The sequence below is a fragment of the Geotrypetes seraphini genome, chromosome 12 (genome assembly GCF_902459505.1).
Source record: "Geotrypetes seraphini chromosome 12, aGeoSer1.1, whole genome shotgun sequence".
Classification (NCBI taxonomy): Eukaryota; Metazoa; Chordata; class Amphibia; order Gymnophiona; family Dermophiidae; genus Geotrypetes; species Geotrypetes seraphini.
Window position 1 is genome coordinate 16,183,396 of NC_047095.1, and position 504,268 is coordinate 16,687,663.

The 504,268-nt window shown below is 41.9% G+C and overlaps 3 protein-coding genes across 8 annotated transcripts; 1 reads left to right on the top strand and 2 right to left on the bottom strand.

Moving 5' to 3' along the window:
* The first annotated feature begins 61,541 nt into the window (after positions 1–61,541).
* On the top strand, positions 61,542–259,606 carry PLPPR5 (phospholipid phosphatase related 5). The gene is made up of 6 exons (XM_033915361.1): positions 61,542–61,776; positions 132,907–133,039; positions 143,008–143,258; positions 196,328–196,504; positions 205,635–205,754; positions 258,962–259,606. Exons 1-6 carry the CDS (start codon positions 61,546–61,548, stop codon positions 258,992–258,994), a joined length of 945 nt encoding a protein of 314 aa, XP_033771252.1. The 5' UTR covers positions 61,542–61,545; the 3' UTR covers positions 258,995–259,606.
* Positions 154,344–345,784, bottom strand: LOC117346065. Of its 3 annotated transcripts, none has more exons than XM_033915358.1 (7): positions 345,454–345,784; positions 311,751–311,809; positions 284,980–285,983; positions 275,363–275,452; positions 271,042–271,202; positions 220,927–221,041; positions 154,344–154,634 (listed from the first exon to the last, which is right to left on the bottom strand). In XM_033915358.1, exons 1-7 carry the CDS (start codon positions 345,495–345,497, stop codon positions 154,608–154,610), a joined length of 1,500 nt encoding a protein of 499 aa, XP_033771249.1. In that variant the 5' UTR covers positions 345,498–345,784; the 3' UTR covers positions 154,344–154,607. The 3 variants fall into 3 exon arrangements, with proteins under 3 accessions (XP_033771249.1, XP_033771251.1, XP_033771250.1); XM_033915360.1 differs by lacking the exons at positions 154,344–154,634; positions 220,927–221,041 and adding exons at positions 248,286–248,382; positions 250,131–250,184; XM_033915359.1 differs by lacking the exons at positions 154,344–154,634; positions 220,927–221,041 and adding an exon at positions 259,523–259,662.
* Positions 345,785–357,624: 11,840 nt separating this feature from the next.
* Positions 357,625–486,495, bottom strand: SNX7 (sorting nexin 7). 4 transcript variants are annotated; one of them, XM_033916882.1, is made up of 10 exons: positions 486,264–486,482; positions 454,034–454,198; positions 445,848–446,030; positions 443,792–443,902; positions 423,113–423,277; positions 417,151–417,349; positions 412,605–412,819; positions 402,013–402,099; positions 378,297–378,449; positions 357,625–357,976 (listed from the first exon to the last, which is right to left on the bottom strand). In XM_033916882.1, the coding sequence occupies exons 2-10, from the start codon at positions 454,064–454,066 to the stop codon at positions 357,896–357,898; spliced, it is 1,227 nt and encodes a 408-aa protein (XP_033772773.1). In that variant the 5' UTR covers positions 454,067–454,198; positions 486,264–486,482; the 3' UTR covers positions 357,625–357,895. The 4 variants fall into 4 exon arrangements, with proteins under 4 accessions (XP_033772773.1, XP_033772771.1, XP_033772772.1 ...); XM_033916880.1 differs by lacking the exon at positions 454,034–454,198 and having other exon boundaries at positions 486,264–486,495; XM_033916881.1 differs by lacking the exon at positions 454,034–454,198 and having other exon boundaries at positions 412,605–412,804; positions 486,264–486,493.
* Positions 486,496–504,268: the final 17,773 nt, after the last annotated feature.

The following is a 504,268-nucleotide window of genomic DNA, read 5'->3' on the forward strand; positions in this document are numbered from 1 at the left end:
TGTTTCTGTATTAATTATCTGGATTTCGCACTGGGCTAGATTATTTATGAACTTGTGGGTGACAAGAAAACTGCATTAGCAAGCTGATTCCCTACCAAAGCACATTATCCTCATAAAATTTGCACTACTATGATTAATTGCAAAATTCAGCTAGTATCTTCCTAGTTATTCTTGTTTATGAGCAGTTCAGCAAAAAAGCAAGCTCTTTGCCTGATATATCAATAAGAGAAAGAGCAGTGCACTCTTTTTTGGACACTGAACTGAACAATTAATTTCCTTAAGGATAATACCATACAATATGGTAATGGATATTTAAGGAGAATGAAGGGAACAGTAATCATTCATCATGAGCTGTAGCATTGAGCAAGAAAAAGTGCCTTTGTTGATTTGAAGCAATAACTTGGTGCCTTCCTTTTGTCATGACTAGGGATAACCCTAGTTTAAAGTTTCAAGTTTATTTAAAATATTTGATTTAACCGCATAATCCAAATCCAATGAGATTTACATAAGTTTGCTTTTGCTTTGGTGTAGCAGGTTTAACTGCCTAATATTGGGAAGGAGCTCTACCTTTGTTCTACTCCTTCTTCATTACAGTTCATCCCAAACCAACCCTTCTAGTGCAAAACCCCTTATGATCACAATAGAAGAGCTTCCAGGGCTTAAAGGAACATTTTATTAAAAATCAGCTTTTCTCATGTTCAGAATTGTCAGCCTTTATTTAACTTACAAAATAATTGGAGAGTATGGCATAGTGGCTAGAGCTACAAACCTCATTCTGCTTCTTGTGACGCTGGGCAAGTCACTTAATCCTCCACTGTCCTGGGTACATTAGATAGATTATGAACCTACCAGGACAGATAGGGAAAATGTTTGAAGTACCTGTATTTAAACCACTTTGAGTGTGGTTGTAAAACTACAAAAAAGGCGCATACAAGTCCCTATCCCTGAAGATTTTCCAACTAACAGAAGTGTCTAACAAGCAGTTTTCAGGAAAAACAATTCTACTCCTACAAAGCATCCCAAGCAAAGTACTTTCATGATAGGTTTTCTATCTTACAATTCTTCTAAACCAAGAACTACCATGCACTCCCCATGCTCTGGTTCCTACTTATATACTTGCCTTAGGGTATTCTTAGGTGGTCCCCTTTCCAAGTACTAGCCATGTCCAATCTTGCTTGGTGTTTGAGATTTGCTCCTGAGCTAGGGCTTCTGCTGCATAGAACTTGCTACCTTTTCTGGGTCTGCTTGCTCTAGCAGCTTCTTCTAGCACAGTAGGAATGCCACTTTTTCCTTGAGTCCACACTTTTAAAAATGTTATATATTACTTTTCCTTTCTGGATGCAAACCATCTTTTCTCAGAGTCTGGACCTTCTCTCCAGTCTCCCCATAATTAGGGAAACCTACTTTGCATCCCCCCCCAAGAAATTAACCAAATGTTACTTACGTAGAAAGGGGTCTTCCTTGTCTTGAGGTAGTCAGCTCTTCCTTCTCTAGGGCCAGACTTTCCTTTAACAGTCTTTCCCTAATCAGATATCTTGCTCACCTTTCAAAAGAAGTACCCAAAATACCTTTACTTTCTGAGGTCTGGATTCTATAAATGGTGCCTCACGTTAGGTTCCCGTAGGTGCCCTACTGGCGCTTAAGTGAAGTTGAAAACACCTTTTAGAAAAGAAAAAAAGCATTTAAAAGAAAAATGTATATGCCTACCAGTGCCTAAAAAACCATCACTGGAATTACATCTACAGATAGAGAATGACACGGTGACAAAATTCATCACCGTTCCCATCCCCGCGGATAACTGCGGGAAACCATCTTCATGTCATTCTTTAAGGAGAGAGGGAAGAATCAGAGTATAATTGGGTAAAACCACTGACCTGCAAGCTTTGCTTTGAAGAATGCTGGTGTAGTAGGACTGAGGTTGAAATAGACACTAGAAAATGACATGGGATTATTTCCCGCGGTTATCCGCGGGGACGGGAACGGTGATGAATTTTGTCACCGTGTCATTCTCTACCTACAGAAGCTCTTTATGGCCCCTAATGCTACTGTAGGTGTGGCTAACACCAAAAGTGGCATTAGGCATCATAAATCGCCTCCGTAGGCATGATTCACATCTAAGGTAGGCACCAGAAATATAGGCCTTGAAAATCCTGGCCTACATTTCCGGCGCCTATCTTTCCCAAAGGCGCCATTCTATAAAAGGCGCCATCATGTGATTGCCACATGATCGGCAGCTGTTTTTAAGGCAGCCACTGCTAACAGCACCATTTATCTGGGCCCAAGTGCTTTCTTTTCTTTATGGCTCTTACCTCACTGTCCCCTGAAGGGACTGACTGGTTTCAGAATCTTTCCCTTTCCCTGGGATGAGAAACCTACAACTGCAACGGAACAGCTTGCTTCTAGCATTCGTACACTGTGCTCTTTTTTCTTTGTTTGCGGGCTTCTACTATACAGCCTGCTCCTTTGCAAAAGATCTAACTAACCAATAACTCTAGTTTTTCCACTCTCTGTTAGTGTAGAAACCAATGCAATTTCATTTGGGGGGCTCAAAGGCTCCGCCCTAGCCCCAGCATGATCCTGTGGCACGACCTTTCTCTCCAGCTCCTGACTCCCCCAACCTACTTTCCCCGTAACCTATAATTTTAAATCTTACAGCAGCTGCCGCACAGCGTCAATGAACAGGCCTGCCCTGGGAGTCTTCATTCTGCAGTGATGCTGTGCGGTGGCTGCCGGAAGATTTAAAATTACAGTGGCTGGGAGGAGGAGGTCTGACTGCCAAATTCTGGGGAGGCCATGACCCCTGTGGCTTCCCCTGTTCCGACGCTTATGGTGGAAACAGAAGATGTGACCTAATATTGAATATAAATATAAGTGAATAAGGAAGGCACTCAGTTTTTTTACAACCAAAGGAAAATCACTGATTATATAGGAGTAATTAATGAATAAAAGCCCATTATTTCAAACTGTGATTTTTGCCTTCTCAAATGCATACAGAATAGCTCGATTAAGTTTTTGGGTTTTTTTTGTTTATAAGATACACAGAAATTTGGCCAACTGTGGTGTGGTTTCATATAACAGAGTGAGTTTCACTGATACACATTATTATTTGCACGGCAGTACAAGGATGTATTTGAGGAGTCATAAAATGACAGCCTTAAGTAGTGATTTTATATTCATGGGTGATTTCTCAGTGGTTGTAAAAAAACTAAGAGTCTTCACTTATATTTATGTTTGATATTAGGAGGCAGATTAGAAATTCCTAAGATTAAACTAAAACTGAGATATATGCATTTTAGGATCCTCAAATCATATTTCATCAACAATACAGTCCTAAGCTTAGTTCTAAAGGAATTACATTGGATGCTTGTGTTACTGTAATTTTGGCATCTACAGTTAATTCCAATTTCAGTAATCAATCTGAGATAGTTCATGATAGACAGGGAAGTGCTGATTCAGGGCTACAGTGTGAGGCCAGATTTGATAAAGTATAAAAGAGAGCTTTCAAACCTTCTTATACATTTGAAAAATGCTAAAAGCAATGATTCACAGATGCAGCAGGCAAGGTTCTTCCAGGATATTAGGCACAGTACCTTAGATGAACTTTCAACCTTGAGTTCCCTCAGTTGGTTCTTAGAATCTTTTTCTCTTCTCCCTAAGATTTAGATAATTCATAACCACCCCAACATTAACCCTTTCAGAAAGATCATGTAAAACTGCATAATTGAATAGCATACTTTAAATGTTTGAATTTGATTCATGTAATTATATAGCCAAATGGGCTATTTAAAATTTGTTTGCTCTTCCTGTGAGTAAAAGTATGTGCTAACAGTTCTTTGTGTGACCTCCAAAAGCTGCCTCCCGTAATGACTGTCTTGTCTACCTAATGGTTAAGCCAGGCTTGGCAGCAGAGCTCAAGGGGTAATGCAAGAGCTCACCTTTTCTCATGCCTCAAAATATATAATACTAATCTTTAACTGTGGTTTGCCTGGTTATTTTACAAATCAAACCTCAAGGCTTTAACCTTGTACAGTACAATATAGCAGCTAAGAATGAATTCTTGAAGCTGATATTCCCAAAGTTCAAAGTTTGTTATGTCAGCCATTTGCTGAGTGTACTATCATGTATGAAAAGAGGTACGTCTTTGATTTCAAAAGGAGTGCTGCTGCATATAGTCTGCATTTGAAAAGAATACTTGAAAATGATTTGCAATTGGGGAAGTGAACAGATGGCTGCAAATGTTAGAAACATATATACGTGTATTGAACTATGAGGGTTGCTGTTTGTGGGGGTGTGTTGAAGTATTTTAAAGTGAATACATTTACGACAGGATATTATTAGGAAGATCAGTAAGAAATGTATTACAGCTGTTGAAGAGCAGGATTAAAGAATGAACATTAGTGTTTTAAAGAAAGATATTCCTTATATGCTCGAATATAAACCCATCCAAATTTAAACCGAGGTAACCTTTCCCCCCAAAAAAAAGGTGGGAAAAAGGTTGATTGAATATAAACCGAGTTTGAAAGTTCTACTGAGCAGGGACTGTCTCTTGAATGTTTGTTTTATTTATTTATTTCTAGACCACCTATACCTAAGCGGTTAACAGTAAAACATTCACAATTGTTCAAGACAGCATATATGGATAGCACTAGCAGTTACAATACAATCACATACTAATGTTATCTCCCTAAAGGTAACCTCAAAAACCAGAAGAAATTATATGTTCTCAATCTTCACTGAATTATATTCGGACAATCACAGTTCAAGATACCTTTACTAACTCTACAACGAGAATTTAGAAAAAGGCCTCAACATATAATTCAGTCTTTAATATTTTCCTGAACTTTAACCGGTCAGAAAGGGTCCTCAGGATGCCAGGGAGGAAATTCCACAGTTTCACTCCCGATACGGACATCATTGCTGTTCTAGATTTAACGTACCGAACAGTATTCTCCTTCATAGCACTGTATACATCTATCAGTGCTATAGAAATGATAAGTAGTAGTAGTAGTAGTAGTAGTAACTTGCATCAGCCATTATGAGTAATGAGACTGCTTGGGGCAGGATTGTTCTTGCCCTGGCTCACCAATGGACCAGAAGGGCCTGGGGAAATTCCTGCGATGGGTCTGAGAGGGGAAGGACTCAAATATATACCGAGACTCTCATTTTTGCCCCAAAATCTAGGTTTATATTTGAGTATATACAGTATGGGGAGAATTCTGAGTAGGACGCTTGTTTCTGTAGCTGCCTAAGAAGCGGCTGCGAATCGTACATTGGCGTCCTATAAAGAATCACGTCTGCCCTAAAGGACAGATGCCCAACCCCACCTAGCAGGCACTGGTTAGAGAACTGCATATGATAATAATAATAATAATAACTTTATTCTTGTATACCGCAATACCATGGAAGTTCAATGCGGTTAACAATAGAAGAGACTGTACATTTACAGCGATAATACATATTACAGTGTTGTTACATTTACAGAGATGTTACATAAATGGCAGTAATAAAAAGGCATATACTAAAGAAGGGACTGTACGTATACAGCGATGTTACATGTTATAGCGGTGATACATTTACAGAGATGTTAAATATGAGGCTATGAAAAGGCAGGGCAATTAGATAAGACAGAGATTGAGTAAGAGAGGCCATAGTGGCTTGGGAGGGGGGCAAAATCAGTGGGAATGGAGGCATATCGAGGTCAGGAGGGTGCAGGGAAGGAGGGAAGGCAGCGTTAGCGGAATTTGTCGAAGAGGTAGGTTTTTAGTGACTTCCTAAACAGGTGGTAGGGCGGGGAGTTGGAGATGAGGGCGGTAAGGCAATTGTTCCATTTGCCCGCTTGGAATGCTAGGGTTCTATCAGTGAATCTCTTGTAGAGGCAGCCTTTTAGAGAGGGAAAGATGAATAAGTGGTCGTTTCGTGTGCGAGAGGGGCCTGTTATTTCAAGGTGCTCAGACAAGTAGATTGGGGAAGATCCTGTTAGAGTTTTGAAACAGAGGCAGGCAAACTTAAAGATGATCCTTGCCTCTACTGGGAGCCAATGGAGTTTGGTGTAGTAGGGGCTAACATGGTCGTATTTTTTGAGATCATAGATGAGGCGAACGGCCGCATTTTGGACTGTTCTAAGACGTTTGATGGTATTTTTATAGGATCCCAGGTAAATAATGTTGCAGTAGTCTAATATGCTTAATACCAGAGATTGAACGAGTAAGTGGAAGGCTTGGTGGTTGAAGTAACGTTTGATGGTGCGCAGTTTCCAGAGGGTACAGAAACATTTTTTCACCTGGGCATTGGTATGGTCATCGAAGGTCAGGGTGCGGTCCAGGATGACTCCAAAGATTTTTATGGTGGGTAGGATAGGGTAATCTAGCCCATTCAATCTGAGGGAAGTGTTTGTTAATTTATGGTTGGGACTCGTTAGGAAGATTTTGGTTTTTTCAGAGTTCAATTTTAATTTGAGTTTTGAGGTCCACAGTTCTAACTTGGTGAGGATAGATGAGATGAGTTTTTCCGTTTCTAGAGTGAGTGAGGTAGTGGGAACAATGATGGTGATGTCATCTGCATATATGAACGATTTTAGGTTTGAGTTTGCTAGGCTTCGTGCCAGAGGGGTCAAGTAAATATTGAATAGGGAGGGGGATAGGGGAGAGCCTTGTGGGACTCCACAAGGGTTACGCCAGTGGTGGGAGAAGGCTCCATTACTGTGGACCTGGTAGGTACGGTTGGTTAGGAAGCCTGTGAACCAATCTATTACCTGTCCGGAGATGCTGATGGAGTCAAGGCAATAGAGCATAATGTCGTGGTCGACCAGGTCGAAGGCACTGCTCAGATTGAATTGAAGTATCAGGGCGCTTTTGCCCAGTGAGAACAGGTGGAGGAGGTAATTTGTCAGGGCAGCTAGGATGGTTTCGGTGCTATGATTTGGGCGGAAACCGGACTGGGAGTCATGAAGAATATTGAACTTGTCAAGGTAACTCGTAAGGTTGTTGTTGACAAGACCTTCCATGAGTTTTGGAAGAGTGGTATGTTGGCGATGGGTCTGTAGTTGGTGATGGAAGAGATTGGATCCTTAGGTTGTTTAGGGATAGGGGAAATGAGGATGTGGCCAAGTTTGGACGGGAAGTGTCCAGTGGACAGGCATAGAGATACCCAATTGAAGAGTTCTGCTTTGAATGATGGGGGGGGGGGGCGCATTTCATGATGGTGGGAGGACAAGTGTCTAATAGGCAGTTGGAGTTGGCGTATTTAGAATAAAGTTCGAGGAATAGATTCCAGTCAGGATTTTCAAAGGAGGTCCAGGACATGTCGGCTATTGAACCTTCTGTATCTGCTGCGTGTAGGTTGAGTGGGGGTTCGGGGCTGTGAGCTGCAAGAGACAGTTTTAGAGTGTGGATTTTGTTCGCGAAGTGGTCAGCTAGAGTGATTGCGGAGGGAGGGAGGTCGGAGGTAGGGCGTTTGTGAGAGTCTATGTCGAACAGGGAGTTAACTAGTCTAAAAAGTGCTTTGCTGTTTAGAGAAGGGGAGTTTATTAGTTGGGAGTAGTGTTTACTGCACTTATCGAAGATCTGTTTTTTATATTCTTTGACTTTCAGTCGCCAGGTAAGTCTGTCTAAATCTGTCCCTGATTTACACCAGATTCTTTCAAGTTTCCGGACTTCTCGTTTTATGGTCAGGAGGTCCGTGTCAAACCAGCTGTTTGAGGGGCGAAGAGTTTTCGGGCAAAGTTTAAGAGTGACAGTGGTGTTAAGAACCTGGTCGCTAAATTTTTTCCAATTTAGGTGGAAGTTGGGGTCTACGTCGGAGTCGGAGATGAGAGTGTAGTGTGACCAGAAGTCTGCTGGATTTAGATGTTCTCTTGTCCAGATGAATTGCTTTGTATGGATGGGGTTAGGCTTTTTGTCAGGTTGTTTTTTGTGCCAGGCTAGTTCGAAATTGCACAGGAGGTGGTCAGACCAGGGGGTATTTGACCAGGTTTGGTCTGAGAGACTTATATTGGGAGTGGTGTTGGTATTGGAGAGAAAGGTGATGAGGTCGAGGTGGTGACCTTTGTTATGGGTTGTGGTTTGAGGGGGATTGGAGAAGCCTAGTGACGTGAGGAAGGAGAGAAGGTCTGCGACATTTGAGTTCTCTTTCTGTTCTAGGTGTAGGTTGATGTCTCCTGCTAAGAGATTGTAGGTGCCTGCTGACGAGTTCGTAAGAAGGTGCTGGTAGAAATAATCTTTTGCTTGATTTCATTTATTAGGGGGTATATAGAATAGCGTGACGATTAGGTTATCTATACAGTCTGTTTTGGAAATTTTGCAGGTGAGGATTTCCAGGTCCTTGGTTGATTTAGAGTCTAGGACATGGAAGTGAAGGTGATTATGGAGAATGATAGCGAGGCCACCTCCTCTTTTTGAGTTTCTTGAGAGAGTGATAATTTTGTAGTGTGGAGGGAGAATGTCCCCTTTGATGGGGTCCTGGTCGGAAATGAGCCATGTTTCGGTTAGGAGGACAATGTCTAAGCGAGTTTCTCCCAGCCAGTCTTTGATGAGCTAGGCCTTATTTCTAGCTGAGCGGATGTTCAAGTAGGCACAAGGAAGAATGGATTGTTGTGGGGGGCAGGAGGGTATCGTACGTTGCAAATATTTTAGAGATCGCTTTCTTTTAGGAGTTGGTCTAGGAGGGTGGCGAGTGGTGTTGATCACAGGAATTGGGAAAGGACCTGCTTCTGTGCAATTGTGTAAAAGTCGAAGAGGGCGGAGGAATTTGTCAGGACCGGGGATTCTATTCCAAGTGGTGTAGGTTGAAATCCAGCCTCTTGTGCTAAGCAAATAGAGGAGGAGAAAGGCGGGGAGATTATGAGTGATGCTGGTCATGTTGGAAATGTTGGCCTGGTCGGGAGGGGGGAGGAAGAATCAGAGGGGGGGGGGGCAATCTGGGAGGCTAGTGTGAAGGGGAGGCCAAAGCTGGGTTCGCAAGGGGGAGATTGAGGGGTGTTGGGGGATCCCTTCCCATCAGCTGATCACAGCAAGGGAATCCCCCGCCACTATCAGCTGAGCTGCTGTGCCAGGGAACCCCTTAACCCCTCCTCCCTACATGAACATGACCGGCAGGCGGTGATGCCCAATCCATCCTGCCGCCACCCCAACCTCCCTTTGAATTCACCCAGGAGGAGGGATGCCCATTCCCTCCTGCCGCCAGCCCTATCAATCCCCCAAACTTCCGACACTCCCCAACACACCCCGACACTCGCCCAACATTCCCCAACACCTCCCCAACACTCACCAGATATTCCACGACACTCCCTAACACACACTGACACTCTCTCACACCCCAACATCACCCATGATACCTGCTGAACCCCTCCAATATAGGAGATGGCTGGCAAGAGGGATGCCCACACCCTCGGCAGGCCTGCCTCTTCCAAAATGGGAGGCCTTCCCCTTCCTGGGGCACTCTAGAATGCACCAGGGAGGGGCCTTAGGCATCTGGGCCAACCATAGTCTTACGCTTTCTTCCCAGTGTAAGTGGCCTTTGGTATCTGGCCAATTGAAGTCTTAGTCTTCCCCAAGGGAGGTTTGTCCGACCGGGCCTGTTCTGTTGTCGGTCGGGTGGGGAAGCGCCACAAAGGTAAGGGGCAGGGAGGGAGAAAGGGAGGAAAGGTGGAGTGGAGAAGAAAAGACGCTTAAGGGAAATGGGTAAAACTGAGGGGGGAGAAGGCCGCTGAAAGCACTGGGGAAGACAAAGGGATGGAGAAGGACGCTGAAAGGACATGGGGAAGACGGGAGGGGGGTGGAGAAGGACGCTGAAAGCACATGGGGTAGACGGGAGGGGGGAGAAGGACGCTGAAAGGACATGGGGAAGACGGGAAGGGGGAGAAGGACGCTGAAAGGACATGGGGAAGACAAAGGGGTGGAGAAGGACGCTGAAAGGACATGGGGAAGACGGGAGGGGGAAGAAGGACGCTGAAAGGACATAGGGAAGACGGGAAGGGGGAAGAAGGATGCTGAAAGCACATGGGAAAGACAGAGGGGGGAGAAGGACCCTGAAAGGACATGGGGAAATCAAAGGGGTGGAGAAGGACACTGAAAGCACATGGGGAAGACAGAGGGGGGAGAAGGACGCTGAAAGGACATGGGGAAGACAGAGGGGGAGAAGGACGCTGAAAGGACATGGGAAAGACATGGGGAGAAGGACACTTAAAGCAAATGGGGAAGATGGGGGGGAGAAGGATGCTGAAAGGAAATGGGGAAGAGAGAGTGGGGAGAAGACACTGGCAGGGAAGAAGACAGAGATGCCAGACTATGGGGGGAGCGGAGGGAAGAAGATGGGTGCCAGACCAATTTGGGAGGGGGGAGAAAGGTAGAGGCAAAGTAACAGAGCAAATGGAAGATGCAGAAAGAAGAGAGACAGTGGATAGAAGGAATTAAATGAGAACATGAGGAAAGCAGAAACCAGGCAACAAAGGTAGGAAAAATTTCTTTTTTTTTTTTTTTTGCTTCAGGATAAAGTAGTATATTAGTTGTGTTGATAAAAAATAAACATTAGAGGCTCTGGTAGAAACCTGTTTACAAAGTATGTATTCTTCCCAATTAATATTTCCAAATTAATAAAGTCTTTTTGCTTATTTTTAAATGGGTTTCTACCAGAGCCTTTAATTCAGTAGCATAATTAAAGGAAATAACTATTTCTGTAGTTTATAGGGACGGGCGGGGACAGAGGGTATTCCTCGTGGGGATGGGTGGGGACGGAGGGGAGTCCTCACGGGGACGGGTGGGATTTCTGTCCCCGCCCAATTTAAACATGCACCTTTCTTCCTCCATCCCATGCACCTTTCTTCCTCCATCCCATAACACACACAGCCTGGTGGTGATGATTATCAGATTGATTCATGAATATATAATGATGTTATGAGTGTGCACCTCTTCCTTCCCATCCTCCTTAGCATGTCACATACAGCATATTACATTACACAAAGTCTGTGTAATGTAACATGCTGTATGTGACATGCTGAGGAGGATGGGAAGGAAGAGGTGCACACTCATAACATCATTATATATTCATCCATAGTTGCATGTTAATGATGTGCTCATATGCACTTATTTATCATCATAACATATACATCATCATTAACATGCAGCTGTGGATGTGTAAGGACAGGCTGAGTAGGATGGATGGGAAGAAAGGAAGGTGCACATATCAACATATCGTACATTTTTAACATGCATGATGCAGCTATAGGCAAGCTGAGGAGGATGGGATTATACAGATGTGTATGTTCAGATATGCGCTCAGATGTGTATGTTTAGATATGCGCTCAGATGTGTAGTTTTTTCTGATATATTTATTAAGCTTACAGTATTTATAAAAACACATTTAATACTTCTTACAAAAAATATTGTGCAATTGTGATCTACTTCTGGCCTACAAAGGTCAAAAGAAATCCTTAACTGAGATTTTACATTCAAAAGTGAATTATAGCTACTAGCACTATTATTTATTAGTTATTTATTATGCAGATGTTTGTTAGTTTGTTATTAGTTCAGTATTAGACATATGTTAGTTTAGAATAGATAGGTATAGATTAGTTTAGTTTATGTTAGGTTAGGGCCCTGCTGAAAGAGTCTACCTTGACGTGGTTGCAGGCTTACAAATCTTTTGGTCAAAGAGTGCGGCGACAGAGAAAAGTATGTGTGTATTCGGCCCATAGAAGAAGGGGGGGGGGAGTCAGGGGGGGAAGGGGTGCGTGGGGGGCCCAATAGGATTGCTCAGTAAGGGGCCCAGAAATTTCTGATGGCGGCCCTGATTCTATTAGAAGCCATGGAAAGGGTGCTGAATGTGTGAAACATCCTCCTAGTGGAGGTGGTGGATATGAAAACTATATGAATTCAAGAAAGCTTGAGGACAAATACATTGGATCTCTACGGGAAAGGAAGCAATATATATAGGTAAATGAAAAAGTAAAGGCAAAATACATTTAACAGCTTTAATAGAAGTGACTGTGAGCAATTGAACATATCAAGACAACGCATTTGTTGTATTGTTCAACTAGCTTCTGCATTTGGCTGCTCCTGAAGTCAGGTAAGCACTGCTTCCTTTATCTTCATCATGCTTTGCATTTTGCTCTCTGGGCCACAGTGATGTACCCATGTCTTGTCATCGGTGACAATTGTCTTCTTAATACTCGGATCTTCTTCATACTGTCTAAGGAACTGGGTTGCAACCTCCACACACTGTTGCTTGTATAGATCAGTAAGCTGGAGCCCATCATGCTCAGATTTTCCTGTATCCTAAGTCATCATGCATTATGGCAAATGCATATCCATAGTTGATATCAAAATTTGCAGCCGATTGAGACACCGTTATCCGTCAGTCTTCTCTATTCAAGGCATCCACCTTGTCAATGTGCTTCTGTGTGTGCGATATTGATGGATAACTAGAATGACCTTCATCAATTACACCTGTTCTTCCTGCTTTAAACCTTTTTACCCGCTCAGTAGGAAGCCCAGAGACTAAATGCTATGGCTGAATAATTATGCAGCAGCTTATGTGAACCCTTGAGAAAGCCAGCAATTGTGGCAAAACGAGTCCTATTGGTCTGTGCCTACCTGCAACATTTAAGATAAGTACCTTGAAGATGCTGGGCAGGAGGGACTGGGCATCCCTCATGCCAGTGATCTTCGGGGGGCCAGGCTAAACCTATTGTGGCAGGGAGATCCCTTAGCGCGATCCTGCAGAAGTCAGACTTACTGGCTTGTAATTCCCTACTTCTTCCTTAATTCCACTAGGAAGTTCTTTTTTACCCAACGTATGGTGGACACCTGGAATGCGCTTCCAGAGGACGTAATAGGGCAGAGTACAGTACTGGGGTTCAGGAAAAGGATTGGACAATTTCCTGCTGGAAAAGGGGATAAAGGGGTATAGATAGAGGATTACTGCACAGGTCCTGGACCTGTTGGGCCACCGCGTGAGCGGGCTGCTTGGCGCGATGGACCTCAGGTCTGACCCAATGGAGGCATTGTTTATGTTCTTATCCGCCCTTTTCTAGTCCTCCAGTACCACTTCTGACTCTAGAGAAGCATTGAAAAGGTCAGTCAGCGGAGCCACCAGAACTTCCCTAAGTTCCTTCAGTACCTTCAGATGTACACCATCTGGCTCCATCGCTTTGTCTACCTTTAATTTAGCTATCTCCTCACGAACACGGCCCTCTGAAAATCGATCAGGGTATACCACTCCTCCATCCCTATTCACGTTTATTTTTCCTGTGGTCCCACTCCCACTTCTTCAGCCATGAACACAGAACAGAAATATTTGATAAGCAATTAAGCCTTTTTTTAATCTACATATTTCTCCCCTTCGCCTTTGAGTCTCACAATGTCACTTTTGCTTTTCTTCCTATCACTGAAATATCTAAGAAATGTCTTGTCTTCCCATTTTACCGTGTCAGCTATTTTTTTCTTACATTTGCATGCCCCTCCCATGATCATGATCCCTTTTGAATTACATGCTATTAAAATTAGGTGCCGTGCCTCATAGGATAGCACATAGATAGATACATGCACAAATTTTAACATGTGCCAATTAACTTCAGTAGTTGGTTGTTAGCATCCAATTATTTATGCTAATTGGCTTGCTAGCCAAGTAATTTTCATATGCATTTCAGGGGTGTGCCCAAATTTTGGCACACAAATCTAAGCTCAATATGTAGAACCTGCAGTATAATGCTTTAAAGGCTGTATGGTGGAATTCAATTATTTCGATATCTGTTACAAATAGAGTAGTTTGGTCAGGCATACAGAAAATAATCCATTGCCCAAGTAATTTGTTTGTTTCCCACAATCAATCATATTTCTTTTAAAATACAAACATCTACTATTCCAAAGGTAGCTCTTGGCTATTAATGCTGATTCCTATTGCGAGGTGACTGTGATTTGAATTCAAGTATTTCTGGCTCCCCGTGGATGCTTGAAGTAATGCTCCTGATTACTCATGTGAGACATCTCAGTAGGGATACTGTTATTTATGGTGATTCGCCCAGCTGTCTAGATCAGATGTGTTAGAGCAGCTCTACAGTCAGCCTGTTTGGCACAGCATTGCACACAGTGGAATTCTCTCATAGTGAATGTCTATATTTTATTAAAATAATTCCCTGTACCAAAATGACTACTCTGTGAGGATAGCTCTAGTTCAGTCCTAATCTGTGCCTGAAACACTGGGAGATGCATGCTGCATGAAGTAAGCAAACGTTACTAAGCCATGAGTGGGTGCACAGTTAGACAAAGCGCCTTTAACCCACACAGGATGCGTGGTAAGATTTTTCTTACCACATACCAAAGAGTGGTTTAGGAATGGTCTATTTGAAAGCGGTAGAAAGTCATAGCACTCTTTTTTTGCCATATAATAAAGTAATGCATATATTTATCTTATATTGTTGCTGCTTAGTTATAAAGCAACTGCAGTTTTTTGGGCCTTATAAGATTTTTTAGCTAGGGAAAACGAACACAGGGAGAAAACCATGAAAATATCCATTGCTTGTTAGTTCTTCTCACTGCAATGGATGCATTCATTTCATTTCATCTGTTGAAATTGATATTCTAGTTATAGCAATGCCCTGAAGCGGATTATAAACTAAAATTATATTGTACAGCAAACATATGGATACATAGCAAACAAATCAAAATAATAATGTTACCAAATTTTTATAGCTCTCCCCAAATAACAAATATAGTATGCCTGTCAGAATTAGTTATGATTACTCTAATCAAGTAAAGTAATATGTATGCTGCTGTGCTTCTAGTTTTTGAAAAATATTCCAAGCAATATCAGGACATTTCCTCCTCTAATACGTTTTGACTGCAGTGTCTTCTTGTGTACATACAGTCATTAACATTGAAAGTCCAGACGAGTATACCTATATACTATACTAGGATGATACAAGTTGATTTACATTAGTGTTTCATGGCTTAAAATAAATGTGTGACTTTTCATACATTCTGCATATATTCAGCCATTCAGCATAGTAAGATTGTACTGATGACCATGAATAGCTGAGTCTAAACAATCCGTCTTCTTTTAATTAAGGTTCAGTAATTATTGTGTTATATCCAAATATGACTCTTTAAATATAAAGACATCAGCTAATTGTTAGTTATAAAGACTCTTTAGTTATGAAGACATCAGCTAATTGAACGGAAACCCAAGACACAAAAAAGCTATTCAAACTAGTAAAAAAACCTCACTGATACTAAACCCTTCCTAGCTACTCAAGGAAACCATCCACCAACAGCCATCCAACTTGCAGACCACTTCAAAAACAAGATCACCAAGATCAGGACCACCTTCAACAGCATACACACCCACTTCGATGAGATAACTACAAACCTTACAATAGGAGAAGCCATTGCTGCGGACAGAAGCTGGACCAACTTCCCATTAGTACACTGGTCTGACATGAATCGACTCTACAAAAAATATAGCCAAGCATCATGCGACCTAAACAATTGTCCCACATACTTGATAACAAACGCCTTCACCAAATTCAGAGCTAGCCTCATGCAATGGATACAAACCACCTTAATGGAAGGACAATTCCCACAGAACCTAGGAGAGATCATAATCACCCCAATTGTGAAAGATCACAAAGCCCCAATTGATACCCCCTCCAACTACAGACCCATCACTTCAATACCAATATACGTTAAAATAATAGAAGGTCTAGTTGCACAATTTCTCACTAACTACCTGGAAGTCCACAACCTACTTCATCCCTCACAATCAGGTTTCTGAACCAACCATAGCACAGAGACACTACTAGTAACCCTACTAGACACAGCTCGACAGCACCTTAGCAAAGGCAAAAAGATGCTGATAATTTAACTTGATCTCTCTGCGGCATTTGACCTGGTCGACCCCACTATACTACTACAGATACTTGAAGCCATAGGGATCTCAGGTAGGGTATACAACTGGTTCCAAGGATTCCTCAAATCAAGAACTTACAGAGTAAAGTACAACGATCTCAAATCTGATCCATGGTCCAACCCCTGCGGAGTTCCACAAGGATCACCACTATCACCTACGCTCTTCAACCTCTTTATTTCCTCCAACGGAACCACTCTAGACAATTTAAATGTTACATCTTTTAGCTACGCAGACGACATCACCATACTCCTCCCCTTTGACTCACCTGACCCTACCTCAATAGTAAAATTGGAAAAAACTCTAGATGCAGTGAAAAAATGGATGACAGACTACAAATTGAAACTAAACTCAGATAAAACAAAATTCCTTCTGCTCGAAAAGTCCAAAACCCCCACCATCACAGAATTAGAAATCAAGGCCACCAAATACCCATTACAGCCTGATCTTAAACTCCTAAGAGTAACGATAGACAGAAGCTGCACAATACAGGCTGAAATTAACAAGACAACCCAGAAAGCTTTTTTAATCATGAGAAATCTACGTAAAATAAGAAAATTCTTCGACATAGAGCAATACAGGCTCATTGTCCAATCCCTAGTCTTAGGTCTACTGGACTACTGCAACTCCCTCTATCTGCCATGCCCTGCCAACATGCTAAAACAACTACAGACTATACAAAACACTGCTCTCAGATTGATCTACTCACTGTGAAAATATGACCACATCACCTCTGCCTACCTAGACTCACACTGGTTACCAATACAAGCACAAATTCAATTCAAACTTTACTGTCTATTATTCAAAGCATTAAATGGCTCTGCCCCCTCCTACCTAAACAACCGCCTAAATCAGATCCGCACCACTAGACAAAGAAGATCCCTGACCCTATTTACCTAACCTCCACTCAAAGGAACTCAACGCAAGAAGATGTTTGACAACCTACTTGCGACGCAAGCAACAAAACTCGACCACTCCATCTCCAACCTGCTGACAACAACGTACAACCTCAATACATTCCGAAAAGAAATCAAAACCCTGCTATTCAAAAAATATATCCAGTCACCTTAACTCCACCCATCTTCCCTCCCCTCCCTGATAAAACCCCTCTCAATTCCACCGTTCCTCTGGTATTCTTTTCCACCCCAAAATATCAACCAAGAATACAGTACCCTAAAATGTAATGCTCCTGTAAATGTCCAGCTATCTTATTTGTTATCTTATCTGTTATTTTATTTGTAATATCCCTAATGAATATGCATGAGAGAGATTTGCATATAATGGAAGTGACAGGTATGCAAATCTCTCTATAGCATATTCATTAGGGATATCTTGAAAACCCAACTGGCTGGGGAGTTCCTGGGACAGGGTTGAGAACCACTGCGCCATTGATGGCCCAAATGTTCTTTCAACACTGTGATATAACACTTGCCCATGACTTCTTTCCTAGGCTGCTAGCCAAATGAAGGGACAATTTTTCAATATTGACATTTGAATGCTGCATGGTAATTGCTATGGGTTTGAATGAATCCCTGTCTATTTAGCCTTATCAGGATTGCTTTTGTATTTTAAACTCACCTTAGCTGCAATGTTCTTCAATAACTATAAGCAGCTGAATAATTTTTGGGTAAAGCAAAATACAGATAATAATAATCAATTTGGGAAAGAACTACAGCAAAGTAATGACCTTATGCATATTTTAACAAAATATTAATGCATTGCACACTTTGGCGATGGGCCTAGACTAGAGAATGACATGGGGACAAATTTGTCCCCATCCCTGCAGGAACTCAATTTTCTCATTTCCTTGTGAGTTTTATCACTGTTCCTGTCCCATTCCAGTAATCTCTGCCTTAACTGCACAAGCCTCAAACACTTATGTCTAAAGGTTATAATGCATGCTCCTTAAGTACCTCGTGATTAGTCTTAAACTCAGGGTCTGCTTTTGCACTTAGGCAAAGTCTGATTGTTGCCCAAATAAGGAATAAGGAATAAATGGATAAGGGATAAGGGTAAATGTGTGTCAGGTTAATATGTGACAAGAAGGGAGGGGGGAATGCCTCAGCATTCTGTCACAAGGTGCAAACATTTTCCTTGCTTTTAGAATGTCGACGTGGCAGGAGGGGAGAGGGCATGAGAAAAGTTTCATACTTCCACAGGGCCTCAGATCCTCACACAAGGCCTTATATCAGTGTTCTTACCTGGCCCATGTGCTGACCTTGCCCTGGTTCAGAACTGCATCCCTTCAGGTGGTACATAGTTAGTCTGACATCTTTGCTGAAATCTATCTGCCTTGGGAGACTCTGCTGATAGTGAAATTACCGATGGTATAGCTTTCAGCTGAGGTATATGTAAGGTATTCTAATAAAAAGTTATGCTAGTATTCTATAACAGAATATAAAGTTGTTCTATATAAAAATGGTCATGAAGAGAGGCCATTGGAATTTGAACAAGAATTCTTGACTTTTTAAAAAATTGTTTTTGTAATATTCTTTTTAGACATTTGCACCAATTATTTCTAGCCTTTCTTTTCCCTCTGCCTCTTCAATATTTGCATGGCAAACAGTAAATAGAGTAGAGAAAAAGGAAATAGAAACTTTGCATGATTAGATTTTTAAAAATCTTGGCTTTCACTTGATCGATACAGAAAAAGTGAAAAAAGATTAATGTAGTTCCATTTGAGTTATAGTGACAGCATTTAGAACAAGTAAATCACAAGTTTTGGGCTCTAATTCAGCTGTTCTGCAACTGTACTCATCTCTTTTACATCATATGAAAAGCATATCTAAGTACAAAATGTTCCTAGCAAGGATTATTAGATACTCAACTTGTGGCATACAGTAAGGCCCGTATTCTCTAAACAGTGCTGTTGCTGGCGGCCGCCTTAAAAGCAGCTGTTGATTGTATGTCAATCATGCAACGGTGCTGTTTAGAGAATCGTGCCTATGGCAAAGGTAGGTACCAGAAATGTAGGCCAGGGTTTGACCTAAATCACATCTATAGTGGAGTTAGGCGCCATAAAGTGCCTACACAGGCACAATTCCAGTGCCATGGTTTTAGGTGCCAGTAGGCGCCTTGAAAATCATTTAAAAAAAATATATTTTAAACAGTGCTTTTCACATAACTTAGGCACCAGTAGGGCACCTACCAATGTCTATGTTAAAACGCCGCCTAAATGTTTGCATGTTTGTTTAACCAATAAGTCTTGTAGCCATGTTAAGAAATTAATCCATGAATGTATAATGCTAATACTGCACTGCAGTGAAGACATAAGGAATCCATAGTGATTTCACATTTAGGGCCCTATGCTCTAAGGCTCAAATTCTATAAATGGTGCCATTGTCGGCAGCCATCTTAAATGTCAATCATGTGATGGCACTGTTGATAGAATAGCGTGTTCAGGAAAGGTAGGGTTTTCAAGGCCTATATTTCCAGTGCCTACCTTTAATGTGAATCATGTCTATAGAGGCTCTGTATGATGCCTAATGTTACTTACATTGTTAATTTAAAAATAGACAATATAGCAAGTACTTAATATCCTCAAATTAGTTTCCTCTTGCTATATAAAATCAAGTTTGTAAGAAAGCAGTATGTAGATGTTAAACACGGGAATTCTCAGAAATCTCTCTGATATGGAGATAATCAGTGTAGCAGCAGTCGTCACTGATCTCACCTGATATATCTCATAACTACTTTGATTACTTGTTTTTATATGAATAAATATATGAATAAATAAGTCTTCAATCTTTAATTCTCATAATGCTATTAATCTCTTTTCCTCAATGATAAAGTGCAATTCTTATTTCCAATTCAATTCAATTCATTTGATTTCATTTCATTCATTCATTCATTCTTACATTGTTAGCCACATCTAGAGAAGTGTTAGGCACATAAGAATAGCCTTACGGGATCAAACCAGCACGGTCTAGACTCAAAGGAGCTATTCAGACTAGTCAACAACCTGACCGATGTCACATTTCTAACAAGCTCCACCAATGACCTCTCTCCCTCTACTAACGCCCTTGCTCACTATTTTCGATCAAAAATACAAACCACAAGAACCTCCCTCAAAACAAACCACTCCACCGACCTCAGAAACACACTGAACTCAAAAAAAATCGTACACTCTGAGTCAACATGTTCTGGAGCTCCTTCACCAACCCACCTTGGTCTCAGTTTCATTTCCTATTTAAAAAATACACTCAAACATATTCTCCCATCAACTCCTGCCCACCTGCTCTAATGTCTAAAGCCTCAGATGAGTTCCTGGCAGATCTTTACTCCAGGCTAACAGACACACTAAACAGAGGAAAATTCCCAGCAGATAGAGGACACATCATTATCTGAGCCATCATAAAAGATAAGAAAAACACCACTTCTCAGCCTCACAACTACAGACCAATCACTCTAACCCCACTCTTCATAAAACTGATGGAGGGGATAGTACAAATTCAACTGATGAACCACTTGGAACACTTTCAACTATTCCATGACTCCCAATCAGGCTTCAGACAGTCATTCAGCACTGAGACGGTAACTGCATCACTTATCACCGACCTATATAATCTACTATGCAAGGGTCTAAACACGCTCATAATCCAACTGGACCTTAGCAGTGCCTTTGACCTTCTGGATCATGACCTGCTACTATCTTACCTAGAAGTGGTTCCTGAAATCCCACAGCTACCAAGTAAAGTATGGACTAGAAAATGTGGCATACCACAAGGACCCCCCAATGTCACCCTTGCTTTTCAACGTCTACCTTGCCTCCCTAGGGGAACTATTCAGGAATCTAAATGTCTCCCATTACAGCTACGCTGACAATATTACAATTGTCCTCCATGTCACATGCCTGATGCCCACAGAAATAAACAGAATAGACACCATCCTGTCTACCATAGAAAATTGGATAGCCCACTTCAAATTAAAACTGAACACAGAAAAAAAAACAATTTCTTCATAGCCACAACCACCAACTTCTCAATAAACTCCCTAGCCCTAAGGGGAAACCAACTTCCCCATCTCACCCACAATCAGAATCCTGGGAGTGCATCTTGACAGACAACTCTCCATATCTTCTCAAGTCAACCATGTCACATGCAAAGGCTTCAATGCACTCTGGAAATTCAGATCCATTAGAAAATATTTTGGCCAGGTGCCTTTCAAACTCCTAGTCTAAACACTAGTCCTAAGCATCCTAGACTACTTCAACATCATCTATCTAGCAGGTTTACGCAAACAATTCCAGAGACTTAAGTATCATCCAAAATACCGCAGTGAGGCTCGTATTCAACCTGAAAAAATTTAAGCACATCACACCTTTTTATCAAAAACTGCACTGACTGAAAATTGAGAGCCAAGTGTTTTTTAAATTTGGGTGTCTCTTCTTCAAAGCTCTGCACGGTCTACTGCCTAACTACCTCACCAATAAGGTCATATTCGCTAGACCCAAATGATCCGCTCAACCTCAATCATTCTTCACCTTCCCCTCAATCAATGGATTGACCTACAAGAGATTCATCAGCAGACTTTCTACCCTACCAAGCTGCCTCCAAAGATCCTAAATGCAGCCAAATGGTCAGAAAATCCACATCCTATATGCACTTCAGAAAGCTCCTAAAAACGACTCACCTTAAATCCCTAGGAAAAGTCTTCCAACCCCATTGATCTGACTCCATGTTGCTGCTCTCAGACTATGAACAGAGACAGTGGCGTACCAAGGGAGGGGGTGGGTGGACCACCCCTGGTGCAAGCCATGAAGGGTATGTTCCCGGGTTTGAAGTCATGGTCCGATAACTACCCCTTCTCACAACCCAGCCTCAAGGCTCTGGGTGGTCCCCATGGCCCAGCATGTACTCACTCTTCTCTCCTGTCCGATCTGATATCACCCTTACCTTTCAACAAGCTGAAAAAACTGCCGGCCTTGGTAGTGATTCAGTGACATTGCCCATGCCTCACCCTCCTGCTTACTGCATCTACCTGTCTTTCTCCAATGATGCAACTTCCTGTTTCCACCCAGGTGGACTGCGGCAGATGGAAAGCAGAAAGGTGAGCCGCGGCAATGTCACTGAATCACTGCCGAGGCCAGCAGTTTTTTCAGCTTGATGGAAGGTAAAGGTGACATCAGACCGGCCAGGAGAGAAGGGTGAGAATGTGCTGGCCTGAACTGTTTTTTGTTTTTTTTAAAGTACCAAGTAGGGGGGAGGGTATTAAGGGCTAGATTGGGAACGGGGGATGGGGAGAGCTTATGGGTGGGGGCATTAGAGAAATGCTGGACCGAGCTGCTGGAGAGTGAAAAAAGAAAGATGCCTGACCTCTAGGGCAGGGAAGGACAGAAATGCCAGTCCATGGTAGGCATAGGAGGAGGAGGAAAGAGAGAAGAGGAGATACCAAACCATAAAAAGGGAGAAAAGGAAGGAGAGAGCTGGACAACAAAGGTAGGAAAAATGATTTTACTTTCAACTTAATGATTGAAATATGCTGGTTTTGAGAATTTACAATCTGCCGTCTATACATTTGTTTCTGTTTCTCTGGTGTACTACATGCATGCAGAGTCTGGCAATAGGGTTTTGTTTTTGTATACTAGGACTTTTAATCTGTGTTCCTGTATTTGCATAGGGTTGATCTGTGTTCTGCATGTGTGATCAAGGCCAGATGTTCTGGTAGGAATGGATGACGAGAAACATTGATGTCATGGCTCAAAATTGGAAAATATTTGTCGACTCTCCTTTACCCCTTTTGGACTCAAAACGGCCCTTGTTTTATGAGAGAGGGGGCAGAGGCAGGCTTTTTTATTGCCAGCCGTGGCGATATTAGCTTCGACGCTCACAGGAATTCTATGAGCTTCAAAGCTGTGGCCAGTGGCCAGTGGCCAGTGATAAAAACCGTGCTACGATTTGGTAAAAAGGGGGGGGGGAAGGGAGGGTAGTTTGTGATTACATATTTCATACTGGGCGAAGGCATTTTCTGTGTTATGTGTGTACGAAAGACATGGTTTTCTGTTAGCATTGACTGTGCGGTATCAATCTGTACTAGTCTGGCTTGTTTAGTTTTACAATGGGTGTATTAATGTTCTACTGCTCACTGCAGTATGTAAGATGTTGCCTTTTCCTAGGTACACTCTTGTGCAATATGTGAATTGTTACTAAAAACCATGTTTTTCATATAGATGAGGGAGTGTAAAAAAAAATGATGGGCCCTGGGTGTCACATATACTAGGTATGCCACTGGGCAGAGGCATATTGCACCTGGATACTTTTCATTCCCCTACAGCACTGTGTATGCCCAATAGTGTTATTAAAATGATAAGCATCTTTAACATTAGTTGTAATGCTTTAGCACAATCTCCCTCATGATTGTCAAAGAAACGAAGCATACAGTACGTTTTCCATAACATGTCCCATTAATATGGCATCTCATTATTATTTATAACATTCAGATCACATGACACCAGCCCTGCTACTGCTATTATTAGTACTGGGAAAACCCTGACAAAACTGAAGCCCATAATACAAGGTGAACCTTGGGAGGGATTAGGACCATCTTAATCATATGGGAAGAATGATTCCCCTTTCACTGACCAAGAAAGGAAAATATGCCAGTGCAATATTATATGGTATGTAGGTTGTTATGGAAAAACTGCCCATAAGCATTTTTAGTAAAGTGCACTGTGACTCTTCAAAGGCACAAGAAAAAAAAAGAAACATTCAAGAGACATAGGGTGGCCCTAGGGCTGATTCTGAGTTCAAGTGGTGGAAGTGTGAAGCTTGAGACTTTGTGCTTTACAGTTTGACTTGAAAGAAAAGACTTGCACAGTGTAGGCGCTTGGATTTGTGCTGCATTTTAGCAGGCCTTATGTGGATTATTTTTGGTGTTTTTTTTTTTTTGTTTAAACAACTGTAAGAACTGCAATTCTGAGTTATGTCAAGAGGTTAACCGTAATATTTTGCTAAGGGAGTTTCAGTGAACTGTTAACTGGCAGAATAAATGATTTTAACTTACTCAGCTGGTGAACTGAGTCCTTTTAGCAGCACCAGTAGCCATTTCTTGTGGCCACTGCAGGGAGCACTGATCCTTATGCCTGTGGCGGAAGTTGGGACCTCCGGCCAGTTGACGAACCCCAGCAATGACACAATATTTATGTGTGTATGTGTGTGTGCCTGTGCATGTACATATATGTAAGTGAGGGGTGTCTCTGGTAAAATAGCAAGGGGTGCTGAATGGCAGGAGTGAGATGCAGCAAGGCAGGAGGGAGGTATAGTGGCAGAGCTGTGGGGGTATACAAGGACAAAAGAATTGGAACAGTAGGTGGTGCAGCATTCTAACTTTATCCGTCTTGCTAATGTGGCACTAGTTTGAGTATTTACAGGTACCTGACTAAGTTCTGGGTGACCACATTGACCCAGATTTTCAATGCTGGTATTTTTGCTTAATTCAGACCATTGCTTAAAAACTGCTGACTGCCATGGGCTAAATATTGGACCTTTTATCTCTCATTTCCTCAAGGATTTTATTCATAATTAAGAGTTTCAGCTCCTTCATAGATGGCTACTTGGGAAGTTATGAAATCAAGTCTTAGGCATAGTTTCCCTACTTAGTTTAGGGACAGGGAAGTCATATTAGCAGAAGGGGAAGAAGAATCAATACATTACTGGTGTCTGAAGTATTTGGGGGGGCACCGCCCTCCATGCCCCATCAAATGCAATATTCCAGTTCTAAACTAAACTAAACTAAACCTTAGGTTTGTATACCACGCCATCTCCACAAGCACGCCATCTCCATCTGCACGGTTTACAGGGTTAGGTTGAAAAGGAGCTACAATGAAGGGTTATAGGAAAGGAGCTAGGAAGATAAAGAGGGACAGGGAACCAAAAAGCGGTTCTGATCACAAAGGACGCTCGTGCACATTTCCCGTTTTCCATCACATCAGACATGATCGCCTCTTTAAAAGTCACTGACCCCTGACAGTGGAAGCGGGAATAATTAGTGAATTGTGATGGATGCAAATACTCCAAGGGGTGATGGGAGTAGCCTTGCTACTGAACTAATCTGTTTATTCTATTAGTACATGTTTTCTTTCTTGCCTACTGGGTGGTGGTGGAGGGGGGGGGGGAGGAGTGATGGAGGGGGAATGGTAAGCTCCACCCCTTTATAGAGACCATTTTTGTGCAAATTCTTCTTCTTTAAAAGTCATCAATCTTGTGATATGCCACAGCAGATACACCAGTGAAGATACATGACTAAGGAGCATACTTCTTTGTGTGTCTCTGTAGCCTTTGGGGCTTCAGGATTGTTCTTCTGAGGTATTTATTTACACAATACAATTTAAATTTTGTGTCTCACTCAATGTGGGTAACATAAGGCAAGAGTATAGTAATAACCAGGAAAAATACATACATAAAAAGTTGTTTTTAATGTATGCATTTTTCCTGGTTATTACTACACTCTTGCCTTATGTTATCCACATTGAGCGGGACACAAAATTTAAATTGTATTGTGTAAATAAATAAACCTTCTTATAAAATCATAACATTCATAACAAAAAATATCTAAAAAAGAATTGCTTTAACTATCTTTCTAAAAATAAGGTAATCAGATATTTGTCTCAAAGAGAGGGGAAGATAATTCCAAGCTACAACTGCTTGGTAAGAAAAAGATGAGAATATTTTAGTAGATTTGACATATTTAACAGATGAATAATTTAATTTTAAGTAATTTCCCAGATCATAATTGGAAACTCTAATGGATAGCTGATGTAAATCTATCAAGTAATAGGGAGCCAGCCCATGATAAATTTTGAATACAAATATATATATATCTTAAACCTAATCCTGGCTTCCATAAAGAAATCAAAAAGGGCTTTGCATGATCATATTTTCATGCAAAATACAGTAAATGAGTCTAACTGCAGCATTCTGAGCAACCTGCAGCCTCTTCAACAACTTATATAAACACAATTACAGCAATCTAATTTGGATAATATTGAGCTTCAACAACTAAAATAAATGTTTTGAGTGTCAAAGAATTTTCTCATTTGCTTTAATTTTTTGAGAATTAAGAAAACACTCCTAACTGTAGAAAGTTGGCTGACTACCAAAACTCCTAGAATCTTTGTTGAAGATTCAGCTTGATGTACTTGTAAATTGTTGACCAGGTAAAAGTTACAATCAATCCAGGGATGGTTTGGAGAAGCCAATAACAGAAATGTATTTTTCCCTATTAATTTTCAATTTAAATTATGCTATCCACTGATCAATAGTATCAAAACAGTTTGATATACTGTATGTTTCAAAGTATGATCCCAATCCCTTAATATTGGAATTAAAACTATGATATCATCAGTATAGATGAGGGATTTTAAGCCCTTAGAGGGGCATTTTTGATAGAATGTTTAAGTCTGACTTTAAAACATTTATGCATGGATGTCCAAAAGTCAGGTTGGGAAATGACCATTTTAAAAACTGCAAGAAGTCTAGATATTCTGGCCCTTAGTACATCTATCTTTTTTGGTCATTTTCAGAAATCAAAACATCCAAATCCAAATGCAAATGTACAAAAGAAGCCCCTTTGGATGTGGGAGGAGCCAGTATTTTAATGGATTGGCCACACAGACATGCCAACAGAGCAATGGGGCACCTTAGGGGACACTTCGGTGAATGTTACATAAAGGGGGTGCCAGGTACACATTTCATCATAACCTCTTTCATATTGTACGGTGAGCCCTACAAAATAATAATAATAATAACTTTATTCTTATATACCGCCAACAATCTTGCGACTTCTAGGCGGTTTACAATAAAGAGAAACTGTACAGACAGCTACTTACAGAGTATGGCAGTGTTCATCTGGTAGTAACAGCATTAACAATAATAACAACAGGTTGTATACTGCAGGACCATGAAGTACCATGCGGTTTACAATGAATTAGAAAAATTCCAAAAATTGAATGGAGCATTCATTGCTAGTGATTAGGGGTTAGCAGTTTACAAGATCAGATTTGGGTGGGATTGCGAAGGGGGCTATTGTTCTTGTTCGTTACCTAGGTATTTCGAGAACAGGAATGTTTTTAGGTGTTTCCTAAATTCTCCATAATTGTTTGTGAGTGTGATTAGTTTTTCTAAGTCTTTGCCCCAACTCCTCCAAAACCTACTACCATCCAATAGCTCTTATGGCTGTAGGTTTCACCTATTTGGCAGTACAGTAGGATTTGGGTGAGTTTTGGTGGTCTCACACTTTCCATTATAAATGTAGTGGTTGGGATGGGATATGAGTCTGGATCCCCCCTCTCTGTGGTTAACTACATCACCCAGCAAGCTACTCTAGACACCTGCTTGCTGCTCTACTAGGATTCCCCATATCTGCAGCTGTCATAGAGGCTGGTATGTACTGTTTCTTACACATCTTTGAGAGATGGGAGGGGGGTCAGTGACCACTGGAGGAGTGTGAGGGAGGCTGGGGGGGCAGGGGGTCATTCCGTCATTTATCCAGTGGTCATCTGGTCAGATTGGGTACCTTTTTGGCCCTTATTTGCTTTTAAAACAGGTCTAACTCTGAACTTCTAAATGATTCCCTGCACATCTTCAGAAAGGTTTTATTATCCTTGCAAGACTTCCAAGTCCTAAGGCTGCCCTAATCCCGCCCAAAATGCCCCTTAAAATTCAGATGTACTGTAGGGAAAATGACCTACATAACATCTAAAAAAGTCTTTATGACATTTTTAGGATGTCTATATATTGTGAAAATGAGTCCCATTAAGTCTAAATTAGCCCACAGTAATTATAACACCCATTAAATAATATAGGGAACAAAGGAGAATCCTGTGGTATTCTGCAGTGAACTGAACATCTATTAGGTTTCCTTTACCTTGAGTGTGATATTCTGGGATCATGTAGTTTGAAGAGAAATTGGAATGGGAGATTTTATGACTACCCTGGAAGGGCATATAATTTATGGGACTGGGTGAGGTGGGGGTAGTTTTGGGAGATGTAAATGTGTGTGTGTTTGGAAGGGGGGGGGGACAGACTCACTTAACCCTCAGGGAGATATGGTGTGGTGAGCGTATACCAATTTTAGTTAGGGAGTCAGGTTTGTGAGTTTTAATTGGAGAAAAGGGGAAGGTTTTTTGTGTGGAAAAATTTAATACAGATTTATAATACAGGAGGCACATTTATTGAGCCGTAAATGATGAATGTAAAGTTTATTAGGAATTAAATGGATGTGGTACTAAAGATGACAATAGGTGAGGGGTTGGATGTTTTGGGAATAATAGTCATGGGACCCAAACAAACTGAAATGCAGACTTATGAATGCACTCCTAATGTATTCTCTAAGGGAGAATTATAAGTAAATTTATTTTGCTCAGTGATTTATATAGAAGATCTGGGTTTCATTAATGATTTGTAATGTTGCATTTTTTTGCAATAGAAACAAACAGAAAAGGTTTTCATCATTTATTTGTTCTTGCCATTTGTCTTCTATTTGTTTCAGCACCCAATTTGCCTTTTATCTTTGTTTTATCAGCTTTTTGTGTTTATGCCTTTGATTTTTTTTTTTTTTGTAGGTGGTGTTTCCAACACATGCTTCCTGAGTGGCTTATGTACTTTGTAATTTTTTTATCAGAATATTTATTTTTCCATTCCAAGGAGTATTTTACATTGGTATTTCCTCTAAGGTAAACTTTTTGAATGTTTATAGATTTGCTTTCCCACGATCACATTTTTTCCACTTACGCTGGTTTTTACAAAGCGTTTCTATCGCAGGCCGGCCAAGTAAATGCTCCGACGCTCATAGAATTCCTATGAGCGTTGGAGCATTTACCTCACCGGTCTATGGTAAAAACCTCAACCATGGTTTTGTAAAAGGAGCCCTTAGTCTTTTTTTATCACCATTTAGAGTTTAAATTGATTTCGCCCTTATCTTTTGCACTATGGCTTTTTAGTCTTCAGCTATCTCTTTTTCATGTTTATTTCTCACCATGTTCATGTTAGTTTTCTTGGCTTTTCATGTTTAAGTCACTAATTTGTTGCACTTCCCTCCTAATTCATTTAGGGCCCCTTTAACAAAGCCAGTTGAAAAGGGCAACCTGCAATCAGATAGCTCGACACGTTGAAAACAACCATGGGGATGATGCTGGTGGACCTTACCAAACTAGCACAAAACTGATTTCTTTTTAGATCTGTAATTCATCAAGTCGCTAGGACTCAAACACGAGTCGATGGCATCTAACTAACTTACAAAGCAGCATCGCTACCATGGCTTTGTAAAAGGAGCTCATTCATTTTTCTCTGTTTCCACTGCTTTTTTTTATATACATTTTGCTTCCACATGATTTTATTTGCTTTTTCCCCCTAAGGACCCCTGAAGAAGGCTTTACATGCTGATACACGACCATGTTGAGTTCCTATTTGCTAATACTATACTCTGTTTGGGTTTGTCAGCATCATTTACTGTATTTAATAGACTTTGCCATCCAGATCTGGTGTTACATTGTGTTTGTGTTGTTGTCTTTTTTTCTGTTTATTTTGTTGCTGTGAGAGAATTTGGGCTCTCCTTTGCATTTTGCAAATTTTTCTCTTCTTTTGAGGAGGTGAATATCCTCCTTTTGCAATACTCTGTTGGTCTCCCACATTTATAACAAGACACAGAATCCATCGAGGTTCATGTGAATCTACTTTGTATCTGTATAGTAATATATTTGTGTGGATCCTGTCCCCCTCTTTTTTGACTCCCTAGCTATGTGCCAAAATCAAACCAATATTTCCTATAAGGAATCATTTCAAAATGCCACTGAGAAATCAAGCTGGCCTAGGTAAGATTTTTGAGGTGGAACAAAGAAATTTTACCTTTCTACAAAAAATTCTAGTTAAAACATTTGAGTTTAGTTAAATCAGAATCATAAAGACCAAGTGTAGACGTCAAAACTTAATGGGGAGATTGCAGGACTTTTTATCTGCTGAAAATTTTAGATTGGACATCTAGAGCACTATAATCTCACTTTTTGATTACTGTAACATTTTAGAATTACTGGCTTATGTTTGCGAACATTATAAGTTGCTCAGAATGCAGCTGCAAGATTGATGACAGGTTGCTCGAGGTATGAGCACATTTCTCCTCCATTATTTGCTCTTCACTGCTTTCCTATAATTCAATTAAAAATTCTGTTATTAAACCATAATGCTTTGAATAAGTACTTGAGGGAGTACAAAGAAGAGCAACCAAACTGATAAAGGGAATGGAAAATCTCCCATATACCGACAGATTGAAGCAGTTGGGACTTTTCTCCCTGGAAAAGCGAAGACTTAGAGGAGACATGATAGAAACCTTCAAGATCCTGAAGGGCATAGAAAAAGTAGACAGGGACAGATTTTTCAAATTAAGGGGCGCCACAAGTACAAGGGGGCACTCGGAGAAATTGAAGGGGGACAGGTTTAGAACAAACGCTAGGAAGTTCTTTTTCACTCAGAGGGTAGTGGATACGTGGAACGCGCTTCCAGAGGCTGTTGTAGACAAGAAAACATTAAATGGTTTCAAAGAAGGTTTGGATAGATTCCTAGAAGAAAAAGGGATTGGGGGGTATAGAAAGGTATAGACCATTGCTCAGGCAATGGGCCTGATGGGCCGCCGCGGGAGCGGACCGCTGAGCAGGATGGACCTATGGTCTGCCTCAGCGGAGGCAACTTCTTATGTTCTTATGTAATGAAGCACCTATTATCATAGTAGCAACACCGAGGATTTTTCAACCCTCATGAATGTTGCATTCAGCAGATAAAAGGTTGCTTGATGTGCCTTCTTTTCAGGTAGTGTATCTGAAAGAATCTTCTCTAGTATTTTTCAGGTGGCTGACCCACAGTTATGGAGTGCATTGCCCATTAAGCCAAAGCTTGTAAAACAGTTAGGCTCACTTTTACAAAGCTGCATTAGGTTTTTTTTTTTGTCGCTGGCCATAGCGGTATTAGCTCCGACGCTCATAGAATTCATATGAGCGTCGGAACTAATATCGCCATAGCCGGCGATAAACAAGCCTGATGTGACTTCATAAAAGGGTTTCTTAATTTGTTTTGTAAATAAAAGCATCATTATTTAAAAAGGCTTTCTCTTACATTATGGCCAGTAAAAGTGTCTTTTCTCAAATGTGGATTTTGGATTCAGGGTTGATTTTTGAAATATGATAAGAATGTTTAATGCCCTAGTTTTGAGCTCTCATTGTCCTGTCAATAATTTTTAATTCACCAAGAATTGTAGATTGAACAGAATGTAATGGCAGAATAGAAATCACTAATGTAATGTACATTTTACATAAAATAAAATAAGCCTGCAGTATTCACATTTTTAAAATGCCGCCCTTGTCATTTAAAAAAAATTAATATATTTAGTGTCATTACATTGATGGGCGGCTTTGCTGAATATAGGTATAAGGCGCTCACCGTCATCACCCATTTGTATAGTTAAGCAGTTTAATTGAGAACTACTATTTTGAAAGCCTAAATTTAAAGTGTTTATCTATACAAATGGCTCCACCGTAATTCTGCCCAAGGCTATCGACTTGTACTACTCAGATTTTCACAAGAACTCAGGATAGTACCACTGAAAATCATAGGATAGGATCATGGATTTGATATACCACCTCTCTGTGGTACAGTTAAGACAGTTTACATTTATTATATGCAGGCATTTTATCTGGCCTTGGTGAGCTCACAAGTTAAGTTTTTGTACCTCAGGCAATGGATAGATAAGTGACTTGCCTAAGGTCATAAGGAATTGCAGTGGGAATTGAACCCAACTTCCTAGGTTCTCAGTAGATTACTAACCATTAAGCTACTCTTCCAGTCTAGTAGATAATAATAATTTTTATTTCTAATCATTAGCCCCCCTCCCTTTTACAAAGCCATTTTAGGCTTTTCTTTTATCATTGTCTGTGGTGGTATTAGCTGAGCAGTTCATAGAATTCATATGAGCTTCGGAGCTAATACTGCTGTGGCTGGCGATAAAAAAGCCTAATGCGTCTTCATAAAAGGGGGGGAGGGGTGTTGATTATTTTTATTTCTTACGCTTGCAAAATGAAAAGCTTATATAGAAAATTAGTAATAAACCAATCATATTTGTGCAGAAGGCAGATGCTGAACAATGGGAAGCACAGGGCATCAAGATCAGGTAACCAAATCAGTTCATTCAAGTGTTAATTTACAAAGAATAGTGTTAGAAACATCTGGAATGCTTTACTAAAAAGAAACTATTTCTTTTTAAATTATTATTAGAAAGACATTATCTTAGGGCCAGTGGTAGGTCTGTGAACTGCTATGAGGGCTACTTGTGAATGACAGACAATTCATCGTACCAAGATCCTCTGCCATGGATACAGCTGAATTGAAGGCATGAAGGAGCAGGAAGAAACTGCTGAGTTATGATGACGATAGACATTATGACAGGGGTAGGCAACCTTAGTCCTGAAGGGCTGCAACCCAGTAGGGTTTTCAGGAATTCTCCATGAATATACATGAGATCTATTTGCATATGCTGCCTCCATTGTATGCAAGTAGAAGCTCATGTCATGTTCATTAGGGAAATTATGAAAACCCATCTGTGTTGTGGCTCTCAAGGACTGAGGTTGCCCACTCCTGAAATATGAGGTCCAGATTCAAAAACCTGATGAACAGGAAATTTAACAACAGAACTTTGTCCGGTTAACTTTATCCAGATATTTATCCTATAACCAGGCATGCTGGGTATCCAGTCTAAAGTTATCCCAAGATGAAATCCAAGATGATATCTCAATAGGCAGCTTCGGTAGGAGCCCTCTGTAAACCCAAATCTTTAATATTATTTCCTTAGATGAGGGGTTCTCCATCCAGTCCTCAGGACACATCCAGCCAGTCAGGTTTTCAGGATACCTAAAATAAATATGCTTGTGATAAATTTGCATGCTCTACGTCCACTGTGTGCAAATGTATCTTATGCATAGTCATTGTAGGTGCTCTGAAAATCTGACTGGCTGGGTGTGTCTTAAGGACTGGATGGAGAACCCTTTCTTTAGATTATTAGTTAGGGCCAGATTCTCAAAACTTAAGGTTGCCTGTAATGCAGTCGCTAAACTGGTTCCAGTTAGCGTGCATGTATTTTAGCGGTGGATTATTAAAATGGCTTACTGTGGTCTTTTCTGAGTTTTCTAGCAGTCTCCAAAACTGCCATGCAAATGTAGTACAATGTCATTAATATTAAAATGAGCACTCTGAGCTTTCTTTGTCATCGCTGAGTGATTCCCTAACCTCATTTGCGGCCAAAATTTGCAAACAGGTTTGAGCTGTCGTAGCCTTACTTTCTGATCAGTGCCTGAGCGCTGATTGGCTGGCACTAACAGGAAAGTAAGGTTTGACAGCTCAGACCCCCCCCCCCAATGCAAATTAAAAATAAAACAAAAAAACCCCTCCAAATCGGGTATCTCAAAGTCCCTCCTTGAGGGCCGCAATCCAGTCAGGTTTTCAGGATTTCCCCAATGAATATGCATTGAAAACAGTGCATGCACATAGATCTCATGCATATTCATTGGGGAAATCCTGAAAACCCGACTGGATTGCGGCCCTCAAGGAGGGAATTTGAGACCCCTGCTCCAAATCAAAGATTGGGAAAAGAGATGCCCACTTTCTCCCGCCGAGTTCGCTCAACCTCCAGTCACCCACCCCTGGCAGCGGGAGAGATGCCCACTCTCTCCCACCATGCTCGCACAATACCCAACTCTAAACCCTCTCACCATCACCCAACCCCCCCTGCTTTTCCCTACTTTATTCAGGAAATCTGGCCAGAGGTACACCTCTGCCAGCTGGCAGGCCCGCCTCTTACAAAATTGCAAGCCATCCCCTTCCCAGTGCATCATGGAATACGCTGGAAGGGGCCTAAGGCTCTGATTGGCCCAGTTTGCTTAAGGCCCCTCCTATAGGACATTTGGTATTACAATTCATCTGGTATTATAAGTTATATGCATATCATAGAACACTTTATACTTGCTTTAAATGGGTGTAAAAAAATATAATTAAAAGTTTTACCTCTTCGGGACTGCTCCGGTACCTATGAGCAGTCCATAATGTTTTTTTTTTCAGTTTATGGCAGGTTTATGCACTTTTCAGGGCTGCTCCAATATATTAGAGAAGCCCCCCTATGTTTTTCCCATGTGGCCCAAGTGGCCAAGTTGTGCTGAGACCCATTTTTAGGGTCCGTTTTTCTGCAGGGATTTGCCGCGATTTTGGGGACTGCTCCAGTGCTTTGAGCAGCCCCGACGTTTTTTCATTTGTCTTCAGTGCTCATAATACATAGGAAACTGTCTCGAGGTCCATTTTGGCCATAGTGGTTTGGGGTGGCAGAGTCGTGTTGGGTGCAACTTGCTGCATTGGTGTACAGCCATGGAATGAGGTCTGGTCAGCTCAGGGAGTACAGGAAAGGCTGAGGCTGCGGCTTGGTCTAGGTCGCGTCTGAGCATGTTCGAAGTTTGCACCTGGAGGTCCGATAGGTCCAAATTGAAGCCTGGGCCTCGATTTTGGGCTTGCCCAGCTAGAATTCCACGGCAATCGCAGATTTTTTTATTTTGCCACAACAAGATCCCAGGACCCCAAAGAATGTTGTGAATGGCCTGGAAGTCATCTAGGAGGTCTGGTAAGAAGGTCTATGGGTCTGGGTTTTTATTATTTTAAATGGCGTTTTTATTCTGTTTAGTCTCTAACTTGGTGGGCTGTTTAAAAAGCTTTTTATTTTATTGCCAGGGTCTTTGAAGATCCCTCAGACCTGATCTAAAGTGGTCTGAGTCTATAAAAAAATATTAGTTGGGGAGTTATAGGTCTCTGCGTTTTGGGGTAAAACAGACCTATCGGATTATTTTTCTGAGCTGACATCAACGTATGTGTTACTGAGAATTTCATTTTATTTTTTAAGCATGTCATGTTGGACTTTTGAATAATTTCAATTGATATTTTTGAAGAAAATACACTATGTCCTTTAATTTTGTGCTTTTTTTTTTTTTTTTTTTAAACCTGGATGGGACAATCTGGAATAGGTTGTGGCTTGTGAATCATATTTAAATCAAAATGTGGTTTGTGTGTTTTATTTCTCTGTTTTGAAATTCTCCATTGATTTATATGGAGAGAGGTGGATTTCAAAATGGAGAATGGAACATTCAAGTTGTTTTGAAAAGTGAGGAGAACCTTGATAAAAAAGCCTCTGATTGGTTATATTAGGTCAGATGTTAGAAGCTGAACTGGTGTTACCCAGGTTTTCAGTTTTAGAGTGCTGCTGGATCTTTAGAGGGTGTGGATATGTGTGTGTGAGCTCCTACTTGGAAAAGAAAAATTATTTATTTAAAGTTTAATGGTTTACTTGGCAATGTTGCATGGCTGGGAGTGCATGCAAGGGTGATATAGAATTAATTGAAACTCAAATTCTCTGATGTTTTTAATAAATAAGGAAAATTAGAGAAGTACCATAGAAGCACATATTTAAATCCAAAGAAGCATTTTAAAAGAGGTTTCTATATAATTTAATATGGCTGATTGTGAAGTGGTTTAAAGTGAGAACTAGTTAATGCCTGTGAGTTTTTGGTGCAGCTCAGAACAGCCTGAAGACACAGCATAAAAAGGGAAATAAAGTGAAGTTTAGATTTGAATTCATAGAAGAGAAAACTAATTTTTATTTAATTTTCTGAAGTTAGAAACTGTACACACTAAGCTTCCTTATATGCTTGTGAGGAACACACAGAATTACCGTAAACAGATAGTTTTATTTAATTAAAATTAGCAACAGGTGCTCAAAAGAAGAAAATCCTGAAAGCCAGAAGCAGTGAGAGACAGAATAAAGGGCCCCAATTTAATAGAAGCAAGCTTCTGGAACAGATAAGTTGAATGCAACAAGTAAAATGCACTTGAGACAAAATAAAACACCTAAAGTACAGATATAATACAAAGAACTTTAATATGTTTACCTGGAAGAAAAAAAAGAACAGCAGATTTATCTGAAAAAAATTGAAATTGGAGAATCAAAAATTCTTACAACACTCATTGCAAAGAGTTAATTAAAGAACATTAAATAGAAAATCATTGACAAGTTTACTTATCTGATGTGGTGGATAGATTTATGTTGTTCCCAAGGGAATATTGTCTGTCTGTGCAGGGTTTAAAACAACAGTCTTGTTGTAGTGAAATTCATTTGAATTTGAAAATTTAACAGAAATTGTTTTACTTTGTAAATCATTTTGGGGAATGTGCAAGTTTGAGAGTAACATTGAATTTTAACACTGTTTTAAGCTTGTGAGCTCACAATTTTAAACAAATCTTTTTAAACCATTAAACAAAAATTTTTATAGAAAACAGTTAACTTTATTAACTTAAATCTTGGTTGATCTTATTTAATACAATCAAAACACTATTCCCCTCCCCCCCTCCGCATTCAGTATGGCTCCCTGCGCTAATAACTGCTATTGCAGTTTAGTAAAAAAAAAAAAGAGGGGGTGGTGATATACCTTTGAAAAAATCAACATTAGGAGTGTTAGTTGATTGGAACAGTTGCTTTTATATAAGTTGCTGTTTAAATCAACTTTCCCCTTTTCTTTAGTGTGGTCTCCTTTACCAGATAGTCTATAAGGGAAACCTCTGATTACACATTGACTGGTATAGGGGCATCCACATTACCATTGACCTGACATAATCGTTCACACCAAACTTTAGGTGCATCAATGCTGACTTATGTTAGTATTCTTAAAATGGCATCACCTGGCATTGGTGTACCTACCTCAAGGCTCCCAGTTAAAGAATTAGCCTCCACATTTTTCCCGATGTTTGCAAGAAAAAAAAAATCTTGGTTTTATATCAGAAAGTTCTTTCTTTTGGAGTAAATCTTGTTCTACAATTTCATTGTAAATATGTTATTAAGTTTGAAAATGTCTAAAGATTCCCAATTACTTTTGTTCTTGGATAGAGGAGGTGGGCGGTCCCATGAGGTATGTAATGATTGAGTTCTGTTTGCCTGGCTAAGGAAATAAAGCCTCATTAAATGTAATGCATAAAGGCATTTACATTCCACCATTCTCTACAAGATTCTTTTATGACACCATCTCCCTCTAGTTTAAGTATCTTGAATCATTTTACTATGGGCTAGTTTTGTTGCATTTCTATTGTTCCCTTTGTGTGATATGATAAGACATCTCTCCCTCCCCTTCTATTCTGCTAGGAGGCAGGGAAAAATCCATTGTGTACAGTCGTACTAGAAGTTAGCACAAGAACATAAGCCGTGCTTCTGCTGGGTCAGACCTGAGGTCCATCATGCCCAGCAGTCCGCTCACGCGGTGGCCCATCAGGTCCAGGACCTGTATACTATCCCTCTATCTATACCCTTCTATCCCCTTTTCCTTCAGGAAATTGTCCAATCCCTTCTTGACATCCAGTACCATACCCTGTCCTATCACTCCCTCTGGAAGCGCGTTCCAGGTGTCCACCATCCGTTGGGTAAAGAAGAACTTCCTAGCATTGGTTCTGAATCTGTCCCCTTTCAATTTTTTGGAACGCCCTCTCGTTCTTGTAGTTGTCGAAAGTTTGAAGAATCTTTCCCTCTCCACTTTCTCTATGCCCTTCGTGATCTTATAAGTCTCTATCATATCCCCTCTAAGTCTCCGCTTCTCCAGCGAAAAAAGTTAGAGAAGAATTTTGCTCTGTGCTAATAGTCTATGTCCAACATATGCCAAGAGGGGAAAAATGATTTTTATCTTTTCATTTGACTCATTAAAGGTTTTTTAAAAATTTCATTTGGAGGCAAATGTTCCTTTTTTAAATAGACAAGACAGTGAGGACAGTGTAAGTGCTGAATGTTCAAAAGAAAAAGGAGCTATTGATGTTTGTCTTCTACCATCTGTGGAAACTGATTCAATGATATCTGGAGGAATACAATCGCCCAAATTCTGTGTAATGCACCAACTGTTAGATGCCAATTAGGAGCCTAACTTTAGGCACAATGGGACAATGCTCAAAACTCCTGTGTTGAATGAAATTGCGCCGGAAAATACCATAACAGCAATGCAGCAAAATAACTTTCCAATGCCCAACACTAATTGTATTCAAATTATATGCATGCTATTAGTATAGAAGCATTGGGAAGTTAAAAGGGGGGGGGGGGGGGAATAACATGCCTGGTGCATGCACACAAGGTCTATGCAATAAGCACAGCTTTTGTGCCCATACCCAATCAAATGGGAAGCAAGAAGCCCATGCTTAGGAGTGAGGGCCGACAGGGAGGAGAGCAAACAGAACATACAGATATGTATTATGTCTTCATTATGAATGTGTGCTCTCATGCAGGGCAGGATTAATTCATCGAGGGCCCCTAAGCTCACAGGTACACTGGGCCCCCTGCCCTACCCCACCCCACCATACGCCCAGGCGGAAACAGAAAGCTGTGTCAGAGGGAAGCTTTGGGCAAGCAGCACAGCTTGCACAATTACAGTTCCTGTTGCCTTTCTTACCCGCGTTGCTTGCTTGTCTTACTTTCCGTCGATTGGGGGGGGCGCATTGCTGATCGATGCTGGAGGGGCCCATTGCCGTTTGGAAAAAACAGTGTTGATGCCCTCCTTCATCGGGACCCCCTGACCATTTTCGGGCCCTAGGCACGTGCCTACTTGATCTATTGGTTAATCCTGCCCTGCTTTCATGATTCTGAGGCCCCGCCCCCAAGAGCTGGGTTCCCTGCAGGTTGATGCTCAGACTCTCAGGAGAAATCTCTCTTTAGACACTCTAATGCTGGCTCTAAGCTGGCATCAGTTTTTCAGCAGTAAGAGCAAAGTTTAGTTTGTGCACTGTTTCCGAACATTGGGAGGGAATAGGTAAGGACCTCATTTGCACAGGATTGATTACTTTTAAATGCTACTTTCAGTCATCTTTAGCTTGCATGCTGTCCCCAGTGCTAGTGCCCTAACGCTAGTGCTATTCTGGCGCTAGGTTCTGAGCATCAGCCTGTGATACAAAAGTTAGGCGCCCAAATGGGGGTAAACATCAGTTAAACACCCAATTGCCCTTAAGCACTTTTCTATAAGTGAGCAAGTAGTGCTTTAGGGTCTGACTGTAAAGAAGTGAGCACATGGTCAGGGCAAGGACAGGGTGTGGGTGAGTTACATACTTAGGTGACAAACCTTTAGGCACTAACATTTACCCCTGCCTTTTACATGGTGTAAGTCATGGTTACTCTAGTCCAGTGGTTCCCAACCTTGTCCTGGAGGACCACCAGGCCAATCGGGTTTTCAGGATAGCCCTAATGAATATGCATGGCGCAGATTTGCATGCCTGCCACTTCCATTATATGCAAATTTCTCTCATACAAATTCTATAAGGCTAGCCTGAAAACCCAATTGGCCTGGTGGTCCTCCAGGACAGGGTTGGGAACCACTGCTCTAGTCTGAACTTTGAGGTCCGTAGGCAGGCCTGTTTTCAGGATATCCACAATGATTATGCATGAGAAAGATTTGCATACACCGCCTCCTTGGTATGCAGATCTCTCTCATGTGTATTCATTGTGGATATCCTGAAAACCTGGCTTGCCTGTGGGCCTTGAGGATAAGAATTAAGTAGCCCTGGTGTAAATGCTCGTGCCCAATGCAAACTTAGACTTTATTCTATAACAGAATTTGGACACCCAGGTGCTGTTATAGAATACAGATTTTTGGCATTTAGGGGTCCCATTTTCTATTTTGTCTATTAATGGCCATGCATTAATTTCCTTAATTTTGCATGACTATTAATGTGTGAGCCCTTATGATACTTATTTGTAGGAGGTAAAGACTTCCATACTAGCCATGTAGTTGCACTAACCAATTATCGCTGGGCACGCCTACTCAATGCCCTTAATGTTAAAAAAATATTTTATATTTTTTAGTGTGTGGGTAGCATTGCAAACACAAAACTACTGTGGGATGCCTGAGTGTGCCCTAAGGCAGTGCCTTTTGCCCTGTGTTAAGCATGTGTTAGTGCTTACTGCAGCTTGGTAAAATAGTCCTCTAATTTTTAGTATCCTTTATAGAATTGCCCTATTAATGTTTAAGCTGAATCCAGTGATTTCTGCAATAAACTAGTGCAGGAATCCAGAAGTATATTCTTAGCTGGATGTTTTGACAGCTGAAATGGTGCAGCAAAATCTAGAGTTGCATCCATGGTGACCATGTGGAATGGGCAGGCTCAGTTGTTCAGTGTACTCTACCATCAAGCAGTTTGGGCCATAGAAGGGACCTTGCTTTTGAGAGAAGGCAGTGGAAATTCTATTAGTTACAGCAGAAATTCACATGCATCAAAACTGAAATTGCTTTGTAAAAAAATAATTAGCACATTCTAGATCGATAGCCTAGGTAAACTGCATGGGGACACCAGGAAATTCTTTTTCACTGAAAGGGTGGTTGATCGCTGGAATAGTCTTCCACTTCAGGTTATTGAGGCCAGTAGCATGCCTGATTTTAAGGCCAAATGGGATAGACACGTGGGATCTATTCACAGAGAAAGGTAGGGGAGAGTCATTGGGGTGGGCAGACTGGATGGGCCGTGGCCCTTATCTGCCGTCTATTTCTATGTTTCTATGCCCAGAATATAGTACATCAGAGCACTGTTGATTATTGCAAAGCATCTGACAGACAATGTTGTGTTTTTTGGGCTCACCTATTAAATAGCAAAAAATGAAGCCCTACTCTGTTCACTTTGACCTACTGGAGCTGCAAGGGGTAAATGGTATAGATCTTAGATTTTGCAATCCAAATGTGGAGGGCTAGTTAAAAAAGTATATGTCTAAGTCCGATTTGGACTTTTCCTTCAAAACGTCCAAAATCAGGGGTGGAGATATGCCTTTTTTTGAACAGAGCATCACTGGACATCAAAAACATTTTTTTTCAAAAATCATCTATTTGGATGTCTAGATTGGCAAAGACATCTAGGCTGCCAGAACATCCAACTTTATACCCCATTTTTGAGCACAGAAACATCCAAATTAGAAATTCCAAATGCAGACCATTTAGACGTAGGATGGACCAACATTCTGATGCCCTGGCCATAGGGTTACCATATGGCTCCAGAAAAAGGAGGATGGATTGAGACATCTCGGTTTTACTTCTATGGACTTTGTAGTATATATCATTACATGTCCTTGCCACCAGTTCTACGTGGGTCAGACCAAAAGAAAAGTGAGAACTCAATTTGTGGAACATAGGAGTAGAGTTAATACCAGGTACGAGACGGCTCTGCTGGTGCAATATTTCAGAGCATTAATGACATGTTAAGTGCTTAACACCCTTGGCCTTTAGTACAAGTGTTCTGAGTATCCAAAGGAACATGTATGCAAGACTGACCGTGTTTTGAATATCAGTCGGATTGTGAACTCATATGGGACTGTTGCAGCTGTTTGGAAGAGCTATTCTCTGTTTCCATTTCAGATGGCTAGTGAGGATAGAAATTAATCTAAAGCAGAAGATTTGGCCTACAGGGGTCTGTGTAAACATTTGTTATCTGCTAGATCTAGTTGCTATTTAGTATGTTGTCCAAAAGAGCTGACAATGAACTGCAAATTTCTGCTGAAAAAAACTAAGGATGTGTAGTTGTTGCTATGCATTTTGGTTCCTTTGACATTTTAACAATTTTGGTGCTTATAAAATCAGTTGCATGCATCAAAATGTATAAGCTAACATATATACTCTCTCTTTTCACCATTTGAAAAGTTCTGTATTCTGAAATTCGCTGGCTATCCAGCCCCCTTCACTGTAACTTGTTAATATTACATTGTAACATATCAATAATTCTTACTATTCTGTACTCTAAAATCACTGACTGCTCAGTGACATCTTCCCTATTTGTACGCTGTAATTCGCTGATTGTACAGCTCTCTTAACTGTGAACCGCCTAGAAGTTGCAAGATTATGGCGGTATAGAAAAATAAAGTTATTATATATATATATATATATATATATATATAAATAAGAACATGAGAGTTGCCGCAGTGCTCTAAATGAGTCCAGCCTCACCTGTGTATGTCCCAGTTTAGCAGGAACTTGTCCAGCTTAGTCTTGAAACCATGAAAGGTGTTTTCACCTACAACAGTCTCCGAAAGAGCGTTCCAGCTCTCCACCACCTCCTGGGTGAAGAAGATCTTCCTTATGTTTGTACAGAATCTATCCCCTTTCAACTTTAGTGAGTGCCCTCTCGTTTCCATATATATATGTACAGTATGGGGCTCATAATTGAAAGAGAAAAACGTCCAAAAACCGGCCTAAGTCGGCACTTGGACGATCAAAAACGAAAGATGTCCAAGTGCCGATAATTAAACTGGGTTTTGGATATATTTCTAAACGACCTGGGCCTTCATAGTGCCGCTGAATGACCATAGCTAAATGAGTCGTTTCATAAGGGAGTGTCAAGGGCAGGATTTGGGTGGGACGTGGGCAGGTTTAGACTTAGTCGTACAGCGTGTATAACTGAAAGTTTTACAACAGAGCCTAGACGGAACTTGGACGTTGTGATTTAGACTATTTAAAACATGGTCTAAGTCACAAAAACCCACCTAAGGTCACCAGATAAGCACTGCAAACACATAATACAGACCCACACACACTAACCCAGTGATCACCGACCCCCCCCCCCCCCAACCCCATAAAAATCGTAATCACACCTTTAAAATTCAGCCTCCAGACCATCATCACCTGGCAGCCTGGCATAGGAAAGCCTAGTTGTCCAGCACAGAGGCGGCTTAAGCCATCTTGGGGGTGGGTTAGGGACTCATGGAGAGGAGGACCCATGCCCCTGTAATCACTGCATTGATATTTAAACATGTGCACTCCTCTTTACACCCCCAAAACCCTTTTTTACTGGCATATAAGTGGCTCCTGCAACCATAAGGGCTATTAGGGTGGTAGATAAGTGGGTCTAGGGGATTCTGGAAGTGGTTTGTGGGGCTCACCATGACCTACAAGGGAGCTGTAGTGAGGAGAAGACATGGCACCCTTTTTGTGAAGTTCACAGCAGTGCCCTGTAAGGTACCCCACTATTTAGGTGCCATGTCTGGGTATTCAGTCCATAACTTTGCAGACCCCTCCCACGTTCAACAGGTCTTGTTCTAGGTGTTTTTGAGAAAAGTTGGACGAAAATGTGGTATAAAGATAGATGATTTAGCAAGATGTATAGTTAGACGATTTTAGAAAAAAAAAAAATTTGGACGCATTTATGTTTTTACTTTGGACGACTTGCGGTTTAGACAAAAACGGACTTAGACATTCCTTTCAATTATGCCCCTCCACATAAACAGTTATTAAAACAAATTGATGAAATGAACCAAAAATACCCCAGAACTGGGAAAATTCAGAAAAGTGTAAAAATGAACGGAAATTGTTTTGGCCATGCACATCTCTAAAAAGAACCACTATTGTTATCACAGCAGATAGCCACATTTGATGGTATATAATAATTCTGGGTATTTTGAAGGTAACAGAAAGGCCATTCTGGAAGTAGAATATGTAGTCTCAAAAAAATAAATGTGGTAGCCTATCTGACAGATAATCAGAAAATGGTACCTATTATTCAGTATCAGTTCATAAAAAGCATGGGGCTTCTGTTACTAAGGTGCGTTAATGTCTTAGCGTGTGCTCATGATTAGTGTGCGCTGAATGCTAAGATGCCCAGTGGCATAGCTAAGGGTAGGAGGCACAGTGGCGCCCCCTCCTCTCTGCCCTACCCCCGCTCCTTGCATGCCCCCCATGCCACACTCATGCCTTTCCTTTCCATGTACCTCTTTAAATTTTTGCCAGTGTGAGTAACTTCTTAGACCTGTTGCTCGCGCCAGCGTTAGTTTTCCTTCTGACGTCACTTCTGTCCCCATGACCTGGAAGTGATTTCAGAGGGGAGACAGGCCTGCACGAACCAGAGAAGTTGTTCACGCTGGTGAAGATTTTAAGAGGTACCATAGGGTAGGAGGGTCCAGGTGTGTGTGTGTGGGGGGGTGGCAAAGAGGTGCTGCTGCCCCCCCAAGATGATGATCTGCCGCCCCCATGCCCCTTTATTACATCATTGCTTCTTAGCATTTAAGGCATGCTAAATCCGTTAGTGCAACTTGGGGCCTCTTCTATCAAACTGCGCTAGCAGTTTTTAGTGCTGAGAGCCGCGCTGAATGGCTTGCGCTGTTCCCAACGCTCATAGGAAGCAGAGCGGGCCATTCAGGCGGCTCACCAAGCTACAAATTGCTAGCGCAATTTGATAGAAGAGGCCCTTAGTAAAATGTGTCCTAATTCAACAACATGGAACAAGGGAAATCTAAAGTCCGTAGGTATCAAGCCATCCCTGACATTATAAATGAACTGCAAATCTCTGAGCAAAAAGAATCACCAAAATCACCAATAGAATTCCTTCCAAATGGTCAAGCTCCATCTCTAGCAGTATTCAAATCTAAGCTAAAAGCCCATTTTTTTTTTTTTTGGATGCTTTCAACTCCTAACTCCCACTCACTCTACAACCCTATAAGTCCTGTCTGTCCAAATTAGACTGTAAGCTCTTCTGAGGTGGGACCATCTATTGCATGTGAAATGTACAGCACTACAGAAACGATAACTAGTAGTAATAGTACTTGTAGTAAAAGAATCACTGAGCAAACATTTCAGTATTTCAGTTAATCTTATTTCTTCTTACAGAGACTAGTTGGATACTTGGAGCTAGCAGATGCCATCCAGCTTAAATCATAGGAGTAATGTTATGAAATTCTGTTTCACAGAGAGGGTGGTTGATGCCTGGAATGCCCCCCTGAAAGAGATGGTGTAGATGAACATGTTGATAGAATTCAAATAAGCTTAGGATGAACACAGTGGATCTGTAATTAGAAAATGAATGGTATAAACTGAAGCACTAGGACAGATACTGGGCAGACATGCATGGCCTACTACTATTTATCACTTCTATAGCGCCGAAAGGCATACAAAGCACTGTACATTTGACATTTAATAGGCAATCCCTGCTCAGAAGAGCTTACAATCTATCTTGGACAGACAGACATGAAATATAGAGTTGGGGATGTAGAACCCAAGGTGAAAGGAGTTAGGAGTTGAAAGCAGTCTTGAAGTGGTGGGCTTTTAAGAACATAAGAATAGCCTTACAGGGTCAGACCAATGGTCCATCAAGCCCAGTAGCCCGTTCTCACGGTGGCCAATCCAGGTCACTAGTACCTGACCAAAACCCAAGGTGTAGCAATATTCCATGCTACCAATACAGGACAAGCAATGGCTTCCCCCATGTCTTTCTCAATAACAGACTATGGACTTTTCCTCCAGGAACTTTTCCAAACCTTTCTTAAAACCAACTCCTTGAAGACTGCCAGAGATGGAGCCCACCATAGGGATTCGGACAGTTTGTTTCAAGCATATTGTGCAGCAACATAGAAGGGACGGAGTCTAGACTTAGCAGTGAGGAGAGATAGTAGGGGGCCAGCTGAGTGAATGCATTTGTAGGTCAGTAAGAGGAATTTGCCACCAGAGCAGCAAAATGCAAAAAACATTTCCAAATGTGCAAGTGAAAAAAAAAAAATTGGAAGAGGTTTTTGCATTCTGCTGCTCTGGTGAATTGCACAGATGCAGCAGAAAGACCTGCAACCTGGTTTTGTTTGCCTATCATTAAGAACTTACGGTTGCAGAAACAACTGTTAAGATCAAAGACTCTGACGAGAAATCTTTGTTCAACTCCATCTTCTAAACCAGGAGCAGAACTGGAGCACTGGATAAGGGTGGATATGGTCCCTTTCTACAAAAGCAGAAATAAGGAGGAGTTTAGGAATTACAGGCTGCTTAGTTTGCTCTCTGTGAGCCCCTCATGTAGGCAGTTTACCAAAACATGAGCTTATCGGGTCCTTTGAATAAAGAAATTTGAGTTCCAGTTTTTCAAGCCATTGTGCTTTGGTTTTTCTTTGTATATTGGACTAACTTAAAACATTTTTTAATTAGCTGAGGCCAAAATCTTCTTCCTCAGGTAAAGACAATAAGCTGCTGTTAGTATTCTGTCCTGACCTGAGAAAGGAGGTTCTGGTCTGGTATTAAAATTATTCCAATGAAAAGATATCTTAATTCCATTTTCCATTATTTTATAATCCCCCCTTTTACAAAAGCGTAGAACGGTTTTTAGCGCCAGCCGCGGTAATAACAACTCCGATGCTCATAGAATTCCTATGAGCATAGGAGCTGTTACCACCGCAGCTAGTGCTAAAAACCATACTACGCTTTTGTAAAAGGGAGGGTTAATGTTTATAAACATGGATACCACACTACTTTATCCTAAATTAATAAAGGCCCCCTTTTTATCAAGCTGTGTTAGGGTTTTTTTTACCGTCGGCCACTACAGTAAAAGCTCCAATGCTATGAGTGTTGGAGGTTGTATTACAGTGATTCACAATTTTTTTTAAAAAAAACCCTTATGCAGCTTGATTAAAGGGAACCAAAAATTTTTTTTTCTACCTTTGTTTTCTGGCCATTTACTTCTCTGGTTTCTGGCTTACATCTCAAGTTTCATGCCAAGATTTGCTGTCCATTTTAACAGTTTTTTCTTTCCTTCTTTTCCTTTTAGCTTTAATTTATTTTGCTGTCTTAATGTCCAGTTTTAATTTATTCTTACTACCTAGTTTAAGTTATCTCCTTTTTACTGTGTCTACCTGGAACTTTTCATTTTTCCCTCACCCTGGTTCTCCTATTTTACATCTCCTTATTCCCAGGTTATCACTAACTCAGCCCTCTTTCTCTCCCACTTCTATACAGTATTTGCCCCCTATATCTCCCCTTCCCTTTCTTTCCCTTTTCTTCATCTTCCTCCTTTCTGTCTCTTCCCCCAAACATCTGCTCCTTTCTATCCCCTCTTCTATCCAGCATCTGCCTCCTTCTATCCAGCATTTGCTTCCTCTCTCCCTTTTTCATCTAGTACCTACACTCTCTTTACCCTTCCCTTTCATTCTTCTGTCTCACTTCTCACTGCCATACAGAGTCTGCCCCCTCTCCTCTTTCTATCTGTCTCCCCTTCCACTTCCCTCTTCTATCATTTCCCTCCTGTCTCTCCCCTCTTTCAACCAGGCCACCTTCTCCTTCTATACAGCCTCTTCTCCTCTATCTCCTCTCTCATCAATATTTCCCTCCTCTGTATCTTTCCCCTTCTATACAATGTCTGTCCACTCATCCAGCATCTCTATTTTCACTTCCCTCTTCCATCATCTCCCTCCCAAGATTACCTCTGTCCCCCTCCCCAACATCTGTCTTCCCCACTTCTATATAGCATCTGCCCCTCTCTCTTTCCTTCCATTGGTACCTTCCTCCAATGTCTGTCTCCCCTTCCATCCAGCATGGGCCACATCTGTCTCTCTCCCCACTTCCATACAGCATCTGCCCTCCTTTCCATCCAGTGTCTCCCTTTTCACTTCCCTTCTTCCATCATCTCCCTCCTATGTCTCATCCCCACACCATTTGCCCTCTTTCTCTGACCTCTTCTGTCCAGTATCTGCCCTATTCCCCCCTTTTATAAGATGTCTGCACCTCTCTCCCTTTCTGTCAGTATCTCCTTATGCCTCGCCACTCCTTCCATACAGCATCATTCCACTTTTTCCTTCCAGCATCTTCCTTTATCTCTCCTCTTCCCCCTTTCATCACATCTCCCTCATGTCTCTACTCCTCACCTGACACCCTGGCTGCTGCTGCCACAACTTCTTCTGCCACACACCAAGAGCAGTACTTCCCACCATCCTCCCAACCAGTGCTGCTGCTTCTCTTCCAAATGAGCCTGGGGTGGCACTTTAACCTCAGTATGCACAGCTGCTGGCCACAACCCTCTGATGTTCTCATCATACAGAAGCTGCTGGTATGGCCCCGTGAGAGAATGAGGGAGGCGATTATGCCACTGCTGCTGCTTGTTTGGGAAAACAGCAGCAAGGATGGTGACAGGAGAGATGTAGGACAGTGCTGCTCTTGAGTGCGTGGCATTCAGAATTGCTGCTCGGTGTTGTGTGTGGCTGCGCACCTTAGAGAGAACATTGCTTGGAACTAAAGGAAATACTGGGCGGACTTCTATGGTCAATGACCCAGTAATATCGAAGAAAAAAGATGATTCAATTTAATCATGAATTTATAATGAATGTAACTATTGGGCAGACTGGATGGACCGTCGTCATTTACTATACAATACAATATACAAAGGTCATTTCATCCTGCATTTCAGAATGTGAAAGTGAGTTCAGTAGCATGAATTTGATTTTTCCCTCAGAAACTCTATCAAGACGAGCTTCATCATTGTTATTTATAAAAATTAATGATTGTCTGTTTGGTGTGTGGCAGTTAGAGAGGTATGTTTCTAGAGCTGCCAGCAAGGCCCATTCTCCATTCAGCATACTGGAGCAATTATGATCTTTGCCAACTGGTCACTCTCATAATTGCTGCTTTTTCTGGAGACATTAATGCAATGGTGGTTTGACCTGGCCTGGTTGATTGCACCTGAGCAAGACACAGGCTTACTGTTTAACTTTGTGTGTTATCCACTCTCATGCCTTTTGTCACTTATACAATTGCTGCTCTCTGTCTGCTTGCTGTTTTAGAGCTACGATGGACTGACTTAGTGTAAAGACCTTTGCAGGGTTTTTTTTCACTGCCACTGCTTTATGCCATCTGCTGCCAATTCAATGCTTCAGTGCTTGCTTTTTTACATTTGCTATTTTTTTCACTTTCATCTCTAAACTATGGAACTCTGCTGTTAGCTTCAGTAACTGGTTCATCTATGATTTTCTTTTGAATGACTGTTATCTGCCAGTTGTCCTGAAGGTCTTCGTCAATAAGAACATAAGAAGTTGCCTCCACTGGGTCAGACCAGAGGTCCATCGCGCCCAGCGGTCCACACCTGCGGTGGCCCATCAGGTTCATGACCTGTTAAGTGGTCCCTGACTTTCCTATAACCTATCTCTACTTTCTATCTGTACCCCTCAATCACCTTATCCTTCAGGAATTTATCTAAACCTTCCTTGAACCCCAGTAGCATGCTCTGCCCTATCACAACCTCCTGGAGCGAGTTCCATGTGTCCACTACCCTCTGAGTAAAGAAGAACTTCCTAGCATTTGTTCTAAACCTGTCCCCTTTCAATTTCTCCGAGTGCCCCCTTGTACTTGTGGTTCCCCATAGTTTGAAGAATCTGTCTCTGTCTACCTTCTCTATGCCTTTCAGGATTTTGAAGGTTTCTATCATGTCTCCTCTAAGTCTACGCTTTTCCAGGGAGAATAGCCCCAGCTTATCCAACCTGTCAGCGTAAGAAAAGTTTTCCATGCCTCTTATCAATTTAGTTGCTCTTCTCTGGACTCCCTCAAGCATTGCCATGTCCTTCTTGAGGTACGGTGACCAGTACTGGACACAGTACTCCAGATGCGGGCGCACCATTGCACGATACAATGGCATGATGACTTCCTTCATCCTGGTCGTGATGCCCTTTTTGATAATACCCAGCATTCTGTTTGCTTTCTTTGAGGCTGTCGCACATTGTGCTGATGCTTTCATTGTTGTATCCACCAACACCCCTAGGTCTCTTTCAAGGTTACTTACCCCTAGCAATGATCCCCCCATCTTGTAACTGAACATCGGGTTCTTTTTCCCTACATGTATAACCTTGCATTTCTTTATATTAAAGCTCATTTGCCACTTTTTTATCCACTGTTCAAGTTTTGTTAGGTCCCTTTGCAGGTCTTCGCAGTCTTCCGTGGTTCTTACCCTGCTGCAAAGTTTGGTGTCATCTGCAAATTTAATAACCTCACATTTCGTCCCCGTCTCCAGGTCGTTTATAAATATATTGAACAGGAGCGGTCGCAGCACCGACCCCTGCAGGACTCCGCTCGTGACCCATTGCCAGTCTGAGTAATGGCCCTTTACTCCAACCCTCTGTTTCCTGCCTGCCAACCAGTGTTTGATCCATCGGTAGACATCCCCTTCCACCCCGTGGTTCCATAGCTTTTTAAGCAGTCGCTCGTGGGGTACCATGTCGAAGGCTTTTTGGAAGTCAAGGTAAATGATGTCTATGGGTTCCCTCTTGTTCATCTGGCTGTTTTTCCCTTCAAAGAAGTGCAGTAAGTTCGTGAGGCACGACCTTCCCTTGCAGAAGCCGTGCTGGCTCGTCTTCAGCTGTCCATTGTTTTCTATGTGCTCGCAGATGCTGTCCTTAACCAGTGCTTCCATCATCTTTCCTGGAACCGAGGCCAAGCTCACCGGCTTGTAGTTTCCCGGGTCACCCCCTCGATCCCTTCTTAAAGATAGACGTGACATTTGCTATTTTCCCTTACCACAGCTGTTGTCATCATTTGCTAAACTTTTGCAGTTGCTATTGGGGCAAATTCAGCTCCAAAACGCAGAGATTTTTTTTAAAGTTTCACCCCTCTAATTGTAGTCAGTTAGTATATACTCTGGAGAAAAGAGATGTTATGAGAGCAGTTTTAAATTTATTCTATAACTGAAAAGAATCTTGTGTTTAACCCTGGGATTTGCAGTTTCATACTGCTTGTCCCTGACACAGCCCTAAGAAGGGCAACACGTGACATGGAGGGGCATTAGTAAGAAAAAAAAGGTCTAAGACCAACTTGGACGTTTACAGCAGAACATCCAAAGTTGGAGGTACAAAAATGGCAAAGTCTACTTAGATGTCTTGGCCACTGGGCTGTCTAGGCTGCCAGAATGTCTAACCTTATTCCTCCCTTTTCGATCAGAAAAACATCCAGGTTGAAAACATCCTAATCCTGACCATTTGGACGTGGGTGGAACTAGCATAGACATCCCAACAGAGCAATGGGACACCTTAGAGGGCACTGCTATGAACTTTACATAAAGGGTGCCAAATGTGTACCGCAAACAAAAACTCGGCACTAGCGATTATCACAATTTTATATCATATACTTGTGCTGAACATTCTTATTTTCCACTCTGGGGGATTCTCAGAACACCATCCTGATATACCGTATTTTCACGCATATAACGCGCGCGTTATACACGATTTTACAAACCGTGCATAACCTTGCGCGTTGTACAAAATTTTTTTTACATAGTTCCCCCCCCTGACGTCTGACTCATCCCCCCCCCCGCAGGACCGCTCGCACCCCCACCCCGAAGGACCGCTCGCACGCACCCGCACCCCCACCCCGAAAGACCGATGGGGCAAGAGGGAGCTCAAGCCCTCTTGCCTCTCCAACTCCCCGACACGATCGGGGCAAAAGGGAGCTCAAGCCCTCTTCCCCCCCCGACTCCCCGACACGATTGGGGCAAAAGGGAGCCCAAGCCCTCTTGCCCGCCGACTCCCCAACTCCCCGACAATATCGGGCCAGGAGGGAGCCCAAGCCCTCCTGGCTCTTGCGACCCCCCTCCCCCGCTAGTTGTTCAGGCCAGGAGGGAGCCCAAGTCCTCCTGGCCCTGGCGACCCCCCCCCGCTAGTTGTTCGGGCCAGGAGGGAGCCCAAACTCTCCTGGCCATGGCGACCCCCTACCCCCACCCCGCACTACATTACGGGCAGGATGGATCCCAGGCCCTCCTGCCCTCGACGCAAACCCCCCTCCCCCCAACGACCGCCCCCCCCAAGAACCTCCGACCACCCCCCCAGCCGAACCACGACCCCCCTGGCCGACCCCCAAGACACCCCACCCCCCTTCCCCGTACCTTTGTGTAGTTGGCCGGACAGACGGGAGCCAAACCGCCTGTCCGGCAGGCAGCCAACGACGGAATGAGGTCGGATTGGCCCATCCGTCCCAAAGCTCCGCCTACTGGTGGGGCCTAAGGCGCCTGGCCCAATTAGAATAGGCCCAGGGGCCTTAGGTCCCTCCTGGGGGCGGGGCCTTGGGCACATGGTTGGGTTGGGCCCATGTGCCTCAGGCCCCGCCCTCAGGAGGGACCTAAGGCTCCCTGGCCTATTCTGATTGGCCCAGGCGCCTTAGGCCCCACCAGTAGGCAGAGCTTTGGGACGGATAGGCCAATCCGGCCTCATTCCGTCATTGGCTGCCTGCCGGACAGGCGGGTTTGGCTCCTGTCTGTCCGGCCAACTACACAAAGGTACGGGGAAGGGGGTGGGGGTGTCGTGGGGGTCGGCCAGGGGAGTCGCGGGTCAGCTGGGGGGGCGGTCTGAGGTTCTTGGGGGGGGGCGGTCATTGGGGGGAGGGGGGTTTGCTTCGAGGGCAGGAGCGCCTGGGATCCCTCCTGCCCATAATGTAGTGCGGAGTGGGGATAGGGGGTTGCCGTGGCCAGGAGGGTTTGGGCAACCTCCTGGCCCGAACAACTAGCGGGGGGTGGGGGTCGCCAGGGCCAGGGCCAGGAGGACTTGGGCCTTGACCTCTTTGAAAAAAAACCCAGAATAGGAATGATAATTAACATTTTCTCAGCGTATAGTGTGCTTTGTGTTTTTTAATTTTATTGTTGATAGATCATTTTGACTTGGTCATTTTAAAGTAACTCACAAGCTCAAAAAGTTTGGGCACCTCTGAGCTAGAGCGTTGAAACTGTGTATTTCTATTTTATCCACCCTTTTACAAAACTGTGGAGCGTTTTTTAGCGCCAGCCGTGGTGGTAGCAGCTCTGATGCTCAGAATTCTATGAGCGTCAGGGCTGTTACCACTGTGGCTAAAATCCACACTACAGTTTTGTAAAAGAGTGAGGGGTTAGTTTGTGATGACATATTCCATACTAGGCGAAGGTGTTTTCTGTGATCTGTGTGTTCGAAAGACATGGTTTTCTGTTAGGATTGACGGTGTAGGATTGATCTGTACTGGTCTGGCTTGTTTAGTTTTACAATGGGTGTATTGATGTACTGCTCACTGCAATATGTAAGATGCTGCCTTTTCCTAGGTACTCATGTGTGACGTGTGGTTTGTTACTAAAAATCATGTTTTTCTTACAGGTGCCAAAAAATGATGGGCCCTGGGTGTACATATGCTACGTACGCCACTGTATGTAAAGATACCAGAAAGCTGGCGTAGCAAAAACTTTAAGTAAATTGTTATTCTTCTAAGTTTTGAGTATTTAATCCTCCCACAATCTCACGGTCACTCGTTTCAAGTTTCAAGTTTATTGAGATTTTGATTTAAACGCAATATCAAATATTTTCAATGCGTATAACAAAAATAAATTTGGAGAAATAAATAAAACTATTTGAACAATAAACATACAAACATATCCATAGATGATTAAAATTACATAAGGAGTACAAGGATAAACTACATTTGTTTAAAAATGCGTTCTCCGCGCCTGCTCATAAATTTGTTGACTGGAAGGATCCAGCAATGTGGCCAGATGCCATTCAGAACAAAGACAGAGAAAGAATTGTGCAATTTGGATTAATGATGGAAGATGATTTAAAGCAAATGGCACAGTCTATGAGTAAAGATCTTGACGGACGTTCTTTTTATGAATATCTCCTCTATGCCAAATCACCCAATGGACGTGAGAAGATTTTATGGGACTGGCTTAGGTGGAGCATTAGCAGAAAAGTATGTGTGTATTCGGCCCATGGAAGAAGGGGGGGTGTCGGGGGGGGGGGGAGGAAGGGGTGCATGGGGGCCCAATAGGATTGCTCAGTAAGGGGCCCAGAAATTTCTGATGGCGGCCCTGTCCAAAGCACTCGTATATCAATGCAAATTGCCCCATAGGAAATAATTGAAACTCAGATGATTCGTTCCACAACCCCAAAACTTTAATACAAAATACTATACATCCTTGTTTTGCAAGACCTTGCTCATTTAGAACAGTCACTACACTCCTGCAGCATCAGAGAGAGAAGAACCATTGGCTCAGTTGTGATGTGTGTATACTGTATGCACTTGTATTGCAAGAGATTGCTTGTATATCAAGTTAAAATTTAATCAAATGTTTTGCTTGTCTTGCAAAACACTTGCAAACCAAGTTACTTGCAATCCAAGGTTTTACTATACTTTTCAAAAATTTCTTCAATACTTCTTATTCAATAGTTCATTTTGACTTTATGAAATTTATAAAGACAACTTAGTTTTTAAAGTTGCTGCACCAGCCCCCACCGATGCGTTTCATTCTTCATCAGGGTCGAGGTTACTGTAAGTCAGTGGTCTCAAACTCGCGGCCCGGGGGCCACATGCGGCCCGCCAGGTACTATTTTGAGGCCCTCGGTATGTTTATCATAATCACAAAAGTAAAATAAAACAGTTTCTTAATCATATGTCTCTTTAGCTATAAATTACAATATTATTATTAAGACTTAGCCAAAGGGAAGATTTATAAATATAAAGAGTTTATCCTCATGCAAAATTGTCATTTCTTTAATAAGACATTAACTATTTTTTCTGAGGCCCTCCAAGTACCGACAAATCCAAAATTTGGCCCTGCAAAGGGTTTGAGTTGGAGACCACTGCTGTAAGTGCTGCAACAAACAACTATGATTAGAATAAATACTACACGCTAAGAAGCCTTAAACTTAAAACCTTTACACTGAATTCTTACCAGATCGATAAGCGTACTCGCAATCCCCCCCCTTGCTATTTTAATAAATTTTCATTTTGAACTATAGTGGATCACTTTGGTCTGCTTTCCTTTTTGCCATTCTGGCATTTCAGACTGTGCCTATTTGTTTTCTGAGACAAAATGTTATTGGAAGTCAAAAAAGCCACAGTGCTATGTCCTTAAACCTTGTGGTTGTTAATCGGGATTGCTTTTTTGATATGTGAACTTCATGAGAATTGTGACTTCTTTTGACAGAACCCTAAAAGATATTGCTTAGAGGTGTAGGTAGGGTATGTGTTTGAAGATGCAAGAGTGGCTACAGGTATGGACACACTGAACAGGATGCATTTCATGTTAAAGAGAACACCTGTACTGAATTTGTGACTACACCACTACATATCAGCAGCTACATTGGTTGCCTTTTGAAGCACGTATTCTCTTTAAGTTTAGTTGTCTTTGTTTTAAAGCTCTTTTCGGTTTGGCTCCCAATTTACCTGTTATAGATCATGAAAAAATACCCATAATGATTTTGGCCCTGATTCTCCAAAGTGCATCCCGATTTTAGGCGTCCTACAGCTGTCTAATCAGCCAATCGGGATGCACGTTTTAAAAAAAGAAAAATGCTCCCCAGGCAAGCCTGAAGGCACCTCCGGGAGCCTAGAGAGACCCTCAAGATGCCTAAGCTCGTCTAAGGGCCTTAAGCGGGCCTTAGGCTGAACCTAGGCGGCCCTACGCGTCTCCCTAGTAGAGGAGAAGCTTAAAATGTAGGCCAGCAAAATGCTGGCCTACATTGTAAGTAGACGCGGCCACTATACTTATCGCGGCAAGGGATCTCTCTGCCGCTATAAGTATAGCGGGCCGCGGCCCCCTGACCAGGAGGGTGCCCAAACCCTCTGCCCGAAGACGCACCCCCCCCGACACTAACGACCGCCCCCCCCCCGACACTACTGACCCCCCCCCGACATTACCGATCCCCCCCGACAATATCGATAGCTGGCAGGAGGGTGCCCAATCCCTCCTGCCCGAAGACGCATCCCCCCCGGCGCTAACCCCCCCCAAACCTCCACTCCACCAAACCTGTTCTTAGATGGGTCTTGCACGTCTTGAGCCAGCAGGCACGCCTCGTCGTAATGAAGCAGGCCCGCCCCTTCCCGGCCCATCCCGCCGAAGCCAAAGGCCTGATTGGCCCAGGCTCTAGAAGCCTGGACCAATCAGGCCTTAGGCATAGCGGGTCCGCCCATCCCCACTTAATCTAAGGCCTGATTGGTGTGTCGGTAGTGTCGGGGGGGGAGTGCGTCTTCGGGCAGAGGGTTTGGGCACCCTCCTGGTCAGGGGGCCGTGGCCCGCTATACTTATAGCGGCAGAGAGATCCCTTGCCGCGATAAGTGTAGCGGGCCGTGTCTAATCTAACCCGTTTCTCTAACCCGCGTCTGTAACATGGACGCCGGTTACAGAATCGGGGTTTAATTTAGGCCGATTCTGAATAGGACGCCTCTCCCGGGCGTCCTATTCAGAATCAGGCCCTAGGTGTCTTGCGGGCCTCGCCTTCAATATAGGCGGCCTGCCTGGGGAGCATTTTTTTTAAAAAACGTGCATCCCGATTGGCTGATTAGACAGCTGTAGGACGCCTACAGCTGCCTAAAATCGGGATGCACTTTTAGAGAATCAGGCCCTTTATGTTTATGTACCACTCTTTAAGTCCTGTCGATTCAAGAGATTTTTAAATAAGACATTTGCTTTCCAATTAGGAAAATTGAATTATTGGTTGACTCCTTTGATCTTTCAAATGTTTTTGCATACTGCTTTTAGAAGGATTTTAAAAACAGATTTGTTTGATAAATTTATTACATAATTGTTCTTAACTTCAATTTTACTATGTTTAATATGTATATTTCACTGATTGTGCAGTTCTTCTTCTTTGTGGATGGGTGGTATACAAGAATAAAGTTATTAATTTATTTATTTACTAATGTTTAAGCCCGTTAGATTAACGGGTGGTAGATGACCGCCTCTCCTGCTTTTGAACCTGGGCAGGGACAGAGGCAGAGCCGGGGCGGGAGGGAGTGACGGTGGGAGAGCAATTTCAAAGCCTCGGAAGCGGCAGCTCCTTGACCAATCCGTGCTTACAACGTCCCCACACTCGCAGTCTGGCTGGCTCCCCCACCAAAGCCCTTTGCAGTGGCAGCCCCTCCCGCATCCGTCCCCGCTTCCCAAGCCTCTCCGAAGGCCGGCTCCCATGAAAATGGTACCCCTCTGTCCAAAGCCGCGGCGGCAGCCTCCCTCAAAACACATTTCAAATCTGACATATTGTAATCACAAAACAGATAATAAAAATATTTTTCTTACCTTTTGTTGTCTGGTCATTATTCATATCATGTAGGGGTCCCAGGCTATGGTTGGATTTTGATAACTCGCTTGCCAGGGCCCCTTCTTTCTTCTTCCCTCCCTCCATCCCTGCAGCTAAAGACAGGCACCTCCCCCCAGTGCTCTGAGACAGGAGGGAGCAGTTAGGAGAGGGTCTGAGGGCAAAGAGGGGCTCAACAGCGCCCAACCACCTTTCCTTCCCTCCCTCCATCAGGTGCAGTGAATCCACCAATGTTAAAAGGAGCCGCGTCGAAATCGGAGGCCTGCCACTGCCGTAGCACATTCCCCTCTGCCTTGGTCCCGCCCCTTCTCTGACATATGGGACCGCGGCAGAGGGAACGTGTTACGGTGGCGGCAGGGCTCCAATTTCAAAGCAGCTCCTTTTAACATAGGCGGAGCTGAACTGAAGGGAAGGAACGGTGGGGCAAATTTCGGCAACGGCAGGAATTGTTTGGCGGGCCAAGCACCGGTTTCTTTAGGCAGCCCCGGTTGTTTACTTGGATTCAATGTGAGCCGGGTGAGGAAAGCCACCGCAGCCTCGCGGCTAGGTAGGGGGTCAACAATGGCGCTTATGCTCAAGCCCCCGCCGCAGCTCCTCTCTCGATCCTGGTGCGGTTCGAGAGAGGAGTGGTGGCGGCGGCTTGAGCATAAGCGCGATTGTTGTCCCCCTACCTAGCGGCGAGGCTGCGGTGGCCTTCCTCACCTGGCTCTCACGGCTGGCGGCCGGCGAACCCTAATGCTGACATTGAATCCAAGTAAACAACCGGGGCTGCCTAAAGAAACATGGTGATCATATTCTGTTCTGAAAGCCCCCGCCGCAGCTCCTAGGCGGTTGAGGGGGGAAGGTTGTGGTCGGAGTTGCTAGGCTGCAGCGGATTTGTGAGCTGCGAGTGTGGGGCCTGTAGCGGCGCGAGGTGGAGAGCAGGCTGTGGTGACGCAGTAGGCGCGCATGCGCACTCGTGTTTCCGCGACGGGATCAGGGAACACGATTTTTTTAGTGCGTATGCGCGTCCTACCATTTTATTATATTAGATAAAGCTGGACTTAATCTTGTGGTGTGCCTTCGTTTTATGAGGACTGATTGAAAAGTAATGAGATTGCCTTGGTTTTTCTCTCCAGTAAGAAAACTTGGCAACGTTGTGCTGGTTCTTGTGAAGCTCACACATCGTTTCTGAACCTGCAGTTGGACTGCCGTGGTTTCCATTGCTGGGTCACAGCGAGAGGAAGAACTTTGTACGTTTCGTCATGGCAGATGAGGAAGACATGTCTGTGAGAGTATGCAGCGTGGCTAATTGTCTCACCACCGTATGCTTGCCGTAACATTTCAAGAGTTTCATTACCATTCTTTCCAAGTTTAACACAAAATTCAATCACGCACCTCTGGTGTACTCTCACAGACACGTCATCTTCATCTGCCGTGATGAAACATACAAAGTTCTTCCAACAATGAAGACTTCGACAGTCCAACTGCAGGTTCAGAAATGTCACAAGAACAAGCCTGTGTAACCTTCTATGGCCAAAATCGTTTTGAATGTCCAGAAGAGTGCTTACTAATGTTATTTTGTATGCACAAGTATCCTTTATATAGATGTGCTCCAACCTGGACTCTACTTTCAAAAGGAAGCCTCAGCCCCACCACTCCACCGCAAAAGTACTATCTCATTGCGAGAAGCTTTATGTGGTGCCTCATCATTGGCCGTCCTTTTATACTAAATTATGCTGTATTGTCATTCGAATAAATACTCTTATATTTTGGAGTCGGATGACGACAGCACACTCGGGGGACCCTTGATAAAGCATTATATGCGAAACATGTCGGGTCAGACTCCTGGGTTTTGGCTGTGATCTAAGCTGAATAATACAAGCTAAGTAAAACATAAACAACGCATAAGCACTTTACATTTATTGAATCACTTATATTTATTGAAGTATTTATTCGAATGACAATACAGCATAATTTAGTATAAAAGGACGGCCAATGATGAGGCACCACATAAAGCTTCTCGCAATGAGATAGTACTTTTGCGGTGGAGTGGTGGGGCTGAGGCTTCCTTTTGAAAGTAGAGTCCAGGTTGAAGCACATCTATATAAAGGATACTTGTGCATATAAAATAACAAGAACAAGCCTGGCATTGCCATATTTACCTCTTGGAAAGAAAAAACAAAGACAGTCTTATTACTCTTCAATCAGCCCTCGTATTTCATATACTCTCATAAATAAGAGCCTGTTTCTATATGCAAAACAAGCTTTACTTGTGGATAAAGCTTTATAAAATTGTCCCCAACGTGTTCACTTCCCACAAATTGATTCGGCTATTTTATTCTGTACCAGCATCAGGCTTACTGGTTTGTAATTTCCTGGATCACCCCTAAGTCCATTTTCGCTGTTCTTTATCCCTGAAGCAAAAGTGGCTGTCAGGGAAGGCATGTCCATCTGTTCATCTGCCTGTCCATCCAAATGCATCAGTAGCTGTGTGCATGTGACCATGCTCACCACACAGAATGGAGAAGAGGCACCGAGACTAGAGTCAGAAAAGCATCAGGAATTCATGCTGTTGCTCCCACTGCTCTTTCCAGGCGGGAGGAGGAAAAGTACATATTGATATCCCTGATTCTCTTGCTTTATCTGAAATGTGGGAGGCACAGCAGAAGCTACTGCTGCCACCACTTCATTTGAATGTTGATGCCAGTGATGTCAGGGGGAAGGCAGGAGAGATTAGCGTCAGGAAATGCAGCTGTGTGCATTTTCTATGGCAATGCACTTTTTTCAGCATGTTAAAAATTGGTGTGACATTGATTAACCCCCAGATCCCAGGAACAGTGGAAAAACTTGACATGATAGGTTATAGATAATCCACAGCAGATCTCCAATTTCATGTTTTAGTTCCTTTAGAACTTTGGGTTAAAAGAAGTGGTGCCATAAATAGGGATACATGTGTGTGTACTGTATATACAGTATATGTATATCTATCTATAGATATAAATACAAAGGGTGGTAGATAAATAGAGTAATAGTAGTAGTCGTAGACATATTGTAGTAATAGAGGTCTGTAGTTCATGAATGGATTGTTGCTTTAATTGAACTAGCCCTTTTAAATAAGAACATGCATGCAGACACTCAGAATTATTTTTACGGTCAAAATATTCACCAAAGGATCAGTTCCATGGGGAGGGGGGGCTTGTGGTCCTAGCTTCACTTCTGACTCAGGCCCCCTTCAGAATTCCAGCCCCCACTTTTTACTTTGCTGGTGGGAAAGCTGAGCTCTACCAGCCAATAGCTACAATGCTGCTCTCCACTGCTCTGAGCGTGCACATGCAAGAGGTCCCAGCATGGCTTAGTACAGCAAGCAGCAGCACTGCAGTTATTTGGCTGGTGGGGCTCAGCATCCATGCCAGCAAGGGTGATATTGATATGCTGGGGAGAGGGGCGGGAGGAGAGAGAGAGAGGAAAACTTATTTATTTGTTCATTCATTTTTCTATGCTGTTCTCACAATCTGTCTAATGTACCTGGGGCAATGGGAAGATTGAATGACTTGCCCAGGGTCACAAGAAGCGGTGTGGGTTTGAACCCACGGTCTCGAGGTGCTGAAACTGTGGCTTTAACCACTATGCCACATTCTCCCTCCTACACCCCCCATCCCCCCCCCCCGTGCCCCCATAAATTGCAGGGCTTGATAGCTACTGATTCAGTTCCATTATTAATAATAATAATAATCACTGTCATCATCATTATCTATCTATCTATTTATTTAAAAGATCCTGGCTAAACTCTCAGGGGAGTAGTGTAATAGGAGAATGTATGGTAAATTCCAACCACACAGCTAAATGAAGCAGAATAGGAGAGAGAACCCGTAGAGACTAATGGAGTGAGCCTGCCCTCCTCCATTTCTCCTCCCCAGCTCTGGGAGCACAGGGAAGTGTGATCCCATCCTACAGTCTACTTCCACCTTACTGAATGCTTGGGAATGACGTGAATACCCCGATTTCTGCACACATTTTGTTAGGCATTTGCCGTTCACATACGGAAGCAGTCTGAAGACCACAGTTTTGCTGCAGGGCTCATTGTATTTTCATTTTCAGGGAGGATTTTTTTTTTTTTGGATCTGTGTTGTTGCTGTTCTTACAGATCTCATTTTTATCGAGTTCAAGGTACTTTGTAGAGCTGCTTTAATAGCTGGCAGCAGCAATGGCCACGAGGACCTGCGGAAGAAACCATGCATCCACTATCATCATTTGCAGGGATTTCTTTCTTTGAGTAACCAGCGCTGGTGCTGTCAGAGAGACGGAAAAACAAAAGGCAGGGGAAAAGCCACATTAAACGTTTCTGGGGATGGAGTGGCATTGCCTATTTCATTTCTCTTTGCAAAAGAGATCTGTGGCAAGGAAAAACCACGTTCGCTTTCTGAGCCGATCAAATCATTTTCTAAATCTTCTCACAGACTTGTTGGATGTGTGATTTATTAAAAAAAAAAAAAAAATTGTGAGAGGCTGGAGCTCTTGAAAGAGACGTCAGTTATTTTCATTGAAAGCAATTGAATCTGTGTGGGCATCTGATCTAACTCTGTCAGCGGATCAACAGACAATCATTTTAATATAAGTTTTTTTTTGTTGTTGTTGTTGTCATTTTAGTTTTTATTTAGTGACTGTGTGTTACTCAGCGATGAGAGAAATTAATTAATTAGCAAAGGTTTCAATGTTTTTTTTTTGCACGGAGGAGTGTTTGCCATGAATCAACCCTGAAGGCAGGGGCAGGAGCAGCAGCAGCCGACACCAGCTTCTAGACTCTCGTGCCTTTCATGCGTGGATCCTTATTAAATGACTTTTCTGTTTCCTCTCACGATCATGCTTTATTTCCAGATGGTGATAATGGCGGGGACTGTAATGCTGGCTTATTACTTCGAGTACACGGACACGTTCACTGTGAATGTCCAAGGCTTTTTCTGCTACGATAGCTCGTATAGCAAACCTTATCCTGGACCTGACGAGAGCAGTGACATCCCGCCCATGCTTCTCTACTCCTTGGTTGCAGGGGTCCCTGTGCTTGTGGTAAGGTGTTTTAAGCTTCTGAATTCTACAGCAACGCACTTTGATCTTGTAGGGAATATCTCTGGCTTGGGTAATACATTTGCTAGATTTTTTTTTTTTTGGTCTGGAGTGAATAAACTTTTTCAAGAAGAAATCCTCAAACATGCATAGTAGGGAGCCACAAATCATGCTGGCAGGTTATGCTTAAGAAAATAGACATCAAATGGAAATAATGTGCCCCCCCCCTTCCCCACATTTAACCTTAGGATGTGTACATAGTCTTTTTGAGATACATGGGGCCCTGTGAGGATGTTTCACAGCAGATGTTGCATTTGTCTTTTATTTGATTTGATTGTGGAACAGTGGAATAACAGATTGAATACACAGATTTGTTCTTACATGCAACTGTTGCATTTTCAATGAGTCCTAGAATACCAGTTTTATGATTAATCATCCCTATGTACAAAATACTGCAGTAGTTCCTAGAATAAGATCATAAAGTGAAAACACCACCCTCAGTCTCCCTCCTATTTTTAAACTGGCTCTGATGTCTTAAATTAGAAAAAAAAACCAAACTGTAACATTCTATAATAGTCATACTCAATGTTTTTTGGTATAATTTTTGTTCAGACAAGGTCTGATTTTTGGTGTAGATATTTTTTGTTCATTCAGTAAAGGATTACATGCTCTGTTTCGTTAATCTCCCCTCCCTCATTGAAATAATCTTCTATTAGCCCTCACCCCCATATTTCCCCAATTCCCCAAATCTAACACATTCTGCTAGCTGTCTAGCTCCCTCCCTCAGTGCATATTTTGTATGCACAATCAACTATTAATACTATTGATGGGACTAGAGGGGGAGAATGGAAATTCACCAGATTACAAGCCACAGTTCCACTGAAAAATACATGTGCTTATATTTGACAAGGTAACAAGCACAGAAAGTTATTGCATTAGCATAGAATAGGGAAGGGTAGTTGCTTACAATGTCAGAGTAACTGTTGGTCAAAAAGACACAAGTGTTGGTGACATTTCTTCTGGCATTTCCTGTCACTGGGAAATAAAATGACCAGAGTTTTGTTTGCCAATGACAAGTTTGGAAATGACACACCCTCCCTAGGCCTGCCTCACTCCCTGGTGGTCCAGTGGGGCAGGAGCAGTACTCACTTGCTCCTGCCCATAGCCATGACTGCATCCAATATGGCAGACCTGACCTTTCACCCTATGGATTGCAGTAGGTCCAGGGGCCTAAGGTGAGCAAAGGGGCCTGAAGATTTTCTTTGTGTGTCATCTCCTGTCATGACAAAAGAGGGGGAAGCCTAAACAATACAGAAATTTTCCTAGATGACACGAGAAGGAATACACACAAAATTTTTTTTCTATCTGCCCATCCCTACTACAGATTTGAAATCTTTGAACAGTAATCATTAGTCTTCTACCCTAGTAGCTCTTTTTGTGCATCTGTTGTATTCATTCCTCATCAGCTGCTCTCACTTTACAGTAACGAAGCTGACAGGGCCTCAAGGGATATTCAAACACATTGAAATTTTATTTTAAAAATCTGTCTAATATGAAGGATGTATCTCTCATTTACTTAATTCATATTTGGATCAGAAAAGACTGGACATTCAGCCTGTTGTAAACTCTTACTCGGTTTCCTTGGAAAATTTAAATATCAAATGGAGGTCAATAGGTTGCAGAGCTAATGTAACTATTAGGCAGACTAGGCAGCTTCCTAGGGTAAGAGCTTTTGGTATGGATGGGGGGAGAAAGCATCTGTAGTCAAAGCAAGTCCATATGTCCAGGCAGCCACATGAACTCTGTGTACTTTTAGCACTTTTGTACAGGATCATTTTTGAAATGTTGCTTTTAAGGTGATCATAACAGTTGCTTGACAAAATTTCAGGGGAAGAGGGAAACAGAAGCCTACAGACCTAAAAATTAATTGATAGGGTGAAAGTTAGCCTAAGGCAGTGGTTCCCAAATCCTGTCCTGGGAGACCCCCAGCCAGTCGGGTTTTCAAGATATCCCTAATGAATATGCATTAGAGAGATTTGCATATAATGGAAGCAACAGGTATGCAAATCTCTCTCATGCATATTCATTAAGGATATCTTGAAAACCCGACTGGCTGGGGGTCCCCCAGGACAGGGTTTGGGAACCACTGGCCTAAGGCATCTAATACGCATGCACCAGCTGGATAGGTGGATGTGATTATCCAATATGGGAAAGGAGATGGGAGAGGACTGGAAGATCACTCCCAGTTTATTAAAAAAAAATTGAAGTTAACATAACAAAACTATAGGAAGAATTATACATTGACACTGATCTTCATTCCCTCGCCATATAAATTTTAGGATGTTAGGGATGCCGGGGAAACATTTCTTGTTTTGTTTCATTTTATTTTGAAAAGGAAAGAAAAATGAATGGCATTTCTTTCTTACAAAAAAACCTCTACCCCTACCTTTAGAAAAACTCTAATCTGATTTCCTAGGCTCTCCCCCATCAAATCTTTACACCCCCTCAATCTTTTGATGAGGCAAGAGTCTTCCTCAGTTATCCTGCCCCACCAGTGAAATAGCATTGGTATGAGCTACCCAAAGGATGGTGCCTTTATGAAATTATCCCATTGAACAAATTGGCCCAATCCACCTGAAGCTGCCATTTTGTTGTATGGCAGAATTTCAAAATGGGGCCATTCTTTGGTCAGCCAGTGCCCTTGTCTTCTACTAACCTTTTTTTCTCCTTGTATTAAACTCTTCAAAAGGATATCTTCAGCAAAAATTGTTATATTGGTTCTTTTAATGCTTGTTCTGTATGGGTTTAAGAAATATTAATAAAATGTCCTTGACTTAAAACTCTTTAAAAGGAAATACACAATCAGTGAGTTAATAAAAAATCATGAGATTTTATTTTGCCTAATGTCTTTTATTACCACAGAGACATGGAAGTGTTTTCAGACATAATTAAGATTTGTATGTATTTTCTTTTCATCAAAGGATTTTGTTCAATAAAAGTCCTTATTTGGATTCAAGAACATGAATGTTTGTTTCCCTTCCCTTTACTTCTTATTGCAGTCTGTGTGAATATAGCATTGGAATGTAATCACAGTTGTTATGGAAACTATGATTTTGCTATAATTTATAATTTAGTATGATTTATTGTATATTCAATGAAATCATAGGACTCCTTTTACTAAGGTGCGCTTACGTTTTTAGCATGCGCTACATTGCCATGCGCGCTAACCCCACGCTATGCGCCAAAAACTAACGCCAGCTCAATGGTGGCGTTAGTGTCTAGTGCGCGCAGCAATTTAGTGCGCATGCACTAAAACCGCTAGCACAGCTTAGTAAAAGAAGCCCATAGTTTTTCTTATTTTAAAATCTTTTTATACTTTGGTCCCTCAATTGCAAGAAGACTAGAATAGTCAACTAACCATTATTAAAAGGGACAATTTGTCATTTTGGGAACCATCTCTTAGTATATTTCTTCATTTCAGGGGTTCTCAAAATTTGTGATAGTACTTCTTCACAAGAATAAGACTTCCAGTCTCTGAACCTCCCTCTCCTGCAGCCAGCCTGATCCTTACCTGTCTAGACCTGTCTCAGAGGCAGATGTAATAATGATCACTAAGTGATTCATACAGGCTGGGCACACATTTCTGTTTGTAAAGTTTAGTGGCTGATGCAAGAAGGCCTTTCTTGCAAAATGGAAATAATTCCATAAGGAGCTTCCAAGTTTTAGGCATGAGAAATATGCAAAAATTGAAGTATTTTAGTTATTTATGTGCATAAATGCTAACCTGAGGAAAGGCATGTATCATTTTTTGATGGTGTATGAACTTGGGCAGAATAAATAAGCCCAAGAGCTAGTCTCGACGGGCGACCTTAACGCGGGGCTGGGTGGCCCGCTGAGTCGCCCGTGGGCTAGTTAGTCTTGAGGTAAGGTTGGGGTAGGTTGAGAGATAGGAGAGAGTGCGGCCGGGGGCGGTCCGGGGTCGAGGGATCTCCCCCAATTGATTATTCGCGGCCGAGGGGGATTGTGGTGGGAGGGGTTAAAGATGTGCTCTCGGAGGACTCTAACGGTTTTAGGTCCTCCGAGGCAGCTTTAGCTCCACGTGTCGGTTTGCACCGGAGAGCGCTGCCTACCTGGCTTGGGCGTGCTGAATCAGCAGCGTGATCGTTGGTGGCTGTCTGTGGGTCGGTCCTGTCTTCCTGATGGCGCGCGCACCTCCTACCACTGCCGCGGATCCAGCCGAGCTGCCCCTTTTAGCCGGCGACTCCTTCGACGAAGGGGACACGGCTTCGGTGAGTGCGGCTGTGGGCGGGGGTCGGACGTTGCCTCCTCGGCGCTCCCGTTCGGCCGCCCAAACGGCGATAGCGCTGGAGGTAGTGGGGGAGGTGCCGGTTGTTGGAGGGAGCGCGGGTTCGACCCGCAGGGGTAGGGGCCATCTTCCTAGGTTGCGATCGCGTGGTGGGGCCTTGGCAGGGAGGGCAGCGGTTGGAGCCTTGCCTGCTGCAGATCCTCGGGTGGTGTCTCAGGGGGCGGGGGAGGTGGCTGCGGTGCTGGTGGAGGACCGGCGTGGTTTGGGGGCTTCTCCTTCCGGTGGGTGTGGGGACATTGGGAGCGGGTTCCAGGAGGCTTCCATTTGCCCTTCCACTTCCAGTGCAGCCAGTGGCCCGTAAGGGGGTACGGCGGGTGGATGGTCCCCGTGGGGCATGTGGGGTTCTCCGTGGGTGATGGGCCCATGGGCTTCGGTCCCCCCTTCTTTTCCGGGTGTGGTCCCTCCGTCGCCTTGGGGCCCGGGTTTTGCGGAAGGGTCTGGTGGCTTTAGGGGGGTTGAGATCCATGGTGGGGCAGCTGGTTCTGCGGGGCTAACTTACCCTCCTGCTGTTCAGGTTGCTGGCCCCTGTCCGGATTTCTTCCCACAGGCTGTCGCCGCTGGAAGTGTTGCTGTGGCCGGGACATCTACTGCTGGACCTGCTCGTGAAGGACATGCTGGAGCCGTGCGGATGAGCGTCGAGGAGCCTGACCGGACCACACAGCGTCCTGCTATGGTGGTTGCTGCGGATGGCGCCGCTTCGGAAGCAGTTGGTGGCGGATGCGGACCCGGAGATGACAGGACTGAGGGTAACATGGCCCTAGGGGCTGGGGTTGATATCCGGGGTAAGCGGGGGAGGAAGAAGGGTAAGGGTAGGAAGAGCCGTAGGGGCAGGGATTCTTCTTCGACTTCGACCTCTTCCTCTTCTTTAACATCCTCTTCCTCTTCACTGTCGTCTTCCTCTTCTGGGTCCCAGCGGAGGGTGGCGAATGGGAGTCCGGTGCATGAGGGTGACGATCGGGGGGCTCCTGCATTAGTGGTGTTGTCGGAATTATGGGAGAAGGTCCCGCGGTCCCTGCAGCGTAAAATTAGGAGGCGTGCCTGTGTAGACATCTTTAAGCTTATGGAGGGTCGGGTTCGCAGTAGGAAGAAGAAGGGTAAGAAGGAGGGTGGAAAACCCAAGGTGGGTGCGGTTTCGCGTAATGTTCTCAATTGGACGCGTTCGTTCTTGCGGTTGGCCAGTGTATGGGGAAGGGAGAGACCCCAGGATTATGGCCTTTTACTGGAGTATGCGGACTCCATTTTGGATGCATGTCAGCGCGTCGGGGGTTGGGCGTGGCTGAATTATGATGAAGCGTTCCGTGACAAGATGGAGGAGAATCGGCACATGTCCTGGGGCACGCAGGACATTAATCTCTGGCTCACCCATATGGCAAAGCTGGGAGGTTCGGGTTCTGGAACTTTGGGTAAGCAGGTTCTGCAGGCGGCAGGGGGGTGCGTTCCTTTCGTCCACCCGGAAGTTCGGGTGTCGGGGGAGGTCCGGGCCTCTGCTGGCAGTTTAATAAATCGGTCTGCTCCTTTAACGACTGCCGTTTTCGACACGCCTGTTCTCTGTGTGGACAGGGTCACTCGGCCCTCAAGTGCCCCAAGAAGGGAGCCGGATTGCCTCCTGCCCCAGCTAAGTGTGTCTTGTTCTGGGTTGTACTACAGGGATCGGGTCCATCTGTCAGATATTGGTTGGGATTTGTTGTTAGATGACTTCGCTTCCTGTTTCGAGCGAGTGTTGGTCTCCTAGTCGCAGCACTGTTTCTTGTGGGGGGGGCCTGTAACTGGTTACAGGCCTGTGGCAGTATCCCGAGCTACTGGCTACTGGGCTCATCAAGGGATGAGCGGTGGGCTGGCTGGGAGCTGTGCCTGGTGGGTCGGATGACCCTGGATAATGGGGCATGTGTGGGACATGCCACCCCTCGGACCCTTGCTTAGATGGCGAGTTCGGGGGCCAATTACATCTGATGGTAGCTCGGGATCAGGTCACAATGGTGATACCATTGTTCTGGGGTTATTGTTAATGTATTATTTATGGCTGATAATTTATATATATTTAATTATGTTAAAATGTTATATGAATATGTTTACTGTTCAATAAACAGGGCTGCGGCCAGGTGTTTTACCAACTAAGGTGTATTTGTCTCCTTGAGATAGGGAAAGGGGATGTTGGGAGGGGGGGTAAAGCGTTATAAGGAAGCGGGTCACTCCAGGTACCGCTGTTATAAATAAGCCCAAGAGCTAGTCTCGACGAGCGACCTTAACGCGGGGCTGGGTGGCCCGCTGAGTCGCCCGTGGGCTAGTTAGTCTTGAGGTAAGGTTGGGGTAGGTTGAGAGATAGGAGAGAGTGCGGCCGGGGGTGGTCCGGGGTCGAGGGATCTCCCCCAATTGGTTAGTCGCGGCCGAAGGGGATTGTGGGTGGGAGGGGTTAAGATGTGCTCTCGGAGGACTCTAACGGTTTTAGGTTCTCCGAGGCAGCTTTCCCACCCACTCGCCCTTTGGGTTTAGGGGTGTGTGGGGTTGGTTGGGTTGCGGTATCCCGAGCTACTGGCTACTGGGCTCATCAAGGGATGAGCGGTGGGCCGGCTAGGAGCTGTGCCTGGTGGGTCGGATGACCCTGGATAATGGGGCATGTGTGGGACATGCCACCCCTCGGACCATTGCTTAGATGGCGGGGTCGGGGGCCAATTACATCTGATGGTAGCTCGGGATCAGGTCACAATGGTGATACCATTGTTCTGGGGTTATTGTTAATGTATTATTTATGGCTGTTAACTTATATATATTTAATTATGTTAAAATGTTATATGAATATGTTTACTGTTCAATAAACAGGGCTGCGGCCAGGTGTTTTACCAACTAAGGTGTATTTGTCTCCTTGAGATAGGGAAAGGGGATGTTGGGAGGGGGGGTAAAGCGTTATAAGGAAGCGGGTCACTCCAGGTACCGCTGTTATTTGGATGGAGCATATGGGAATTGCCCAAATACATGAGTAAGCTATGGCATTCCATAAATTGTGCATGTTCTCACTAACATCTAGGTGCGAGTATTTTCATTAGATAGAGGCAGGTGTACGTGAATGAGCCTTTTATTTAAGCATGTTTTTTGCCACTTGAGTGTAGGTACCTACTTTTCTTTATAGAACAGGCTCAAACTAGGTGCCTGTTTACCCTTTTATCCTAGGCACCCTGTGTACATAACAGGCAGGGCCAGACAAAAGGTATCTAAGGCCCTCCAACACAATGTTCAGCATTGTTATAAAAAAAAAAAAATGGAGGTGTCTTAAGGTCACCGCCAAAAAGGCCGCCATTATCCCTCCCACAGAGGTGCCTTATGATGCCTAACGCCACTGTAGGCGTGGTTGACGCTGGAAGTGGAATTAGGCATCGTAAGGCGCCTCCGTAGGTGCGATTCTCATGAAAGGTAGATGAAGCAAATTTAGGCCTTTAAAACTCTGGCCTATATTGCATCTCTGCCTACTTTGCAAGCCGTTTTCCCTCATTTGCATGCATGGATCGGAAGCGGATTGCAGGAGAGGTTAGTGAATCGGGTCAGAGGGAAATTGGGTCACAAAGGAGTCGCAAACTGATCGGTACACGATCCTGACGCCAATAAAGTAGAAGGTTGTGCTATTTCTTTACCAGAGACCTCTAAAATATCTGATATATTCAATTTTAGTACATCCTGGCATTGCTCTACTGGTTGTTCAACTTGTACTTTTGTTGGTAAATAGTAAACTTGTATAAAAGTTGGAAATTACTCTTCTGGTACCCCCCAAATTTCCAGGAAATATTTCTTTAGCATTTCCCTAGGCGATACCGCATATACCTTAGGGAAATTTATAAAGCGCAAATTATTACTGCGAGAATTATTCTCTAATGTTTCAGTTTTTCTTCTTAAATATAAATGATCTTTAATCAATGCCTCTTCAACATGACGTATCTCTATCAAATCTTTATCAGTCTTATCAGATTAAGATTTAAAGGACCTCACTTTTTGCCTTAATTCTCTTATTTCCTCCTTTATTTTAATCTCCAAAACCTGAATTTGAAGAGTTATAGATTTTCCCAGTTTTACCATTAGATCCCAAAGGGAATCTAGAGTTACTTCAGATGGTTTCTGTATAATAAAGGGTATTGAACAGTAGATACTCGTTCACTGCTTAGTTCCCCACCTTGCTGATCTCCACACACTAGAAACTGCTATTGCGGTTTCTTAAAAGAGGGGGATAGTGTTTTTTTCCAGTTCTGTGAAGATAACAAATGAGAGCTGGACATGCCAGGAATATACAATTAAAACATAAAACGAATAACCTCAATACAGGTCAAGTAACATTCTGCAAGATAAATTTTCCAAAGAGATATGTTTTTTTCACACGATGCCTCCCCCCCCCCCCCCCCAAGGAACAGAATGCTTAAAAATCACAGAAAGCTCATCTCCCATACCAGGGTTGGTGTTAGAGGTGGACAAACAAACAATTGTCCTGAGTCCACATATCACAGAGGGCCCTAAACCTGCCTGAAGTTGAAAGAGTAACAGCCTACATGCAAGCTCCCCAGTGTCTGCCCTGGGCCCCATCATGTCTAACACAGGTCCTGTCCTACTCTCTTACTGTCTGAAAGGAGAACAATCTATCTACATGTAGCCCTGACTCTGCTACGCAGCCACCCCTCAGACTCCAGCCAGCTTATTAGGTTGAGGACCCGAAACCAGAGCTCATAAGAAAGTGAAAACAGTCACATCCTTACACTCACATTCTCACAATTCTTACTGAGCTTTGGCATAGGCCAGTACCAGATAACTTCAGTAGGTTGGAGAAGGTAAAAAATCCCAGGTCTCCATTGTAGGGATGGAGATCTGATAAGTTCTGATCCAGGGCATCAGAACACTGACGGGGTCCGCACACAGGCGGTTCTGAGCGCAGGCCAGGTCGGCACACCGACCTAGGCCCTGTGTGCGGATCTGTGCCTGTGTGTGGATCCAGGCCTGGGTTTGGTTTTGAGGCCCTGTTTCTCATTTCCTCTCCCTCTCCCTCCTGCCAGGTATACTTTCTAAGCAAGGACAAGGGTTGCACCTTGAGCAGAAGGCTGAGGCATCCCTGACTCTGGCCACAAATTAACCTGACCATACATTTACTCTTTTTCTCTTATCTTGTTTAAGCATCCCTTATATGGGCAACAGTCAGACTTTGCCTGAGCAAGGCTTATCAAGAGAGCTTAAGAAGCATGCATTATAACCTTTGGACTGTCACATGCCATAGTAAGATTTGAGACATATCAGAAAGGTACACATTGGGATTCACTTTATTATAACTGTTATTATGTATTCATATGTCACGTGAGATAGTAGCCTTGAGACACACATGATATAGATAAACAATGGTTTAATCCTCACTGTAAATGCATTATGAAATTATAACCTTGTAGAGCATTAACTAAGTAATTAATGGAGATATGATTCTCAATAAAAAGAGGGAGAGACCATTCATTTGGAGCGTCTCCTCCTGACTCTAAGATTGCGTGTGTGTTTATTGTGGGGCATTCCTACACTCCATCACCTTACTCGGACCAGGAACTTCTTTCACGCTGAAGGAAACAGCCAAGTCCAAGGTACAATTGAGTAATTGGGACTTTTTGGGGATCCAAGATGGCTGCTGCTACCTGACTGCTGAGTAGACATCTCTGATCGTCTCTCTTACCTTTTTGCGATTATGCCGAAGAGAAGGGGCAGAAGCATTGGTGATGCCTTCTGGCACTCGGAAGCCCTGTTGGTTACAGTGGATGACCTTTTTAGATGCCTTCAAAGAGAGCAAACATTGTCGGGGAGTCACCTGCTGGAAACGCCGGCAGAGAGTAATGCCATGGCTAATACTCTTGGGCTACCCTTGTTACCTTGAGCCCCGATGTAAGTACGCCACCCCTTCAGCCGTTGCTGCTGGGAGCCAGCTCACCATGAGAAGAGAGTACACCTGAAGAGGAAGTATTCTCTTCTCGAAAGGCCAGTGCATCGGAGAGCTAGCTACTTGAAACAGCTCAGAGTGATTTACTCCTCTTGAAAGAACCAGCGACGGGGACAACTCAAACTAAGGAGGAACAAGGCTTCAGGGAGGTAAACCAGCTGAATGAACAATCTCTAATTGCACTGCAATTCCTTTTTTGCCTGTTAAACCCCCAGAAGTCACTTTAGATGCTCTTTGGGATCTGGTATCGAATTTAGGAAATTCCCTTAACCCTCAGATAAAATATTTGGACAAAGAAATGAAAAATCAGAAAGAAGAAATTAAGGGCTCCTTTTACAAAGATGCGTTAGGGCCTTAACACGTGGAATAGCATGTGCTAAAATGCTGAGCACGCTAGCCGCTACCGCCTCCTTTTAAGCTATAGCGCGTGCTAAAAACTCTAGCGCACCTTCGTAAAAGGAGCCCATGGTTTTGTTGGAATCTGAAATTCAGGAAGAAAATAAAGGCCTAAAAACAGTTAAAAGTAATCAAGATTTACTGGTTAAAGACAATTTAATCATGAGGAGAAAATTGGAAGCTCTTGAGAACAATAGTTGGGCTAACAATTTGCACTTAATTAATTTTCCTAAGAGATATGATAAAGCGCTATTTTGTGGAAATTCTTAAAATACCTGAAAACTCTCTACCACCTCTCACAAGGGTGTATTATCTATCTACTAAACCTCAAGATCCTCAAAAAAAAAAAAGAAGAGGATGGAAAACCACAGGAAGATCTTTTGGATGTTTCCGCTTTATTGGAACAATCAGATAGAGAAGTGGCTATTTCAGCCACTCTCTTATTGACTGTGGCTTTGGCTCTAGACAGGGATTTGATCCTTAAACTTTTCTTTAAAACAGATCTAAGGACTTCCTGGCTTTTCATATTCAGATATTTCTTGATGTCTCGAGAGAGACTCAGAGGAGAAGGGAATTTCTAATGTTGAAACCTGGTGTGACTCAGATAGGGGGTCTTTTCTTTCTTAGATACCCTTGCAAATGTGTTATTAAATACCATTCCTTAAAATATGTGTTTGTAGAACCGACTCATTTGACTAGTTTCCTTTCTCTGAAGCACCTTGAGAATGAAGAAACACCTGCACCTAAGTAATAATTAGCTCTCTTTCAGCAGTAGATTGAGTGATTTTGTTTGCTGGTTATGTTTAATTTAATTTAATTACTCTTATCTTCAAGTCTTACATCCAAAGTTTGAGGACTATTGTGTGATTAAGCTAAGTTGAGTTTCCTTTTATAAGTTTGATTTATTTTCAGGATTGAAAGTAAATTTAAATATTATGTTTTCTTGATTACACTTTCTGTACAAGATGATATGCTTGGAATATAAATGTGAAACCTTATAAATAAATACATTTTTTTAAAAAGGAACTTTTCATGCAACATGAACTCAAGTTAAGTTCAAAACTATTACACTCCTTCAGATGTATTGGCAGTCAGCAGGTTCAAAAGACATTTCATAACAGTTCAATCAGCAAATTTGTGTATCCTTTCCTTAAGAACATAAGAACATAAGAACATAAGAAGCGCCATCTCCGGATCAGACCTTCGGTCCATCAAGTCCGGCGATCCGCACACGCGGAGGCCCCGCCAGGTATACACCTGGTTTATTTATAGCCACCATATCTTTATATGCCTTTCTCAAGGAGATATGCATCTAGTTTGCTTTTGAAGCCTGGGACTGTCGATTCCGCAATAATCTCCCCTGGGAGAGTATTCCAGATGTCCACCACTCTCTGTGTGAAGCAGAACTTCCTGACATTAGTCCTGAACTTGTCCCCCCTTAGCTTCATTTCATGTCCTCTTGTCCGTGTCAAATTGGACAATGTAAATAATCTTCTCTGCTCTATTTTGTCGATTCCTTTCAGTATTTTGAAGGTCTCGATCATATCCCCCCGCAGTCTCCTTTTCTCAAGGGAGAACAATCCCAGTGTTTTAAGTCGATCCTCATATTCCAGTTTCTCCATACCCTTCACTAGTTTAGTTGCTCGTCTCTGCACCCTCTCCAGCAGTTTTATATCCTTCTTTAGGTAGGGAGACCAATGTTGGACACAGTATTCCAAGTGAGGTCTGACCATTGCCCTATAAAGCGGCATTATAACTTTCTCCGATCTACTCGAGATTCCTTTCTTTATCATGCCCAACATTCTATTTGCCTTCTTTGCCGCTGCCGCGCATTGTGCCGACGGCTTCAGGGTCCTATCTATCAGTACACCCAGGTCTCTTTCTTGTTCACTTTTTCCCAGAGTTGCACCTGTCATTTTGTACTCGTATTCCTTATTCTTACTGCCTAAATGCATTACCTTGCATTTCTCCACGTTGAACCTCATTTGCCATTTCTCCGCCCATTTTTCTAACCGACACCTTCTTATACACAGGTTGGAGTAACTGCTTTATTCTCTGTCTTCCCCCTGGAAACAAAAAGGGGTCTCCCTCAGTCCATGGTGGGAGAAATAGGATAGCCAAGCCCTTGAATTTCTATCTCACTTATCCATTAGTCAATATCAACTTTCTCTCTCTCTCTTTCCCTCCCACCTCTCAGAAACCATGGGCATCTACCTCTGTACAGAGGCCTTCATGCTAGGAAAGGGATCACCAAAAGCCTTGAGTTTCTCCTACTCCACATATTTAATCTCCCTCTCACTGTGAGAAAAGAGACCTCCTACATCTCCCATTATTTCTCTTCTAATCACTTTAAGCTTAGTCTTAGCGACCCCTTGAAAAATACCACACCTCTGCCTTTATGACAGAGGCATTTTTCAGGGGAGTCACTTGGGCCTACCTCTGATTGAGGAAAAAACAAAAAAGCTTGTTCTTGTTTTCAAGTTTATTAATATATTTTCATCCTGCTCCAAGGGTTATAACTGTCTGGGCAGCTTACAATCTAAAATGGGTTCCATTACTTACAAGTTACATTACAACAATGTATAAGGTAGGTTGTCGAAATACAATTATGATAGAAAAGAAGTGGATTGGGGGGAACACAGTTAGGGTTAAACTTTCCCTGTTTTGCAGAATACTCCCAGGAACTAGCCAACTATCTATCACAATAGGTATCAGTAAAAAGGAGTGTTTTTAATTATACTTTAAATTTATCCAATGTATTTATCATTCGAAGGTTCTCAGGAAAAGAGTTCCAGACTTGGGGGACTTTGACTGAGAAAATTGTTATCCTAGTGTGTTCATGGACAATTTCTCGATGCGATGGAATTATAATTATTATAATAATTATTAGATCTAGAAGGAATGTACGAAATCAATGACTGAGCAAGATATGGTGGTTCACCTGTCATTAATACTTTAAAGGTTAGAAGTATTTTATAAGTAACTAGTTTTTTAGCCCGTTACATTAAAGGGTGCTAGAATAGATGTGTAAACTTAGGCATTTATTTTCTTTCTCTCTCTCTGTCTGCCTGTCTTTTTTTTCTTTCTTTCTCTCTGTCCCCTGTCTATTTTCCCTTCTCCCTTACTTTTACCTCCCCCATGTCCATCAGCAACCCTTCCCTGCTTCTCCTGTCCAGCAGTAGCCCTTCTCCGTTTGTTTTACCTCCCCCCGTCCAGTAGTACCCCTTCTCCTTTACCTGCTCACTGTCCAGCATCCGCTAGACCGGGCAGCCTCAGGGCTTTTGCTAGGCCGACCCACTTCGCATTATCGAAGTAAGCTGGCCTAGCAAATGCCCTGCAGTTGCTGCCGCTGCTGGTCCGGGAGTGAGAAGGAGAGACGTCGTCAGAAGTCAGCTGGTGTTGGAGATCAGGGCAGGAACATTGCTGGGGAAATCACCGCATGTGTCGCAAACCGCCGAAGGCTCCTACTGCGCATGCAGTGACATGGAGCCACGGATCAGGGATCACGGCCGCACAAAGTTTCAACTGCACATGCGCGCTAAGGGTTTTATTATTGCGGATTCTGTGAGAGATTGGAAGCCAATGGGCATTTTTCAAAGAAGAAGTAATATGATCAAATTTATGAATGTTGAAAATTAATTGGATCACTTTATTTTGTATGTTTTGGAGTCTTTTAATGTATTTTTTTTTTAACATAATCCAGCATAAAGAGAGTTGCAATAATCCAGCTGCTGGATTACTAGCAAATAAACTAATATATTCAGAGCCTCAGGGAACAATAATGATTGAACAGTTCGAATTAACCTTAATTTGAAAAAACATTGTTTTACCACATTTGAGATCTGTGATTGATATGCTAAGTTTGAGTCAAGTATTACCCCAAAGATTTTAATCATGGTAACTGAAGGGATTGAGAGATTATTTAATTGAATATTCAGAGATAGAGTATTTTGATTGTGTGGTGTAAAAACTATAGCTGTTGATTTATCTGGATTGAGTTTGAGTTTGTTGTTTGTTAACCAGTTTGCGATATGAATGGGATTTGTATTTATACATGCAATTTCAGTACTTGAAGCGATATCCAAAGTATATAAGATTTGTATGTCATCTGCATAGAAATACATTGTGAATCCGATTGATTGGGCTAGCGTTAAAAGTGGTGCAAGATATATATTGAACAATAATGGTGATGACTGTTACACACCCAATGGGGGCAAAATTAAAACTCACTAAGACAGAGCCAGTCCATGCAACAATTTATAAAGTAAACGGGTAAACTCTGGCCTGCACTGGAAGCCAGTGAAGTTTAACATGCACAGAAATATGATCACATTTTTTCAAAGAAAAAATAAGATGAAGTGCTGTATTCTGGACTATCTGCAGTCATCAAAAAAGATGCTATGGACAACCCAGATAGTTGATATTACAATAGTCTAGCATGCTCAGAATTAAAACTTGAATTAACAGCAAAATAGCCCTGCAATCAACAAAGCTTCCGCATCAAGAAAAATGCTTCCTGGACCACAGAGTTCACCTGCAGTGGGCACTTGTCCAAAAATACCACCAACAATTTTTTCATAGGGGCATAATTTGAGCAGAGAAGGTGTGGAGTTGCTGTGTATGTGCATACTTTATAAAATATGGGGCTTCTTGGTATGCAGATCTGTCTCATGCATGTTCATTGTGGATATCCTGAAAACCTGGCCTGCCAGTAGATCTCGAAGACCAGACTTGGGCAGCCTTGTCCTAAGTGGTTTACATTTTGGTACTTTATCATGTTTCCCTATCTGTCTCGGTGGGCTCAAACTCTATCTAGTGTATGGAGCGTTGGAGCATTTAGCACCCAGGGCCACAGTAGAAACCTCTACCATGACAGTAAAAAAAGGGAGATAGTTACTAATAACTGAGGTTAACAGTAAAATAACACATCTTAATGGTAGTCCACATTGATAACTTCTCCCCCTAAGCATCCTGACTAGATGCCAATGATGAAAAGACACCCAAGAATATTTTTGCATTGTTGGATCTAACATTATAACTTGGTTCCAAATAATTCCCCAAATAATTCTAAACTTCAATTTACAGAACAACAGAGTTCCGTTCATATAGAAACATGATGACAGATAAAGGCCAAATGGCCCATCTAGTCTGCCCATCCGCAGTAACCATTATCTCTTTCTCTCTCCAAGAGATCCCATGTGCCTATCCCAGGCCCTCTTGAATTCAGACACAGTCTCTGTCTCCACTACCTCTTCCGGGGGACTGTTCCACACATCTTTCTGTAAAAAAACATTTCCTCAGATTACTCCGGAACCTATCGCCTCATAACTTCATCCTATGCCCTATCATTGGAGAGTTTGCTTTCAAATGAGACTAGATTCATGCACATTTACATTATATAGGTATTTAAATGTCTCTCAATAATCCAAGTTGCAATAACAAAATAAAAATACAATCAGCAAAAAATTGTTATTAGCCTAGTGGTGGAGATACCCCATGAAAGTGCATTTATAATAGGTGGAGAAAAAGCCTCAACTTATCAACAATATATGGACGGCAACCCAATGAGTTCTTAAGCCAGTCCTGCTCTGTATCATAGGCAAAAAAACTCCACACATTTCAAAATGTAACTTTTCAAAACGGGACCACTGTGCACGGGGAGCCAGAAAAAGAACAAAACAGTTACTTATCTTCTGCCGATGGCAACAACAGCAGCGAGTAGATCTTCCTGCTATAGCACTTCTCACGCTGACAAAAGACAAGGAACTGGATGTCACCAACAAGGCTCTTGTTTCGCCGAACAACGGCTGCATCAGGGCAATCACCTTCTCTCCTGCTCCATCCACACACGGCTCAGAATGGCACTAGGATTTATACTTCCGAGTTCATAGGGGTCAATGTCAAAAAACTTTATTTACTGGAACAAACGATCTCACCATCAGTAGAAGGCACACCATTCTACTTTCTGATTAAGTCCTTAAGGCCAGATAGTTTTCAAAAAGAAAATAGACCGCTGTTCACTTTAGTATAACAATCTTTTCACATCCCCATGACGAGCTCCACCTATTATAAATGCACTTTCATGGGGTATCTCCACCACTAGGCTAATAACAATTTTTTGCTGATTGTATTTAAATGTCTCTATCATATCTCTTTTTTTCCTACCTTTCCTCCAAAGTATACAGATTAAGATCTTTAAGTCCCCATATGCCTTAGCTTGAAGACCACACACCATTTTAGTAGCCTTCCTCTGGACCGACTCCATACTTTTTAGATCTTTTTGAAGGTGTGGACTCCAGAATTGTGCACAATATTCTAAATGAGGTGGTATCAAAGTCTTATAAAGGGGCATCCATACCTCCTTTTTCCTACTTTTTCCCTATGCAACCCAGCTTTTGCCGTCACCTTTTCAACCTGTTTGGCCAACTTAAGATCATCACACCCAAGTCCCGCTCTTCTGTTGTGCACATAAGTTCTTCACCCCCTAAACTGTACCATTCCCTCGGGTTTTTGCAGCCCAAATGCATGACCTTGCATTTCTTAGCATTAAATGTTAGCTGCCAAATGTCAGACCATTCTTCAAGCTTCGCCAGGTCTTTCTTCATGTTATTCACCATAAACAAAGGTTTACTGAGATATGGATTTATCAGATAGTAAGATCTCTGACTTTTCAAGATTTAAACCTCTTATTTCTGGTACAACCCCAGACCACCGAAAGAGAATATTAATACTGGCAATTGTGTGGTCTCTGTCTGTTCATAAGCGTAAAATACAATTGTATGCATGAGTCTTATAAATAAAAACCGAAGTCAAATTATCTGTGCCAGGAGCCTGAACAAATATTAAACAAGTATCTCCCAGAGGGGACAATGAAGACTCCTGAGGTACTTAGCATTGCAGCACAGTCTCCTAAATCTACCTATTATGTATGACCTTTTGAGAAGGAAAGCTAACAGACAGTATGGTGCCATGTAACCCAGTTTCTGTTAATTTCACCAACAATAGTTGGTGTCTGATCGGATCAATGACTACTGAGAAACATTAAAGGACAAGTATAGAAGCATTTCATTTACTGCCATCTTAACAACAGTCTGTGCAGTGAGGTAGCCAACATTTCTGGAGGAGAGCGTGGCATAGTGGTTAGAGCTACAACCTCAGCACCTTGTGCTGCTCCCTATGACCCTGGGCAAGTCACTTAATCCTCTACTGCTCCAGGTACATTAGATAGATTGTGAGCCCACCGGGATAGATAGAGAAAATGCATGAGGTACCTGTATGTATAACACTTTGAATGTGGTTGTAAAATAGCATTTTTCTTTTTACTATGCTTGGGCGCCTAAAAAAACAGGCACCGTTTAGAGAATTTGGGCCATTATTTATTTGGGTCTATCTGGCCCCTCAGCTTATCCAGTCAGCCAATGAATATTGACGTTAACTTGCTTTGTCATGCAACATAGCCAGTGACTGATCTAGCCAATATACACTAATATTCAGCGGCCACTCACACTAAATATTTAGGGCCAGATTTTGTAAAAGACGTCTAACTTTAGATGTCCATTGACTTAGTCGTCCAAATAAAGCTGATATTAATCCCAATTAACGGTTTTAACAAGTAATAATTGGAAGTTAGATGTCCAAACACTGGACGCGATTCTACAAATAGACGTCCACAATTTTGTGGACACCCATTGGGAAAAGCTGCACCCAAACAATAGGCGTGGGCGTAGCATGGGATTGGCTTTGATTTGGACATCCATTTAGAGAATTGCATACTGCTCAGCACCCAAACACGTCTAACGCCTAAAATGTAGCATTGCAAAATCAGGTCTACTTTAGAGCATGAACTGGGCGCTAGGTAAATGCGACAGGTAGATGCGACTTAAGTGTCACTTAGGCGTGCCATAGGTATCCGCTTATAGGTGAATGGGGCTTTTATTTGGGGGATATAGAGGACTCCAGGTTGATATTAAGGTAAAAAGATGTTTAATAGTGCTTCACTTAGAGCTCCTTTTACAAAGCCGCGTTAGCGGTTTAACATGCATAATAGCATGTGCTAAACCACCAGCCGCCCTAGCCACTACTGCCTCCTCTTGAGCAGGTGGTAGTTTTTCGGCTAGCATGGGGGTTAGCTGTGATAAAACATCGTGGTGCGATAAAGCCGCTAACGCAGCTTTGTAAAAGGAGCCCTTAAACAAGGCACCTGAAAAAAATATATATTGCTTACTAAACCTTCTATTTTGAGGGCTAAAGAGGACTCCTCTTTGATAATAATAGAAAAAGATATTTAATAATGCATTATTCAAGCAAAGCACATAAAAAATGTATATATATTGCATACTAAATCTCATTTCCAAAAGGGTAAGAACATAAGAAATACACTACTCACAAAATGATTGTAGTTCAGAGCAAGTGGATGTGCCTGATGCACAATCTTGACATCATTGTGATTTTATCAATATGCACCTAGATGGCAGAATGTCACTACAAAATAATAGGAACCCCTTCCTAAACAAAAGATCCTGTAGCTCAGTGGTTAAAGGCACTGCGTCTATCTTCCAAAGGTCATGAGTTCAAATCCATATTTCCCCCTTGCCACAACCTTCAGAGTTTCTTATGTGCTCTTCTTATAAGAGAGTATGGAGTGTGGACTTTGCCATTTACATTAGTTTATTTTTACCCTGAAATGCCTATGATCTCCTAAGGTATCATCCCACATGGCAGGAGTTCCTGCACAAAAGGAAGCACCTATGGCTCAGTGGTTAAAGACACTGTTTTCATGTTCCACAGGTCATGGGTTTAAACCCACAGGAAGCTGAAATAGGGGCAGGTGCCACAGTACAAATTCCTATATATATTTTTTTTTTGTGACATTCTGCCATCTAGGTGTATACTGATGATGTCACAGTGATGTCAAGATTGTGCATCAAACATGTCCACTTGCTCTGAAGCATAGCCACTGTGAGTAGTATATCTCTTTTTCTTTTCTTAACTTTTTGGAAATGAGGTATAGCATGAAATGCATATATATATATTTCATGTGCTTTGCTTGAGTAATGCATTATTACATATCTTTTTCTATTATTATCAAATAGGAGTCCTCTTTACCCCCCAAATAGCATGCAATATATATATTTCATTTGCTTTTCTTAAGTAACTAAATCGGAAGCCAAGGACAGGCCTCAACGATGGGACAAAAGTACACAACAAGGGAGTCATGAGAACAGAATGTCAAGAGATCAGCCAAGGATGTGTAGTTAAAAAAAATAACTTTATTGATGGGTATGCCACAATGGCTCAAAAGACTCGACACTGGCAGTGTTTTGGTATCTGTGCCTTTATCAAGAGTCTAGCTCGAATGAAGCACAGTGCATATGTGCACTTGAGTAGACATGCTCTAAAGGTGTTCATGAAAGAAAAAAAAAATCACTAGTGTCTGAAGTGAAACTAAAGAACACCAGACACCTTTACAGCACGTCTACTCAAGTGCACTGTGCCTCATTTGAGTCAGACTCTTGATAAAGGCACAGATGCTGAAACACTGCCAATGTTGAGTCTTTTGAGCCATTGTGGCATACCCATCAATAAAGTGATTTTTTGAACTATACATTCTTGGCTGATCTCTTGACATCCTGTTCTCACGACTCCCTTGTTGTGTACTTTGCTTAAGTTATGCATTATTAAACATCTTTTGACCTTAATATCAAATTGGAGTCCTCTATAACCCCCCCCCCCAATAGAAGCCCCGTTTACTTGTATGTGCATGCCACCAGCACACCTAGGTGATGCCTAAGTTGCGTCCACCTAACTCAAGCCTATCTAGTACCCAACTCACACTCAAAAGTAGACCTGCTTTTTCCAAGGAGTCCTCTTCACATCAAAAAAATAGAGGATTTAGTATGCAATAAATATATATATATATATATATTTTTTTTTTTCATGTGCTTTGATTGGCTTTGATTGAGGAACATATAGACCAAAAGAGGAATTGGACAAGTGTTGAAGGTACATATTTTATATTTATTCTAGAGAAATGACTACTTGTAAATCAAGCGGATATAAGTTTGGCTTTGGAATTGACATGCAGTTTACTATCTGAGTATGTTTGGTGCAGTGGTTAGAGCTTCAGCCCTAGCACCCTGGTGTTGTTGGTTCAAATTCCCCACTGCTCCTTGTGACCCTGCACAACCAGCAGAGAAATATGATATAGGAGCCAAATTTAAATACCACATAGGATATAAGTGGGAGATACATAAATATAATACTGGTGTTGGCATCTTACCGCATAAAATTGCCATTCTAATGCCATCATGACGCTAACATAATAACATTATAGACGTTACTAGGATGTCTATGCATCGCCTAAAAGGTGATTCTACAAAAGACATCTAACAATATAGACGTGCTTAGATTTGCTCAGTGCTGCTGAGCGCGATTCTCTGTAGTGTCTCTATGCATTATAGAATTGAGCTCAGCATTCTGCTGCTGGATGTCTAAACGCCTAGTTTTTAGATGTCCTTTACAGAATCTGGCCCTTAGTGCTTAGTTGGCTAAGAGCTATTTAACTGGCCAGGAGCCATTCTGGGCCAGTTAAATAGCGCCTTTATAACTGGAGGGCTGCATTTTCACAATGTTTTGAGTAAATGGCACGGAGTAGAATTCAGAAACAAAGGGCCCCTTTTATCAAGTTGCATATTTATTTATTTAATTTTAGATACCGTTCTCCCAAGGGAGCTCAGAACGGTTTACATGAATTTATTCAGGTGCTCAAGCATTTTTCTCTTTCTGTCCCAGTGGGCTCAAAATCTATCTACTGTACCTGGGGCAATGAGTGGATTAAGTGACTTGCCTAGAGGTTTTCAGCATGAGCTGGCGTGGCACTTACTTTGCCTGCCTGCGCTAAAATCCTCTAGGTTGATAAAAGAGGGAAAACCTCTAGCTTGATAAAAGGGGGGGAAAGACAAGCGTTCAGCAACATACATGAAAAATTTCAATTTACAGACTAACTTATTATAAATGGACTGAAAACAGCTTCTTCTTGGGATATCACATAATCAGGCACAGGACTGCTACTGTTAAGCATATGCTCTGTAACTACCTTCAATGAAGTGGCACCTTAAGGGACAGATTAAAAGGTTTATTTAGCCTCCTGTACTGAGCAAGGGCTGTCTGATCTTTAAGCTTTAGTTTTAATTATTTGTGGGAATATTCTCCTGATGTGAAATAAATAGCCGACTTTAGCCACCAGAACATTGTTGCTGTCTGTTGCCTAGTTACTCAGACATACCTAAGGCACCATAATGCTGAGTGGCCTGGGCGCCTCTGCAGTGAGGTGGAAGAGATGCAGTATTAGAGTGGATTAATTGCTGTGGTCTAGCTAGAACCCAGCTGTACTTCTGAACTCTGTAACAAGTACAGTGTTATTAGAGCTTGCTGCTTTAATTTATGCCTTGAAAAGATCAAGTTCCTTTATGGTTCCCTGTTGCATTGCATTAACAAACAATGACTGCAGATTTTTGTTGTAAGGAATAACACTGCCACTTGTGATATGAGGTTGTGATTTTAGAGAAAGCAGAGATCAAGCATTGATTAGCACTGGAGCGTGTAGCCATGGTGAGCATGGACCAAATATGGAAGTCATCATCAAACAAAAACTGATCACTGTCATTACGTTCCCAATTGCGACATATGGCTGCAAGACATGAACACTCGCGAAAGCAGATAGAGGAAAAATTGACGCCTTCAAGCTGTGATACTGGAGAAGACTTCTACGAATCCCATGGACAGCTAGGATCACCAACAAAGATGTTCTTGATCATATAGACTCAGAGTTGGCCCTGGAAGGCAAGATTACCAGACAGAAACTGACCTATTTTGGACATGTGATGAGGATGAATTCACTAGAAAAGGAAGTGCTACACGGAATGGTCACTGGTAATAGGAAGCAGGGGAGACCAAAGGCCCGTTGACTGGATACCATCAAGAATGACACGAGATGAACATCAAGCAGTTGAAAGAAGTCATGGTAAACAGGGTAGCATGGTGAGGACTGGCCTAGAATATCCAAAGGTCAGACATGACTGAATGGATAGAAGTAGTAGTAGTTAGTCTTAATATGTATCTTTTATATTTATATTTATAACAAGCAGATATACCAACTGGAAAAGCAGAACAGAGTCTTTTATATTTTTAAATATAATCACAACACAGCTTCCCATCTTTCTGAATGTACAGAGTCTCTATAATAGCATCTTGGACCTTGATAACAAATGGCTCCTTTTACTAAACTGCAGAAGAGCTTCTTACCATGGGCCAGCAAGGTAAATGCTCCAACACTCATTCAATTCCTATGAACATTGGAGTATTTACCTTGCTGGCCCACGATAAGAAGCTTTTTCACACTTTAGTATAACCCAGTGTTTCAGTGTATTAGATTTTTTTTCATTTTAAAGAACAAAAATGTTAATGCTTTTTGCTGTTATTTTTTAAATCTGTCTTACTTGATAGCATGGGTTGTATTTATGTCTATTTCCCGGTCTATTTGAATAAGCTGCTAGTTGGAAAAAAAATAACTTTATTTACAAAATCAGTATTTTTAATGGGGCTCACACTTTAAGCTAGCACTTTTTCTGCCATGAAGAAGAAGAGAAAGTATTGTTGTACCCAAATGGAGTCTATCTTGACACCAAATATTCTTCTTCCCTTTCCAAAAGCAGTTAGACCAATAGCAATTGCATAGAACAGATGTGCTATTTGCAAAATAAATCAAGAAACAGGGTTTTTTAAAAATGGTTTAAAAGAGATTTGGAAAGAGAGTTTCCTAAAAGTCCATAAGCCATTACTAAGATGGGTCTGGGAAAATATACTGCTTATTTCTAGGATAAGCAGCATAAAATCTGGTTTACCCTTAGGATCTTTCCAGGTACTTGTGATGTGTATTGGCCATTGTAGTAAACAGAGCCCTTGGTCTTTCCTAGTATAGCAACACTTATGTTCTTATGCTATGGTCTTAGAGAGCTGAAGAAGTAGCTGTGGAGATTAAGAGCATGTGATGAGCATGTATCCATGCCGTTGGTCTCCTGCCAGTGCTCTCATTGTGAGAGCTGAGGGGACAGAGGAGAAAAGAGATGAATCTGTGGGGTTAGGGGAGGGGGAGTGTAAAGGCAACCTGAGAATAAAAGTATAAGAAGAGGAATATGAAGGAGGGAAGAAAAAAAGGAAGGAGAGGAACCTGAAGAAAGAGAAAGGAGAGCTTAGAAGTGAGGAGAGCAAGAACCGGAGGGAGATAGGCTTGGCTGGAGAAGAGGTAAATCACGAAGAATTAAAAACACAGAAGGAGAACTAAGAATGATAACTGATTCACATTCAACACAAAGGAGTAGTTCTGTTCTTGGGACCTCCATTTTAAAAGGATCCACACATACAACCTCAAAACATTGTTCTCAGGATTCTCTGCTGCCAAATTTGACCCCTGAAATAACGAGTCCATATAATCGAATCATTCCTTTCTACCTTTGACTTCAAAACAGTAAATTTCTTACTCCTCTGATCCTTCCCACCAACCCCCAACATTCCAAAATAAGATCTCCACCTTCATAATCATCCTGAAATTAAAAAAGGAGGGTCTATGATGATCTAACATCCATATTATGGTTTCTGGAAGCTCCTGTCTCTCCTGTTATCCCTCTTGAATTCTATAGTTCTCCACCAGTAAAAGGGAAGGCAGACATCTCCTACAGACCCTGTAGTCATCCTGCAAATGGCAAGTAGTGGTGAGAAGAGCAATGGTAGAGAGACAATTTTTATATATTGGACAAAAGGGAGGATCAGGAATTAGGGGAAAGAAGAATCATCATCATCAAAATCATTCATTTTTATATCATTGATCCACCCCCTCCCCCCCAGTTTTTTTTACAAAAATGTAGCACGGTTTTTAGTGCTGGCCTTGGCAGTAACAGCTTTGACACTCATAGAATTCCTATGAACGCTGGAGCTGTTACCACTGTGGCTGGCACTAAAGACAGCACTACGGTTCTGTAAAGGGGGGAGGGGTTAGTGAACTAGATTCATTCAAAAAGGTTTATAACAGCAACAAAATAAAATAAATCAAGAAAATAAGAAAAAGAGCAAGCAAGAGTACAGCAAATAGGCAGTACAATGAGCACTAAACATACCAGTCTAATAAATGTTTAATAATGAGGGAAAAACATTCAATCCCTTCCTAAAGAACAACAAAATATCCATTTCTTACAATTTTCTAGGTACCGTAAGTTATTCCAACTCTCCAGACCAGTAATTTAAAAGCCATTTTTCTCCATCTAATTCATGGGCAATAGACTACGAGTAAGGAGAGAATCTGTAATGAATTACCAGAAGAAAAAGTGAAGGCATACACAGGTATATAATGTTGTTTTGTATGAATATTTAAATATCAAAATCATTAACTTGACCAGACATTGTTCTCTAATTGGTAATCAATGAAGTTTCTTAAAGAAAGAACACACACTTTCCCATTTACTTCCTTCCAACAATATTCCAGCTAAGATTTTTTTTAAAAAGAAAGTTCATGGTTGACAAGAAACCAAGATGGCGACAGAGTAGGACGCACTGAAAGAGGCTCCTGCAATATCGGCATTTTTACTTTTTCCAGCTAAAACTTGACATACCTGCTATCAGCAGTGGATTTCTTTGTGAAATGCCCAAATGCAGGGGAAAACAGAGGTGTGATCTTCCTGCCTCCTCTGTATCTTTAGTGACGTACCAGACAGCAATTACAACGTTTGTTATCCGAGCGGGTAGGTTGACCCCAGACTTAGACAGTGATCTATCACTGAGCCCGATCGGGCCTGGCACCCTCCCCGTCCCGGGATGATGTCGGGGACACCAACAGCCCAACAGGAAGCGTCGGAACTCTTTTCTCTGTTGGAGCTGCTGGCTTCCCCCCTGACCCCGGAGGTGATTCGATCTCTGCCAAACTACCAGCAGGAGGCAACAGGAGGAGGTGGCTTTCAGGGAGTGATGAGTGAGGAAATCGAAATTCAAGGATCTTCAGTGCAAATTCAGATGGGTTTAGTGCCTCCTATTTCCCCTCTGAGACCTTTGATTAAACCGGCGGGTAGTGGACATTGGGGTGTTATGGGGAGCTATGGAAAGCCTTCACCAGGTATGCACCCACTTCATTGTCTCAACACAAAATACAGCATTAAAGCTTAAGACTTGTAAAGAAAAGATTCAACACGAGGCTGGTAGAATAGACCAAGTAGAAAAATTGGTCTCAGATATAAAAGTTTCCTCTAATCTTCAATTAAAGAACAAAACTTACTAATAAGGAAAATTGAAAATTTGGAAAATATTAATAGAAATTTGAATTTGTGATTACTTAATTTTCCAGTTTCCAGATTTCAATCTCCTAAAGAACTATTTCACTCTTTTATGACATCAGTCCTAAAATATCCTGAGCCTAATACACCTCCATTACAGAAATTATATTACCTAAATCGACTAAAAGAAGAAAAGAATAAAGCAACATTACAAGCTGAAGACTTAGATCTCACCAGAGTGTTAGAATCTTCACAAATTGAAATCTCAGCAAGGGCTACTTTATTAGTGACTTTTGTCTTTATGCAAAACAAAGATGCAGTTCTTCGTCTATTCTACAGAACTGAGAATGTCGAATTTTATGGTCACAAGATACCATCTTTTTCCTGATGTCTCAAAGTGGTTGCAGTCCACACGAAAAAAAATTCTTGGCTTATCATCAGTCAGTTTTAAGTTTGGGAGCTACCTTCCAACTTTGTTTTCCTTGTAAATGTTGCATTATTTATCAGGCAAATAGATCAATTGCAATATTTCTTGGAAGGCAAGGCTGCCTTAAGAGCCCCAGACCCAACCGTGACATCCGCTATCCAGGCTTAATTAATTAATCCAATAGAACTTTGTAATTTCCTATTGTATATTTCTTAATTCAACTTGCCTTGATTGGGTATGGTTTCTTTCCCCCTTATTTGTGGACTATGCTTGCGCCATTTGATTTTCGTATTGTTGTTCAGGCTATGGTCTTGTCGAGTCTTGATTATTGAAATGTCTTGTATCTTGGAATAACAAAAACAAGGAGCAGGGCATTGCAAGTTGTACAAAATGCAGCAGCAAGATTGATTATGGGACTGTCCAAATTTGACCATATTTTGCCATATCTACAGAAACTGCATTGGCTTCCAGTCACCTTCAGAATACAATATAAAACAGTAATGATCTTCTATCAATAATTGTATGGAAACATCCCAAAATTGTTTAAAACTAATATGTCCAGCTACACTCCAAACAGATCATTACATTCTGAAAATTTAGCCTTACTGAAGACGAATGTAAACCCAAGGCTTGTTGAGACTGGCAAAATGACTTTTTGCTGTGCAGGAATTAAAAAACGGAACTCCCTTGTGGGCCAAATACGAAACTGCCCTGTAAAGGGCATGTTCAGGAAATTACTCAAGACACAGCTATTTGTAGATGCTTTCTTCTAGTTAATAATTGCCTTTTTTGCCAAAACTGATGAACTGTTCACGATCATTCATACTATGGTTTTAGTTTTTAATAATGTTTTAACATGATTTTTTTAGGATTATTTGTATGTCATGATGATTTTGTTTTTAAATTATGTGTGTAATTCTGTGAACCATTTAGTTATAAACGGTATAGAAATTTTTTAAATAAATAAATAATACTTTATCATTATGTATATTGTATTTCCTTTGTCAAAGTTTTTTGTTCGATGTGAAAATAAATAAACAATTAAAAAGAAAAAAGAAAGTTCACATATAATTCCAAATATAAAGTGTTAGAATAGTTTAGCACACTCATTAGAAAGGCAATTATAACCATCTTCAGTGCTTGCAAATCTAAAAATGACTTCATTTGTCTTTTAAATGTATTGTGAAACCTTTTACATTTTTTTAGATGCTTGTATGTATTTTTATTGTGTATGTTTTGTGCTCCTTGTTAAAGGCGGAATATGAATAAGCAAACAAGTCTCAATTTTAGACATGCTGCTCTCCTCACATGGGAAGAAAAGGGGCACTGAGGGAAGACAAGGCCATAGCTGAGAGACTGAATGAATTCTTTGCTTTGGTTTACAAGGATTATTTTACGGAGGAACTGAAATAAATCTTGAACCTTTTCTGAAACCAGCCTGGACTTCAGGTAGTTCTTGCTCAACTTATGATTGGAGCCTTCATTGTATTATTTCAGCAATGTTTTGCTGGCATGTGGAATTAATGCAAATGTTCTGTAGTTGTTACAGTCCTTGGCATCACCTTTCTTTGGTATAGGTATGAACAGTGCTCCTCTCCAATCGGTTGTCCATGTTTGTTCCTTCCAAATCTGTTGGCACAGTCAAGTGAGGGCCATGATAGCACTTTTTGAACCTTTTATTAATTCATTTGGAATACCGCCAATACCAGGTGATTTGTTTTTCGATAAAGCTTTAATTGCTGCTATGACTTCTTTTAAAATATCTGGTTCTTCTTCGGCTTCAGTTTCTAGTTCAATTTCCCCAATGTTATTCTCATTGTCTTGTTTGGATAAATTTTCCGTATATACTTGCCATATTTTTTAATGCTTTCTGGATCACTCAGTATCATTCCATTGGCTTCTTTAAGCATCTCTCATTAGGGGCTACTTTTTTGTGAAGTTCCCCTGTAAATGTGTTGATTAATTTTCCTGATTAAAAAATATATTTTCTTGGATCCAATCCAACTGGAACAACTTTTGCTGGAGAGAGAGGTGAGGTGACACTTGATAGTCTATTCCCCTCCAATAATTTTTTGAATGGGGAGTTAATTAGGACAAGATATTAGGTACAAGATTTGGGAATATAGTAATATATTATTTACTGAATTGCTTGATTAGTTTTATTTTCTTGGAATTTTTCTTTTCTCTGTCCCTTGATGTGGACTTGAATTTGCTTATATTTTTCCATTTACATAGAATTCCTATGAGCGTCAGAGCTTTTGCTGCCACGGCCTGTGACAAAAAAAGACCCTAATATGACTTCATAAAAGGGGGGTGGGGGTAATGTTATAACTCGCATAGGCACCTATGCAGATTTTTATTTAAGATTCATACAGCACATGCACTTTAATAGAAATTGATCATTGATCCTAGACCCAAACAAAGCAATCTGTTCAAAATGCATTTTAATGATACTATATAACTATTTAGTTATGAGTTCTTTTATTGTACTGTATATGTTCTACACTGCACCTACTTATTGATTTTATGTTTCTGACCCAACCCCCACCCTCTTTTACAAAACCATAGCACGATTTATAGTGGCAGCTTCGACGCTCATAGAATTCCTATGAGTGTCAGAGCTGTTACTGCAGCGGCCGGCACTAAAAACCGCGCTATGGGTTTGTAAAGGGAGGGGGGAGGGTAAATGTGCTTTATCTCTATGGTTTGAATGCACGTATCTATCTGTAAGTTACATGCTAAGGGATTCATATATCTTTGTATACTATGGGGCTCATAATCGAAAGAGAAAAATGTCCAAAACACGGCCTAAGTCAGCACTTGGACGATCATAAACAAAAGACGTCCAAGTGCCGATAATCGAAACGGGTTTTGGACATGTTTACAAACGACCTAGGCATTCTCAGTGCCACTGAACGACCAGAGCTAAACGGGGCATTTCAGGAGGAGTATCGAGGGCAGGATTTCAGTGGGCCATGCTAGACTTAAGTCATACTGAATGTATAATTGAAAGTTTTACAACACAGCCTAGACGGAACTTGGACATTGTGACTTAGGCCATTTAAAACATGTTCTAAGTCACAAAAACCTATATAAATTGACCAGATAAGCACTGCAAACACATAGTACAGACCCCATACACTACCCTAGTTATCACCGACCCCTCCCCCCTAAAAATCGTAATCACAACTGTAAATATCTGCCTCCAGAACATCATCACCTGGCAGCCTGCCATAGGAAAGCCTAGTAGAGCTGCACAAAGGCGGCTTAAGTCGTCTTGGGGGTGGGTTAGGGACCCATGGGGAGGCGGACCCAGGCCCATAAGTCACTGTAATCATTGCATTCTTGGTGAAACATGTGCACTCTCCAAAAAAAACCCAAACCCTTTTATACTGCCATATAAGTGGCTCCTGCAGCCATAAGGGATATTGGGGTTGTAGACAGGTGGGTATAGTAGGTTTTGGGGGGCTCACCATGACCTATAAGGGAGCTGTAGTGAGTTGTTTATGGGGCACCCTTTTTGTGAAGTTCACAGCAGTGCCCTGTAATGTACCCCACTATTCAGGTGCCATGTCTGGGTGTCCAGTCCATCACTTTGCTGATCCCTCTCACATCCAACAGGGCTTATTCTAGGCGTTTTTGACTTGGACGAATATTTGGTCAAAAATGTGGTATAAAGATGGATGATTTAGCAGCTTGAATGATCAGATGGCTGGACGTATAGTTAGACGATTTTTGGAAAAAAAAAAAAAATTGAGGGCGTATTTTTTGAAAATGTGTCCTAAGCTGTGTCTGACTTTGGATGACTTGCAACTTAGGCGAAAACGGATTTAGACGTTTCTTTAAATTATGCCCCTCCACGTATAAAAATTATTATGCAAATCCTAAATATTTTATATAATGTTTGTTTTATTTTATTTTTTAATAATTCTTTTGGTGTGGTCAATTTTAGTACCAATATCCCTGATGCAGTAAATGAAATGGTGAAATGTGGTCCATGTCGGTTTAATTAATATTTTGGAAATAAAGGACTTATTTTATTATATATTAGATTTGAATCTGCTTGTTCGGTGTGGCTGCTTTGCTGCCGATCTGTTTGGCCTCTGTGGATTCCTTGAGTATAGGTAATTTCTAGGACTGTAGTTTGATTAAAATTTATAATCATGATTTTTTGCAATTAATTCTTTTAATCGTGCAGTTAATCTCATGATCCAAATGTAAAAGAATGCAGCCCATTTCTCCTCTTCCTCCTCCCCGACAATGCAGCATCTTCCTTTTCTCCCCTTCCCAAACAGTGCAACATCACCCTTCCTTCCCTAACAATGCAGCTCACAAATCTCTTCTCTCCACAATATTGGGATGAAATTAGCAAATTTTAGTATCCCAAAGAATTACTAATTCACATTATTCTGTTACCCTACCATCCTCTTTGGCACATAATAAAATTGTGCAGCTTTACCATGGCACACAATTAGCTTGCTCAACCCACCCCCCACCCCATCCCCATGATGGCATACAATCAGCTTGTGTAGCTCCTCCATCCTCATAACACACATTCACCTTACAGTTCCTTTGTGCAGTGCAGTCCCCATTATCCACAACTACAGTTGTGCTGTTCACTCTCTCTCCCTTTCCCCAGCTGAAACCATACTGCAAGAGAGGGAGAGAGAGATCCCCACAGTTCACATAAGCAGTCAACTGCAGACAGACACAGGATGAGGAAACAGTCCAATATGCATTTATACACTCTTCTTGCAATATGAATTCATTGAGGAAGACAGTGTGAACAGTGCAGTTGTTGCCTGTGATTATGGATTTCCCAACCCTTACCAGAGGAGTTCCAATAACACCAGCTCTCAAGGGATGGGGGGGATGTCAGCGATGCTAGCAGCTCACAGGGATGAGGGGATCAGAAGCAACAACAGTACTGAGGTGGGGAGGGGGAATGTGTCAGTGGCACCAGTAGCAGTTCGGGGTGGAGGTAGGAGTCAGCAGCACCAGCAGCTCTCAAGGGGCTAGAGATACCAGCAGCTCTCAGGTTGGGAGGGGGCAGAGATTTCTCGGGAATGGGAGAAGCAGTAGCAGCGGCCGGGATGGCGGCAGGGAAGTACAGTTTAGAGGGAATCCACTCTCTCCATTACTGAGGGAATGCCATGATAATGGTTCCTGTTCCTCCAGTGCTACCACGGAACGGACCACCATTCCTGCAGCATTCCCGGGGGAAGGGGGGGTTCTGGTTGTCCCCACTACCATAGTAGATTCTACTGTAATCGCATTATTTCTGTGGTAGTGGTTCCCAATCACTCTCTAGGAACAATCATTGCAAAGATATAGTAAATAAAGGAACAATAAGTAAGGCTGTTGGATTATTAAACATTTTTAATTATCCCAATTAATCTTATGATTAAAAAATTTATCTTGAGTTAACTGTATTAATCCATGCCACTTTAACCTCCATCTCCCCTAATTTTGATATTGCTTTTTCCTACTCTCTCCCTTCCCTTCCCCAGTTCCCCAGGTCTAGCATCGCCTCTCAAGCTCTACCTCCAGCCTCCCCCTCCCCCTGCAGTCCAGCATCTCTCTTTCTCCCTTTCCTTTCTGCAGGCAGTGTCTGCAGTAGAAACAGGATTCTTTCGTTGGTCCCATGAGCCTTCCTTCAGCTGCATCAGACAAGAAGTTGCATCAGAAGTGGGAGTATGTAGCGGCAGATTATTTGTGATTAAAATTTTTAATCACACAGAAAATTAACAGTAATAATAATACTCCAGCTTTTAGAGTGGTACTTACTATTCAGCTTAACAGAACAAAGTAACAGGATGAACTCCTCCTGTTGAGCTGCCTGGATATTTTAGGAATGAGGTTTGGGAGTGGATGGGTAGATTTGCCAAAACATTTTTCATGTAGGGAATGGGGATATTCACAGTGCCATACAATTACTGATTATTTTCAGTATTTGGGGTTGAGCAGCTTGGCTCACAAGTAATATACATATATTTGGGGATGGGAAAAGGGTTCTACTCAGCTGCAACTAAATCTTTTGATTTATTTGGGGCCAATAATAAGGATACTTTCAAGTCAGGACTGTTATTTCTGCCACTAGACTAGAGCACATAAATTATGCAGACAGGAGATTAATTTTGCTGTTTTTCATAGAAGTGAAAGACCAAATCCTGAAATGTTCTTAAACCCCCACCCCATATTGGCCATATAATTTTTTGGCAACATAAATTTTGGCCAGAGTAAACTTTACAGCCAAAAACTGAATACTGTGTACAGTTCTGGTCACCGTATCTCAAAAAAGATATAGCAGAATTAGAAAAGGTAGAGAGAAGGGTGACAAAAATGATAAAAGGTTTGGGAGAACTTCTCTATCAGGAAATGCTAAAGCAGCTAAGGCTCTTCAGCTTGGAGAAGAGATGGATCAAGATGATATGATAGAGGTCTATAAAATACAGAGTAGAGTGGAAAGGATAGATGTGAAATGCTTGTTCACTCTTTCCAAAATTACTAGGACTTTTAATATTTGAAACTTTATACTTTCTGGAGACGCTCTTAATAGTGTTATGGATTAAACACCCCTTACCTTTTGTTTTTTCCTTTGTTTTTCTACCGAAAAATTTAAGAATGTAACTTTTAACTTTTTTCCTCCCGACTCATATTTGTATTATATGTACTTTATTATATATACTTTGTAAAATGTTAGCCTCTTTTTATTATTCTTTATTGGATTTTGTACATCGCTTAGTAATTTTAATAGGCGATTAATCAAATACACTAATAAAACTTGAAAACTTGAAACTTGACATGCACTGAAGCTACTAAGTAGTAGATTTAAAACAAACCAAAGAAAATATTTCTTCACACAACATGTAATTAAACTCTGGAATTCGTTGCCAGAGAATGTGGTGAAATCAATTAGCTTGGATAATTTCCTAAGAGAGAAGTCCATAGGTCATTATTGAGATGGCTTGGGGAAATCCACTGCATATTCCTAGGATAGAAACATAGAAACATAGAAATTGACGGCAGAAAAGGGCTATAGCCCATCGAGTCTGCCCATACCAATGACCCACTCCCTGATTCTTACTCTCCTAGAGATCCCACATAAATATCCCATTTTCTCTTGAAATCTAACACGCTGCTGGCCTCAATCACCCGCTGAGGCAGCTCGTTCCAATGATCGACCACCCTTTCGGTGAAGAAGTACTTCCTAGCATCACCCCGAAATTTCCCTCCCCTGATTTTCAGCGAGTGTCCTCTGGTTACCGAGGGCCCTGTAAGACTGAAGATATCATCTTTCACCTCTATACGCCCAGTAATATACTTAAAGGTCTCAATCATGTCCCCTCTCTCTCTTCGCTCCTCCAGCGAGTACATCCGCAGTTTTTTTAACCTTTCTTCATACGTGAGATCCCTGAGCCCCAAGACCATCCTGGTAGCCATTCGCTGAACCGACTCAATTCTCAACACATCTTTTCGGTAGTGTGGTCTCCAGAATTGAACACAATACTCGAGATGAGGTCTCACCATGGATCTGTACAGTGGCATTATGACTTCAGGTTTTCTGCTGACAAAACCCCTACGGATACAGCCCATCATTTGTCTTGCCTTGGACGAAGCCTTCTCTACTTGATTGGCAGCCTTCATATCGTCGCTAATGATCACTCCTAAATCACGTTCCACCGTGGTCCTGGACAAGGTTTCACCATTTAGTGTGTAAGTTCTGTGTGGATTTTTTTTGCCTAGGTGCATTACTTTACATTTTTTAGCATTGAAGCCTAGCTGCCAAGTTGATGACCACTGTTCAAGCTGTCTTAGGTCCTGCGTCATAAAGTCAGGCACACTGCTTTTGCCAACTATGTTGCATAGTTTGGCATCGTCGGCAAACAGTGATACTTTTTCTCTAAGTCCTTGGGTCAAATCTCCTATGAATAAATTGAATAGAATCGGCCCTAAGACGGAGCCTTGAGGTACTCCACTCATCACTGCTGACGTTTTCGAGGGGGTACCGTTTACCATCACCCTTTGAAGCCTACCATCTAGCCAATCCCTTACCCATGTAGTGAATGTATCCCCTAATCCCATCGATTTTAGTTTGTTCAACAGCCTGCGGTGTGGGACTTCAAACAGAGGAAGATCTAGCACGGAACATTAAAAAAGGGGACAAATCCTTCTTTAGGTACATTAGCGACAGGAAGAGAAACAAAAATGGAATAGAACGCCTTAGGCAATCAGATGGAAACTACGCAGAATCTGATACTACCAAGGCAGAACTGCTAAACAAATACTTCTGCTCAGTATTCACCTGTGAAGCACCGGGAGATGGTCCACAACTACAAATAAGAGACAGCCAAAATGACCTGTTTCGTGATTACGAGTTTACACCTAGTAGCGTCTACCACGAACTTTCAAGACTCAAAGTAGACAAAGCCATGGGGCCAGACAATCTACACCCCAGGGTACTCAGAGAGCTGAGTGAAGTTCTGGCTGAACCACTATCCGTACTCTTCAATCTTTCCATGCGCACGGGAAAAGTACCCCTAGACTGGAAAACAGCTAACGTAATTCCACTCCACAAAAAGGGCTGCAGAACAGAGACAGGAAATTACAGACCGGTGAGTCTTACATCCATAGTGTGCAAACTCATGGAAACACTGATCAAACAGGAACTTGACAAAATTCTAGACGAAGAAAATTTACGTGATCCACATCAACACGGATTTACCAGGGGAAGGTCCTGCCAATCTAATCTGATTGACTTCTTTGATTGGGTGCCCAGTCATCTGGATGCCAGTGAGTCCCTTGACGTGATATATTTGGACTTCAGCAAAGCTTTTGATAGCGTCCCACACCGCAGGCTGTTGAACAAACTAGGATAAGCAGTATAAAATCTGTTTTACTATTTGGGAACTAGCTAGATACTTGGGACCTGAGTTGGTCACTGTTGGAAACTAGATACTGAGCTAGATGGACCTTCGGTCTGTCCCAGTACGGCAATTCTTATGTTCTTATATGTTCTCTGTGTCAGGAGATTAGAACAAAAACTTTTATGCAATAGGCACCGATTTTTGAATATACATAGAAACATAAGAACATAAGAATTACCATACCGGGACAGATGAAGGTCCATCAAGCCCAACATCCTGTTTTCAACAGTGGATAATCCAGATCCCAAGTATCTAGATAGATCCCAAGAAACATGGTGGCAGATGGTCCATCCAGTCCATCCAGTCCATCCAGTCTGCCCATTTGCAGCATCCACATCTCCTCCTCTCCATAAAAGATTCCATATGCTTGTCCCATGCTTTCTTGAATCCAGACACAGTAGTTGTTTCTACCACTTCTTCCAGAATCTACCACCCTTTCTGTAGAAACATAACTCAGTTATCTGTGATTGCATACTTGACTTGTTAACCCAACCTAGGAAAAACTCATAGATCATTGTATTCTCTCTATGGAGTTTTAGAACTATTCAAACAACCCCCCCCCCCCCCAGCAAAATGTTAAATATAGAGGAAGATTTTAAGAAAGCATATCCAAGTCATTAGATTGCATATGGATGCCTATTTCTCATGTATTTCATAACATCTTCTTTTAAAATATATGAGAAATGGATGTCTAAGTGCTGTCTATGTCCAGCATGAACATCCATTTACAAACTGATACATCCACTGTATGAAAGAGACAAAACAAGGGACTGACTTCATTATAGCATCATAGGATTGGTCATGATATAAGATGGCCACATTGACATCCATATGGCGGCGTAGCTTAATGAGTAGAGCAGCCAACTGAAAACAAGTATAGAGGACCATGGTCCCAATCCAACTGCAGCTCTTTTTCAATATCTTATTTATTTATTTTTTTTTAAATTGTGATCTCTTTAGAGACAGAAGAATACCTGATGTGACTTCTCTTACTCCCTGTAGTGGAGAATTGCACAGCTGGAACATTTTTCTGTAACCTGGATGTGCTGGGTACTAGGTCTAAATACTGGTCCATTCTATATTCGGAATTGGATGTCAATATTTTAGCTTCTCCCTAGTCCTGCCCAAAACATGCCCAGACCACACCCCTTTGCTAAAAGAATGCACTTCAGTTTTGGACATTCATGTCCTGGCTTTAAAAAATTGGAATTTGGACATTCTTGCAACAGTGCTCTTCAAACTATCTTATTTTTCATATGTACCAGCTTACATGGTTGAACAATTCACTTTGCCAATTCTTCCGGGCTTCAAAGAATATTAAATAATAACTCATTTGTTTTTCCTTCTTTGATGATAATTTTTGAATCATTGCTGGCTTATCAAGCAACTAAAAAATGAGGGAAATCCCTAATATTCTTCTATCTTCCTATACTTATAGAGCTCTTTTTATGAAGCCGCTTTAGCGGGTTTAACGCGCGTGACTTTTCATCACGCGCTAACCCCTGTGCTGGCCGAAAAACTACCTCCTGCTCAAGAGGAGGCGGTAGCGGCTAGCGCAGCCAGCGGTTTAGTGCGGCTTTGTAAAATGAGCCCATAATGATTTTAGAAAATCTTGTTTTTCAAAGATGTTAACTGAATTATATTTTGGGTTTTTTAACACCTAGATATATATTCTAGTTCCTTTTTTGTTAACCCTTAGAGGTTGTTATGGTATATAAGAGAAGCTGTTTTGTTATATTGTGTCGTAGAGGTTTAAATGCTGATTTTCAGATGTCCAAAATGAGAGAGCTTCTAAAATATAGGCCAACACATCTAACGATAGGAAGTGTAACAAAGCACAGTAATTGCTTGCAGTTATTACAACATAAGAAAGGTAATGCTGTTCCTTAGCATCTCAATTAAGGGCTCCTTTTATCCAGCTGCGCTAGCGGGGTTAGCGTGTGTGACTTTTAATCACACGCTAACCCCTGCGCTGGCCCCAAAACTACCGCCTGCTCAAGGCAGGCATTAACGGCTAGCGCGGCCGGCGGTTTAACACGTGCTGTTACGCGCATTGAACCACTAGCGCGGCTTGATTAAAGGAGCCCTAAATGTCTGAAGCGCATACAACAGAATGAGAATCATTGAAAAGGTTTTAAAAATGATAGGACTAGAAATCTATATTTCTAACCCAGTTCAATATACTAAAATTTCTCAAATTTAAGGGTTCCTTGTACTAAGCTGTTCTAGCGGTTTTAGCGCACGCTTAGCGCGCGCTAAATTGCCACGTGCGCTATACGCTAACGCCGCCATTGAGCTGGCATTAGTTTTTACGCATAGTGCAGGGGTTAGCGTGCGCTAATCGGCAGCGTGCACTAAAAACGTTAGTTTAGAAGTAACTTTATGAGGATTGCATTTTGTAAAGCAAATTGTATTTCTCCATGGTAATTCATTTCTATCAATTAGATCCAGTTCTTATTATTTCGCCCACTACATACGGGGAATTCAGGAAACGCCTAAAAACATACCTGTTCCAGAAATACCTAAACAATTGACCCGCTCTCCCTCTCCCTCCCCCCTCCCTATTCCACCTGAACTTACAGCACTGTTATAAATATAATCTGTTATCTTCATCTTATCGTAACTTTACGTTGCTATTTATCCCCAACAGGTCCTGTCGGACATTACCTACTAAAATGTACATATTACATTTTCGCTCAGCAAATTGTATTTCTATACTATTGCCTCCTGAGGTCTCTGATCTCTGTATTTCCTCTGATATCTAATATCTACTTATTGTATTTCGCTGAATGTCCAGCACTCTTGATTGTAAACCGCCTAGAAGTCGCAAGATTGTGGCGGTATAGAAGAATAAAGTTATTATTATTATTTAATAAACATAAGTAAACACATTACTCTAGCATAATTAGTTTATGTTCCTAGCAAAATTATGCTGAAATAGAAATCTAATATTCCACAGGTTTTGGCTGGCTGTAAGGCAGGGATCTCAAAGTCCCTCCTCGAGGGCCGCAACCCAGTCGGGTTTTCAGGATTTCCCCAATAAATATGCATTGAAAGCAATGCATGCAAATAGATCTCGTGCATATTCATTGGGGAAATCCTGAAAACCCGACTGGATTGCGGCCCTCGAGGAGGGACTTTGAGACCCCTGCTGTAAGGGCACTTAGGAATTAAAGATTTTTGCGTCCCACCTTGTGTTACTACCACTATGTTTATGTTTATTAATTCTTTATAGACCACTTTTGCTCAGCAAGGTCAAAGTGGTGCACAATCAGTTAAAAGAAAAAAGAAGAATGACACTCATACAAGAACAGAGAACAGCTATTCAGGCAATGACTGCCCCAGTCTGCAGCACTAATCACCAAATAACTTTTTCAAAATAGTAGGTTTTCAGGATAGATTTAAACTTCTGCAAGGAGGCATCTCCTTGAACATAAGAGGGGAGATTATTCTATAAATAGGGTGCCACAATAAAAGACTGAACATCAAGTCCTTTGGTAGTGTGCCTCAGATGGGGGAGGGAGCTGCAATTGGATAGAGTCTAAAGATCTAAGAGACCTGTTAGTTGTGCAGACCGAAATCAAGGTTGACAAGTAAGCAGATATTGCCACATTGACATCTAAGTCCAACTTTGGACGTTTTGAGAAAAAAGTCCAAAAATCAGGTGGAGAAAATATCTATTTTTGAACCCATAAGATGTCTATCTTATTATTATTATTATTTTTCTAGATGTCTAATTTTATGGCCATTATCGAATAAAAACATTTAAATTAAAAACTTCCAAAACAAGCCATTTGCATGTTGGAAGGCCCTTCCAACATGCAAATGGCTTGTTTTGGAAGTTTTTAATGGACTAGCCACATGGACATACCAGCAGAGCAGTGGAACACCCTAGGGAGCACACTGCTTTGAATTTCCCATTAAGGATCACATCTCACCATAACCCTCATAGCTTCGAAGCCTCCAAAATGTCCCCAAAACCTACTGTAGTCATCTGTCTACCACCCCAATAGCCCTTATGCCTACAGATCTCTCCTATATGGCAGTACAGTGGGTTTTGTTGGGCTCATACTTTCCACAAGAAGTATACTAGTTAGGGTGGCATATGGGCCTGGGTCCCCTTCTCTGCAGTCTACTGCACTGCCCCCCCCTCTCCCCGAGACCTGCTTTAAACTCTGCTATGACTGGCCATAATATCTTCAGGTGTCATAGAGAGAAATATATACTGTTTCTTGCAGACATTTGGGGATGATAAATCAAGGGCTACTATGAGAATAACTTAACCTCTGTTAAGGCAGGTGTATCCAATTGTGCTTGCCCCATTGGTCACTTGCAATCCTTCTTGCTGACTGCTAAAATGGCTAAAATGTGACATAAATGATTCCTAAGCAGGACAGATTGTGCTATAAATTGATCCTGTCTATTTGGGCCCTCTATTTACTTCATTCTCTGTCTCCCTCCTCTCTCACACCTAAACTTAATGCTGCAGTCTGTGCTGATCCTGGCTCTGTCTGCTATCACTACAAGCCCCTGCCTCAATTGATACAAGCAAATTCCTTCAACAGTATGTCCTGAAAACCCCTGTGCCTTTAAGAGGACAAATTCAAAGAGTTTGTATTATTTGCATACACCAACAGCTATCCAGGATGTCCAATCACCTGAAAAGGCAATCTGTTACAATCTGCACCTGCTCCCAAGGCAAAAAGGCAAGACCCCTATGGGATTCTTTTTCTTATTTTTTTAAACTTAGCCCTTTAAAAAAAAAAAAAAATTAAATTGCATACCCTGGTTTATGACCTCCTGAACTTAATCCACAAGTTTACAGTCCCAGGAAAGGCAACCTCTCTTATCACATTTTGTTCTATCTACAATCTCCTTACATACTGCTGTGTGGTATCTCTGGTTGAAACAAAACATCTAAATGCAAATTATATAGGTAACTCGGTCCCTAAAAGAGTGTGATGTATAGAAAATATTTCATTACTAGCTCCATTTGCAGTTAATGTATTGCAACAGTGATACATATTATTATGAGATTAATTTGGTAGAAATTCTTATTAGTAATTAAAATGATTCACCTCTACAATTATGGGCCTCTCTGACTGATGGAAAAAAGATCTATTGAATATGAACTGTCTTGAAAAGGTGTATTTGGAACTAAATCTAACACGAAAACATTTATTTGGCACAGTTTGGAAAAATGTGGAGATTTCAGGAGGCAGATATACAATTGATATTCCATTAGAATACTCGGCTTCTGTTCAGTTCCCAGAGTTCTTTGAGTTATTTGCTCAAGCTCCAATCATGAATCACTCTTTGGAGCAAAACTTCCATTTTCCTCTGTGAAAGGAAATATGCTACAATTATTCTATTTTCTTCTTATGGAACATCATGCCTTTTCTTCTTTTACTCTGTTTTTATGGAATATAATGGGACAGAGATCATGAAGATCCCATTTCAAGAGCAGCTTTGCTGCCTTTAAAGAGACAAGATCACGCTCGTCACTAAATATCGTAGCAGTTTTCAAAGAATCACTAAAACCACACAGTCTTCTCTCTCATTATATCTTATCCTCTTTCAAAATATGTACTACCTGTGCCTACACTAAGTACATATTCCTTCATACATGCTCATAAAGGGCCAGGTTCTATAAATGGTACTCAAAATTAAGCACCGAAAAAATATGTGCTAAGCACTATTCTGCAAAGATTGCATACCCTTATATAGTAGTACTCAAGTGCAGATCTCATGGCTAACTTTGGGTGCCAGACTTATGCCTACTGAAACCTAATGAAATGGTGGCACCCAAGTTAGGCACACTGATCTAATATTCTATAACTACACGTGCAAATTTTTAGAACACCTCTGGCATGCCCATGCTCCTAACATGGCCACACCCCCTTTCAAGGTACAGTAGAGTCTCAATTAACAGGGACTCTCACACAACTGACAAAAAAATCGCCAGTGGAAAAAAAGTCCCCCGGGCAGCATCCTGAGCTGCAAATCCTCCCTCCCTCAAGCCCCGAAGCAGCTACAAACCCCCCTCCCTCCTGCCCTGAAGCACCAGCGCAGCAGTGGTCCTGAGCCGCAAAGCCCTCCTCACTCCCTCTCTCAAGCCCCGAAGTGGCAGAAGCTGGCCAGCCTATACTATGATTTCTGCTGCAAATACTTCCTCTGTGCTTGCAGGGTTCAGGGTTCTTTTTACTGGTAGATAAAAACATGCACATTTGTACAGGGAAAATGATTTAATGAAATGCAGGGACAGGAAATATATACAAGGAAATATATGCAGGGATATATACAAGAAAACTGAAAATGTTTGCTTGGATTAAATTAGCTTGATCACATAAAGTAATAACAACATAAAAACACAAAAGGATATAAACCACAAGGGAGAGATCTACAAAATGAATTACTACTGTTCCTGTAATAAACACAATTATTGCTTCATTTCCCACCAGTGCAGCATTTAAAGTTAACCTTTTTTAAAAGGGGACCAATGGGATAGGTCTGCATACATATAAGGTAATTTTTCAAAGGCATATGCATGGGTAAAGCAGTGCTTTATTTGCAGAAATGCCTGTCACAAAATTGTCCAGAGGATATGGCGATACTCGAGAGGGTTCAGAGGAGAGCGACACGTCTGATAAAAGATATGGAAAACCTTTCATACGCTGAGAGATTGGAAAAATTGGATCTCTTTTCCCTGGAGAAGAGGAGACTTAGAGGGGATATGATAGACACTTGCAAGATCATGAAGGGCATAGAGAGAGTAGAGAGGGACAGATTCTTCAAACTTTCGAAAAATAAAAGAACAAGAGGGCATTCGGAAAAGTTGAAAGGGGACAGATTAAAACGAATGCTAGGAAGTTCTTCTTTAACCAACGTGTGGTGGACACCTGGAATGCGCTTCCAGAGGGCATAATAGGGCAGAGTACGGTACTGGGGTTCAAGAAAGGATTGGACAATTTCCTGCTGGAAAAGGGGATAGAGGGGTAAAGATAGAGGATTACTGCACAGGTCCTGGACCTGTTGGGCTGCCATGTGAGCGGACTGCTGGGCACAATGGACCTCAGGTCTGACCCAGCAGAGGCATTGCTTATGTTCTTATGTCCACACAATGCGCAGCTCTTTAAATACATGCAGCCTATAAATGCATATTTATTCACTCTCTGAAGAGACATTTGGAGTTGAGGAAGAGATTTTTGCTAATTAGTGCTGGGATTTGAACCCATGACCTCTGGAAGATTATCACAGGGTTTTTACCTAATGAGCCACAGTTGCTTCCTTGTGGTTGTGGGGGTTCTTACCATGTGAGCTTAGTGATCCTAGCCATGTGAAAGTGAAAATACCTGAGAAGATCATAGCTTAGCAGATCCCTAAGCTATCATATCAGATGTGAGGAAGAAAGATATTACCGTATTTTCACGCAAATAACACGCACCCGTATAAAACGCGCACACGTGTATAGCGCGCAGAAATCACGATGATAAGCACAAAAACTTTGATATAACGCGCTCACGATTATACCGCGCATGCTGCCCGATTCTCCGTTCACCCCCCTGACTTCCGTGCACTGCCCCGCCTCTCCGTGCGCTGTCCCGACTCTCCGTTCACCCCCCCCCTGACTTCCGTGCACTGCCCCGACTTTCCGTGCGCTGTCCCGACTCTCCGTTCACCCCCCCTGACTTCCGTGCACTGCCCCGCCTCTCCGTGCGCTGTCCCGACTCTCCGTTCACCCCCCCTGACTTCCGTGCACTGCCCCGCCTCTCCGTGCGCTGTCCCGACTCTCCGTTCACCCCCCCCTGACTTCCGTGCACTGCCCTGACTTTCCGTGCGCTGTCCCGACTCTCCGTTCACCCCCCCCTGACTTCCGTGCACTGCCCCGCCTCTCCGTGCGCTGTCCTGACTCTCCGTTCACCCCCCCCTGACTTCCGTGCACTGCCCCGCCTCTCCGTGCGCTGTCCCTCTCCTTTCGCCCGCCCTGCCCTGCTCCCAGCTCTGTAAGCATGCGCAATGGTCTGAGCATGCTTGCCGCTTAGTTTTCACCAAGGCTGTTTTTCTGGTGGTGTGCTTTTCACCACGTGGCTGTGGCCCCCCTCTATCTGGCCTTGTAATTTGCCCAGTGAATACTATTTTGACTATACAACAGCATCTCAGCCTTTGGGTAAGCCTATAAAAGACTAATGCTGCATGTAGAGCCCACATTTTAATTTGATCTCTTCAGATTGGTATTCTGCATTTATCTACCTGGTAGTAGAGTTTATCAATTAAATTGAAATGTACCGCCATAATGGCAGGAATGAGACGAAAGTCATATACAGCAGACTTTAAGCTTAAAGTCGTTGCGAAAGCTGAGGAAATAGGCAACCGGGCCGCAGCGAGAGAGTTCGATGTTGGAGAAACATCGGTGCGTGAATGGAGAAAAGATAAGAAGGAACTGGAGAAATGCAATCCGCGCAAACGGGCACGTCGTGGGCCCAAACCAAAATGGCCTCAGCTGGAGGATGACTTGAAGCAGTGGATTCTGGCGAGAAGGGAGCAAAATCAATCAGTCTCTACTGTTGCGATTCAGATGAAGGCAAAACTACTTGCCAATGGAAGAGGAATACCCGACTTCAAAGCTGGCTTCACATGGATCTCAAAATTTATGAAAAGGAACGGACTATCAGTTAGAATGAGAACAACTGTTGGCCAGCGACTTCCAGATGACTGGCAGCAAAAATTGATTGATTTCCGTGACTTTGTCGCCAAAGAAATATCTGAACTTGGCATCACTGCAAAGGACGTCATCAACATGGATGAAATTCCAATGGCATTCGACATTCCAGCAACAAGAACCATAGCCCCCACAGGTACTAAATCTGTTGCCATCACCACAACTGGGCATGAAAGAACGTGTTTTACAGTCGTTCTTGGTTGCTCAGCTAGCGGGGTTAAGTTAAAGCCCATGCTCATTTTCAAAAGGGTCACTATGCCCCGTGAAAAGCTGCCCACCAGTGTGGTTGTGCACTGCAACAAGAAGGGATGGATGGACTGCGACGTAATGAGATTGTGGGTAGATAAATGCTTTAGGGCAAGACCGGGTGGATTCTTTGCAAAAAAATCATTGTTAATTTTGGATGCCATGGCTGCCCACAAAGAAAAAAATGTTCAGGCCTACATTAATTCTACTCGTGCCCACATCGCTGTGATACCTGGAGGCCTGACGTGTAAGCTGCAACCACTTGATATCGCAGTGAATCATCCATTCAAGACTTTTATTAGAAAGGAGTGGGACGAGTGGATGCAGAGCGGCACGCACGAGTACACACCCGCGGGGCGGCAGAAGCGGGCAACTTTCACAGAAGTCTGCAAGTGGGTGGCTTCAGCATGGGACAAAATAACACCAGATACCATTCGAAACGGATTTAGAAAAGCGGGCATTGTTTATGAAACCAATGACACTACGGCTACTACCAGTGCAGCGGAAGGAGGCAACAACATGGATATCAGCGATGATGATGATGATGATGACGATGATGACGATATCACTTCGGAAATAAACGAGGATCGTCTGCAGGCCATGCTCAGTTTATTTAATGACGATGATGACAATTCGGATTTTGATGGATTCAAGGATTCAGATGACTGTGATGATGATGTCTGAATAAACCTGTAAACTTTGTTTATTTACAACTTTACCGTAATTACGGTAACTGTATTTAGATTATTTTGTCCTCCATACTTCGTTTGATCTACCGGTTAATGTTATAGTTTATAAGAATTAACATGTTTCTGTTCTTGTTGCTGAATTCATACTCACTAACTCTAGATTAAAAGTTATAAGGTTGTTTATAAGAATGAACAGTTTTTTTCTTTTCACGTGTTTGGTTGGAGGGTGTGTCAATGGTGCGTGAGTTCTCCTATGTCTGGTTGAGGTGGATTGAATTACCGGTATTTAGCTGAAGAAATTATGGTAGTTAAACAACCCCCCCCCCCCAATTCCACACACATTACGGTAATTCTCTTCAATTTTTGTTCCCATTATAAAAAACACTGATAAGTTTCCAGAAAAAAATACATTAAAATAAGAAGTGAAAACAAAGGCCCCTACAGATGAGAACATAACATAAGAATAGCCTAACTGGGTCAGACCAATGGTCCATCATGCCCTGTAGCCCATTCTCATGGTAGCCAATCCAGGTCACTAAATACCTGGTCAAAACCCAAAGAATAACAACATTACATGCTACTGATCCAGGGCAAGCAGACGCTTCCCCCATGTCTTAATAACAGACTATGGACTTTTTCTCCAGGAATTGTCCAAACCTTTTTAAAACCAGCAACGCTATCAGCTTTTACCATAACTTAAATCATTCCTTCCAAACAGAGACCTTGCTAGATGTCAAATACAGAAAGAACAAGGTACCGTAACTTCACAAGGACTTACGGTAGCTGTGCATGAATACCTATACCTATATACGGTACCTATACCATATACCTAGTGCAAAAATGTGCAAAGGTCTGTTTTTTTCTTTCCATCACTACATAGCCTACGGTAATGCCACACAAGCAGCGCTGTTACAAATATATTCTGAAGGTCAATGCTAAGGTTAACAAAGTTTCCTTCCTTGGACCACAAGGAGATACTGACAAACCACTGAAAGAGATCCCAGGAACAACACCCAAAGACCCACTCAGTATGTGAACCAGTTGAGTGGAGTGGACTAGGGTAACTGGGGGGTGGAAATGGACCCGGAGTTTTCTCAGCAGAATTTCCTTGACCACCTCTTCCTCTCAACACATTGACACGCTAGTGGGTTTATTTTATAGCTTTTTCACTCCCTTCGGTCTGCCTGTCCCCCCTTGAAGGTCTGCCTGTCCCCCCTTGAAGGCCTGTCCCCCCTTGAAGGTCTGCCTGTCCCCCCTTGAAGGCCTGTCCCCCCTTGAAGGTCTGCCTGTCCCCCCTTGAAGGCCTGTCCCCCCTTGAAGGTCTGCCTGTCCCCCCTTGAAGGCCTGTCCCCCCTTGAAGGTCTGCCTGTCCCCCCTTGAAGGTCTGCCTGTCCCCCCTTGAAGGTCTGTCCCCATCCTGAAAGCCTGATGCCCCCCCCCCCGCCGTCCGATTCATCCCCCCCCCCCGGCAGGACCATTCGCACCCCCACCCCGAAGGACCGCCGACTCCCCGACAATATCGGGCCAGGAGGGAGCCCAAACCCTCCTGGCCACGGCGACCCCCTAACCCCACCCCGCACTACATTACGGGCAGGAGGGATCCCAGGCCCTCCTGCCCTCGACGCAAACCCCCCTCCCCCCCAACGACCGTCCCCCCCCCAAGAACCTCCGACCGCCCCCCCAGCCGACCCGCGACCCCCCTGGCGACCCCCACGACCCCCCCACCCCCCTTCCCCGTACCTTTGGAAGTTGGCCGGACAGACGGGAGCCAAACCCGCCTGTCCGGCAGGCAGCCAACGAAGGAATGAGGCCGGATTGGCCCATCCGTCCTAAAGCTCCGCCTACTGGTGGGGCCTAAGGCGCGTGGGCCAATCAGAATAGGCCCTGGAGCCTTAGGTCCCACCTGGGGGCGCGGCCTGAGGCACATGGTCGGAGGTTCTTGGGGGGGGGGACGGTCGTTGGGGGGGAGGGGGGTTTGCGTCGAGGGCAGGAGGGCCTGGGATCCCTCCTGCCCGTAATGTAGTGCGGGGTGGGGGTAGGGGGTCGCCGTGGCCAGGAGGGTTTGGGCTCCCTTCTGGCCCGATATTGTCGGGAAGTCGGCGGTCCTTCGGGGTGGGGGTGCGAGTGGTCCTGCCGGGGGGGGGATGTATCGGACGTCGGGGAGTCGGCCGGGCAAGAGGGCTTGGGCTCCCTCTTGCTCCGATCGTGGATGCGGGTGCGGGTGGGAGCGCGTGCGAGTGGTCGTTCGGGGTGGGGGTGCGAGTGGTCCTGCTGGGGGGGTGAATCGGGCGTCGGGCGGGGTGGGAACTATGTTTGAAAACTTTCGTATACCGCGCTCACGCATATAACGCGCGAGGGGTATGCGCGGTAGGTAAAAACGCGTATAACGCGCGCGTTATATGCGTGAAAATACGGTAGTGGAAGCTGATTTGACTCAAAGAGTAAAGGCCCTGTTCCCATCTTCCAGAGGTCATAGGTTCAGATCCCAGCACATATTTTAATTGTGGCATTCTACCTTGCAGGTGCATCTTGATGATCTCACAATGAGGTCAGTATTGTGCAGCTATATATCTCCATTTGCAATGAAGTAGAAATCATGCTAAGGTCTGTATCTGTTTTTTCAGTTTTTAAGCTTTTACAAATGAAGTTATGTATGCAATCTATATATTTTTTTCATGTGCTTTCTTTGCTTTCAAGAATGAACTGATTGGAGCACTGTTTAGTCAGAAAAAAAGAGTAGTTTTTTTTAGCAAGAAACATAAAGCTGTTTTTTTTCACGTGCTATGCTTCAATTAATGGATCTTTCCCTCTAATTAGCAAATAGCATCGCTGTTTGCCCAGAAAAATAGAAGGTTTAGCATCTTTGTATTGATGTGCCCTGTTTATGTGGTGGCTTATTAAATGTATTTTGAGCTTAAGAAAGCAAAAATAAAAACCCAGAGAGCTATTTAGCAGATTGCATTAAGGACATCCAAACTGTGCCTAAGTTCCGGAAGAACGTCCACAGAGTGCCTATGTTCCATCCATAGAACTCAGGTCTATCTAAAGTCTAAACTGTGCTCAACAGTAGACTTCCTTACAATGCCTATAAGACCCAGTTTTACAATTGCTATGCAACTTGCTAGCTCATTGTGTAGCACACTGGTTAAACCTATACCCTTCTATCCTAATGTTGCTGGTTTGAATCCCAGTCACTCTGTCTGATGGAAAATAAATAAAAGCATTAAACAGATCCAACTCCTAGTATTACAATTATAATGAAAAGCAGCATAAAATCACCATTATAATAAAATATTATAACATTAAGGACATTGTTTGGACGTCTAAATCTCACCTAAAACCTGATTCTCTAAAGGATGCCTAAACAGTGCTGAACTCTCCTGAGCGCGATTATACAAAGGGCACATTTTGCAGAATCAGGGCCTAAGTGTCTGGTGGTCATGTCCGGCAGTCATGTTCTGGAACATTGCCCGCCTCACTGCTGTAACCTCACGTAAGTGCTTTCCTGCATCTGTACGCAATTGTCCTCTCTACTCCACCTCACAATCGCGTACAGATGCAGGAAAGCACTTGCATGAGGTTACAGCAGTGAGGCGAGCAACGTTCCAGAATGTAAGGTAACCATTAGAAGCAGTGCAGCTTGTGCATGTGTCCGATGCTGGAGGAGGTTAAAGTGGAAGGTGGTTGCGGATGCAATCACCGGACACTTAAAGCACAAGTTTTCCATAAAGAGTCATTCTTTATAATAACGAGGGACTCAAAATAGTTGGGCCAAAATCTTGTCTCTTGCAGTTGATACTTTGATAGTTTTTCACTTTCTGCATGTTGCACTGCTTTTAGCTGTGTATAGCTGAAATTATCAGAAGCACTTAAGGAAAGTTTATAAATCTTTCCTTAAGTGCTTCTAATAATTTCAGATAATCCACATTTTGGATTTGGAAGACATTAACTATTTTTTCTGCAGCCCTCCAAGTACTTACAAATCCAAAATGTGGCCCTGCAAAGGGTTTGAGTTTGAGATCGCTGATCTACACCGAGGTGCTTACCAGCAAGTAATCATGGATAGGGGTGGATTCTGGGCAGATTTGGGGCATAGTTTGATTTAGGCGCTGGTAGGCGCCTAACTTAGATGCAATCATTTAGGCCAAGAAAACCCTGGCCTAAATGGGAATGCACCTTAGGTTTCAGTGCCTACTGGCGCCTATGACCGCTTAGGTGTGCTGGAAAAGTCTTCTTACATTCATGAGTAAAGAAAGAATGCAAGCAAATTGTTAACAAGTAGGACTAGAATGTGAGTTTGTCAGACCTTGAAGAAAGTTCCTGCTTGCTGCTGGAATGTTGGTCTGCCAACATGTATAAATGATTTCTCATTTTCCACTAAATGCAGAAGGTTTTTTCTGATTAATAACCCCATTTAAGGCATGAGCACGAGTAAAAATCATATATCAAAGTAGATGGTTAATTTGTGATGGGGTAAAAGGTGAAATCTATATCTATAGACCTTATAAATCCAGTTGAGAAAGGACCACAAAGCTCCTTGAAATTTAATCTCAATGCTTCATTCACTTTCTGCTTACATTCTGTGCATATCTAATTTTAATAAAAATGCAGTTCACACTGAGCCATTACTCCTGTTTTCAGCACCAACTATTTAGGTGTTTGAAGGATGTGGTATTAAATGAATATATGCAAAATGGCAATGAAATCCTACAGCTACACAGAAAGACTTGAATGTGATATCTTTTCAAAGGAATTCATCGTCTACTCAAGCATCAACTCAGTTACATGGGCTGGAGAAACATCTGATAAATTTGTCAAAGCTCATAAATATTAAATATTCCCTTTCTTTCACAAAAATTTTAATTATTGAAAGAATACATATTTGTTTTTGTATTTTGTGATCCTTAGTAGGATTTTGAATGATTGAAAAATTGGTGCAGTTCTACTGTTGACATCAGATTTATCTGGTGAGAGTTAACATTAGCTGAGCCAGTTACCAGAAACAAAATAGATGGTAGGAGTGGTGGGGTTGGGGCTGTAAAGAAATATTCATATGGAGTTTGGAAATAGGGAGGTGGGATTTCCAGGGTTAAATTAAAGGATAATGGGTGGAAAGAACTAAACTAAACTAAACTAAACCTTAAGTTTGTATACCACATCATCTCCATAAAGATAGATGTAAGGAGGATTGTGATTGGTTGGAGGTAGAGTAGAGACAAGGAAGGAGCAGTTACAGGATTGCTTGGACTTGGGCAGGTTGGAACTGAGTTTTGTGAGGAGAGAGGGTAAGGTAGAGTAGGGTCTATCTGAGGAAATTTTCCCTTCCTCCTTCCATCCCTCCTTTGTGTTGTGTTTGTCTTTCTTGATTTTTTTGTGGGATATGAAAGATATTTACTGGTGTTTTGGGTTTGTTGGGGTGGGGTTTGGAGTTAGGAAGGGGTTTGGAGTTAGGAAGGGGTCACAGCTATTTAAAAAAGTGCAAGAATGCTAGGAAGTTTTTCTTCACTCAACATGTGGTGGACACTTGGAATGCGCTTCCAGAGGGCGTAATAGGGCAGAGTACGGTACTGGGGTTCAAGAAAGGATTGGACAATTTCCTGTTGGAAAAGGGGATAGAGGGGTATAGATAGAGGATTACTGCACAGGTCCTGAACCTGTTGGGCCGCCGCGTGAGCGGACTGCTGGGCACGATGGACCTCAGGTTTGACCCAGCGGAGGCATTGCTTATGTTCTTATGTTATGTTATCTATTTTAAAAAGTGCCGCTATATTATAAAAGTCTTGGCTCAGGTGTGACTTAAGGATCCTTTTACAAAGGCGCGGTAGCGATTTAACACGTGGAATACCGCACGTTAAATTGCCTGCCGCGCTAGTACCTAACGCTTCCATTGACGAGGCGTTAGGATTTTAGACTGCTGTGAGGGTTAGCGCATGATAAAATGTCTAATGCGCTACCCCGTAGCGCGCCTTGATAAAAGGAGCCCTTAGAAATATGCAATTAATAAATAAGTCATGCTGTAGCGAAGGTGATGGAGTGTGTATGCTAATGTAAGATAAATTTAGCCATTTCATTTGTAGAATGACCAAATTTATCCATCAAAAAGGTATAAGATTTCAGCAGCAAAATTCAGCTGCTGAATATATAACTTAGCTATTGAAACACTGATGGGTAAATAGCATGTATGACTTGATGGGGTAATTCTATTAAATAAAATTTATACATAAGTTACATTACATTAGTGACTTTTATTCCTCCATTAACTTGCGATTCAAGACAGATTACATTAGAGGCTATCTGGACAATTCCAGAAGAGATTACATAGTTGAGTGGGTTACTTTGGGGGATTGATTAGAATAATAGCATATATGTGCATTTGTGTGAACATATGCACATAAATGTCAAAAATCTGCCAAAATGCTATTCTGTAAATATGGTGTATCTTACATAGCATGAATTTTACAGATAGGAGACATATAAGTGGAATCTGGCTGGGACTTACCCTTACGTACATAGGGGGGAAATTCTATAAATAGCACCTAAAGTTAGGCGCTAATTCCACACCCAAATTTCAGCATGGAAGTGTGTTCCAACAGATGCTAGGTGCTGAAATGGCAGATTGGCATGAAAATACATTTATGTGCCTAGTTAAAGAAGAGCACCCAAGTATAACTGCACAAAACTGCAAAGGGGGCATTCCCATGGAGTGGTATAGTGAAGGTAAGAGGCACCTGGGACAGTGACACCCCCTTGCCCTCCTCTCCACCCCCCCATTCCTTTCACACCAACCCCTCCTTCCATGCCCCTACACCATACACACACCCTCCCTTCCCACCCCCGTACCTCTTTAAATCTTTGCCACTACGAGCAGCTTCTTCAACCTGCTGCTCGCATTGGTGTTGGCTTTTCCTCTGATGTCACTTCCTGGCCCCATGACCCAGAAGTGATTTCAGAGGGAGCCTGGTGGGCATGAGCAGCAGACTAGAGTAGTTGCTCGCGCTAGCAAAGATTTTAAAGGGGTACGGGGCGGAGGGGAAGGGAGTGTACAAGCATGGGAGTATGGGGCGGAGGGGAAGGGAGTGTACAAGCATGGCATAGGGGGCCAGAGAGGCCCAGGGCGGTATACCCCCCCTTACTACGCCACTGTTCTCATGGGAGGGGCAAAGGTGGGACAGGGGTATTCCAGAAAATTGCATGCAGTCTAATAGAATACCGCAGATGTGTGCCTAACTTGTGCACCAGGATTTACACCTGGTTTCAGGTGGTGTAAGTACTCACACCCAAAGTTGGGCATGGAATTTAGTGACCAGTGGTATTCTATATAGAATGCTCATTGCGGTGCACCCATTATAGAACAGTACTGATTTTTCAAGTGCTGGGGTGAGTTTGTTGCTATAATGGGGTTTCATTTACCGGTAAATGATAAAAAAAATAGTGGGTTAGTAGAAGTGGCATATCAACTATAAAAGAGAAGTTAGACACTGATGTGCAGAAAAATTCTTAAAGAAGGCATCGTATAACTTATCCTTTACACCCCCTTCTTTCTGTTTGATGATATTTTGTGGGCTGGATAACTTAGAAGGAGATCCATTTGTTGTTATTTGAACTACTATTTGGTTTCCTATCAGGTACTTGTGACCGGGATTAGCCACTATTAGAATCTAGATACTGGGCTAACCCAATATGACACCAAGAAAAAAATCACTATTAAGCTCGATTCAATAAAGGACGTGCGCTCATTATAGAATCACGCTTAGTGCCAGTTTCCGTGCCCAAACTGCTAAAACCAGGTATAAATGGTGGCACCAAAGTTGGCATGCTGAGCCAGTATTTTATATCTGTGTTCAATTTTTGGGAGTGCCTCTGATATGCCTGTGGCCATGCTCCCTTTTCAGATATGCGTTATGGAAATTAGAAACACTGCCTTATAGAATAGTGTGCAGTTAGATGCATGCACAAATTTTAATGGGCGCCAATTGACTTGAATAATTGGTTATTCGTGTCCAATTATTGATGGTTAACAGTTCATTAATTAATTAATTTGCATGCATATCTTGGCAGTGTGCCCAAATTTGGCTACCATATATTGAATCCAGGGGTAAGTACATTTACCTATGAAAGTGCCAGCAGGGCACCTATGCACTATTTGGTACTGATATGCCTAACTTACATAGCATGTAAATGGAAGGGGACATATACATGGGTGGAACAAGAGCGCGACTTTGAATAATACTCATAATGTTATTCTTTGGTCCATTTTAAGCAGATGCATAAGGCATATTTTTTCCTCCAAGCTTTTCTTCTTCACTTCCAAGGGTTGATGTTGTATTGCTATCAGTGGCATGTGGTCAGGGCCTTCAGGGAGTTTGCTCCACCCCCTAAAGGCCCTGAGGGCACTGCTCTGAATTTGATTCATTGAGCAGGCAACAGGCAAATGCTGCTCAGCCAATCAAATTCAGATCAATACTGTCAGGGTCTTCAGGAAGTTTGGAGAATCCCCAGCCCAAGAGCCCTGCTTTTTTTTTTAATTTGATGCAGTTTGACTGGTTGACAGGCTGCCTACTCAACAAATCAAACTGCATCAAGCAAAAAGTAAACAAAAAAATAAAGAAAATAGGGCTTTAGAGCTGGGGATTAACTGATTCCCTTGAAAGCCCTCACCGCACGCCACTAATTGTTATAGTATGTTGGTGGCCATTTGGGGTTTGTATGATATATTGGGGTGGGTTCCTCTGGTATAGCCTTTCCTATTTTGTTTTATGGAGTTCTTTTCTATTTGCATTTTATCTATTTTAATATTGCAAACTGCCTAGGTGGCATTTTTTTAGTAAGGCGGTACATCAAGTTGGATAAACCTGTAACCTGTAGTGTACATAAAACTGTAAGTTTTTATGTGTTCCTTCTGCATTTAGGTGTTTGCACTTATGGAGTAACTGTGGGTACATAAATGTTTTGTGCACCAACACCAGGTTGCACTAGCATTCTCTAAAAGAACATGGGTGACCAGCTGCTGTGCTAGGAATAGGTTCCTACCTAAATAGATTAGAGAACTCGCTTGAAAAATTTAAAGCCAAACTTAAAACTTTCCTCTTTAAAGATGCCTTTATTCTTTAGAATTAGCTTCCGCCTCTTAATTCCTTGATTCATGTGAAGGTTTGAAACATCTAATACTTCTTTTGAAATGATTCCCCTCTTAATGTTTTTGTCACCCCCCCCCCCATTTACCGTCCTTTTTAAATTAATTTTACTTCGATGTATTTTAAATAACCTTTCCCTCCCCTACTTTCCTTCTGTCTCATGTACATTAATCTGAATTCATCTAGTATTTTTAATATTTGCTAAAATATTGCTTTTATTTACCTATTTAAATTGTCCCTTACAATCTTTTTATATTGTACACCATCTAGACATTTGTTTTTATAGACGGTATATCAAAAATATAGAAACTTGAACAGAGGCACTCAGTTGTAGAGTTGCCGCTGTAGTGCCAGTATGGTGGCCATGCAATCTGGATGTTCAGTGCCATTCCTTATAGCAGCTCCAACTATTTGGATTATGTCTCCGGTGTTTAATTTAAGCCAATCACTGCACCAGCTGTGTCGAGTACTGGTCGCCGTACCTCAAGAAGGACATGGCGGTACTTGAGAGAGTCCAGAGAAGAGCAACTAAGCTAATAAAGGGTATGGGGGACCTCTCATATTCTGACAGACTGAAAAAGCTGGGGCTTTTCTCCCTGGAAAAGCGACGACTTAGAGGAGACATGATAGAAACCTTCAAGATCATGAAGGGCATAGAAAAAGTGGACAGGGACAGATTTTTCAAATTATGGGGAACCACAAGTACAAGGGGGCACTCAGAGAAATTGAAAGGGGAAAGGTTTAGAACAAACGCCAGGAAGTTCTTTTTCACCCAGAGGGTGGTGGATACATGGAACGCGCTACCAGAGGATGTGATAAGCAGAAGCACGTTACAAGGCTTCAAAGAAGGTCTGGACAGGTACCTGGAGGACAAAGGAATTGAGGGGTACAGATAGGAATAGAGGTAAGGTTATAGGGATAGGATTAGAGGTAATTTATAAAATTTAGTCAGAGACCACTGTTCAGGCAGTGGGCCTGATGGACCGCCGCGGGAGCGGACCGCTGGGCAAGATGGACCTCTGGTCTGCCTCAGCGGAGGCAACTTCTTATGTTCTTAATTTACTCCTATATGTTGGCCACACAGCAGGATATAACATCCGCCAACCAAAAATGTCAAATGAAGAAAACATATGACAACATAGTGGCCACCAGAACAGCAAAACTAGACAGACAACTCACCAATCTGCTGTCTTCGACCACAGATTACAAAACTTTCAAAAAAGAAACAAAAACTCTACTCTTCAAAAAAAATACATAAAACCTATTTAACACAACCAAATCCATCCCAAGCTTCACCTACTATACTATCTACTCCTTATCAAATCTAAAATGTTCAAATTACCCATTATGTATTAACCTAATTTCACGACAATCCTTATGTAATCCGCCTCATATATTTCGTAATATCATGACAATTCTTTTGTAATCCGCCTTGAACCGCAAGGTAATCACGGAATAGTAATCACTAATGTAATGTAATGATATTGATCTATTTATCCAGGTTATCAAGTTATATTTGTCAAACATGCAAACAATACCCTTAGATCAGTGGTCTCAAACTCGCTGCCCGGGGGCCACATGTGGCCCGGCCCGCCAGGTACTATTTTGAGGCCCTTGGCATGTTTATCATAATCACAAAAGTAAAATAAAACAGTTTCATGATCATGTCTCTTTAGCTATAAATGATAATATTATTATTAAGACTTAGCCAAAAAGAAAGATTTGAAAATTAAAAAGAGTTTTACCTCATGCAAAATTGTCATTTCTTTAATAAGACATTAACTATTTTTTTCTGAGGACCTCCAAGTACCTACAAATCCAAATGGCCCTGCAAAGGGTTTGAGTTTGAGACCACTGCCTTAGATGGTATTTACATTTAATTTAAATATATCTTTAAAGTCTTATAGCAAAACTGTGTACAAAAAAATGCTTTGTAGCGTAGTTGACTTTTATTATGCAATTAATTTTCATCGGCAAGATTGGATTCACAGGGGCTGCAAACCTCTGAAAAGTCATGTAATACCAAGGGCACCTGGCATTCTATATTACAATCAATGCCCAGGGAAATGTTCTTTGGACTGGGTCTGAATACATTTGTATTCCTTGATCTCACTGTGCTGCAGTACAGTATCTCTAGACTTGCTAAGTCATTAATGGCTCCCTAGAGACTAGCCCAGATTGGCTGGCATGTTTAACATTCATTTTTTTTCCCCTTAAGGCTGTGCTGGTTAAACTGAGGCTAGTTCTAATTGTTCTGCCCCATTTTTCCGGCCTTTTTATCGAAGTGTGTTAACCAGTTAACTTGAGAAATTAGCACATGTTAACACTGCACAACCCCATTAGCAGTTAATACAGCAGCTTGACAGTGAGGCCCAGAGCTGTATTCTGCAACTTAATAGTTTAACAAGCTAATCAGCACAAATAATTGGCAATTAACAGCTAATAATTGATGCTAATTAGTACTAATTAGAAGTTATGCCCACAACTTTCTAAGCACATTCTTTAAAGTGGTGCATGCAATTTCATAAGAACATAAGAAACGCCTTCACCGGATCAGACCCTAGGTCCATCTAGTCCGGCGACCCGCACACGCGGAGGCCAAGCCAGGTGCTCCCGGATGGAGACCCTGATTACCCATATCCCTCAATGTGATTTGCTTGTGAATCTCAAAAGGGGGTGCGACCAGGGGAGGAGCATGGGCAGATTATGGGCATTCCTAAAAGTTAGGTGCGCAGTTATAGGATATGCTTGATCTATGCACAATTTAGGCGCAGGTATTTAGGCCTGGTTTCCATTGGCGTAAATGCCTGCACCTAAATGTTAGTCAGGCGTGCAGGTGCTGAACGTGATTCTGTGTATGGAGAGTGGCTTTTTCATAGGCACCATATATAGAATTTGGGGGTTAGTGAATGCCAGTTTCCAAATTACTTACCCCCAGATTCTACATAGGTTACCCAAAGTTAGGTTCCCAAATTTGGGCACCCAGGGCTGATGTACACCCAAATAAATTTGTTAATGAAGCATTAATAATCAATAATTGGAATTAATTGGCATCAAGTAGGATTTGCAAATGCATCTGCTGGTTGCTATTTTATAACACAATTCAAAAGGAGCATGGCTGTGGGAGGAGAGTGGACAAATAAGGGAGGCATTCCTGGAAGTTAGGCACAACGTAATTAAATACTGTGGTTTGCTTGCCTAACTGCCAAAAATTAGGTGCCAGCATTTAAACTAGGTTTGAGCAGGCATAAATGCTGGCCCCTAAAGTTAGAGATGAAATCCACACTAAGCTGGTATTCTGTACAGGGCGCTCAACATGGGGTGCCCTTATAGAAAACTAGTTTAGCACAGATTTTTCTGTCACTGAACTTTTGGTAAACTTTTTATTAATAGGAGTTTAATATGTAAATTACTGGTGTATTCAAATATCAAAAATCAAATTACCAGCTTTCCTGTCATTTAATTATTAATTAATAGGTTTTTTCCCCCCAATAAATATTTTTTAATATTTATAAGTGCTCAGTCTTGTGTTTCCTGCATGGAAACCATAGCAAGAATGTTCCAGGACCATCATCGCACTTATAAGTCCTGTATATTAAACGTTGTTCTTACTCATAACAAAATCCTCTCATCCATTCGTTCTTATATACTGTTTACTTTCTGTTTATAAAAAAAAACTATATAAATATCAGAAAAAAGAAAAAGAAAAATTCCACTTATCTCCATCAACTTGGAAGATGAGGAATGACTGCTATGGATCCATGATTATAATATCTTCATTATTTTAATAAATATGTGCAAATCGTGCAACAGTGCATATTGTGCGTAAGTGCTATTGTGCTTCTTATGCTCCTCCTGAACTTTTGGTGTCATACACTGAATTTGGCCTATACTGTGAAAGAGGTTGGGGAATGGATGGGCCTTGTGTTAACTCTTAATGCAGTAGATAAAGCAGAGCAGCTAATTCTGTTTTGTAACTTGTACACACAGTTTTACAATAGGGACACAAAATTGTGTGTGCAAAATATAGAATAGCGTTGATTGTGTGTGTAACTTAGTATAAAAATTAGCTGCCAATCACTACTACTACTACTGATCATTTCTATATCGCTACTAGACCCATGCACTGCTGTACACATTATACGCAGGTGCTTTCTCTGTACCTAGTGGGTTCACAATCTAAATTTGTGTACCTGAGGCAACGGAGGATTAAGTGACTTGCCCAGGGTCACAAGGAGCTGTAGTGGGGTTTGAACCCAGTTCCAACAATATACCTCTTCCAATTTACATTATTCACGATACAGCTGAGAAAATCCTGTTAATTATAGACTGCCTCTTAACGAGGGGAAAATCTTCAGATCCCTGCACGCCACCAGAGCGAATCTTGTGGCGGTGCTAGACAGGGACGTTACTTCACAGGCTAAAAAAACCCTCTAGTTATTCTTAACAGATTTGATGCGATGAAAAATCTAAACTGAACAGTTGTTAAAGAGCCAATTGACTTATCTGGCCATATGTTGTGCTGCCGGGTTCACACTGCTGTAGTCTATGTATATTTTAGATCTTCTTTGCTGACGATTTGCTCTGGTGGCGTGCGGGGATCTAAGGCTTTTCCCCTTGTTAAGAGACAGTCTATAATTAGCAGGATTTTCTACACTATATTGTGAATAATGTGAATTGGAAGAGGTATATTGTTGGAATTGATGAGCTTTCTGTTTCATTAAGACCTGTATAGGGGAGTAGTGATTGAACCCAGTTCCCCAGGATCACAGTTCACTGTACTAACCATTAGGCTACTCCTCCACTCGCTATTAGCTACCAGGAATTAGCTATAATTGGTGTTAATTTGTGCTAATTGCCACTAATCAGAAGTATCTTATTTGGGATTCTGTAAATTACAGGCACAAATGGCTAGATTCACGAACATGCCCGATTGGGCCCGTTCTGGGCAGGCCCGATGAATTCACGAAGCCCCAATATGCAGATGGGGGCGATCGGAGGAACGCCCCCCATCTGCCTTCCTGGATCACTCGATAGCGATCCCCACACATGTGCAGACCATCTGTAGATGGTCTGCGCATGCGTTGGACATCGGGGCTGGCATAGATTTTTTTTTTTTAAAGGCGATCGTTTGAATGGAGCTTAAGCCAGCAGGTTAAAACCATGGGCTTGCAGTGCGGAGCAGGAAGGCAGGCAACGTGTTCGGGGCTGCAGGATAGGGGCTGACAGATTAGAGAGCAGGGCAGCAGAAGGCAGGACAGCCGGAAAGGGCTTCAGCGACTGGTCCTCAGCAGTTGCTTTTTTTTGATCGGCAAGCCCAGTCGGTGTTGCAGAGTTTGGTTTAGTGAATCGCATCCCTGCCTACTTTGCATACCGTTGCCCTCATTTGCATGCGCGGATTGGACGATGGTCAGAAGAGAGGTAAGTGAATCGGGCCGGGATCACTAAGGGGTCGCAAACCGATCGGTACATGATCAGATTGTGTTGTGAATCTAGCCCATAATCTATAGTGCACAACTGCAAGGGTGTGTGAGCCTGGAAGGGAGATGGGTGGGTTAGGGGTGTGCCTAGCACTTACTGTACATGCATGGGTTATATACTGACTGTTATACACCTATGCTCTGATTCTATGAAGTCTGCCTTAAAGTTAGGTGTTGATGCACTCCTCATCCTATTTTAGTTTTAGAAAATTAGTAAAAACGAAGCTGTTCAACCGATTTGTCACCTAAGAATTTGTTGTTCATTATCTCTCCTATTCTGTATACTGAATTCATTGCTTCTACATTGTAACTATGTCGCTGATTGTCCAGCTCTTCTTATTGTAAACCACCTCGAACTACCATGGTTTTGGCGGTATATAAGAAATAAAATTACTATTATTATTAATCGGTGCAATTATTGGCACTCAGCACTTCAAAATTGAATTTAATTGAACTTAATTGAAAGTTATGCGCCTAACTCAAAAAAACTCAATTCTAAAAAAGTAGGTGCCTAGCCCAAAGCACCTACACTAAAAGTGGATGTGATCAGGGGTGGATAACGGCATGTCTTTGAATTAGGCACCTCTTTGCACTCATTGAGGCCAAGAAAACCCTGTCACAAATATGGTGCGCCTACATATTAGCATGCTTAGTTCTGCCTAAGAATGCTTAGTCAGCGCTAAGCATGATTCTGTAATGGGCACTTAAGTTTCATAGGATCATACTTAGAACGACACTAATCGGTGCCAATATCAGCGCCTGACTTTAGGCAGACTTTATAGAATCAGGGCCTAGGGGCTCCTTTATCAAGGTGCGCTATGGGGGTTAGCGCGTCAGATATTTCATCACACACTAACCCCTGTGACACACCAAAAAACTAACGCCTCATCAATGGAGGCGTTAGCGACTAGCGCGGCAGGCGGTTGAGCGCGCGGTATTCTGCGCATTAACCACCTACCGCAGCTTGATAAAAGGAGCCCTAAGTGTCCGATTCTATAGATAGCACCTAAAATTTAGGCGCCAAGTACTTTGATTTGCTTCAATGTTAATACTTAATATATCACTAAAACCAAAGTGCTATAGTAGTTTACAATTCTAAAAACAGCTCATTATAATAAGTTACAAACTTAATAACATCTCATTATACAAGAACAATTATTATACTAATTATACCATCACAGCCATAGGACCCGCCCAAATATAATAATCATATAATTACAACCCTCATTATCAAATCCACTCATAAATGACCTCAATAAATAGCTGACTCTCCTTACTATCCATATTATAGTGTTCATTCCACAATACAAAAGTTTACAAGCCTGATTGTTCACAAATTTGCAAACTCCTGACAGCATCATCTGAGGCCTATTGGGCCGGATTCTGCACCGGTGCCGGTATCAGCTGCTGCCTCTTAACCTGGTGCTGGCTGTGTGGCAATCATATATTGGCGCTGGTTACAGAATCACTGCCAAGTGTAAAGTAGGCACCGGAAATGTAGGCCAGGGTTTTCAAGACCTCCATTTCCGGTGCCTACCCTTTACGATGCCAAATGCCACTTCCAGCGTTAGTTATGCTTACAGTGGTATTAAACTGCTAGAGAGGGTGCAGAGAGGGTGCAGAGATGAGCAACGAAGCTAGTGAAAGGTATGGAGAACCTGGACTACGAGGAACGACTTAGAACAGTGTTTTTCAACCTTTTTACACCTATGGACTGGCAGAAATAAAAGAATTATTCTGTGAACCGGCATCGGTCCGTGGACCGGCGGTTGAGGAACACTGGGCTTAGTTGTAGACCAGATCCCGCCCATCCCTACCCAATCTCCACCCCCAGACCCCACCCCCATAATAGTACTAATTGCACCTTGCACGTCCCGTGCCTCATCTGGAAGCCTTCCCTTTGACGTTGCAACGTCGGAGAGAAAGCTTCCGGTTCAGGCGCAGGATGCCCGTAGGAGCCGCTGCCCGTGGCTTTGTGCACTGAATCAGTTAGGAAGAGGGAGCTGGCTTGAAGGAACGCCGCATCGATCGCACCGTGGACCGGCGGTACTAGAACACTGTTTTGGGGCCGATGCACGTGCTGGCCTGTGGACCGGCAGGAAATTTCTGTGGACCGGCACTGGTCCATGAACTGGTGGTTGAAGAACACTGACTTAGGAGACTGGGGTTGTTCTCCCTTGAGAAGAGGAAACTGCGAGGGGATCTGATCGAGACTTTCAAAATACTGAAAGGATTTGACAAAATGGAGCAGGGATAGCAGTTATTTACAATGTCCAGTGTGACACGGACAAGAGGACATAGACTGAAGCTGGTCCAGGGCGAATATCAGGAAGTTCTGTTTCACACAGCGAGTGGTGGACACCTGGAATGCTCTCCCAGAGGAAATAATTGCAGAATCCACCGTTCTAGGATTTAAGGGTAAACTAGATGCACATCTCCTTAAGAGTGGCATAGAGTGATACGGGTAAGGGTAAATTAGATGCACATATCCCTTGAGAAGCATACAGTGATATGGGGACTAAAACTATGCCAGGGTACACCTGGCGGGGCCTCCGCATGTGCGGATCACCGGACTTGATGGACCCAGGATCTGATCCGGAGATGGCAATTCTTATGTTCTAAATATCATAAAACGCCTCTCTAGACATGATTCTGGTCTGTTTTTTAGGCACTTACATTTTGTCTTTTAAGAGTATTTTTGTTGTTTTTTCATTTTTTAAGTGTTTTCAACATACGTTAAGAAACACTAGGTGTGCTGTTTATAGAATTTGGGCCCTTGTTCTAAAACTGGGGACCAAAATATCTACAAAACAACATTTCTTATATACCGCAGCTACCTCATGGTTCTATGCGGTTAACAAAACTTAAAATACAAGTATACATGGTATAAACACAATTAATTAATTAAAATATTTATCAAATAAATCAGTCTTCATATATTTTCTAAATACCAAATAACAAGTAAAGATAGAAAGATACCAAGATGGCGTCTGAGATGGACGCATAATGCTGAGCTCTGCGTTAGCGCCGTCTTTCCCTCTCAATTTCCTCATGTCGGCTCAGGTTTTTTCGGGCCATGCACCACTGATTCATTTTACATATTTCAATGGCCGGTGTGTGCTGAGGCCGTGCTGGTGGAGTGGCAACAATGGGGAAGAGGAAGGGAACTCTTTATCAGTAGAGTTAAGGAAGGAAGAATCATTTCAAAATTTGAAGACACATCTAAAAGCACATTTTTAAAAAAAATGGCTCTCCCAAATTGAATAATGGAATGGGGACCACAATCTGCCTTAATTTGTATTAATTTGTACTGATTCATGTTGATTTGGGTTTATTTATTTCATATAACAGTTTTAGTGGATATGTTTTAGAAATGCTAATTTCTTTGATGCTCTCATGCTCTGCCAGTGATGGATCTGTGAAGTGTGCTATGCCGGGAGTTGTATTAAGAACTGCACTAAAATATGACTGTTTGCTATTAGGCCACTTCAGAGACTTTTCTCTCTCTTAAATTTGTTTTATTTTATTTTTAATCTTCTTTCATTATTTCTGTTTTCTATCTCTTTGATAATCTTGGAAATGTTGTTATTACATATTTTTAGTTTATCAGGTACTTTAGCTAGATTGTGAGTCTTCGGGACAGATAGGGTAGTTTTTCTCAGTACCTAATTTCATTTTAGTTTGATACATTGTAAACCGTTTAAGTCAGTAAAATGCAGAAGCGGTATATTAAATCTTAAATAAATATAAACATAAACTCTGAGGCCAGGACCTCCATACAGCTGATCCATACGACACTGGATGCCTGAATGAAACATCAACCAATGGGGACTCCCCAGACCTCGGGAGGAAAGCCGAATGAATCGGCAGACCTTGTGGAGATCAAGCTTCCCTGAGCCTGATTCAGAGGCAGGCTCCTTCCCAGTCTGGAAATTGCGGGAGGAGAAACAGCTGACCCAGGCAGTGGTTTTGCTGTTGAGCCCCAGAGGAAAAGTGGGAGCAGAGGAGATGGAGGGATTAACTCCCACAGGAGCCCAACCAATGGTGCCTGATGCAGGAATGGGTGAGAACTTTTTCACTTCAATTGAACAGTTTGGGGAGATTGTTAAGCCTGATAAAGTTAGTATGGAGACCATGGCCAACCTTAAAAAAGCCATGATAATGGTACGCTCAGATTATGCCATAATTAGCTCCCAGGTTAATGCCCAAGGAGTTACTCTAAGTGAACAAAGTGAGAGCATTAAAAGACACGAAGAACAAATCTCTCAAATAAAGTCTTTGGAGTCAAAGATAATTAAGGAAAGGTATTCATTCAGAAAAAAATTAGAATATATGGAAAATAGACAAACAAGAAATAATCTGAGAATATTAAACTTTCCCAAGTCTCTGATAATTTCTCCTTGGAAATGGTGTGGAAATACCTAAAAGAGACTCTGTTAATACCTGAAGAGAGTTTGTCACCTATAACAAAAGTCCAGAGTATTTCAGTGGGTATGACGAAACAGACTGCTTCTACCCCATGAGGAGAAACGTAGAACCAAGAACCTAAATTAGATCCTGAAGATTTTCTGGTGAGTGCCTTAGAAGTAATTACCGAAAGATCTACCCTTATAGTGACATTCACATTGGAGTTTGACACACACACAAAAAAGAAAGATTTCCTCTCTTATAGACCAAGGATAAAAAATGTAAAAAAGGGAGAAAAATTTTTTTCAGATATATCACTGAAATGAAAAATGGAATTGCTAAACTAAAAGATGCTAGGAACCGATATGTGGAGAGTGATAAGGAAAAAGCAAACGTGCCAAACAAATACTTCTGCTTTGTATTCATGGAAGAAAAACCTGGAAAAGGACAGAGATTGTCTGACAAAGTTACACAAGAAAATGAAGTAGATCAGGGATCTCAAAGTCCCTTCTTGAGGGCTGCAATCCAGTCGGGTTTTCAGAATTTCCCCAATGAATATGCATGAGATCTATGTGCATGCACTGTTTTCAATGCATATTCATTGGGAAAATCCTGAAAACCTGACTGGATTGCGGCCCTCAAGGAGGGACTTTGAGATCCCCTGGAGTAGATTCTATGCCGTTCATGGAGGAAAGTTTTTATGAACATCCTGAAAAACTAAAGGTGGATAAAGCGATGGGACTGGACAGGATCCATCCCAGGATACTGAGGGAGCTCAGAGAGGTTCTGACGGTCCTATTAAAGACTTGTTCAACAAATCTCTGGAGACAGGAGTGGTTCACTGGAGAAGAACGGATGTGGTCCCTATTCACAAAAGTGGTCACAGGGATGAAACGGGAAACTACATGCTGGTAAGCCTCACTTCGGTTGTTGGAAAAATAATGGAATTGTTGCTGAAAGAAAGAATAATGAACTTCCTAGAATCTAATGGGTTACAGGATCTGAGGCAACATGGCTTTACTAAAGGTAAATCGTGCCAAACAAACCTGATTGAATTTTTTGATTGGGTGACCATAGAACTGGACATATGCTAGATGTAATTTACTTAGATTTCAGGAAAGCCTTTGACACAGTTCCTCATAGGAGGCTGTTGAACAAACATGAAGGGCTGAAGTTAGGACCCAAAGTGGAGAAATGGATTAGAAACTGGTTGACGAACAGATGCCAGAGGGTTGTGGTTAATGGAAGTTGCTCGGAGGAAGGAAAGGTGAGTAGTGGAGTCCCTCAGGGTTCAGTGCTGGGGCCGATCCTGTTCAATATGTTTGTGAGTGACATTGCTGAAGGGTTAGAAGGAAAAGTTTACCTTTTTGCCAGAGGAGGGAGTGGAAAACATGAAAAAGGATCTGCAAAAGTTAAAGGAATGTCTAAAATCTGGCAACTAAAATTCAATGCAAAGAAATGCAGAGTAATGAATTTGGGGATTAATAATCAGAAGGAGTTATATATGTTGGTAGGGGAGAGGCTGATATGCACAGATGGAGAGAGGGACCTTGGGGTTTCAAGTTTATTAGGTTTTTATATACTGCCTATCAAGGTTATCTAAGCGGTTTTACAATCAGGTGCTCAATAATTTTCCCTATCTGTCCTGGTGGGCTGACAATCTATCTAGCGTACCTGGGGCTATGGAGGTGATAGTGTCATAAGATATAAAGGCAAAAAAACAGTATGACAAGGTGGTAGCTGCTTCCAGAAGGATGCTGGGCTGTATAAAGAGAGGCGTAACCAGTAGAAGAACGAAGGTTGATGCCCCTGTACAGGTCATAGTGAGGCCCCACTTGGAATATTGTGTTCATGTTTTGGAGACTGTATCTGGCAAAGGACACAAAAAGGCTTGAAGCGGTCCAGAGGAGGGTGAAGAAAATGATAGGAGGTTTGCGACTGAAGACATATGAAGAGAGACTGGAAGCCCTGAATATGTACACTTTAGAGGAAAGGAGGGACAGGGGAAATATGATTCAGACATATAAAATACTTAAAAGGTATTAATGTAAAACAAAATCTTTTCCAGAGAAAAGAAAATGGTAAAACCAGAGGACGTAATTTGAAGTTGAGGGGTGGGAGACTCAAAAGCAATGTAAGGAAATTCTTCTTTACGGAGAGGGTAGTGGATGCCTGGAATGTGCTCCCGAGATAGGTGGTGGAGAAGAAAACAGTGATGGAGTTCAAAAAAGCATGGGATGAACACAGAGGATCTAGAATCATAAAATAATAGTAAATATTGAAGAACTAAGGCCAGTACTGGGCAGACTCTGAGGCCAGTCTTGTCTGTATATGGCCGTTTGGGGGAGGATGGGCTGGGGAGGGCTTCAATGGCTGAGAGGGTATGGATGCACTGGAGTAAGCTTTGATGGAGATTTCAATAGTTGGAATCTAAGAACAGTACCAAGCAGAGCTTTAGATTCTTGCCCAAAAATAGCTAAGGAGAAGAAGAAGAAAAAAACAATACATTTTAGATTGAATCAGGTTGGGCAGACTAGAGAGACCATTTGGGTCTTCATCTGCCGTCATCTACTATGTTACTATCCTTTGTACTGAAATTCCCTGTTAACTGTTGTATCTCTTTTGAGGTGCAGAATTTTTTGTGTTTTTTTGAACCAAAACAATTACTTGAGTTTGTAATGGCTAGAGAAGGGGGTGGGGTGATTATTAGCAAAATGGATTCTCCCTCAGTTTAACGAACCAGCTGTCTGGGGGATAGAGCGGTGTCTACACTCTGTCTAATTTGAAAGTTTTGTTTTATTTCCTTAATTTCCTGAATATTTACTTTGTTCTTGGATCATGATATTGTGGACTAAATAATAGATATAATTATTCCTGTATTTGTTTAACTTGAATTAGTTAATATGACTTAAGATGTTATTTTCCAAATCCTTTTGCAAGTTTATTTGTTTATTATACTTAAAATTTTGAATAAAGATAAAGTAAAAAAAAAAAAAAAAAAAAAAAAGAAAGCTACATACTCATTTGTTTATCCCATAATGATGCCTGTTAAGCTAACCCCCTCTTTTACTAAGGTACACTAACCCAGTGGTTCCTAACCCTGTCCTGGAGAACCACCAGGCCAATCGGGTTTTCAGGCTAGCCCTAATGAATATGCATGAGAGAGATTTGCATATAATGGAAGTGATAGGCATGCAAATCTGCTCCATGCATATTCATTAGGGCTAACCTGAAAACCCGACTGGCCTGGTGGTCCTCCAGGACAGGGTTAGGAACCACTGCACTAACCGATAGCACACGTTAAACACTAACGTGTCCGTAGACTAACATGCACGCATTAGCGTTAGCGTGCGCTAAATCGATTAGCGCACCTTATTAAAAGAGGGCCTAAGATCTTACTAAAGAAGCGTTTATACACATCCTTTTATAGAAGGAAAATCAAAGAGTCGAAGATCACGTAGATGTTTTCTATTGGCAAATATAAAATGATCCATGAGATAACTGGGTAAAAACCCACTGAGAGTGTTGAAACAGATACAGCAGAACTTGCAAATCACTCTTGCCTCTAATGGCAACCAGTGCGGTTTATGGTAATACTGCGTCACGTGATCGGATCGTTTCAGTCCAAAAATCATGCATGATCCCTGGTAACTTTAAGGAAAGCTTGATTTAAACAGAATATCCTGAAAAGTGCAGTGAGAGAAGATCACAATGTTTCATCGGGGTAATACAAATGGAGGTAATTTTGCAAATCACCTTTCCCCAATGGCCTTTAAAAGCAAACAGACATTCATATATTTTAATTCAATAGCTAATTAGTAACCATTGCAACTGCTTCAGGACCAGTATCATACTCTCCCCATATTTGGCACCAACAGTGATTTGTGTGGTTGCGTTCTGGATTGCTTGCAAATAAGAAATATATTTCTGAGTCATCTCAATCATAAATGTCTTTGGGCTTCCTCTCTGGCTTGACATTTTATCAAAAATGGTTTTCAGCAGTTTTATCTGATCTAATATGAGTAACACTGATAGACTGTCATTAATTAATGTGTCCACATGAGGGTTTTTAAAACTAGTCTCTTAAATATGAAGACCAAGTTCTCTAACTGGATGCACACAATTATGCACACCTTGCATGCCTAAGTAATAATAATAACAACTTTATTTTTCTATACCGCCATAATCAAACTGACTTCTAGGCGGTTCACATAGAAAGAAGGCTGGACAATCAGCGAATTACACAATGTAAGAAGAAGGAAGTTACATAATAATTAGGGAAGCATAGGGAAGGAATACATGAGAGAAAGAAATTACATAATACATTGGGGTTATAAGGGGAAAGAATATCTGAGTAGTGGTAGAGGAGCAGCCTAATGGTTAGTGCAATGGCCTGAGAACCTGGGGAACTGGGTTCAATTCCCACTACTGCTCCTTGTGACTCTGGACAAGTCACTTAACCCTCTGTTGCCCCAGGTACAAAATAAATACCTGTATAATATGCAAACTGTTTTGATTGTAATCTACCCCCTTCGTTGGCATTTAGAGAGGCACATGCAGTTCTATAAGGGAGTGTTTAAGTGCTATAGGGCTGAATTCAATAAATGGTGCCAAAAAAGGGCATGCACCCTTTAATCACATCAGTGGCTCCCTATCCACCTTTGCTTACAGTTCAAGCTCCTATTGCTGACCTACAAGTGTGTTCATTCTGCTGCCCCTCAATATTTCTCTTCTCTCTCCCAGAGAACTCTTAGCTGTACCCTTCTCCTCCACTGCCAATTCCAGATTTCTTTTCATCTAGCCACCCCTATGTCTGAAATAAATTACCTGAGTTTTTCCACCAAGCCCCTTCCCTTGTTTAAAAGCAGACTGAAAACCCACCATTTTTATATAACCTTTAATCTATAACCCTACTCCCCACTGCCCACTAACTCAGCTATCAGATTAACCGTTCCTCTTAACTGTATCCATGACAACCTGTTTTTCTTGTCTGTTTTTAGATTGTAAGCTCTTCTGAGCAGGGACCATCTTCTTTGTGACTGTACAGTGCTGCATTCATCTGGTAGCACCATAGAAATAATTAATAGTAGTAGTAGCAGTAGTATAGACTAATAGCATTAATACCCCTGCCCTAACTTTGGGCGCCAGACCTGCTGAAACTTAGCGTAAATACTGGCGCCCATGTTCGACACGCTGACCCAGTATCCTATAACTACATGTATAATTTTGGGGAATGTCCCTGAGATGCCAATGCCCCTCCCATGGAAACAATCTCTTTTGAGCTACACACTATGAGCTGGGCACCCTGCCTTATAGAAAAGCGCACAGCCAGATGCAAATACAAATTTTAGTGGGAGTCAATTAGCATCAATAATTGGTTATTGATGGTTTCATAGCTCATTCAGTTATTTTGTGCATGCATCTTGGGCGCATGCTCAAATTTGGGTATCCAGATTTCAATATTGTCAATGTAAAATAATACCTTCCTCCCTCCCTCTCCTCCTCCTGTCTCTTCTCCTCTCCTCCCCCTACTTCTCTACCTTTACTCGAATTGTACTTATTTAAGCACAGAATGACACTCAAATTGTATATTAGATTAGATTAGATCAGATCAGTCTGGGCACCATATAAAGAATCCAGCAACAGCAAGAGGCCATATACCAGAGTAGAGAAGGGGCAGGCCACCTTCTTACATGCTCACCTTATAGTATTCTTTACCTGGCATCTATGTGCCATGCTGTGTACACAACTTACAGTAAAGCTGTGCAGATTGCATGGCACACTTAACTGAATTATGACAGCCATAGACCTAAATGTAAGTATATCAATTTTGACTTATGCTAGTATTCCATAACAGAATCTTGGTGCCAAGATGCTATTATAGAATTGGTGCATAACTGGTGATATTGAGGCGTCTACTTTGAAGTGCCAAGCTATAGCATCACCCTCTATCTATTGAATATTTCTGCTTCTACTGCTGTGTACCAAGTGCTTGTAAAATGGCCACTTTCCAAGGAGCTGTCAGACTTGCTGCCTTCTGGCATCAAGTGAAACGTGCCAGATGTGATTTCAGTTTCATTCTTTTCTATTACGAAAGATTTTTTTTTTCTTCCAAATTTCTTCAAGACTGGAGAATTCCCCTAGATTTCTACTTTAATTATTACATGCATGCAGTGACATAGTAAGGAGGGGAGGGGGGGGGGCAATCTGCCCCGGGCACCAACTTCCTCCTCTCTGCATCCCCTGCTCCTCTCCTCGCTGCGTGCATGCGCCCCTTACTTTCCCTTGTACCTTTTTACTTTCCCGTCGCAAGGTTGCTGCCTGCTTTGGCATCGGTGCTCTCTCTGATAAAACTTCCAGGACCCGTGCCTAGGGAAAGGGGCACGTGGTTGTGGTGGTGGTGGGGTTCAGGGAAGAGGGTGGGGGAAGGGCGCCCCAGGCACCGCTCACCCTTACTACGCCAATGCATACATGACAAGGAGGCAAAACCTCACGAAAAGTAAACAATCACAAGGAAAGTAGGGATGGAACTGTACAAATCAATCAGAAATAATAAATCTAAATGTTTATTATGATAAATCAAAACAGTCTATATTGTAATGTTGGATCTGGTCTATTGAGCCAGTCCTATGTTGCGATATCACATCAGACTCAAACGAAAAGTGTGGAAGAACTTGTAAGTTTCAAGGTTCCACATCATTTTCTCCTTAGCTGGGCTAAGAATTTTTCATTGGCTCCTCATACAATGGATTGAATGAATAAAAGGGAGAATAAGTTGGCATTATCTTGTAGCTGACAAACAGCCATCCTGTATCAGTCAAATAGCAGGTGAGTAGTAGTCGACATTCATTGATGTCAATTGAATATGCCAGAAACACAGGTAGTATATAAACAGAATATAATCAGAAAACCACCTTCCATCACCCATTCCCACCGCACATATCAATTTAACTTAGTGATATAGTCCATAAATCAGTGTCAAGTTAGCTTGTCTTATTTTATAGAATGTTATGAAACATTGCATTATTTTTGAAAAATGGTACTTTGGAAAAAAATTTAATTTTCCCCTTTTTTTTTTCTCAAGATAATCGTGGGGGAAACTGTAGTGTTTTGCCTTCAGGTGGCCACGAAAGATTTTGAAAACCAGGAAAAAACTATTTTAACTGGAGACTGTTGTTATATAAACCCATTGGTGAGAAGAACGGTCCGATTTCTTGGTAAGAGTGCATCTTATTTATTCATGATGTATTTTATAACAGTGATTCTCGACTTAGGGGCCCTTTCATTACGCAGCATTAAAAAGTAGTCTGTGCTATCCCCAATGTGGGTCTTTCCCACACGCTGAGGCCACTTTTTAGTGCTGCTGGTAAATGGCCGAACTTACTTTTTCTCCAATAATGTTCACGTGCTAATTTTCCCATTAGCGCTTGGCCATTAATACTTGAGCACTTAGCAACGCATATTTTCTTGATAATCAGGGTTCATGAGCTAATCCTGTGCTAATCAATTAGTGCATGACAAGGTCCACGTGCTAGCTGATTAGCATAGATATGCCCACTCTCCACCCCTAAATATATGCCTGGGGCCAAAAATTTTATTTTTTAGCACTTGGGTAGCACGTGCACATACAAAAAGTTACCGTGAGATGTCTGAGTGCACCCCATGGTACTGCATTTTAACCTGCAGTAAGCATAAGAACATTAAAACATAAGAATAGCCTAATTGGGTCAGACCAATGGTAGGTACATCAAGCCCAGTAGCCGTTCTCATGGTGGCCAATCCAGGTCACTAGTACCTGGCCAAAACCCAAGGTGTAGCAATATTCCATGCCACCAATACAGGGAAATAAGTGACTTCCCCCATGTCTTTCTCAATAACAGACTATGGACTTTTTCTCCAGGAACTTGTCCAAACCTTTCTTAAAACCAGCTACGCTATCCGCTTTTACCACACCCTCTGGCAACGCGTTCCAGAGCTTAACTATTCTCTAAGTGAAAAAAAATTTCCTCCTATTGGTTTTTAGGAACACTTCCCTGTAACTTCATTGAGTCTTACCACAGCTAATTAAATGGGCTCCTTAGTCCTCAAGAACCTCCACTGCACAGCCTAACTAGTATGTAAGATTTTCTTATGCATATTCATTATGGATATCCTGAAAACCTGACTAGAAAAAGGGTTCCTGAAAGCTGGGCTGAGACTGACTGAAAAGAATCCAAAGTATTCCAGACCAAATAATACATTTTATAGTTCAGATTAATAGTAGCCTTGTTGACATTGAAGAATATATGCATTCAATTAATATTCAAAGCAATTTACATAGTCAGGAGAAGGTTCAGGCCATCTAAATTTCTTGTTTGGGCTAACTATGAATATTCAGTGATACTTAACCAGATTGTGCCGCTGACTACTTAAAGTTGGCGCCTAAGCCCAAACCAGCTAATTTGGGGGTGATCGTAGGCTGGAGTCGGCACTTATGCAGTTGAGTGCTGATATTTAGAATTATCTGCATAAGATTACCTCATAAACTGGGCCACATAAAAGCTGAACCCATCTTTATTTAGTTCAACTTATGCAGTTAAATGCCCAGACATGACTCAGCAATGAATATCTGGCTCCCAAAAACATTCTCACTGCTGCCAGATGAATATTGGCTGAAAATCTGTCAAGAGTAGGATACCTTTCATTAAACTAATATGACTGTTCTATATAGATGTTGTATCAAGTGAGCCTTTAACCCCCTTTTTAGATATAAAGGCCTTCTTTTGTGGATTTTCCACTGGTTATTGGCCATCTTCACATGGTGGCTGGGGCAAAATAGACTGAAAAGATAGCCATATGTGGGAAAAAGTATCATGGGGGTCAGTTTTTAAATTGGCCTTTAGCATGTTTTTGTTTTTTTTTAATGCAGGACATAGCTTTTAAAATCTCCTTGGCTGCTGTCTGTCTGTCTTTTTTTTCTGTATGTTTCTCTTTTTTTTTATTTCAATCTCTCTCCCTGGCCCCCTGTCCTCCTGTGTGTGTCTTTCACTCCCACCTACCTGTCTTTCAGTGTGTGTGTGTCTCTATTTCTGTCAGTCTGTCAATGTCCCGTCTGTTTTTTTTTCTTTTAATCTCTCTCCCTGGCCCCCTGTCCTTCTCTGTGTGTCTTTCACTCCCACCTACTTGTCTTTCAGTGTGTCAGTCAATGTCCTGTCTGTTGTTTTTTTTTTTTTTTTTCTTTCAATCTCTCTCCCTGTCAATTATTGAGCCCCATCCTACCTTTTTTTTATCACGCGTTGTGTTGGGAAGGACAACCGCCACTCGAAGCAAATTGTCATGCGCGCACGTGCTGAACGTGTGCACGCGCCGCATGTGCACGCGATGCACGCTTTACAATTTCTCTGCTGGCCACGGAGCCACGAAGATTGAAGTGCGCATGTGCGCTAAGGGTATTATTATATAGGATGCACATACTTACGAATTTCACCAATGCTCTACCAAACTCTATCCCTCTAGATTTATTTATTTATTTATTCAATTCTCTATACTGTTCTCCCAAGGGAGCTCAGAACGGTTTACCTGCTAGAGAGAGTGCAGAGGCGAGCCACAAAACTTATTAAAGGAATGGAACATATGAGCTACAAAGATCGACTCAGGAAGCTGGGACTGTTTACCCTTGAGAAGAGAAGACTGAGAGGGGATTTGATTGAGACTTTCAAAATAGTAAAAGGATTTGATAAAATAGACCAAGAAGCAGCATTACTGACATTTTCACATGTGACACGGACAAGAGGTCATAGCCTGAAACTGAGTGGCAGCAGGTTCAGGACAAATGTCAGGAAGTTTTCTTTCACACAGCGCGTGGTGGATGCTTGGAATGCACTCCCGGGGGAGGTTGTGGAGGAGACTACTGTACTGGGATTCAAGCGCAAGTTGGATGCATACCTTCTTGCATATCATATTGAGGGATACGGTAAATCCGGGTCTCCATAAAGGAGTACCTAAATGGGCCGCCGCGTTGCGGATTGCCAGACTAGATGGACCTCGGTCTGATCCGGTGAAGGCGTTTCTTATGTTCTTATTCAGATACTCAAGTATTTTTCCTTGTCTGTCCTGGTGGGCGCACAATCTATCTAATGTACATGATTTAACTGAGAGATTAACTGTAGTGCAATGGTTAAAGCTACAGCCTCAACACCCTGCAGTTGTGGGTTTAAACCCAAGCTGGGTTAAGTGACCCTGGGCAAGTCACTTAACCCCCCCCCCATCTCCCCTGTTACATTAGATAGATTGTGAGCCCATCAGGACAGACAGGGAAAAATAAATAAATGTCTGCCAATAAAGTACATACCATCACATTCTTTTACTTTTGTCGATATTTTCTAATAGGCCATTTACAGTATATGTGTATGTGCTCATATACAGTATTGTGGAAAGTAGCTTTAAAATTACTCCCATAAAGTTCAAATTGCTCTCATAGTATATTAGTATTTACAGATGGCATATGACAAATTCCCTCAGTCATGAAAGAATTCTCAGGAAAGTAAAAATAGTTTAATACATTCGATATAACACACTTCAAAACACTTGTCAGAGTTTTATACAATTCAAAACATATATAAAAATATCAGAAAAATTAGAACACTATTAATATAGAAAAAATCCAACAATCAGTCCAAGAACACACACATCCGTCCACACCTCATTATTAAAGTAGGATGTAATCATACTTAATAAATTAAAATAATCAGGATTAAAACACAAAATGTTGTTTTAAAAAAAAAAAATTATATATATATATATATTTTTTTTTTCCCAAAATCAATGGTGATTGTTGATCAAAAGCTGCTGATTGGGTTGCCTCTCCAAATGCTTTCCAAAAGAGATAAGACATTAAGGGTTCCTTTTACGAAGGTGCGCTAGCGTTTTTAGCACTTGCACCGGATTAGTGCAAGCTAGCCGAAAAACTACTGCCTGCTCAAGAGGCGGTAGCAACTAGTGCGTGCGGCATTTTAGCTCGTGCTATTCCTCGCGTTAAGGCCCTAACATGCCTTCGTAAAAGGAGCCCTAAATTCCTCATGCAAATATATAGGGAGGCTATTCCATAACCATGGAGACTTCCAGAAAATGGTCCCTTCTCTTGTAGATGTCAAACAAGCCGCTTGAGCTAGAGGCAATTATAATCATGATGAACCAGTTCAGTGCAAAACCTCGTAGGAACAAAGGCCCGGATTCTCAAATCGGCACCAGTTTTCTATGTGCTAATGGATGCCCATACCTCTGTTAAAAACCCTGTCCAAATGGTGTTTTTAACTGAGATTTGAGGTGCATATGGGCGTCTAGAAAATCGGCACTAGAATCATGCTTACATAGGCAGTTTAAGCCGCCAAATGCTAAAGTATTTATTTATTTAAAAATTTATATACTGCATATTAACTATGCGGTTTATGTGGTCAATGCCAGCAGTCGCATTAGGTGGTCTAAAGTGCATATGTAGGCGTGATCCATGCAAAGATAGATTCCAGAAATGTAGGCCAGTGAGAAGCATCACCTAGTAAAACCAGACAGAAAAGCTTAAAGTGAATATTGATATGAAGAATATGTAGAACATTGACGTTTCTTTGTAATGAAAGATGATTTATTGATTTTTGTACATTTTATTATTCTGTTTATTTACTGTGTATCTTATGTTGTAATCTGCCTTGTTAAAGGGGAATTATAAAAAATAAACTATACTGTATCTATATGGAATGTATTATCAGATTAGAATCAAAGATACTGATTCCTGTAAAGTATCTAAGTTTCCAAGTTTAATAGAGTTTTGTTATACCGTCCATCACAAGTATCTAGACAGTTTACAATTTAAATACAGTAAAAGTTAAAAGAAGAATAGAAGTATATAAATTTAAAATTTGTTTGGGAGGGGGATAATAGACATGACAGACAGAAACATATAGGGAAAGAGGGGAAGGGGGAGGAAATTACAATAAAATAAAGGATAGAAAAGGGGTGGACGGTAAATACAATTGGGGAATCTAGGTCCTAACTTAATTAATAACAAACAATTAGCACCTCATAATTGGCTTAAATTACTCGTGTGCGGATCACCGGACTTGATGGACCCAGGGTCTGATCCAGAGATAGCAATTCTTATGTTCTTATGTACTCTTTGGTTTTTTGCCAGGTTCTAGTGACCTGGATTGGCTGTGAGAATGGGCTTGATGGACCATTGGTCTGACCCAGTAAGGCTATTCTTATGTTCTTATGTAATTAGATGGTTAAGGGCCTTTCTAAGGCACCTACCAGAAAGCAGGCATGGTTAGGGGCAGATCGTAGATGTGTTTTATATGTAGTTACAAGTATTTAGGCCAAGAAAACCCTGGCATAAATAGAGTGCATCTAATTCCACTTTAGATACTGATAGGTACGATTCTATAAATGGCACCTAACTTAAGATTTGACTTCAAAGCAGGCAATGTGTTTAAGTATATATATGTGGAAACAATAACTTCAAATCAATGTATATACAGTATACCTCCCAAAAATATATCTTATCAAAAATCTTTGAGCCCTATAATTTGGATATTGTGACCCCATCTCATTGCTATGGCTCTCAGTTTCTTAATATTATTACTGTTTTTCCTTATAATTTTGCCAATTTTCTTTAATTCTTGGATCTTAATTTGTGGACTTGAGCATAAATAGTATATTTGTTAACTTAGGAATTATATTAGTATTGTATTTGATATCTATTCTATTTTTGCTTTCTGTACAAGTGTAATACTTGAAATTTAAGTTGAAAATAATTTTAAAAAAAAAATCTTTTGTTATAGAAAAAATCTTTTGTTATAGAAAAATCTTTTGTTATAGAAAAATCTTTTGTTATAGAAAAATGACCTTCTGAGGTATAGCCTTACTGATTGTATAGCATATCACAGTATCAGAAAGAGCTCAATGGCATCTTCATTAGGTCATATATGACTCAATCATTGTTTTCAAACTAATTTTATCAATTGTATCAATTGATGAATTTTTGAATCCACTTATCTTTAGTTATTCAAAGACACCTTCACCCATGGAGACATTTTACTCGACATGAATCCATGTTTTGATAATTTAGCTGAGTCATGAGAGTTTCCTAAGGAGTTTAAAAAATATTAAACTGTTATAGTAAATAACTCAAAGTTATATGTGTTAACATGTACTTGAAAATTTTATTGCTATTACCAAACTACAGATTCCTACTAGAGAATGACACGGTGAAAAAATTGGTCCCCGTCACCGCCCCGTCCCCGTCTCACCATCCTCTGCACCGCCCCGTCACCGCCATTCCCTTCACCGCCCCGTCACCGCCACTGCCACCCCATTCACCGCCCCGTCACCGCCACTGCAACCCCATTCACCGCCCCGTCACCTTCACCGCTGCATACATAAAAGCCTCAAACGGGTACGATTTTATATACTTTTCTTTATTTACGTATAAAGGAAACATTCTTTAAAACTTTAAAACTTTAAAACTTAGTTAAATATTAGTTAATAACTATACAAAAACAAACACGACATGTACTTTTAATGCTTACAATGTTAGCCTACATGGTAAGTAGACGCGGCCGCTGTACCTAATCGTGGCAAAGATCTCCCTGCCGTGATTAGCATAGTGACCGCGGCTACGGCTGCAAGTCTCCCCTCCCCCCAGCGATCACGACAGGAGGGCACCCAACCCCTCCTGTATGCTTCTCCTCTGATCCTCCTTCCCTCAACCAAGCATCTCTTTCTCTCCCTCCATGAGTCCAACTTTTCACTCTCTGCGCTCTCCCCCTTCCCCAGTGTAACATTTCTCCTTCCCTCCTTTCTGTCCTCCCCATCCATCTTGCCCTCTCCATGAGTCCAACACTTTCTGCCTCCTGCACACTTTCTCTCTCTGTCCTTGCCTCTTCCCTCAGTGGTATCCCTCCTTCGCACCCCACAACCCAACATGCTCTCTCCCCATGCACCATCTCACCTTCCCCTCCAGTGTGTAGCACCTTTCCTTTCCCTCCTTTTCTGCCAGGTTCAGCAGTACCTCTTCTCCCTTCCTTTTACTTCCCCCTTGTCCAGCAGTACCCCTTCTCCCTTCCCTGTTCCCATTGTCCAGCAGTACCCCTTCCCTCCTGTCCAACAGTATCCTTTCTCCCTTCCTTCTTCCCCTCCTCCCCTTGTCCAGCAGTACCTGGTGTACACTGGGCAGGAAGAGAAGCTCCGGCATCAGCGTCAGCTGACTAGCAACTTCCTGCAGCTGCATCTTTTGCTGGGACTCCTGTCTTCGTGTATCCGGCAGATATGCGAAGGCAGGTGTCCCATACGATGGGGGGTTGCTAGTCAGCTGACGCCGGAGATTCTCTTCTTTCCCAGTGTGCAAGATTGCGCCAGCGTCAGCTGATTTGCAACTGCCTGCTGCCATCGCGTATGCCGGGACTTCTGCCTTCGCGTATCCGGCAGATACACGAAGGCAGGAGTCCCAGCATACGCGACGGCAGCAGGCAGTTGCTCAGATTTCGGGATCAGGTTGCCCAGTTGCAGTTGCCCAGATTGCGAGTTCGGGTACTAGACTGTGTATTCCTGTAGACCCCCCCCCAACGGCCTACCCTAATTTAAGATTGACATGCACTATGGGCTAGATTCACTAAAGCTCACCTTGTTGGGCGATCCGTGGCCAAGTCTAACCGGGTGACCCATTCACAATGCATCCTCATGCAAATTAAGGCGATCGGAGGCACGCCCCAGAGCGACCCCCATGGATCGCTGCAGAGCGATCCTGACGCATGTGCAGACTGCACAAGCGAGGTCAAAACAAAGGGGGGGGGGGGGGTAGATTGGCAGCGAGCCTCCAACCACCGCAACCTGTGTGTGATGTTACCGGCCTCCACAATGACGCTCTCTACCACTCGGCCAAGCTGCAGCCAGATGGAACAGAACACGCTGCAGCCAGATTAGAACATGCTTTTAACCTGCAGGTTAAAATCACGGGCTCAAAGGGCAGCAGAGAGCAGGGCAGCTGAGAGCACAGAGCAGGGCACGTTTGCACATGGGAGATGTTTAATTTCAGAGCTCCAGGGCTGGGATTTCAGGGCTGCAGAGAGCAAGACAGTCGGAAAGGACGTGAGTCACTGGTCCTTAGCAGTCGCTTCTTTTTTGGTCAGCCAGCCTAGTCGCTTCTTTTTTGGTCAGCCAGCCTTTTTCTCTTTAGTGAATCGCTGCCTTTCTACTTTGCATGCCATTTTACCTCATTTGCATGTGTGCATCGGATCGGGAGGAAGGTTAGTGAATTGGGTCGGGGTCACAAAGTGGTCGCAAACTGTTCGGGACACAATCGGTAAGCTTAGGGCCTCTTCTGCCAAACTGCGCTAGCAGTTCTTTTTTTTTTTTTTTTTTAATCTTTATTCATTTTTAATACTTTCATTAAGTGAATACAAGGAAAAGAATACATTTTACACTTTATACATCACCTAAAGTCTTTATAATATATAGTGAAATCAACATATTTCCCCCGTAAAAATTATTATATATAAAGTTACTGATAAAGTAAATTCATACGCTTCCAAATATGCAAATATTTAATTGTGCAAACCCCCACCCAATCCTTCCCACCCACCCAACCCATCCCCTCTGGATGTGCAATTGATATAACAACAAATTCAAAACTATAATAGATCTACAAATGACATCAATGGGCCCCATATTAATTTAAAAATTTTTATGTTTCCCGACAAATCAGCATTCACTTTCTCATATTTATAAATTAGACATAAATTTGCCCACCAGAATGTGAAATTTAAATGGTCCCAATTTTTCCAGTTTCTCATAATTAATTGTATAGCTGTTCCTGTCATAATTAAAAACAATCTCTTTCTATATTTATCTAGGGGATCTTTAACATACAATATTGTCCCACAAATCACAACTTCATAAGATAAAGGAATCTCAATTTCTAAGATATTATTAATATGTCCCCAAATCGACTTCCAAAAACTGAGAATCCTAGGACAATAAAACAGTAAATGATCCAAAGTACTGACGTCTAAATGACAGTGCAGAGAGCCGTAATGAATGGCCCGCATTGCTCCCGACGCTCACAGAATTCTATGAGCGTCAGGAGCAGCTCAGGCTATTCAGCGCGGCTCACCATGCTACAAACTGATAGTTTGATAGAAGAAGCCTTTAGTGAATCTAGGCCTTTGCACTGCATTCCTTGGTGCCTATGTTTTAGGCACTGTTTATAGAATCAGGGCCTAAGTGCTCTCATGTCAACAATTTAGCACATGCTAATGTGAATGCAATAGGCTAGTTGGTACTTCCATCCCTGCTCCATCTCTTCCCCAAAAATATATATATAAAAAAATAGTGCATGATTAACATGTGCAAGGAAGAAAATTACGACAAGATGATTTAGTTCATCCTACAATAAGCCTTTTAAGGCGCACTAATCATGTGGTAAGGCTTAGTGCACCTTAGCAAAGGGCCCTTTAGAATGAAGTTCTTTGCTTCCTGTGGGGGAAAAAAAAAGAATTAATCAGAGATGCTCAATGCATTTGGCATATTTGAATTAGTCTTTACAGATAAATTATCCTTCCCCTCTCTACACGGTATTCGCTATGCAGGCAAACTGGGAAAATCCCTTCTCTTCAGAATCACAGGTCTTTGGAACGACCTTACTACCCCGCTGCGGAACTTGGGCTCCCTCCAATTATTCTGCAAGCAACTGAAAACCTGGCTTTTCACTAAAATGTAATTCTATCCCCCCTTACTCTTCTCTTCTATATATAAGTTCATGTAAACCTTTTTTTTCCTTCTCTTCCTATATTTTAAGTTCTTATAAACCGTGCCGAGCTCCACAACATCCGTGGAGATGATGCGGTATATAAACTTAAGGTTTAGTTTAGTTTAGTTTAGATTCAACCTTATATTCAAAAGCATCCAAATATTTTCAGTAAATGCAATCTAAAAGAACTTCCAAGCTTGGAATGGCTCCTTCTCATCTTATTCTAACCACAGCCTGTCCTGCTTCAGTTCTGATGAGCCATCCTTGACCGCTGTTCCATACCCCAGATCAAATTCAGTTTGGATTTAATAAAAATCAATTTACCTTGGCCTCATATATGTATCTTACAGAATCTATAGCCTTTCCTCTAGGTTCTAAATAGAAGCTAACACAGTTTTTTTATTTCAGGGATTTATACTTTTGGACTCTTTGCCACTGATATCTTTGTAAATGCTGGACAAGTCGTGACAGGAAACCTGGCACCACATTTTCTCACAGTTTGTAAACCCAACTACACAGCACTTGGCTGTCAGCAGATTACACAGTTCATCACTGAAGCACAGGCTTGCACTGGCAATCCAGATATTATCATCAGAGCTAGGAAATCATTTCCATCCAAAGAAGCAGCTCTGAGTGTGTATGCAGCTATGTACCTGGCGGTAAGTAGATTGGGCTATTTATGTGATTGCATTATCTATTCAAGAGAGCAGCAGTTTATAGCATCTGCAAAATAGCTTCATATGTTCCTTGGAAAATAATCAAAATGATCATTTGTATCGTGTAGCTAGGATTTCTTACAAAAGATTATTTTCACTTTATCTTTTAATAGCTGTTGTTTTATAGGGCTCCTTTTACTAAGGTGTGCTGGCGATTTTAGCGCACCTGCTACAGTACCGCATGCGCTAAACGCTAACGCCTCCATAGAGCTTGCGTTAATATTTTTCATTTAGCGCGTGATTAGCGCATGCTAAAAACGCTAGCGCACCTTAGTAAAAGGAGTATTTGTAACAGTGATGCTATATCAGCGGTAGGAGTAAGACAAACTCAATATATAAAAAGGAGGAGTTCCTGGAGTGGAAGTACCCCACAGTTTTTGCAACAGGGCTGGATGATTCTGGGCAAAGTTCAGGAACAATTCAGGGAGGGGGAGGGGGTAGTTACAAAACTTTAACATATCACATTCTACCACAGCTGATTTTACTGCAGGAGTCACTAAACATTTTGGGGTTTTTTAAATTACAGTATTTCATTTTTGGAAGGTAACAAAATGGATAGAAATGTTCTCGATCTTTTCTATTGTGTTTGAAAATGATAATGTAGCCATAGTACTATTTTATTCCCATTTACTACCCACCCAAATAAGAACATAATCATTGCCATACTGGGACAGACCCAAAGGTCCATCAAACCCAGTGTCCCATTGCCAATAGTGGCCAACTCAGGTCACAAGAACTTGGGCAAGATCCCAAAAGACTAAAACAGATTTTATGCTGCATATTCTAGAAATAAGCAGGGGATTTTCTCAAGCCCATCTTAATAATAGCTTATGGACTTTTCATTTAGGAAATTATCCAAATCTTTTTGCTTTACCGTTTCAAGTTTATTAATTATTTTATATACCGTCTATTATATATATATATATATGTATATATATATATATATATATATATTTATATATATATCTATCTATATATATATCTATATATATAAAATCGGAGGTATGTATGTGTGTATGTATGTGTGTGTGTATGTGCCGTGATCACGCAAAAACGGCTTGCCCGATTTGAACGAAACTTTGTATGCTGATCCCTCACTACCTGGGGTGATATGTTCTGGGGGTCTCGTGGCCCACCTGCACACGTGGGCGTAGCTACAAACAGAAAATCAGATTTCACCCATTCATGTCAATGGAAAAAATGTAAAAAGCTGCCATTCTCACTGTAATTCAAAAACGGCTTGACCGATTTGAACGAAACTTGGTATGCAGATCCCTCACTACCTGGGGTAATATGTTCTGGGGGTCTCTTAGCCCACAACCCTATGTTGCTTGCTCAAGGGTGGGTTCACCCAACAATTTATATGTTCTTGCTCCTGGAGGTGAAACTAAAAATGTTGTTTATAATCACGTTTTGCGTTAGTTGTATTGTATTCATTTTGTCAAATATTTCACATTATAATTTGAATATTGTACTTTTTATTAAGCTGTAAAACAATAATTTCATTCACCACTATAAAGTATCTTTATTTGAATCCATTTACAGTGTTATTGCTATAATTAAATACCCGTGCAACGCCGGGGCATCAGCTAGTAATATAATAAAACGCTAAGCGCGCATGCGCACTCTTACCGCGTGTTCCCTGATCCGTATGTCCGTGGCCGGCAAGAGTTCGTATGTGCGCTTAAAATGACCCCCCGCTCGGGGCAACAGAACCCAAAGTGAATTGCGGATCCAAACAGCCCTGTCAGCTGAACTAAATAGCGGCCCGGGAAGAGAAGCACTGACAAAAAGACTCCAGCCGCTTTGCCAGCTTCCCACTCAATCATCAAGTAAGTTCTTCACGCTCTGACCTTCCCATCCCTTACCGACGTCTGACCGGCTTACGTAGTCCCTTGCCAACCCCCCCCCCCCCCTTCCCTTCTCGCAGTCCCGACTCCAAACCTGCCAACTCCAGCAGCGTCTGAAGCACTACACATGCTGCTTCGGGGCCTTCTACTGCCCTGATTTGCTCTGCCGTGTCTCTGATGATGTCATCAGGGATGTGCCAGAGTAAATCAGGGCAGTAGAAGGCCCTGAAGCAGCGTGTGTAGAGTGCTGCAGACGCTGCTGGAATCGGCAGGTTTGTCAGGACCGCGGGAAGGGAAGGGGAGCGGTAAGGGACTAAGGGAGCCGGCCAGACCGCAGGAAGGGAAAGGAGGATAGGGGAAACGCTGCTGCTGCACAGGGAAGTGGTGTGGGGGAGGGAAATGGAGGGGGAGGGAATGCTGCTGCTGTGACTGCTGCACAGGGAAGTGGGGGGGAACAAAATGCTGCTGCTGCACAGGGAAGTAGGGTGGGGGAAATGCTGCTGCACAGGGAAATGGAGGGGGATGGAATGCTGCTGTGGCTGCTGCACAGGGAAGTGGGGGGAGAGAAATACTGCTGCATAGGAGGCAGGGAGAGATACAGATAGATAGAAAGAAAGACAGACAGCGGGAGGAAGGGAGACAGAAAGAAAAGAAGAAAGACACAGGGGCAGGGAGAGACACAGAAAGACAGACAGACAAAGGGGGCCAGGGAGAGAGACAGACAGAAAGAAAGACAGCGGGAGGGCGAGAGAGACAGAAATAAAAGACAGACAGACATATATTCTAGCACCCGTTAATGTAATGGGCTAAAATACTAGTATATATATAAATGGTTTACAAAAAAGTTAATAGTAACAAAAAATAAAAACAACAGTTAAAATTGAGGGGAATTCACAGACTAAGCTTAACAAACAGGAAGCCAAGAGGAAAAGGGGAGAAGAGTACATACCCCCTCTTTTACTAAGGTACACTATGCTTTTTAGCGCGCAGTAAATATTAGCGCGTGCTAATCATGCGCTAAACGCTAACGTGTACATATTATCCTATGTACGCGTTAGCACACGCATTGATTTAGTGTGTGCTAAACACGTGCTAAAACGCTTAGCACACCTTTGTAAAAGAGGGCCATAGTTACGTCGAGATTAAAAAAAAAAAAAAATTGAAAAGGAACGGGAGAGGGGAAAACACAGTAGGTTGGGACTCGGGAGTGATTTGCCATCCTCGGTTAAAAATGTTAATTGTCATGTATTAAATGTATCTTTGAATAGGAACGTTTTAAGTTTAGGTTTGAATTTCATCAAGAAAGATTCTTGTCTAAGGTCTAGGGGCATAGCATTAACTGGCAATGGATTCCAGAGTTTAACTACACAATGAGGGTCATATTCTATATATAGTATTGTGCCTAAAAATTGGTGCCAATTAGAACGTCACTTAGTGCAATTCTACAAGGTACATCTACCTTTTATACAACCAGCTTGCCAGCTCCAAACCAGCCAGCCAGCTCCAGGCCATCCAGCCCTAAGCCAGCCAGCCAGCTCCAGGTCAACTAGCCAGCCAGCCCCAGGCATGCCGCCCCTCAGTACCTTTTTAAATTCTGCCCAGCAGCTCCAGCTGGCTTCTCTCCCTTCCTGCCTGCCGCGGCAGCCTTTGCTCTTCCGGGATCCTCATTTCCTGGCCTACGGTGCAGAGATCAGCAGCGCAGATGTCAGGAGTAAGCTTTATACTCTCTGCTCGGCCCCACGCTGCTTTCCGAATAGCTGCCTTGTCTTAGGGTTTTCCCTGTTGGTTTTATTTACTGTGGTACAGCTGTCTATGGGTGACAACCTGTGTGTATTAGGGTATTGCTCATTTTCGCTGCCACAATATTCATTAGGGATATCTTGAAAACTTGACTGACTGGGAGGGGGTCCCCCCAAGGCAGGTTTAAGAACCACTGCAGTAGATTGTTTTGTGACATCACTTTTAGAGCTGCTGCTGTGGTATTTTTCATTTCATCATCTGAAGAGAAGTTCTTTCCGCTCAGTTCCGTAACATTTCAAAAGTTTCATTACCGTTCTTCCCAAGTTTAACACAAATACAATCACACACCTCTAGTGTACTCTCACAGACACATCTCCTTCATCTGCCATGATGAAACATACAAAGTTCTTTCTCTTGCTCTGACCCAACAATGAAGACTACAGCAGTCCAACTGCAGGGTTCAGAAATGATGTATGAGCTTCAAAAGAACCAGCACAGTGTTGCCACATCTACTTCTTTGAAAGAAAAATAGAGGCAGTCTCATTACTTTTCAATCAGCCCTTGTATTTATATAAATACTGTTTATTGGTACCTGTATTTTATTATAGTGATATTTTATGAGATATAGGTCATTTTGGCCATTTTAATTGTTCATTCTATGGTGTGTTTATTGTTTTCATTTATCTAGTGTTATGATTTGAATTGTGTAGGTTTTTTTTTTTGTAATCCTCTTTGATATAAGGTGGAATAGAAATGAATAAACCCTAACCATAACCTTATTAGGAAAAATGACAGCCATGCACTAGAAAGTATGCATGGCTCATGTGAATAAATAAATCAAGAAACTATTGCTATACCTATATATCTTTACATAAGCATAAGTAAAAAGCTTAACCTCCAATAACTTCTGAAAATCACTCAACTTTGCCTTCTGAGTTTGAATACCATGAGCAAAAAGTAATTTTACCAAGTTACGATAAGCACTAACATGTGTTTTTTAAAAAACACATGATCCGTGAAATTATAGACCGGTGTGTCTGTCGGTGCTGGGCACGAGTATGAGGCCCCTTTAGGCAGGAGGGAGTGTGTTTCCCTCCTGCCGATTTGTCATCTGAAGGTACAGGGGTTTTGGGAGGGGTCCAGATATGGGGGGATATCAGGGAGGGTCCATAGATATTAGGGGGGATCTGGAGATGTTGGGGGTCCAGGAATGTTGGGGAATGTCAGGGAGATGTTGGGGGTGAGGGGTGTAGGGCTCGGCAGCTCTTTTTTTGTTTGGTTAGTTAGTACTGGAGAGGATTGGTGCCTGGGAAGGAGGAAGGGAGAGAGGAATCTCCCTGCCAGTTCAGCTGATCCTGGCAGGGGGAATTCTCATCAGCTGAGCCAGCAGGAATCCCCGAAACCAGCCAGCTGATGGGGATTCCCCTGCCATAATCAGCTGATGGAAAGTCCTCCATCTTTGAATGTTGGGAGGGGGTCAGTGACCACTGGAGGAATAAGGGGGGCTCATGCCTTAATCCCTCCATTGGTCATCTGGTCAGTTTGGGCAGCTTTGGGGCACTTAAATGCAACTAAAACAGGTCTAACTGCCTTCGTCTAAGTTCCATCTAGGATGTCCTGGGAAAGCTTTGATTATAACTGCAGGATGTCCAGGTCTAAGTCCACCTGATGTCCATCCATAACACACCTCCCAACATGCCCCTTTGATCTCTGGACACACAGTGGGCTGAAAGTGCTGCTGGACATCCAGAAAGTCAGTTTTGCTTATCAGCATTTGGACGTCCCTGCTATTAAGGCTTCCAAGTGCTAACTTGGGCTAGTTTTTGAATGTTTCAAAGTTTTGATTATCAGCCACAGTCTTTTTCCCAACTATTTCTTCTCTCTCTTTAACTCTTAGGGAAGTAGGTTTCCACTTCCCCTATTCTAATCAAGTTCTTTTTAATTTATATCCCCGCATTCATTTGGGTCAACAAACTTTATTCACTTTCATGAAATAATCCCTTAAAAGGTATAACATTCCTCCCACATGTCTATGTGTTCATCCCTCAGTGCATTATTTGCATAAAGTGTTATCCAACCCTCTCTGTCTTGTAATATTTGCAATTCTCCTGCAGCACAAATAGGTGGCAGTCAAAACTCCTCTCATTCAGCAGATAAGTGCTGATTTTAAACCAACTATACACAAAGATTTCTTTCTTTTATTTTTTTCTTCAAGCTCTGGTCAGAAACTCACCCCCATTGTGTGTGTGTGTGTGTGTGTGTGTGTGTATTGGGGGGGGATCCATATATCATAATTCCACTTCACTCTGCCTGCACTATGTACCCAGAAATGCCCACACATAGACTGCGCAAAAGTAGGCACATTCTTTTAGTGTGTAAGCATATAGTTGACAGCACCATTTTATTTAAAATACGACAAAAACAGGTTTCACACTGGGAAAATGTTTTTTGAAAATTACCACCCACATGCATATCAGCTGCTCAACATTATAAAACATAAAGCACTACTTTACCTAAAGAAATGGCTTTAAAAAGTATTTTTTATTATGACTAGTCATTGTACAGTAGACTGAGGGTTTTCAACCCACACTCAGAGTTCCTTTTACTAAACTGCAGTAAGCACTAGTGTATGCTTACTGCTGCTTAAAAGGGTTTACCATGAGACGCGGTGAGTTGTCCCAGAGTAAGTTCTGAATGTGCAGGTGCCTTTATTTGCTTTGCAGTTACAATAAATTAATGCAGTTTACAATAAAAATTTAGAAGATAAGAAAGGAACTCCATTAAATTAAAGACTCAACCCATAAAACCTCCTGGAAAAAAAATCCACTCTAACAGTCACCTGAATAGTTATCACCATTAATTTCTATAAAGCCTTATAACCTCCTAGATTTTACTTTCCTACTTTCTTTTCATTTTCAAGCCTCAATTATGCAATTAAATGCCTTTTGAAATAGATAACCTTTCAAAGTATTTTAAAATGATTCAAATACATTTCTTGTTTAATTGTCAGAGGAAGGGCATTCCTCAATTTTGGACCTACTGTAGAAAAAAGCAGACCAAGTGCTACAAAAATGTTTAAATTTTTCTGGGAAGAAGTGTATCTGGGGGTGGAGAGTAGTGCTGCCAGATTCAGGGAATTTTTATTTTATTTTATTCAATTTGGCCCATTGAATTGATTCAATTCACTTTTCCTGCCCAATCAAGCATTTTTGTCAAACACCCTAGCAGGTTTATTTTGTAGCCTCTTCACCAACCCCACCCCTTTTTGCCCTCTACAACCCCACGCAAGTGCTGTTGTGTAAACAAAATAAACAAAAAAGACTTCCTTTTCCTTTCTCTGTCAGGTCCTAGCTCACGCTCTAACAGAATACACATTTCAAATCTGACATATTATAATCACAAAATAGAAAATAAAACTATTTTTTTCTACCTTTTGTTGTCTGGTCATTTTATTATTCAAATCATGTTGGTCCCAGGCTCTGGTTTATGTTTGTCTTCTGTTAACTCTTTCGCCAGGGTCTCCTGCTCATTTGACATTTTTTTCTTTCTCCGTACTCACCATCCAGCTTCCATCTCTGTACCTTCCCTTCCACTGCCATATCCAATATTTCTGTTTCTTTCCCACTGTCTACCATCTATCTCTCTATCCCTGCCTTGTGCTCAAACCTCTCTCTTCTTCTCCATGCAGCATCTCTCCCTGCCCACCATCCTATGTCCAACATTTCTCCCTCTCTCTTCTCCATGCTTGTCACCCTCTCCTCCAACATATGCAGGATTTCTCCCTCTCACCTCTTTTTTGCATTTCTCCCTTTCTCACCTCCACTCTATGTCCAACAATTCTTCCTCTCTCCTCTCATCCCCCATGTGCAGCAGTTTCTATTCTTCCTACCTCATTGAAAGTATTTTGCATTATACTGCATTTCCTCAGTTGCATTCCTCAAGACATAAGGACTAATCTGTCCAGTCTAGGAAGGAAATTCAATTGTAGACGATGAGGGCAGGAGTTTTTGCCTATGCTGGTCCTGAGTCATGGAACAAGCTGATATTGATATACATTGTGTTATCCTATAAATTAATTCCCATTCCTTTGGGGAGATGGTAGTCCCTAAGCTTCTTTCCCATTTAATTCTATGATTATACACCCCCCTAGGATTCCCTTGCAGCATTGCGTAATACTTAGTAATAATATTTTTTTAATTCATATTATCTATCAACATTTCTTCCCACTGCAATAGGAGCCATTGTAGCCATTCTTTAATAGGGGATGAGAATAATAAATGCCTGATTTATAAATCGATGTAAAAATCAGTAGAAGAAAGGTAATACTGCGAACACAACTGAGAGAATGACTTCAACAATCCAGCTTCATATAAGTCCCCCAATATAGTTATTCCATTACTAATCTATCCTTCAAGAATTGTTTCTTTCCAGGCTGTGGCAAATGTATATAGAGGTGTATAGAGGTATCAATTTAAAAAAAGATAAAAAGCCAGCATAAGCTTCTCTCAATTGATAGGTTTTTTCCAATAGTGTCCATAACAAATTAGCCTATTCCTTTTGAGAGAAGTAACTTCTACATATCCGAATCCATCCTTTAGGTTTCAAATCATACCATTCTCCAATAGATTTCAATTGGGCAGCCATATAATATCTATATAGATCTTGTACCCCCAGCCCACCTTTAAATCTAGGACATAATAAAAAATCTTGTGAAATTCTAGGTGGGCGCCTTTGCCAAATGTAATCAAACATTTTTTTGTTGTAAAAACTTAATTACCAATCTGGGAATTTTAAGAAACAATGTCTGGCAATAGTGTTCTATAACTGAGACCTGGATTTTCCCTGAAATCATAGTAGCCACCCCCAAGATTTTCTTAAGTGGATATGATGCTACTTTATAAATAGGAAAATGCCTAGTATTCAATAGATGCTGATGTTTTTTCTTCAAATGTGTTTCTTGAATCAAGCATATTGATGCTTTCAACCGCAATGCCTCCTTTAATAGACATTTTCATTTAAAGGGATAATTCAGGCCTCTAGCATTGATAGTTACCACATTCAACTCAAACATCTCAGAATTGCTTTTACCCCACCCTCTGACCTACCATTTACAACATTAGATATCCCATTCATACTCACACTTTTCACTCCCCCATCATATCCATACTTAAAATCACACAACCCTAGAACAAATAAAACCTCACAACCCATTCCATCCATACCTTCCCCAATCTCTCCCCCAAAACCCCTCTCCCCAACCTCCTCACCCAATTCCCCTATCCTTTGTCTCAAAGACATCTCTCCACAGGAAGCCCCCCCTCCCCCGCTGGAGTGTTCTTTATTTATTTCCCCCACCCCCATTTATTTTTCTAGAGACTATTAAAAATAGCATGACTCATACCTATAAATTCTACCCAAAACTCCTCCTTTAGTATTCATGTCATATAATCTAGCCATTCTTATAGCAGATTAAGAAATCTTATTTTCATTATTAACAATCATAGTTTTCTTATTTTTTAAAGGCAGAACGCAATCTGCCCCTACCGGCTCCAACCCGTTGTCATTTCAGTGATTGAGTTGTTTGTTGCTGTTTTTTATCCTGTCCTGCAACGGGATTTTCTTTTCCCCATCCTAAGAACTGAAAAGTTTTAAGGGCTGCATCTTTAGTTGAAATGCAGTATGAAGCTCCCTTTGCATTAAATTGTAATCCAAATGGAAATGTCTATCTATAACGAATCTGTTCTTCTCTGAGTTCTGCTGTAAAGGGTGCAAGTTCCCTTCGTCTTCTCAACTTAAGGGGAGAAATATCCACATATATGAATAGTTCATATGTGTCCCATAGGATCTTCTCCTGTTTCCATGCTGCATTCAAAATTTCTTCCTTTTGTATATAATTATGAAAGCATAATACAATGCCCTTAGATTGAATAGGCCTTGTTCCTAATGCACAATATGTGCGATCAATATGAATTTGACCGCCTGCTTTTCAATTTTAACTTGAGCCAGAATATTTTTTGAACTACTTCTTTACAATTATGACATTCCGGCATATCAGGCAGGGCTTTTATACAAAGATTTTGTCTCCTACCCCTATTTTCCAGTTCTTCAACGTGATCCATTAACTCATTTACTTATTTTTCCTGTAGCGTGTGTTTATCTTCAGTTAAGTTCAATTGTACCGCAACTTCCTCAACTTGTTGTTCCACTTCTTCCATACGCTGACCCAGTTTAATTATATCCGCCATCTCTCAATGCTGCAATATCAGCTTTCAATTCCTGAAACCATCCTCGTAACTCTTCCATGCAATATATACTCTCATTCCCCACTGAGAGAACCAATTCTACAGTCCTCTCCCCGCCCAGTTCTTCAGGGGCCAGCGCCATGTTTTCCTCCTCTCGTCTTACTTGACTGCTACCCGAATAAGCATATTCCTTCAAGTCAGGGGTCTTTTCTTGCTCATTTGTAGGCTAGATCTTCAATTATCAATGAGAATTTAAAAAAGGATCAATCTTAATTCTTTCAAATACTGCCGTCTCCAGAGAGCAATTCAGCTTCCACTCCAGCGGTTGGGGAGCCGTGGGTTTATGCTTCCTTCTAGCTCATCGACGACACTTCCTTTTCTTCCTCATAATCTAACTATAGTACCTAAGAAAAATATTTCGATGCAAAGGAATTAGCCTATTTGGAGCCCATTCTATAAAGAAAAGAATACACCTATATTTCTTTATAAGAGGGAGTGGTGATAAGTCCTTGGCTTTGTAAATAAAACATCAAGCTACAGGATTAAAAAACATATTTACTCTACATATTCACCACTGAGCTCCACACACTTATGACTTCATTGTTCTAACTTCTTTAACCCATCTAAGAAAAATTATTTTTGTTGTGCTGCAAACCACTCATCTGCAGCTTTTGTGGCATCTTCTGTGCTTGAAAACTTTCTTTCCTTGAGGTATTTCTTGAGGTTAGGAAAGAGTCCGAAGGGGCCAAATCAGATGATAAGGCCAGATGTTTCAGAACTTCAAAGTGAAGATCTGACAATTTTTGCTATATAATGGCCACCTTTTGAGGAACGTCATTGTCTTGAAGAAACAATGTCTCGACATTTGGAGACTAATTGCTGCTTCAGTTTTTTGAGAAGTGTAACATAGTACTTTGCCATGATGGTTGCACCCTTTTCCATGTAATCTACAAGCAAAATTCCCTCTTTGTCCCAGAAGACAGGTGCTAACACCTTGCTTGATGATTTCTATGTCTTGAACTTCTTGAAATATAGGGAACCACTGTGTCTCCATGCTTTGGATTGTTTTTTTTTTTTTTGTCTCTGGATCATATACAGTGCTGGCCAAATTATTATGGATTTTATAACATAAGTTGTTTTTATTGAAATGACTCAGATGTTTCTTTGCAAAAGTTAACAAAACATGTTTAGTACATTAAAATGAAATTCATAACAATTGTTAGAACATTTCTCAAATTTAATGTGTAATTTGGATATCAGTCAGTGTAATGTCAATACTTTCTTCATCTACCATGTGCCTTTATCACTACCTTTATATGATCTGGCATGCCTTTAGTCATATTCCTTGCACACCTTTTGATGTTCTTGTGGAACCATTCTTGTATTAGTCTCCCCATTAGTTGCCCCTTGTTTGTGACAGTATAGTCATGCATCTTGCCTTCAAGATCTTCCAGACCTTCTCAACAGGATTCATGTTTGACTGTTTCCTGCAAATGGAAAAGGCAAGTGAGATATTTAAATCAACCAATAGTCATTAGTATAAAAAATCCCAGTATATTTACTAGGCTTAATAACAAAGTTAAGGCCCCGGCTAGGATCCCAGTTACTGCAATCTGGAATGCCTTCTTTAGGGGACAAACAAGTAACAAATACCGATTTGCTATACAAATTAGTAAAGGTTGTAAGGTTTAGTTGAAAAACAAAGCGTATTGGCATCTTCTTTTGGCATATGTCAAATGATATTGCAAGAATATTGAGAGATCATTGGCATATTGAATGAACTTTGGATAATTTCTCTGATAAAGAATTGATGATTTTCTAGAAAAGAGAATACAGCTTAAGGTTGTTGGTTCTAAGGGCTCTACTTAGGAGACCAGGCAGTAGCAGGACACTGCCAACAGGACATTTCCAGTGCAGTTCTTGCACTGTTTGTAATATTAATTTCAAAATTAAGACCATTATTCATCCTAAAACAGGAGAAATATATGATATCAGACATTTTTCTAACTGTAAAACAAAAGGAGTGGTATACTGTATATGGCTTTCTGTCCTTGTAATCTCCTCTATACTGGAAAAACAAAGAGAGGGTTTAACAGAAGGATAATTGAGCACAAAAGTGTCATCAAGAGAAAACTCAAGGATAAACCATTAGCGGAACATAGTATAACACAAGGTCACTCCTTTGAAGAATACCAGATTTTTCTATTATCCATCTGGAGACCTTCATGGACTCAACCTTGAAACTGAGCTGTCAGTGTTTCTGTAAGGTTTGATTTATTTATCTGTTTGCCATGTCAGTTTTCATTGAGGTATTTACTAATCTGTGTCCATGCTATTATCTATCCTCCCTTTTATCAAACTGCTCTGCCAAGCAGCATGAGCTAAATGCCTAGTCGCCCATTCTATTCCTATGGGCGGCTTGACATTTAGCTTGTGCTGCTCGGCAGGGAGGACAGATAATAGCAAGAACACAGATTAGTAAATACCTCAATGAAAACTGACAAGGCAAACAGATAGATGTAGGACCGATTCTGCATTTTCAAACGTGAGTACAGTAGGTGAAATAATGTATATTATCATTACATAACATAACACGTCGCTTGTATAATGCAAAACCATGTAGACCCTTGCGGTTTACAGTAAGCAAGAGGAGCTGAACTTCAAACATCATTTCTTTTCAAGAAATGTGCATTTAAATTGATATTATTTTAGTGATTCTAATTGTTTTATTGTGGCTGAAACGCACAATAATGTCACTGCAACATGGTGACATCATTGGAATGCATGTGATTTTAGCTGTATTTTTAAACATTTTACTGCTTTAAAAACTAAAAACAATGTGATTTTGATCGCATGACGACTCTATATCAAATATGATTGTTCATTTTTATAAACCTTTGCAATGTTCAGTATTCCAACCCATTACTGTGGGAAGTGTCCAAAGTTGGACTTTGACATCCTATCGAAAATTCCCTTCCATGACAGCTGCTACTGCTGTGAGTTATTGGATGCTGCTTTATGAGAGAGGATTGATAAGTGACTATCAGCTTTTAGATGGGCAAGGGAATTGTCAATATGACACCTAAATCCAATTTTGGAAGTCGTAGGAAAAACGTCTAAAAATCCTGTAGAGAACATGGACCTTTTCAAACTAGAAAAATGTTCAACTTTTCATTGTGAAAATGCCTATTTAGTAGATATTTTTGAACTCTGTGCATCTAATCTTTTAGGACCATTTTTTAAATAAAAATGCCCAAGGGAAAAAAAGGACAAAACAAGCCATTAAGGTATGTGTGTGTGTGTGTGTGGGGGGGGGGGGGGGGGCATTTTTAGTAGATTTGCCACGCAAACATCCCAAAAGAGCAGTGGGGTACCCTAGGGAACACTACAGTGGACTTCACATAAAAGGTCCCAGTTACACATCTCACTGTTACTCCACACATTGTATTGGAAGTCCTTCAAATCCCACCAAAAGCCTACTGTACCCTATTGTATACTACAACAATAGCCCTTATATCTGCAGGTGTCACCTACAGTGTATGTAGGTACAGTAGTATTTTTTTGTGGGTTTTGGAGGGCTCACACTTTCCACCACAAGTGTACTAGTTAGAGTGGTTCATGGGGTTGGGTCCCCTTCTCTGCAGTCTACTGCACCAACCCTAGGCTACCTGCTTATTGCGCTAATAGGACTGGCTATAACATCTGCATATGATATTCAGAATGATATGTACTGTTCTTTAATATCTTTTGCCTCTGACCATCAGCCCCATGTCCAACATCTCTGCTTCTCTCACCCCCCCTCCAGCTCCATGCCACATCTCTTTCTCCGTTCCCTCTATCACCATGTCCAACATTTCTCCCTCTTGCATCCATTTCCATCTGTCCCACTGTTTCATCTCCACTACCATATCCAACATTTCTCCCTCTTATCTCTCTTTACCTCACGCCTCTCCCATCACCATGTCCAATAATTCTCCTTTCTTCCTTTCCCCGTGTACACCATCTCTTTCCCTTCCACCCCCATATCTAACATTTCACCCTCCTTCCCACCCTCCTTCCATCCACAAGTCCCTTTCTCTTCCCAGTTGCCCTCCCATGCCATATCTCTCCCTTTCCAACTATCCTATTCTCCTAATCTTTATATCTCCCTCTCTCTACACCACCCCCAGGCCATCATCTCTTCCTCTTTCTAACTGTCTTCCCTTCAAGATTCTCATTTCCCTTTCCTTCACAGCACCCCATGCCCAACTACTCTCCTTTTCTCTCCCTCCACAATATTGCCCACTATCTCTCTCTTTGGTACCCTCTCTTTCTGGCCCTATAAGTGCTTCCCCTTCACTCCCCACCTCCAGTCTAGCACGTCTTGGAAACCCATCCCCCATTCTACCTTTAAAAAAAACAGTCCAGGGGCTTCCTGGTCCGGCATATCCTCCCCCTTAACCTCTGCTCACATCTGTTTTTGTGGCAGGGGAATGTCGGCTGTGGCAGCATTTCTAAAACACAGCTTGTGACCTCCCTTCATGCTTTCCTTGTGCCGTGCTCTACCTAAGTTGAAAACGGAAGTAGTGTCATTAGTGGGTGGAGCGCAGCACAAGGAAAGCACGAAGGGAGGCCACAGGCTGCGTTTTAGATTCAAACAGTTTTTATTGATGCAAACATCATCAAATACAACAAATACAACATCAAAGCACATCAATAATGCATCAACTATAATAATATAATATACATAATAAAAAACAAATTCCAATTGCAATAAACCCCCACTTTATCTATATGTGTTTGAACCTTTACCGTCCCTCTCCACACCCACCTGTCCCCACCCAATAGTACTCTCTTCCCAATGATACTCTCTTCATTTAACTAAATAAAAGCCCAATTAAGAGATCCAACTTAAAATCGCATTACGGCCCTTAGGATGCAAATCTTGCAAATATGAATCCCAGATTTATATAAATAACATCTTTTGCTTTCTTATAATTCCAGCATCTCTAGCTTCCCAAATGGCCAACTGATGTAATTGGTTCCGCCAATGCCAAAACCTTGGAGGATCAGGGATCATCCAATATTGAAGTATACATTTTCTAGCCAAGAGACTCATTTTCCTACACAATGCCCTATTTCCTTTAGGTAAATGGCCAAAAGCTTCTGGCAAATCCAAAATAAAGACAGAAGGAGAACAGCGCAAAGATCTTCCAATTATTTTTGACCTATAATTTATTATTCGCTTCCAAAAATGGTGAATTATGGGGCAAAACCAAAATGCATGACCTAATGTATGACTCTCCCTCCCACATTTATGATATAAAGATGTAGGAAGACCTCCAGTATAAAACAATTGTGTTCGTGTATAATAGGCACGTAATGTAACCCTATAATACATTTCTCTTAACCATGAACATGATGTCACCCCAGGTGTCGCTCTTAAAGTACGGGCAACATCCCAATGTCTCAAATGAAGCTGTAAATCTTTCTCCCATATCTCCCAAATTTTCTGATAGTCCTTGTCTGGTTGTAATTTTTGCAAAATAGAATGAATACAAGACACCGAAAGAGACATCCCCTCCTCCTGAGCAAACAACTCTCTCAATCTAGCACCCAAATGCAAACTCAACTGTACTCTGTCAAGGGATCTCACATAATGTTCCACTTGTATACATGCAAGTTGCGCTCCCCAAGTCTCCCCCACCTTAGCCAACAATTCAGTATGAGTCAATAGCTCCCCCTCATTTCCCAGTATATGTTCCAATCTTAAAATTCCTCTTGCACCCCATAATCTATACTCCCTAGAGTACAGAAAAAAAGCCGGATTACCCTGCAAAGGCAAGAGATCAGTAACCATTGGATTCCCTCCCAATAATTGCACAAACCAAAGCCATACCGTCTGTAAAGTATTAAATACAACACTTGAACAAATAAGAGATGGTAACGCATTTCGCGTACTATGTAGTAACGCAAATATTATCATAAGGAGCTAAAAACTCCTGTTCCATTTGAAGTGGAGTATAAATGCTTGTCACATTTACCCAATCACCCAAATGACGAAGTAAACACACATAATTATAAATCTGCATATCCAGTAAACCCAACCCCCCTCTATTCCAATTACCCAGCAAATATGTCAACTTTAATTTAGGTTTCTTAGCAGCCCAACAGAAATGAGTAATTAATATTTTTAATAAAAGATCTTTAAATCCTTCTTGAGTAAACATAACGGCAAAGTTTGTAACATATACAACCATTTAGGAAAGATAAACAACTTAACCAAGCAGATGCAACCCATTAAAGAAAGGGGCAACATCTGCCAGGTATCCAACAATATTTTCATATTCTGTTGAAGCCTATTAACATTAAGACGATATAATTGGGAAGTCAACATAGTCATTACTGTCCCCAAATACATAAATTGCCCTTGTGCCCATAAACTCCGACCCCCATAAAGCCTTTACCGCCACAGAGGACGCAAGCTCCTTAGATTTACCTAAATTTATACGGAAACCTGCATAATCACCTTATTCTTTAATCAATTCCAATAATGCCGATAAAGAAGACAAAGGATCTGTGAGGTGTACTAAATATCATCTGCAAAAGCCGAAAGTTTAAAAGTTGTGTTTCCAATATCAATCCCTCGTATAGATGACATTGCATATATATCCCTAATAAGAGGGTCTAAAGTAAGTACAAATAATAATGGAGATAACGGACAACCCTGTCTTATCCCCCTGTAAATAGAGAACTTATCAGTTTCAAAATCTTTTAACACCAATTTAGCTTGTGGAAGCGCATACAAAGCATGGACCGCAGATACAAAAAAAACATCAAAACCATACACTTTCAATGTATCATATAGGAAATCCCATCGTATCCTGTCAAATGCCTTTTCAGCATCAAAACTGACCAGCACCGAAGGTAAATTATACATCACCCTCTGTTCCAAAGATAGTAACAATTTTCTCACATGTTTAGTAATTCTCCTTCCCTTCACAAATCCCACTTAGGCATCATGAATGAGGGAGGGCAAAACAGAAGCCATCCTATTTGCCATAATCTTCGCTAACAGTTTAACCTCCGTATTCAATAAAGAAATAGGATGATATGATCCCGCTTTTTCAGGGTCTTTATTCGGCTTAGGCAATATCAGAATTCGTGCCGTATTCATACCATCAGACAAAGCCTCTGCATCAACCATGATGTTAAACATCCTAGCAAGTGGATTGATAATCTCTTCTTTTAGAAGTTTATAAAAATCTACTCGCATGCCATCCTCACCTGGCGCCTTCAGCAGAGGACTATTCCCAATTGCCCAGTACACTTCTTCTGGAGTAATTGGCTCATTCAGATGCTCCCTATCACTCAGAAATACAGGGCAATTTTATCCCATCCAAATATGAATTTGTTAATAATCCCCTTTCTAACGGAGGGCCATAAAGAGACTTGTAATAGCGAAAACAAATATCTCCTAGCTCCGGATCAGTTATAACCCGCTTCCCTTGTTCATTTATCAAGGCTCTAACCCTATTGGGGCCCATTCTAGATGAAACCAAACGGGTTAATAGTTTTCCCCTTTTATTCCCTTGTTTATACAGTTGAAATTTATAATAAGCTATAGATTTATGTGCTCGCTGATGTAGAAGGGAATTGAGAGTTATTTGGTATTCCATCAACTCCTGTCTAAGCGTTGAATCACCCGAGTGCCCATATTTCTTCCTAACCTTTACAATATCCCTCTCCAAACGCAAAATTTCCCTATCCCGAGATTTTTTAACATGACAACTATAACTTATTGTATCTCCTCTCAAGACCGCCTTTGCCGCTTCCCAAAATAAAATAGGATCCTCTTCTGTGTGAGCATTATGCCTCTTATAATCTATCCATGTACTCAATAGTCATTCTCTATATTTTTTGTCCCTATATAGTGCTAGCGGAAACACCCATCGCCACATCCTTTGAGACTCCCTACCATTATGCCACCTTGCATATACCCATGCATGATCAGAAATTGTATAAGGACCTATATCCATCTGCACCAAATTCTGAAACACCGAATCCATTACCCAAATGTAGTCAATACGAGATTGTGTACCATGTGCTCGAGATACATGGGTATAATCCTTCTCAAAACCATGTAATACCCTCCAAGAATCTATTAATTCATTTTAGAGTTGCTGCCGCAGACGACACTCTCCACTGCAGCCTGCCCTATCTGACAACTTCTTGTTTCTTCTAGGGCTTGCCGCAGTGGAGAGCAGACACCAGGACCGCAGCGCTTTTCTAAAAAATTGAAGATAGACACGTGGCGGGAGGGAGGTGTAGATGCCGGTGAAGGAGCGTGGCAGACACTGCCAACCAGTAGGCACGCTGGCAGGTAGCAAGATGCCGCTCCAAGCCTCCCAAGAAGTGTTCCCCCACAGGATCCCCCACAGGACGGGCAGTTTTTGGGGAGACTATGGCTCCCTCGTTCCGACGCCTATGTCAGATCCAATGATCAACATTTACTGATAGTTCCTTCACTAAAAATAATTAACACACGCCAGCAATACATCTTTTCAGTTACAGCACCGCAAACGTGGAACTCTCTTCCTATCCATTTAAGAGAGGAACGTTTCTTGGATAGATTTAAAAGTAACCTAAAATGCTTTCTTTTTAGAGATGCCTTTGACCTTTAGCTCTACCTATTAGGCCTTTTCTTCCTTGCTTTTCTCTTTCTCCCTTTTTATTCCTTATTCTAATCTCTTTATTTTCCTATAACTGTTCTCTCTAACTTTGGCTCCATTCTGTTGTTTTTCCCCTATTTGTTTTCTTTCCTATCAAATACAGTGGTACCTCGGTTTACGAGTGCACCGGTTTGCGAGTGTTTTGCAAGACGAGCAAAACATTTGCAAAATCGGTGCCTCGGAAACCGAGCATGGCTTGATTTACGAGCACCCCCCCCCCCCCCGCAATCTGGCACCCCCCCTGCGATCCGGCACCCCCTGCCTCGAACCGGCACCCCCCGCCACGATCCGACCCCCTTCTGACACGATTGGGCACCCCCCCGCCACGATCTGACCCCCCCGCCACGATTGGGCACCCCCCTGACACAATCCGACATCCCCCCGACACAATTGGGCACCCCCCCTGCCGCTTCTTACCCTCATCTGGGCACTCTTGAAGATCGGCCTAATCGTCTGCTGGGCCTTGAGCATCTGAGCATGCTCAAGGCCTGCGAGTTTACGTTCTGAACGTGAACGTGAACTCGCAGGCCTTGAGCATGCTCAGATGCTCAAGGCGCAGCAGACGAGTAGGCCGATCTTCAAGAGTGCCCAGGTGAGGGTAAGAAGCGGCGGGGGGGGTGCCCAATTGTGTCGGGGGGATGTCGGATCGTGGCGGGGGGGGTCGGATCATGGCGGGGGGTGCCCAATCGTGTCGGGGGGGTGTGTCGGATCGTGGCGGGGGGTGCAGGTTCGAGGCAGGGGGGGTGCCTGATCGCAGGGGGGCCCTTCCAGGGGAGCAATGACGGTTCTCGGGGGGGGGGGAACGCATCAAAGCGAGTTTCCATTATTTCCTATGGGGAAACTCGCTTTGATAAATGAGCATTTTGGATTACGAGCATGCTCCTGGAACGGATTATGCTCGTAATCCAAGGTACCACTGTATTGTATTTCTTATCCTTCTTCCCCTTTGGCACAGTAAGTCCTGAAGGTCCATTGTATGTTTGATATATTTTATCCTTTGAATGTCGTAAATTTTATTTATGTTCATCGCTTAGAAGTTTGATTAAGCAATCTATCAAATTTTAAATAAAACTTGAAACTTGATATAACTGGGTCAAATATCTAACCAAGCAATATTCATTTTATTGTAACTCTGAAGCATTTCTATATCATTCAACTTCATATATATACTGGTGTTTTTCAGGTTTCCTGGTCAAGGGGTGTCTCATACATATTGGGTTATAGGCCCCCCTTTATATCCTGCTTAATACAATCATTACCATCAGTACTACATTAGTCTTGGGTATAAATGAAATTATACAAGACACATGAAAGTAGATGTGACTGGAAGTAGAGTACAAAGGTACACTGGAAGTAGCATGTTTTCTCTGCTATAACTTGCACTATAAGTTGAAGCTTTTGTCAGAGTTCTAACCCTGCATTACTGATGTTTGTTATATGAGTTGAGCTTCTAAACCAGGGGTGCCCAACACGTCGATCGCGATCGACAGGTCGCTCGCTCAGGCGACCCCAGTCGATCGCAGAGCGGGTTCCCTTCTCTTTTTTCCCCTCCTGACTGGCCTGCTCCTGAATTCTGCTGCTGCCTCCGCTGCTCAGCATTAAAAAAAAAAAAAACGGCTTGGAGAATTTATGCTCCGGGGGCTAACGTGCGCTTGTACTGGCTTCCCTTCTCTTTCCTCTGAAACCGGAAGTTATGTCAGGAGGGGGGGGGGAGAGAAGGGAAGCTGGCACGCACATGTTAGAGCCCCATTCACGGGCTAAAGCGGGAGACTGGTCAGTGAAGCTTGCGATTTGCTTTTCTTGCTGCCAGGTCCTGCCTACTTTCTGTTTCCTCAAAGGCAGGACCCGGCAGCATTTCTCCCAATAGGTCGATCTTGGGCCGATCAGCCTTTCTCTCCCCGACGTCAATTCTGCCTCGGAGAGGAAGTTCTGGCCAGCGTAACTTCCTCTCCGAAGGCAAAATTGACGTCGGGGAGAGGAATGCTGGTGCGCCCGAAGCAAGGAGAGCTTGGCTGGCGGCGGGCGGCTTTGGGGGCCTGTTATCCGGCGGCAGTGGCAGTGGCTTGGGGGAGGGCAGGGAGGGAGAAAGAGGGCAGGCAGGGAGACAGAAGGAAAGAAGAGAAACAGAAAAAAGAAAGGGGCATGAAGAGAGAAAGAAAGAGAGGGCAGGGAGAGAAGAAGAAAACGTTTGGGGTGGGGAATGAAGTCAGGAGGAGAGGAAGCAAACAGGCTAAAAGAAGGGAAGAAAGATTGGATGCACAGTCAGAAGAAGAAAGTGCAACCAGAGACTCATGAAATCACCAGACAAGGTAGGAAAAATGATTTTATTTTAAATTTAGTGATCAAAATGTGTCTGAATTTATATCTGCTGTCTATATTTTACAATATGGTCCCCTTTTACTAAACCGCAATAGAGGTTTTTAGCGCAGGGAGCCTATGAGTGTCGAGAGCAGTGCTGGGCATTCAGCGCAGCTCCCTGCGCTAAAAACTGTTATCGTGGTTTAGTAAAAAGGGAGGGGGGTGGGTATTTGTCTATTTTTGTATGGTTATTACTGAGGTGACAGTGCATAGAGTCATCTGCTTTGACCTCTTTGAAAAAACCCCGGAATAGGAATGATAATTGACAATTCTATGCGTACAGTATTTTTTTAAAATTTTATTGTTGGTAGATCATTTTGACTTGGTCATTTTAAAAGTAGCTCGCAAGCCCCAAAAGTGTGGGCACCCCTGTTCTAAACCATTCACTGCATTGCCTACCTGGAAGGCAAGGATTTTACACTCCACCCACTCAAGTCCAGTTGCTTTTACAGCTGCAAGCTTGAAATTGTGGTGGCAACCTGATAGCAGCTCACCACAGTAGCTTGCTGAAGAGCAAGAAAAACAGTGATGCCCTTTTAAATTTCTCATTCGGGGTGGCTCTAAAGGGTGCTCGTAGGAAAAGTTTGCTATCTCTTATGTTATTCATTTTATGTTTCTTTATTTAAAATTATGAATTAACTGGTTTTTCTCTATTCTTGTAATTAGCAACTGTGGCTACTTTTCTGTGATTCAGCCACTCACACATTCCCACATAAATAGATTGCCTTCTGCACTGAGGTATGTTTCCATAGCATCAGCTGAGATTCATAATCCACTGAAAAGAAGATGCTGTTGAAATTGATTAATGAATGTTCTCTGTGAAATCCTGATATATTCTGTTTGACTGAAATCTGGCTATTAGATTCAACTATAATGATACTAAATGAGCTGTTTTGTCATTTTATAAGGCTGAGTATTAGTCACATATGGGAGAACATGCTGAGAGGAGGGTACAAATCATTGACTCCCTATACCTCAACCAGACTTCTGAGGTCTAATGATCAACATTTACTAGTTATCCCCTCACTCAAAATTATTAATACACTTCCCCCTCCCCATTCGCGGTTTTTCCATTTGCGGTTTCATATAATCGCAATTTTTTTCTGGGGAGGGGGAAAATTAAAAAAGCGGTCTTAATTTTAAAATAACCCATATTTTTTTCCTCCCTGCTGCCTTCCCGGCCTTACCTGGTGGTCTGGAGGGCTTTTGGGGCAGGAGCGATCTTCCTATGCTCCTGCCCCGTGCAGATCGCCATGAGGAAATGGCTGCTGTGAGTTCCCGTAGTCTCTCGAGACTACGTCGCGAACTCCCTACAGCCATTTCCTCATGGCGATCTGCATGGGGCAGGAGCGTAGAAAGATCGCTCCTGTCCCGAAAGCCCTCTGGACCACCAGGTAAGGCCGGGAAGGCAGCAGGGAGGTGGGGCTGGGTCAGAGCCAGATAATCACGGTTTTTCGCCATTCGCGGTCCCCCGCGAATGACGAGGGAGAAATGTACATGGCGGCACTTCATCTTTTCTGTTACAGCTCCTCAAACATGGAATTCCTTCTCTATCTACTTAAGGGAAGACAACAATTTGGATAAATTTAAGAGCAAACTAAAAAGCTTTCTTTTTAAAGATGCATTTAATAATTAGAAAGCCTGACTAGGAGTTTCATTCCAATTCCATAATTTCTCTGAGATTCATTGTTCTTTCCCTTCCTCTTGTCTTGTCTTGTCTTCTCGTCTATCAATCAAATTGTATTTCTTTTCCCATCCTTTCCTCGTGTTTTATTATGTTTGTAAAGTTAGTCTTTAATATGTTTTGTAAGGTTTAGTTCTTTGTTTTGCTGCTCCCTCAATTTTGTAATTTTACTGATATGTTCATCGCTTAGAATTTTGAATAAGCAATTAATCAAATTTATAATAAACTTGAACTTGAAACTTATTAATAATATTTACAGACTTTTTATTCTACAGCATTGAAATACAATTGAGTGATAATTGGGAAGGTTTGTGGCTCTGTAGAAATTATTCTCTAGTAAATGATCCATTTTTGCTTTTTGTGCATTCACGATGTGCGATTTTGTCTATCCGCAGTTGCATCAATTGCAACCAATATTCCCTATTTGCTCTACAGTGTTTGCGTATTCGCAGACTGGCACTAAAAAAAAAAATCAGCTTTTTTGCTTTCATTTTCACCCGGCAGTCAGGCTTTGCTTCCAGATATGACCCCCAAGTGTCCAGAGAGTGAATTACAAGTACTTCAAGTACTGCCCCATGGAGGAACCTAACCCTATTTTCCCAATAGGATTCACTGTTCACTTTCCGCGGTTTTGAGGGCTAACATGTACTGCTGGAACCTAGCCTCTATTTTCCCATAGATTCAAAGTTTCATTATTAGCAATTTCACAGTTCACAAACATTTTCAGGAACCATAGTGCCACAAATAACGAGAATGGACTGCATTGTTCTGAGAATGCTGGAGAGCTGCAGTTCCAAGTAGTTCTAGAATCTTTAGCAATTGTAAAACATTAATGTCTCACTGCTGTTTTCTTCATTGATTTTAATTGGAAGATTGCTTAAGATATGATTTATCTAATGTTGATGATTTTCTAATGGCTATGGCCACATCACCTTTTTCAGATTATCCAGAGCCTCCATGTGCTAGAGGACATATACTCAATTTGGTGTTCTTAGGTAATTCTCTTAAGGCAGTAATTCTTAAACCTGGTCCTGGAGGCACCTGAACCAGACAGGTTTTCAGGATATCCTCAATGAATATTCATGAAAGAGATTTTCATGCACTGCCTCCACTGCATGCAAATCTCTTTCATGAATATTTATTGTGGTTATACTGACAACCTGACTGACTGGAGTGCCTCCAGGACCAGGGTTTGGAAACTACTGCTCAAAGACTGTAACCTGTCCCTTTGAATGAAAACTGTTGAAATGTTCCAACATCCTCACTTAGAATTACTCAAAAGTTAATAAATACTGAGGTGTTTAAGAGTTTTAGATCACTGAACTGAGCCATGTAAAGGGGGAGTCAGTGGTTGTGTTAAGTGATGTCTGGTGTGAGGTTCTATGAGATTTTATGGATCAGGAGCATCTTTAAAGGATTTTTAGCAGCTTGCATCTGCTTCATATCTTTAATGGTGTGGATAAATTTTAGTGGTGGTTGATTTTAGTGTATCTAGATTTTCAGAAACCTTTTGACAAAGTACCTCATGAGAGACCCCTGAAAAAATTAAAAAGCCTGGGATGGAGGCAATGTTCTGTTGTGGATTGGGAGCTAACCGCTCGGAACCGCTCTGTCCCCGACATTGTGATAACTGATTCCATGTATCTCCGCTGCATATTGTGACAATTAATTCTCTGTATCTTCGCTGTATATGTACAGTCTCTTGCATTGTGAACCGCTCTGAACTATTTTGTGGTATTTGCGGTATACAAAAATAAAGTTATTATTATTATTATATTATATTTTTAAAAAAACAGTGGATTGGGGTAGCCCTTTCAGGACCAAGGGACATATTTGTCCCATAACTTTAAAATCCTATTAATTTTGATTGGGATAGTCTACAGTTCTAAATTTGATATGTACGGATTCCATATGATACTGCCTTTATGTAAACAAACTGGTTCCGACATTCATTCATTAGCGTCGTTGCCAGATTGACGAGAAGATTCACTTGCCACACTGTCCATAAGCCAGAAGTGTGATTTTTTTAAATAAAAATAATGATATTTCACAAAAAAAAATCAATTTTTTGGCATCTGCAAGCCCTTTTTACCATAAAAATGTCGTCAAAACCACAAAAATTGGCCTACGATCCTTATGGTCCTGAAAGGGTTAAATGGTCATTTCTCTCAATGGGGAAGGCACACAGTGGCATGCCCCATGGATCTGTACTGGGACTGGTGCTATTTAACATATTTATAAATGATTTGGAAATGGGAACCATGAGTGAGATGACTAAATTTGCAAATGAGACAAAACTATTCAGAATTGTTAAAATGCATGCAGACTGTGAGAAACTGCGGGACGAACTTAGGAAATTGAAAGATTGGGTATCCAAATGACTGATGAAATTTAATGTGGCAAAAGCATATTGGGTGGAATAATTCAAGCCATTGTTACTTGATACTAGGTTCTACTTTATGAGTCCCCACTCAAGAAAAAGATTTAAATGTCATTGTGGACAATACATTGAAATGTTCTGCTCAGTGTACATTTCAATGACAATTGTTAGCGCACATGAATAATGAATCTTCAACTTAAATACTTCTTCAGTTGTTCATTCTCCTTACACAAACTAAAATAATTAACTCCCACCGAAGTTCCTCAGTGTACCACACTCCCACTATGAACTAGCAGATTTGTATGGTGGTCTACATTTAAAGAAAAATCTTTTAAGTATAAGCACTGGCACTTTAATAATGAAAAAACAATAATGAAAGAATATATAAAGTAGAAAAGTATAAAAACACAAAAGAAAAATATAAAAGTAGAAATGATGAAATAGATAAAACACCGGTGAGGAAGACCACTACACAAATCTGATAGTTAATAGCGGGAGTGTGGTACATTGAGGAATATATAAAATAAGACAAAAAAATATTAAAATTCCTGCTAATACCTGTTCCTTGTCAAACTGGCTAATGGTTTGATGAATTAGAGATGACAGCTTTGATTGTAAATAAGTTTGCTGTGATGTATTGACCAGTTCTCATCTTTTGTAAATTGGATCTGTTCTGATATTGGTGAGTAACAAATGTTAACAAATCTTTATAAGGACATCAACAATTCATATATTTATATAAATCTGTTACTAATGTTGTGAGCCCATGACATTGAGAGACTCCCCTTTTCAAAACCTAGCATGCATCCAAAATAAGAGGGAGAAAAAGCCTCAGATTAATGTAGCAGTGTGAAACCAAAAGGTACAAAATTAATTGCCTTAAATACTTTCACTGGCAAAAAACTTCCTCACACAACAGCACAGGTTTAAGAAAAAGGGCAGTCAAACAGAAGCACGCTCATGGATTTAGCTGAAAAAGACGACTCTAAGCTCCACTTTCCAACAAGCGACCTTGTTTCACCCATAAAAACTTGGCTCATCAGGGAAACAATCCAGCCTTGAAAAGTGCAGCCAACCCATGACCACTTTTCAAGGCTGGATTGTTCCCCTGATGAGCCAAGATTTTTTGGTGAAACAAGGTCGTTTATTGGGAAGTTTTGAAAGGGCATAGAAGGAGAGAAGATACCATAAAGAAGGGGCAGAGAAAGGTTAGAAAGTGGATGAAAGGAAGAGAGTGATAAGAAGATGAGGCAAGCAGAAACCAGAGAAGACAAGGTAGAAAAAAAATTTCCATTTATTTATTTTTTTTTGCTTTAGGGGAGATGCATCACTGTTTCTGTGTTGTTGCATTGTATGCAGAGTCCAGCTTCTTGATGGTTCAATTTAACCTTTGTCTATGTATTTCTATTTTATCCCCCCTTTTACAAAACTGTAGAGCATTTTTTAGCACCGGCCGTGGTGGTAACAGCTCTGATGCTCAAAATTCTATGAGCATCTGAGCTGTTACCACTGTGGCTAAAAATCACACTATAGTTATGTAAAAGGGGGAGTTTGTGATTACATACTAGACGAAGGTGTTTTCTGTGTTCTGTGTGTTCGAAAGACATGATTTTCTGTTAAGATTGACTGTGCAGGATTGATCTGTACTAGTCTGGCTTGTTTAGTTTTACAATGGTTGTATTGATGTTGTACTGCTCACTGGAGTATGTAAGATGCTGCCTTTTCCTAGGTATACTCTTGTGTGACATGTGGATTGTTACTAAAAATCATGTTTTTCATACAAATGAGGGTCCTCAGGGGTCACATATGCTAGGTACACCACTGCACATGTGTAACGTAATGTAATATATCACTATGATACGACATCACCTTGAGTATTTTGTGCATCTGCGGTCGCTATATCTTAAAAAAAGATATAGCAGAATTAGGAAAGATGCAAAGAAGGTCAACCAAAATGATTAAGGAGTAGAACTCCACTCATATGAGGAAAGACAAGAAGTTAGGGCTCTTCAGATTGGAGAAGAGATGCCTGAGGGGGGTAATGATTAAGGATACAAAATACTGAGTGGAGTAGAATGGGCAAAAATAAATCAATTGTTTAGTCTTTCAAGAAGTACAAAGACTAGGGGACACTCCATAAAGTTACATAGTACTACTTTTAAAACAAATAAAATATTTTTTTCAGCCAACAAATAGTTAAGCTCTGGAACTCATTGCCGGACGATGTAGTAGTAGCAGCCTTTAGCTGGGGAAAGTCTGCACCGTAGGATTCCGCAGGGCTAGGGTGGAGCTCCTGCGCCCCCTCCCCCCCAAACCAAGCAGTGTTCTGCTGCCTATGGTTTAACTGCAGTTATTAGTTACTAGGTTTCATTGCATAAAATGGGACATGTGGTAAAATAACACATCTTAATGATAGACCATATTGATAACTCTGCTTCTATATGAGATGCCCTTTGAGAGGGTATGTCCAACATGTCCTCTGCAGAGTTCTAGTGTACATCTCCTGCCCACTTGCTTTGAATATAGGCAGTCTGTTTATGAATTAGCAGCTACTAATTCACTTCTACTATTTATCTATACAGGCAAGCTGGGGCAAAATAGTGAACTTCTATTTGACAGCGAACATGCTTTCCTCCCCAAACCCAAATTCCTGTTTTTAAGCCCAGCTGCAAGTGTTAGCACTATGGAAGTTAATTTGGAATGTGCTGTTTCTCTGAAAATTGCACTCTTTTGCTCGCTATCTAATTTGCCAGAGTACATTTCTTTGAAAAATGTTCTTTCTGTGCATGGACTTAATCAAACTAAAAAAAAAAATTAGAAAATATTTTAAACCGAGAAAAGAAAGGGGGACAGAGGTACTCAGGTAAAAGATAGTCCAAGTGGTAGCAGTCTGTCTCCAGATAATCTTTATTATCAAAAGTCTTGATTGCAGCTGCCAATAAATGCACGAGATCAACAAAAGTAGAAACAATTGATGTGTAAAGGACTCTTATAAAATTTGTTTTAATAACGTTAAGTATTTTTATTTTTAGCCATCTCAGTTGTCAGTGCTTTTGAGTGACAAAACTCAGTTCCTAAGCAATCATTGTCCTGATTGCTGGGTCTGACTCTGCAATTAGTTATGAAGTGCCTGACTTAACAGTAACCCCTTTCCGTTTTCCTATTATCTTCTATGTTTCTTTATTCTCTCATATTGAATTCATTCCTCATTTTTATGGATTTTAATAACAGAGATTGTGTACATTTGGGATTTTTTTTTCTTTGATTTCTTTTGTTAAAGTTCTCATTGATATTCAGGAACAACTAAACTCTATTTCATTTCAAGTGTTTACATTAACTCTTTGTAAATGCATAAATAAAAAATTAAGTAATAGGTTTTTCAGGATAATCCTAAGGAATATATGTGAGAGCAATTTGCATTCACTGAGTTAATAAGCATCCAAATCTTTCCCATGCATATTCATGAGGTATATCCTCAGTGGCGTACCTAGGGTATGTGGCACCCGGGGCCCATCATTTTTTGACACCCCCACCATGTAAAAAAATATTTTTTGTAATAACCATGAAAAATAAATGGTCATAATAGAAACAGGCACTGAAAATTTTCTTTTATTGAACCTCATATATGTAACCATTATTCCAAACATAACATAAATTATGTCTGAATTGTCATGACATCAGAAGTACATATGGAGTAGTTGCAGGTGATACTTGGGACAGTTCTGATTGTGTTAGTTCGGTTTTGTGTTTTTTGAATAGAAGGGTTTTTATTTCTTTTTTGAAGGTTTTGTAGTTTGTGGTCGAGGTCAATAGGTTGTAGAGTTGGGGGTCGAGTGTTAGGAGGTTGTCGAACAGTTTTTTTTCTTTTGACGATTTTGGTTGGAGGGTGTGTGAATGGTGCGTGAGTTCTCCTATGTCTGGTTGAGGTGGATTTCATTATTTAGCTGAAGAAATTAGTAACCCCACCCCCCCATTCCACACACATTAATTCTCTTCCATTTTTGTTCCCATTCTAAAAAACACTGATAAATTCCCAGAAAAAAAATACATTAAAATAAGAAGTGAAAACAAAAGCCCCAACAGATGAGAACATAACATAAGAATAGCCTAACTGGGTCAGACCAATGGTCCATCATGCCCAGTAGCCCATTCTCATGGTTACCAATCCAGGTCACTAGTACCTGGTCAAAACCCAAAGAGTAGCAACATTCCATGCTTCCGATCCAGGGCAAGCAGATACTTACCCCATGTCTTAATAACAGACTATGGGCTTTTCCTCCAGGAATTTGTCCAAACCTTTCTTAAAATCAGCAATGCTATCTGCTTTTACCATAACTTCTGGCCACTTCATTTTTAAGCTTAGATCTTTCCTTCCAAACAGAGACCTTGCTAGATGTCAAATACAGAAAGAACAAGGTAATTTCACAAGGACTTAGCTGTGCAGGAAATGTGAATCTCCTCATACACCCACCATATAGTACAAAAATGTGCAAAGGTCTGGTTTTTTTCTTTCGATCACTACATAGCCTAATGCCACACAAGCAGCACTGTTACAAACATATTCTGAAGGTCAATGCTAAGGTTAACAAAGTTTCCTTCCTTGGACCACAAGGAGATACTGACAAACCACTGGAAGAGATCCCAAAACAACTACCCAGGCACAACACCCAAAGACACGCTCAGTATATGAACCAGTTAAGTGGAGTGGACTAACTGGGGGGGTGGAAATGGGCCCGGAGTTTGCTCGGCAGAATTTCCCAGACCACCTCTTCCTCTCAACACATTGACACGCTGCCACCACCACCACCATTAGGAACACCTCACCGGGTAGGCCAGCAATGCTTATAAACTTTATAAAACACATTATTATATTTTCTTATAAAGCACATATTTTAACTGAACTCTCTGACATCCTCTGCCTTGCCATTCACAAAATAGAAGGAAGAAAAGTTCCCGTTTCCTGCTGTCTCATGTCCCCGGCCTATACAATATTTTTCTTCTGCAGACCCTTCAAAAGTCTGACCAAATCCTCGTTTCACTTGCATTATAAAGTACTAAGGATGCCATCTCTCTCCAATCCCAGATCCTAAAGTCTAAGACAGTAGCACAAACTAGTGCTGCCCGATTCAAGAAAAAAAAAATACAATTTGATTCGATTCAGCTTTCCTGCCCAATTGGGTGTTTGTTTGTTTTCAAACATCCTGGTGGGTTTATTTTATAGCTTTTTTACCCCCTTTGGCTTCTCCTAACCACACTGGCGCTGTGGTGTAAGTAAAATAAAGAAACAAAAAGGACTTTTCCTCTCTCTGTTAAATCCTAGCTCACGTTTGCGGTCTAACACCAGCTCTGGCAGGATACACATTTCAAATCTGACATATTGTAATCACAAAACAGAAAATAAAATTAGTTTTTCTACCTTTTGTTGTCTGGTTATTTTTCAAATCTTGTTGGTCCAAGGCTCTGGTTGTCTTCTGATAACTTGCTTGCCAGGGTCTCCTTCTTCCTTCTTTCTGCATGCTAACCATCCATCTGCCATCTCTGTCCTCCCTGTTTCCCTTCCCTTCCCTCCCCAGGAGGTCTGGCATCTTTACTTTTTTCATCTCCCTCCACAGATCCATCTTTTCTTAACTACCCTTTCATCTACCATCTCTCCCTCCTTCCCCACCACCCCAGGGTCCACCATCTCTCCCTTTCTTTTCACAACTACCCTCCTATCCAATATCTCTATCCCCCACCTCCACACCATCCCTTGTATCCAATTTCTCTCCCTTTATGTTCCTTCCCTCTCTAAAAACCATGGTCCATCATCTCTCTCCCTCTTCTCTATTTTCAGACCCATTATTTCTTCCCACCCAAAGTCTGGCATATGCACATCTCTTTGAACCCGCCCATTCCCTCCATGTATTTCTACACCAGGGCCCCCCTCCCTGAAGGCCTGTCCCCCCCTTAAAGGTCTGCATCCCACCCCTGAAGGCCTGCACCTCCCCTGAAGGCCTGTCCCCCCCCTTGAAGGCCTGCACCCCCCGAAGGCCTGCCTGTCCCCCCCCTTGAAGGCCTGTCCCTCCCTTGAAATCCTGCCTGCCTGTCCCCTCCTTTGAAGGCCTGTCCCCCCCCTTGAAGGCCTGTCTGCCCCCCCTTGAAGGCATGCCTGCTTGTCACCCCCCTCCCCCTTGAAGGCATGCCTGCCCCACCCTGAAGGCTTGATGCCCCGACCCACCCTGAAGGACCGCTCACCCCCCTGGCTTCCTCGCACCACCTACGAAGCAGCCCGCAGCAGGATCGCAATGCCAGAGATCCCTGCACCGCTTCGGAGCTGCTTCCTCCGCCACAGTCCCGCCCCTCCTCTGACATCAGAGGAGGGGCGGGACCGCGGCGGAGGAAGCAGCACTGAAGCAGCGCAGGGATCGCTGGTATCGCGATCCCACTGCGGGCTGCTTCGTAGGTGGTGCGGGGAGCCCAGGGGGCGAGCGGTCCTTCGGGGGGGGTGGGACTGACCTCCAAGGCCGGGAGCACCCCCTCAGGGCTTGCACTCAGGGCGGACTGTCCCCCCCCTTGGTACGCTACTGTATATCCTGAAATATGACACTCTGGCAGACTATGTAGAGGCAAATTTATCACTGCTGCCTCCATTTAGATGTCCCAAGGACACACGGTTGGAACCTATTCTAAAACAGAAGCTGGGTATCCAGATTGGAGAATGACACGGGGACAAATTTTTTCCTGATCCCGCTGGAACTCAATTTCCCCATCCCGTCCCCATGAACTTTGCCCTCAAGGACTGGAGTTGCCCACCCCTGATCTAGAAGCTTCATCAACCTATTTCTGTATGAGCTAAAAGCACTTATGAGTGTTAGACCAGATTGTTGTGTGTTTGTTATATGGTTTTAATTTAACTTATGTATGCAATAAGACTAGTACACAAATTATCTCTTTTTAGATCTGTAGTTCATCAAATTGCTAGGACTCGAACACGAGTCAATGGCACCTAACTATGTATATTATAAACTGCCTTAATTTTAGGCAGAATATAAATGGTTAAACCCTAGCCATAACCATAAAGAAATTTACAATAGGCCAGTTTATGACAAGAGCATGGATCAAGGTGCATAGTGAATTAATTCCAAGACCTCAAAGAGTATACCTTGATCAAGACATAGACTTCATTTGGGAAGAAATTTGGGGTCCAAAACTTTGTCCTTATCCCTGCCCTATTCCTGTAAGCTCTGCTTTAACTGCACAAACCTCAAACACTTATGATTTTAAAGTGTTTGAGGCTTGTGGAGATAAAGGCAGAGCTTGCAGGAATGGAGCAGGGGCAGGAAAAGAACTCGCCAGGACGGGATGAGGAAAATTTGTCCCCGTGTCATTCTCTAGCCCAAATTCCATTATAGTATACAAACATTACCCAATATTGAGGCACATGCCTTTTAAGCAGCTACAGTTATGTGAGCCATAGAACTCGCATAAGTGGGGCCACTTTAAATGTGTCAGGAACATGTGTAACCTACAATATTCTGTAAGTTTTGTATTTAAGTGAGAGACCCACTTATGTTCTTCTCATGCTCTGCCCCTGTGTTATACCTCCTTACAAATCTATGCTATGCAAGTTAATGTGAGTTTTTACAGAATAGCGCCTAAGTAATTTGCAAGCATTTTATGTAGGTATGTGCACACATATACATGTAAGTGGTAGCGTTCTAGATATTTACGCATGTAAAGTACATTAAATACATGTACCTAGACCATAGAATCTCCCTCTACTCCTCAAATTCTGTATATGGCATGTTAAGTTGTTCGCGCAAATCAGTATATTAATTGATTAATTGGCCTAATTGGTGCCAGTAATTGGCAATTAACACCATTAGTGCTAATGGCCTGTAATTAAAAGTTACTCACACAACTTAGAACGAGCAATTCTGAAAAAAAGTATGTGCCAGTTCTAATGTGTGAATTTGAAAGGGAGTATGGGCAGGGGACGGTCATGGGTGTTCTTAAAGTTATGCACATAGTTAGAGAATATGCTTAATCTGCAAACAACTTAGGCACAGGCATTTAGGCCTGGCTTTAGCTGGCCTAAATGGGTACGCCTAAAAGTTATGCAATAAGCAGGAGCTTAGCGCGATTCTATGAAAGGTGCACGCACGTTGTAGAATCACGCTATATTTAGAATCAGGTCCTATGTACTTCACTTTTATGCCCTAGTAATGGGAATGGGGTTTTGAAATAGTTTATACCTTTTTATTAGTAGTTCAAGGTGAATTACATTTAGGTACAATAGCTGTTTAACTATTCCCAGACGGTTTATAATTGAAGTTTGTGCCTGAGGCTATAGACAATTAATTGACTTACCCAAAATCACAAGATGCATGCAAACCTTAGCGTCCCTGGTTTTCAGCCTTTGCCCTAGCCATTTAAGTAAGGAGCAAGGGAGGTCATGAGCAAGGGGGCTGCCTCTCTACACATGGGAACAGTGGGCAGTGGGGGCCTAGCAGGGGAGGAAGAAGTTCAAGGTTATTCCGGTGGCCAGAGGAAGGGGGCATTGTTGGGGGTGGGTGTTGGCAGGGGAATATGCGGCCCCGGCTGAATATTGACTAGGTCCATATAAGCTCCAGGTGCATAGCAGTGGTGTTCAAGAGGCTACAGGCAGCGGTTTCTAAATGCGGACAGTGGCTGGCCCTTTAAGGAACGCCCTCCCGATCTGGCTCTATCCTGCCTCCTTCGTGACGCCACCCGACAGCATTCTCAGCCATTGGTCGACCTTGCCTGGGCACTTCGACCCCAGGCATCAAAACGCTGATCGCTTTTGTTCTCTTCGCAGCCCAAAGCGATCAGTGTTATGGCTCCTGGGGTCACAGTGCCCAGGCAAGGTCATCTAATGGCTGAGAACGCTGTATGATGGCATCACGAAGGGGGCAGGAAAGAGACATATCTGGAGGGTGTTCCTTAAAAAACGCTTTCGCCACTGCCGTAGGCTTCTTAGCCTTTTTCTTGGCTGCGGGGGTGGACTGGCAGCCACGCTGAAGTGCAGGTGGTTCTGGACCTGGTCGGCTGTGCACCCCCCTAGGGTGTGACCCGGGGCGGTCCGGCCCCCCACCCCTGCCCCACCCTTGGTACGCTACTGATTTTGCTTAGTAAAAATTAAATTAAGCGACTCATCAAATTAAAATAAAACTTGAAACTTGACTTGAAACATGGTTAGCAGGACACTTCCTACAAAAAAAACTACCAAACTACCAAAAGATTGAGAACAATCCAAAACACAGCCATACGACTGATTTTTGACCTGGTAAAATGCAACCATATCACTCTATATTTCAAAAAACTGTACTGGCTAGTCAAATTCGGTTGCCTATGCTTCAAAACACTGTTCGGTACTGCATCCATCTACCTTCTGAAACACTTTGTTCTCCAAAACAAACTCTGCCTCTCACGCAGAACACTATTATTCGCCTTTCCGAATCCCAAAGGATACCAATTCAAAAGATTCAAAGAAACATAGAAACATAGAAGATGATGGCAGAAAAGGGCCATGGCCCAACAAGTCTGCCCACTCTAATGACCCACCCCCTAATTTCTTCCTTGAAGTGAACCCACATGCTTATCCCATTTTCTCTTAAAATCCAGCACGCTGCTGGTCTCAATTACCTGCAGTGGGAGACCATTCCAATGATCAACCACCCTTTCAGTGAAGAAATACTTCCTGGTGTCACTATGAAATCTCCCACCCCTGAGTTTCAACCGATGTCCTCTTGTTGCCGTAGGTCCTTTAAGAAAAAAGATATCCTCTCCTACCTCAATACGGCCCGTGACATATTTGAATGTCTCAATCATGTCTCCCCTCTCTCTACGTTCCTCAAGTGAGTATAGCTACAAATTACCCAGCCATTCTTCATACGGGAGATCCTTGAGTCCTGAGTGGCCATTCACTGAACCGACTCAATTCTCAGCACATCCTTTTGATAATGTGGTCTCCAGAATTGTACACAATATTCCAGATGAGGTCTCACCATGGATCTGTACAACAGCATTATAACTTCGGGCTTCCGGCTGACAAAACTTCTTTGGATACAACCCATCATTTGTCTAGCCTTGGATGAAGCTTTCTCCACTTGATTGGCAGTCTTCATGTCTTCACTAATGATCACTCCTAAGTCTCATTCTATTGCAGTTCTTGCTAAGGTCTCACCATTTAGGGTGTAAGTTCTGCGTGGATTTCTGCTGCCAAGGTGCATGACCTTACACTTTTTGGCATTAAAACTTAGTTGCCAAGTTGAGAACCAATGTTCCAGTAAGAGTAGGTCCTACGTCATACAGTCGGGCACTGTGCTTTTGCCTACTATGTTGCATAGTTTGGCGTCATCGGTGAATAATGTAATTTTACCTTGAAGCCCCTGAGCCAGGTCCCTTACGAAGATATTAAATAGGATCGGACCCAAGACCGAGCCCTGTGGCACTCCACTGATCACTTCCGATGTTTCGGAGAGAGTACCGTTCACCACCACCTCTGAAGTCTACCTCTGAGCCAGTCTTTTACCCATGCAGTTAATGTTTCTCTTAATCCCATCAAACTCATCTTGCTCAATAACCTGCGGTGTGGGACACTATCAAAAGCCTTACTGAAGTCCAAGTACACGACGTCCAGGGACTTCCCCATATCCAGCTTTTTCGTTACCCAGTCAAAGAAGCTGATCAGATTGGATTGGCAGGACCTTCCCTTTGTAAATCCATGTTAATGGATTCCTCAACAAGACACTTTCCTTCCAAGCAGGAATCTGGAACAATACTCTAAGGGCCTCTTCTATTAAACTGCGCTGAATGGCCCAGGCAGGTCCCGACGCTCATAGAGTTTCTATGAGCGTCGGGAGCAGTGCGGCCCATTCAGCGCGGCTCTCTGCGCTAAAAACTGCTAGTGTAGTTTAATAGTAGAGGGGGTAAGTGACTTACTCCTTAACTCATCGTCATACCAATCATTCAGATCACTGAAAACCCATTTATTTGACAAATTTGTTTAAACTTCCTCAAATGATTTCCTCTATGTCTACTTGTATGCTCCTGCCTTCTGATATATAATTATGTTAACACACCTGTTTGTTTACTCCTACTTCATGCTCTTGATGTAACTTTGCTGCATTCCTGCAGCCTCTCTTGTTGTAAACTGTCTTGAACTGAAAGGTATGACGGGATATAAATAAAGCTATTATTGTTATAACCCTTGGACCTCCATTTAGACATTCCAAGGCCATGTGGTAGGTGCCAATTCTACTAAAAAACCTAAGTGACTGTTAGGTGCATATGTGCCTAACATTTAGGCTCTTATACTTTTGCCAGCCCAGAATTAGTATAAATGCAGGTATCTTAAGTGTGGCAAGGACATGTGTAACCTACAATATTCTGTAAGTTATGTGGCTAAGTGGGAACCTCACCTATGTCCCACCAATGTGTGCCCTTGTGCATACCCCCCATGCAAATGTTAGCACCTAAAAGTTGTTGCAGTTGACCTGGCCTTGCTTCATTTGAGAAAGTAGAACCAATGTTTTCCAATGTTCTAGCCATCACGCTGTGGCTTTCTTCAGGGTATGCTGTGAGGTCTGCGGTTCCTTTTTATATTTCTTGTACAACCCCACTCTATTCCTGAACTCTTGGGTTTGTGTACCCTTTCTCGTGAGATCTCTTTAGGAAGCTTCATTTGCTTTTTGGTTTTTTTTTCTCCTCCTTCACCTCTGGACTGCTCCTCAACTCCTCGGTGTGTCTCAAAGCACAGACATCCTTGTACAAGAGACAGAAGAAGGAAGGGGGTACAGGTAAAATCCATGAAGAAACATGTCTATTCTACTCATATGTTTTAATGTTACATAATGTGAGTGGAATAGACATGTTTCTTCTGGGATTTTCTGGGATAGTGGTTTTTTTAATGTTAAAACATAACATTAAAACATCAAGAAAACATTGGAACAAGAACCAAACATTTGGCAAACAGAACAAAATATTGAGAACCGAGCCTGCACTAACAGAAACCTACAAACTCCTTGGGACCAGGAAACCATTTATGCAAATCAAGTCATGCATATTTATTATGAATAGCCTGAAAACCTGACTGGCAGGGGGATAATCCATAAATGACTTGGGAATCACAGCAGTAGCTTTATGGTTGGTGCAGTGGGTTAAGCACCTGGAGAACTGGGTTTGATTCTATAAAAAAATATGCAAGAAAGAAGGTTCAATTCAAAACAACAAAAAAATATACCAACTCTGTTCTCTTCAGATTGTTGAAACATAAACAAAATAATTGTGTACCAAGATAATTCTTATTACAAGGAGGGAAAAGCCTCAGATCCCCATCTCCAGCCAGAACAAATCTTGCTGGGAGACTAGAAAGGGTAAGTACCTCACCGGCTTATAAAAACCTCCTTGTTCTGACTCTTAGTTTGTCTTATGGAACTTCAAAATAACGTGTTGAGACTTACTCTAACTTGACTTAGTATAAAGCTCTGTATGCACAGTTCATGTCAAACAGTTACTGAAGATAACAGCTACTTATCTTTAGTGCTGCACTCTTCCACTGCAAGTTAATAGCTTATTAGTATATGCAGAGCTAAACGTTTATAGAGATCTTCCTCCTCCAATGGTGGTGACCAATGAGGAAGGGGAAGGAAAAGACCTGTATAGGAGCATACAGGTGAAGAAGGTGAGACCTCCATGAAACTGGAGGTGAAGACAGAGCACCTGAGATCCCCAGATTAATAGGAATGTGACAATACGTTTTACAGGCCTGAAAAACACCCTGAACAAACTGTCAGCTCTCACACAGTCTCTGTCTCCGCTAAATAAGCAGTTTCATCAAAACTTATCCTTCACACAGAACATCTGCTGAGTATCATAAAACAGAGAAGTTTATTTGTGAGAATGGAAATTACCAGCATTAGAACAGAAGGGGATTACCACATATCTTAATCAAGGATATAAAACTGACTACTGTGCAAATACAATCTTGGAATGGGTGGGCCTTGCTTGGAAAATTGATGATTCTTGATATTAAAATGGCATATGTCAGGAATTAGATAGACCTTTTGGTAAACATGCAATATGACTCAGAAAAGTAGGAATGTCCAATCAATGAACCAATAAGAGGAATGACAAATTATGAATAGCCAATAAAAACTTAGAATGTAATATGTACCGTATTTTCACGCATATAACGCGCGCGTTATACACGATTTTACAAACCGTGCATAACCTTGCGCGTTATACGCGTGAGCGCGCTATATAAATTTTTTTTTACATAGTTCCCACCCCCCCTGACGTCCGATTCACCCCGCAGGACCGCTCGCACCATCCCCCCGACGTCTGATTCACCCCTCCCCCACAGGACCGATCGCACCCCCACCCCGAAGGACCATTCGCACCCCCACAGCCTCCCCATCCCCCCCCATCATGGAGAAGCTCCTACCGTTCTCCTGCTGCTTCCTCTGCCGGCGGTCCCGGCCCTTCTGTGAGCCCTGCTCTGAAATGCTTCCTCTTCCTGCGGTCCCGGCCCTTCTGTGAGCCCTGCGTCTGCGCTGCTTCCTCTTCCGGCGGTCCCGCCCAAAGGGAGCTTGGTAGGAGCTTCTCCATGATGGTAGGAGCTTCTCCATGGTAGGAGCTTCTCCATGATGGGGGGGAGGTGGGGAAGCTGTGGGGGTGTGAGCAGTCCTTCGGGGTGGGGGTGCGATCGGTCCTGCGGGGGGGGGGGGGTGCAAGCGGTCCTGCGGGGTGAATCGGACATCGGGGGGGCATCAGGCTTTCAGGGTGGGGACAGGACTTCAAGGGGGAGAGGAGAGTCGGGGCGGGCCAGAGGAGAGTCGGGGCGGCCAGAGGAGAGTCAGGACGGGCAAAAGGAGAGGCGGGGTGGCCAGAGGAGAGTTGGGGCGGGCGAAATGAGAGTCGGGGTGGCCAGAGGAGAGTTGGGGGCGGGCGAAAGGAGAGTTGGGCGGCGACGGGAGAGTCAGGGCAGCATGCGCGGTATACGGGTGTGGGCGGTATATAAAAATTTCTTTACATAAATTACAGTTTCCCGCGCGCTATACCAGTGTGCGCGTTTTACACGGGTGCGCGGTATATGAGTGAAAATACAGTACTAACGTGGTCTCAGGCTGTCAAAAATGTATAAAAAGACAGTCTTTTGATAACTCAGGCAGGACAGATCCCAGGTGTGCTCAAGCTGGCTTGATGTACCTATGCTCTGTTAACTCAATTGGCTGAAAGGCTCTTATTTTGTAAGCTGTTATTGATTATTAATAAATACATATAACTTATACCAGCACATTGAGTTGTCGTGAAGTCATTTGGTGAAGGCCTAGTAACAGGGTGGTCTTCACCAGAATTTCGCAATTAGCTGTGTCAGGGGGGATAGGAAGATAAAGCTCGTTCTTTACAGGTTGGCATGATACATCAGTGCTCAATATCAGCGGCAAAGAAGGTGTCTTATCAAAAAAGACCTCTGGATATACTAAAAGATAATAATTCAGGCACATGCAACAAGTTATTACATTAGAAAATAATATCCTTGTCTCCATGAGGGTGGTGTTAAGTGCAGCTGTCAAAATGTTACAAAGAACACACCTGAGGAAGACATCATTCACTAAGGACCCTCTAGTGGTGAAGAAAGAAGACCTGGTGTGTGAAAGTAAAACTTACAAGAGAAAAGGACAATTGGAAACAAAAGGGGAAAGAAATGTTGGGAAAGGAAGAAAAAAGAGTGAGAGTGGAAAGAAAGAGGGGTGACTCAATATCTACATTCCCTGTAGATTTAATTTTTCTTGTTTAGCTGTAGATGTTTAGATATACAAACCAATGTCTAACATATGACAAAGAAATTTGCATTTTCTTCACTTGGTAATATAGTTTCTTTGTTTCCACAACCTTCGGTCAATTACTAACCCTCATATCACCCTCTTCCTGGTACCTGCTCATACTAGACTAATCCTTTCATGTTGGCACCAGGACTGCATAGCGTCATTTATATTTCAGTGGTTTTATTTATTTATTTTATTTTCTATCCCAAAAGAGCCCAGAACAGGTTACAAGTTGGCATACATAATATAGGTTAGCAACAAGATAGTTGGAGTAAGGTCTTCAGATATGATAAGACACATATTTTGCGTTAGTAATAAGAGAGCTGGAGTAAGGGCTTTAAATGAAGATAAGGCAATTTTTAACAATATGGGCACATTCTTCGTAAAGTAATAAGACAATTTCTATATGTAGTATGAAAATCAAAAAAATGCATTGGACTTATTTCAGCAACAAGACGTTTGGTGAGGCACTTTTACTGATATGGCACAGACTTCTTACAGTAGTGGGACAATTTCTATTCGCAGTATGAAATCTAGCATGTGAGCTGGAACTAGTTGCAGCAGCAAACAATAACTGGTTTCAACAGTAGGAGAGTTTTAACAATTCTTTACAGTTTCAAGTTTAATAAAGTTTTGATTAATCGCTTAATCATAATTCTAAGCGATGTACATAACACTAAAATTACAAAATTTAGGGAACAGTACAACACATAACAAGAACTGAGTCTTGCAAAACTAATGACAAACTTAACAAACCCATAAACACAGGGAAAGAGGGGAAAAGAACTACAGTGGTACCTTGGATTACGAGCATAATCCGTTCCAGGAGCATGCTCGTAATCCAAAATGCTCGTTTATCAAAGCGAGTTTCCCCATAGGAAATAATGGAAACTCGCTTTGATACATTCCCACCCTCCACCCCCCCACCCCCGAGGCCAGCAGCGCTGCTCCCCCCCCCCCACAAGAATTGGCATTGCTCCACCCGAAGGCCCCCCCCTGCGAACCGGCACCCTCCCCCCCGTGAACCGGCACCCCCCCTCCGCCATCGGGCATCCCCCCGCCACCATCGGACATCCCCCCGCCACGACCTGAGGTCCCTCCAACCCACCCGAACCCTCTTCTTACTTTGATGTAGCTTCCGCACCTGCACCAGCATGTCCTGTGATGTGCTGTGCCGGTGACCGAAAATTTGCCTCTGGTGCTGGGCCTTGAGCATGTGCGCATGCTCAAGGCCCGAGAGTTCACGTTGGACGTGAGAGTTCACGTTGGACGTGAACTCTCAGGCCTTGAGCATGCGCACATGCTCAAGGCCCAGCACCGGAGGCAGATTTTCGGGCACCGGCACAGCACAGCACAGGACATGCTGGTGCAGGTGAGGAGGCTACATCAAAGTAAGAAGAGGGTTCAGGTGGATTGGGGGGACCTCAGGTCGCGGCAGGGGGGCGCTCGCAAATCGAGGCACGCTCGGTTTATGAGGCAGCAAGTTTTCAAATGTTTTGCTCGTCTTGCAAAACACTCGCAAACCAGTGCACTCGTAAACCGAGGTACCACTGTACAAGTTATTTGATAGTAAGTAAGACATTCAAGGGAAATACATGAGGGGAGGAGAAGTCAGTATACTTCAGTGAAGCTATACAGTAGAGTTGAAATCAGACCAGTGAACTGGCTTGCTAGTTATCAAAGGCATCCTTAAAAAGGAAGCTTTTTAATTTGCTCTTAAATTTTTCCAAGTTGCGTTCTTCCCTCAAATAGATAGGGAGCGAATTCCATGTTTGTGGGGTTGTGATAGAAAAAATAAATTGCCGTCTTGTATTAATAATTTTAAGAGAAGGAATCGTTAGTAAGTACTGTTCATTTGATCTCAATATTCTATTTGAAGTGTAGGGAATTAATAATTTATGAATGAAAGCAGGAGTTTTATAAAGTAAGGATTTGAATGTAAGCAAACATAATTTATATGTTATCCGGTAAGCTACCGGAAGCCAGTGTGCTTTCTTAAGGAGAGGTGTGAAGTGATCAGTCTTCCTGGCTTTTGATATAAGTTTAATAGAGGCATTTTGAATAATCTGTAAATGTTTGATTTCATTTTGAGCAATTCCTTTAAATAGGGCGTTGCAGTAATCAATTTTAGAAATCACCAAAGAATGGATTAAAATGTTAAGTGATTTTGAGCAAAGAAATTGTGAAACTGAACGAATTTGGCAAAGTCTGAAAAAAGTTGATTTAATAATGCTACTGATGTGGTCGTGGTAGGCTAATTTATAATCAAAAATAACTCCTAGAATCTTAATGTTGCTTACTGACTGTAAGGTATAACCCATAATGGAAATGGAAAAATTAAGTTTAGAGCTGTCTTTCCAAGGAAAAAGCATCACATTTGATTTTTTAACATTAAGCGCTAATCTATGTATCCAGCCATTGATGTATTTGTTCAAGTTTCTTATTAATTGTTATTGTATCCAGAGATTTGTTGGTATCTAGTGGATTTAAAAGTTGAATGTCATCCGCATAGGCAAATACATTAAAACCAATGGATTGGCACAGGGTCATCAATGGGGCAAGAAAGATATTAAACAAAAGAGGGGAGAGAATGTACCCCTGGGGGACACCATGCGTTGTTGAAGAACTTTCAGACATTGAATTGTTAAAGGACACAATAGAGGTGCGATCTGTAAAGTATGATATAAACCAAGAAAGGACCTGATCTGTGATGCCGATAGATTAAAGTCTGTCTAACAAAAGCTGATGATCGATCGTATCAAAAGCAGCTGAAAGATCAATAGAAATTAGGAGAACCGATTGATGATGATCCAAAAAATATTGTATGTAAGTGGTCAAGCCAATCAGCGAGTGTTCAGTAGAATGATGCTGTCTAAAGCCTGTTTGATTTGGATGTAAGATGTTGGTTTTTTCAATTAATTCCGATATTTGATTAAATACCATCTTCTCAGTCAGCTTTGCTAGGAAGGGAATATTTGCTATTGGTCTGTAGTTCGATTTATCCTCAAGGCTAATTTTTTGGTCTTTGATAATAGGATGGGAGCAGCGCGGGCCGTTCAGCATGGCTCCCCACGCTAGAAACTGCTAGCACAGTTTAATAGAAGAGGGGGTTAGTCAAGTTGGTTTAAGGTTAGCAGTTATCTTTATGGGTGGTAGTTACGTGAAAAGGTGGGTTTTTACCGCTTTACTGAACTTTAATAATTCTGCCAGTGATCTGCTAGTTGGAAGGATTTTTTTCCATAATTTGGGTAAGAAGTGGACACACAGGGCCCAATATTCAGACTGTGGAATATTCAATACTGGACCATTTCTTGTGACTAGCATTGAATATCAGGTCCAGTTTTAGCTGCTATAAACTTAGGGGTCCTTTTACTAAGGCGCGCTAACAGATTTAGCACAAACAAACTGATTTAGCACGTGCTAAATGCTAAGGCGCCCATTATATTCTATGGGTACCTTAGCATTTAATGTGCGCTAATCTTTAGCATGCGCTAAATCGATTAGCACACCTTAGTAAAAAAAACAAAAAAAAAAAACCTTAGCTACCTAAGTTGATATTAAGTGCTGGCCAGCTAAGTTTATAGTGGCCAAAGATAGACCAGCTATTGAAGCAGCCCAATTTGGCTGCTAACTTTAGCTGGCCAGCCCTTTAAATTTCACGGATAAATCACATGTCATGGCTTTAAATTTCACCGATAAGTCACATGACAATAGTCAACTATCTGCTAAATGCTAATATTCAGCAGCCATCTCACGCTGAATATTAGCGCTTAGCATGTTAAGTGCTAGTTAGCTGGCCAGGAGCCATTCCTGGCCAGTTAAATAGTGCTGAATATCAGGCAGACATACTTTTTTTATTCATGTCCTTTATTTGCCATCATGCCTATATTATTTTTTTCCCATATTTTCCCCCCCAAAAAGTAAATGCATAGGAACTTCTATTTGCATTTTCTTACATTTTAGATGAGATTTTCTAAGGTTTTAACTTTGATAGATACAGCATGTATGTGTGTACAATGTTACATGTGATTGATTCAGACTTTTTAAATCCCAAGTATGTAACATTTGCTCATACTTCAATTAAGATATGGTGATCTGTTCTGAACCTGAATTTGTGGAGTGAAATAAAAATTGAAATAAGTAGATTATGTTTATGTCTATGTTTGCATAAAAATGGAAAACTGGGAGTTTTTGTAACCTGTGCCACCTGCAATATATTTATTAAATTATATAAGATAAGAAAATAAGTATTGCCATACTGGGACAGACCGAAGAAGGTTCATCAAGCTCAGTATCCTGTTTCCAACAGTGGCTAATCAAGTTCACAAGTACCTGGCAAGATCCCCAAAAAAGTAAAAATAGATTTTATGTTGCTTAATCTAGAAATGAGCAGTGGATTTTTCCTTCTTAATAATGGCTTATAGACTTTTCTTTTAGGAAATTATCCAAACCTTTTATAAACCCTACTAAATCAGCATAAAAATATAGCCAAAATGGTGAATGGACATAACCTTAAAGTCCACCTTGGTCCTTTCTTCAAATGTAATCCCAATAAATCCTAATTCCAACTTAATTTCCTGTATCCATATTCAGTTTCAAACTACACTGAATTACATGATTGCTACTTATTCCATGATAATTGTCTTCCAGCATTCTGAAGACCTTCACAAACCATATTTTCCTGTCCTAGGTCTTCGCCTCTTCTTTTTGCAGTTGATTTTTTTGTTTATAAAGTGTTGACATTTCTAAGTGATTTAACAATGCAGAAACTTCCAGTTGTGCCCTTTACAACTGTTAAATTAAAATTACTTATCTAAATATGTAATTAACTACTATTGTATAATAGAACTAAGGACTGTTCATAGTCTGGGCATGTACATTGCTCTCTCTCATAAAAAAAAAAAAAAATTAAAAAAAAAATATATATAACAGCATCATTCATAAATGCATGATATACCTTTGCCTTTATTATTTTCTCTTATATTCTGTTAGATTTTTAAATGCGTTTAATGGGAACAATAATCAGCCTTCTTAACAATACTTTTATTTCTTTCCATGATCTCGTTTTTTAGTGTGGGTGGTTACTATAGCAACTGAATTCCCTCTTGCTAAAAATTCAGTTATTTTACTTGAAGGAATATTTGATTTTTATGTCACTATGGCCACCATCAGGAAAATGATAGAAATAAGATGCTGGATGTTATAAGAATGAATCAAACTATTATAATTTCCTATAGATGTAGAGTATTTTAACTTCAGAAGCTTTTTAGAGCTAGCTATTTATTTTTTTATTTTGATAATATCTAAAATGTTGTTTATCATATTGAATTCATGGCATGCAGCTCTAAAGTTAATTTCTTTAGACTTCTATTTACAAAAGCTTGACTTCTTTATGAAACCCTCAACTTAGCGTGCGGTGGCTAAGAAAGCAAATAGAATGTTAGGAATTATCAGAAAAGGAATGGAAAACAAAGATGAAAATGCTGTTAATGCCCTTGTATCGCTCTATGGTACGGCCACACCTCAAATACTGTGTGCAATCGTGGTTGCCATATCTCAAAAAAATATACCATAGTAGTGGAATTAGAAAAGGTATAGAGAAGGGCAACAAAAATGATCATGGGGCAACATCCCTATGAGGAAAGGCTACTTTGCCTTGAAATAATGGGAATTTCTGGAAAGGCAAAGAAATGGTTCCAAGAATTTCTATCAAACAGATCCTACCGAGTAATCAGCAATGGAAATTATTCCAAACCATGGAAAAACCCATCAGGCGTGCCTCAAGGTTCCCCCCTATCGCCCACACTCTTCAACATCTATATCGCCTCCTTAGGCCACCTCCTACAAAAACTAAACTTTATACACTACATTTACGCAGACGACATATCCATCCTAATCCCCTTAAATGACATCACAAAAGAAATTGTAGACAATCTCTCAAACGTAATGACCGAAATCGATAAATGGACCACCAATTTCAAACTAAAATTAAACGCAGAAAAAACAAAAGTCTTTCTGGCTAGTCCTAATGACAAAATTACGAGAACATCGATAAAAATAAACAATCACGAATACCCAATTTCTAATAACATAAAAATACTTGGTATCACCCTAGACACACACCTAACTATGACCGACCACACAAACTCACTAGTGAAAAAATGTTTTTACACGCTATGGAAACTAAGGACCATAAAAAAATACTTTGACCCAACATCATTCAGGTTGCTGGTACAGGCACTGATCTTATACATTCTTGACTACTGCAACATCATCTACTTGGGCATCCCACAAAAAACAATAAAAAAACTGAGATTAATACAAAACACCGCCGTTCGACTAATCTTCGGACTAAGAAAAAACGACCACATCAGCCCCTACTATAAAAAGCTGCACTGGCTTCCAATAGAAGCGCGAATACTATTCAAATTTGCTTGCACCTGTTTCAAGCAAGTCTGGGGACTAGCACCTTCATACCTACAAACTCACTTCATCCTACACAACCCCACACGAGCGACCAGAAACAAAAACATATTTGCATACCCAAAGATTACGGGCTGCAGATACAAATCATTCCTGGATAGAACCTTTAAGTTCCAAGCGAACAGACAGCAAGTTTGGCTGAAAAACTACATAAACGAACCCAACCTGTCTTACAGTGCATTCCGCAAATCGATCAAAACCGCCCTATTCGAAAAATTCACGGACTAAAATTGTCCCCTCCCGCACTAGGACTCCCCTCCCTCTAAACGCCTTTCTTTCTTTCTCAAGATGCCCCTCATGTACTCAGATATTCGCTATCCATAGTACTCCAATTCAAATGGAAGTTCTAAAGAAATACTCAGTTACTCATTACCCATTGAACCCCAATCTGTTAACTTTCCCCTCTTCACTATTGTATTATATTTAGACTCATTGTACGATACTGTATTAGACTTATGTATGGTGTTGTCTTTAGACTTATTGTATTGTAGTATATTTAGACTCGTTGTATTATATTGTACTGTGTTGTATACACTCATTGTATTGTATCGTACTGTATTGTATTGTTTTGTCTTGTATTGTATGTTGACTTATTATATTGTATTGTGACCTTGTTATTCGCTGAATGTCCAGCCTTCTTACAGTGTGAACCGCCTAGAAGTCACCTGACTATGGCGGTATAGAAAAATAAAGTTATTATTATTATTATTATTAAAGTGGCGAGGGCTCTTCAGCTTGGTGAAGAGATGGCTCAGGGGCAATATGATAGCAGTCTATAAAATACTGAGTGGAGTGGAAGTAGTCGCTTGTTTATTCTTTCCAAAAACACAAGGACTAGGGGGCATGCGATAAAGTTACTAAATAGTAGATTTTAAAACAAACCAGAAAAAATATTTCTTCACACATGTAATTAAACTCTGGAATTCATTGCTAGAGAATGTGGTGAAATCAGTTAGCTTAGCAGGGTTTGAGAAAGGTTTGAATAATTTCCTAACAAAGATATCCATAGGCCATTATTGAAATGGCTTGGGGAAATCCACTGCTCATTCCTAGGATAAGCAGCATAAAATCTATTTTACTACTTGAGATCTAGGTAGGTACTTGGGACTTGGGTTGGCCATGGTTGGAAACATGGCTTGATGAACCTTCGATCTGTCCCAGTAAGGCAATTCTTATGTTCTTAAATTTTTATATTACCAATCCCCAAATGCTTCAGGGTGTTAAGGGTTTATGACTAATGCATATGACCTGCAAATATTAAGGGGCATTAGGTGAAAAATTTCTAAGGTAACTGTTGGGAGTTGTCTCAGCACTTAATAGAAGAACAACTATACAGTTAATACAGAATAAAGTTTGGCAGAAAATCTCTGAAGGTGTAACTAACTGCACCATGTTACCATGTTAACTTCAAAGATTCAGTTCCCCCTATTATCTACCATTCCGTTCCATTTTCGAGTCTTGAACTTGAGTCTTTTAAAGCATTATCATTTCTTCTCTGCCTTAACTGTCAACAAAGAAGCTATACTCTGAGACACCTATAATTGTGGCTTCCACATTAGCTTTTTAGCACAGTGCCTCACTGTAGTTGTTCATTAATTCTGATTTTGAACAGCTAACACAGCTTAGTAATGCTGAAATGTAAATGTGTTGATCTTTGATCAAATATGTTAAAAGCTCTTGAGTACAAATGGCAACATAAAAAAAGATCATTTGGAAACCCAGAAAGATAAGTTTTGTAAACTACTCTTCTGTTATCAGAAGAATGTCAAATCAAGTGATTAATAAGCACAATGAAATAGCAGTTTCAGAGAAATAAGGTTTTTATTCTGCCTTTGCAGGAATTAAATTATGGAATGTGGTTTAAAATATGAGGGCTCCTTTTACAAAGCTGTGGTAGACGTTTCCACCATGGGCCAACAAGGTAAATGCTCAGACACTCATAGGAATTCTTAGAGCATTGGAGCATTTACCTTGTCAGTCCATGGTAGAAACCTCAACCGCAGTTTTGTAAAATTCAGCATGAATTAGTGTTCCAGTTGTACAGAATAATCCGATTTTCCTAATTATTGCATATACCAAAGCATTTATTTTTCATCTTGGATACCACTGAAATAATGAAATAGTAACATACATCCAGTGATAATTTGGTCAGTTTGGCTACCTTTTGCCACTTATTTGTTATTGAAACAGGTCTAGCCTCAAACAACCAAGTTTTGCCTTAGACGTTTTCTGCAATGTTCCATTATTCCAACTCAGGCCCAACAATTGTCCCTTCTTCCCTCCCTCCTATATTCCCCTCACTGCCTTCCAACCTGTCCTCTTCCACCCCCCATGCCTGCCCGCCGCTTGCTGGTTTTAATTGCTTCCCGCTGCTGCCACTGTGAGACACAGCGGCAGCAGTGGCGGGGGGGGGGGACTCCTGTCTAAAGCATCAAGAGTGCGGCACCGAGAGCGAGGGATGTGCAGGGACCCAGCAACAATTCACTCCCTACAATGGCCTTTAACTCCCTACAAAGAAACAAATTGCTGAGAAGGGCCAGGCGGATGCAGCAATTGCACGGCGCCAGCATTGAAGAGAAGATCCGGGCCAGTCCGACGTCAGAATTGATGTTGGGGGTAAGACTTCTGGGCCGGCAGCGTGCAATTGCTGCACCCGCCTTGCTTTTCCCTTTATTTATGGTTGCCAGGAGCAACGACAGGAGCAGAGAGCATCTCTTCCTCTACTTGCAGGAGTCACCAGTAGCAGCGGCGGTGGCAGCAGGCGAGGGGCAGGCGCCAATTTAAATAAGGTAATGGGGGGGTTGGGTATTCGCTCCATAGGACGCACCCTTTTTTCCACCCACTTTTTTGGGGGAAAAAAGTGTGTCTTATAGAGTGAAAAATACGGTAATCAGATTTGTCTTCGTTACTGCAAGCAGGAAGGCGCTTAGACCAAACTTTTTCAGATCATTTTCAGATTTCGGGGCATTTGTTTCAATTACTTTCAGATGTTAAGTTTAGGAAGATTAGAACTTTTTAACATGCACAAATCAATTGTGCATTATTTCATAGGCTAATGTATGTTAAATCAATATGTCACACGCCTCCTTTTTTAAGGTGTGCTATCGAATTTTTAAACTATCCTTCCCTTCCATAAAAGGTATTTCCCATGTAGGCAAACTTGGGTCATCCCTCCCCTTTAGAATCACTGAGATCTGGAATAACCTCACCTCCCCTCTCCAAACCTCAAGCTCCCTCCAACTCTTCCGCAAACACCTAAAAACCTGGCTATTCTCAAAACTGTAACACTTCCCCCCTCTTAGGCCTCTCACCTTCCCCCTTTACACCTAACTCTTTAATCTCTCCACTGTAGTTCCTCTCTCATCTTTCTTCCTGTAAACCGTGCCGAGCTCCGCATTCGTGGAGATGGTGCGGTATATAAACCCAAGGTTTAGTTTAGTTTAGTTTAGTTTAGAATGAACATTAATACCACAAAGATATGATCAGAGAGGAATTCAAGCATGAAGAAAGAACTGGGAGCACTAAGAGCTCACCCTTGCCTTCAGTTTTTTGTGAATTTGAAACTAGCTTCAAGTCTACCTAAAAAATCTTTTCCACTCTCCTCATATGCTGGCAGAGTGGCAATAAAATAAATATATGTGAGGGTGCAAGAGTTATTGTTTGTAATGCATGATTGAAGTGTTACAAATTTGTACTGAGTTGAGTTTATTGTGGTTGCCACATTGCAATCACTATTCTTGTAATTTAAACTCTCCCATTTCTGAATGTGAAACAGCTTTGCAAGACAGGCAAATGTTTTGAGAGTTTCTATCTATGCCAGTAAAAGCATGTATTGATTTGAATTTAAGTGATGTTAAAGTATAAAATGACTGTATAATATGTTGATAAAATAAACAAATAATATGTTGCACTTATTTTTGGCTTTAAAATGAATAAAGATTTATACAACAAAACAAAACCCAAAACCATGTAAAAGCCACTGCTCTAGAAATTTCTCCAGATCTGACTTATGTTATGAAGGACTTATCTGCTAACTCCAAAATATGGGTTCAAGGCAGAGTACAAAAAGAATATACAGTAATAATAACAAACAATTTCAACAGACTTTTTATCAGCAGGTTTCAAAGAGCAGTTTTTAACATTTTTCTGAAACCATAACAGCTATTAAGAGACCAAATAGTCACAGGGAGACTATTCCAAAATTGAGCTGCCAAAAACATAAAAGCACGCAAGAAAATCATCTTAAACCTGATGCCTTTTACAGATGGTAACTGTAATCGGAGATAAGCCATGCAAAATCTTAAAAGTCAAACAACCAGCTTTAAATTTTATTTGCTATCTAACTGGCAGCCAATGCAAATTCATTAAAAAAAAAATAAAATAAAAAAGGAGTTACTGAATCAAACTGGAATTTCTTGCAGCTGTATTCTGAAGTAACTGGATCTTATCAATCGGTTTAGCCGTAATTCCCAAATACAAAACATTTCCATAGTTTAACATCGTAATGTTCACTCACTTTCTGTAGGGAGATAAGATAAAAACAGACTTGTCTTTAGTTGTTATTACGAAGGCTGGTTGGAATATATTTTGGCAGCCATAGACTGAAGTCAGTGTTAGTGCCGGTGCTCAAAGTAAAATTTGCTGCGGAATTATCCTAATAACAACTAAAGACAAGTCTGTTTATGTCTTATCGATCTTTTAAGATTAAAGCATAACATATATTGATACATCAGAATAAGAAGTGAAGGAAGGTATTGGGACAGTAAAGGCGATGATGGTCCCAATGACAGCCATAGTTTGGTATCATTAAAATCAAATGGCTTTAATATATACTATTTGCGAGTGAGGGCTATAGTCAGTCAATAGTCAATACAAATCATGCCACACTCTGTTCAATTTAGTTATTATCAATACCACTTTTGAATTTACAGAAATTTTCATTCATCTCATATACTATTTCATCTTTCCATAGTCATTGTAGAGTCATTTCATCAGACTTCTATTGGTTCAGCAGCTACAGTCAAGTGTTCTATTTCATGTAACAGTAGAGCTTATCAGTAGCCAGCCTCCTCATCTGCCTATAGAAAGGACCCCTAAGTCTGGGTTTGGACATTTTAGGAAAGACATCCAGAAATCCAGCAAAGAAAATGTCCATTCTCAAAACAGCAAGATGTCTGTCTTTTTTTTTTTTTTAATGAACTATGTAGACGTTTTGGGCCAAATTTTATAAATGGAGTCCCAATTGTAGGCAGCGGTGCAGCGGTAGGCGTCCTACCGCTGTCTAACTAGCAACCTTTGTGCAATTCTACTAGGCTTTCCTATAGCAAGTGCTGATGTTCCGGAGACAGGTATGTATGTTTTTATTCTGATTTTTATAGCAGTGTGAGAGGGTCATTGGTCACTGGGGGAGTGTGTGGGTGTCTGTACTTTGTGTCTGCAGTGGTTATCTGGTCATTGGATACCTTCTGAGCACTTAGACCTGGTTTTAGATCACCTAAGTCACAACATATAAGTTCCATCCAGGCAGCCTCGCAAAACTTTTGATTAATCCTGCAGTACGACTAAGACCTCCTTTTACGAAACTGTGATAGAAGTTTTTAGCGCGGAGATCCATGCTGATTGGCCCACGCTGCTCCCGACGCTCATTGAGTTCCTATGAGCATCGGGAGCAGCGCGGGCCATTCGGTGTGCTCCCCATGCTAGAAACTGCTATCGCAAGGGGTAAGTCTAGGTCGGCTAATGTCCTGCCCAAATACTTCCCTCAGCATTCCTCCAAAAATGCCCCTCTCAGCTCTGGGTGCTTAGTGGCATTCAGAAGCCTAAAATGTCACTGGAGATGTCTAAAAAAATGTTTCAATTATCGGCACTTGGATGACCTGTCTTGGGTGGGTTTTTAGACATATTTCCGTTTCAATTATGAGCCCCACACACTCTACTTTTTGTTATAAAAATAATTCTCTGACTATCTTATATATTGTTTTTTAGGAAGTTTGAAGGCTAAGGGCTCCTTTTACGAAGGCGCGTTAGGGCCTTACCGCGCGGAATAGCGTGCACTAAATTGCCACATGCGCTAGCTGCTACCGCCTCCCCTTGAGCAGGCGGTAGTTTTTCAATTAGCGTGCGCTAATCCGATGCGTGCGTTAAAAACATAAAAGGAGCCCTAAATGTTTCATTTTCTTTAGTTTTTCATGTTTATGGATTTTTTTTTGGTTCCCCCCTTTACAAAACTGCAAAAATGTTTTTTTTTAGTGCAGGCTGGTGCACTGAATGCTCTGCACTGCTCCCGACACTCGTAGAGTTCTTATGAGCATTCACTGCACCGGCATGTGCTAAAAACCGCTTCTGGAGTTTTGTAAAAGTGTGTGTGTGTGTGTGTGGGGGGGTTATTTGGTATTTTAAAACAGGTTTTTTTTCTTTTCAGGCATAATGTCATCAATAGTTCCCTCTACTGCTCAGCAATATGCATAATTCCTCATTACAGCTCTATTTATGCAACAGTGTGCACTATTGATGATAGGGATGAAAAGGCAAAATTTCAAGATGTTTTTTATTATTGCTTCAGGTTAAAACCAATATGAAACAACATGAGAAATGTTACTTTCTATGACATTAATTAACATATTTCCATATTTGTTCTAAGAAAATGGTTGCCTAGGTTTAACTCATTCCAAAATGGACTTCCTATTAAAGTAAGTTATCTTCTTTTTTTTTTTTTTTTGCTTATTCATTTTAGATGTATATTACCAACTCGATAAAAGCCAAAGGAACAAGACTGGCAAAGCCCGTTCTTTGTTTAGGTTTGATGTGTTTTGCACTTCTTACCGGGATCAACAGAGTAGCAGAATATCGAAATCACTGGTCAGACGTAATAGCAGGCTTTCTGATTGGGATATCAATAGCAGTGTTTTTGGTATGTGAATATATGTGGCATCTCTTTCTACTGTGCCTTTGTTTGAATCAAGCTGTTTTTATATTTGCAAGACATAAAGTCTATATTTCTGATGAATTCTGAAACCACCTGTCCTTAACTCAAAATATTTATACAGTATTTTAAAACTGAATATCCTAAAAAAACATTTACATAATGAATTCAGGCATGAATCTTTGTTACACAATGTGATTTACTCTGCCAGGTGTCTAAATCAGCATACAAGTGTTTCCACCCACAAAATACTGGCCAAATATTTGAGACTATAATGTATACCTGGTGAATGCAGTGTTTAGCAGACCAATATCCAGCTAAATGTAATTAGAAATCATGTCTAGTTACATTCAACCAAGTATCCAGTTAAATCAGGAACACTAAATATTTCAACTTGCAGATAGAGTTTTATATGCAGTGAAATTAGGTTTTATTACTTTATATTCTGCTTGGATCAAACATACATCATTCAAAGTGACAGACTAAAAACATATTACAGTGGTGCCTCACACAACGAACTTAATTCGTTCCAGGAGCAAGTTTGTTATGCGAAAAGTTCGTTATGTGAAACGCGTTTTCCCATAACAATACATGTTAAAAAAAATAATTCGTTCTGTAGCATAAAATATGCTAAGATGACATAAAAAAAGATAAATTTGTCAAAATGGTGAAAATGGTGGTCTTGCTGAGGCCAAACTCTTTGACAAGGTCACACTCTTTTACCCCACATTCACTCCTTCTAATTATTTCCCGTTTCATTTCAACAGAAATCACCTTCCTGCTTTTTTTAGAAGCCATGATATATAAAAAAATATTGAGTTTATCTTAAAAGGACGACTGTATACAGTGAGAGAGGGCAGTTAAGCGCAGTGACTAACGACTGCCTGCAGTGCCTGCGCGGAAGGATGCAATACATCGGCAGCTCGGGCGACTTCGTTGTGTGAAACGAAGTTCGTTGTGTGAAACGAAGTTCGTTGTGTGAAGTTCGTTGTGTGAAACGAAGTTCGTTGTGTGAATCAAGACATGAAGTTCGTTGTGTGCAGCGTTCGTTGTGTGAGGCGTTCGTTATGCGAGGCACCACTGTATGTTATATGTGGTCTTATAGCCCAACAAATTCTTCTGAGTGGAGTTGAGGTGGGTTATATCAACATTTGTTAGGATATACATGCAATATCGGGTTAAAATTAGAAAAGTCTTCTAACACACCCCACCCCCACCCCTTTTGCTAAGCCGTGGTAGAGGTTTCTACTGTGGCCCAGAGTGCTAAATGCTCTGATACTCATAGAATTCCAATGAACGTTGGAGAATTTAGCGCCCCGGGCCACAGCAGAAACCTCTAGTCTAGCTTAGTAAAAGATGGCCATAGTTTTCAAATAGTTTGGGTTATAGATAGCGAATGTTACAGATTAGAGGTAGTTGATAATGTAGAATCGGGTCATATTAAATTCTTATCTGGAATTATTTTTGGTTACATTTAGCAAACTTTACTTCACAGAGGTGGTCTTATATGTACAGAATCAGGGTCATATTAAGCTCTTGTCAATTTTTGGAACAGCCATGTTTTCAGGCTTTTTTGAAACACAGTGTATATATTGGTTATACGGATCTCTGTGGGTTCCATACATGCATCGGTTGAGTTAATGGTACATTAGAAGGCAAGAAGTATCACAATAATCTGACTCCATCCAACCTGACCATGTAAAAAACATTGCATCTTTCTATATAAATAGTATATATATTGAATGCCTTAGTAAATAAGTATCATTTCAACAATTTTTTAAAAATGCTTCTGTGTTGGCGGTTTGTCCCACTTGTAAAAGAAGCTGGTTCCAAATTCCTATAGAAAAAAAAAGTTTCTTCAGAATGAATCTTTAAAAACAAAACAAAACAGGAATAGTTAAATGGCATGCTCCCTCTAATCTTACAGTATTATGAGTATTAATCTTAAAATCAGATTAAGATGATTCCTGTCTTAACCTAGGTAAAGTTAATAGGATCACATAAATACTAATACTCTTTGGTTAATTTGTAGGCACTTCCCAGATACACCCTTATCTGTCTTAAAAATAACCAGTTAAATTCAAAGAGATGAGTTGTCTTGTTAAAATTTCTTTAATGAGAGGTCCAAGAATTGGAAAAATCATGGTTGATCTGGTTAATTCCTAAAATCAAGGCAGAAGTCAGCCAAAGGCAGACTTGGTATATGTCCAGAGTCTTATCAGATGTGTTAATTAAGTGGATCCCACTCAGATTTTTTTACTAGTACAGGTAGTCCCCGTGTTAAGAATGAGTTGTTTTTTAAACCATTCCTAAGTTGAATTTGTATGCAACTCATATCCTGTACAGTACACAGTCTATAACAACATTAAAGGACATTAAACATTAAAGAAACAGTCCTCAAAATAAATTACTGTAGTTTAGATAGAAAGAAAAGATAGGTTTACACTTACTTTCACTCTTCATCCATTCCACTGTTCCCTCTCCACCACCACATCCAACATATATCCCTTACATCTCTCTTCCCCATGTATCTGTACCTCATGCCTCTCCCACCACCCTGCCAATATTTCTCTTTCCCTCCCTATGCTCAACAATTTTTTCTTAATTTCCCCATGTGCACCATCTCTCTTCCTCTCTCACTCAGACAGCCATACCTAACAATTCTCCCTTTCTATTCCCCCACCTCAGCATCTCTTTTCCTCCCTCCCTCCATTCTTCTATCCTATGTCCCACTTCCATGCTCCTCACCCTCCTCCCTCCATCTCTCTTTCTTTCTCACTCAGGCACTGATGCCCAACAATTCTCCCTTTCTATTCCCCCACCTCAGCATCTCTTTTCCTCCCTCCCTCCATTCTTCCATCCTATGTCCCACTTTCATGCTCCTCGCCCTCCCTCCCTCCATCTCTCTTTCCTTCTCACTCAGACACTGATGCCCAACAATTCTTCCTTTCTATTCCCCCACCTCAGCATCTCTTTCCCTCACTCCCTCCATTCTTCCACTTTATGTCCCAAGTTAATGCTCCCCTGTCTCCCTCTATTCTGTGTCCCAAGTTCATGCTCCCTCCCTCTTTTGTACAAAGTTTGTGCACCCTCCCTTCCTTCTGTGTCCTAACACAACACTCCCTCTCCATTCCTGTGCCAACATGCCCCTTCTTCCTCCTTTCCTGTCATAACGTGACACTCCTCCTCCCTTTGGTGTTCCAACAAACCCCTCATCGTCTTTCCCTCCGTTCAGCGTCCCAAATTCATGCCTCTCATGGGTGTTTTCATCCTTGACTATTTCTCTCCTCCCAGTCACACTTTGCAAAGCTGCATGTGGCTCGCGTCTGACCCAGAAGTCTTTCTTTACGTCAGAGGGAAGGCTTCCAGGTCAGCTGTGACTGGGAGGAGAGAGCCAGCCAGAGGAGATAAACACCCACGAGAGGCATGAATTTGGAATGCTGAACAGAGGAAAAGACGATGAGGGGCGCATTGGGACACTGAAGGGAGGAGGAGGGTCATGTTTTGATAGGAAGGGAGGAAGAAGGGCACACTGGGACAGGAAGGGAGAGGCAGGACCCCAGTTTGTAAGTACGAGTATGACATTAAGGCAGGAATTCTTAAACTGGGGACTGCCTGTACAATAAACACAATACAATAAAAATGCTGATTGTCCATTGCTCTCCTATTATATACGGTAGTTCAGATCATATTACAAAACAAGAAGCTAACCATGTGCTAGGAAAAATACAATAAACATTTCTTATCACAGAAAGGAAGCAAAAATTGGTTAGAAATAAAAGGCACTGTGGGCTATATTATATAAACGGCGGCCTAACTTAATTGTTTTAATTGGCTTTAATTGATATGGTAATTGACCACATTATTTAAAACTGATTAAAAATTTGTTTAAAAAGGTAGGCATCGGGAAGCATCTAAGTGGGCAAGGTTGGAGGTGGAGCGGGACTCAGGTGACCTTAGGCATGATTCACTAAAGAACTTAGGTGTCTGCAATGTAGGCCAGTAAAACCCTGGCCTACATTGTAGACGTCTACGTTTTCTGGTAGCCGCAATTCTTTAAACGGTGCATAAGCATGATTGACAGCCGATTTTTCACGCAGCTGCTGATTTAGGTGCCTAATCTGGCCCTCTGTGTGCGCAAAGTGCACATTTACCATAGGACATCAGAGAACATCCCACGGTAAGCCTTTTTAACCTGTGGTAAACGCACACTAATTCTTACTGCAGCTTAGTAAAAGGGCTTCTTAGCTGAAAAGTAAACCTAAGAACACCTAAGAACAAAGTCTTAAATATACATGTTGTTGGACTAGATGAAGAAAGAGAGAGAGAAACAAAATTAGTTGTGATTTAAATTTGAAATTTATAATCATTTAATAGTGCTAAGTACACTATAAAATAATTTATAAATTTTTTTAAAAAATGTAAAATTGCTCTATTACTCGTTGATTAATTATAAATAGAATCAATTATATTTTATAAAGAATCATGAATTTCTTCATCAGGTAATTTATAGAAATCATTTTACAAGTAAAATATTTTCCTAAAATAGTTCCATAAAAATTAAGTTCTATTTTTAAAAGTATGTTTATTCATAACAGCATATTTATTACATTATACTCATTATGGTTCAACTGTGCAGAAAGCAGAAAATAAGAATATACTCTATCAAACATTTTACATATAAATCAAGACAGAGAAATGCTAAAGGAAATATACAGAATATTTACAGAGGTCCTCCCCCTCCTCCATCCTGTCCCTCTTCCCTTTCCCCCTGTAGGCCCACTTTCCTCTCTTATCTTTCTTGAAAAGTCTCTCTCTCTTCCCTCAAGGTTCTTTCTCTCTCTTTTTCTCTCTCTCCCCTTTAAGACATTCTCACTCTTTCTTCCCTCTTTCTGCCCCACTACCATCAAGGTACTCTGTCTCCTTCTCCCTTATCACCCCTCCCATGGTTCTCGCCTCTTTCTGATCCTTCTGTTCCTCTGGCTCTCTCCTTTTCACTCTTTAGATCCCCTGCTCCCATAACACAATCAATCTTTGGTTCCTTGGCTCTCCCTTACTACCATAGCACCATAGCGCTTCAGTTCCATGCCCCAGGTAGCACAAGTGATCCTGAAATAGTATACTTCAGCTCTAACTTAATCCTCTAGATCTTGCACGTTTTTTTTTTTCGGCAGAGTACACATGTATATCAATGTGTGTTAGTTGCTTCTTTCTTTACAATAGAGCCCAGGAGATTGAAATCCTTTCCGACTTCTATTCTATTACTTTCAGGCTCAAAATCGTCATCAATTTCCGTGTACATGATCTTCGTTTTGTTTATGTTCAGTTCTAATCACATGCTATGACTTTTGGCTTTGACTTTTCTCAGTAGATACAGCATGTCTTCTTTTCTGCTGGTGATGAGCGTTGCATCATCTGCATAGCACAGGTTGTTTATATTTCAGCCACCAACTTTGAAACTAATGCTTTCTTCTTTCAAATTTGCTTTTCTTTTTTATTAATATTTTTATATACATCAAAGAATACAGCTTTGATAAAGAAAAAACAATCTTCTAATAAGGAAATAATAAATATTAGGGTACTGAAATAATCTACTATGATTGTGCTACTAATGGAGGGGAGAAACAAACACTTCAAGGGTAGTTGAATTTAAGGAAAACATATAATAAAAATTACAAAACTACAGAGCTCAGTTGGATCAATTACTAAATGGTCTGATTAGTGATATCAATGGGCACCTCTGGATCTACTGAGACCGCTTTGCTTTCCAGAAAATATTGTAATTGGTCTGGGTCATAGAAAACATATCTATTAGACTATGTAATACAACATTTACAGGGAAAGCAAGTTGAAAGGTAGCACCTAATTTTAATACAGATTGGTGGTAAATCAGAAATTTTTATGCCTGAATGCGTCCACTTTGATACATCAGGAAAAATACCGTAGTTATTTTATTTCCATAGAATTCAACATTTCCAATTCTATAGAATAAACGAAGAATTGCTTCTGTATCCTGTATAAAGACAAAAGTCATCAATAAAGTAGCCCTAGCTGAAATTTCAATCTATGACGATTCCCGATTCCAAAATATCCGTGACATCTAAATCTCCTCTTGCATTTCCACTTGATTCTTTTGCTCCTTGGGCACATTTAAGTAGTACAATTTCTGTAATGGAGGCATACTAGTCTCCGAATATTTTAAGACTGTAGTCAGAAATAATTGAAATAGTTCCTTAGGAGATTGTAACCTGGAGACTGGAAAGTTAATTACTCTCAAATTTAAATTTCTATTGGCATTTTCCAGGTTTTCAGTTTTCCTAATCAGCAAACTTTTATCTTTTAATTGTTGATTAGTGGAGATTTTCAAATCTGTGGCCATTTTTTCAATTTTGTCCATTCTAGTGGCCTGGTGTTGAATTTTTTTCTTCAAGATTTTGTATCTGAACTGTAGAAGTCTGTGTTGCAGTAATAAAATGAGTACATATCTAATGAAGACTCTCAGTAGCTCCCCAGATTGGCTTCATCAGTGGGCTAAGGAAAGAAGTCGGCAATATCACCAGGGAAGCTCCCTCCATTGATGTCTGAGGATTTGTTTCAATTCCAAAAGAACTCTGGTAATTGCTGTTGAAGTCCCAGCAAGAGTGAAACTTTCTCTGGGGTCAGGAGTGAGCCAAACTGCGCTAACAGAGTGATATTCCCCATTGCTTCCTGTAGTGCCGTTGATGTCCCAGGCATCATCCCAGGATGTGTGGGTCTTCAGGACCAGAAGAGCTCAGCGATGTATTGCTGTCTAAGATCGAGGTCAGAAACACCTGGTCCAACCTCCCTCAGGAGCGCATTCCATGCATCAACCACCCTCTCCGTAAAGAAGAATTTCCTAACATTACTCTTGAGTCAACCACCCCTCAACTTCAAATTATGCCCTCTGGTTTTACCATTTTCCTTTCTCTGGAAAAGATTTTGTTCTACGTTAATATCTTTCAAGTATTTGAATGTCTGAATCATATCTTCCCTGTTCCTCCTTTCCTCTAGTCTAGGGTATACATAGTCAGGGCTTCTAGTCTCTTCTCATACGTGTTCTGGTGCAAACCTCTTACCATTTTCGTCGCCTTCCTCTGGACCACTTCAAGTCTTCTTATGTACTTTGCCAGATATGGTCTCCAAAATTAAACACAATACTCTGCCAAGAAAACTGGATGATGATGAGACCTTGATCCAAGTATATGCTCCAACGACAGACAAGGAAGATGAGGATATAGAGTTGTTCTATGAAATAGAACACAGAGGATCTCTAATCAGAAAATAATGGGTATATATTGAAGGAACTAAGGCCAGTACTGGGCAGACTTGCACGACCTGTGTTCTGTATATGGGCGTTCAGTTGAGGATGGGCTGGAGAGGGCTTCGATGGCTGGGATGGTTAAGATGGGCAGGAGTGAGCTTTGACGGAGACTCCAATAGATAGAACCTAAGTACACTATCGGGCAGGGCTGTGGTTTTCTGGCCAAGAAATATCTAAGAAAAAGGACCATTTAAATTAAATGATTAATTTATGGAGCATGTATGGTTGAGCAGACTGGATGGATCATTCGGGTCTTTATCTGCCATCATTTACTATGTTACTAGATTACTGGGCTTTTCTTTTGCACAGTATAAATTCAAAGTTGTTCTATGAAATAGAACACAGAGGATCTCTAATCAGAAAATAATGGGTATATATTGAAGGAACTAAGGCCAGTACTGGGCAGACTTGCACGACCTGTGTTCTGTATATGGGCGTTCAGTTGAGGATGGGCTGGAGAGGGCTTCGATGGCTGGGATGGTTAAGATGGGCAGGAGTGAGCTTTGACGGAGACTCCAATAGATAGAACCTAAGTACACTATCGGGCAGGGCTGTGGTTTTCTGGCCAAGAAATATCTAAGAAAAAGGACCATTTAAATTAAATGATTAATTTATGGAGCATGTATGGTTGAGCAGACTAGATGGATCATTCGGGTCTTTATCTGCCATCATTTACTATGTTACTAGATTACTGGGCTTTTCTTTTGCACAGTATAAATTCAAAGTTGTTGCTATTATCGCATCAAACACAATCCTCCGCTTCCAACACTGCCTATCTCCTGCTTCCTTGATGGGTGGTACTCATTAGTCTGAAACCTGTCTGCCTTGGGAGACCCTGGTAGTGAAACTACCAATGGCATAAATTTCAGCTTCTCAGATGCTCACAAGCCTCAGTGACACGACAAGCTCATGTACCATGACTGGAGGCATCTAATTTATGACTCATTTTGTCAAGCAGCGGTAGAGCCTTTTACCTCAGGCCAGTGAGGTAAATGCTCCAACGCCCATTCAATTCCTTTGAGCATCAGAGCATTTACCTTGCCAGCTCATGGTAAAAGGCTCTATCACTGCTTGATAAAAATAGCCCTTAGGCATGAGTATGTACACCACATTTCAATTGGTATAAATCTTCATACTCCAAATTAGGCATGAATCCCAGCTCTAATTGTTATTCTATAAATGCTGCCCAACTCAAAAGTGCCATTTATAGAATAGTGCCCAACCCTCATATTTTTCAGTATCCAAGTTTGTACACCATTTAATGAATCTAGTCCTGCATATAGATATTTCTCTGGCCCTAGTGCAGGGATCTCAAAGTCCCTCCTTGAGGGCCGCAATCTAGTTGGGTTTTCAGGATTTCCACAATGAATATGCATTAAAAGCAGTGCATGCACATAGATCTCATGCATATTCATTGGGGGAAATCCTGAAAACCCAACTGGATTGCAGCCCTCAAGGAGGGACTTTGAGACCCCTGCCCTAGTGGGCTCACAGTCTAAATCACTTTTACTTCTCAAAAGGAAATACAGCATCATATTTAGAGAACTGTCATGCTGGTCCAATATAGAGTATTACAGTCTGTAAATTTACCAATATACTGTACAGTTATATCAAATAACTGTTCAGTTTCTCCTTAACATACTCTTTATTCAGGCATGAATTCAACTCATTAAGTTGTCATAACACACTCATTTGAACAATAATTATATTAGATCTGTTACTTAAAGTAAAACATTGCATTATTCTGTTCTTACTGTATTTTTTAAACCCTTTCAGGTTATATGTGTGGTAAACAACTTCAAAGGAAGACCATCAGAAACAGAAAAATCTCCAGTAGATAACTTGGCCCAGATGCCAACAATCAGCATCCCAAGAGTAGAAAGTCCTTTAGAAAAGGTAACATCCATTTAATGTAGTTTTAATTTAAATAATTCAAGAAGGTTTATATAACAGTCTCCCAATACATTTGGAAAATGCATCACACACTTGGACGATATCTGAGATCCGTTCTCTATCAAAGACTGTGCTGGATAAATAGGTTTTACCCAAGATATCGAACAACTAAGGTGAGTATGTATTTGCTGGAAAATCCAAACTGGCTGGTCAAATTGTTTGATGTAAGATTCTCAGCTAAATTCAACATCAAATGTAAGTCTGTACTTTGTATCACAGTGTGTTTAGAAGTTTGTGGATTGGCTATTTTGATTAAATGGTATTTTACAAAGGTAAAAATGTGGTGAAAGTAATCTGTTTTAGTGGTAGGATCACAGAGGAAATGAACGAGTCGTGCTTCTCTATCTTGATACCTCAGTCTTAATGTCACCCTACCTTTTCTTGGGGTCCGTTTACTAAGCTACAGTAAAAAATTGGCCTTAGTGCATCTTTACATAGATTTTTTCCTTGCGCTAAGGCCATTTTTACCACAGCCAGAAAATGGCTCATTTTCCATTTTCCCAATTAACAAAAATTAGCATATGAGCCCTTCCCACAATCCATTTTGTAGGCAGTAACAGGAAATTCTATAAGGGGCGCCTAAAGTTGGGTGCCTAACTTAATTAGTAAATTGGCTTCAATAATGAGCTTTAATAACTGAAAAAAAATATTAAAATTTAATTGGGAGTTTATCTCAACTTCAATCCTTCTACACCAACATGCTTCAATGCAAGGCTTGAGGGTCAGTGGCTGGGCCCATTCATACTCTGATTCTTCCCTCTCTTCTTACAGAATGGCACGGGGATGGTTTCCAACTGTTAACTGCAGGGAAGAGGACGGGGGACAAATTCTGTCCCCATGTCATTCTAGATGGTGCCTATCTTAGGCATAACTCTATGAAATATAGGCGCCTATTACCAAAGTAGGCGTGTTTAGGAGTGGAAAAAGAATTAGGTGCCGATAGGCATGATTCTCTAAAGGACTTAGGCACCTATAATGTAGGCCTTTAAAACCCTGGTCTATATTACAGGCACTAAGGGCTCCTTTTACAAAGGTGCGCTAAGCATTTTAGAGCGTGCTAACAGCAAGCTAAACGCTAATGCAAGCATGTTAGTCTATGGATGCATTTGCAGTTAGCGTGCATGTATATTTAGTGCACGATAAACACGCGCTAAAATGCATAGTGCATCTTAGTAAAACAGGGGGCTAGTTTTAAGTTAGGCGCCGCGAAGCACGATTCTGTAATGGGCGCCTAAGTGTGACTGACATAAAATAGGTGCCTAACTTTAAGCACCTATCTTTTCTAGGCACCCATTACAGAATCTGGCCTTAAGGGCTTACACACTAATCCTGCTTTGATTAATTAGTTAGCAAGTGGTATTTTAGTTCCGTTAATTGATTTATGCTGGTGCACAATAGATGGGGATGAATTGGTGCTTGGGAAAAGAAACCACTTATTTTGTAAGAAAGAGAAAGGGCCTGAGGGAAGGCATGGGACTTTCCATGGTGGGCGCCAGATTTTTTAAATTTTGAGACCCAGACCAGAGTACGAGAAGTTGTTTAGGGGGCATTAGGCCAATGGCTCTTTCCCAAGCAGAAGAGAGGATAGTAGCTCGCCACAGAAGCAAGGCTTTGTACACTGGGGTTAGTGGACCCTTTAAACATCCGCTGCTGCTATATAAAGGTTGTTTGTTTGTTTTTTTGTGGGAGGGTTAACATTTTTAGGACAATACCAAAGTCAGGAGTTTATTTATATCAAATAGCAGGCATTTTTTTTTTTTTAAGAAATGAGCTATACCTATTGAGTGAGATACGGCTGTATTTTTCTCTTTTTTTTATGAAAATGGGTCTGTAAAGCTTTCAAAAAATGTATCATTAATTAACTGTTTTGCATGCATTTGCATTACAGCGGCTAATTAATGTGCAATTGCATGTTTCCATGCAATGTGGTATTTTTGCACAGTTTAACATGTAACATTTATTTTGTTAAAATATTTTACACGTGAATGCATTGAAGCCTTTGATAAGGGGGTCTTTTACTAAGTTGCAGTAAACAATAACGTGTACTTACTGTACTTTAAAAGGGTTTACCGCACAGTTTGCACTGAGGTGTCTTGCAGTAAAATCCTAATGTGCATGCACAAACCACACCCTAAATTTTTAAAAACATTTTTCTCAGAGGGAGCACATCTAGGATTCAAAGGCCACTTTTAGAAGATTTACATCAGTTGAAACCTGGTATAAATTCCCTGAATTTTATAATAGGGCATGCATCTTTAGTGTATGCCCCCTTACTTGCCCATGCCCCTCCCATGGCCTCATTCCCTTTTCAGTTGCATGTTAAAGGATTTGTACACATATCTTTATAGAATAGTGCTTAGCAAGATGAGCATAAATCCAAACTGTCGCCCAATTAGTAGCTCTATTTGGCTCATTACACAATTAATGTTGCACATGCAAATTGTGCAAGTGCCCAAATTTGCATAAGCAATTTTAAGCACCATTTAATGTTACTGTATTAAATACATACCATACAATACATTAGATAGACACACACACATGCAGGTAAATGGATACAGACATACGAAGGTCAACTGAAAAGTTTCCAGCCTAATCAAGAAACAACATTTTTGGGGAGAAAATGCAATTTATTTTCAACATGGTCTCTTTTAAGTCAATACATTTGCTTCAATTTTTGTTCCAGAACTTTCATGCCTTCAGCAAAAAACAAAGGCCCTGATTCTGTAAGGGACGCTTAAGGACACCTAAGTCCCGTCTAAAAAAACAATTCTCTAAAGGATGTCTAAAAATATGAATGTCTATCTGACGCTTTGACGCTGAGCGTGATTTTCTAAAGGACGTCTAAGATTTGCAGAATCACGCCTATGAGGACGACCAAACCATGCCTAAATTTAGACGTACTTTACAGAATCAAGGCTAAAATGTCTAAACTGGAAAAATAACGATCTATTTACAGCATCTATGACTGCAGAATCTGGAGAAACTTTCTTCCCAGTCATTTTTTCAGGTTCAGAAAAAGAAAGAAGTTGCATGGGGCCAAACTTAAAGAGTGGATGGGGAATTTATTCCAACTGCAATTCATGCAATTTCGCCATCACGGTTGTTGATGTGTGAGCCAGTGCATTTTCCTGATGAAAGAGAGCTTTTCTTCTTGACCAAATGAGGATGTTTCATCTTGATTTCAGTGCTTAGATATAATAAGCCAGCATAGTATTCACCATTAATGATGATTTCCTTTTCAAGATAGTCATAAGAGCATAAGAGCATAAGAATTTCCGCTGCTGGGTCAGACCAGTGGTCCATCGTGCCCAGCAGTCCACTCATGCAGCGGCCCTCTGGTCAAAGACCAGCGCCCTAACTGAGACTAGCCCTACCTGCGTACTTTCCGGTTCAGCAGGAACTTGTCTAACTTCGTCTTGAATCCCTGGAGGGTGTTTTCCCCTATGACAGACTCCGGAAGAGCGTTCCAGTTTTCTACCACTCTCTGGATGAAGAAGAACTTCCTTATGTTCGTACGGAATCTATCCCCTTTCAATTTTAGAGAGTGCCCTCTCATTCTCCCTACCTTGGAGAGGGTGAACAACCTGTCCTTATCTACTAAGTCTATTCCCTTCAGCACCTTGAATGTTTTGATCATGTCCCTTCTCAATCTCCTCTGTTTGAGGGAGAAGAGGCCCAGTTTCTCTAATCTTTCGCTGTACGGCAGTTCCTCCAACCCCTTAACCATCTTAGTTGCTCTTTGGACTCTTTCGAGTAGCACCGTATCCTTTTTCATGTACGGCAACCAGTGCTGGATGTAGTACTCCAGGTGAGGGCGCACCATGGCCCGGTACAGCGGCATGATAACCTTCTCCAATAAAAATTATCCCATAGAAACCCCAAAAGATGATTGCCATTACCTTCCCAGCTGATGCAGCCGTTTTTGCTTTCTTCAGAATCAGTTCAGCTCTTGTAGTCCATTGTTTGGGTTATTGTTTTGTCTCATCCACAGTTACAAAATGCTGCAAAAAGTCATTCTCTTTGCACTTAAAATGCTCAAAACATATTTTTGAAATGTCCAATCAAACTCATTTTTGGTTGATGGTTAGCAAATGTGGCACTCATCGCACATTCAACTTCCTCATGCCTAAATGTTCATGTAGGATGGTGTGAACACATTCTGTTGAAATGCCAGCAGCCTCTGTTATCTCATATAGGGTCAGTCAGCAATCTTCCATCACGATTCAGTGAACTTCATCAACCATTTCACTGGTTATTGCTGTTTTTGGACACCTGGAGTGTTCTTCATCAACAATACTTGTCCAGCCATGTTTAAATTCAGCAGCCCACACTTTCACTGTTGAAAATGGAGACACATCACCCTACACTGCGTCTAATTCAGACTTAATTTTGGTAGGTGATTTTCCCTTCAAATGAAGGAAGTTTATCACTGTGTGATACTCTTTTTTGTTCATTTTTTTTAAAATAAATTAGAGCAGTTCACTTAAAAAGACTGACAAGACAAAACTAGACGTCAGACTGACTTGAAAATCTAACTGTATATGTTTATCAACGGTATCTGCTGGACAGCTATAGAATTGTGATACTAATCTTGCTCTTTCTTGGTCACACCGTAAAGTTTTCAGTTGACCTGCATAGATATAGATATATATGTATATATAGAAACTGTTAAGCATTTACAATAGATTTTATATTATTTACTATGACAAGAATGATAAAAAGTTATGTCATGATGAGAATACCAAGTTTGCAGACAGAGATTATTAGTAAATGCCTTAGATAAGCGATCTTTCTTGTTGGTGTTTTTTTCTATTTATTGAAAGTGCCTCTGAGCCTGTGTGAAGTGTTCATGTGATGGGTTCCTGGTGGTTTGCTATTGATTTCCTAATAAAGAATGGAAACCTGCTAGAAACAAGCAGGGCTAGACCAAATAAGAAAATCATATTTCAAAGTTACGCTGCACATCATGGGTGGTATGCTGGCAGTAGTCCGTTGCTCTTGGAGAATTGGAAAAGCATGTGGACGGTAAATGATAAATTTATTTTTAATGTTATGGCTTGCCAAAAAAAAATCAAATTCTGGTATCACCTCAGTAATGATAGCGCAAAATCCCTCCATAGTTTGTGAAGTGACTCAAAACCCTGCAAATAAGCTAATACAAAGCTATTTTGGTTGTAATCTGCCTTGTTTAAAGGCAGAATATAAATAATAAACCATAAACTATTGATTTGATTTTATTGTTCTTCATATACCATTATGACATCAGTATTAAGTGGCTTACAATAACTACAATTCACAATATTCAAAATAAAAACATAAATGAATATCAACATCATCGAAAGTCTAATAAATGCCGAGTCTGAAGACTGATGAAGATTTGATTTAAAAAAAAAAAAAATTACTGCTCCATAATGTACCCAGCCTTCCATAGCAAGACCAACCCTCAGGCTGCAAATAGCAAGAACTGCTCCATTAAAAGACAGAGCAACAACACACCTGCAGAGCAAATCAGACTTCTATAAATTACATGCCAGGAGAATTCTTCACACATAGAACACAAACTAGTCCTCACCAATTAAAAAATGAAGAATCAAAAATGAGATATGGAAATGCTGAGAGGTCACAGTCTCTGGGATATAATACATGAGAAATAAAATGAAATGCGCATTACCAAAACTGATAGTGTTTTCTCTTCCTAAAGAGTGAAATTAAAATCCTTTCATACCTTTGTAGTGTGACAGAGAGAAAAAACAGACCTGCAACACTTTCAGCTTGAGCTGGCGGTAACAGTGACCATTGGAAGTGGGGGGAGCAGGGAGGGAGATTTCAAGTACCAGGCTTGGTCATGATAAGCTTCTTTAGTTTGCGAATGCTGAGGAAGGTTAGACATCTTTTTCATCACCATCATTTTTCTAGCTTAGTTCAATCAATTATATTATCTCGTCTTGATTACTGTAACGCTATCTACCTCGTCATTACAAAAATTGATTTTCATAGATTACAATTCATTCAGAATACTGCTGCGAAGCTGATCTTTGGAAAATGTAAATTTGACCATGTGACCCCTTTGCTTCAGAGTCTTCATTGGCTCCTGGTTTATTTTAGAATTCAATTTAAATGCGCTTGTATTTCTTTTAAAGTTCTACATGGTATCTTTAATCCTCTTATTCCTTTATTTTGGAACGTTAACAGATTCTCCTTTGCAAGAGGTATCCAACAATTTAAACTCTCCCTTCCTTCTAAAAAAGGGATTAAAGGAGTCAAGATCTTCAGTCAATCTTTGGTCTCTCAACTCTGGAATAATCTCCATTTCAATTTTTCTATAAATCTTTAAAAACTACTCTATTTGCCAAACATTTTGAAAATTAATTCTTTTGAAATTTTGCTATTATCTTCTATTTATCATTTGTAAATCATTCCCTGTTTATTTAATTGCTGTAACCGAGTCGAGCCTTCTCAGAATGATGACTCGGTATACAAAGTTAAGCTTTAGTTTAGTTTAGTTTAGGCTCCCTGTTTTGCACTCTTTCACTTGCTGGCACTCATAATTTTTTAAAAAAAGCATGGGCTTGCTGTCTGTCAGATTTTGTTGATACTCCTTCCAGCTCTTAGTGACAAACTGCTGTGCCCGACTCATTGATTGAGAATCACGGTTGCGGACTATTAGTTACTAACAATCATACTTTGAACCTTACAACAAAGAGATGCCTTGAACCTGTTGATAGCATGATCAGAAGCTTTAATGAGTTTGAATTCATATTTTAATGCCTACTTAGCATAAATGCACATGAGGTTAGCATCTTTCAGTTGAAAGGAAATTCTAGAATAAGGAGGCATAGGATGAAAGGGAAAGGGAATGCACTCGGAAGTAATCTCAGAAAATACTTTTTCATGGAAAGGGTGGTGAATGCATGAAACAGCTTCCCAGTGTAGGGTGGTGGAGATGAAAAAATGTATCTGAATTCAAGAACGCCTGGGCCAAGTACATTGGATCTCTAAGGGAGAGGAAGGGATCGTAGATGGCATGGATAGACAGACTAGATAGGCCATATGATTTTTATCTGCCTTCATTTTTCTCTTTTCCTATATTTAATTCAGTTGAGTACTCTCAGCTATGAAACATGCTCCATAGCCCCAATAAGTAACATCCTATCTGCCTTCAGGCTTAAATTTTGAACTAAGTTCTTCAATGCAAAGCTGTCTTAGGGGTTTAATGTGGGTTTTAGCATGTGTTAAGCACTTAGGGGGAAATTCTACAACTGGGCATTTCCATCTAGGCATCCCAAGGATGTGCCATTCTATGACAACACCAGAGCACCCAGGATCCACTATATAATGCTAGTATAACCTAATATTGGCATGCCTAACATTTATGCCCGCAGTTACACCAGCCATTGAGCTGGCATAATTGCAGGTGAATAAGTATGGCAGGGATGGGTATAACTTACAGTATTCTATTAGTTGTACTCTTAAGTGGGAGCCAAACCCATGTATATACCCTCTTGCATTTAAACACTACGGGAGTATTCATCAAGCAGTGTTAGGAACTTCACTCAAGTATTTGGATCTTAATGCACATTAATGGCATTAGCATGCACTAAATGGTGAGAAGCCTATAGGTATAAATGGGCTTCTAAACATTTAGCATGTATTGCTTCCCTTAACACATGTGAAGGCCCTAACGCTGATTGATGAATATCCCCTAAAGCACATAAGGGAACTATTACAGAAGGGGAAAGAGAAGCCTAATACTGCTACATATGGTACCCTAATATAAGGCTCCATGGACAATTTTGACATCAGGAGTTTAGCACATTGTTACCACCATTGATTTAGAGTAGTGGTTCCCAACCAGTCGGGTTTTTGGGATAGTCTTAATGAATATGCACGAGAGAGATTTGTATTGCTTGATCTCATGCAACTCTAAGGTTTCAATCTCTGTCTGAAAGAGAACTTGGTATATCAACCACGCCAGGAGAGGAGGTAGTAGAACCCTGATCTGTTATTGATTCGATGCTTTTACATCAGATATCAGGGGTGACATTCTAGAGAGTAATGCAGTATATCACAAACTGTGTCCTGCAGCACACTAGTACCATGAGGCTAGGGAGGAAAGGTGCTGGTGCCAGCTGACTGCCTACAGGATGTGCCTTTCGTGGCGAGAGGCACATGCTGTAGGCAATCAGCCAGTGCCAGTGCTTCTCCTTCTTTCTGCATGTCTACCCTGCCGGCCTTCCCCCCCCCCCCAGCAGCTCAGGGTACATCTAGACGGCCTTCACGCATGTGCGGATGTCAACATGATGACATCACACATTCACATGTCATCGTCACTTCAATGTCACACACTTCCAGGATGCCATGAGCCGCGGTCACTATGTTTAGTGTGTCGCAGCTCAACAGAGTTTATGGGACACTAAAGTAATGACAAGATGGAGAAACCAGATCTGGATGTGGTACAACTAAAATAGATGATCCTGATATTTTTTCTTTACATGTCCTATTGAAATCTGTGATGTTTTTTTTAGAAGTTTGGTTAGCAAGGACCCCATCCTATAATTCTACCAAGAGAAGTGATGAATATTGAACTGTAGAGATTAATAAATAGAATGGAATCCACCTTGACTAATTGTCTCAGTAATATACGTTTAACTTTAGGGAAGTTGATGAGAAGAAACAGCAATATTAATAAGAAGTTTTGACACAGGATCATTGGATGGAATCATTACTGTCTTCTAACCTGATCTTAATGAAGAATGTGCCACTGAAAATAATATTGATATGATGGAAAAACACAGCTTGCTATACTTGTGCTTCATTAATTTTCCATTTAGTAAACTTATTTCACCATTGGAAATGTTTAATAATTGTTGTAGAGGTCTGCAATATATTATGTTAAAGTCTCTGAGAGGTAGTTGGCAGTTGAGGAGGGTGGGATTAATTATACTTCCTTGCATGTGACAATACGGTTGGAAATTTCAGTTGAAGAGACCTGCCATAGAGCCAATCTTGGTGGTGGCATTTTTGATGTCTTCAGGTACAGACAATGGACCTGATATTCAAAGGATTTATGCTCCTACATTTGAAGTGCTTTCATTAAACTATACTGAACTCAGGGCCTAATGCATTCTAATGCTGGACTTTCCTGCACGCTAAGCCCAAATTTAACATGGCACTTTTTTGCAATTTTTTATTTTTTTATTTGCAGGTTGAGCACTAATGTTGCCACAAAACTTGCAAATAATTAACCTGGGGGCACTTAATGCCTCTCATTTAGGAGATGCTAAGTGCTCCTCTATTAAGGGCTAGATTCATGAACCTGCCCGATCGGGACCGACCCATGCCCGATCCGGACAGGTCCGATGGATTCTTCAAACTGCAATATGCAGATGGGGGTGATTGGAGGAATGCCCCCATCTGCTGGCACGGATTGCTGGCGTGCAATCCCCACGCATGCGCAGACCATCTGTAGATGGTCTGCGCATGCCCATCCAAGCCGCAACTTTTTTTTTAACTATAAACTTTTTAAAATAGTTTTTAGCCCAAAGAGCCCGTGGTTTTAACCTGCTTTAAACCCACGGGTTAAAACCATGGGCTCGCAGTGCGGGGAAGGGCAGGAGAGATTTAGGGTGGCAGGCAGGAGAGATCTGGGTTCGAGCAGGCAGGGAGGCGATTTGGGGCAGAGCAGGCAGGAGAGATGGGGACGAGCAGGGTGGTGATTCGGAGCATAGCAGGCAGGAAAGATCGGGGAAGAGCATCGGGGCGGTAGGCAGGAGAAATTCGGAGAAGAGAATGACAAGGGGAAATAATCTGTCCCTGTCACCGCCCGGCCCCGGCCCACCGTCCCCTTCACCGCCCCATCACTGCCATTCCCTTCACCACCCCGTCACCATCACCGCCATCCCCTTCACCGCCCCGTCACTGCCATCCCATTCACCGCCCCGTCACTGTCCCTGCAGCATCCATATAAGCCTTAGTACTGCAATATTTAGCTTATCCCTTCCTTTTAAATCAAAGTTCTGGCTGCTGAACTAGAGAAAGAGATGTTCAACTGGTAGGGCTTTGTTTATAAATTTTTATCAACACAACTAATATACTACTTTATCCTAAAGCAAAAAAAAAGAAAATAAATATAATTTTTTTTTCTACCTTTGTTGTCTGGTTTCTGCTTTCCTCATCTTCTCATTCAATTCCTTCCATCCACCGTGTGTCTTCTCTCTGCGTCTTCCATTTGCTCTGTTACTGTGCCTCTCCCTTCACCCCCCCCCCTCAATTGGCCTGGCACCCATCTTCTTCTCTCCGAACCTCCATAGTCTGGCATCTGTCTTCTTCCCTTCCAGCGTCTTCTCCCCACTCTGTCTTCCACATTTCCCTTCAGGGTCTGTTCCTCTCTTTCAATGTCTGTTCTATTCCTTTCTACCACCACCCTTCCCTCCCTCCTTCACCATCTGTTCCTTTCTACCACCCTTCAGCTCCTCTCGCATGACTTATCTATCTACCTCCCTCCCTCTTATTTTCATGGCACGTTACAATGTAATTTGTGCAAGCCGCTGGAGCCTGCGAGCTCGGTCCCTGTCCCATCCCCACAAACCATATCGCTTCTGCGTTCCTATTTTCCCCATTTCTAATATCTCCCCTATGTATCTGGCATTGCCCCCTCCCCCCCCCCGTGTCCATATACCATCCCCATGGCATGTTCCCTTTATGTCTCTGTCCCTATGCCCCATGCACATAATTTCCCCTCTTTCTTCCTGTGTCCAGATTTCCCCTATCTTCCTCTTCCATATCAGTGTGTCTCTTCTTTCCAACCCCATCTAGCTTCTCTCCCTCTTTCTTCCCACCCCCCTGCTTCCAGCATCTAGCTCACCTGCCTGTCCTCCCTTTTCTTTCCTGCTGTGGGTTTCTTCATCCACTTGGCCCAGAATCTTTTTCCCTTTCACTCCCTCCTTCCTAGTGTGAGCCAGGAACACACGTGATCGTGTGGTACAGCAGCCTCCACCCGCCAGATCGCAGCATTAAGCCAGCTCCTTTCCTCCACCTCATCTTATATGCCGAGTTTGCCGGCTTTCTTTTTCCCGAGCCGCACGCGTTCAAAAAGCCGCGAATGCGTGGCTGCGCGAGTTGATTAATCTTCTCCTCTCCTGCAACTTCCTGTTTCCGGTTATGACAGAGGAGAAGATTGATCAACTCGCGCAGCCGCGCCTTTTTGAATGCGTGCGGCTCGGGAAAAAGAAAGCCGGCAAACAGCATATAAGGTGAGGTGGAGGGAGGGAGCTGGCTAAACGCTGTGATCGGGTGGGTGTGGGCTGCTGGACCTCGCGATCCTTGATGCCTCACTGCGGAGACAAGACCATTCACCGCTCCACGGGGCGGTGAATGGCCTTGTCCCCGTCCCCACAGCGACTACTATTTTTCTTTCCCCGTTTCGGCGGGTTACCTGCGGCTACTCGCGGCTAGCCATGGGTAACAACCACCATGTCATTCTCTAATTTGGAGCAGCAGAGAGCAGGGCAGGGCTTCAATGGAGCTGGAGAGTCGGAAAGCCATTTGCGAGTTGATCGGCCAGCCCAGTCGGTTTCAAAAATTTGTTTGGTGAATCACGTCCCTGTCTACTTTGCATGCGTTTCTCCTCATTTGCATGCATGGATTTGAAGCGGATCGCAGGAGATGTTAGTGAATGGGGCCCAAGGGAAATCTGGTCGCAAAGGAGCCGCAAACTGGTCGGTACACGATCAGTTTGCTTTGTGAATCTAGCCCTATGTCTGCATTGTCCAGTTAGCACATATTAATCAGAATGCAACAATAATTTCTTATTAAAATGCCAGTTATTGACACTAATTAGCATGTTATTCAATTCAATTTTGCACACATATTTTAGAGCTTTGTATAGAATTAGCTGGTAAATTGGGAAGCATAGGAATACTGCTTAAGCCCTTTCTATATAGTTCGCCTAGCCGACTCTATATAGTCCGTCTAGCCGATGTAGGCACCTAACTTAATTGATTAATAGGCTTAATCAGCACTGATAATTGGCACTTATAAATTCATAACTGGCTTTAATTGTACTTAATTGAAAGTTAGGCACCTAACTCGAAAAATGTGGTTCTATAAAAAGTAGGTACCTAGTCCAAAGCACCTTCCTAAAAGTGGTCATGGTTAGGGGCGGATCATAATAACATAGAGGGAAATTCTGTAACCGGTGCTGAAACTTAGATGCCAATAGCTGTCCTACTGGTGCCTAAGTTAACTGAAAAATGCCATTAGAAATGGCGACCCCCCTACTGGTGCCTAAATAAAAGGTGCCAGAATCATGCCTCCTGCCTGTCAGTTGGGGGGGGGGGAGGGGGCTGCTTCAGGGGTTCCAGTAGGAGGGAGTGGGCATCCTTCCTGCCGATGCCAGCAGGTCCCCTGCCGCAGCTACTCAGATGATCGCAGCAGGGATATTCCCCCCACCCCCCAAATCAGCTGAGCCGGCAGAACTCCCCGAAGCGGCTCAGCTGATTAGGGATAACTTCTCCTGCTGCAATCAGCTTAAGGCTGCTGTGGCCTGACTTTCGTATCCCATAGCAACATAGATAGGCAGCTGAAATGTAGGCCAGGGTTTTCCGAGTCTATGTTTCAGCCGCCTATCTTGCCGTGAATTGAGGCTAGGTAGCCACTTTAATCTGCCTAACGCCATTTCCGGTGTTGGCTATGCCTATTTTGGCATTCTGTGGCCTAAAGTGGCTTCCTAGCCGCAATACCAGTTGCCTTTTTTTTAAGCATCGGTAGGTACTTCAATACTGCGGGTTTTTGCCATTTCTGATGCTGTTTTTCAATTAACAGGCCTCTGTTAACGCCCTGGGCTGCAGTAGAAGCCTCTACCATGTCTTAGTAAAAGAGGGCCTAAATAATTTCTACATAATATTTTGGCAGTAGGTAGGGAGCTCCAAATTGCTGCCATCTTATATGGTAATGTAAGAGAAAGCTGCTTCACAGATTATATCTTATGAATTGTGGGAAAACACAACATAAGAGTGTTATGGATGGCCGACGGTCCCGGACGCTGAGCAGCACGCCGGAGGAGACTTTCTGAAAATTTTCTGCTGAACAGATTTACCTACCTAGAATGCCGAAGAGGAGAGGTCGCAGCGCCGCTGGAGCCTCGCGGCGTTCGGCGGTCCCCTCGTTCGGCAACATAGAAGAACTCCTGCGTCGGATGCAGGATATCCCGGCAGCGTCGGCACCCCCGCTGGAGACGCCTCAGAGGGGCGGAAATGAGGTGATCTCCTTGGGGCTAGAGACAACGTTGAGCCCCGACGCTAGGGTACCTCCCCCACCTCCTCAGGTTACCAGCTCCCCACGAGTGGAGGAGCTGCCGGGAGAAGGCAGGCATCTACCCACGGAGGCCAGAGAGAACAGAGAGGGGAGCGTGGAGATGGACTCCCTGAGTTTTCAGGTGAGTCCAAGAAACACCGAGGACTTGGAAACATCAGGGATTACTTCAGGCCAGCAGAAGGATTGCCAGGAACAGCTGAAAACTGGTGAGACTATTCAAACTTTTAATCCTTCATATGTTATTGAAAAACCCAGAGAAGTAACACTAGATTCAATTTGGGATTTAGTGGCTGACCTCGCCAAGTCTGTCAAGCCCCAGCTTTTGCAGCTGGAAAATAAAATTACTTTTCAAGAAACTGAGATAAAAATCATAAAAGTTGAAATTGGTGAATCTAAGAATTCTATTGAGAATATACAACAGGAGTTAAAAGTTACAAAACAGCTTAATGAAGCAATAATAAAAGATAATACAAATATGCGTAGAAAACTGGAATCTTTGGAGAATTTTTCTCGTAATAATAATCTCCAACTGATTAACTTTCCTAGGATAGCCTCGGTGACACCTAGGGATATGTTGAAACGTTATATGTTGGAGATTTTGGGTATTCCAGAGGATACATTACCACCACTTACTCAAGTATATTACCTACCAATGAAAGCTATTAAATCACCATCTAAACAACAGGAGAATAATCAACTACTTAATGTTTCAGCAATCTTGGAACTTTCAGATAGAGAGCTAGTATCTCCGGCAACATTGCTTCTTACTGTGGCTCTTGCTCCAGATAAAAACTGGTTGCTTAGATTGTTCTTTAGAAATAAAATGAAAGAATTTCTTGGACAAAAAATATTAATGTTTCCAGACTTGGCACGGGAAACCCAGAGGAGAAGGCGAGAGTTTCTTTTGATGAATCCAGGGGTTACATCTCTTGGTGGGACTTTTTTCCTTCGACACCCTTGTAAATGTATAATACAATACCATATGAAGAAATATGTATTCTTTGAACCATTCCAGTTGACAGCCTTTTTGGCAGGAACTCGGCTGGATGAAGGAAAATTAAAATCAAAGTGAAGTGCATTTGAATAATGATATCCTTTCTCAGCCAGGGGATCTTGTTTTCCTAATATTTGAATTGATAGTTGTTAGCAGTTGTTAGCATTTGTTAATATGTCCGCCTTATCCTTCTTGGATCTAATGTTGAGGACTTGAGCTGAATTTAAGCTAAATATTTATTTTATTTTATTTGATTATTATGTATTTTACCTTTGAGTATTATTTTCTTGCTTTTCTTCAACTTTCTGTACAAGTGGATACTTGATTTATAACATGTAAAAATTTGATAAATAAATAATAATTAAAAAAAAAAAAAGAGTGTTATGAGAATTTTTAGATCCATGAAGCAAAGAAATTATTTCAGACAAAAAAGATGGGGCACATCCAATCAGTATCTTAAAAACTGTTATACTTACTTTAAATCATATTCGGGCTTTCATAGGAAGCCAATGCAACATAGAATGAAAAGCTTTAACAGGCATATCTACCGTATTTTCACACATATAACGCGTGCGTTATACACGATTTTACAAACCGTGCATAACCATGCGCATTATACGCATGAGCGCGTTGTACACATTTTTTTTTACATAGTTCCCCCCCCGACGTCCGATTCACCCCGCAGGACCGCTCGCACCCCCACCCCGAAGGACCGCTTGCACTCGCACACGCACCCCCACCCCGAAGGACCGCTCGCACCCCCACAGCCTCCCCACCCCCCACCCCCATCAAGGAGAAGCTGCCTACCGTTGTCCTGCTGCTTCCTCTGCCGGCTGTCCCGCCTCTTCTCTGAGCCCTGTGTCTGCGCTGCTTCCTCTTCCAGCGGTCCCGCCCTTTCTCTGACGTCAGATAAATTGTGAGCCTACCGGGACAGATAGGGAAAATGCTTGAGTACCTGATTGTAAAAACCGCTTCGATAACCTTGATAGGCGGTATATAAAATCCTAATTAAAAAAAAAAACAACTTAGAGAAACCAACAGAAACAATATTGCAAAAGTCAAGTCTTGATAAAATAAATTGACAATTATTGGCATGGATTGGCTTGTTAAACAATTACATTGCGTATGCAAATCGGCAGTGCGCACAGATTTGCAAGAGCAACTTTGGCTGCAGTATATAGAATCTGGAGGTGAGTCCCCATGTGCTAAAATAACCTGATTTGTAATAAAATAACCCAGCTGCATTAGACTTTATTGCCAGCCGCAGTGGTGTTAGCTCCAACGCTCATAGGAATTCTATGAGCGTTGGCACTAATACCACTGCGGCTGGCGATAAAAACGCCTAACACAGCTTTGTATAAGGGGGAGTATGCCCCTCTTTTAATAGGCATGATGTTAATAACCCTTATAAGGCCCGACATACTTTCCACGCTTAATACGTATAAATGCTCCAATGATTTATGGACTTCATTACTGAAACTGGGATTGAAGTTACCTCTCAGGAGGTGCTTAATTAGATATGGGATAGTTTTATCAGTGAAAATCAAAAACTATTTATTTGATTCACTAACAATGTGAAATGAAAATTAAATATTAAATAAATATGCCTTCATTTAAATTGCAAATGATTTTGTAACCTTGTAAATTTCAGGCTCTTTCATTTCTTATATAGCTCCTAGTTTTCATAATCCTGTTGACATAGAATTGCCAGAAATATGTTTTTATTTTTTTTCAATATTTTATTATAAAATATTTTATATTTCACATTTCATTTTTGTTCGCTATACTGCAAAATCATTAAAAACATCTGATGTGGAAAAATAAGTTAGTCTAGTTTATAGGGGTAGTAGACTGACAGTGATTTGGGCTCCCAGATTATAATAGAAGGCATAGGCCCCTAAAAGGATTAAACTGCTTTGGGCCCTCAGGTACTGCCCTATTGTCCCAGTGGTCAGTTCACCCCTGCTAGGTTCTAATTTTCAATTTATAAGGATAGATGTTTTCTTTCAGAGTATACTTTCATATTGAAATTCCAAGCAGTTGCTGAGAAAACCAAAACTGTTGAGGGTGTCTTTTTTTTTATCACCCTGTATGTAAAATGTAAACCACTTTGATTGTAACAATTGAAAGGCAGTATAGAATATCAAATCCCATCTCCTTTCCTTCTGTACAAATCAAAGTAATCTGCTCTATTGGGAAACTGTATTTAAGTAATGTTTAAGACAGCTTTTTCATTACAGCAGAACTGTTTTAACTGAAATAGCTGTAAAGAAACATTTTCCTTTCATGAATAATGTTTTTTCATTATTTAAATAACATGAAACCATAAATGGTTTTACACAGATTATCTAATGGAAAAAGGATCATCCATGTAGATATCTTTATTAAAACTTGATATACCGCCAAAGGTTATAACAGTTCTCAGCGGTTCACAATTAAATCACAATTAAAAAGGAAAAAGACTCCATAAAAAATATAGGACAGACCTAACACTCACACACAAACACAGAGAGAGGAAAAAACCTCCCCCGCCCAAAGAAAAAAAACTCCACACACATGTTAAAAATTGAAATGACAGATAGATCTGTTGTGTTTAAGAGGTATTTTCAATTTTCAGTGTATTTTACGAGAGGCTCACTCAGCACAGATCCTTGTGTAAAGTACATATAAGGCCAAGGGGAAAGCATGTATATTTGACACACCACAGGAACAGCCATTTAAAAAAAAAAAAATCACCTAAAAAAGAATCGCACCATTTGGGGTTCTATACTGTATATATCAGTGCTGACAATTACATGTAGGGTATATAGACCCAATCAAATATGGTGGAACACCAATAGTATATATAATGTGATTCAAATCAAGGGAAAAAAGACCTCAAAATACCCCAAGAGTGCAATCAATAAGTCACAATCATATTGGGGTTGGGTATCATCATTGGTCAAAAACCCTTGAATGCTTGAATTTTAAAATTTTTAATTAAATTTTAATAATTTCATAATGCTTTCATGATTAACTCTTAGTTAATATAGTGATAAAATATCTTTCTTCTTGCCAATGAGCATTAAATAACCAGCAATTGTGTGTTCAAAATTCAACTGATTTTTGACTGGCTTATCTATAAGATACCATTAAGCACTTATCTTAATAACCTGACGGAGGCCCGGTCCGTTTCGCACCGATAGGCTTCTTCAAGGGTAATGATAGGGCTTACTAATTTAAAAATTCAAACATTCAAGGGTTTTTGACCAGTGATGATACCCAACCCCAATATGATTGTGACTTATTTATTGCACTCTTGGGGTATTTTGAGGTCTTTTTTTCCTTGATTTGAATCACTTTATATATACTATTGGTGTTCCACCATATTTGATTGATTTCTATATCTTCATTTTTGGACACTATTTGGTTTCCAATTATCTTATTCAGGGTATACAGACCCAAAATTTCTTTGTTTAGTTTCCCATGGCATTAACCTCTTCGATTATTGACGTCTATCAACAAATTTAAAGGTGATTTAAAAATATTTCTCTTTTTAGATGCATATCAAACATGCTTGACCACACTGGATGAGTCGTGCTAAATAAAAAATTAAACAAATGTGTTTATCCTCCCCCCATCCTTTCAAAATTTTAGTTTATCTTCTTTACCTCATTTTCATGTTGTCTATGATATGTTTATGTTACTAATTAACTACTATCCTTTTCACATTGGATTTTTAGATTGTAAGACACCCAGAAGGTTTGCCCATGGTGCAGTATAGTAAGATTTGAATAAACTTGGAGACTTGGCAATCTTCCTAGAGTGTTCATTATTAAGAGAAAAGTGCTTAAGGTTTCACGAAAGAAAAAATTCTATAAATAGCGCTTAAAATTTGGCACAAAAAAAATCAGTGCTGAATGGTATCCTATAATGGGCATTCTTGGATCGACTCCCTTTATAGAACATTGCATGGCATCAGGATTCATGCTCAACCTTTGGAAACAATATGTTATACCAAGTAAAACCAGATGTGAATCCTGCTGCGCAAGTTGAGGACATATCCCTCAAATTCTATAACACTGGGCACATTTTAAGGGCATGACCCAGGCTTGCTCATTCACCCTTTGCAGATCCTTGTGAAATACTTATGGACTATTCTGTAAATGGACACATAAGTGTGTTTTCTTGCAGAACTAGCATTTCTACTCCATTTTAGCATCTTGTACCCATTAGAATGTTTTTTTCATGCTGAAAATTTAGGCCCCGATTCCGTAAAGTGTGCCTAACTTTAGGCGTGCTTTAGACATCCGATTTAAGTGGTTAATGAGTGAGTTAAGGGTCTTAACAAGCGTTAATTGGGACAGATGATGTTAGGTGTCAGATAGGCGTTCTCAGAATATAGACACAAGCTAGACGCGAGTTTTGGGGAAAGTCGCGTCCAAGTATGTAGACATGGGCGTTACAAGGGCATAACATGGGCATGATTAAGGATAGGCACCACATAGATGCTAGTTAAGCAGCAGACTGTGTCTAAACATCGTGGAAAATGTAGGCAAACGAAAAGTTGGTCTAATTGTGGTTTCTGCTTGGCCTGAGCTTGGGTTTCTATGTGTGTAACATAGACGTACTTTGGGCTTCCGAAATGATATATGTTACCTAGACTTCAGGAATCGTTTTTTGCCTCTTTTCTCCCTCCTAATAGATTTAATAAGCCACCATATCAATAGGGCACATCAATATAAACATATTGCATGGAAAACATTGTACTTTTCTGCCCAAACAGTAAATGATTTATTAATTACATCACCTTTGGCTGTCCTGCTTAAAAAGAACCCACTTTTTTCTCAACAAACAGTGCTGCAATCAACTTTCTTGAGAGCAAAGAAAGAACATGAAAAAGATATCATTATTGCACACATTACTTCATTTCTCGGTGCTTAAAAAGAGAAAAACCAGATACAGACCTTAACATGTATTTTCCCTAATTGCATAATGGAGCTCTTCAGCTTCACAAAGCTGACCGCATTGTGAGGTCATCAAGGTGTACCTTCAAGGTAGTATGCCACAATTAAAAGATGCGCTGGGTGTTGAATTCACAACCTCTGTATGATCAGCCCAGGATTTTAACACATTGAGCTATAACAGCTATTCAGGTGGAGCTCACTGCCCTGTCATATCATAGTTGACTGACCTGCCTATGTATCATCTGATTAGCTATCATATCACAATCACCACAAAGAAAGCATTTCTGGCTCACCAGGTTAATGTGCCTTGTTGCATCTTGTCCATCTCAAACTTCCTGGTTCAAATCCTACCTTCACTTATTCTAACAGCTTCCTATTAGCTGTCATAAGAGAGTCTAGATGGTGGACTTTGCTGTTTTTATCACATTTCCCTTTCCAGGCAAACTTATTTTCTCCTTCTCATGGCTAGGTCATCCTAAGCTGTCATGGAAGGAAACTTCTCCTCTGACAGAGCAAAGCCATTTGTGGCTCACCAAGTTAATGTGCCTTGTTGCACCTTGTCCATCTTCTCAAGCTCCCCAGTTCAAATCCCACCCTCATCTTCATGCATCCTAACAGCTCTCATAAGTGGTGGACTTTGCTGTTTTTCATCAGCATTCTGCAGTTTGCAGGCACAGGTGCATCAGATACATTCATCTTCTCTCTGCTACAAGCCATTGTGGTAGGAATGTATTTCCTTCTATGCCCAAATCACACCCAAAGCACGCCCAATCAGATTTGAAAGTTTTCTGGTGGGAAGTCTTAACAGTGCCTGTGATGTCAGACACTGCTTAGGCATGCTTAGTATAAGAAGGTCCATCAAAGCAGAGTTTTCTCTTTTAGGACTCCTATTCTGTCCTGATTCTGAGACCTTACCTTTCTTGATTATCTTTTAACCTTTTCTTTCCTATATTTGCCACAACTCTCTCCATTCTACAGGACCATTAGCAGCTATAGTAATTTGCAATTTTGATGTTTGTCTAACCTTTTTCATCTTTCCAGGAACTCCTTGTTAGCAGCTAAGATAACAAATCTAGGTGAGAATGATATATTGCTAGCTACGTAGGTGTCTTTATTAAATAAAAGCTCAGGCAGGACTAATTTCTTCTTTGGGACTCTCATTCTGTGTTATTGCTTATGGTGATTCTCTATTAACCTTTTCTCCTCCTGATATCTGCCATAACTCTCTCCATTCCACAGGGTCATTAGCAGGTCTGAGAATTAGTGATGATAAAAATGGGTTCCAGGAGTGTGGGCTAAAAAAACCAATGCTGTTGGAAACTTTAGTGCTAACAAAATGGATATGCAAGTTACATGAATATGTGGAACCTATGATACTGGGAAGATGGAAGCAGTGCTTTTCCTCATAGAGCTAAAGGTAATTCTTTGTAGAGTCATAATTGATAGGCATCCTTATTATAAAAAAGGAACATTGTTTTTTTGCTTCTGTTCATTCTAGCTGTTATTCTGAGACTGTGGTGTGACATATTCTCCCAAGACTTCTGTTTTTTTATTTTTGCCACAGATGTATTAACATTTCCCCTCTTTTCTCCTAATTTCAGGTTCCCAGAGTGGCTAAATGACTCCCCTTGTGTTTCCCAGAGGCCAGAGCAGGTCTGTTCAAACTGGGTTCAGCACACTAGCTTGCACCTGGCCAAAGCTCAAATACCAAAACATAAAGAATAGGTGAGAATGATGTACTGTAACCTTTCTTTGCCCTTGTAATGAATTATCTACATTTTCACAACACTAACGTTTCACACTTTTTTCCTTCAGAAGGGTGTAGTATAGAAGATTTTCTGAGAAAACAGTCAATTAGGCTGTCTTTTACAAAGGTGCACTAAATCCACGCATGTGCTAACTACTGAGGCGTGCATAGGATAACATGCACGTGTTAACATTTACCATGCGCTTAGGCGCCGTTAGAGTATTCTAAAGGTTAACGCTTGCATATTATCCTATGGACGCGTTAGTAGTTAGTGCGTGCATGGATTTAGTGCACCTTTATAAAAGACAGCCTAAAACTCACCAATCAACTCTTAATTTGTCTCAATCCATCTTTCTTTTTCTTAATCTGCTCCTTCTCCTACCAGGAGCAGATTATGGGACCTTAACAATTGAACCACAAAACAACTTGGACCTAAGAGTGCCTTACTCTGCATACCATCTCATCAAATTGCAGTTGCCTAATATTACACTTGCATGCTGCTTTCCTGGACTGCAATAAAAATCTTATACCATGTTTCCCTTTGTGCTTATTTATATTGAGTAGTAGCTAGATATTAGTGTTTCCTTAATAAGCACCACTTCAGCTATTTGGTCACATTAACCTATGTGTTATCTAGTGTTCCATGAGGCCCAGGCTGCAAAGGGGTGGGTGGGGGTGGCAAACAGGGTAGCTGGCATGTCTCTTCCTCACAGCCTGCAGCCAGCATAATATTTGAGAAAATGAAATTGGATGAGAGCTGGAGAGGATGAGCAAGGTGCAATGAGGTGCCTTAACTTGGTGGCCTTTTTCAGTCAGGGGAGAGGTTTCCTACCCTGACAGCTTGAGATATGCTTAACTGCAGCCATTTTGGCATGCCTTAACTACTGCCATAACGACGCCTAAATGGAACAGTATAATCAAACCAGAATTGCTATGATTTTTTGGCTTATTATGTAGCACAGTGGTTAGAATGAAGGTTGGGGTGTGAGCCTGGTGTGGGTTCAACTCCTTCATGTCTTTCAGCTGACACAATACTCATTTTAATAAAAATTACAAGCTACAGACCAATCCAATCTAATTTTCATCTCAAACAGCACAACATTAGCAATACTAGAATAAATCTATTCCAAAAGTGGAGTTTCCAATTGATAAAAACAGTAGTATAGTATTTGACTAAATGTCACATTTATTGAATCATACTTGAGATTCTGGCTTTTGAGACAATGAAAGCGGTGCTTTAAGCCATTGAGCTAGCAGTCTTTTGTCTCAGCTAACTGTGATATGATAGCTAAGCAGCTGATACATAGGCAGATCACTAAGCTATGATATGACAGGGGAGTCAGAGAAACTGGAGGGAAAGGTGGTGTAGCTCAATGAGTAAAAGTGCAGTGCTGATCTTAGAGGTTGTGAGTTCAACTCCCGGTCCATCTTTTACTTGTGGCATTCTACTTTGTAGGTGCACTTTGATGATGTCACAATGAGGTCAGCATTGTGCAGCTGCATACCTCCATTTGCAATGAACTAGAAGCCACATTCAGGTCTGTTCTGTGTTTTATTTTGTTTTTAAGCTTGGCCAATTGAAGTTATGGGCTTTCTCTTTGCTTTGAAGAATGAGCTGATTGTAGCAATGTTTAATGAGAAAGAGTGTGTTATTTAGAGCAAGGAATCACTTCTAAAAACCTCTCAAATAACGTCTGTGGGATGCCCAGAGAAAGCTGATTTGATTGAACTAGGCTGCCTAAAATAGCATGTAAATAGCATTGGGGCCAGAGTGCCAGTGGTACATTCAAGCTAATGGAAGATAAAATATGTTTACTAGGGATGTAGGTTACACGTGTAAGTTGCACATGTAGGGGCCAGAGTGCCAGTGGAAGCTAATTGAAGATAAAATATGTTTACTAGGGATGTAGGTTACACGTGTAAGTTGCACATGTAAGGTACACATGTAGGCTACATGTCTAGGATACACATGTATCCTACATGTGCAACTTACACGTGTAACCTACATCCCAAGTAAACATATTTTATCTTCCATTAGCTTGAATGTACCACTGGCACTCTAGCCCCGATTCTGTAAACTGCTTCTAGTTGTAGACGTGCTTTAGACGTTCGTGTGGCATTTAGGCTTCCGATAACCATTCCCAGAAATCACTACTTTTTCTGATATAGATATAAGATAACGTCCCTACGATGTTAGCTATATATAAAAATATGTTTTTTACTGATTTGTTATTATTTCAGTGTGAATTTTGAAAAAATGTGACATGCTTACACGCTAACCTTCACTTTAATCCGCTGTGTTAGACAATGAGCCTTGAACCCCTGACATATGGAAGATAAAAGGAGTGTTTTAAGGTATAGAGCTATAGAGGGAACTTTGTTTAGAATTTGGTAACAGAGCCTCTACAGACTAAGCAGATGAGAAATGGCTTCTTGTAAAAGCTGTGAGAAGTGAAGGAAATGATTAAAAGTCAGTACAGGTGTTTTTGGCCGAACAATAAAGCACGCCCAATCAGATTTGAAAGTTTTCTGGTGGGATGTCCTAACGGTGCCTATGATGTTAGACGCCACGTAGGCATGCTTAGTATAAGAAGGTCCATCAAAGCAGAGTTTTCTCTTTTAGGACTCTTATTCTCTATTATTGCTTATGATGATTACTGAGACCTTACCTTTCTTGAATATCTTTTAACCTTTTCTTTCCTATATCTGCCACAACTCTCTCCATTTCACAGGACCATTAGCAGCTATAGTAATTTGCAATTTTGATGTTTTTCTAACCTTTTTCTTCTTTCCAGGTAAATATGCTGCACCTATGCAAGGAACTTCTTGCTAGCAGCTCAGATACCAAATCCAGGTGAGAATGATATATTGCTAGCTACTTAGGTGTATTTATTACAAAAAAGTTTAGGCAGAACTATTTTTTTTTATTTTGGACTCCCATTCTGTGTTGTTACTTATGGTTATTCTCCTTTAACTTTTTCTCCCCTGATATCTGCTACACCTCTCTCCATTCCACAGGGTCATTAGCAGGTCTGAGAATTAGTGATAATAAAAATTCAGTCCAGGTGTTTTGCTGAAACACTCATACTGTTTGAATCTTTGGAGCCAGGAAAATGGATATGCAAGTTAGATGAATATGTGTTAACCTTACCTGAGAGTGGAACCTATGATGTTGGGAAGATGGAAGCAGTGTTTTTACTCAGAGCTAAAGGTAAATCTTTTCATATAACAGGCAGTGTAAGAACTCATTGATAACTATTGCCAGTGTGATAACTATTGCTTAGGTGTGTGTGTGTGGAAAAACATCCAAAGGATATCCAATTGGTGCACATAGTTTTGAAGGGAAGTTCCTTATGGGTGCCTAATTGGTGCTTAATAGGGTTCAGATGCAGCTACCTTTTCTTTTTAGAAGTCTAACAGTGTTTGTGCTTCTGTTCATTCTAGGTGTTATTTTGAGATTGTGCTGTGACATATTCTCCCATAACTTTTTATAGATGACTTTCTAACATTTTCCCTTTTTTCTCCTGATTCCAGGTTGATTATGCTCATCTCTCCAATGTGGCTAATGACTCTTGTGTTTCCCAGAGGCCAGAACAGGTCTGTTAAAACTAGGTTCGGTACACCAGCTTGCACCTGGACAAAAAGTTATTATTAACAGATCAAATACACAATCAGAAAGACCTTTGCTTGCTTACTCTAGATATTCTTCAATTGACTGCAAATTGTGCTTACTATCTGCACTGTTATACAAAACAGTATATTGGTGAGTTTTAGGCACTCTTTTACACAGGCGTGCTAATTGAATGCATGCGCTAACTGCTAAGGTGTCCATAGGATAACATGCACGCCTTGCTATGTAAGTGTTAATATGGCGCCTATCTGTTACAGCGTGCATGTTATCCTATGGACGCCTTATCAGTTAGTGTGTGCATGTTATCCTATGGACACCTTATCGGTTAGTGCGTGACTGTTAGCCTATGGACCCCGTATCGGTTAATGTGTGCCTGTTAACCTATGGATGCCTTATTGGTTAATGCGTGCATGTTATCCTATGGATGCGTTAGCAGTTAGTGCATACATTCACTTAGCACGCCTTTGTAAAAGAGGATATAGTTTTGTGCTCATATTCCACACTAACAATTTTCCCCTTCCTCTTGTAGGCTGGCACTTGATTTTGACCTAGGAGTGGCTTACTCTGCATATTTGTGTATCTGTGATCGATCTCATCGAACTACAGTTGTATTGTGTTACTCTTGCATGCTGCTTCCCTAGACTGTACAAAGATTCATGATTTGAGTGTCTAGCATGTTACATGACATTCTACAATAAAAATCTTAAAACTATTTTTGACCTTGTGCTTATTTACAAAAGGCAGGCCAGGGCCCATTCAGATACTATAGTGCGATAACCCTAACCCTGTGTGATATGGGGACAACAGAAATGGGGTGGTGTAACATGGATGCTGTGCTATTTTTTTTTTTTGGGGGGGGGAGGAGGATGGCATGGACTGGCATGAGTCCCATTTAGTTGTATGGAGCTTTCAATTGAGGAAGTGTTTAAGGAACACAGCCTGTGGCCACCATCCCTGCTTTTATAATGCCGCCACTCTGCTGGAATAAAATCTGATTTTCTTCTAGTAGCATTGTTGCAGGTGAATACTTTAATAAAACTACACCCAAAGGATGCCCAATCAGCTTCAAAGGCAGAATCGCTAATGACGCTCAAAGCAACATGTTTCTAGGATGTCCAATGAGACATCTAAACTACCTCACAGCCTCCAAACAGCATATTTGAGAAAATGGCATTATATGGGAGCAAATAAGGTGGGATTTCAACTGGAGAGCTGGAGAGGATGAACAAGGTGCCTTAACTTGGTGAACCAGAAATGGCTTCTTTCAGTCAGGGGAGATGTTTCCTACTATGACAGGTCAGGATGTACTAGCCATGTGAAGGTGAGAATAAGTTTGCCTGGAAAGGGAAATGTATGGATGAAAAATGGCAGTCCACCATCTAGACTCAGTAAGCTATGATATGACAGGGCAGTGAGATTCACCTTGGGTTGTCTCCTGGCATGTATTCTAGCAGAATTAACTGCAGCCCTTTAGGCATGCTTGGAGTGCTTCAATACGGCGCTGATCCTACAGCCATAACGACGCCTATGCTGAACAGTATTATAAAAGCTGAATTACTATTATTTTATGGCTCATTATCTAGCATAGTGGTTACAATTAAGGTTAGCGTGTAAGCCTAGTGTGGGTTCAACTCCCTCATGTACTTCAGCTCACAAAGTACTCATTTTAACTCAAAGAATTACAAGCTACAGACTAATCAAATATAATTTTCATCTCAAACATCACAATGTTGCAATACTAGAAAAAATAAATTACAAAAATTCTATCTTAGACTCTCTTAGCCCAACTGCTATATGCCTATGTACTCTCTAGACTAGACTACTGCAACTCCCTATTCAATGGCATCGCTGCAAGAGATCTAAAACGCCTCCAAAAGTCCAGAACTCAGCAATTTGAATCCTATACAACCTCAGCTACCATGTTCCCATTACTCCAGCGCTCTATGCAGCTCACTTGTTACCAGTCAAAAAGCGATGATCTTCAAAGCCCTGGTCATGACACACAAGAGATTCTACCTCAACAGAGCATCCAAGCTATGCTTATATACCCCTAACTGCCCCCTCCGCTCCAAAGAAGAATAAAGACTAAGCATTCTCGCAGGCATATAAACGATCCTACAGCCATTTCCTACCTCAGCTATGGAACAGATTACCCACACAGATCAGGTCACTAGACTCACTAGACCTTCTTCTTCTGTCAATCGGGCCATTAAAAACTGCCTCCTCAATATACTTCTCCTAGTACTCTTCGCTATGACCAGTCTGGTCTCTAGAATAAGCTCTGTTATTGTCTACTGTAACCTATTTGTTGTCATGACTAGTCTGTTTTCAAACGATTGTGAATGTCTACTTGTAACCATTTCTGAGCTTCTGGGAGAATGGGATAGAAATCGAAATAAATAAATAAATAAATAAATAATAGCAAGCTGTTAAGAAGTTGTTAGAATTAGCAAAAGTGACAGTGGGAGTTGAACCGGTGATCTGGAGAGGATACAGGAGATGCATTAACCTGCTGAGCTAGAAAGGCTTTGTTTGTGGTAACTGTGATATCATTCCTAAGCAGATGATACATAGGCAGGTCAGTAAGCTATGATATGACAGGGCAGTCAGATCCACAGTTGGAAGCTAATGTAACTCAATGTGTAAAAGCTGTGTGTTGATCTTGCAGAGGTTGTGAGTTCAATTCCCAGCCCATCTTTTAATTGTGGCATTGTACCTTACAGGTGCACCTTGATGATCTCACAATGAGGTCACCATTGTGCAACTAGACACCTTCATTTGCAATGAACTAGAAGCCACATTCAGTTCTGTAATGTGTTTTATTCTGTTTTTAAGCTTTGCCAAATGAAGTTATGGGCTTTTTTTGCTTTGATGAATGAGCTGATTGGAGCAATGTTTAATGAGAAAGAAAGTGTTATTTTGAGCATGAAACCCTAAAGCTGTGATTTTCATGTGCTGTAATTAGCTCATAACATTGCTTCTTTAGCCAGTTTTAAATTCAATATGCTTGTATGGACGTGTCCTGTTTATGTGGTGGCTGGATCACTAAATAAAATCCCTGAAGTTCACTTTTGAAAATTCCCAAATCTGCCTAAATCCCATTCAGAGAAACATGTATCAAATAATGTCTATCTGATGCCCAAACAAAGCTCAAAGGATGACTTACATGGTTGCCTAAATACCATCCATAGAACTCACTTCTATCAGACTAATGTCTTTCTGAAGCCCAAACCACATCTATCTAAAACCCAAACAATGCTCAAAGAGCTTCTAGGAGCTAATTTTACAACTGCTATGCTGCTTCTTGTGTAGCACACAGGTTAAATTTCCACCCTTCTACACTGATGTTCCCAGTTCAACTCCAAGTCAGTGCATCTCAATAAAACTAAAATATTTTAAATATCCTTTTAAAGATGGCATAGTATATTAGTTTTTTTATTTTTATTATTTAAAGCTTACAATCTTGAAATAGTGAAGAAAAGGACTATAGGGCTCCGATACTTTACTATCTTGGGTGAAGGGTGGTATTTAAAGATAGAAATACACTCCCAATAGATATTTCTCTCTTCAAAATGAAAAATAGGGATTTCAGCAAGAATCAGCACTATCTGCAATTCTCTTCAACATTTATTTGTCCCCTTTCGGAAACCTATTAGATTAGATGGGGGCTTCTTATAGAATATATGCTGATGATGTTCAATTCTTTTTCACAATTGAGGGATGAGGTGAGAAACTGTCCACAAAATTAAAAGGCTATATGAATAAGATCAATGAATGGATGTACGACAATGGTTTAAATCTGAATATTGAGAAAACAGAAATAATGTTTGTAGGAGAATGGCAGGAACACCTTTGGCCCCATAAAATACTCTTAAATGGGCATTTGATTACAGTTAATGAGGAAATCAAAATGTTGGGAGTAATTCTTGATGCAAAATTATAATTTAAATCTCAAATAGCGAGAGTAGTGCAGGCTGCATATTTCGCAATAAGAAAATTACTCCAATTTAAAAATTTCCTATCAGGTTGGGATCTCAGACAGGTTCTACAAATGTTAGTGCTTTCAAAGCTTGATTACTGTAACAGTACCGGTAATTACCTGGGCCTTCCATCTGTACGTCTGAAAGTCAGCAGTGTGCGTTTTAATGGAAAAATCACGATATGAACATATAACACCAATTTTAAAGAAACTGCATTGGTTACCAATATACTCTCGAGTTCCTATTTAAAATTTTGAAATACCATATATCCCATCAATGGATATATGGTATTTTACCTGATTACCTGACCAAATGCCTGAAAATGTATAAACCAAGTAGAGCATTAAGATCAGAAAATAAAATGCTCTTAGATGTATGACAGAGATAAATGTCAATACCAGCAAATCCTGCTTTTCAGTTGCAGGTCCAGACTTATGGAATGAGATATCTGGAGTGATACAATTTTATAAAAACGTGTACCCTGTTTAGGAAGTTACTCAAGAGGCACTTCTTTGTTTTTACTTTTGATTGATTTAAGCAATTTATGTGGATATGCGATAGTTAAATATGTCCTTGAAGAAGAAAAGACAGCAAGGTTTGAAGGATGTCTTTTCACCTGATTTTATTAATTGTTGGTCCAGTAATGTTTTGTAAAGTTTATTGTATATCTTTGTTCATTAAGTGTGTATGCTTGCTTGTTAGCTGCTTAGGTTGTAAGTGGATTATAATTTTTTTTTTTTAATAAATAAAAAAAAATACGCACGCAAGCTAAGTGAAAAACGCCATGTAAAGTGTCTACTGGTGCCTAAAAAACTAGCACCAGAATTGTACCTCTGTAGGTGCTTTACAGTGCCTAACACCATTATAGGCGTGGCTAATGCCGGAAATGGCATTAGGCGCTATAAAGCACCTATGGAAACATGATTCACTTCAAAGGTAGATGCCAGAAATGTAGGCTGGAGGCACGATTCTCTAAACAGCGCTGTTGCGTGATTGACACAAACAACAGGTGGCCACAGACAACAGCGCCATTTAGAGAATCCAGACCTAAATGCATAAGCGCACGCAAACATGTTAGTGCATGCTAACCACTAAAGATACCCATTATATTTCTATGGGTGCATTTATTTATTTATTTATAGCCTAAGTGGTTTACATTCAGGTACTCAAGCATTTTTCCCTATCTGTCCTGGGGGGGGGGGGGTTTCACACTTTATCTAATGCACCTGGGGCATTAAGGGCTCCTTATACTAAGCTGTGCTAGCGGTTTTAGCGCGCGCTTAGCGTGCGCTATAATGCCACGCGTGCTAGGTGCTAACGCCTCCATAGAGCTGTCGTTAGTTTTTCCACATAGCGCGGGGGTTAGCACGTGCTAATCTGCAGGGCGTGCTAAAAATGCTACCGCAGCTTAGTAAAAGGAGCCCTAAGTGACTTGCCCAGGGTCACAAGGAGCAGCATGGGATTTCAACTCACAACCTCAGGGTGCTGAGGCTGTAGCTCTAACCACTGTGCCACACACTTCCTTAACACATTTTGCGCCTTCTAACGTGATTGCATGTGCTAACGCGCTTAGGGCCCTTTGATGAACTCCCCCCTAAATTAGCTTTGAAAATTTACTAGGCCTGAGTGCTAAAATTTGTACTCAAAATTTCACTTAATTCCTAAATTTAAGAGGATAAAAAGTAAGTGACAGCAGGATCTAATTTAGGGGAGGAGAAAAAAAAAAGGTTAGGAGCTTAGCACTCATTTTCAGCCATAGGCTCATAAATTTAGGCATATGAATAGCAGGCCTAAATTTATAAGCATGACTTTTAAGCTCCTCAATTAAGATGAATTTTCGGTGCAAAATTTTAGCTCCTAGCTTTTGCTGAAATTTTGCACAAATTCAGCTTTTCTGAATATTGGGCCCCATGATTTTTTCCAGCTAGGTGGGATACTTTGATACTGGAACTTTGTATAAAAGGTGCTCTATTGATTTCAATGTAACAGTTTTCAAATTAGAAAAGTCTATTTAATTGATGAATTAATGTGCGTTATAGATAACACAGAAGTATGACAGTGATAGCTATCTGGAAGAACCTTTGCAGCCAAAGTCCTTGAAAGACCGCATCGTTAGGCTCTTCTCTTGGATCTCTGGATTTAAGCATTTCGAGCAGCTGCACAAAACAAGGCAATAAACATATTTGTGCGGAAGCACACCTGTGTGTTGGATTGTAGTCAGAGTGCTAAGGCAGCCTTACCATCTGCTTAACCTTCTGTGCAGGACTAGTTCTCAATAATACGATGGATCTTATGGGAGAAAGTCTGTTTTCTAAGCATTCATCACAAAATTCTTGGTGTCATTGATATATTCTAGGAATTGAATTTCTTTTTAAGACATTCAGGGGTCCTTTTAGTAAACTGCAGTAAAACGTGGCCTTGGGGGGGGGCCCTTCCACGAATCTTTCCCATTTGCAAAGGCCATTTTTACTGCAGCCATACAAAATTCCTTTTTTGAAAATTACAGACAGCATTTACCGCCACCCATTTTCTTGGCGGTAAGGGCTGATGTGTTATCTGTGCACTAACTAATTAACAAGCAGAAAGATAGATGAACTAACTGGTTAGCACAGGAATGCCCACTCTCCGCCCCTGACATACCCCCTCCCAAAAAATGACACAATAATATTTAGCACAGGGTTCGCATGCACGTGACAAAACTAATGGAGAGCACTTTAGTGCGTCTCATGTTAGGCCGTTTTTGCCAGATTAGGCACAAATTAGCACCTAACACAGTTTAGTAAACAGTCTTTTCAATTCCTATAATGCAGGGGTGTCAAAGTCCCTCCTCGAGGGCCGCAATCCAGTCGGGTTTTCAGGATTTCCCCCAATGAATATGCATGAGATCTATTAGCATACAATGAAAGCAGTGTATGCAAATAGAGCTCATGCATATTCATTGGGGAAATCCTGAAAACCCGACTGGATTGCGGCCCTCGAGGAGGGACTTTGACACCCCTGCTATAATGTATTAATGAGCCACAAAAACAGGAACAAACCAAAAACATTACTAAAGAAAGGAAGTGGATAAAAATTTCTCTAATTAAACTGTAGAATTGCCAATGGATGCAAGTTGAAGAATACTCTGGTTGACCAATGTTCAGTAAACTGCTTAATGACAATAGATAATATGGGGCTGATTCTATATCAGGTGTCTAAACTGTCCGACGCCTACAAAAAGGCAGTGGCCATGTGTCATTCATGCTTAGGCGCCGTTTGTACAATCACGGCTAGCGGCACCTATGTAAAACTTACCCCCTTTTTTACTAAGGTGCGCTAACCAATTAGCACACGCTAATCGAATTAGTGCGCGCTAAACACTAACGTGTCTATAGACTACCATATACCTGTTAGCATTTAGCGCGTGCTAAATCGATTAGCATGCACTAATCGGTTGGCACACCTTAGTAAAAGAGGGCCTTGGTCACCTGAAATGTAGGTGAGGGTCTTAAAGGCCTCCATTTTAGGTTCCTAAGTTTTTGGGAAAATCGTGCTTAGCAGTGCCTAACTCATACTCCGCCCATAGAAACATCCACTTAGACAATATTTTGGAATTTTTTTTTTGTTAATATGCATATGTTTCGCTGTTTGTCTATTTATGTATGCTGGTTGTAACCCATATAGATTTGGGGATATGCGAGACATAAATGTTTTAAATAAATAAATAAATAAAACGGGCACCACTAAGCACATTAGAATAAGCGCCTATCTCCCAATTAATTTTTTTAACACTACCAAAACCCTTATCCACTCCCTCATCACCTCTCGCCTAGACTATTGCAACCTGCTTCTCACCGGCCTCCCACGTAACCATCTCTCTTCCCTTCAATCTGTTCAGAATACTGCTTCTGCATGACTTATATTCCACCACAGTTGCTATGTTCACATCACCCCTGTATTGAAGTCACTTCACTGGCTCCCCATCCACTTCCGTATACGGTTCAAAACTCCTCTTATTGACCTTTCAAGCTCCTCAAGATCTCCTCTCTCTTGTTTTTCCTTACACTCCTCCCTGGGAACTCCATTCATTAGGCAAATCTCATCTCTACTCTTCTCTCTTGCTACACCATACACCTGGAACAAACTACACTTCTCCCTCGTCATTCGCGGGGGATATGGGCAGAGCCGGACCGCGAATACCGAAAAAACCGCAATTATCTGGCTTTGAACTACCCCCCCCCTGCCGCCTTCCCGGCCTTACCTAGTGGTCTAGAGGGCTTTCCGGGCAGGAGCGATCTTCCTACGCTCCTGCCCCATGCAGATCGCCATGAGGAAATGGCTGTAGGGAGTTCCCGTCGTTGCTCCTGCCCCGAAAGCCCTCTAGACCACCAGGTAAGGACGGGAAGGCGGCAGGGAGGAAAAAAAGATGGATTTTTAAAATATTTTTATTTTCTCCCTCCCCAAAAAAATTCCGATTATATGAAACTGTGGGTGCAGGAACCGCGAATGGGGAGGGGGAAGTGTATCTGAATCAGTAAATCAAGCTCCCCCTCCCCATTTGCGGTTCCTGCACTCACGGTTTCATATAATCGCAATTCAGATCCAGAGCAAAAGCCCACCTCTTTGAGAATGCATTTAACTCATAACCCCGTCATCTTAAACACCCTGAGAAACTCTCTAAGCCCCTACTTGGCCTGTTGTCTGTTAATTTAGATTATAAGCTCTACTGAGCAGGGACTATCTCTTAAATATGAGGTTGTACAGCCCTGCATATGCCTATCAGCGCTACAGAAATGTTAAGTAAATGCCAGTAGGTACAATTCTCTAAAGGACTTGTGCACCTATTATTGAATCATACCTCATGCTGGTCTTTCCCACACCCATTTTTCAGTGCCATTTACTGAATCTAGCCCATAATGTATAGCAGAAAAAAAAAATCTTCCATCTCCCACATCCTTCACAAAGAATTCAATTACTTTTCCTAGGAAAACTCTGAGTCTTTGGGCTCCCTTTCCTAAGGTGCGCTAGCGTTTTTAGCGCACGCATGAAATTACTGCACACTAAACCGCACGGTACGCTTCTAGAATAACACCAGCTCAATGCTGGCGTTAAGGTCTAGTGCACGCGACAATTTAGCGTGCGCTATTCCGTGCGTTAAGGCCCTAACGCACCTTAGTAAAAGGAGCCCTTTGTATTTGGGGCAGGCAAAGAAGACTATAGGCCTGTATGAGTTTTCAGAAACCTGCACTCAAGGTTCAGCTTTTAGTGCAATGTTGCCTTAATGAATAATGCATAATTAAGAAGCATGTTTGTTTTTAAAACAGTATCATTGCTAGTTCAAATGAGAACATGCAAAACAAAATGGAAAATAATTAGTCTAAACCCTTTAAATATTCTGTAGCTACAAAGAAGAGTGGGATGTAACTGTTTTTCTTTTTGTTCATTAGGTCTTGCTTTTGTGCATGGTTTGGCATTTTTCTGGCATGTCTGCATGAAGTGCTCATTTTTCATTTTGCATAACACTGCTCTCATTCAATTTGACACAAAATCGAAGTTAAAGACACATTTCAATTTAGTTGACAGATCAGTGGGAGGACTGCCCCTACCCCAGATGTGTTCAGTATGTAAATCTAAAAAGTATTTATTTCGTCTACCACTTTTATAAAGAGAACTATTATTCCTTCCTCAATAAAACTACAAAGCCATGGCATAGAGGGGGATATACAAAGATGGATAGGCAAATGGCTGGAAAACCGAAAGCAGAGAGTGGGCATAAATGGGAAGTTCTCCGACTGGGAGAAAGTGACTAGTGGTGTACCCCAGGGCTCGGTACTTGGGCCGATCCTTTTTAATATTTATATCAATGACCTGGAGGAAGGAACATCCAGTGAGATCATCAAGTTTGCAGACGATACAAAACTATGCCGGGCGATCAGATCGCATGAGGATAGAGAGAAACCCCAGAGCGACTTGTGTCGGTTAGAAACATGGGCGGAGAAATGGCAGATGAAGTTCAATGTGGAGAAATGCAAGGTAATGCATTTAGGCAATAAGAATAAGGAATACGAGTATACAATGTCAGGTGCAACTCTGGGGAAGAGTGAACAAGAAAAGGACCTGGGTGTACTGATAGATAGGACCCTGAAGCCGTCGGCACAATGTGCGGCAGCGGCAAAGAAGGCAAATAGAATGTTGGGCATGATAAAGAAAGGAATCTCGAGTAGATCGCAGAAAGTTATAATGCCGCTTTATAGGGCAATGGTCAGACCACACTTGGAATACTGCGTCCAACATTGGTCTCCCTACCTAAAGAAGGATATAAAACTGCTGGAGAGGGTGCAGAGACGAGCAACAAAACTGGTGAAGGGTATGGAAAAACTGGAATACGAGGACAGACTTATAACACTAGGATTATTCTCCCTTGAGAAAAGGAGACTGCGTGGGGATATGATCGAGACCTTCAAAATACTGAAAGGAATCGACAAAATAGAGCAGAGAAGATTATTTACATTGTCCAATTTGACACGGACTAGAGGACATGTAATGAAGCTAAGGGGGGACAGGTTCAGGACTAATGTCAGGAAGTTCTGCTTCACTCAGAGAGTGGTTGACACCTGGAATGCCCTCCCAGATGAGATTATTGCGGAATCGACCGTCCTAGGCTTCAAGAGCAAACTAGATGCATATCTCCTTAAGAGAGGCATGTAAGGATATGGTGGACTATAAATTACGACAGGTGTACACCTGGCAGGTCCTCCGCGTGTGCAGATCGCCGGACTTGATGGACCGAAGGTCTGATCCGGAGATGGCATTTCTTATGTTCTTATGTTCATAGAACACTCATGTGCTTCTGTTTATAGAGATAAGTCCTCCATGATGGTCCTCAAGCAGTTGGCTGCAATTCGCTTCAAATCCCGTAAATGTGTTAATTTCAATCTTGCCCACTTGATATATCAGCTGCAAACAATCTCATAAGGGTGTTACTCAAGTGTCTCATCTTGATGACAATTCAAAATAAAGTGATTTTTAAAAAAATATATCTTTGAAGTGTTGCAGAATCAATATTAGTATTAATTTTTAATTGTTCGATACCAAGTCTGTAGAAGCAAGTCAATGTGGTTTACAAAATTAATAGTACGACGGGGTGCTAAAACGTTTTCAGCCCAACCAAGAAGAGAATGGCGTGGATAAGGTTTAATCAATGATCAGAAACAATATCAAAATTTAGAGTTTTGCTTCTGCAAATTTGCACTTAACGAAATAAGATAACACTCTTTTCAGCTACAGTGGCAAAATAATGCTCAGAATTTAGGAAGTTGCTTGGTTAGGCTGAGAACTTTTCAGTCCCCTCACTCCCACCCCCACCCCTGTATATGTAAGCTTGAAATCTTTTGGTGGCCCTCAGAACTTTCTCATACTCACACAGCCCTTTACATGAAAAGGGTTAGAGACCACTCCCCTACGAGTATACAGTTATATACTTGGACGAGTCGTAGCTGAACTGCCTGTTGAGTCATTTAAATTGGAATGCATCTTTAAACTTTTAACAATTTTAGACTGTAATCCATTTTGATTTTTGAAAGCAAGGCGGCATATAAATGGATAAGTAAAAGAAGTTTACAGCAAATCAAATGCCACAATGTTGCTCTAGATCAGTGGTCTCAAACTCGCGGCCTGGGGGCCACATGCAGCCCGCCAGGTACTATGTTTATCGGTATGTTTATCATCATCACAAAAGTAAAATAAAACAGTTAATTGATCATGTGTCTCTTTAGCTATAAATTACAATATTATTATTAAGACTTAGCCAAAAGGAAAGATTTATAAACTATAAAGAGTTTTACCTCATGCAAAATTGTTATTTCTTTAATAAGGCATTAATTATTTTTTTCTGAGACTCTCCAAGTACCTACAAATCCAGAATGTGGTGGGCCTGGAAAGGGTTTGGGTTTGAGACTGGACTAGATGAATGTTATGTTTAGTCTACATGAACACATAGTCCACATTTAGAACACTTGTCAAGAGAATTCTTAAAATATGATCTGATAAAGTATAGCTGCCAAATGTTTGGGTTCTAATTATGTATGCAGTGGTTTGACTTTCAGTGACCTTACAATTAAGATTCTAAAGAGGAAGTTCCTAATTATCTCTGAACATAAAGCATTTGAATTTAATATAATCAATCATTTTGAAACTAGTATGCAGACTTTGCCTAACTGGGAGAAAACAGACATAATGGTCGCTAGCCATTGAGAGGAAATATCTCAACTGGACGTGAACCAGAAACTTTCTGACTCCTAGCAATAACCTATTAACATATTAGATGATGACAGATAAAGAGCCCTGTATAGTCCATTCAGTCTGCCTACGTATGATGTGATACTACATATGTATAGTTGATTTGCTCTTGCCATTTTCAGACCACAGACCATAGAAGTCTGCTCAGCACTGGCCTATCTGTTCGGCCATGATCAGGGTACAGATTGTAGAAGTCTTGCACTGGCTTTGCTTCTCAATGACTAGGGTTACCATCTCGTCACTTCTAAGCTTGCCTTCCAGGATTCCTTTATGCTTATCCCACGCATTTTTGAATTATGTTATGGTTATGGTTTCCTGGTCTGATATACACCTCTTCCTCAAGGGTTAACAGTGTGGTTCACAATTTAAAATCAAACAGTTAAAAATCATACAGGGATTTTAATACTTCACCATGTTCATCTCCACCACCTCCCCCGGGTGGGCCTTCCAGGCATCTGCTACCCTCTCTGTGAATAAGTACTTCATGATGTTAGTCCTGAGTCAGCCCCCCCTTCAATCTAAATTCATGTCCTCTATTTTTACCACCTTCCTGACATTTACAGTATTTCATGTCACACTTTGGAATTTACCTGATCTTCACACCAAAACCAAAGTACAGTGTTGTTATATTTTCACAACCAATGATAAATAATGTGCCCGGTTAACTTCTGGGTCCCAGCCTGAAGTCACCAACTCCTTCCCTCTCTCTCACCCACCTGAAATATGAAGTTTTCCTTGATCCTTCTTCCCCCCTCCTCCCCCCGCCAGAAGGCTATAGCTATCCTTTGAATGCCTTCCTTTCCTGCTCCCCCATGAGAGAATATCCTCCTCCCCCCCACCCCCGAAAAGATAAGATCTTCCCTTCTAGCCATCCCAGGTCCCTACCAATATCCCCCATCCCACTCATTACAGGCCCATCCCCCAACCTACTGAAAGTCCCTGGTGGCACAGTAGGATGATGGGTGCAGGAGTGGACCCTATTCAGTCCTGCCCTTAGTGGTTGCCTCTGGAAGACAGCTTTTTTAACCTCTATTGGCATCCTTGCAATACTTCAGTAGTAGGAAGAAGTGGGATCAGAATTGGGGTGCACAGGGCTTCTGCATCTTTTGACTGATTTTGAATAAGGGCCTGAATAAGTGTCTTATGCTGGTAACAGCTAAATTTGAGCTGGTGCCGCGTAAGTTGTGGTGGTCAGCACATAAGAAATTAGCCCCAGATACCTTGTGCTGGGACTGGTTAAAGTGGAAATCTGGTATCACCTTAGGCAAGAACATGCAGGCCCAGTGTAATAGTTTTTGCTCTCTTTAGCACCTCTCTCCCTTATTCCCTCCCTCCATTCTGTGTCCCAAGTTCATGCCTCCCTCTCACGGGGTTTACTTATTCTGGCTGGCTCCCCCCTCCTCCTTCCTTCCAGCCACACTTGTTTCTCTTCACAAAGATCCCTCTGACATTAGAGGGAAGGCTTCCAGGTCAGCTGCAGGCCACATGTAGGAACCGCTGCTCATGGCTTTGTGAAGAGAAACAAATGTGGCTGGAAGGGAAGAGGAGGAGGGAGCTGGCCAGAACAGGTAAACACCCGCAGGAGGGAGGCACAAACTTAGGACGCAGAATGGAGGGAAGGAAGGAGAGGGGGGCATTGGGACACAGAAGGGAGGAAGAGGGGCACATTGGGACATGGAAGGGAGAAGCAGGACCCCCTTTCGTAATTACAAATCTGACGCAAGTCAGATGTTCGTAAGCCGGGGACTGCCTATACTTGTTTACTCTGTAGAACACTGTTGAACTGTCAAAGCATTCTGTCCTAGGAGGGGACGGTATAGAGACTGAAGCCAGAAAGTAGTAGAAGGACAATATGCAATGTCCATAAATAGCTTTTTCATGTTAATACTTAGTGCAGCTGCTAAGTAATGAGGACAGAAAAAGGTGTGCCTAAGGATGAGAAATGTTATTTTCATTTTGGGGATTCCTACATACATTTTAACAGCTTCTGCAATGGAATTTTCATTTGATATGTTTTAAAAATATAAAAGTGATTTTCCCTATTATTCTTCCATTTTTCCCTTTTAGCTCTTGGAGCTGGACTATATTAGAGGAGCATATTAAAAGATGCAGCATGTTGTGTGATGTGCGGGCGGGCATTTTGGGCTTCTTGTCCTTAGTCTGAGTTGATGGAAAAGTAGGAGTTTGTTCAGTGCATTTCCAAATGCAAATGAGCTTGATAGGGTGGCTGTTGTAATAAAGCTGATGCTGTATTATACCATTTGGAACAGGTATCAGCCAAAAGTGCAAGTAAAAAGGTTTAAGGCAAATTTTTAGTGTACTACTTAGTATTTCCAAAGCACTACTAAGTGCTCCTTTTACTAAGGTGCGTTAGGGCCTTAATGCACGGATTAGCGCATGCTAAATTGCCGCGCGCACTAGACCTTAATGCTAGCATCGAGCTGTCATTATTCTAGAAATGTACCGCGTGGTTTAGCGTGCGGTAATTTTGTGCGTGCGCTAAAAACGTTAGCGTACCTTAGTAAAAGGAGCCCTAAATGTATATAATGTTGTATACCAAACACATAAGAGAGAATCCCTGCTCAACAGAGCTTACAATCTATTCAAAACGACAGGATGAATAAGGGATTGGGAAGTTATTTATTTTCCGAGGACGAGCAGGCATAATGGCCCTGATTCTCTAAAGGGCACCTAGGCTAGGTGCTGCTGGGTAGCAGTCGCATGCAGTGTGTGGTGCAGTGGTTAGAGCTACAGCCTCAGCACCCTGCAATTGTGGGTTCAAATCCCTCACTGCTCCTTGTGACCCTGGGCAAGTCACTTAATCCCCCCATTGCTCCTGGTACACTAGATGGAGTTTGAGCACACCAGGACAGATAGGGAAAACCACTTAGGATATAAGTGGTATATAAATTTAAGAGGTTTATTTTTCCACAAGTCTTGCTGTTTTAGCAGAGGTTACCATTTTATGCAATGTGACTGTGTTCTATCATGGGTAAAATAACCTGGCTTTGTGCGTATTAACTGCTAGGGTGTATCACTGTTAGCATGCACTGACTTTCACGTTAACAATGAACAGGACTTAGTAAATAGGCCAGAGAGGCCCCTTAATTTGCCTAATACCAAGTTTATTTAAAATTTCTTATACCGCTCAATCAGACTTCTGAGCGGTGTACAATAATAAAATCTATCAACATCATACATACACAAATATCAGTGTTATAACTAAACAGGTGACGACAGGGGAAGTTAGTATAAAAGAAAAGAAACCAAGACGAACAGGAACGAAAGGCAAAAAGGGAGAATTACAAAATTTTCAAGGAAAAGAAGACAAATAATGGTCAAACAATAAGTGGGGAAGTGAGCTCTCTAGAGAAAGAAAAAACAGATTAGCCCTTAAAAGGGCATTTCTATTTCGAAGGCATCCTGAAATAGAAATGTTTTTAATTTCGTCTTAAAATGAGGTAAAGATGTAAGAACATAAGAATTTGCCTCCGCTGGGTCAGACCAGAGGTCCATCGTGCCCAGCAGTCCGCATCTATGGCGGCCTATCAGGTCCATGACCTGTCTATACTCTTTCCATACTCTTATTTACCCCTATCTGTATCCCTCAATCCCCCTGTCCTTCAGGAATCCATCCAATCGTTCTTTGAATCCCCGTAGCGTACTCTGCCCGACCACTTCCTCCGGGAGCGCGTTCCATGTGTCCACAACCCTCTGTGTGAAGAAGAACCTCCTAGCATTGGTTCTAAACTTGTCCCCTTCCAGTTTCTCCGAGTGCCTTCTTGTGCCTGTGGTTCCCCGTAGTTTGAAGAATCTGTTCTTGTCTACCTTCTCCATGCCCTTCATGATCTTGAAAGTTTCTATCATGTCTCCCCTAAGCCTCCTCTTTTCCAGGGAGAAGAGCCCCAGCTTGTCCAGCCTGTCAGCGTATGAACAGTCCTCCATACCATTTATCATTTATGTTTCTTCACGCAGATAATAGGGTGTGCAGTTCCAGAGGGATTGTGCTGTCACTGCAAAATTTTTTGATCTCATAGTATTTATATACGTTAAGGATGGGATTGTAAGGAGATTCTGGGTCACTGAGTGGAGGACTTTGGAGGGACAGTAGGGAATGAGAAGCTATTGATGAATTCTGATGGGTTATTTAGACGGGTGTTGAATATAAGTAGAAGGATTTTGTAACTAATTCTAAGTTCTACTGGTATCCAGTGCACTTTATACAGAAGGGAAGACACATGGTTGTACTTTTTTGTATTGTATATGATTTTTACGGCCGTATTTTGCACTATCTGAAGACACCATGCAGTAATGTACCTGGCTTGATTGCCACCTAGGACAGAGCATTTCCTTCTCCAGGCGCATCACCCCCTCTCCTCCAGGCAGTGGGAGGGGGTACGTGGAAGGGTCACAGAATCGTGGTCTGTGCACGTGCAGTCATTGGCTCTGCCAGGCCCCTGTCCTAGAACAGGAAGTTGACGTCAGAGGGGGCATTGAAACAGCAGAGGTGGGGGCCAGTGGAGCCCATGGCCATGTGCGTGTGGACTGCAGCCCGGCAGCTACTCCATGCATCCTCTTTCTGCTTGAACTTGATGCAGGCCGTACTGATTTCCCTGCCCTTAGTATACCACTGCTTGCATGCATACATATACACACAAAATATAGAGACGGATAGATATCTGACAGATTAAGAGGTTTGTTTTTACCTATTTACTGTTTGATCAAGAAATAGAGGCTTTAACATATAACAGAAGCATCTAGATGATTAAAGCCAATTTTTTTTTTAACCCAAAACACACAAAGTGGCTGTTTCAAAGCTATGAAAGTGAGGAGTTTGCCATTAAGGCACAGTAAAAGTCAGGATTCTATCGCATCTTAGTTTCCCAGGGGAGTGACTAAAGTTCAGTGGCTCAGAACCACAAGTTAGTCATTCCTGCAATATATAGGGTATGGGATTTTCAAATACTGCCTTTCTGTGGGTAAAATCAAAGTGGTTTACACTTGTATTATATGCAGCTATTTATGTTGTTCCTGGGGCATTGGAAGGTTAGGTGACCTGTCCGGAGTCACAAGGAGCTGCAGAGAATTGAACCTGCTTTCTCAGGACCTCAAGACTGCTGCACTAACTAACGTATATACTCTAATATAAGTCGATCCGAGTATAAGATGAGGTACCATTTTCCCCCCGAAAAAGAAGGGAAAAAAAAAAAAAAAGGTTGACTCGAATATAAGTCGAGAGTAGAAATTTGGGTGATCCTGGTGAGAAAGTCTACAAAGACTAGATATCATTGCCATATGTTTTAACACAATTTTTTGTAAATTCCATAGCAGCAATAGATTTTAACCCAAAAGGTCCAACAAATTTCACAGCAAATTCCCCTCCCCCCTCTCCAATCACTACCAAAATACTAAAGCCAGGTAGAGAGTACCGGTACACCCCCCCAAAATATATTTTAAACAAAAAGGTCCCACAAATCCAAAAACAAAAAAACAATACTGTGGGATATCTCACAGTATTAGTTTTTGTTTTGCTTTCTCGCTTCTGCAATTACCGGTAGTAGACAGCCAGCCTTACCGGTCGGTGACGGTGCTCCAAGCTGCAGATGCCAGAAAAATCTGCTTGCCGATCCGTGTGGGGCCTTCAGCATCTGCGCATGCTAAAGGCCTGCCGACTCCCGCCTTCTGTTGGTAAGAAGAATTCTGACATCAGCGGGGGTGGGGAGCAGCCCTACAGAAAGCGTCATCAGAAGACAGAGACAAAGAAACTGCTAGTACACGCCGATCTGGTGTGCGGCCCTGAGCATTGGATACTTCGGAGGGAGCATTAAAGACCCAAACAGGAGCTGGTAATGAAGGAGGGGTTCGGGCTGTCAGAAAATAACATCGGTGGTAGAAGCAGCATCAGAGGGAAGGAGGAAGGGAACCCGTCAGAAAATAGCATTGGTGGTGGAAGCAGCATCAGAGGGAGGGAGGGGGGCTTTCATTTCAGAAATCAGCATTGGCAGTGGAAGGGTAAACCTCCACTTAAATAATCTCTTCCTCCCCAAAACACCAACCAAGTATTCAGATCTCTGAAATGTAATGTAATCTTATTTGTACTCTAACTGTAATCTATTTGTTATACCACACAGTAACGTACAGTCAATTTAATATCCAATTTGCAAGTTCTTCCAGAATTAATCCAGCTACCTCTCCTCCCTTGTAACAACAAAAAAAAACAAAACCAATACTGTTGTAACTTCACTGGAAATGTCCAGTTAGCTCTTTTGTAATCCGCCTTGAACTGCAAGGTATAGGCGGAATAGAAGTCCCTAATGTAATGTAATGTAATGTAATGCTGTATTCATCGGGTGTTTAGAAGAGTATTACTCGTCATTGAAACAGGAGTACTGAAGTGGGGGCTACCTGCTTGACCCGAATATAAGACGAAACCCCCATTTGTGGGCCATTTTTTTGGCCCCAAAATCTCATTTTATATTTGAGTATATACGGTATTAGGCAACTATGCATCCTGTGATTCTTTAAATTAGCATGTATTATTGTAATATAATGAACAATATTGCCTTGTAACATGTGTTGAGGCAAATAACATGTGTCACGGTTGTAATGTACCTTAAAATACTTCTCCCACAGCCCCATGGACCCTTTTGAAAAATATCACACCACTCTCTGTTTGGTGCTGGGTCTATTTGGAGATAGAGTTGAGGCCAGTGGCGTAGAGAGGGAGAGAGGTGCCCAGGGGGTGGTAGTGCCCCACCCTGTTCTCTTCTTCGCCCCCCTCCACCTCCACACGCTCCTTCCCTGCCCCCTTCTGCCACATGTGCACAGTTTCCCTTCCCCCATATCTCTGTAATGTTCCTGGCACAAGCAGCAACCCCCACGCTGTTGTTGCGCTAGCGTCAGATTTTTCTCTAATGTCACTTCCTAGGTGAAGGTCCAGGAAGTGATGTCATAGGAAGAGTAAATGCTGGCACAACAGCAGCTTGGGGGTTGCTGCTTTCACCAGAAACGTTACAGAGGTACATGGGAAGGGAAGAAGTGCACACATGTGGAAGTGGGGGGAGAGCGGGGTAGGAGCGGGGTGGAGAGGAGGAGGGGTGCCTGCGCCCTCACCATGAAGCCTCAAGGGCGGACCCACCCCTGCCCCCTCCCCTTACTGGTTGAGGCTGACATGGAAGTTATCTAGGCACTGCCAATATTTCAGTGGCAGCACCTAGATCAGCCCTAAAGGACCATGCAAATAGCTGTTACAATTATGTCCAGCTAGTTATGCTATCGTCGGCACTGAATATTGGCAGGCGCCCAGATAACTCCGGTGGCCATCCAAGTATGCATAACTTGGAACGGGGTGAGTAACACACATAGAATGGGCACTGCACATTCATTAACTGTTAAATTGGAAGATAACAAAAAAAAAAAATTAATGTTACCTCAGTAATTATTGTCTCTGCATTAACCTCCAAATTTAGATGTGAATTCCAGACCTACACACAAAATAATTAGTTATTGAGCTTAATTGACACTAATTATAATTAGAATGCAGATCTGGCTGCATGCTGTTCTCAAACAATGGGCACCTTAATTGGAACATGCATGGCTCAAAAGGGGAGGGGCGTTCACAAGATTTAAGCGCAGTGTTATTGAATAATGGAGATCCATGCCCAACTTGCATACTAGGATTTCTTCCAGCTTTCAGCAGGTGTAAGTCCTTACTCCAAAAAGGGTGCACATTCCAGAGTGCGCTATTATCAACCAGTGCTGATGATTATGGATTTTTTTTTCCCCCAGCTCCTAATTTTCAGCACCATGTATAAAATCTAGCCCTAACTTTATGGGAAAATGTTGTGCATGACCCAGCAGTTAAGGCATAGCCTTTGCAGTTACCTCATGTTAATATTTCCAACTAACATGCAATAACAGCAAAATTATAGCACAGCTTAGTAGCAGGTTGCCTAAGTGATTTAAATGTTCTTTCAAATATGAAGTGCCATTGTACATTAGAAAACGAAAAGACGGCATTTCATTCCTCAGTTGAAGCTATCTGACTCATGGGGAGTAATTAATCAAGGAAAAGAAAGCAACCTTAAAATTCCATGAACACGAAACCGTTTTATCATCTGTCAGTATTACATTTTTTTTATTTTACTTTCAATTATATGTGTCAGCAGCAGGAGTACAGTTAATTTAATTCACATTTCTATTGTACTAAAAACCTTACAGGCTGAAATTTCAATCAGGAAAGGGTATAGTGTGCTTTTTTGTGCGGGTTCACTTTACAGTTTTATTATTTGTAAAATGTATTGTATATCGATCTCTGTAAAGAGGGTGAGAGAGAATAACCGGGAATGATATTTAAAAGCACTTTTACAACCAGCTGACTGTATAAGGGCTTTTTTTTTTTAATGTTAGCATAAATTAGGTGGAATATTTGGCTTCAGTCAACTCAGGAAGCATTTTTTCTATCCTAAGTTGTCCTGATAATGGGGCGAGACATTGCTACTCTGATAATATCCCACTCTGCCCTCACTCCGCTCTGTAGTACAGTCCATCCTGGTGCTATTTGGATAACATCAGGACATTCTATAATGATTGTTGGGGATGAATGTGGGCTACTGCTATGTTGAGTTATTTAACCAGAAGTTGGGTTAGTTTAACACAGGTCCTCATTACATAAAACAGGACACCTATGGTTAAATAACCTGACTAAGGAGATTACAAATAATTCAGAATACTGCATTAAAACTTCTATTTAAAGCAAAAAAAAAAATTGATCACGTAACACCCCTTTTAACTAAGGCACACTGGCTACCTATTTCACATTGGCTGACTTATAAAATTCTACACCTAACCTTTAAAGCTAAAATGAGCCAATCCCCAAAATTTATTAATACCCTCATGATCTCTGCATTCTAACAATTAAAATTTATTAGAAATCCCTTCTATGTTACTAAACCATGCTAGCGTTTTTTAGCACAGGGAGCCTTGCTGAATGCCCCGCGCTGCTCCCGACACTCATAGAGTTCATATGAGTGTTGGGAGCAGCTCGAGGCATTCAGCGCGGCTCCCTGCGCTAAAAAAGCGCTAGCGTGGTTTAGTAAAAGGGAGCCATAGTAAATGACCAGAAAAGCTATCTTTTCTGTCACTTCTTCATCGCTATGGAACAGTATGCCATCGCACCTTCGAGAAGAATCTTCTCTTACAAAATTTAAATCAAATTTAAAAACATTTTTGTTTAAAGATGTCTTTGACTGCTAATATCACTTTAAGCTTTTCCATCTAAAAGGTTTTAGTACACTTCCTCCTGTATTTCCCTTTTAATGTCTTTCGTTTTAGTCACTCATCTTGTATGAGGAAAGACTAAAACGGTTAGGGCTTTTCAACTTGGAAAAGAGACGCCTGAGGGGAGATTTGATTGAAGTCTATAAAATCCTGAGTGGAGTAGAACGGGTACAAGTGAATCGATTTCTCACTCCATCAAAAATGACAAAGACTAGGGGGCACTCAATGAAGTTACAGGGAAATACTTTTAAAACCAATAGGAGGAATTTTTTTTTTTACTCAGAGTATAGTTAAGCTCTGGAACGCGTTTGCCAGAGGATGTGGTATGAGCGGATAGCGCAGCTGGTTTTAAGAAAGGTTTGGACATGTTCCTGGAGGAAAAGTTCATAGTCTGTTATTGAGAAAGATATGGGGGAAGCCACTACTTGCTCTGTATCGGTAGCATGGAATATTGCTACTCCTTGGGTTTTGGTCAGATACTTGACCTGGATTGGCCACAGTGAGAACGGGGTACTGGGCTTGATGGACCATTGGTCTGACTCAGTAAGGCTATTCTTATTTCCTTATGTTTCCTATAATTGTGTTTCCTATGATCTGTCCCCTTCTCTTGCCACAAATGTTTTTGTTTTCTCAGTATATATGATTATCTTTTTACATTTATATTATTAGGTTTTTAAAAAAAATTATGTACACCACTTAGACAAATTATAAGCGACATATAAAATTTTAATAAACTTGAAATTTGTGTTAAAATAACCTGACTTAACAATAGTCCACATTGATAACCCCCCCCCCCTCAGTGGCATTATGTAGATAGCGCTGCTGAAAACTAATGATTATCCCCTATCAGTGGCACTTATCCAGGTTATAGATGCTGCTACCCATGTAAATGCTTCAGAATTAAAAGCTGTTTGGATTGGAGGGGGCAGGGTATAAAGTTATATAGTGAGAAGCAAGCTTCAGCAATCCTGAGGGGTAATTCTGTAATAGTGTGCCTATACTGTACATACTGGCTCCAAGGACACTTGTTCTACAAAGGAAAATAGTTGCCTACTCAAATAGGATATTCTTGACCCTGGCACACCCCCTTCCATATCCCTTTCCTGTCTCCTGCTTCAAATAATACCATCAAAACAATAATCTCCCCTGCCCTGGAAATATGCCAAAATGAGAGGGAGAGACAGAACAACACAGCACTAATGAAACCAAAAATTATGATAAGTTATAATAAGGAAAAAGCCCTCAGTCACACAGCTAGCACGGGGGACTGCCCCCTGAGGCTTCAACTGTCACAAGATAAACCCAGAAAGGGTATTAACTGTGAAACATCCCTTATATAAATTAAATGTGGTAAACCAGTGCACAAACCAGTGTGCTAAAAGTGAACTTCAATATCGTAAATATACTGTGATTTCATAAGCTGTCTCTACCCCTCATTCGGGGAAGGCGAGCAACCATAATCAGTCAAGCAGGCACAGGTGTAGACAAAATCAACTAAAGGAAGTACTTAGCTTCTCCAACATATCAAGAAAAATAGCCAGCCAAGATGAGATTCGTCCAGCAGGACTTCGTTTCGGGGATGAAAATCCCCTTGTTCAGGAACTGGCCAGGCAGTAACTGTAGAGTTATGAACACCGGCCCCAAGTAGTAATGCAAAGTTGAAAATGGCGCTGGCTCGAGAGAGAACGCCTTCTAGAATTTAAATGCAGCGAGGTTAAGCGTCTGACGTCCTAATGTCACATGACGCACCGCCCGAAAAAGTCAAAGTTATTTCCACCACAAAACTCCAAAGCGCAGAAAAGTAAAAAAATGAGAAAATTTCAAAAACAAAATGATGCAACAAACCAATAAAAAATAAGGTAATATGTTATAAAAATAATATAAAAATATAATGAACAGGTCTGACACAAGCTGCTTTACAAGTCAAATGAAAAATGGAGGAGTATATAGGGGTCTGTACTTTGTCCCTACAGTGGTTATCAGGTCACTTTGGATACCTTCTTAGGACTTAGACCTGGTTTTAGATGGCCTAAGTCACAACGTCCAAGTTCCGTCTACGCAGTGCTGTAAAACTTTCGGTCATACATGCAGAACAACTAAGTCTTGGACGGCCCACATCCTACCCAAATCCCCACCCTCACCACTCCTCCTAAAACGCCCCTTTTAGCTCTGGGCATACTGCACCACTGTGAAGGCCTAAGTCATTTTTAGATACATCTAAAACTCGGTTCGATTATCGGCACTTGGACAACTTGTCTCACTGATCGTCTAAGTGCCGATTTAGGCTGGTTTTTAGACGTATTTCCATTTCGATTATGAGCCCCATAGGGGATATATTGACATATATGTGCATAAAGGCTAATATTCTAACCAGTCCAATCTCTGGTCTTGTATACCGAGTCATCCCAACTATGGGGCTCGATTCGGTTTACACAAGAATTAACTAATAGGACAAGGAAAACGAATTATTAAATCAGTTGTAATCCCTTATTTATCAGTATGTAACTGGTGCACAAATGTTATGGCCTGCGTTAGAAAATTACACCTGTATAATTTTATGCATATAAATTAAATGCACAAACAGTAGGAATAACATTAAATGGTTAAGTTATCATTTAGGGCCAGATTCTGTATAGGATGCTCATATTACATTACTGGCTTATATTCGGCCTGTACCTTTCAGTTCTAAGCGGATTACATCAGAACGATAACTGGACATTTCCAGGAAGAGAAATACAAATTACAATTAAGGCGTAAGGTCTAAAGCAATTTTGATGAGTAGATTCTAAGAGGGGGAGAGAGGGGAAAAGGAAGGGATTAGAAAGTTTGGGTGAATTTCTTGAATAGTAGGGTCTTGATTTCTTTGCGGAAAGCCTTGAGGTCAGTTGATGCTGTCATTAGGTTGGTGATGGAGGGGTCCAATTTAGCTGCATGTGTTGCAAGTAAGTTGTCATACATCTTTTTGCGTTTAGTTCCTTTAAAAGGGGGGAAGGAGAAAGGGGATTGGGTTCTCCTCTGTCTGGTTGAGGGGTTCCTGTTTAGACGGTTGTTTAGGTGGGTGGGTGCCGTTCTGTTTAAGGTTTTGAATAAAATACAGTATAGTTTGAATTGGATGCGGGCTTGTATTGGAAGCCAGTGTGAGTCTAGGAAGGCGTTGGTGATGTGGTCAAATTTTCCAAGGGAATAGATCATTCTGAGGGCAGTGTTCTGCACGGTCTGTAGTTGTTTTATTAGGTAGATAGGACAAGAAAGGTAGAGGATATTGCAGTAATCCAATAGACTTAGGACTAGGTATTGAACTATGAGTCTGAATTGTTCTTTTTCAAAAAATTTTCTGATTTTGCGAAGGTTGCGAATGGTGAAGAAAGCTTTTTGTGTGATTTTGTTGATTTGCACCTGAAGAGTGCAACCTCTGTCTACTGTTACTCCAAGGAGTTTGAGAGTGGGTTGTAGGGGATATTTGGTGGTTTTTATTTCTAGCTCAGTTATAGAAGGGGTTTTGTCCTTTTCAAGCAGTAGAAATTTAGTTTTATCTGGGTTGAGCTTCAGTTTATGTTCTGTCATCCATTTTTCCACTGCTTCTAGAGTTTTTTCCAGGGTGCCTGATTTGGTGGGGTCTTGTGTGTCAAAGGGGAGGAGTATGGTGATATTGTCTGCATAGCTGAATGAAGTTACTTTGAGTTTGTCTAACAGGGTACCGAGGGAGGAAATGTAAATATTGAAGAGCATGGGTGACAGTGGGGAACCTTGGGATACTCTGCAGGGGTTGGTCCAAGGCTCCGATATAAGATCCTTTGTTTTTACTCTGTATGTTCTTTTTTTAAGGAATCCTTGAAACCAGTTGTATACTTCGCCTGAGATCCCTATTGCTTCTAATATCTGAAGAAGTATGGTGTGGTCAACCAGGTCGAATGCGGCAGAGAGGTCGAGTTGAATTATCAGCATCCTTCTTCCTTTGCTAAGGTGCTGTCTGGCTATATCTAGAAGGGAAGCTAGCAATGTCTCGGTGCTGTGGTTAGATCTGAACCCCGATTGAGTTGGGTGGAGTAGGTTGTGGTCTTCAAGGTAGTTGGTGAGGTATTTGGCAACCAGACCTTCTATTAGTTTAACATATAATGGAATTGAGGCGATGGGTCTGTAGTTGGAGGGGGTGTCTATTGGTCCTTTGGGATCTTTCAGTATTGGGGTGATTATGATTTCCCCTAGGTCTTGTGGGAATTGGCCTTCCGTGAGAGTTGTTTGGATCCATTGTAAGAGGCAAGCTCTAAATTTGGGGGATGCGTTTGTCAGTAGATATGACGGGCAGTTGTTCAGGTCGCATGACGCTCGACTGTATTTTCTGTAGAGTCTGTTCATGTCGCCTAACTTTGGAATTCACACTTAGCTTTTTTTAAATTGGTGTAGTAATGAAAAATTTGGTGTGGTAATTTAAAAAAATCAAAATAACCAATTAAGAGTTTGGCACCGAATCCTTAGGACGCCTAGCGATGCCTAAGTGGAGGAGCCCTTTCATGTTTAACAATGCCTACCTGAAAAGTAGGCAGGCTATGGATAGAGAATAAATGTGGTTGACTTGGGCGCCACTGAGCATCTGAGTTAGGTGCTGGTAAATTAGGCCAAGTAAAACCTGGGCCCCCTTTCACTAAGGTGCGCTAAGCGTTTTAGTGCATGTTTAGCGCATGCTAAATCAACGCGTGCGTTAACTGCTAACGCGTCCGTAGAATAACATGCACGCATTAGCATTTAGCGCATGTTTAGCATACGCTAATATTTAACGCACGCTAAAGAGCATAGCTCACCTTAGTAAAAGAGGGGGTTGGTCTTTTATACCAGTGCCTACCTCTAGAATACCTAGGCACCACTAAGGGCTCCTTTTACTAAGGTGCGCTAGCATTTTTAGCACGCGCAAAAGAGTAGCGCGTGCATACCATGCGCTAAATGAAAAATACTAACTCAAGCTCTATGGAGGTGTTAGTGTTTAGCGCGCACTAAAACCGCAAGCGCACCTTAGTGAATGGAGCCCTAAGTGGGATTCTATAGACAGCGCCTAGCGGTTGATTGACAACTACATTGAGTGATGCCTATAATGTAGGCACACCTAGGTGCCTCTTATAGAATCTGGTCCATAAGTTTATACATTAAGGGGCAGGTTGAAAACTGATATCATTATACCTATAATACAAGTAACTGCCATAATGTTCATGCTGATAAATGCCCAGTAGCCAAATATTCATCAGCTTTAGTTAGGAAATTGCAAATTTGCCAGTTAGGTTTAGATGAACATTTTGCTCTATGTAGCAAGGTAAAATTGCTTGGTTATTTTTACCTACTAAAGTAGGGGGGAACAGTTATCAATATATTATTTTAATAATAATAATAATAATAATAACTTTATTTTTGTATACCGCAATACCACAATCAGTTCAGAGTGGTTTACAGAAGAAGAGACTATACACAGACAGCGATGTTACAAAAAAAAGAAAAGAAAATACTTTCAATTACATTAGTAAGCCCAAAGCAGTTAGGTACGTCTGGAAGTATTTCAGAAATAAAAACAGGCAGGAAGGAGTCAGAGAAATTTGTCATAGAGATAGGTTTTAATTGATTTCTTGTAGGATTGGTAGGAGGGTGAATTAGAAATGAGGGTGGTTAGATATTTATTCCATTTGCCTGATACTAATGACTAGGAAACTCATTTTTGAAGCAGATGGATATCTCAAAATGTCCCCAAAAAGTCCATCTGCTGAAAACATCCAAATCTTGATTTTCAAAAAGCAGAATGTGGACATTTTATACTGCAGTTCTTCCAAATAGCAAGGGGGCAGGTTGGAGGTGTGTTTACTCCTGAGGCAAGCCTTACGGCCGAAAAACGTACGTGTCGAGTCTTGACTACAATAAAGATACTGAGCACTACAGGTCGCTTTCTCTGTCTTTTTGTGCTTTTACCGTGGAAAGGTAGGATCTCCTGTTTGGGTGCTGGGAGGTGTGTTTTGGGCAGGATTGGGGTGAGCCCAAAAGTAGGACGTCTTTCAATGATAATGCCCAAGGTAAAAAAAGGAGGACATTTTTATCTAGACCTGTTTCAATCATGTCCAGGGTACAAAAAGGTGCCCTGATTAGACACGTTAACTGTTTTAATTCTATATAAATATGTGAGCCCTCCTAGAACCTAGAAATACCTATGGTACCTGCATTTATAAAACACCTGCAAGTGATGGCTATTGTAGTGGTGCACCTTTAGATACAGTAGTTTTTTTTTCTGATCCTGGAAGGCTCTCATTAATGTATAAAGGAATTAAGGTCCTGTTGTTTAAAGTCCATTGCACTGACAACCGGGCTTCCCCTCTGCTCTGCAGGGACATTTGTTTTTTTTATACAAATGATGCAAGACAGACATTTTGGTGCTTTCTTTTTAGGCATTAATAATTTGGACATTTTTCATTTTGGATGTTTTCAGCACAAGAATGTTTTTCTCACATATTAATGGAAAAGAAATCCCCATGTTTTTCCTGTTTGATGTAGACTTTTTTTTTGGACATTATGAGATGGATGTTCCAATCTGACTTTGACGTTCTTTTGAAAATGGCCCTCCATATCTCTTTGTATTAACTGGGACCTCTGCTAAAATAGCACAAGTTAGTGGTAAACTATCCCCCTGTTTTACTAAGGTGCACTAATCGAATTAGCGCGTGCTAAATGCTAACGCATCCATAGACTAACATGCATGCGTTAGCGTTTAGCGCGTGCTAAATCGATTAGCGCACCTTAGTAAAACAGCCTATGTCTTAACAGTAGCCCATGTTGATAACTTTCCCCCTAGATGGTTAAATAACATGTCTTAATGGTAGTCCACCTTGCTATATATGCCCCTCAGTAGGGTTATGAAAATTGAGCTGATGATGCATGAGAAACGCAGGGAAGTGACGTTATATCTCCATAATAAACAGTCTTAGATGATCCTTTTCATTCTTTGCATCTTTAGAACCACCTCACTGCCTTTGCAGAAGTCACATGATGTTGAATCCGATGCGTGTTCTCTGCACTGGACATCATCCCTCTTCACGGTCTACTCATCACAGACAAAGTGTAATTGAAAATACAAGGAAGTGAAAACTGTCAGGTCCATCTAATGATTTGTAGAACCCTGCAGATCTCTTCAGTATTTGAAGGTTGTTCTTAAATATCTCCTTTCTTTTTATCCATTTTTTTCTCAATGAGTCGCTGGACCACATGTAAAGTAATATGCACTATTCTACATCTGTATAATAACTTTCTTTATTTTGGTTATTTAAGCCTTTCCATAAGCTGTGTATGTATTCAAAAGGGAAGTTATATTTTGATTGAGTTGGAGCTGACACATTTATTTAAAAAATAATTGATTTTTTTTTGTGACTAGCATGCCACTATTTCCATTTTGAAAGAAACATTCAGTATGTATATAAAAATAAACTGATTTTATGTTCTGTGCTCAGAAACTGTTTGTACATGGTATTTTGCTAAACTTCACTTAAATATTTATACTGTATGTTACTGTATATCCAAGACTGGTGCTTCTGTTTTTGAAGAGAAAATACCAATTTTTACTGTAATAAGTAATGTATCATAATTAAAGGTTTATTTATTTGGATTCTTTCATAGTTGGAATTGGACTATTGCTTCGTAGTCTTTGAGTATACATTGTATCTGAGAAAAATGAAAAAAAAAAAATTATTAGAGAATTGTATATACTGCAGAATGCTTTGAAAGATTATGGGTTTTGCCAGTGATATAAAGTATTATATTTTCTAACAGATAAGTGGCTTTGTCCCATACTATTTGCAGTTCAACATGTCATTCAGTATTCTAGGTAGCAATTTGGAAATGCTAGAATTTTGGCATTGTGGACCAAATTCTATATACAGTATGTTGCCTAAAAATTCAGCACTAACTCCCCTCTTTTACGAAGGCATAGCACGGGTTTTTAGCGCTGGCAGCGGCGATAACTGCTCCGATGCTCATAGGAATTCTATGAGCGTCGGAACAGTTACCGCCGATGCCAGTACTAAAATCCGCGCTATGCCTTCGTAAAAGAGGGGGTAAAAGTTCAGCAGTTGACGTGATTCTATAAACTGCCGACAGAGTTAGGCATGGTTTACAGAATCATGCTTTAATGCCTGTCCTTATGACTAACATTTAGGCCTAGGGCATTGATGCCAATGAAAACCAGGGCTAAATGCCTGAGACTAAGGCCCTCTTTTACTAAGGTGTGCTAACCGATTAGCGCGCGCTAAACGCTAACGCATGCATGTTAATCTTTGGACGTGTTAGCGTTTAGCGCACGCTAGGATTGTGCAATCGTGCAATCGTGTGTGGATTGGGCATATTCTATAACAGTGCACTTAACTTTTACGAATGCCCTTGACCTGTTTGTTTTGTTTTGCTCCTTCCCTGGTCAATTCCCCCTTTAAGATCCACACACTAGAATTTGCACACACCACTTTATAGAATACATTTAGAAAGTCATGTGCCAATAATTGCTTAATAATTGGCAATTATAGGCGTTGATTGGCTTGTTAAGCAACTAATTCATGCATGCAATTTAGCATTGCGCACAGATTTGTATGTGCAACTTTGGCTGTATTATACAGAACCTGGGGGTGTATTGTTTTTGCATAAAGATCCCCTTTATGAAATAAGGCCCTCTTTTACTAAGCTGCGGGAGAGGTTTCTACCGCGGCCCGGAGCGCTAAATGCTCTGATGCTGCTCCGACACTCATAGATTTCCTATGAGCGTCTGAGCATTTAGCACTCCGGGCCGCGGTAGAAACCTTTATCACGGCCTAGTAAAAGGGGAGGTAAATTTGCAAATTTCCTCTTTGATAACAGTAAACCTTTGCAGCTCATTGCACCCAAGTTTGCTAATGTTCTGCATTAATGAGTTGCCGTGATGTGTTATCTTGCAAAGCAGCTCATTAATGTAGAATTCATCAAAAACTGCCATGCAAAAATGCATATACAGCCTGGTTTATATAATAAAATATACAGTACCTCTCAATGAGATATGGTTTTTGTTTTTTGCTAGGTCCCAAAGGCATATTTCTTACACAAGTTTTGTATGGCGCTCATTTGCATCCCTAGCAATCATGCATAGGAAAGAGGGCAATGGGTTAGTGCAACGGCTTTCTAGAAGAAGAAAATAATGGCTATATATTAAGAAATGAGATTGGCAGCGTGGGGCTGCAAAAGAAACCTCATTGTAATGTGCTGCAGCTATGAAAACACAACATAGACATGTTCGCAAGTGACTCTTAATGGGGGTTCATAGACAACCCCGCGAAAGACAAAGGCGCGCGCTGACAACTGAGCGCAAGACGGAGGCACGCGCCGAAGAAAATTACAGTTTTTAGGGGCTCCGACAGGGGGTTTTGTTGGGGGAGCCCCCCCAGTTTACTTAATAGAGATCGCGCCGGAGTTGGGAGGGGTTTGGGGGGTTGTAACCCTCCACATTTTACTGTAAACTTAACCTTTTCCCTAAAAACAGGGAAAAAGTGAAGTTTTCAGTAAAATGTGGGGGGTTACAACCCCCCACAATGCCCCCACAACGCGGCGTGATCTCTATTAAGTAAAGTGGGGGGGTTCCCCCCCGTTGGAGCTGTAAAAACATAATTTTCTGTGGCGCGCGCCTCCGCGCTGCGCTCAATTGTCTGCGTGCGCCTTTGTCCCGGCGCGCTTTTGACCTGACACCCTTAATGGGCATTAAGAAATCTGGAAATTAGTTACATACATTGGGAACATGTGCAGACCAGAGAGTAGAGATTTAGCATTCCAATTTCTATTTCTGAATATATTCTGCAAAACTTGATGATTTGTGAAAACACTTCTCGGGGACTTTTAATGAAAGAATTTCCAATGGTAGTTGTCAATTCAAAACAAAGGAGGCAGATTTGCAAATGCTGGGGCAAATGTTATAAGAGGACAGCTATGTCCATGTAGCCAAAAGCACCTACTTAAGCCTATTTTATAAAAGCACTGTGGAGGGGCATTTTTGAAAGAACATCCAAGTCAGAATTGGGATGTCCTGCTCATAACATTCCCCCATCCAAAAAAAAAGTCCCATCTCATAGAAGTATTTGAAGAGGAAAGCCGTCTAGATTTCCTTCAGATCAACCATTTTACAAATTTAAACTTTTAAATTATAAATTGGGAAAAGTAAGGCACAGGGATCTCTGCCTGGCAGCTTTCTTAGAACAGAGGAGTACACTAGGTGGTTAGTGCAGTGGATTATAAACCAAGGGGCACAGGGTCAAATCCCACTCTAGCTGATTTTTTTTGGAACAGAAAAAATGCCTATTGTACCTGAATGTACACAATTTCAATAGTCTTTCAGCTTTTAGTATTTTTCTGTTCCTGGAGGGAGCTCCAGGGAAAAAAAAATTAAGAGTTGCAGTTTGAACCAAACCTATGTCTCTTGGTTTAGTGCCCATTGCAATAACCACTAGACTACTCCTCTGACTTGCATACTTTCTTATTCAGTAAGGCCATGATACCTGTAGCTAACAGAGCCTGTTTTTTTCATTTTCATGTTCAAGGGAGAGGGATGCCCATCATTGGGGGATTAAGGAGGGGGTCATGCCTTAATCCCTGCAGTAGTCAGTTGTTCAATCAGAACAAGTTTTTGTAACTTGGACGTGACCAAAACATGTCTAGATAAAATCTTCATTCTTTTTAGACATGGACACTTCTTCCCATTCAAAAGTCACTGTTAGACAACCTATTTATAAACTTCTCCAGCTTCTCCCCCAATACTGCTGTCTTACCTTCTCTCCACTCAATGCCAATTCTCTATCATCACCATTCCCAATGCTGATTTTCTAGAGCTTCATACCTCCCCTCCCTGGACCAGACCCTGCAGCAGAGGAAGAGTTTTGGGAACTTCTGCAGCACCAGGAAGAAGCAGTACTGGCAGGAAAAAATCTCCACCACAGTCAGGCACTATGTAGTACAAGTTATGGAGAAAGTGGGCAGTTCTGGGCAATCCTATTCTGAGGACGTTGGGGATAAATTTCGTTGCTGGTTCTGCCAGTAGCATACCTAGGGTAGGCAACACCCAGGGCTGTTCATTTTTTAACACCCCCATATAAAAAGGGATCAGAGAAGCACCCATTAGGAGCTACAAACAAAATGGTCCGCCCATTCTGCGGTATGCCACTGCCTGAGGAAGGCGATTTTGGTCTCCAAAAGTTAGTAAAAAAAAAGTATTAAAATTAGTCCAATAAAAAAATTACCTTATTTCCATTTTCTGTTAATGGTATTTATCAATACAGCTATAGTACTACTTTTTTCTAAAACAACAACAAAATATTTTTTCTACCCTTTGTCATCTCTGGTTTCTACTTTCCTCATCTTCTCTTTACTCTCCATTCCATCCAGCATTCAACCTTTTTCTCTGTGCCTTCCATTTTTTCCTTTCTGTCTTCACTCCCTCCTTCATGCTCTGGTATCTCTCTCTTCTTCTTCTTTCCTTCCTTCCTTCCTTCCTTTCCATTCCAATGTACCCCACGGTCTGGCATTTGCTTCCCTTCCCCCATGCCCTGGGATCTCTCTCCTCTCTTCTCCTTCCATCTCTCTCTTTCCTTCTATGCTCTGGCATCTGATTTCCTTCTTTTTCCTCTTTCTCTCTTCCTTCCTTTCCCTCCCCCATGCCCTAGTATCTCCTCTCCTTCCCTTTCATCTCTCCCTCCTCTACCATGCTGTGGCATCTCCTCTACTTCCTTTCCTTCCCTTCCCGATGGTCTGACATCTCTGTAACCTTCCCTTCCCTCCCCTCATGCCCTGACATCCCTCTTCTCTCCTCACCCTCCCTTCCATCTCTCCCTTCACCTCCATGCTCTGCTATCTCCTCTCTTTCCTTTCCCTCCCACCCTCCTTTCTCCCTTTTCTGGCATCTCTGTCACCTTCCCTCCCCCCCATACCCTGGTATCTCTTCCTCCCTCTCCATGGCCTGTCATCTCCTTTTCTTCCTTCCTTCCTTCCTTTCCATCCATTCTTTCCTTCCCCATGGTCTGGCATCTCTTTTTTGCTTCTTCTCTCTTCCCTAGTCTTCCTTCTCCCTCCCTCCCTCTCCTTAATCAGGTGCAGCATTTCTCTCCCCCTCTCATCCTGTCAGCAGCACAATGTTCACAAATTGCTGCTCTTGTGGTGCAGACCGCCCCCTGTTCCCCCCCCCACCCCTTGGTACGCCACTGGGTTCTGCACTAAGGCATAAGCTGTGCTGAAATTTTCACAAGTAGTTCTGTGCTGCTGTACAAGTTAGGAAGAAATCTCCTAGGCAGTCTGGTACTGCAGAAAATGGAGAGAATTAGGAATGCTGAAAGGCCTGTCCTAGAAGCCTTCTCTCTGCAGCAGGAACAGTGCAGAGAGAGAAGGCTTCCAGACATCTATCTTTTTTTTTTTCTTTCAAAAAGACTTGTTTGCCCTTAGTATGTCTATCTTTTTTGGCCATTTCCCTTATTTCACAGCAACAACAAATAAAAAAATAAAAACGTATAAAACAAGTTATTTCCATGTAGGAGGGGCCAGTCTTTTTAGTAGACTGGCCACAGAGACATACCATCAGAGCAGTGGGGCACCCAAGGGGTTACTACAGTGAACTTCACATAAAGGGTCCCAGTTACACATCCCAACATAACTCCCTTACATTGTATGGGGAGCCCTCCAAACCTAACCCAAAACCAACTTTACCCACCTAGCAAATGACTAAGTTTATGTCTGATGCTATGAAAGGATCTAGAATAACTTTTTGACCTGCCCTCCTGAACAGCTGCATCTCTGAGGCAGATAACAACACACTGATAGTGTAAGCACCCGGATCATGTCATTGTAAGACTGAAGCACTGAAGATTTTATGGTAATCTGCTTAAGCAATAAAGACTGACAGGATTTGCAATGTTATATTATAATCGCACACCACAGGTACACATTGAAGAGGGAAACAGAGCTAAAAGCCTTAAAGCAGCTGAGAAATATGACTGCAGAACAAGATGACTCATCTTGGAAATGGTTTCTAGCTGTCATAAAATGGTTATATGCTTTCTGTAATGGAAGAATGTCAACATTTATCAGTGCACATAACCTGAAGAAATTATTTATTTTTTAAAATAATGAATCGGAACCACCAAATATCAGACCCTCAAGAAAAAACATTAAACTAAACTAGAGCTTAACTTTATATTTCGGGTCATCAACCAAAGGAAGCTCGACACGGTTTACAACAATTAAGTAAAAACTGAAGAAAGTAAGAAACAAAAGTTTGAAAAGAGATGAATTTTCGAAATGTTTTGCAAATAAAAAAAGTTTTTAGAAATTTACAAAAAGATTGAAAAGGACTGGGGCTCCTCAGAGTTAATGGAAGTTCATTCCATAGTTGCGAAAGTTTAAAAGCCAAAGATTGACTAAAGATCTTAACTCCTTTAATTCCTTTTCTGGAAGGAAGGGAGAGTTTGAATTGTTGGATGCCTCTTGCATAGGAAAATCTGTAAACGTTCCATAATAAGGGAACGAGGGGGAATAAAAATACCATATAAAATTTTTAAAAGATACAAGCACATTTGAATTGAACTCTAAGATAAACCGGGAGCCAATGAAGACTCAGGAGCAAAGGGGTCACATGGTCAAATTTACTTTGTAGCGGTATTCTGGATTAATTGTAATCTTTGGCGACAGATCTTTGTGATGCCAAAGTAAATAGCAAGTGTCAGATATTATTTAATAGAATTGAGTACTGCAAAACAAATGCAGGAAAATAAACAAAGGGTCATTAGATATGCAGCCATTTCTTCCATGTTGTATTTGTGGTAATTAAATTGTAACAGGTGAATATTTAAATTTTACAACAAGCATTTTTTTTTTTTAAATCATTGGCTACAGTTTTTAAAACATCCATGCACATTCAACACTGCTTTGGGGGACAGACTTCCCGGATGCTCAAATGTGATTATCGGAGCACCGCTCATGTTTAAATACTCACCGTATGGAGGAACCTATGGTATGTCACTGCTTACAATATCCAAATACAATGAAATCAGCTGTAAGAAGCAGTGGCGTACCTAGGGTATGTGGCATCCGGGGCCCATCATTTTTTGACACCCCCCCATGTAAAAAAATATTTTTTGTAATGACCATGAAACGGAATAAATGGTCAGAATAGAAACAGGCAGTGAAAATTTTCTTATATTCCAAACATAACATAACATAAATTATGTCTGAATTGTCATGACATCAGAAGTACATATGGAGTAGTTGCAGGTGATGCTTGGGACAGTTCTGATTGTGTTAGTTCGGTTTTATGTGTTTTTTGAATAGAAGGGTTTTTATTTCTTTTTGAAGGTTTTGCAGTCTGTGGTCGATGTCAATTGGTTGTAGAGTTGGGGGTCGAGTGTTACAGCTCGAATGGCTAGGAGGTTGTCGAACTGTTTTTTTCTTTTGACGTTTTTGGTTGGAGGGTGTGTGAATGGTGCGTGAGTTCTCCTATGTCTGGTTGAGGTGGATTGAATTATTTAGCTGAAGAAATTAGTTACCCCCTCATCCCACACACATTAATTCTCTTCCATTTTTGTTCCCATTATAAAAAACACTGATAAGTTCTCAGAAAAAAATACATTAAAATAAGAAGTGAAAACAAAGGCCCCTACAGATGAGAACATAACATAAGAATAGCCTAACTGGGTCAGACCAATGGTCCATCATGCCCAGTAGCCCATTCTCATGGTAGCCAATCCAGGACCCTAATACCTGGTCAAAACCCAAAGAGTAGCAACATTCCATGCTACCGATCCAGGGCAAGCAGACACTTCCCCCATGTCTTAATAACAGATTATGGACTTTTCCTCCAGGAATTTGTCCAAATCTTTCTTAAAACCAGCTACACTATCTGCTTTTACCAAAACTTCTGGCCACTTCATTTTTAAGTTTAGATCTTTCCTTTCAAACAGAGACCTTGCTAGATGTCAAATACAGCACAAGGTAACTTCACATGGACTAAGTTGTGCAGGAAATGTGAATCTCCTCATACACCCACCATATAGTGCAAAAATGTGCAAAGGTCTGTTTTTTTCTTTCGATCACTACATAGCCTAATGCCACACAAGCAGCGCTGTTACAAACATATTCTGTAGGTCAATGCTAAGGATAACAAAGTTTCCTTCCTTGGACCAGAAGGAGATACTGATAAACCACTGGAAGAGATCCCAAAACAACACCCAAAGACCCACTCAGTGTGTGAACCAGTTTAGTGGAGTGGACTAACTGGGGGGTGGAAATGGGCCCGGAGTTTGCTCAGCAGAATTTCCCAGACTACCTCTTCCTCTCAACACATTGACACGCTGCCACCACCACCACTAGGAACACCTCACTGGGTAGGCCAGCTATGCTATAAACTTTATAAAACACATTATTATATTTTCTTATAAAGCACATATTTTAACTGAACTCTCTGACATCCTCAACCTTTCCATTCACAAAAATAGAAGGAAAAAAAGTTCCCATTTCCTGCTGTCACATGTCCCCGGCCTATATAATATTTTTTTTCTACAGACCCTTCAAAAGTCTGACCAAATCCTCGTTTCACTTGCATTATAAAGTACTGAGGATGCCATCTCTCCCCAATCCCAGATCCTAAAGTCTAAGACAGTAGCGCAAACTAATGCTGCCAGATTCAGGAAAAAAAATTTCGATTCGATTCAGCCTATTGAATTGGTTTTTCAATTCGATTTTCCTGCCCAGTTGGGTTATTTTTTTCAAAACTCCTGGTGGGTTTTATAGCTTTTTCACTCCCTTTGGCTTCTCCTAACCACACTGGCACTGTGGTGTAAATAAAATAAAGAAACAAAAATGACTTTTCCTCTCTCTGTTAAATCCTAGCTCACGTTTGCAGTCCAACACCAGCTCTGGCAGGATACACATTTCAAATCTGACATATTGTAATCACAAAACAGAAAATAAAATTAATTTTTCTACCTTTTGTTGTCTGGTTATATTTCAAATCTTGTTGGTCCAAGGCTCTGGTTTTCTTCTGATAACTTGCTTGCCAGGGTCTCCTTCTTTCTTCTTTCTGCATGCTAACCATCCATCTGCCAACTCTGTCCTCCCTTTCCATTTCCCTTCCCTCCCCAGGAAGTCTGGTATCTTTCCTTTTTTTCATCTCCCTCCACAGATCCACCTTTTCTTAACTACCCTTTCATCTGGAATCTCTCCCTCCTTCCCCACCACCCCAGAGTCCACCATCTCTCCCTTTCTTTTCCCAATTACCCTCCTATCCAGTATCTCTATCTCTCCTCCACACCATCCCTTGTGTCCAATTTCTCTCCCTTTCTGTTCCTTCTCTCCCTCCCTAAATCCCATGGTCCATCATCTCTCTCCCTCTCCTCTATTTTCAGACCCATTATTTCTTCCCCCCCCAAAGTTTGGCATATGCACGTCTCTTTGAACACCCCCTTCCCTCCGTGTACTTCTAAACCAGGGTCCCTCCCAAAGGCCTGTCCACCCTTAAAGGTCTGCCTGTCCCCCTTGAAAGCCTGCACCCCCCTTGAAGGCCTGTCCCACCCCCTTGTAGGCCTGTCCCCCCCTTGAAGGCCTGCACCCCCTTGAAGGTCTGTACCCCCCCAAAGGCCTGCACCCCCCCAAAGGCCTGTCTCCCCTTGAAGGCCTGTCCCCCCCCTTGTAGGCCTGTCCCCCCCCTTGTAGGCCTGTCCCACCCTTGAAGGCCTGCACCCCCCCAAAGGCCTGCACCCCCCCCGAAGGCCTACACCCAACCCCCGAAGGCCTGTCCCCCCCTTGAAGGCCTGTCCCACCCCCTTGTAGGCCTGTCCCCCCCCTTGAAGGCCTGCCTGCCCCCCCCTTGAAGGTCTGCACACACCCCGAAGGCCTGTCCCCCCCCTTGAAGGCCTGCCTCCCCCCCCCCTTGAAGGCCTGCCTGCCTGCCTATCACCCCCCTCCCCCTTGAAAGCCTGCCTGCCCGCCCGCCCGCCCCACCCTGAAGGCCTGATGCCCCGACCCACCCCGAAGGACCGCTCGCCCCCCTGGCCTCCCCGCACCACCTATGAAGCAGCCGCAGCAGGATCGCGACGTCAATGATCCCTGCGCTGCTTAGGCGCTGCTTCCTGCGCCGTGGTCCCGCCCCTCCTCTGATGTCAGAGGAGGGGCGGGACCGTGGCACAGGAAGCAGCGCTCAAGCAGCGCAGGGATCACTGACGTCGCGATCCTGCTGCGGGCTGCTTCATAGGTGGTGCAGGAAGGTCAGTGGGGCGAGCGGTCCTTCGGGGGGGGAACTGAACGGCAAGGCCGGGAACACCCCCTTAGGGCTGGCACCCAGGGCGGACCGCACCCCCCGCCCCCCCCCTTGGTACGCCACTGGTAAGAAGTTATCCCACAGTTTTGCCGTACTTCATTCACCAATGTCTTATTTAATAATTATTTTCACTGGTCCTCAGCGGGCCACCACGCACTCAAACTGTCTCATTGTGCTGGGCTTTATGCTCCCACTCATCATTGGATCCAGTATATATTCTTATAAACCATTTAAAGAAATAATTTGATATAAATGCTAAAAGTACTTAGCTTTGCAAGACGCTATTCAGGGGGGGGGGTAAAGTCACCATTTACCTACAATATCGGCATGAATTCAACTCATTGTAATATATAGTACTTGAGCACATTGAAAAAAAAGCCACATCTTTAGAAAGTAAAATATATTGGGGGGGGGGGCTCTGTTAAAGGTGATGATTATTTTTATGCAATGGGAAATATACAAGGCACAAATTGTATAAAATGCCTGCTATTAAAAAAATTGACTGTCATTCTGCAGAAAGACCCTAAGATGAATAATCATGGGAAGGCGAATTGACTGAGGAAGGGAAGAGAAACTAAGTAGGAGGACAGGAAGAGGAACCGGAGAGGAAGTAAGAAGATAAATAAAACTGTGGAAGAGAAGAAAAGAGAGCGAGGAAAGGAGAAAGAGAGAGGAGAGAGAGAAACAAAAGACTGCAGAAAAGATCTTTCATAGGTATACATTAATTACACATAGGTATAATGATTAAAAACAGTAATATTTTTTATGATAGCTATTCCATATGAATAAAAATACTTAAGAATTCAATACTAATAAAATTTTGAATATTTTATTAGTATTGAATTCTTAAGTATTTTTGTTGTTTTTCGTGAATTCATATTATATTTAATCTTCCCCCCAAATTTTTTTATTCCATATGTACACATCTAGTTTTCCATACAGGTATTTATTGAAAAATATACTGTGGAAAATAGAAATGAAAGCATCTAAAATGATAATGGATGTTTGGATGAAGGGAAAGTAGACAGGATGAGATCTCCCTGACATAATTTAAATCGCAAGCCTAGGCAGCAAAAAAAGAAAAAGAAGAGAAAATACCCATGCAGGTAAGGAAAGGGTGGCTCAACAAACATTTCAGAAACTTCTTTCTGTGATGCGTCAAAACAAACAGTGATTGGAGTATCAGCATGCCACTGGAGAGAGACAGTCCGTACAGCGAGAGATTAGAGAAACTGGGCCTCTTCGCACTTGAAAAGAGACTGAGAGGGGACATGATCGAAACATTCAAGATACTGAAGGGAATAGACTTAGTAGATAAAGACAGGTTGTTCACCCTCTCCAGGATAGGGAGAATGAGAGGGCATTCTCTGAAGTTAAAAGGGGATAGATTCCGTACAAACGTAAGGAAGTTCTTCTTCACCCAGAGAGTGGTGAAAAACTGGCATGCTCTTCCAGAGGCTGTTATAGGGGAGAACACCCTCCAGGGATTCAAGACAAAGTTAGACAAGTTCTTGCTAAACTGGAATATACGCAGGTAGGGCTGGTCTCAGTTAGGGCACTGGTCTTTGACCTAGGGGCCACCGCGGGAGCGGACTGCTGGGCACGATGGACCACTGATCTGACCTAGCAGTGGCAACTCTTATGTTCTTAAAGTACAGCATGCACAACTCTCCCAGAGGATCTGGAAGCAAACTTTTCTCTGAAATATTCATATTTTCAGAAGACTTTAAAAGAGCTACCTGCTTGTGTATTTTCCTTGCTTCAAATCCTCCCTCATAACATGCAGCACGTGGCCCAATGTGACGTGACTTTCTGGCGGGATCAGTTCCCTCTTATTCTCTGATGGCTGACTGAGCAGGTTCTCAGAGTAACAGTTGCCTTTCTCAGAAGAGACATTTCTCTACAAAGACAGAAAAGTATTTATTTACAGAATAAGAACTCATTTTCCATTGTTTTTCCAAAATTATCAGGGACAACTGTAACTTGCATAGGAGTGAAATACATTGTATGGAGCCAAATGTATACTCGGTTCAATGGTCCACATATGTATCCTTACATAAAAAGGAATTTATATTTTGAAAGATGTAAATTTGCTCAACTGGCAGTCAATTTATCTCATTATGACCTCAGGAAGGGTAGTTTGGCATTGGGTACCCACGCAGGGTAAACACATTGGCACAGAAAGGACGGAGGCCTCAAAAGGCACGTTTCATGAAACAGCATCACTTGGAGGCAGCCAATTAAAAGAGAAAAAAACATTTCCAATTTCTCATTTCTGAAGAGCCCTGCAAATGAGCAGTGAGCGAAGACCAAGAGCCAGGCACAAGGCATGCTGTACGTGTATTGCTTTGTTGCAGTTGCTGCTGTCTAGATCCAGTGATTGCTGCTGCCGTGATCTGAGGCCTGTACTTGTTGCCCTCAGGCCTGTCTGCCTGCTGCTCTCTGACCTCAGTTGTGAGTACAGTGGTACCTTGGTTAGCGAGCATAATTCATTCCAGAAGCATGCTTGTAATCAAAAGCGCTTGTATATCGAAGCGAATTTCCCCATAGGAAATAATGGAAACTCGGACGATTCATTCCACATCCCAAAAACGTTAATAGAAAATACAGTACTGTACGTACTTGTATTGCAAAATCTCACTCATTTCGAACGCTCACTACACTGCAGGTGAATTGGGCGTGATGCTTTTATTACGTTCAGATGTGCATATGTTGTGCGCGCCTGAACTGCCGGCGCATGTATTATGTTCAGACACGATCAGTGATGCGACATGCATATATTGCGCGTATTTGATGTGATGCATGTATATGTGCTCGTACTGCAAGACAATGCTCGTTTATCGAGTTAAAATTTAAGAAAATGTTTTGCTCGTTTTGCAAAACACTCGTAAACCACGTTACTCTCTATCCAAGGTTTGACTGTACTTATATTCGTAACCCCATGGCATGCCTCCCCACTGTCTGTCATCTTCCACTCCCTGTCTACAGTCCAATTTCAGCCCCTCCATTCCTCCCCCCCCCAACACACACACACATACTGGCTGTGGTCAGGCATCTCCGTCCATCCCTCCATCTGTGGTCCAGAATTTCCTTTATTTCTTCTTCCCCTCCATGGTCTGCCAACCTCCCCCCTGATCTATCTCAGCTTGCCTTCTTGAGGTCACTAACAGCAGCAATGAGTCACAAACTGCCCGCCACTGATCTGTGGCCTTATTTATGATGCAACCTACCCCTATAGGAACAAAATGTTACACCAAAGAGGGTGGAATTTGGAAGAAAGAAGGCTAACTTCTTGGAATTCTAATTTGTGATCCCTTGTGTTTTTATTTGGTGTGGGTCTGTCTGTGTTTTGTGTATGACCGAGGTGCAATATTCTGTTTGCATAGTCTATCTGTTGAGATCTGAAGCAGATTCTTTGGTAATTGCTAGCACTGTCTGAATAGCGATGATATTCAGCACACTGTCCAGATAGCAAATCAGATAAAGTTCAGACAGTGCTAAAAATTGTGTGCACAATTTTGGTTGAGTACCTAGATTGCATGTGCAATTTAATTGAAATTAGTGCAGATAATTGGCATTTTAATGAGCAATAATTGGTGCTAAGCAGAATCAATTACAAGTTACATGTGTACATTTAGGCGCGGGATCTGAATCTAAATTTTACAAGAGAGTCAAAAAGGAGGACGAGTTGTGAGCAGATTGGGGGGTGTTCCTTTACGTTAGGAAAGCAATTATAGAATAAGGGCATCAATGTTTAAATTTAGCTATCAGCATTTGTACTAATGTTGGTACAAATGGCTGCACCTAAATTTAGTCGCAGTTCCTGGGCCTAAGCGCTATTCTATGCACCGCGGCTAACTTTAATAGTCCTTTTTTTTCCGCACGGATGTTTGAGGCGCAACATAAAGAATTCAATCCTTAGTGAGCTAAATATCATCATTAACCAAGGGCTCCTTTTACGAAGGTGCGCTAGCGGTTTTATCGCACACACCGGATTAGCGCACGCTAGCTGAAAATCTACCGCCTGCTCAAAAGGAGGTGGTAGTGGCTAGCGCACGCGGCAATTTAACGTGCACTATTCCGCACGTTAAGGCCCTAGCGCACCTTCGTAAAAAAGAGCCCTACATAATTCTGCGGATCGCCCTTGCTCTCCCAGTGCTATCCAGAAAGCAGTGGGGTGGTCTGCAATAATTTTCAGCAGCATAATCCATATGATGCCACTAAAGATTTCTGTCCGTCTTATTTATGGCCTAAAGAAATGGGAACATATCACCCCCCTCCTATCAAAAGCTCCATTGGCTGCCATTTGAATCCAGAGTTCTGTTCAAGTTTTCTTGTTTCTGTTATAAAATCACATTCAGTATGCTTCCGAGTTAACTAAACTCTCATTTTAATCTGAGTTATACAAACAAGAGCTCTCGAAGATTACAACTGTTCGCCTATCCCTCAGTAAAATTTTGCCAGTATAAAAGGTTTTGTGAAAGAATCTTTGCCTTCCAGGCAGCTAAATTAAATATTTAGCTTGCCCGGTGTGCGTTAGAAGCCTCTTCTTAGCTGAATTTTAGAAAACAGATAAAAACTCAATTATTTAATAGGCCAGGGTCTTAATACTTTTTTATATTTTTATCTTGCTTTGTAAAATTCTCCACATTCTTTTATACTGCATGCATTTTATAATTTATGTATTTCTTCCACTAGATGCCTTCAATTGCTGTCTTTTTAAATAACTTGTACTGTTTGTATCTTATCCAATTGTTGTGAATCGCTTAAAACTCTCGGGTATGGCGGTATATAAAAATAAATTTATTATTATTATTAATTAGTGGTACATATCTGGATAGCACACGTTGCTATCTACTGTAAATATGTGCTTTAGAATAGCAGGTCAATTGTTTCCTGTAACAGCTAAGAACGGGTTATCTGCAATGTCTTAGAAAATATCAACAACATTTTGGGGTTAATTTTCAAAGCACTTAGATATACAAAGAGCCATAGGTTTCTATAATATTTTTGTGTGTCTAAGTGCTTTGAAAATGAGCTCCTTTATGTCAAGCAGAAAACAAGCAGAAATTTTTTAAAAACACATTTTGTTGGGGGGGTTTTGTTTATTGATAATAGCGTACACTGTTTCACAAAGAACACACATTATTTACCAACAATAGAACCTCCATCCATGTGCAAACATGAGAAAATAGTGCACCCTCCTTCCAGTGGGATAAGTTCTCAAAAAGTAACCACAATGTAAGCACTAGGATGAGACGTGCTAAACACAAACTCTATAACAATCGTACGTGCAATTGCTGTTATAGCATGCTAGCATTTAAGTCAGAATTTCCATGCTTAAACTTTAGACACAAGCCCTTACGCCAGCTTAATGACTGGTATAAATCAGGGGTGTCTAACCTCGGCCCTCACCAGGTCGGATTTTTAGGATTTCCCAAATGAATATGCATGAGATCTATTTGCATACAACAGAAACAATGCATACAAATAGATCTCATTCACAATCGTCTGACTTGCCCTTTGCTGGTTCATGTCTCCCTTGAAGTTGTATGCTCTACAATTTGAGTGCACAAATTACAGAATAGTGATTAAGGGCAGTCATGTAACTACTAATGGGTGCCAATTAGCAACAATTAAGGTCAATTATAGCATGTTGCTCATTAGTATCAATTATCAGCTTATTCCTAAGTTATGCACACAACTGACCTTATTGTACTGTATTACTTGTATGTGCAAATATGCATGCTAGTCACAAATTTAGACATGCAACTTTCTACAGTAGAATTAGGGGGGTAATGCATATTATTCCAAAAAAGTGTAATATTATCAGAAACTCAAATGGTAAAAGTGGCCAAACAAATGAATAAAACAAAAAAATCAAATACATGACATGGGAAGTGACACAAAATGAACATTTTCTTGATGCCTATCCCTGTTATTAGCCCCATAACTTCTGTTTAGTGGGATATATCAGAATAATAAGCAGCATATCATATGAAATTGGCAGATAACTTGTGTCAGTACGATAGCAAAAATGACATAGATTTATTGACCCACCTGATCTTTCTTAGCCTGAGTTCTTACGATAGTCTGATAAAATGGAATTTTCAATGGATTAGGATGAAAAGCAGGAAACCCAAATGTGTTCTATGAGAAAGAGATTAAATGAATAAAGCAAAAAACAAAAACAAAACAAAACCACCAAAAATTCTTGGTAATGTACACAGTCAATATATTGTACATTACAAAGTTATCTTTGCTAACTGTCTTTGGGTAAATAAAATGTTACTAATTAAAAATCTCCCTATATCATGGAGAGGTGCTGAGACAGGACCTGCTCAGGTAAAGAAAACTTCACTGGTATTTACCTGTTGTGGAAAAGGTAGACAGAATTAAATAGGTAACTTCAATGTCTTTTTCTAAAAGATACCTCACTCTGAACTACTTATTATTAAAACAGAGAAGATAGGGAATCCCGATAGAGAGGTTGCAACAAAGGTAAAAGTTGAGGCAAATTATCCCGGGCAATTACTAAGCATGGGAGGGGTTTTAGGTATCTGGCCAATCAGAGTTTTTGGCCTAAAGGAGGCCTAAGATTCTGGTTGGCCCAGACATCTAAGGCCACTCTTATGGGTGGGTCTTAGGTGCCTGGACCAATCAGGGCCTTAGGCCACTCCCTGATTAATCCCAGGATGCATCAGGAAGGGGAAGGCCAGTTATTCTGTGGAGGTGGGCCTGCCAGCTGGAGGGAGTACGCATCCTTCTGGCTGGTCTGCTAGAAATAAATCTGGGGAGGTCCGGGTGGGCTTGTGGGGGGTCAGTGTAGGGGGTGGGGGCATGTCTTCAGGGGGTCCAGCAGGAGGGAGTGGGCATACCTCCTGCCAGGGATGTTGTGGGGTAGGGGGGTGGCGGCAGGAGGGATTGGGCATCCCTCCTGCCAGGGTTTCTTTCAGGGGTTCCTACAGGAGGGAATGGGCAGACAGTGTGTGGATGGGGTTTGGGGGTGGTGGCAGGAGGGAGTGGGCATTCCTCCTGTCGGATGACTTGCGGTGGGGTTCCAGGGTTCTCTGCTGCAGTCGCTCAAATGATCACGGCAGGGAGAAATCCTTGCCACAATCAGTTTAGCGGCCATGTCTATTTGAAATGTAGGCCAGCATTTCAATGGCCTACATTTCAGGCGCCTATTGTGGTCACTTCCAGGCGAAATCACGCCCACGCCCAGCCTTGTGCGAGCTGAAGTATCCCTAGATGCCTCCCTAGTCGATCTGCCATTGGTTGTTTTTTTTCAGAAAATGTGTGTCCCAATTGGCTGATTAGACAGCAATAGGATGCCTACCGCCACCTACAACCGGGACACCATTTATAGAACATGTCCCTTATCCCAAATGAATATTATCCCAAAAATATTTTTTTACCAAAAAAGCAATCAAAGAAACACTAAATAGGAAATTCAAAAATTACTTAGCTATCAGAACTTCTTGGAGAAAATATCCAAACCAAGCAAAATTAATTTCCATGGAATGTGGCACCACATGTGCTCAATTTGTGTTTCAAAACAATTTCAAAGTTGTGTTCACAACCATCATGTGCAATTTAAAATATCTGGTCTCCACAATTATGCCCTGCCAGTTTAATTGGAGCTGCGGTTAACGCATTTGGACTTCAGTAAAGCATTTGATAGCGTCCCTCATCGAAGATTACTGAACAAGCTGAAATCGATAGGATTAGGAGACACTCTAACTACATGGGTTGGGGATTGGCTGAGCGGTAGACTTCAGAAGGTGGTGGTGAACGGTCCCCATCCGAAGCATCGGACGTGATCAGTGGAGTGCCGCAGGGCTCGGTCCTGGGCCCGATTCTATTTAACTTATTCATAAGAGATATGATGCAAGGACTTAGAGGAAGGGTATCACTGTTCGCCGACGACGCCAAACTTTGCAACATAGTAGACAAAAGCTTATTACCTGATAATATGACACACGACTTACTGTTGCTGGAACAATGGTCAACTACTTGACAGCTAGGCTTTAATGCTAAAAAATGCAAGATAATGCACCTGGGTAAGAGAAACCCGCGTAGAACTTATGTACTAAATGGTGAGACCTTGGTTAGGACCACGGCGGAACGCAACCTAGGGGTGATCATTAGTGAGGACATGAAGGTTGCCAATCAAGTGGAGAAGGCTTCCTCCAGGGCAAGACAAATGATGGGGTGTATCTGCAGAGGTTTCGTCAGCAGGAGACCTGAAGTTATGATGCCGTTGTACAGAGCCATGGTGAGGCCTCACTTGGAGTACTGTGTTCAGTTTTGGAGACCACACTACCGAAAGGACGTGCTGAGGATCGAGTTGGTTCAGTGAACGGCCACCAGGATGGTCTTGGGGCTCAAGGATCTCACGTATGAAGAAAGATTTAAAAAATTGCGGCTGTACTCACTTGAGGAAAGAAGAGAACGGGGAGATATGATTGAAACATATAAGTACATCACGGGACGCATCGAGTCAGAAGATGATATCTTCTGGCTCATGGGACCTTCGACCACCAGAGGGCATCCGCTGAAGATCAGGGGAGGGAAGTTTCATGGCGACTCCAGGAAGTACTTCTTCACCGAAAGAGTAGTGGATCATTGGAACAGACTCCCACTCCAGGTGATAAAGGCCAGCAGCGTGACGGATCTTAAGAGAAAATGGGATACTCACGTGGGATCTTTAAGGAAGTAAATTCAGGGGAGGGGATACTTGGAATGGGCAGACTTGGTGGGCTATAGCCCTTTTCTGCTGCTTTTTTCTATGTTTCTATGTTTCTATTCAAAAATGGAAAGATCAGCAATAGCAAATAAGCTGTAAAATGCATTTATCCATTCAAGTGATCTCCTTATAGTCTCAGCCGCAGTCTTGATAGCTGGAAGTGTACCACTCTATAGCAGCCAGTCATACATTGTACAGAATTCTAGTGCAGCTCTATCCAGCAGTGGGTTATAGCAGAAAATTTTAAGAATAATGGCTCCTCATTTTGTCTGGAGGCTTCTTCAGAGGAACACTGTCTATATTTAACGTGACCATTTATTGTTTTACTCAAAAGGGCACAGCTACTAATTTTCAGTCCCGCCCCCAATCCCGCCCTAACCCCACCCCCAATTTCTTCCATTAATTTTTCATGTACACACACTATCTTATTAATTCATAATGGTAACCATAAAATTATAAAAAGCACAAAGCACACTGTATGCAGAGAAAATGTTAATTATCATTTATATTTGTTTTATTTTCAAAGAGGTCAAGGCACATGACTTTAAAATATGCAATGTCACCTCAGTAACAACTATAGAAAAATAGACAAATACAGTGCAAAATATAGACAGCAGATCTTCCTTCCTTCCTCCCTCCTTCCTATGTCCTGAATTTGTGCCCCTTTCCCCTCACTGCCTTCCAGCATTTGTCCCCTTGTTGAACTGCTCCTTTGTCCCCAGCAGCACTTCCCGCATCACTATGTCCAATATCCCCCCACCCTGCATCCCCTCTGTTCCCTCTCCACCACCATATGAAAACTCATCTCATTCTTCTCCCCTCTCCCTGCCTTCCAGCATTTGTCCCCAGCAGCACTCCCTGCATCACTATGTCCAATATCCCCCCACCCTGCATCCCCTCTGTTCCCTCTCCACCACCATATGAAAACTCATCTCATTCTTCTCCCCCCTCCCTGCCTTCCAGCATTTGTCCCCAGCAGCACTCCCCGCATCACTATGTCTAATATCCCCCCACCTTGCATCCCCTCTGTTCCCTCTCCATCACCATATGAAAACTCATTTCAGCCTTCTCCTCCTCCCTGCCTTCCAACATTTGTCCCAGAAGCACTCCCCTCACTACTATATCCAACATCCCCCCACCCTGCATCCCCTCTGTTCCCTCTCCACCACCATATGAAAACTCATCTCAGCCTTCTCCCCCTTCCTGCCTCCAAAATTTGTCCCCAACAGCACTCCCCGCATCACTATGTCCAATCCCCCACCTTGCATCTCCTATCTTCTTACTTGTGGACTCTTTGGAACTGCTCCGACCTTGCTCCTTGCTCCAGCACTCCTGCATAGCACAGCACTCCTGGACGGTGGATGGCCCAGCACTCCTGGATGGCCTGGCCCAGCCTAAGCAGCTTCAAAATGGATAGATAGATTCCTGAAGGATAGGGGGATTGAGGGGTACAGATAGAGGTAGATAGGGTATAGAAAGAATATAGATAGAAAAATAAGGGGATATAGGGCTAAATCAAGAAAACCTGATAGGTCATGGACCTGATGGGCAGCCGCGGATGCGGACTGCTGGGCACGATGAACCTCTGGTCTGACCCAGTGGAGGCAATTTCTTATGTTCTTATGTTCTCTCTCCGTCGTGAACTCTGATGTTGGAGAGAATGCTTCTGGGCCAGCCACTTACAAAGGAGAGTGCGACTCCAAGGGGCGGCGCGGCGAAACCAAGAGCAAGTGCAGGAACAAGAATGGAGGTGAGAAGTCAGAAAGAGTGGGACAGGATCGCGAATGGTGGCAGCGGATAAAAAAAGCCATGTCCCCAGCTCTTCCAGGGTTCAAGACGGGACCGTCCTGTTATTAGATCACCCTCACTACTGAAAACGAGACATTTCGGCGTCCTGAAGTAGTGCCTGGGGGACAATGGGATAGGCGATGTAATAACGGGATAGTCCAGTTCAAAATGGGACGTATGGTCACCTTATTTATATTAGGAAGCTGCAACAGCACTGAGGGTTTGATTCTATGCTCTGACACATTGAATATCAAAGGTTATTCAGCCTATATCTGGGAGCAACTTACAAACCACTTACCATCATGGGAGGAATATTAGCCCTCAAAGTATTTTATAACCCAAGGGCCTGATTCTGTATACGATGCCGTTTTTTTGCAGTCGCCTAAGAAGCGGCTGAGAATCACACACTGGCGTCCTATATAGAATCACATCTGCCCTAAGGATTAGACGCCCAACCCTGCCTAACCAGCTTGATTATCTAACCAGCACCCATGACACAGGTGCCGGTTAGAGAATTGTGCCTGATCCCTTGCCATCAGCTGATTGAAGCAAGGGAACCCCCCTGCTGAGATCAGCTGAGCGGGTGTGGCAGGGAACCCCTGAACCCCTCTGTGAAGTCAGTCGGCAGGAGGAATGCCCTCTCCCTCCTTCCAGAACCCTCGAACCCCCACGTACAAAGTTATCTGGGCAGGAGGGATGCTCACTCCCTCCTGCTGCCAATCTCCCCAAACTCGAATCCCCCCAAACCCTCCTCTGACATCCCCCTCAAGGCACCCATGACCCTAACTCTACCCCCTAACCCCCTGTACCTTTCAGTTGAATATCTGGCCAGAGAGATATTCACACCCTCCAGCCAGTTAGCCCGCCACTCCAACATGGAGAGCCTTCCCCTTCTTGGTGCATTATGGGATGCACCGCCGAGGGGCCTAAGGCTCTGATTGTCTCAGATGCCTAAGGCCTCTCCCTTAGGAGAAGCCTTAGGCACCTTAGCCAACCAGAGTCTTAGCCCACTCCCACTGCATCCGTCTTCCTTTTTCTGGAGCCATATGGTAACCCTATTCTAACTACTAGGCCACTCTTACCTTTATTAAAATACAGCAAGATGGTAAATCAGAAAGGTTAAGATTTATTTTATATTAGATATTTTTGTCACAATTGTCATCTATGTATTTACATTTTTTTTGCTTGATGCTATATCTAGTTACATTTGCGCTTACCTCTTTGTACCCAGAATTTAATTCTATTTATGGTGTTCCCTTCCCATTCAGAATATTAGACACTGAGGTGTGAAAGATTAATTAGAACATGCATAAGTTGTGTGCCTTATAGCATCCTAGTTGAGAAATCCACAGATGGTGCCAACCTTCTGCCAACTCAGGAAAATATCTTTTTTAGAAAAAGTGAATAATAAACTCTATCGCCTTTATCAGTTAAAAATTACACCTTGCATAAAAGTTCAAGACCAAAATGTTTGCTAGTCTCTATTTTCCTTCCCTTACCAGATACCAGCTGCTCTTCATAATTGATGGATCACCACTGATTTTGATCATAAATAAATTTGTGGATATCAATATCAATGCTGTTCACAATCATTTAGGGGTCCTTTTACTAAGTTGTGATAAAAATGGACTTAGCGTGCCCATATGCAGGTCTTTTCCATGTGCTAAGGTCATTGTTAGTGTGGCCATAAAACCTCAGTTTTCTATTTATTTCATTAATGCTGTGTGCTAATGTCATTAGTATATGGCCATTTTTCTTAAATAAAACAAAAAAAAAACCCTCTGTGGAGTGACGATGTTCCTAAATGGACTTTATTTGAAAGTATCAAAGTTCCAAAGGTACACTGAAATCATCCACATAAAATAATTCCATCCACATAAAAGTAAATCATCTACATAAGAGCCTTAAAGGACCTAGTCCGCTAGGGATACAGGACCCAACACGGTCCGCGTTTCGACAAAAAGACTTCTTCAGGGGTCCCTGGGGGGTCCTATAAAGGTGAGTATGTGGGAAACAATTGTGTGGTGAGCTGGAAGTGAGACACTGCTTGCATTTTCTTCTTTGTGGATATTTTGGGATCAATTCCTTTTGTTTTTTGCTTGTTCATTTTTCTTAAATTACTGCAGAAGTACTTACCACCAGCTACTTTGTGAGCAGTAACAGCTCCTGCATATCCATGTACTAATCAGTTAGCATGTGGTAATGTAGATGTGCTAACCAGTTAGCACAGGAATGGTCACTCTCCACCCCTGAAAGAGCCACTCAAAAAAAAAAGTATTTAGCCCTCCCACATTCCAGAACTAATACAGACTGCATAGCACATCCTGCATTAGACTTTGGGCAACCAGCAGAGCGCAGACTGAATATGGCCCGACACTGAATTTTATACAGACCTGAAGAACATGGGAAGTGTACCCAGAAAATGTCATTAACGAGAGTTTTGTCAATTTTAATACTGTATTTTGCAAATATTTTGAGAATAGTTTGTTCCCATCAGTTTTAGTTAAATTTGTACTTAACACATAAAGTCTATGGAACTTCTATGGTTCTGATTAGAGAATGACACGGGGAAAAATTCTGTCCCCGTCACTGCCCCAATCCCGGACCACCATCCCCTTCACTGCCCTGTTCCCGCTGTCTCCTTCACCGCCCCGTCCCCGCAGTATCCATACAAGCCTCAGTACTGCAATATTTAGCTTATTCCTTCCTTATAAATCAAAGTTCTGGCTGCTGAACTAGAGAAAGAGATGTTCAGCTGGCAGGGCTTTGCTTATAAATTTTTATCAACACAACTAATATACTAGTTTATCCTAAAGCAAAAAAAAAAAAAAAAGAAAAGAAAAGAAATAAATAGAATTTTCTTTTTCTTCCTTTGTTATCTGATTTCTGCTTTCCTCATCTTCTCTTTCAATTCCTTCCATCCACTGTCTGTCTTCTCTCAGCATTTTCCATTTGCTCTGTTACTGTGCCTCTCCCTTCACCCCCCCTCCCCCCCGCCCCAATTGGTCTGGCACCCATCTTCTTCCCTCCGCTCCCCCCATAGTCTGGAATCTCTGTCTTCCCCATTTCCCTTCCAGTGTCTTCTGCTCACTCTTGTCTTCCCCATTTCCCAGCATCTTCTCCCTACTCTCTCTACCCCATTTCCCAATGTCTTCTCCCCACTCTTTCTTCCACATTTCCCAGCGTCTTCTCCCCTTTCTTTTTTCCCCAGTTCCCTTCAGGCTGCTTCAGCGTCTTCTTCTCTCCATCTCCCCACCCCCAGCACCCTTCATGCGGTCCAGCAGCTCCATCCTTCTGGCCAGCCGTGAATTTCTCTCCATCTCTTCCCCTTACCTTATCTTTGTAGCGATTTCACGTTTTATTGCAGCTAGAGCCTTGAAGTCGCATCGCGTGTGGCTGCTGGAAAAGTCTCCTCCGATGCAATCGGAAACAGGAAGTTGTGTCAGAGGAGAATTTTCCAGCAGCCACACGCGACGCGACTTCAAGGCTCCGGCTGCAATACAACGGATAGGAAAGGGAAAGGGAGGGAGGGAGATGCACAGCCGGACAGCCGGCGGGAGAGAGGGGGCTGCCAGACCGCACGCTTGTTCACCACGCGTGCTCATTCTTTTAACTGCGGAGACAAAACCATTCACCGCTCCATGGGGCAGTGAATGGTTTTGTCCCCGTACTCGCAGTGACCTTTTTTTTTTTGTCACTGTTTCGGCGGGTTACCCACGGCTAGCTGCGGGTAACAAACACCATGTCATTCTCTAGTTCTAACATTATGAAATATTGCAGCTCGCTAGGGGTAAAAGTGACATTGGTGCAGTTATCTGTATATAAAAGTTGCCTTCCCCTGTGCTAGTGCCTAACAGAGTTTACTAACAAGACCCCTTTACTCCAAACACTCTCACAAATATCACCCTAAACTGAAGGTGGAAATGAAGTACAAGGAAAAGAGATATGTTCGGTCTGTGCCATTATAGCAATTCTTATGTCCTATCAGGATGCCCTATCTTCTCTGTTTTGATAGTATCTTCAAAGATTATCTCACTCCGAACCACATATACAGTACAAGATCCTTTATCTGAAATGCTTGGGACCAGAGACATTTCAGATTTTTGAATTTTTCAGGTTTTGGAATGTGTTGTCACCAGTGGTTGCAGCAATTCATATGCATCACCTACTGCAGCCCTGCAGGCTTCTCTCTGCTTTGCTGACATCACTTCCTCTTTCCTTCCTGGCTGGACCCAACAGAAAGAAGCATGTGGAGACACAGCAAGCAATGAATATGAATCGCTTCTGTCACTGGAAACACCTCAGAGGTACACCATTGTGAGGTAAAAAAAAAAAAAAAAAAAAATCTGAACTACTATCAGCGCAGAGTGAAGTCCTTAAAGTAACCTTGGAGCCAGGTTTCACTTTTGATGCAAAAAAGTAAGCTTTCTTGTACAAATTAGTAATGCAACAATGTTACAAAAATGTTCGAGTTTTGCAGCTTTTCAGTTTTTAGAATTTTAGATAAAGGATCTTGTACCTGTACATGTCGTTCAGAGTAATATAATCTTTGAAGATACTATCAAAACAGAGAAGATAGGGCATCCTGATAGAACATAAGAATTGCTATACCGGGACAAACTGAACGTACCTCATTGCTTAGTCCCATATTCCAATTTGGTAGAGTCAATTTATGCAGCAGGTATTTCATCACAGCCTCAGTTGTTTGTGTGGTGCAGTGGTTAAAGCTATAGCCCCAGCACCCTGAGGTTGTGGGTTCAAATCCTGCACTGCTCCTTGTGGGCCTGGGCAAGTCACTTAATACCCCAGTGCCCCAGGTACATTAGATAGAGTGTGAACCCGCTGGGACAGACAGGGAAAATGCTTAAGTAGTTGAATGTAAACCACTTAGATTATGCGGTATATAAATACTGTAAATACATTTATATTTTAGGGTAATATTTGTGAAGGTATTTGGAATTAAATAAATGTGAAGGATATCAATATTGATATCCAAAAATATATTTCTTTATGATTGCTATCCTATTTGATGTGGATAAAAGCAACATTTTTGGAAACCATATTGTCCCCTTCTTGGTGTCAACACTGATTTTAACAATTCTCTTTACAATAAAACATGTTTAACTATTAAGAGGCTCACCTTAATCTGTGGAGCATGTTCTTTGCCTGATACAATAACATGATCTATATTTGCAGACATTATTTGCGCCCTGCGTGTAATCACATTCACCGTTTGATGGCATTGCTGACCTGGAGCATATTTTTTCATTTCGAGGGTGGGATGGCACTTTCCTGCGTTACTCGGATCTGTGCTCATTATGAGTCCTTGAACGGCGAGGGACGTGTGTTCAGTGTGACAGTGAGCAGACAGCATTTCTGACTCTGAAAGAGTCTTGCTGTTGGGTCCGATGTGGGCCGAGTGTTCTTCTCCGGAGATCTCATGCCGATTGACTTCATTAGAATTGTCAGTGGGAAGTTCTGAAATACACTGCTGAATCGTGTCGTGAAAAGTAGGATTGGACACATTTCTTGAAGGAGCTGTCAAATTCGCCTCTCGCGTCTGGACCCTGAGTTTCAAAATAGCTTCCTTGCAGCCCTCATTCACCGTTTTGTATAGTCCACACTGACTGTCTTTTCGATTTAAAATGTTTATTTCTGGACTTACATTTTGATGCTTACAGCACAGCAAGAACGCCGGAGCTGCTGCGCATTTCAAAGTGCTGGCCCTTTCTTCAGTTGTGGAATTAGAAATTGCCAAACTGACCTTTTCGTTTGGAACAATTGGCGTCTTCAACAGCTGATTTCTGACATGTGTCAAATATATTACTCTTTTTATTTTCTTGGAACTGTAAAAATCATCTTTGGCAGGCTCTTTGTTTATTGGAGCTATCGGTTTATGCATTAATTTGCGATGCTGTGATTTGGTTTTATTTTGATTATTTTCTTGATCTCTGTGGTCGGAGTAATTTACAGGTGTCATTTGCAGTGAAGAGGAGTTAGCAAAGCTCTGATCTGTCACATTAGGTAGCTGTGGTTTCATGCCACCCATCAATGAATCTTCCCGATAAGAGGATAGAACAATGTTACCTCTATCCAGAAATGTACACTTTTCTTCCTGTTTTCTGTTTTGAAAATCATCTCCATCTTCATTTTAAAAATATGGAAAAGAGAAACTTGTTATAATCAGTGCGGTTTAAAGACTATACGACTGATAACAGATGATTCCATGCTATCAGGGGATAATTGTACATACACTTTCCCTTTAAAAAAATGAACATAAATTATGTGTGCACTATAACCACAAATTCACTTATACAGCCTCCAAATAAATGTAATTGTACTCATAAATATAAAGCCCAGCCCACGCTTTTCTTGTTATGCCTGATGGGGCCTGTTTCATCAGGGATCTGTGTGAGGGCTAAACTCTTTTTTTGAAGTGGGAGCACTTTTAGTAGTTAAATGTGAATCCGCACACATAAGTGTGTAAATGAAACAGAAACATAAAAAAAAAACTGAAGATGGATAAAGATCATATGGCCCATTCAGTCTGCCCATCCATGCCATCCACTATCTCTTGACCTCCCATAGAGATCTCATGCACTTCTCTTGAGCTTTCCTGAATTCAGATAAAGTCTTCATCTCCACCATCTCCACTAGGAGACCTTTCCGCTAGTCCCCCTCCCACCCATCCCCACCCCCAAAATCTGAATGAAACACTACATGCTATACCTGTCCCTAGAACAGCAGCACTTGATATGGGAAAGCCTAGTACAGCATCACACAGGTTTCTTATGTAACCTGGTGGATGGGGCACTGAACCATAGAAAGGAAGACCCAGGCCCATAAGCCACTCTAACCACTACCTTTGTGGTGAAAAGTGCGAGGCCACCAAAACCCTACTATACTGCCATATATGTGCCACCTGTAGCCATTAGGGCTATTGGCTTGGGAGAAAGGTGGGTATAGCAAGTTTTGGGGGAGTTTTGGAGGATTAAGGTAAATTGTACTTTTGGCACCTTTTATATGATGTGCCCTCTAAGGTGTCCTACTGCTCTGTTGGCATGTCTGTGTGGCCAGTCCACCATAATGATTGCCACTCCCATGTCCAAATGGTATGTATTTGGCCATTTTCAAACTGGACATTTCTGTGGTCAAAAATAGGGTATAAAGTTAGGTGTCCTAAGGGTTGTATGTTCTGTCGGCCTAGATGTCCAAGTAGGTAATTTATATATATATATATATATTTTTTTTTTTTTGGGGGGGGGTCTACCAGTTTGGTTTTCAAAACTGGATGTTTCTCCGCTTCCAACTTTGGATGTTTAGTCAGACATCCTTTTCGTAAATGGCCCTCTATGTGTGTAAAATTGTGGGGTTCATATTTGATGTGTCTTGGCTTTAATGCTCTGTGTCTAAGCCTGAATGTTTAGTGTCTATGAATGGGGCCCTGACTCATAGGAGTCAGCTTTTCAAAATGATCAGGGGTGCCACACACAGCATAAATGAATGTTTCGTCACCAGAGTAATGGAATTTTCTCAATATTGGGAGTTCTCAAGCACTCAAAGCACCCACAGAGCTAGCTCCAGTGCCCTGACTTAAGTTCATGTCCTGTAAACTGTTAATTGACTGATTCTGCAAGCAGCTGGATCTGTCTCTGGCCATGTGGGTGGTTGACCTAGAACCTAAAGTATTTTAAAGCCTGCTTGCTTCAGTGCCATTTAATACTACTGCATAGAAGGTTTGATAGTTCTGATTGCACTGTCATTGTCTTACCGAGTGAAGGATACATTTGCCTGTACACTAAAGGGTAGGGTTACCAGCTGTCCGGGTTTCCCAGACATGTTCTCTTTTTGAGAACTATGGTGGGAGTCCAGCGGCTTTTTTAAACTTTTGTCCAAGGAAACCGGACATCTAGTACCCCCTAAGCAGATCCAGAGTTCTTCTCCCCCCCCCCCCCCACCAATCCGGAGACCTTTCCCTCCTTGTAGGATCCAGTGCTTGCTTACCCAGCGCTGTTGCTATTCTTCGGGCCATTGGCAGCAGCACTAAAGTAAACACGCTGCTTTTGGTGACCCGGAAGATCCTCCTCTGCTACTGATTCCTGTCCCTTCATAGGCAAAAAGCAGTAGCAGAAAGAAAGCTTCAAGGTTGCTGAAGGCAGCATGTTTAGTTCAGTCATGCTTCCGATGGCCCAAATAGTTACTGAGCGCTGGGGAGGGCAGGGGGAGGATAGCATGGAGAAGGTAAGAAATGCTGGACTGTGGGGATGGGGATGGGGAGTAAAGGGAAGGAAAGATGCCAGACCTCCAGGGGAGGGAATGGAAGGGGCACATAAAAATGCTAGACTACTGGAGGGGGAAAGAAAAGGAGAGAGATGTCAGACCAAGGAAAGGAAGGAGGAGGGAGGGATTCCAGACTAAGGCGGTGGAGGGGGGGATAAGGGAAAGACAGAGATGCCAGACCACAAAGGGGAGAGGAGGGAAAGGAAGGAGGGGAGAGAGATGCCAGACTGTGGGAAGGAGAGGATAAAGATGACAGACCATAGGAGGGGGAAAGGGACATAGTAACATAGTAGATGAAAGCAGATAAAGAGCCGAATGGTCCATCCAGTCTGCCCAACTTGAGAGATGGTACACAGGGATGGAAAGGAAGGGGAGGGAAAAGGAGGACATAGTGTGCATGGATTGGAGAGATGGGGAAGGGAAGAGAGCCGGAAGAAATGCTGTTAATGGATAGATGAGAATAGGGGAGAAGAAAAAGGGAAAAAGGGAGGAGATGGCACATATGGATGGTGGGAAAGGGCAGAGAGAGTGAGGAGATAGTGTGCATAGATAGATGGGAAGAGAAGACATGGAAACGTAAATAGATCTGAAGAGGAAGCAGAAAAATGGAAGAAAGTTGAATATTAAAATTAATGCCAAAGATGGATGTAGTAAAGTGCATTCAGGGATATAAAGTTAATAGACACAAAGCCAGAAAAGCTATGATAAACACTATGATATGTTTAAAGATGGATGTAGGGCAGAAAGTCAAGGAGAGAAAATAGCAAATGGATAAGAAAGTCTTGGAAACAGAGTTAAAAGCACAAACAGAAGGAAGTGCAACCAGAGACTGGTAGGAAAAGTGATTTTATTTTTAATGTAGTGATTGAAATGTGTGCATTTTCAGAATTTACATCTGCTGTCTATATTTTGCACTGTTCAGGAAGAAATGCATTTCTGTTTCTCTGTTGTACTGCATTCAAAGTCTGGCATCTTAGGGTTTCGTTTGTGCACATTAGGACTTTTAGTTTGTGGTCCTTTATTTGTATAGGGTTTATCTGTGTTCTGCACGTGTAACTAAGGCCAGGTGTTCTGGTAGGAATGAATGTCATGAAGCATTATTGGTGTCATGACCCCAAGTTAGGAAGGTATTTGTCAGCAGTTTGTCTGGGTTTTGGAAGGCCCTGAGCTCAGGGCCACATCTGAAGGGCTTCTGCGCATGTGCAGCGTGATGTCATTGTGCTGACGCAGGCCAGAGCTTGGGGAAGCAAATATGAGGTTCATTTGGGGTTAGGGGCAAGAGCAGAATGGGGCAGGGTAATCTGGTAACCCTACTAAAGGGTCAAGTACAGGTTGGAATAGCTCTGACATGTGGCTGGCTTCTCAGGACAAAACTTGGGCTTTCATCACACCACCTGAGTAGTACTTGAGCGTACCATTTGACTTTCTTGTTATCTAAAGGATCTTCAGTGATTGGGAGAAAGGGGGGGGGGGGGGTTGGAATGGCTACTGTACCATGGTTGCACCATCAGAGAACACTTATTTGGCTAGTTGACCTCTACTGGTAATATTCACAGTTATCTTGAGTGCACTTAGCTCTTCCTTTTCGGGAGGCAGTAATGCAGCCATGCTAACTGTGTATAGTAAATACCAGGCACTAACTTCAAAATTCAGTCCATGCCCACTGTTTGTTTATAACCCACCCATTTCTTGCCCTATAGCACAACATGCCATCAACATGCAAATAAATGTGCATAATAACTATTACTGCCAGTGCAGTGTTCATATGCTTACTGACGAGCACATTTAAATAAACAAACCCCTTGAGCTTCCTCCTGAAAGGAAATTTAAACAGACGTCTACCTTTTTAGCAGTCAAGCAACTGAATCAGTTTTAAATTTTATCCAGCAACTTGCTATCCTACCTACCTATGAATTATGAATAGAATATCAAAGCACAATGACCGCATGAAAGAATTTTAAACAGCATCCACTGATCACAGAGGTCTTGTATAGAGGATGGAATTCCAGGTAAAACACGGGTGAATTCCTTGCAGCAGTTTACTGAGGGTTTAAGTACACACATAGGACCAAATTCAGTAAATGGCGCCCAAATTCGATTGTCGAAAAAAATCCGCATGGAGTGCTATTCTATAAACAGCAATCTGAGTTGTGTGCCATTTATAGACTAAAGCTTAGAGATCATTTCCACATCAAATTTTGGGCACAAGGATTTTTGTACCAACTAAAACCTGGTATAAACTGTGATTCCTATCACCCCCCTCCCCTTTTTACAAAACACGCAAGAGGTTTTTAGTGCCAGCCGGTGCACTGAATGCTCTGCGCTGCTCTGACATTCGTACAGTTCCTAAGAGCGTCGGAGCAGCGCAGAGCATTCAGCGTGCCAGCCGGCACTAGAATCCTCTTGCATGGTTTTGTAAAAGGGGGCGGGGCTAGTTAGGTACAGATCCATAGTATTTGGAAATATTGTGTGCATCTTCAGTGAATGCCCATGCCCTTCCCATGGTTACATCCTCTTTTGAGGTGCATGCTAAACACTTTGCATGCGGATCTTTATAGAATAGCTTTTAGCAAGATAAACGTAGAAATCCAAATGGTTGCCAATCAGTTATTGGTGCTAATTGGCTTAGCCTATTTATTGATTTAGTTAGAGTACTTATAACCCGCACTATCCAAAGATCTAGGTGCGTTAACAGGACTATTGCAATGCCGCAAGGTTAATTTGTGGGGTTAGAAAATTTGCACACAACACCTTGGCTGAAAAAACTGCATCGGTTACCTGTGCGATCAAGTATTATTTTCAAGACATTAACTTTGGTTTACAGCAGGGATGTCAAAGTCCCCTCCTCAAGGGCCGCAATCCAGTCGGGTTTTCAGGATTTCCCCAATGTATATGCATGAGATCAATTAGCATACAATGAAAGCAGTGCACGCAAATAGATCTCATGTATATTCATTGGGGAAATCTTGAAAACCCGACTGGATTACGGCCCTCGAAGAGGGACTTTGACACCCCTGGTTTACAGAGTCATTTACCATGGGATTCCTTGGTATCTATCACAAACTATGGCTGTCTACCGACTGCTAAGAACTCTGAGATCTGAGGATGCGATATGATTGTCACTAATGGACTTTTCAAAAATACATGATGAGAATACGAGAACTTCCGCTTCTTTTCTTTCTTTTTTTTCACGTTTTCTTCTCCAGCCTTGGTGTTGAGCATTGTGGTGCTGCTATTTCTAACAGTGGCTGGGCTTCCTCCCCTTCCCTCCGCTCCCAGCAGCTCTCAGTACTTGCTTGCAGCAATGATTCACTTAGGCAGCCTTGTGTCCTTTGATGGGTTGCATCTGCCTCTGAGGAAAGAGGAAGTTGCATCATCAGAGGTGGGCTGCGACTCAGCAAAAGCCCCAAGGCTGCCTAAGTGAATTGCTGCTGCAGGCAAGCACTGAGAGCTGAGGGTTGGGGAGGAAGCCACTGTCGGAGGTTCTCGCCGGCCCTGCTTTTGCCCGATCTCGCCGGCCCTGCACGGCCTGGCAGGAAATTTCTGCAGACTGGTGGTTGGAGAACACTGCTTTAAGGTATTTCTTTGGTAAACCTATTAAAAGGCCATTACAATAATCAAAAGAGGGAAATCTCATTGCATGTAGCACCTGACAAAAGCTCTCAAAAATCAGCAACTCACGTAGGCGTCTAATAAGTTTCAATCTATAGAAGACCACAGAAACAATCTTTGAGACCTAAAATTTCATAGACAAACTAGTATGTAAATTGACTCCTAAAGTAGATATCTGATCTAGTACTTTTAACTCCACCCCATCTACAGGATCATGGCCCAAGTTGGCAGCAGGTTCCTATCAATTATTAAGATAAGTTATTTTTATTGATTAAAGCTGAAGTTTTGTGATCTTTTTATGTGATGTCTATTAAAATTTAAAGATTATGAGGCTGATGAGGAGGCAGGTGAGCCACAGACCTGTATGTTCCTGTAAAAAGAGTCAGCACCGAGGCCAATTAATAATTATGCGGCTTTGAAAGATATAAGAACATAAGAACATAAGCAGTGCCTCTACTGGGTCAGACCAGAGGTCCATCACGCCCAGCAGTCTGCTCACGCAGCGGCCCATCTGGTCCAAGACCTGTATAGTAATCCTCTATCTATACCCCTCTATCTCCTTTTCCTTCAGGAAATCATCTAATCCCTTCTTGAACCCCAATACCGTACTCTGACCTATCACACCCTCTGGAAGCGCATTCCAGGTGTCCACCACCCTTTGGGTGAAGAACTTCCTAGCATTGGTTCTGAATCTGTCCCTTGTTAACTTTTCCGAATGCCCTCTCATTTTTGTAGTATTCGAAAGTTTGAAGAATTTGTCCCTCTCCACTTTCTCTATGCCCTTCATGATCTTGTAAGTCTCTATCATGTCCCCTCTAAGCCTCCGCTTCTCTAGGGAAAAGAGCCCCAGTTTCTCTAGTCTTTCAGCATATGAAAGGTTTTCCATACCTTTTATCAATCTTGTCGCTCTTTTCTGTACCCTCTCGAGTATCACCATATCTTTCTTAAGGTACGGCGACCAATATTGGACGCAGTACTCCAGATGTTGGCGCACCATCGCCCGATACAACAGCAGGATAACTTCCTCCGTTCTGGTTGTAATACCTTTCTTGATTATACTTAGCATTCTATTCGCCTTCTTAGAGGCTGCTGCGCACTGTGCCGATGGCTTCATTGTTTTGTCCACCGTTACCCCTAAGTCACTCTCTAGGCTACTTTCACCCATTACCAGCCCTCCCATCTGCTATTTATTCGCCCACTCTCCCAGTTTGTTCAGGTCCCTTTATAAATCTTCGCAGTCCTCTTTAGTCCTAACTCCACTACATAGTTTGGTGTCGTCTGCGAATTTTATAACTTCGCACTTCGTCCCTGTTTCTAGATCATTTATGAATATATTGAACAGCAGCGGCCCGAACACCGACCCCTGAGGAACTCCACTCATGACCCTTCTCCAGTCCGAGTATTGGCCTTTCACTTCCACCCTCTGCTTTCTTCCCACCAACCAATTTTTGATCCATCTATGTACGTCTCCTTCCACCCCATGGTTCTTCAGTTTCCGTAGTAGGCGTTCATGGGGTACCTTGTCAAAGGCTTTTTGAAAATCCAAGTATATGATGTCAATGGGGTCCCCTTTGTCCATTTGTTTGTTAATTCCTTCGAAGATGTGTAATAAGTTCGTTAGGCACGATCTTCCCTTGCAGAAGCCATGTTGGCTTGTTTTCACCAGTTTATTCCTTTCTAGATGCTCATCAATGCTGTCTTTTATCAGCGCTTCCGCCATCTTCCCCGGAACCGAAGTATTATTACATTACATTACATAAGTGATTTCTATTCCGCCTTTACCTTGCGGTTCAAGGCGGATTACATAAGAATTGAATAAGGTATTAAGAAGTACATATTGTTAAGGTAGTAAGAAGTATTTAGGGAATCGTTTGAACATTTTATGGTTTGCTGATGAGTAGTTGGTATTGCAAGGAGGAATTCAGAGTATGTTTGGTTGTATTATATTGGTTTTATGTATTTTTTGAAGAGTAGGATTTTTGTTTCTTTTTTGAAGGTTTTGTAGTCTGTGGTCGAAGTCGGCAAATTAGTGAGTTGTCGATCTATTTTCGCTGATCTGGTGGCCAGTAGGTTGTCATACTTTTTTCTTTGTTTGACATTTTTGGTAGGCGGTTGTGTGAATATTGTGTGGGTTCTCCTGTGTCTGGTTGAGGTAGATGGAGTTATGGTGTTGGACTTTGGTATTAATCTGTAGTACGTGTTGCCCCGACTGTGGATGACTAAAGTTTGGACTATTTCAAATTTGAAGATTCATATTTACAATTAGCACTGCATAAGCTGGAGTACTTCTCGTATAATACTCAGAAACAAAGCTATGCTATTGTTCTACAAAATGTCAGATTAATTTTTACCAAAGCAGAATTTTTACCTTTTTTTTTTTGTGTCTCACTAATAAAGCATATTTGAACACTGGCCATATAATTTTCTAATCTATTAATTTTATTTATTTACATACACACACACCCCTTATACAAAAGCATAGCGCAGTTTTTAGTGCTGGTTGCGGTTTTTATACATCCAGGGATAGACTTTCTGATTGGAATAATCTTGTTCGTCTCTTTTAAACTTACGAAGATCTGAAGTGTTTCTGCATTGACAAGATGGAGGCTTTACCACGAGGTGGTAATAGAAAAAACGATTACACCAAAAAGAATGTAGATGGATTTTTAATATGAACACTTTGAAACCATCTGGTTTAAACAGTTCCATTGACTGGCATGCGTTTTTCTAAATGCCAGAGTACATTGGAAGTTTAGGGGATTTGCATTGAAGGGTTAAAAGATGACATCACTACACTGTCATGACGTCAAATTTTCATGTACATTTAACACATGCGCAGAATCGGCAATGTGCCGACACCATTTTCTCAATTCTGCAAGGGCAGATTGTGCTATACACGGTGAGTACCGCTATCTAATAATTATGCTCGGTTTTAACCTTTTAAACTTTTGTAATCATAAATTTTAATTGATTTTTTCTCATTATTATAGCTTGACGATAATAGACCCCCGAAGAAGCCACATTAGGCGAAACGGGTCCCATTGGGCCATCAGTTCAAGCTCTAGTTACTAACGTAACGTTCAGCAAACAGCCGGCCAACTTAAAAGATAAGTGCCACTATTTCACCACTTTTTCTTGTTGTGCTGTCTGCTGTTTTCACTAATGCATAAAAAAGCTTAAAAAATAATACAAATTGAAACATCATTAGTATCTGTATGCCCGATGAAAGAGAACGTGCAAACCTGCAAACTGCCTTTTCAGTGTGTTTTTTGACCACTGTGCAGCACAGGTATCTGAGGGCAACAGTTCTTTCTACTGAGTGCTTGCAAGTCCTTTCTTTTGCTGTGTTATAGTATCACTCTGGGACTTGACACCATTGCTTTGTAAAGTAGTGAGTCACTCATATAATTTTCTAATCTATTAATTGTATTTATTTACATACACACACACCCCTTATACAAAAGCATAGCGCAGTTTTTAGTGCTGGTTGCGGCGGTAACAGGTTCGATGCTCATAGGAATTCTGTTACCATCACAGCCGGTGCTAAAAGCCGTGCTACGCTTTTGTAAAAGGGGGGGTTATTTCTTTTTAAAATTTATATACCATCTACAACTAGGCAGTTCACAGAGTACAAACAAAGGGCTCCTTTTACAAAGGTGTGTTAGCGTTTTTAGCGCACGCACTGGATTAGCGCGCACTATAGCGCACACTAGCCGAAAAACTACCGCCTGCTCAAGAGGAGGCAGTAGCGGCTAGCGCGCATGGCATTTTAGCGTGCGCTATTCTGCGCATTTAGGCCCTAACACGCCTTCGTAAAAGGAGCCCAAAAAACTTTTGAATAAAAATCACAAAGCAAAATCTTAAAATCAACTACTCTTAACATAACCCACTGTGCCACTGAACACCGTGGACATTTCACAAAACTGCTGCAACAAACAATAGCGTTTTCAATCATTTTTTTAAAATCTTAAACGGTACCCAGTAAACACATTTTGGGAAATAATGCCTTTCACAAGAGGCTGCATGCTTTATTAGTGACAAATGGTAAAGTTTCATGTTAAATCACAGTCTATAATTTTCCCATCAGTTCAGTGATGCAACAAAATCTTTTGCTAACATGCTTTCACTGGTATACTTGGAGGCTCATCTTAAAGACCCAACATACAATTATCCTTTCTGCACGTTTTGTCCTTTCATAGGCAATAACTAACATTTTCGACTTCCATTAAATAAAACCCCAATGAAAGACTCTGGTAGAGTGTAAAACACTTCTGTATCATACAGTATACTTGAAGTGCCATTGAAACCCAAAGGAGAATGCATGTCAAATTTCTTTTAGATGTCAAATGAGGATTGTAGTTATCTATGCATCAAACAGTGGCTATTCTAAGGTGAATAGCCACTGTAATGAAGGAGAAAATGAAGAGTTAATATGACTTCTTTTTTTGTACGTTACTGTATGTTATTTTTTCCTGCCTGGTAGGTTACCTTTTACCAGACTTGAGTATCAGTATGTATGAGTTTACACAAAACCCATTCTGGAAAAGGTGAAATGGATTGTACCATTGTAATTAGTTACATTTATTCCTCCGTATTCGTGGTTTCGGCTATTTGCTGTTTTTCATGCGCAGGATCTGCCCCCAAATTTACATTGCTCGCAGCAATGCACAGAGAAAATCGATCCTCTCAGTGTTGTACAAAGGAAATCATCATAGCACTTTCTTGACAGGAACAGGTAATTTTATTTGCGGTTTTGTGTCTTTTCAGGCTTTTTACAGAAAAACAGCGAATAACTGTTGAAATGTTATTCGTGATTTTTCCATATTCGCGGCTATGTTCCGCCCGTATCCACCACGAATACAGAGGGAGAAGTGTATTTTGTATTATTCCATCCACAAACTGAGCCACATTTTCATTGCTACTATGTACACAAATGTTTAAGTGTGACTCCAAATAAATAATCAAAATTTAAACCTGGTCCATGGTCTGAGTATATTTTCTCCTTAAATCTAGGTCTGTATCAACTTGTAAGTCTCCCCAGAGCCCACAAAAATAGGTATTATCCCATTAACAAGTCTACTACTCTGCAACCACAGACCCCGAGCAATCTTACTTTTTTTGTCTTTCTTACTATCTTAACCCCTCTTTTACTAAGCCATGGTAGAGGTTTCTACTGCTAAAAGCTTCGACGTTGCTCCAATGCTCATAGAATTTAGTGCCCCGGGACACGGTAAAAACTTCTACCAAGGCTTAGTAAAAAGAGGACCTTAGGGAATACAGGATGGAAAACAACATTTCTAACTACAGAAAAATCAAACATAAGAATTACCTTACTGGGTCAGACCAATGGTCCATCAAGCTCAATAGCCAATTCAAGCTCAAGGTGGCCAATCCAGGTCACTAGTACCTGGCAAAAACCCAAGAAGTACACTCCACCCTCCGTATTCATGGGGGTTAGGGGCAGAGCCGGCCCGTGAATATGGAAAATTTGCGAATAAGTTTTGGGCTGACTCTGACCCACCCCCGCCTCTCTCATGCATCTCTGGCCGTGCATGGACCTTACCTGGTGGTCTAGCGGTGACGCGAGGCAGGAGCGTTCTTCCTACAATCCTGCCCCATGCAGAGCCGTCATCGAAAATGGCTGCCGTGAGTTCCCGTGGTGATTCACTAGGGGGAGGGGGGGGCCCGGGCCAAAAAAACATGAATATTTGAAACCATGAACTCTGAAACCGCGAATACAGAGGGAGGAATGTAGTAATATTCCATGCTACTGATCCAGGGCAAGCAGTGGCTTCCCCCATGTCTTTCTCAATAACAGACTATGGACTTTTCCTCCAGGAATTTGTCCAAAACTTTCTTAAAACCAGCTACACTATCCGCTCTTACCACAACCTCTGGCAACGCGTTCCAGAGCTCACCTATTCTCCGAGTGAAAAAATATTTCCTCCTATTGATTTAAAAGTATTTCCCTGAAACTTCAAGTGTTCCATAGTCTTTGTAATTTTTGACGGAGTGAAAAATCGATCCACTTGTACCCGTCCCACTCCTCTCAGTATTTTGTAGACTTCAATCATATCTCCCCTCAGCTGTCTCTTTTCTAAGCTGAAGATCTGTAACCTTTTTAGTTTTTCCTCATACGAGAGGAATTCTATCCCCTTTATCATCTTGGTCACTCTTTTTTGAACCTTTTCTAGTGGTCATCCTAAAATTCTTCTCTGTAGCAAAATTGCACCTAGCCAGCTCTTGTCTCTAGCAGTTTCCTGAGAGAAGAAAGAAAACAAAATTCGCTCCAATTCTTGTCCAGAAATAACTCTCTACTAATCCTTTAGATTCTGCAACATAAACTGAATAGAACCATACTCAATGGCATTATGTGGCCAGAGCCACAAAGCAGTTTTCCCAAAGATACAAAATGGAGAAAAGCTTTTTGTACTTTGGATTTTCCTTCTGATGCTCATCCACTGCCAACAGCATTGACCTACAGTAATTCTAGGCTAGTTTTAAATTAGTCAGTGGTTAATATTTTTGGAACGTGTAGACTATGAAGGCACAGTAATCATGTTAAAGCTGCAGCGGCTAAGGACAGGAGGACATAGCTAGAGACTTCGGAGCTCTGGGAAAGAGGCTAAAGCGGACAGGAGCACAGGTAGTATTCTCTTCAATTCTTCCAGTTAGGGGCAGAGGAAGGGACAGGGATGAACGTATCCTGAGGACGAATGAGTGGCTACAACGATGGTGCCAGGAAATGAACTTCGGATTCCTGAATCACGGAGAGGCACTACAGGGACTACAGAGACCAGACGGACTCCACCTGACCAACAGAGGTAAGAATGTCTTCGGACACAGGCTAGCCCGCCTACTTCGAAGGGCTTTAAACTAGGTAAGTCGGGGGTGGGTACCCACTTTTACACCGGAGCAGTAAGTAACAATCCTGATGGGGTGAACCAAATCTCCGCTTCTAAGTCCGAGGTAAGTACCCTTATTGCAAAACAATCACTAGGTGACACTTTAATTCAAATGGATGGCTCACTACAGGAGCCTAGCAGACAGAAAGAGTGGAGAGCTATGTATGTTAACGCACACAGCTTAGGGAATAAATTTCTAGAAGTAGAAACAGAAATAGTTAATGCAGACCTAGACGTAGTAGCAATATCCGAAACATGGTTCACAGACTCTCATGGGTGGGATATAACTATGCCAGGATACAACCTGCTTCGAAAAGACAGAGAGGGTAAGTTAGGAGGAGGGGTTGCACTTTACATCAAAGAGAACATCAAGACAACCAGGATCACGGATGTCAAGTATACTGGGGAATCCATCTGGGTGAACTTGGCCAGAGGCAGAGAAAAATGCCTGTACCTTGGTGTGGTATACAGACCCCCAAGACAATCGGAGGACAAGGATGCAGAATTAATCGAAGACATTGAGAATATCACCTTACGGGGGGACGTCGTTCTGATGGGAGACTTTAACATGCCTGATGTAGACTGGAACACACTCTCAACGAAAACTTGTGATAGCAGGAGGATATTAACATCCATGAAGGGAGCACGGCTCAAACAAATGGTACTAGAGCCCACTAGGGCCCAGGCCATCCTGGACCTGGTACTTACGAACGGGGAAAGCGTCTCGGAGGTCTCGGTGGGAGAAACGCTAGCCACCAGTGACCATAACATGGTATGGTTTAACCTTAAGAAAGGCTTCCCCAGGTCACAAACAAAAACAAGGGTACTCAATTTCCGAGGCACCGACTTCGCACGCATGGGTGATTTCGTCCTTCAGACGTTGCAGGTTCAAGAAGTAACTGATAATGTGGAAGCTATGTGGTCAACCTTGAAGTTGACCCTTCATGAGGCAACTGAACGCTACATAAAATCGGTAACCAAACAGCAAAGAAAAAAGAAACCCCAATGGTTCACTAAAGAGGTCTCTTACCTCGTCAAAGAAAAGAAAAAAGCATTTCTCTCATACAAACACACGGGGAAAAAAGAAGCAAACATTGAATACAGGACAAGGTCTGCAGCGGTCAAAACAGCAGTCAGAGAGGCCAAACTTCGAATGGAAGAAACTCTAGCGAAGAACATTAAAAAAGGGGACAAATCCTTCTTCAGGTACATTAGCGACAGGAAAAAGAACACAAACGGGATAGTACGCCTTAGAACGCCAGAAGGAAACTATGTGGATACAGATTCTGATAAGGCCAAACTACTGAATGATTACTTCTGTTCAGTCTTCACCTGCGAGGCATCAGGGCACGGGCCACGGCTGGAAGCAAAGCAAAGCATGGAAGACCCATTTCAGAATTTTGAGTTCACACCAACTGATGTTTACAGAGAACTGTCAAGACTTAAGGTGAACAAAGCTATGGGACCGGATAATTTGCACCCAAGAGTGCTCAGAGAGCTATGCGATGTTCTGGCGAAACCGTTAGCCACGCTCTTCAATCTCTCCCTAGGTACGGGGAGAGTCCCCCTAGACTGGAAAACAGCCAACGTTGTTCCTCTGCACAAAAAGGGCTGCAAAGCAGAGGCTGCGAATTACAGGCCAGTGAGTCTCACATCAATAGTGTGTAAACTCATGGAAACCCTGCTTAAAGGTAAATTAGACACAATATTGGATGAGGGAAATCTGAGGGATCCCTGTCAACATGGATTCACTAGGGGCAGGTCATGCCAATCCAATCTTATCAGCTTCTTTAACTGGGTGACAGGAAAGCTAGACTCGGGAGAGTCTCTAGACATAGTGTACTTGGATTTCAGTAAAGCTTTTGACAGTGTCCCGCACCGCAGATTATTAAACAAGATGAAATCGATGGGGTTGGGTGAGAAACTAACTGCATGGGTCACTGATTGGCTGAGTGGAAGACTTCAGAGAGTGGTGGTCAACGGCACCCTCTCTGAGACATCGGAGGTGACTAGCGGAGTGCCGCAGGGATCAGTCCTGGGACCATCCCTTTTCAACATATTCATAGGGGACTTGACCCGGGGGCTTCAGGGTAAAGTAACACTGTTCGCTGACGACGCCAAACTGTGTAATATAGTAAGTGAAAGCAATCTCGTGGATAGTATGACGCAAGATCTGATCACGTTAGAAAACTGGTCCTCGACATGGCAGCTGGGCTTCAACGCTAAGAAGTGTAAGGTCATGCATCTTGGCAGTAGAAATCCATGCAGAACATACACCTTGAATGGAGAAGCACTAGCTAGGACTTCAGAAGAACGGGACTTGGGAGTTATCATCAGTGCAGACATGAAGGCTGCCAAACAAGTAGAGAAGGCCTCATCCAAGGCAAGGCAAATGATGGGATGTATCAAGAGAAGCTTCGTCAGCCGCAAACCTGAAGTCATCATGCCACTTTACAGATCATTGGTGAGACCTCATCTGGAATACTGTGTGCAATTCTGGAGGCCGCATTACCGTAAAGATGTGCTTCGAGCCGAGTCGGTCCAGCGTATGGCCACTAGAATGGTCTCTGGACTCAAGGGTCTCTCATACGAAGAAAGACTGGGCAAATTGCAGCTCTATACTCTAGAGGAGTGCAGGGAAAGGGGTGACATGATTGAGACATTTAAATACGTCACAGGTCGTGTCGAGATGGAAAATGACATATTCTTTCCCATGGGACCCTCGGTCACAAGGGGGCACCCGCTTAAACTCAGAGGAGGGAAATTTAGTGGTGACGCCAGGAAGTACTTCTTCACGGAAAGGGTGGTGGATCATTGGAACAAACTTCCGATGCAGGTGGTCAAGGCCGCCAACGTGCTCGACTTTAAGAATAGATGGGATATCCACGTGGGATCCCTACGAGGGTCGAGCTAAGGAACTAAGTCATCAGCACTCAGACTTAATGGGGTGGGTCAGTAGAGTGGGCAGACTTGATGGGCTGTGGCCCTTTTCTGCCGTCACCTTTCTATGTTTCTATGTTTCTATGAGAAAGTGGGGCTTGCTCCTGCCCCAAAGACTGACTTGACCACCAGGGAGGTAAAGGTAGGCACGGTAGTGGTGGTGGCGCTACTGACACGTAAGGGATTGCTATCTGCGTGGGGGAGGGGGGAGGGAGAGGTTTTGGAATCAGGAACAGGACAGTAATGATTACTGCTTAGATTACCGCAAACTACTCCTAACTGGTATCCCTCGGTGTCACCTTTCCCCCTTGCAATCTGTGCAAAACTCTGCTACGTGACTCATCTTCTACCAGCCTCGCTACGCCCATGTCACTCCTCTCCTTAAGTCACTTCACTGGCTCCTCCCTATCCGCCATCGCGTACAGTTCAAGATCTTATTGCTGACCTACAAGTGTGTTCATTCTGCTGTGCCTCAATTTCACTCCTCGCTTCTCTCTCCTTATACACCTCCTAGAGAACTCCGTTCCTCAGATAAGTCACTCTTAACATTACCCTTCTCCTCCACTGCCAATTCCAAACTTCGTTCCTTTTATCCAGCTGCCCCCTATGCCTGGAATAAATTACTAGAGTTTGTCCGTCAAGCCCCTTCCCTTGTTTGAAAGCAGACCGAAAGCCCACCTTTTTGATTTCTTCTCCAGCCTTCAATCCCTAAACCAGACCGGTTCCCTTAACTGTATCCTTGATATCCTGTTTGTCTGTCTTGCCTGTTTAGATTGTAAGCTCTTTTGAGCAGGGACTGTTTTCTTACTCTTTGTGTCTGCACAGCGCTGCGTGCATCTGGTAGCGCTATAGAAATAATTAGTAGTAGTAGTAATAATGGAGGAGAAAGACAGAGTTTGGCAGTGGGGCTGGTCATGTTAAGGGGGGAGGCTCAGGAGGGAGGGGAGGGGAGCTCGTTTATGGCATCAGTCACAGCTATTTGGGTGCTGGCCAACTTGCACATGCTTACATTTTTAGGTAAATGTTGATGTTCATTCACCTTAAACAGCTCTGGAGGACCACCCTAATGGTTAGAGCAGCAAGCTTAATGATACTTGAATAGGTGTAACTAACTCCACTGCATTATCTACAATGAAGTTAGCAAGCGATAAAGACACTTCCTTTGCATAAATCAGATGAGATGCTGCCGAGAATGTCCCCAACAGTTTTGACAATTCTGGCTGTTTGATTTATTCATCTAAAGAAAAAGAAAATCTGCAGAGGTTTTGCGGTTACAGCTTATTAAGCAATTAGATCCAAGATTCTGAAAAGCGGCCCCGTAATCAGCAGGTGCCCGAAAAAAATGGCGCCAGTTGCGCGTCGCTCCGATTGTGGCGTCTTTTTCAGAATCATGGCTTGCATCGAAGGTAGGCGCTGGAAATGTAGACCTTTGATGTAGAATCGCAGCAGCGCCGAACATCAACGCTGCCCATGACCATGCCTCTTTTGACGTTTGGTGCCGCTAATCGTCTGCATAGATGCAATTCCGGTGCCACGTTTTGTAGTTGCCTCGTACCTCCTCCTTTTTTTTTAATTGATTTTTAACAGTGCAGTACATTACCATGCTTTTAAAAGCCAATTAGAACAATTAACTTAGGGGCCAGTGGAGTACCTACTGGCACCTTCCTATGGCACCGTTTTTAGAAACCGGGCCTTAGTGCATGGAAACTGCATTAAAATACTATACTAGTAAATTTAGCCCTAGGTGTTTAAGGTAGCAAAATGCACTCCCATTTTCACCTTTCGGTAGTATTCCATGGCACAGACGTTGCTTTCATTACATAATTTAACAAAGGAGCCCCCACTTTCATATTACTTCATCAGTTTAGGACAGGGGTGTCCGATGTCAGTCCTCGAGGGCCGCGATCCAGTCGGGTTTTCAGGATTTCCCCAATGAATATGCATGAGATCTATTAGCATACAATGAAAGCAGTGCATGCAAATAGACCTCATGTATATTCATTGGGGAAATCCTGAAAATCCGACTGGACTGCGGCCCTCGAGGACCGACATTGGACACCCCTGGTTTAGGAGGAACATTGCTTATAACCGATTTCTTCTCCAGCCATCATTTCTTCATAACAAGGAATAAACATGCAAAGCAGCTGGCATTATCAAATTCTCGTGCTTCTTTTTATAGGATTTTTCTTATTATCAAGTTTCCTAGCAACCAAGTCAACAGCTTTGTGTAAGATTCCCACAAATGTCCTTATGTTGTCACTGTGGCACCAGTACATGAATTCTGAGGCTCTTTGAAAACGCTCTTTATTTCATTATTACTCTAGAGGCCCTTTGTTCTTTCTGCACGGGCAGGTATATCCACTGGAAAACATTTATGGTTATAAAATGTACCTCCTGTGGTACAGCTAGGATCACAATATTTTGCAAATGTAACAGCACTGCCAAAGATTTCAAGCAAAAGAGACCTTTTAATTATGGGTTTTCCGTATGAGCAAGATTCTCATAGTATAACAAACAACAGAATTTTCTTCACAGTTACAGGATAACAATTATTTTAATGCAGCCACACAACCTACTCATGCAGCCTAAGCATAAGAACATCTGGGTCAGACCAATGGTCCATTTAACCCAGTATCCCGTTTCCAGCAGAGGCCAATCTAGGTCACAAGTACTCAACAGTCCCAAACAGTTACAACATTCCATGCTACCAGTCCCAGGGCAAGCAGTAGCTTCCCCCCTGGACTTTTCCTCCAAGAACTTGTTCAAACCTTTCTGTAAACCCAGCAACGAGTGTTAACAGCCATTACCACATTCTCTGGCAATGAGTTCCAGAGCTTAACTATTCTTTGAGTTAAAAAAATATTCCCTCAGAAGATCTTAAAAGATGTTCATGAAACAGTGCAAAGAATTAACTGGGGCCATCATGAACAAGCTTAGGGGATGGAGGAGCAATCTAGTGGTTATTGCTGTGGGTAAAGCACCAAGAAAGCCACAATTCAAATCCACAAGATGTACCTTGTGACTTTGGAAACTACTAGTACTACTACTATTAATTATTTCTATAGAGCTCTCCATTGGGGGGGGGGGGGGGGTTATTTGCTATTACATATTCCATACTGGGTGTATGTTTTTTTTGCTGATTGTTCAGTGCTTCTTAAACCGCCTTGTTGTGGCTTTGGCGATATATAAGAATAAAATTATTATTGTTATGTACTAAGGCAGGGGGAAACTTCCAAAATTGTACTTAGACATCCTATCAAAAATGCTCCTCTTTAGTCACTTCAACTTTGACAGCATGCAGCATTCAAGGTGCATTTTCATATTTGCTGTGGGTTTCAATATTTATTTTTAAGGGGCCTGATTTTCAAAGTGATTTACCTAAGTGGACAGTAGAGGCTCTTGCCCACTTAAGTCATGCTCCGCAGCCTGGCTACCAATATGCAACAGCATTTAACCAAGCAATACTGTGGAATATTGGCACTAACCAGCCAAGTCAAAACCTAGCAGAAGGGCATTCTGGGGATGGAGTTTGTGAGGAACTGGGAGTTATGTGGTGCCAGAAATATTCAGTGCCAGTACCTGCATGTAGCTATGTGGGTGCTGGCACTGACTATCAGCCAGCACTTGGTTCTCTATATGGATGCCGACACTGAATATTGCCTGGGATATGCATAACTTCCAAGCCAATGCACTCTAAATTGCTCTGCATTGCTCATCAACCCCCCCATTCTGATTGCTCACTGCCCAATCAACCCCCAATCCTCTTACCATGGCTCCCCTCCGATTCCCAAGCTTCTGTTCCCATTTCACCTTTAAATCCAAAAGCCCATCTCCAATCTCCCTGTAGACCTCCAAAGAACCCCCCCCCCAAAAAAAAATTTACACAGGGGGAGCGCCCTAATGTCTAGTGGGTAGGACCCTCCACTAGGTGAGCCACCATTTTTAGATATGAAGCCGATAGGGCAGGATCCGAAACAGGTCCACTCCAGATCTGTCCCACCAGACCCCAGGGAGCTCCCCCAGGTGGGGTGAAGGTTCTTTGTAACACCAGATTTGGGGTGGGAGGATGGAGCTTGAGATTGTGGAGAGGTTACTAATTTAAAGATGAATCAGGGAGGAACGGGTCATAAGGACACTGGGGCGGGGGCAATCCATTCTGCCCATTCTGCCCATTCACAGCATTACAACAAATTAATTTAAAACTAGAAAAAGTCCAACAATGGCTTACCTCTCACATGATAGCCCTAAATGTACAAAAGACTAAGGCTTTACTATTCACTTGGAAGCAAGGAATTAATCTGTGTGCTCCTTTCATTCTTGACAATACGTCTATTGAGATTGTATCATCTTTTAAAATCCTTGGTGTCACTATTGACAATAACCTTTCCTACCATGATCATATAAATAATACTGTTAAATCATGCTTCTTTAGACTTCGTTTAATTCGATCAATTTCAAAGTTTTTAGAACCAAAATCTCTAAATATCCTACTTCACTCTTTAATCATTTCTAAACTTGATTATTGCAATTCTCTATTGTTAAATATTACACAAAAAGAAAAGAAACGCTTACAAATTATACAAAACACTGCCGTTAAGCTTATTTATAAAGGTAAGAAATATGATCATATCACTCCCTTTCTGATTAAATCTCATTGGCTCCCCATTAATCATCGTATTACTTATAAAATCTTATTATTAACATTCAAAACTCTTGACACTAATGAACCCCAATTTATAAATAAAGTACTTATTCCATATAGTACCTCACGTTCTCTACGATCAAGCAACCATAAACTCTTAACGGTTCCCTCCTTAAAAGTTATTGGAACCCGCCGACAAGATATGTTCTCTGTATCAGCACCGCAACTTTGGAATTCATTACCATTACAGTTAAGAGATGAAAATAACTTAAGCGATTTTAAAAAGAATTTAAAATGCTTTTTATTCAAGGATGTTCTGAGCTCTCCCTCGTTCTCTTTCTTCTTCTTTTCCATGCTTCTTTTTCTAAATCTTTTTTTTTATGTTGATATCTTTTTTATTATTGTATAAATTTATTAGCTCATTATATATTTGTTATGTAAATTCTCCCATTTTTTTTTAATTGTATTTATTGTATAAATTGTTAGTTTTATAATATCTTATATGTCATTTTCTATTTTAGTATTATGTTTAATTATATGTTACTTTTATATATTGTAATTCGCTTAGAAACAATTTTAATTAAGCGATTAATCAAATATAAATAAAACTTGAAACTTGAAACTTGATCCATTAACAAAAGAAAAGATTTTTTAAAAACCACAAAACAAGATTAAACAAATATACCTCCCATTAAAAAATTAAAATATAAAAACCTACAAAGCTGCAGCCTGGAATTCCTTCATAAGCTCCAATCAAAAAGATCTCATTACAGTAAGTAATAAATAAATATTTGTAGTGCCCTCTCCTCTTTTACAATGGTGTCAGTACTCTTGGCATACTGATTACCTCTTTAGGATTGTTATCACTGTTTCTGCAAATGATAAAGTCCATTTCTCAGTCCTCCACCTGTCTTCTGGTAAGTCTACCCGTCTTGCCGCAGTTGCTTTTTGAATAAAATCACATTAACTTCTGAATTAATACCTTCCAAAGCAAATTTTTCCTGCTAATAAGCACATGATCTGCCCTCAGCCAGACTTCATTAGCATCAATTCCACTCATTAGTGATGTGCACTGAAAAAATTATCAGTTCAGCTTAGTGTTCATTTCATTTGGTTCATTCGTGTTTGGGGCACTGACTGGAACTCGTTTATTAATTTGTTCCATTCATTTCCATGAAATTGAAAGGAGAAGCAATTTTGGACTCTTAATACTAGGGTTTCTACCAGTTTGTATGAAACTTGGCTTAAAAACTTGCTCCCAAGGGAGCTCAAAACAGTTTACATGAATTTATTCAGGCACTCAAGCATTTTTTCCCTGTCTGTCCCGGTGGGCTCACAATCTATCTAATATACCTGGGGCAAAGGGGGGATTAAGTGACTTGCCCAGAGTCACAATGACAAGTATGTTCCTTCTTTATGTGAACCCCGGTGTTGGGCGGGTGACACCCTCCCCCCCCAAACCTGACGAGCTGGCTGGACGGAGCCCAGGCTTGACATTTGGAGGGAGACTCTCTGAGTTACGCATGGAGTGGGCAGAGGAGTTGAAATGTTTGAATGAAGAAAAAGGGAATTATGCGGCTCAAGCGATGTACCTGAACCAAATTAAGACTTTGTTTGTACATAGTTGCTGTGAATCATTACAATTAAGTTGAATAAACCGTTGCGTTTGTTCGTTCCAGTTACCTCCTGGCTCTGGCCTGCTTCTTGCCATCCAAAAGAGGGAGATGCTAGGTGAATGATTGGAACCCTAGAATTGTCCATCCTCCAGCCTACTGGAGTATTTCAGCCTTAGCCTACGCCCAAGCTTGAGAGTGGCTGTGACCACCAGCATGGTAGAAGCGAGTACATTTCTAGCACCTATCTTTGTTGTGAGAGTCCCTGGACATCGTATACCTGGACTTTAGCAAGGCATTCGATAGCGTACCTCATCGCAGGTTGCTAAGCAAGATGAGTTCCATAGGTTTGGGCGACACATTGATGAAGTGGGTTGGGAACTGGCTTGAAGGTAGGGTTCAAAGGGTGATGGTGAACGGCACCCCCTCTGCAATGGCGGAGGTGATCAGCGGGGTGCCCCAGGGCTCTGTCTTGGGCCAGATACTATTCAACATCTTTATAAGGGACTTGGCAGAAGGGCTCCGAGGTAAGATAACATTATTTGCCGATGACGCCAAACTAAGCAATGTAGTGGGCAAAAGTACAATAGAAAAAAATTCAATGCCCGACAATATGATGCACGATCTACTCTTACTAGAGACCTGGTCTAAGACATGGCAGCTCAGCTTCAATGCCAAAAAATGCAAAGTTATGCACCTGGGTACCCAAAATCCATGCAGGACTTATACCCTTAATGGCGAGATCCTAACAAGAACGGTAGCAGAACGGGACTTAGGGGTGATCGTCAGTGAGGACATGAAGGCTGCCAATCAAGTGGAGCAAGCTTCTTCCAAGGCAAGACAAATCATAGGTTGCATAAGCAGGGGTTTCATCAGCCGTAAGCTTGAAGTCATTATGCCTCTGTATAGATCCATGGTGAGACCCCACCTGGAATACTGTGTGCAGTTCTGGAGGCCGCATTACCGTAAGGATGTGCTGAGGCTGGAGTCGGTCCAGAGAATGGCCACCCGGATGGTCTCGGGACTGAAGGATCTCCCGTACGAAGAACGGTTAGATAAATTACAGCTATACTCGCTCGAGGAGCGCAGAGAGAGGGGAGACATAATCGAGACGTTCAAGTATCTCACGGGCCGCATCGATGCAGAGGAGGATATCTTCTTTTTCAAGGGTCCCATGGCAACAAGAGGACATCCGTGGAAAATCAGAGGCGGGAAACTGCGTGGTGACACCAGGAAATTCTTTTTCACAGAAAGGATGGTTGATCGCTGGAATGGTCTTCCACTTCAGGTGATTGAGGCCAGCAGCGTGCCTGATTTTAAGGCCAAATGGGATCGACATGTGAGATCTATTCGCAAAGTAAAGGCAGGGGAGGGTCATTAGGGTGGGCAGACTGGATGGGCCATGGCCCTTATCTGCCGTCAATTTCTATGTTTCTATGTTTCTATGAATCATGCTCAAAGTAGCATTAGGCTGCCTAAAGTGCCTAAGTGTGTGTGTGTTGGGGGGGGGGGGCACAATTCCAACACCAATTTTTTACATGCCAGTAGGCGCCTTGAAACTCAGATAAAAGCATTGTTTAAACAGCTTTGCTTTTTTTTTTAACTGAGCTTGGGTCTCTACTGACACCTAAAAATCAGTATCAGAAAATGCAAGCCAGAATGTTTATTTACAATGCCTTAGGCTCATAAAATTGCATAAAATCATTTTTCTGCTTTGAGGGGGAAGCTGCAGGGAAGAAAATTAAGGTTGCAGGGATGGTAAGGGGCTAGGGATGAGAATGCAGGACAGAGAGGGGACGGGAATAAATCTTTGTTGTCATGTCAGTCTTTACCTCTGAGTTTGAAGAGACGTGAACTCATCTATCACATTTTCTATTTGTTTTTAATTGAATCCCTATCACTCATCTTTTCCAGATACATTCAGCTCTTTCTGTCTCTGTGCCTACACATATGGTTAATGTAATTAGGTTTTATAAAAAGGTTTGGCTAAGTTCCTATAGAAAAGGTCCATAGTCTGCTATGCACTGTTTGCCCTGGGATCCATAACATGGAATGTTGCTACTATTTGAAATTTTGCCAGTTATTTGTGACCTGGATTGGCCACTGTGGAAACAAGATACTGGACTAGATGGACTGTTGGTCTGACCCAATATGGCTATTCTTAGGTTCTTATGCTATCTATATAATTTATGTATTTATTCTATTTATTATCCGCTTAAAAAAAGCCTAAGGGACTTACAAAAAACAATACATAAAATTCATATACAAATTTCCAAATTTCCAAATTACCTATCAGTTTTGACCCTCCTATCGCTGTCTATAAACTCAGTCCTAACAATATTTATTTATTCGTTCAATTTTTTATACCGTTCTCCCAGGGGAATTCAAAACGGTTGACATTAATTTATTCAGGTACTCAAGCATTTTTCCCTCTCTGTCCTGGCAGGCTCACAATCTATCTAATGTACCTGGGGCAAGGGGGGGATTAAGTGACTTGCCCAGGGTCACAAGGAGCAGCGTGGGTTTGAACATATCCTGTTATACTTCCTTAGAAAACACATTCTTATATAATATTAACTACAACTCATGAAAGATTGTACAAAAAATGAGTTTTCAACAGCTTTCTAAATTGTAACATATTTTTGCACAAACATATTGATCCTGGAATGGCATTCCATAATCCAGGTCCAATCACAGAGAATGCAGCTTTTGCAGTCTATCTATATCTCACTACCTGACTCTTCTTCCCGTCTAACAATGCAAGGTTTTCAGATCTGAATGACCTTTTGGCCTTATACCAGCCCAGGAATCCCTTCAAAGAATTAGGTAACTGATCGTAAACTCCTTGGTGAACTAATTTAAAAATTTTATACTTTACACGTTGGTAACCAATGGAGGTTCTTAAGTAGAGATGTTATCGTGTTCAAACGCTGATTTTCCCACCAATAAACGTGCAGCAGAGTTTTGCACAATTTGCAAGGCTTTCATTTTTGTTGCAGACATTCCTATATAAATTCCGTTACAATAATCAAGTTTGGATAATACCATACTTTGTAGGACATCTCTAAAGTCCATATTAGACAAAATATTCTTCACTTGCATCAACATTCGTAATGCACAGTATGCCATCTGAATCACTCTAGTTACTTGAGTCTCCAATGTTAATTTTGAATTCAAAACAACCCCCAATATTAAGATCTTATTTTTCACCACTATCGAATGCTCTTTCAATTTGATATTTGTAGGCCAAAATTGTTCATTATGATCTCCCTCTATCATATCTTCTGTTTTTGCAATGTTCAATACAAGACCCTGCTTATGCATCTTTTCCTGAATCATATTCATATAATGGTTTAGATCCGATATCAATTTCTCCCCCATTCTTCAATTTAAAAAACAAAAACAAAAAACTGAACATCATCTGCACAAGATTTATATGTGACCCCCATGGAATCCAAAACTTTTCCCAAGGAAGCCAAATAGATATTAAACAATATTGCAGAAGAGCATATCCTTGAGGAACCACTTTTTTAATCAAGACATTCGCTGTTATTTCTCCCTTGCTACGGACACACATCCTCCTCCCCACCAAAAAGATCTAAACCAATCAAGTACAGCTCCTGAGATCCCCCTGAGATCTGTGAGACTTGCTAAGCCACATCTGATTTTATGCCTAGACTGTGTAAATGTCTTCTAATTAGGATCCCATCTCTTTAGTTCAAAAATGTCAACATTTTAAAAATTCAGCAGCACATTTCTTTCAATTACTCTTTTTTCTCTGTTTCCCTGCTCTTATTCACCATTTACTAGTCGCCAATTAAATGCCATGTTTAGTTGTATGTTTTTAAATGTATTCATGCTTTAGCAATAATACAGTATGGCCGTACAGACCCGTTCGGGAAAAGATAGTGAGACTCACTGGTTTCGTCTTCTCTGGAAGTTTCCCAGCCTTGGCAGTTGAATTTCTCTTTTGCACACCTGTTGGCGAAAGAAAAGTCTTTACACTACTCTGTTGTAACATGCGCATTTTATAAACCAGAGTGGAATCATTTAGACCAGTGGTCTCAAACCCAAACTCTTTGAAGGGCCACATTTTGGATTTGTAGGTACTTGGAGGGCCTCAGAAAAAAATTATTGAGATTATCATAGATACAGAACACAGCAGTTAGAATGATTTACGGATTGAAGAAATATGATCATGTTACGTTATTTTATTATGAATTGCATTGGTTGCTTGTGGAAGCTCGGGTATTGTTCAAGTTGGGCTGTTTTTTGTTACAAGGTTTTATATGGTTCAGCCCCTACTTATATGGCTAATAGTTTTTCCATAGCTATGCACAAATGCAGTAGAAAAACTCATGCTCTATTCAATTTCCCTTCTGTAAAAGGTTGTAAAAGCAAGAAATTCCTAAATCATTCTTTAGCATCTCAGGCAGCTTCTCATGAAAAAGAATTTTGATCATTGTTGCTCACAGCTGTTTCTTACAGACATTTTAGAAAACAGTTAAAAACCTATCTTTTCTCCAAATACCTGACTAGATGATTCATTCAAATATACGATTATGTTTAATGTTTATAATCTTTTGTAAACCGCGTAGAACTTTTTGATAACGCAATCTATAAGTATAATGTTATGTTATGTGTAAAACTCTTTATAGTTTAAGAACATAAGAACATAAGCAGTGCCTCCGCCGGGTCAGACCATAGGTCCATCCTGCCCGGCAGTCCGCTCCCGCGGCGGCCCAAACAGGTCACGACCTGTCTGAATCACCAGAAGGGGCTCCCTTGCCACCTTGGTTTCTCATTGAAGTCCTATCTTCCCATCGAAGTCCTAACCCTCCGGTCTTGCACATGCACGACCTGGTTGGGTTTCTATACTTATTACCTGGTTAGCTTTCTATACTTGTGTTACATCCCAGCTCCTCCCTCAGTATCCCACGATCCCTTTATCCCTCAGGAATCCGTCCAATCCCTGTTTGAATCCCTGTACCGTACTCTGCCTGATCACTTCCTCCGGTAGCGCATTCCAAGTGTCCACGACCCTTTGGGTGAAAAAAAACTTCCTTGCATTTGTTTTGAACCTATCTCCCTTCAGTTTCTCCGAATGCCCCCTCGTACTTGTTGTCCCCTTCAGTCTGAAGAATCTGTCCCTATCCACCCTCTCTATGCCCCTCATGATCTTGAAGGTCTCTATCATATCTCCCCTGAGCTTCCTTTTTTCCAGAGAGAAGAGCCACAGCCTATCCAACCTCTCGGCGTATGGGCAGTGTTCCAGCCCTTTTACCAGTTCCGTTGCTCTCCTTTGGACTCTCTCAAGTACCGCCATGTCCTTCTTGAGGTGCGGCGACCAATACTGAACGCAGTATTCCAGATGTGGACGCACCATCGCTCGATACAATGGCATGATGACTTCCCGCGTCCTGGTTGTTATGCCCCTCTTTATGATGCCCAGCATCCTGTTGGCTTTTTTCGAGGCTGCTGCGCACTTTTGGCTAATCTTTCCTTTTGGCTAAGTCTTAATAATAATATCATTTATAGCTAAAGAGACATATGATCAAGAAACTTTGTTATTTTACTTTTGTGATTATGATAAACATACCAAGGGCCTCAAAATAGTACTTGGCGGAATGCATGTGGCCCCTGGGCCACGAGTTTGAGACCACTGATTTAGACCCACCAGGTTTATTCTGTATGGTCCTCTATTCTGTTGTTTTATTATTTGCTGTCTTTTTACATCAGCAAGAAACCATTTTACCACTATTTGGAGGTGCTGTAGCATGATATGATTAATTTTTGCAGGATCTAACAATTATTAAAATATTGACTGAATTAAATTGTATTTCCTAGCCTGATCTTTGAAAACTAGCCAACTGTCTGAAAGCCTGAAACAAAAAAACGTTAAGTACTCCCTTTCAGTGAATACAAAAGATAGCTGGTTTTGGTATCAGTATTAAACAGAATTTTACCCTGCAAGATATGCACAATAAAAGAAGGTATAGCTGTGTTAAAATAGAACCCTATTCTCCAAGCCTTGGGCAGCAAATAGAGGCTGGAGTAGAACAAAAGAAACAGGACCTAAGCCATTCAAAACTAGGATGAGACTGAAAAGATAACCAGCTACCTGAAACTCCAAGACAATGACTCTTTTTAAACCTTATCAAGACTTAGCAATCAGAGATTGGAATTAGAGAATGACATGATGACAAAATTCATCACCGTTCCCGTCCCCGCGGATAACCGCAGGAAACCATCTTCATGTCATTCTTTAAAGAGAGAGGGAAGAATCAGAGTATGAATGGCCACAACCACAGACCCACAAGCTTTGCTTTGAAGAATGCTGGTGTAGAAGGACTGAGGTTGAAATAGACACTAGAAAATGACATGGGATTATTTCCCGCAGTTATCCGCGGGGACGGGAACAGTGATGAATTCTGTCACCGTGTCATTCCCTAGTTGGAATTAAACAGAAGCCACTGGACATTTCCAGACAATGACCCTATTAAAATCCAATCAAGGCTCTGCCCTGCTAGTAATTAAATGACCAGCAAAATCAGATTAAGGCATGGCCTCCTTACACTCCCCCAGTGGTCACTGACCCCCCCTTCCCCCACCCAAAGATGTAAAAGAAACTGTATATTACAGCCTGTCTTACAGCTTCAGATGGCCACACAGACACATCTCAGCAGAGCAGAGGGGATCTATGGGGGTACTGCAGTGGACATCACATTAAAAGGTCACAGGTACAGATCTCACCACAACTTGCTTGTATTATATGGCGAGCCCTCCAAAACACCCCCCAAATCTACTGTAGCTGCATATGAGGAGCCGCTGAAAAGTTCTCAGCTCAACGAAGAAGAGAATGATGTGAAGCCATGAAAGTTACACGTTCTTCCACAATTTTCTTGGCACATTTCATTACAATGATATGAAATTAAACAAAAAGTGTCAAGAAAAGTGTGAAAGAACGTGTAACTTTCATGGCTCCACATCATTCTCTTCTTGGCTGGACTGAGAACTTTTCAGTGGCCCCTTGTACAGATGACACCTGCGGGCATAAGGGTTATTGTTGTGGAGTACAGGTGGATGCAGTAAGTTGTGGGTGGGTCTTTGGAGGGCTCATCATATAATATAAGCAGGTTATAGTGAGATCTGTACCTGGGACTTTTTAAAGTGACATTTACTGCAGTACATTCTAGAGCAGTGATTCCTAATCCTGTCCTGGAAGACCACCAGCCAGTCAGGTTTTCAGGATAGACTTAATGAACATTTATGGGGCATATTTGCATGCCTGTCATCTTCATTATATGCAAATCTCACTCATGCATATTCATTAGGGCTATCCCGAAAACCTGACTGGCTGGTGGTCTTCCAGGACAGGGTTGAGGACCACTGCTCTAGCGTGCCTCTTTGCTCTACTCTGCTCAGAGGTCTTTGTGGCCAAATGGCCAAAAACAATTGATACACTAGGGGTTAAAACATCTAAATAGGTCATTATAAAAAAAAAAGAAGAAATCTTGAGGTTTTGATAATTGACATTTTCTCTATTGGAGTTTTGGACGACTTTCCCAAAATGTCCAAACTCAAACTTAGAGGTCCTATTGAAAATGCCACCAATTCTATAAAATAGGCACTAACATATATGCATCTGATAAGTGCTATATAAGTGCATATGCACTATGCATGATATATCCAATAGCTCATAGTTTCCTGGTGGACATACACATGAGCAGAGTCTGGGCAGGGCACAATTATACTATACATATCTCTGGAACAATGATGTACACACGCTAGCTCTATGGTTGGTATAAATGCTCATGCCTAAGTATATATGCATCTATCTACTTGTTACACTAGTGTTTAATAAAGGAAAGTAGGTGCCTTCTTTCTTCTATAGACTATATGCCAACAAAGTACCCTTAACCATTCTGAAGAAGTGAATGCTTCTGTTGTGGAAGGCCAGTGAAAACTTTTGCTAAGGGTAGTTGTGATCATATGCGATGATCCTAAGGTGGCCAAACAGGTAGAAAAGGCAATGGAGAAAGCTAGAAGGATGCTTGGGGGCATAGGGAGAGGAATGGCCTGTCGGAAAAGGAGGTATTAAGACTGGTGAGGCCTCATTTAAAATATTGTGTACAATTTTGGAGACCACACCTTCATAAAGATATAAACAGGATGGAGTCGGCCCAGAGGATAGCGACTAAAATGGTCAGAGGTTTTTATCATAAAGCATACGGGCACAGACATAGGGCTCCTTGTACTAAGCCGCGTTAACCGATTTGGCGCGCACTAACGATTAGCGTGTGCTAAATGCTAATACGTCCATAGAATATAATGGGTGCGTTAGCATTTAGCATGTGCTAATTGTTAGCGCACGCTAAATCGATTAACGTGTGCTAAATCGGCTAGCGCGCCTTGGTAAAAGAAGGGGTTAAAGATCTCAATACTCGTATACTTTGGAGGAAAGGCGGGAGATACGATAGAGATGTTTAAATACCGACATGGCATAAATGTGCACGAAGCAAATCTTAGTTGAAAGGAAGTTCTGGAATGAGAGGGCATAGGATTAAGGAAAGGGTGGTGAATTCATGCAGTAACCTCCCGCTGGAGGTGGTGCAGATGAAAAATGTATCTGAATTCAAGAAAGCTTGGGATAAATACATTGGATTGCTAAGGAAGTGTATGGGATAGTAAATGGCATGGATAGACAGACTAGATAGGCCATATGGTCTTTTTCTGCCTTCATTTGTCAATATTCCTATGCGTTAGTCTGAAGCAGCAAAAATGACAAAGGAGCTGATGGCACATTATAAACTAACTTTTGAAGATAAGAGTTTACCTCATCAGGTGTCATTTCACACAGGCTACCTTTTCAAGTCCTTACCAACCTGTGTTGTGGTTAAGCCAGAAGTTAAAAGGCTTTACAACACAGAATGGTCTTTTGAGCCAACCAATCCCCATAGCGACGCACAAACAGTTATGAGAAATCTTTATATGAAATGCAAGTTACTTAACCCGTTCTCTTAGGCTTCTCTGGTTGACTTGATGATTACACTTCCCCCTCCGTATTCGCAAATTCTGTATCTACGGATTTGCTTATTCGCGGTTTTAAACCCAAAAATGCATTTTCATTTTTCAGGCTATTTTAAGCCCTGTAAGCCCCCCCCCCCCGTTAAGTTTTACCTGGTGGTCTAGCGGGTTTTCGGGGCATGAGCGATCTTCCCACGCTCCTGCCCCGTGCAGATCGCTCACAGGAAATGGCTCGATAGACTACGGAAACTCAAGGCAGCCATTTCCTGTGAGCGATCTGCACGGGGCAGGAGCGTGGGAAGATCGCTCCTGCCTGAAAACCCACTAGACCGCCAGGTAAGGCTTAAGGGGGGGGGGGGCGTTCAGGGTTTAAAATAGCCAGCAGAAGCGGGGGTTAGAGGCAGAACCTGCCCAAATATTATTTGCGGTTTTTCAATATTTGCGGGCCGGCTCTGCCCCTAACCCCCGCAAATACTAAGGGGGAAGTGTATTGCTGTTTTCCGGGTCTCAGACGCAGTGAGACCCGGAAAACAGCAACAATTACTTAACCTGTTTTGAAGCTCACATTAGTTAAGCTATAACAAACTATATTTTGATATTATAGTAGAGTACTATATGTCAAACCTTTTGCAGAGATAAACTACTTCTGTATTTTAACACAGGTAGAATAATTGTTGCAGTTATTCGGGTCTGGGTAGGTTCTACTGACAAAACTACCTACCCGGCCCTCGCTAGGGTAAACATAAGAACATAAGAAATGCCTTCACCGGATCAGACCGAGGTCCATCTTGTCCGGCGATCCGCGCACGCGGCGGCCCATTTAAGTACACCTTATAGGAGACCCGGATTTCCCGTATCCCTCAATATGGTTTCCAAGAAGATGTGCATCCAACTTGCGCTTGAAACTCGGAACAGTAGTCTCCGCCACAACCTCCTCCGGGAGAGCATTCCAAGCGCCAACCACTCGCTGTGTGAAACAGAATTTCCTAACATTTGTCCTAAACCTGCTGCTACTCAGTAGTGCCGTGGCGGGTGACTAAGCCAAGACAAGCGCGCTACTCAAAATGGAGAATGGCCCTTCAGGGTGGAAATGCCAAAAAGGCTGCACAGAAAAGAAAACTCCCCCAAACAAATCTTGCTTCAAACAGAAAAGCTCAGGTTTATTAGGTTGACTTTCCCAGAAGGTGGAAAGCTCAAAACACTCAGATAAGTTCATGCAATTTACATAGGCCTCATTATCAAGCCAAAAAAACACCAACACTGGCTTCCAATGTTTCATCCAAGCTCCAGCAAGTTCAATCAGCGTTCAACTCCTTCTGGGTTGTCTTACTCCAAGCAGGCCCACAGTATCAGGAAAAAAAAGACCCATTATAGCAGTGCTTTGGGTTGGCAACAGGCCAGATGTCACAGCATACACCCCCCACAACTTCTTATAATCCTCAGCAATGCCAAATACTGCAAGGTTTTTGTAACAAAAAAAGAAAAAACCCCAAAGAAACTGCCCCAGTAGTCCTTTGCTAGCTGCAACTCTGCCAGCAGTACAGGCCTTTAAACTGTAAAAGTTTTTTTTTAGCATTAAAAAAAAAACCCCCACAGGCCTCATTCCTTCTCAAATCCAAACGAGAAAAAAAACCCACAAAATGGTTACTTGCCAACCACCAATAGGTTTACTTCCATTGCCTCTGAAAGTGCAGGCTCTGGTTCAGCAACCTCCATTCTTTCAAACTATGCAACATAGTAGGTAAAAGCAGTGTGCCTGACAGTATGACGTAGGACCTACGACAGCTGGAACAGTGGTCGTCAACTTGGCAGCTAAGCTTCAATGCTAAAAAATGTAAAGTGATGCACCTAGTTAAAAAAAATCCACACAGAACTTACACACTAAATGGTGAAACCTTGACTAGGACCACGGTGGAACGTGATTTAGGAGTGATCATTAGTGATGATATGAAGGCTGCCAATCATGTGGAGAAGGCTTCGTCCAAGGCAAGACAAATGATGGGCTGCTTCCGTAGGGGTTTTGTCAGCAGAAAACCTGAAGTCATAATGCCACTGTACAGATCCATGGTAAGACCTCATCTGGAGTATTGTGTTCAATTCTGGAGACCACACTACCGGAAAGATGTGTTGAGAATTGAGTCGGTTCAGCGAATGGCTACCAGGATGGTCTTGGGGCTCAGGGATCTCACGTATGAAGAAAGGTTAAAAAAACTGCGGATGTACTCACTGGAGGAGCAAAGAGAGAGGGGGGACATGATTGAGACCTTTAAGTATATCACGGGGCGTATAGAGGTGAAAGATGATATCTTCTGTCTTACAGGGCCCTCGGTCACCAGAGGGCACTCGCTGAAAGTCAGGGGAGGGAAATTTCATGGTGATGCCAGGAAGTACTTCTTCACCGAAAGGGTGGTCGATCATTGGAACGAGCTACCTCAGCAGGTGATTGAAGCCAACAACGTGTCAGATTTTAAATGGGATATTCACGTGGGATCTCTAGGGGAGTAAAAGTCAGGGAGTGGGTCATTGGTATGGGCAGACTTGATGGACTGTGGCCCTTTTCTGCCGTCAATTTCTATGTTTCTATGTTTCTATAAAGGGCTCTGGGGTCTTTGATTCCTCAGAACTCTGCCATTCCATCCGGTCTTCCTCTGATCGCTGCTTGGCTTGGAGAGCTTTCTGCAGCCATTGCTCTGCTGAGCTTCTAAAAACTAGGCTTAAGTTTAGCAGGGCTACACCCTAACCTAGCTGAGAGGGAAGCAGGCTTCAGCTCTCTCTGACTCCCCCAGTGTTAACCTAGAATTTTCTGCTCTCTCATAGAAGGGCTCTGCCTAAGCTTAAGCTGGGGATAGATAGCTCTGTGTGTACTGAACTGCTTTCTATTGTATGATTGCACTGTTTCTCTCTTTTCTTGGGTGTCAGGGCTGACTGCAAAGTCTGGACTATCACACCAGTCATGACGAGACTCAGACAACTGCAACAATCCCGACGCCAGCCGCTTAAGCCTAAGAGAACACAGGTGGTATAGTAGCTGCAGCTTCATTAGACAGTAAAATCCATGATATTCTAACTCTTTGCCTACCGGGCATGAATAATTAATGCTTAGGTCATGAGGATCAGTTTTTAAGTGCTCCACCTTCCCTACTCTGTGTAGTCGTTAATGGAGAGGTTCGTTCATCCTGACACAGCAATTTCTATGCGAAACAAGGTTCTCTGGTTGATGTAAATCTTTCTGGGAGGTGGCAGTTCAAGGCATTGTGGATACCTTTTAAACGCTGGGACTGTGGTGAAAGCAGAAAGATTGCACTACACAGACAGCAATGGAGAAAGGACCCGACCTTACAGCTAAGAGCTAAGTTTTTTGTTTAAACCTCTGCTCGCTCTTTACAGCTTAACGCTGTTTGAAAACCTGCCTCCTTGGCTTTATGCCTACCTCTTGATTTACACTCCCCCTCACTGTGGGGTGCCCCCATGTAGAACTAAGCTTTAATTATTCATGCCCAGTTTATGAGCTCTGAGAGTTTTTGCAGGGAGTTTTTCTCTTGAGCCTTTTTTCAGGAAGGGGTAAAACGCGGACCTGGCGGATCTAAACCCGTACGGCCTTAAAAATCTGAGGTCCGTGTCGGTCCGTGTCGGTGGCGCTTGTAGTTTCTGTCGCTGACAGACCTTGATGAGATTTTAGCGCTGACGGATCCGTCTCAGCATAGGGAGGGAAAAGTGTTAGGATCCGTCAGCGCTAAAATCTCTTCGAGGTCTGTCAGAGCCAGAGACTCGTGCTGGAGTTTGGAGACTTCTTTTCCATAACGCATGTTCAAAACCTATGTCAAGGAGACAGGTGAGCGATAATATAAGAAGAACCCTTAATTTACTTTGGGAGGCAGGCATTGGAAGGGAAAAGGTGGTATTGATATCGGTTGATGCCGAGAAGGCATTTGACCGGGTTCTCTGGGGGTATTTATGGGATGTTATGGAAAGGATGGGACTAGGAGGGTTGTTTGGAGGATGGGTCCGGGCCCTTTATGCTGCACCGAGAGCCTGTTTGCGAATTAATCAATCTTACACTGAATTTTTTCCCATCTTTAGGGGAACTCGGCAGGAATGTCCACTCTCTCCGCTGTTGTTTGCAGTATATCTTGAACCACTAGCTTTGGCCATTCGACATCACTTATCATTGGTTGGATTTGTCAATGAGGGGGTGGAACATCGTATAGCAATGTTTGCGGACGATATCCTACTATATGTGGGACAACCCAAGCTAACTATTCCCCAGCTATTGCACCTGTTTGATACCTATGGACAGATCTCGGGGTTTAGAATTAATTTAAACAAAACAGAAATTTTGAATTTGACCTTGACACAAGGGGAAGAGGATGAGCTACGAGGCGTCTTTCCATTTAGATGGGCTAGTCGTGGGATTAAATATTTGGGTATCTTTATCCCCTCGGATCTAGGAAGAATATATGAGCTGAACTATTTGCCAATTTATAGACGTATTAGGGCGGACTTACAGCGATGGAATGGCCTATGGCTGTCATGGTGGGGCAGAATAGCAATAATTAAAATGAATGTTCTCCCCAGATTACTATTCCTATTTCAGACTCTACCTATAATGGTTCCTCTTAGGGACTTGAGGAGTTTGAGTAAAGATATCTGTAACTTTATCTGGCACCGCAAATCCCCACGATTGTCCCGATCTTTACTGTGGGCGCCTCGGGAAGAGGGGGGCAGAGGGTTACCTAATCTGGTGTGGTACTATCAAGCAGCTCAATTGAAGTTAGTGTTGGATTGGGAACTGAGTGAACACAAATCTGGTATACAATTGGAACAGATATATAGTGGCAGGGAACCTTTGAAACACAGATTGTGGACTTCTGGCCCACGGCGAGCATGGATACAGAGCATATCTAACCCTTTTGTACAACATCTAGCAAGGATGTGGTCCCAGATACGATCTAAATTGGGCGGGGGAGCTGTGGTATCTTCCTTGGCTTCTATTAAGTTTGAACCCCTATTTCCTGCGGGTAGCGACAATCGGGTTTTCCACAGTTGGTCTCAAAAGGGGATAAGGGTATTTAGAGATCTGGTTGGACCGAATGGTATTCTTTCTTTTAGATTACTTCAACAGAAATTTGACTTACCAGATGGAGATTGCTTTGCCTACTTTCAAATCAGACATTTTATGCAAGCTCAGGGTTGGGACACAGGACGGCCACTTGCGGGGGAAACGCTGGAGAATTTGTGGGTATTACTTCAGAGAGTGCCTAAAACACTTTCTGTATTGTACCAATATAGAAGGGGATGCTCAATTCCTAACTGTTTGTTTCGGGTACATTGGGAGAGGGATTTGGATGTCCGGTTCACTGCGAAAGACTGGGAGGCTATCTGTAGGGAGGTGTATAAAGCTTCTTCCTGTGCATTGGTTCAGGAAAATGCGTATAAAGTTCTAACCAGGTGGTACTATACACCGGAACGCCTGCATAGAATGTTCCCACGAACATCTGCTCAATGTTGGAGGTGTGGCACCCAAGTGGGGTCCTTTCTACATATTTGGTGGGAATGTGGGGTCCTCACATCTTTCTGGAAAGCGGTGATTGCTACCTTAACTGAGTGCTTGGGTGAGATTGTGATGTTTTCACCACTGAGTTGCTTATTGGGATTGTATAATATTAGGGAGCATGCATGGCAAACTAAATTTCTTAGATGGGGGTTAGCGGCTGCCAAATGCCTCATTGCAAATCATTGGAAAAATGCTGAGGCACCTTCTCATTCTACTTGGGTCAATCGCTTACTATCGATGGGAAGGATGGAGTTGGCAGTAGCCAGAAGGCGTTCTGCATATGTAGTATTTTTCCACACTTGGAATAAGTTGGAAACCCTGTTGGACAAATTCTAGAAGACTACCTAGTATTGGTTACTCTGCTGTCTGCTTACTGCAAGGGGACGGGGTGGGGGGGGGAAGGGTGAGATGTACTGGGATGGGGAACATGGGATGGAAGGGGGAAGGGATGGTGAAAATTAGAAGAAGATGTTTGATATTGTTATTGATATTGTGTTGTGGTACAACTGACTTCTCTACAATAATATCTATATTGTACTTGTAGTCGCTTTTACTTGTTTTCTATGGAGTGTATATATTGTACATTTTATTGAACATTTTTCAATAATAAAAACATTTAAATATGAAAAAAAAAAAAAAACCTATGTCCCCGCTCTCTTGGCTTCTGCTCTGCCGCTCCAGCACGAGTCTCTGGCTCTGACAGACCTCGAAGAGATTTTAGCGCTGACGGATCCTAACACTTTTCCCTCCCTATGCTGAGACGGATCCGTCAGCGCTAAAATCTCATCAAGGTCTGTCAGCGACAGAAACTACAAGTGCCATCGACACGGACCTCAGATTTTTAAGGCCATACGGGTTTAGATCCGCGAGGTCCGTCAGGTCCGCGTTTTACCCCTTTCCCTTTTTTTTCGGAGCTGCACCCGTGAGTCTTTTATCTCCCTGGTCCAAGTCTTTGTACTTCGGGAGGCTATCCTTTGGATTTTAAGGTCCATTTGCTAACATTGAGCTTGTTTGGGCGCCCCCTACAGAGAGGTTGACACTCTTTATTTTGACCTGTATTTACCTGGGTTTAACCCATGACTTACAAAAAAGATTGCAAACACTTTAAAATGCTAGCATTAGGCTTCTAGGGAATGCCAGATTATACGTATGATCATGTTACACCTCTATAAAACAGATTTCATTGGTTACCCGTCCTGTGTAGATATAAATTTAGGGCTCCTTTTACGAAGGCGCGTTAACGGTTTAACACACATAATAGTGCGCACTAAACTGCCGGCCGCACTAGCTGCTACCACCTCCTCTTGAGCAGGCGGTAGTTGTCCAGCTAGCGCAGGGGTTAGTGCGTGATTAAAAGTCGCGTGTGATAAAGCCGCTAACGAGGCTTCGTAAAAGGAGCCCTTAAAGTATTATGTTTAGTCCACAAAGTGTTATGGGAACACGAACCAGAGTACCTGGACAGATGGATTATTTCGTATACACCCACAAGATGTCTTAAGATCTCTGCAAGATTTTAGGCTTGCATCTCTACATTTTAAAATGGCCCATTGGGTCACCACTACAGAAAGGACATTTTTCTGGTTAGCACCCCATGCTTGGAATGCACTACCTAAGGAAATTAGAGCAGAAGGAAATTATAAAAATGTTAAAAAACTATAAAATACATTCTTTTTTTAAGATGGCGTTTTAAGATTGAAGAATGATTGGACGGGATGTCAGCATAAATCTCCAAGAAATGAGGGAAAGCACTGTATTATTAGTTGTTGCCAAGTAATAGAAGTATGAATGGATTTTTGGTTGAATGTCTGTCTTTCTGGATGTAGTTAGGTCTTTCCTATTATTTTAATGGAGTTCCTTCTTTTAAACTTTTTTTTTTTTTTTGCAAATGTAAACCACCCTGATCTGGTAAGGCTGGGTGGTATATCAAGCTTTTAAATAAAACATTCCACTGCTCTAACCACTATGCTTCTCCTCCAGGATTTTCTAGCCACAGGCAAGCATTAAGAAAGTATAGTCCAGGATTGTGTATATGTTTCTGTCTAGCTAAGAAAAGATGAAATTAAATGATAAAAACAAACGGTCAATTACTCATTCTAGTAGACTGAGTAGCAGTGTTCCCTAGAAGACTAATCCTGTCTGTTCTACTAAAACAACAGTTAAAACCACAATACCATTACTTTTGCTGAGACTGACAAATTGTCTGACTCAACATTTGACCTCTAGAAGAGAACGTGGGCAAGCCTGGCTACAGGGGAAACAGCTGGTCTCCTGACTTTGTAAGAATGATCATTTTGGGAGGTCAGACACCCAATTATCTTCACTATTTGCCACCAAAAATGCACTTTCCCTCCCTGAGTGAATTATCATCTTAGTGATTGGTTCAATATTTGAATCTCTTTCTATGCTTATAGGTGTGTGTGTGTGTGTGTGTGTGGGGGGGGGGTTCTGAGAGCATTTATCCATGCTCTACCATTTTATGTATCAGCCCACATCACAGCACATCATTTCTAGTTTACATACCTTCATATTGACACTGAATGCATACTGTTAGACATGTTTGATATGTATGTTTGGCAGGAAGTTTGGAATGGTATGTTTAGATCATTTCGTTCCGCTAGTGTGCTTCATTCCACGTTTTTTCTTCTACACAGGACACATTGGACCCCAATAAAAGTAGCAAAATTTTCAAATGGCCTTTCCTCCATGTGCTGGTCTTGTAACACCCAAGAGGGTTCTTTAACGCACTGTTTCCCAACCCTGTCCTGGAGGACCACCAGGCCAATCGGATTTTCAGGCTAGCCCTAATGAATATGCATGGAGCAGATTTGTATGCCTGTCACTTCCATTATATGCAAATCTCTCTCATGCATATTCATTAGGGCTAGTCTGAAAACCCGACTGGCCTGGTGGTCCTCCAAGACAGGGTTGGGAATCACTGCTTTAACGCATATGACATACCACTGCATTCATCTAAAACAGTGGTTCCCAAACCTGTCCTGGGGGACCCCCAGTCAGTCAGGTTTTCAAGATATCCCTAATGAATATGCATGAGAGAGATTTGCATACCTGTCACTTCCATTATATGCAAATCTCTCTCATGCATATTCATTAGGGATATCTTGAAAACTTGACTAGCTGGGGGTCCCCCAGGACAGGTTTGGGAACCACTGATTTAAAAGTTTACTGGAGTAGAGTATGGGAAACTATCTCTTCAATTTTATCCACACAGGAGCTATTAAATCTATGTATTATCATTCTAGTTACTCTAGTACATTCTGTGTCGGATCATAATGCGAGGCTGCTTAACATTACGCTATCCTTAGCTCTAAAAAAACCCATCTTACATTGCTGGAAAGATCTATCCAAGATTGATTATGTCACTTGGTGGAACACGCTGTGTCTTTCAGTTAAATCACTGCACAACAATTTTTTGGTTAAGTCTTGATTCCTGAAAAGTTTTTGGTGATTATGACAGGTACCAACTTGGTATGCTCAAATATGGTTTTGGTTTTACTGCATCACGTAAGAACTATGAGAAATAGACATTTTTATGTTTACTGACAATAAAATATATAGTCAAGTTTACGTTTCGCACAAGCGACTAAATGAAACAGAATTAAAAGTGTTTTGCTCCCGAGTTTCTTTTATATTCAGTGTCTGGTGCATCACGTTGTAGCATCCAACAATAGTCGGCAAGCATTGACGGATTCCAATTGCCCTGGTATCGTTTCTCCATCGTAGCTATGTCTTGATGAAACCTTTCACCGTGCTCGTCACTCACAGCACCGAGATTTGCGGGGAAGAAGTCCAAGTGTGAATGGAGGAAATGAATCTTGAGTGACATATTGCACTTCATTCTCTTGTATGCTTTGAGAAGTTTGTCTACCAGCTGAATGTAGTTTGGGGCTCTGTAATTGCCCAGAAAATTGTCAACAACGTCTTTCAAGGCTTTCCAGCCAATTTTTTCCGGCCCAACTAACAGATCTTCAAATCGCTTGTCACTCATAACATGTCTGATCTGGGGGCCAACAAAAATACCCTCTTTGATCTTGGCATCAGTTATTCTTGGGAACATCTGTCTTAAATAACGAAAACCTTCCCCTTCCTTGTTCATTGCTTTCACAAAATTCTTCATGAGTCCCAGTTTAATGTGAAGAGGAGGCAAAAATATCTTTGTCGGGTCAACAAGCGATTCATGTGCTACATTTTTCTGTCCTGGAACTAACTTTTTACGGAGTGGCCAGTTCTTTCTAGAATAGTGCGACTCTCTGTCTCGGCTGTCCCATTCGCAGATGAAACAGCAGTACTTTGTATAGCCAAGCTGCAGTCCTAGTAACAGAGCAACGACTTTGAGGTCTCCACAGATATTCCAGTTATACCTGGTATACTGGACATACTTTAGTAACATTTCCATATTCTCATATGTTTCTTTCATATGTGCTGCATAGCCAACAGGTACTGAAGGATAAACGTTGCCATTGTGCAACAGAACAGCTTTCAGGCTTAACATTGACGAATCAATGAAAAGACGCCACTCTTCCGGGTTGTGATCACAACCAAAGACCGAGAACAATCCTTCAATGTCACAACAGAAACAGAGACTGTCGACTTGTGCAAAAAATTTGGTTATATCATGATGCCGGTCTCGAAACACAGAAATTTTCGTACCTGGTGATAGCAAACACCATTCCTGCAGTCTCGAACCTAGCAGCTCAGCTTTTGCTTTTGACAGACCCAAATCTCTGACCAAATCGTTCAATTCGGACTGTGTTATCAGATGTGGATCGCCTGATGAGGATGGTTCAAAATCCGGGTCAATGTCACTGTTAGAACCCTGCACTGCAGTTTCTTCATCTGGTTCGTCTAAGGTCCAATCCTCTGGTGGTTTCGGAACTGGAAGACTGTCATCATGTGGCATGGGTCTCATTGCTGAAGGCAGATTAGGATATTCAATTGACTTCTTGTTTTTGGCAGAGAAACCAGACACATTAGTCAAACAGAAATAACAGTCCGTCACATGGTCTTTCTGTTCTCGCCATATCATCGGAACAGCAAATGGCATCGTCTTTCGAGTACCTCTGAGCCAGGCTCTCAGACTAACAGCACATGTCGCACAGCAAATGTGAGGCGCCCATTGCTTGTCTTGATCACCTATTTTGCAGCCAAAATACAGATGATAGGCTTTCTTTACAAGGGCAGTCATCGAACGTCTCTGAGGCGTAAGTGTATATTCCCCACAGATATAGCAGAATGTGTCGCGGCTGTTACGACACCGACGAGACATATTGCCCGACACCAAAACGTCTATAGCATCAAGCTTACTTACTGTTATATTGCTACAGCTACTATACTACTATACTTTACTATACTGATACTATATACACACACGGACTATCTATATTAACCAAATGAGCAGGATCGGTGTATGGAAGCCACCATTATAGCATGGTGAGACAGCGCAAGCTCGTTCAGACCTGCCCAGACATGCCCAGGATGTCATCTTCCATAAAACAGCTTCCAACCTGGCTAGATTTTATGCATGGACATACCCAGGCGGCACAAACCGTTGTTGATAAGACACTTATGGGAGAAAAAATTGTTTGCATCCAAATATAAGAAAAAATCACGACAAAATTGAAGATTTCTCTGAAATGGTACGTGATGGGTAATTTTTGATGTAATATTCATGATCAGCACCCAAAATTCTATAAGAAACACCCAGCAGTGTTCAGGAAGCAAAAACTTTGTTGTGCAGTGATATGAAAGCGTCATAGCGGAAAAACGTAAGTCTATTATTACTTGAAAATCTGGAGTCCAGGTTACCTCCTACTGTAATATTGAGTGATGAGATTCAGTTGTTGAATATTGATGATGTGGTCTACAGAAGTTTCTGTTTTTCCACTTCATGGCTCGTCTCGTGATACATCCTTTTGATGTATAGCTCTGGTGTCTTTCTGTGCTTTAGGTATTCTGCTGCATTTTTACTGATATTCTTCCTCATGAATAGGCATGGTTCATCTTGTTGTATTGTACATGCTTCATCCTCTGCTCTAATCACTTTTATCAGTGCAACTGGTCTGTATTTTGCCTTCTTATTTTGTCTTTGTTCTTTGTAAATTTAAATCAATAAAACTTTTTTGAACTTAAAAAGACGTTTGATATAGGGCTCCTTTTACTAAATTGCGATAGTGTTTTTAGCGCACACAGAATTTTAGCGTGCGCTAAACCCACGCTACCTGTCTAGAACTAACGCCAGCTCAATACTGGCGTTAGCGTCTAGCGCGCGCGCTAAAACCGCTATCGCAGCTTAGTAAAAGGAGCCCATAGTCTCTGTATGCCAACATTCCACAGACTACAGAAACCGCCTTTTATAAAATTTGCACAAAATACTGGTGATCAGAGTTATGTACATATATTTATGGGGAAAAAAATGAAGGCAGATAAAGACCATCTAGTCTGCCTAACCATGCCAGCATAACTTGATTTATTGTGTAATTATTTTTGCTTTGGTTTTAAACTGCATTGGACAGTCTTATCAAATATAATCCCCTGGTTTACTCAAGATCTGAGAATCAGAAAAGAGCGGTACATGTTAGTGTTTTTAGCGCTGGCTGCGGCGATAACAGCTCCGAAGCTCGTAGGAATTCTATGAGCGTCGGAGCCGTTGCTGCCACAGCCAGTGCTAAAAACACTAGCACTGCTTTGTAAAAGAGGGGGTTAGTCTGGTGAAGATTCATTAGTCTTGAGATCCTTAGTGGATCAATATAGATCTCGAGTTGACATTACAAGGACTTCTTATTTTACAAAGAAAATGTAACTGAATCACCTTGCACAACTGTTTTCTAGAAACAGAGAAAATAACAAGAGATAAAGTCCATGTGATCATCTACAAATTCATCTGCTATTTCTTCCTCACCCTAAGAGATCTCACATGTCTATCCCATGCTTTCTTGAATTCAAATACAGACCTTGTCTCGACCACCTCCACCTGGAGGTTGTTCCAAGTACTCACCACCTTCTCCTTGAAGAAGTATTTCCTTAGATTACTTATGAGTCTATCCCCTTCAATTTCATCTAATGCCCTCTCGTTCCAGAGCTTCCTTTCATTTGAAAGAGATTTGCTTCCTGTGCATTTATGCTGCAGAGATATTTAAATATCTCATTCATATCTCCTCTCTCATACTTTTCTTTGAAAGTATACATATTGATGTCTATGAATCTCTCTCTCTTTATGATGAAGACCACTGACCGTTTTAGTAGACACCTTCTGGCCCAACTCTATCATTGTTATATCTGTGGCTAAGTCTTTGTTACAGAAAAATAACATTCATTAAATCCTTATCAGAAAAGATAATAAATTAACTAGTCATTCCAGTTTATTTGGCAATGTTGCATCTTCCTCTATTTCTGATAAGGAAAATGATTCTGTTTTGTGTTCTGATTTCCCCATATTAACCCCTATAAACGTAATTGATTTTCTGAAGTCTGCTAATCCCAAAGTTTGTTTATTGAACTACTGCTCCCCTATTATATTGAGCACCATGAAGGATGATTTGGTAAAGCATTTGAACCTATCACTTGAAACTGGCTACGTCCCCTTTAGAGTTAAAAACTGAGCTTGTTCACCCTGTTCTCAAAAAGGTTGATAGTGGTAAACCCAATTATACACATTTTTGGCCAATTTTTTCTTTACCAGCTAAGGTTTGGAGAAGGCAGTGTTGTATCATTTACTAGACTTTCTTGATTCTCGTAACATATTAGACTCCTATTAGCACACAACCTTGCACCCACTACAATCTTCCCAGCAGACTCTCCTTTCAATTCCTTCACTTCACCATATATTCTATGACGCAACCCACAAGATAATTTTTTCTGTGGTAGCTTGACACTATGGAACGCGCTTCCATATATATCAGGTTAACAAGACTAAGAATGCTATAATGCCCCTGTATCGCTCCATGGTGCGATCTCATCTGGAGTATTGCATTCAGTTCTGGTCTCTTTATCTCAAGAAAGATATAGTGGCACTAGAAAAGGTTCAAAGAGCGACCATGATGGTAAAGGATATAGAACTCCTTTCGTATGAGGAAAGACTAAAACAGTTAGGGCTCTTCAGCTTGGAAAAGAGATGGTTAAGGGGAGATATGATTGAAATCTACAAAATCCTTGAGTGGAGTAGAACGGGTAAAAGTGGATCGATTTTTTACTCCGTTAAAAATTACCAAGACTAGGGAACACTCGATGAAGTTACAGGGAAATACTTTTAAAACCAATTGTTGATTTTTTTTTTTTTTCCACTCAGAGAATAGTTAAGTTCTGGAACGTGTTGCCAGAGAATGTGGTAAGAGCGGATAGCATAGCTGGTTTTAAGGAAGGTTTGGACAAGTTCCTGGAGAAAAAGTCCATAATCTGTTATTGAGAAAGACATGGGGGAAGCCACTGCTTGCCCTGTATCAGTAGCATGGAATATTGCTACTCCTTGGATTTTGGCCAGGTACTAGTGACCTGGATTGGCCACCATAAGAACGGGCTACTGGGCTTGATGGGCCATTGGTCTGACCCAGTAAGGCTATTCTTATGTTCTTATCCTTATCGATATATAAGACAAATCTAAAGACTTTTCTGTTTAAGGATGCCTTTGACTCTTAAGAAACTTCTTTCCATTGGCAGTGCAGTACATTACTCATACCCTTTCCCAATGTATCAGATCTCTGTATTCCTTTTTCTTTTCTTAATATTGTATTTTTTCCCTATCCCTCCGTCATGTCTCCCGTCCTTATGTTCTTATAATAGAATATTTCAGTATTATGTATTGTTTTAATTTTCCCCCCTTCAGTTTTAACCTTTTTTTAAAATATTAAATATATAATAAACCTGAAACTTGAAATTCAGAAAGCTTAATTTTATTGAAACTTTGTTCATCTTTACTATCGATGTTACATCGATGTTCATCTTTACTATCGATAAGAACAAGAAATTCACTTTGGGGGTTTGGGAGTGTATTTTGGTTTTGGGGGTTCTGTGCTGGGGTGATGTTCCCTTTTTTAGTCAAGATTTTCCTGTATTAGGTAGTGCTTGCGGGGGTATTGGAACGTCATGCTTTGTTTCTTCTGTCGTCTGTTATGTTGTGATTGCATTTTGTTGAAAACTTTAATAAAAAAATTTTTAAAAAGAAATTCATTTTGACTACCCTAGATACTACTGCTGCCTTTGATACATTGAATAACAGTGTTTTGCTCAGTAGACTAATGGACACTAGGCATGGCGGAAGGGTTATCAAATAGTTTCTTCAATCCTATCTGACTGGTCAAATTCAAAAAATAGTTTTAGAAGAATCTTCTAGTGAATGCTAATCCTTAACTAAAGGAGTACCACGGGGATTACCACTTTCTACTGTATATGTTACCCATCTGTACTCTTTTAAAAGAACCCGACATAGTCTGCAGACTATATGTGGTTGATGTCTTATCTTTTCTCTTTTAAGAGCAATGTTTATATTTATGTTTAATTCAGCTTAATAGACTGCCTTGTAGGCAAGCCAAGCCAAGTAATTTTCATGCAAGAAAATGTAAACTGAAATAGAAGAGAAGGTCAGGGGAAAGGAGAAAAGGTGAAGGGGCAGAGATAGAAAGAAGGCAGCTACTCTAGGGGCTCCTTTTACTAAGGTGTGCTAGCGTTTTTAGCGCACGCAAACCACGCGCTAAATGAAAAATAGTAACGCAAGCTCTATGGAGGCGTTAGCGTTTAGCACATGCGACATTGTAGTGCGCGCTAAAACCACTAGCGCACCTTAGTAAAAGGAGCCCTAGGTCTTAGATAGTGATCCAAAAGGGCTAAGCAATGAGTAGTAACAGACAACAGGCACAAATCTGCTTTAGCTACCCACAGGGTGCAGTAGTTGCTCATAAACCTTCATAAAAAGCCAGATCTTTAGACTCATTCTAAACTGAGAGTTGGAAGCCTGAGTATATAAACACACAGGAAATATATTCCATAAAAAAGATGCACAGCAAAAAAAAGTAGATTGTCTAGTATTGGGGGCCCCCCAACCATCGGACCATAGGCTGTGCCAAATTGGGCCGCTCAAAATGAATAACATTTTTGATTTTTTAATTCTTATTTTATTTATTTTAGTTTGCAAGGTATTTTATTTGGAAAAGTGAACACTTCCGTCCACGCCTCTTTCCCACACTTATCTCAGTCACAGATTTTTGGGGGGTAAGCCCACAAACTAACACTAGCAAAAATGAGTAAAAAACAAATGTCGCTAGAGAGCTTCTTTGAAAAAGGAGAAAGACCCAATGATGAGACAGCAGAAGATTCCAAGACTGCCAATAAAATGAGAGCTGCACTTAAAAGAAAATACCAAGAGTCTTACTTAAATTACAGATTCATTGCAACAAGTGATTCACATTCTCCAAGCCCGCTCTGTATAATACATGATGACTGGCTATCCAATGAAGTCATGAAACCTTCAAAACTGCTTTGCCACATAGAGACCAAGCACCCTGCATTAAAAGTAGACTAGACATAAGGAACACACTTGGGGTGTCATTGTCTCCTATCACCCCCAGTTGGGACCATCTAGTTGCAGGGATACAAGCTCAGGGCTCCCACTGATTCTGCATTATAGTGAGTTGTATTACTATATTGTATATATTACAATGTAATAATAATAGAAATAAAATGCATACTATAAAATGTAATAATTACATTTATATTATATTATGTAATAATTAAATTATATATCATGTACTTTATTGATTATGTGCTTGAATCCCTCCCTCCCCCCAATAGAAAAATTGTCTTGCATGAAACTGGTCCATGGTGCAAAAAAGGTTGGGGACTGCTGATCTAGTAGATTCAAGACCAGCATGGTAGGGTGAGGGGATAAAGAACTTAAGATTCCGGAACCAGCTAAGGGTTCAGCCAGGGGTATGGGATGTGATTAGAGATGCCAGATATAAAGGGCCTTGTGTGCCAGAGCAAGAATTTTAAACTGGACATGAAAGGCAACAAGAAGTTATTGAGGATGTATTAAGAGTACGATATCATGATCATGTTTTTTGGCATGGGAAAGGAGCCAAAATATAGTGCTATTTACTGATTGCAATCACTTAAGCAGGTAGTTAGGGATACCAGCATAGGCATTGTTACAGTAGTCAAGTCAGGAACTGATAAGGGCACAGAGAAGGGTAATTCAGGCAGAATCATCTAGGTAGGTGCACAGGTATCGAAAATGGAATAGAGACTTAATGCAGGACTTAACAACTTTAGAGATGAGGGTTTAGAAAATTAGCTAATGGTCCAGGTGAACTGCTAAATACTTAAAGAGCTGAGGAGTGTAATGGGAGTACTAGATATCAAGGGAGATACAGAAAGGCAAAATGGATGACCTATAATTCAAGACACTATGGGACTCATAATCGAAAGAAAAATATATCTAAAAACCTGTCCAAGTCGGCACTTGGATGACCTAAAAGACAGGCATCCAAGTGCTGATAATAGAAACGGGTTTTTAGACATATCCAGAGACTTTTTAGGCCTCTGAATCCCACTGTACATCCAGAGCTGAAAAGGGCATTTTTGAAGGGGTGGGATGTGGGCCGACCTAGACTTACTCGTACTGAAGAGATAATTGAAAGTTTGACAAGACTGCCTAGACGGAACTTATACGTTGTGATTCAGGTGATCTAAAAACAGGTATAAGTACCAGAAGGTATCCAAAGTAACCAGATAACCACTGCAGGGAGAAAATAAAGACCCCACACTCTCCCCCAGTGATCACTGCCCCCCCAGCCATAAAAATTGGAACAAAAACGTACATACCTGCCTCCAGAACATCAGCACCTGGCATAGGAAAGCCTAGTAAAGCTGCATAGAGATGGCTTAAGTAGTCTGTGGGGGGGGGGGGGGTTGGCTAGTGAACCATAGAGAGGAGATCCCAGACCAATAAGCTACTCTTATCACTGTATTCATGGTGAACCCCCCCCCAACACTACTGTACTGCCATATAGGTGCCACCTGCAGCCATAAGGGTTATTGGGGTTGTAGACAAGTGGGTATAGTAGGTTTTGGGGACTCACCATGACCTATAAGGGAGTTGTGGTGAGATGTTTATGTGGCACCCTTTTTGTGAAGTTCATAGCAGTGCCCTGTAAGGTATCCCACAGCTCTCTTGTTAGCCCCTCCCACATCCAAAAGGTCTTGTTCTGGGCGTTTGGGACTTGGACAAATATTTGGACAAGAATATGATATAAAGATAGATGTACTGGCGGTCTGGATGATCAAACGCCTAGATGTACAGATAGACGATTTTCAGAAAAAAAAATATTTGGATGTACTTTTCGAGAATGGACATTTTGGCGCTGCCAACTTTGGGCAACTAGCACCCTACATCCAAATTGGACTTAGATGTTTCTTTTGATTATGCCCCTCCACGGATTTAATGGGATACAAACTGAGACAATGGGTATCAAGCCATTTAGCAATTACATCTAGGCAGTGTTAGGTGAAAAAGCTATCTTCCCAAAGATGATTTTGTGTGTTGTAGTCTTTCTGCCCAATATTTAGTGCTATTTGGCTGGCCGAGAAAAGCTCCTGGCCAGCTAAATAGTGCTAAGCCAGCTAACTGCTAGCTATCTCCCGCTTAATAGCCCAGTCACCACCTATGTCACGTGACATAGCCAATCAGCACCAATATTCATTGGCTAACCGGCTAAGTCTAGCGGCCAAATAGACCTGCCTGAATAGAAGGTCTATCTTTGGCCACTATGACTTAACCCGTCAGCCAATGAATATCGACTTGGCCAGCTATGTCTCCTATTTCTGTCTGTTTGTTTTGTGGTCTTGCCTTGTCTGGGAATATTGATTTTTTTAAAATTGTTACTCCTGATTTTTCCCATCGTAAACCGCTTCAATTTAACTTTTATGTTAATAATTGCGGTATATCAAATAAAGTAATTGTAACTGTCTACTGTGGCTGTACTTAAACCGGAAAGTCAATGCTGGCAGCTGGATAAGACCCCAGTATTGAATTTCTGGGTTCACCGCTGATTAGAGGAGCTAGCTGGGCTGCCTTATGCAGTCTGAATTTCAGGTTCTTTTCCTTTAAATGTTCTATTAAGATTAAGGGCCTGATGCAGAAAGTGGCTCAACCACGGAATTACTGAGCTAAAGAGAATGCTGCACGCTATAAGCAATAATCTGCAGCTCATTGCAAAATGTCAGCTTTCCTGTCAGTGCTTGAGTAGCAATTGTCTGGGGCACTGACAGGAGGAGCGACAGTCTGCAAGGGCCCAATTTATCCCCCCCTTCCTTAATAGGAACAGCACCCTCCTTCCTGACTCAACCTAATCCCATTCCATCCCACCCCAGTGGCACCCCCAAACATGACTGGTCTCTTCCCCTTCCTCCCTTCTAATTTAAACATATTTTCTTGGAGTCTAGTGGCACCCCTCCTGCCATCTGCCTGACCTAATTCTTAAAATAAAAAGTCCCTAGTCGGCCCCCTACCTTCCCCCCACTCTACCCCTGACTATATATATATCAGGGCTGCCCAATTACGGTCCTCAGGTTTTCAGGATATCCACATTTGGGGATTAATAATCGGAAGGAATCTTATATGCTGGGAGGTGAGAGACTGATATGAACGGACGGGGAGAGGGACCTTGGGGTGATAGTGTCTGAAGATCTAAAGGCAAAAAAACAGTGTGACAAGGTGGTTGATGGCTGCTGCCAAAAGGATGCTGGCTGTATAAAGAGAGGCGTAGCCAGTAGAAGGGAGAAGGTGTTGATGCCCCTGTACAGGTCGTTGGTGATGCCCCACTTGGAGTACTGTGTTCAGTTTTGGAGACCTTATCTGGCAAAGGACGTAAGAAGACTTGAAGCAGTTCAGAGCAGGGCAACAAAAATGATAGGAGGTTTGCACCAGAAGATGTATGAGGAGAGACTGGAAACCCTGAATAAGTATACCCTAGAAGAAAGGAGGGACAGGGGAGATATGATTCAGACGTTCAAATACTTGAAAGGTATTAACATAGAACAAAATCTTTTCCAGAGAAAGGAAAAAGATAAAACCAGAAGACATAATTTGAGGTTGAGGGGTGGTAGATTCAAGAGCAATATTAGGAAATTCTACATTACAGAGAGGGTGGTGGATGCCTGGAATGCGCTCCCGAGAGAGGTGGTGGAGAGGAAAATGGTGACGGAGTTCAAAGAAGCGTGGGATGAACACAGAGGATCTAGAATCAGAAAATAATAGTAAATATTGAAGAACTAAGGCCAGTACTGGGTAGACTTGCACACTCTGTGTCTGTATATGGCCTTTTGGTTGAGGATGGGCTGGGGAGGGCTTCAAGGGCTGGGAGGGTGTAGATGGGCTAGAGTGAGCTTTGACGGAGACTTCAGCAGTTGGTACAGTACCGGGTAGAGCTTTGGATTCTTGCCCAGAAATAGCTAAGAAGAAAAAAATTTAAATGGAATCAGGTTGGGCAGAATGGATGGACCATTCGGGTCTTTATCTGCCGTCAACTATATTATTATGTTATTATAATATGCATGAGAGAGATTTGCCTGCACTGCCTTCTTGGTATGCAAATCTCTCTCATTGATGTTCATTTTGGATATCCTGAAAACCTGGCCTGCCAGTAGATCTTGAGGACCGGAATTGGGCAGTCCTGATATATATAAACCAAACCACTCCCTGATGTCTAGTGGCACCCACCCCTTCCCCAACCTCTTTAGTTCCTTCTTTAGTTGGGAGTGCAAACCATCAATATGGCATGACACAGTTTAGATTTTAACTGTATTGATTTAAGGAAGATAATAAATGTATACAGCGTTATTTATTTATTTTATAACACGGGCATTCCTTCTAATCTATCAAAAGTCAGAAACTCTCATATGCAAGGGGAAATAAAGAACACAATTGCAAAAGCATAAGCTTTGAAAATGACTTCAAGCAACACAGAGTAATATAAGAAATCATCTTTTTTTTTCTTTAGTTTTAGTTGATGGTTAGGCATTCAAGCACAGAGTTGAACAAAATGAGAAAATTGAAAATAGGCATATTTCCACTTGCATACTCATAACATCTGATAATATGCAGAATACTACTATCCATTCAGTCGTCTCCGACCCTTGGATGCATCTAACAAAATCAGAGCTGTGTACAAGCCTCCAAATGCATGCATACATTTACTAGAGATTATGCAAGGCAAGCTTTCCCTTCATATACAGCCTATGACCTTGATTTCACCTTGATGAAATAATTTGATTCTTCCCTATTATAAGCACTACACAAACCGTTGACTGCTCTGTCATGAAAATCAGTCTGAAAAGGAAGCATTCCATGGTTTTCCTACTCTAGTGGCAGTTTGTTTTTTTTGATAAGCAAGCAGAATTTTCACCTGGTTCTAGGTTTGTGGTCATTCTACAGTATATTTAGTCTGACACTTAGATGGTCATTTTAAAACAAGTTGTGTAGGTTAACAGGACAGAAAAGAGCTTATTTTTCACCTGTGTTTCTTTATAAAATACTATAAATCCACACATATAAGCATTATTTTAAAATCCAGCATATTACTAAAGATGTTTACAAATACCGGATCTTTCCAAAAACTTCACACTTTTCAATTTATCTCATCCAGATCTTAGCAACACCACTCAAGACTCAATAAAGCTCTCATTGTCTTTAAGCTTTATGTGTTCAATCATCATCAGTCTTTTCTGTAAATTATTTCAAATCTTCTTTATCTCTTCCTTAAATACTTTTATAACTACTATTTTAACATTAAAGGAGAGCCCTCATCTCGATGGGCGACTGGATGGAGGGCCCACGTTGTCACCCATTGGAACGAGCGCTCAGCGTGGGCAGGCGGGCGTAGGGAGGAGAGGAGGCAGCTTAGCGGTCGGCTGGTTTTCCTGCGGGGAAGGGTGGGAGAGTTGGGGCAGGCAGGTGAGTCAAGCAGCAGGAGAGTCAGGGCTGCAGGAGAAAAGACAGCTCCTTAGCCAGGTGATTGTGGCAGGCAGGCGATTGTGGCAGGCAGGAGATCAGGGCAGCAGGAGATTGGGGCTGAGAGGGCAGAGAGCAGGGCGGCAAAAGGCAGGACAGTCGGAAAGGCCTACTTTGCATGCCGCTGCCCTCATTTGTATGTGTGGATCGGAGGATGGTCGGCAGAGAGTTAAGTGAATCGGGCCGGAGGGAAATCAGGTCGCAATGGGGTCGCAAAGCGATCGGTTTGCTTTGTGAATCTAGCCCTAAGGAAAATAGCTAGAGCAAAGGGCCTGCAATCCAGGAAAACCAAGATTTAAATCCCATTGACACACCTTAACCAAGCTGCATTGTTTCAGACATTTACTTAAATTGTAAGCTCATTGGGGCAAAGACCTGTTGAACTCAAATTCTAATAATTACATTATCTTGAATATCATTTGGAAATTAACCCCCTCTTTTACCAAGGTGCGTTAACCGTTTTAGCGCACGCTAAACGCTAACACATCCATAGACTTATAAATGGGCACATTAGTGTTTTGAGCGTGCGTATATTTAGCACGTGTTATGTCGTGTAGCGCACCTTAGTAAAAGAAGCCCTAGGACTTAAAACAAAAGAATATTCAGTTGTTGAAATCTAGGAAATCTCTCTTACAATTTCTACAATCATTAGGAAAACCTGAGATTCTGCCTTGGAGGTTGTTCTAGAATCACCATCTTTTGACTCATTTTCCTTATCCGTGGGCTCCTTTTACAGTCATGTTAGGCTTTTCTATCGCTGGCTGTGGCGGTATTAGCGCCGACGCTCATAGAATTTCTATGCGCATTGGAGCTAATACCGCCGCGGCCAGAGATAAAAAAAAAAAAGCCTAACGCGGCTTTGTGAAAGGAGCCCTTTATAATTCCAACACTATCCCCCTCTTTTACAAAAGTGCGCTAAATAGCGTGCGCTAAACAAACGCTAAATGCTAATGCGTGCATGTTATCCTATGGACGCTTTAGCGGTGAGCGCAAGCGTCGATTCAGCGCACGCTAAGTCCACACTAAAACGCTTAGCGCTCCTTTGCTTTCTCGTACTCAGATTCAATTTGCCCTGAATGCTAACGGACCTTTGAAGAGATTTACCCAAAGGCAACCCCTCCGTAAGATTGTATTGAAAGATTTGGTGGAATCAAAATGACATGCATTGACTCTGAACTAGAGAATGACATCTCCCCATCCCCACAGGAACTCAATTTCCCCGTCCTGTCCCTGCCCCGTTCCTGTAAGCTCTGCCATAACGGCACAAGCCTCGAACACTTGATCGTTTCTAAAATTTGGTCCCACTCTGATTGGTTGCGCTCTGCACTTTGCATTACTTGTTATTGTAGATTTTAAATGTAGATGAAATAAATGTTGTTAGTTTTTAGGATATGAATTGAATTAAAGAAATTAATAAATTAAACACTTAATTCATTTTATGTTTTGGTATTCTTGGTATAGCCCACTCTGATCCCCTCCAAGTAGATTTGGAACACTTCCTTCTCAGCTGTAGCATCTGTGACAATGGAAGACTGTTTTTCAAATGTGTCAGATGGCAACTATTTTAGGACAGAAAAGTATTGCCCTGCTTGCTGTGCTTAACATCGCAGGCGTGGGAGCTTGCTCCCCACCTCCCCCCCCACCCCTTACAGCCAAGTCACAAGCACGGACCTTTAAAAAGGCCGTGATTTGATGGCGCACCATCGTTCGGGTGCTGTCAAAGGCACAAGTAGAAGGTGTGCACCTTTGCGAAGCGTCTGTTGGCCCTGCTGATGTAGCCGGTAGGAACATGTTATCTTATTGTTTTAACAATGATGGAAGGTAGTGCAGATGAGATAATTACCGTAAGTGTGGTGATGGGGAATGGGAGATATGGTGAGTTACCATGTAAGAATAATTGTAAAAGAGAAACGCCTGGGGTTACTGACAATCTTTTATGGGTCAGGCAGGTAGGGAAAAAGGATTTGCAATCAATGGTGTATAACTGTGGATATGGAAATGCTAGATCTATAAGAAATAACATAACATAAAGGTTTGGACAAGTTCCTGGAGGAAAAGTCCATAGTCTGTTATTGAGAAAGACACGGAGGAAGCCACTGCTTACCCTGTATCTGTAGCATGGAATATTGCTACATCTTGGGTTTGGGCCGGGTACTAGTGACCTGGATTGGCCACCGTGAGAACAGGCTACTGGACTTGATGGACCATTGGTCTGACCCAGAAAGGCAATTCTTATGTTTATTTATATACCGCAAGATTGATATTATCCATGATTTGCTACTGGATAAAGACTTAGATCTTCTATGTGTGACTGAATCTTGGGGTCTGAAGAACGATGTTGTTTTAATGAGGCAATACAGACCCCCAGGCTATGGCTGGCATTGGGCATGTCATGTGAGAAAGCATGGGGAAAATGTGGTTGTATTCTATAGGCTTTTCTTTAGCTTTTAAATTGGTTGATGTATGTGTGTGTGATGGGGGTGAATGTCTTGTGGTTCAGAATTGTTGTATGGTTACTGTGTGTGATTTATACTCCTCCACGGTGATGAGAGAGCATTTTTAGATTTTTAAAATTTGCTCTGAACATTGACTTTTCTATGCTGTGTGCGCTAGGAGATTTTAATATTTCTCTATCACCTGAGAGGCTGGAGACAGATCGCACAGATTACGATTTATTTCATATATTATCAAGTTTAAATCTGACACAACTCGTGAAGGATAAAACTCACATAACTGGCAGGGTTTTGGATCTTATTTTCCTTTCTGATAAGCTGCTACCAAGGTTGGTGTTAGGTAGGAGTGTGTGGTGCAGTGGTTGGAGCTACAGCCTCAGCACTCTGGGGTTGTGGGTTCAAACCCCGAGCTGCTCCTTGTGACCCTGGGCAAGTTACTCAGTCCTCCATAGCCCCAGGTACGTTAGATAGATTGTGAGCCCACCGGGACAGAGAGGGAAAATACTTGAGTACCTGATTGTAAAACCACTTAGATAACATTGATAGGCGGTATATAAAAAGAACCTAAGAAACTTGATGAAGTGAATATTATGCTTCCTTAGACAGATCATTCACTCCTGTTATTTACGCTTGTTGATCTTATAAAACATAACCAGCCTTGGATTAAGGTTTTGGTGAGACCTAGGTTTGCCAGGATGTCCAGGAGTGATGGTGTGAATAACATGAAGAAAGACCTAGCAAAGTTTGAAGAATGGTCAGAAATTTGGCAGCTCAAATTTAATGCTAAGAAATGCAAGGTCATGCATTTGGGCTGCAAAAACCCAAAGGAATGGTACAGTTTATGGGGTGAAAAACTTATGTGCACGACAGAAGAGCGGGACTTGGGTGTGGTTGAAAAGGTGATGGCAAAAGCTAGAAGGATGCTAGAGTGCATAGGAAGAAGTATAGCCAGTAGGAAAAAGGAGGTATTGATGTCCCTGTATAAGACTCTGGCGAGACCTCGTTTAAAATATTGTGTACAATTCTGGAGACCGCACCCTAAAAAAAATATAAAAAGGTTGGAGTTGGTCCAGAGGAAGGCTTCTAAAATGATGTGTAGTCTTGTATGCGGACAGACTTAAAGATCTCAATATATATATACTTAGGGGGAAAGGGGATATATGATAGAAACATTTAAATACTTATCTGGTGTAAATGCGCATAAGTCGAGTCTCTTTCATTTGAAAAGAAGCTCTGGAATGAGAAGGCATAGGATGCAGTTAAGAGGTGATAGACTCAGGAGCAGTGGTCTCAAACTTGTGGCCCAGGGGCCACATGCGGCCCGCTAGGTCCTATTTTGAGGCCCTCGGTATGTTTATCATAATCACAAAAGTAAAATAAAACACTTTCTTGATCCTATGTCTCTTTAGCTATAAATTACAATATTATTCTTAAGACTTAGCCAAACAGAAAGATTTATAAACTATAAACAGCTTTACCTCATGTAAAATTGTCATTTCTTTAATAAGACATTAACTATTTTTTTCTGCGGCCCTCCAAGTACCTACAAATCCAAAATGCGGCCCTGCAAAGGGTTTGAGTTTGAGACCACTGCTCAGGAGTAATCTAAAGAAATACTTTTTTACAGAAAGGATAGTAGATGTGTGAAACAGTCTCCTGGTAGAGGTGGTAAGGACAGAGACTGTGTCTGATTTCAAGAAAACCTGGTATAGGCACGTGGGATCTCTTAGAGAGAGGAAGAGATAATGGTTACTGCGGATGGGCAGACTGGATGGGCCATTTGACCTTTATCTGCCATCATGTTTCTATATTCCTATGACTATCCTTGTGATCTTGGGCATGTCACTTCAGATAAAACTCAGATTACATATAAACCCACTTGTAAATCAACTTGGATTTGGAAAGACAATAATTAATTCCAAAATATTTTCACCAGCTGCATCTGAATAGTGCAGCTGAAAATCCAGATAGAGGTCTTATATAATTAGCAATAGCTGCTAAACAAATACATCTATTTGAATACTTAACCCATGTACTTAAAAGCCTTGGAGGGGTAGGATTTTCAGTTATCACACTATAGTGACACCTACTGGACAGATTTAAAAAAAAATGTGCTAAATGCCAATGGGAAGAATGAAATGGGAAAACCAGCAAATAGTTATGAAGTAAAGTTTATGGTATTGTAACTCCTGTAGGTTTTGAACTGAGCTGGAGGTCAAGAGGAGAAGGTAAGTGGTTAGACCAGAAAGAAATAACACAGAAAAGTAACAACAAAACATAGTAAAGAAGATTTTGCATTCATAATACAGAGAACATTGGGCCCTCTGACTGTGAATCATCTTAAATCAATCATTCTATGGCACAGATCCTGTCAAGGTTATAGATGTAATCACTTAAAATGAAGTCACAGTGCAAGACAGAGAAAATAATTTGTGACAGTCTACATACAACAAGGAAATGGGCACTGCTGTTTGCTCGGATGCCAAGATCCCTATAACCAAGCAACATCTATGCAACAATATACAGCAGGTGCTGCCGCCTCTCTCAGCTACTGTAGTGATTGCACTATGTGAGGACACTGAAGAGGGTTTAAAATCACAGGGATCACCAGTTTTGGGTTCTCCGATACATCAAATTCTCTCGGTTTGTGAATCATTGCCTTGTTGACGTTCAAAGAATGTTATCATTATGACGTCATAGTGTCCCTCATCAACACATTACGTGGCATTTTGCTCGCGTAAATCTTTCTGGATTATAGAGAAAAACCTACTGTAAACTCGCTCCTGCAGCTGCCAGTACGCTCTCTTGGAATTTTTTTTTGCCTTCTGCCTAACTTGGGGATTTGCTGCCTTAGTTTAACCAGCTGTTATCCTCAAATCGGGATGCCCTTGCTTGCACACAGTGAGTGCTTTATTTCGCTATACGTGCTTCGTCACAGAATCGGTCTCTGCTTTGGCTCGGTATATCCAATAATAATATTGCTAGATTAGAACACAAGCAATTGCTTTGAAATCCTTCTCCAAATAAAATGGGTGCAGCCTGTGCAAACAGCCCAAGTAATATCAGCTTGAGCACATCAACTCAAAATATTCGTCTTTTTCCCCCCCCCCCCCCCCCCCCAATCCCTGCAGGAGATGGCTCTTGTACATTTTTGAACACATAACTACAGGGTGTCAGGCATCTGAATGCATTCACGCCCACATGTTTCGAGCTTATGCATTTGCTCCTCTGCGATCTATGTTAATGGAGAGCTCTAAAAGCTAAAACGAACTCATTAAGTTTAAAAACCAAATTTCTCACTGGGTTTAGAGTCAGCTGTTTCTGCAGTAAATTTCTTCACATGGTAACACCCCCCACCTCCCCCCCATATGGCCCAGTGTGCGTACAACTAAATCTAGAACTTACCCATAGGGGAAATAAAGATAATAACAAATTTAAATCCAAATACTCTCAAAATGGCAGCCATTAATTGCTACATTTCAAGGACGCCCAAGCCAAATGATGGCATGATGCCTGGCTATAACAATCTGTTGCAACCTCATTAAGAGTCTCTGTGCTTTCATTCAACACATGGAAACAAAGGTTAAGAAAGCAAAAAATATATAAAGAAGGAGACAACCTTTTATTGGAACTCCAGTAAATCGATGGATTTCTTGACTAGGTTTTGGGAGGAACAATCCCATCCTGTGGGACAAAGATGGCATTTATCAGAAAATAGGAGTGAATCATAAAAGGGAAGGGGTAAAACGTGGACCTCACAGATCTAAACCTGCAATTCCTTAAAAATCTGAGGTCCGTGTCACTTGTAGCTAGTTTCTGGCTCTGACAGACCTCGATGACAATTTAGCGCTGACGGATCCGTCTCAGCTTAGGAGGGAAAAGTATTAGGATCCGTCAGCGCTAAAATGTCATCGAGGTCTGTCAGAGCCAGAGACTAGTGCTGGAGCGGCTCTAAAACGAATCCTTTAGACCGGTTTCCTGCAGCCCCAGTAAATTTAAAAATCTGAGGTCCGCGGCTCTGACAGACCTCGATGACATTTTAGCGCCGACGGATCCTAATACTTTCCCCTCCCTATGCTGAGACGGATCCGTCGGCGCTAAATTGTCACCGAGGTCTGTCAGAGGCAGAAACTAACTACAAGTGGCACGGACCTCAGATTTTTAAGGACGTGCGGGTTTAGATCCGCGAGGTCAGTCAGGTCCGCGTTTTACCCCTTCCCATCATAAAACGTGTTATACTGGTCCAAGCCAGGGAATGGAGAAAAAAAAAAAGACTGTGGGCTCCTTTCACAAAGCCGCGCTAGTGGGGTTAACACACGTGACTTTTCATCACGCGCTGACCAAAAACTACCGCCTGCTCAGGAGGAGGCGGTAGCGGCTAGTGCGTCTGGCGGTTTAGCGTGCGCTATTACCGTGTTAAACCGCCAGCATGCCTTTGTAAAAGGATCCCTGTGTGTTTGTGGATTACAGAGATAAGAACACGAGGCAGTAGAATTACTTCTGGCAGTGAGTTTTAAAAGTATAGAATCCTTTTTAATCGTGGCAGAAATGTGGAATGGTTCACCTACTGTACCTGTTTAACGGAGCTCTGGCAATCCCTTTGCGACTTTTGCTCATTTCTTCTTCCAATAAAGCTGCTGCTTCTAGTTTTCACTCTCAGGTCACACCCCTTCCTTGCACTACAGATAAGCACTCGCATGAAAAAAAGGTCTGGAAGCAAAGGTTGCCTGAAATTCAGAATTAAATACTCCTTTTGCGGGGCAGTGGTGGTGGGGGGTGGTAGTGTTGATATTTTGTGCTCAGGTTAAAACTGCACCTTATGAAGATTTAAAAAAAAATAAAATAAATTTTTTTCAACCTCCACCACTGTAAATAACCTTTTTACGAGTCTGTGCGGTACCTGTTACCAGCTGCATATGTTTCAATGTAATTATGCCTGAATTGCAGAACCGGGTTTGTGGTCTGTACATTCTGTTGAGGTTCAGAGGTGTGTGGGTGGTAAGGTGGAGTTTCTATTCATTGCATTATTGTGTATTACAGTTTTACACTGCCTTCCTTGGACACAGTCCAACCCACAACTGTATTGTTGATTACTAGTAACTAGGACTACTGTTTGCAGTTTAATGAAACACAAATTAATAGGCAATAAAACATTTAGCTGGAAATTTAACCAAAAAGAGTAGCCCCAAGAGCGAGGACTCTTGGCCTCAGGGCCAAGAACTCCTTCCTTCGCTTCTGGGTTTTCTGAGCCAGATCTGGCCATTTTCTTTTTAACCCAAACAGCTTTTAGATTTTATAGGACCAAAAGAAGGGTTGGTATCTCAGTCTAATGATAAATGACCTGCCATCCAGCTGTAGGTTGGGTCACCTATTGCCGTCAGTCTAATATAGACATTTTTTTTCCAAATTGTTGAAAATTTCCTTTCTTGATTTTCATAATTGTGGACTAAATATTAGTTAACGTTTCCAATACATTTATTTGTATAATTATGTGATTTTCCTTATTAATGTTTCTGATCTGTTTCAAGTTGAGTATGCTTGATTTAAAATTGAAAAGATTATAAATAAAAAAAAATAAACCCAAATTAATAGCGGGTCATTTTTCCACTGTTTCATTTTCCCCACTAAAGCATATTGTAGCAGTTATTACTTATCGTAGGCTCCCTCTACTTCTGCAAGTTTAAAGTGCAGTTACAATGTCTACCATTTGTTTTCAAGCCTTCACAGTGGGCTTCACTGTGCTTAAAAGCATTTTCCATTTTACTTTAATATCTGTTAATATGTGAAATAAAAGTAAATATTTAATGCGCCAAACACAATTCACAAAGAAAGAAATGATTGTAAACTGATTCAAAAACATAGTATAAACTGATGAAACGTTGGAAAGTTTTCATGGACAGTTAACTGGAATACCCTCAATAAATTTCATCATAGGAAACTGCTGAGAGTGCCGATAGGTGTCAATGAAACTTATGTTTTTTTTTAAAGAACAGACGAATATCTATACTTGGTCAGATCGATGATCCATCTATCCCAGTACCCTGCTTCTTAACAGTGGCCAAGCTAGGTCACAAGTACCTGACAGAACCCAAAAGAGTAGCAAGATTCCATGCTATCAGTCCCAGAAATAAGTAATGACTCTTCTCATGTCTATCTTAATAGCAGATTATGGACATTTCCTCCAAGAGCTTGTCCAAATCTTTTAAAACCCAGATACAATGCTAACTGCTGTTACCACATCCTCTGGCAAGGAGCTCCAGAGTTTAGCTATTGATTGAGTAGAAAAAAAAATTTTCTCCTATTTGTTCTCAAAGTCTTACCATGTAACTTCCAAGATTGTCCTCTCATCTTTGTACTTTTTGAAAGAGCAGACAATCGAGTCATGTTCACTTGTTCTACTCCACTCAGTTTTGTAGACCTTAACCAAATTGTGCAGAACCTGCAAAAGACACTGTCAGGTCAATATTGAGCTGGCATCAAACAGTGTATTTTTTTTTAAAGTGCTGACTGCTGCCAGCTAAATACGACCCAGGTATTTAATGCCATGTTTGGGAACCAGTATTAAATGTTTGGGTATTTGGCAAACCTAAAACGTATGTGGGTGCCAGCTGATATTCAGTCCTGGTACCCACATGCTATGTTATGATAAAGGGTATGGAACTCCTCTTGTATGAAAGAGGTTAGGGCTCTTCAGCTTGGAAAAAAGGCAGTTTTGTATCAATTACTAGACTTTCTTGATTCTCGTAACATATTAGACTCCTATTAGCACACAACCTTGCACCCACTACAATCTTCCCAGCTCTCCTTTCAATTCCTTCACTTCACCATATATTCTATGATGCAACCCACAAGACAATTTTTTCTGTGGTAGCTTGACACTATGGAACGCGCTTCCATAAATATCAGGTTAACAAGACTAAGAATGCTATAATGCCCCTGTATCGCTCCATGGTGCGATCTCATCTGGAGTATTGCATTCAGTTCTGGTCTCTTTATCTCAAGAAAGATATAGTGGCACTAGAAAAGGTTCAAAGAGCGACCAAGATGGTAAAGGATATAGAACTCCTTTCGTATGAGGAAAGACTAAAACAGTTAGGGCTCTTCAGCTTGGAAAAGAGATGGTTAAGGGGAGATATGATTGAAATCTACAAAATCCTGAGTGGAGTAGAACGGGTAAAAGTGGATCGATTTTTCACTCCCTTAAAAATTACCAAGACTAGGGGACACTCGATGAAGTAACAGGGAAATACTTTTAAAACCAATTGTTGATTTTTTTTATTTTTTTTTTCACTCAGAGAATAGTTAAGTTCTGGAACGTGTTGCCAGAGAATGTGGTAAGAGCGGATAGCATAGCTGGTTTTAAGGAAGGTTTGGACAAGTTCCTGGAGAAAAAGTCCATAATCTGTTATTGAGAAAGACATGGGGGATGCTACTGCTTGCCCTGTATCGGTAGCATGGAATGTTGCTTGCAGATTCAAACTTTCTTCAGGAATTTCAGTTAAAAACAAATGAGTATTTTCAACTCAATGCCTCAGTGAAAATCTCTTTAGAAACATTGCGGGATGCTTTTAAAGCTACTATGAGAGGGCAAATCATTTCATTTTCGGCACACATTAGGAAACAACTTAAAATGGAATTTTCTTTTTTTTTTAACCTTCTTTATTCATTTTCAACATTACATTAAGTGTTAAAATATATTCATTCACAATAATAATAAATACATCACTTAAAAACAATCATTGATACATTTCATAAATTCTTATCCCCATCCCACCCCTTTCCCATCCCCCCCCATATATTCCATTATCATCTAAAACATGTAATAATAATTTCCCCCCCTCCCTGCACCTAAATTGATAAATATAAGGGAAACAATTTCAAATTAATCTTTACAATACTTTGTTAATGGTTTCCATACACCCAGAGAGTGGTAGAAAACTGGAACGCTCTTCCAGAGTCTGTTATAGGGGAAAACACCCTCCAGGGTTTCAAGACCAAGTGGGACAAGTTCATGCTAAACTGGTGAGACTGGACTCATTTGGAGCACTGGTCTTGACCTTGGGGCCACCGCGTGAGCGGACTGCTGGGCAGGATGGACCACTGGTCTGACCCAGCAGCGGCAATTCTTATGTTCTTATGTTGAATAGGTGCCACACTTTCCGCTAGTTTAATGTGTAGCTTTGAAGTCATACTATATACTTGCTAGTGAATGTAAATTAGGCACCAAACTTTAGCAATTTTCTTACATATTAGAAAATGCCTTCAGCGACCCTGAATAGGTTTATCTAATACTGAAAAAGTAATAGAAGTTCATTTTCAAAGACTTACAGGGGCATTTTCAATCTGACTTCTAAATCCAATTTTGGACATTTGGGGAAAAATATCCAGAAATCCTGTAGAGGAAATGACCACTTTCAAAGTAGAAAAATAGCAAACATTTGGTTTTAAAAAATGGCCATTTGCTAGATGTTTTTAAGCTCAGTAAGTCTATCTTTGAGGACCATTAAAAAAAAAAATGTCCAAGGGAAAGATGGAAAAACAAACAAACAAAAAAACAAACAAACCAAGCAATCAAGATGCATGGAGGGAGAGGGCACAGTCATCCAAGCAGAACAAGGAATTCTACTACACTAGGAAAACTAACTTCTCTGTGGTTGCTCCAACTTTATGGAACGCCATGCCGCCTCAACTTAGTCATGAAAATTTTCTCGACAAATTCAAGACTAAACTAAAGACATTCTTATTTCAAGATGCATACCACATTTTCTAAATATCCTCTCACTTACAGCTAGCAAAATCAACACAACCGCTGCTCTGAAGCGATCCCCATTCCTTTTTTTTTTTTTTTTAAAATTTCTTTATTCATTTTAAAACTTACATCAAGTGCACAGTAAGTATCAAACAATTATAATACAACATCACTTGAAAAATCTTCAATATCATACACCAAGAAAGATTTAACCCCACCCCCTCCAAAATTCATATATAACTAAAATATACTGCCTTAAAATAATATCTTATGACATTCATATATATATTCTTAATGAAAAAACCAACCCCCACCCCCACCCAAATCCACATGTGTATTAAAATTGAGAAAAGATCCCCATTCCTGATGTCATATCCCCCCTCCTTCTTTTTCTTTTAAATTTTGTTTTTAATAATGTACTTATTTACCCTCCCTTCCCCCTTATTACCCTCAAGTCCATGTATGTACTTGTCAATTGTCTTTTTAATGTTCACACCTCCCCCATATTTAATTATTATTTTACCTTTTATTTTATTTTTTTTAGCATTGTAAACCGGCCAGATACATGCTGATGGTCGGTATATTAAAAATAATAAAACTTGAAACTTGAACAGTAGAGCACCCTAGGGAGCACTTCAATGCCAGATACACATCTCACCTTTCCTCCCTTACAGTGTATGAGGAGAGGGCAAAGGGGAGGGAAGGTAATAATGCTGTAATTACCTTCTTTTCCTCTTAGCATCCTGAAGTATTTAACTTTGCTTGTCCTTTTATCTTCTTGTCCTGATCCTCCCGCTCTGATCCTTTCTCAATCCAGATTGTCTTCAGCTGGCAGTAGTTCAAGTAACCCTTTTTACCTAATGCAGCTACGAAGTTTCACATGACCTGCCTGCCCCATGCTTTCTAACTTCACAAGGATGCTAGCAGAGGCAGCATCAGCTATAGGTGATTCCACTTTTTAACTGGAGTTGAAAGAGTGGATGGACAGATAAGAGGAATTAAGGTGTCACTAGGGGTCACTGCAGATGTGGCACAGGATCTTGCTTATCTGCTGTTCCAGGAAGCAGCTCCTCTCCATTCTGCCATGATCAGCTCTCCTCCTCTTTCCAACTGGCCTGTGTGCTTCCCAATTCACTCACAAAGACTTCAGCAGGATGAAGAGACAGTAGCTGGTAAAATGCTTAGTTTGTGTACTGCTTCTGCCAGCAGGAGGGTAATCTGCAAAGGAAGTTAATGAAATATGACAGGGCCTTCCCTGGGCATATGCTAGTTTGCTCATGCTTTATCCAGCCCTGATGACAAAATCTTACTGCTTCTTGTTATGAACTCACTTGTTGATTCGCTGATGCATCTCAGTACATTCTATTCTATTTATTGGGATTTATTAATCACCTTTATGAAGAGACTAGTGTTTAAGCCCGTTAGATTAACAGGTGCTAGAATAGATGTGTAGACTTAACAGATCACAAAATTTAATGAAAACTTACCATGTGAGCTGTCTGTCTTTTTTTTTCTCTCTCTCTCTCCTTGGGTGCTGTGTGTTTTATTTTTTTTTTTTTTACTTTCTCTCTCTCTCCTTGGCTAATGTTTTTTTTTTTTTTCTTTCTCTCTCTCCTTGGCTGATAGCTGTCTGTCTTTTTTTCTTTGTCTCTCCTTGTCCGCTGGCTGTCTGTCTCTCTGGCCCCCTGTCTGTCTGTCATTCTTTCTGTTTGTCTCTCTCCCTGGCCCCCTGTCAGTCTGTCTTTCTTTCTGTCTGTCTCTCTCCCTGCCCGCTGGCTTTCTCTGTGCGTCTGCCTTTCGTTCTCTTGCGCTGCCTGCCTGTCTTTCTGTCTCTCTCTGTGGCCCCCCTGGTTGCCTGCCTGTCTCTCTCTGTGGTGCCATGCCTGCCTGCCTTTCTTTCTCTCTCTCTCTCTCTCCGTGGTCCCCTTCTGTCTCCCCCCAGAGCAAACCAAGATTGCTGCCTGCCCCCAGTACACCCCTCCCCCCAAAGCTTAGCAAGTTTGCTTCCTGGCCCCCTTTCCCTCTCCCCCCCCACTTCCCTGTGCAGCAGCAGTACCCCTTGCCTGCTCCCCCTGTCCTGCAGTAGCCCTTCTCCCTTCCTTTTCCCTCCCCCCTGTCCAGCAGCACCCCTTCCCTGCTCCCCCTGTCCTGTAGTAATCCAACCATCAGTAGCATTTCTCATCCCTCCCCTCCCAGGTCTCACACAGTGGTAGGTCGCTGCTCCTGCTTGCTTCAGTCCTTCGTCGCTGCCGGTTCCCACCTACTTTCTTTTTGCACGAAGGCAGGAAAAGGACCTGGCAGCGAGGAAGGCCCTAGGCTGGAAGTGACGTCGGCAAATCAAATCGCCACAGACTCCACCCGTACGCGCTGCACGTGCTGCAAATGGAACATGGCACAGGAAGCATAAATCACGGTGGCAGGGATCATGTAGTTTCAACTATACATGCATGGGTAAGGGTTTTAGTATATTAGATTACCTAAGGCAGTGTATAGCAGATACGATTAGTAAAATGACCAAATAAAAACACAAATACAATAAATTAGGTAAACCTGAAAGAGCAAATTGAAATGAAATAATGGAATGGCCATGAAACAATATCAAAAACATGCACATTTAACTGAACTGAAATTTAAACAACAGAGATATAGTAATGGAACACCTAATAAGCACACATTAGAACACTGATGTACAGCGCTGCATACACCCTTCAGCGCTATAGAAGTGTTAAACAGTAGTAGTAATATGACGCCAAAGCTTTTCTACAGTACAGGTTGCAGAGTAGCTGAGGAACCAAGTGCTTAATTGGGGACAAGATAGGTAGTAGAGTCAGTCGGGATAAATAAATGTGTGGCTGAATTGAAGGCGAGTTCTTTGTACAGTTAAACAACATATAACAATTTGTGTAGCAAGCTAGTCCAGGTGTAAAGTGAGTGCATGTTGAATCACAACATGTATTTAAAGGCTTGGGAGAAGAACCAGGCTTCACCTGCTTCCTGAAGTAGAAGTAGTCTTGAATTAGACAAATTCCTTCTGGGAGTAAATTCCAGAGCTTGGGGGCTACTCCTGAGAAGGCTTGCTGGGAGGTACAATTTCTTTTGGTGAGGGCACAGATAGTGATTCTCCTGCCTTAGAAGTCTCGAAGGTGTGTAAAGGGCTAGCTCAGGGGTGGGCAACTACGGTCCTCGAGGGCCGGAATCCAGTCAGGTTTTCAGGATTTCCCCAATGAATATACATTGAAAGCAGTGCATGCAAATAGATCTCATGCATATTCATTGGGGAAATCCCAAAAACCTGACTGGATTATGGCCCTCGAGGACCAGAGTTTCCCACCTCTGGGCTAGCTTGTTCTTTAAGTATTCTGTCTATTTTGTCTGAGGACCTTGAAAATCAAATAGAGCTTTTGCACCAGGTGATAGAGAGAATTTACAGTATAAAGTCTCTATCAGTTGGGAAACAGATGAAAAATGCCAGTAGATATGGACAATATAATAGTTGTGTGGGAGGTAATTAGCCTATGCTATTCTTATTCTTTCTATAGCCCAATTGTTTGCTTCAGCTGCAGCCGGCATGTGCTGGTGAACTAGGATGGCACATGGCAGATATTCTCTTTCCATGTTTTAATTCATCAAAATGCATGTAAGAATAGCCGTCTTACAAAACATTTTCCATGGCACCAGATTTGCACTACGACTGTGATTCTCAAACCTGTCCTGGGGTTGGGTTTTAGTATGTTTTATAAGTATAGGGGTTTGTTTTAAACTGATGGAAGGTGGTTGGATGAAAGGGTTTTCAGATTCTATCCTGCTTCAACAGTTTTACAAACTGGTAGACCAAATATAAACCTTTTATAATGATAATTAGTTGCAGCAGTAGTGACAATAATAATAATGGCATAAGTGCAGTGGTTCCCAAACCTGCTATAGGGGCTCCCCAGCTAGTCAGGTTTCCAGGATATCCAGAAGAAAATTCATGAGAGAGATCTGTATGTCCTGGAAGCAGTGCATGTAAATCTCTCGAGAATATTCATTGTGGATATCCTGAAAACCTGACTGGCTGGGAAGCCCCTATGTATGTCATTAGCCGGCCAGAATACTGATAGAAGTTAGGTGCAAGCATTTACATTAGCCATTCAGGTAGCATAAGTGGTCAACCTAAAGTTATGCATGTAACTAAAGATTTAGTATTCCATAATAGCAAATATGAAAATAATAAGTTCTTACCTTGATAATCTTCTTTCTAGTAGACATTCCTGAACTTGTGGGTAGTTAATCTCTTCTTGCAAGAATTATTTTAGGGAGCTTCATTAGCATTCTTTTGCTTCGCCTCCCATCCTCCTGGGCTGTCCTCCAATTCCTCAGTTTGTACCAAAGCAGACGGTCAGCCCTGGAGAGGAAATAGAATAGGGAGGTGTATGGGGACACTCTCCGAGAGACATGTCTATTCTGCTCATATTATTAAACATATAACAGATAATCTTAACAACTTGCAATATATTACATGGTGAAAAACAAGTCACCAACTTGAGTGCACCCTGCCCTAAGATTGTGGGAGATTTTATAGATACCCCCTAATGTAGCAGCCATGCCTTCTATCCTTGTCAAGGCTGGACAAAGGAAAAAATAAAGATGTTCAGATTCCCCAGCATGTCTGAGGCCGGAAGTAAGCAGGCAAAAGAACATCTGACAAGGGTGGGCTTCAGGAATGGAGTGTCTATCTACTAGAAAGAAGATTATTGAGGTAAGAACCTAATTTTTCCTTCTAGTGTGACAGACATGTCATTCCTGAACGTGTGGGATGTATCAAAGCAGTCCCTCAAGTTTAGGGTGGGACAGATGAGCCTGCTGTCAGAACTGAAGATCCGAATGTGGAGTCCTGTTTGGCCACCATGACCATCTTGTAAAACTTTGTGAACGTCTGGAGAGAGAACAAGTAGCAGCTCTACAGATTTCTACTGGGGACACCCATAAAGATTCCACCCATAAGGAAGCTATGCTTCTGGTACAGTGCAGCTTTATGGATTTAGGCAGATGTTTTCCACTTCTGATATAGGCTGAAGAAATGGTCATGCTGAACCATCTTGAAATGGCTGCTTTCAAGGCTGGTTGACATTTATGAGAAGCCCCAGCTAATATGAACAGATGATATGACAATCAAAGTTTGTCCATAACCTCTAGATACCGCAGTAAGGGGCAATTTCAACACTTTATCACTCTTTCTTGATCCTGAAGGACAGAAGGCAGGTAAGTGAACTTCTTCATTGATTTGAAAGTTGGAAACCACTTTCAGTAAGAAATATGGGACTGTGCATAAGACACCTGAATCTGAAATTCTGAGAAATAGATCTCTGCAGGACAAAGCCTGAAGATCCGACACTCATTGGATGGAAGTAATCATTACCAAAAACAGTGTCTTGATGATGAGTGTGACAAACCTGTGGTCAGCTTTGTCCCTGTAAGGGATAAAAGCAGAACACGGTCCCTGGTCAGAAGGGCTGACCAGGTTAAAAGTAAAGGTTTGGAATTGGCTGACTACCCCTCAGACAGTGAGGTAGGTCAGGAGAGGTATGAGCATAGAAGTACCCCGCAGAGAGCGCCAGTTCAGGGCAGGTACACCAGAAAGCCTGGGGGGACTTTTGTTGAGAAGTGGAGTCCCAGTGCTGGAAGGTATGCTCATTACCAGCCTAGGAGAAACCTGAATTATTTCCCTAGGGATTTCCTGCCCACCACAGCTGTTCCTAGGAGAGAGGGGTGGGGCTTTAACTAACATAAAAACAGAGCATGGGATCACAGTAAGGAGAGCAGGGACGGAGCTAGAGCTAACGAGCTCAGGCAGCGGCAGAAGAAGCAGCAATGCTTGGATGCAGATGAGGGGAGAAGTCTCTCTCCTCCAACCCACAGCAGTGAGGACGTAGAGATGACCGAGGACTGCCTCAGCTTAACCCCAGTTGCTGCTGAGCAGGGAGAGGCGATGGATGTCTCTGAACCATTGCTGGAAGCTGGCTACTTTCCTACTGATATGGAGGTTAGTTCCCAAGGAGGGTAAAGCAAGGCTGTGATTACATGCTGGCTCTCTGTAACCTGAGACCAGCTAGTCTTGATTAGAGAGTGCAGGGGAATCTCTCCGTTTTACTGTGGGACTGCCCGGAGGGCAGTGTTTGTTCAATGAACTTTATCTATGCTTGTGTGAATGCCCTGCTACGTTCAGTTGGCTAGGAAGCCCAGCTGATATTAATGAGCTGTGAAGCCTGCTCTGTAAAGCACACTCGTGTCTCAGCTAGGGGAGCTGAAACGTTTAGTGAATCCAATTGCCAAGTTGTAACTACAATTGCTCTAAACAAAAGGAATTGACCCCAAAATATCCACAAAGAAGACAATCCAGAGAAAACCAAAAAAACTCTGTGGAGTGACAATGTTCCCAAATGGACTTTATTTGAAAGTATCAAAGTTCCAAAGGTACACTAAAATCATCCACATAAAATAATTCCATCCACATAAAAGTAAAACATCCACATAAGAGCCTTAAAGGACCTAGTCCGCTACGGATACAGGACCCAACACGATCCGCGTTTTGACAAAAAGTCTTCTTCAGGGGTCCCTGGGGGGTCCTATAAAGGTGAGTACGTGGGAAACAATTGTGTGGTGAACCGGAAGTGAGACACTGCTAGCATTTGCAATGGAAAGGACTAGGTCCTTTAAGGCTCTTATGTGGATGTTTTACTTTTATGCGGATGGAATTATTTTATGTGGATGATTTTAGTGTACCTTTGGAACTTTGATACTTTCAAATAAAGTCCATTTGGGAACATCGTCACTCCACAGAGTTTCTTTGGTTTTCACTACAATTGCTCTGCCCGTGTCCACAACATATTGACAAAGTTTGAAAGTTTATTTTTCATGGTATTTCATTTACTTTAAACCCTGGTGAAGAGGACTGTATTTGGACTAGCAAATTCTAAGGAATTGAGACTGTATGTCACATTTGTAGCTCAAGCCATTCTGACAACTACAAGCCATTTTTGTGTTTGTTTTTTTCACTCCATGCGGGTGGCTGATGGTATTCAGACCCCCGGGTTTAATAAAGTCCAAGAACATTCTTTTGAACAGACTTACCTGCGTTGTCTCCTCTTTTACAAACTACTCTCAGTGTGACCTGGCAGACTAGGCCGGAGCATAGGTCTGTTTTAACCTGAAAAGCCTTCCTCCTACCTGAGGAGGCCATGCCGACAGGCCAGCACTCAACACAACTAATCCCTCTGCTGGTTAGAGCAAGGGATAAGTGTGTCACATGAGGTACATGAGAGAAGCTTGCTCCAGAGGTTCATAGGGCGTTCTCACCAGCATCCAGAGGTCACTGATGTCACGAATATTTCTTTCTTTGTCACGCTTGATGTTAAATCATTGTACACGATCATTCCTCAGGATGAAGTTATTGACATCATTAAGGAGTTTCTTCAAGATAACATGCAACATAATAGGATCTCTATTGTATAAGCCACAATGTCATTGCATGTACTTTTATGCCAGTCACTTTTTTATATGTGGTCATTTACATGTAAACATACATATGTGTAGGAATAACTTTATAAATTTATTTCTACTGTGGTTGACCCCAATTTCCACCATCCTCTACTTTCAGGCTGGGTCCAGAAATGCCCTGTCCCCAAAGAAAATAAAACTCTATAGGCTCTTCAGCTTCAGCATGAAACCATGAGGAAACCCTAGATCATTTCAATTAAATTAAGAATTATTATTGTTGAATAATAATCATTCTACGAAACAAATGCTGTTGTCTTAAATTAGCATTCTAATATGAAGTTCTCCTTTAAGGTAAAACTGCACTTCTATGCACATATCTAAAAAAAACCCCGAGATTATCCTCCGACGTCCTCCCCCCCCCACCACCTTAACCTTTTCTATTTGTAATGGATCAAATATACCAAAAAAAAATAAAACCCAGCTTTAGTACTAATTTAAAAAAACCTCACATACTTCAAGTCTTATCAAACAACTGTATTTTATTTTTTTTATGATGATACAATTCTTAGGTGGAAGCATTTTCATAATTTCAATATCTTATTCACATGCAAGCATACATTTTTAAAACCATGATCCAAAATCTGGGATCTACCTGAGTTTTTAAATGTTTAGCTTTCCAGTTGTCTTCCTTGTTATACAATGAGCAACACAACAGCTGAGCTTGCGCACACAACGCACCACTTTGGTCATTGTAAACTGGACGAGATCGCTCAGAATGCCATTTACATGTTCAAAGTTTATCTTCTGGATCTTCCTCCAGGTGAAGATTATTTGCTTGAGAAGAAAGTAACGACTCCCAGGTAGCAAGGCACTAAAAAGAAATAACATTAAGCATTAGCAAGGGAGTAGAGAATGGATTGGCAGAGACAAGAGATCAAATTGCTAATTAGTTGCTTCCCATTCCATTCGCAGTGAGTTAAAACAAAGTACTGTAGAAATTGTGCCCAATTGTTGCTGTAGCTTGAATATAAGATAGCTTTAAAATCAAGATGATTCCTGTTTCTGGAAATATAATAGAAAATTGATTATGGTACATTATTCTCCTATAGAAAAGAGAAAAAAAAATCCACCAAGGACCTTATAGAATGGGAAGGCACTTGGTGGCTTTTTTTTCTCTCTTGCACTTTGCCTTCTATCTGTCTCTGAACCTGCTCCCTACATGCCTGTGTCATCACATCTTTTATCCTTTTAGCACTTTTTCCCTTCCTGGACCATATTGTGCTATTGCAGCCTTTTCCTATCCTGCTTCCTTCCACACTGGGCTCAATCAGCCACTGCCTCTGCTTCATCCTAAGATCCTTCACTCTACTATTATGAGACAAAAGCTTTTTTAAAACACAAAAGCCATCTTACAATCATGCCAACAGGGTATATTTTCCTATTTATTTATTTCCTGCACAATGTGAGTATTCTTGTCGGGTTATAATCATTCTGAACAGTTAATGATACATCAACATATAAAACAAACATTTGACACACAAAAAAACCCCAATAGAATTCATCAAAATCAATCTGCTTCAGAAAAAAGCCATAACCATAATGTGATCATACAGTAAACAGAAGTCTTAAACATATTTGTAACTGAGCTATTTTTTTTTAATAAATAAGACAATTTCAGAACTGAGGATCAAACCATCTATACCAGGGATCTCAAAGTCCCTCTTTGTGGGCCGCAATCCAGTTGGGTTTTCAGGATTTCCCCAATGAATATGCATTGAAAGCAGTGCATGCACATAGATCTCATGCATATTCATTGGGGAAATCCTGAAAACCCAACTGGATTGCAGCCCTCAAGGAGGGACTTTGGGACCCCTGATCTATACTGTATATCATATGTAACAGGGTAATTTTACAATGAGTTGCCTAGTTTTAGTGTAAAAACAAAACAAAAAAAACCCAAAACAAAACCCGGCCTGGGAGAGCTAAACAAAAGTTTATAAATTGTTGGAAAGGGTTTTTTTGAGGTAGGGGACCCAATCTCCCCAAAAGTGCAATTAAAGATCCTCCAATGTCTCCCAGAGACTACAATAGGGTGTACTGACATAGAAACATGATAGCAGATAAAGGCCAAATGGCCCATCTGGTTTGCCATCCACAGCCACTATCTCCTCCTCTCTCTGAATTGTGTTGGTGCTGTTTCTGCTTCAGCTTAAACAGTATCTGGGAAATAGTGAAGACTCCTGCCTCAAACAAGCAGAACAAAAAAGTTCTAGATAGATGCCCTGCAAAATGGTTGTCCTCCCAGCTACAGATCTCTGACTCAGAGTCTATCTTCACCCTGGCAGAACAGCCCCAGGCAACCTGGGAACCTCTGTAACACCAAACAAGTCTACAAACAAATCAAAAATCCTGAAAATAACAAATTGAGAGTAGTTCAGAAAGACACCTTCAACTCGCATGTAGAAGGAAAAGAAAAAAAACAACTGAGGAGCATGTGCACAGATCAGAGGTAGAGGAGGCAGAGCCAAAAAAAGTAGATGATGCTTCTACACAACTCGCAATTACAGGCGAATAACCCATCGGTTCAAGATTCATATGTCTTTGCTCTATAAAATGTGTTTTACTCTTTGGGATCTTGTCAGGTACTTGTGACGTGGGTTGTCTCAGTATGGAAACTCTTATGCTCTTAAAACCACGGTAATACCACTGATTTAAATTCCCACTTCACTAGACTGCAATCATTTAGGGCAAGATATTGTGTCGAAGGCTGCAATAAGATCAAATTGTTCCCAAAGGGCATCAAATCCTTGATCAGTCTTTACTGGAATCTCATCTGTTATCTCTCATAGCAGAGATTCAGTGCTAAATTAGATTTTAAACTCTTCTGAGCAGGGACATGTACAGCACTGCATATGCCGTTCAGTGCTATAGAAATGATAAATAGTAGTATGGAAACAGCGATAGCCAGATTGTTGTGGATGTATTTAGTGCCTAGACAATTATTCAATTGATAAAGTATTGATATTTTAGGTACTTTCCCTCAGCTTTACAAAGCAGTGTTAGTGGCTGCCACACAACAAACACTCCAACGCCAAGTAAATTCCTATGGGCGTCAGAGCGATGACCGCAGCAGCAGCTGCTACCGCAGTATTTAAAAGGAGCCCTTAGATATTAATAACAAATTAGAATTGTTTTTGACTTCAGAATACCCCTCTCTAACAGTTTCTCCTTTTTAAAGAACTGAATGCATAATACCTTCTTTGAGACTATTCGGGCCTATACCTGTGTCTAGAGAAAGACTGATAAGTTGCACTAAAAATAGAGCACTTGTACCTTTACTTTGGACAGATAACAAAAAAGTACCTCATGATGTACAGCTGATGAATTAATGGATTGGAGAATTTTCTCAGCTTCTGAAATAGTTACTAATCTAAACCTGTTCCACATTGTTAAAGACCCAGAAGGATTAACTGAATGTTCAACAACTGATGAACTATTCAAACTGCCTGTCTTTGCATCGCTTGACTATATCAGTGAAAATATTTTATCAATTTTTTTTTATCTGAAAGTTTGTCACACTGGAAATAGTTTGATGATGGGAATTGTTACCTACTTCAGAAAATTTATTTATATACTCATTTTTCTCTTCAAAATTCACATCAAATCCATTGGGAAGTAGCAAGCTAATCTATAATTGATAGATATAGTGAAGAAATAATAAGAGTATTATTAAAAGTACTACACTTGATTACTCCAGATTTTCTGTTTGAAAATAGCTGGAGGATGGAAGTTGCTGTCTTAAGATTGTCCAAAATGAATAGCCATTTTCAAAATGAAACATCCAACTTATGAATGGCAAACAACCAGGGCTAAAGGGACGTCAGTCTGGAAATCATTTTAGTAAATATGGCTACACGGATGTCCAGGCAGAACAGAGAGGTAGCCTAATGGTTTGCACCTTGAACTGTAAACCAAGGGATCCTGGTTCAAATCCCACTAACTTAATTTGCAATTGTGAGTCCTCCAGAAACAGGAAAATACCTACAGGGTCTGAATGTACACCATTTCAATAGCATTGCAATTGGGTTATATATTTAGGTACATAGTAGGCATATTTCTGTTTATGGAGGACTCAAAATGAAAAAAAAAAAAAAAAAAAGAGTTAAAGTGGGATGTGAACCAGAGTCCCTTTATTTTTCAGTTCATTGCAAGAACCACTAGGCTACTCCTCAAACTTGCTTCCTGTTTTGATCAGAATGCCTGTAATAGTCCATGCTGTCAGAGTCTGGTATTCCTTTCTAGTTTCACTTTTAGGGAAGAGGGAGGTGGACAGTACCACCAGGGAATAAAGAGGGACCATGCTTTAATCCCTGCAGTAGACAACTGCTCAATCAGATCACATTTTAAAAAAATCCCGGATATGATTAAAATAGTCAGAGGCCATCCTAAATCCAAGACTTGGACATTTCTTCCTATTTAATTATTGCTGTTGGACATCCTGTTTTTGAGCCCTTCCTAGTCTGGCCAAAATATGGCTCCTACTCTTTACCCAACACATCATCTGGCTATATGATCAAACTGCAGTGTTGGGTGCTGCCTTTCCAAAATTGTTGTTTGGACATTTTCGGCAGATAGATGTTTTGGGGCATTCTGAGACATTTATATGCTTGGTTTGGAAAATCTCTCCGAGCTCCTGGACAGTCCTGTAAAAAGAGGACATGTCCAGGTTTTTCTAAACATCTGGTAACCCTACTTAGAACCAGTCCTAATAGCACACAAATGCACACTGATATATTTAAACCTCTTCTGAGAAAGATATAAATTTGTGTGTGTGAACACACATTTTATAAAAATACATGTGGAGGGGCATTTTCAATAGGATGTCTAAGTCCGACTTTGGATGTTTCTTGCAAGACATCTAAAAGCTGGGGTGGGGAAATGTCCATTTTTGAAACCACTAAGCTTCCAATTTTTTTTTTTTTTAATGACCTATTTGGATCTCTTGGCTGTCAGGACATCCAACCTTAGGATGGCAAAATTTTTTCACTTATCTTAAGTTCAAAACATCCAAATCCAAACAATTTAGATGTGGGAGGGGCCAGCACCTTAATGGACTGGCCACATAGACATGCCTAAAGAACAGTGGGGCACTGCTGTGAATGTCACATAAAGGGTACCAGATGTACATCCTACCATAAGCCCAGTATAATTTATGGTGAGATCTCCAAAACTCCCCCCAAATCTACTATACCCACCTGTCTACTACCCCAAATGGTGACGGGACTAAATCGCGCGAGACAACTGAGCACCGACAACTGAGCGCAAGGTTGACGGCGCGCCGAAGAAAACCACTATTTTAAAGGGCTCCGACGGGAGGTGTGGGGGGGGGGAACCCCCCACTTTACTTAACAGACATTGCGCTGGCATTGTGGGGGGTGGAACCCCCCCACATTATACTTAAAACTGAACTTTTTCCCTAAAAAACAGGCAAAAAGTTTGGTTTCAAGTATAATGAGGGGGGTTACAACCCCCCAAACCCCCCACAACGCCAGCGCGATGTCTGTTAAGTAAAATAGGGGGGTTCCCCACCAACACCCCCGTCGAACTAGATTATGCAAATAGAATCGTAAAGGGCTCATTACTGATCATTACAATATTTAGGTGGTTGCACTAAATAAGGCATGACTGTGCTGCTGTGCTAAGTTTAGCTACAGTTCTACAAGCACAGTTAACTATTAGTATGCCTACTAGGTTATTACACTAATGAATAATTTCTGGGTTAGAGGCTCAGGCTTCCACTCTCCACAGCACAATAGCCAAGACCCTCGGCTCCGAAATATTGAAGTACCAGACTTGCTAAAGCCTCCCTTCTTAGAAAAGTACAACTTCAAAATAGCCTGTTTCTCTAGTTCTGTTTTGAAAGCTACCAAGAGTGTAAAGCTACCAAGAATGTAAAGCTACCAAGAGCACGTTTTGTAATTGTGTCCTTAGAAGACTCAAGAAAATGTGACAAATCCAAACTATCTGGTGATACTAATTTATCTATTTCTCCTTCATCTACCACCTCCCTAGAAGCCCTCAGAATGTAAAAGAGGTTATCAGGCTCAAAGGTATCCACATTAGAGTATTGCAAAATCTCCCTCGTATACTTTCTTAATAGCTCCAATGGAGATAGGTAATGAGTGATGGCAAAGTTTAAAAAAACAAAGATTTTTAGCTCTCGTATAATTCTCCATTTTTTCCATCTTGGCATGAACTGTTATACTATCTTTATTGTTACCAAAAGCGGTACTCTGTAAATTATTCACTGATTTATCTAGTTTGTTTCCTAGCTCTGTTATTTGAGTTTCATGTTCATTCATTTTAACTACTGTATCAGAGGAGAATTGGCACAATTTCAAAACTGTATTTTAACCGCACTTCGGTTTGCCAACAGCATGGTGTACAAAATATAAAAAACAGAAAAAGAAAGGGACGAAAAAGAATAGTAAAGAAAAAGAACAGTAGAAGAAAGAAAAAGAACAGTAAAGAAAGAACAAAAGAAAAATAAAGTATACAAATAATTAAATCTAAGGGCTCCTTTCATAAAAGTGCGCTAGCATTTTTAGCGCACGCACCAGATTAGTGCATGCTATTGTGTGCGCTATCCGAAAAACTACTGCCAGTTCAAGAGGAGGCAGTAGCGGCTAGTGCATGCGGCATTTTAGCCCACACTATTCCGCGTGTTAAGGCCCTAACGCACCTTTGGAAAAGGAGCCCTAAATAATTAAATCTCAAAGAAAAATAAATATGTTTAAATCTTGTTTAAATGATGGTAGATAAAGACCTGAATGGTCCATCCAGTCTGCCCATCAGTTATACTCATTAAAAATACATGATTAAATTAGTCCTAGGTTCCAAATGCAGGAGTTGCCATCCAAGCTCACTCCAGCCTATCCACCCATCCTGTTGTTTGCAGGATACCTATCGTAAAGTCTGGCCAGTGGCGCTCTCATGTTCCAAGTTAGTGGAGTTCCCAATGATGCCCCATCTTACACTAAATCAACATATATGAGACACATGACATAAGAACATAAGAACATAAGAAATGGCTTTGCCGGATCAGACTCTAGGTCCATCCAGTCCAGCGACCCGCACCCGCGAAGGCCAAGCCAGGTGTTCCCTGATGAGAAACCTTGTTTACTAGTATCCCCCAATGTGATTTGCAAGAAGGTGTGCATCCAACTTGCTCTTGAAACCCAGAATGCTGGTCACCATCACGACCTCCTCAGGGAGAGCGTTCCAAGCGTCCACCACTCGTTGTGCGAAACAGAACTTCCTAATATTTGTCCTGGGCCTGGTGCCCCTCAGTTTCAGTCCATGACCTCTTGTCCGAGTCACATTTGACAATGTGAATAACGATGTTTCTTGCTCTATTTTGTCAAATCCTTTTAGTATTTTAAAAGTCTCTATCATGTCTCCTCACAGTCTTCTCTTCTCGAGGGTGAACAATCCCAGTTTTTCGAGGCGTTCTGTGTAGCTCAAATTCTCGATTCCTTTTACTAGCTTCGTAGCTCGCCTTTGCACCCTCTCCAGTAGGGTTATATCCTTCTTTAGGTAGGGAGACCAGTGTTGAACAATGTACTCCAAGTGTGGTCTGACCATTGCTCTGTAAAGCGGCATTATGATGCCCGCCGATCTACTTGTGATTCCCTTCTTTATCATGCCCAACATCCTATTTGCTTTCTTTGCTGCCACTGCACATTGAGCCGACGGCTTCAGGGTCCTGTCTATCAGTACCCCCAGGTCCCTTTCTTGTTCGGTCTTGCCCAGTGTCATACCTAACATTTTATATTCATGTTCCTTGTTTTTCTTACCCAGGTGCATCACTTTGCCTGTTAAACTTCATCTGCCACTTTTCTGCCCATTTCTCTAGCTGGTTCAAATCTCTCTGAAGTTCTTCTCTGACCTTTTGTGTCCCAACTACCTGACATAGTTTTGTGTTGTCCGCAAACTTGATGAAATTACTTGTTGTTTCATCTTCTAGGTCGTTTATGAAGATATTGAACAAGATGGGACCAAGAACCGATCCCTGGGGTACACCGCTCTTTACCTCTTCCCAGTCCGAGAACTTCCCATTTATGCCCACCCTCTGCAATCTGTTTTCTAACCATTTGCCTATCCATCTTAGTATATCTCCTTCTATTCCATGGCTTTGTAGTTTCTTCAGAAGCCTTGCGTGGGGAACCTTATCAAACGCTTTCTGGAAGTCCAAGTATATTATATCCACCGGTTCACCGCTATCAATTTGTTTGTTCACCTCCTCAAAAAATTGAAGTAAATTAGTCAAACATGACTTCCCTTTCCTAAAGCCGTGTTGGCTAGCTCTCATCAGGTCGTGATTTTCCAGGTATTGCTCTATGCTGTCCTTTATTAGTGCTTCAATCATCTTCCCAGGAACCGACGTAAGACTCAGAGATCTATAGTTGCCCGGTTCTCCTCTCGATCCCTTTTTGAAGATTGGGATGACATTCGCTATCCTCCAGTCGTCTGGTATTTGCCCGGTTTTAATTGACAAGTTAGCTAGGGATTGTAATAGTTCTCCGATTTCTATCTTAAGCTCCTTTAGCACTCTCGGGTGAATTCCTTCTGGTCCAGGGGATTTATCACTTCTCAATCTGTCGATCTGATAATATATCATGTTCAAATCCACATTTACTGTGGTGAGGCTATCCTCATTTTCTCCCTTGAATACTCTCCCTGTTTCTGGCATTGATGCAGTGTCCTCCTTGGTAAAGACAGACGCAAAGAATGAGTTTAGCCTATCCGAATGGAGGAAGAGCTAGCACGGAAAATTAAGAAAGGGGATAAATCTTTCTTCAGCTATATTAGCGACAGAAAAAGAAACAAAGATGGGATAGTACGCCTGAAGCAATCGGACGGTAACTTTGCAGAATCAGACTCTAAGAAGGCAGAATTACTAAACCAATACTTCTGTTCAGTGTTCACCCGCGAAGCGCCGGGAGCTGGTCCACAGCTGCAGACGGGAGATAACCGGAAAGACCCGTTTCAAGATTTCGAATTTACGCCCAGTAGTGTCTACAACGAACTATCAAGACTCAAAGTAAACAAAGCCATGGGACCAGATAACCTACACCCCAGAATGCTCAGGGAGTTAAGGGAAGTCCTGGCAGAACCATTATCTGTTCTTTTCAATCTTTCCCTAAGCACAGGAAGGGTCCCCTTGGACTGGAAAACCGCCAACGTAATCCCACTCCACAAGAAGGGCTGCAGGACAGAGACAGCAAACTACAGACCAGTGAGTCTCACGTCTATAGTGTGTAAACTGATGGAAACACTGATCAAACAGAATATTGACACAATCCTAGATGAAGAAAAACTGCGTGATCCACACCAACACGGGTTCACCCGGGGCAGATCCTGCCAATCTAATCTGATTAGCTTTTTTGACTGGGTTACTAGACAACTGGACGCCGGAGAGTCACTGGACGTGGTATATTTGGACTTCAGTAAAGCATTTGATAGCGTCCCTCATCGAAGATTACTGAACAAGCTGAAATCGATAGGATTAGGAAACACTCTAACTACATGGATTGGGGATTGGCTGAGCGGTAGACTTCAGAAGGTGGTAGTGAACGGTACCCCATCCGAAGCATCGGATGTTATCAGTGGAGTGCCGCAGGGTTCGGTCCTGGGCCCGATTCTATTCAACTTATTCATAAGAGATATGACGCAAGGACTTAGAGGAAGGGTATCACTGTTCGCCGACAACGCCAAACTTTGCAACATAGTAGGCAGATGCTTATTACCTGATAATATGACACACGACCTACTGCTACTGGAACAATGGTCAAATACTTGGCAGCTAAGCTTCAATGCAAAAAAATGCAAGGTAATGCACCTGGGCAAAAGAAACCCACATAGAACTTATGTACTAAATGGTGAGACCTTGATCAGGACCACGGTGGAACGCGATCTAGGGGTGATCATTAGCGAGGACATGAAGGTTGCCAATCAAGTGGAGAAGGCTTCCTCCAGGGCAAGACAAATGAAGGGGTGTATCCGCAGAAGTTTCGTCAGCAGGAGACCTGAAGTTGCCAATCATCTCATCAGCTTCTTTGACTGGGTAACAAGAAAGTTGGACTTGGGAGAGTCTTTGGACGTCGTGTACCTGGACTTCAGTAAAGCTTTTGACAGTGTCCCACACCGCAGGCTGCTAAGCAAGATGGAATCGATGGGGTTAGGAGAGACACTAACTGCATGGGTCAATGATTGGCTGAGTGGCAGACTTCAGAGGGTGGTGGTTAATGGTACCCTCTCTAAAACATCGGAGGTGACCAGTGGAGTGCCGCAGGGCTCGGTCCTGGGTCCACTCCTTTTCAACATATTCATAGGGGATCTGACTCAAGGGCTTCAAGGTAAAATAACACTATTCGCCGATGACGCCAAACTATGTAATATAGTAAGTGAATGCAGTTTACAGAATTATATGGCGCAGGACCTGCTTACATTGGAAAGTTGGTCCTCAACCTGGCAGCTAGGCTTCAATGCTAAGAAATGTAAGGTCATGCACCTCGGAAGCAGAAATCCATGCAGGACGTACTTCTTGAACGGAGAAACTTTAACTAGGACTTCAGCAGAACGAGATTTAGGAGTAATCATCAGTGCAGACATGAAAACTGCCAATCAAGTGGAGAAAGCTTCATCTAAGGCAAGGCAGATATTGGGTTGTATCAATAGAAGTTTTGTCAGCCGAAAGCCTGAAGTCATAATGCCGTTGTATAGGGCCATGGTGAGACCTCATCTGGAGTACTGTGTGCAATTCTGGAGGCCATATTACAGTAAAGATGTGCACAGAATTGAATCGGTTCAACGGACGGCCACCAGGATGATCTCGGGGCTCAAGGGTCTCTCGTACGAAGAGAGACTGAACAAATTGCAGCTCTACACTCTTGAGGAACGTAGGGAGAGGGGAGACATGATCGAAACATTTAAGTACCTCATGGGACGTGTCGAAGTGGAAGATGATATTTTCTTTCTCAAGGGACCCTCGGCCACAAGAGGGCACCCGCTCAAACTCAGGGGCGGAAAATTTCATGGCAACACCAGAAAGTATTTCTTCACAGAGAGAGTGGTTGATCATTGGAACAAGCTTCCAGTGCAGGTGATCGAGGCAGACAGCGTGCCAGACTTTAAGAATAAATGGGATACCCATGTGGGATCCCTACGAGGGTCAAGATAAGGAAATTGGGTCATTAGGGCATAGCAGAGTGGGCAGACTTGATGGGCTGTAGCCCTTTTCTGCCGTCATCTTCTATGTTTCTATGAAGTTATGATGCCGTTGTACAGAGCCATGGTGAGGCCCCACTTGGAGTACTGTGTTCAGTTTTGGAGACCACACTACCGAAAGGACGTACTGAGGATCGAGTCGGTTCAGCGAACGGCCACCAGGATGGTCATGGGGCTCAAGGATCTCACATATGAAGAAAGACTAAAGAAATTGCGGCTGTACTCACTTGAGGAAAGAAGAGAACGGGGAGATATGATTGAAACGTATAAGTACATCACGGGACGCATTGAGTCAGAAGATGATATCTTCTGGCTCATAGGACCCTCAACCACCAGAGGGCACCCGCTGAAAATCAGGGGAGGGAAGTTTCATGGCGACTCCAGGAAGTACTTCTTCACCGAAAGAGTGGTGGATCATTGGAACAGACTCCCACTCCAGGTGATAACGGCCAGAAGCGTGACGGATTTTAAGAAAAAATGGGATACTCACGTGGGATCTTTAAGGGAGTAAATTTAAGGGGGGGGATACTTGGAATGGGCAGACTTGGTGGGCTATAGCCCTTTTCTGCCGCTTTTTTCTATGTTTCTATGTCTTCCTTGATGCACCCTTTTCTTCCTTGGTCGTCGAAAGGGCCCACTGCCTCCTTAGCTAGTTTTTTCCCTTTTATGTATCTAAAAAAGGGCTTGAAGTTTTTGGCTTCTTGCGCTATCTTTTCCTCATAGGCTTTTTTGGCGTCTCTTACTGCCTTGTGACACTTCTTCTGGTCGACCTTGTGACTGTTCCAGGCCTCCGTTGTGTGTTCACGTTTCCATTTTTTAAAAGAGTTCCTCTTATCCCTTACTGCATCCTTCACCTCTTTAGTTAGCCAAGCTGGTTCTCCTTTGTTTTTATTTCTCCTTCGTTTGGATATCTGCGGAATGTAGAGATTCTGCGCTTCGGTGATGGTATTTTTTAGTAGGGACCATGCTTGATCGACCGTTCTGATTTTGGCTGCCTTTTTCTTGAGCCGTTTTTTAACCATGACTTTCATGCTGTCATATTTCCCTTTTCTGAAGTTAAAGGTTGTGGTTTGAGTCTTGGTACGTTTCCCCTTCCCGATGCCAATTTTAAAATTGATCATGCTGTGATCGCTTGTCCCCAACGGAACAGTGACCTCTACATCTGTTGTCCTTCCAGTTATGGCAATACTTGGTAAAACCAAAATGCAAGTACTTGAGGAAGTATCAAATGAATTCTATACAAACAAAATTACTTCCCATCAAATTTTGTAGCAAGCTTAGCCATGCCTCAGAGACCGAGTCATCCAGCAAAATAGTAGTTATTGCTTGTCATCGGTCAGAGTCTTATTCATTGGCAACAGGCATATGCTTACTGCATCCAATACTTTTTAATTATTTTAATTCTTTTTATATTTGTGGTTTTTTGTTTTGAAAAATTTTTTAAGAAATAAATATCATAAACATTAATAGGATAGTGCCTATATTTAAGAAGCACTTATCTGAATGAAATGTCAGCACTGTTGTATCCGTTTCTTCCTTTTGTCCCGGGGGTCGATAATAGAGGCCAATTTTCATTTCAGCCTCACTTTGTCTAGGAATCTTTATCCAGAGGGATTCCAATTTTTCTTTCCCTTCTGTTTTCCCTTCTCTGATAGACTCTACTCCTTCATGGACATACAGGGCAATACCTCCCCCTTTTTGCCCTATTCTATCTCTTCTCTATAGTTTGTATCCCCTTAGTACAGTGTCCCATTCGTTTTCTTCGTTCCACCATGTTTCTGTTATACCAATGATATCCAGTCCTTCTCGTCTTGCTATTGCTTCCAGTTCCCCCATTTTGTTTCCCAAGCTTCTGGCATTCATGTACATACATTTGAGCTCCCTTTGCACATTTGTGTACACACAATTGAGTTCTCTTGGGGGAACCTTCCTGGCTTTTTTAGTCTTCTCATCCCTTTTTGTATCCATTTGTGCTCTATCTCTGTTATTTTCGATTTCAGCATGCTCTTTCCCTTTGTCTGAGCAGGCACTTGTAGTTTCTTCTTTGGGGTCTCCTGATGCCCGGGCCATCGACTGGTTGTCGACTCTCCCCTGACCTTTAGTTTAAAGCCTTCTCAATGGTCTTCTTCATATTTTCGGCCAAGACTCTTGCTCCTTGCTTGGTGAGATGTAGGCCGTCCCTTCTGTAGTATCTGCCACTTCCCCAGAACGCCGTCCAGTTGCGCACGAAGTCGAATCCCTCCTCATTGCACCATCGTCTCATCGCAGTTCATCCTGTCTCTTTTCATCCGCTCTCGGAACTGGGAGGATCTCGGAGAAGGCCACCTTCACCTCCCTGACCTTCAGTTTTCTTCTGAGTGAGCGGAGTTGACCCTTCAGTTCTTCCCTGTCGTACTTCCGTCCGCTCACATCGTTGGTTCCCACATGGATGAGCACCGCAGTGTCCTCTCCTCCTGCGTTGTCTATGATCCTGATGATCCTGGTGATCCTGCTGGCCACATCCTTCACTCTTGCACCAGGCAGGCAGGTGACCAATCTATCTTCTCTCCCTCCTGCGATGCGACTGTCCACATTGCGTATGATGGAATCTCCAACGATGATCCCTATCTTCTTAATTTGGGGGTTCTTGGGGGGTCGTAAGTCAGTATCCATGGAGTAGGCCCTGTCTTCATCCTCTACCATGCAAGTCTGTTCAATACCGGCCTTAGTTCTTTAATTTTTACCATACATTATCCCACGCTTTTTTGAATTCCATCACTGTTTTCCTCTCCACCACTTCCCTCGGGAAGGCATTCCAGGCATCAACAACACTCTCCGTGAAAAAATTTCCTAATATTATTTCTAAGTCTCCCTCCCTGCCACCTCAATTTATGCCCTCTAGTTTTACCATTTTCCCTTCTTTGGAAAAGATTTGGTTCTATATTAATACCTTTCAAGTATTTAAATATCTGTATCATATCTCCCCTGTTCCTCCTCTTCTCCAGAGTATACATATTTAGGTCTTCCAGTCTTTTCTCATACTTCTTTTGGTTCAAACCCCTTACCATTTCGTCACCTTTCTCTGGACTGCTTCAAGGGGTCCTTTTATCAAGCTGCGCTAGCTGGGTTAGCGCATTGGACATTTCATCACGCGCTAACCCCCGCGGCCGGCTAAAAAACTGTTGTCAATCTGGGACCTTAAATTGATTCCAAAGCATATCCACCCTCAGACCATCTCTCGGTTGAACGAATTGGGGATTTAGATTGTTGTTAGTGGCAAGCTGTAAATTTGCCCTCAAATTACTAATTTTTGTATTAAAAAACTCAGCAAGAATATCAGAAGACGGGGGACATTCCGTATTTGGTCGCAAGATGGAATCAGTATCAGTTAAAGAGTTAACCAATTTGAACAACTCTCTCCTATTAATTTTAACTGTACCTACTTTCTGCGCATAACATTTAGAATGTTTCTCTTTGATCAAATTTTTATAATCCTTTAATTTAAGTCTCCAATTTACCTTATCCTCCGTTTTACCTGATTCTAACCAAGTCTTTTCCATTTTTCTTAATTCCTGTTTGAGTACTAATAATTCTGCATCAAACCATTCATTAGAGGGTCTCTGTCTCTTTTTATGGGACTTTAAAGGAGCTATTGTGTTTAAAATCTGATTGATAAGATTTTCCACACAATTGGAAAATTTGATTCTGGGTCAGACAAAACAATATAGTGATCAAGAGTTTTTCTTATATTTGGATTCAATACCCCCCCTCCCCAGTCTAGATATTAGATAATTATTCACATTTTTCAGAGAGGAAAAGAAACAATAAGAACCAGTAATGACCTAAGTAAGATAAAACAGGAAAAGGACACAACCATGGATATACATGACTAATCTTGTGAGTTAGCGCCTATGTTGACATTCTTAGTTAACGCATGGTATATCACATTTGTTCTTTGATGTATACCACTGTCACTAATGAAGTGTCTTTTCAATATCAAATGCAGTATTTTAGCCATCAGATACTGTGACCCTGAGATAAGCGTTTAATGCCAAAAACATAGCTCTGTGTCCCTCAGTTCATCTTTTGTTATCTTCTCGTGAACATTATAGCTTTATTGGGTCCTTGGCTTCTGATTTTATTTAGATACTTTCCGTTGGATTGGTGCTAATAAAAGGCAGTTCTTCCCTAGACATCCTGTGCAAAACAAGATTTCTGCTGTACCTCTGGGAGTTTCAAACTATAATAGGAAATGGCAAGTCTGCTCTTTGAGGTCATATATAATTTTCATTCCTAACAATATTTCTTATGATATTCTGCTGTCCCTAGATGAAAAATATTTATCATGCAAATATATCTTATTTTAAAAAAATAATCCACAGTCTATAAGTCTATATCATTAACAAATATGTATTAATATATTAGGGGTAGCATCACATAAACATTTTTGAATTCTTACCAAACCAAAAACTATTTTAAGAAAAAAGAAATACATTGCAGAAAAAATATTTTTGCTTCTCTGTAACTAATACCAAGGAGATAAACCTACATAATTGGAAGCCTGAGAAAAATAAAACAGTATGCATTACATGAAATATGTGAATTTTATTCTATGGAGCAGAAGTGCATTCTTGAAACATCCTTCTTATGGATGACTCACTCTATGTCCTCAGGCTAATAAGGATATTTTAATGACATTTCTGAATTGAGCTGGATAGAAATACGTCTTGAGTCTTACAGAAAATATGTCAGTTATAAGAATTTCAGCAGATAGATGGAGAAATCAGAATATATCAAAGGGGAGAGTCTTACAATAATAACCAATAACTATTCCCAAATAAGTTTTTTTTCTTTTATAAGTTTGCATTCGGACATTCTTTCTGTGGCAGATCATTTAGGTCTCCTGCTGAAAATTCTCTGTAATCATGAAACTGGTAACAGATAAAGACCTGAATGGTCCATCTAGTCTGCCCAACCTGATTGTTGAGGAATTTCTGAAATTTATAGGTGCAATAAGGTATCACAGAAAATTGAGTTTGTGAATGAATTAAAACAAAGTGCCTATTAAAATTTGAAAACTCAGCCTTGAGACTTTGCAATTATAGATTAAGCTCACAGATTGGCATTTCTTGACTAAATTGCTGTTTCTACATTCTAGCTATACTACAGAAGTTCAGAAGGTTCATTTTGTGACTCTTAAGACATAGTCAAATTTATGTACCATTCCTCATATACATCCATGGAGTTTGTAGATAAGGTTCTCAAAGGAACAGGAAACTTGGGTTTTTTTACAGGGAGAATCTGTTCCTTGTAGATTAGAACATACAGTGCTAATTGGGAGGTCATACAGATGCCAGAATGTAGATGTCAAGACGTAGGCTTTTTACTGACATGATTGATGTCTGAAAAGGTCAGAGATCAAAAGTGATTTAGAAAGAAAAAGTGAAACACTGCCACCTGCTGGGTTTAAAAACTTAACAGAATGGACTTAACGTTAAAATTAAGGATTTAAAATGTAACATTGACGTAAGGCATTTTTGGAAAGGAAGTCATGTGATCAACTGTGCCATTGTATTCTAAAGCATGATAATTATTACAAATGATGTCACATAGGGTATAAATCTGTTTGTCCTTGCTTTCTCCCTTTGAAGAGCACTGAAATTGTGATGACTTGCTCTTCCCAGACAATAGGAGCACTGTTAATAACACCTAATTGATTATTACATGGCTTTTCCTCATGTCTGTTATTTGAATTCACAGAACAGAGTCTCTAGCCCAGTCATGTGGGCAATTCTTTGACCTCGATGTTCAAGTCTTCCAGCCTGGCTTGAACATGATTCAATCTAAAAAATTGTTGAGTGTTTTTTTTTTCTTAGCTATTTCTGGGCAAGATTCCAAAGCTCTGCCCAGTATTGTTCTTAGGTTCCAATTACTGAAGTCTCTGTCAAAGCTCACTCTAGTCCATCTACACCAGTGGTCTCAAACTCAAACCCTTTGCAGGGCCACATTTGGGATTTGTAGGTACTTGGAGGGCCTCAGAAAAAAATAGTTAATGTCTTATTAAAGAAATGACAATTTTGCATGAGGTAAAACTCTTTATAGTTTATAAATCTTTCCTTTTGGGTAAGTCTTAATAATAATATTGTAATTTATAGCTAAAGAGACATATGATCAAGAAACTGTTTTATTTTACTTTTGTGATTATGATAAACATACCGAGGGCCTCAAAATAGTACCTGGCGTGCCACATGTGGCCCTCGGGTCGGGAGTTTGAGACCACTGATCTACACCATCCCAGCCATTGAAGCCCTCCCCAGTCCATCCTCCACCAAACGGCCATATACAGACACAGACCAATATTTACTATTATTTTCTGATTCTAGATCCTCTGTGTTCATCCCATGCTTTTTTTTAAATTCCGTCACCGTTTTAATCTCTCACCACCTCTCTTTGGACTGCATTCCAGGCATCCATCACCTTATCTGTAAAGAAGAATTTCCTTACATTGCTCTTGAGCCCACCACCCCTCAACCTCAAATTATGTCCTCTGGTTTTATCATTTTCCTTTCTCTGGAAAAGATTTTGTTCTATGTTAATACCTTTCAAGTATTTGAATGCCTGAATGATATCACCCCTGTCCCCTCCTTTCCTCTAAGGTACACAGTGTGGAGAACCCAATTGTACTGAGAAAAAAAAATAAATCTAAAATTACAGGTCAAATGTGACCATCTGTGGGGGGAAAAAGTGATTAAGGTGTGCTAAACGATTTAGCGTGCGCTAAATGCTAAGATGCCCTTAGCATACCTTAATAAAAGGACTCCCAAGTTAGTGGATCCAAAATATTGACAATGGTTGATTTTTCGGTTCATAGACAAAACCACGGAAGACAAAGGCGCGCGCCAACAACTGAGCGCAAGACGGAGGTACGCGCCGAAGAAAATGACAGTTTTTAGGGGCTCCGATGGGGGGTTTTGTTGGGGAGCCCCCCACTTTACTTAATACAGATCGCGGTGGCGTTGTGGGTAGTTTGGAGGGTTGTAACCCCCCTCATTATACTGTAAACTTAACTTTTTCCCTGTTTTTAGGGAAAAAGTGAAGTTTTCAGTAAAATGTGGGGGGTTACAACCCCCCAACCCCCCACAACGCAGCGCGATCTGTATAAAGTAAAGTGGGGGGTTCCCCCCACCACGCCCCCCGTCGGAGCCCCTAAAAACAGTTATTTTCTTTGGTGCGCGCCTCCACACTGCGCTCAGTTGTCGGCGCGCGCCTTTGTCTTCCGCGGTTTTGACCTGACACCGATTTTTCATGTCATGTGCCCATAAGCAGTCTAAAAAGGTTTCGTGTTTGAGCTTCTCTAACTTAAACAAAACCATTTTTTTTTCACATAAAACAATGGGGTTTCAACTGTTTCACAAGTTGTTTGTTCTAACACAATCAATTAAAACCTCATTTTTCTGTTTCTGGTGACTTTAGTCACCGTTTCTCAAATTTATTTATATCACATAAGATATAGTAAAGTGGGAACATTCATTTGGAAGTATGAAATAAAATAATTAAGTTACTGCCCGAAATCTGCATACCAATGGTGCCAGGAAACTACTACTGACCAACCCGAGAGAGCCAATCCTTAATCTCTCTCTGCGGTGTAAATTATTCCAATAATCTCAAAGAGTAAGTAAGAAGTAAATCAAAATTTACAAACAAAATGGCCTTTATTTTAGAAGCCTGATTCATGATTTACACATGTACAGCCATGTGAAAAAATTAGGGCACCCCATGAAATATTCAGTTCTTTCTTAAGAATTGTTCATATATCGATGTCAAAACGTGTTTTTATTTATCTCTGGAAAAGAAAGTGATGTAATTGCAGGCAAACAACAAAAAGTTTCCTTGATTTACTCATGAAACAAAAAATATCCAGGATTCTGTAAACTTGCAAGAGGGCCTTGTGAGATTGGAAGACTGGGTGTCAAAATGGTAGCTGGCAGATGACATTTAATGTGAGCAAGTGCAAAGATATATTAAAAGGAAGAAGCCAGGAAGAGAATCGGTTGGCCGCTAGATGACCAAGGGATAAAAGGGGCTCTCAGGGAAGACAAGGCCATAGTAGGGAGATTAAGGGCCTCTTCTATCAAACTGCGCTAGCAGTATGTAGTGCGGTGAGCCGTGCTGAATGGCCTGCACTGCTCCCGACACTCACAGAGTTCCTATTGCTAGCGCAATTTGATGGAAGAGGTCCTAAATGAATTCTGTGTGAATTTGATTAACCACACTTAACTACACGAACAGCAAAACAGCGTACAAAAATGTATCAAACAAGTTTGTAAAAGGGTATATATTATGAGACCTCACCAATTACAGTGGTACCTTAGTTTACGAGTGCACCGGTTTGCGAGTGTTTTGCAAGACGAGCAAAACATTTGCAAAATCGGCGCCTCGGAAACTAAGCGTGGCTCGATTTATGAGCGCCACCCCCCGCCCCGCGATCTGGCACCCCCCCCGATCCGGCACCCCCCGCCGCTTCTTACAGTGCACTACATTTGGGCACCGGCATGTCCTGTGCTTGGTGCTGGTGCCCGAAGATCGACCTCCTCGTCTGCTGGGCCCTGAGCATCTGCGCATGCTCAAGGCCTGCGAGTTCACGTTCAGAACTCAGCAGAAGAGAAGGCTGATCTTCATGCACCGGCATCAAGCACAGGACATGCCGGTGCCCAGATGACTGTAAGAAGCGGTGGAGGGGGTGCCCAATCGCGGCAGGGAGGTGCCAGATCGCGGCGGGGGGTGCCCAATCACGGCGGAGGGTGCCGGATCGTGGCGGGGGGAGGGGTTCCAAATCACGGGGGGGGGGGGGGGGTGCCAGATCGCAGGGGGGGGCTTTCGGGGGGAGCAATGCCGGTTCTCGTGGGGGGGAACGTATCAAAGCGAGTTTCCATTATTTCCTATGGGGAAACTCACTTTGATAAACGAGCATTTTGGATTACGTGCATGCTCCTGGAAGGGATTATGCTCGTAATCCAAGGTACCACTGTACATTGAATTTATTGATCTTAGGCACATAACTACAATGACTTATTTTTCCAACGTTCGGCTTTCCTCTTCTTCAACATTTGTTCCTTTGAGGGCCTGTAGAGCTGTTCACTGAAAAGGTTTGAACTAAATCCTGCACTTTATACAAAAAAAAGTGCATAGAATTATGCAAAAAACGTGGAGAGAGAACTGTATCTCTCTTAAGGACCCCTTTTACAAAGCCACAATAGCAATGCTGCTGTAGTAAATGCACTAAAACCAATTCATTTTTTATGGGATTTGGTGCATTTATCATGGCAGCATCGCTACAGTGGCTTTGTAAAAGGAGCCCTAAGAGTACCTGTTTTCTTATCCAATATGAGTTTACAATATAAATTAGAGGCATTTGAGAATTTATTCAAAAAACAAATTTGTGTTTTGTTTTAAACTTCCCTGCGACTCATTTAACCCCAGAAATCGTATTCAGGAAATATCTTAATGGCAGTCTTGGCTAATCTCAATACTGATATACCATAATACTGAAATGCTTATTATTTATCAAAAAATGTTGTTTTGGCAGATGAGTTTAGGAAAATACTTAGCGTTCTAGAATGTAACTCATCTTGAGCTACTAATGAAAAGGTGTGAACTAGATCTACATGCAAATAAATAAATATACACTACACCAGTGGTTCTTAATCCTGTCCTGGAGGACCACCAGCCAGCCCTAATGAATATGCATGGAACAGATGTGCATGCCTTTCACCTCCATTATATGCAAATCTCTCTCATGCATATTCATTATGGTTATCCCAAAAAGCCGACAGGCTGGTGGTCCCCCAGGATAGGGTTGGGAAACAGTGCACTACACTATATCATCATAATGTATATGCAATCAAAAAGACTCATGCTTTTACCTCTTCATAATAGTTGATATTTATCTCAGCCATATTAGTAAATGCTGATTTTAAATCACTTTGCATATTCTGTTTCCATCTGTCCCAGTCAGATTTCAGAGCATTATTAGCACATTCTACTTTATCTTCAAGCATTCCGATCTCTTCTTGAAACTGAAAATATATATAAATAAAACATAATACAATAAGACCACTAGTTTATATAATTATGTAACAAACTGCAGTACCTGTTCAAAACTTGGAAATATCTTATTTCTGTGTAAACCACTGTATTAAGACCATCTTCCTATGGTGGAAAAAATATTTTATATATCCAGTATTTTACCCTGAAAATACAAATGTGATATTTACAATAAAAAAAAGTATCACACTCTCTTCCATTTAGATTACAAATTCCATACAGCAGAGGCTGCCTCAATAATAGTAGTAAGGTTATAAATGTATAAAGAACAAAAAATGCATCTCAAACCCATGATTATGTGAGAGATGGAAAACAAACAGCCATAAGATGGCACTGAAATTATATATATATTTTTTGAATCCCATAAATTTGCATTTCATACTATCTCAGCAACATCAACTGCTTTGTAAAATACATAGAGGTAGACTGCTCTAGAGCAGGGGCATCCAACCTCCGACCTCACTAGATTGGGTTTTTGAGGTTTCCCAAATGAATATGCATGAGATCCATTTGCGTACAATGGAAGCAGTGCATGCAAATTCAATGGGGAAAATCCCAAAAGCCTGACTAGATTGCGGCCCTCAAGGCCCAACATTGGACAAACCTGCTCTAGAATATCATAGGCAGTGCCGTACAGATAACTGGGTTAAATTCACAAATCAGAACTCAGGTTCCTGGGCTGACCAGATCTGGGAAGCTTCACTGATCACTAACTGTGCCACCGAAAGATTGATATTCAAGTCCTAGCATCTAACTTGAAGAGTTAGTACCTATACTTTTTGATTTTAAAAATTTGCCATTTAGGAAGGCCTAAATTTAGGTGCTATAAATCAGTCTCTCAAAACTTTTTTTTAGCTCTGGTACACTATATGGAGCAAATGTTTTTTACGGCACATTATAACTGAAATTATAAAAGGGCAAAATCAACAAAAAATTAAACTCCCCTTTAACGAAGCCATGTTAGGCTTTTTTTTCGTCAGCCATGGCAGTATTAGCTCTGACGTTCATAGAAATTCTGTGAGCTTCGGAGCTAATATTGCCGTGGCTTTGTAAAAGGAAGGGTAAATTTAAGAGTTATTTATTTCAAGTTTTTAATGCTATGTATGGGTAATTGTAACAATGAGTCAAAATGTTGTGTGATTGTGGCACCGAGGTACCCCCCCCCCCTCTTCAAACCCAGCATGCACCCAAAAAGAGGGAGAAAAAGCCTCCGACTAATATAGCAGTATAGAACCAAAAGGTACAAACCAAAACTTCTTTAAATACTTTCACTGGCAAAAAACTCCCTCACAGAACAGCTCAGGTTTAGAAAAGGGCAAAGTCATCCGGAGGCACGTTCAAAGACTTAGCTGACAAAAGATGACTTGAGCTCCAACGCTATCATGTCTTCTCCAATCTTCCCAACAAGCGACCTTGTTTCACCACTGTTTGGCTCAAAATGGGAACAAACAATGCAGCCTTGAAAAGTGCTGCCACATATAATAGCGTCCTCGTATAATTTAACATAATTGTAACAATGGCAAAACTAAAGTAGATAGGATTGCTAATCAATCATAGTAAAAAACAACCTCAACATTGAAGTCCTAACCAAGCACTCCACCCCTCATCTAGAACTGCTAGCTTGCCAACTTTCTGACAACTCACTCACAGGAAAGCTGAACTGTCTTCTTTGCTACATTACACCAGGTAAATGGAATACCTCAAAACAAGAACTCGAAGAATTCATCTTCCAGAACTCTCTCTCCTCCACACATAACTTGATCCTTGGAGACATAAATCTCCACTTAGAAGATCACTCCTCCAAACAAGTAGCGGATATACTCTTATACCTCAACTCCCTATCCTACCAGATTCTCAACCCAGAACCCACACACGAAAAAGGACATCAACTTGATATAGCAGCTTACACGTCTCCAAACCAAAACACACAAAATATCCACATCTCAAACGGTTCCTGGCATCCGACCCTCTGGTCAGACCATTACAAATATACATTCACTATCAACTGGGCTCAAAACAACAACAAACCCACCCCAAAAAAAACACACATCAAGATCAGACAGAAAATCGAACCTACCACATTCTGGGACACAGTGGACCCCGAATTAGACTCCAACAACCCTAATGACTTCATAAACAGTTGGCGTACCCTCAGTGAATCTACACTAAACGAACTAGCTCCAATAAAAAACAAAATTAAAATAGACAGACCATCTAACAAATGGTTTGACGACGAACTCTTACACCTAAAAAGGAATTGCAGACAATTAGAAAGGACATGGAGAAAACAGAAACAAGATCACACCAAAGCTGAATGGAAAATCCAAATCAAACAATACAAAACCAAACTAAAGGAAAAACGAAAAAACTACTACTCCAAACTCATCGGCATCGAAAAACCAGACACAAGAAGACTTTTTAACCTCGTAAGAAATCTCACTGATACCAAACCACTCCTCGCCACCCAAGGAAACCAAACTCCAACAGCTACCCAATTAGCGGACTACTTCAAACACAAAATCATCACAATCAGAACCACATTCAACAACTCACGAAACAATATAGAAGAGATACTAATTAATCCCACAATAGATGAAGCAATCTCAGCAGATAGGATCTGGACAAACTTCCCAACGATACAATGGTCAGATCTGGACAGGCTTTACAAAAAATACAGCAAATCCTCATGTGGCTTGAACAACTGTCCCCCATACCTACTAGCTACAGCTTCCACTAAATTTAAAGCTAGCCTCACGCTATGGCTACAAACTACACTAAGGGAAGGTCATTTCCCACCGGAACTAGGCGAAATCATAATTACTCCCATCCTGAAAGATCCCAAAGGTCCTATAGACAATCCTACAAACTATAGACCAATCGCCTCTATCCCACTATACATCAAACTAACAGAAGGTCTTGTTGCACATCATCCAACTTCCTTGAAGACCACCACATACTGCATCCATCACAATCTGGATTCAGAAGTAACCATAGCACAGAAACTCTACTGGTATCACTATTAGACATAGTCCGACAACACCTCAGCAAAGGAAACAAGCTGCTTCTCATCCAACTCGATCTTTCTGCTGCATTCGACCTAGTAGACCATCCCACACTACTCCAGATACTAGACGCAATAGGAATCTCAGGTAATGTTCACAACTGGTTCCAAGGTTTCCTTAAAACACGAACATACAGAGTCAAGTCAAAAGATAATCTATCCAACCCTTGGTCAAACCCATGTGGAGTACCACAAGGATCACCACTATCGCCCATACTATTCAACCTCTTCATAGCATCCCTTGGCACAACCGTAGACGCCCTAAACATAACATCATTCAGCTACGCGGATTATATAACTATCCTCCTCCCCTTTGACATTCAAGACCCCTTATCCACAGAACGCCTGAAAATAACAATGGAAACGGTAGAACAATGGATGTCTAACCATAAGTTGAAACTGAACTCGGATAAAACTAAATTCCTACTACTAGAGAAGGAAAAAAAACCATCCTTAACAGAATTGGAATTAAACACAATCAAGTACCCAATACAGAGCACACTCAAGATTCTGGGAATACAACTAGACAGAAACTGCACAATGCAGACACAAATCCACAAAATCATCCAAAATGCATTCTTCACCATGCGAAACCTAAGAAAAATAAGAAAATTCTTCAACAAAGATCAATACAAGATCTTAGTACAATCCCTTGTACTAAGTATTGTAGACTACTGCAACAGCCTTTACCTACCATGTCCAAACTACATGATAAAACAACTACAGACCGTTCAGAACACAGCCCTCAGACTCATCTACTCCCTCGGCAAATATGATCACATCACCAATGCATACCTAGACTCACACTGGCTACCGATAAAAGCAAGATCCCAATTCAAATTCTACTGTCTACTATATAAAGTAACCCATGGAACTGCACCCAGCTACCTAAATAACCGACTATACCGTAACCTCTCACCCAGAATAAAGAGAACTCAGAGCCTATTCATCTACCCCTCTCTCAATGGTACCCGACGCAAGAAACTATACAACAACCTTTTAGCGACACAGGCAGCGAAAATTGACCCTACCATCTCCAATCTACTGATCAAAACAACTGACATTAAAGCATTCCGAAAAGAAATCAAAACTCATCTTTTCAAAAAAACACTTCCCATCATTCTAACCTCACTATAGCACTAGAATATACTCTCATGAATACCACCACCACAGCAACACCAAGTCAATTCATCAAACCTTTTCCCCACTACATAGTCAGAAACCTATACAAGAAATCACTGTCTGTAACCAGAAAACTGCTTCCTTCAACATTGTATAACTCACTAATGTATCCCGAATGTATTATTATTCATCACAATAACCTATTATATACTTACTCTTTGTTTTGTAATTCTCTTGGAAATGTCCAGACTATCAATTGTAACCTGTTATATACATGCTTCTTTGTATTGTAACGCTCCTGGAAATATCCAGACTACTAATTTGTAATCCGCTTAGAATCGCAAGGCACAAGCGGAATAGAAATCACTAATGTAATGTAATGTGCAAATTAACTCAAAATGCGGCTTGAAAGTCGACAAGCAAAAATGCATTTCATCATCTACCATTTGTAGTTGTTCTCTTTTTATTGATTTAATGTGTCAGAGCTAAAAATCCAAGTTCACAAAGATAAGAAGATCCAAACGGTAGCAAAGCCTTGATTGCTTTGTTGCTCAAGTTAGGATAACTACTGCATAAAAAAATAAAAATGAAAAAAATTATTTGCCGTTGGTTTTCAAGGACCAATCACGTCGAAGAATGATGCTTGTCTGGGCAGTTGTATCCTTACACACACAGACACTCATAACATTGACAGATTCTTGTGTACATGATTTTGGCACGCAAACTTGGCAATGTCTTGCAAACTTTCTGGGGTCAGGTTCCTGAAGAAGGGCTCCTCCCGAAACCAGCGCGGTCGAATCTCTTCTCCTGGCGTGTTTTTTTGCGTTTATCAGTTTGTGAGATAGTTTCAGATAAGTATTGTGTTCATTTGATTTTTGCATGGTGATTTTTGATTTTGTTGTGTGAGTCGGGGGGTCTGGCTGGCAGGGTTTGTTTGGGGGTCGCTCAGGTTGTTTGTGTTGAGTTTAATTTACTCACTTTGATTGTTTGATTTAGTGCACTCAGGTCCCTTTAATTTCAGCACACTCAGGGTGCTCAATGATGGTGTGTGGGTGGAGGCTTACCGCCTTGACCCAGAAGTGAAGTGTCGGAGCTGTGCTCCTATCACTGAGGGTTCACACTGAGAGCACCCTATATTATATTCACCCCATTTTGGTTTGTTAGTTGCGAGCCAATTTTGGTGTCTTGAGCGTCCCCCACACAAACCTTGATGTGACTAGGTTGCCTTTTTGTGTTTTTACTACAGTAGGAATTTTGGCAAATTTGGAGTGTATTGTTGTTGTTGTGAACACACATAATATCTGCACCATTAAAAAAAAAAAAAAAAAAGAGTAAAAAACACCTCTCTGCAACCAATACTCTCCCAATATCGGCTCTCCCTTATGATCCAGCATCATGAACTAGCCCCCCTACCCCCGCACCAGCAAAAATGGCAGGAGGAATGCCTACCTCCTCCTGCCATGCCGAACTCCTCCTCCCCCAATAAAAAATTGGCAGGAGGGATGCCCACTCCCTCTTGCCATAGCGACTCCACCCCCCCCCCAGCAAATCAGCAAGAGGAATGCCCACTGAGCAAATTTGCAAAGCTGTGATGTAAATCCAATCCACGTGTTTATATAAAATTATGGTCCAGAAATCTCAGCAGGGTAGTAGCATTAAATTGTTGTCCTCATTTTTTCTTTTTTTTTCCAACAAACATAAACCCTTTTTGTATGACTTGTCTGCATGTAAGCAATATTGCTTTTCTGAAGACAGCAATTCACTGTTCATAAGAACCTTTATACCTTCCCTTTCTGGAGTTGGTATCCTTCAGTCACATGTAAATTAGAGCTATGGGGATTGAGAGTGGGGGAACTCTCATATGCATATAGAATAGTTGATTATTCTGCACTAGTTGTGGTTACACGATTCACTTATCATGGGTGAACTGGCTGTCTTCAAGCAAATATTTGTTATAGTTAAACACCTGCATTATAAGTCCTTGCATATTTTTTGTTTGGTATATATTAAGTTGGAAATAAAGTGTAAGCCTTTTGTTTTATGATCCATAATTAAATCAAATTTGGGGTAAGAAGGTAACAGAGGAAAAACAGTCCGGCATTTGGAGAATAATTTTTCATATTTGTGATGTATGAAAACTGGGTAGGGTTTTTTTCCCCCTTTCAAGTGACTAGCAAGATTCTTTACTACTTATTTATTATGGTAGGGTTTTATGATTTAAGTTAAGTTGAATCTAACCATTGTCAGCATTTGTTTATTAGGGTTTGTTAACTACCTTTATGAAGAGATTCACCCAGGATACTAATGTATCCTTCATATGGTGTGTGCAGTGTGGGAGAGGGAGCATGGATATAGCGATGAGGAGCCTCGATCTAGAACTATTACTCGACATGATTAATTTTTTAAACATATATATTTAATGTGGCATAAAAAGTAGCATAGGGCAGTTCCACTGCTGTGCTGGGAAGTTGGTGTGACCAGTCTAGTAAGACTGCTGGCTGCCAAACATCCTAATATCTTCTTTTTCTTTTGTTTTCCCTTAGATGCTTTTTTTTTGTTTGAAAATTGTCCTTAAACACGAACTGAGCACAAAAACATCTAAAGTAGGGTGATTTCCAAACCAAAAAAAGATTAATATTTTTCTGAGTTGAAAAATTACCATGTTTGGCACTGGAGTTTTGGACTAGAGAATGGCACGGTGAAAAAATTCATCACCGTTCCCGTCCCCTCGGATAACCGCAGGAAATAATCCCATGTCATTTTCTAGTGTCTATTTCAACCTCGGTCCTTCTACACCAGCATTCTTCAAAGCAAAGCTTGCGGGTCAATGGTTGTGCCCAATTATACTCTGATTATTTCCTCTCTCCTTAAAGAATGACATGAAGATGGTTTCCCGCGGTTATCAATGGGGACGGGGACGGTGATGAATTTTGTCACTGTGTCATTCTCTATTTTGGACGTTTTGATTTGGTTGTCATATTGAAAATACCCCTCCATGTTGCATAAACGAGGGGCAGTTTTTCAGTATGCAGGCTCACATTTAATCTCCCTGCCCAATAATCAAAATTATCTGGTAGTATTGGTCTTTTTATGCTTTGACTTGCCTTTCACATTACTACAACTACTAGCCATTCAATCGTGTCCGACCCTTGCATATTCTGTAGGCCAGGCCTTGGCCTGCTTCTCCATTTTCCACAGCTTCTTTCAATTGCTTGATGTTTATTCCCAAGTTATTCTTGATGGTATCCAGCCAACGGGCCTTTGGCTTCCCCTGCTTCTTTTTACCACTGACCGTTCTGAGTAGCACCTAGTTTTCTAATGAATTCACCTTCCTCACATGTCCAAAATAGGTCAGTTTCTGTCTGGTAATCTTGCCTTCCAGGGACAACTCTGGGTTTATATGATCAAGAACAGCTTTGTTGGTGATCCTAGCTGTTTATGAGATTCATAAAGTCTTCTTTAGCACCACAGCTCAAAGGCATCAGTTTTTCTTCTGCTTTCATGAGTGCCCATGTCTTGTAAGCCATATGTCATGATTGGGAACAGAACGGCAGTGATCAGTCTTTGACGGTGACCGAGACGTCCTTGCACTTCCATATTTGGTCCTTGCACACCATATTCACTATATTACCTTCAAGATTCTAATGCTTTAATTACAGTGATCACTATAAATAATTAGTATGTTAGCACTAGTAATGCAGTAACTTTTCTTTCTGCTTCAGAGATTTTTGGTATGACACTTTTTTCTACCTCTAGAGAAAGATTTTTGTTGTTCTTTACTGTGTTGCTCATATTTGGGGAGAGTGTGGCGCAGTGGTTTGAACTATAGCCCAGCACCCTGAGGTCGTGGGTTCAAACCTATGCTGCTCCTTGTAACCCTGGACAAGTCACTTAATGCCCAGGTACATTAGAAAGATTGTGAGCCTAACAGGACAGACAGGGAAAAATGCTTGCCTACCTGCATAAATTCTTGTAAACTGTTCTGAGCTCCCCTGTATATAAAACCGAATAAATTTAAAAAATTTTAAATATGGGAATCTAACAACACAACTTTGTTAGGACTGTTATTCACAGCCTTCCAAGGCCGGCAAACAGTGAAGACTTCTAGCTTGGACCCTGATAGCATCTTCCATTAAGAGGAACATTTTTTTAGGTAGGTAAGCTTTGGGATTGAACAGGTTTGGAAATACTGCTCTAAGATAACTGTTTACCAACTTTGCAAAGTGAGGTGCTACAGTGTTTGTTCAACCTTCTTGGCAGAATAGCCCAAACTCTTTCAAGTTGGCTGGGGATCATATGTGGAATACAGTCTAAGGGCTCCTTTTACTAAGCTAGCAGTTTTAGTGCGTGCTACAATGCAGCACGCACTAGATGCTAACACCTCCATAGAGCTGGCGTTAAGTTTTTCCGTGTAGCGCGGCAGTTAGCGTGGGCTAAAAACGCTACCGCAGCTTAGTAAAAGGAGCCCTAAGTCTTGCCATTGATTTTCTACTGGATTTAGGTTTGATTGTGACAGATATTCACTTTCTTCCAGCTGAGCCATTCTAGTGCTTTTTATTTTGCTTTGTACTTAGATCATTATCCTACTGAGGTGTGGATCGTCTTCCCAATCCCAGGTCTAAAACAGACTGACATAGGTTTTCCTCCAAGCTCTACTTGGAGTTTGTATCTACCTTTCTCCCTCAATCTTCCCTAATTTGCCAATATAGACAATGCCTTTCGACGTAGGAAAGAACAATTTAAACGGGGAAAATGCTTAAGAGAATCTGATTACCTGATGCTTAAGAGTACCTGATTACTATTCAATGAATTGTAAACTGCTTTGAGTGAATCTCTTAATGAAAAGGCAGTTCATAAATCTAAAATAATAAAGAAAGGCAGGCTACACTGAAAGGACCCAGAAGAAGTTTATAGAACCTTGGGACAAATATATAAGAAGAGTTATTCCATATATATGGATGAAAGTAGATTTTTCAAAATGGTTATTATTTTGTTTCTGTGCCCCTAAGGATACACAATGCTAGACATTACAAAGTGCTATCCAGTAGCATGAGATATATTTCATACTGCCAACTCTACTATTTCATTCTTTCTAATTATGTGTTTTTTGGCCTTATAGCAATCTTTAAAAGGAGACACGAAGGTACTACAATGTTCTAGAAACTTGGAATAGACTCCCTGACTCTGTTAGACTGATAGGTCAGCTACAACAATTACGCAAAGTACTAAAAACTCTACTGTTTGCACAATATCTAAATGGCTTACCTACTGAACTAATGAATTGATAGCACTTTAACATTCTTTTTTTCATGATCTCATATTTATGTATTTTGGTCTTTAATTATTTGTTATCCAAGTCGAGCTCTGTTAGATGATCCAGTATATAAACCGAAATCTAGACTAGGGAACAGAAAAGGGATGGATATACATAAGGGAGAGGGTAGTGTTGTAGCATGCTATGATTGATTTTTGCTGGATTTAGCGATTATAAAAATATATTGCCTGAACTAAAGTGTGTTTCCTGACTTGGCCTCAGAGATTCTAGCTAGTACTGTTGTAAGCCTGAAACAAAGACGTTAAGTACGTGTTCAGTGGATAACAAAGGATGGCAGAGTGTAGCAGCAGTATCTCCTCAGATCTTTACTCTGCAAGATATGCACCATAAAAAAAGGTGCAGCAGTGTTAAACTGAACTCTATTCTTCAAGCTATGAACAGCAAACAGAGGCTGGAGTACAACAAGAGGACACAGGGTTTGGAGCAGAAATGTTAACTACCCTCAGTCTACATGAACAATACTTAGCAATCAGAGGTTGGGATAAGAAAGCCACTGGAAAATGACCCAATCAAAATTCAATCAAGGCTCTGCCCAGCTAGAAAGCAAACCAGATGACATCTAGCCAGAAAAGAAACAAGATTGACCTGAACTCCGAAGCTGTGATTGGACACAGTCCCTGACTTGGTGATTGAACCCGACTTCAAGCCCCTATAGTCCATAAAAAGGGGAGATTCACCTAAGCTCCTCCTCTTTGGATCACAACTGGACATTCTGCAACACACCTAGCAGGGATCTCTCTCCTCTACATCCAAGATGACACGTGTTCCAGCTAATCTGTAATTGAAGAACTCTTTTTCTAGTGAGGACATTATATACTCAGCAAGGACGTCACCTCCTGCAGCCATCCTTTGCAAACAGACCCCCTTGGCCTTTATCATAATGAGTTAGTTTTAATCCAGCTTAATCATTCTGCTTCTCTAACAATATTTTGTCTTGTGGCACATTTCCCTTGTTTAAAGATCCCTAAACTGTAACTTAACCTTATAAATTTGCTCTGTAAAAATAAAATTCCAGTTTTCCTTAAATGGTTAAAGTAACCGAATTCTGAAATGCTTTACCACTTACACTAAGACGTTTAGGTCCCTTTGCTTTATTTCAGAATGCTCTGAAAACCTTCTTGTTTGCTAAACATGTTGGAAACTAACTACTCTAGTCTACTTTTCCTTGTCAAATTTATGGATTATGCATTATATTACTGTTATCCGAGTTGAACTCCTTTTGGTGGATGACCCGGTCTATAAAATTAAGTTTTAGTTTAGTATCTGTTCTTACATATTACACAGAGTCAAGTTATAAGTAGGTATTGCATTCCCCCTAACATCTATTTATATTATTCCTCTGTGCTGATAGTGGGTGTGCTGACATGTCTGATCAGTGTAGGAAAGTGGTTAAAGTACTTTGCTGCTTTCCATTTCATTTGCTCATTCCACTGCCAGGTCTCAATCACTGTCTCTGTCTGGAATCAGGTGTATGATTTACCTTCACGGACTGCATGCAGATACACTCCATATTGCCATGACAAGAAATCTTGGTGTATATTCAGTTATTTGTTGCAAAGTTGCTGCACCATCCATTCTTTCAAAAAGAACTCTAGCCCTCAAATGGTTGCATATTTAAAACAAGGGAAAGTCTCTGCATGAGTGAAATGCATGACTAATCAAATTATAGTGCTCTCACAATTAGTTTATTATGGTTTGTTATATAGCAGGAATAGTTTATTATAACAAACCGTATAAAATTTAATTTAGGTCAAACTTTAGTGTTTTATAAACATGATTAAATATAGAGGACCATCACATTGCTGAGAATATCTCTTTTTCAGATAGCATTAAAGTATGTGCTCTAGAAGCAAAACAATATATTTTAGAGTCAGTTTAGAAGCTTCTTTGGGTAAACAGTAGTATTACCATTGATAGATTACATAGATTTGTAAATGAATTTCAGAGAATTGCTCTTTATGTAGAGATTAGAGAGTTGCACAGGAACAGAAATCCCATCCATCCCCACCTGACCCCGCGAGGAATCTCCTCCGTCCCTGCCCAACTCCGTGAGGAATCCCTTCCATCCCCACCCGTCCCAGTGAGGAATCTCCTCCGTCCCTGCCCAACCCCATGAGGAATCCACTCCATCCACACCCGTCTCCGCAAGGAATCTCCTCCGTCCCTGCCCAACCCCATGAAGAATCCCCTCCATCCCCACGAGGAATCTCCTCCATCCCCCCCGCCCCCTCCATAAAAGTTACCTGTCCCCATAAAAAGCAGCAATCACTTCTGACAGTTTAGATTTTTTATTTTTATTTTTTAAGTCTTAGGGCTCCTTTTACAAAGGTGCGCTAGCGTTTTTAGTGCACGCACCGGATTAGCGCGTGCTACCCAAAAAACTACCGCCTGCTCAAGAGGTGGTGAAAGCGGCTTGCACGCACAGCATTTTAGTGCACGTTAAGACCCTAACGTACCTTTGTAAAAGGAGCCCTTAGTTTATTTAAACCAATAATAAAATATAATATAAACAAATAACAGTGAACAGAAATAAGAGATGCATAAATCACCGGAAAGAATTAGAATCGACATTAGGTCATGTGACTGTAGGGTTGACCATGTCTTGTTAAAAGAAATAAGAGAGTTGGATTTTTTGGCAATATAAAGCTCATATCTGTAGAGCAAACAAATAATCTGGTTCCACCATCTGGCATAGGTAACTTGTGAGAGGTCCTTCCAAGATCCACAAATGATTTTTAATGCAGCAATAAGTAAAGAATCAAACAATACAGCATCAAAATCATTTAAAGCATAATTTAGAGAGGCACTTTTCAGGACAATGGTTGCATAAGAAAAATGTGCCAAAACTGAACTGGAAACCCCAAAACAAACTCAGCAAATTCTTCATTTTGTACTAAACACAATTGGTGGCATAACCATGAGAGGGGTTGGACCTCCCACTTTGAGCTTAGATCCCCTCAAAATGAACTTCTCCCTTGATGTAGCTGGTGGGACATTTTGTTTTTCCACCATCTTGGTCCCAGTTTCTGTTTTTGACTATCTTCTACTAATTCTCTTTCCAGGCCTCGGGAACTCCAGTTCCCCTGGTTCCATCCCCGTGGGAGTCCTGCGAGTCTTGGGGGGGGGAGGGGGAGATCCCTGTGTGAGTCCTGTAGATCGGGGGATGGGAATCCCTGCGGGGTTCCCAAAGGACCTGCGGGATTCTCGTAATCCCCGTTCCGACCTCTAGTGGAGATGCACACAATGCAGATTTTTCAAAAGGGTTTGGTGGGGGCATGGTTCAGATACGACTTATGTAGGACAAAAATCTCCAGTTATGTGTGTATATATATATATATATGTGTGTGTGTGGGTGGGAAGGATTCTATAAATTAAGCATGAAAATAGGCTACAAAATGAACACCAAGCACTGGGAGATCTCTGATGAAGACACTGGCACAACTGGTACATGTTGAGATCATATTTAAAGATAAGTGCTATTTCACAACGCTATTTTAAGTTTATACATTTTGAATTCATATCTTTATAGTGGAGGTTATTGGCCCACAATTAGATTTCTTCATTGGAGTGGCAATGTGTAAGTCTGTTTGTGCTTTAGGCCATTTAAGTTGTTCATCTGAAATCTTTTCTTCCACTGTGCACATGTACCTGCATACATGTCAATATTCTGAGGAATAGCACGTGCAATCATTAACTGTTAGTGCATACTTATAGAACTGCCCTGCAAATGTGCAGCACCTGTGATCCTGGGAGACTGTTATAATATTCCGGATATTAAATCAGTGACAGGTACAATACTGTTTCACTGCATGTGCTCTTCAGTTCAATTGTCTTGTTCATACAGTGTCTTAAGAGTGTACATAACTTATAGTTTTATTTCTTACAGAAGTATTGTTTGAAACTCACATGTAGAATATTACATGATGCAAGAATATGTTATTGCATACCAAGGTTGCACATTTACTTGGTATTGTAAAAAAAACCAACACTTTTTTTTTTTTACAGTAAATCTAAACTGTGTTGGTTACACTGTGATTTAGCAGCATCACTTGTACTAGCTGGCCTCACAACATTAAATTTAAGAAGCCACAAAGAAAGCCCGATTTAAAATGTGCAGCTCTGTGGATTAGGGCACTGGTCTTTGACCAGAGGGCTGCCGCGTGAGCGGACTGCTGGGCATGATGGACCACTGGTCTGACTCAGCAGCGGCAATTCTTATGTTCTTAACAGGAATACTTCTGCATACAGCGCTCATGGGAAGAAGGGATAAAAGTAACAGTGCAATGATATAAGAATGACATTCTAAGATTCTCAGCCCTGATAAGTATAACAAACAGTAGTGAAATCATTCACCCAGCTACTAATCACGTGCTTTACTGAACACGTTTTTTTTTTCTTCTTCAATGAATTGGATCTCTTTATCTGAAGAATTCAGTAGGTATTTTACAGTATTTTCAATCATTTTATTTCTCAGGTCCGTGTTCATGTTGCTACACATTCTTAATCTGATGTGTGCCTGGCCACTAAGATTGCATTCTTTACTATTAAAAGCTCACCGTTTTTGAGGCTGCTCCGGACTAGAGAATGACACGGGGACAAATTTTTCCCCGTCCCCGCAGGAACTCAATTTCCCCGTCCTGTCCCTCAATTTCCCCGTTTTATTGCCGTCAATGCGCCATTCCTGTAAGCTCTGCCTTTACCCATACAACGAGCAGGAACCCAGGATTTCAATGGGAGGGCACACTAGCACGGACAGGACCAGATTGAGATCCCAGGCCGGAACCGAAGGCCGCACTGGAGGCCGAAGCAATTGAGCCACCCTCAAAAAGCAAACCATGTCCGGAAAAGAAGTTAAACGCTTACCCTGCAGCAAACCGTGAACACAGGCAAAGCTACAAGTTGAACCTGAAGAGAAGACCAGGCCAGGCCAGACACTGATCTTCGTAATTTGTTTTTGCTATCATTACTTGTAAAATTTTTAGGAAATTAATTGTTACAATGATTATTTTGTAGGTCACTAACACAAGCTGATTATTAAGTGATTAAAACTTCTCCCAAGTACAATCTCTTGGTTTTGTGAACCACATTGATCCGAGAGGTTTTGCGGACTAGAAATGAAATGAAATGTAATGGATTCCCATCTCATGTAATTTTCTACAGGATATTCCTGATGTATTTCCTTTTGGAAAATACTGTATTTTTTACTCCATAAGACGCACTTTTTCCACCCCAAAAAAGGGAGTGGAAATAAGGGTGCGTCTTATGGAGCGAATACCCAACCCTCCCACACACAGCTTTCTTTGTCACCCTTCCTCGCTAGACACGGCTGCCTGCCTGGTCCCAGCAAGCAGTGATGGCTGACGTGGCTTGAGTCCTCTTCTTTTCCCTTGCAGCGGAGCAGTGCACAGGGCTGCCTGCCTGGTCCCGCGCCATTTCCTGCGAGCAATTATATATTTATTTATTTCTATCCTTCATTTATGTTAAACATAGTATGTTTATACTACTAGTGCTCTTTGTTTTCATTTGTCACCATCAATGGGTGCTTTTGATCTTGTTCCCTCTTGTACTAACCTCATAAACAAAGTCTTACTATCGGGCCTGTTCTCCACCGAAATGGGACACATTGCCTTATCCCCTCTTCTGAAAAAAACCCGATCTTGACCCTTCCTCACCATCGAACTATCGCCCCATAGCAAACATCCCTCTTTTAACAAAACTTCTTGAGACCATAGTCGCCACTCAGCTCTCCTCTTACCTAGAGAGATTCTCCATTCTCCAACACTACCAATACGGATTTAGGCCCAATTTCAACACCGAGTCCCTCCTAGTTTCCCTAATCTCAAAGGTGCAACAACTACACGCCCGAAACAAATTTGCTGTTCTCCTACAGTTTGATCTCTCCGCTGCTTTCGACATCGTGCATCACGACATACTAATCTACCAACTTTCCGAGATTGGAATAGACTCTTCTGTCCTAAAGTGGTTCTCAAACTTCCTTCGCGATCGTCCTACATTGTCAACACAAGCGGCTCCAAATCCGCTTCGTGGACACCATCCTGTGGTGTTCCACAGGGCTCTCCCCTATCCCCTATTCTCTTCAACATGTATATGACCTCCCTGAAGCTCCTTAAACTATCCCCCCTTGAAACAATTTACACATATGCAGACGATATCCTCATCCTCCTCGAAACAGATCCAAACTTTACAAACCTCCAAGAGAACATCACATCATGCATAATGAGACTTAACGCCTGGTCCCTCTCAGTACAGATGAAATTAAATGAATCAAAAACAAAATTACTCTGGCTCGGCCCAAAATTAGCTCACCTGCCCGCCCTCTTCACCCTACCCACAGGCCCTGCTCTACACCTTGAGTTCTCAAGCAAGGTCCTCGGCATCACTATCGACTCCTCCCTTTCCCTCAACGATCACCTGAATTCCCTGGCAAAATCTTGTTTTTTCAGCTTCCACATGCTGAGGAAAGTTAGATCCTATTTTCACCAAAAGCATTTCACCGTCCTTGTACAATTCATCATCCTATCCAAACTCGATTATTGTAATGCCATCTACTTAGGCCTAACGAAAAAGTGTCTTCGCAGACTCCAGCTTATCCAGAACACTGCGGCCAAGCTGATTTTTGCTAAACGCAAATATGACCACGTCTCCCCTCTACTTACCAATCTTCACTGGCTCCCAGTACTTTCCAGAATTCATTTCAAATGCTCCTGCCTGGCTTTCAAGAACATTCACGGCATCCTTCCGCCCCTAATCCCTCTATCCTTCCTCGCCCCGACACCAACTACCACAAGATCAGCCACAGACATAAACTATCCTTCCCCTCTCTACACGGCATCCTCCACGCAGGTAAACTGGGTAGATCCCTCCTCTCCAAAATCACGGGCCTCTGGAACGATCTCACTGTCCCGCTGCGGAACCTGGGCTCCCTCCAACTATTCCGAAAACAACTGAAAACCTGGCTTTTCCCTAGCATATAACATCTCTTCTCCTGATTACATCCCCTCTTTTTATGCTTTGTAAACTCTTTTTCTTCTCTCTTCCCATATTTTTTAAACTTTGTAAACCGTGTCGAGCTCCACTTCCATGGAGAAGATGCGGTATATAAACCTAAGGCTTAGTTTAGTTCCCATTTGAGCACAGTACATTAGCAGTTAAACCTGGCCCAAAGGAAGATAGTACATGACCTATTCTCATAGCAAAATGATATAGGACAAAGCTAGATAAATTTACACTAATAGAAAGAGAAAAGCTATTTGAATTTTAATCATCACGCAGATGCTTTACACTGTATATTTGGAAGTTTGCTTAGATAATGAGATTTTTAATTTGAACATAAATGAATAGGACATTATCACAAGAAATAAGCCACAATGCAACACTGTTATGAATATTAATTAGAACATAAATGAATAGGAAATTATGAAAAGAAACAAGCTATAATACAACATTGCTAAGAATATTAAAAATCTCTATCTATTCACAGAAAAAATCCTAACTTTAGATGCTATAAGTAGCTTTTAGTTTTATCACAGCAAGGTTTTTAAAGGTTTGCTGAAACAAACAATATTTATAACACTATGCTGTAAGAACGGTTTTAGGAGAAATTTTCTAACAAAAGAATGAAGAATAGCCTGAGAAATATTGATACATACCTTCAGGATGCTAGTCAACATGAATTCCATTTTAGGTCATTCTATGTCAGCTGTATTTTGATCATACCAGATGCAACTCAGATAAGCTGAAGTCTTAAATGTTGTCTTGGGAAGACTTGTGATCAAATTACGATTGTACAAGAAATGTATTTTTAAATTACTTATCTAACCTACAATGAGTTCTTCATTTACTCTGAAACCTTAAAGCAATTATTTTTTTAATTAACCACCACTAAAAAAATCTATTTCAAAAGCATACAATATCTGTGACAGCATTAAATATTTATCAGTACAAAACAAGCAAAATGAACGTAATATAAGCAGACACAAAGAAGTAGGAAAGAAAATCCCAGTGAACTAATAAAGAAAAAGCAAGATGTACCATAATTATTTTGTTTACCCTGGAATATGCCAACCTTCAGAGAGAGATTCTGGGTTTGATGGACCTTTGGTTTGAATCAGCATGGGCAGGGGTAATTCTTTAAGATGGACCCTAACACATGCTGATTATTTAAGTGATTAAAAATTCTCCTAAGTACTATTCTGTAAATACATGCATCTCTACATAACACAGATCCATAGACAGACTGAGAAGAACTCACACTTGAACATGTAACTTATAGATTATTGTAAATTAAGTGTATTATCTCCCACATATTGTCACTGGGCATGGCCAAGCCTGCGGGGTCTGACCAGTAAAGCCTGAAACACACGTTGCTGACCAAGCGGATTTCACCTGTTTGGAGTAGTAGATTAAGTGATATTATAAAGTTGCACCATTTCTTTAGAATTAGATTCAAAACAGTATTGCAAAAAGAAAAAAGCAAACAAAATATTCTCATCAGTAGATCACATGAGCATAGTCTAAACTGATCACCAGAACTCAAGCAACTATTATCCAAGAATTCCCAAAAATGTGATTTCATTTCACACGGAGCACTTAAGTTCAATTCCAAAACTTCCATAGTCCACCAGAATATGATTCAAAACAAAAAGAAAATCAAAATGGCTTTCACATAGGCCCGGACCTACTCTAAGGCAGGTCTTCATTCTTATTCCTCTTCCATCTGGGAACACCACTTCCAGATTGGGAACATATTTAATCAACTTTAGCAAACTTTCAATCGTTATTCACTAGCACGTAGTGCCGGTACTGGCTTGCCTCCCCGAGTTCCCCAAGTAGCTAAACTCAGGGGCGAAAGGGACCTCCTCCCACACTGACCAATGGCTGTGGTCCCTCCCCAATAAGACCCACAACCAGCAACACAATTAGAGGTCACTGCCTTGCTGTGCAATATTAACTGCCACAGCCGTTAGGAAAAAAACAACTTTCTTCTTTTACTTTCTCACTTCCTTATGATAGCTTCCAAAAGGTTTTAAAGTTCTAGAACAACAGAACAGAGAACTTAATTTTTTTGAGCAGAAAAGCCACAGTCAATTCTGGTAGAAAACAAACTTTGCATTCTTGCCAAACCTGAAGTAACTTTAACTGCAAGTTTACTTTTCTTTCCAAGGTTACAGCACAACCTAACTCAGACACAATCTGTTTCTATTATACATTTCACTTCCTCAGCATTAGCTTCCTCTAGCTCCATGCCTTTTTCAGCTGGCCCCACATTTTCATTACTTTCAGATAAATCAACTACGAAATCTTCAGTCATTTCAGTATCACAAATATCACTGACAACATTAGTATCAGGCATGACCTGTGTCTTGAGCTGTGCTGTGTTCCTTCTGGCTCTAGGAATAGGTTTCTCCACTTTACTCCATTCTCCTCTAAGATTGTCGTGGTTCTGTGGCTGACTCCTTTTCTTATAGGGACTTAGGTAACAAGCATCAGGTATGGAATGTTCCCTAATAAGCTGTTCTCTAGAATGTGCTATGTGTTGCACTAAACCAGTCCCCCAGTTACTATTGTGAGCAACCTGATGAACAGCACCACTAGGAACATTTACTCCAGCACTGTTGTTTCTTATCACTTCTTGATCCCTCTTTCTTAACCCAGAACTAGAGGAATGCAAATGGGAAACCTGCTGCTCATAATTGTAATTTACATCCTTATTTTTGGCTCATTGCTGAGGTATTGGAAGTGATGCTTTAAGAAATGATTTTATTTTTTCCTGCCTAGCTTTGGGAACAGGCTTCTTTCAGCTACTATTTACTGGTATAGGGGCTTCCCTGTGACAATATAGGCACAAGCACTTACAACAACTTGCATAAGAGTTAGCCCCTAAATTAGAGACACATATTTTACCTAATAAGCTAATATTCAATAAAGTAGAGTAGTCACCTATGTTTCTTTATAGAATAAACATATCATTATAGAATTAGCCCTACTGTGTACAGTCTTATATCTATGGGAAGACTGGTAGTACACAGAACACAAAATCACTAACTGAACCAATATTCTTTTTGTAGGTTCAAAATAAAGTTATGATTAATCAATACCGATGTTTGCCATCCGTTCAAAAAGTGTTCAAAACTACTACATCTATTGGGAGGGGAGAGTGCAAACAGAGGAAGAGAAGGCCATCTACAAAGAACACGGCCAATCTCTTGCAACAGACTATAACATTTATTTATTTTATTGGCACGTAATATATTAAGTAGCTTTTAGCAGCCTTCATAGTAATTTACAATAAAAAATAACAAAAGAGAGGGGGAGAGAGAAAAGAGTAATGTCCATGACCTACTAGGTAAACTATCTCAACTTCCCTATACAAATGTTATCATTTTGAGAAGATAATTCATTTCTAAGCTGGGGAAATCTTTCAACTTTGATTCCTGAATGTTCAGCAGGTTCATAAATTGAAAAAAAAAAATGGTGCATTCATATTTATGCTCAAAGGGGCATAAACTATCAACTAGAGGCAGGTGCCACTTATGCACATCAAAGGCAGCATCAAATTGACCGAAACCTATGTGCACTAGGCACTATTCTATAAGGTAGCACCTAAGAAATCAAAGAAAATTTTTGTTTACCTGCAATTATGTCACTTTCTTTTTCAGAGATAAATTAAAAAAAAAAAAAGATTTAACATCGATATGTGAACATTTCTTAAGAAAGAACTGAATATTTCATGGGGTGTCCTAATATTTTCACATGACTGTATTGTTCAAAAGAGAACATCTTTTGTATAAATAATTTCACATAAAACATCATGTAGAAACTGTAATTCAAGATTCTATTAGTGAGCATGGAACCTTGGAATACTCTTCTTCCAAATTCATCCAGGGCTCTGCCTGGTGGAGTTCTGTTACTGTTTGCTCACTTTAAGGCAACTAAAGATTGATGTTGTAGTTCTGGTCTGTCAAATCCTTGTCAAGGTTGTATTCTATGAGTGTCCAGTTTGCATGGAGCCATTGGGATAAAGAGTGGAGATTCCCAGTTTTTAAATAAGGCTTCTTTCATAATATTAAGAAGTGGAACATTTATGCAATCCTTGGGCCACTTTTTATAGTCTAGGACTTCCATGAGTTAGAAACATAGAAGATGACAGCAGAAAAAGGCTATAGCCCATCTAGTCTGCCCACTCTAACAACCCCACCCCCTTGAATTTACCCCCCTAGAGATACCCTCTACATTTTTTTACCTCCCTAGAGATCCCACATGTGTATCCCATTTCCTTTTAAAATCCGGCATGCTGCTGGCCTGAATCACCTGAAGCGGAAGTTCATTCCAACGATCGACCACTCTTTCGGTGAAGAAGAACTTCCTGGTGTCACCATGAAATTTCCCACCCCTGATTTTCAGCGGATGTCCTCTTGTGGCCGAGGGACCTCTAAAAAAGAAGATATCATCCTCCACCTCAATACGGCCGGTGATATATTTAAACGTTTCTATCATGTCTCCTCTCAAGTTCTTCTCAAGGCTCTGCCATAGACTCCACATTGATAGGAAGCATCTCTCCCATCTGCCTGATAAAATCAGTAAATGACAGACTTTCAGGAGGTGACCTTTGAGGAGGTGGAGGAGATGGATCAAAGGAATTCCATAACACTCGTCTGCAGATAGATCTGGATAGTCAATTGAAGAGCGTGGTGATAGGTTTGAGTCACACTCCTTAATGTCAGCCCTTATAGATGTAGATCGTCAAGGTGTACATTGAGGAGAGCATCAAGCAGAGCACTGAGGAAAGCGTCAAGAAGAGCACTGAGGCAAGTGTCGAGATGAGCGTTGAGAATGTAATAATGAATGCCAAGGTGAAGTTGATGAACTCTGTTCTCTAGAAGAGGATGCATGTGACCTGCATCTCAACTTAGATGTTCGACATCTCAATGTCTAAGAATGATGCCTTGATGGATTTCATGGACAGTGCTCAGACTGGGCTTGGGCTGTGTGTTGATGCAGGAGCCTGCACAGGGTGTGACTGCAGCATCCCAGCCAGTTCTTTCTGTAACAGAACTCAAAGCTATTCTTGCAGAGATGGCACCAGTACTGCTATTCACAAGGGTACATTCTGAGCTCATTGGGGAGGACGGGATATAAAACTAACCAAACAAATAAATTAGACAGTGGCTGCGTTGGGGACCTTGATATTGAGGCATACCTCAGAAGAGACACTAGCTGTAAAGAAGATGATCGGACATCAGTGCATCGATGTGGATGATACTTGAGACGATGCCAATACATGCTTTGAGAGGGAGACATGTTTATGTTTTTTAGCTTTCTTACAGGCTCTCCCAATGACAGTAGCACTGACGATGAAAAGGTGGAATGAACTGTCAATGCAGGCGTAGTATGGGTTTGTGTGGAGTCTCCAGCCATGGTCGATGTACCCGAAGTTATACTGAAAAGTTTCTCAAATTATAACTTCGTGGCTTTAAGCGACCTCTTCTGCAGATAAGCGCAGAGCGCACAAGAAATGTCTCGATGAACAGGACCTAGGCACTGTACACACCAGTTATGTGGGTCTTTACCTGAAATGGTCCTGTGGCATAGAGTTCACCACTTGAAGCTGCTAGAAGCATTGGACATCAATGGAAAAAACACTGATGCAAACGATTCTAAGGTTGAGTAGGTGGAATGTAAAAAAAAAATGTTGACGCTCCAAGTCTGAAAACAGGCTGAAATGAGCCCAAAGGTCCAAAATGCGAAGTTGGTGAAAATAACAAAATTTTTTAACTGAATGCTAGGGTAAGTAAATAAAAACAAAACTATAACTAAAAGAAAAAAGAACAGGAAGGCACAAAAAAGGAAAGAAGTTTGATGCGCTTAGAGATTCTAAATCACAGCTTCTCAGCTCAGTGAAAAACTGAAAAAACGATGGTCTTTGCAAGCTAACGTCAATTGGGAAGGTACCAGTACACATGTGGTATGGACAGTCTTAAAGTGACAGCACACTTTTGACTGTACCAGGTTCCATGGATGTCATCATCCATATGTGATAATATCATGCCTGCTTGTCCTTGGAAAAATACAGTTACCCACTTGGGAAATTCAGCATAAAGGGATCCTACTTATGCTCCTCCTCTAACACAGTTTATATTATTAAATTCAGAATATGTGAAGAAGCATGTTCTACTGGTGAGAAAAGACCATATGCTAAAGACAAAATTAATTAATCTAAATGTAAAATAAATGCCAAAAGGAAGACTAACGCAACAGCTCTGCTGGGGAGCATTTTCAGGACTGGAGCATTGCCTTGACGATCTTAGGATAAGGAAACTCATAACACATTTTAAAAATAAAATAATCAGATACATTGGGGATGACAAGACTAAGTAAAGATTTGAGTCTTCTTGTATATTACTCACAGGAGTCCTGAAATTCTACTGCTTGACATCTTCAAGTCTTCTTATACTGTATATTAGGAGCCCTAATGGAGCAAATTAAAGAGCTGGACTTTCCAGTTGGACGTCAACTCAAGAGGACTTGGCAGGCTTTTTGGGACTCTTTGATCCTGAGGGTGCGGAGTTGTCTTTTGAACATTTGACATGTCCAGTCTTGGCTCCCATTCATATCTTACATATTAATATGTTACAGTGGGAGGGTAGGTGGGATTATGTATCCTATAATGTATACTGAGTTTTATGGAGTCTATTATGCATTTGTATTCAATAAAAAGATTATTCCATATATTAGGAGCCCTAAAATTCTACTGCCTGCCATTTTCGAATTCCCCATCAACCTTCATCCTCCCATCTTTCCCCCTCATATATCTATTGGAATGCTTTTGTGTTTCAAATATTTTTTATTTTTTTCCTTCTTCTTCTGACCAGAGGAAGGAGTTTTAGCTTCCCAAAGTTTGTCAAAAAATATATCGTTAGCCAAATAAAAAGTTATCACCTCATATATTTTTTATTTGTTTTTATAAACTTTTATTCTTGGACAAGAAAATACTTACTGGTTTTTTGTCTGTCTTTTTACTGGACAAAGCTTCAACTTTGAAATCAAGGTCTGCTTGTATTTGATCCCTCCGTTTCAGAACGCTCTAGAATAACAACACTTGGTATTAAAATATTTCAAGGAGATGCACAGTTTGTCACTGCAAATCTTTCTTATGCATATTCATTAGGGATATCCTGAATACATGACTGGCTGATGGTTCCTCAGTACAGGTTTGAGAACCACTAACCTAGAGTATATATCTGCATTCCCCTAGCTGCTCTACAGAGGAACATGATTTGAACCTTGGCTTCCAGTACTCCTTGTGATCTTGGGCAAGTCACTATCTCTTATTCCCTCTGCCCATTTTAGACTGTAATTCTTTGGGGAAGGGACAGAGTGTACCTGAATACTTATCACCACTATAAACAGTTGTGTACATCAAGCAGCACTATAAAAGAACATAAGACTAGCAATACTGGGTCCTGTTTCTATGGTGGCCAATCCAGGTCACAAGTATTATTATTATTAATGTAATAGATGTCAAGCTACCATAGAAAATTTATGAGCTAAATCCAAAATAAATTTCAGATCTTAAGCCTCTATGTTTGCATTGCAGGTCTGATCTCATTTTAGCAGACTTCTCTGGATTAAATCTGCTCTCTCAATATCTTTAAGAAGGTACATCATCCATATTTGAGCATAATGTTTGGTTCTACTAGTAATCTATGCATAGGTAAAATTATTTATTTTATTTTCCTGCAGCTGCTAACCTCTTTACTTATGTGAACAAGGAAAATGGTCTCCATTCCTCACTTATTTCATGACAGGCTACCTTATAGGCAGCTAAGGGATCACATCCAGATCTCTGTTCTGTTTAAAAGGTTTCTGTGTTTGCTCTTTGGCCCAAACTCTCTAAATGGTGCAGTTGTCGGGATCTTGTGTCACTCATGAAATAGCACGGTTTAGATAATTGCGCCTTTGGGAAAGGTAGGCGCCAGAAATGTAGACCAGAATTTTCAAGGCCTACATTTCCGGTGCCTACCTTTGACATAAATCGTGCCCACGGAGACATTATAAAGCACCTCAGTAGGCACAATTCCTGCATTATCTTTTTAAGGTACTAGTAGGCGCCTTGAAGTCTTTTAAAGGGTCTTTTGCACTTAACTTAGGCGCCGTTTATAGAATTTATTTTTATTTATTTAAAAATTTTCTATACTGTTTTATACCAATGCATGATGTTTTACAATTTTTTCTAACGAAGCTCATTTCCACACTTGACCATTCTTCCAGCTTTTTAGAAAAATTATCCTTAGCCTTAAAATATTCTTTCATTTTTTTCCATGTTTTCCGGCATGTCTACTCTTTCAGGTTTTTGTATTATCAGGAAAAACTTATGAGACAATATTCAAAGGAACTTATATGTTTAGCAGCCACTGCTAGATGCATAAGTCCCCTATCCATGGATTTTCAATGCACCCTCTCAAAAAAAAAAAAAAAAAAAAAAAAATATATATATATATATATATATATATATATATAGTACTTCAGATGTGCAGATTATGTTCTCCTACCAGTAGATAGAGGCAGAAAATAACTTTTAGCCCAATGTTGATGCACAGGTATAACAGGTGCAGTAGAACCAGATAACTAGCATTTATCTGTCATAGCTACACAACTAAGTTAAGCTAAATCATTAAGGTTTTAAAACCGATTGAAGAAATCATATCTCTCTACGGATCCACCTCGGTTTATAAACCATTAAAAAACAAAACAAAACCCTGAGAATCTGAGAAGAGCAAATGAAGGAAAAGTCCTCTCTCTGATGACCTAGATGGTCATCCTAGCCCAGAGCAGAAAGCAGGTACAGATACCAACAAGCCAACACGAACACAACTTTTTAAAAATTGATTATATCATTTCACAATTAACTTCAAGAAGCACTTAAGATTACAGGCTTCCATGAAAAAAGAGCAGACAAATAAGGAAATATCACAGTAGTCCACAAAGAAATATAGCTCTAAATCATACAGAACCCATCTCAATCTTGCACCTAATGGGGTAGGATACTAAACTCTAGTAGAAAAACTCTGAGTTAAAATAAGAAAAGCAAAATTCAGGGGTAGGCATTTCCGGTCCTCGAGAGCCACAGGCAGGTCAGGTTTTCAGGATATCCACAATAAATATGCATGAGATACTTGAAAGATATTAACATAGAACAAAATCTTTTGCAGAGAAAGGAAAATGGTAAAAACCAGAAGGCATAATTTGAGGTTGAGGGGAGGTAGACTCAAGAGTAATGTTAGGAAATTCTTTACGGAGAGGGTGGATGATGCCTGGAATGCACTCCCGAGGGAAATGATGGAGAGGAAAATGGTGACAGAGTTCAAAAAAGCATGGGATGAACACAGAGGATCTTTAATCAGAAAATAATGGTATGTATTGAAGAACTAAGGCCGGTACTGGATTTCCAAAAAGCCTTTGATAAGGTACCCCATGAGCGCCTGCTGAAGAAACTGTGGAGCCACGGGGTGGAAGGGGACGTCCACAGATGGATCCAAAATTGGCTGGCGGATAGGAAGCAGAGGGTAGGAGTAAAAGGACACTACTCTGACTGGAAAGGGGTCATGAGTGGTGACCCGCAGGGGTCATTGCTGGGACCGCTGCTGTTCAATATATTCATTAACAATCTGGAAACGGGGACGAAGTGCGAAGTTATCAAGTTCGCAGACGACACAAAACTCTCCAGCAGGGTCAGAACTGTTGAGGAATGCAAAGAACTACAGAGCGACTGAACAAACTGTGTGAGTGGGCAAAAAGATGGCAGATGAGCTTCAATGTGGAGAAATGTAAGGTCTTGCACATAGGGAAAGGGAACCCCATGTACAGCTATACGATGGGAGGGAGGGTGCTGGGGAAAGGCAGCCTAGAAAAAGACCTGGGGGTATTGGTGGATACAACAATGAAGCCAGCGGCGCAATGTGCAGCGGCCTCAAAGAAAGCGAACAGAATGTTGGGCATTATCAAAAAAGGTATCACTACCAGAACGAAGGAAGTTATCCTGCCATTGTATCGAGCAATGGTGCGCCCACATCTGGAATACTGCATTCAATACTGGTCACCGTACCTTAAGAAAGACATGGCGATACTTGAGAGGGTCCAGAGGAGAGTAACTAGGATGATAAAAGGAATGGAGAACCTTTCATATGCCAAAAGGTTAGACAAATTGGGGCTCTTTACCCTGGAAAAGCGGAGACATGATACAGACTTATAAAATCATGAAAGGCATAGAGAAGGTGGAGAGGGGCAGATTCTTCAGACTAGCGGGGACAACAAAAACAAGAGGTCATTCAAAAAAACTGAGAGGGGACAGATTCAAAATGAATGCAAGGAAGTTCTTCTTCACTCAGAGAGGGTGGTGGACACCTGGAACGCGCTTCCAAATGAGGTAATAGGACAGAGTACAATACTGGGGTTCAAAAAGGGACTGGATGACTTCCTGGAAGCGAAGGTGATTGCAGGGTACAGATAGAGGGTTACTCTACAGGACATTAAGCGAAAAGCGTATGAGAGTTTTAGGGTATGAGCACTATCTGGTCATGGACCTGAGGGGCTGCCGCGTGAGCAGACTGCCGGGCACGATGGACCTCTGGTCTGACCTGACAGGGGCAATACTTATGTTCTTATGTTTGTGTCCCGTATATGGCCATTCAGTTGAGGATGGGCTGGGGAGGGCTTCGACGGCTGGGATGGTTTAGATGGGCTGGAATGAGCTTTGATGGAGACTCCAGTAGATGGAACCTAAGCACAGTACTGGGCAGAGCTCTGTTTTTCTGGCCCAGAAATATCCAAGAAAATGTACAATTTAAATTAAATCATTAATTTATAGAGTGTTTGGATGGGCAGACTGACTGGACCATTATCTACCATCATTTGCTATGTTTTACTTAAAACCAATTAAAACCCTTAAGATACGCATCAGCAGACGCGATCCAGGCACCTACCGGTGCCTAACCTTCAGCATCTTTTTTGAGAATAATCTAATCTTATTTTTTGTGCGTCGCTCATACCTATACAGGCTCAAGGTGACTGTAAAGCAGGGGTGTCCAACCTGCGGCCCTGTGAAGTATTTTGTGCGGCCCCGGTCGAAAGCGATGCAGTGTTTACCTCTGCTGCCCCCGGGTGTTTACCATCTTGCTGGCTCCCTCCTCTGTCTTGCTGCAGCGTTTGCACGTTTGTGCTGCCCCAGAAACATTTTTTTCGGCCAATGCGGCCCAGGAAAGCCAAAAGGTTGGACACCCTTGCTGTAAAGAGAGGTAAGAGGGGAGAGAAAGAGGAGGGAGAGAGAGGAGGTGGATAGGTAGGAGGGAGAGGAATGGGAGAGATAAAGAGGGGAGGAGAGGAGGAAGGGAAAGGGAGAGAAGAGAGGGTAAAGGAGATTAAGTATCGAACAGATGGGTTTTCAGTTTTCTTTGGAAGATGATGTGGCAAGGTTCAGTTCTGGTCTTTTCTGTAAGGCCATTCCAAGTTTTGACTCCTAGGAAGGTAAGCATGGAGTGGAAAACTCATTTATAGTGAAGATCTTTAGTGGATGGGAGAATACAGCCTAAAGAGCCTATCAAGCTTCCTGAATGCACTGGTCATCTTGAGATAATATAGAAGTGTTCTTTGGATATTTAAGAAATGTAATTCCCTCCCTCTCTTTGGGAAACTTCCAAAAGGTAGGTAGCGACATCAACTAATTCAAAATAAGGAGAGACTTTATCATGACAGAACAGAAAAGTTCTACTAGGTCACCTTTTCTTCTGAAATAACTAATTATGGAGCCCTATAAGAGTGAGCTTGCAAATCAGAAATCTGTCAAGCAGAACAAATGGCTATGAATAAATCCTGACAGAGATATGCTTCAAGAGTTCAAACTGAGCTGCAGTAAGTCTCCTCAGCACTAAGTTAAAATCAAATGGTGGAATAGCCCTCACGAGAACATATTTATTGTTATATTGTGACAGATCGAAGGTCAATCAAGCCCATTATTCTGTTTCCAACAGTGGCCAATCCAGGCCACTACAACCGCCATCAAAAAGTAAAGCAGATTTTATGCTGCTTATCCTTGAAATAAAACTACAGATTTTCCTAAGCCCATCTTAATAATGGCTTATAGACTTTTTTTTTAGGAAATTATCCAAACCTTTTCTTAACCCTACTAAGTTAACTGCTTTTACCACATTCTCTGCCAACAAATTCCAGAGTTTAATTACACATTGAGTAAAGAAACATTTTCTCTGATTCGTTTTAAATTTATTACTCAGTACCTTAATTTCATGTCCCATAGTCCTGGTATTTTTGAAAACAGTTAACAAGCAATTCATGTCTATCCATTCTACTCCACTTAGCATTTTATAGACCTCTATCATATCTCTCTTCAGCTATCTCTTTTCCAAGTAGGAGCCTTAGCCTCCTTAGCCTTTCCTCATAAGGAAGTCATCCCATCTCCTTTATCATTTTTATTGCCTGTCTGTATATCTTTTCTAATTCCACTATATCTTTTGTGAGATAAAGTTAGCAAAACTGCACACAGCATTCGAGGGGTGTCTCTTAACGTGGAACCTTACCTCAGGAAACTACAGTTTGAGCTGCTCTTTCCTACATGCATCACTATATAGAAGTAGGAAATGGCTCACTTTTCTTTTGTTTTTCATATAATTTAAAATGTCCACGGTTTACACTTGTTTGTGGATATTTAACAGTGAGATAACAGAGGCTGTCTTAAAAGATCTAGACTTCTGTTAAGATATGCTCTATAAATTAACATACAAAAAATTAATTAATAAACCACATATACAACCCTATAAATGTATTTCTTCATTATTATCTATAGGGCTTGTATCATTTAATAATAATTTTGATAACTTTGGTTATATGCCATCACTGTCTTTGATATTTCTCCATTTTGCTAATATCTGTATGTAGGTTTATCATTATTTTGTTACTCATATACATCATGCAATCTTTTTATGTATGTCTTACATTGTGGCAGCCACCATCACAATCCTGTTATGTTTGACTGCTGTTTGCTTTTTCTTTTCCAAATGTTGTTGAAATATTATGCACTTTGTTTAATTTTTACATCCCATAGAGGGTAATTGTCAGTTTCTGTCACATTGCTATTTTAATAATGTTAGCCATTTTATTAATATTTTAGGAGTGATATCATGTTTTTGCATCTTTATGTTTTTAAAGTATTTTTATGTGTTTATTATTTTATTTCTTTGTACTGTAGACTCCTGATGAACACAGAGGTTGCCTTCATTGTTTTTTCCACTCACTCCCCTGAGGATCTCAGCAACATCTAGGTAGGACTTGACTGAAGCCTCTTCCATGAACCTTTAAGGAACTTAGGGCAAAGCCTTCCTCCCAGTCCTCCTGTTGGAAGGTCAAGTCCTCCAGAGCAGTTTGAAATACAAAGTCACTGGATCTACTGGAGCTCCTTCTTTTCAAGTGGTCCTGTGCCTGTTGCTACTGACTTTGTATGTATTGTCTCTTTTGACCACACACACACATATCTTGACTCATTGGAGGATTTTTTTTCACTCAGGGCCCCCATGGAGGTCGCGCTAACTCAACCTTGGGTGGGGGGGGGGGAGATATCTGGCAGTTCGAGGGAAACATTCATGTCTGGCACCCCTCTGCCTCCTCATCGAGCCTACTACTCTGTGGAAGTTCTTCTGATCCTAATGAACCATTCTAGCTAGGTCTACCATCTGCTGAAAAATAGAGAATACCGTATTTTCGCGGATATAACGCGCACCATTGTAAAACGCGCACAGGGGTATAGCGCGCAGAAATCACGATGATATGTACAAAAACTTTTCTATACCGCGCTCAGGCATATAACGCGCATGCTGCCCGACTCTCCTTTCGCCCGCCCTGACTTTCCGTGCGCTGTCCCGACTCTCCGTTCACCCCCCCTGACTTCCGTGCACTGCCCTGACTTTCCGTGCGCTGTCCCGACTCTCCGTTCGCCCCCCCTGACTTTCCGTGCACTGTCCTCCCTTGAAGTCCTGTCCCCCCTTGAAGGTCTGTCCCCATCCTGAAAGCCTGATGCCCCCCCCCCGACGTCCGATACATCCCCCCCCCGGCAGGACCACTCGCACCCTCACCCCGAAGGACCGCCGACTCCCCAACAATATCGGGCCAGGAGGGAGCCCAAACCCTCCTGGCCACGGCGACCCCCTAACCCCACCCCGCACTACATTACGGGCAGGAGGGATCCCAGGCCCTCCTGCCCTCGACGCAAACCCCCCCCCCCGAACGACCCCCCCCCCCAAGAACCTCCGCCCGTCCCCCAGCCGACCCGCGACCCCCCTGGCCGACCCCCACGACACCCCCACCCGCCTTCCCCGTACCTTTGTGTAGTTGGGCCAGAAGGGAGCCCAAACCCTCCTGGCCACGGCGACCCCCTAACCCCACCCCGCACTACATTACGGGCAGGAGGGATCCCAGGCCCTCCTGCCCTCGACGCAAACCCCCCTCCCCTCCAGCCGACCCGCGACCCCCCTGGCCGACCCCCACGACCCCCCCCACCCCCCTTCCCCGTACCTTTGGAAGTTGGCCGGACAGACGGGAGCCAAACCCGCCTGTCCGGCAGGCAGCCAACGAAGGAATGAGGCCGGATTGGCCCATCCGTCCTAAAGCTCCGCCTACTGGTGGGGCCTAAGGCGCGTGGGCCAATCAGAATAGGCCCTGGAGCCTTAGGTCCCACCTGGGGGCGCGGCCTGAGGCACATGGTCGGGTTTGGCCCATGTGCCTCAGGCCGCGCCCCCAGGTGGGACCTAAGGCTCCAGGGCCTATTCTGATTGGCCCACGCGCCTTAGGCCCCACCAGTAGGCGGAGCTTTAGGACGGATGGGCCAATCCGGCCTCATTCCTTCGTTGGCTGCCTGCCGGACAGGCGGGTTTGGCTCCCGTCTGTCCGGCCAACTTCCAAAGGTACGGGGAAGGGGGGTGGGGGGGTCGTGGGGGTCGGCCAGGGGGGTCGCGGGTCGGCTGGAGGGGAGGAGGGTTTGCGTCGAGGGCAGGAGGGCCTGGGATCCCTCCTGCCCGTAATGTAGTGCGGGGTAAGGTTAGGGGGTCGCCGTGGCCAGGAGGGTTTGGGCTCCCTTCTGGCCCAACTACACAAAGGTACGGGGAAGGCGGGTGGGGGTGTCGTGGGGGTCGGCCAGGGGGGTCGCGGGTCGGCTGGGGGACGGGCGGAGGTTCTTGGGGGGGGGGCGGTCGTTCGGGGGAGGGGGTTTGCGTCGAGGGCAGGAGGGCCTGGGATCCCTCCTGCCCGTAATGTAGTGCGGGGTGGGGTTAGGGGGTCGCCGTGGCCAGGAGGGTTTGGGCTCCCTCCTGGCCCGATATTGTTGGGGAGTCGGCGGTCCTTCGGGGTGAGGGTGCGAGTGGTCCTGCCGGGGGGGGGGATGTATCGGACGTCGGGGAGTCGGCCGGGCAAGAGGGCTTGGGCTCCCTCTTGCTCCGATCGTGGATGCGGGTGCGGGTGGGAGCGCGTGCGAGCGGTCGTTCGGGGTGGGGGTGCGAGCGGTCCTGCTGGGGGGGTGAATCGGGCGTCGGGCGGGGTGGGAACTTAGTTTAAAAACTTTTCTATACCGCGCTCAGGCATATAGCGCGCGAGGGGTATGCGCGGTACGTAAAATCACGTATAACGCGCGCGTTATATCCGCGAAAATACGGTACAGGTCAATTGGCTCAGCTGCAACACTTATATCTTTACTCAAACACTGGGATAGAAATTATTTTGTACGTTCTTTGGCTTTGTTTATTTAATCCAGTTTTCCACAAAGAACTCAGAACTGATAAGAAGCACATAATCCTCATGCAAGGGGTGACCAGGATAAGAATGAAACAAACAAAAATACCGGTAAAGAGAAATAAGATACAGAGCTATACATACTAGGGGGCTCCTTTTACTAAGGTGCGCTAGGGCTTTAACGCGCGGAATAGCACACGCTACATTGTCCCGCGCACTAGATCTTAATGCCAGCATTGAGCTGGCGTTAGTTCTAGAAGCATAGTGCACGGTAATTTCCTGCGTGCGCTAAAAACGCTAGCGCACTTTAGTAAAAGGAGCCCTAGGTATTGTTATCGATTCATACTAGGTATAGTTATCAATTCTTCACTTTCATTTAAGGACCGACTAAACTCGCTTATTAAAAAGTGTTTTTTCAGCCTCCATGCTCTGAGAAGAGTGAGAGCACATTTTTACCAACAACACTTCTCTGTATTGGTTCAATCATTTTGTCGAGGCTGGATTACTGCAATTCAGTGTATTTGGGTCTTTCAAAGGTCAGTCTGCAGAGACTTCAATTAATACAGAACACTGCAGCTAAACTTATCTTTGGTAAGAGTAAATTTGATCAAGTAACTCCTCTGCTCAAGGAATTACATTGGCTTCCAGTGTATCTCAGAATTCAATTTAAGTGCATTTGTATTGCATTTAAGATCCTAATTGGCATGTTTGCCACTTTGATTTCTTCCTTTAAACTGGAATGTTCATAGATCTCATCTTGCCAGAAGTTCTCAAAAATTAAAACTTACATTTCCCTATCTCAGTGGTAAAAACAGAACCTTTAAGAGATTTAGTTATCTATTTGCTTTTAAATTAACCGAATTCTGGAATGCTTTACCGCTTACATTAAGAAGTTCAGGTTCTTTTGCTTTATTCCGTAAAGTTCTGAAAACTTTTTTGTTTGCTAAACATTTTGGAAATTAACTATTTCAGTCTACTTTTTCTTGTCAAATTTATTGTAAACCGAGTAGAGCTCCTCTTGGTTGATGACTCCATCTATAAAACTAAGTTTTAGTTTAATTTAGTTTAGATAACACTGCATTAAGGCTTTAAAAAAAGCTAGTGCCTCAAAATACTGACCTTAAAGTTTTCCTTCAAAGAAGATTTACTGCTACTGTGTTTCACAAACTACTCAAATACAACATAAATATTTTCTTGCTTTAAAATATTTAGAGTTCTAGCAGTAGGGAAAACCTTTTTTAAAAAAAATTCCCCTGTAAGTGTTACATCAAGTTCATGTGTTTCTTCATCCAATCCAGTTAGAGAAATTTCTTGAGGGAAAGTAGCTGGGGGCTGTAGAAAAAAGGAACCAGCAGGGAATTGATTTAGTACCTGACCTGGATTTATTTCCTAATTTCTTACACTTTTATGGTCTAATGGTTATGGTCTAATAGTTATGAGTTCCTTTTATGGTCTAATAGTTATGAGTAAACCAAAAAAACTCTGTGGAGTGACGATGTTCCCAAATGGACTTTATTTGGTTTTCTCTGGATTTTCTTCTTTGTGGATATTTTGGGGTTAATTCCTTTTGTTTTTTGCTAATAGTTATCAGTACCTTTCTTTTCATTTCTTCTTGTGTCATAGAATATGAAAAGTTTAAAACCAAACGAAAACAAAATAAATATTTATTGCTACTCTATGCAGATCCTCAATCAAGTCCTCATACAGTATGTATGTAATTTCAGCTATATCATCCAGAATGTCACCGAGGGGCAGGTCCTAAAATAATGTGCTATCAGAAGAAGCATATCTGCATGGACTTACCATTAACATCTCACTGTACAAAATGTATTCGTGTATAACCGGCAACAAGTTTTCTGACAATCCTGCCATCAGTTGTTCTATGGCTTTGCAGCATTTATCAATACAGCCAGCAATGCCTTTTAGTGAGCTTGCCAAATCTTCTTCTGAGGCTGACCACAACGTATGGATCGGTCCATATTCCTTCATTCCTTCAAAATATTCTTTAAAAAGAAAATCTACAGTGGAATATATTGCAAATTTCATTCCTATAAACAACCTTTAAAAATCCTGCAATTTGATTCCAAACTAAAACAAAGAGGGTTTCAAGCTCTGGATGAAAAAAAGCCATTTCTGCTGAACATGATAAAATATTAAGGAACAGTTAATCACTTCAAATTGAATACTGCTGAATTACTCAACTGACTGCCGCGTGCAACTACTTTGCTGTTTCTTGTTCTAGTCTCATTCTTTGCACGAAGGGCTTCCATATCCTATGAAAACACATTTTGACATTTCATCTTTCAAATTGCCGGTTCAGTCATTAGTTTTGAGTCCGTTGGATTATTGTAACATTGCTTACTTTGCTAGTCACAAGGAAAATCTCTGCAGATTGCATACTATCCAGAATGTTGCTATTTGACGGATCTTTAATTTGAAAACGTTTTCATCATGTCACCCCTTTTTTCATTTTTTTAATGAAGAGCACTGGTTGCCAGTCAAGGCTCGTGTGAAATTTAAATTTGGCTGTATTTGCTATAAGGTATTGTCTGGCCTTGCACCTAATTACATATTTACATTTGCAAATTCAAAGCGTTCTTGACGCATACGTGTTTTATTTGTCTTTCCCTCAGTGAAAGGCTGCCAGTATAAAAAAAATCATCAACGTCTTATGTCGTTTAACAGTGACGTCTAGTTCATATCAGCACTTTAGGAGACAAAAACTTATCTGTTTAGAAGATTTTTAGGAAATTAATGTATTGTATTCAATTGTATATGTACAGTTTTTATTCTATTTTGTAAACCACATAGAACTTAATGGTATTGCAGCATAGAAATAAACTTTTATGCTATGTTATGAAGCATGTTTATTTATTTATTTTACTTACTTATTTATTTAAGTATTTATAGACCACCTATAGCCTAAGGGGCTCATAATCGAAAGAGAAAAATGTCCAAAAATCGACCTAAGTCGGCACTTGGATAAACATTGTCAAAATACGTCCAAGTGCCGATAATAAAAATGGGTTTTGGATGTCTGTATTTCTAAACGACCTAGGCCTTCATAGTGCCGCTGAATGACCATAGTTAAACGGGGCGTTTCAGGAGGAGTGTCGAGGGCGGGATGTGGGCAGGCTTAGACTTAGTCGTACTGCATGTATAACCGAAAGTTATACCACACAGGATCGAAGGAACTTGGATGTTGTTAATTAGACCATTTAAAACATGGTCTAAGTTACAAAAAACCCACCTAAAGTGACCAGAAAAGCACTGCAAATACATAATACAGACACCCACCCACTACCCCAGTGATCACCACTCCCCCACCCCCATAAAAATATTAATCATAACTTGAAAATTGTGCCTCCAGAACATCATCACCTGGCAGCCTGGCCTAGGAAAGCCTAGATGTGCTGCATAGAGGTGTCTTAAGCCATCTTGGGGGTGGGTTAGAGACCCATGGAGAGGAGGACCCATGCCCATAAGCCCCTGCATTCACTGCATTGATATTGAAACATGTGCACTCCCCTATATACCCCAAAACCCTTTTGTACTCGCATATAAGTGGCTCCTGTAGCCATAAGGGCTATTGGGGTGGTAGATAAGTGGGTCTAGGGGATTCTGGAGGTGGTTTTGGGGGCTCACCATGACTTATAAGGGAGCTGTAGTGAGATGATGACATGGTACCCTTTTTGTGAAGTTCACAGCAGTGCCCTGTAAGGTACCCCACTATTGAGGTGCCATGTCTGGGTGTTCAGTCCATCACTTTGCAGACCCCCTCCCATGTCCAACAGGGCTAGTTCTAGGCATTTTTGACTTGGACGAAAAGTTGGACAAAAATGTGGTATAAAGATGGACAATTTAGCGGCTTGGATGATCAGATTAGCAGGACGTATAGTTAGACGATTTTTGAAACAAAAAAAAATTTGGACGTATTTTTTGAAAATATGTCTTAAGCTATTTTTTTACTTTGGACGACTTGTGACTTGGACGAAAACTGACTTAGATGTTCCTTTCGATTATGCCCCTCTAAGTGATTTACATTCAGATACTCAAGTATTTCTCCCTATCTGTCCCGGTGGACTCACAATCTGACTAATGTACCTAGGGCAATGGAGTGTTGGTGACTTGTCCAGGGTCACAAGAAGCAGCCTGGGCTTGAATCTGCAACCTCAGGGTGCTGAGGCTGCAGCCCTAACCACTAGGCCACACCTTCACCTCCACAAGTTAAGAAGAGACTGGCTGTTTCCAGAAATCAAGATATAATGACAGAGGAACATAGAGAGACAGTCTTGGCTGTGGCCTTCAGTTATTGACAATGGACCTAAACAGTGCCCCCCAAGAAGTCAGTGAATGATAGGCCCTCCAAATCTGTAGTGAGGGGCATTCTCCTCTAATGTTGCAGTGAGGGAGGAAAACCCTCCTACGATATGGACAGCTCTTCTCCCCCTTCCAATGATATAACTGGTCCCCCTTTGATGTGCCTAGAATACTATGGTTGGAATGCAGGGGAAGAAATAAAAAGCAATGAACCTTCCTGGCAGAATGAAGAAACCAGAGACTTTCTGCCTTTGGAAAACATAAGCTCTGGGTGAATCTCTTCATGAAAAGGCAGTAAATCTAAATAATTAATAATAAGTAGCATCTTTTTAATCAGCAAAAGCAAGCATGAAAAAAAACATCAGACCACATGCCTCCAGTGCAAATCACCCTGCACAAATTTAAGAACATAACAGCCTTACTAGGTGAGAACAATGGTCCATCTAACCCAGCATCCCGTCTTCACAGTGGTCAATCCAGGTCACAAGTACCTGGCAAAAACCAGCAACTTCTGTTATGATAATTAATAGAAAACATATTTCACCAAAGCATTTCCTCCAAACATGGCTATCCTTTTCACTGCCTTTGTTCCTCTCTTTATTTTATCTCTGGCCTGGAATTTAGCCTTGTAAACATCCATCCCCTCCTTATGTGTATTAGCTCTTTTCTTAAATTTGTAATCAGTGATTTCATTATTTGAATTGATTTTTATAGATGATACTATAACCTAGGATTTCTCTTTATTTTCCTCCCCGCTGTTTAATGCTTATTTAAAGTGTAAACAACTTAAGATGATATATATTGATGGGCAATACAGATACAAGTGATGTATGAAGTATGGATGATGGCTGAACAGTGCATAATCACCCATTTGCATGCAAACTTAAATAAGTTTCAAGTTTCATAATAAATGTGTTAACCCACCTTTTCAAATTACAAAGCGGCTAATAATACAAAAAAACCATAAAATGGGGAAATACAGACATATTAAAAATTAATTATATCAATAAAGACAAGTACAAAAGATGCACAAGACAGACATACACGAGAGGAAAGAGGGAAGGAACTACAATAATCAAAGAAAAGAAAAACAGTAAAGGAAAAAAAACCCCAAAAGGTAGGGGGGTATGTTTACTAAATTGTTAAGAATGCTAAGGAAATGCCTAAGAAGAAATGGTAAAATATAATATATCTGTCCTTAAAAGACAATTAGACTGCAATCAAATTGCAAAAGCATCTTTAAAAAGTATTGATTTTAGAGTTGACTTGAATTTATATGCAAAACTGTATATGCAAACACAGTGATCACAGCACTACTTAGTGCATTTGAGGAGCTATGTTAGTGCTTTTGTGCACAGAACACCACAATTTTGTACATAAGGCCTTTCTCTACAAAGTGATATAACACAGTGGCTTTCAGCTCAGCCCTTAGGGATTCTATGACCAATCCAAATTTCATGACATCTTTAATCAAAACACAAATAGATTTATCCGCATGCATATTCATAGCATAGATTTATCTCTCATGCATATTCATAGCTCCGAAAAACAGAACTATGAGAGGATCCTGAAGAATCAAGTAGAGGGCCAGTGATATAATATAACCAAGAGAATTCCGTATTAACAAGGCCAAATTCTAGAACTATAATTGGTGATGGAATTTATGGAGTGGTTATATGGATGAACAGAGCACTGCAGAGGAATATTAGCACAGGTTGAGCAAATTGCTGAGGAAGCATTCACAAGCTCTGGCACTAAAGACATACCAGCAACTGCACCATGAACAAAGCTACTTCTGTACTAACCGAGTTAGATATTTGGAGGGGAGGGAATTAAAAATGATCAAAAATACTGGGGTAGCTGCAATGAAGATCCATAAATTATAGCCCTGACTGAGGTTTTGATTAAGCCAAAAAGAAAAAAAAAAAAAGCGTTAGAAAGAAGTTGCTTGAAAAAATTCAAAATAACAGCACTTTAATTCCTAAATGAGCCAACTGAACATACAATTGTCATAGTCAGAGCTGCTTACCCTTTTCTTCTTTGTAAATCCTACGTGAGATTTTATCAAGTGCATTTATTTTTTCACTAAATGTTTCAACGTATTCATTTTTTGCCACAAACTCCTCAGGCCGGTTTTTGACTCCTCTTACTGAGGATGCTACAGCCCTCACAGTTTGTCCCATCCTGCTGAGCAAGCTTGGCCCTTGCTTCTTGTGAGATGTCAGTTCCTATGGGGAAAAAAATGCAAATTGCTACAGTTAAGCAGGTTATCACCTCATTTTCATGGCACTTTGCAAAGGACATATCAAAACGGACGAGACAAGAGATGCTGGTCTACGTGAAAAAAAAAAAAAATCAACGTCTTCAATTTTCAGGCGGCACAAACATTCAGCGTTGTGCCAACCGTCTCCAAGTACCATTTCAGCTTCATTTTCAGTGGATCCACGTGTATAAAACTACCTGCATATTCCAGTATGCACCAAGGCCCAAATTCTGTAACCAGCGCCTAATGTTAGGCACCTATTTTGGAGGCGCCCAACTAGATTGGCGCCTATCTAAATTGAATAACAAGCTCAATTAAGCTTTTTAATCAGCACTACTTGAAACTTAGGCGCCTGTCAAGAAAGAGTGATTCTGTAACAAGGCGCCTCTAAATATTTAGGCAAAAAATAGGTGCGATGCATATTAGGTGTGGGCGTGGCTTCATGTTAGGCGCCTTGTTACAGAATCGCTGCTTTTAAGCGTGCTTAAGCACTCGTATGGGCGCCTAACTTTTAGGTGTGCCTAGAGATGGCCTATTTATTGGGCGCCTTCAAAATAGGTGCTGCTCTGCGTGATTCCCTAAACCACCCAATTTTACTCGAATCACGCTGAACGGTGCCTATTTCGGCGCCTAACTTTTGGGCGCTTCTTATAGAATTTGCCCCTTAGTTTTAAATGCACAGTAGGGGCATACTGGGATGCAGGGCTCACTGCACTCCTACTCTAGACTAGCAGTTCTCAATCCAGTCCTCAGAACACACTCAGCCAGTCAAGTTTTTCAGATACCCACAATGAAAATGCATGAGAAAGACCATCATGTATTAAAGGTAGTGCAGGAAAATTTATCTGATGAATTTTCATTGTGGATATCCTGAAACCTGGCCACCAAGGTATGTCCTAAGAGCTAGACTGAGAACCCCTACTCTAGATGTATAAGCACAGATACCGAGTACCCATTCAGGTATAACTTTTAGCATACATGCTACATAAGAAGAACAAGAACATAAGAAGTTGCCTCCACTGGGTCACACCAGTGGTCCATCGCGCCCAGCAATCCGCTCCCGCGGCGGCCCATCAGGTCCATGAACGGTAAGTGATCCTTTGTCTAAGACCCTTTAATCCCCATGTTTCTTCTGTCTATACCCTTCATGATCCTATCTCTACCTCTATCTATATCCCTCAATCCCCGTATCCTTCAGGAACTTGTCCAATCCCTCTTTGAATCCCCTTAATGTACTCTGTCCTATCACATCCTCCGGAATAAGATATATAGGCACCCAATATCTGTGCACAATAAGGGGTAAACTCTATATATGGTGCCTAAAAAAGCACTAGTTCATAAACCAAATTTAAAGTGAGGCACGGTTTACAGAATAGTGCTTATGCCCGGGAACCACTCCTATCTATAAGCAAGGCCATTTGCACCAACAAAAATGTGGTGCAAATGTCCTTAATCTATAACTACACACATAACTGTCCCTGATCTGCCCATAAGCCCCCATAACACCCAATATCTGCCCATGACCTACCCATTTTCATGCGCCCTTTTGCGACTCACACCTACATATTGGATGACCTGTTTCAGAATTTTGTGTTCACACCTGGGGACGTCTACAACGAACTGGCAAGGCTAAAGGTAAACAAGGCCATGGGACCGGACAATTTACACCCAAGAGTGCTCAGAGAATTGAGAGATGTTCTGGCGGAACCGTTGGCAGTGCTCTTCAATCTCTCACTAAGTACGGGGAAAGTTCCGTTAGACTGGAAAACAGCCAACGTCGTTCCTCTGCATAAGAAGGGTTGCAAGGCTGAGGCTGCGAACTATAGACCGGTAAGCCTCACCTCAATAGTGTGCAAACTCATGGAAACACTAATTAAGTATAAATTAGATACGATCCTGAACGAGGAAGATCTCCGGGATCCCAGCCAACATGGATTCACCAAGGGTAGGTCATGCCAGTCCAATCTAATCAGCTTCTTTGACTGGGTAACAAGAAGACTGGACTCAGGAGAGTCTTTGGACGTCGTGTACCTGGACTTCAGCAAAGCGTTTGACAGCGTCCCACACCGCAGGCTGCTGAACAAGATGAAATCGATGGGATTGGGAGAGACTTTAACTGCATGGGTTAAGGATTGGCTTAGTGGCAGACTTCAGAGGGTGGTGGTTAACGGTACCCTCTCTAAAATGTCGGAGGTGACTAGCGGAGTGCCACAGGGTTCAGTCCTGGGCCCACTCCTCTTCAACATATTCATTGGGGATCTGACTCAGGGGCTTCAAGGCAAAGTAACCTTATTCGCTGATGACGCCAAACTATGCAATATAGTAAACGGCTATAATCTACAGGATGCTATGGAGCAAGACCTGCATACTTTAGAAAGTTGGTCCTTGAATTGGCAGCTGGGCTTCAACGCCAAGAAATGTAAGGTCATGCATCTCGGTAACGGAAATCCTTGCAGAACTTACACCCTGAATGGAGAAACTTTAACCAGGACTACGGCAGAACGAGACTTAGGAGTAATCATCAGTGCTGACATGAAAGCAGCCACTCAAGTGGAGAAGGCTTCATCTAAAGCACGGAAGATGATAGGTTGTATCAAGAGAAGCTTCGTCAACAGGAAACCTGAAGTCATGATGCCATTGTACAGAGACCTCATCTGGAATACTGTGTGCAATTCTGGAGGCCACATTACCGTAAGGATGTGCTCAGAATTGAATCGGTTCAGCGGATGGCCACCAGGATGGTCTCGGGGCTAAAGGGTCTCCCGTACGAAGAAAGACTGAGCAAATTGCAGCTCTACACTCTCGAAGAGCGTAGGGAGAGGGGAGACATGATTGAGACATTTAAGTACATCACGGGACGTATCGAGGTGGAAGATGATATCTTTCTTCTCAAGGGACCCTCGACCACAAGAGGACATCCACTCAAACTCAAGGGAGGGAAGTTTCGTGGAGACGCCAGGAAGTACTTCTTCACGGAGAGAGTGATTGAGCATTGGAACAAGCTTCCAGTGCAGGTGGTTGAGGCACGCAGCATCCTAGACTTCAAGAACAAATGGGATACCTATGTGGGATCCCTACGAGGTCATGCTAAGGGATAGGGTCACTAGGACTTGAATGAGCGGGTCAGTAGAGTGACAGTATAATTACAATTATATTTTAGGGGGTCAGTAGACTTAAGAGGGTGGGTAAATAGTGTGGGCAGACTTGATGGGCTATAGCCCTTATCTGCCGTCATCTTTCTATGTTTCTACATTTACACATGTAATATGTAATTTATTCTAATTAGTGCCAACAATTGCTTGTTGTTCAATTAAATTTGCATGCAAATCAGGTACATGCCCAAATTTGCATGTGCAATTTTCAGTGCTATTCAGAGAATTAGGGGGCTATATTCAGACTACAAAACATTCAGAAAAAAAAATAAAGACTATACTGTTTAAGAAATTCATGAAAAAGACCTAACACCACATATATACTGCTCAAGAAATCCCTGGAAAAAGACCTAACACCACAAGACCTCTTCCTTCCCTCCACTAACTTCCCAACCCCCAGAAACAACCTACTCTACTCATTATTCTCCCTGAAAATGACCAGACATCTTCTGTAATCCACCTTCTATAACTCTTTTGTAATCCGCCTTGATCTGCGAGGTAATGGCAGAATAGAAATCCCTAATGTAATGTAATAAAAAGTGGAAGATCATTCCAAAATAAAGGAGAAATAAAAGAAAATATGATGAGAAGCGCATAGATTCATAGAGAGCTAGTTTTGGAGATGGAAGAACAAGTCTATTGGAATCAAGTGAACGCAATGAACAAGAAAGCTTCTGTTACTTTGTCATATACTGTGAAAAATGAAGAGTTTTAAATGTTAAACACAGCATTTTAAACTGACATCTAAACTGTACTGGAAGTCAATGTAATTGTATTAAAAGTGGAGTAACATGATCATATAATTTTGCTTTACATAATGTTCACATGATCCCATGGATCCCAAAGTATGAGAGGCTGCAAGGTGGGTAATAGGTGCAGGGGGTGAGCTTGAAAAGCTGTTCATTATTTTGAAAAATGAATCATTGTTTAAGGTTGTGTACCACATATCAGCTAAAAATATTTTTGCTGCTTATTTGCAAGTCCCCTGTACAACTGTAGTCATGTTCAGCATAGAGTATGTACCTTTGCTACAGAGGAACCTATCTACAAAAACATCATACTAAGAAGAATTTGGTATTTTTACTGACAACGCATGTTATAGTGGTTTTTTTTTGTAAATAACTTTGGTACAAGTTGGACTAATCATGTTAATTATTTATGTTGTTTTTTAAAAATTATTTTAATGTTTAGATTTTTGACACACCACCTTTCAGTGGCACAACCAAATTGCATACAGGTACTTTCTCTGTCCCTAGGGGGCTCACAATCTGTGTTTTGAACCCGAGTTAACTTGTGACAATATTTTAGATAGGGTATGTTTCCATGGTTTGAGAATTATGGGCAAAGTCGCAGTAGTGAGTCCCGGTGGGGGTAAATGCAACGCAGCCCTTAGGAACTGAATGGTATGTGTCGCACTTGCCGCAGGGGAATTGCTACCATGGCTTTGTAAAAGGGACCCTATATTATTACAGCAAGTCAGGGGGGCACTTAACATTCTGAATACTTAAAGAACCTTTCTGAGACCAGTCCTATGATAAGCGATGGACTGAGCATTTGAGGTTGTCCCCCTATGATCTTGGCCGGGGGAGTTTCCACTCTAATCACCTGGACAGCCTTCTCCAATTATGCAGTTGCAGAAGACTTTACCTTAGCCATTGTACTGCCAGCAGCATCATGATGTGTTAGCTCCCTATGCCCCTCCCCCCCAGTCTGGCAGCCCAGCTTTTCCCATCAGCCCCTTCTGATGCTCCTAACCTTAAGTATACTGTGTGATGGCTCTATAAAATTCTATTATAGAGGCTATTGTTAAACTTTAGTGGAACAACACAGAGCTGTGCTTAAATTTTAGGATGACATAAAACACTGCAATAAAATTTAAGGGCTTGATACTGAGCCTACAATGCTCAATGGTTTTTAAGCCGCTGATAGCCTCAGGCTGAATTTAAACTGGATATTCAATGTCAGGCCATGACTAGTACTGTATATCTGGGTGTTTACAGTCACCTGGAAGTTAACCTGGTACTGGCTGACATTTAGGCTGGTACCTGGTTGGCTGAGCAGATAGTTAGGACAGCCTTTTTTGCACTACCTTTCAGCTCAGCAGAATTTAACTGGGTAGGAGATTACCGGTAGTCCCTTTTGAATATCAACCCCTAATAGAATAAAATAAAAAAAATATGTTAAAATATACCTCTACTGGTACATGAATTGAACAGAGAAACTTAAAACAGAGATATTAATAACAAAGAAAAACTAAATAACTGTAATAGAGCTTGGAGAAGGTATATTAATAGCCCTGACAGCTTGCATTATTGGATATTAGTTAGTCCTATCCAATTACTTTGTTGGTTTTCTTTCAAGAAATATTATTTTTGGCAAACCCACCCCATCTTTTACCAAAGTTGGCAGTGTGGACTGCCACAGTAAATGCTCAGATGCCCACAGAATTGAATGGGTGTTGGAGCATTTGCCGCAAAAGTGATCTGCACAGCTTATTAAAAATATTAAAGTAATGTCACATGAGATATTCATCTAGATATGAACAACTGTATATCTGTAAATCAAATTAATTTTACCCAGGCTTGAGCAGTAAGAAAAATTTTGAAGTCTTCATTAAAAGAGAGGGTTGGATGATCTGCAATTCTGTTTAAAAATGTATGCAATGCCTTCCTGCGAGTTTCAATGAATTCATCATTAAATCGTTCTATCACTCCTTTCATTATGAACTTTTCTGGGAGAGGCTAAAAAAAAAGAAAAGGAAAATTGTAAAAGTTGTATGGGAATATTAAACATTATTTCTTGCCTCTCAACTAGGAAAGGTTTTGTAACTGTTTCAATACGGTACAATGTGGTCTGCAACCAAAATGAAAGATTACATTCTTACCAGGATAATCTCGTTTCTGTTACATTAGGTGATGAATCCATGCTCACAAACCACTTGCAGAATGACATTCCGGAAAATGGTAAAGACCCTCCTCTTCAACTAAAGGTCACCCTCAGTCTTCACCCAACCCCCTTAAACCCCACCTCTACCCTTCTTTCTCCATTCCAATCTTCTGCCTAAATTTCTGTATAGTCCACTCTCTGCCTATACTCAAATAACTTGTATCTAAACTAAACTACTTATATTTAAACTACTGTTCTTAATTTGCTGTATAGTCCCTATATCTAAACTGCTGCACAGTCTCGTATGTCCAAGTATTTAAATCTACTGTATAATCTTGTATGTCCAATTCACTCCATTGTGAATGTTTACTTGTAAACCATTCTGAGCTACTGGGAGGACGGGATAAAAATCTAAATAAATAAATATATAAGAAGGGTATCAATCACATCTTTCAGCTCCTCCTCCTTCACCAGTGGAGTATAGCTCCCATTTCAGTTTGTACCAAAGCAATCAAGCTCCGCTGTAACAGGAAAAAAAGAGAAGGAGGGGAATGGGGAACTTCTCCAGAAATAACATACATTTCTGTTCTGCTCTGTAACTCATGAAAAAGAATAATTAATGGCATGAACTTGCAAGATAGGTGTATCAATGAACCTGTTATGTGCAAAGCTCAATAAATCAGTACTTTATTAGAAAGTTAATCATCTATGTATGTTCATCCAACTGACAGGAGAAGAATTCCAGTTCTGGATCAGAGTTGTCCGAGGCAGAAAACAGGTGAACTGTGGAATGCACAGGGTGGGCAGTATGCACTCCTGAATATATTAACAGAAACAAGATTATCCAGGTAATAACCTAATCTTTCGTTTTGTTACATATACACAGGAGTCTGTATATTAGGTGAAGTACCAAAGCAATGCCAGACATCTAGGGAGGAACAGATGAGCTTGTTCGCAAGACTGAGGACCCAAAAGCGGCATCCTCTCGCGCCACCATGTCCACTCTGTAGAACTTTGCAAAGGTATAGAGAGTAGACCAAGTAGCTGCTCTACAGATCACTTTGGGCAGAACTGCCGGGACTCTGCCCATGAAGATGCCACACTTCTGGTCAAATGATCTTTGACAGAAATAGGTGGCTGTTTGCCACAGCCAATGTATGCTGATGAAATTGCCATGCAAATCCATCTGGCGCTAGAAACCTTGGAAGCTGGTCTGCCTAGTCTGGACTAACAAGTTAGCACAAAAAGATGGTCAGAAAGGTGAGATTCATTTGTCATTTCCAGGTAGTGGAGTAGAACTCTTCACACATATAGTCTCTGCAATATCTCATCTTGCTTGTTCAAATCCATATGATAAAAAGCGGGTAAATGAACCTCTTGGTTGATATGAAAAGCTGACACAACCTTCAGTAGGAAAGAAGGTACCAAGGGCAGAGGAATCCCAGCCTCTGAGATCCTTAGGAAGGGCTCTCTGCAAGAAAGAGCCTGCAATTCCAATATCCGTCTCGCAGAAACTATTGCCATCAAGAATACCATATTTATCATGAGATCTAACAGAGGTGCCTCATGGAGAGGCTCTTATGAAGGCTAGGACAGACTCTTCAGAATGATATCAAGATTCCAGGATGGAAAAGGCAGGCGTGTGGGGAGGTTGCAACCTGAGCAATCCCTTCAAGAACCGGGTCACATCAGGGTGATATCCAGAGATTGTTTTCCCCCTCAATCCTGGAAGCACAAGAGGCCCGCCACCTGGACCCTGAGAAAGACCACTGCTATGCCCTTTTCTAATCCAACTTGAAGGAATACCAGGATCACAGAAATTGTTGCCGTGAAAGGTTCAACTTGATCTTTGTAACAGCAGAGCTGGAGAGCCTTCCAGGCCTTAGCGTAGGCCATAAACATTGATTGCTTCTTTGCTCGAATGAGAGTAGCAATGACTACCTCAGAATAGCCCCTGTGAGTCAAGGCCATGTACTCAATAGCCATGACTTAAGACCAAAGCAGTCTAGGTTCTCCATGGGAATTGGACCCTGACTGAGAAGACCTGCATGCACCAGTAGTTTGAAGCATCTGTCTCATTGGAGATGCACAAAATCCACATACCAAGGGCAGCGAGGACAGTCTAGGGCTACCAAGATCACAAGTCTCTAGTGAGATGCAATTCTACGGATGAACCGGCCCACCATGAGCCACGGAGAAAACACATATAGAAGTTTCTCTTCAGACCAGGGTTTAACATGTCCAACCCTGTGCTTACCAGTTCGCCTCTTCGGCTGTAAAAGCGTTTCACCTTTGCGTTCTTGGCTGATGCATCAGGTCAATTTCTCATCTTTCCCAGTGTTACACAATGAGGCTAAATGCTCTTTGGGACAGGGACCATTCTCCTGGGTCTACAGTCTACCGGATGAGAAAGTCAGCCTTCATGTTTTCCACTTCTTCTATGTGGGCTGCTTAGAGTGTGTGAAGATGGGCTTCCGCCCACTGGAATAATATCTGAGCCTCCAGAGGAAGGGAACACTCCTGGTGCCTGCTTCTTTGTTCACACAAGCTATTGTGGTAGTATCGAAGAACACTTGGACTGCCTTTCCTTCCAGGTACTGTTTCAATGCCGTCAGTGCTAGATGAATGGCTCAGAGTTCCAGGCAATTTATAGACCACTTCCTCAGCGGGAGGGTCTATTGACTCTCTGCCAGATGACCACCATAATGGACTCCCCAACCGAATAGGCTGGTGTCGGGCATTAGGGTCACTCTTGAAGAGATTCGGAGGGGTAAACCTTTTGATAAGGTGTCCCCTTGGAGTCACCAATGCAAGATGTTCCTCACATTCCCTGTCCAGGGAAGCTACATGCTATAAATAATGCTGTAAAGAATGTCTGGAGAGCAGAGCATCCTGGAAAGGGTACATATGGACCCTTGCCCAGGGAACTACTTCCAGCATGGCTGCCACTGAGCCCTGCACCTGAAGGTAATGCTAGGCTGTGGGATTTGGCATCACTAAGAGATCTGAAATCTGCTTCCTGAGTTTCTGTTTGTGAAGTTCGGAAGAAAGACGTGGTCTTCCGCCTTGTTGAAGCAGACCCCCAGATACTCCAGTCATCGGGTCCAGATCCTGTAGGAAATCCACCAGCCTTTATGATGCTCTGATTAGCCAATCATCCAGGTATGGGTGCACCTGTATTCCCATCTTGTGGAGGTGAGTTGCAACCACCACCATCACCTTGGTGAAGATGAGTGGAGCCATTGCTGGACCAAAAGGTAGGGCTGCAAACTGAAAATGATGAAATCTCAAGTATTTCTGTGGGCTGGGAAAATGGAAATATGAAGGTACAGTACGTCTTCATCAGAATTCCCCTCGAGCCACCAGCACAATGATTGCCCAAACTGTCTTTATGTAGAAGCGCAGTACTCTCAGTGCCGCATTTATGGATTTTAGATCCAGGATCGGTCTCCATTCTTCGGTGCCTTTTTTGGGGACTATGAATTATATGGAGTATCTGCCAGAGCCCAATTCTTCTTGGAGAACTGGTTCTATAGCTTGAATGTCCAATAACCTTTGCATTGTTGCTCGAAACCTGGCCTCTTTTTCTGGCCAGCTGGATGGAGATTAGATAAACAGATCTAAAAGAGGGCAATAAAACTCAATCTTGTGACCCTCTCAAATAAGATCTAGAACCCAGCGGTCCAAAGAAATTCACTCCCACTCCCTCCAGAATGCAGACAGTCTCCCACCAATATGTAGGAGCATGGTAGTCGACCTGACATCATTGTGATTTCTTGGAGGTTGTGCTGACACGAGACCCTGAGGTTTGCTGGCATATAGAGTTGCCAAACTGCTGTCTGGACTCCTGATAAGATCTCTTGAGTGGAGGAACCTGCACAGAATTGGCAGGAACATCATGAGAGATCAAAATTGCCTCCCCCAGTGGGTCGGCGAGGTCTGCTATTGGGCAGTTTTGGGGCAGCAATCAGCCACGATGGCTAAAAGGTCATTGCGGCCCTTCTTACCAAATAGCATCTTCCCTTTGAAGGGCAGTTGCTTAAGGTAGCTTTGGAGGCTGAATTGCCAACCCATTGTCTGATCCAGAGCATGCGGCAGACAGAAACTGCATATGCTGAAACCTTGCTTGTGACTCTAATGATGTCATATAGAGCATCTGCCACATAATCACCCCCCCAACTTCGGATAGATGTCCTTCTCCTTGGCAACACTTCGCCGTAACCTGGTGTGGCAGGAACATGCTACAAACAAGGCTGCCCCTGCTACTTTGAACTCCAAAGCTAGTGCTTCAAATTGCTTCTTAAGAACCACATCCACCTTGTCATCTTGGGCATCCTTAACATCACTCCTCCCTTACTAGGGAGGGAGGTACGTACGTTTAGTTACTTGAGTTACAGTGGAACCCACCTTCAGCTGACTAAACAGCTGTTAAAATTCCAGAACCATAGGGTACAGTTTGGAAATAGTTTTGGCCAACTTTAGGGAGCTTTCTGAAGTTTCCCATTGTTCAGTGACCAGCAAAGGTGATGCCCGAATGCAAAGAAAACATTTTTTGCTAGATGATTGACCGAGGAGTGTCCATGTACCACATGCCGCAGTGCATGAGCATTTGTGACACTCATAACCATTTACTGTTAAATGGATGGCTGCTGAGGCTCCAACTTCAACTCCCTGAGTGCATCCGTAACATATGGGACGGTAGCTGACTTGAAAAGTCACCGCACCGATGGATCATCACCGATGGTCGACAGCAACAATCACCTCTTGACTCCCGGTCCCTGAAAAGGAACTGGAATCCTCCAGGAAGGAAGCTGAGCACTGGGACAATAAAGGCATTGAGCTTGATCTCCAATCCTCCCACAGTCCTGCTCCACTTGGTCACACAGGCTGAGCCATTCTCCTATGTGCCAGAGAGACATCCTGAAGAGGCAACTCTCCACGGTCCAATATTGGCACACCCACAGGCAGCAGAGTGCAGTCCAGGCCCGTCAAATAAGCTTTCCACAAAAGATTCACAAATTCTGGGCCAGGAGGCCCCAAGGAACCCTCAGACTGGCTTCTTTTGGACTCTGCAGAAGGACTCTGGGAGGGATTTTCTTCCTATCACTCACCTTCCCCCTCCCTGCAGTTCCTCAGCCCTAGAGAATTCAGAGGAGGCTAAACCCAAGGCTCCTGCCCCTCTCTCACATATGCTGCGGCATGCGGTACATGGACACTCTACAGTCAACCATCTAGCACAAAATTGGCATGATATAGGGGTAGAACAGCTTGAGAAGTCCATCCCAGATGATTTTGAGTCAAATTGAGGAGTTTTGAGGCAGATGGAAGTTTTAGAAAAAAGGGATAATTTAAAATCCAAGATGCCCCCCGCCAGAAAAATTGAGCTAAAAATGACCTATGGGGGTTCCCTTGAAAGTTAAAAAAGAACTCAGGGAAAGGGGTTTTGAAGGTGGGGGACTATCTCTGGCCTCAGAAACCCTTAAATTCAACTTTTTCAACCCCCCCCCTCCAATTTTCCCATAGGGAATAATGGTCTGTACTCAGAGTGCTGCTGCTGGTGCCTGCCTGTGTCAGCTTTGCTTCAGCTTGACTGAAATTGAGAGAACTTTCTGTCTCAATTCCTTGTGGGACAGTCCAGACCTGGAAATTTTCAGGCTGCCAGTCAGACTGGAACTGACGGAAGGCTCAATCCCCAAAAATCCTCATGGCATGATGGGAGGAGAATAAAATGCAGCCTGGTCCCTGAAACCCAAAGGAATTCACATAGGAGTCACATATCCTGTGCTGAAGCTTCTAATAAATCAGAAGGTAAGCAGGTTCCCAGGAGAGTGGACCCCTGACCCTTGAAGTAACGCAGAGCAGGCTGGTAGCCCTGCGAGCTGCAGTCTGCTCTTGTGAAGTCAGTGTTCTCTCCCAGGCAGAGTAGCCCCAAATATGGGGATCCTCTGGCACCAAAGTCTCCTGAAAGCGGAGTAAAAATACCCGATAATAATAAAACCAAACAGAACAGATCAGAACACCTTTTCTTGGTTTACCTGCATAAGGAAAAACTAGACAGGGAGCTATACTCCATTGGTGAAGAAGGAGGAGCGGAACGATGCGACACCCCTTCTGCATGTGGTTCACGAGCTTGGATTGATCATCTAATATACAGTTTCCTAAGTATATGCAACAGAAGCCTCCTTTCTGTTGCTTTTGAAATGTATGTAACAGGGCTTTCCAAACCTATCACTAGAGACTGCCCAAACAGTTGCATGAGAAAAGAAGATTTATTGTATGCATGTTAATTGTATCTACAAATGCATCTCACTTGTAAACATCCTGAAAGCCTTACTGTAGGTCAGGGGTGTCCAATGTCGGTCCTCGAGGGCCGCAGTCCAGTCGGATTTTCAGGATTTCCCCAATGAATATACATGAGGTCTATTTGCATGCACTGCTTTCATTGTATGCTAATAGATCTCATGCATATTCATTGGGGAAATCCTGAAAACCTGACTGGATTGCGGCCCTCGAGGACCGACATTGGACACCCCTGCTGTAGGTTCTCAGGTGGTAGACACGTGCCACAGAAGGTGGCAGAGATGAGGACTGTATCTGAATTCAATAAAGCTTGAGTCAAACACAGAGGATTTATGAGAGAGGATTAGAGAGATTACTCTTCTTCAGGAGATACATTTCCTAAAGTTATTCTAGAAAGATCTTAAGAACTCTAGACGGCCCAGAATATATTCTGATATTTGGCACTTGATATTCCTTGCAGGTTAGCAAATAATACTTGAAATATCTTTAGATTTCTTACTCATGACCTATTTATGAAGTGGATATCAGAGTATCCATAATCACAGAATTAAGGTATAAATGTCTTTATTGTATAAAATAAGTCAAAAACCTGATATGGCCATGCTTCAAGATGTCTCCATCAAGACTGTAACTGCAAATAACAGAAATCACACACACAAAAAATAAAAAAACCACTCAAGCTTATGACATAAATAGCAAAAAATTATTTTACAAACACAGTATATTCTCTATATTATGTACTTATTAGCAACAACAAAAATACCCCCCCCTCCCTTTTGCAAAAGCGTGGAAGAGATTTTTAGCGCCAGCCAGTGCACTGAATGCTCTGCGCTGCTCCGACAGTCATAGAATTCCTATGAGCATCGGAGCAGCACAGAGCATTCAGCGTACCAGCCGGGCTAAAAACCTCTTCCATGCTTTTGTAAAAAGGGGGGGGGGGAAATAGTACGGCACAATTTTCAGTCTGATACGGAGTCTGATACGGATATGCAGTCTGATACGGAGTACAAAGATTCAAAAATATCACTCCAAAACAAAAGCACCACACAAGCCAAGAAAGCTAGCTTATTGCATAAGAACATAAGAACTGCCATCTCCGGATCAGACCCATGGTCTATCAAGTCCGGCGATCCGCACACGCGGAGGCCCAGTCAGGTATACACCTGATGTAGTTTTAGTCACCCATATCCCTCTATGCCTCTCATAAGGAGATGTGCATCTAATTTGCCTTTGAATCCCAGCACAGTGGATTCCTTGATAACCTCCTTTGGGAGAGCATTCCAGGCGTCTACCACTCGCTGCGTAAAACAGAACTTCCTGACATTTGTCCTGGACTTGTCCCCCCTTAGCTTCAAACCATGTCCTCTTGTCCGTGTCGTGTTGGACAATGTAAATAATTTATTTTCCTGCTCTATTTTATCGATGCCTTTCAGCATTTTGAACGTCTCGATCATGTCCCCTCGCAGCCTTCTCTTCTCAAGGGAGAACAGTCCTAGTTTCTTGAGTCGTTCCTCATATTCCAAGTTCTCCATACCTCTTATTAACTTCGTTGCTCGTCTCTGCACCCTCTCTAACAGTTTTATATCCTTCTTTAGGTTGGGAGACCAATGTTGGACACAGTATTCCAAGTGTGGTCTGACCATTGCTCTATAAAGCGGTATTATGACTTTCTCCGATCTACTCGTGATTCCTTTCTTTATCATGCCTAACATTCTGTTTGCTTTCTTTGCCGCTGCCGCGCATTGTGCCGACGGCTTCAGGGTCCTATCTATCAGTACACCCAGGTCCTTTTCGAAAGAAAAGCCTCAGACAAACGGAGAGGTGTACCCACACTCTTCCACCAAAGCATCATAGGTAAAAAAACTTTCACACAAGTTTAAAGTTAGCAGGTGGGAGCAAAAAATAGCCGAGAATGATTAATGGTAAAAACCACTGAACACAAACAGGCCAGGCCGACGATCGTTTCGTGGCCGGTAACCACCGCTTCCAGGCTATCAGTACGCAGATCCTAACTGCTGCAGCAAAGATCGTCGGCCTGGCCTGTTTGTGTTCAGTGGTTTTTACCATTAATCATTCTCAGCTATTTTTTGCTCTCATCTACTAACTTTAAACTTGTGCGAAAGTTTTTTGCCTATGATGCTTTGGTGGAAGAGTGTGGGTAATAATAAGAAATAAGCTAGCTTTCTTGGCTTGTGTGGTGCTTTTGTTTTGGAGTGATATTTTTGAATCTTTGTACTATACCTCCCTCCATTCCTCCCTGTTTTTTGTGTCTGATACGGAGTTACATTTCTACTTAAAACCAAACATATTTACTACATTTTTTTGTTATCTAAAATTGTATCATTTACATAAATCACTGTTAAATCATCATTCTTACAACTGGAATCAATTAAAAAGCTCATACCTATACTTGCAATAAAAGCATAAGACAAATCTGTATCTGCAAATACTCAATATCACAAGCTTCAATAATATACTGTGATTTTTTTTTTTGCAATTTCTGTTTTTTGTGGTTACACCCCTGATGAAAACATCTCAAAACGAGACGGTGTCAGATTTTTTATTTATTTTAACCAATAAAGTGGCCTTTTAACTTAAGCATGTTAAGTAGTTAATGCACAAATTTGTGTGCACTAACTTCTATTGGACAAGCACATTAACTGCTTCCTGGTGGTTTAGTGATAGCACACACAAATTTCACATGCTAAGTGCATTTTGTGTTAGAGGGCGGAAACTAGGCAGGGCCTGGGCAGAGAATAGGCATTGAACGCATATTGTAATTAGTGCTGGGTACCTTCCACAGAAATTGGAATTAATTAAAATTTATATGCCTATATTTAGGTGCAGGATCTGCATATGGTTGCAAAAAAAGGGCCACAGACATGAGAGGGTCATGGAAGGATCAGGGGCATTGCTTCAATTTATGTGCAGTTATAGAATAAAGGGGATCCACAGCTAAGTTAGGCATGATTTTAAAGCAGTGTTCTTCAACCACCAGTCCATGGACCAGTGCCGGTCCACAGGGCCGGTATGTGCATCAGGCCCAAAACTGTGTTCTTCAACTGCCGGTCCACGGTGCGATTGATGCATTGTTAATAAGATTATATTGTGTGTATATATGAAAAATGAATGGAAAAAATAGTAGGACTGTGGGAGCAGGGTCTGGGGTAGAGATAGGCAGGGTCTGGCCCATGACTTAACCCAGTGTTCTTCAACCGCCGGTCTGCAGACCGATGCCGGTCCACAAAATACTTTTATTTCTGCAGGTCCATAGGTGTAAAAAGGTTGAAGAACACTGTTTTAAAGTGTTCAAGGCTAGTGCAGATGAGGACAGAGCTTGCAAGAATGGGGCAGGGACATAGCTCATGGGGACAAGACAGGAAGAGAGAGATACTGTGGGGACAGGGAAAATTTGTCCCCGTGTCATTTTCTATTGAGGATTTACACCAAGTTAAGGGTGGTTCTCGGCACCAAGTACTATTCTATAAACACCACCTATCTCTGAACGCCATTTATGGAATAGTGCTAAGCACTATTTTTCATCAGCACCAAAATTTTAAGGTGCTTTTATAGAATCTAATCCAAAGTGCTTAACCATGAGAACAGAATAGAGTACCAGCCGAACAGTAAGAGCAGCACACTGAGAACCAAGGGAGTCTGGTTCAAATACTTGTGATATTGGGCAAGTCACTTAACCCATCATTGCCCCAAGGTACAAACTCAAGATTGTGGGCCTTCCAAGGACAGAAATATACCTACTATACCTGAATAGCTTCAACAGCTTTCAGGTTTGCAGGTGGTATATAAAAGTAAATAAAATAAATTTAATATTGCTATTCTTCTCTACAGGTTTGTAGGATCACTGATATCTACGTACTACCTTTTTCATCTTGTGGCACACCGATAAAGCACCATCAATTTTTTTAAGGAAGAGGAAAAGTGTCATGGTGTAGGTAGGGGGCTGAAGGAGCAAGTGGGGGATGTCGATGACCACTGGAGTCAGTCGAAGAGTATGTATGTGCGACAAGGAGGATAGGAGAATGCTGGGGGCTGTGTTCCCGGAAGTAGGGATTGCTGCAGAAAACTGAAGGGAGTACTACAAGATAAGGAGTCACTGGAGCTAGCTGGGAAACTGTGCCACAGAGTTAAGGGGGTTACTTCAACAAAAGTGGAGCAGGAGTTGCTGGAGCAAGCCAGGGGGTTGTGCCACAAGGATGGGGAGTCTGAAGAACGCTGAATATGTGGGTGTTATACCTCAGCATATTACTGATATGTCTCCTCAAGTCTGCTTATCTGACCTTCGTATCATGAGCGTTACCTTGATCTCAAAGGGGCAGTAAAGTTTGCTCATTTGAGAACCTGACTTCCTTTGCAGGCAAGCTGCTCAAATAACTAAAGACTATATCAAAAGGAAGGGGACAGTGACAAGTATCTGCTAACTTGACCTTTTTGACCTAGGAATTGCCCAAACACCCTCAAAGGGACAGTAAACATCCTAACCTCCTTGATCTTCAAAGGGACAGTGAAATCAGTCTCATGGGAAAACAATCTCTGCAAACACCTCATTCATAACCTCAAAAGGACAGTAATGCCAGATGGGACCTGAATGTTGACAAAACCACATCAAAGGGAGAGTGAAACCCTGCAAACACTTCCTTCTGACATCCTGACCTGGGTGTTGTCAAAACACAGAGCAAAAGAGCAGGACTAATTGTAACAGCAGGACCAGCTGTTTATGCTTTTACTATGAACTCCACAGTGTGCATCCTATATAAGACCGGGATTCTGACCCTGACAGTAGAATCCATGACGTTTGGCCACGTCTCACGGGACAGTCCTTTGGTCTACCCATCTATCTATTGCAGGGATTCCCAATGGTGAGGATGGTCTGGGGTCAAGGTGATGATAATTTATATTTAATTCTTATATGTGTATAATAAAGTGTTATTGTTTATGCTTTATATTGTCTGTGTGCTTTTCTGAGTGTCACTGATCATCCCACTTGTCAGAAATTAGTGGCGGAACAGTGGGTGTAGGGGAAAATGCAGATTAAGGTACTGTATGTGTGTGAGGAGGAAAGCGCAGAGAACAAAGGTGAGGTGGGAGTTATGTGTTGGGGAAAAACGATGGAGAGGTGAGGAAGAAGAAGAGACTGGGAGTGTGTGCTGGTGGCAGAGAAATGGGGATATGTGCATGGGGGGGGGAAATCTTGGGGACATGCCTGATTGGGGGGTTTTGCTGTAAGTTGCAGGGAAACCGGAGGGGTAGAGGGAGCTGCATTTGGAAAAAAGTGTTGAGGAGGGTGGATCCCTGAAAGGGTGTGAGTGTTATCAGGTCTTATGGGGGGATTCTGTAAGAAATACAGATTTAAAATACTGTGCACTAAATTCCTCCCAACAAAAGTTCAACCAGTTTGGGGCAAGGAAAAAGCAGAGTTGGAGTTGAAGCACAGACTATTTAACCATGACAAACTGGATAGTAACACATTAGTCATGGGTAAATCATCTTAATGAACTTCTCCACTCCACTGCTTCTTTCCCATATACAGTTTCAATTAGGCCTTGATCCTAAAGATTCTGATAAAACTGACTTTCAGAAATAGTTTGTTTTTGAGTAGCATCTCTCTCCAGCTCCTCACCTGCCTGCTGGATCCTCCAAAAGCCTGCAGCAGGTCGTGGAAGATACAGCACCGAAAGCTGGCTCTCTGGCCAGCAGAGCCTTTCCTATGCCACATCCCGCCACTCTCATGCTACTTCCAGCGGGCAGGATGCAGCAAAGGCCCTGCCGGCTAGAGAGGTAGCTTTCAGTGCCGTCTCTGCCACAACCTGCTGCAGGCTTTGAATGACCCTACTCAAAAACTCCCACGACATGTGTTGCAGCACAGTGGTTGAAAATTGCTGACATTAGGCCTGGCTTTCAAATCCTATCTTAGCAACAATACCTTCAATATTTTTATTAATTTGGTTAGTTTTATATTAGAGAATAGCATGGGGACAAATTTTTCCCCATCCCCACGGGAACTCATTGTCCTGTCCTGTCTCCATGAGTTCTTTTCCTGTCCCTGCCCCATTCCTGCAAGTTCCGTCCTCATCTGCACAAGCCTAAAACAGTGTCTGAGGCTTCTGCAGTTAAGACAGAGCTTACAGGAATGGGGCAGGGACAGCGACAAAACTCATGGGGACGGGACAGGGAAAAACTTGTCCCCATGTCATTCTCTATTTTATATCCGTCCTCCGCAAAAAGCTCAGAACGGGTAACGAGGAATGGGCAGGAGTGTGTGTGTGTGTGGGGAGGCCTTGCTTGGTGGCTGGAAACAGTAGGCATCTCTTCTGCTGCTGGAGGGGGGGGGAGTAGGTGTCGGGGGGATTGCTTGACGGCGGCAAAATTTTTTGACAGATCTGAGCTGCCAAGCCTTATTTTCCTGTCATTGCCTGAGCCAATCAGCACTCAAACACTTATCAGAAAGTAAGGCTACAGCATACATAAAGCATAGACAAACAAATTATAATTGACCTTTGTACAGTAATGTTAGATATACAGAGTCAAGTTCAGAATACAATTTGGTCTTTAATTTAACATACAGTTATTTCCATCTTCAGTTAACAACCAGAGTGATTTGTTATTGATATATGCTATCAAAAAGCAGGGGGGAGTGGGGGTTGTTTGTTTTTTTAAACAATGGGGGTAATATGGCAGTAATATGAGTACATATGGTTACAGCAGTGGGCTGTGAACTGCCCAATTGCTCTTTATCATCTTGGGCAAGTTAATTGACCTTCCACTGCATCAAGTATAAAATTTAGATTGCTAGACCTCCAGGAACAAAGAAATGCTCACTTGCCTTGAACTGCTAATGGAAAACTGTACTAACGCCAAATCCCTCTTATACTGTGATGGCGTTTATATCCGTGACACAAAAGCCTCCAGTGAAAACAGCAGGAAGTTAGGAAACTGGAAGGCATCCCAAAGATCTCCCAGGGAAGCAGCAGCAAAATCCAAAAAGGACAAATTTTATGTTTCTTTGAAAATCTAAAGAACCCTTAGAGGTTGCATCCAATGGAAAGGAGAGCCAGCACTTTAGATCATGCCTTCAAAATATTATATAATGGAGTAGGAAAAGGACTTTTCTGCAGGAGCCAAGATAAGCCCCTTCCCTTATTCAAAAGTACTCTGAAATCCTACCCTTTTGAGATAGCCTTCAACTCATAACCCTACTCCCCTTTGTCTTCTGATCACCACCCTAGCCAGCAATTTAACCATCCCCTCTAACTGTAACCCCCTACCCTGGCATCCTGTTTGTCTGTCTTGATTTTTTAGAATGTAAGCTCACTCGAGCAGGGACTATCTCCTTTGTGACTTTGTACAATGCTCTAGAAATAATTTATAGTAGTAGTAATAGCAAGATAAAACTAAACTAAACCTCAGCTTTCTATACCGGGTCTTCAGCCAGAAAGGAGCTCGACTCGGTTAACAGTAACTAAAAAAAAAATACTTTAAAAAGTAACAATCAGACAATATTATTATGACTAGCTTCCAAAGTGTTTGGCAAATAAAATAGTTTTTAAAAATTTACGAAAAAGTTGAAAAGGACCAGGACCCCTTAAAATAAGAGGAAGTTCGTTCCATAGTTGAGAAAATTTGAAAACCAAGGATTGACTGAAATTCTTGACTCCTGTCTGGTGCTTTGCCTTTTCCAAATACAGGAAGATACATTTGAGAACTGTATGAATTTTGCTGGATTTGGGAGATTTGAGAGTTCCATAAAGCACAGGTCAAGAATTCTTACTCTATCAGCATGGAGCCCTAGCTTGGAGAATGACGAGAAAAGCCAAGCCGCTCAAAGGATACTAAGCTTAGGACTAGTCTCTGTCCAGCTCAGTGAAGGGCTACAGGATTATACATAAGGCGAGAGTCAGGCTTTTGCTTATTTTTCTTAATTAGGAAGGATTTAATTTTGTTTGAGTACCTCTCCTTCTTAAAGCAGTCAGCATAGCTGGGTTTAAAAAAGGCTTGGACGAGTTCCCAGGGGAAAGGTTTACAAACCATCATTCACAAGGGAGACCCGAGGAAAACCACTGCTTATCCATGGGGGTAGAAAGCATAAAATGCAACCTGGACTGGTCATTGTTGGGAGCAGGATACTGAACATTATGAACCTTTGGTCTGACCCAGTATGTTCTAATAAATTTTGCATAAGCCATGGAACCAGCTGAATTGTTTGTTCCATCTATTAAAGAGCTGGACTTTCACCCTGCATGTGGTGCAGCAGAGAAGCAAAATTCTAATGCATTCAGGCATGTATTTCTTTAAAATGCGATAAAAATCAGTTCTTATTAAAAAATAAATGCAATTTATGACACTGTGTATGTTAAAATTAGCAAATATAAATCTTGTACTTTCAAATAAAATGAATTGTTCTGCAACACTAGTTTAATAATACAGCCAATAAAATATAAATTTTTGCTAGAACTTCAATAACATTAATCAAAACAGAACAAACAGAATTTTTTAAGCTACTGAATGACACTGAAACTTAGAGCTCCTTTTACAAACCCACGCTAGGGCCTTAACGCGTGGAATAGCGCGCGCTAAATTGCCGCGTGCGCTAGCCACTACCGCCTCCTTTTGAGCAGGCGGTAGATTTTCGGCTAGCGTACGCTAATCCGGTGCGTGCGTTAAAAATGCTAGCGCACCTTTGTAAAAGGAGCCCTTAAAGTATGTTTGCACAACAGCAGAAAATATCCACCAAGTCTAACAGGCTAAAATATCCTCTTTATACCTAGCCTCTTGTCTTTTAATTTCTCTCCCTCTCTTTTCTATAGCCCCCACATGAACTGCTGCAGTCCTGTGATTGCTCCCCAGTCCCATTTCTTACCAGGGGCATTGTTGCTGAGACTATTTGCTGGCCAGTACTGGCTTTTCTTATCCCCAGAGTTCTACTGTTGTGACTCACCCAACAACTCCTTCCTATCTCTGCATGTCTTTACTCACGTGTGAACTGGTGCTTGTCTCAGAGTGCATATTGTTCTCCCACATCTCTCAGGGGCAGATTCTCAAAAATAAAATCTTAACATGCTCACTAAACCAGTTCCAGCTGGTTTAGTATACATGTATTTTAGCGGCAGATTATTAAAACGGTTTACCATGGTCTTTTATGAGTTTTCTAGCAGTCTCAAGATATAGCCATGCAAATGTAGTACAACGAGTTCATTAATATTAAAATGAGTACTCGAGCGATTCTCTATAATCGCTGAGTGATTCTCTAATCTTGTTGTGCCACATTTGCGACCAAAATTTGCCCACAGATCTGAGCTGTCATAGCCTTACTTACTGATCAGTGTCTGAGCACTGATTGGCTCAAGCACTGACAGAGAAGGCTTGACAGCTCAGACCTGTCATTAAATTTTGCCGTCGTTAAGCAACACCCCCCCCCATGGCAGTGGGAGAGATGCCCACTCCCTCCTGCCACCAAGCAACAACTCCCCTCCCCCCCAGCAGCGGGAGAGATGCCCACTCCCTCCTGCTGACAAGCAATGCCCCCCCGGCAGCGGGAAAGATGCCTACTTCCTCCCGCCGCTAAGCAATGCCCCCCCTACCTGATACTCCTTTGGCAGCAGGAGAGATGCCGACTCCCTCCTGCCACCGCACAACACCCCCATCACCCCCCGGTGACTCTGAAGACACCCTGCTCCCTTACCTTGTTTATGACTGGCTGAAGGGATGCCTTGCCTCTTCAAAATGGTGGGCCTTCCACTCCCCGGTGCATCCTGAGATATGCCAGGGAAGGGCCTAAGGCTCTGATTGGCCTTAAGCTTCCTCATGTAGGAAGTTTTGTTTAAAAATTAGGAATCTCCCCTTTAGGTACCAGTAGATTCAAAGAGCTTGGGTACAACAAACACAGCAGAGGTCTTCGACAATTTCTCAGCCCAAGCAACAGCAGTCATCTTGACTTCCTCCTAAACAGCTTAGCTGGTGTTTCTCAACGCCAGACTCTAACATCATCAGATTGGCGAGTTCTTCAAGTAGCGAGTCAAGGCTACACCCTCCATTTTAACAAAATACCCCAGAACCATCCTCCAAGAGAGTCTCGTTTCAACTTCCATCAAAGAGATCTACTTCACAAAGAGCTCTCAGCCATCTTCCAGCTCAATGCCATAGAGAAGGTTCTGCTGCAGGAGAAGGGCAGGGGATTCTTCTCAAGGTACGCCCTTCTCCCCCCAAAAACTGGAGGTATTCATCCAATTTTAGACCTATTACCTACGTAGTCCCATTTGCCTGTCTCCATCTCAGACAACCTCAATGGGCTTAATCACTCCAGTGATCACGGTCAACCGGTCTTCTATCCTGGTGAAGGAAATGTTCCAAATGATATCTCTGGGAACCCTATTACCTCTTCTAGACAACAACCACAGACAGTGCTTTCTATATCTCAAGGAAGCTTACACTCATATTTCCATCCTCCCAGCTCACAGAAGATTTCTTCACTTTTGTATGGGAATATGACACTTCCAATACAAGGTCCTTGCCCTTTGATAGTGGCAATCCTTCAAACTTACAGTTACCACCTGTTCCCTTACTTAGATGACTGATTAATCAAAGCCTCTACACCTCAACATGCTTTGAATGCAACAATTCAACTTCTAAAACTCCCCAGATTTGCAATCAATTATCAAAAATCCCATCTGGAACCACTCAATTTTTATATATGTTACGACTTCTCGGTCACATGGCCTCCACAATCTATGTAGTCCCATTTACCTGTCTCCATCTCAGACAACCTCAATGGGCCTTATCACCCCAGTGATCACAGGCAACTGGTCTTCAGTGTCTGACAGTGATCTCACAACACAAAAGAGTCACTCCGTTGGTAGATGACTCCAGCCAATCTAACCAGAGGTCTCCTATTTCAAGTAACACCACACGAAAAGATTTTGACAACAGATGCTTCCATGCTTGGGTTGGGATCTTAACTTGACGTTCTCCACATCCAGGTTTCTGAAGCCCTACAGAGAAATATCTTCATATCCTTGAGCTATGAGCAATATGCTCGCGTTCAAAAATGTTTCTATAAACTCAAGATGATTTGTTCAATCTCTTCGGTTTTGGAACCTGCATTCCTCAATATTTTGATCCATTCTTTGGTTATCTCTCATTTGGATTATTGTAATTCCCTCTACTCTGGAATTACTCAGAAAGAGATCTGAAGGCTACAAATCATTCAAAATATGGCAATAAAACTCATCTACAATATAAAAAAAATTTGATCATGTGACTCCTTTGTTGAAAAAAGCTCACTGGCTAGCAATTTCCCACCGTTTTACCTTTAAAAATCTGTTCATTCTCCCACCTTCATTGATAAACTAATCATACCATATTCTACTTCTAGATCACTCCACTCCACTAATCAATGCCTCCTTACTTTTCCCTCTCTGCATGCCATTGTTTACGATACCACTCATAAATCCATTTTTGCTGCTGTTTCTCCAACACTATGGAATGCTCTGCCTATTCACCTCAGACAGTAAGATTATTTTTCAAAATTTAGAGTGGAATTATAAACTTTTCAATTTAAAGATGTTTACAGTTGTTAGGACTCAGCAGGACTTTGATTTGCAGTATTCTAACACCGCCCCCCCACCTCCTTCTGTTCTTTTCCCTTTCCCAGCTTTGCTTTCCATAGATTGTATTTCTCCCCCTCTTTCCCTTGTTTCTGTAAAAAATCCTTCTGTGTATATAATAAGTTTCACTTGTACTGTTACATTATTTTTAAACATTTTATTGCACACCGCCTAGATCTTTTTATATAGGCAGTCTATCAAAACCTAATAAACTTGAAACTTCCAGGAGCACCTCCTCAATCATGTAGTACTAGTTTGTACAAGCAACCAAGTAGCCATGTACTACATAAACAAACAGTAAGGTACAGGATCTGAATGTCTATCAAGAAGCCATTCAGATCTGGTTTGAGTGATTGCTTGCAACAGAATGTCTTGGCCAACAAATTGAGAAGGATTCTACAGCTGCACGAGTGGTCTCTCAATTTCAACTCAACTCAAACTCCATCTTTTCTGCTTCAGACTACATGCTCTCAATCGTCTGGAGTCGGACAATTTCCTACTTGACTGGAAAGACAAGTTCCACTATGCATTCCCTCCAGTTCCTCTACTCAAGAAAACATTACTCAGTCTATTTCAGAAACCATCCACCATGATCCTCATAGCACCTCGGTGGCCACGTTAACCTTGGTTTCCTCTCCTCTTAAAAGTGACCAAGAGGTAGTCAATCACTCTGCAAATCTTTTCGACTTTGCTAACACAGAACAAGGGATCCTTCTACATCCCAACCTACATTTGCTGGCTCTCACAGCATGGTATCTTTCTCCCAGTGAGTAAATACCTTTCGCTGTCTGCACCAATGTCGGTTATTATTGAGGCTTTCAAGAAACCCTTCACTCAGTGCTGCTATTGCCTCAAGTGGACTCATTTCTCAATTTGGTATATTGACAACTTTCTAGACCTAATTACCTGTCCTCTTGCATCCATCCTGGATTATCTCCTACATCTCTTCAACTCTGGCCTAAAGACTAATTCAATCACAATTCTCCTCAGTGCAATTAATCGTTATCATGCACTACTGGACAAACATCCATTAGTGGTACATCCTCTGGTATTCATGAAAGGCCTTAGTCATACCATTTCCCCTCTTCCAATGCCTTGAGATCTTAATGTGGTGCTTTCCTCTCTCAAGAAGCCTCCATTTGAACTACTGTCGACTTTATCCCTCAAGCATCTTACTTGGAAAGTAGTATTCCTCATTGACCTCACATTTGCAATGCAAGTTAGTGAACTTCAAGCACTAGTAGCAGACCCACCTTATACTATTTTCTATCATAATAAGGTGGTTCTCCAATCTCATCTAAAAGTTGTTTCTGAATTTCATCTAAATCAGACTATAAATCTTCCAGTATGTTTTACAGAACCACATTTTCACCCTGCTGAAGAAGTTCTTCATACCTTGGAATACAAATGTGTTCTGTCTCGTTATTGGGATAAAACCAAGCCTCACAGATCTTACACTCAACGGTTCCTGTCTTTTGATCCAAACAGATTAGGAGCCCCTGTTTCTAGAAGAACTATCTCCACAAGGCTTGTGGACTGTATCTTTTTCTGTTATACTCAGACTGGACTGACCATAGAGGGTCGTGTTACTGCACAGAACATGCAAGCAATGGAAACTTCAGTAGCCCATCTAAGCTCCACTCCTGTTGAGGACATCTGTAAAGCAGTCACATGGTCATCAGTTCATACATTCACAACTCACTACTGTTTAGAGAATCTATCCAGATGAGATAGTCAGTTCGGCTACACAGTTCTCCAAAATTTATTCTCCAATCAGAAGCCAATTATTCCCTCCAACCCTTTTCATAAAAGCTAGAGAGTCCCCACATGTGAGAATATGCTGCCTGCTTGTCCTGGGCTAAAGCACAGTTAGTAACAAGTGATCACTGAAAAGTTCTCAGCCCAACCAACAAAGTTGGGGCAGTCTCCATTGAGGGCTATACACTTAGTTGAGCGATTTTCCACATTTTTTTTCTGTAGTTTTCCTACGGAACGAAAAAAGTAGAAAATCACTGGACTAAGTTTATAGCCATTGATGGAGACTGCCCCAACTTTGTTGGTTGGGCTGAAAACTTTTCAGCGGCCCCTTATATCTGTAACAGGTGGTATCCAAGGACAGGAGGCAGATATTCTCACAACCCACCCACCTCCCTTTCTTGGATTCTTAGCTTCCTTACTGAACTGATGAGTGGTACAGACGATCTTTTTATTTCTTAAATGATAGTTCACTTTGGACTATCTGTGCAGAGTTCTGTGGATAACATCACTCACATGTGAGAATATCTGCCTGCTGTCCTTGCATAACACCTGCTATAGGTAAATAACTGTGCTTTGTTATCTATGGATATGGTAATTCCACATTTCTATGAAATAAACATTTTAACAGCACAATGGTCAATGGTTTTCAAAAATATCATCCATTTGTAAAATTTAGAAAGTGGATAGACATACAGGAATAATTAAGGTGGGATGAGCTTCTTCAAGTCTGCTCTTTAACCAAATGAAATCTTGGTAACGTCGTCGAACTTCATATTCACTTGAGTCAAATTCACCACGTGATGTCTGAAAATTTTAATATGAAATAAAAGATTAAATAGTTTTCTTAATGCCATATAGTAACCATAAGAGAAAATAAGCTTCCAAAAATATATCCTGAATTGGATTAGACAGATAGATATTTATGACCCAGGGTCTATGGTTTTGCTGAGAATATAAAACAAAAACAAAGAGAACTGCAGAGACACGTACAATGATGCAGGCTAAATTTATTTGTATAAAATAATTGTGTGCGGTTAATAATACCACCTTAAAAACAAACCTAGGGACCCAACACAGTCTGTGTTTCGGTTAACACACCTTCATCAGTTGTCCCAGGTCAATAAGGGATCAAATAAAACCGCAAAGAGAACTTTACAGGCTACGGCCTTGTGTTTCCAATCTCCACGGACTGTTCTTGTTTTTTTTGTTACTTTATCAGGCTACGAGTTATTTTTACAGTTTCTTGTTTGCGGTTTTATTTGATCTCTTATTGACCTGGGACCCATGATGAAGACGTGTTAACCGAAACACGGACCTTGTTGGGTCCCTAGGTTTGTTTTTAAGGTGGTAATATTAACCGCACACAATTATTTTATACAAATAAATTTAGCCTGCATCATTGTACGTGTCTCTGCAGTTCTCTTTGTTTTGCATCCTTCATTGCAGATTTTGTTGGTTTTCCCCTTTGTTTGTTTTTGCTGAGAATATAAACATAATTATCTCGTATCTCTCCTAAAGTGTAATGAGAATTGCCACGAGGTACGTTACCCCAACCATAAGGGCAGGTTTCTCTTTTCCCAGATTTTTGTATTTAATCTTCCTTTCTATACTTACTCTTTTCCAAAATATTCTCTTTCCTATTTCTCCATTCCACCTCACATCAATCTTTTCCTCTTTTGCCCCTCGTTTTTAAATCTTTCTCCTTTCATGTCCTTTTACCTACTTTAATAATTTATAGCTCTATAAATTAAACAAAACTATTTAGAACATAATAGGTATTCAATATACGTAGATAAAAAGGGAACATGGATTTAGAAAACTATCATATCCAAATGTCAATAAAATGTACTAGTCTTATTTAGTAACCAGTCCAAAACTGAACCTTATTCCAAAAATGGGTGCTTATTTTATGTCTAGTCTATAAAGGAATGTAGACAGCTCCTTTCCATTATAGAATACTAGTGTGACTAGGTATATATGTGCATATGCATTGATGTTCAAGAATTTAAGTCATTCATAGAACTGGTGTAAATGTTAATGTCTAGATTTGGTAGATACATGCATTACACACACAACTGTGCATCCAACTCATGCTCTATCTATAAAGTTCACACTATTCAAGATATGTACATACTTACAGAACAGTGGGTAGCCAGATTTTCATTTACAACTGTATGTCTTCACTATTCTATGTCTAGAATAGTGGCATTAACACATATACTTGACTCCTAAATCTACAGGATTACCTCTATTGTGCTATTATAATTACATAATAGTCATACTGGGTCAGACTAATGGTCCATCATCCTATTTCCACAGTGAACAATCCAGGTCACAAGAACCTGGCAAAAACCCAAATAGTAGCAACATTCCATGCAACCAAACCCAGGGCAAGCAGTGGGTTCCCCAATATCTGTCCTGCATTACAACAATAAACCGAAAATAATAAGATATCCAAATGCAGTTACTAAATGTTTTGATGAACTTTATAATTATGATTTAAGTGAACACAACAACATTTTTTACTGCTCCTTTTGGATTCAGGGAAATGGGCCATGGAGTCAAAAAACGCCCCTGTTTTCTACAATCTGCAAAGGGCACCCACCCTTCCATTTGTCTTTTGCCACTTTCACACTGCCATAGGCCAGAAGGTACAGGAAAAGAGACAAATGCTCAAAATTACAAAAATAAAACAAACAAGAAATCCTGCTACTGATAGTTTAAAAATAAAATTAAAACCAATACTTGCTTTTGTAGCAACTCTATAAGTAATGAATGTCTCAATGGCAGTGATGTGGCTTTCAGGATCATCCACAGTGATAAAGAGGTCCTTTACATCAGGCTCTTCTTCAAACTTGTACTGATTTATCATCGATGAAGGAGACATCACCATCGTAGAACTGAGTGAATCTGCATCCGTTAATGTGGTATCCTATAAATATATAAATGTTCAAATTGGCTTATTAATGTTTTCAATTTACTTATAGGCCTGAAATAAAATAGGTGGCAATTCTTCCATGATTTGGGTGTGTGATTTGTCTCCCTCTCTCCTGGGTCATGGCAGAGGCTTATTTCCAGCCTGAGCCATACAAGTCTAACAGCACCATAGAAATGTTTACTAGTAGTAATGCCTGGGACCACGTCTTGGGTTGATATTAGGCAATTTGGCACCTCTGATTCTGAAAGAAATTTTTAACAAAAAATAGAAAGCAACAAAGGTAAGTCTAGTTTTTATTTTGCATGATATACATTCCTCAAACCCATGTGTGCAAATGGTCTGGGGTGTTTTTGGCATGGGCTGGAACTGAGGGAGTCGATGCGAGCACCGGTGCCGCATGCAGTTTAAAGGTCACCGAGCTCCCTCTGCAAAAAACCTCCTTAAGTTGGCCCTGGAAGGACTGCACTAGTACCGTTGGTTCAACGGCCGGTACCACTGGTGATGCAGGGTGTCAAAGGGTGGGTGACCTCGATGAGAAAGCACACCCTGAAGGAGACACAGCCTGCACAGATGGAGATCGATGATGGCGTTGACACATGGCATGCATCGAGGGACTCAATTATTAAGATGCCTGCGACGCTGGTTGTGAAGAGGACGCCTTCTTAGCAGGTTTACCCAATGCAGGAACAGCGTCCGACATCGATTCCAGTACCGTCGATACCGATGGCATCGATTTGTCACCAGAGGCCATGGTCGATTCAAAAAACTTCTCTTGCTGGATGCATTGAACCTTAAGAGAGCGTTTTTGCGGATACAAGTGCCTGCCCAATGTTCCGGTCCCAAACACTGTATACATCAGCTGTGCAGGTCAGTGATGGATGGGCCACTGGCAACGGGTGCAGTTTTTGAACCCGCTAGAAGGCATCAACATGAGAGGAAAAATCTTGGTGGTAAGGTAAAAAAACTCAATGTTTGCACCACAAGATGGAAAACAACGAGAGAAAAAAAAAAAAGAGAGAAAAGGCCCGAAGGCCTGACTGAGGAAAAAATAAGAGGTTCATTTTTTTTTTTAAAGAAAACAACCGAAGTAGAGATACTGGAAAACACAAGAAAACAAAAGAAAGACGAGCTGAAAGGCAAAAAATAGAAGTGACTGGGAAGGCAGCTCAATTAGACAAAGTCCAAAAAACAACATCTTTGCTCCGTGGAAAACAAAGAACTGAGGAACTGCGAGCTGATATCGGGCGAGAAGGCACTTGTGTGTGTGCGGTACATCACGAAGATTATTAACAAGTTAAAGTGACAGTACACTTTTAGCACTGTCTGTACCAAGCTCCGTGAATGACATCACCCACATGTAAGAATATGTTGCCTGCTTGTCCAAGGATAAATCTTTATACACAGTACACAATATACACACACACACACAGTTGCCAAGTTACTCAGTTCTAATCTGCAGACTTTTGGCCAATCCTAGTTTTGAACTTACATCCCAAAGCAGTGCAGCCTGATCCTGCTCTCTGAAATCGGTGCTAGAAGTTCCATAAAGCATCAGGATGGTGTGGTCAGAAATTGAGGATCATCCCCAAATCTCCAGCCTGGAGCTGGGTAACTGCATGTATAGAAGTATGAATGTGAGCATTTATCTTGCTCTTCAGAATATTGGTTTAATACTATTTTGTTGGTATTCTCCAATTGTTAAGCTACCAAAGTATGTTTCTTTTTAAACTAGCATGGAATACATGTACATTAAACATGGTAATATACATACTGAGATCAAAGAGTAGTACAGTTATTAATATATTTTAACATAATGGACATAGAAACATAGAAAGATGACGGCAGAAAAGGGCCACAGCCCATCAAGTCTGCCCACTCTATTGACCCACCCCATTAAGTCTGAGTGCTAGTGACCTGGTTCCTTAACTCGACCTTCGAAGGGATCCCACGTGGGTGTCCCATTTATTCTTAAAGTCGAGCACGCTGGTGGCCTTGATCACCTGCACCGGAAGTTTGTTCCAGTGATCTACCACCTTTTCTGTGAAGAAATACTTCCTGGTGTCACCACTAAATTTCCCTTCTCTGAGTTTGAGCGGGTGCCCCCTTGTGACCGAGGGTCCCTTGGGAAAGAATATATCCACTAGGACAGAACTAGGATGAATCTCATAAATGGGACAGCACTAGGATGAATCTCATAAATGTACAATATAAGAGCAATGCAAAATGTTGGGGCTAAATCCAACCTATTGAAATGCAAATCACAAATATGTTTCCATTTCACAGCTGTATAATTATCTGCCAAGAATACACTGCACATAGGATGTGATTTTCTCACACAAATGAATAAAGCTGTGCATAACATAACAAGGGGGCAGCATTTGAGATCTCCTTTACAAAATAAGATGAAACCGTTGCTTCGATTCAGCAAATGACTCTTGTTTCTTTCCCTTCAGTAATTCAATAACGTGCACTCGCATCTATTTTCATCCTACCAATGTGTGCAAAAAAACAGCAAAGCAAAAACTTGCCAAGTATTCACACAGTCAGGGATCTGGCCTTGTTTTCCCATGTATGTGGATGGCAGAATAAATCAGAGAAAATTAAACAGCATAAGCACAAACAGCAGAGGAAATCTGAACATTTTGTTCACATATGACAAACCCCCCCCCAAGCAAACCAAAAACAGACTACCAGAAAAGGATGTGCATGCATTTTGCTGCACTTTCCACTTATTATTTCTCAATCTGTGTGCATTTAACTTCTAATGAATGCCAATTATGAGGTGTTAATAGCCAATTATCAGCACGTATCGATTTGTACACAGAACGTAAGGCGCCATATACAGAATTTGGGGGCAAGTACACACACCTTTAAAACAGAAAGTTGCCCTTCCAAATTTTTATATCCTTTATATGTTATTTGTAACCCCACTTTTGATACCTCTTTGCTCAGCGGGTCACATATAGAACATAAGATTTGCTGCTGCTGGGTTAGACCAGTGGTCCATCGTGCCCAGCAGTCCACTCACGCGGTGGCCCTTAGGTCAAAGACCAGTGCCCCTATTTGAGTCTAGCCTAACCTGCGTATGTTCTATTCCAGCAGGAACTAATCAGACCTTTTCTTGAATCCCTGAATGGTGTTTTCCCCTATAACAGCCTCTGGAAGAGTGTTCCAGATTTCTACCACTCTCTGGATAAAGAAGAACTTCCTTACGTTTGTACAGAATCTATTCCTTTTTAACTTTAGGGAGTGCCCTCTCATTCTCTTCACCTTGGAGAGGGTGAACAACCTATCTTTCTCTACTAAGTCAATTCCCTTCAATATCTTGAATGTTTCGATCATGTCCCCTCTCAGTCTCTTCTTCTCAAGGGAGAAGAGGCCCAGTTTCTCTAGCCTCTCATTGTACGGCAACTCCTCTAGCCCCTTAACCATTTTTGTCGCTCTTCTCTGGACCCTTTCGAGTAGTACTATGTCCTTCTTCATGCACGGCGATCAGTGTTGGATGCAGTATTCCAGGTGAGGGCATATCATGGTCTGGTACAACAGCATGATAACCTTTTCAGATCTGTTTGTGATCCCCTTCTTAATCATTCCTAGCATTCTGTTTGCCCTCTTCGCCGCTGTCGCGAATTGCACGGGCGCTTTCATTGACTTGTCTACAAGTACTCCCAAGTCTCATTCCTGGGGGCTCTCTCCCGAGTATAGCACCGGACATCCTGTATTCGTGCATATGATTTTTGTTACTGACATGCATCACCTTGCACTTATCCACACTGAACCTCATTTGCCATTTGGCGGTCCATTCCTCGAGTGTGTTTATGTCCCGTTGTAGGTCTTCCCAATCCTTCTGTGTCCTCACTACTCTGAATAGCTTTGTATCGTCCGCGAATTTAATCACCTCACTCGCCGTGTCAATTTCTAGGTCATTTATAAATATGTTGAAGAGCACAGGCCCGAGCACCAAACCCACTCGTGACACTTTTCCAGTCCGAGTATTGTCCATTTACCCCCACTCTCTGTTTCCTATCTGCCAACCAGTACATCACCCTCAATTCCATGGCTTGTAGTTTTTCGAAATAGACGTTCATGCGGGACCTTGTTGAACACCTTCTAAAAATCTAGATATACACTTGGGTGGAGGTAGGGGAAAGTAATCACTGTTTTATGGTTAGGGCTTCTGGATCCCATGTATTTTTCACTTATCAATCGAAGGAGCCCAAGAGGAATTACAGGTAGCAACAATTTATTTTTTTCATCTGCTGATATTTGTAGCCAACAATTATGAATACTGCTGTATAGCTGCAAGCAGTCAGCACTGCCTGAAGCTCAGAGCTCCCCTTGGACTCAGTGGTTTGCTGAAATAAAAATCACTGAAAGCCAGAAGTTCTAGTTATAGTGCTCAATTACTGTACTTCTGAGGAAAATCTGTACCAAAAGTTAGCATTTTTGAGTACCGTATTTTTCGCTCCATAAGATGCACTTTTTTTTACCCAAAAGCGGGTGGAAATCTTGGTGCAAGATACAAATTTTGTTACCCCCATACCATTGTAAAACCCACCCACCGTCACACCATCTTTTTAAACTCGCCCACTGCACCACCATTTTAAACCTGCCCACTGCCGCCACCGCAGCACCACCTTTTTTTTAACCCCCCCCCCCCCCCGGCCCATAGTTGTACCTTTTTAATCTGGTGGTCGAGCGTATTTCCTTCTCTCATCCTATTTCCCGGCCAGCGGCACACAGGTCAGGAGCGCAGATGACAGGAGCAAGCTTTACACTCTCCTGCTCGGCCCCGCGCTACTTTCCTAATGGCTGCTGTAGGTTCTCATGGGACTCACGAGAACCTATAGCAGCCATTCGGAAAGTAGCGCGGAGCCGAGTGAAAGAGTGTAAAGCTTGCTCTTGACATCTGTGCTCCTGATCTGTGCGCCGCTGGCCAGGAAATGAGGAGTCCAGCAGAGCGAAGGCTGTGAGCACCATCCAGCAGCCCCGTGTATAGATTGGCTTGCTTTGTGAGGTAGGTGCCAGGGGAGAGAGGGAGGGAGGGAAGCCAGTTGGAGCTGCTGGGCCCATGAGTAACAGGGTTGGGCTGGAGCCGATGGGCCCACGAGCAGGGTGGGCAGGATTTTAAAAGGTATGGGGGGGACTGGCTGGGGGTGGGCTGCCACTACATGTGCCTACTATTAGACATGCCCACCACTAGATTTGCTCTGTACCCTGCCCCAGCCTACCACTAGACCACCAGAGGGGGGACAGGGTTCAGGGTACACCATTTGGTTCAGAATTTTTTTCTTGGTTTTTCCTTCTATAGAGGTGGGTGCGTCTTATGGTCAGGTGCGTCTTATAGAGCGAAAAATATGGTAAGTACTTTTCTATCTATAATTTTAAATGGATTACTATTTAGATCATAGGTTCCCAACCTTTTTTTTGAATCAGAGCCAACTTTTTCAGTGAATTTGATAGCGCCCCCTTGGGTAAATTATATTGTACATACTTCCCTTCAGCGTCTGCTTCCCTCTCTCTCCCCTTCTCTTCAGCATCTGTTACCCTTCCCCCTCTCCCTCCACTTCCCTTCAGCGCCACTCAACCTCTTCCTCTCATCGGGCCACCTTCCTCCCTTCCCCTCACCTTCGCAGCCGCTCTTCATAGTTTTCACTTTCTGATGTGTCCATATGCGGCAACGTTCTCACCAAGTCCTGTGCAACTGCCCTACAGCTTCTCTTCTGACGCACTTCCTGTTTCCGCCTGGGCGAGTTGCATCAGAGGAGAAGCTTTGGGGCAGTGGATTCGCCAATTGCTTAAAGGGGCGGTGGTTGGTCCTCAATGCCCCCTCAATATGACTTGGAAACAAATGCCCCCCCTTAGACTTCTTAGGTGGTAGCGCCCCCGTTGGGAACCACTGGTTTAGATGGTAGCCTTGTATTAACAGATAGAATATGCAGAATTTGGTAGAATTTTGGTAGAATTCTTTTTTTTTTACAAAGGAGCCACCCTTGTATATATATATTTCATACTTTGCTGTTTTAAAAAAATGCACTGACTTTGAAGAGACTGTTACATAAACCAGTGAAACAAACTTCCTACTTTAAAGTATTTTGAGTGACTTTTTTTAAAAGAAAGAATGTAGAAAATGAAAAAAGTGTGAAGACTTTTACTAATGAATTACATATTATCTGCATAAGTGGCACTACACTCGCTCTTTTTGTTCTTCTAGTGACCATACTTTGAATATATCACATGATGCCACTTGGCTGCAAAAGTGTATCTAAACTGTTCCAAATAGAACTTAATAAAAAAAATGCATACACAGGGAAAAAAGCTTTGGTATTCATCACAGGCCTAATTATATACAAATGTCAAACCATGAAAATATTAAAACCTCTGGAGAGAGTTATGTTTCAGTGTAGTGTAAAAGCAATACTCTTCATTAAATATGAATGAAAAAGAAGTCATTTAGATGCCCTTATTGAGACATACAGTTCTATAGAACATTTTATACTGCATTTTAGAGGATGATATTTTTGCTCAGCATATCAACATGTTTAACGTCATAACATGGATAAAACAGTGTGAGGGGCCATCAGTTTTGGTGCGATTGATATTGCCAAAGAGAAGCAAAGGCAATGGAAACCAAACACTTCTTATAAGGCACCCTGTAGCAATAATATCATACACTCCAACTACTACCTGATACCTCTTTTTTTGTTTATTGAAAATTATATTACGCAGCACAATTATTCTAAGGTAACAACTGCTAAAATTATATTATAAAAGCATAGGAGGCTTTTCCAATAGGGCATTGCTTTTTTTTTTAACTGCAATTTAGAAAGCAGTTTATATCATACATCAGCAAAAATAACAATTTATAATAAGCTAACAATAATAAAATACATCTACCAATATTGAATGATTATGATCATTACAATATACAATGGAACCTCGGTTTGCGAGTGTTTTGCAAGATGAGCAAAACACTCAGCAAACTTTTGACTCACAAACCGAGCACTGCCCCGATAAATGAGCACTTACAGCCCAGGAAGCGCCGCTTCGGGGGATTCCTCTTCCATCTTCTGGCCAGCCTTCCATGTCGGGTGGCTTCCGCAGGTTGGAGGACCTCTGTCTGGGCGCCGTCCTGCCTGTGCATTGCGTGTGATGCGCACAGCGTCAGTCATCGGCGTTGTGCGTGTCGTGCAGCGCTTGGCTGTGTGGGCTCGGGTGGGGACTCTCCAGCATGCGAGGGCATCTGACGTGGAGGGCTGGCCAGCGGATGGAGGAGGCATCCCTCTGAAGCAGCACTGTGGGGTTCTCCGGCGGCTGGCGGACATTAGAGGCATCCCCTCCAAAGCGGCACTGTGGGGTTCTTCTTCGGATGACGGACGGAGGAGGCAGACGGAGGAGACAGTGCTGCAGAACCCGACAGATACAGACCCCGGGTTCTGCAACAAATCGTTGCTGTTGCCACTATTTTCTATGGGGAACTTTGCTTTGATAAATGAGCATTTTGGATTACGAGCATGCTCCTGGAACGGATTATGCTCGTAATCCAAGGTACCACTGTATATGAATGATTCTAAACTAAAATAACCTATATTTAACTTTTAGGGATCCTTTTACAAAGGTGCACTAGCGGTTTTATAATTTTTTGGCTAGCGCGCTATAGTGTGCGCTAAAAATGCTAGCGCACCTTAGTAAAAGGAGCCCTTAAAGTTGGGTGCAAAAGTTTAAGAACCCCTCACCAAACTGCATGTTTCAGTGGAAGCAAACATAACCTATACATCAGTAGAGGGCTGCAGTGTGAATATTAGAAAGCTCTGCGAGCCACCAAAAGATTTCAAGCTTACATATCCTACTAATTATGTAAACCATCTTGACTTGCTTATTCAGACTAATACTAATAAATACTAATAAATATAATACTAATATAATACTAATAAAAACTAATATTGATTCTACAACACTTCAAGGATATATTTTAAAAGGGAACATTAGGTACTTACCTTGGTAATCTTCTTTCTAGTAGATAGGAACATCAGTTTTGACCAACAGGTTTTAGCCCTCCTTGACTGCGAAGTGTGTAGTGAGCCTCATTTACATGTTCTTCTGCTCCGCCTCCCCTCATGCTGCATCTCCTCAGTCTGCATCAAAGCCGCTACTCAGCCTTACTGTGTATACAAGAGAGAGAGGGCATGGGGATACTCCCTGGCATAACACAAGTCTGTTCTGCTCAATAAAGACACTATGAAATATAAAAACACATAACTCATTGTAACACATAACTAAGTGGAAATGAACCGGCCACCTGCATCAACAGTTCTAGAATTTAATACTTATAATTTTTTATTGTATAGTAATTAAATCTCTTCGCCTACCCAACTGTGCTAGGCAGTGGAGGTAAACAAGACGTCTGACCATAAAGGCACATTTGAGACAGAAAGCAGGCTAACCGACTGACAGGGCGGGCATTAAGACTGACGTTCCTATCTACTAGAAAGAAGTTTATCAAGGTTAAGTACCTAATCTTTCATTCTAGTGCAATAGGATCATCCGTCTTGACCAATGGGATGTACCAGAGCAGTCCCTAGATCTTAGGGTACACCAGGTAAGCCTGCTGACAGTACAACGGAACCAAATTCAGAATTAATTCTGGCTGAAATATACACTCTATAAAATTTGGTGAAAGTATGAAGACTGGACTACGTGGACACCCTACAAATTTCTTTAGGTGACACTGATCTTGCCTCCGCCTAGGACAACACAATGCCCCATGCAGAGTCTTGGTTCAAGACCACAGGAGATTGTTTTCTGCTCCTGATATAAGCTGAAGATATTGCCATTTGAATCCATCTGAAAATAGATGCCTTTGAGATCTTTTTCCTCTGTTATAATTACATTGCATCGTAGTGTAAGAGTGTAATATTCCTACTAGTTTTGTTTACCATAACCCACATATATGAAGGAAATGGCCATTTTAATCCATCTGGAAATTGAGGCCCTAGACGCCAGCCTCCTTTTCTTGGCATGACTGGTCAGAACAAAAAGGTGATCCGAAAGGTGAAATCTGGTAACTTCAAGGCACCAAAGAAGCATTTGCTTGACATACAGCAAATGTAACATTCTATCCTTTTTCTTAGACCCTGTAGGGCAGAAAGCAGGCAAATGGACTTCCTGATTGACATGAAAGGACAATACTACTTTTGGTAAAATGGACAGAAGTGTACATAAGGAGAGCCCTGATTCCATGAACCTAAGGAACGGCTGACGGAATCACCACCAGACTGTCTTCACTGTAAGATCCAAAAGGGAAGTCTTCTAATAAGGGCTCATACGGAGCAGTACTGAGACCTTGTAACACAATGTTAAGGTTCCAGGAAGAGAAAAGGAAACACACCAGAGGGTGCAACCGCAGAGCCCCTTTAATGAACCGGGCGACATCTGGGTGAGAGACTAAGGAGACTATTTCCCCTCAAGCATGGAAACATGAAAGGCTTGCTACCTGCACTTTCAGAGAACCTATCAACAACCCCATCTGACGTTCCTCCTGCAAAAAGTCCAGGTCTACCGAAATTGGAACTCGCCAGGTTTCTACATCCTTCACCGAACAGCAGCAATGAAAGAACTTCCAGGCCTTAGCATAGGCTGCCACTGTGGATAGCTTCTTAGCTCTGAGCAACATGGTAACGATCACAACCCTTACTTGTCAGGGCTTCCCACTCAAGAGCCATGCCGTATGTCCAAAGTGTTCTGGATTCTCAATAGCAACCAGTCCTTGAGTTAGAAGATCCACTTGGACTGGTCAGAGGCCTTCATCTCTCTGAAGATGAAATAGGTCTGCATACCATGGTCTGGCATGGATTGCCTGTGGAGAAAGAGCACATTCCCCATCTGCCGACTAAGAAAGTCAGCCTGCACATTTTCCACTCCTGCCACGTGTGTGGTCGAGAGAGCCTGCAAGTGAGCCTCTGCCCACCGGAAGAAAAGATGAGTTTCTAGGCGCAATAGGGTGCTTCTAGTGCCTCCTTGCCTGTTGACATATGCTACTGCTGTCGCATTGTCTGAGAAGACTGACTGCCTTGCCCTTCAGAGACTTTTCCAGTACCTGAAGCACTAGATGAATGGCTCTTAATTCCAGGAAATTTATGGACCACTTCTGCTGAGTCAGAGTCCAACTGGGAGTCCGTTGAAGTGACCACCCCAACCATAAAAGCTGGCATTGGGCATTAGTTATCTCCAAGGTGGAGATGCAAAAAGGCCACCACCACAGGCTGCTCTTTGCTGAAGGTAGCCAGGGGAGTGGCTGTTGTAGCGAGTCAGACAGAGGGGACCTGCAAGAGAGAAGAAAAAAGTCTTGGAAAGTTCTCATGTGCCCTCTGATCCAAGGAACCATCTCTATGGTTGCCACCATTGACCCTGGGACCTGCAGACAATGCTACGCCATGGAAGCCAGTTTCTGGAGTAGCTCCGAAATCTGCTGCTGGAGCTTCAGTTTGTGTGGGTCTGGAACACATACTAGGCCCAAGATCGTGCCGAACAAAAATCCCAGGTACTCCAGACGCTGAGTAAGTTCCAACTGACTCTTCTTGAAGTTGACTATTCAGCCCAAGTTGACTATTCAGCCCACCACCTCACCTTCTTCCTTGGATGGAGTTCTGATAAGTCAATCATCCAAATATGGGTACACCTGAATCCCAGCTTTGCAGAGGTGCGCTGCTACCACCACTATCACTTTGGTAAAGGTGTGAGGTGCCATGGGCAGGCCGAAATGGAGAGTGGAGAACTGATGATGCTAATCCAGTGCATGAAATTGCAAGTATTCCCGTGGGCCGGGAAAATATGAATGTGTAGATAGGTCTCCATCAGATTGAGGAAGGCAAGAAATTCCCCCAGTGCCACTGCTACTATGACTGACCGTGAAGAGCTGGCTAAACTAAAGGTGGACAAAGCAATGGGGCCAGATGGTGTACATCCAAGAGTAGTGAAAGAACTTAGGGAAGTTCTGGTGGTTCCACTGGCTGACTTTTTCAATGCTTCTCTAGAGTCGGGAGTGATACTTAAGTACTGGAGAAGGGTGGATGTGGTCTCTCTCTACAAAAGTGGAAGTAAGGAAGAGGTAGTAAACTACAGGCCGATAAGTCCGACTTCTGTGGTAAGTAAATTAATGGAAACACTTTTAAAACAGAGAAGAGTAACATTTCTGGAATCCAATGGATTACAGGATCGAGTCAACATGGATTCACTAGAGGCAAGTCTTGTCAGACAAATCTGATCAACTTCTTTGACTGGATAACCAGAGATTTGGATACAGGGAGTGCATTAAATGTGGTGTGTTTAGATTTTAATAAAGCCTTTGACAGTGTTCCACACAGGTATCTAATAAAGAAACTGAGTTCCCTCAATATGGGCCCCAAACTGACGGACTGGGTCATGAACTAGTTGAGTGGAAGGCAACAGAGGGTAGTGGTCAAGAGACATTGCTCAGAGGAAAGGGATGCTACCAGTGGCATATTTCAAGGTTTGGTTTTGGGTCTGCTCTTTTTAACATTATTGTAAGCAATATTGCTGAAGTGCTGTCGGGTAAGATATGCCTCTTTGCAGATGATATCAAAATCTGCAATAGAGTAAGCACATCAAATGGTGTGAACAACGTGAGGAAGGACTTAACGAAGCTTAAAGAATGGACTGAAATTTGGCAGCTAAGATTTAATGCTAAGAAATGCAAGGTCATGCATTTGGGCTGCAAAAATTCAAAGGAATGGTACAGTTTAGAGGGTGAAGAACTGGTGTGCATGAAAGAGGAACGGGACTTGAGTGTGATAGTATGTTATGATCTTAAAGTGGTCAAACAGGTTGTAAAGGTGACTATGAAAGCTAGAAGGATGCTAGGGTGCATAGGGAGAGGTATGGCCAGTAGGAAAGAAAAGGTATTAATGCCCCTATATAAGACTCTGGAGAGACCTAATTTAGAATATTGTGGACAATTCTGGAGACCACACAATCAAAAAGATATAAACATGATAGAGTGGATCCACAGAAAGGCTACTAAAATGATTGGTGGTCTTCCGGAGACAGACTTAATGATCTCAATATGTATATTTTAGAGGAAAGGCGGAAGAGAGGAGATATGAATGTTAGAGATGTTAAAATATCTATGTGGCATAAATACGCATGAAGCAAGTCTCTTTCATTTGAAAGGAAGCTCCAGAACGAGATGACATAGGATGAAGTTAAGAGGTGACAGGCTCAGGAATAATTTAAGGAAATACTTTTTTACAGAAAGGGTGGTAGATGCATGGAATAGGCTCCCAATAGAAGTAGTGGAGACCAAGACTATGTCTGAGTTCTAGAAAGCATGGGACAGACACATGGTATCTCTTAAAGAGAAGTGGAGATAGTGGATGCTGTGGATGGACAGAATGGATTTGCCATTTGGCCTTTATCTGCCATCAAGTCTCTATGATGGAAGAGAAGAAATGACAATCTGCTTGGATTTAAGGAGGCCTGCTAAATGGAGGAATGAAGAGAAAGTTAAACATGAAGATCATTGTCAAAGATGGATGCAGTGCAGGCAATGAAGAAGAAAGGAAGAGAAAAACAGTGGCAAATTGACAGAAGTCCCAAATAGAACAGACAAGCAGAATCAGAGACTGGGAACAAAATTATTAGAAAAAAAAAAATCACCAAGACAACAAAGATAGAAAAAAATATTTAATTCTCAGTTCAATGATTGAAATGATGCCAGACTTTACATGCAGTGCACACCAAAGAAATGGAAATGCTTTTCTTCCTGTACATTGCAAAATATAAAGACACTTAGGAATTCAGTTTATTTTTTTCTCTTTATTAGTACTTTAAATGTGTGGTCACTTATCCTGTATTTGAAGAGGATTTCTCTCTGTTTTCTGGATGTGTGACTGAGGCTAGGTATCTTGGTGGAGATATTTGTCTGTTCTCCTTCATCCTTTTTGGGTCCAAAATGTCCCAGTCTTAAAAATTAGCAAAGGCGCTTAGGGCCTCCTGTACCTCCATGATCTTGAAGGAAAGATGCTAATGTCTCTGAGTTTTCATTTGGTGCTTCACAGTGGCTATCTCAGGCTTGCTGATTATATTCAGAGCTCTCTTTCACTTTCAGCAAGGAATGCCAGCTTGGTCCTGGTTCCCGAGTCTGTGTTCTGAGGAGCTGAAGTGTGGGGGACTCCATCATGGCCTTCATTTCTACATTCAGTTCTCCTTCTTGAGTTGTTCATCTAACAGTCAGCACCAATTTCATGGAGCTGGATTTTTTTTTTATATACGACAAAGTAGGGAAAGAGTCTTATCTTCTAAGCTTGAACTGTGTGGCATAACATCTCTGCATAGTTATACAATCTGAAACTTCATGGCCTTGACCCAAACATTGGTAGCAAACTTTGTAGGATAGAACTTGGACCTCTAACAAAGTTTAAAAACAACAACAAAAAAACAAACAAACCCAGAATTGCCCAGCAAATTGAAGAAAAAAATGTTAAGGTATTAAACAAATGGGAAAAACCAGAAAAAGGTCTGAAACTAATTGTGGGGTCCTTTTATTAAAGGTGCACCCATAGCATATAATGGATGCCTTAGCATTCAGTGCGCACTAAATCAGTTAGTGCACCTTACTAAATCAGTTAGTGCGCCTTAATAAAAGGACTCCTGCATTAGCCAGAACAGGCAAAAAAAAAAAAAAAAACCCCAAAAAAACCCCAAAACATCAAAACCTTACAAAGCCATTTAAAAAACATCTAAATAAGTGTGAGGTTTTTTTTTTAAAAAAAAGTTAAAAGCACAAAAAAAAATGACACAATTGTTCGAGAGAAGAGGGATACTGAAGCTTACACATGTTAAAATGTCTCCAGCAGATTAAAAACAAAATCCAGGAAATGGGGCCATATATGTGCATATATGTGCAGAAGAGGTCTTTAGATCTTTCCAGATGACTCTGTAATAGATGTCTATTTGGTCTTGAACAGTCATGAAACTCACTTTTATCATCAGGCAAATGTCCTTTCTTCAGAAAAAAAAAAAAACCACACCCTAAAAATAGGACATTCCGTCAATAAGACAATAGCAATGTTAATTATAATTTATGCTTACTAGTCAGAAAATACTGAAATCAAAAGATCATGCCAGATCACAGGATACAATCCTACCTTCAGTGACAACAGTTCCTCCTGATAACACCCAAGAACTGTTATCACAGTCGGCCAGGGCATAGCCTGCTGTGTTTTAATTGTCATATACTGAATGCATGGAAGCTGGGGCAAACTATTTTCAAGTGCCTTCAGAGGAACTACAGCTATTCACTTAAAGTAAGTGCTTCTAGAGAAAAATCAATTAAAAAGGTTGCTAGACTATGCCTGTTGCCATGGTCACAGCTTTATCTAAATATATCCTCTTTTGTTCTTGAAGCACAGCTGTACTAAACCAGAGCTCTATTTTTACCCAGCATGAGGTTCCGGATAGTTCATGTATTCAAAACTCCTGAAAGCTTAGGCAAATGACTTATACAGCCATATATTCTCTCCTACTTTTTACAAACACAGCCTTTAGCCCTAAGAAAAAGAAAAAAAAACAAAACAAAACCTCCTTCAATAATGTGGTATCATCAGCTAAACAATCATAGGTGTCAGTATGCTCCCTTTTTACAAAACATACTTCAACATAACACAATAATCAAGCAGGATGAAATGTTCCTCATCTCCAAGGGTGTGCAAAGCTAAAATACTATACACACTCGAAAATGGGAAAACTTTTGGTCTTATTAAATGTCTAGGTAATGCTTTTACCATTTCAAATGCCACATCAACCATAGAAATACAGAATATAATGAGAGATAAAGACTGCAAAGGAAAAATTATATCTTACATAATAATTTACTTTCTTTTAGTCTGAACAGATCATCCAGACTTATGGATTATGACCATCTACCAGCAGATGGAGACAGAGAAGAAAAGCAGTTCCTGGTGACTCACCCCTCATCAGTCTCACACAGCTCCAGAACCCTCAAAATTTCAAATGACAAAGCACAATAGGCATCAGAGAAAGAATTGGTGCAGAGAAGTCCAAAGAGGATAAGGATACGGAATCAAATTTGCTCAGAGGCACATTAGAGATTACACAAATGAAGCATTAGAAAACCCAAGGGAAATTGGCCAACCAAATAGCTATGAACTAAACCAGTGTTTCAGAGTAAATTCCAGGTAGACTGTGCAATGAAAGGGAAAGGGATTGGGACTTGTATACCGCCTTTTTGAGAGTGGTTGTAAAAACTACAAAGTGGTTTACATACAGGTACTTCAAACATTTTTCCTATCTGTCCCGGTGGGCTCCCAGTCTGTCTAATGTACCTGGGATAGTGGAGGATTAAGTGACTTGCACAGGGTCAAAGGGAGCAGTATAGATAAGATAAAGGGCTAGATTCACAAACCTCCTTTCCGTGTCCGATCTGTACCCAATTGCATGCAGGCCAAAAAATTCACTAAAGGCCTGCATACAAATAGGGACGATCGTTGGCACGTCCCCCACCCACCACACGGATCGCTAGAGCGTGATCCTTGAGCATGCGCAGACCATCTTCCTTGCCTGTAGATGGTCTGCGCATGCTCTCAGTAGGAAACTTTTTTTGCTTTTTATTTTTGCAAGCCCGTGGTTTTAAACCGCTTTAAGCCCATGGGTTAAAACCACGGGATTGCACTGCGAGGAAGGCCAGGAGAGTCGGGGCGGCAGGAGAGAGTCGGGGCTGAGAGCGGAAGATTGTGGCAGGCAGCAGGTGGGGGCTGAGAGCAGGGCAGAGAGCAGGGTGGCCGGAGCAGGAGAATCAGGGATTTTAGCACAAGCGACTGGTCCTCACCAGTCGCTAGTTTTTTGATCGGCCAGCCAGTCGATAAGTTTAGTGAATCGCGTTTTTCCTGCTTTGCATGCCAATTCCCCTCATTTGCATGCACAGATTGGGATTGGATCGGAGGAGAGGTTAGTGAATTGGGTCAGAGGGAAATTGGATTGCAAAGGGCTCGCAAACCGATTGGTACACGATCGGTTTGCTTAGTGAATCTAGCCCCAAGTAAGAAATAATGCCTCAAAAGCAATACAAGGAAGCAGCAGAGACAGCAAACCAGGGTAAAAGAGAGACTGCGCAAGTAAACACCAGAAATCAGTGCCATTAACAAACAGAGAGACTGTGTAACAAGCCTCTAAGGAAAAGAACGATCAAATAGCCAAGAAATTGTATACCAGATACCAAAGAGAATGTGTTCCCCTGCGTGAGAGAAGGAATGGGAGAGGGAAGATACAATAGAGACATTTAAATACCCATATGGTATAAATGTGCATGAGTCGAGTCTCTTTCATTTAAAAGGAAGCTGTGAAATGAGAGGGCTTAGGATAAAGTTAAGAGGCGATAGGCTAAGGAATAATCTAAGCAAATACTTTTTTACAGAAAGGGTGGTAGATGAGTGGAATAGGATCCCAGTAGAGATGGTGGTGACAAAGACTGTCTGAATTCAAGAAAGCATGGGACAGGCATGTGGAATCTCTTAGGGAGAGGAGGAGATAGTAGATGCTGTGGATGGGCAGACTGGATGGACCATTTGGCCTTTATCTGCCATCATATTTCTATGTTTCACTGTACAGTACATATGTACAGATGGAAGTGTGCATCATCGCACATGAAAGCGCCCACCTCGTTTAGCAGAAAAACAACTTAGCCATTGAGCCTTGGCCTCAGAGAAGTTGCACTGCCAAAAATCTTAAAGGTACCCTGACAACTTGGCTCTTAAATTCTGCTTATGAAATCAATCCTGACCTAACTTAAGTTTGCCTGGTTTAAATTGTCACCATCATTCCATATCCTACTCTTTTCATTGACCCTCTCACTTTTCCCTATGCCCTGTCATACCCTCTCCTTCTTATTGTTACAGAATAGCTCCCTATTTTGTCTGGAATGAATGTTTTCTGTCCTACTATGGTAGTTCTGTTTTGTTTTAGATTGTACACTGCTGTGATCTATGTGCTTGTCCTATGCATAAACCATCCTAAAATATAGGACATCAGTATCCAAAGAGGCTATGCCCTTAAGTGACAGAGACTGTGTCTTCTAGCACTATAAAGGCAGATCCCCTGAATACCACAAAGGTAATGTACTCAAGCACCACAGAAACTATGCCCTGAAGTGTGAAAGCCTGTGCCGTTAGCTACCACCAAGGATGTGCCAGTAAGCATTAAAGATGATATGCCATGAAGCACCATAAACACTATGTACTTATGTTTTCTGTGTTAATGCAGCCTTGGGAGATGAAGTAAGTTCTGAGAATATGTCCAAAGGTGATCAGGCCAGGCAGAAGCTCTCGTTCCCATTCAGGCTTTGACAGATTGTTGTCCTGTGCTGGAAAGTACTTCCATAGCTTTCAAGCAGTATATCTTCTGGCCGGTTTCCACCTCATTTCCACAGTGTGCTCAAAGCTGCGGGTGGCGGCTCCTAAGCGCGGCCTGTGCCTGAACCGGAAGCTTTCTCTCTGACATCGCAACGTCAGAAGGAATGCTTCTGGTTGAGGCGCGGGATGCGCAAGGTGCCACTGCCTGCAGCTTTGAGCACACTGTGGAAATGAGGAGGGCACCGGCCAGAAGATAAAACACCCAGGTGCGGCAATGAAAACACCGCATTGCACTGTGGGCCACATAAAACAGCCAGGTGGGACGTATTTGGCCCGCGGGCCTTGTGTTTGACACCTGTGGCCTAGACGGAACTTATACATTGTGACTTAGGCAATTTAAAAACAGGTATAAATGCCCAAAAGGTATCCAAAGTGATCAGATAACCACTACAGGGACAAAGAACAGACCCCCATACATTCCCCCAGTGATCAATGACCCCCCCCTTACATCGCCATAAAAATTGGAATAAAAACGGACATACCTGCCTCCAGAACATCAGCATCTGGCATAGGAAAGCCTAGTAGAGCTGCACAGAGGTGGCTTAAGTAGTCGGGGGTGGGGGGGGGAAGGGATAGAAAACCATAGAGAGGAGGACCCAGGCCCATAAGCAACTCTAAGCACTGAATTCATGGTGAAAAATGTGAGTCCACCAAAACTCCCCAAAATTCTACTGTACTGCCATATAGGTGCCACCTGCAGCCATAAGGGCTGTTGGGGTGATAGACAGGTGGGTATAGTGGGTTTTGGGGGTGTTTTGGGGGCTCACCATGACCTGCAAAGGGAGTTGTGGTGAGATGTTTATGTGGCACCCTTTTTGTAAATTTCACAGCAGTGCCCTGTAAGATGCCCCACTACTCTGTTGCCATGTCTGGGTGGCCAGTCCATCACTATGCTGGCCCTCCCTCTCTCCCTCCCTGCCTGCCGGTCCACCTTCCACCCCGATGCCAACCCTGCTACTTTGTTGGAGCTGGACTCGCTCCATCCTCTCCCATTTCTCAACTGCTAACATTGTGAAACTTCGGTCATTCTTATTTCCATAAATACTGTCAAGAAAATATTGTCTGATAAAAATATGCCAATATAAAATTCAAAAGTGCACCAAGATTGATACAATTTGAGACCATAGAAAAGATGATTGTGTTGAATAAAGTCTATGAAAAGACACTACTGCCCTCTTCTGGCATCCACCTCTACTAACTTCATTCATTTAAAATGCAGCAGTAACAGAAACTTCTGATCCCCACAAACCACAAAACCAGGTTTGTTTTCACAGGATATCCACAGTGTGCAGGAGATCTAATTGTCTGCAAATGGAGGTGGTACATTTAAATATATCCCATGTGAATTTTTTGTGGATATACTGAAAGCAGAATGTTTGTAGCTCCGGTAGATAAAAAGATGGCTATCCTTGGTATACCAATAATCCTTTAAACTCTTGTGAAACACACTAAACTCTTTGAGACTCGGCTAAACCACAAGTCAATATATCCAGATTGGATGTTATGGAGAGGTACTAGGGATCTCAAGCGCTCACAGCTATAAGCCTGATATGTTTTTCAAGCTAATAACTACAAAGTGAGCTATCATTGGTCCCGTATATTCTCCTATTTCTTCAATATTTATCAAAAAAATGTTTTTGTCTTTTAGTATTTTAAATATTTTCAATGTTTTAAATACTTTACAAGTCTTATTTTATATTTATATAATGATCTTCATTTATTAAGCAATACTCTCCCACTATAGAATATAATTATGAAGTTAAGTAGCTAAGTACTTCATAATTATATTCTATAGTGGGAGAGTATTGCTTAATAAATGAAGATCATTATATAAATATAAAATAAGACTTGTAAAGTATTTAAAACATTGAAAATATTTAAAATACTAAAAGACAAAAACATTTTTTTGATAAATATTGAAGAAATAGGAGAATATACAGGATAGCTCACTTTGTAGTTATTAGCTTGAAAAACATATCAGGCTTATAGCTGTGAGCGCTTGAGATCCCTAGTACCTCTCCATAACATCCAATCTGGATATATTGACTTGTGGTTTATCCTTGGTATACAACAGGGGTATCAAAGTCCCTCCTCAAGGGCCGCAATCCAGTCGAGTTTTCAGGATTTCCCCAATGAATATGCATGAGATCTATTTGCATGCACTGCTTTCATTGTATGCTAATAGATTTCATGCATATTCATTGGGGAAATCCTGAAAACCCGACTGGATTGCGGCCCTAGTCGGGGCCCTCGAAGAGGGACTTTGACACCCCAGATATACAACAAAAAGCCAAAAATTAAATGGTTATCTATTAATTAAAAATACATGCACAAAACCATTAAAGAAGTCAAAAAGGGCAGTAGACTACGTTCTAATTACGGTAGTTATTTTATTAAATTTTAACATAAATCTTATGTATAGGGACAAGCCTCAGATTATGGAGTAAATTTCCCCATACTGGGGTTTCTTCAAGAGAAAGAAAACCACTATACTCTTACTCCTCATAACATCACCGACTTGATCCCAACCTCCCTACCAAATTAATGTTTAATATTATAATCTACTTCCTACACTTAAAAAACATTTTTTTCTTTTTAATTACTATCCAACCCCAAGGCAGGTTACAATGAAAACATACCCAATATCAGAACAAATATAAAAAATAACAATAACAGGAAAACATCATCAGTCTGTAGAAACAATAAAGGCTGGTTAAGAGCTGATAGAGCAGGGGTCCCCAAAGTCCCTCCTTGAGGGCCGAATCCAGTCGGGTTTTCAGGATTTCCCCAATGAATATGCATGAGATCTATGTGCATGCACTGCTTTCAATGCATATTCATTGGGGAAATCCTGAAAACCCGACTGGACTCGGCCCTCAAAGAGGGACTTTGGGGGCCCCTGTGATAGAGAATGACACGGGGACAAATTCATCCCCATTCCCGCAGAATTCATCCCTGTCCCCTCAAGTTCTGAACCTCCACCCTCATGGCAGCTGGTCTATGAAGCAGTGTGCTATCGAGACTTGGCAACAGCATTAGAAGAGGGAGGAGGAGGGAAGCATTCAAGCCTGCAGGGTAGCTTAATTTATGGGCTGAAGGCATCATGGCCTTGAGTGTTTGGCACCCTGGTCAGAGCCTGTTTAAGTAGCATATTTGTGGGGCTACAGAATAATTTTATTTGGTTTGGGCCATAACTGATGCAGGAATATGCAGTCTCCGAAGCTCTAGCCCAGGGTTTCTCAACCCAGTCCTTGAAACACACCTAGCCAGTCAGGTTTTCAGTATACCCACAATGAATATGCATGAGATAAATCTGCATACAATGGAGCTAAGGCATGAAAATGTCTCTAATAAAGCATATTCATTGTAGGTACACTTCTCTCTCCCTATTCACGGTTTCAGCGATCGCGAGTTCAAATATTTGCAATTTTTTGCCCACCCCCCCCCCCCCTTACAGAATCACTTGGAGGCAGCCTGCATCGACCAGAACTGACCCTGAACTTGGATCAATGCGAGGAGGAGGTGATTGGAGAAAGAGGAGGCGATCGAAGGCGAGCAGGAGCACAGCCCTCAGCCGTGGATGCAGCTCTGGTGGCAACTTCATGTGTGGACCTTACCTGATGGTCCAGCGGTGACACGGGGCAGGAGCGATCTTCCTATACTCCTGCCCCATGTAGAGCCGTGCTGCGAGTTCCCATGGTCTCACGAGACTACAACGGAAACTCCCATTGTAGTCTCGTCACCGCTAGACCACCAGGTAAGGTCTAAACAGATGGCCAGTCTTTCCCTTTAGAATTCCTCCTGACTTTAATATGACTTTCATTCCTCTTTTGAAATCTGGAAGGGATAAACTATCTTCCTTTTTTTTCCACTCTTATTGTCATTCAATCAAAGTCAATACCTTCTTTCTCTTCCTTCTTAAGTGATAGGACTCTATTGCCCTGATATTGACCCTGCTCCTTGCACTGCTTTTCCAATCTTTCTACACCACTGTACATTTGTAGATGAAACTTCCACATGCAGTGGACTTACTCCCATACAGCAGATCCACTTGTCTGCTCCAGGATCCAACTCTAGGTATTCAGTGAAGTCTTCTTTTGGGGTTTAATGAATAGCCTATGGGGGAACTGTCATTTTATAATGAAAGCCAGCAAAGTTATGTTTTGGATAGCTGAAGTCTCTTAGGGCTCCTTTTACTAAGCTTCGCTAGCGGTTTTAGTGTGCGCTGCAATGCCGTGCACGCTAGACGCTAATGCCTCCATAAAGCTGGCATTAGTTTTTTTTCACATAGCACAGGGGTTAGGGCGCGCTAAAAATGCTATCGCAGCTTAGTGTGCCTCAGATGTGTTAATTTTTGTTTGGCTGATTATTCAGGGGTATTACTAGCCATGGTAGTAACTTAATATATGCCAAAGTATTTTGTAGCTGTACACAGAAAAAGGAGGTGTCGGGGAGGACCTAAGAGGTCCCAGAGGTCAAATAAGTAAATATTTTCATCTAATTAGAGAAACAAGTCGCCATAGAAACATAGCAAATGACGGCAGAAAAGGGCCATAGCCCATCAAGTCTGCCCACTCTACTGACCCCCCCCCCTAATTCTACCCTCCTGGAGATCCCTCCCCTAATGACCCATCCCCTTAACCCTGCCCTCTTAGAGATCCCACATGGGCATCCCATCTACTCTTAAAATCAGGAACGCCGCTGGCCTCGATTACCTGCACCAGAAGTTCATTCCAATGAGCAACCACTCTTTCAGTGAAGAAATACTTCCTGGTGTCGCCATGAAATCTCCCGCCCCTAAGTTTTAGCGGATGCCCTCTTGTGGCCGAGGGTCCTTTGAGAAAGAAGATATCATCTTCCACCTCGATGCGACCGATGATATATTTAAAAGTCTCAATCATGTCTCCTCTCTCCCTACGTTCTTCGAGAAAGTATAGCCGCAATAAATTCAGCCTCTCCTCGTATGCGAGATCCCTGAGCCCCGAGACCATCCTGGTGGCCATCCGTTGAACTGTGCATCTATTTCCTTTTAAACCCCTGATGCTATAATGCCATAAATTTAACAGCACTTGAAATCATTGCATGGCTACAACAGTCTGCATCTATGCAGATTACTGCCACTGAGCAACTGTAACTCTGGTAATTCAGTGACAAATGTTGACAGCAAAGCTCACATGAACTAACCACAATGGTTTAATGATTAGCATGCTCAGCAGTTAATGATCACAAGGACTTCCTGAATACTAAAAGATACAGAAGCACAGCACCTACATAATGGGAAAAGGTAGCTACCATTCAACTAAGTGATACCACCACATCTGCTTGACTTCTACTGCTATCTTTTGTCTATATCAGTGTCTCTCAAACTTTTTTTTTAGCTCCAGCACACTAAACGGAGCAAATATTTTTCCTGGCACACTAATCAGATCAGATGTTTTTCACAGCATATTATAATGGAAATTATAAAATGGCAAAGCTAGCAAAAAATTAAATTTGAGAGTTATTTATTTAAAGTTCTTTAAGCTATGTATGGGTAATTGTAACAATAGTGAAACTAAAGTACTGGATATACTCGAATATAAGATGATCCAAATATAAGTCGAGGTACTCTTTTTCCCCAAAAAAAAGGAGAAAAAAAGTTTGACTCAAATTTAAGCTGGGAGGGTTAATATTCATGTGTCCTGCCCTGCCAGAATTTGCACCCAGCCCCCCTGACTCCCTGCCAAGCTCTGCACCCAGCCCCCCTCACTTCCTGCCCTACCAGGCTGTCCACCCTGTCCTCCTCTCCCTCTCTGCCAGGCTCTGCACCCATTAAGAGGAGTTCAATGCGGGGCTGGAGCGCAGAAAGCTCGCTCTTGCGCGGTACACCGCTGGACCACCAGGGATTCAATAAGGTACGTGGGGGGAGGCAGGAGGGAGGTAAAAAAATTATCAGTCAGCTGGGACAGGAGATGGAAGGTATCTCTCCTGTCACAGCCCACCAGGTCATACGGCAGGCAGGCGGAGGCCTGCAACAAGTCCAGGAGGGTGGGTGGGTGCTGACCTGAATATAAGATGAGACCCCCCATTTTTGGGCCACTTTTTGGGCCTATAAATCTCATCTTATATTCGAGTAAATACGGTAGATAGAATAGAATTGTTAATCAATGCGATGGATGTGCTTGTTTTTGGAGTGCAAATTAACTCAAAACGCAGCTCGATAGTCAACATGCAATCATGCATTTCATCACCCATCATCTGAAGTCATTCTCTTTTTTTTAATTTAATTTCTGTCAGAGCTGAAAATCCAAGTTCGCAAAGATAAGAAGATCCAAATGGTAACAAAGCCTTGACTGCTTTGTTGCTCAAGCCTTGACTGCTGCATAAAAAATAAAAATACTTGCCTTTACCTTTCAAGGACAAATCAAAGAATGATGCCTGTCTGAGCGGTTGTATCCTTATGCACGCAGATGCTCATAACATTGACAGATTTTTGTGTACAGCAACATGCATGTAATCTATTCTAGCGTATACTTATGAAAATAATTTTTTGTAAAATTCTGGAATCTCTTATAGCACACCACTATGGCGTTGCACACAGTTTGAGAGAGACTGATCTATGATGTTTATAGTTATTAAAATGTGATTGCCCATCCCACATTCAAAGACCACAGAATGGATAACAATAAAATAATACAATAGCATAAAGCCAGTAAAGAAACAGAAAGACAAACAAAATATACACCATTGGATAATTACGATGTCAAGTTTATTTCTATATTAGACAATCTCTATTACACCAACCAATAGATTATTTGTGCACTGTTCATTCACATTTACATCTTTATCTTGACACAATCTACACTTCATTAGTCCTCTTTCCTTTGTTATAATTATTTTTTATATTTATTTTAGTATTCTTGATTTATCGATGCAATGCATTATATCTATTAGTTTTCTACAATTTTTATATTACATATTAGGTTTTATATTTAAGATTTTTAGAAAATGCTTGTGTTGGAACTATTGCACCCAGCAGCAATTCTTATGTTCTTATTTTAATATTATGGATGTCAATATTTATTTTTTCTTTTATGTTTGTCTTTTAGACAATACTGTACATGTACTACTGAGGCAGGCTTCTTAGCCGAAACACAGACTGTCGGGTTCATTTTTATCAATATAATTTTTCATCATTAAGACTCAACTTTGTACATTAATCCCTGGTTGATGTGTATTGTTCCATCCCTTTTTCTATTTTCAATTGTTTTCCATGGGGTAATTGTTTCTTGTTGCTTCCATACAGATTCTACACAGAACCATTCCAAATAATAAATTCAGAAATACATTTTTTTTTCTACCTCTGTTATCTGAGTAAGTTATTTTTCCATTGGTTTTGGTCACAGTGTGTCTTTGCTTTTTCTCTGGTTTTTTTCTTGCCTTTGCAGGGTGTCCTGTCCATTTGACATATCTTTTCTCTCCATATCTACCTTCCATCTTCTCTCTGCTTCGCTATCTATCCTGTCCAGCATCTAACATGTGTCTTTGTTCCTTTGTACACCTGTGATCAGTATTGCCCTTCTATGTTCCCATCCCCTCTCCATCTAATATTCCTCCTCTGTGTCTCTGTCCCTATCCTCCCCCCATGTTTGGCATCTCTTCTCTGTGCATCACCTCTCTTCTTTTCTGCCCACATCCCACCCCCCTATGGCTTGTCTCCTTCTCTATTCCTTCCTCTTCTCCTGCAATCTGCATCTCTACCTCCCTGAATTCAGTGTCCCCTCCCCCCGATCCAATTTCTCTACCTCCCACTTCCCCCCACTACTCCGGTCCAGCAGCACGTCGCTCTCCCACCTCCCCTGCCCCAGACCAGCAGCATCTCTCTCTCACCACCCAAGTCCAGCAGCACCTCTCTCACGACCCAGGTCCAGCAGCACCCCTTTCCTTTGATGAACAGCACTAACATACTCTACCCCTTCCATGATGACAAGCAGCACCTCTACCCCCCACCACCACCAATGAACAGCAGCATCTCTCCCTTCCCCCTCCACAGCAAGCAGTAGTGGCAGCAACTCCTTCCCCCTCCCCCAATGAGCACTAGCATCTCTCTTCCCCCCACTCTGATGAGCAGCAGCTTGTAACTTCCCTGCACAGCTGCCAGTGATTTCCTCCAGCAGCTTTGGGGCTTTTGCTAGGTCAGGCCTGCTTCCAAGAAAACAGGAAGTTACATAATTGGAGGCAGGCCCAGCCTATAGCAAAGGCCTATAGCTATTGGAAGAAATTGCTGCGCTATTGCTGGAAGCTGTACAGGGAAGTTACATACTGCTGCTGCTCGTCTGGAGGGGGGGGACAAAATTGCAGTGGCCGCAAAAACATCAGTCACAGGAGACATGTCGGTGTCATGTAACCCCTACCACCAGTATGCATACCACTGGGGGTATGTGTACTGCGTTTTGGGCACCTCTGGCTTAGGTGGACAGGCCAAGCAGGTGCCTACTTCGCAGAAATCGCAGGTTACCAGAACCTGTGATATGGGGACAAAGTTTGTCCCTGCCTCTTCTCTCTCTCCTTCACCGTACAGACACAATATATTGCTAAAACCTGCCGCTTCTTCCTCTATAATATTACCAAAATCCAACCCTTCCTCTCTGAGCACACTACCAAAACACTTGTCCACGCCCTCATCACCTCACACTTAATACTGCTACTCTCAGGCCTTCCGTTTAGCCATCTTGCTCCCCTCAAAACTGTCCAGAATTCGGCTGCATGACTCATATTCCAGGAGAGCTGCTTTACTCATGTTAACCGTCTCCTAAAGTCACTTCATTGACTTCCCGTTTCCGAATACAATTCAAACTTATCTTACTGACTTACAAATGCACTCATAACTTAATATTATACTTATAGACCGCGTTACCAAAAAGTTCTACGTGGTTTACAAAAGATTATAAACATTAAACATAAAGCACAGTTACTTACCGTAACAGGTGTTATCTAGGGACAGCAGGCATATATTCTCACATGTGGGTGGGTGACGTCATCTACGGAGCCCCAACGTGGACAGCTTTTCAAGCAAACTTGATTGAAGTTTCAAGCTTGCTATGCTGCACCACGCATGTGCATGCCTTCTTGCCCATTAGAGGGCGCATCCCCACCTCGTGGTCCTCAGTTCCATAGCCAGCAAAGAAGCCATCCCCGGGGAGGCGGGCGGGTTGTGAGAATATATGCCTGCTGTCCCTGGATAACACCTGTTACGGTAAGTAACTGTGCTTTATCCCAGGACAAGCAGGCATGATATTCTCACATGTGGGTGACCTCCAAGCCAACCAAAAAAGGGCAGGTGGGAGGATGGCAATTTAGGAAAACAGGTTACGCAAAACCGACTGGCCAAACCGGCCGTCGCTCCTGGACAAAGTATCCAGACAGTAGTGAGAGGTGAATGTATGAACCGAAGACCAAGTGGCAGCCTTACAGATGTCCTCAACAGGTGTAGACCTGAGGAAAGCAACAGAAGCTGCCATAGCCCGGACCTTATGCCCCGTGACTCGTCCATGGAGCGTGAGACCAGCCTGAGCGTAGCAAAAAGAAATACAAGTAGCCAACCAGTTGGACAAGGTGCGCTTGGAAACAGGACGTCCCAACCGATTAGGGTCGAAGGACAAAAACAATTGAGGAACCTTCCGCTGAGACTGAGTGCGTTGAAGATAAAAAGCCAACGCCCTCTTACAGTCAAGAGTGTGAAGCGCCACCTCACCAGGATGAGAGTGAGGCTTCGGAAAAAACACCGGAAGGACAATGGACTAATTGAGGTGGAAATCAGACACAACCTTAGGCAAAAATTTAGGATGGGTGCGGAGAACCACCTTGTCATGATGGAAAACAGTAAAAGGTGGGTCCGCAACCAAAGCCTACAGCTCACTAATCCATCGAGCAGACGTGAGCGCAAGCAGAAAGATCACCTTCCAAGTAAGATACTTAAGGTGAGATTTGTCAATAGGCTCGAAAGGAGGCTTCATCAGTTGAGCCAAAACCACATTAAGATCCCAAACTACCGGAGGAGGTTTCAGAGGAGGATGAACATTCAATAGACCCCTCATGAAACGAGTCACCAGAGGATGAAGAGAGAGAGACCTACCCTCGTGATGCCGATGGAAAGCAGCAATAGCACTAAGATGCACCCGGATAGAAGTCGTCTTCAGCCCAGACTGAGATAAATGAAGTAAATACTCCAGGACCGAAGTCACCGGAACCGAGCTCGGATCCAGATGGTGCAAAGAACACCAAGAGGAAATTCTGGTCCACTTCTGGGAATAGCAAAGCCGAGTCGAGACCTTGCGCGAGGCTTCCAAAACATCCCGTACAGACTGAGAAACAGGAACCGAAGTCAAGGGGAAAGGAACCAAGCCGTCAGATGTAAGGACTGAAGATTGGGATGCAACAGCGAACCCTGACTCTGAGACAGCAGAGAGGGAAATACAGGTAGAAGCAGAGGCTCCCTGACACTGAGTTGAAGGAGCAGGGAGAACCAGTGCTGATGAGGCCAACGAGGCGCAATGAGAATCATAGTGGCTATGGTCGATTTGAGATGCACCAATGTCCTCAAGATCAGAGGGAAAGGAGGAAACGCATAAAGGAACCTCCCTCTCCAGTCGAGAAGAAAGGCATCGGCCTCGAGACGGTCCGGAGAGTACATCCGGGAACAATAAAGAGGCAGTTTGTGAGTCTCCGGAGAGGCAAACAGATCCACCTGAAGCGTTCCCCAGCGGTGAAAGACCTCGTGCAGGACTCGAGAATTGAGCGACCACTCGTGCGGCAGGAGAAGACGACTTAGTTTGTCGGCCAGACAATTCCGCTCTCCTTGAATGTACACCGCCCGAAGAAAGATGTTCTGAGAGACTGCCCACTCCCAAAGTCGAAGGGCCTCCCGACACAGGGACCAAGAGCCCGTTCCCCCCGCTTGTTCACATAGTACATCGCCACCTGGTTGTCCGTCCGCACAAGGTCTACCTGATCGTGCAACAGGTGGCAGAAAGCCTGAGCCGCCAGAAAAATGGCACGAAGCTCCAATACATTGATGTGACAAAGACGGTCCTCCGCCGACCACAGTCCTTGAGTCCGCAGACCGTCTAGATGAGCTCCCCAAGCGTACTCCGAAGAGTCCGTGGTCAGGACCTTGCGATGCGGAGGGACGAGAAAGAGTAAACCCCCGGAAAGATTGGAAGAGTTGGTCCACCAACGGAGCGAGCGTCTCAAGGAGGGAGTCACTGTCACAGGGGAGGAGGCCGGGTCTCGGTCCTGACGCCACTGCGAGGCCAACGTCCACTGAGGAAGCCTTAGGTGCAAGCGTGCAAAAGGTGTGACATGAACTGTCGAGGCCATGTGGCCCAGCAGAATCATCAGACGCTGCGCCGATACGGAGGGCAGCAGCGATATTTGGCGACTGAGTCGAAGCAGGGCCTCCAACCGTGGAGGAGGGAGGAATGAACGAAGGCGAACCGTGTCCAGCACGGCCCCGATGAATTGAAGGGATTGAGCCGGGCACAACTGAGACTTGGGAAAGTTCACTTCGAGCCCCAGACGCTGCAGGAAGATGATAGTCCGTCGGGTCGCTAAGATAACCCCCTCCCTGGAAGGAGATTTGATCAGCCAATCGCACAGGCAGGGAAAGACCTGCAGACCCTGGGAGCGCAGGGCCGCTGCGACTACCACCATACACTTCGAGGGGAGGATGCAAACCCAAAGGGGAGGACCCGGTATTGAAGGTGCAACTCCCCCACCTGGAACCGTAGAAACTTGCGGAAGGCGGGATGCACCGGAACATGGGTATAAGCTTCCTTCAGGTCAAAGGAGCACATCCAGTCCCCCTCGTCCAGCAGTGGGTACAGGACCGGGAGAGATAACATATGGAACTTTTCCCGTACCAGGAACTTGTTGAGTCCCCGGAGGTCCAAAATGGGGCTTAAGTCCCCGGTCTTTTTCGGGACCAGAAAATAGCGGGAGTAAAACCCCTTCCCCCACTGGTTGGGGGGCACCCGCTCCACCGCCCGGAGACGCAACAAGGCCCTGGCCTCCGAAAGAAGCAGGGGGAGCTGTGACCTGTTTGAAGGACACGCGCCGGGTGGACTGTCCGGCGGGAATTCCCTGTAGTTGAGGGAGTAACCCTCCGAGACGACTTGGATCACCCAAGCATCGGAGGTGATGAGAGACCAGGCCGGAAGAAACGCTCTCAACCGACCCCCGATGGGCAACGGGGTCGACCGCAGTGCGGAGGGGGCCTGCCCCTTCCGCTCAGAACGTCAAAAAGACGGCGCCGGCTTGGACGCCCCTTGCGTCTGAGGCTTCTGTTGGGGAGCCCTGGATTGCTGAGGCAGCCGCCGAGGCGGAGGCCTGGAGAAAGCTGGCGTGGACTTTTGCGGATAACGCCGCGGTGGAGGGTGGTACGGCTTCGGAGCCGAAGCCTTCGCCTTAGGGCGGACCAAGGAGGCAAAGGAGCGCTCATGTTCGGACAGGCGTTTAGTAGCCGCCTCCAGGGACTCATCAAAGAGCTCGGAGCCCACACAGGGCAAATTAGCCAGGCGCTCCTGCAGATTGGGGTCCATATCCACAATGCGCAACCACGCAAGGCGACGCATTGCCACCGCAAATGCGGAGACCCGTGAGGATAATTCGAAAGCGTCGTAGACTGCATGGAAAAGGAAAAGGCGCAGCTGAGACAAAGAATCCATAAGCTTGCCAAAGTCCCCTTTATGCGAGTCTGGCATGACCCCGTGATAACGGGGCATGGACTTAACCAGATGGTGCAGGTACGACGAGAATGTAAATGCGTAGTTAAGCACCCTGTTCGCCATCATTGAATTTTGGTAGAGGCGACGCCCGAACTTATCCAGGGTACACCCCTCACGCCCGGGCGGAACCGCCGCGGACACCCTAGAAGGCTGAGACTTCTTTAAAGACAACTCCACCAGTAAAGACTGGTGGGACAATTGAGCCTTCTCAAACCCCTTACAGGGGACCGTGCGGTATTTTGATTCCATCTTTGAGGGCACCGCGGTGACCGCATACGGGGAATCCAAATTCCATAAGAAGGTCTGCTGCAGGATCTTGTTCAAGGGCAGATGCGGAGACTCCCTCGGAGGAGATAGTAAATCCTGTTCCTTCAAAAATTCTTTAGAATACTGGGACCCCGATAAGAGGTCCAAGTCCAAAGCCTTCCCCATATCTACCACAAACCTCGAAAACGAGGAGGGCCTCGAGGGAGGGGAAGGAGAGCGAGAGGCCCGCGTCGCCGAGAAAGAGGGAGAAGCCTCGCATGAGTATCGGGGCTCACGACCAGTGCCCGCCTCCGAGCCCCAGGAAGCCCCCCCGAGGGACCGCGTCGGGGTCGGGGACCTCCGAAGACCCGAGGAGCCCCTCGGGGAAGTCCCCGGGGTCCGGGGCACCGAAGCCTTCCTCCTCCTCGGAGAGGAATCCCTCGATCCCTTCCCCACCGGGGAACGGAGCAGCCTCGGATTAGTGAGGCTGAGTTCCGAAACCCGCAGGGGTTCCACGTCCCGGATCGGCGAGGAACGACTGCGCCTCCGAGGCGACCTACGAGGGCGCTTGGATCTACGGGAGCGACGCTTCGCCCGAGGCCGACCCGAGGGCGAAGAACCCCGGGAAGACCCCGCCGAGGACTCGGAAGAGGAAATCCTGCGAACCCGGCGCACCGGGTCCTTAGGACGCACGCTCCGCTCAGGCTGGTCACTAGTCCAGGCCGAGGCCGAGGTAGGAACAACCCCCGGGACCGAGGCCGGAGCCGAGGTCGGGGTTGCTGGAGGAGCCGAGGATGGCTGTAGGTGGGCCAGGGCACTGGACAGCTCCGAGGTGATAAGTGCCCGGAGCATGTCCTGGAAGACGGGTACGGCCATCATGGATGGCATGTCCGAGGCCAGCGGGTGCTCCCTCGAGGGCGACCTCGGCATCGAGTATTCCCGCGGGGCACCCGACTTCGATGACCGGGGCTGGGCCAAGGACGACCCACCCACCCCCGTCGAGGAGCCCGAGGATGGCTTCTTCGAGGACCCTGGAGTAGAGGAAGGAAGTGGAGACTTACCCGGGGCCGACTTCAAAGTCGAGGTCACAGGCTTCGAAGAGGAAGGCATCCGCGGCGAGGCCGAGGTCAAGGCCGGGGCCGAGGCCTTCCCCGCCGCGGGGTCGACAGCAAAGAGCTCCGCCATGCGGGCACGCCAGCGGCGGAGTGCTCGGGGTTGAAAGGTGGAACACCGCGTACAAGAGTCAGTAGGGTGATCCGCACCCAGACAGACAAGGCACCACCGGTGGGATCGGTGATGGAAAGCAACCGATCACACCGGGTGCACTTTTTAAAGCCCGTTAAAGGATGGACATGAACGAGAAAAAAGGGCCGTGAACGAGCGAGGTCCCGCGGCCGCGGCTACCGGGAACCCCCGGAGCCGGAACGAAAACTTTTTTTTTTTTTTTTTTGACAATTGAACAATCGCGTTTAAGGGAAAAACAAAAAAAGAGACACAGTGACTAAGAATAAACCCCAGCCGTGGTGGCAGAAGGCAATAAAGCACGGAGCAAAAACTCAACAGGGCTTCTGGCTCCGCGGAAGAAACAGAACTGAGGACCACGAGGTGGGGATGCGCCCTCTAGTGGGCAAGAAGGCATGCACATGTGTGGTGCAGCATAGCAAGCTTGAAACTTCAATCAAGTTTGCTTGAAAAGCTGTCCGCGTTGGGGCTCCGTAGATGACGTCACCCACCCACATGTGAGAATATCATGTCTGCTTGTCCTGGGATAATCCTATATTTGAATGAGTCAGATAGTCAGGTATTTGGAGAAAAGATACGTTTTTAGCTGTTTTCTCGAATGTCTGTAAGAAACAGCTGTGAGCAACAATGATCGAGAAATTCTTTTTCATGAGAAGCTGCCTGAGATGATAAAGAGTGATTTAGGAATTTCTTGCTTTTACAACTTTTTACAGACGGTAAACTGAACAGAGCATGAGTTTTTCTACTGCATTTGTGCGTAGCTACGGAAAAACTATTAGCCAGATAAGTAGAGGCTGAACCATATAAAACCTTGTAACAAAAACAGCCCAACTTGAACAATACCCGAGCTTCCACAGGCAACCAATGCAATTTGCAATAAAATAACGTAACATGATCGTATTTCTTCAATCCGTAAATCAATCTAACTGCTGTGTTCTGCCCCTCACTATCTTTCTCCACTCAGCTGTAAGTCCCTCCTTTCTGTACCCTTCTGTTTGACTGCCAACTCCAGACTCCATCCCTTTCTGCCTTTATGCGTGGATACTTGGAACATAAGAACATAAGAATAGCCATCAAGCCCAGCAGCCTATTCTCACGGTGGCCAATCCAGGTCCTAGTACCTGGCCAAAACCCAAGGAGCAGCAATATTCCATGCTACCGATACAGGGCAAGCAGTGGAACAAGTTACTCGAATCCCTACAGCAGGTTCCATCACTGGCAGTGTTCAAGGCCCAGTTAAATGCCCACCTCTTTGAGAGTGCCTTCGACTCCTAACTCCTCTCATCTTGGATTCTGCATCCCCCAACCCTCTATGTCATGTCTGTCTGTCCGTTAGATTGTAAGTTCTTCTAAGCAGGGACCGTCTATAAATAATAAAATGTACAGCGCTGCGTACACCTTTCAGCATTATATAAGTGATAAGAAGTAGTAGTAATCCCCATGGGCTCTGTCCCCATCCTCGCCCCACCCCCAAACTGTCCTTATTTGCACTAGCCACGAACACTTGATTTTATATTTTAATCTTTTTATTAAAGTATAAAAGGGAAAATATTCTGTTTATAAATCACAAATAGACCCATTTCTATCTGGTTTTGGTACAACCTTTACATTTAGATTACTATTTCAAATCTTGGGAAAATTGTATAAACTTGGCATTCAAAAATAATCAATCAATTATAATGCTTTTTTTCTGAATAAAAAAACTTAATAAATACTTATTCTAATTTTTAAAATAGTGTATATTGTGCTCAGTCACCTCCACCACGGTCAAATCTGAAACAGATGTGAGGACCACGATTATCAAGGAACCATCACAGCACAATATTGTTCCATACCTAATACTCTATATATGAAGTGCTAGACTAAGCTGTTAATGTCTTTTAAATGATCTTATACATTTAACCTCACCTTAATGACGGAAAGAAAATTGGTACACTCATCTTTTTTGGGCTGTGGTGGGAGCTCAACACTGTCTGTCCTTGAATTCGGTTCCTCTGCATCAACCGTTTTTCAATGCGTGCAAATTTGTGAAAAAATGTGAAAACTGTGTTTCTTATTCCAAATAAGAGGTGGAGGTGACTGAGCACAATATACTGCACGCTATTTTAAAAATTAGAATAGGTATTTATAAAGTCATTTTATTCACAGAAAAGGCATTATAATCGATAAATTAATTTGGTACAACCTTTCCAAAGATTCAGTTGACTGTGTTTCTACATCATCTAGGAGGATAATTGGATTGTCTTTCAGACACGGGTATAGAAGAGAACCAACACTGCGTAGTGAACAAGAAAATAAGTGTCTTTTAAATGTTGAACATGCTCCTCAATACCAGCAACAATGGATGAATCTGTTGAAGTAACAGTTAGATGCTTCATCAGCTGGGCACAAGATGGGAGGATGCTGCAGATGGGAGGAGTCTGATGTGCAGACAAGACTCTTATTGCCACATAAAAGGCAGACAAGACACAAATGATGTCATTTAACAGTAGTTCATTTAAAACCAAAAGTAGCTTCTGCAGTTTTTTTAATCACTGAATTCAGTTGCCAATTCTCTAAGGTGTGTTTTTACATACTGATACTAGTCTCAAGCTTTTAGAGCAGGGGTAGGGAACTCCGTTCCTCGAGAGCCGTACTCCAGTCGGGTTTTCAGGCTTTCCCCAATGAATATGCATTGAAAGCAGTGTATGCAAATAGATTATTTAAATTATTTATTTATTCGATTCTCTATACTGTTCTCCCAGGAGAGCTCAGAACAGTTTACATGAGTTTATTCAGGTACTCAAGCATTTTTCCCCGTCTGTCCCGGTGGGCTCACAATTTATCTACTGTACCTGAGGCAATGGGGGGATTAAGTGACTTGCCCAGGATCACAAGGTGCAGCGTGGGTTTGAACCCACAACCCAAGGGTGCTGAGGCTGTAGCTTTAACCACTGCGCCACACCCATGCATATTCATTGGGGAAATCCTGAAAACCCGACTGGAAAACGGTTCTCGAGGACCGGAGTTCCCTACCACTGTTTTAGAGAATGACCTGGAGATAAAGTTTGTCCCTGTCCCCATCCACACTTAACCGCAGGTACCGGTCTCCATGCCATTCTTTACTCGTGTACTTTTGTACGCATTCAGTAATTTGAATGAACATAGGTTCATATAAGGCGTGAGCATATTTTATCACTTGTAAATTGTGACTCTTCCCACACTCCAAACCCAAACATGCCTGTAACTGTAAATGTATGCAGATTCTTCTTATGGCGTGTACTTATAGTCAGGGTCCGAAGGGGGTAATGTTACTGGAGGCATATATGCACAAAAAAAATATTTATAAAATTATCCCCTTAATGAACAAGGGATCATGAATGAAAGAAAACCTTTCCTTATTAATAAGATTCAGTGAGGCCTGCAAAAACTCATTTTACTTATAAATAAGGGGTTGGGGGATTGGATTTAGTAGACTTCATATTGAGAGGTTAAGGTACTAGCACATTTGCTCCCTGAAATATGATGTTATAATTCTGCAGAAATTGTAGCTGGAGTGAAGGCACAGACGTTATTACACCTGTTCAACGTGTGAAAATGAGCATATCTGTCTACAATATGTACATACATATATTGAATCTCTGCGCATGTTCTGCCCAAACTGTTCAAATATGCATCAGCTTGCATGATGTGTACTTTCAGGTATGATCTAATTCAGGTTGACCAATTTTTGGTTTCAGATGAAAATGCCATTACATGTTTGGTTGGAACCCAAACTTTATGGTGGTACCCCTTGCACTCCCTCCCCCACCCAGTACACAGAACAAGCCCTCCTCTCTTCCTGGGCCTACCATCCATTCCTGACAGTCACGATGCCCAGTCACTTCTGTGTCCTCTCCACCACCAAAGTAGATCTCTAGCAGTAGTCTTGCAAACTGTTGGAGGTTGTGAAAGTCATTTTGAAATTTGAACCAGCATGAGCAGGAGTGGCATACTATCCATCCCTGGCATTCTTAGTGGGTGGTCAAGGCAGGCACAATGCCCAGTTTCTCTTGCTTATGCTGGCTCCAATTTCAAAATAGCTGCTATTTCAGTAGCAAAGAGGACCAAGGCAGGAGCAACTTAGTACCACGCCTGTCCTGACCACTCACTAAGACCACCAGGAATGGACATTAGGTTTGGGGAGGGGATGTTCAGTCAGTGCGCAGGGAGGAGGTGAGAGGGAGTAGCAGCTTGTTCCATGCAGGGGATGGGCTGAACTAGACTGTCAATTTCAGCTTTGGTCACAACAGAGCAGCAATTGTCAGCCGAAACCAAAGAAACTGGTTTCAGTTGACCTGTAGGCCTAATTTTGTAAGACTCCATCTACACACATAAATTTATGGTTTAAGCAAATAAAGGCGCACTGTTGCACACACACACACATTTATGTGCCTTTATAAAAACAGCTGTTGCTGCATAAAATTAAACAGCTCTGAGGCAGGCATAAGTTTATAGGTGCATTATTAACGCAAACACATGATTTATGTCACATAAAATTAGGTGCACCTCATTCTAGGAATGTATGCCTCGGGGAATTTTATAAGCAACCATTTAAGAAAGTCCACTATTAAAATCCTGGGAGTGATGCTAGATCGAAAGGTGACCATGGAAACTCGAGCAGCTGCTGTGGTGCGCAAAGGCTTTGCAACACTCTGGAAACTTCGACCCATTCAATCATACTTTGACAACCTTCCCTTCCAAATCCTACCCCAAGCCCTGATCCTCAGCATGCTAGACTACTGCAATCTCATCTATCTTTCATGTCCCCAGAAACTCTACAATAGACTCAAGAATGATTCAGCACACAGCTGTGCACCTTATCTGCAGACTAAAAAAACTAACCAAGTCATGCCTTAGTACAAGCAACTGTATTGGCTCCCCATCAAAGTCTGCTCACTGTTCAAACTGGGCTGCTTCATGTATAAGGCGCTGTATGGCCTTCTACCAAATTACATGATGGAAGTACAGTGGTACCTTGGAATCTGAATGCCCCAGTACTCGAACGCTGCTTTGGAACCCGAACACCCTGCACATGTTTGTGCATACGTTTCCCTAGCGCTCGGACTACCCATACGTTGTAACAGAAGACCCAAAAAGGAGCAGAAAAACTTCCTGGGACAAAAAGAGGTACCATATTTTTCTGCTCCATAAGACACACCTGACCATAAGACGCACCCTAGATTTAGAGAAGGAAAACAAGAAAAAAAACCATTCTGAACCAAATTCTCCCTGCCAGGCTCTGGACCAAGCCCCCTTCCCTGCTAAGCTCTGCACCCAGCCCCCTTCCCTCCCTGCCCTACCAGGCTATGCAGCTAGCCCCTGTCCCTGCAAGGCTCTGTACCCTGTCCCACCACCCTGCCCTCCCTCTGGTGGTCTAGTGGTAGGCCTGGACAGGAGAAATCCGTCCAGCCAACTAACAATTTTTTACACCCTCAATACCTTTTTAAACTCTCCATACCTTTTAAATCATACCCCCATACCTTTTAGTTTAAAACAATTTTTACAGATGAATGAACAATCCAACAGCAGTAGTATACATCAAACCACCTTTCCAAAACCATACAATTCAAAGAAGGTATCACAGAGATCAGATCATCAATTTTTTCCTTTGTTATATAAAGAAAAATACCCTAATTACCCTCCCCTCATCATCCATCCTGTGAAACAGCAAAAGGTAGAACACAACATTCCAGGGCCCAGTGTTCTTAGGACCCCTGGAGATCAAAGGATACCCCCTCTAAACAGTAAAAAATACCGACTCCCCCCCTAATCTAAAACAAAAAAGCAGATAAAGGTACCCAACAAAACCCGACTAGGGCATGTTTAGTTGGAGGAGCAGTATTCCGCCTTGGTTATAGTTAATGGGAGCTCTTATGCCTGGGGACAAGAATGATTCTCTGCATGAATGATTTGACCTTGTATCCTCCTGCTTTTGTGGCAGATTCCTTACTCCTGCTCTGAGGCACACCTAACAGATATGCTTGAGTGTGTCTGTGAAAATATGCAGAATTATGGGGAGAAGGTGGATTCATCCACACATAGGAAAATCTATGTCTGTGTCGTACCCCAAAGCAAAACACCAATCCCCGTATCTTTTAAATCTCTCCCTCACTAAACAGCTCTTGTACTCAACAGCACACAGGTCAGCAGCCCAGAGGTCAGACTCAAGATTTCCATGTTCCTGCCTGTTTTCTGAATGGCTGGTGTCATTTCTCTTGAGCCCCGCGAGAACTGACGCCAGCCATTCAGAAAATGGAGGCAGGCCCAAGAGGGAGCGTGTAAAGCTTGCTGCTGACAACCGCACTCCTGACCTGAATACGAGAGCCGTCTAGCGAGGAAGGGATACCGACGGCAACAGGTGTTTGTTTTAAACAGGTGCAGCAGCGGTGCTGAGAGGCGGGGGGGAATGGGGGAAGAGTTAGAAAAAATGCGTCGGCGACTTATATAAACTTAAATGCAGAAAACAGGAATCAAATATGAACTTTCACTTTCGGGTTTGCCTGGACTTGCACACATTTGGTTTTTCAATACCAGTGCTGCTTAGAAGCTTGCAAGGGCTTCCTACCACTACCAAAACACATGAAAACTGACAAATTTTAAAGAAAAAAAATCATAATCCTATATTCAAATCCTCCAACACCAGCTCCAGGCTTCTGTTATTTTGCCAGTAGTATAAGAGCAGGGTTTGTTTGTTCTCTGAGCATTGGGAGGGCATAGTAAATGACCCCATTAGCATCTGTTTGACAACATATAAATACAATTTGCATCCATCTCTGGTGTGCACGTTGTTTCCTTCACTAAAGCCCTCTGAGCATTCTGCGCAGATTAACACTGGCACTAGTACAGCGCTAATGGTTCTGAGCATCAGCACCAGATAATTTCAAAGCACATAGGAGAGATAGGATAGGGATGCGAGCAGTTAGGTGGTCTAAAGGCTGTCACTGGTCTGATCTGGCACAAAACCACTCCATACCCCCTTCCCCCCACCACCACCACACACACACAACCTCTTCTCTCTCTTATTCTCTCCATCCTTTTTTTTCATCCCTCAAATTCCAATTATTTCTCCCCTCTCCATTCCTCTTTCCCATCCTTAAGAACCCTTCTCTTGTCTCCTACACCCTCTCCTATTCTCTCTTGCCCTTTCCCTAACATCAGTTCTTGAAATCTGTTTCTCCTTCTGAAATGACCAATAATTTATTTATTTATTTATTCAATTTTCTATACCGTTCTCCCAGGGGAGCTCAGAACGGTTTACATCAGGTACTCAAGCAGTTTTCCCTCTCTGTCCCGGCGGGCTCACAATCTATCTAAAGTACCTGGGGCAAGGGGGGGATTAAGTGACTTGCCCAGGGTCACAAGGAGTAGCGTGGGTTTGAACCCACAACCACAGGGTGCTGAGGCTGGAGCTTTAACCACTGCGCCACACTCTCCAGACATACCACATCTAAAATCTACTAGTACATATTTATAAAATGTAAATATTTTATATTATCTAATATTCCAATTAATGCATATGTGCTGAATTGCCAAGAAATTAAAAAAAAATATCTTAACTTTTGTTCCAGATCTACTTCAAATCACTACAGGAAACTGAGGGATTTGTTTGTCTATACTGTAATTTATTAACGCAATGAAAAGCCAAAGACTCCAAATTCCTACTGCTCTGTCACTTCCTGGCATAGAAAATAGCACTCTATTCCCCAGTTATAAAGTTTGTTTATATTATCATCTTCAAAGAAAAAGGAACAGCCGTGCATACAGAATAAAACGCAGAACCCAAACACCCGTAGTTTCTTAGATGTTGTAAAACAGAAAAAATAAAATAAAATTCCCATGTGGCAGTGATACTAAAAAAAAAAAAAAATTATCTTCATGTGAAACTAAACAAAACTTAAGAAACATTCATGTGGATATTTTAACTGCTACAGGAAGTTTGATTTTTTTTTTAAAAAAAACGTAAAATCCATTTCTTTTGGCTTTTACATCAGCTGTACGACACCTTCTGTTATGGTCCTGCAGGGCGAAAGTAGATCTCATTTTTAGGCTATCCAAATATCCAATTAACTGGTCCCTAGAGTAAATGTATGCATATAAATTTCCTGGCTATTCATAATGAGCAGCCTGAAAATCACAACCGACTACCCATCTAGTTGCCGTAACGCAATTTAAATACGCTTTTACTTTTCACACGCTCTTCTTCAAGATCCCAGCTGTAGAGCTTTGAAAGGCTGCAGTTTCACAGAAGTACAAAGTGCACAAGCATTCATCTGGCTGGCAAACCGCAGCGAAGTTCACCAGACAATCGGTTTATACAAGAAACAAGCCAAAGCCTGAACAAAAAGTGCGAGGTTCAGAAAAAGTACAGTTTTAGAAAAAATAAAAAAATCGCATGCCTATTTTCTGCACCGTACTGTAAGCAAAACTTTTATCGGAAATCACGTCAGGAGGCAACCACAGCACCGACTTCAGCAGCGAACTCCTTTCTGAGCTCGCGCTCTTGTCTTTACCTTGCTGAACAGCTCCAGGTCTTCGTCTTCGTCGAGCACCAAACTAGAGACCCCTGCTGCAGCCTCCATCGCTCGAGCTACCCCACGTCACGGGTCTCAGCTGGCGCTCCCTCGGCGCAGGCCCGGAAGTGGCTGGCGGGTGACTCGCGCTCAGCAGGGGCGCGAGAAGGAGCAAACCCCGCCCAAGGACGCGGCGACTCAAGTTGTCCAGTTTAGGCTATAGCTGTCCTAGGTTCGTGGAAAAAGAGAAGGGGGCGGGGTGAAGGGGGTTTTGGGCGGGGTGTAAGTGGTTGCGATCTTTCTTAGCTTTAACAAGTGTAGGTTGAGTTGTTGAGATGGATTTTCCACTGCTTATTTCTATGATAGGCAACATAAAATCTGTTTTACTACTTGGGATCTAGCTAGGTGCAGTACTTGAAATCTGGGTTGGCCACCTTCGGTCTGTCTGTCCCATTATGGCATATTCTTATGTAAGTTTGCTTACGATCCATCCTCTTTTTAAATTATTACTTTTTACTGTTTATTACTTTTAATATGTTATCTCCTCTTCCACGTACAGATATGCTTTAAAACTAATAGTACCTTACCTTTCTTAAGCTGGGTCTGCATGTATCCACTTAATATTTTGTATGGCCATTTTTATTTCTTAAAAAAAAAAAAAATCAGTAGGTTAAATTCTAATCTCCCCCCCCCCCCCCGACATTTTCTCAGGGGCCTTTGTTCAATTGTGGGGGTTTCTGCACAATGTTTGGTTTAAAATGATTAGTCACTATATATGTGATAAACAGAGACAGGGTTCAAGAAACTTTAACATTAGTTACTGTGTTTTAAAAAAGGCAACAGAATGGAATAGAATTAGCTACTAAACAAAGATGTAGACTTATGGGGAGACTCATCAAGGTGCAGTAAAGGTTGCCTTTTACCTTTCCACACCTTGCTGCCCTGTAGGATTCAGCAACCTGTGGTATCCCAGTACCACAGGTTGCTGAATCGCGTCATAGGAATAACGCTGCTTGTGAGTCACTTCACAAGCGGCATTATTCCTGTGGTCCAGGAGCACTTGGCCGTGCAAAGCTGTGGCCCGATGCAGGAATTAATTCCCCCCCCCCCATCAAACAGAACCCCTATATGAACTGACCCTCACCCTGGCCCCCAACACCCCCCCCCCATGTATATCCCCCCAATCCCCTAGTGCAGGGGTGCCCAAAAGGTCGCTCTCAAACCACTAGTAGATCACAAAGGCAACACGAGTCGATCACAGCGCCCATCCCGGGCTCCGCAAGAGACTCGTGTTGCCTTTGCATTCTTATCTCCCTGTTTCCCCAACGCTAGGCCAGGCGTGTACAATTGCCAGACCCACAGCCTCCCCCCCCCCCCCACACACACACACACAACATCAATTCTGATGTCAGAGAGGAAGTTCCAGGCCCAAACTTCCTCTCCAACACTAGAATTGACAGGGGGGGGGTAGGGGGGAGGCTGTGGGCCCGGCGCTTGTACACGCCTGGCCTGGTATTGGGGAAGCAGGGAGAAATTGGCGGCAGTGGCTTTGGGGGCAGGGAGAGAAAATCAAAAAGAAAGAAAGGGGGCAGAGAGAGAAAGAAAGAAAGGGGGCAGGGAGAAAGAAAAAGAAAGAGAGAGAGGGTAAAATTTGGAGTTGGACAGCATTGCCTTATATTGAAGAGTACCAGTATGACTGTTTATGTTTTGGGGTGGGGATTTGGCTATTTGGTGATTTGCCATTGTGAAAATTCAATAAAACTTGTTAAAAAAAAAAAAAGAAAGAAAGAAAGGGGAGGGTGCAAGGAGAAAGAAAGGGGGCAGAGAGAGAAAGAAAGAAAGAAAAGGGAGGGGGCAGGGAGAGAGGAAGAAAAAGTTGGACTCATGGACGGACAGAGAGAGATGTTGGTTGGGGAATGGAATGAGGTCTGGAGGCAGAAAGAAAGAAATATTGGATTTACAGTCAGAAGAAGGAAGTGCAACCAGAGAGTCATGAAATCACCAGACAGCAAAGGTAGGAAAAATGATTTTATTTTAAATTTAGTGATCAAAATGTGTCCGAATCTATATCTGCTTTCTATATTTTGCACTATGGCCCTTTTTACTAAACCGCGATAGCAGTTTTTAGCGCAGGGAGCCTATGAGCGTCGGGAGCAGCAAGGGGCATTCAGCGCAGCTCCCTGTGCTAAAAACCGCTATCGCAGGAGTATATTGTCTATTTTTATATAGTTGTTACTGAGGTGACATTGCATATTTTAAAGTCATCTGCCTTGACCTCTTTGAAACCCCCCCCCCCCCCCCCGAATATAAATGATCATTCACATTTTCTCTGCATACAGTGTGCTTTGTGTTTTTTAAAAATTTTATTGTTGGTAGATCATTTTTGACTTGGTCATTTTAAAAATAGTTCGCAAGCCAAGAAAGTGTGGGCACCCCTGCCCTAGTGGCTACTTCAAAATTTTATGATGGTCTGGGAGGGGTCTTCTAGAAGGGTGGGTTTCGGTGGTAGATTGAATTATGGCCCCTGGCAGTAGTCACACATGACTGCCACTAGAGACACCATTTTCTAAGCAGTTCCAGAGTGGCCAGGAGTGATTAGACAATGCTCCTTGGCCGACCCCACTAGAGCACCCCCCTGGACCACCATGGAATTTGGAGGTAGTCACTATGGAGTTTGGGGAGCAGTCAGTTCATAGAGGGGTTCTTTCTGGGAGGGACGATTCATTCCTGTAGCCCAGGAGCATTGGGCTGCAGCTTTGGGCAACCAGTGCTCCTGGACGGTAAAATAACCCTAACAAAGAGCTGAGGTCCAATTTTTGGGCTCCTAACACTTGTGGTATATTACCATAAGTTGTGTTAACCGATTTTCATCATAATGAGATGCAAAACATGCATTTGCATATTTTGCAGCTCATTAATTAATAGTGCAGTGACTTAAATATCACCGTGCTTTTTTGACCCTGCGGCGTTAGGGCTGTTTAAGTCATGGTAAGGGCCATTTACCGCAAATTAAAACCCTAATGCTACTTGATGAATTCCTCCTATAGTGCTGCAACACCAGCTTTCAGCTGCTGGCATATCCATAAGTGTTGAAAATTAATGAGAGCAATTCTATGAATCAAGTGCAAGCTGTTACATTCCTTAGAAAACCAGCAGCTGTGGCTTTATTTGTGCTAAATTAAAATGAGATCAAGGCTGCCCTTACCTATCACTGTTTTATAATCCTGTTGCCTAGCAACAGATGCAGTAAACCAGCTACATTATTATTATTATTATTAGAAACATTGTCATTTGCAAGTATTACTGAAATACTATTGTAACCCGCAATCAAAAAATCAAAATGAGAGAATAGCAAATGGATGGGAAAGGCATAGCCGAGGTCAAAGCTAAATTTTTAACTGGATGAGCATAGTTTATAGGTCACTGAGTGGGGTTTCCCAGGGGTCTGTGCTGGGACTGCTGCTTTTTAACATACAGTTTGGTTTGCGAGCATAATTTGTTCCGAAAACATGCTGTAATCCAAAACACTTGTATATCAAAGCAAATTTCCCCTTAAGAAATAATGGAAAGTCCACAACCCCAAAACTTTAATACAAAATACTGTATGTACTTGTATTGCAAGACCTTGCTTGTTTAGAACAGTCACAACACTCCTGCATTGTCAGAGAGAGAGGGAGAAGATTCATCGTCTCAGTTGTTATGATGTGATGTGGGTATACTGTATGTACTTGTATTGCAAGACCTTGCTTGTATATCAAGTTAAAATTTAATAAAATGTTTTGCTTGTCTTGCAAAACACTTGCATACCAAGTTACAGTCAAACCTCGGTTTACGAGCGCACCATTTTGTTGTGCGGGTGCCAATTGTGAAGCGCATATGAGCATTTTTAAAAAAAATTTTATGTGCAATAGTTCATGAAAGCACAGCCCCTGACGAAAACTGTGAAACGGTTGGGCAGCCGTCGGGCGAGTATGATTAGTGCTCTCTTATGTTGGGCACTTTATACACTCCTGGCACTTTAATAGATTTTTTGCACAGCATAAGTCACTTTATAAAATAACATGAATAATATGTTTCTCAATAGGCAATGAGTATTTGAATAAAATGATGCCTTGGGAAACACAAGGTCTGGCATTTTCATTTTTACTTTATTAAATTTTGTTCTACTTGAACAATTTTTATTTTCTTCCTTTTTGTGGACTTGCTTGTCTTACATACCAAATTGCATACCAAGTTACAGTCAAACCTTGGTTTACGAATGCACCGGTTTGCGAGTGTTGTGCAAGACGAGCAAAATATTCGCAAAATCGGCGCCTCAGAAACCGAGCCTAACTCGATTTACGAGCGCCCCTCCCCCCGGCGATCTGGCATCCCCCCGCTCGTGTGGCCCCCCCACCGTGATTTGGCATCCCCCACGCCCCCACCCACCTACCCAAACACGTTGGCTTACCCCCATATGGCACCGACACCAACGCACAGGACATGCCGATGCCCGAAGATCTGCCGTCTTCCTTTTGCTGGTCCTTGATCATCTGCGCATGCTCAAGGCCTTCTAGTCTCACAGACAGCGGCTAGGGAGAGAGACAGAAAGAAAGAAAAACAGACAGGCAGCGGCCATGGAGAGAGACAGACAGCAAGTGGCCAAGGAGAGAAACAGAAAGACAGACAGATAGTCAGCGGCCAAGGAGAGAGACAGAAAGAAAGAAAGAAAGACAGACAGATAGACAGCGGCCAAGGAGAGAGACAGCAGCCAAGGAGAGAGACAGAAAGAAAGACAGACAGCGGCCAAGGAGAGAGAAAAAAGACAGACAGAGGGCCAGGGAGACAGACAGAAAGAAAGGGGACAGAGAGAGAAAGAAAGACATACAGGAGGAAAGAAAGAAATAAAGAAATGCCTAAGTCTACACATCTATTTTAATACCCATTAATGTAACCGGCTTAAACACTAGTTATTGCTATAAAATATCCAAGTGCTAAGCCCTCCCTAATCCTGCCCAAGACATGCTTCTTTTTTTTTTTTTTTAATTCTTTATTGATTTTTAATCAAAAACAGTGTCATACAAATGAAAGAACAAAAGATATTCCACATATTACACTATACAGATACCATACATATCTATACAGATAACATAAATATCTTTCAATAATTTCATTTTCCTGCATATAATAATATCATAATATATCCTAATATACATGCTTCTTAAGATTTAGACGTATTGGAGACAAAACGACCAGAAAGACGTCTATTCAGTTTTGAAAATGTCCAAGTGTCGGTATTTGCCATCTTTTGGACGTATATCTCAATTGAAAATGAGCCCCATAGCTTTTTGCCTGAAACAAAAACCAGGCAGCAAAGGGATTTTGAGCCAGTTTTGGCACAATAACTGAAAACAAAATTTTATGTATTCTTAGGGGCTGATTCTGTAAGCGGCACCTGCCATGTATCAATCACAGACAGGCATCACTTAGAGAATTGCGGCTAGCAAGAATTCCTAGGCACCAGAAATGTAGGCTAGGATTTTACAGGCCTACATTGCAGAATTGCGGCCAGCAGTGCCTAGTGATGCCAAAGTCCAGGGCTGCCTTTAAACACACTCACTTCTGGACTTCGGCATCACTAGGTGCAATGGACCCAGGCACCAGTCCTGGAGGCTGCCTAGCAGTACCTAAATTTTTTAATGAGTTTTTATTTGGTTTTAATGGCATGGCCAATTATTACACCACTTAAAACCAATTAAAACACTTGGTGTTGATGGTGCAGATAAGGCACGACCTAGACGCATGCCAGTGCCTAACTTTTGCAACTTTTTTTAGAATCCAGCCCTTAGGCCTGGATTCTATAAACTGCGTCCCAATTGTAGGAAGCTGTAGGCATCCTACAGTTGTCTAATCAGCCAATAGGGACGCATGTTGGTTTTTTTTTTTTAAATGCTCCCCAGGCAGGCCGCCTATATTGAAGGATCCTCCGGGAGCCTAGAGAGGCCCGCAAGCCCGCCTAAGCTCGCCTAAGGCTAGGTAGTAGCCTTAGGTGAACCTAGACAGCTCTACACATCTCCCTAGTAGAGTGGGAGACGTTTACAATGTAAGCCAGCAAAATGCTGGCCTACATTGTAAGTAGACGTGGTCACTATATTTATCGCGGCAAGAGATCTCCTTGCCGCAATTAATAGAGCAGCCGCGGCTATGGCTGCCAGTCCCCCCCCCCCAAATGAATGAGGCAGGAGGGTGCCCAACCACTCCTGCTGGGAGAACCCTCCCTCCACCATCGCCAGCAGGAGGGTGCCCAACACCTCCTGCTGGGAGAGCCCAACCCCCCACACGCAGACCCCCCTGAACTAACCTCCTTGATGCCCCCCCCCCCCACTAACCGTGAAATATTGGATGGACGGACGGGTCTTCCTACCATCCGTTTGGCAGGCCCAGCTCCGTCGAAATGAGGCGGGCCCACCCCTCTCTGGCCCATCCCATAAGATCCTAAGGCCTAATTGGTTCAACAAAAGTGGATCTGCCAGCCAGACAGTGGGAAGACCTGTCTCGCCAACATTTCACGGTTAGTGGTGGGTTCCGGGAGGTGGGACTCTCCCAGCAGGAGGGGTTGGGCACCCTTCCGCCACTGTGATCTTTGGAAGGGGGGACTGGCAGCCATGGCCGCTATATTTATCGCAGCAGGGAGATTTCGTGCCGCAATAAGTATAGCGGCTGCGTCCACAGTAACCCAGTTCTGTAACCGGCGTCTATAACATGGACGTCGGTTACAGAATCGGGTTTATTTTAGGCAGGTGTAGGCCCAATTCAGTATAGGATGCCCGTCCCGGACGTTCTTTACAGAATCCGGGCTTTGGTGTCTCCTAAATAGGTGGAAAGTGTTCCCTTGTTATTTTTTTGCAGGTGTCACATGCTAATGAGAGCATTTGTTCACCCTCCAAAAAAAAGGCCCAACTTTATTGCTGCAGTAAATCTGCGGTTAGAACACAGGAAATTCTTGTGTTATAACACACTAAGGTGCTCATTTTCAAAGCACCTAGATGAACAAAGTACCATAGTAACCTATGGTACGTTGTATGTCTATGTGCTTTGAAAATGAGCCTAGATTTCACTGCACTTTAGTAAAAGGATCCCATTGTAAGTAGCATACTATGCCATGAGAGGTGCTGAAAAGTTTGATGATCTGAAACAATGTCAGAACATTGAATTTTGTTTTTTGCAAATTGACCCTTAACGAAATAAGAACACTGTTTTCAGCTACAGTAGCAAAATAATATTCAGAATTTAAGAAATTGGTTGGTTGGCTGAGAACTTGTCAACATCCCCTCATGTTTGAATATTTTCACTGCTGTAATTGTCTTTTATCTTGGTCTGGTTTATTCTTGCTGTACAGTTCCTTGGATGGCTTTCTTTAAAAAAGATGGTAAATAAATACCAAAAAATAAATACCATATATGTTCAAATATAAATTGATTCAAATATAAACCGAGGTGACCCTTCCCCCCCCAAAAAAAAATGGAGAAAAAAAGGTTGACTCAAATTGAAACCGAGAATAGAACATAAGAATACTCTTACTGGGTCAGACCAAAGGTCCATCAAGCCAAGTAGCTCGTTCTCACGGTGGCCAATGCAGATCACCAGTACCTGGCCAAAACCCAAGGAGAAGCAACATTCCATGCTACCAAGCCTGGGCAAGCAGTGGTTTCCCCCATGTCTTTCTAAATAACAGACTATGGGGTTTTCCTCCAGGAAATTGTCCAAACCTTTCTTAAAACCAGCTATGCTATCCACAACCGCTACACGTGTTCCAGAGCTTAACTACCGTATTTTCACGTAGATAACGCGCACCCGTGTAAAACGCGCACACGGGTATAGCGCGCAGAAAACACAAATTTATGTACAGAAATTTTTATATACCGCGCACACCCGTATACCGCGCATGCTGCCCGACTCTCCCGTCGCTGCCCGACTCTCCTTTCGCCCGCCCCGACTCTCTGGCCACCCCGACTCTCCTTTCGCCCGCCCCGACTCTCCTCTCCCCCTTGAAGTCCTGTCCCCACCCTGAAAACCTGATGCCCCCCCCCCCCGACGTCCGATTCACCCCAACGCAGGACCGCTCGCACCCCCACCCCGAAGGACCGCTCGCACGCACTTCCACCCGCACCCGCACCCCCACCCTGAAGGACCGCTCGCACCCCCACAGCCTCCCGACCCCCCCCCCCCCATCATGTAGAAGCTCCTACCGGTGTCCTGCTGCTTTCTCTTGGCGGTCCCGGCCCTTCCGTGAGCCCTGCGCCTGCGCTGCTTCCTCTTCTAGCGGTCGCCCTTTTTCTAACGTCAAGCACTCTTGCCCCGCCGACTCCCCGACTCCCTGACACGATCGGGGCAAGAGGGAGCTCAAGCCCTCTTGCCCCAGCCAACCGCGGCACACCCGACACGATCGGGGCAAGAGGGAGCTCAAGCCCTCTTGCCCCCCCCCCAGGAGGTTTGGGCTCCCTCCTGGCCCGATATTGTCGGGGAGTTGGGGAGTCGGCGGGGCAAGAGGGCTTGGGCTCCCTTTTGCCCCGATCGTGTTGGGGGAGGGCAAGAGGGCTTGAGCTCCCTCTTGCCCCGATCGTGTCGGGGGTGCCGCGGTTGGCTGGGGCAAGAGGGCGGGAGTGCGTGCGAGCGGTCCTTCAGGGTGGGGGTATGGGTGCGGGTGGGAGTGCGTGCGAGCGGTCCTTCAGGGTGGGATGCGGGTACGGGTGGGAGCGCGTGCGAGCGGTCCTTCGGGGTGGGGGTGCGGGTGCGTGCGAGCAGTCCTTCGGGGTGGGGGTGCGAGCGGTCCTGCGGGGGGGGGAAGGTGAATCGGACGTCGGGGGGGGGGACTATGTAAAAAAAATTTTGTACAACGCGCTCACGCATATACCGCGCAAGGTTATGCACGGTTTGTAAAAACACGTATAACGCGCGCGTTATATGCGTGAAAATAAGGTATTGTTCAAGTGAAAAAATATTTCCTCCTGTTGGTTTTAAAAGTATTTCCCTGTAACTTCATTGAGGTCCTCTATCTCTGTAATTTTTGACGGAGTGAAAATCGATGCAATTAATTTTAATTTGAGCCAATGATGAGGTACTAATTGCTTGTTACTGGTACTGATTAAGTGTTTAAAATACCTCCACCCCCTTTTAATAAGCCGCAGTAGAGGTTTGTACCACAGCTCAGAGTACTAAATGCTCCGATGCTCATTGAATTCCTACGAGCATCAGAGCAGCGTTGCAGCATTTGGCGCACAAAATTTATGCCATCCATATATAGAATTTCCCCCTATATGTATGTTTATCTCATGCATATTCATTTTGGTAATCCCAGAAGCCTGACTGGATAGATGCGTCGCCAGAAGAAAGTTGAGAAACACTGCAACAAAATGTTTTGCAAAGTTTAGAAAAATCTCCTCTCCATTCAACTTTCCTTCATTCTTTTTTTATCAAGTTTATCTTTTTTTTTTAATCCAGGTCTCATTTCTTCCTGATATCCTCATGACTGTCTCCCTCCGTTTTCTTCCAGGATCATCTCTGCTTTCGGCATTGTAAGCAGCTGGCTCGAAAAAAAAGCCTTCTTCAGAAAAGTACAGTGCGAGTTAATGTCAGGCACATGGGGAATTCACAGCATTGTCAGAGGTATACAAAAGACAGAAGGGATGGCTAGCAGGTGCGGGTAGTAACCAGAGCTCAAAACACAATTCTGACATTATACCTATGAATGCATTGCTAAAACTACTCCATGAATACAAAAGTTCATAAATGTTTTAACACATTTGCAGGTGCAGGAACAATCGTTTTGCAGTGGCGCAACTGGAAAGAGGTTGTTGCCTGATTGTCAGCTGAATCGAAAGGTTCTATTTATTTTATAATACAGTAGATGGAAATGGAATTCTAACAGCTAAAAATGATGAGAAGAAAAGCAAAATCACATTCTGCTCTCAGTTCACCTATAAATTTTCAGGGGCTTCCATCTCGGAAGCCTGCAATTTTATCTTGGCCCCCTTGTAACAATCAACCGCTCGGGCGTTTCATTTCTGGAGTGCCAGCTGCTGTCCAAAGTAAACTCTTGCAATATTTGATAAAAACAAAAATAAGCTTTCCTATATTATGGTCATTGGAGAACCTTAAATAGCATAGTCACTGAAAAATGGAATACACTTAAGCCCAGGATGTTGGTAGTTACCCTTGTGGAGGAGTAACCTAATGGTTAGTGCAGAAGCTTAAGAATCAGGGAAACTGGATTTGATTCCCACTGCATTTCTTTGTGATTCTGGGCAAATTCACTTAACCCTTCATTGCCCCAGGTACAAAATAAGTATCTGTATATAATATGTAAACTACTTTGTAGCCACAGAAAGGCAGTATATCAAATCCCATCCTCTTCCTTTCCCCTGTTTTACTTAAACCATATTCACAGTACCAAGTAAAAGCCGGTGCCGTTATTGGTCTCTTAGTATCTGTAAAGAAGAAACCCAGAGGGTTAGTTACCAGGTAATGGGACCTGCTAACTAGAAAACTAGTGACCTTTTCAAAGCTGCCAAGCCGTGCGCTTCGTTATATGAGACTGTAGTCCTTGCGGAATCTCTTTATACCCAACTAGAAAACTAGTGGCTATAAAATCCTGAATGGAGTAGAATGAGTAAATATAAAGGGCTAGATTTTATAAATGGCGCCCAACTCAGTAGGTGCCTAGCAAAATGGCACCTACCGCATGTCAATCAAAGTTAGACACCATTTGTAGAATAGCACCTAGCGGCACCTAAATTGACTTATGTGCTGGTAGGCGTCATAATGTTAAGCCACACCCAAATTCTGCCTGTAACCATGCAAACAGTTTTGAGATTTTCCACATTGAATTTCGCTGATATGACAGAACGGCACGGTGCATTCTAATGCACCACCCATTATGTGTGACGGTCAAAGCACAACTTTAACTCCTTGAAAAAGTTCCATGAAACGTGGTCCACGTTGGGACCCGTGAGGCCTCACAAGTTAAGTCATAAATATATTTTTGAAGCCTTTTATAATAATTTATTTATATATTGAAAAATCCACAGGCAATATCAATTATTACAAAACATTCCATACACAGTGATTGGGTGGTAGGTTCGGCTATAGGGGCTTCGGTCCACAGCTGAATTATACAATTCTGAGTGTATGAGAAGTTAATGCTAATTTAACATCTAGGCTAACAGATATCCAATTGGAAACCATTTGTTGGTTAAGCTTTTGGATTTTTGATCTCCACATTCCTACACATCAATTCTTTACAGACAACTTCCTTACGTTCTACTTTTTTACTTTCTGTGTAGGCACAAGTAAACCTACCAGCTAAACAGATTTTTTAAATTGGCTTTTAATGGCGTTTTCAATTATCAGCACCAATTAAGATAATTTAATTTAGGGGCCTAGATCAGTAGGCACCCCTATCTTGGTGTTTACCGATAGGCACTTTCTATAGAATTGGGGCCAAAATTTTTAATTTTTAAGAAAGTACAAACACCAGGAGACACTCCATGGAGTATTGGCACTTTTAAAACAAATAGGAGAAAATATGTTTTCATCCGGGCAATAGTTAAACTCTGAACCTCACTGATTATGCAAGTGGTAAAAGCACTATCAATGAGGTTTGAAAAAGGTTTGTATAAATTCCTTGAGGAAAAGTCCGCAAACTGTTATTAAGTAGATCTGGAGAAAGTTATTCACTTATCCTTGGAGTTAAGCAGCATTGAATTTTGTTACTTTTTGGGACTGTGCCAGGTACTTGTTCTCCCTTGTCAACTGTATTAGTCAATCTATTACTTTCATCATTAGGAAGAACACTAGAGGCAGCGAGTTATTGTGTTTTCATTGATGCAGATGACATTACTGTTTATTTTTTCAGGTAAACTCAATGGTACATCAGAAGATCTCTCACATTTTCCATTAATTGTGGATAACTCAAATTATTTGAAATTAAATAAAGACAAATTACCGTATTTTTTTGCACCATAAGATACACCTGACCATAAGACGCACCCTAGATTTAGAGGAGGAAAACAAGAAAAAAAACATTCTGAACCATATTGTGTACTAATATATACCAAACTCTGCACCCAGCCCCCTTCCCTCCCTGCCCTACCAGGCTATGCTGGACCAACAGGAGATGCAGCTAATCAAACCCTAATTTCAGGGGTGCCCACACTTTTGTAATATAAAGCAGTTACTGTACCTCTTCCTAAGTTTGGCCAAACTAGTCTTTAGTGGAGGGACACAATCCCATGTCTGGAGAAGAACCTTAAAGCAGCCCTGCTTTCTGACAATACTTCTGGCTACCAATTAAAGCCCAGCTATAAGTGATATAACCTGCTACTAAGCAAAGTCAGGAGCTCCTGGAGCATTGGTTGCCGCCCTTCCTTCATACCAGCTCTGAGAAGCGGCGATTGTTGTGGATCCGGTTCACGGGCTTCTCACTCTTCCTCAGGCACTCTGGCAGACTCCGCTCTTTCAGTCCCGGGACAAACTCGATAGAGCCCCTTTGCTGGTGCCCGAAGATTCCCTGCTCCCAGTGCCCAGGAAGATGAAAGGCCAGACAGAGAAGAACGTTAATGGAAAGGTTATGGTGAGCCCCCCAAAACCCACTATACCCACCTGTCTACAACCCCAATAGCCCTTATAGCTGCAGGTGGCACTTATATGGCAGTAGAGTAGGGTTTTGGGTGGTTTTGGTGGGCTCATATTTTCCACCATTGAAGTAGTGGTTAAAGTGACTTAAGAGCCTGGGTCTTCCTCTCTATGGTTCACTAGCCCACCCCCCAGACTACTTAAGCCACCTCTGTGCAACTCTACTAGGCTTTCGATGCCAGGTGCTGATGTTCCAGAAGCAGGTATATATGTTTTTATTCTGAACTTTGTGGGGGTGCAACAGGGTCAGTGAACATGGGGAGAGTGTGTGGGGGTCTTTACTTTGTCTCTGCAGCGGTTAGTCACTTTCAATATCTTTTGGGCAATTATACCGTCTTTACATCGTCTAACTCACAACTTATAAGTTTTGCCTAGACAGTCTCGTCAAATATTCGATTATCCTTGCAGGACGACTAAGTCTAGGTCAGCCCACATCCTACCCTAACCACTCCAAAAACGCCCCTTTCAGCTCTGGGCCCACAGCGGGATTCAGAGGTGTAAAATGGCCCTGAATACGTCCAAAAAGCCGTTTCGATTATCGGCACTTGGATGACCTATCTTTTAGATCGTCCAAGTGCCAACTTGGGTGGGTTTTTGGATGTATTTAAGGTTTGTTTATGAGCACCTTAGTCCTTCTGTTTCTTTGATTTTCTCTTTTATAAAATATGCAAATGTTTAGCTTTTTGAGGACAATTAAAAGTAATATTGATAATATTTAACTGCCTCTGAGAGAGTCTTTATGCACTAATATCTCCAAAGATGGGGGGCCATTGATATAGTTACTCTTAAAGAGCATTCAATTCAAGGATTCTTGTAGAATTTACTTGTGCATTATTAAATTGTTTTTTCTTAATTTAAAGGTTTTTTTTTAAATCAGCATAAGTTTTATTTTGTTTTCTCTGTTATGTTTATAGCTTTTTGCAAATTTGTTTGGAAAAAAAGTGTAAAGGACACTTTTCTACATGGTTTTATTATGACCACTGCCTACCTCTGATTTCAGGGACATAAGAACATAAGAAGTTGCCTCCGCTGAGGCAGACCAGAGGTCCATCTCGCCCAGTGGTCCGCTCCCGCGGTGGCCCATCAGGCCCACAGCCTGAACAGTGGTCTCTGACTAATTTTATAAATTACCTCTAATTCTATCCCTATAACCTTACCTTTACTCCTATCTGTACCCCTCAATCCCTTTGTCCTCCAGGTACCTGTCCAGACCTTCTTTGAAGCCCTGTAGCGTGCTTCTGCTTATCACATCCTCTGGTAGCGCGTTCCATGTGAACAAATGCACATGTTGCTTGCAGACTTTGTGGGTATATAAGGTGGAGTGTCAGCAAGTTGCCAATTTAGCAACCGTGACTGTCATGGGGAAAAGCCCGATTTATCAGACATTGAAAAAGGCATGATCATCAGCTACTGGGCCAAGTTCAGCAGCATTTCAGGAACAGCGGAGATTGTGAACTGTTCACCTGGGTGTCTGATGTTTCATTATATTATCTATCAAATCATATACACTGTTGTCTAAGTCTTAATCAATATCATACCAAAGGCTGACAATCCAACTCATCACTTATATTCACCATTGGTGTTATAGTTTTTCTTCTTTATAGATATTTTGTATGGACTTTCAGATAGCAATTAGGCAAAGGCAGCGGTTGCTTATACTCTACATCGGTCCAGCCTTTATTAATACTTTATATATTTTTTTGTAAGTATTTTTTCTTTTAATCTAAACTTTCCTATATTGAAAATTTAAAGGAACCTCACTTAACTTGTCCTGTATTCACCTCTCCCAACATGCATGTTTCAGAATGAAACCTTTCTTCAGGGTCAAGGGAAACATATAAAACCCTAACTCATAACGAACCACAATTTATAGCCAGAATGTTAATACCACATAATACCACGTGACCACTCAGATCATCCTCCCAAAATCTTTTATCAATACCTTCCTTGAAAATAATAGGCACGAGAAGATCCAACATGTTCTCCGTGATGGGTCCCCAATGATGGAACTCATTACCACAATATATTAAAAATGAAAAAGATCTTACCTCCTTTAAAAAATCTTTAAAAACTCATCTTTTTAAAGATGCTTTTAACACTTAAATTTTAGACTCGCTTAATAATTACAGATTTTTAACTCTCCCATCCCCCTTTGTTCTTTTCCTTTTTTTGTTCTCTCTTCTAAATGAAAAAGTTGTAACTTTCCCCCTCTCTCCTCCCAACTCAAGTTTGTCTTGTCGTCAAATATCTGTCATTTGGTTTGTCTTTTTGTAACTCTACTCTCCTTTTATAATTATGTACATCGCTTAACAACCGATTAAGCGATACATCAAATGTCAATAAACTTGAACTTGAAGCTAACACGGGCTCCCGTATATGTTTCCCTCGACCCTGAAGAAAGGTTTCCATTTTTTTCTCTCTGTCTCCACTCTCTCCCCCATGCTCTGGCATCTCTTCTCGTTTGTTAATGCTTTTTTATAGGGTCTAACTTGTCCTGTTTGAGGAATTATTATGAAATTTAAATTTTGATGATTTGTCTCTCTCTTGTATTGTTTTTTAGGCATTATGTATGTTGGTATATTGTAAACTGCCTAGTACCTAGACAGTATAGAAATTTTAAAAATAAATAAATAAATTTCCTTCCTTTCCACCCCACCCCATGGTCTGGCATCTCTATCTCCTTCCCTTCTCTCCCCATGCTTTTTTTCTCCCTCCTCTCCCTTCCATCCCTCCCTTCCCCTCCATGCTCTGGCATTTTTTCGCCTTCCTTCCCCCCTCTTTTCTCATTGGTCTGGCATCTGTTTCTCCTTCCTTTTCCTCCCTCTCTCCCTTACCCATGGTCTGGTATTTTTCCTCTCCCTTCCTTGGTCTTCCTTCACCCTCCTTCGCTCTTCCCAATGAGGTGCAGTATTTCTCTCCTCCTCCCCTCCCCCCAATGGGTACCTTCCTCTCTTTCTTTGTCATCCCCCTCCCCATTGACAGCACAGCTTTCACAATTTGCTGCTCTTGCCAGTGGCAGACCTTCCTCTGCTGGTCCTGCCTATTTCCTGCTTCCGCAAAGGCAGGACCTGGCAGAGAGGAAGGCCCAGTGCCAGCAGAGAAGTGAGTTGTGAAGACTGCGGCTGCTGTTGTTTCTTCCAGAAGGGGAAGAAATTCCTGAACATGACACCAGCCCTCGGAGCACTCCCTTATGGGCTGCACCTGGGGCAGACTGTCCCCCACCCTCCCTATATATACCATTGGGCTTCAATGACACAACTCATTGCGGCCTTTGGTATATGTTCCTTTATTTATTTATTTAAAGTAAATTTCTAAACCTTTTGCAAGCTCTGTATTGTTACCTGTTCTTGCAACTTTACTAGATCGAGCAGAGATCCAGACCTTTTACATTGCCTAACATATCTGACTTCAAGCTAACAACATAGGTTTTTCCAGAAAAACGACATTAGCGGCATTTTTTTTCTACCATTTAGTATTGGAACTGTTTGCACTCATACCAATAGGACCGAACAGTTCCTTATTTTCTCTACACTTCTCATACCGCATTTCCTACACTGAATGTCTGTCAAGTTTCACTGACCATGCAGTTGCACGAACGTGATTAAATCCCATATTTATTTCATCTGTAATATAACCATATAATAGCTCATGATGTTACCCTCTGTTTAGCTGCTGAACTGAAAGTAATCTGTATATTAGCAAATCTGTTGGCATTCAGTAAGTTGACATCAATGAGAAAATTGACCTACATAGCCAATATATCTGCTTGTGGACTGATGTTATTGAAAAATTCATGAACATGCAAACCATTATTCATATTTATGTAATACATTTTGGACAACTGAATAGAAAATGTGTTATTTCTAGTACACTGTTAGATTTGTATCCTAGCTGGCTTGCCAAAGCAAATTAATTTGTTCATTCAACACAGTTCTGAGTATGTCTTAAAAAAGATTGTTAATTCTAAAGAAAAATACATGATGAGAAGGTAATGTATGATTTTTCAGAAAATGTTTCTGTTTTGTGCTAATGCAGTGGTTTAATAAGGGGGGGGGGAGGTGAAGCACCCTGGGCACCATCTTGGAGAGGGTGCCAGCATCTCTCCTCCCCCACCAAGTGATGGTGTATCGCTAAAATGCACCCCCTCCTCCCCCCTCTCCTCATACCTGTTCATGTCTTTGCTGACAGTGAGCAGGAATTTCTCCCTCATGCCAGCCCTGGTTCTCCCTCTGATGTCACTTCCTAAAGTAGAAGCATACTTTTCTTTGAAGAATACTAGGATAAGTGGTTGAAAATGTATTTATTTAAAAACTTGTATACCACATTAAACCAAAGCAGTGTACAATCGACATACAAAATATAAAATGTGTCCATATTTAAGTCACACTTAAGCACCAGGCATAGAGCTAGTGTAAATGTTCACACATTTATTTATTTTGTTTTATGTCCCATCTTCTCCAACGAACTCAGAATGGCTTACATGTTGATAAACATGATGCATAGACAAATGAGTTATATATATATATGTCAACCTAAGAAATTCATTCTATAATGTATATATGTAAATTATAGAATGAATATATGTATATATGTACATTATAGAATGAATTTCTTAGGTTGACATATATATATATATATATATATATTTTGTTTTATATCCCATCTTCTCCAAAGAACTCAGAATGGCTTACATGTTGATAAACATGATGCATAGACAAATGAGTTATAATTTACATATATACATTATAGAATGAATTTTTTAGGCTGACATATATATATATATATGAATTTTTTAGGTTGACAAAAAATTCATTCTATAATGTATATATGTAAATTGTAACTCATTTGTCTATGCATCATGTTTATCAACTTGTAAGCCATTCTGAGTTCGTTGGAGAAGATGGGATATAAAACAAAATAAATAAATGTGTGAACATTTACACTAGCTCTATGCCTGGTGCGTTTTCCAAACCTGCCTCTGTCTCTCTCTCTATATATGGAGAGGCAGGTTTAGCATACAATTTGGTCATCTTAGGTTGTTATCCAAGTTTACATACATAGAGTTAACATACCTGAATTGGTATGATTGGCAACTCTGGATGTTACTTCCCTGTAATTAGTGAATGATATGGTGACAGAATTTGTCACTGCCCATGTCCCTGGGGATAACCGCAGGAAACCATCCTATGTTATTCTTTAGTGTCTATCTCAACCTCAGTCCTTCTACACCAGCATTCTTCAAAGCAAGGCTTGAGAGTCAGTAGTTGTGTCCTCTCTCCTTAAAGAATGACATGGGAATGGTTTCCCGCAGTTATCCGTGGGGACAGAGACGG

What these genes read in the sequence shown, in the direction of transcription:
- PLPPR5 (XM_033915361.1), top strand. Translation starts at nt 61,546, where the DNA reads ATGACTTTTCTGTTTCCTCTCACGATCATGCTTTATTTCCAGATGGTG. An exon ending in ATGCAGCTATGTACCTGGCG is followed by an intron (nt 143,259 to 196,327) that starts GTAAGTAGATTG and finishes TATTCATTTTAG; the next exon opens with ATGTATATTACCAACTCGAT. An exon ending in TAGAAAGTCCTTTAGAAAAG is followed by an intron (nt 205,755 to 258,961) that starts GTAACATCCATT and finishes TTGCATCTTTAG; the next exon opens with AACCACCTCACTGCCTTTGC.
- LOC117346065 (XM_033915358.1), bottom strand. Translation starts at nt 345,497, where the DNA reads ATGAGCAAAAGTCGCAAAGGGATTGCCAGAGCTCCGTTAAACAG. An exon ending in GCCAGAGCTCCGTTAAACAG is followed by an intron (nt 311,810 to 345,453) that starts GTACAGTAGGTG and finishes TTTCGCCAACAG; the next exon opens with GTGTGCAAAAGAGAAATTCA. An exon ending in CTCAGGCTAAGAAAGATCAG is followed by an intron (nt 271,203 to 275,362) that starts GTGGGTCAATAA and finishes CTGTCTTTGTAG; the next exon opens with AGAAATGTCTCTTCTGAGAA.
- SNX7 (XM_033916880.1), bottom strand. Translation starts at nt 486,332, where the DNA reads ATGGAGGCTGCAGCAGGGGTCTCTAGTTTGGTGCTCGACGAAGACGAA. An exon ending in GATTTACAAAGAAGAAAAGG is followed by an intron (nt 412,820 to 417,150) that starts GTAAGCAGCTCT and finishes ATTCCACTGTAG; the next exon opens with ATTTTCTTTTTAAAGAATAT. An exon ending in ATATCAACTATTATGAAGAG is followed by an intron (nt 357,977 to 378,296) that starts GTAAAAGCATGA and finishes ATTTCTTTTTAG; the next exon opens with TGCCTTGCTACCTGGGAGTC.